The following is a 576,716-nucleotide window of genomic DNA, read 5'->3' as shown; positions in this document are numbered from 1 at the left end:
GGGACGGAAGGCGGATGCGGAAGGCGAGGCGGAGTGCATGGTGTTCGAGGATTTGGAGGGCTTTATAGAACCTGGTAGGGGGGGGGGGGGAATCCAAGCAGCGCTGGCATAACAAAGGATGGGTTGGATCGAGGATTTGTAGGTGTGAAGGATGGTGGAAGGATGCAAGACACCATGTCAGTCAGACATGAGTTTCAGGAGGTGGACTCTGTAGTGAGCTTTGTGTTGGATGGTAAGGAGATGGGGAGTCCAGGTGAGGTGGTGTTCGAGGGTGAGGCAAAGGTATTAGAATGTAGGAGTGAGTTGGATAGGATGGCCATAAATGGTGAGGTAGAAATCACGAAGACGGAAAGAGCAGGTGGTGCGGCCTGTGATGATCGCCTGGGTCTTGGAGAGGTTGACACGGGGGAACTAATGGTTGCACCATACTGGAGATTCTTGTGAGGTCCAAAAGACCTCGTATATAGTCACTCATGTGGTAGTGTGAATACCAGTTATAATTTTCTCCAATAACATGAACAGAGACTGGACAATGGAAGGTATGAAAAGGTAGCAAGGGAAAGGTAGTGAGTGGGTCATAACCATTTCTACCTGTCAGCATCGAGAAATCTATCTGACCACAAAAAGTTCCGATTCCTAATGAAATTAGAGACTGGATGACGCAACAATGGTTTACATCAGAGTGAATCGGCAAAATTAAAGGTGAACTATGAATAAGACAAAATCAATGAGTGTGGCATCAGGCTGTCAATCAGACATTGAATAACCTAACACGACAGAGAACATGACTGGTTCACTATATTATACTTTGGCTCTCAGTGGCCTTCTATATGTAATATTGTGACATAATTAAGAAAACCTAAAGAGTAAAATCAAGAATTGAAAGTGGAATACATGCAAATCTTAATATATAAAACAACTGAATAGAAAATATCAACCAGAGGCTCAAAGTGGCCTTCCTGCATTCATAAATGCTGATCTTAATAGCTATGAAGTGACTGAGGCTCCAAGTGGCCTAGTAAATGAAATAAATGCTGAACTTAATAGCTAAAAATGTGACAGAAATCATCTTTGTTGCTCGAAGTGGCCTAGTACATGAAATAAATACTGACTTTAATAGAATAGCTAAAATGTGACAGAAATCAGTTTTGTGATTCAAAGTGGTCTAAACCTCAAACTTTAAAAAGTATCACAAAATATCATTTACAATAGCTTTTTATGGCGCTCAGAGGCCTATGCATAATAATTCATAATAAGAATATGTGGCTTGACATGGCTTTTACAATAACAAAGTGCATAAATAGCAGTGTTATATAGAAGTATGGCTTTGTGTGACCTGTATGAGTTCATATTACACAAATCTCATATTAAAATGTAAGTATGGCACTGTATGAGTGAAGACACAATATTTGTACGTCGTATAACATCCTCTAGGCTTCATAAATTTCAATCTAGTAAATTACCTGTATCGTTAACACTACACATATTGGGACCGATGACGTCAGATGTTAAGTCCCATAGTACTCAGAGCCATTTGAACCATTTTGAACTACACATATCTACGGGGAAGGATATGGGAATGATTGATAAGGGCAGTGCACTTTATCATTAAAGAAAATGATTAATAGTCAATCGTTATTCGTCTTGAGTCTATGGCCAAAGCATAAGAAAAAAATGTGATTATAGTAAATGCAAGCATAATGACAGGAGTGCTGAGTGCAATACAGCTTACTGACTAGGCAATTGTAATATATCACAGTAAATCATGCGATAAATATGTGCAGATGAGGGTGAAATGCAGAAATATTGAAACCTGGAAATGTGATTATTTACCTGTAAAAAAGCAGTCATGCATGCTAACATAAGAAGGAGTATCATATGCAATCTCTTAAGGAATGGTGAAAAAAATTTTTTTTTTTTTTTGCATAGCTTCTGTGACAGTCTCCTACAAACACCTCCAATCATGTGGCACAAGGTAAGACAGATTTTCCCAAAAAAGGACACAACATACACAAAGTACATATTAACAACGTACAATATCATTACAGAAGAATCGTCAATTTATCCATATCAATATCCTTCTACCTAACACAAAATGCAGATAATAATATCCTTAATCCTAAATCTTTATTGGCAATCTGCCTAATTTACCTAGCACATTAACAGGAAAACAGTTATAAAGACCTGGAAGGAAAGAGTGCGAGAAGTGTCAATGGTATTTAGTATTCCATATAAGCTGCTCATGTAATGCTTTGTGCGTAACGCATTTCCTGCACACTTTTACAGGTGTCACATTTCACACTTTCATGTGCTGCCTTTTATGAGCATAATGGCTCGTTGGGATACAATGAGACTTCGGTACATTGGTTCTGCAAAATATACGAAATAGATGAATATATGAAAGGGACATGAGTTACAGGGTTCTTTGATTTCTTAAATCTACATATGTGAAAGCAAGTAAACTAGTGATATTTAGCAAAATAGCGCACAATACTGAGCATAAATGAAACATGGCAACATTATAAAATGCAAAGAGTGACTAACCTAATTCATCAGACAATAGCATAAATGTCAGTAGTAATAGTATCTTGCATATGGAGTGCAATAATGGCAAAGTGGTGTAGCATAGCATCATAAAAAGTAGCACTTTACATGGTATCAGTAAAGACAAAATAGCATCAGAAATAAATGAACATAACACATACAGAGGATATATGCAAAAGGACACAAATTCTTATTATGAAAAAAAAAAAAAAATGGTTGAGCTACAGTTTGCGTTCGGACCACCCAAGGGATGTGACACATGTCAAAATAAATGGTGTCTCTTTCAGTTGTTCTTTTCAGGTACCTGTGTATGAAAACAGAAAAACGTGCAAGGCCTAAACTTACGGTAAGAGCACTGACCTACAAGTTTCTCCCTACAGGGCACGCCGCTACGTAATAAAATACTGAATAATCAAGGACGTGTGAAAACAAGGTACCAATAGAATTTGTATAAGCATGGGAAATGGTCAAGTAAAAGGTCTGGTGTGTTTTATAGATATGTGGACTCGCATGTAGAACCAAAATAAGGTTACGTTGAGATTTACAGGTAATGCAAATAACGCCGTCCGCCGGAGGTTCGAGTCCTCCCTCGGGCATGGGTCTGTGTGATGTCTAACGTAAGTTAGTTTAAGTAGTGTGTAAGTCTAGGGACCGATGACCTCAGCAGTTTGGTCCCTTAGAAATTCACACACATTTTAACATTTGATTTTGCAAATAACAATTTCTTGGAAAGTACCAAAACATTTATATATCATGCTGAAAGGAGCAAAAATAAATAGTTATGGTATCTGATCATCAAAATTCTACCTAGCGACGTGAAATGAACCAAAGTTAATCTATAAAGTGCTTGACGTTGCTCGATGATTGCCTCGCGATGTTCTCGTCCGTAATGATTCAATATTAACCACATTAGGATGCGAAAAATTACGTATCTTAAAAGGTCCAGAATATCCAATTTACTGCAACGACGGTTTCCTCTGTTGGGTAGGTAGTGAGACTTTTTGTCCTATGCGAAATTACTGGAGGTTACTCACCTGTTTTTGTTGACGTTGGCGGGGCTGTGGTGCACGCTTTATATTGTTAAGTGCAATGTCTTTAATTTCATTGTGACGTAATCTTCTTTTAGTAGGAAAAGAAACAATTTCAGGAATTTTGTTTTGTGGATCCGTATTTTTCAACACAAGACACGGCGAAAGCATGTTGGAGTCGTTTGATATGGAACTGATGACGTCCTGAAAATCTGAAATGTGCTTGTCCAAATCCATACTTTTTTGTGAAAGTAGATACGACAAAGCTTTCCAATCTCTTTCATGATGCGCTCTGATGGGTTGGAAGAAACATGGTATCTAGAGACAATATTTCTAGCTTGTAGTGAGCGTTTCCATATTACTGATCGAAATTGCGGTCCATTGTCGGATATTACCTTCTGAACATATCCAACATGAGGCAAAAAACGTTTAGTAAAATCATTAGAAACAGGTGGCTTTTCGTAACGGAGTGAAAGATACGAATTTTTAAATTAGTTCTGCAGCAACGAATATGTAACAGAAACCTTTGGAATGGATCCAAATAGATCAACAGCTACCGTACGTCTTAATTTCATGGGTACAATGTGATACAGAGGGGCAATGTGAGATACTGTAGGAGATTTAGCTTTTGGCAAATTTTGCAAGTCGCCACGACTCGTCGAATACGCTTTTCGATACTTGTGAAATAGTAGTTCCGTCGTAGTATCAAAAAGCATTTGCGAGCACCATAATAGACGAAACTTAAATGTGTATACCAGATTAATTTATTGAAAAGTTCTTCAGGTATGCAGAGAGTCCAGTTGTAGCTGTCTGGGCGAGTGCGGTGAAACAGAATATTATTGTGCACGGTGTTGTAAGTTCTGATTGTTGTCTGGCACGTGTCAAGCCACAGAAGTTTAATCTCTTTCCAGACGTCGCCTTTGCTCTGCTCTCTGGCAATGTCTTTTACTGAGGCTGCAATAAAATTTTCAAATGCTACCAGTTTAATGTAAAGAAGGCTGAAATTGATTTGACAGAAATTAGCGACGATTTCTTGCTGGTTACCGCACAGAGAGCGGAAAGCGCATATGCTACAGTCTGGGTTCCTGGGACGTGGACAATCGTAAAATCAATTCCTGCTAATAAAGTTTCCAGCGACTAAGTCTCTCATGTGTGAATTTAGCTGATTAAAGAAACTAAACAGCTCTGCGATCTGTGTAAACTGTTGTGTGTCTGCCGTAGAGAAAGTGACACAACTTATTCAAAGGCCAAAAAACACATAATGCTTCGAGTTCGATGATAGAATAATTTCTTTCAGCCGATGTGAGGATGCGACAAGCAAAGGCGATGTTTTTCTTAGCAGTTGTACCATTTTCCTCTATTTCCTGAAATTGGACACCAAGCGCAGACTTACAGCTGTCTGTAGCAATCGAAAAATTCTTTGTCGGGCTAGGATGTGATAGAACTGGAGCATTAAGTAAAGCATGTTTTAGACTGAGAAATTCGGACAGTGCTTGGTCATCCCATGACCAGATAGTATTTTTACCAGCAAGATGGCACAACCCAGGGGTATCTAGTGCTGAGTGGTTTATGAAACGGCGAAAAAAAGTTGATCAAACCGAGGAAGCTACGTAGTTGCACTTTTGGTGGAAGGAATTGCAATTTCACGGATGGCTTGTAGTTTGTCGGGATCGGGCGCAATGCCGTCTGCCGGAATTACCGGAACTAGAAATTTAATGGAAGCCTTGCCAAAATGAGATGAACTGGGGTTCACGGTGACATCTACCTTCAGTAAGAAAAGTTTGCAATAGCATGCGAAGAACAGGATTATGTTCTGACCAAGAAGGTTCTGTAATTAGAAAGTCGTCGATGTATTCAATGATCCTGTCTTTTAATTCATTTGGAAGAAAAGTATTCATCGCACGGACGAATGCCGCGGAGCTAATTGTTAAACCAAAAGGCAATTTACAAAATTGGTAGCAGATACCGAAACACAGGAAAGCAGCGTATTTGCTGCAATTAGGATGCAGTTGGATTTGGCAGAAGCTCTTTTTAGGTCCAAACTAGAACAGATTGACGTTCCGTGAAATTTTTGCAAGGGCTCCTCCAGCGTTTGGGGACGATCGGTTTCAGTAATGAGGATTTCGTTGATCTGACGTGGATACAACACAAGACGAAGTGAGCCATCTTTCTTGTTAACAACGTGAAGACGATCAATATATTGACTAACGACTGCTTCAGTGGTCTAACATATCCTGAAGTTCTTTCTTGTCTAGATCTCTGTAGAAAAACGGAATGGAATTATGTTTTGCCTTAAATGTATCATGCGGTTTTACTCCGTAAAACAAAACTGGACATGGTTCCTTGTACATTGTCAAACACTCCAGAGCGTCTGCACAATGTTATAGCCAAATTCAATAGGAATATTGTTGACATGGAAATACGTGCCTGTAAAAAAAGGTGTCTGCCACTTGGTGTTCTTAGATGCTGAAATGACCTCTATTCTGTTAATGTCTTGCTCCTCAGCTGGCAAAGTATTCTGAAAAGTAACAGATAGTTGTTGCGTATCAGGTTTCAATATAAGCAATGACCTCTTAACTTTGATAGCAGCGTCATGTTCGACAAGGAAATCCATGCCGAGTAAGACGTCGGTTGTTAAGAGGGGAACGATCCAGAAATAAGTATGAAATGTGTGATAAATAAGTATAAAAGATAGGTGGGTTTGCAGTTTCCATCTACTCCCTTGCTGGAGACTGCACCTCCAACTTTCGTTTTACCAAGTGGAGAAGTAGGACAGGTTTTGTCGTCATCACATTTTTGAAATGCTGTTTCATTTATCATTGTTACAGGTGAACCAGAGTCGACCACTGCAGAAAATAAATAAAAACCAATTTTAATTTCAACTGTGGGATGAGAAATATTCTTTTTAAGTTAGTTGTCTCTCTCGTAATAGTGTGTCCCTAATATCATCGAAAGTTATGACGTTTTCTGATTGGCTTCTAGTGTGCTGATTAGTGGCAGAAGCTTGCTGTGGTAGTTCAGTTTTTTTTTTTTTTTTTTTTTACTTACAGTTGTTTTCGTCTGCAGAATGCCGCGGTGGATGGAAACGAACATCGGGTTCATTAGCAATGAAATGAGATTTCCGAGGCTGATTCTGATGAAAGTTGCTGTTGCTGAAATTACGCTTAAATTGTTGGTTATTCTCTTATGTTTGCGGAGAAAAATAATTTGCTGTTGATCGTTTCGATGGGACTGCAACCATTGACTTTTGTGGGACAAATTATTCCCTAGCGATTGTGTAAAATTATTAGACTGGGCTGTACACACTGAAGTTCATTTGAGTTGTGGACGGCATTGCTGGTGAATATTTCCAGGCTGCTACGGCCGAATCAAGAATTGCGGCTGGGAACTGTCACTGTTGGCGTCGAAATTCTGATATTGTTGCTGCTGCTGAATATCAAAATGTTACTAAAATGTCCGTGAAAATCGTCATCGGAACCAAATCTTTTCTTTCTCTTGTTATGGAATAGGCGGGACTGCTCGTTGTAACCGAACGAGTTGGTACTTTGATTGCTATTATTAAAGTTCTTATTGACAAACCAGTAGTTAGATTGCTGAATTTCTAATAATTGCAATAAGTCCATGAATGACGAAATACTTTTCTTTTGCTGTCCTGTGAGAAGTTAAACTCATCATGAGCGCGGAAGTTTTGAGACGCTTAACTGTATGAGTGCAGATTGGCTATACGGTTCGGTTAGGTACTGGTTTAGTTGGTCCGTATACTCAAAAAACTGGGTGATAGAGGGAAAACTGGAGTATTCAAAATTGGGTAAATCGATTACCTTATCTTTAATGTCTCGCTGTGTCGTTTCCGATAATACGCAGATAGAAAAGTATTTTGGAACTCTTCGACGGAGTAACACTGCCTTGCTATGGGTCTCTTATGCATCGAAGGTCTTCCTTCTAAAAAGCTACAGATAAAGTCGCGCTTATGCGTCACTGGCCAGTTTAGCGGCAGAGAACATGAAAACTGCTGCACCCGAGCAAGGGGATGCAGGTCTGTGCGGCTATTTCTAAACACCCCGAATTTCTTTACATGCAGAAAATGTTTGTAGTCGAATCCTTCGTGTTGGAGATTTTGAGAAGGTTCGGCGACATGGAAACACTGATTGTGTGATGACTGGTTTGCGTCAATGTAACTCTCTCTTTGTAGTCGGCTCACATGATTGGGAGGTTGGAAGTTGCTCTTGCTTGTTAGTTTGAAACTAATTACAAGGAGAAAAATTTCAGGTGTTGGCGACTTCCTGATGTAAACTATTAACCTTCCTATGTAGCGAACTGCTATGTGGACCAAGCTGGTTTAATGTTTGCTGCATGCACTGATATTCCTGAGATTCAGTAAATGGAATGGGAGCTGTGTCGTTTGATTTATTTTCAGTTCGGTTTTCAAGTGTTTCTAATCTTGCTGATAGCTCATCACACATTTCCGTGAGCGTAAGAATTAGTGTGGAATTGGTTGAATCTAAGGTGTCGACTTGCTTCTGTTGTTTGCGTGTAGTTTTGTTCATCTTTTCCAAATCTGCTTTAATTGTGCCAGGGTCCTGCTCTACTTGTCCAAGATGGGAGCTTAAATACTCCATGTCATCTCTGCACTTCTCGTCAGTTGTCTGGATTCGTGTGTCAACAGTGGTTTTGAAATCAGTTACATCTGTCAGCAATTGTTTTATTGTGTTAACCTCGCCTTTAATGGAATTTATACTTGCAAGAACACGGGTTCTAAGACTATTGAGCAACTGCTGTTCGACTTCCTGTCTTTGTATTCCCGTTGTCTGTAAAAAACGTTTGTTTTCCTCTGTGTGTTTACGGACAAAGTCTTTGTATAGCTTTTCTGACGTCTCAGTGTGAACTTTAACACGTGCATCTAACCGAGTGTTTTTTTTTAATCTATTCGTTCATTAACTGACTTAATTTCATCTGTACACTTTTTAAACGTTTCACTACATTAATATCTTAAAGCATTAATGTCATCTCTCAAAGGTTTGGTGCTGTCTGCGTATTGCCTGGCTATGGGCTTCAATTTTATCGCAAAGACGTTTTTAACTGACCTTAATATCTGCATCTACCTGTTTAGAACTGTTATCAGTCGTTTCTGTGAACGATGTATCTCGTCACGTATGCTGGAAAATAGTGCATTGAACTGAGTGGTGATGTCATATTGTTTTTCTCGTATGCTGGCGAACTGTTCATCAGTTTTGCTATTCCGTTTAACCGTCATTTACATGAGATTTTGAAGCATCACTTCCATATTCCTTTGAATGAATGCGCCGGGTGTCGCCTGTGTTATGCTTTGTGATGTGAAGACATCATCTCTAATCATGGACGTCTCGTTTGTTGCATTATCTACATAATTACCGCTACTGGAATCTGACGGATTTTTTAAAGCAGATAGTATTTTGCACTACTGAGTCCTGTGACACACTATTGACATTCTGATTGACTGTACAAGAACTGAGAATTTATTCGCCTGATCCGGTAAAAAATCCTGCATGTTAACAATATCTACCTCAGCGTCGGCCGCTAAGCCGGAATCGACAGTCTGCGATGGTAAACAACGTGAAATCATGCTTTCAGTACACAGTACATTGTTTTGGGAAACGAAACTCACGTTTTCTGGGATGCTTTGCAACTGTTGCACCGCAGAGTGGTTAATATCATTCTCAATACTGTTGTCAATAATCGGAGAATCGTCCATTTTGGCATGTGTAATTGTTAGCCTACGCGCGGGAACTTCAACACTTCTGCGCGGGATCGTAAATCATATACAGAGTACAAGCCAAAGGCAAAAAAACATTCAACAATCAAATCAATAAAAAACAAGGCGGAGCATAAGAATGCCTATTAGACTTGGCCACTGTTTCTATGTTTCGATACAGTGTATCGATACGTGGTACTGTTTCAGTGCTTCGGAACGGCTACGGTTCACTGTTTCGAAACAGTGTTGTTTCATTCCACCCCTGTCTCGGATAACTCGACCAGATTCGGTCTCGAGCCAGACACAGAAACTGTATCGTTGTTTCAGAATAAGGCTGTTTCAGTCCACCAGTGCTTGGAACGGATTAATTGTATCGAGACAGTGATGTTTCATTCCCCTCTGTGTCGGACGAGATTCGGGCTCGGCACAGGTACTGAAACACATTTAACATACCACTTCATGAAACACTTTCAAGAGTGTCAAAATCTTTTTGACAAGCAATAGCATGAAGCTTAAGATATCCGAAAATAAAGCTTCGTTTCTAGCTGACCGTCATATTCCGAAATGGCGTAACATCTGCTTTATAAACACTAACCAGGCAATAAAACAACGCATACTATTCACATTCAAATAATAAATATGTGAAAATCATTCAGTTAAATTACACTTTTTGATAACATACGCTTCTCTGTTCATGTACAGCAATCATATTAAGAAACGTAAGTAAGCCTACAACATTTCGAATACAAAAAGGCGTAGAGTGACAGTTATTAGACATACACATAAATTTGATGTAGGTATAATTGAAAGCAATCTGTTTCACATCACTGATAGTGTAATGGTGAACGGGAAGGAAGCATGGTGAATTTATAGTAACGGTTCGAAACACCTTGAAAGACAATTTTTTCTGTTATATTTTGTTATTTATTCGAATTATTTGGCGTTATTTGTGAGTCTATAGTCACTGTGCCTATTATCCTCAATGATGCCCTTTGTGTGCATGGAAATCAGCAGGATGGGTGTATTACCCATACTAACGGAATGTGGGAATCCCAGTAGCATATCCGTTGTTTCTGCAGTTTGCTCCCGCCTCCAGTTCCTTTCGTGGTGGTTCTTCTGTTTTCAGCTATGGCTGTCCTCAGCCAATTGAAAAATATGAAAGTCACACGACACGAAAGCAGCGCATTTGCTACAGAAATACGAAACTGTCAAGACGCCTAAGTGATAATTTCATACTTTCTGCTATATGATTAGCGCTCTCGCACCTCATTTGTGTTTGTGTGGACATACTTATACAGTAGACAGTCAAGATGATAAAACGTGTAGGTTTATTAGATTACAAAACACAAACTGTTTCACTGTTTCGAAACAGCGTATCGAAACATTACATTGCATTGTTTCATTTGTTTCGAAACAGTTACGTGTTTCAGTTTGCCCATCTCTAATGCCTATAAACTGTGGAAAAATTTTGTACAAGTTAGTAAACTGCATTGCGCCAAAAAGGTTTAACTACTATTATTACTACAGACTGGCTGGGGGAAGAGAATAAATATATCTAATTATTTTAATATCAAAAATTTCACAAAGCGAACGACTGGCAGAGCTGTCGCCAAGTACACCATTCTTTAAAAATTTCTCTGTAATTCATTGAATGAATGCCTGAACTGGGAATGCATACAAACAAAACTGGAGCTATTGTGTTCCGAGTTGTAACTGCAAGTGGTGGCTTACTCTGTTGTTGTTAGCAAAAACTTTACACGAGCTGATTGAACAATGGAACTCCCAATACCAATAAAGAACTACAGTCACTGCAAAATACATTGAGTCCCTTAGGTACTCAATCCTCTCGCCCTGTTCAAAACTGATGAAATAAATAAAATTGTCTTACCTCTAAAGCAGCAACGGTGGATCGCAGTGCATTCTGGTCTCTCAGGAAGGAGAATAAAACACACGAGCCACAGGATCAGCTGTGTGCAATGTTGGCCGTAGTACTTTTAAGTATACCATGAAATTCTTTTGCTGATGAATGAAAATATTAAAGAAAAATTCAGTGTCTTTGAAAAACATACGACTTGGACAGGAAGGCGTTAGTGATTTAGGTGAATTACTAACACCGATTTTTTCAGTAGTGAAATTGTATTCAAAGTTATGTTTAGCTTTGCAAAACTAATCTGACAATTAAAATTACATTACTCAGAAAAATTGCGTCCTTTTTACTAATAGAGTCAGAATGAGATTTATACAGCAAGGATTATCTAACCTCATTAAAAAAGCATAAAGACAGATCGTCAAATTACAAACATTACATAAGGGAAATATTTAACTAGCCTACACATCAAATCTGTTTACCTACATTCTGAGGTTACTCAACATAGAACTCACTGTCACCAGTTATCAGCCAAATCATTTACACTAACGCGTGGCATGCCAAAACGAAACTTATAAAAATTTAGCTTCTTTACCTTATTTGCGAGAAGACTTGTGCTTCCATATTTATATTTCCTAGGATACTTGTAATTCCTACATTGTAATCTAACACTCGGTGGTCTTACAGAGCACATCACAAACACTGCCTACTGCATCCTCTTTCCCTCACAGACTCATACACACTCACTCAGTGTTGCCAACTCTAAAAAACCCAAGTCGCTAGATTCAATATCAAAAGTCGCTAAAAAGTCGCTAAAATTGATTTTACCGGGGGTGTACTGAAAATTTCGTGCTGTGAATGGTGCAATAAGCCAGGGGTGGGGGGTGGGGTAATAAAATATTAATAAAAATTGTCTTATACGTAATTGCTATATTGTCTTAGTTAAATGACGCATCGCTTGCATAACATACATATAAAATACGCTAACGTTTAATTAAAGATGTTATCATAATTGATGCAAACACATAAATTGTTGTTTCAATCACAGTAGTCAAATATACTAGAAATATACAACTATATTTGTAACAAAAGAAAGCAAGAACTCAAATTAGGTTACAAAAATATATACATACCGGTGCCGGTATGTGACCTATTCACCGTCGTCACACAGAAGATCGAATAACTCTTCTGTTTCATGCTCTGACAGAACTGTAGTTGATGTAGAGGGTTGAACGTCGCTCAAAAGGTTATGTTGCAGTTCGACTGGTTTTGTCGCAAAAGAGTAACTTTTTTTCGTTCCAAGAAGCTGCAATAAGTCTGACGTTATGTCAAAAGATGAACAATCTTTATTTTGTTTCTTCAGCTGGTCTCTCAATATGATCAAAGCATTAATTGTCTTTAACGATAATCTGTTACGTTGTTTAGTTTTTATAATGTTCATAGAACTGAATATTCTTTCCGCTTCTGCATTTGAATGCGGTAGGCATAGAACAGTCATTGCTAGCTGTGAAATCAAAGAAAAAGGATTCTCCCCCGCGGCATTTTTATACTGCAAAACCTCACTCCAAAATCGAACAGTATTAGTCGTGTTATTCCACCTAATGAAGTTCATCTTATGCCATTCTTGGAGCATACCGTCTATGAAATCGCTACTAAAACCCAATTCTTTGGCTACATCCGCTGCAGCATTTTTTTTATTCACTTTTAGTGTTTCTTCAACATTCAGCATTGACATTTTTTTCAGGATCGTAACGTTACTTGGCAGTCTTTGTTGAATTTCTTTTATGAGTTTCTGACTAAACTGAATGCATCTCTTCATCAAATAAACTTTATTTTCTTCAGACAAACTTGACTCATACAATTTCTTTTCAAACATAAAGCCAAGGTTCGGATTTGCGTAAATACATTCGCTTGGAACTGGTGTTGTCAACAAATGAACAGTTGGAAAAACTATGTTTTGTCCGAGTGACTGCATGAGAAATACAAGGGTATCTAGTAATTTAGTGGGGTTATTGTCTTCTCCTTCAAAAACTTTTATTGCTATTTGTACGTCTTTTAAAGCATGTTTAAGGTAAAACATGTGAAGATGATTTGAGCAAAGGGCCTATAACACTACCTTGTGGAACACCAGAAATCACTTCTGTTTTACTCGATGACTTTCCGTCAATTACTACAAACTGTGATCTCTCTGACAGGAAATCACAAATCCAGTCACATTAGTGAGATGATATTCCATAAGCACGCAATTTCACTACGAACCGCTTGTGCGGTACAGTGTCAAAAGCCTTCCGGAAATCCAGAAATACGAATCGATCTGAAATCCCTTGTCAATAGCACTCAACAGTTCATGTGAATAAAGAGATAGTTGTGTTTCACAGGAACGATGTTTCCTTAACCCATGTTCACTGTGTGTCAATAGACCGTTTCCTTCGAGGTAATTCATCACGTTCGAACACAATATATGTTCTAAAATCCTGCTGCATATCGACGTTAACGATATGGGCCTGTAATTTGGTGGATTGCTCCTACTACATTTCTTGAATATTGGTGTGACCTGTGCAACTTTCCAGTATTTGGGTACGGATCTTTTGTCGAACGAACGGTTGTATATGATTGTTAAGTATGGAGCTAATGCATCAGCATACTTAGAAAGGAACCTAATTGATATACAGTCTGGACCAGAAGACTTGCTTTTATTGAGTGATTTAAGTTGCGTCACTACTCCGAGGATATTTACTTGCACGTTACTCATGTTGGCAGCTGTTCTCGATTCGACTTCTGGAATATTTACTTCGTCTTATTTTGTGAAGGCATTTCGGAAGGCTGTGTTCAGTAACTCTGCTTTGGCAGCACTGTCTTCCATAGTATCTCTATTGCTATCGTGCAGAGAAGGCAATGCTTGCACTCCCCCAAAAAGAAAAAAAAAAGCTTAAATGTGATGGCTATCAAATTTCGCGCTCGCAAGGGCGTGGTCATGCCTAAAGAGTGAATTACATTAGTTCTGCCATTGAAAGCAAGAGTAAAGTATGGATTAATATGCCAAGTTCTGACAGTACTCCGCCGGCCGAAGTGGCCGAGCGGTTCTAGGCGCTTCAGTCTGGAACCGCGCGACCGCTACGGTCGCAGGTTAGAATCCTGCCTCGGGGATGGATGTGTGTGATGTCCTTAGGTTAGTTAGGTTTAAGTAGTTCTAAGTTCTAGGGGACTGATGACCTCAGATGTTAAGTCCCATAGTGCTCAGAGCCATTTTTTGACAGTACTCCACTCTAACTTCATCAGGATCAGTACTTGGAGACTAATCCTAGGAAGAGTAAAACAGCTGCTAACTGACAATATACTCTCAAAGAAAGATATGCAGAGTGAGCAGGTATCGGCACAGATCGTTAACTCATTTTCTTTACTCTAAATTTATAGATCGGCAAAACGTGTATGGCGTGACTCGAAATTGCGTTCCCATTTATACGACGCAAAACACTAAGTCGCTGACACTGATTACTACGAAAGCTACGAAATGCTGCACACTGACATAGAGAGCTCTGCGATCAAACTAATGGCATCCACTGCTGAGGATTCTCTATTTGCCGAGCTGTCGCGAGTTCAGTGCTGTGAGGAACAGTTTTACAGCGTCAATCTGCTCTGTGCTGCCGGCAGTCACGCAAACGAAGTGCGTTCCCCAGCTGAAAATTCTGACTACACAGAGGGCGCAAAATGGCGACCGCAGACTCTTAGGGTCTCAGCTACTTCCGTACAATTACGCACACGAATCGAGAATCCTGCTTACTCGTAAGCCAGGAGCAGAGATTTGACTCAAGTCTGTGGCCGTAAAGAGGTAGTTCGTGATGCCTCGGTGTCCACAAAGAAGCACAAGGTCTGTTCACAGAGAGAGGAATGACACTGAATCTACCGACACCTGCCGGGACCCCCCCCCCCCCCTCCCCTTGCCCCGAAGAGTCTAGCCAGTTGACAGCAACCTCGCCCCAGTCTACAGTGCAGCCAACCAGAAACATTTCTACTTTCTGACCCGAGAACTTCTGCAGCCGTTAGCCCGCATCTGCGTATTCCTCGTAAAACAACAATATCAGAAAATGAGCCCGCCTTGATGCAAAAACACCATGTTGTTCGTTTATTCCTTTATTCTCCCAAACTACTTTCGGCGACAATCACCATCATCAGGGTTTTTTGAAATCTAAAACATGCAGAAAATAGCATGGTTATACAAACACAGTAGCACATGATTACATTTTTACTATTCGTTTTTTGAAATATAGTTTTCTATGGATACTTCCATAACTACCTTATTTATTGTATGTTACAGCATGTTTTAAGAATTATTGTCGCTGTTTGCGACATATATTCTGTGCACTTTTTTCAGTTGCCGTTTTTTACTTAGCGATCATGTCATCTGCAACCGCGTGAGTGGCTGTTAGTAAACAAAACACAAAAAGGTGAACTTCGTATGTCAGCAATATACACTTGGGTTTGTGGTAGTGTTGTGAATCCAGTTAGTTGGTGTGTACTCATATGTGGATGACATAATCTGCCTTGTAGATGAAACACATAACAGGATAGAAGAACTACACAGTAACATTAACACAGTACACCCACAAATCCACTTCACAATGGAAACAGAAATCAACAAGAAACTAAATTTCTTGGATCTTACAATCACAAGAAACAACCACCAATATGAATTCTCTATCTACAGAAAACCCACATCCCCAAGCACTGTTATCCACAGCTCATCCAATCAATATGCCAGTTTCACACACATGCTCCACAGGATAAACAGAACACCTCTTAAACCAGAAAACTACTCACAGGAACTAAATATAATCAAACAAATTGCTGTTGAAAACGACTACAAAACAGACATCATAAACAAACTCAACAACAAGGTAAAACTGAAACATGCAGTACACACAGACAACACAGTAGACCACACCACTTCAGAAAAAAAGAGAGAGATGGTACACACTAACATACAATACCAAAATGTCACATAGAATAGGAAACATCTTGGAAAAGCAAGGGATCCCAATAACATTCAGAACAAACAATACAGTTCAGTAAAGACTAAGACCAGTCAGAAAAACGACAGACAGATTCAGCAACGCTGAAATTTGTCAACTCACTTGCAACTCCTGTCAGGCCCAATACATAGGACAAACAAGCAGAAACTTCCGAACGAGGTACACAGAGCACATGAGAGCTCTAAGAAGTGACGGCACACATTCAACTTTTGCAGAACATCTAATGAACAAAAACCATAACCCCACTAATATCGAAAACGATCTACAGATTCCGAGAAACAGCAACAGTCTATACCGACAACTAACAACAGAAGTAAATTACCACACACAAAAGGCTATAGCTGAAGGGAAAAATGTAATAAACGAAAACACGACACGTTGCAACAACACACTCTGAGGGAACTGACCAAGGCCACAGACCAGAAAGCACACACGCGCAAAAGAACCACTTCTCCATCACACACAGAGACATAAATAATGAACAGAAGTGGTCGTAATTCGCGTTACCGTTTCTCACAGCCTTTCTCGCCACATGCGATACACCTCTCGCGACACACACGAACAGCGAGATGGCATAATATTCTGGATCAGAAACCAAGTGCGAAAGTTTTGTTTTTGTGTGTATAAAAGCAGCTATACACCATCCAACGAACGTGAGTACAGGAATAGCTAAGTAACAGCTCATTACACACCAACTAACTGGATTCCACAACACTACAACAAACCCAAGTATATATTGCTGATATACGAAGTTCACTTTTTCGTATTTTGTTTACTAACAGCCGCTCACACGGTTGCGGATGACATGATGTTCACTGAGTAGAAAACGGCAACAGAAAAAAGCGCACAGAATATATGTCTCAAACAGCGACAATAATTCTTAAAACATGCTGTAACATACAATAAATAAGGTAGTTATGACAGTATCCATAGAAAAGTATATTTGAGAAAACGAATAGTAAAGATATAATAATGTGCTACTGTGTTTGTATAACCATGCTATTTTCTGCATGTTTTAGATTTAAAAAAAAAAGAACACTGATGATGGTGATGTTTGTCGCCGAAACTAGTTTTGGAGAATAAAGAAATAAACGAACAACAAGGTGTTTTTGCATCAAGGCGGGCTCATTTTCTGATATTGCTGTTTTTCTATGCAAACACGGACCAAATGGAAGAGTTCCAAGATAAAGTTAATGTATTCCTCGTGCTAAGAAAGGCTAGTCGCGGCGCTTGCGCGATGCTACCTCTGCGATGTTAACGCTTTCAGCACCGTCTCGCCCACGCCACAGGTCCATCACACGCAGCCCCTTCCCACGGGCCTCACGACGGGGTGGCGGCCTCGGGCAGTAAGCGCCCAGCGTTCTCCTTACAGAGCCGTAAAACTGCCCCCACTGCAGTCCTCGTTCCTTGTCGCTAACAAGGACAGCGAAGGCCCACGTTCGCCGTGCGGTCAGGGCTAGCGCGAAATTACACTCGCAGCATGAACCTCTACAGAAATGCTAGTGTACCAACTGTCAAAGTTATTCGTGTATGGTGGCAAAATCTCGGCGCCTTACAGCACGTTGCACACAGAACCTACTATTTCTCTAACTTGGTAGCCAATATAAACATAACAAATAAGCTTACCTTATTTTTCAGGGCTGCTTCTTGTCAGCAGATCTCGTAATCACGGGATAAAATTACGTTTTCCTCTCTTAATACCATCTTCTGTTGGCAAACTGTACTACTGTATCCTGCTAGTCGGCAGCGGTCGACAAAGAAACAACAACACATAAGAAACGCAGGTACCGCGAAATTACACAACAATAGTCCACCAACAAGAAAACAACCTTCTTTCTAGACACCTTGTATCAGAAGTACTGTAAGAAAAGTAAATACTCTGTAGAAGGAATGAACGACTGTAATAGCAAACTTACAAAAATAAATACGGTATCCATTAAATACTTTCTTATTGCTAATCAGTTGAACTTATATTCTAACAGATCAGGTTATTACGACCAGCACGGATAACCTTAGGAAATTGCCTTGTAAATTCTGTGGTGTTGCCAACTTACGACGCACGCAAAGGCGCCCATATCCGAGGGCAATGGGGGGCGCGGCCTGCCCCCTTACTCTCAGGGAAAGGAAAATATATAAGTAGTCACTTTTCTCAAACAACTTACGGGAATTCAGCCAGGTAAATTTTACAGCAACCGCCGATGTTTCAGCAGGAGTACATCCCGCCATTTTCAAGGTACAAACTGCAACGGACAGGCTATGTACAGGCAAATTTAAAACCTCAGTTCTCGGGGTAATTCAGGAAGGATAACACACACACACACACACACACACACACACTGAACACTAGTGCCACGGTAGATATCGATAGTGAGACTACGAACTAACAGGTGAGGTAACATTGACTCCGTCCCTCAGTTTTCTGACAAGGGAGAGAGCAGGATTCCAAGCAGAGTTTAAACAAAAACCTCCATCCCTGTTTACAAGGTTGCTCGCCAATTTAATCTCAACTACCTCCTTAACAACACTGTCCCAATAGCTGGACGTGCATGCCAATATTTCGGTATTGTTATGTAACATAGGGTGACCAGTATCCAAGCAATGTTCAGCAATAGCAGATCTACTTGGCTGCTGTAATCGCGTGTGCCGTTTATGCCCAGTACGTCGGTCATCCACGGGCCTGATAGTCTGACCATGTCATGCCACAGTTACAAGGAATGCGATACACACCCGCCTTACGCAAACCAAGATCATTCTTAACCGAACCCAAAAGCACACTAATTTTAGATGGAGTTAGGAAAACACATTTCACGTCGTATTTCCATAAAATATGACCGATCTTGTTGGAAGTGCTTCCTACGTAAGGCAAAAAGGCAGTAGTCTTAGGTGTCGGCGCAGTATTATCATCAATCACCCGATGCACAGTTGGTCGATAGCGCAACGCACGTTCAATCTGTCTTTCACTGCAACCACTTTGACGAAACGTAGCTTCTAGATGGGACAGCTCAGCTGGCAAAGTCTCACTGTCGGAAATGACATGTGCCCTGTGTACCAAGGTACGAAGTACCCCTTCACTCTGAGGCGGATGGTGACAACTATTAGCCTGTAAATACAAGTCGATGTGAGTACGTTTCCTGTAAACTGCATGTCCTAATGATCTATCATCCTTCCTCCTAACCATCACGTCAAGAAAGGCAAGACAACCATCCTCGTTCACCTCCATCGTGAAAAGAATGTTCGGGTGGATCGAGTTCAGACGTTCCAAAAAGGCATTCAGATTCTCCCTACCATGAGGGCAAACAACAATAGTGTTATCAACATATCTGAAGAAACAGGCGAGTTTCAAAGGCGCCGACTCCAAAGCACGTTCCTCGAAGTCTACCATAAACAAATTTGCCATCACAGGAGACAAAGGACTACCCATCGCAACTCCCATCTGTCTGCTCGTTTAATGCCTGTCATTGAATAAAAAGTAAGTGGATGTCAACACACGCCGAAAGAGATTAGTTAATTCAGCACCAAACCCAACCTCAAGTAACCGCAACGAATCAGAGGAACACGAGTGAAGAGAGAGGCCACATCAAAACTTACTAAAATATCATTCAACCGCAGTCCCTCCAAACGACGTAAGAAATCAGCTGTGTTCTTGATATGATGTTCACACCGACCAACAGAGAAGCAAGTTGCTTGGGTACACGATATGTCGGAGCGGATCCATTATGGATCGTGGGACGACGGCTGGCATCAACTTCTTCATGCAATAATTTATCAACAGCCGTATGATTGTTGAAGTTTATTTTATTTTACGAACTTCTATGTGCTACCAGTTTCGGCATTACATTGATGCCGTCTTCAGGCCCCACTCGTCATAGTCGTAAAATAGCTATACACGGAAGAAGCCATTTGACTGGATCCGTGAACCAATCGTCCTGCAACAGCTCTTGGTGGCCACGATTGATTCACGGATCCAGTTATATGGCTCCTTCCTTGTATATCGATTTTCCGACTATGACGAGTGGGGCCTGAAGATGGCATCAAGGTAATGCCGAAACTGGTAGCACTTCGACGTTCATAAAATAAAATAAACTTGAACAATCATACGGCTGTTGGTAAATTATTGCATCAAGAAGTTACTCACCATAGGACGGGCAGGAACCCCTTCCTTGTGTATCTTCGGAAGGCCAGATAACCTAGGGAGAACAGCACTGTAGGTGTTAAGAGTCTTGACAGTGTCCTGGGACAAACCACTTTTCTTCAGGAGACTTTTTGCGGGGTCAGTATCGAATCTGCGATACGCTGAGTCAGATAATAAACGTTGCATCTTTTGTAGATAACCCTGTTTATTTTACCTGCCACCGTCGTTTCAAACACTGTTAGAAATGTGCCAAAACTGTTACTACTGAGTGTAGATTTGGACACCAACGTCTTTCCGTTGGACCGTTCATATGAGCTTGACAAATGATTTTACACCCAGGCGCGGGAGGCCGAAGCATTTGCTAACTCTTGCTGCGCGCCTAGTACGGCACTGGGAAGCGAGTAGTGACCTTCCAAATTGTTATATTGCTGCATTGCGCATGCGCACATAGAAAGAGAGAGAGCATAACCTTCTAGTCGTATTTCATGACCGCTTCAAAAATATCCAAACAAAACTTTCGGCAAATGGAAAAACGGAGAGGAGCGTATAGTTTTGCTATACAGGCAGTGTTCTTAAGTCTTATATCAACCGAGATAGTCAAGCTAATTGTATTTAAATTGTAGTCATATATGCGTTTTAAAGGCATTCGAAACCTATCAAAAATATGAGTACTATGAGGCAATCGATGCTTCTTATCCTGCAGGGGTCGTGTGCATTACACTTGCGTAAATCCAAAACAATCTGAAAATCGTGTAACGACAATGCTCCGAGCCTCTGTGTCAAGCATATGATGAGCGAGTTGCGGTGACAGTAATTAAAACAAAGGTGTTTTTCGTTTCGGTGAGATATTTTCACGAAATTTCTATCAACAACTTTTTGCTCTGAATGTGAAAATATTATATTGTTGTCATCCTAGATGCGCGAAAATGGCCATCGTAATAAAATAAGAGAAATCAGAGCTCTTGCGGAATGACTTAGGTGTTCATTTTTGCCAGGAGCTGTTTGAGAGTGGAACGGTAGAGAAGAAGACGCGTTCCTTAGAGGGACTGATTTTGGATGCTGTCAGCTTCGTCTGAGCGCCGGTCGCCCATGGCTCGTGTTGCTGGAGTTCTGCCGAGTCGGCGATCTGCCACTGCAGTCAGCCCGACTGTTCTTCAGAAACAGTTTGTTTCTTAATGATTTCTCCTACTTTTAGCTAGAATATGTTTATTATATTCACCAATTATTGTTTTAGAATGTATAAAAATAAAAAATAGCTGTGTAATTTCATTGAATATTAGAAACAATAGGGAACCTCCACTACTGCCGTGGCTGGAGGAGACTGAGAAAGAGGAAGACATTCGTGACTAGAATTCTAGCGGGGAGGCTGGTATTCTGGAACAGTCGGACCACCATTCCGAGTTCAAGCAAGAGGAACAAGTCCCAGCCCAAACAACCGAGAAATCTTGAATTTGCATCCCGGATTAGCAGGCAGGCTGATATTTTTACATTGGTGCAGCTGACACTATCTGGCCAGATACTGCTCTTCTCAATACATGAACAACTGGCAGCCTCAGCACCATAATCTGAGGATAGAAAAGTCATGGCCTGCCTGCTGACATCGCGTCGGACCTCCTTTCGCCCGGTGTACTGCAGCTGCAAGAAGTGGCACGGATTCAGCAAGTCGCTGGGAATTCCTTGCAGAAATACTGAGGCACGTTGCCTCTATAGACGTCCGTAATTGCGGAAGTGTGCAGGATTTAGTGCACGAAGCGTCTTCTCGATTAGGTCACAGACATCTTCTACGGGATCGTGTCGGGCGAGCTGGATGGCCAAATCGTTCGCTCGAATTGTCCAGAATGTTCTTCAAACCAATCGTGAACAATTCTGGTCCCGTACATGGCGCATTGTCATCCACAAAAGTTGCATCGTTGTTCATCATCATCATCATCATCATTTAAGACTGATTATGCCTTTCAGCGCTCAGTCTGGAGCATGGTCCCCCTTATAAAATTACTTCATGATCCCCGATTCAGTGCTAACATTGGTGCTTCTTCTGATGTTAGGCCTATTACTTCAAAATCATTCTTAACCGAATCCAGGTACCTTCTCCTTGGTCTTCCCCGACTCCTCCTACCCTCTACTGCTGAACCCATGAGTCTCTTGGGTAACCTTGCTTCACCCATGCGTGTAACATGACCCCACCATCTAAGCCTGTTCGCCCTGACTGCTACATCTATAGAGTTCATTCCCAGTTTTTCTTTGATTTCCTCATTGTGGACACCGTCCTGCCATTGTTCCCATCTACTAGTACCTGCAATCATCCTAGCTACTTTCATATTCGTAACCTGAATCCACCCAGCTTTCGCTCCCATACAACAAAGTTGGTCGAAAGATTGAACGGTGCACAGATAACTTAGTCTTGGTACTGGCTTCCTTCTTGCAGAAGACAGTAGATCGTAGCTGAGCGCTCACTGCATTAGCCTTGCTACACCTCGCTTCCAGTTCTTTCACTATGTTGCCATCCTGTGAGAATATGCATCCTAAGTACTTGAAACCGTCCACCTGTTCTAACTTTGTTCCTCCTATTTGGCACTCAATCCGTTTATATTTCTTTCCCACTGACATTACTTTCGTTTTGGAGATGCTAATCTTCATACCATAGTCCTTACATTTCTGATCTAGCTCTGAAATATTACTTTGCAAACTTTCAATCGAATCTGCCATGACAACTAAGTCATCCGCATATGCAAGACTGCTTATTTTGTGTTCACATATCTTAATCTCACCCAGCCAGTCTATTGTTTTCAACATATGATCCATAAATAATATGAACAAGAGTGGAGACAGGTTGCAGCCTTGTCTTACCCCTGAAACTACTCTGAACCATGAACTCAATTTACCGTCAACTCTAACTGCTGCCTGACTATCCATGTAAAGACCTTTAATTGCTTGCAAAAGTTTGCCTCCTATTCCATAATCTTGTAGAACAGACAATAACTTCCTCCTAGGAACCCGGTCATATGCCTTTTCTAGATCTATAAAGCATAGATACAATTCCCTGTTCCACTCATAACACTTCTCCATTATTTGCCGTAAGCTAAAGATCTGGTCCTGACAACCTCTAAGAGGCCTAAACCCACACTGATTTTCATCCAATTGGTCTTCAACTAATACTCGCACTTTTCTTTCAACAATACCTGAGAAGATTTTACCCACAACACTGATTAAAGAGATACCTCTGTAGTTGTTACAATCTTTTCTGTTTCCATGTTTAAAGATTGGTGTAATTACTGCTTTTGTCCAGTCTGATGGAACCTGCCCCGACTCCCAGGCCATTTCAGTTATCCTGTGTAGCCATTTAAGACCTGACATTCCACTGTGTTTGATGAGTTCCGACTTAATTTAATCCACCCCAGCCGCTTTATTGCACTGCAATCTACTGACCATTTTTTCCACTTCCTCAAATGTGATCCTATTTCCATCATCATTCCTATCCCATTCTACCTCGAAATCTGAAACATTACTGATCGCATTTTCACCTACATTGAGCAACTCTTCAAAATATTCCCTCCATCTGCCCAAGGCATCCACAGGATTCACCAGCAGTTTTCCTGACCTGTCCAAAATACTTGTCATTTCCTTCTTACCTCCCTTTCGAAGACTGCTAATTACACTCCAGAATGGTTTTCCAGCAGCTTGACCCATAGTCTCCAACCTGTTTCCAAAGTCTTCCCACGATTTCTTCTTGGATGCTGCAATTATCTGTTTGGCTTTGTTTCTTTCTTCAACATAACTTTCTCTGTCTACCTGGGTTCTGGTATGTAGCCATTTTTGATACGCCTTCATTTTTCTTTTACAGGCTGCCTTGACTGTACCATTCCACCAAGCTGTTTGCTTCATCCTACTTTTACACACTACTGTTCCAAGACATTCTTTAGCCACTTCTAGTACTGTGTCCCTGTTGTTCGTGAACATGAAATCCATGAATGGCTGCATACGGTCTCCAGGCAGCTGTTGAACCAGAGGACCCAGTCCAGAGCCCACACCACGCTGGAGCCGCCACCAGATGCACACCGCCTCCTTGGCACCCTGGGCCCACGGCTTCGTGGAGTCTCAACCCCGCCGCCAGCTCGTACCAGCGCAGTGTTTCGTGTCTGATAGCACTGACAACTCTAGGCGAACGCTGCTGCTCTCGGTCGTTACATGAAGGCCACTGTGCTGTCCGTGTTGAGCGATAATGCCTGAAGTGTGGTATTCGAGACACACTATTGACAATCTCAATCTCGGAATACTGGATTCCCTAACCATTTCCGAAAAGGAGTGTCCCACGTGTTTAGCTCCAACTGCCATTCCGCGTTCAAAGTCTGGTAGTTCCCGTCGTGCGGCCATTATGACGACGCAAACATTTCCACACGAATCGTCTGCGTACAAATGAAAGCTCCGCCGATACGCTGGCCTTTTATGCAATGTGTACGCGATACCACGGCCACCTGTATTTATGTACATCGCTATCTCATTACTTTTCTCACCTCGGTGTACACCAGTGGTTCCCGACCTGAGGAATAGTTACCTCAGACAGGTAAGATGGAAACAAAAGATTTCATTATGTTTTGGTCATGAAACTACATTATTTTCAAAAGATCAATCTCACTATCATTATTTCGTAAGATTTTACTACTGATGACATAAGTTACGAATAATTACACATTTTAAGTACTAGCATAACCTGCCACACAATTAGATGGAGGTTTTCTGTCCGCTCCCGGTAGCTGCTGTGCTTGGGTAGCTCAGTTGGTAGAGCACTTGCCTGCGAAAGGCAAAGGTCCCAAGTTCGAGTCTCGGTCCGGCACACAGTTTTAATCTGCCAGGAAGTTAAATTTTGCCGGCACGATAACTCAGCGTGTTCGGTCAGTGGGTTAGCTGCCCTGTGTAATAAAAAAACTGAGTTAATGGATCAACGACGAACTGAAACGGCTGTATTGCGACGTCCGCCCCGAGCAGATACAACGATCAAAAACGAACAAAATGAGATTTAAAAAAAAAAAGTGGTCAACGCGACAGAATGTCCATCCTTACAGCCCGGGTTCGATTCCCGGCTGTGTCGAAAATTTTCTACGCTTAGGGACTGGGTGTTGTGTTGTCCTAATCTTCATCATTTGATCCCCATCGACGCGCAAGTCGCCGAAGTGGCGTCCAATCCAAAGACTTGCACCCGGCGAACGGTCTACCCGGCGGGAGTCGCTAGTCACACGACATTTACACTTATCATCTTTCTGACACAGTCCACTCTCTACACACAACGTAATGAAAGAAAAGTTGAGATATATACGTCACATACCACAATGACTGAATTTAGAGATATTCGTCACATATCCTTAAATGTCTCATTAAATTTTCCTTCTCCGAGTTGTAAGCAGTTCCCTCAATGGACCAGAAATTACTTCATTATTCAGTTCGCAACAGATAAATCAACTACTTGACAGCACAACATAAAAGTAACTATGTAATGGCTACTGCATTGATATCGGGCCCGTAGGGCATAGTAATGATAATAATAATAATAATAATCCTAAATGTGGAACGTCAGTTATCTTTTCTGACAAGGTGTTGTAGGTAGCACTTGTGATGTTGTGAGAATTGCTTTATCGTTCTACAAAAACACTGTCGTTAATGTAAGCACTACCAGTTGTCTCACTGACTAATTACTTCACGCTTTCACAAAACGGTAACAAAAACTCAGTAACATTCACCTTTGTCATTTTAAAAATAAAATCGTTCAAACAAAATTCTTTTCATTCCAAAGATTAGTTAGTCGCTAACGTTGATGACGGTAAGGGGAGTAGTAGGGGAATACTAGGTAACGTCTGACAGCCTCCGCAGGAATTGTACCCCTGGTCCTGGAGCACCCGCATCACAGAAGCCTGTCAGCTGGAGACTGCACGTTGAAAGGTGGCTACACTGAGCCACAGCGCCAGAGATTGCGCCACCTCCACAGTGGTAGTTCAGAGGATGTCGAGAGCAGTCGTTGTTCTGTTGGGCGAGAGAGTAGGCGATCTGAGTGTTGACTGAAATGCTGTACTGTTCTGTTGGTGTAACGTATAGATGGAAGAAGATGCAATTGTCAGAATATATTTGAGAAAGGAGAAGGGCTTTTGGTTTGTGATGCTGGTAAGATGGAATATTTTCGTCAATATATAATGAGGTAAGGAGGTATTACAGTTCTCTTTAATAACAATCCCTCTTGCTCACAGGTACAGTCAACAAAGCATCTGGCTCGTATTCATTTATTAGGCTAATAATTCTGGTTTCTATGTGCAATTATAGTATTTCTGGTTTTTCAATTAGTTCATTGTAAATGGTGTTTAAAATATTTTGTCGTATTGAGAAAGAACCGAGCCATATACATATACGTTGAGTCACCCTACCACACACAGAACAGTTACACTTGTGCTTTGTTGTTTCGTAGCTTTTATAGTTGCAGGGGACTTAATTAATCAACTGTGTTAATGGAAATTCCTTGTCATTCTTTATTTTTATCTTGTGCAGTCAGATTGTGTGCTAATATTAGTCAGGGCCAACCGGTTAGGAGACTTCGTAACCGGTCACACAGCTAGTAAAATTATTGCATTTATTCATTAATATTAGTCTTTTCTTTTTAATTAATCCCCCATGCAACGTCCAGTTTTGTGTGCGTCAGCACCATTCATCTCATAACGAGATGTACTGACATAAAAATAGACCGAATCAAGAGTAAATTCTGAGACAAAGATGCTAATCATGCAGCCTCTCAAAATATTGATTTTGATGTCGACAATGACGCAAAAACTGATACTGGCACAGGACTTCAACAGAAACTGGATATAACAGCATTCTACAACCGTTTGAAGAGCGAAGGCGATCTAATTGATAAGACGTGTCCGCTGCGTAACGTATCCAGAAATTCAGCAAGAACGCCTGCTACTGTATTTTACGATCTGACCCTTAGCCTTCTCAATGCAATTTCCATTTATAGAGCGAACCAAAACTACGAGAGTGGTTTGGAAAGTTCTTGGAACGGAATAGAAAAAACTACATCACTGAAGCTTTTGTTTATTTTTCTATGTACCCACCCTGTTGATTAATGAACTTGGTCCAACGATGTTCCAGTGCCTCGATCCCATTTCGAAAATGAGTTTCCTCCAGGGCTGCAATATAGTTGTCAACTCTGGCTACCAATTCTTCGTCTACCAAGAAAAATTTTCAGATTTGGGAAGAGATGGAAGTCTGACGGAGCCATATCAGGCGAATAAGGCGGATATGGCAACAATTCATATCTCGGTTCGTGTAATTTTGCCATGGCGACGGCACATGTGTGCGGGCGCACATTGTCTTGATGGAAGATGACTTTCTTCCTTCCTAAACTTGGCCTATTTTCGCGTATCTTTTGTTGCAGTTTGTCCAGGAGATTAGCATAGTATTCTCCAGTAATTGTTTTCCCAGAGGGGAGATAATCTACCAACAGAATCCCCTTCGCATCCCAGAACTCTGATGCCGTGGCCTTTCCCACTGAAGGAATTGTCTTTGCTTTCTTTGGTGGCGGAGAATCAGCATGTTTCCAGTGCGTTGACTCTTGTTTTGTCTCTGGGGCATATTAGTGCACCCAAGTTACATCTGTGGTCACAAACCGGCGCAAAGAATCTTGTTCGTATCTCCTAAAACGGCCAAACATTGTTCCGATATGTCCATTCTCATGCGTTTTTGATCCAGCGTCGAGAGTCGCGGCACCCGTCTTGCAGGTAATATTTTCATTTCTAATTCTTCAGTTAAAATGTGATATACCCTTTCAGATGACATCTGGCAAGCGTGAGCAATTTCACGGACTTTCAATCGGCGATCATCCATGACCATTTTGTGCACTTTTGCAATGATTTCTTGAGTAGCGACACATCTTGACCGACTACTGCGCGGATCATCATCTAAGCTCTGTTCTCAAATTTAAATTCAAGAGTTGAATATGAAGAAGCAGAGTCCCCAGTGTATTCTGGAAATCCCGATCTTTTTCCATCTTCGCCAATCACTAAGCGGGATCAACAGCAGACCCACGTTACCACCACAGCTCTCTTCGCTCTCTTCCAAGAGCACTGACGTGGCGCGTGTTTACAGGCAACAGTCCAATGAATATCACGAGAACAACTCGTTGCGCTATCGCTGACCTCTCGTGGTGATTCCGAGAACTTTTCAAACCAGCCTCGTATATTGCTGTTCGCCGTCGAGATTTTCTTACTGGACAGTCCCTGGTATGGATGAAATCTCTGACTCGCTGTAATTACTAAAAAATCTATCGTTCGAAACAAAACACTTTCCTGACATTCTTCTGATGGAGAGTCAGACTGCTTAATGTGGGAGAACAGAAAACATAAGCACTCGGTAAATCAGTAATGCGTGTAATGAAGTTATTTTCCCTGGTAATTCCAAGTTCATGATTAAAAAACCATGATTAGATTGTACATTTCAGAATACATAGATGACAAATGTATTTCACTAGGGGAAAGATAGACAATGCTTATAGGAAAATTAAGAAGATCTTTGGAGAAAAGAGATGCAGCTGTATATATATCATTACCTCAAATGGAAAACCAGCGTTAAGCAAAGAAGGGAAAACTGAAAGGTGGAAGGAGTATAAAGGGGCTACACAAGGAAGATGAACTTGAAGGCAGTGTTACAGAAATGGAAGAGGACGTAGACGAAGATGATATGGGAGATATGAGACTATGACAGGAATCTGACAGAGTACTGAAAGACCTAAGTCGAAACAAGGCCACTGGAGTAGACGTCTTTCCGTCAGAACCACTGATAGTGGTGGGAGAACCAGCCGTGACAAAACTGTTCCACCTAACGTGCAAGATGTATCAGACAGGTGAAATACCCTCATGTTTTGAGAAGGATAATAATTTCAATTCCAAAGATATTAGGTGTTGGCAGGTGTGAATATTAGGCAAATATCCATTTAATAAGTGAATGTTGCAAAATACAATCACAAATTCATTGTAGAAGAATGGAAAAACTGGTAGACGCCGACGTCGGGAAAAAGCTTTTTGGGCTCCGGAAAAATGCAGGAACACGCGAGTCAATACTGACCCTAATGCCTTAGGAAATAGGTTAAGGAAAGGCAAACCCACATTTATAGCATTTGTAGACTTAGAGAAAACTTTTGACAATGTTGACTGGAATACTCTCTTTGAAATTCTGAAGGTAGCAAGGGTAAAATACAGCGATCGAAAGAATATTCACAACTTGTATAGAAACAAGACAGCAGTTATGTGAGCCTAGGGGCACTAAAGGGAAGCAGTGGTTGAGAATGGAGTGAGACAATGCTATAGCCGACCCCAGATGTTGTTCAAGTCTCTATATTGAGAAGACAGTGAAGGAAACAAAATAAACATTTGGAGCAGGAATTAATGTTCAGAAAGAAGAAATAAAAACGTTGAGGTTTGCCGACAACATTCTAATTCTGCCAGAGATAGCAAAGGACTTTGAAGGGCAGATGAATGGAATGGCAGTACCTTGAAAGGAGGATATAAGATGAACATCAATAAAATAAAACATTGATAATGGAATTTAGTCGAAGTAAATCAGGTACTGAGGGAATTAGATTAGGAAACGGGACACTTAAAGTGGTAGATGAGCTTTGTCATTTGGATAGCAAAATGACTGATGATGACCAAAGTAGGGAGGATATAAAATGTAGACTGGAATTGGCGAGAAAAGCATTTCTGAAGAAGATAAATTTGATAACATCAAATACAGATTTAAGCATGAGGAACGTTTTTCTGAAAGTATTTGTCTGGAGTGTAGCCATGTATGGAAGTGAAACATGGACGATAAACAATTTAGACAAGGAGAGAACAGAAGCTTTTGAAATGTGGCGCTACAGAAGAATGCTGAAGATTAGGTGCGTACATCGCATAACTAATGAGAAGATACTGAACAGAACTGGGGAGGCAAGAAATTTGTGGGTCAACTTGACTAAAAAGAAGGATCGATTGATAGGACATATTCTGAGACATCAGGGGACTACCAATTTAATACTGAAGAGAAGTGCAGAGGTTAAAAATTATAGAGCGAGAACAAGAGATGAATACACTAAGCAGATTGAGAAGGATGTCGTATGCGGGAAGAGACTTGCACAGGAGCCACAAGCATGGGGAGCTCAATAAAACCATAAAACAACACGCATTTTTATATACTCATTCAAAGCTAATCATGTCGAATTTGTTAAAATTTTGATGTATTACTAAAATGCTGTTCTTTTCACAAATATTGAATATATGTTTCCTATCTGTAGATAATTGTTAATAAACTATTATGGTGTGGCTGTACTCGTATTGTTTGATACTACTGCGTCCCAACTGCAGCTAAATCGGCTTTTCTTAGGTTCCTTTTTCTCGAAAATATGGACTAACTATCGATTAAGAACTCACCGTAGAAATTTCAAATCATCATAAACGAAGAAATTTCACACCAATTTCTTTGATGACATTATTTACCGGATAATGATTATTACCGATTGCGCAGGTCTTTCTCTTTGTGCTTGCGTTTTAATGTTTATGTTGTTGTTGTTGCTATGGTCTTCAGTCTAGAGACTGGTTTGGTGCAGCTCCCCATGCTACCCTATCTGTGCAAGTATCTACTGCACCCTACATTCTTCTGAATCTGCTTGGTGTATTCACCTCTTGGTCTCCCTCTACGATTTTTACCCTCCACGCTGCCCTCCAATACTAAATTGGTGATCCCTTGATGCCTCAGAACATGCCCTACCAACCGATCCCTTCTTCTAGTCAAGTTGTGCCACAAATTTCTCTTCTCTCCAATTCTATTCAATACCTCCTCATTAGGTACGTGGTCTACCCATCTAATCTCCAGCATTCTTCTGTAGCACCATATTTCGAAAGCTTCTATTCTCTTCTTGTCTAAACTATTTATTGTCCATGTTTCACATCCATACATGGCTACACTACATACAAATGCATTTAGAAAAGACATCCTGACACTTAAACCTATACTGGATGTTAACAAATTTCTCTTCTTCAGAAACGCTTTCTTTGCCATTGCCAGTCTTCATTTTACATCCTCTCTACTTCGACCATCGTCAGTTATTTTGCTACTTTAAGGGTCTCATTTCCTCATCTAATTCCATCAGCATCACCTGATTTAATTCGACTACATTCCATTATCCATGTTTTGCTTTTGTTGATGTTCATCATATATCCTCCTTTCGTTACATTGCCCGTTCCGTTTAGCTGCTCTTCCAGGTCCTTTGTTATCCCTGACAGAATTACAGTGTCATCGACAAACCTCAAAATTTTTATTTCTTCTCCATCCATTTTAATTCCTGCTCCAAATTTTTCTTTTGTTACCTTCACTGCTTGCTCAATATACAGATTAAATAACATCGGGGATAGGCTACACCCCTGTCTCACTCCCTTCCCAACTACTGCTTCCCTTTCATGCCCCTCGACTCTTATAACTGCCATCTGGTTTCTATACAAATTGTAAATAGCCTTTCGCTCCCTGTATTTGACACCAGCCACCTTCAGAATTTGAAAGTCAGTATTCCAGTCAACATCGTCGAATGCTTTCTCTGAGTCTACAAACCCTAGTAACGTAGGTTTGCCTTTCCTTCATCTTTCTCCTAAGGTAAGTTGTAGGATCACTATTGCCTCACGTTTTCCAACATTTCTGCTAAATCCGAACTGATCTTCCCCAAGATCGGCCTCTACCAGGTTTTCCATTCGTCTGTAAAGAATAAGTGTCATTATTTTGCAGCCATGCCTTATTAAGCTAATAGTTCGTTAAGTTTCACACCTGTCAACACCTGCTTTCTTTGGGGTTGGAATTATTATTTAATGCTTATAGAAAAGCAAAATGTAAAAGCTTCTTTCAACTTTGTGTTTATCCCATATTTAATGTTTTCGTGAAGGTCAGAGCCCTGGTGAAGATACAGATTTGGACCAGTCAAATGGGCACCCACGTAGAAGACTTCATTACAATAGTTTTCTTGCTCCCTGGGGAGATGACCTTATCCTCAGCAGTAATGGAACCATTCTCAAATAGCACCACTTCTGTCATTACTGCAGCTGTTAGGGTCGTGCTTTATCCGACTACCCAACTATAGATATTTATGATCGCACATGTCCGTAACGAATTTCATTGTGATTCATCTCTTCCTTTCCGTCAGTTGTCTGCAAAAACAGCTTGCTGCATTTAGAGCTTTATTAGTTAATATGGTCAGGAATGAAAGAAATGTTAACGATGTTCTGGTGTGTGAGCATCGTTGAGGGTAATCGCGCAGAAAGAAACATGAGTTTGACGAACTGCCGTTTTCTTTGTATTATCAGTGAGATATGATGATTGTTTGATACAGATACCGGATTAAAACGTAATTCTGCGATTCTTTTCTGTCGCAGCTCTAGTATTAACGATTCGCATCGTCACTGTATACGTGTTTCAATTTTGCCGCCCAGCATGCGCGCTTGCAAATAATCTAACGCTGCCTGGTAGATGGCTCTGGCTGTACAAAGCACTACTTCGGCATTTGAATGTCTGTAACAAAGAAATACCGATTTGGAGCAATTAAGTAGTCCGCCATAAAATGACAGTCGGACATCAGCTGGTTAAATAAAAGTCTGACAGCTTTAGAGCTAAGTATGAAGAATGTCGTGTTAATAAGATTTTTGCCGTTTCAGAGATAACGCAGCTTTGCGTGTATTTTATTCGAAGGTATACATTAACACTGAGTTACTAACAGATGTCGTGTATAAAAAGATAATGTTGCCGTTTTCTTTTAATGGAAATACATTGTCAAAGAGATTGGCGCCGAGTCAGACGCTACTGCCACTGTGCTACTGCAATCTCGCCGCATTTAGGTGTAACTCGTCCGCCGCTCCTCAGATGGCGCAGCTGTAGCAGAGGAAGGAGTAGAGTATCTTTGAGCAACGAGTTTCGCGCATGTGTCAAGGTTTGGGTGGCGGTGTGGCGGAACGCGAAGTTGTGTGTAAATAAGTTTCGTTCGTACCGTGTGTTCGAGAACGAATCGAGTGTTGATATGACGACTAAAGTGTGTTAACAGCGCGATACCACTAATAAATGGTTACAGTTTTCGGCGTGGAGCTCGTGTATGGTGTAAAATCAGTTACTCGCCATATTGAGGAATGCATTCTTAGCGTGTCCTGGTTGTAAACATACGTGTATCGTCTGTTTTCCCAGATTTATTTACACGTGTGGTGTTAGTGGTGTGATGACAGCTGGTGTATACAATGACTTCGAGGCCGTATCTACAGCCATATCTTAACAACTCGCTTGCCATTAGGCAAGAAATTCAACGCTTCGAAAGTGTTCATCCATCTATTTACGCTATTTATGATCTCATCGAACTAATTCCTGATGCATTGGTGGCGCAGCAGATTCGGGATCACGTCGTCTGCATTGAAGGTAAGCTACTATGACAACCTCTAGAAACAGCAGTGGCAAAGTTGCATTCTGCCTTTTCTAGCGGAATAGCGCTACATAAATCAGCCTGAAGTAGCTGCCAAATCAGATTCTGGAGACATATTTTTCCGTTCCATTTACTAGAAAAGAACATTTCCTTAAAAAATTCTTGTCTTCTGCAGTTTTACAAACAGAGAAGTTGAATGTCGTCATTATGAAGTCGTGTACACACCATATCAAATACAATTTGCAGAGGAAAGAAAGAAAATTCAAAGTTCATGATGCAAGGCGGGTCGTTTCACCGTAACCACAATTTCTGTCATCATTGCTCGCAATTATTTACGTTATATAAATTTAAATTTTCATGTTTATCATATACATATTTTACGAGAGCGTGAAATTCTTCAATTTGCACTAGGTATCATTTACTGATTTCATTTCACGTTGTTTTCTAATTTCATGTTTACAGCATGTACGCTTCGCTAGAGCATAGAATTCGAGCTTTATGTATTGTCTCTATAGTGTGATTTAAAATCACCATTTGAATCTGCTGCGTTTCTTTCATGTTTTTCTTAGTGAAAGCAGGATTTCGCATGAAAACTCACTTTGAGATGTCATTTCTTGTGTAGCAACCAAATTATTTTGTCGGTTTTTACGTTAATTCTAACAGTTGGGAGTGAACACCATTGTGGTACTGCAGCAGACTTTGTGTGACGTGAAGCGAGGAAAGGCAGATCTCGGTGACTTTTTCATTCTGGGTAACGGAATGTTACCGGTTCGTCAGACGGTGCACGCCTTTCAGAGGTTGTGGCAACGCTGCTGGAATGTGTGTGGCATGCGAGAGCTATTCGCAGTCAGCAGGCAGCGGGTAACACCACTCGTGCAGTAGACGGTCTAAATAACAACACTACAACCCATATTGCCCCTGTGCGTCAAAGCCGCACTGCGCTACGGCGACAACTTTTCTCGCTTATTTCGTACTTGCTACATCACGCTGCCGTCCTCGTAGATGGGAACAAGTAATAAAGTAAAATGAGTATTCAGTGTGAGCGGTATACAATGCTGGTTTCTTGTCATAAACTCATGGCCCACTAGAAAACTGACTCGACACCGGATGTGTAAAAAAACCTAGATGTCAACTGAAAACACAAGTTACTGGAACCACTGAGCACCTTGTCTGTAACTGCGTTGATTTTCTGGCAAGTTTCATCCCTGGCAATTTGGTGGTAGAAGGCGACGTTTGGTTGAGTGGATCTTGATTGTCGCATTACGAACCTGTGCTGAGTAGTGCCTCTTATTCCGCACTGAATATTGTGTCGATATTTTTGAGGAATGTATGTTTTTTCGGCAGTTTGGAAACTGTCTGTTCTTTCAATAAATTATCGAATTATTTTCTCTGTGTAATTATCATTGTTTTCGAATCATCGTACTATTTTTTAGTTTGTCAGTGACGTATTTCTGTTCTAGTCGATGAACCAACATTCTCAACAGCAGCCCTGAGTTATAGAATGTGTGTGTTCCCTGTCTATCGCTTGCCTCTCTAGAGTGTTACCAAGTTCTATTTACAGCATTTAGAATTCGCCCTTACAAAGACTAAAACGAATGCGCGTTTGTTTTGTCATATACGTTTTCGCTGTGCTTATTTAAAACTTTGTCAGCGGTAGTATTATTAACCGGTTCCCACTTACGTCTGGAAGTTTCGTCTGCTTGATATTTACCAGGTGTTCTTGGCGTAATTTCACTTTGGCTTGCAACACTACACATTTTTTAACTTAAACGGCTTCGAAATATTGCACCAGTGATGTTTATGTAGATTCTCCTGGCTAAACTTATATCTGTATTGTTTATTTATTTGCTATTTTCTTTTAGTCTGTTATCTGTGTAAAAGAACGGCTTCAAAAAGGAAGAACTGCTTTAAGCTCATTATTCACAGACAGTGCCCGCGCGTTTGACTTGTTTTCCTTGTCGCTCTGTTCGTCTGGATGTCAATATTGATTTAATTATGAGTGACATTATTTTCCATGTAATTTTATTTAATGCATGCGACGGAGTGCCTTTTCTAGTTTTCATTAACAGTGGCTGTATTGTTGTATTCGAAAATATTGTTGTTTGCCTGCCTTGGATGATTAAACGTGGACATTATGGAAAGAGTAATCATTTGGCGTGGTTAGTAACTTGCCCATTCGGTTGCCATTCCTAACGGTCACGATCAAACCAAACCTAAAACATCCGCATTTAAAATCACAACATATTTGACATTTCGAAATTAATCCCTGTAGTACACTTCCGGACAAGATGAATGTTTAGATTTACGATTTATTCTGCCGTTGTAAGCTATGAATACGTATTTGTGTAGGGGTAGGACGCATCGCTGCGAGGTATATCCATCTTAACTGAAACGTGTCGAGATATAATAGTCTTTTCAAACTGTTATCGTAAGTAAGACTAATATTTTCTTCAGTGGGCCATCAACAGGAATAATATGTTTCGAAAAAAATGCATAACACAGAGGTGTGTTGTTGTATTCATTTATTATTACTACCGGCCTTTGTAGTAAACCATCATGTGAAAGAATGAACAATATTAGTAACATGTCACAAAAATTAAGACATGGAAATTTACTGGTTTATTCATTACAGTTGTGCGCATGTAGCAAACGGAAAATTCATAAGTAATAAGTAGAGACCAATTCAGTAGCAACGGAGTAACTATTGCTAATACGCACTGTGCCCGTAAATACGTAACGATTGAAGAAATATGGCACTTGAGTTATTTGGTACTGCATTATCAAATGGGAATGCAAACTTCAGCTTTAAATATCATTTTGTTTGTAACGGGAAACAAACCGACGCTTTCCGTTGACACAGGACGTCGCATGAAAGCCATAACGAACAGTATTTGTTTGGGGTGACTACAGCTAAGCTTTGCAGTAACTAAATTGCAAATGTCTGCCGAAACACCAAGAGAAATCGCTGTCGGAAGCCCTTTGGAAGGGCACTGTTCTGACCCTTCTTGGTAGAACAGTTTCATATGATTCTAAGGTTGGAAAACGAAGAGCGTTTCTGTTCTGGTAATATCTGTTTATTTCGATATTATTTTCAGCTCATTGTACCATCGCCTGACGAAGCCGACGACCAGTGCTTCGAATCTTAAAACCGCATTTTGGTCTGTGCACAAGTTGTAATTATCCTTTCGCTCCCTTTTCAAATATTGTATTGCGGTCAATAGTCAAAAGATTTCTGTAAATCTACAAATAGACCTACTATTAACGGAGGTTTGCTTTTGTTAAACCTGTTTTATGAGATAGGCTGTGGTCAGTATTACCTCGCGTGTTCTTACACTCCGAAGGGAAGCCAAACTGATCTTGTCCGTTGTCCCCAGTCGTGAAGGTTATATGAGGCAAAAATGTATTTTAGTCAGACTCGAACCCCTATGTCACAAATGTGCGGCCTAGCGTGAACAGTACACGTCTGCAGGAACTCCTACATGTATTCACTGCTTTGGCAGCAGAGATGTGGACCGCCTGTGTTTATTGCATTCAAAATCACGGCCACATCAATCGAAGCACTTGCACTCCGAGGGGGGTAATCGGTAGAGTGCAACCGAACACCCCTCCGTTCATTCACAGCAATTAGCGCACCTGTGTCGGGCCGAGTGCCCCATTCGACTGACGCGCACGTGCCTAAACTGTCGCTGCCGCTGTGATCGTTGGATAAGGAGCCTTGCAAGCACGTGGCCATTGCGCGTGGCCTGCACGAGCCAGCTGCGTGCGAGAGGGACGCGAAGACAGACAGCGAACGGTGGTGGAACTTGCCGAAGACGAATGGTGGCTTGCTTAATGACACAAGCGAGTCGGCTAGAGGTAGACCAAGCAGTTACTTCGGAGCACCAATTATCGCGGTTGTGTTTTATATCAGTTACTTTCGACAATTGTCAGTTTATACCGCCGAATACGCCGCGTTGTGGTTACAGTTAAATAACTAAGTAGGTGGGATCCACCAGCTTAGTTTGTTAGTATAATTAAAACTACGGATATTGCGAACTGGCAGGAATGTCAGCTGAATAGTGTTACAATCTCAGCTAATTAACTGTCCATTACACCTCAGTTGATGTTCGCAGAGTTATCAATGTTTCCTGTGACAGTATGTAGGTTATCGGTCGCTATTAGAAATATAAGTCTCGAAGCTGCTGCAGAAAGTGTACGAAATTTTGCCACAGCGCTATTAGAACTAAATTTCTAAAGACTTGCTTTCGCAAGTCCGAAGTAATATAAGGCTGAATACTGCAGGCAAAATTCTGAGCTTGATTTCTGGTGATATTCACTTACTGTGATAAGTGTAGGGTCATGAAAACCGACACAAAAGTAAACGTAACGTAATAGATTCGTTTACTCCAGTACAAGATATTCCATTTGAGAAAATTGAGCGTGTCGTAATAAAATTTTATATGAGACACGGAAAACTGCTCGATATCTGCAGCCACCGACAGAATATTACTTTATCTCTAAGCCTTTATAGTGTTGTGTATCTCTTACATTTGGCGTTATTTAATACTTTTTTTTAAAAAACGGACTACAAAGTATAAAATCATGTCTCCTAGACCCCCCCCAGAAAAACATATTCGTAACCCAATGTAATCCTGAAAATTAGTTCTCGTGAATTTTTAATGGCTGTGACAATACTTGTAAAAATAGAACGAAAAACGTGATGCCCATGTAACATATAACTGATGCATGAAAGATCTTCCAAGTCACTAACAACTATAATGCAGGGTAAATTATATAAGCTGTTGTCGATTTTTCTCAACGACGGCTACCCTCTTCGCTCCTGTTTGTTTATTCCAGGCGCCCTACGTTTTCGTTTTAAATTTTACAAGTATTGTCATTCCTATTAAAGGTCACGAGCACAAATTTACAGAATTATCTGTATGGGTTAAGAATCTATACAGAGCTAGGAGCAATTATTTTATACTCTTTGGTCCGTATCAAATTAGGAAGTTTTCATTTAAATAATAATTTTTCTGATTTTCAGTCTTGTGTGTCTGAATTTTTTCATTGGATTTCAGACATTTTGATGAGATTATGACAGAGACATTTTGCAAATTTCAGATTTATTTCAGTTTCTCTTCACCTGAGTCAGTCAATTGCCCTGCTACGTATATATCGCCAAAAGACCTTGAAGGTGCAAATGAGAGAGATTCTACCTCACACTGAAGCTTACCAGCAATCGTTCTTATCGCGAAACATTTGCGGCTGGAACAGGAAAAGGGGGAAACAGCAGTATTGCACGAACTATCCTCCGCCATACACCAGACGAAAAAGCGCGTTAATATTGCACTGTTTACCCGATTCAGAGCTGTGTTGAAAGTTTCAAGTCTGTAGCTCACCGAAAAGTTACTTAAAATCAATTTGTACTAAACATCAGAAAGAAAAACAAAGTACCATCCACCACACACCAGACAAGAAAGTGAGTTAATATTGCATTGCTATACGGTTTTTGGCTATGATGAAAGTTTCAGGTCTCTAAATCATCGGGAAGTTAATGTGAAATCAACTGTATGAGACCTCTTGACGGCCGTCGATTATTTCGGTCAAAGTACGAAAATACTTGTTTGACTCCAACATCTGTCCTCCCTGGAATTATTATCGTCTGCCATGACCTACTGAAGACCGAGAAACAGTTGTCAGCTTCCTGTCGTGGTAACCCGCTAACTCGCAGAGAGAAAGAACTGTGGGTTAACAGTAACTCCGACAGAAAAACAAGCGATGCTCATCTACTGACAGTTATTTCCATAGATGGCGCCCGGTCTTGACAGTTTTAACTGTCACACAAAACTAACTTATACTCATCTACCGACGATTATTTTCACAGTCTCACGAATTCATTATGGTCACTCTACGTAGTTACATATCGCGAAACCAAGGTACACACATCGATAAACAGATACCGCGCAGTCTGGCCGTTATTTCTGAGCTATAGAACACAATTTTAAGAGAGATCAGAACTTCAGCCGCCTACAGGCATTGAAATAAATCCGTGGAGGAGCTTGAAAATTTCTGCCGGCCCGAGAGTCGAACCCATTGTCTACTGGAACAATGCCTGTTGATACTAAAAAAAAATAAAAGTAGGGTTAATTAGACCGTACGTGGTGTTGCAGGACTGTAATGCGAGTCGTTTACGAGATACCGTATTTTGGAATGTTCCCGCACCCAGACTTGTGTGTGCTGCCACACTAAAGGACAACACAAGTGCCGTGCCGGTTCTGACCAGCAACAACACAACTGACAACTCAAGTTGCTTTCAAAATGACCACCGGCAGCGCCAGTACACGGTTCCAGTCTGGTGTGGAGCAAGCAGGCTGCGGTAATACGTCGTTGCACAGGATCGAGTGTATTTTGTATGCACTTGTAGACAGCGTCTTTCGGCTTTCCCCACAGAAAGTAATCTACAGGCGCCAAATGTGGGGAACAAGCCGGCCAACCCAACGGTTTGGAAACAATTCGTGAATGCGTACTGTAGTACTTGGTGCACTATGGACTGGACGGCAATCATGTTGGTACCACACATTCCTCCTACTCTGGACAGAAACATGTTCAGCCGTCTGTGGAATATGGTCGGTTAGGAGAGACTGCGATACTTGTGCACGTTCAGTATTCTGTCTATGAAAACTGGGCCACGAACTGACGGTTCACTGTCCCACACCACACTTTACTCTCCGTGGACGCTGACGTTCCACCTAAAGGAGCGAACGGGAATTTTCAACCGACGAACAGAGCATGTTTCGGCGGTTTACTTGCCCGTGATTAGTAAATGTGGCTTCTATTACTGAACAATGTAAATGATACATCTGGAGTGTTTTGTCTTAATGTCTATGCGTACAAGTTAACACGATTGTCATAGTCGTTTCCATGCAGCTCTTGATGGAAAGAGATGTGATAGGGATGGAACCTACGGCGGTGAAGAATGCGCAGCACACTTGCCTGACTCGTGCCACTTCCTCGGGAGCTGACGTGCTGGTCTACGGTAACAGCAGCGACAGCATTAATTACTCCCTCCTATGTCGTCACTTGTTTCCGTCTGTTACGTTGTCTAGGTATTACTAGGTATTACTTTCACGCAACTGATTGAAGAGGTTGATAAATAAGTAATAAGTTTCCTTTAATTTACGTCTACGGTCACAATCTTTTCTGTTTAACAGATTACCGGTTTCGGTCTTTAATGACCGTCATCAGATCTGTCTCATAAAAGCGAAGTCCTAATGCATTGCAGCCATAGTGGCATAGTCAACTATGGCTGCAGTGCATTAGGACTTCGCTTTTATGAGACAGATGTGATGACGGTCATTAAAGACCGAAACCGGTAATCTGTTAAACAGAAAAGATTGTGACCGTAGACGTAAATTAAAGGAAACTTATTACATATACGGCTCACTGTGTTTTTTCGCGACGATGTCGCAGCTTGTGATAAATAATTGCCGAGATGCTTGACGTCTATTGGGATACCTCGCCACATACACCGTACAAGAACGAACTGCATTATTTCTACATTCTCCATTGGTAAATACCTCGTCCATTTACGCCCTACTGCTTGGACTGTCGCACACTGATTGACTAACAGGTCTCAATGCATTCAAGAACACACAACAACATAACAACATTGTACCTAACAACTACGTACGTGTGAATGGCACAAACAAGTGTCGGTGTGAAAACTTTTCAAAATACCATATCTCGTAAACGACTCGCACTAAACTCCTCCAACAAACAACACTGGCATTCTGATTTTTCCTGTTTTTAGTTTGTTAACGTCAATAGGCATTGTTCATTAAAAAAGTGTATATTTGCACAAAAATACACTTCGTGCAGTCTTGGGGCTAAAAATACGAGTCCTAGACTACCCATCCACATTGCGAAAACCGCATATCAATAGCACTTTCGATTGCCGCAATATGGTATTTGCGGTGCAAATCTTAGGTGATTTACACTGTATGATGTTTGAATTGTAAAAATGAGGTTCCGGTACCGTCACCTTCTTGGGGGATGATTTTGAAATTTAGACTCGTTAAAACGTTATTTCAAGGCTTTTCTGTACGGTTTAAAAGTGCGACTACAACACATTTACGGGTAAAAAAATAAGTCTATGGTACCACAAATTTGACTTTCTGGTTTTTTCGTTAGATGTACTGGTGTGGAGAACCGGTGGATATATATATTGATGAGCCACAACAGTAGACCACCTGCTTAGCGTGTTTGCTCTTCTTAGGAACTGGTTCTGCGTAACAGGAATCCGAAAGTTTGTTGGTAGGTTTGTGGAGGTATGTGGCACAGCTCACGTAATTCGCATAAGTAACGGACCGGTGATGGCGCCCGATAGCAACGCAGATGGGTTCCATAGGATTTACTTCAGGCGAATTTGCTCACCGAGACATAAGCGTGAGCTCACTATAATGCTCCTCAAGTCACTATAGTAGGGTTCTCACTCAGATATACTGCTAAAAAATGACATCGCCGTCGGGGAAGACATCAAGCGTGAAGGTATGCAGGTGGTTCGTTGCCGACTGCGTGTCTCCGATTTCTACCACAGGTCCCAAGCAAGCGTAGGATCTCCCGTAGCATAATACGGCTCCCACCAGCTTGCGCCCGTGGCGCACTGCACGTTTCGAGTCGCCGTTCACCACGAAGAGGGCGTTTTTGGAGACGACCAGCGACCTAGTGTAGCAAAAATGTGTTTCACCCCTGCCACTGATCGACGGTTGAATCCCGATCGCCCCGTGCCCACTGCAGTCGTAATTGTCGTTGGGTCAACGTGTGAACACGCAGGAGTGGTCTGCTGCAGAGCTCCATATTCATCGATGAACGATGTGCTCCGAAACACTTGTGCGTGCACCAGCATTGTGCTCTTTCGGCATAGATATGCGGCACAGATCAGCATCCATCCAACCTCCGAACGCCACATTCTGTGAAGAGTCGTGGACGTCCAACCATTTGGCGCCTTGTGGTGGTCTCACTATCCTTGTACCTCTTTTCGTAGATGCTCACGACAGTAGCACGTCAGAATTCGACCAGCTTCGCAGTTTTCGAGATACTAGTTCACAGGTTGTGCTTAATTGTATACACGAACCCAATGTCTCTTCTGCAATGTTTCAAAGCTCTATCTAACTGCACGCATCGAAAAACTATTCCACTTTCTAAAGGAAAGCATCAACATCGCTACTCTGTGACGGTGGGTACTTATGGTCCCAATGGTTGATCCCCCCCCGCCCCCTTCCCTGCCCTTTTCACGAATGGCGTGTGGGAAGAATGATTTCTCGAATTTTCTCGGCGTGGTCGTTTCGCGATGTGTATGTGGGACGAAATAATATGTTGTCCGACTTTACCCGGAAAGTGCTCTCTCGAAATACAGGTAGTAAACCTCTCCGTGATGCACAACGCCTCTTTTGTAGCGCCTGCCACTGGAGTTTTGTTTACGATCTCTGTGAAGCTCTCGCCCCGACCAAACGACGCCGTGGCGAAACGCTCCGCTCTTCGTTGGACCTTCTCTATCCCTTCCATCAGTCTACCTGGTAAGGTTTCACTTAAGGTCGCTGTGCATTTTATCTGAGTTGATTTCACTAATACAGGGAGACAAAAACAACGTGGTCTTAGCCCTCTGTTGCCCACACCTGTGCAGTATCGGTTGCATAGATTGTAGAAAAATCAGCCTCGCTCGCGGTAGTTACTCCTACATATTTTACGGTAGCTACAGTGTCGCCAATAGTGTATCTGAAGTTGTAGTGGATTGCTTTTCGTACGTTTCCGTAATATGTTACATATATTTACCCTCAGGGTTAACTGCCAGAGTCTGCACATTCATCAATCTCGTGTGGGTCACTCTGCATATCGCCGTCCGCAGCTCGTGGTCTTGCGGTAGCGTTCTCGCTTCCCGCGCACTGGGTCCCGGGTTCGATTCCCGGCGGGGGTAGGGATTTTCTCTGCCTCGAGATGTCTGGGTGTTGAGTGTCTTCCATCATCATCATTGACTTGCAAGTCGCCGAAGTGGCGTCAGCTAAAAAGGACTTGCATTTTCGGCGGCCGAACACACCGCATGGGGTCTCCCGGCCAACAATGCCGTACGATCATTTCATTTCATTGCGTATCGCCACTGTCTTCTGACGTTGCTACTACGAGGGTAAGTCAGTTATTATCCGCAATTTAGTTATATTTTTATTTTGGTAGTACTGTCGTTTTACGTTGATGACGCATGCTTTGTTTGTTTGTTGTTACATCTTTAGAATTTTCAAGCTGCTGGGTTAGTTTCGTTATCGCTGCCGTGCTGTTAGTCATGGCTGCTCCGCTGTCCATTTGCGCCAAAGAAGAGCAACGTTGAGTGATTCGTTTTTTGTGGTCGGAAGGCGTATCAGCGGCCGAATTCATCGAAGACTTTCGGTACAGTACGGGAACAGTGTTTTGCCACAACAGTGTCTACGAATGGATTGAAAAATTCCGAAATGGTCGCACAAGTGTTACGCACGATGAAGAAGCCGGACGACCGTTAACAGCCACAAATGAAGAAACCATTGAGCGTTCACGGGAGACAGACGATTAACTATTGACGAAGTAGCACATCGTCTGCAAATTAGTCACGGTTCTGCCTACGAAATCATCCACAACAGACTTGGGTTTCATAGAATTTGTGCAAGATGGGCCGCAAAACAACTCACACAGTTCCATAAACATCCGCGCTTGGAATTCTGCAAAAAACATTTGGATCGCTACGGTAACGAAGGAACGAAGGACACAACTTCTTAGACAGAAGTATTACTGCTGACGAGACATGAATCCATCATTCCGAGCCGGAGAGTAAACGGCAGAGTATGAAATGGAAACATCCAAATTCGCCGTGCAAGAAAAAGTTCAAGATTCAACCGTCCGCAGGATAACTGATCCTTACGGTTTTTTGGGACGCACAAGGTCCAGTACTGGAACATTGGAAAGGGGCACAACAATGAACAGTGTACGTTACAGTGAGATGCTTACTGCCAGGCTAAAGCATGCAATTCGAAGCAAACGCCGAGTATTGCTGTCGAAAGTTTGTGTGTTGTTTGGACGACAACGCCGTCCGCATACTGCTGCCCACACATGTGAAACGCTCCAGAAACTCAAATTTGAAGTACTGTGGATCATCCTCCATGTAGTCTCGATCTTGCCCCTCCTGACTATCACTTGTCTGGCCCACTCAAACAGGCATTAAGGGACCGTCGATTTGCCTCGGACGAAGCAGTGAAAGAAGCGGTGCATTCCTGGCTCGTAGCTGACCCGAGAACCTTCTTTTATGAGGGCACGAGGAAGCTTGTACAACGATGGACCAAGTGCGTTGAAACGCAAGGAGACTATGTCTGGTAAGTTTCCTATTTGATTACAATAAAACTACTTTGCGGATCCAGAATGAGATTTTCACTCTGCAGCGGTAGATTAAAACTGTGTGCCAGACCGAGACTCGAACTCGGGACCTTTGCCTTTCGCGGGCAAGTGCTCTACCAACTGAGCTACCCAAGCACGACTCACGCCCCGTCCTCACAGCTTTACTTCTGCCAGTACCTAGTCTCCTACATTCCAAACTTTACAGAAACTCTCCTCAGCTGGTAGAGCACTTGCCCGCGAAAGGCTAAGGTCCCGAGTTCGAGTCTCGGTCGGGCACACAGTTTTAATCTGCCACGAAGTTACTTTGCGGATAATAATTGTATCTTGTGCACTGGGGTGATAGAGGTAATCGGATATGGATGTGCTGCACGTACACAGACGGCGGCAGTATCGCGTACACGAGGGATAAAAGGGCAGTGCGTTGGCGGGGCTGTCGCTTGTGCACGGGTGTCCGCCGTGATCATAGCCGCGCGACGGTGAACGCAGAACAGTAGTTGCAACTTGACACATGAGACGTCCCATTTCAGGAATCGATTACGAATTCGATATTCCGAGATCCACAGTGACAAGAGTGTGCCGAGAATACCACATTTGTCGCCACGGACAACACAAACACCGAAGTCCTTCACTTAACGACCGAGAGCATCGGCGTTTGTGTAGCGTGGTCAGTGCGAATAGACAAACGAGCTGACGGTAGGTTTCGACTGTAGGGCAGAGCCCCCGAAGTTCTCAGCAAGGCACTGTGAAAGCTGTTGTGGGCTGTGTTTACATGTAATGGGCTGGGTGCTCTGGTCTAGCTGAACCCATCATTGACTGTAACTGTTATGGTTCGCTACCTAGAGAACATTTGCAGCCATCCGTGAAGTTGATGTTTCCAAACAAAGATGGAATTTTTATGGACGACAATTCGCTATGTCACTGGGCCATAACGGTTCGCGACTGGTTAGAAGAACATGTCGGACAATTCGAGCGAATGATTTGGCCACCCAGATCGCCCGACGTGAATCCCATCGAACATTTGTGGGAGATCATCGAGAGGTCAGTTGGTGCGCAAAATCCCGCTTCGGCAACACTTTCGCAATTGTGGGCGGCTGCAGAGGCAGCGTGGCTCGATATTTCTACAGGGGACTTCCAGCGACTTGTTGAGTTGATGCCACGTCGCGCTGCTGCAGTACGACGGGTAGAAGAGCTCCAACAGCATGTTAGCAGGTATCCAGTGTACATAAGAAAGCGGAGAATGTAAGTGACGCGGTTTGGAAAAACAGGCCACATTACACGAATGAGCCCAGGGAGGGTACGTAAAAGAATAGCAGTCATCGCCACGGCTAAGAGGAATGTACCCAGAGGCTACCGGAAAGAGTACATCCCTGGCTGGAATGAGAGATGCGAAGACCTGTACCAGGAATTTACCGAAACCAACAACCAAGAAATCGCGGACGAACTGTTGCACAGCTTAGACGCAGCTCGACGGGAAAAATGGATGGACACCGTGGAGAATCTAGATTTCACTAAATCCAGTAGGCAAGCATGGACCCTACTCCGTAACCTGGGAGTAAAATAAAAGACACCCACCCGATAACCCCTAACAATGTGGCCGCACACATAGTTAGAACCTCAAGAGCACCAAGGGACAGAACACACACCACGACCGTCAAACGTGAATTAAGATCCTTAAAACAAAGGGCATCGCCTACCTCCGAATTTTCCCAGCCTATCACAGCGGAAGAAGTTGCAGCAGCCTTGTCAAAAATCAAAAGTGGCAAGGCTCCCGGCTTTGATGGCATCCACCCGGAATTCCTACTTCACTGTGGAAAATATACTAGAACATGGCTCGCAAACTTCTTAACAGATATTTTAGAATTGGGTAATATCCCACACCAGCTTAAACGAGCAAAGATTATAGCGATACTAAAGCCAGGCAAACCTAATGACATGCCCCAAAACTACCGCCCTATCGCTCTGCTGAACTGTGTCTATAAGCTGTTGGAACGTATCATCTACAATAGAATAAGCGGAAAAATTCTTGAAGTGGTACCGATTGAACAGGCAGGTTTTCGACCCAACCGCAGTTGCACCGACCACATCCTCTCCCTAGCAACTCATATAGAGGCGAGCTTTCAGAAAAAAACTCAAAACATCAGTAGCCTTTATTGACCTATCAGCCGCTTATGATACCGTTTGGCGACAAGGCCTGATATTTAAGTTGCTGCGGGTCATACCATGTAATAAGCTGGCCAACCTCATTGATAACATGCTCACAGATAGAAGTTTCAGAGTCATAATGGGCGACTTAAAAAGCGACCAAATGAAGCTCAACAATGGTTTACCACAAGGCTCCGTTCTGGCGCCATTGATTTTAACCTCTACATATCTGACTTACCTGAAACCACTTATCAAAAATTCGGATATGTCGACGACTGGGCAATAGCTGCAAGAGGCAGATCAATGGAGGCAACGGAAAACACATTAACTGCGGATCTAACAAAGCTGGGAGATTACTTCCGAAGGTGGAGATTACGGCCAAACGCGACAAAAACGGAGGTGACATGCTTTCACCTCGACAATGCCCAAGCAAAAAGAAAGCTCAACGTTCATTTCGAAAACAGGCAGCTAAACCATAATAATTACCCCAGGTATCTAGGCGTCACCTTTGACAGAACCCTAACATTCAAGGAACACCTACGTAATACAGCCGCAAAACTTAAAACTCGAAATAATATCATACAGAAGCTATGTGGGACCACGTGGGGCTCTTCCGCGGCTGTACTGAGATCTTCGGCTCTGGGACTTGTCTACACAACAGCAGAATATGACGCACCGGTATGGATAAACAGTAAACACACAGGCTTGATCGATACTCAACTAAACTACACAATGAGGATGATATCAGGAACAATAAAGCCAACGCCTTTACACTGGCTGCCTAAACTGAGCAACATTCCCCCACCGGACCTGCGCAGAGAGAACGCTCTCTTACGCGAGTATGGAAAAGTGCTGAAGAACGAGAAACTGCCAATCCATAAGGATGTTCCTGCCCTGGAGATGAACAGATTGCGCTCAAGACACCCCTATTTAAAAAAGGCAAAAAATACGCATCCTCTCAACCCGGATTATGGCAACCTCTGGAAAATGCGGTGGAGAGAATCTGTGCCCCAAAACCTGCAGAATATGCCATGCATCAATGTCCAACCACCAGGATTCAATTTGCCAAGGAAAACTTGGACGACCCTGAATCGAATTCGGACAAATAACGGCAGATGTGCAGACAGCCTCCACAGGTGGGGTAAAATCACCACCCCGAGATGTGACTGCGGTGCGGACCGGTAGACGATTCGTCACATCGTGGAAGATTGCCTTCTGAGACGTTTTGCAGGAGACCCCAATGAGTTTCTGACCGCGACTGAAAGTGCAATAGACTATGTCACAAATCTGGATGTTTGTTTGTGAACTTTTGTTTGTTATATACACTATTTTTAAACACTTTTATATCTACAACTATATGTTACACACTGTGACTACTCTTTATTTCTGTGTCTTACGATTTTTATGTCTTTTCTATATGATGTGTTATATGGCATAAGCTAAATAAATAAACTAACGTACTTTTAAGAGTGGTTCGCAGGTTTAAAAATATCTACACTTAAAGGAAATTTCTCCTAAAGATATCCAGCGCGTCATCCACTTAAGGAAAAATACTGCCAACACACAAAAGATTCTAGCAAAAGCCGAAGCTAAGAACAGGGAAGGCAATGGAGACTCGGAAAAAGAGGCAGTTGAACTGGTGTGGTCCCTAGTTGGCCGAGGCGAAGAAAGGAGGTAGAACACAATGGGCGAAAACATTGTAGGAAGCACCCGAAGACGTTGAAAACACTCGGAGTTCTATGAATTGTGAAATCTGTACTTGTGATTGCAGAAGTTCGTCAGACTTTACAAAAAGAATCTCCGATAATAGTTTCAGTTTGTACTTATCACCTGGTTGGTTCTTTGATTTGGTTTGTTCACAGAAAAGCTTAACTTCGAATGTCACGAAGTTTAGAGTCTTTATATTCGTTAGAACGAAGTGATCGCTATTAATTCTGAAAATTTCAGACTGTTGGTATGCTATATACAGGATGTCGGCATTGAACGACCACTCGTAACAAAAAAAAGTCTAGTAAATATGGACCCTGAAATGCATACCTTTAGAGCTGTGAGCGTTTCTTCAGTAAAAGAAATGTTTCACAGTAGCGAAGATGATCCATTCTCATCGATAGAAACGTACCCAGTTCATAATGGGAGGGGCCATCAATGGTGTACATTTATTGTAAATAAACTTCTGAAGAAATACAGACTACTGGATAATAGGTGTAAAACAAGGCATAGGGCTATAGAGTGAGATATGATGAATGAAACGCGTTTGGCAGTCAAGACAGCAATACGTGAAACCATTAATGGCTACCACAGGAGAATGTTGTCCATTGATCTTGTCACGAAGCCCAAAGAAAATCGGGTTGTATGTTAAGGCTGTTAGTGGCACCAAACGTTGTGTTTAGTCACTAGCAAATGAGACAGAAACTGAAATTGGGGGTAGCAAAGCAAAAGCTGAAATGCTTAACTCTGTTTTCAAATGTTACTTTACGAAGGAAAATTCAAGAGAATTGACCCAATTTGATCTTTGTACCTCTGAAAAGATGAATGAAATAAGTATTAGTGTCAGTGGTGTTGAGAAACAGCTGATATCGTTAAAATAAAATAAAAAAAGCTACTGATAGAATTCTTGTTAGATTGTGTACTGAATTTGCAGCTGAGTTATCCCCCCCCAATGACTATAATTTGTCGTAGAACAATCGAACAGAAAAAAACCGTGCCCAGTAAATGGAAGGAAGCAAAGGTCACACCTGTCTAAAAGAAGGGTAGTAGAAGTGATCCACATTAACTACCGTCCAAGATCCTTGATATCCATTTGTTGTAGAATCTGAGAACATTCTCTGAGCTCGAACATAACAGAGTGACCTCCTTCATGCCGGCCAGCAGGATTTCTGAAACATCGATCATGTGAAACCTGACGCACACTTTTCTCACATGAAATCCTGAAAGCCATAGATCAAGGCAGTCAGGTAGATGCAGTATTTCTCAAATTCCGAAAAGCATTTGATTGGCTTACTGTCAAAAGCACGATCATATAGGGTATGAAATGAAATAGTGACTAAACTAAGGATTTCCTGGTAGAGAGAGCATGTAATCATGGGCGGAGAGTCCTCGACAAATGTAGAAGTAACTTCGGCTGTGGCCCAGGAAAGTGTGTTGGGATCCTTGCTGTTAGGGACTGATGACCTTAGCAATTAAGTCCCATAAGATTCCACACACATTTGAACATTTTTTTCCTTGCTGTTGATGATGTGCGAGTATACTAATGACTTTGCAGACCATATTAATAGTAACCTCAGACTTTTACAAATGATGCAGTTAATGATAATGAAGTAGTATCTGAGGGAAGCAGCATAAATATTCAGTTAGACCTTAATAAGTATCCTATGAATATAATATTGGTGAGTCAAAGTTGGGATCTGTAAACTCATACAAATACTTGGATTAACACTTATTAGAGACATGAAATGGAATGGTCACATGCGCTCAGTCGTGAGGGTATAGCTGGCAGCAGACTACGTTTATTGCTAGAATACTAGAGAAATCCAATCGGTCTACAAAGGATATTACTTACAAATCATCCACGTGACCCTTCCTAGAATATTGCTTAAGTTTGTCGGACGCCTACCATACAGGACAGACAAGTGATATTTAATGTACAAAGAGGAGAGCAGAACGAATGGCCACAGGTTTGTTTGATTCGCGAGAGTGTGTCACCGAGATGTTGAAATAACTGAATTGGCAAACTCTTGAAGACAGACAGAAACTATCTCGAGAAAATCTGTTTCCAAAGTTTCAAAAACTGGCTTTAAATGATGATTCAAGAGATATACTACAACCACCTACATATCCCTCCCACAGAGATCGTTAGGACAAGTTTAGATTAGTTACAGCACGCGCAGAGGCATTTAAACAAACAGTTATTTTTCGCGTGCTCTATACGTGAATGGAACGGAAAAAAGTCTTACACTTCACAGTGGACTTTTGTCCTTCGAATGATCTTTGTTGTCATATCCCGGGATAACGACCACTACCTCCTGGTACACCGTGTATAGATACAATCTGATCTTGATTCATCTTTCTGAATTTTGTGCTTGGCTGCACGCACCATTGTCTGAAACCATTGGAGATAAGATAGTTACCGTAAATAAAATTGACAAAAGTTGTCGCGTAGAGGGATTGGGAAAGAGGGTGTAGGGAATGTAGCGTTAGACTGTGCGATGTAAAAGTAGACTGTGTTAACTCATGTTTGTGAGGCTCTCGCATTCAGAGGCAATCAATGTTGACTTTAGCGAGTGGTCTATTATATTTCGCTGTCTGTGAATGTCACTAGCTTGGAAACTGGTTATTAGTGGTGAAAATATTCGTAACGTGTGCCATAAAAATGTTTTCAGTTCCACAGTGTTCCCAAAAGAAAAAAGACTGCTTATAATGGAGTCTAATAAGTTCGTACATGTACCTCGCGTATACTTTTGCCTGGAATAATGTCAGCGACAAGACAGGTTTGCATGTGCAAGTGTTACGAAATTGAGCTACAGGTTAACAACAACTAGCTCCGCTGGTACGCGCAGATAATACAAGAAGATATTATCTCCTGTTATACGTATGTGAGGTAAATTTACTTTGATGGAAAGGATAGATACCCAACGTACTTTCGCAAATCGTTTGAGGATGCAGCGGGTTCTTTATCATTTGAGCGTTAAAGTATTTCTCCAATATAGGATAAAAGCTGTTTTTATTCCGATAACATTGTCCGTTTCTCCATGGACGCGTGTGAGATAATTTATTTTGAAGTACAGTTCATGTAGCACCAGTCTACGCTCTAAGACAAAAATAAATAAATAAAGTAAAACAAACGACATCTGCCAAGAAGTTACGCAAATTGGTCTCAAACTGATATTCATACAAGTTTCAACGGAAAATGCAGACTTTGTCGTCGGATGAATAAATGTGTGACGCTGCAGTGCAGGTTTGCCGTGCAACTGACGAGGGTGGTAATCAGGGGGCGTGTCGGTACCAGGGCGTAAAGTCTTTGGGGATTTCATTCCGCGTACCCAGTTGGACAGTAACCGTGCCTCGCAGACACGCTCGTGAACAATATACCCAGACGTCAGTATTTCAGAGACCACATCGACTCGCAGAAGCCATTTGGAGCAATCGGCAAATCGCTCGACGTGCGAATACAAGCGAAGTCACTGTTCGACGATGTTGCCAGGAATGGTTGCCGAACACAGCGTCAGGAAGGAAGCGGGCGACTTACAGTGCAGAACCCAGAATTCATCATCATCATCGAACCGACGTGCAGCTGCTGATGGGTGGCTCACAGAAAGGGGTCTGAGCTCACGGCGACCCCAGCACTGGTGACGAGCTCATTCGACTTGGGATCTCACTGACTGGAGTGGAATCGTCTCCGCTTGGAACTGGGTCCCCATGAGCAGCAGGGACGAGTCTGGAGACGTCCTGGACAGCGGTGGGGTACCAGCCTGAGTGTCGCCTGCCTTGCGGCCCGACGTCCAGGAGTGACGGCCTGGTCTGCTGTTTCATTTCGTTGGAGGACGCCTTTGGTTTTCAATCGCGGCACCCTTACAGCACTGCGCTACGTCACGATATTCTACGTCTTCTTTTGCTGCCACTCGTGGCAAGATAATGCCCGCCCACTACGGCAAGACAGGAAGAATGAATCGATTGTTGGTGTTAATAACGACCATCCTCCTCTACCTCCTCTGCCTTACTGCAAATGACGTGTCACTGAGCACATTTGTTCTGTGCATGCAGTACACGTGAGGCGCCTAGTTGTTTCCACTGCACTGTGTGGAATACGAAGGTTCTGTTATAGTTCACTAACCTGCTGTCTTCAAGTCGATGTCCCCAGCGCAGAAAACAGAACGCAGGTCGTAGGTTCTGTACCTTGTGGCTGAAACTGAGCTTTAGCGAGGTTCTGTTCTGAAATAACGTATCACTTCTTTGAGATGCCACTCGCGTATTTTAATATAGCCACACGAGAAAACTACATTATCTTAATACAACACCTTCTGATACAGCAAAGTACATGATCAAACACAATGTTTACGAAAATGTATCTTTACGCTGTTTGTGGCACGTGTCTGTGCCTCGTGACTACCGGAGTGAATCTTTTAATACTGAATACTGGCAAACACATCCTGCCACAGACGACATGACTCTACATCTCGACTGCCTAATCCAGACTGACGAACAGGAGCTTAAATAAAAATTGGAAACACATCCTACTACAGACACCATGTCTGTTCTTCTCGACTGCCACTTCCAGAGTGACTTACAGCCCGAAACACTTCGCGCGCCATCCCAGAAAAGGCGTGACCCGAACGCTTCCGAAGTGCTTCGTCTGCAGTTTCGTCAATTTTTTGTTTTTGATTCAAATTATTTTTAATAATTCTAAAATGACTGATTGATAGTCAGCTGTTGAGAGAGATTCATGTTAAAAAGTGAAGTCATTCCTGTGAGTAGTTTAACTAATAATAATAACCATTCTTTAACGTTTTGGCGCCCTTGCTCCGAACACAGCAGCCAATCACAGAGCAGTAGCATTCTGCAGGCGGTCTTTCTCACGGGAATGGTACCGAGTCTAACATCTGTCACAGGTACCTCACACCACATTTCGTCATCTGTATACTTCTTGCATCTCCACTGCTCTGTGAACAGCTTCTTGGAGCCTAATATGATGGCTGACTAAGCCAGAAATATTACACCACACACGGCGAGAGTTTCTGCTCCCCTTCGCATAAGCCAAACCCTACCTGGACCTGCAAGGTCACCGGATCTCTTCTCAGTTGAGAATTGTTGTAGCATTATCAGCAGGACCCTCCAACCACTTGGGGATTTTGACGATCCAATGTACAAGTTGGACAAAATTTGGCCATATATCCCTCAGGAGGACAACGAACAACTCTATAAATCAGTGCAAAGCCGAGTAACTGTTTGCATAAGGGCCAAAGCGGTACCAATGCATTATTGACTTGCTCAGTTTGCGAATCTCTTTCTCTTTAGTGAATCATCCATTTTTTTCTGAATTTCTAATCATTTATTTGTCTGTACATGTACGTCATATACATCGAATTCCGTCCCTTTTTTTTGTCTTAGAGTGTAGCTCAAAAATAGAGTGCCGGTAAGTACTGACCATGAAAATAAAACATGTAATACAGCTGTATGGGAACTCTGTTTTGTTATTGAAATAAACGACACACAACTGCTGAAAAAACCCTATATGGATGTCCTACCTGCACATTTAATTTTGTCTCTTGTGGATTAGAATTGGACTAAAAGGCGAGAGTTATGGTGAATGAGGTCCAACTAAAAATAGTCATCTTTCGTCCATATACAGTCGTATGTTGGGAGGCGTGTTGGTAAGAATCGGATGATAGTGGTGCCCAGCTTAGCCGACGTATTTACATAGTTTACTGTGCTTTTCGATATTTCGGAAAGATCGATACGAAAAGTTGTATTTTCCGAATGGTGCTATACTGATTTATAGGACATACGTTTGAGAGAACGCTGGAGAGTCGGTGGGTGTATCGGGTAGCCAATGAAGTGGCAGTGAATGGAATCGAAAAGAAATGAAATGGCTGGCACAGCTTGACTCAGAGAAGGGGTACGTTGGCAGTCTCTTCTTGAAGCATCACGACGAATCATTTAGTAATGGAAGGAAGTGTGATGGAAGCCCAGTGGTCGGCTACACTAAGCGGGTTCTAGTGGATGTCGGGTGCTGGAGTTATGGAGAGATGAAGAGGCTAACACAGGATAGAATAGTGTGGAGAAGTGCTGAGTAGTTAACTAATGTTCCACAGATAATTCGTACAACTCTTTTATCGAAATGATGTGGAACGAGTCAGTTTACAGGATATGTATACGTGATTGGTGTTAACACGAATGAACACATTTTTTTAGTGTTGTTCATGCAACACACCTAAAACAGGGCTGTGCTGGATTTTTTTTTTTTTTTCGTATAGGCTAGAAGTTTTAAAATGAAATTCTTCCTTGGAACGGAAGGAATTGGCTAGGACAAATTAGTGTAGGTTAGATTCAAGACTTGCTTTGCTACCTGTCAGGCAATTTAAGTTACTGGGCACTTGATCCAAGGCGGGCTGCGGTGGCCGAGCGGTTCTAGGCCCTTCAGTCCGGAACCGTACGGCTGCTACGGTCGCAGGTTCGAAGCCTGCCACGGGCATGAATGTGTGTGATGTCTTTAGGTTAGTTAGGTTTACGTAGTTCTAAGTCTAGGGGACTGATAACCTCCGATGTTAAGTCCCATAGTGCTTAGAGCCATTTTTGAACGTGATCAAAAAATTTTGTTGTTGCATATTGAACTCTTTTTTTCTGAGCCACTGAGAGCTTTGATAGTGGGTAATAAAGATCGTTTTTTCTCTGGCCTTGTGGGTATGGGCATTACTGGTCTTGTCAAATTGTGATGGATTATTTATGATGAGTTTCAGAAGTTAATGTATTTATTGTGATGGTGCAGTCAAAATGACTAACTCCTTGACACATATTACGTACATGACGACCGCATGCGAACACCAAGTATTATCCTTAGTGCTCCCTTTTGTGCAGTCAATCCTTTTTTTTTTTTCTAAGTAATCAGATAATAGCCCGCATCAGTTATAAATGATTTACTTGTTCAATCATGTGAAACAAGACTGCAGTAGGAACATTGGGAAACTATAACAGAATGTTGTAAACTAGTTAAAACTTGTTTAGTTACAATAACGGGAATTCACTGCCCAAGTGTAAACATGAAGCTGGTACGATCGGGTTAGTCAGAATGGAACACGGGTTACGTGTTATATAATGAGCAAAATTACTTAAAGAAATAGTCGGTCAGAGGGAGAACAAAGGGGAAAAATACAAAAAATGTAAAACACGGTGAGGCGCGTGATGGCCGGGCAGGTGGTTACAGGGCGTGAGGGCGAGGCACGTGGTGACACGGCGGTGGGAGGCAACTGGCGACTGCCGTACTGCAACGGAAGCAGTAGCGTGTGGTGTTCTGCCTTGTCAGGGGCTAGGCCTCTTCCTCTTTTGTCTCTCCATAGCCAGTCCTTTCATTTCTGAATATTTGCCTCCTTTGATACTGTCCAGCATTTGATATCTTCTTTTTCCTCTTCCCCTTTTTCCCTCCACCATTCCTTCTATTCCTTCCTTCAATAAACAGTCCCTCCTCAAACAATCCAGTTCCGTTTTCTCTTTCTGACGACTTTCAGCACGTTTCTTTCTTCTCCAGCTCTTCTTAATATTTCTCCATTCCTTACTCGGTCTTCCCATTTCACTTTTTCCATTCTTCTCCATATCCACATCTCTGGTGCGTCCAATCTTCTTTCATCTTCCCTCCTCAATGCCCAGGTCCCCGCACCATGTAGTGCTACGCTCCAGATGTAACATTTGGCAAGTCCTTTCCTCAGACCTTTGTTTAGTGGTCCACAAAGTGATTTCTGTTTCCTCTTCAATCCTTCTTTTGCCATTGCAATTCTTTTCCTAATTTCTGTTAAGCAATGCACATCATCCATTATTACACTTCCGAAGCAACTGAAGTTATTCACTTGCTCTATTTCCTCTCCTCCTATTTTCATACGACATTTTCTCCCCTTTCCTCAAATTACCATACTTTTCGTTTTCTTCTTGTTAATCTTCATTCCATGTTCTTCTAAGTATGTGTTTAGATCATGTAACATTTGTTCCATGTCTGTTGCACTCTCTGCCATCACAAGCATGTCGTCTGCAAATCTTATACACTCCATTCTCCGACCCCGTATACAAACTCCTCTCCTTCCATCAAAACTTTCACTAATAATTTCCTCCAGATATACAGGGTGAAAAGTATTTAAACCGACAAACTCTGGGAGGTTGTAGAGGACATCAAAACAAATATTTTTCCCTAATGTCATTTTTTCCTATGAGGATTATTTAAACCGTTGGAGGCCGTATTACGCTCTTCCGTTGTTAGAGGCGGTATTATGATCTTCAGTTGTAGGCAACTGCTGTCCACCAGTGAAGTAGTGCATTGTCTCTGTTTACTAATGGAGCGATACACCTGAAGTGAGTACACTGATATGGTTGGTGCGTACTACGTAGCGCACCACAACGGACGAGCTTCACAGCCGGTTTATCAACAACAACATCCTAATCGCCGTATCGCGCATCATACGACCTTTGCTGCTGTGTACCAACGTCTGCGTGAGACCGGCTCATTTAGCAGATTACCCGGACAGGGACGCCGACGTACGGTAAGAACGCTGCAAGTTGAGGAAGCTGTCTTGCAGCATGTGGAGCAGGATCCTTCAATCAGCACTCGTGCAGTTGCACGTAACATGGGGACGAATCAGACGAATGTAAGAGCAGTCCTTCGAGAGCAATTGTTACGTCTATTTCACTTACAGCGTGTCCACAACCTGGAACCAGTTGATTATCCACCCAGAGCACAAATTTTCGCAGTGGTACCTAGAACAGTGCGAAATGCATCCAACATTTCCATCCTCTGTGTTGTTTAACGATGAAGCACAGTTCGCATGCACAGTTCGCATGTTTGGAATGAGGATAACCCACATGCCACAGTTACTAGAACTCATCAAGTGCGGTTCTTCTTTAATGTGTGGGTCGCTGTTGTTGGAGACTGTTTAATTGGGCCGTATCTGGTACCTAGTTGTTGTCCCTTGGTAATAAAAAAATAAAAAAGTGTTTGTTGGTTTAATTAATTTGCCGCCAGAGAAATCTTCCTCTACCGGTTAAAAAACTCCTCACAGGAAAAAATGACATTAGGGAAAAATATTTGTTTTTATGTCCCCTACAACCTCCCAGAGTTTGTCGGTTCTTTATTGAACAGTGTTGGTGATAAACAACAACCTTGTCTTACACCTCTTCCAAATTCAATTTCTTCACTCATCACACCTCTTATTCTTACTCTTGCTCTCTGGTTCAAGGAAAAGAAAAGGGATAAAAAAACTGCAATTCTTGTGAGAGGGAAGTCTAAGAAACATTGAGAACGTTTGAGCGCTATTTAAAGAAAAGAATAACTGTTCAGAAGATATTTGCGCTTCAGCGTGGTTTGCTCGTTTAGGGATTCTTGTTTAAGCTGCGCATAATTTCCCCATCCTCTAACAAATTGGTATTTATGTCACCAGCAGAGTGCCCACTGACTTTCAAACGACTGAACGAAGTTCACTTAGAATTACTGAGGGTCTGATGTTCCTTGAATGGCATGTCAACAGCGCATCCCGTCTGCCCGGTGTGGAGGCATTGGCAGTTATTGAACTTTATTTGATAAATGCCTGAGCTCATGTGGCGGCTGTGGATTCTATCTTTATGGTGCCTATACTGAAGGCCAGTTCTGGTTGAAAAAAAAAAAAAAAAAGAAGATACCGCTGTGACCTCCAGCTTTTTTTAGCTATCGACCAGCCTTATCTGAAACAGTACCTAAATAGGGTATTCTACTGTATGAATTACACGGAATGCCCTCATCGGTGGGTGTCTGGGTAATCCCACGGTGAATACTATGAAGTTCTTTACGCTGCATTTGCTGGATGAGGGCGCCCACAGCTTGAGTTGGGTAGCCGTTAGAAGTAGCAATATACTTGATAATTTGAAGTACGTTTTTATGTTCCTTTTCGCTATGGGGGTACTTTGGTAGCCTTTCTGCGGCTGATTCGATGAGCTGTGAATGAGTGATGAGCTACCCCAGAAAATCACTCAATAAGACATTATTGAGTGGATGTGTGCAAAATATTTCAGTAGGTGGACTCGTTTGTTCCCGAGACTAGTAGGCCTAATTATAAGAGCAAAAGTAGCTGAAGTTAATTTTTTGAGAAGTTCAGTAGCATGCTTCTTCCGGTTGAAACTATGTTCGCACTGAAGACTACAACACGACTTTTGTAAGAGGCAGACTGCCCACAAATTATTCTGACCAGCTTTCATGTGTCGCCATTTGGTTACCTTCCAAGATTATATGAGTGGCGACAGGCACACGATCGAAATCTTGGCATCTCTTTGCCGTGTAGGTTCTTTCTTTCTTTACTTTATGAACTTGTAAGTTCGCCCATTACTCCACAGCAGTTCGTGTCATTCCTTTGCGCTGGAAACCCGCCATAGTTTAGTGAATGCTATTGTTCGCCCGCCAAACGCCCTAGGACTACACGCATTTCACCAGCAGCCGCTACAGGCCGGATCTTTGGGACAGAAGCAGGCGCTGCGGCGGCAATTCGTCCTTTTGAGGCGTGACGAGTCCCCTTCGGGTTTGTCGGTGCCAGTGTGCTGTGCTGCGCCTGATTGGTATTCCAAACGCGACTCGGCAGATATTCCTGGCTGGGAATGTGCCACTTGGTAGTCAGCGCCGTAGCTGGTAGCGTCCGACTGCATCCCTTGTAACTTGCCAGCTCGTTAAGTTTACAATGCGAGGAAATCACCCGGTCTGCGTCTGCATACGTACTGCGCAGTGTGTGGCGGAGGTTACTTCGTACCTACATTAGCGATTTTCTGTGCTCTCTCATTTGCCTATTGAGCAAGGCAAAATAGACTTTCTACATGCCTCTCTCTGTACACGCCGTAATCTGTTAGCTTATTCTCGCGTTTCATACGATGATGGCACCGAAGCGGTCGCGCAAATTCTCTAAACTTGCCCAGCAGGGTTTCGCGAGAAGTACGTCGCCATTTTTCCAAAAATTCCCATTTCATTTCCCCTAGCATCTGTCTCACACTTTCGTATGGGCTGCACTGACTTGTTACCATCGCAGCACCGCGTCTGTGAATTCATTCAGTGTCTGCTACGCCTACTTGATAAAGATTCCAAACAATAAGACAACTCTCTACAGTTCGTTGCCGTGGAGTCTTGTATGCCATTTCCTTTACAGATGCACGGCACTTTTGAGACCATTCTACAGATGCACCAGGGGCACTTAGTGACCGAGTTGCCCTCTCCGAAAGAAAGTCTCCGTAGAAGATCAGAATATTTTCGAAACCTTAAGTATGGAAAAATTTGGAAATGTGTGGTAAGTTCCTATGGGACAAAATGCTGAAGTAATCGATCCCTAGGCCTACTCTCTGCTTAATCCAACTTAAACTAACTTACACTAAGGACAACACCCATGCCCCAGTGAGTACTCGAACCTCCGACTGAAGGGAGGGGGGAGGGGGAGTCGCACGAACCGTGGCAAGGCGCCCAGACGGCGCGGCTACCCCGCGCGGCTACACAATTGTTTGTTAACAAGTTCGCCGGTGGCTCAGTGCATGGCGTAATCATGAAGTCGCTGGTTCGAATCTCGCAAGTAACGTAGACTTTTGTTTTATTTTTTTTTTTTGTTAAGAAATGAAAATGTTAATTAACAAATAAATATTGTATCTTAATTTTTAATAAATTAACACATTTTTATTTGTAACTAGCTTAGCTCCCGCTACTTCGCTTGCGTAGACTATATGGCCAGCACAATTTTTTTGTTTGTTTTTCTTTAATCGATTTTTTTATGTTACGCCCATTGCTCATGTGTAAAAAAAAAAAATCTTTCATGCCCTATTTCACCCCCATAGGGGTGAAATTTCAAAAAATCTCTTCTTGAACGAGGTATACAGTATAAAACCAAGGCACTCTCTAAATTTCAATTTCCTGTCCTGAGCGGTTTGGGCTGGGCGAAAATGAGTCATTGAATCAGATAGGGCTTATTTCACCGCCTTAGAGGTTGAATTTCCAAAAATCCTGAAACACTTTTTTTTTTTTTCTTCTGACCGAGGAGTTAAATACGAATTTTCGTAGATAAAACTTTAAAATTGTTCAGTAGTTCATCAATAATTTTTTTTAGTAACACATTCACTCGCTATTTCGCTCCGTTAGGCGTTGAATTTCCAAAAATTTTCAACATGTATTTTTCGTATTGATGACTGATAAACCAAGTATTAAGTTTCGTAGTTCTGGCTTCAAAATTGGTTTGATATTTTCAGAAAAAACTTTCGCTCCCTATTTCGCACTTTTAGGGGCAGAGTTTCCAAAAATTCCTTTATAAACCACTCCTTCAGTATATGATCAACACCGTACCATGTCACAGTTTCAAGTTTCTGGCCTTACTGGTTTCGGTTGGGCGAAGATGAGTCAATCACGACATTTCGTTTTATACATAGAGATTACTTTTTGTACGGAAATGCGAGTATTCACAATAAATTAAGATTAGGTGCAAAAATGCGAAACGTGAAATGGAACATCAAATACTTTTTTCGTCTCCAGAGATTGAATAGCATTATTGATGAATGGTATATATAATTTTTTCGTTTAACAAAAAGGGATTTCGCCCGACTGAATGAAATTTTAATTTGGATACACACGATTTGTGGTTAAAAATAAGGGGGTATTATTTTTATTAAAATTATGGTCGAATATATGTCAATTAACATTTTCGTTCCAAAATTAATATGGAATTTTCTAAAGTTAATTGAAACTAAGGTACTAACTAGATTCGAACCAACCACGTTATGATTACAAAGCGATTATGTGACGCGCTGAGCTACAGACGAACTTATTAATAAACGACAACTTCTTTATACTTTAACAGCGGTCGGTAATCTTGTAAGGCTATTTCTTAGACTCTTTCCTTTGAGAATCGCGTCGCAAAGTTTTAGGATGTAGGTGTACGAGCAATGACCTTGAGATGCAATAAGCAAGAAGCAGCGCGCTCCGTAAGTAACAACTCACCTTCCGTAACACTGATTTTACGTGACCTTCCAGTTGGTATCGCTTCTTAGTATTGGCCCTAACTAAACTACTCACACAGGACGTGATGTGCTTTACGTGCTCACTACTGCTCTTGTAATCAGAGACCATGCCGTTCCTTGCCGCTTCCTTCGAGCCTTCCTGCCTTTTTCTCGCCGCCGTCCGAGTTTGCTGCAGACAACAGAATCATCAGTGAACGTTCTTACTGTGCCGCTAACACTGCCTGTCACATCTTTCATGTATACTGACAACATTATAGATGATGTCAGCCTTCCTTGGGGCACATCTCACCCTTCTTTCGCTACTGTGAAATATCCGCCACCCAGTATAACGTACTGCGATTCTAATAGGCGCATTACTCCTCGAACCAATCACATTATTATTGGATACTTGAATTAATTCTCACTGTTTGTTGAATAGGAAACGCAGCTTTATTTCATTAGCGTGGTAAACAGAAAGTAGTGTTCTCCGGCACCTACAACCTGTTCAAACTTTTCGGGTAATAAATAGATTCCGCGCTAAAGGAAATTAGGTTCCTTTGAGGTGACCTACTACCATGGAGCCAGTTTTGGAGATCGTTAAATGTGTGAAGTGTTGTCCAGAATGGCCACGATGCGTGTACCGAAAGAGATGGCAGTTAGAAGGGGCGATGTCTGGTCAATATGCCGGGTGGGGTAAGGCATCTCATCCAGGTTTCCCTCATCCGGTTTGCAACATACGCTTTGGCGCTGACTTGAACCACGTCTCGCACCATATTGCGGGCGCTTGTCTTAGGTGCGTGATTCAGATTGAGTAAAAATGGTTCAAATGGCTCTAAGCACTATGGGAAACATCTGAGGTCATCAGTCCCCTAGAACTTTAACTACTTAAACCTGACTATCCTAAGGACATGACACACATCCGTGCCCGAGGCAGGATTCGAACCTGCGGCCGTAGCGGTCGCGCGGTTCCAGACTGAAACGTCTAGAACAGCTCGGTCACCGCGGCCGGCTCAGATTGAGCAATCCTGGTTCGTAACGTTCAGCATTCACCGTGTGACACAGACGGTGCAGCACACCTCTCAGGACGCATTCTGTCACTCACCTCAAAATCGTACTCTTTGAGAGGGTGTTCTCCACACGCTTCCACTAACAATCGGCGACTTTTCGCAGCAGATTTCTTGAGATAAAAGCAGAAGAGTATCACTTCCTTCTGATGGTGCTTGATAGGCACAAAACCCATCATACTTCAGGCACTAAATAGACCTATTATTTTCACTCCACTCGAAAGTCGCATACAGGTCAGAGTCTTGTGTTCCTACTGTCAAACAGGTCTCGAGGCTGCTGTAGTACACTGAGGTGACAAAACTCAAGGGATAGCGATACTCACATATATAGATGGCGGTACAAGGTACAGCAGGGCAGTGCATTGGCGGAGCCATCATTTGTACGCAGTTGATTCATGTGAAAAGATTTCCGACGTGATTATGCCCGCACGACGGGAAATAACATACTTTGAAAGCGGAATGGTAGTTGGAGCTAGACGCATGGGACATTTGATATTGGAAGCCATTAGGGAATTGAAAATTCAGAGGGCCAGAGTGTCGGGAGTGTGCCGAGAACACCACATTTCAGGCATTACCTCTCACCACGGACAGCGTAGCGGTCGGCAGCCTTCACTTAACGAATGAGAGCAGTGGCGTTTACGCAAAGTTGTCAGTGCTGACAGACAAGCAACAGTGCGTGAAATAACCGCAGAAATCAATGTGGGACGTACGACGAACGTATCCGTTAAGACAGCGCCGTGAAATCTGGCGTTAATGGGATATGGCAGCAGACGACCGACTCGAGTGCCTCTGCTAACAGCACAGACATCGCCTGCAGCGCCTCCTGGGGTCGTGGCCATATCGGTTGGACCCCAGACGACTGGAAAACCGTGGCCTGGTCAGAAGAGCCTCGATTTCAGTTGGTGGGATCTGTTTGTAGGGTGCGACTGTGGCACGGACCCAAGAAGTCATGGATCCGACTTGTCATCAAGTCACTGTACAAGCTAGTCGTGGGCCCACAATGGCGTGGTCTCTGTTTACATGGAACGGACTGATCATTGACGAAGTGGTTATCTGCAGGTACCTGGAGACCATTTGCATCCATTGATCGATTTCGGGTTCCCAAACAACGATGGAATTTTTATGGATGACAATCCGCCATATCGCAGGGGCACAGTTGTTCGCAATTAGTCTGAAGAACATTCTGGACAGCTCGAGCGAATGCTTTGCCCACCCAGATCGGCCGACATGAAGGTCATCAAACACTCAAGAGACATAATCGAGAAGTCAGTTCGTGCACGAAATCCTGCACCGGCAACAGTTCCGCAACTATGGACAGGTATGGAGGCGGCATGGCTCAGTACTTCTGCAGGGCCCTTCCAAGGACTTTTTGAGCCCGTGCCACGTAGAGTTCCTGCATTATGCTAAGCAAAAGCGTGTGCGAGACGATATTAGATGGTATCCCATGACTTGACACATCAGCGTGTGTCGCTGTCCTCTATCTAGTACAACTACCGTCCTCTGTCATCAGTGAGAATCCGTGTGATCGCAGGCGACGATGTGAACAGTATCTAACGCCTTTCAGAAATCTAGCAAGGCGGAATATACCTGTTGAGTTGCATCTGTTTGCCAGATGTCGTGTGTGCACGAAGCAAGTTGCTTTTTACACGAGAGGTCCCGTGGCCTTGTCGCTGAGCCCTGGAATTCGATTTTTGGCGGTTTCTGTGAGGTGCCTGAGAGTGGGATTTATTGTCATCACCACCACCATCATCAAATCGGCGATCGAGGACCCTGTAGATCGTGCGCCGACCCTTAGGCGGCGATGCTGTGCACTTTGGATCCAGTTGTCACGGACTCCTAGCTGGCTGAGGTCTTCCTGTAGCTCGGTCCTCCCATCGCTTCCTGGGTCTTCCTATTGGACGGGTACCATCAGGTGTTCCCATAAGTACGGCTTTTGCCCGAGAGGTGTCTCTGGTCTCCTAGCAGTGTGGCCTGCCAAGCTTATTCTCCGCGCTTTCAGTTTTTGAACGGTGTTCCGTTGCATCGGCGCATAAAATTCTTCGTTGTTTTTTTTCTACGACTCCAAGTGCTCCCTTCCTGGACAGGCCCAAAGATTCTTCTCATAATTTTTCTTTCGAAAGCCAACAAATTTTCATCACCCTTCTTTGTTGTCGAATGTGATGTAACACGTTTTCTGCAATCACTGACGGATTGGCGAGCGAATTGAATAAACAGGGAAGTTGACCATTTCAATAGCGGCATCGTAGACGCGGATGTGGAACCGCTAAGGAAGTTAGTTAGTGGCTTCGCCTGGACGGTTTCGTCACGGCACGTGTGAACGAACATCCGCGCATGTGCCTTCACGGACTCGGCCACCTGCGCGTTACATTGCGTGTTAACAAGGAAGGCGGTAGAAAAGCAAATACTTGGCGAACAGGCAGCAGATTTTCGCACTCAGTAGTGACGGCGTGTTTTGCTGCCGTTGCTCCGCTGTAAGGGGAGTTTCTAGTTTGAAGAGCGTAGCTGTCGCGAAAGCGGCCGTGTCCGCAGTTCCGTTTTCTTCGCATTTTCATTGCACGAAAGCCTTACACTACGTATGTACCACGTCACCTACTGCTGCAAACCGTGAGAACTGTGCTTGCATCTGTGACATTTGGGGTGTACCGATTGTCTCTGTTAAAAGTTGCAAACGCAGAATTTGGTAGTTGTGACCGTACAGTAAATACTCGACTGCCATGGCTGCCTTTTTTAACTTTTTACAAAAGTGACGAAAGAAAAATGTTTGGCACAAGTCAGTCTGTTGTACCTCAAAATAATCGTTCAGAAAAATATTTCGCTCTTTCACACGTTCTAACCAGTTGTTGAAACATGTTTTCGACTGTGATGTTCGTATCTGAGATACAATGGTATGGAAGGATTCAGCAAATTATTGAGGTCACTAAAATCACTTTTTTTTTTCTTTGGTGTAACGGAACAAAAATAAGTCAGTGTGCAGTAAATACGGTCGCTGCGAATGAGGAGACGTTAATTCGGTGTTTTCCTCCGTCAAGTAGTGGGTTTCTGGACGTGCTGTGGGACATCTGGCATTGTCGTGATGAAGAATGGCGCGACGTATCTCGTCGTTTTTCCTGAGTTCACCGGTGACTCGTGCAAAACAAATTATTGTCTACCGTTCAGCATTAACTGTTGTACGATTATGTAAGGAATGGCCAGGACATGTCCATTGTAACCGAAGAGATATGTCGTCATTTGGTTGGAAATGCTTTTCGAACGAACTTAATGTTTCTCTTTTTTTCCTGTTTCTCTTCGAACACAGAAACAGTTGACTGCACCTTAGTTACAGGCTCGTACGGAAGTGTCCAAATTTAGTCGCCTGCTGTAATGTTGTGCGTAAATTTCACGTTTCCTGTCATTTCATTTTATCCGTTAGAAATGGTTGGTGAAAGCGAGCAATTCTAGAAACGAGCGGTTTCTCTGCTAACAGTGACGTCTTTATTTATTTTATTTCCCACGACGCGTTTGGAGAAATGATTCTCTTTTCCAAGTACCTTTCTTGTATGTCGTGTCATTTATCCGTTATGTTTTAGGTGTTTAAGGAGCGGCATTGTTCTGGTGCCATTAGGTTTTCATGTGGTCCACTTGTGCGGAAACACAGACGTGTTAAACATCACACACAAATTTCCGTGCACAGTACACAACAGTAAACTTTTTGTTGTACGTTTGCTCGCGCGCACACACACACACACACACACACACACACACACACACACACACATCACTGTCAGTCTCAACCTGGAGGATGCTACGAATAGCTAGGGGCCTAGTGTATGACTTATTACATGAAATTCTCAGTACACAGACAATACACTGCGAACTCAAAGAGCAATACGCTAGACATGGACTCTTCAGAATAAAGCACGCCAAATGCACGAAATCTCTCGTCCGGCACGAACCTAGAACTTTCATCGATCCGCATTTCAATTACATGTATACCCTTCTCCCCTACCCCCCAAGTCATTCTAGAAGTTACGTCAGACATATTCCGCCAGTCACTCGTAAACACGAAAGAAAAGGAGACCCTTCTTAGATCAGCTGCAGAAACTAGAACTTGGTATAATCTATCACAAAAACTAATTCCGTGACAAAAGGCATTGTTAATAATACGTTAGACTGTGTGAAGGAATAGGACACAAAGTGCCGTGACACAAGGCAAACAATACCAGGTGAGGTTTTCCTACATGGAGGTTTTTCCTCAGCAGTAAGGCGCATGCCAGGATTAAACAGTAACTACGTGAACATCTTCCTCCTTTTAACTTCGCATTACAAACTTCATCCTGATCACATATATACTCAAATTCTTAAAATGAGGAGTGCAAAATTCCTATTTTGCACTCCTCATTTTAAGAATTTACAACTCACTAAAAAAGGCTCCACTCTTATCGCAGCCCACCATTCCCTTGATAGACGGCGTGAAGGATAATAAAATAAAAATCATTTGCTTTGCAGTTTACGACGTTTGATGGGAGTTTAAAATCTGCCATTACTTGGGGCGGTCTGTAGCAAAGAAAAGCAAAATTTCGTTTTCCATGATGATTGTGTCTTAAAAGGAGAAAGAGAGGGCACTGTTTCTGGGGACAGGTTGATCATGTCCTCGCTAGAGGTGTCCTGGCAGAGAAGCTAAGCAGTATTTTCCTCTCCAGCTTGTGTATTCGGCAGTATAGAACTGATTGTGAGGCGTACCCTTGTCAGTGTTAAAACTACTATCAAGTGACTACTGTTGCAGGTAAGTAACCTAGGCGTATATGACACGCTGTTTAGACGACTACATCGACAAGTGGTAAACTGCCCGCTGGCGGCCACAAGAGGGGACGCCACACCAGGGCAGCATGAAACAACTGTCAGGGCAAGCTGCTGTACGAAAACCGCCAGCGGCCACCAAAGGGGAACCGCGACAAAGGAAAAAAGCTAAAGGCAGGGGCAACAGACATCATAACAGACCAGAAAACAGTTCGCACAAGACTTTGTTACTGAAATCGGTGTGTTCTTTTAAGGACTGACGTGGTCACACAACAGCAGGTTAGACGGACACCGTGATACATTGTGCACAGTTTGTGTAAACTATCGGCACTCTGGGACCTTATTTCCGATAATGATTGGTCTCGCCAGCAACCATCCGCCTAAACGCTGCCAGTTCTATCAAAATCACGTCTATGGGAATCGGTGTTGATTCTGCTGACAATAGAATGGGCCGACGGAAGAATGTGCTAATGCACAAGAGGTTATTTTTAAATATTGCTCGTTACCTGTTTGGTTAAACCGAAAGATAAGAACATACATACAATAAGGCGAAGCTGTTTGTATGGAAGACCTGTCCAGCAGTACTTGTTATGCAACAGACAAGGTGATGAGACTAATCACTTCTAAATTTATGCTTATTACTTTCATCCGCTGACTCCTTCAGTCAACTTGTTAAGCGCAGCTCGCTGTGTTCGAGCACGAGACCCAGAGAACAGTAGATGCAGGCGCCCAGGTGGACGTCGCGTTCCTTGACTTCCAGAAAGCATTAGACGCAGCTGCGCACTGACATGTAATCAACGAAATACGAGCGTTGGAGTGTCAGATAAACTGAAAGACTGGACTGAAGAGTTCCTGACAAACAGGATACATCATGTCATTCTCAGTGGAGAGAAATCTTCGGACGGATTTAATTTCGGACGTGGCCCAGTAGAGTGTTATGGCACCATTACTTTTCACAATATATGCAGGGTGTTTCGCAATTCATGTCACACACATCTAGAGGTTGTAGAGGGGACATAGTAGATGAAGTTTTACACAGTAACTCACATCCGCAAACGGTCCGTTTCCATGTTAGAAGAAAAACAAAATGCACAGATGTCACTCCTATTTACTGTGCTATTACAACAACTGTTGGATGTGACGACCTGCAGGTTCGGTGCACACATTGTAAAAATTCTGTTCAACGTGCGTGGTGTATGGTTAACCAGCTCTGCCGCAGCCAGATCTTCCCCCGACTGGACAGGGGTCTCGTAAACAAGACTCCTCAGGTGGTGCTACAAGAACAAGGGCATTAAATCTTGGTGGCCAAGCATGTGGTCCACCTCGACCGTTTCACCTGTCTCCGTAGACTATGTCAAGATGTTTTCGGACGCGAATTGCAAAATGTGCTGCCGCGCCATCATTCTGCAGACACAATTCGTGCCGAATGACCAGTGGCACATATTCAAATAACTTCGCCAGCATTTGTTGCAGGAATATCAAGTACCTGACACCCGTTAGGTGGGGAGGAAGGATGTACGGCAAATGACACGACCATCGCAGATACCTGCTCAGACATTGACGCCGGAAGTGTGCTGAAAGCTACGTGTACACGTGGCTTTGAGGTTTTCTCGATCCCTAATGTGGCTATTTTGAACGTTCAGTACACCTTCGCCGTTGAAATACAGGTCGTCGGTGAACTGAATTCGCCGTGGAAATTGAGGAAAATCTATACAACAGTTTAAAAACCGAGAACAGAAATTGACACGTGGCACGATATCCGCCGCGAGCGGAGGTTCTGAGGGTGATGTGGGTGGAGCTGCTGTTCAGGCAGACGAGTGCAGTGGCTCGAGTAGTGGTCGATGGGTTCTCTTCAACTTGGTGAACAACTTCCTCTTCTAAAACGACATTGCGCCCGCTTCTTGGGGCACCGTAGTTTCGTCTATCGATTGTGAATTTCCCACTTCCGCGCAGCTGTTGTTCTAGTCTGGGAGACATGGATCCTTACGATTTGGAAAGTACTCGTGGTTCAGACGTTGAGGTTTTCTTTCATTACGGTGAGCTTGACCGTGAATTGACAACAGATGGGTGTACTCTGCGAGGGTGTACTCAGGTATCCTGTTACTGCAGTAGTGGTCACCGCAGTGCCAACTGACGCATCAGCAGGAAGCGTGAAAACAAGGCAGGCGGAAACGGAGGACATCACGTGACATCGCATCATCGCACCTTTCATCAGTGTGGGTAGCCTACCGCCACAGGCGAACTGCGCAGGAAACGTCTAGCGCGCCACTGGATGGCTCATTGTTTCCCTTTTTAACATGGAAACCAACCGTTTCCGGACATGAGTTCCTGTGTAAAACTTGATCTTCTAAGTCCCCTCTACAATCTCTACAAGTGTGCAACATGAATTCCGAAACAACCTGTGTAACGCACCGGGTAGGTAACGCCGGAAGTTCCATGAGGCTTTCCGCGGATGAATCTGTTGTATACAGAGAAGTGGCGACGCTAGAAAAATGTAGCGAAGTGGGGGAAGACCCGCAGACGACCGCTGCAGGGACTGGGCATTGTTGCTGAACATAAGAAGCTGTAACGTATTCCGGATTAATAGGCAGAAAGACCGGTTATTGCTCGACTACGCAGTTGCAGAACAATTGCTGGAAGTAGTCAAATCCATAAAAATCTAGTATTGTACGTATGGAGCTACTTAAAGTGTAACGACCACATAAAATTAATCGCGAGTAGGGCAGATAACGGTCTGAGATTCATTGGAAGAATCCTCAGTAAACGTAGTCCATTACCAAAAGAAGTAGCTTACAAAACACTCGTTCGACGAATACCACTTGGTCATAAATAAACTATCCCTGTTTAACACGTTATATCAGGGCAACTAATTACTATACCAGTACCAAACTGGCAGCATTAATGTCCAGAGTATGTGGTGTATGATTCCCATGCGTCCAGTTCCAACTACGGCCACCAGGTGCCGTGATCAGTCATCTTGATTCCTAGTCTCACACGTCCGACCAGTCGCAGTGCACTTGTTGGCGTGTCAACATGAGTTTGGACAAAAGGTGGAGCTCTGTTATCAGAACAACAGTAATGCTGCAACTGCATGCCGAGAATACCGCCGGCAGAAAGGATTACGGAAGCGTCTTCTTTCTCCACCTGCTATGCGGAGCATGATGAAGAAGAAAGGGACAACTGGGCGCCGCTCTGGGAAGACGCCGACGACCGGCTGCACCGCATGTGGTCGATGAAATCGCTGTTGCTATGGCAGACAACCCTGCGCGCAATTCCCTATCGTCAGGCAGTCCGCGTGCTGTGTCACGGCAATTTGAACACCCCTTGATCCACCGTACGGAAGGTGCTTCGAGCCGTTGAGAATTGTATTTGTATAAGACCCATATCGTACACCAGCTTGCTCCACAGAACGCACAACCACGTGCTGACTTCGCTCTCCACTTCCTCGCAAGGATTGAAGTTGACGAGGCCTGGCCTTGAACCATCCTATGGACAGACGAAGCTCATTTTCCTCTGACGGGTGAGGTGAACACACAGAATTGCCGAGTGTGGGGCTCTTCACCTCCAGTCACTGGGCATGAAGTTCCTCTGTGGTGTGGCTTCAAGGCTACCTTCATCACTGGCCCATTCTTTTTCGAATATCTTGGCGCTCAAGGACCAAAGACGTGCAGTGTGGCTGACCAGCGTCACTGCGATATTCTTCGCCAGTACGTCATACCCGACATACACGAGAGAGGCGCATTGAACTCAACAGTTTTCATCCAAGATGGCGCCCCACCGCACATTGCTCGTGAAGTTCACATGCTTCTCCGAATCACATTTGGAAACGATCGAATTATCAGTGGATCGTTTCCAAAAGGTTGGCCGCGACGATCACCTGATAACACTCCCTGTGATTTTTTGTTGTGGGATTACGTGAAGGACAGGGTTTACAAGAGGAACCTTCACACATGTGCTGATTTGAAGCGCAGCATATAAACAGACGTAGCCTGCATATCTATGAACGTTCTTTGTTCCGGTGTGCAGAATGCAATCCTGCGCTTTCACACTCTTCTGGGCACTGATAGGCGCCATATTGAGTCCCTTTTGTAGCAGTAATGGTACCGGTATGTAATGGTGTGATGTACCGTGGTAGCACATTGAAAGGTTTCAGCTGAACTGATTCTGCATTATTTCTTTTCCCCATGTCCTTTACATTAATGCTACCAAGTTTCGTCCTCGTACGATAATTAGTTTCGGTGTTACAAGGTGTTCAATAGGGAAAGCTTAATTATAACCACCCGGTACTTGGATATTGCTCGTCAGTATGTGGATTATACTAGATAGGACTGACAAACAGAGAAGTTCCAAAGAAGAGCAGCGCCTTTCGTCACAGGTTCATTTAGTAAGTGAGATAGCATCGTGGAGATGCCCAGTCAGCTCCAGTGGCAGACCGAGAAAGAGATGCCTTTGGTGTCACGGTGTTCAAAAATGGCTCTGAGCACTATGGGACTTAACATCTGAGGTCATCAGTCCCCTAGAACTTAGAACTACTTAAACCTAACTAACCTAAGGACATGACACACATCCATGCCCGAGGCAGGATTCGAACCTGCGACCGTAGCAGTAGGGCGGTTCCGGACTGAAGCGTCTAGAACCGCTCGGCCACAGTGGCCGGCGCGTCACGGTGTGGCTTGCTGTTAAAGTTCCGGAAGCTTAAGTTTCTAGAAGACTCATCCAGTATTTTCCTTCCTCTTACGTATACCTCAGGGAAAAACCTGTGAAGGTAAAATTAGATTTGCGCTCATACGAAGGCCTTGCCGACAGTTGTTTTTCCCGAGAACCGTTCGCGACTGGAACACGTGCAGAAGATACCTCCGCAACATATTGTCTTGCGGAGTATATATGGAGAAAACGCAAGTGTACTGTTTCCGCGGAATCCAACAGATCGTACTTTGGTTCAAATTTCGCTCTGCGAAGATATTCCTCCATTCATTCGGAATTATTCATCATACGAAGCTCATTTCAAAAGTTCTGCATGTGTAAGATAGAACTGAAGGGAATAATTTATTTTACAAAATTATGTTCAAATGGCTCTGAGCACTATGGGACTTCACTGCTGAGGTCATCAGTCCCCTAGAACTTAGAACTACTTAAACCTAACTAACCTAAGGACATCACACACATCCATGCCCGAGGCAGGATTCGAACCTGCGACCGTAGCGGTCGCGCGGTTCCAGACTGTAGCGCCTAGAATCGCTCGGCCACTCCGGCCGGCAAAATTCTGTCACAGGCCTTCTATTATATATAATCTCCATTCTTGCTTATGACAGCTTCCCAGCGTTTTGGCAAATTATTCAGCTTTATTGTTGATCTGTCTGGTTACTTGAGTCACCTCATTGGAAGTTTCATCGATTGTATAAAATATTTTCCGCAGAGCAGATTATTTAATTTTTGGAAACATATCAAAGTTCGGTGCGCTCATACTAGGACTGTGTAGTGGGTGGAGAAGTATTTCTCACTGACATTTATCAAGCGTTCGTCTCACTGGTAGGGCAGTAAGCGGTCTTGCATTATTGTATAAACTGGCACCATCTGGCAGCAACTTTTCTCATCTTTAACTTCTGTAAACTGGTGCGACAGATGACGTGGCCTCGTGCGGAATTTCCTCATATGTTCTTCGTCGTTTTTCAAAAAGAGTCAAACAGTAAACAGTTTTTGATGTTGCTGAACAACAGTCGTACAATAATTTCTAAATGAACACACTGCAACTTGACTGTATTGTTGTTTATTGAATTACGACCTAGGTTTCGGCCTTTTATGTCATTTCAATTGATTGAGTTTATGCCATTAACGTATGTTGCAGAACATCCAGCTCAACATCGGCCATAAATTAAGAAAATATTAACAATAACCTGATAGCTGTAGTCTATTGCACTTGACAGCTTTCCACTTCCTGGGTTCTCCTCAGTGGTCACCCGACCTTCACAGAAACGAGCAGCCCACCGTGATACTGAGCACCAGCAATCCACTACACTGTTCCCACACACTTCAGTTATACGAGTAAATATCTGTTGGGTTAATTTCGATGAGGGATCGCTGGTCACTTCCTGTAATCCGACCTGACTGTGCTTCAGTTTCCATTTCAGAACTGAATTGCTCACATCACAGCCAGAGCCTGAAGTCTCGCTCACAGCTGATATGAATTTCAGTGCGCGGATGCGCAGTGTGCAGTACTTTTGATATGACACTCCATATTTCGATTTTCCAAATCAGGAAAACCGTTCTTAATAAAATTTATTGCTTGTGAAAAGTACAGGCGTATCTGCGAAATAAGTAACAAGGAGTCGGGTACTTATAAGCAAAACCAGACAACACAAACAGGAACGCATACCCTCAGCACTAAAGCATTTGGAGGGGATAACAGTTTGTCTCACTATTAACCGGTACTGGACGACGCTTCTTCCCCAGTCGCAGCATCTTGGAAGAGCTAGAACTACTCCACGGATTTCAGTGGTCGTTACACTGATCAGCGTGCTTAGTTGATCGTGAATCGCGGTGGGTTTCGGCCGCAGCCAGTGTAAGCCTGCCCGGCCGCCCTGGGACGCGGCGCTGTGCCGTGTTTTCGTTCCTGCGGAGCTGATAAGGCCAGCCCGCCAGCAGGGAAGGTCTCCTTGACCAACCGACGAGCGCGCGTCCGTGACGCAATCGGCGGACGGCGAGTTTCTCCGCCAAAGTGGATTCTCTCTCCTCCAGAGAGCTGGCCGCCAGTCTTTTCTTGTGCTCTTCAGTCCGGACTCTAACTTACTCTGTACTGTGCAAGCCTCTTCATCTGCATAACTACTGCACCCTACGTCCTCTTGAACCTGACTACTGTAGTCAATTCCGTTCTTCTGCAATGTTTACAACCTCTCTCTCCCCCCCCCCCCCCCCCCCCACACACACACACACTCTTCCCTCCATTGTCAAATTCATGCTCCAATATGATTCCTTCTTTTGGTCAACTTTCGGCGTAAATTTCCTTTCTCCCCTCCTCAATCATTGAGCTCTTCAGTACTTGTTAAGTCTACCCTGCTAACATTCAGCGTCCTTCTAGAGCACCGCATTTCAAAAACTACTCCCTTCTTATCTGAACTGCTTATCGTTCACGTTTCACTCTCGTAAAAAACTACGCTCCAAACAAATACCCTCAGAAAAATTTCCCAATTCTTAAATATGTATTAGATTTTAATAAACTTTCCTTCTTTGGAAATGCTTTTCTTCCTGTTACCAATTTGCATTTTGTATCACCTCAACTCCAGCCCACTTACTTTGCTGTCAAATACCAAAACTCTTCTACTGCTTAGTGTCACATTTCCTAATCCGGTACCCTCAGTACCACTTCGTCTAATTTGATTACCTTCCATTACCGTTGTTTCGCTTTTGTAGATGCTGTGTTGGTGGTGGTCTTCACTGTAGAAACTGGTTTGATGTAGTCCTCCATGCTGCTCTATCTTGTGCAAGCCTCTTCATCTCCGAATAACTGCTGCAACCTACATCCTTCTGAATCTCCTTAGTGTATTCATCTCTTGGACTCCTTCAAGCTCCCCTCCAATACTAAATTGGTGATCTGTTGATGCCTCAGGACGTGTCCTACCAACCGATGCCTTCTTCTAATCAAGTTGTGCCACAAATTCATTTTCTCCCCAGTTTTATCCAGTACCTCCCCTTTAGTAACGTCATCTACCCATCTAATCGTCAGCATTCTTCTGTTCCGCCACACATTTCAAAAGCTGGTATTCTCTTCTTATCTAAACTGTTTATCGTCCATGTTCCACTTCCATGCATGGCTACGCTCCATAAAAATGCTTCAAGAATATCTTGAATCTATACTCGATGTTAACAAATTTCCATTCTTCAGAAACGCTTTCCTTGCCATTGTCAGTCTACATTTTATATCCTCTCTTCTTCGACCATCATCAGTTATTTTGCTCCCCAAACAGCAAAACTCATTTTCTACTTTAATTCTCTCCTTTCCTAATCTAATTCCATCACCTGATTTAATTCGACTGCATTCCATTATCCTCGTTTTGCTTTTGTTGATCTTCATCTTATATCCTCCTTTCAAGACACTGTCCATTCCGTTCAACTGCTTTTCCAAGTCCTCTGCTGTCTCTGATAGAATTACAATGTCATTGGCAAACCTCAAAGTTTTTACTTCTTCTCCATGAATACCTACTCCGAATTTTTCTTTTGTTTCCTTTACTGCTTGCTCAGTATACAAGATTGAATAACATCGGGGAGAGGCTACAACCCTGTCTCACTCCTTTCCCAACCACTGCTTCCCTTTAATGTCCCTCGACTCTTATAAATGCCCTCTGGTTTCTGTACAAATTGTAAATAGCCTTTCGCTCCCTGTATTTTACCCCTGCCGCCTTCAGAATTTCGAACAGAGTATTCTAGTCAAAATTGTTAAAAGCTTTTTCAAAGTCTCTAAATGCTGTAAACATAAGTTTGCCTTTCCATAACATATCCTCTGAAATGTCGCGAGGGTTAGCCGAGCGATCTGAGGCGCATTGTCACGGCTTCCCCCGTCGGAGGTTCGAGTCCTCCCTCGGGCATGTGTGTGCGTGTCGTCCTTAGCGTAAGTTAGTTTAAGTTAGATTGAATAGTGTGTAAGCTTAGGGGCCGATGACCATCGCAGTTTGGTCCCATAAGACCTTACCACAAATTTCCATTTATCCTCTGAAGTAAGTCGTAGGGTCAGTACTGCCTTGCGTATTCCTACATTTTTCCAGAACTCCAAAGTGATCTTCCCCGAGGTCGGCTTCCACCTGTTTTTCCTTTCCTCTGTAAATACGACGTGTCAGTACTTTGCTAGGATGATTCGCTAAACTGATAGTTTAGTAACATTCCTACCTGTCGGTACCGGGGTTCTTTGGAGCTCGAATCTGAGGGTATTTCACTTGTCTCGTATATCCTGTGCGGTTGGCATAATAATTCTATCATGGCTGATTATCGCGAAGGTACCAGCAGTTCTGAGGGATTTTCTGTACTCCGAATGCTTTGTTTCGACTTAATTCTTTGTGTTCTGTCAGATGCTACTCACAGTATCACATCTCCCTTCTGCTACTCATCTACTTCCAATTCCCTTTCTACGTTAGTGTCTCCAACGTAATTGCCGTTATAAAGCCGTTGTATATATTGTTTCAACCTGCCCAGCTTCCCTTTCTTCCTTAGTACTGTTTCTCCATCTGAGCTCTTAATACTCGTACAAACACGTTCCTTGTCCCGTAAGGTCTCTCTGATTATGCGACATCTATCTTTCCCACAGTCGTCCACGCGTCGACAGCTATTCGTTTATCCTTTAGCAACTTCTGTTGAGACGGTTTTCGCCTACTGTCGATGTAATATTTATCTCCTTTCGTCAATCAAATTCAATATCTCTTGATGTAATTTTAGCATTTATGTTACGCGTTGACTTTTTGTCTGCTGCCTTCACTTCAATCTTTCATCCCTTAACGGTACCGTCTTGAATTGTATTTCTTTCTTCTGTATCAGCCAATCATTGCGTGAAGCTCCTTTTTTGAAAGCCTCAACAATACCTGTGATTTCGTATTTATCGAGGCAACATCTCCTTAATTTTCTACCCTTTTTAGTATTTGCTCAGCTGTACTCTGCAGTTCATAACCACTAAGTTACAGCCAGAGTCCACATCTGCGTCTGGTCAAGTGTTTCGCAGTTTAAAAGGCGGTTGCTTCCGAAGTCTATCTGACGATCATAAGGCGTATCCCTCCTAACAAGGGAACCTCCCCATCGCACCCCCCTCAGATTTAGTTATAAGTTGGCACAGTGGATAGGCCTTCAAAAACTGAACACAGATCAATTGAGAAAACAGGAAGAAGTTGTGTGGAACTATGAAAAAAACAAGCAAAATATACAAACTGAGTAGTCCATGCGCAAGATAGGCATCATCAAGGAGAGTGTGAGCTCAGGAGCGCCGTGGTCCCGTGGTTAGCGTGAGCAGCTGCCGAACGAGAGGTCCCTGGTTCAAGTCTCCCCTCGAGTGAAAAGTTTACTTTCTTTATTTTCGCAAAGTTATGATCTGTCCGTTCGTTCATTGACGTCTCTGTTAGCTGTAATAAGTTTAGTGTATGTGTTTTGCGACCGCACCGCAAAACCGTGCGATTAGTAGACAAAAGGACGTGCCTCTCCAATGGGAACCGAAAACATTTGATCGCGAGGTCATAGGTCAACCGATTCCTCCACAGGAAAACACGTCTGATATATTCTATACGACACTGGTGACGGCATGTGCGTCACATGACAGGAATATGTTGTCGACTCACCTAACTTGTACACTTGGCGAATGGGTAAAAAGATTCTTCTACCTTGCCCGATTTAGGTTTTCTTGTGGATGTGATAATCACTCCCAACAAAGTGATGAAAACATAAGAGTTTGTCACATAAACTGCAACAAATGAATGCAACAGTTACACAGTCGCACAGTTTTCCCTGTGCTCTGTCAAAACATATGTTTTTAACGTTTTCAAATTTTTCCTTGAGTAGACTGTCAAATCCTGCATATGTCCAAGTAAATCTGAACATGTCCTGGAATTTTGGAGAGCGAAGTTGATTATGTGCGAGTGCCTGAACTTTGATAATTGTCTGAAAATAAAAAAGTAAACTTTTCACTCGAGGGAAGACTTGAACCCTGGCCCTCTCGTTCCGCAGCTGCTCACGCTAACCACGGGACCACGCCACTCCAGAGCTCACACTATCCTTGTAATTGCCTGTCTTGCACATTGACTACTCAGTTTGTATATTTTGCTTATTTTTTTCATAGTTCCACACAACTTCACCCTGTTTTCTCGATTGATCTGTGTTCAGTTTTTCTAGGCCTATCCACTGTGCCAGGTTATAACTAAATCTGAGAGGGGTGCGATGGGGAGGTTCCCTTGTAAGAGTAGTAACGTGCGTTTTTTTTTCTGGTGTTTCGGCAGATATTTCAATTTCCTTTTTAAAACTAGTGAAAAACAGTCTAGATCGCAATAGTTATTTTATTGAAAATGACTCATTATATTGGAAGTGAGAATACGTTCGATGATTCTGCAGCAAACTGATGTTAAGGATATTAGCCTGCAATTTTGCGGGACCGTTCTTCTGCCCTGCTTACACACAGTAGTCAGCTTCGCTATTTTCCAGTCGCTTGGGATCTTGCGCTGAGCGATAGATTCACGATAAAGTGAAGCTACGAGGTGTGGTCAAAAAGTAATACCAATTTCTTAATTTCGCGGGCTTTATAATCCGAGGTTCAAAATTTTTTATCTTGTCGGTACTCATGTTGGTGATGTATGTTTGCGCTTGAATATTTAATCCGTTGTTCACAGAGGACAAGTCTTAGGACCAAGGTCATCTTCGGAATAGCACCATCAGCTGAAGTTGACTATGTCCAGAAGAGTCAGGAGACCTCAGTCGGTGAAACTGCTGCAGTTTGAGCGACTGAGATCTGTCAGTAAGAATGATATCGGTGAGGGGAAGTTTATTCGGTCCCACTGTGAGACCAAGATGTTGGCAGACGAGAGAACTTCTTGGCGACTCGCATGTGACGTGTCAGAAGAATGACGACTTTAAAAGTGTGTTGTGCGGCACAAAGAGACGGGCAGTTGCGCTGCGTCGGCCGGACTGCGGTACGGTGGAGCTCGGCAGAAGACGGGGCTAGGCGAGCGCGTGCCGGCCCCCCGTGTGGGAGCGGCCGCCGCCCACGCGCCGCGGTCGTGGGCGGCGCGGCCCGGCCGCGGACCCGACTACCTGCCGCGGCCGGTCTGGCCTGGTCTGGTCTTCCCACGCCACGCCGCAGCACGTCCTCGCCTCTGCCTCTGCCTCCACCTCCACCTGGCCGCCCGGCGATCGGTCACCCCGCAGCGCAGCGCAGCACGCCGACAACATGCTGAGTCACCGCACGCCTGTTATATTTGGCGAGGCACCCGTACACACTGTGCAGTACGTGCAGGGAGGGACTCCGTATCAGTAAAGGGAGAAATGAGCAGGCTACATTGCTTCTGTGTGCGCTCCCTACTTACGAGATGTGATCAAACAGTACCCCCAGAACCGGCTATTTTCCACGAGCATTTTCTTTACTTCATTCACACTGTAGTCAGTAACTGATGTGCTAGGGCGTCCAGGGCGATCGCCGTCTTCAGCATCTTCTCGACGCTCTTTGAAACGTCTATACCACTCGAAAACTCTTAACTAACATTCCATTCGCCAGAACCTCAGCCAACATTCCGAGTGCTGTGCTCCACTTTATTTCCTTTTTTAAGCAAAATATAATTCAGATTCTTCGGATCATCTTTTTCGAAAGTAAAAATCCGCCGAACACTCGAAAACACGTAACCTTGTCCTCTGTGAACAACGGATTAAATATTCAGACGCAAACATACATCACCAACATTAGTACCGACAAGATAAAAAATTTTGAAAACCGGATTATAAAGACCCGCGAAATTAAAAAAAAATTGGTATTACTTTTTGACCACACCTCGTAGCTTCACTTTATCGGGAATCTATCGCTCAGCGCAAGATCCCAAGCGACTGGAAAATAACGAAGCTGACTACTGTGTGCGAGCAGGGCAGAAGAACGGTCCCGCAAAATTGCAGGCTAGTATCCTTAACATCAGTTTGCTGCAGAATCATCGAACGTATTCTCACTTCCAATATAATGTTTCCTTGAGACTGAAAAGTTTAGTATCAACAAATCAACACGAATTTAGAAAGCATCGCTCATGTGAAACTCCGCTTGCTCTTTTCTCACACGATATAGTACGAACTATGGCTGAAGGGCAACAGGCAGATTCCACATTCCTAGACTTCCGTGATACGGTGTCACGCTGCATGCTGTCAATGAATGTACGATCATACGGAATGGATTACCAGATACGTCATTGGCTCGAAGACTTCTTAACTAATAAAACCCAGTGTGTTGACCTCAACGGGGAGTGTTCATCAGAGACAAGGATACCGTCAAGACTGCCTCAAGGAAATGTGGTAGGACCGTCTCCATGTAGACAAATGACCTGGCGGAAAGGGTGGACAGCACTCTGCCGTCATTTGCTGATGACGCTGTGGTGAACGGGAAGGCGTCGCTTTTGGGTGACTGTAGTACGAGGACACAGGATGGCTTAGGCAAAATTCCCAGGTGGTATGATGAATGGTAGCTAGTTCGAAATGTGCAAAAGCGTAAGCTAATGCGGATGAGTAAGATACAGCATTACTAGTGTCGCATCGATTATATATCTGGACGTAACGCTGCAAAGCGATATGACAGGGAACGATCGACCGAGCGAGGTGGCGCAATGGTTAGACACTGGACTCGCTTTCGGGAGGACGACGGTTCAATCCCGCGTCCGGCCATCCTGATTTAGGTTTTCCGTGATTTCCCTAAATCACTCCAGGCAAATGCCGGGATGGTTCCTTTGAAAGGGCACGGCCGACTTCCTTCCCCGTCCTTCCCTAATCCGATGAGACCGATGACCTCGCTGTTTGGTCTCTTCCCCCAAACAACCCAACCCCAAAGGAACGGGCACTTGAGGATTCTAGTAGGGGACGCGAATCGTTGAGTTCTGCTTGTTGGCAGAATTTTGGGCAGCTAATACGACCCATTCTTGAGTACCGCTGGAGTGTTCGGAATCCGTACCAGGTAGAACTGAAAGAAGACATCGAGCTCCTAGATTTGGTCAGAACAACACGTAAGTGTTACGGAGATGCTTCGGGAAATCAGATGGGAATACTGAAGCGAAGGCGAGATTTTTTTTTTTCCGAGAAGCACTATTCAGAAAATTTAGAGAATCGGCATTTGAACTGACTGCAGAACGATTCTACTGCCGCCCACTTACATTTCGCGTAAGAACCGTGAAGATTAGATACGAGAAATTAGGCTTCATACGGAGGCGTATAGACGGTCGCTTCTCCCTCGCTGTATCTGCTAGTGGAACAGAACGGCCAGTAGTGGTACAGGGTACCGTCCGCCACGCACCTTACGATGGCTTGCGCAGTGTACATGTAGACGTAATGTCTCTGGTTCTGTTCCAGTCATCTCTACGCGAGATACAGCCAGCTGACAGCGTAATGGTCGCACAGTATCCCTATAATACAGGTTGTGTAAATTTAAGCAATTATCTTTTGTGGGAAGAACATCGGCTGTCTGAACATGAAACGACGTTCACGATTTCATACTCAGATAACAATAATTGTGTTCGGAAATTCTTGCTATAAAGTCATAGGAGATGCAGAGAGGAGTGAGTGCATAATATTTTCAACACGAACGCATGTCCGTACGGCGATTTCAATGTAGATGTCTAATCATCCACTTCTGTTGCAGCAATTGAATTAGGCATGACGCTACGATATTAGGTAACAATTGGAAGGGAAACGTAACAAAATATTCATTTATCACCTGAGCACATTTTTTTGTATTAACAGTTAAACATTGCGTATTTACATTATTGTAAAACAAAAAGAAACCCTCCATACTGTACTTACCGAACGTAATATGTAACTATTAATAGAAGCAGATGTGGCTAAGTGATAAATGGATGTTTCGCGAATTACTACCTAACAGTTGTACTCCGTCACGCGTAATTCAATTACTGACGCAGAAGTGGAAGAGTTAAACATCTGCATTAAAATAGTACGTTTCCGGACGTGGGTTCATGTTCGAAATATTATTTAGTTACTCCCCTGTACAAGTTTCCTAACACCCTGTACAGTCAGAGTGGAGCGAGAGCACGTTACGTATGCACCTCTGCTCTGCTCGTCAGAATTTTGGTTGCTGAGAAATCAGTGGCAACGTCTGAGTAGTGCATTGTCATTGCCTTGTACACTGTGAGCGCCCTCCCACACACACACACACACACACACACACACACACACACACACACACACACACACGTCTCCGAGATATGCGATACTCCCCGTTAGTTTCCCACGTCTTCGACCTACTGAGGAAGGCGCTGCGACTCCCTGAATGAATCTCCCGCTCCGTTATTCTGTCGAACTGTGCGCTGTTCGCAAACTCTGTGCCCGCATTAAAACTGCGGGCCGGACCGGGACTCGAACACGGGACCTTGTGCCTTTCGCAGAGAGTGCTGTCATCACGGTTTCACTCCTACCATCCAAACTTGAGCGAAGCCGTCCTGCGCACGATGCCGGAATAGTTCTCGAGGAAGTAAGCGTACCGCGGAAGGTCCTGTTCGCCGTCGTGTCTTCGGCACAGTGACGTTGGAGGCCACGTCAGCTCGCCGCTGGCTGACAAAACCACTGCGGGCTGTGCAGGTCCTCTGTTCTAGGCGGGAGGCGGGGGGAGGCGTTACCAGCGTTCTAATTCTGGCACCGAGCGGGGCCTCAAACACGGCGCCTCTCCCCGCCGGAGGACACCGGGGCTTATTGTGCATCTGCCACTTATTTTAGAGGAAAGGCAAAAGTACGCGTGTAGCGTTTGCACATTTAGAAAGGGCGTCTGACAATGTGGACTGCAGCAGGGATGAAACGAAGAGCGAAAGGACAAGCGTACAGAAACCAGACTGCCATCACGAGTCAAGGGCATGAAAGGGCAGAAGCAGTGGCACAAGGGAGGGCCGTAGCCTCTGACCGACCGGTGCTGTTCAGTTTGTGCACTCAGGAAGCTGTGGAGGCGTTGGAAAGCGAATTAAAGTTCAGTTCTGAGGTTTGCTGATGACATTGTAATTCTGTCAGAGAGAGACACAGCAGAGAACAGAATGGATTTTATCTTACAAGGCGATTACAGAGAAATAGTATCGGCAGCAATTGAGAGATTTATACCAAATAAGTTAACAAACGACGGAGCTGACCCTCCTTGGCACACAAAACGGGTTAGAACACCGTTGCAGAAACAACGAAACAAACATGTCGAATTTAAACAGACGCAAAATCCCCCCGATTGGCGATCTTTTACAGAAGCTCGAAATTTAGCACGGACTTCCTCCAATGCGAGATGCCTATAACAGTTTCCACAACGAAACTTTGTCTCGAAACCTCGCAGAAAATGCAAAGAGATTCTGCTTGTATGTGAAGTATGCTAGCGGCAACAAACAATCAATGCCTTCTCAGCGCCATAGCAATGGAGATACTATCGAAGACAGTGCTGCCAAAGCAGAGTTACTGAACACAGCCTTCAGAAATGCCTTCACAAAATAAGACGAAGTAAATATTCCAGAATTCGAATCGAGAACAGCTGCCTACATGAGAAACGTAGAAGTAAATATCCTCGGAGTAGTGAACCAACTTAATCATTTAATAAAAGCAAGGTTTCTGGTCCAGACTGTATACCAGTTAATTTCCTTTCGGAGTATGCTGATGCATTAGCTCCATACCTAACAATCATATACAACCGTTCTTTCGACAAAAGATCCGTACCCAAATACTGGAAAGTTGCACAGGTCACACCAATATTCAAGAAAGGTAGTAGGAGTAATCCACCAAATTACAGGCCCATATCGTTAACGTCGATATGCAGCAGGATTTTAGAACATATACTGTGTTCGAACGTAATGAATTATCTCGCAGGAAACGGTCTATTGGCACACAGTGAACATGGGCTAAGGAAACATCGTTCCTGTGAAACACAACTATCTCTTTATTCACATGAACTGTTGAGTGCTATTGACAAGGGATTTCAGATCGATTCGTATTTCTGGATTTCCGGAAGGCTTTTGACACTGTACCGCACAAGCGGTTCGTAGTGAAATTGCGTGCTTATGCAATATCATCTCAGTAATGTGACTGGATTTGTGATTTCCTGTCAGAGAGGTCACAGTTTGTAGTAATTGACGGAAAGTCATCGAGTAAAACAGAAGTGATTTCTGGCGTTCCCCATGGTGTTATAGGCCCTTTGCGTTCCTTATCTATGTAAAGGATTTGGGATACAATCTGAGCAGCCGTCTTAGGTTGTTTGCAGATGACGCTGTCGTTTATCGACTAATAAAGTCATCATAAGATCAGAACAAACTGCAAAGCGATTTAAAAGAAATATCGGAATGGTGCGAAAAGTAGCAGTTGACCCCAGATAACGAAAAGTATGAGGTCATCCACATGAGTGCTAAAAGGAATCCGTTAAACTTCGGTTGCACGATACATCAGTGAAATATGAAGGCCCTACATTCAACTAAATACATAGAAATTACAATTACGAACGACTTAAACTGGAAGCAACAGATGGATGGGAAATGACATGGGGAAGGCTAACCAAAGACTGCGTTTCATTGGCAGGACAAGTAGAAAATGTTAACAGATCTAATAAGGAGACTGGCTAGTCTACCCTCGTCCGTCCTCTTCTAGAATACTGCTGTGCGGTGTGGGATCCTCACCACGTAGGATTGACTGAGTGCATCGAAAAAGTTCAAAGAAGGGCAGCACGTTTTGTATTATCGCGAAATATGGCAGAGAGTGTCACAGAAATGATACAGGATTTGGGCTGAAAATCATTAAAAGAAAGGCATTTTTCGTTGCGACGGAATCTTCTCACGAAATTCCAGTCACCAAGTTTGTCCTCCGAATGCGAAAATATTTTGTTGACACCGACGTAGATAGGGAGGAACGACCACCACGATAAAATAAGGGAAATCAGAGCTCGTACGGAAAGATATGTGTGTTCGTTCTTTCCGCGAGCTATACCAGATTGGAATAATAGAGAATTGTGAAGGTGGTTCGATGAACCGTCTGCCAGGCACTTAAATGTGATTTGCAGAGTATCTATGTAGATGTAGATGTTCATGTACAAGATGAAGATCAGCAAAATTAAAGCAAGGGCAATGGATTGTAGTGATAAAAAAACTATTCAAAAGCCAAGATCGCACAAAATATTTTTTATTGAAGACAACCGGCTCCAACAGTCTTAGCTGTCATCTTCAGGTCTTACACTTTTTTATTAATAGTTGTCCATTTTACGCTGATCTCATGCACATTATAAACGCTTGTCACCACTACAATGTTTAAAAAAACACATAGAACCTGGTACAGAAGGCCGTGTTCCTACACATATTGCTCGCAGATGTTTGTTACATGATTCAAATGTGGTACATTCATTGTACATTGTACGCGATTTAAAGTGGATTTCCAGTGTTTCGTATGTGTCCAGCATATGTATACAGACGCGCTATTCTTTAACATATTTGAATCATGTTACTAGCATCTGTGAGCAATATGTACAACTCATTGTACAGCATTCAAAGTGGATTTGCACTGTTTAGTATGGGTGCAGCATATGTAAACAGATATGCTATGGTGTACTACATTTGAATCATGTAACAAGCATCTGTGAGCAATATTTATATGGACATGGCCTTTTGGACAAGGTGCTCCGCGTTTTTATACATTTAAGCGATGACAAGTGTTTGTAATCTGCTGAGTTTTATTCACTTGGCATCTTATGCATGAAGTCAGGTCAGCGTACAATGAACATGTTTTAATAGAAAAAAAATTTAATCGTGAAGATGATTCTTAAGACTGTTGAAGCCGGTTATCGTGAATAAAAAATATTTTGTGCTATCTTTGCTTTTAAGTGCTTTTTAACATATATAACAGGTCACCCTTCAATATTATCATAAAGAGAGAATTGAAGGATTTTAGTGAGATTTAATCAGGCGATGTTGAGGAAATTAGGTTAGGAAATGAGACAATGAAAATATTAGATGAGCTTTTCTGTTTGGGCAGAAAAGCAAGTGACGACGGGCGAAACAGAGACGATGGAAACAGAAATGTCGTGTCGGTAGAACCTTCCGTCGGGTAGACCGTTCGCCTGGTACAAGTCCTTAGAGTTCTATATCTACATTGATACTCCGCGAGCCACCCAACGGTGTGTGGCGGAGAGTCCTTTACGTGCCACTGTCAATACCTCCCTTTCCTGTTCCAGTCGCGTATGGTTCGCGGGAAGAACTACTGTCTGAAAGCCTCCGTGCGCGCTCTAATCTCTCTAATTTTACATTCGTGATCTCCTCGGGAGGTATAAGTAGGTGGAAGCAATATATTCGATACCTCATCCAGAAACGCACCCTCTCGAAACCTGGCGAGCAAGCTACACCGCGATGCAGAGCGCCTCTCTTGCAGAGTCTGCCACTTGAGTTTATTAAACATCTCCGTAACGCTATCACGGTTACCAAATAACCCGGTGACGAAACGCGCCGCTCTTCTTTGGATCTTCTCTATCTCCTCCGTCAGACCGATCTGGTACGGATCCCACACTGATGAGCAATACTCAAGTATAGGTCGAACGAGTGTTTTGTAAGCCACCTCCTTTGTTGATGGACTACATTTTCTAAGCACTCTCCCAATGAATCTCAACCTGGTACCCGCCTTACCAACAATTAATTTTATATGATCATTCCACTTCAAATCGTTCCGTACGCATACTCCCAGATATTTTACAGAAGTAACTGCTACCAGTGTTTGTTCCGCTATCATATAATCATACAATAAAGGGTCCTTCTTTCTATGTATTCGCAATACATTACATTTGTCTATGTTAAGGGTCAGTTGCCACTCCCTGCACCAAGTGCCTATCCGCTGCAGATCTTCCTGTATTTCGCTACAATTTTCTAATGCAGCAACTTCTCTGTATACTACAGCATCATCCGCGAAAAGCCGCATGGAACTTCCGACACTATCTACTAAGTCATTTATATATATTGTGAAAAGCAATGGTCCCATAACACTCCCCTGTGGCACGCCAGAGGTTACTTTAACGTCTGTAGACGTCTCTCCATTGATAACAACATGCTGTGTTCTGTTTGCTAAAAACTCTTCAATCCAGCCACACAGCTGGTCTGATATTCCGTAGGCTCTTACTTTGTTTATCAGGCGACAGTGCGGAACTGTATCGAACGCCTTCCGGAAGTCAAGAAAAATAGCATCTACCTGGGAGCCTGTATCTAATATTTTCTGGGTCTCATGAACAAATAAGGCGAGTTGGGTCTCACACGATCGCTGTTTCCGGAATCCATGTTGATTCCTACATAGTAGATTCTGGGTTTCCAGAAATGACATGATACGCGAGCAAAAAACATGTTCTAAAATTCTACAAGAGATCGACGTAAGAGATATAGGTCTATAGTTTTGCGCATCTGCTCGACGACCCTTCTTGAAGACTGGGACTATCTGTGCTCTTTTCCAATCATTTGGAACCCTCCGTTCCTCTAGAGACTTGCGGTACACGGCTGTTAGAAGGGGGGCAAGTTCTTTCGCGTACTCTGTGTAGAATCGAATTGGTATCCCGTCAGGTCCAGTGGACTTTCCTCTATTGAGTGATTCCAGTTGCTTTTCTATTCCTTGGACACTTATTTCGATGTCAGCCATTTTTTCGTTTGTTCGAGGATTTAGAGAAGGAACTGCAGTGCCACTTCGGCGACTTGCGTGTGGACGGGGATGAAATGGCGATGATAAGGACAACACATCTCCGACCCGGCCGAGAATCGAACCCGGGCCGTTAGGTATGACATTCCATCCCGTTGACCACTCAGGTACCAGGAGCGGACAGCAGAGAGGATGAAAAACGCGCATTGCCCATAGCAAAGAAAACAGTTTCTGTAAAACAGTAATTTGTTAACATATAATGTAAAGATATGTGTCCGGTAGTCTCTTCTGAAGGTATTTGTCTCGAGTGTATTCTTGTACGGGTGTGAAATCTGAACGGTAGGCAGTAAACAATGGATACACATGGAATGTGATATAACTGAAGAATGTTGGAAGTTTAGGTGATGAGATTAGATAGCTAATGAGGAGGTACTAAATGGGATTGTGGGGGGGGGGGGGGGGAATTAATGGGTGAATTGGACTGAAAGAAGGGATCGGTTGATAGGATTCATCTCTAGCCAAGAAGGAATCATGAGTTTGGTATTGGAAGGCAGTAGAGGTGGGGGGGGGGGGGGTAAAAATTGTCGAACGGGACCAAGAGACGAATACAGCTAGCAGGCTAAAGTGTGTAAAGGATGCAGTAGTTGAGGCAGGGATACAGAGGTTTGCATGGCGTGGATTTGAGCGTGGAGAGCAGCAGAGAGTGTTGAGTTTGCGGTGTACAGAGCAGCAGCAGTAGGAGTGGCGTGGCGTGGCGTGCCGTTGCGACAGACACAGACAGGAGACAGACGGCGCACATCCTGCCTGCCGTGCTTGGCTGGCTGAACGACGCAGTGGCTGCCCCCAGCGGGGAGCCGCCTCCTCTCGGCAGCCGAGCAAAGCTCTGCAGTATCTGTGTAGCACACATCATTACACTCGGGGCTTTTCTCACAATACCCTCTGTTGAAACGTCCTCTTAGAAAAATTAATGAGTGACTGAGCTGATAAACCCCTTACATTATTTGATTTTCAAACAGCTGAGCAAAACTGAACGTACTCACACGTTTCTCTCTTTACCTATTCTGATCAACACTAAACTGACACACAGTATTTTTAGCGCAACGCAGTCTGACTTTCAATAATCCCTACAAAAGAATCGCCATGACTAACAATAACCTATACCTTTCACGAATCACTACCTCACAAAAATCTTCGTTACTCGAACTACTGCAATACAGCGAGCGCCAATGCTGCCAGCTAAATAAAAGATTCAAACTACTGAAGGCACTAACTACTGATAGGCGTACTTAGCAAATGAAAGATTTTGATAGAGAACAAACAATATTCAAAAGTCATCATATAGTCTTACAAATTTCGTTTTTCTGACGAACACACGTCCAGATCGTCCGCTCTCGAAACTCCGCCATCTCTCTCCCCACATCCACCACTGCTGGCGGCTCACCTCCAACTGCGCAACGCTACGCGCTGTTCGCATCCTGCTGCCCAACACTACAATGGCAGACAACAATGCAAACTAGCCACAGACTGCACACAGCACAGCCAGTGATTTCCGTACAGAGCGCTGCGTGGCGTTACCAACACAAAAACCTTAACAGCCTACTGACACTGTCTCCACTGGCGGCCGACGCCGACAGCTTCCAGGAATCCGCAGCCCTGTTCTCGAGAGCCAAAGGGAACCACATATGCACGTCTTACTACGGGCGGACTATATTCGTCGACGTATCAAGGGGGGCAGGACGTCAAGCGGGCCGACTTGGAGCAGGAGAGGCACCACAGGACATTTTAGTTTCCACTGTCTATACTTTGACAAATAAATTCATAAAACTCTGTCAGCATGACCAGGAAGGATTCAGGATTCACACTCATAGCAGTGGAAGTTCAAAAACGTAGCAAAATACCTTTATTTTTACATGTGAAATTTCATCATTTTTTCACTATTACTGGCTGCATTTGTTGCTATAGGTACACATTTCGTCATAAGTAAGAGAGATTCTTCGATGAATTTTGCACAGCATACAAACCATACTTAAAGGTGTATGAAACTCTAGACGTTTCCTTTCTATTAAAAACTAAAGTAAAAATTGAGGTAATTAGCTATAAAATTTGTGTTTTTTTCTAAACATGAAGTTTAAAATATAACATTTCATTCGTTTTTTCATAAATTAAACAAATTCTAGAGTTTCATACACCTATGAATATGGTATGTATTCTGTGCAAAATTCATCGAAGAATCTCTCTAACTTATGAAGAAAAGTGTACCTAGAGCAACAAATGCAGCCATTATTAATTGAAAAAAATGATGAAATTTCACACGTAAAAAAAATTATTTTGTTATGTTTTCGAACTTCCACTGCGATAAGTGTGAATCCTGAATCCTTCCTGCTGATGCTGACAAAGTTTTATGAATTTATTTGTAAAAGTATAGACAGTGGAAATTAAAATGTCCTGAGATGCCTCTCCTGCTAAAAGTCGGCCCGTTTGACGGCGTACCCCCCTTAAAAATACTCGATATATAGGGCCGACGTGTCAAACTGGTGGTATTTGTGGCGTACTGGTCGCTGTGCGACACATTTTGTTAGACTGCGTCTTATTTTCAAACCACAGGGCAGCGACGCTTTTGCCGACAGATCTGCCCTCTATTTTAAGTGACGGTCAAAAGAATGTCGTGAGAGTTTTCAGGTTTGTGGTGTGTCCAGCTTGTTTCCGCGAGTTCTAGGGAGACGTTCTTAATGTGTTAACAGGGTAACTGGCTAATCCACGTTTTTTGTCAATGGTCAGACTGTCACAAAACCCTCTGTCGTTATTTTAGCTCCTCTGTCGTTTTGCTGCCCGGTATAGCACCTTTCACCCTTTCTCCTTTGCCTTAAGGCGTTTGAAGTAGTGTAATCGTGTGGAGGTATGACTGAGTCGGTGTCATTTTATAGCTTTGCTCCTTACTGTCTGATAAAATTTTAACCATTCCATCAACATTCGTTTCTGTAAATAATTGTGAGGGCGTTGATAACCTCCCCGTTCAGCGCCGGTAAACTCCAAACACACACACACACACACACACACACACACACACACACACACTCACTCACACCAAACACAAATTAAACAGGTGTACTGTTAATGGTTCGATAGCTTATATGGCTTGGTGTTTTGTTTATTCAATACATAGAACCTGCGAAAACAACCGTGTTACTCCTTTTCCTGTGTTAAATCATTTTCACCTACTGAGGAGTGGCCTTTCAGTTCATAAGAGAACTCCTACCGGGAATTTACGAAGATTATCAAATACAGTTTCTGAAATTGTCCAAAATCTCTTTTAAATACTTCACACTGGTCGAAAACCTTCTGCTCCACCTCCGAGACTACTTTCACAGTCGACGCAAGTTTCGAATCAAGATCGAAATCCATTGAAGGGCAAAAGTATCGGTACGATTTTGTTTCTGTAGACTATAGGAAGTTTTAAAAATATCTATGTTTTTCTAATAGCTGTCTACGTAATTTCTAATAAAAGGGTGTGGATTTTCTAAAAAAATGTGTTTCTTCCAATTTCAGGCCTCTATCAACCATCTACGTATTCGCTTCTAAAAAATCGATGATAATAATATTAATAATAATGTGGTATGGCTCAACGGCCTGCTACAAGTGTTTTAAGTGCAGGGAACTTAGGCGATTTGCCTGTCCCTGAGCCAATGAAACCCGCTGTTCCCAGGCGGTCACCCATCCAAGTACGAACCGGACCCGACATTGCTTAACTTCGTGATCGGGCGAGAACCTGCGTGCCCAATGTGACGAGGGCGTTGCAGAACACTCGATGCATTCCAAAGATCGATGTATTATGTGGTGTATTGTCCTACACCTCACACGATGTAATGCGTCGTAATTGTTACAAGTAGCTAGGGCACAATGGAAAATGGTGGAGCACTTTAACACTTTAAACGATTGTTGTAAAATGACGAAGTCACACCAGACTTGGCCATTGATAACACAGCAAGAGTACTCAATGGAGTTATCCAACAAAGCGAAACCTTCCAACGAAATTATTTCCTTAAGGAACCAACAATAAAAAAAAAAAAAAAATGTGTCACAGCCCTAGCAATACAAAATTTACAGCGTAACATCTTAAAAACTGAAAGTTCTATGCAAGTGTTGCTTTCCTTTTGGTAACGCCTGGTTCTGTGGCGACCACTGCTGCATCACCTACGTTGTCCGCAGATCTGCTCCATTCAGCTGGCTCAGTTCACGTAAATACAAGCAGCGTCACCTCCTACACCTGAAACAGAGGGACCTGAAATAAAGACAGTTTTTAGAAGACGAATAGCTTCGATTGCAGCCACTTGCAACCACATTCCCAGTAACCTGCATTTACTTGTGCCTTTCCCAGTAACCTGCCTTTACCTGCGCCTTAAATAATCTAGCAGACACATATGATCACCAGTTAAGTCTCCTGCTTCATGGATGTGTTTGGTACAACACACTGAACCAGCCATTTGCCCTCTACGTCAGCTGCTGCACACTCCACACAAGACAAGACTCTAATCGCAACAATGAGCAATCTGATACCGACGTACCATAAGTTAGTATTCGACCGAGATGATCCTGTAATATTGACGAATGACAGTAGCCTGCCTCCGCCAAATTTTCCACGAATCCAGCTGCTGCGTTAACGCTTCACGTTGCTGGCCACTTGAGACACGCACCTCTGTGTGCTTGCTGTCACCGTGCCTCGTACTTTCTTCGTGTACGAAGTCACCCGCTCTTGCCAGAGCTGTTTCCATCAAGCAAACACCGGCGCACTCGCTTGGTGGCCTGCTTTCCACACAACCGCCGATCCTCGTCCCTTTCAAAGCCTGTCCATTCCACAGACAAATCCCTTTCCTCCTCAGAACAATTCCACGCACACAGGCAGGGCAGCCCGGCCACCAGGGATTGGCTAGTGCCAACCTAACTGACCTTGCCGTACGGCACGCAGTAAACATCGGTGCTACTATATGTGCCCTTCCTGGCTGTGCACACAAGAAATAATCGAGCCCATAGGTGTGCTTACTTTAGTACTCTCACATAATTAGTTCTCTTTCGATAACAAAATTTACAAGCAGGACCTATGGCAAGCAATGGGAAGCCCTTGTTGTGGTCTGATGGCAGAACTATTTCTTAACCATACAGAGAACGAAATATTGACACTTTAACGCACAGTTGATGAAGTGACAGACCTTTTTCATAAATTCAGTAGCTTACATAAAAACATCCAATTCGCCCTTTAGCATGCAGAGAATTACACAATACCTTTTATTGACAAGAAAATATCAAAATAGAACCAAAAGGTGTCTTTCAATATTTAGAGAAAACCTAGTGGTACAGTCACCACCACCGGATTCGCATTCGGGAGGACGACGGTTCAAAACCGCGTTCGGCCATCCTGATTTATGTTTTCCTTGATTTCGCTAAGTCGCTTCAGGCAAATGCCGGGATGGTTCCTTTGAAAGGGCACGGCCGACTTCCTTCCCTATCCTTTCCTAACCTGATGGAACCGATGACCTCGTTCTTTTGTCTCCCCCCCCCTCCCTCCCCCCAAATCAACCAACCAATAATCCACGCATCCCACCTCCCATAAAAAGCTGCTTATAGATCAATATTGTACAGATCCCAAAAATTTCCACTTGAACATATAGAATTCTCACAAGAAAGAGAAACTATAAAATGTTCTGCAATAAACAATGGATGCGATCCTTCACTCATTAATACAATTTCACAACAGATAAAAAATAAACTCAACAAATAACGTCAAACTATACTAAAAAAAATGGTTCAAATGGCTCTGAGCACTATGGGACTTAACTTCTAAGGTCATCAGTCCCCTAGAACTTAGAACTACTTATACCTAACTAACCTAAGGACATCACACACATCCATGCCCGAGGCAGGATTCGAACCTGCGACCGTAGCGGTCGCGCGGTTCCAGACTATAGCGCCTTTAACCGCTTGGCCATCCCGGCCGGCCAAACTACACTCACACTGACGGCATCCCAGGAGCTAAATATGTAAAAATGCCGTATCTCGATATAGTGTCTGACAAATTAGCATTGCTAGTCGAAAACACAGATCTAAAAATAAGCTTCAGCACCAACCACCACCTAAGTAAGAAGCTTACTCACAGCATGAAACGGACAGATACAGGTCTTGATGCTTTTGGCAATTAGAAAATTATCTGCAATCAAAGCAACAAATGTTGTATAGGTCAGATAGACAGAAATGTGAGATTTCGACTTAAATGACATTTAGAGTGCTGCGGACAAGATAAATGTAACAAAGCAACAGCAGCAACGCACATTACAGACACAAACCATCCTTTGAACATCGAAGAGAATCTCGAAATTGGGAAAAAGCAAAAGAGTGGATATCATGGAAGAAATGGAAATATTCATTCATAATACAAAATATGAATATAATACTCCTACTGAAATAACGGCTCATAATTCTTCGGTAGTGTAGCCAGTTATAATGCAATAGATTTAAGATATGCCGACGTGAAAGAAACGACCACCAGACTCTCAGTATGACGAATACCACTGTAAAAGGTGGTAATCAGTACTCATTCACACGCTCAAATGTTGCTATATTCCGGTAAGTGTGTACTGTTTATAAGTAAGTAGAAAAATGTGTGCAGTGAATTACGTCGAAAAACAGTGCCGAAATAAATAGTGGAATGGTGTGATGTCTCATAGCAGCTCTGTCAGAGTACCAGAGTGATGCAAACGAAGCCTTGGAACTCCAAAATCGTAAGTGAACAACTGTGAAATAAAAAAGTGTTTGACACGATTCTCGCGCCGTAACAGCTGATGCGAAACTCCGTGCATGCCACACAGCCTGTGGTGTCAGTTATAATAATCAATGGGACACAGCTGCACACCAGCAGAAGACATCACTGGACATCAATTTCTAGCCATCCACTGGCCTCCCCCGTCTCTCCAAATACCCCAGCAACCACACCAGCAGCGAACAATAAACAAAAAGGCCTATGTTAATTTTGTTTAACCTTCTTGAAGTAACTTTCTGTATGTATAAATGTCTGAAGATGAGCAAAACATGCTCGAAACGCGTTGCAGTATGTTAAAATAAACAGAAAACAAATAAAAATGAATGACAGCTGAAGATACAAATAAGCAATAAACAGGAACATTTTTTTAATGTCCAACCGTACAATGGAGAACTGTTCCAACTAGACCCTGGCTACCTGTTGTGGGGGGAATATGCTTCAGACATGCTTCAGGATGTGTTGTACACGTAGTTGTTGGTTGTTCGTCTGGTGTGCCTTCGTCAGTAGCGTCCTATACGGCGTCACCACGTTAACAGGTTCGCTAGGACATAGACATCCCACTAATTATGAAGGACGTACAAACCAGGATAGTGTATAGGTCAACACAGTTACTCATTTGAGACATTGTTGGAATGCAGATCGTACGTGGTCGTGCCAGCTGCAAATATACTTCGCCCCATCTGGTCGCTCACAGCCTCCCGTACATCCAGTCCACTGTCCCCAGTGCCATCCCAGATCACATTATTAAGAGACGGGAGCTGTTATTCTCCGCCGGCTGGAGAGGCCGTGCGGTTCTAGGCGCTACAGTCTGGAGCCGAGCGACCACTACGGTCGCAGGTTCGAATCCTGCCTCGGGCATGGATGTGTGTGACGTCCCTAGGTTAGTTAGTTTTAATTAGTTCTAAGTTCTAGGCGACTGATGACCTCAGAAGTTAAGTCGCATAGTGCTCAGAGCCATTTGTTATTCTCCGAGTTCAGAGAACTTCTTGCTAACATAGTAGTCGTAGCACTAGACATATAAGTATGGAAGATAGACGTCTCAGTGTCCAAAATGGTGTATTAATATAGCGGGACATAAAGTGTGATGTGTTCCACCTGGGGATGCAAAAAATGTGTCTGTACTTACCATATTTTTCGTCTCGACAGGGATACTTTATTACTCCATAGCTTTATTCGTGCCAGGACTTTATAGCAGATGTCGTGTCAAATTATCCTTGTAATGATTTATCACATATTTATAATTTGCTCGAAACTTTGGCCACGTGACTCAGTTCCTCGGTGACCGTGCAGCTCTCTAGAATGAAATGATAATTAAATCAAGACCCTAAGCTGCTGACAGACATGATATACATCAATGGGGACAGTTGAAAACTGTGCCCCAACTGGGACTCGGACCCCGAGCGTGCAAGGGATAAGTCCCTGCAGTCACAATATCCTCTGTGGCCTCGGTGGCTCAGATGGATAGAGCGTCTGCCATGTAAGTAGGAGATCTCGAGTTCGAATCCCGGTCGGGGCACACATTTTCAACTGTCCCCATTGGGGTATATCAAAGCCTGTCGGCAGCTTACAGTCTTGATTTAATTATCATTTCTTTCAACAGTTGAACACGTGAGCACCGACAATGCAACAACTGAATGAGTGGTGATATGTTCAAGCAACAGGTTGAGTGTACGAAAGCAACGTTTCGTTTACATTTCGTTCACTTGGAGTCCCCTTGTTTTTACAATTCCACTTATATGATTGTTTTTTAACTGCTTTTTAAAAAGCAGTTTCGGCGCAAGATTGCTGAAAAAGGTGACAATGGCGCCTACGAAATGTGAAACTCAGCAGTATTCTAACAACCTGGGTAATAATAATGTGAGGTTGAGAGATTGCAGGGCACTCTCACTTATGATTCGGTGTCATGCAGCATAATGTTCTTAGGGAAGATGATCTTTATTACGACCTGATTTCATACATCATGATGAAATGGTGGGCAGTAGTTAACGCTCCGGCTTGTGTGCTCTAGTGAAGGAATAACGGTACCTGCATTCAAAGGAATGGGGTGCCGATTTAAACAACTGCAGTGAAAGCGTATGGCGACTGAGGGCCGAGGGGAGCGTTCTTTCTGCTGAACCTGGGTGAAAACATTTTAGGACAGCCGAGTTCCGCGGTCTGAATGCTCACACATTGGATGGCGCCGGTCTGTCAGGGTCCGCATCCAGGTAGGCTAACTGGCGCCGAGGAGGCACCGCTGCAGTGCTCAAAGCATTGAAGACCCACAATAAAGCAGAGGATGGGCCCTTGTTAGGCAGGAAGCCGACGAGACAACTGTGAGCTTCCTGCGAATTTTCCGTGGGACAGGTCACTGGCGCCCAGGTGTCCAGACTCTGTTACAAAACATACTTGTGAAGGCACGAGGCTTTTAGCGAGTTTGTAGCCGTTCTTTGGAATGTTAGAAATGGACTGAACAGGGGAGATAACAATCTTTTATGCAAGGTTGTGGTTCCATCTTGGTCATGTTGTTAGTAAAAGTTACTGTCTTCGAATGCGGCGCTCCAGCTCGTGATTGGCTTGTGCTAAAGTGGGAGTATTCTAAGATGTGAATGTGCTTTCTACCGAGCTGGAGAGGAAAGCGGAAGGAAAGAGAGGTGGTTTCTCCTGTACTGGTGCTTCGGTAGTGAAGAATGGCAGCAGGTCTTTATCTAAACCGTGAGAGTTGTGTTGTCCTTTAGTAGTGTGCCACTTAGAGCCTGCGCCAGTCACATTCTCAACTGTCAGAGGCACTGCTTCTAGAACCACGCACACAACGAGTGGTGCGTGGGCGTACTTATTTGAGTCCGCCGTCTAAGCGTTTGACATTTCCGCCAAGCATAGTCGTGGGATGGAGTCAAATTGGTTTGACAGACCAGCAAACGGGTCCACCTGCACACTGGAATCCACCGGAGTTTCAGAGGCTCATAGGAATTAGCTGAACGCGAGACCGCCTACTTGCATTTTTCGGGCGCGTGCCATTAATAACAGACTGCCGCCGTCCATGACTTCAGTCGCCGAACGCATCGTGGTGTGCCGGCCTGACCAGGAGAAGGTTAAGGTATTCGCTGCTACGGCGTACGGCACCAATATACGTTTCTCAGCACCCTGTTCTTTCCAACCATATTTTTCTTTTTGGAATGGTAGAATGTAGATGCTTGATGGTGGCGTAGTTTCTGTGCCATACCCCAGATTCACGTGTATGAAGTCAGATAAAGCGGTTTATGTTCTGGTTAGTGTCGTTTGTCGATCCCCAGCTGATCACTTTGTCCACCACAGACCCCATGTTAGTGAAAGCGTTTGTCAAATAGAAATGTTTTTGTGACGTTTCTTTAGCCATTTTTTAGTCTTGTGCAGTTAAGAATGAATAAATCTGTTGTTATTTAGATGACAACTCCTCCCTGTGTTCTGATTAACATTACCTTTGACATATTTATTAAAGTCTTGATTACAAAAGAAAGTAGTAAGGTTGCAAGGTGCAATATCCGTTTTAAAATTTGAAGTCTTGAGAAAGTATTTGAACCATGAAAAAGCTTTTAAGAAAATACTACACCTCAAAAGGTCGATAGAATATTACGTATTTGGTTGTACATTTATATGACGAGATGAATGAAAAAAAAGTTGTAAATCAGAGAACGCAGTTTTGAGGTAACCGACCTGTCAAAAATTGCGATATTGAAAAGCTATCACCATAACCGTCACCAATCGGAAGAATTCACTTTAAATCGACTGTTTCTTCCTCTGCTCTAGATATACATCACAGATTGGAGGCCGTAGACAATATCTACTGTAATCTTTTTATGAAACGTCAGTACCAAAGTATCGACATTTATTTTTCGATATTGCTGCGAGTACTATACTTCTTCACAAGCTGCGAGCTGGTTGCGAATAAAACAGTAATCCAGAAAGTGTAGAATAAATTTCTTGTATTTCCGTCTATGACCACAACATTGTTATTCCTTAGGCGATTCACACTGGACTCGCGTTCGGAAGGACGACGGTTCAATCCCGCGTCCGGCCGTCCTGATGTAGGTTTTCCGTGATTTCCCTAAATCGCTCCAGGCAAATGCCGAGATGGTTCCTTTGAAAGGGCACGGCCGACTTCCTTCCCCATCCGGACCTAATCGAATGAGACCGATGACCTCGCTGTTTGGTCTCTTCCCCCAAATAATCCTACCCAACCCTTAGGCGATTTTGTGAACACAAGCGAAAATAAAAGAAATTTATTGTAGTGTATTTTTCTTAAGGTACTAGTCATGAGTAAACTATCGATACTTTTCGTCCGATGCCGTGTGTCTAGCCTGTAGATGCTTCTGCATGGGGGACCGTGCAGCCAGAAGCAGGGAGCTGAGGCGATTCGCTACACGCTGAACCGTGCGCGTTGAGTTGCCGTCTACTAGTTTCGGTACAGTACATAAACGACGTAGTAAATGGTAGGATTACCGACAGTGGTGGTAAAATTCGTAGGGAAAGAAACAAAGGATTGTGTGAGACAGGAACTGGGAGCCAACGACATGTCTTTGTTTCTGTGTTTTGCACATATTTAAAACCGTACGTCGCTCACTGTTATTGCACGGTGTGTTTCATATCCTTACGAAATATAAATTGCGATTTATTAACATTAAAATTAGCTGGCTTTGAAATGACTCTGAGCACTATGGGACTTACCTTTTCAGGTTGTAATCTCCCCCTCACTTATCGACCTTAATGACAGTGAAAAATTAAACCGCGTGTACCTAATGGAAATTTGGGAAAAGCAATCGTCACCGAAGTTAATCTGTCGGTAAAGAGGGAGGAAAGGGTTACATCTAAATGAAAGGAAAAATGCAAATGAAACTGGTGGAAATTAATTTTGAAAAGGGGTAAAGTTAATAAAGAAAGTAAATGTGCGGCCGTTACGTTAACAATTAACTAGCGGTAATTAGATATTTGAGATTTGGGTGAAATTACGGTCGCCAGTCCTATGGACAATTACTATAGTAACTGAAAAAGAAAGGTTATTACACATATAATTAGCACTAGAAGCGTGGCAACTGAAGGTTGACACGTGTAGTGTAAAAACTGAAAGTCTGTCAGAAGTAATAAATTTCGCTTCGCTCTGACTTAATTTAGCAGAAGAATTAATAAAACCGGAAAATCGAAAGTTAATTTAGTGACTGAAGTTAATAGTGAGCTTTCTTTCTGAAGCACATCGAAATTCAGTAAAATACGGTTAGTCTTGGACTACCTCAACAATCATTTCAAAAGCTACTTGAATCTACGCAATTTAGAAATAAGAGATTTAACTTTGAACTTGAATTAAATGATTCTGAACAATTAACAATAGTAAAATTTAGTACGTACCAAGCTGAGCTGCAGTCACAGGTAAGCTAAAATACGGTAACAAAACTCACGCTCTTAATTTGTACTTGTGTCATCTAAATATTTTAGCCAGATATGAATACCTTAACTGAACTTCCCTCCCCCCCATGAACCATGGATCTTGCCGTTGGTGGGGAGGCTTGCGTGCCTCAGCGATACAGATAGCCGTACCGTAGGTGCAACCACAACGGAGGGGTATCTGTTGAGAGGCCAGACAAACGTGTGGTTCCTGAAGAGGGGCAGCAGCCTTTTCAGTAGTTGCAAGGGCAACAGTCTGGATGATTGACTGATCTGGCCTTGTAACAATAACCAAAACGGCCTTGCTGTGCTGGTACTGCGAACGGCTGAAAGCAAGGGGAAACTACAGCCGTAATTTTTCCCGAGGGCATGCAGCTTTACTGTATGATTACATGATGATGGCGTCCTCTTGGGTAAAATATTCCGGAGGTAAAATAGTCCCCCATTCGGATCTCCGGGCGGGGACTACTCAAGAGGATGTCGTTATCAGGAGAAAGAAAACTGGCGTTCTACGGATCGGAGCGTGGAACGTCAGATCCCTTAATCGGGCAGGTAGGTTAGAAAATTTAAAAAGGGAAATGGATAGGTTGAAGTTAGATATAGTGGGAATTAGTGAAGTTCGGTGGCAGGAGGAACAAGACTTCTGGTCAGGTGACTACAGGGTTATAAACACAAAATCAAATAGGGGTAATGCAGGAGTAGGTTTAATAATGAATAGGAAAATAGGAATGCGGGTAAGCTACTACAAACAGCATAGTGAACGCATTATTGTGGCCAAGATAGATACGAAGCCCACACCTACTACAGTAGTACAAGTTTATATGCCAACTAGCTCTGCAGATGACGAAGAAATTGAAGAAATGTATGATGAAATAAAAGAAATTATTCAGATTGTGAAGGGAGACGAAAATTTAATAGTCATGGGTGACTGGAATTCGAGTGTAGGAAAAGGGAGAGAAGGAAACATAGTAGGTGAATATGGATTGGGGGACAGAAATGAAAGAGGAAGCCGCCTGGTAGAATTTTGCACAGAGCACAACATAATCATAACTAACACTTGGTTTAAGAATCATGAAAGAAGGTTGTATACATGGAAGAACCCTGGAGATACTAAAAGGTATCAGATAGATTATATAATGGTAAGACAGAGATTTAGGAACCAGGTTTTAAATTGTAAGACATTTCCAGGGGCAGATGTGGACTCTGACCACAATTTATTGGTTATGACCTGTAGATTAAAACTGAAGAAACTGCAAAAAGGTGGGAATTTAAGGAGATGGGACCTGGATAAACTAAAAGAACCAGAGGTTGTACAGAGATTCAGGGAGAGCATAAGGGAGCAATTGACAGGAATGGGGGAAAGAAATACAGTAGAAGAAGAATGGGTAGCTTTGAGGGATGAAGTAGTGAAGGCAGCAGAGGATCAAGTAGGTAAAAAGACGAGGGCTAGTAGAAATCCTTGGGTAACAGAAGAAATATTGAATTTAATTGATGAAAGGAGAAAATATAAAAATGCAGTAAGTGAAACAGGCAAAAAGGAATACAAACGTCTCAAAAATGAGATCGACAGGAAGTGCAAAATGGCTAAGCAGGGATGGCTAGAGGACAAATGTAAGGATGTAGAGGCCTATCTCACTAGGGGTAAGATAGATACCGCCTACAGGAAAATTAAAGAGACCTTTGGAGATAAGAGAAGGTCTTGTATGAATATCAAGACCTCAGATGGAAACCCAGTTCTAAGCAAAGAAGGGAAAGCAGAAAGGTGGAAGGAGTATATAGAGGGTCTATACAAGGGCAATGTACTTGAGGACAATATTATGGAAATGGAAGAGGATGTAGATGAAGATGAAATGGGAGATATGATACTGCGTGAAGAGTTTGACAGAGCACTGAAAGACCTGAGTCGAAACAAGGCCCCCGGAGTAGACAATATTCCACTGGAACTACTGACGGCCGTGGGAGAGCCAGTCCTGACAAAACTCTACCATCTGGTGAGCAAGATGTATGAAACAGGCGAAATACCCTCAGACTTCAAGAAGAATATAATAATTCCAATCCCAAAGAAAGCAGGTGTTGACAGATGTGAAAATTACCGAACTATCAGCTTAATAAGTTACAGCTGCAAAATACTAACACGAATTCTTTACAGACGAATGGAGAAACTAGTAGAAGCCAACCTCGGGGAGGATCAGTTTGGATTCCGTAGAAACACTGGAACACGTGAGGCAATAATGACCTTACGACTTATCTTAGAAGAAAGATTAAGGAAAGGCAAACCTACGTTTCTAGCATTTGTAGACTTAGAGAAAGCTTTTGACAATGTTGACTGGAATACTCTCTTTCAAATTCTAAAGGTGGCAGGGGTAAAATACAGGGAGCGAAAGGCTATTTACAATTTGTACAGAAACCAGATGGCAGTTATAAGAGTCGAGGGACATGAAAGGGAAGCAGTGGTTGGGAAGGGAGTAAGACAGGGTTGTAGCCTCTCCCCGATGTTGTTCAATCTGTATATTGAGCAAGCAGTAAAGGAAACAAAAGAAAAATTCGGAGTAGGTATTAAAATTCATGGAGAAGAAATAAAAACTTTGAGGTTCGCCGATGACATTGTAATTCTGTCAGAGACAGCAAAGGACTTGGAAGAGCAGTTGAATGGAATGGACAGTGTCTTGAAAGGAGGATATAAGATGAACATCAACAAAAGCAAAACAAGGATAATGGAATGTAGTCTAATTAAGTCGTGTGATGCTGAGGGAATTAGATTAGGAAATGAGACGCTTGAAGTAGTAAAGGAGTTTTGCTATTTGGGGAGCAAAATAACTGATGATGGTCGAAGTAGAGAGGATATAAAATGTAGGCTGGCAATGGCAAGGAAAGCGTTTCTGAAGAAGAGAAATTTGTTAACATCCAGTATTGATTTAAGTGTCAGGAAGTAATTTCTGAAAGTATTCGTATGGAGTGTAGCCATGTATGGAAGTGAAACATGGACGATAAATAGTTTGGACAAGAAGAGAATAGAAGCTTTCGAAATGTGGTGCTACAGAAGAATGCTGAAGATTAGATGGGTAGATCACATAACTAATGAGGAAGTATTGAATAGGATTGGGGAGAAGAGAAGGTTGTGGCACAACTTGACCAGAAGAAGGGATCGGTTGGTAGGACATGTTCTGAGGCATCAAGGGATCACCAATTTAGTATTGGAGGGCAGCATGGAGGGTAAAAATCGTAGAGGGAGACCAAGAGATGAATACACTAAGCAGATTCAGAAGGATGTAGGTTGCAGTAGATACTGGGAGATGAAAAAGCTTGCACAGGATAGAGTAGCATGGAGAGCTGCATCAAACCAGTCTCAGGACTGAAGACCACAACAACAACAACAACAACAACTGAACTTCGAAATTAGTGCAGTGAAATGGAACGATATTACTTTAATGCTTGCGTCTGAATTTCAACGACACTCGGGTTCTTTTCGGAAAAGGAAGGGACCCTACTTGGGAATGCAATTGGGACAATGAGCAACAAAGGTTCATGCTCAGTTGCTGTAATTTTGTGATGCATAGAGTTCTAAAACTTTACGTGCTTCCAGTCTTCCTTGTTGGTTGATTCAAGGTTTGAAGCCGTCGATCGAGGAGGTGGCGACAGTCACTCATTGTCGGCCGTCGCTGTTGCAGAAGCTGGATGTTGGCGCGCCTTCTTCTCGACACGGTCACCAGACGAGACGGGCTCTTGATGTGCGCCAGCTAATGCTTCCCGTCCGCGACACCGTGTCAGAAACTATCATAGCAAGTCGAGCGCAATTACATGCTGCCCAACCCCGAAAGCGCGGCAACTCGCGGGAGCTTCACACAACACACCTGCTCCACTGCACCACCCCAGCCAGAATCTTTCTGCTCTGCCCGCGCTCCACGCGCCAGAGTTAACACTATTATCGATGTAATGGTTCGATAGCATAGTTTCCCTAGGCCAGACCCAGCGTAAAAATACAAATAATCTTTACACTCAAACCAATTATACATCGACATAAATGCATATATATACAAATAGTAAAACAATTACAATATACAAAGACACAGAAACGCCATATATTCAAGTAACAAAATAAGGAAAAAAAATTATAGTACAATAGATGGAAATAGGAGGATATGCATTTCCGGCGTTACAAGGTCATCAGTCCCTAGCACTTAGAACTACTTAAACCTAACTAACCTGTAATTTACCGCCTAGTAAGGTCATCCGAAGACCAGTATCAGTTGCAAAGCGATTTAGAAAAGATTGCTGTATGGTGTGGCAGGTGGCAGTTGACGCTAAATAACGAAAAGTGTGAGGTGATCCACATGAGTTCCAAAAGAAATCCGTTAGAATTCGATTACTCGATAAATAGCACAATTCTCAAGGCTGTCAATTCAACTAAGTACCTGCGTGTTAAAATTACGAACAACTTCAGTTGGAAAGACCACATAGATAATATTGTGGGGAAGGCGAGCCAAAGGTTTCGTTTCATTGGCAGGACACTTAGAAGATGCAACAAGTCCACTAAAGAGACAGCTTACACTACACTCGTTCGTCCTCTGGTAGAATATTGCTGCGCGGTGTGGGGTCCTTACCAGGTGCAAAAAAGGGCAGCTCGTGTTGTATTATCACGTAATAGGGGAGAGAGTGTGGCAGATATGATACGCGAGTTGGGATGGAAGTCACTAAAGCAAAGACGTTTTTCGTCGCGGCGAGATCTATTTACGAAATTTCAGTCGCCAACTTTCTCTTCCGAATGCGAAAATATTTTGTTGAACCCAACCTACATAGGTAGGAATGGTCATCAAAATAAAATAAGAGAAATCAGAGTTCGAACAGAAAGGTTTAGGTGTTCGTTTTTCCCGCGCGCTGTTCGGGAGTGGAATGGTAGAGAGATAGTATGATTGTGGTTCCATGAACCCTCTGCCAAGCACTTAAATGTGAATTGCAGAGTAGTCATGTAGATGTAGATGAACCTAAGGACATCACACACATCCATGGGCGAGGCAGGATTCGAACCTGCGACCATAGCGGTCGCGTGGCTCCAGACTGTAGCGCCTAGAGTCGCTCGGCCACCTCGGCCGGCTTAAAATTAGCTGCTCGCGTAACTCCCGCGCGTTAATGCAAACAAACCGATTACATTTGATACAAGCAGAGTTTACTTGCACAAACGTAAAAAATGTGTGTAATTATTATTGTATACTTTACTCAACAGAACGTTATTAATTATGATCACAGGCAAGAGTTTTCTGTTGTTATCGATAAATGTGAAAGTTGTTTATGAATAACAGAAACATGTTTTATATAAGTTGGACGAATTATTTGAGTGATTTTTGACAGGTTTTAATTTTGCGTTTTTTTTTTAACTTTACCTTTTTGTGAGGAAATTGCGTTTTCTAGTGCGACATGATAAATCTGTATTGTTTTACTTTTTTCTACTACATCTGTTTCACATTACAAATGAACAATTTTCGATGGAAAGCTAAGTTAAACATTGAAAATTTCGATTTTGCTGTAAATTGTTGTGGACTGACAAGACAGCCAGTCCACAGTGACGGGTAACCGAAAGGCACGCGCTTAAACTCACGCAGGCTGGCGTGAGGTCTGAAACAGGATACGTAATGAATGCTATAAAGAAAAGTACGTAGCGGCTGGAATACTTAACTTTAATCCACAATTGGTGAACATCGGTCTCGTTACTGTACATGCTTCATTAGATACATAGCAAAGGATAAATGGCGCCTTGCTAGGTCGTAGCAATTGACTTAGCTGAAGGCTATGCTAACTATCGTCTCGGCAAATGAGAGCGTAATTCTCAGTGAACCTTTCCTAGCAACGTCGGCTGTACAACTGGGGCGAGTGCTAGTAAGTCTCTCTAGACCTGCCGTGTGGCGGCGCTCGGTCTGCAATTGCTGACAGTGGCGACACGCGGGTCCGTCGTAAACTAGCGGACCGCGGCCGATTTAAAAGCTACCACCAAGCAAGTGTGGTGTCTGGCGGTGACACCACATAAATGCTGTTTATTTTTAAGTATCAGACAGGAGGATAACTGTGGAGCACAACAGTGTTCTGCAGGCTATACGGCCCTTTATATACCCTCAGTCGGTTTCTAGACAGGTCACCGATTCTGATTTCTACGGGAATTTAGTAATACACTGACAGCGTACGTAAGCGCTCCTAATGAGGTAATACCCGAAAGGTATGTAACACACATAATGTGCAGGTAACGCGGTTGCATCTTGACCGACGACGGCTACTAGGGAGACTACGGTAGTGTACAGTTACTTACGATACTGTACGGCAGTCTTACTACTCTACATCTACATCTACATCCATACTCCGCAAGCCACCTGACGGTATGTGGCGGAGGGTACTTAGAGTACCTCTATCAGTTCTCCCTTCTACTCCAGTCTCGTATTGTTCGTGCTCCACATTGGCGTCCTTTCAGACAAGGGGCGCAGAGCTCCGTCTGGGTCTGTGCCGTACCAGCTGGTGTACTAGAGGCAGGCGGCCGGCGAGTCCGCGCCGCTGCTCATAGTTGTATCGACCTCTCGCACGTTTTTACGGTAGCCTTTCAGGGCCGTCACCTTTACACCATACTCAGCTTCCTAAAGACGAAAATAGAGTATCGGAAACTGTGTGATCGAGGTTTGAGCCGGTTTACCTAGCAGGTGCAGTTATCAACTAGAACAGGTACCTCTTCCAACAAGCGCTGCTGTTTTATTGCATCAGCAAGATCGTCAAATACACAAAGCATTTTGTGCTTTATACGAGATTGTAGCATCGTCGGCATCATTTCCTTTGGGCTTTTGTCCCGCTTCAGCGCGGTGTCCGCCTTGTTACTATGGATTTGGTGATGATGGTGATGGTGATGATGATAATGACGATGGTGATATTTGGTTTGTGGGGCGCTCAACTGCGCGGTCACCAGCGCCCGTACAAAGTCACAGTTTTTACACAGTCCATTTTCTTTTCACAGTCGCATCTAGCCACTCTCACAATTGAAGATGATGATGAAATGATGAGGCCAACGCAAATACTCAGTGTCCGGGTAGAGAAAATCCCCAACCCGGCCGGGAATCGAATCCGGGACCCCGTGATCAAGAGGCAGCAACGCTAGCCACTAGACCACGAGCTGTGGACAAGGATTTGCCGGTGTTAGTGTCTGAGGGTGGCCAGATGCCCTTCCTGTCGCCACACCGAACCCCCCCCCCCCCCCCCCCATGACGGAATCAGTGTACCCCAGCTGTCTGCGTCTAGTGTAAGCCACGAAATAGTGCGAACGTTTTCAGATGTCTGCGAGTCGTGTAACTGAGACGATAACGTGAGGACCAGCCCAGTATTCATATAGCGGGATGTGGAAAACTGCCTAAAAACCACATCCAGGCTGGTCGGCATAGCGGCCCTCGTCGTTAATCCGGTGCGCCCGCCCGTCTCAATTAAGCAGCGCATTAGCGCTCTCGGCTACCCTGGCGGGTCAGTATACATGTTTCTATGAAATTGGGTGTTTTGTCTGTGACTGGATAATCGTTCTAAACTCCACGTCTGTGCTTGCCAGTCTTTGTTGATTCCTCTTTTTAGGGTTCCATACATCAATCAACAAAAACGGAAGCCTTATAGGACAGCTTCGTTGTCTGTCCGACTGTTAAAAATACATTTTCTCAGGAACGGTCGCAAATACCAATTTGAAATTTATGTAACGCACTACGGTCTATGGTCCTTTGCCGGTGAAACATCTAAGTCAGTGCCATCATAAGATATGGCCATTTATTTCACATATGATACTCGCAAACTCAGTCATTAAAACCTGTGGGGTACTTCTCGTTGCACTAGAATCATAAAATTTGCCAAGAAGGAAAATTTCACTGTACAACCAAAGCAGAAAATGCGAAAACTGTCAATTTGTAATTATATCACACGAAAAATACTTCTTTTGTCATTTGTTATGTGACTGTAGACGTGAAATTAAAGCATTCAGCAGTTCTACATCCAGACTGATTGAGCCGCAGTGGTAAAAGTCAAACATGAGACGAGGAATAACATCACTCCTCATATGACGCGTTTCAGAATTTATCCACCAAACGAAATCCAGGAGCGATTACTGCTCGTAGATACGGCGTGCAGACCAGCCTGTCTAGAATGTCACGTGCGACTTGAAACGCCAGTCCGCTTTCAGAGAACACGCTGGTGATGTGGGCCATACTTTGGATGGATGTGTGAGCGGCTGCTCCATCTCGTTGCAATACTGCGTACAGCTTGTCTGCATCTGTTAACAGTGCGTAGGAAGAGCCAGTGATCTGTTGATACCTGCCAGTGTTTAAGGTGTGACTGGAAAATATAGGGCCAGTAATGCGCATGCCGGACAGCGCACACCAGACACCTATCTTCTCTGAGTGGACAGGTCCTTCGTGTAGAATATGCGGGTTGTCCTGCGACTAGTATCTGCAGTTAATGAAATTGGGCCTCATTTGACACGAAGTAAAGCAAGGGGTCCAAGTTGCCGTTATCAGTCGATGTTAACAGCCATTTACAGTAATGAATACACTATACTGATACTCAACTCTTGCACCACACTCACACCGTATGATTTTAGTTTCACATCTTTCAGTACTCGATGACACGGTGTACGAGATACATCAACCTGCTGCGATTATCTCCGTTCCGACTTGTGGGCACTTTTCCTCTGGACATTGCCAACGCCGGTTGTCAGTGAATGTGTGTTAGGTAAAGTCTTGAAGTCGAAGAATTGTGTTATTGTCCGCGTGTACGCTTTCACAAAAACGTCCCGTAGCTGCACTAACAAATCATACGAGTATGAGTGTGTGTGTCGAGCTGTTATTTGTGATTCAAGGAAGATGCCATACCGTCGGGGAGGACATCAGGTATGAAGAGATGGAGATTGTTCAGTATAATGTTCACCTGGTTTCGAGCTTAACTTCCCAAAGGTGTTGGGGCTCACATGCGGTTCCTCTTCGTCGAAATGTCTTGGCTCAAACTCGTCTAGGGGTTGAACCGCAAGTGTCGCATTACACGCCCTAAATTCGACACTTGTGACCCTTTGGTTAGATTGTCTGGCTGATGGCAAGTTTCCGAAATACAAAGTTAACATAGCCTATAATAACAGTAATAATAATATCGGGAACTAAATTAACAACCCATAAATGATGTAGGCCACACAGTTGCGATTTGGTTAGAATAATGTTTATTGAGGAAACAAAGTAATGGTGAAAGTGGTCGTATTTAGAGCTACTGTTACACTCCAGCGAATATCCATTTGACACAGTTCGATCATTCACAATCTCATCGCGAAATACAAGTCTAATATTCCACCTCGTTATCTTCACGAAAAGTTAGAGTTCACACCAGGCGCACGGTACCACACAATGCGAAATTTTCTGACTTTTCACTTCCCAGCTACCTAAAGACCGACCGTCCGCTTTCGCATCTCCACCAGCACTGTCCCCCTTGGTGTCTCGACCTGAGCTGTCCCTCTCCGCCCGTCTCCGGCCGCGTTTTCTCCGCACGTCGAACATCGTCACTCAACTGACTAGCGCAGTTCCCTTCCCTGAAGCCGTCCATCTAATTGGCTACAGCTTATTCTACATTACTCTACATTTTAACATATTTAAATAATCAAAGCTTGACCACTTTCACATTCTAAATAAAGTAACAATAATATCCATTGCATAATAAACGTTAAATTCTTTTACATAAAACCAATACAATTTCCTTCTTAACATTGAATGTCACGGCCAGTACCCTTGCACCAATGTGCTTTCTGATAAATAAATAAAGAACAATAGTAAGTATTAGGCACTGAATTTTACAACAAATATTCTGTTACCTAATCATACAATAAGGTGTCATGCTGTCATCGTTCAATGTGTTTTGTGTGGAGGAAATGATCATCTGATGCTTACCTGAAAATACTATATCTATATATAAAATATGTACAAATAAAGTTACAGACTTGATATTTACAACATTTGTAATTTTAATCATTCGCTTCTATATGAATTGTCGATCGTTAAGATCGACTAAAGCGGTCAGATTTTAGCATTCTGGTATTTGTTACAAAACTTGTTAATTTCACTTTAACAGTAAATATTAAACTATTATAGATATCATCAGTATTCAAGTTTTATTGGGATCACCATGAAATTTAATGGAGGATGGCAGATTAAGATTACTGTGGCTTCATTCCCTGCACTACTACAGAATTAAATAATTTTCATACATGTTTCCGTTTATGGCCAGTGCTAGATCCGCCATATTTAACACTGCTACGTCTCCTTGGCCATAAGAGCCTTCTACTGGGTTTCCCTATGATGTAGGTTCTCGTCTGTCCCACTCGCACACTACAACGCTTAGGCCTCAATAGGCAATAGACGCCTGTGAGTTTCCCCATCTCGTGGTGGATCTGCGCCCTTTGTGGCACACGGTCTGGACGACAATTCCAGTCGGCTGACTCTTTCGGCCATATGCTTAAATGAGAGCGCAATGCTCGTTAACTCATGTAGTCCACAGGTGTCACGGTACCTTCGGTTACTACCACAGGTTCCATGGAATCCGTGCCGAATGTCCCCGTAAGATAAGTCTGCCCCCGTCGCGCTGTGTCCGTGGTGCAGTGGATGCTCCGAGAGCGGCCGTTCGCAGGATGACACCGTGTCCGGAAGCGACCATCGACTCGATACGACAAACGCGGTGCGTCCAACCAGACGACACCCACGGTCCGATGTAGATGATCCCGCGCGCACTGTACCCGTAATTGACAGTGCCGTTGTGTCGTCATGGGAACACGTACAGGCCGTCTGTTGCGGAGCCGCGTCTTCAACAATGCGTTCACAACGGCGTACTCGGAGACACTAGCGCCTGCGCCAGCACTGTGCTCTGCCGCCAGACCCACCACACCACACCACACCACAGGTCTCCGCCTGTCCTGCTTTACAGAGCAGAGCACATTCCGTGGTAGGTTATACATACGCGTCGTACAAGTTGTCTGCTGGTGGTTTCACCGTCATGACAGTAGCACGCCAACGGCGTACGAGTTTCACCTTTTTCGACATAACAGTCCGCCCTCATATCAGATGGATTTACTCACTTGTGGCCCGTACCGACAGTAGAATCATTACCCATTGCTCTGTGCTCCGCTTATATACAGTGTGTCCGGGCTATAGAGGTATACATACACAAATCCTCATAACGAGACAACTCGACATTTTGTGTCGCAGTCGATAGAGACGCTCTCCAAGATGTGATTTCTCCATTCCATCTTCTTGACCGTGAGAGAAATTCGTTCTAGTTCAGTCGCCTAGTGTTCCGTCGTCACGGACCGAAATAACATATTAAGAAAGCTGACTGGAACCTCCTGGGGAGCTCAAGCTAACACCCTACGCGCCGCAGCACAACCTCTTGTTTACTCGGTGGCAGAATACTGCGCCCCAGTTGGGTACAAGAGCACACACACGAAGAAAATAGACGTCCAGCTTAATACCACCATGAGGATTGTCTCAGGAACTCTGCAATCAACTCCACTTCCCTGGCTTCATGCCCTTTGCAATATTAGCTCCTCCCTCCCTCAGAAGGCAACAAGCAGCTATCCGAGAATGGAAGAAAATTAATGACCCCTCTGTCTCTGAAGATATACCTATCCGTAAAATATTGGACCATCTACCAACTGTTGTTGTTGTTGTGGTCTTCAGTCCTGAGACTCGTTTGATGCAGCTCTCCATGCTACTCTATCCTGTGCAAGCTTTTTCATCTCCCAGTACCTACTGCAACCTACATCCTTCTGAATCTGCTTAGTATATTCATCTCTTGGTCTCCCTCTACGATTTTTACCCTCCACGCTGCCCTCCAATACTAAATTGGTGATCCCTTGATGCCTCAGAACATGTCCTACCAACCGATCCCTTCTTCTGGTCAAGTTGTGCCACAAACTTCTCTTCTCCCCAGTCCTATTCAATACTTCCTCATTAGTTATGTGATCTACCCATCTAATCTTCAGCATTCTTCTGTAGCACCACATTTCGAAAGCTTCTATTCTCTTCTTGTCCAGACTATTTATCGTCCATGTTTCACTTCCATACATGGCTACACTCCATACAAATACTTTCAGAAATTACTTCCTGACACTTAAATCAATACTGGATGTTAACAAATTTCTCTTCTTCAGAAACGCTTTCCTTGCCATTGCCAGCCTACATTTTATATCCTCTCTACTTCGACCATCATCAGTTATTTTGCTCCCCAAATAGCAAAACTCCTTTACTACTTTAAGTGCCTCATTTCCTAATCTAATTCCCTCAGCATCACCCGACTTAATTAGACTACATTCCATTATCCTTGTTTTGCTTTTGTTGATATTCATCTTATATCCTCCTTTCAAGACACTGTCCATTCCATTCAACTGCTCTTCCAAGTCCTTTGCTGTCTCTGACAGAATTACAATGTCATCGGCGAACCTCAAAGTTTTTATTTCTTCTCCATGAATCTTAATACCTACTCCGAATTTTTCTTTTGTTTCCTTTACTGCTTGCTCAATATACAGATTGAACAACATCGGGGAGAGGCTACAACCCTGTCTTACTCCCTTCCCAACCACTGCTTCCCTTTCATGTCCCTCGACTCTTATAACTGCCATCTGGTTTCTGTACAAATTGTAAATAGCCTTTCGCTCCCTGTATTTTACCCCTGCCATCTTTAGAATTTGAAAGAGAGTATTCCAGTCAACATTGTCAAAAGCTTTCTCTAAGTCTACAAATGATAGAAACGTAGGTTTGCCTTTCCTTAATCTTTCTTCTAAGATAAGTCGTAAGGTCAGTATTGCCTCACGTGTTCCAGTGTTTCTACGGAATCCAAACTGATCTTCCCCGAGGTTGGCTTCTACTAGTTTTTCCATTCGTCTGTAAAGAATTCGCGTTAGTATTTTGCAGCTGTGACTTATTAAGCTGATAGTTCGGTAATTTTCACATCTGTCAACACCTGCTTTCTTTGGGATTGGAATTATTATATTCTTCTTGAAGTCTGAGGGTATTTCGCCTGTCTCATACATCTTCCTCACCAGATGGTAGAGTTTTGTCAGGACTGGCTCTCCCACGGCCGTCAGTAGTTCCAATGGAATATTGTCTACTCCGGGGGCTTTGTTTCGACTCAGGTCTTTCAGTGCTCTGTCAAACTCTTCACGCAGTATCATATCTCCCATTTCATCTTCATCTACATCCTCTTCCATTTCCATAATATTGTCCTCAAGTACATCGCCCTTGTATAGACCCTCTATATACTCCTTCCACCTTTCTGCTTTCCCTTCTTTGCTTAGAACTGGGTTTCCATCTGAGCTCTTGATATTCATACAAGTCGTTCTCTTATCTCCAAAGGTCTCTTTAATTTTCCTGTAGGCGGTATCTATCTTACCCCTAGTGAGATAGGCCTCTACATCCTTACATTTGTCCTCTAGCCATCCCTGCTTAGCCATTTTGCACTTCCTGTCGATCTCATTTTTGAGACGTTTGTATTCCTTTTTGCCTGTTTCACTTACTGCATTTTTATATTTTCTCCTTTCATCAATTAAATTCAATATTTCTTCTGTTACCCAAGGATTTCTACTAGCCCTCGTCTTTTTACCTACTTGATCCTCTGCTGCCTTCACTACTTCATCCCTCAAAGCTACCCATTCTTCTTCTACTGTATTTCTTTCCCCCATTCCTGTCAATTGCTCCCTTATGCTCTCCCTGAATCTCTGTACAACCTCTGGTTCTTTTAGTTTCTCCAGGTCCCATCTCCTTAAATTCCCACCTTTTTGCAGTTTCTTCAGTTTTAATCTACAGGTCATAACCAATAGATTGTGGTCAGAGTCCACATCCGCCCCTGGAAATGTCTTACAATTTGAAACCTGGTTCCTAAATCTCTGTCTTACCATTATGTAATCTATGTGATACCTTTTAGTATCTCCAGGGTTCTTCCATGTATACAACCTTCTTTCATGATTCTTAAACCAAGTGTTAGTTATGATTATGTTGTGCTCTGTGCAAAATTCTACCAGGCGGCTTCCTCTTTCATTTCTGTCCCCCAATCCATATTCACCTACTATGTTTCCTTCTCTCCCTTTTCCTACACTCGAATTCCAGTCACCCATGACTATTAAATTTTCGTCTCCCTTCACAATCTGAATAATTTCTTTTATTTCATCATACATTTCTTCAATTTCTTCGTCATCTGCAGAGCTAGTTGGCATATAAACTTGTACTACTGTAGTAGGTGTGGGCTTCGTATCTATCTTGGCCACAATAATGCGTTCACTATGCTGTTTGTAGTAGCTTACCCGCATTCCTATTTTCCTATTCATTATTAAACCTACTCCTGCATTACCCCTATTTGAATTTGTGTTTATAACCCTGTAGTCACCTGACCAAAAGTCTTGTTCCTCCTGCCACCGAACTTCACTAATTCCCACTATATCTAACTGCAACCTATCCATTTCCCTTTTTAAATTTTCTAACCTACCTGCCCGATTAAGGGATCTGACATTCCACGCTCCGATCCGTAGAACGCCAGTTTTCTTTCTCCTGATAACGACATCCTCTTGAGTAGTCCCCGCCCGGAGATCCGAATGGGGGACTATTTTACCTCCGGAATATTTTACCCAAGAGGACGCCTTCATCATGTAATCATACAGTAAAGCTGCATGCCCTCGGGAAAAATTACGGCTGTAGTTTCCCCTTGCTTTCAGCCGTTCGCAGTACCGGCACGGCAATGCCGTTTTGGTTATTGTTACAAGGCCAGCTCAGTCAATCATCCAGACTGTTGCCCTTGCAACTACTGAAAAGGCTGCTGCCCCTCTTCAGGAACCACACGTTTGTCTGGCCTCTCAACAGATACCCCTCCGTTGTGGTTGCACCTACGGTACGGCTATCTGTATCGCTGAGGCACGCAAGCCTCCCCACCAACGGCAAGGTTCATGGGGGGGAACTACCAACTACTCGCCTAAAATCCAGGAAACAGGTACGACATAGCAAGGGAATGGAGGCAATACTGGTCGCTGAATAATCACCATCCTCTCATCACTGATTTTGATCCTTCGATACCGGTGGAAGGAATGCAAATGCCCAGAACAACGTGGTGTGAGGACTAACCACGGCAGGTATAAGGCCATTCTCCACAAATGGAAACTCACTGATGACCCACGATGCGACTGAGGTGCAGAAGAACAAACAATCCCTCACCTGATCTTCGAATGTCCTGCAAGGAGGTTTGAAGGAGAATGGAGTGGGTGACCTGCTTAGATGTGGACTTGTAATAGCTGCAGCGGCTGTCTCCCTAATCTTTCGCATATTGTTGTTTGCGATCAGTCATTTAATAATATATTTGTAATTCGTTTATTATATGAATTAATAGTTTGTGTGCAGTTTTACTCTGTAGATACCATACGCTAAATAAATAAAATAACCATTCCATCAACAGGGTTGAGTCGCATGGCACATGCTCGCCAATGGCAGGGCACACCTGTCTCGGCATGGTCGCGAACTGTGCAATCCCACTTCATTTTCCAGCAGGATTCTTCCGCCTCCCCCTCTCCCCCCCGCCACTACTATCGTCGAGATATTACCACATTTCTCCTTGAGACGTTTTCTGAGCGTTGGATCGGAAGAGGCGGGGGTCCCGCTATCTGGCCCTCTCGGTCTCGCTGACTCCACTGGATTCCGGTGTACGGCAGTTCATCGAGGGCATTGTTTACAGAATAAGGGTTCAAGATCTGGTAGATCTGAGGCCGCAGTAGAGGCCCAAGTAATGGCCGTCATGTGTGGTGAGGCGAGACGGAGTACCGTTTAGATACCTGTCGGGCTGCAAACGGTGCCCCATTGACATGTAACAACATCCATAAATATGGAATGAGATTTCACTCTGCAGCGGAGTGTGCGCTGATATTAAACTTCCTGGCAGATTGAAACTGTGTGCCGGAACAAGTCTCGAACTCGGGACCTTTGCCTTTCGCGGGCAAGTGCTCTACCACTGAGCTACCCAAGCACGAGTCACACCCCGTCCTCACAGCATTACTTCTGCCAGTACCTCGTCTCCTACCTTCCAGACTTTACAGAAGTTCTCCTGCGAACCCTACAGATCTAGCACTCCTGAAAGAAAGGATATTGCGGAGACATGGCTTAGCCACAGCCTGTGGGATGTTTCCGGAATGAGATTTCACTATGCAGGGGAGCGTGCGCTGATATGAAACTTCCTGGCAGATTAAAACTGTGTGCCCGACCGAGACTCGAACTCGGCACCTTTGCCTTTCGCGGGCAAGTGCTCTACCATCTGAGCTACCGAAACACGACTCACGCCCGGTACTCACAACTTTACTTCTGCCAGTATCTCGTCTCCTACCTTCCAGACTTTACAGAAGCTCTCCTGCGAAACTTGCAGAACTAGCACTCCTGAAATAAAGGATATTGCGGAGACATGGCTTAGCCACAGCCTGTGGGATGTGTCCAGAATGAGATTTCACTATGCAGGGGAGTGTGCACTGATATTAAACTTCCTGGCAGATTTCTTTCAGGAGTGCTAGTGCTGTAAGGTTCACAGGAGAGCTTGCGTAAAGTTTGGATTGTAGGAGACGAGGTACTGGCAGAAGTAAAGCTGTGAGGACGGGGTGTGAGTCGTGCTTGAGTAGCTCAGTGGTAGAGCACTTGCCCGCGAAAGGTAAAGGTCCCGAGTTCGAGTCTCGGTCCGGCACACAGTTTTAATCTGCCAGGAAGTTTAATCCATAAATATGTTTCACCTCCTGTGTACAATGTTGCACACTTAAAGTTATAAGCGTATATCTCTGGCCTTGGACACCCTGTACTTTCCTTTCCATGCCCGCAGCGCCCATTCAGTCGCCGGCCTTGCGTCCACGGTTTTCGTGCAGATACTTGTTCGGTACAAAATCTTCTTAAAATCGTGCGTGGCAGCACTCACAAACGACATTTTGTTGTAAATGTTGTCATCTGACAATACCACAATCGCCCGTTATAACTGTGAGTTCTTTGACTGCTGTGGAAGACGGTGGACTGTAACTACAACGTATGAAATATTAGTTCACTTTGTTACAACGCTGATGAAAACAAATGTACTTAAACGTTATACAGTGCATTGCCACAGGAACGTGCCGAATATTTACAACTGCCATTGAACAATAAAGCCTCACTTGATGAACACATTTACTAAATTCTATTGATGTACAAAGTTCAGAATGACAGTTGATTGTAAGAATTGAGTAACCCATGTTTCCTAACTAAACGACGACGTTCTAAGCTTGATTGGAGGTACATAATAACATGTAAGACATTTTTTTACCTCTATAGGTAATATCGACAGTTGTGTTATAAGTTCCATTAAAAAAAGATCCTGCCATAATTCTGCAGCTGTAAACGTTGAAAATTTGGTTCGTACGTCAGAAAATTCTATTCGTACATATTTTCCGCAGTACATTTACTGATTACGGAGGAATTTCGATGGTCTGAGTTAGCTGCCGCTTGCTTGACTCGCCATCCAAACCATGAATGGCGGCAGCCTTTGTTTGGCATCTCTGGATAGACAGAGTTCACGAGGTTGTGGGCTTATCTCAGCAGACAGCAAGCGCCTATTTCTGGTCTGCTGGTGGACACTAGCGGCGGTTAGGGATCGCGCCAACTCGTACTGCTCATACGCGGCGAACGGGGAGTTTCTCTGGAGTGATAGCAACAGCAAAGGTCGTAAGGCCGAGGATAACATTCTGGGTTCCATTAGCTGAGAAGCCTTACAGACGCTCTCACATCTCGGGACCTATTCCGTGTCGTCATACATCGGTTAACAGTCGGCAGTGGGACCCCTGTATCCGGATATCTAGGAATATGGAATCTGCTTGTTGCCCTTCATCCATAGATCGCAGGACATCATGTGAGAAAAGGGCAATCTCATTTTGGCGCGAGCGATGCTTTCTAAATTCGTGTCGATTTGTGGATACAGACTTTTCTGTGCCAAGGAAAATTTATTATATTCGACCTGAGAATGTGGTCAACTATTCTGCAGAAAATCGATGTTAGGGATATTGGTGTGTACTGTTGCTGGTCCCCTCTCTTACCCTTCTTATATAGGCCTACAGTGCTTTTTACAGTCGCCTGGGACTGCGCTGGACGAGGGATTCGCGAATAAATGCAAGCTGAATAAGGGGTCAGTGCCGTAGAGTGCTGTTCGTAATATCGAATTGGCATTCCATGCGGATCTGGCGACTTGTTCGTTTTCAACTCTTTCAGCTGTTGTCTAGTGACAAGGATGCCTGATTCTGTGTCGTCTCCGTGCGATGGTCAGACGACGGTATGTTTGTACGGGGTCTCCTGCGTGAACGATTTCGTAAACGTGAAATTTAAAACTTCAGCTTTCCGTTTGCTGCCTTTTACTGTCCCCCGAGACTGGTCGGTAAGTGACCGGATGGAAGACTTCGCCCCCACTTGGTGATTTTACGTGTCAGCGGAATTTTCCCGGGTTCTCGGCCAGATCTTTTGCTGATGTTGACGCTGGTTGTAGTTCTACCTTTCGCGAATAGATGTTTTTACAGACGGAGCTTACATTGCAAAAAAATTCGGAATTGCTATCGAGTAATAGTACGGAAGACGAAGTTATGTTATTTAAAGTGGTAAAATTAAATTCTTACTTTGTAGCGTCTTTGCCTTCCTAGGTCATTGAATGATACTTATATGAAACTTTTTTACAGTGCATATACTGATAATTGAATCTTGAATTCATTAGCTTGTACTGTTTATCTGAGTTCGGTATCGAACTTCGTAAGCTAGCAATCAGCAAAGCACGTTCTCATTTGCAGATACTGAAATTACGATGAAAACTCCGACCGATCACCCGCACTGTGGGGCGGCGGATGTAAGTTTGTAAAAATAAATGAAATTGCTGTATAAATGCTTGCGTGTTGAATCAGTTTCTAGCTCTTAGAATGCTGTCTTTTGCCGTTCTCAACACTGGCTCTCTATTTACTCCGTGACCCCCAGAAAGTGATTTAATAAAACTTGGAGCCAGTAAATAGATATCCTAGTGCCCACTTTACCTGAGAATGTTCTTATAGCTGCAGCTTATAGCTCTGAGGAATTAGGAGATTGTCCGGGATTTCTAATCAAAAACGGTTTTCCAAAATAGTTGAGTATATTCTGAAATTCACTGATAAAAACCACAAGTATCCCTACAACCTAACTAACAGAGCAGTTCAGAGTCTAATGCGCTGATGCAACTATAAATGTCCGAATCAAATGTCAAAAAGAATGCTCGCCATAATTTGATGAGAGTATTTCATCAAACGCCACGCTAAATATTTGGTAGAATGTCTGTCCCGCGACGGCACGTGAAAATACGACAATACGCAAACTGAAGCTAGATAATGAAAATCATTCCAGAATTAACACTTCACATGAAATGTTTTCATGGTTCCGCATATCTCTAGTAACTTAATACGGCACCCGAGGCTGTTTGTAGCAGATACACTGATGCGACGCGACTACCGACACAGATGGCGTGTCATTCAGCGTCTGGAGAGAACTGGGGCCTTGCTTCCTCGCGCAGTGTTCTTATATATAAAGCCGCGGTGCGGACGGCTGAGGGATCGCCTGATCAACTCCGCTCTCCCGACTAGCCGCTGGGCTAGTAACGCACCACTTCAAGATACATAATAATTTATAGCTTCTTTGGCTGATGGCCGAAGAAGCTCTTAATTTAAACGTGCATTCAGCATGCAGGTAAGTATTGATAATAAAATTTTGACGTGACTAAGTTAAATACTTTGGGCGAGAGAATTAATCTAATTACCCTGCACGCAGCAGATGAGCTCTGAACTGTCCTTTTTGAGATCCGCTATCGCTATAATTTTATAGGTATTAAAAAGAAACTTTACACATCTTCATAATCATAGCGGACCTCCAACCTATTTAAATCTAAACATCCTAGCCTTATTTACTAGCCTACTTAATCTATCTTGCTTCCTTCAGTATTGAGACGAAAACCAGAAAATCATGAATTTCCACTAAAATCTTAATATGTGAAATCCAAAGTACTGTTTTTATTAAATCATTATGAAAGATGAATCTAAATATAAATTTTGAAATCTCTAGCTCTGTTCTGTTGCGCCAATGATTTTTCCAGAAAAACGTCCAAATCTCGGAAATGGCTGAAGTTATCGAACTGATATTTAACACACATTAATTTAGTATTATTTCTGACATGCTAGAAAAGTTTTAGTTCATTCGCTTGATTTTTAAGGTATTGCGCAACATTTATGACGTCAGAGCTAGTTACAGCAGACTGGCTGACACACAATGGAAACTGATGTGAATTTACTACAGCGTGAGTAGGCTGCTTCCCTACATCACCCTCTACTTAAATTTTTTGTTTATGAATGTTAATGAATGAAAAAAAAATTTAATTACAAAAAGGGAAGCAAGAGTACAGTTTAACTCCCTATGAAAAATCAAAATTGAAATATAAACCTGTAGAAACATTAAAGAAAACTGATTACCTACATTAATTATTTAAATTGTAGGCATGTTCACTGCCTTTTAAACAATGTCATTACTCAAATTTTTAAAGCAAAGTCATGAAATATTTTGGCATACATATTGCCTTAGACAAACAAACACATAGAAATTGAAAATTTATGAAAATCTTAGATCCATTAGATACATTAAATACACTTTTACATACACAAATTCAAAGAAAATAACATGATACATAAACAGATGATTATCTCTTAGCAGTCTTTTCTAAACCTGAAAGAAAAGTTCACAAATAATTTTTACACACGTGGTTGTAGCCGCTTTGGCTGGCGTCCTACACTTCCATTCACAAGGGTAGAGGAGGGGAAGTTGCTATGGTGTGCGTCCTTCACGTTCTCTCTAAATTACATGGGGGAAAGGGGAGGGGTCACTGTGAGTTGTGTCCAAGTCACTCCACGCTTTCACGCAGCTACCAGGCTGCCATTATCTGGTTTGTCCTGTAGAACAAACAAAAAGAGTGCCTCAGACTCTTTTCACTTAAAATCTAAGGGAGGGTCACAATGAAATGGGGATATATACATTTTATCCTTTAGTAGGTTGCTGGAACAAAGTTAACAGAACCTTTTTAATTTTTCTCTCACGGTTACTTAATTGTCATAAAGTCGGTAAACAAATGGCTCAAAACGCCGTTAGTCACGTACTGGAGAAAATTTATGCTCCTAAGGCATACAATCATAAATCATATTTAATCTGAATTTCTTATTTCTGGGCCGGAACGCTGAACCAATGCTCGGTACATTCCTGAATACATTTGTATTTTAAGCACTTAACTGACTCATCTTTGATTACTTTATTCTTAGAGACAGTATGAGTATGATTAGTGGTTGTTTTCTCAGCTTCTTTGTACATGTGAGTATCTTTTGGCAATAGTACAGTTTTGAGTGTTCAAAACACACTACGTTTAGTTGACTACAAATTCCACTTATTGGTCCTCTGCTGTTGCCAGTTCCACATCTGCAATTACGTACTTACTTACTTTGAAGTGTATTTATGCGGAGCTAAAATAATGTTTTACGTCTGCCATTATGTACTTACTTACTTTGCTAGTGTATGAACTTAAGTAATACTCACTCCATTAATATTTAAAGCATAGGAAAGCACATTTATTTCATATTCTTAGTGTATTGCAGCTGATCAGTTTGCTCACGTGGCAATCCATTTCCACTCAATCGGACGCTGAAACCTCAGGTAGTCTCTCTCGGACCTACCACCAAAGTGCATCAAGTAATTATGGACGAGCGTAATGCTAAATTCCTTAAACCTATAGGACACCATGAGCTGCTCTGTCTCATCTAACATAAGGGTACCTATGGTCGCATTCACGCCTCCAACTCATAACCTCAATACGTGTAGGTGTATCCTGTCACACACTACACTAAAATAATGGCCAGCTCCAACCTTATAAATACTTCAGGGACGTGTCCTTCACGTCTCAACCACAAACACTGCTCAATTCCATTACACTGCCTTTCCTTGCTATACCAGGTGAGTTTATCCTTACAACTTATCTGCATATTTTTCATAACACTAAGCAAGCTCTTTTATTATTAATTAGTTAGCTCTAACGCATACACTAGGTTTCACTACTGCTTCAGATCCTGCTTGTACATGAATTCATACATCTTTTTAAATTATTGTTGGTGGACCATTTCCAATAAAACAACACTTTGTACTTACTATATTACCAGGGTACTATACATAATTGTTACTCAAGTACATTTTATATCTTAATTACGTCATACTTCTCTATTGTTTGTCACTATTAGGTTTGTCACATTACGTATTTTTTTTTTCAATAATCGGTTCCAGAACTCATGGCTTGATAGCCATGACAGAAAATTTTCATGTCTGGAAAGAAGATATCAAAATTTTTGAGGATAGGGAAGATGATGAATGAGTGAGACCTGAAAGGGAAAGAAGATCTCACACAGCTGGGACTGCACAGCTGCCACACTGTGTAGAGGTTAAAGAACAACCTCCTCCCTACAACCTTCATTAGCTTAATGCTGTATATAAGAGTTAGAAATTTTAGGTGGATAGAAAAGATGAAGGGTGAGTGAGACCTGAAAGGGAAAGAAGATCTCACACAGCTGGGACTGCACAGCTGCCACACTGTGTAGAGGTTACAGAACAACCTCCTCCCTACAGCATTCATTGGTTTATTATTGGTTTGATAACCATAACGGAAAATTTTAGTATTTGGAAAGAAAAGGTCGAAATTTTTGAGGACAGGAAAGAGGAAGAATGAGTGAGACCTGAAAGGGAAAGAAGATCTCACACAGCTGGGACTGCACAGCTGCTACACTGTGTAGAGGTTACAGAACAACCTTCTCCCTACAGTATTCATTAGCTTAATGCTGTAAAGAAGAGTTAGAAATTTTAGGTGGATAGACAAGATGAAGAGTGAGTGAGACCTGAAAGGGAAAGAAGATCTCACACAGCTGGGACTGCACAGCTGCCACACTGTGTAGAGGTTACAGAACAACCTCCTCCCTACAGCATTCATTAGCTTATTATTGACGTGATAATCATACCGGAAAATTTTGTGTTGGAAAGTAGAGGTCGAAATTTTTGGGGATAGGAAAGATGAAGATTGAGTGAGACCTGAAAGGGAAAGAAGATCTCACACAGCTGGGACTGCACAGCTGCCACACTGTGTAGAGGTTACAGAACAACCTCCTCCCTACAGCATTCATTGGCTACCTATGAATCTGACAGGTCGATCTGAAAATACTTTATGATGCCTTTTTAGAACCTGTCTCAGTTCTTCCTTCTGATTGGCCGAAATCTTATCGATTTCCTGCAATTTAGCTTTTATCTTGTCCACAATAATTGCTTCTTCTTCTTCTTCTGTATTTAGCTTACTGTTACTAAGATTAACACCTTCGTCCCAATACCTCCTGTTTTTCAGAACTCGTATAGGCAGCTCCCAAGTTCCATCATCAGTTACTACATATTTATCACTAAAAGGTACTATAATTACTCCGGTTATTGGCAAGACCATTTTTAACTGGCTTCTTTCAAAGTCAACAACACTCTGATATTTTGACAAGAAATCTATGCCAATTAAAACCTCAATACTGAGATTGTTTACAATTAAACATGGATGATCAATTAAATTACCATTAATGTTAAAAGGTAGCAAAGCTTCTTGCTTTATTGTTTTTGACACCTTGCCAGTAGCACCAATTATTCTTAGTCCTGATACCCTCATTACTGTAAGTTTGTCTTTACCAGGTAACGCATCAAAGAAGGACTGAGATATTGCACTCACCTCACTTCCACTGTCTAAGAGACAACGTACATTGATACCCAACATATTCACTATTATTATAGGGTGGCTTATTCTAGGTTGTACAGGTGGTTCCTCAAATTCATCTAATAGTTCCTTTTGGATTTGTCTCCAACTAAAGTGATCAACATCTGTCTTCATTACATTTAGGTCACAGTGTGTAGGGGTTTCCTGAATTACATTTTCAGCTGCTTTTTCCAGTCGGTCTATTAATTTTAAATCGAAACACCGCACGACTTCATTACATTTAGTTTGCTGAACATAACCCAAATTACTGTAGTCTGAGCGATTCTGCGCCTCCAGACCGGGCATAACATTAGTTGCAGCTAAACCACTTTCACCATTATCGTCGGTTTCCTTCTCAAGTGACAACTGGTCACAGCTACTGGGTTCATCGACCCCAAACAGCCTACCCTCTACATTCCCACTTATCTCCTGTCCTAAATCTATCAGTACATTATCAACATCCTGCACAGGCACTTTAGATAAGAGCACATCATCCTCATCGTAAATATAAGCATGAATTTCTTCTGCTTCTTCACCTGTCAATTCAGTATTTTGTAGCTCATCCCTACTGTTACACTGCTGCGCCTTTTCTTTCTCTTCCCACTTAGAAAGCGTCTCTAACACGGTATCTATCAAATACTGTGAGTGATCTAATATTTCTGTTGTATCCTTAGGTGCTACCGATTCTTCATCCATCTGTTCAGTTTGAGTATTCTGATCTGTCTTACCAATTCTCTTAACTACTGGCATAGGAAAAGTAACCGCCTGGTGAGCGCCAGTGTCCTCATAGACGGGAACTAGTTTTCCTGCCTCGGCCTACTACTGTTTCCTTTAGTTTCATTATAGTTAGCTGGCATAGCATTACTTTCCGTACTGTTGTTTACATGCATATTTCTGTTTGGAACAAAATTATTATCCCTTGGATGCCATTGTTGGTTCTGATAATTATTTCCCCCATTCCTACCTCTCTTAGGATGGCGAACACCTACTGTTCTGATGTTTACATTGCCATTTTGCTCGTTCCTAAAATTACTATTATTGTTATTGGCATTTCGGTTATTACGTGCTTGCTCCTCATTGGCAGCAACACGTTCTACACGTTCCAAATACTCAATGAAACGATCCAGATTGTCTCTAGGGGCTGATATAATTCTAGTTTGCCAATACCATGGCAGTTTGGCTTCAAGACCTAGTATAATCATTTCTGGTTTTAGCTTTTCCGCCAAATGTGACAAACGTGAAATCCATGACCTAGCAAACTCTTTAATTGATTCCTTGCCTGCATTGAAGCGTTTCCCACTCCAAAATTCTCTCAACACTTCATTTTGCTTATTACTAGACCAATACTCATTAATGAAAGCTGTTTTAAACTCCGCTAATGTTTTACACTTCAACATAACATCAGCTGACCAACGCATGGCGTCACCTGCTAAATGGCTTCTAATAAATGAGATTTTCTCTCGCTCAGACCAAGTTGGTGGAATCACATCTTCAAAATCGTTCCAGAAATCTAGCGGGTGGATATTTTTATCTGGATCGAACCGCAAGAACTGCCGACACCCGATAAAAGCGGCGTTTGCAGCTACAACTTGTTGTACATTACCATTACCAGAAGTTACTGAAGCTACTTTACTCTCAATGTTAGCAATGTTAGTACTTATATTTTCTACCTTCATTTCAACATTATCTACTCTTTGCACAATATGAGTAGTGTCAGTTTTGATTGCTTCTACTTCTGCTTGACATATGTTTACTTTTATATTAACATCTTTAAATCTATCTGAGCACAGTTCAGACTCCGCCTCGATCTTTTCTGTTAACTTGTGCTCCAGCTTCGCATCTTCCATTTGGAAGTCTTTGCGAACCTCAGCGACTTCGGATTTTATTGTCTTATACATTTCAGAAAATTGTTGAGCAACCTTTTTCTTAATATCCTCATGATTGCAATCAATTTTATAATTCAAACTGTCTAGATCCTCTTTCAACTTATTGCAACCAGCCTTGAAGGTATCGTCCATTACCTCCAATCGTTTATTAAAATTTGTTTGGCTGGCCAAAATTTCAGACTTTAATTCAGCGTTCATCCTAGCATTACTGGCTGACATTTCAGCATTACTGCTTTTGACCTGTTCACTTATTTCAGCCTTTAATTCAGCATTATTGGATTCTAACTTATTGTCCATTGCCTCAAACCGCATATTAAAATTTGTTTGACTGGCAGCTATTGCTTGTAATATAACATTTAGATCAACAGCCCCAGCATCTTTGGGTTGCTCACGAGCTGGCTTTTTATCACACTCAGGTGACGAAAAACTAGCTTCAATACCAGAATCATCAAAACTAAATGAAACTTCTGATTGATTAGTCATATCTAACTTCTCCTTCTTAAACTCTACCATTTCTGATGACTGTTTCATTTTTAATTCATCAGAGAAACTATCATCCAATAAATTTACAATTTCTACTTTCCGCTTTACTACAGGGGTCTCTATTATTGAATCATTGCCCCTTCCCACACTACTGTCAGGAGACAACACTTCATATTTCACTTTAACATTACTACTTTCATGCATATTTACACTCGAACCGTTGTCTGTATTTACAGTTCCCTCAACAGACATAGGTTCTAATTTAAGTTTAACCTCAGTTTCTTTTGGCGGTTCCATCGCCGACAGTCTTTTAGTACAGGTTAGTAAAATTTTTAACAGCTTTTCACTTAACTTAGTTCCTTCTGCACGACGTATGGCGTTGCCGGCGCGGCGTACCAGGATTCCTGATGCGACGTGGCACGTTGAACTGCAGACGGCTCTCCGACGGCTGTTGTGTGTTTGCGTGGTCCGCAATTGCAGGCTCTGCGCCGGCTGCTCCAGGGGACGACTGCGGTACGGCGAGACTGGCTTCTCGCGATGCCGGCAGCACCGCTAGACTCAGTGCCAGCTCCGTCAATCCAGATGCGTTGTTAATCCAATTGCGTCGTCCATATGCTCACGTACCACATTCACTGTTCTATACTCAGTTGCGTGTCGCATTTCACTCGCGAATCCGAATAGTTAAAAATCACTTTCACTTAGTTGATTTCCCGGCCGATGCACCATATGTGGGGCGGCGGATACTAGTTTGGCGTAATAATTAATCTATTGCTGGATAAACACTTGCAAGTTGAATCAGTTCTCTCACTGTTCTGATATGTGGGGCGGCGGATGTAAGTTTGTAAAAATAAATGAAATTGCTGTATAAATGCTTGCGTGTTGAATCAGTTTCTAGCTCTTAGAATGTTGTTATTGCTGTCTTTTGCCGTTCTCAACACTGGCTCTCTATTTACTCCGTGACCCCCAGAAAGTGATTTAATAAAACTTGGAGCCAGTAAATAGATATCCTAGTGCCCACTTTACCTGAGAATGTTCTTATAGCTGCAGCTTATAGCTCTGAGGAATTAGGAGATTGTCCGGGATTTCTAATCAAAAACGGTTTTCCAAAATAGTTGAGTATATTCTGAAATTCACTGATAAAAACCACAAGTATCCCTACAACCTAACTAACAGAGCAGTTCAGAGTCTAATGCGCTGATGCAACTATAAATGTCCGAATCAAATGTCAAAAAGAATGCTCGCCATAATTTGATGAGAGTATTTCATCAAACGCCACGCTAAATATTTGGTAGAATGTCTGTCCCGCGACGGCACGTGAAAATACGACAATACGCAAACTGAAGCTAGATAATGAAAATCATTCCAGAATTAACACTTCACATGAAATGTTTTCATGGTTCCGCATATCTCTAGTAACTTAATACGGCACCCGAGGCTGTTTGTAGCAGATACACTGATGCGACGCGACTACCGACACAGATGGCGTGTCATTCAGCGTCTGGAGAGAACTGGGGCCTTGCTTCCTCGCGCAGTGTTCTTATATATAAAGCCGCGGTGCGGACGGCTGAGGGATCGCCTGATCAAATCCGCTCTCCCGACTAGCCGCTGGGCTAGTAACGCACCACTTCAAGATACATAATAATTTATAGCTTCTTTGGCTGATGGCCGAAGAAGCTCTTAATTTAAACGTGCATTCAGCATGCAGGTAAGTATTGATAATAAAATTTTGACGTGACTAAGTTAAATACTTTGGGCGAGAGAATTAATCTAATTACCCTGCACGCAGCAGATGAGCTCTGAACTGTCCCTTTTGAGATCCGCTATCGCTATAATTTTATAGGTATTAAAAAGAAACTTTACACATCTTCATAATCATAGCGGACCTCCAACCTATTTAAATCTAAACATCCTAGCCTTATTTACTAGCCTACTTAATCTATCTTGCTTCCTTCAGTATTGAGACGAAAACCAGAAAATCATGAATTTCCACTAAAATCTTAATATGTGAAATCCAAAGTACTGTTTTTATTAAATCATTATGAAAGATGAATCTAAATATAAATTTTGAAATCTCTAGCTCTGTTCTGTTGCGCCAATGATTTTTCCAGAAAAACGTCCAAATCTCGGAAATGGCTGAAGTTATCGAACTGATATTTAACACACATTAATTTAGTATTATTTCTGACATGCTAGAAAAGTTTTAGTTCATTCGCTTGATTTTTAAGGTATTGCGCAACATTTATGACGTCAGAGCTAGTTACAGCAGACTGGCTGACACACAATGGAAACTGATGTGAATTTACTACAGCGTGAGTAGGCTGCTTCCCTACAGCACTTCCACACAGGCGTCAGCTAATACAACTACTAAGGCCAAAACCATTTATTAAAATTACTTCGATTCAGAAACTGACTCAGGGTGCTCAAAATTACTTGAATGAAAATAGAAATTCTTTTATGCTGGAATAATTAAAAAACATCTCACACATACAAAACAAATTCCCTGTATTAAGTGGAAGCATCAAAGAGAAACAGAGAGTCTCTTATGAGTCATCACTTTTTGAACCATTAAAAGAAAAACAATCTCGAGCCTACGATGAAGATTACGTAATAGTTTCTTTAGATCAAGTTGCATTTTTTTGAATGATGACAATATTATGTCAGATAATTTACCAATATCTCACGCACCTTGCACATTTTTGTGACATACGTAATTGAAAAAACGGCTTATAACAGCAAACTGGCTTAAAATGGTAAAAGGAGCGTGACAGATACGCATGTTATATAGGTTTCCTAATTACCGTCCACCACAGGACCATTATTCTTGTCTCAAGTTTTTCGAATTTATTATCTCTCGTAGTGAGAAGGCAGCACAGGTAGCAATTCAAGCAAGCTACTCTATCTCATCGTGAAGGACCAGAACAGAGCAAAAAAAAAGGACATTTGTAACGGAACATTAGAACCAGGGGGACTGGTACGACACTACAGTGGCAGCAGTCCTTCCTTTGTCTCGGCGTGTTTCGTGTTTCCTGACGATGACGACGCTTGCAGCAGCCACAACTCTCTTTGCGGGAAACATGTTGTGGCTGACTGGTTCTCCATACAGCACACCGGCAAGCCGCAGACACACGGAATTCCGTCTGAAAGGGGACTAATCACAACACAATTCTACTGTGTTCTACCACGACTAATGACCAGTGCTGCTGAGCCTCCGTCATTTCCTCGAGAGGCATTTCCGAACGAAAGGGCTTTCGCCAGCTACGGCACAGCAACCAAAGTGCAGCTTTCAGTGTTTTCAGGGGTTTCGGTACATACAGCGCACGGCGTCAGAAGGAAATTTTAGATTGGCGATAACCATCTTCATTTTCCAACACCAGAAATGCAGCTGCGCTAAAGAAATGATCCACATTCCTTGTAGCGAGAGTGGTGTTGAGCAGTGTACGGGAACTGTCTGGCCATTCCTCAGACGACGTCGTTCTTACGACTTACTGACTGACTGGTGGTTCAAAAATGGCTCTGAGCACTATGGGACGTAACATCTGAGGTCATCAGTCCCCTAGAACTTAGAACTACTTAAACCTAACTAACTTAAGGACATCACACACATCCATGCCCGCGGCAGGATTCGAACCTGCGACCGTAGCAGCCGCGCGGTTCCAGACTGCAGCGCCTAGAACCGCTCGGCCACCGCGGCCGGCAACTGACTGCTGGCAGGGTGTGTTTTACGTAGATGTCATATGAGAATAAACAAGAAGACAACCGAAATCCGTGTACGTAGTAAAGCTCCAGTAGCAGCAAACGTACGTCTGGATGGGGCGAATCAGAAACAAGGGACGAGTATTTAGTACCTCGGTAGCAGAGAAATACAAGATAGATCATGTCGAGAGCCAAAATGCAGAATTACGTAAGGTAGTACAGTATTAATAGCAGCAGTAGATGCAGCAACAACAAGCTAGTAACATTGAAAAATCATAGTTTGAAGACCAGGACACTGTGCGTCAAAAAACTTTTCTTTTGCTGCGTTGCCCTGTATTGATCAGAGACACGGACAGCAGGGGAGCCAGGAGTGAAAAACAATACAGGCTTTTGAGGCATGGTGCGGAAAGGGGTTCTAAAGATTTTGTGGACAGCGGAAGCCTTTCACAGCGTAGGAGAGAATATCGTTGTGGAGGACCGTCAGCGAACTGTGGGACCGATGGGTTGCACACATGTACAGACACTGGTCCTTCGTTGTGCTGTTAATAGAAGACAGTGCAACCAGAAAGAATGCACGTGGAAGACCAAGACTTCAGTACGAGACCTGAAACATAACAACGTTCTCTGAAGTACCAAGAGACGCGGGGAATGCGAACAAAATAAGAAGACAAAGAAGAAGAAGAAGAAGAAGAAGACGTGCGCTATTCCTGAAACTGTGATGGCTCCACCGTAAGTTCCACCCTGCAGACAATCGCTTCGAATGTTGCATTGTCATTAACATAGAAAATTATCCTGTGTACCACATTATAGAAGCAGCTCGGGAGCTAAATACGACTACCAATATTCCTGGGCGAAGGCCAACAGCGAAATAGAGGGCAATGAAGAAGTGGACACTGGCCAAGGACGCTGCGTACACTGGTCTGGTGCCACCCTGCAGTCTCCTGCATACCACAAAAAGCAGGATCCAGAGCCCAATGGAGCGAAAAGCGGCGCTGCTGTTACGAAATTAAAAGCAGGCACTACTGTACGCTACAGGGTTTCGTAATCTGCCGTCACGCCCTTTGTACCAAAATTGCAAATACAGCTGCTACCACGGAGGGAATAAGCAGAATATGTAGAGAAACTCCGTAAGTAACTTGCAGAGCAACTTCACAGCCAAAACGCTGTTTTTAACCTAAAACGATCAAAAAGGTACAAAGATATGTGTCCAATTTGCAGAATAACCGCGGAAGATGCTTTATAAATAAAAGCGAAACGCGTCACGTATAATTCTCTTTAATTAAATTGCAGTAAGATCAAGACGGATAACCAGTAGCAAGTGATAAAATTAACGTAATTGTATTACATGTTGCATTTCAATGGTTTTAAGCTGTTACACAGTTAAATCGTGCTCGCTGTATGGGTGATTTCACAAGCTATCAAAAGAGACGCGTCGTCGGTGTGGGCAATATTTGAACGTACCCTCATAAGATTACGCGACCGCGCTCTTCGGGGCGCCGTATGCGTTATGCGGGAAGGTCCTGATGGGATTCCAATTCGGTTTTACAGAGAGTACTCTACTGCATTGGCTCCTTACTTAGCTTGCATTTATCGCGAATCTCTTGCCCAACTTAAAGTCCCGAGCGACTGGAAGAAAGCGCGGGTGACGCCTGTATACAGGGTGTCCCAGCTATCTTGTCCTCCCAAAATATCTCTGGAACAATAAAAGCTATTGCAAAACGACTTTCACCGGTATCAATGTAGGGCTGGGGCCCATGAATGTACATATTTGGAAACATTCTAAAACGAAAGCGTATGTGTTTTTTAACACAAAATTATGTTTTTCGTAAATGGACCACCTACATTTTTTCCTCAGCAATCCATAGCATGACAAAGCACATACCCAATGGCGTTGATTGCATCGCAATATTCCCATTACATCCCGAGATATTGAGACGCGAAGTTGACGCTTGAAACACCCGACATGCGCTGCTAGCGCACGTCCTGAGGCTCAGGCGTGAACCCCATGCTGCCCGTAATCGCGATGTGATTGACATGCGTAATCACACTTCCATACTTATCAAGAGGTCCGAAACGAATAATACGCTCTGCTGCCATCCTGCATTAACGTCGTACATTCCAGCAGGTATTTATCCCATAGGCTAGGGGTGATGCGGTTCTGTAACATATCTGTGTACCGCAACGTTAGTCACAAAGTTAACTTCGCTTATCGTTTACTAAAAAGGTATTGCCGTTCAACGTTAAAACTTTACTTTACTGTAGATCTAGCGCAAGTGACAGTTAATCATTCACTCGTAATAGTAAAATTCATGTTTATGGTTTTAGTGCAACGAGCAAGTGACTCTGAGCACTATGGGACTTAACATCTATGGTCATCAGTCCCCTAGAACTTAGAAGTACTTAAACCTAACTAACCTAAGGACAGCACACAACACCCAGTCATCACGAGGCAGAGAAAATCGCTGACCCCGCCGGGAATCGAACCCGGGCGCGGGAAACGAGCAAGTGGACTAAAAGTTTTACCGTTGTTTAGGTAAAAATGTTTTGACTTGGGAAGTTCAGGTAGGACATAGAAGATGAATGTAAACATGTGTAACCAATTAGTTTTATTATCACATAATTATCAATGTTATGTTTATCTAATGCGTTAAATGACAAATTGTTGCAAACAAATGTTTCTTAACATCGCTGGGTAAAATGGCCCTTTGTAGAAACTTCCACTGTGATAGCAGCACTGCATACTAAACATAGCGTTCACATCTCATGCTCAAAATGATGCCCATTGGCTTGCATACATAGGGTCACTCTGCGGATGAAGGATGCCCTACTTGGTGCTACTGTTTCCTCTTTCATGGCTGTACAAGTATCAATAATGCGTTGCTTCATGTCCTCTGGTGTTGTTGGTTCATGTTGGTAAACAGCATCCTTCACTGCTCCTCACAGAAAATAATCCAGCGGTGTAAGGTCCGGAAATCGGGCAGGCCACCTAACTGGGCCACCTCGTCCAATCCACCTTCCAGGGAACTTACGGTTCAGAAGTCGTCGTGCTCGTAAGGCGTTATGTGCAGGTCATCCGTCATGCTGATACGTTAACGTTGAACGGCATTACCTTTTTAGTAAACGATAAGCGAAGTTAACTTTGTGACTAACGTTGCGGTACACAGATATGTAACAGAACCCCTTCGCCCCTAGCCTATGGGATAAATACCTGCTGGAATGTACGACGTTAATGCAGGATGGCAGCAGAGCGTATTATTCGTTTCGGACCTCTTGATAAGTAAGGAAGTGTGATTACGCATGTCAATCACATCGCGATTACGGGCAGCATGGGGTTCACGCCTGAGCCTCAGGACGTGCGCTAGCAGCGCATGTCGGGTGTTTCAAGCGTCAACTTCGCGTCTCAATATCTCGGGATGTAATGGGAATATTGCGATGCAATCAACGCCATTGTGTATGTGCTTTGTCATGCTATGGATTGCTGAGGAAAAAATATAGGAGGTCCATTTATGAAAAACATAAGTTTGTGTTAAAAAACACATATGCTTTCGTTTTAGAATGTTTCCAAATATGTACATTCATGGGCCCGATACCGGTGAAAGTCGTTTTCCAATAGCTGTTATTGTTCCAGAGATATTTTGGGAGGACAAGATAGCTGGGACACCCTGTATAAGAAGGGTAGAAGGACGGATCCTCAAAATTACAGACCAATATCATTAACATCGGTTTGTTGCAGGATTCTCGAACATATTCTCAGTTCGAATATAATGAATTTCCTTTAGACGGAGAAGTTGCTGTCCATGCATCAGCACGGGTTTAGAAAGCATCGCTCCTGCGAAACGCAACTCGCCCTTTTTTCACATGATATCTTGAGAACCATGGATGAAGGGTAAAAGACGGATGCCATGTTCCTTGACTTCCGGAAAGCGTTTGACTCGGTGCCCCACTGCAGACTGCTAACTAAGGTACGAGCATATTGAATTGGTTCCCAAATATGTGAGTGGCTCGAAGACTTCTTAAGTAATAGAACCCAGTACGTTGTCCTCGATGGTAAGTATTCATCGGAGGTGAGGGTATCATCTGGAGTGCCCCAGAGAAGTGTGGTAGGTGCGCTGTTGTTTTCTATCTACATAAATGATCTTTTGGATAGGGTGGATAGCAATGTGCGGCTATTTGCTGATGATGCTGTGCTGTACGAGAAGATGTCATCCTCGAGTGATTGTAGGAGGATACAAGATGACTTGGACAGGATTTGTGACTGGTGTAAAGAATGGCAGCTAACTCTAAATATAGGTAAATGTAAATTAATGCAGATGTATAGGAAAAAAGAATCCTGTAATGTTCGAACACTCCATTAGTAGTGTAGCGCTGGACACAGTCACGTCGATTAAATATTTGGGCGTAACATGGCAGAGCGATATGAAGTGGGACAAGCATGTAATGGCAGTTGTGGGGAAGGCGGATAGTCGTCTTCGGTTCATTGGTAGAATTTTGGGAAGATGTGGTTCATCTGTAAAGGAGACAGCTTATAAAACACTAATACGACCTATTCTTGAGTACTGCTCGAGCGTTTGGGATCCCTATCAACTCGAATTGAGGGAGGACATTGAAGCAATTCAGAGGCGGGCTGCTAGATTTGTTACTGGTAGGTTTGATCATCACGCGAGTGATACGGAAATGCCTCAGGAACTCGGGTGGGAGTGTCTAGAGGAAAGGAGGCTTTCTTTTCGTGAATCGCTACTGAGGAAATTTAGAGAACCAGCATTTGAAGCTGACTGCACTACAAATTTACTGCCGCCAACTTACATTTCGTGGGAAGACCACAAAGATAAGAGAGATTAGGGCTCGTACAGAGGCATATAGGCAGTCATTTTTCCCTCGTTCTGTTTGGGAGTGGAACAGGCAGAGAAGAAGCTAGTTGTGGTACGAGGTACCGTCTACCACGCACCGTATAGTGGATTGCGGAGTATGTATGTAGATGTAGATGTAGGATAGTCTAGCGGCGTAACAAGATGTGCCGATAAATACGTAGCGCAGTGTTGACTTCCGTGTTAGACGCAGGGTGCATGAAGTACGGACTGTGGCCGACATGTATGGGGATACGTTAGCTGGTGCCGTCGTGGCAGTGTGCTCGAGTTGGCACAGTCGCGGAGGGCGCCACTGCACTCCAAACAGCTGCGAGACGTGGCGGCGTTTTCCACGTCGCTCGGACTGCAGTGCCAGCAGCAGTTGGCAGCAGCCAGAGAGAGAGAGAGGAGAGAGAGAGAGAGAGAGAGAGAGAGAGAGAGAGAGAACGTTACGTAATGCACAACAAGAGTGCAAGCAACGCGTGCAAACAGCGCTCGTTTCTAGATTGTTACTCATACGTAGAATTAGAACCTCAAACAAGATGTTTGCCAGTGGTGTACCCTGCGAAGCAGACCCGCGGCGGTACAGAGGGAATGCTGTACCACACAGAGTTACGTGGGTCGCGAGCTGTGGCAGCCAAAGCTCACACGTGGCAGGCCCGTCACCCGTCTTACCTCCAACGGGCCAGCAACCCACTGAGGGACCAATAAACATACTTGCAGCACTCATTCCAGCCTCGGGAACAGGACGGATTACCAGCACACGACGTAGGCAAGAAATAGGAACAAGAGAAAATGGTGTAGGGTAATTGCTCTTAAGGAAGTCGAATTAGCTAAACATTTGAAAGAAAAGGGAACGGATTCTGCAGCAGTTACAGAAACGAAGAGAAAAACGTGGGACTAAATATATGGACAACTATACTATGATCTACGTAAGAGTAAAGCAGGAACAAAGAGTGAGTAGAGGTGTTGCCATCAACTTTCGTAGGAAACTGGAAGATAAAATACTGGGCTATAAATATGTGCGTCAACCCATTGTGCTGGGAGGAATTAAAGGTCCAAGAGGAATCCTAACAATAAGAGCAACTTGTGCCCCAGAAGATGGAAAAATTGACAAATCCAAGGCGGTTTACAAACAACTACGAGTGCTGTTAAACAGATACAATAAAAGTCAATTTTTCTTATCGGAGTCTTAATGATAGAATTGGAAATATGCTAATTCCAAAAGTAGTAGGCACATTAACAAGACATATGTAAAGAAACGGGAAAAATAGTCAAATTTGCCGGCCGGTGTGGCCGACCGGTTCTAGGCGCTTCAGTCTGGAACCGCGCAACCGCTACGGTCGCAGGTTTGAATCCTGCCTCGGGCATGGATGTGTGTCATGTCCTTAGGTTAGTTAGGTTTAAGTAGTTCTAACTTCTAGGGGACTGAAGACCTCAGATGTTAAGTCCCGTAGTGCTCAGAGTCATTTAGAGCCAGTCAGAAATTTTGCTACCTCATCATTTAAGAGCTGTCAATCGTTTCTTTAGAAAGAAAGACATACACAAATTTACGTGGTTAGGAAGAGGATATAGAGCTAATGTAGGCTAGATTATATAATAATAAATGAGGGATTTCATGCACAGTTTAGAGATCCCAAAATTTATTGAAGAATGGATTTTTGATCAGATCACTTCTTATTAGTGTCAGTAATTGACATCTATGCAAAATGGACAGAACCGAAGGAACCAGTTAAGGATGAAGAGGAAGGTCAAGGTCTTAAAGTTTACGTTTTAGAAGACAGCAAAGTGAGTTATGTCTGCCAAAAGAGAATGACAAAAACATTAGCAAATTTAGAAACGGTAGAAGATTTGGAAGAAGAATGGAAACACTTGAAAACAGCCGACCCGAACATAGCTAATGAGGTTCTGGGAAAGAAAAGGAAATATATTAAACGTACAGGAGTAAGGACTTGGACGCCATAGATGGAAACGGCAATAAAAGATAAACAAGCATCTTTGAAGACCTACATAAATAATCCCAGTAACGAAAAGCATAATGAATGTAAAAAGAAGGGAAATAATGCGAAATTCTACATTCACAAAGTGCACGCAGAGCCATGCGAACGCTTTATTAGCAATATAGAGCATGATTAACATGGCAGAGAAGCTACCACTTATCACTTAACAGACAAGTAAATGACCGTATTCGAGTTAATAATATAGGAGAGGATCAATGACTGGCTCATTATAAATGCGTGTGGTGTGTGGTATTTTAATTAGACATTGCCTGAACTGAATCACACAAAAGGCCTGGACGATATTGATAGGAGAGAACCGACGAAAAGTAAAAAGGCCACAAAAATAGGAAATCCACTGGTTTAGTTGATGTTAGTATGGAACTGCGGAAACATGGATGGTTATTCCTACATCTAAGGCTTCCTAAGATATTTAATCAACGTTAGATAAATAATAAGTTAACAAAAGACTGCCTGAGAGCCAAAGTAATATCTGTCTTTTAAGACGGCGATATAAATAAATGTAGCAAGTATTGAGGTATAAGCCTCCTGGATTAATGTCTTGACTCAGGTATCACGCAAAGTTTTGACTATCGCACAGCGAAACCTTCTCGACTACGTGATGCAGTTTCAGTTGCCACGGAGCCGTGGGCTCGTAAGCACGTAGCATTTGTTGTGGAAACAATTCTCAAAATTGGTCATCGAAACGTTGCAATACGGCGTCAACTTCGCCAGCGTTTCAACGTGGGTATAACAGGAAGTAAGAAGATTTTGTTGTTGGTGGACGGGTAAAATGAAAACGTTTGGAGCTGAAGTTTGGATACCTGCAGTTCTGCACTCGAGCGATTCTCCCTTCGCTGGAGGGCTCTGCTTTACAAACAAGCTGTACCTCGCACGTCACTTGGTGATCAGCGTCTCCCCGCTTAGAGGGATGGTGTGTACGCACTGGCCGGCCAGAGTGGCTGAGCGGTTCTAGGCGCTACAGTCTGGAACCGCGCGACCGCTGCGGTCGCAGGTTCGAATCCTGCCTCGGCCATGGATGTGTGTGATGTCCCTAGGGTAGTTAGGCTTAAGTAGTTCTAAGTTCTAGGGGACTGATGACCTCAGAAGTTAAGTGCCATAGTGCTCAGAGCCATTTGAACCATTTTGTACGCACTGTGCGTCTGGTTGTGTATCGACATTATTACAAACTTGTATATAAGTGCACACTGCGGTTATTTTTATTAATTGCCTTTCGGGACGTGCCCTTACAGCTATTGCAGTAGTGGTATGCCAATTATTACTATACGAATGTGAGGAAAAAATGCTGTCCCCGAGTGCAGAAAATCTCCGAACCACCTGGGAATCGAACCCGGTCCCCTTCTGTTAGGAATCCACCACGCTGACCACTCAGCTAATGAGGCGGACCACACTGCGTTTACGTACACGAAAAAAATAAGAGACTCACCACGAAGAAATTATCTGAGTGGGGCGGAAATCTGTACAGTAGCTGTGATGTACGTGTACAGACGAACAAATGATTACAGTTTCTCAAAAAGCTTCACAAGTTGAGCAAGTCGGTAAAGCGTCGGTCCGCATATGGCCCTTATGCTGACCAAGGTAAGGTTTGGCAAGCACGGACACATGCAGTAGAAACGCTCGTCATGTGCGGGCGTGCATTATCTAGCTAAAATTGAAACCGAGGATGGCTTAGCAAGGAGGACAAAAAAACTAGGCGTAGAATATCGTCGACGTACCGTGCTGCTGTAAGGGCGTTGCGGAAGACAACCAAAGAGGTCCTGCTATGTAAAGAAATGACACTCCAGATCATAATTCCTGGTTTACAGGGCCGAATGGTGGCCGACAGTCAGGCTGGTATTCCAGAGCTGTCCAGGGCATCCTCGGACACGTCTTGGCTGCTCATCGGGTCTCAGCTCGAAGCGGGACTGAAGACAGTTTTACTCCAGGCGATGAGATTCCAGGCCGAAGGCGTGTCCGGAGACGCCCTGTTAGCGGTGGTAAACCAACCTGAGTGTCAGCCACCATACGGCCCTGTAAACCAGGAGTGATGGTCTGGAGTGTCATTTCTTTTCACAGCAGGACCTTTTTGGTTGTCTTCCGTGCGACCCTTACAGCATCGCGGTACGTCGACGATATTCTACGACCCGTATTGTTGCCCTTCGCGGCAAGTGCTCCTGGACTTACATTCCAGCAAGGTTATGCCCGCCCGCACCAGATGAGAGTTTCTTCCGCTTGTCTTCGTGGCCAGCAGTGTCACCGGTTTTCTCAGCAATTGAAAAAGTTTGGAACATTACGGGCAGGGTCTTGCAAGCACGTCGGGATTTAGACGATCTAATGTCGACAGTCGGACAGAATGTGGCACGATATCTCTGAGGACCACACGCAACAACTGTAGCAATCAGCGCCTGGCCGAATAACTGCTATAGTAAGGGTCAGGGGTTGACTTGCTCAGTTTATGGATCCCGTTCTCTGGAATGAATCATCCACATTTTCTCAAACTGCAATCATTTGTTTGTGTGCACGCTTACATCACATCTACCGATTTCTGTCCCATTTGGATAATTCCTTCGTGGTGCTTTTTTTAAAATAGAATATGTGTCGAGGTAAGTGACCCCTGTCTTCAGTTTGTTTTACAAAAATATCTCTAGTATTTTAAATATAATGTAAAGTATTTCATTTCGATTCAGAATTTTATTATCTGAAGTAGAGTGCTGTTTAATTTTTGTTCTTTTTGAAAAACGATGTATTTCTATGCTATTGCACGTTCGTATGTGAAGAGGATCCATAGTAAAAACTGAGTCAACTACGAGTGAGGTGATTTCAAGGGAAAGCCAAGACTAGTAGAGGTCATATCCAGCTGTTCGTATGACAGACGTCAGCAGGTGATCCCCCCATGCTTGTCATTCTGTGCTGAACCGCTCAGTTGTTTCACATATGGTAGCTCACCCTCAGTTTCTTCCTGTAGGTGCACGCTGCACCATTTCCATATTTTTCAGCCGACAACAAAATATTTGAGTGTGTGTTTACCCACGTAATGGCATAGGAGATGCAGAAAAAAAATCGGTGTACACCGTTTCATTTTAGACTTCTGTGCGTGTGTGTGTTTTGCGAGATGTAAATTTCGTTAAAGACGTAAGGTGCTTTCTACTGCACCAAATTTACACGCGAACACATCTTAAACTCTTCATGACCTTCTCCATTATTTTTGAAGGAGAATTTTATCGATGCGACCGTAGCTGATTAAGTATTCTTTTGGAAGCGGGTGTTCGATATCTATAATTTGTTTTCTTCTTTTTAAGTTTCGCTCTTTGCGACTAGTTTAGAGGGCACAGTTTCATTCTCACACAATAATGTAAAGAGTGGGTCACATGAGTGTCCTGCTCTTAATTTGTACAGTAGGCAGTCAAAGTTTAATTTGTATGAAGTATAGAATGTAATTTAGGGACAGGTAGGTGCGAAATCTGAGGTCAGGTAGCACTATATCGTCATAGGTAATAGAAAAATTGATATCCGATGGCGGATTTCGTAGCTGTTTGTTTCTAAAGGTCATTTTATAATTCCTACAGACTAATCTTTGATTCTGTGTTACATTAAATTAATGACACTCGTTGGCCGTTACGTTCGCGCAAGGTGCTCGGAAAGCTCTCCTCTGCATTACCTCGAATTTATCTGATTTTTTAATCGTCGTCGTCCCTTCTCGAGATGAACGTGGTGTCAAGCAGCAAGTTGCCTGAAGCCTCTCGGAATTCTAGCAGGAAGACCTGTCCGTGATGCACAGAGCCCCTCTTGCAGCGTCTGCTACTGTAGTTTTTTGAGCGCCTCTCGCGCCGACTAAACGATCCCATGACGAAACGCGCCGCTCACCGTTGGCTCTTGTCTGTCTCCGCTATTAATAAAACCTGCTAAGGGTTCGAAAGTCGTTAGCAATACACAATAACAGGTCGAATGAGAGTTTCGTAAACTAGTTATCAAATTTCCTTAAGCTGCTTGTAATAAAGACTTTCCTTAGCTCTTTTTCAGACGTCTCCCAGTCTTGTCTGTCACTAACACGTTGTTCCTTTTCTTGTTGCAGGTAAGAAGCTGTTTGTCTTCGCGATCTCCGGCGCCCGTCCATTTAGTAAGTAACAATGAAACTTTTTAAATTAGCCTTGCGGGGCATCCGCACGGTCTTGGGCGTCTTGACACGGTTCGTGCGGCTCCTCCCCGTCGGAGGTTGAAGTGCTCCCTCGGGCATAGCTGTGTGTACTTCTCCTTAGCGTAGGTTAGTTAAAGTTACATTAAGTAGTGTGTAAGCATAGGGACCGATGACGTCAGCAGTTTGGTCCCATAGGAACTTACCACAAATTAAAAAAAATTCGTCGAACCGTGGACGGGTAATCCATAAACTGGATAATCGACATCTGTATAAGTGAGAGCCTGACGTTTTCATCATCCAGACTGTGGCTAAGCCACGTCTCCGGAATATCCTTTCTTCCAGGAGCGCTAGTCTTGCAACGTTCGCAGGAGAAATTCTGTGAAGTTTGGAAGGTAGGAGACAAGTACTGGCGGAACTAAAGCTGTGAGGACGGGTCGTGAGTCGTGCTTGGATTGCTCAGTCGGCAGAACATTTGCCCGGGAAAGGCCAAAGGTCCGGCGCATACTTTTAACCTGCCAGGAAGTTTCTAGAACCAGATGTATTCGTAATTTGATGATGACTAGCTGACGAGTCGACTCCAGGCCTATTGGTACGTTTCCTAAAATGTCCTTCCATTCCCTCTGATGCGCTGGAAGACTCGATATTCAAGTCCTACGTTTATACCAGGGTAGGCGTTCTGCATCGCGGTATGGTTTAGTGTTAAAGTTCCCAGAGGGTCCGTTCCTAGTCAACCAATATATTGGCTCGCCCATCTTGTTCCTCGCGGAGATACCGTGACGTTAAAACTTCTGAGATTCGGGGCCTCACCAGCATTCGATCTTGCCGCGAACTATTCGCGACTGTAACAGGAATAGGGGGCAGTAACTGTGGTACACGTAGCCGCCTCCGCCACGCATCATCAGGTGGCTTGCGGTGTGTAGATGTAGCTGTAGATTCACACGTCAGTGCCCGAACTGGAATAGCGGCGGTTTGGAAATGATACGATACTGACATACACACAACACATTTAAGAAGCGGTAATCGCCTGCCACCTGTGACTATAGGACAGAAGACACCAGGTGCGGAGGTCGGTACGAAAGTGAAGTGGAACTGCGTGGCAGCACCTGTACGACGAAATGAGGCACCAGCGACACCTAGCGCTGGTTATGCCTGTTTGGCCTGCGTCCACTCTTGATCAGAGAAATCAACTCGTCATCCTCGCTGGGTACGGTACGCGCAGACACAAGAATGGCAGTTTGCAGACGATGGTGTATTGGCACGTGGGTTGCCTACTAGGGGGCCGCTGGTATCGGCACTGCTGCTGCTGGGACCTCTCCCTACAGTGACACGGCAGCGACAGGGCGGGCCGCGCCGCGCCGTGCCGTGTGGCACGCGACGCGGAACGGCAGCCAGCAGGGTGGGGACGCGACAGTCTGGTCTGCTCCGAGCTGCCGTGTCTTAACGACAGCTCGCGCTATTCGTCCACGAGACTCAGAGGGCCACAGACACGGGTGACCAGGTAGATGCCGTGTTTCTCGACTTCCGCAAGGCGTTCCATACAGTTCCCCACAGTCGTTTGATGAACAAAGTAAGAGCATATGGACTACCAGACCAATTGTGTGATTGGATTCAAGAGTTCCCAGATAATAGAACGCAGCACTTCATTCTCAGTGGAGAGAAGTCTTCCGAAGTAAGAGTGATTTCAGGTGTGCCGCAGGGGAGTGTCGTGGGACCGTTGCTATTCACAATATACATAAATGACCTTGTGGATGACATCGGAAGTTCACTGAGGCTTTTTGCGGATGATGCTGTGGTATATCGAGAGGTTGTAACAATGGAAAATTGTACTGAAATGCAGAAGGATCTGCAGCGAATTGACGCATGTTGCAGGGAATGGCAATTGAATCTCAATGTAGAAAAGTGTAATGTGCTGCGAATACATAGAAAGATAGATCCTTTATCATTTAGCTACAATATAGCAGGTCAGCAACTGGAAGCAGTTAATTCCATAAATTATCTGGGAGTAGGCATTAGGAGTGATTTAAAATGGAATGATCATATAAAGTTGATCGTCGGTAAAGCAGATGCCAGACTGAGATTCATTGGAAGAATCCTAAGGAAATGCAATCCGAAAACAAAGGAAGTAGGTTACAGTACGCTTGTTCGCCCACTGCTTGAATACTGCTCACCGGTGTGGGATCCGTACCAGATAGGGTTGTAGAAGAGATAGACAAGATCCGACGGAGAGCAGCGCGCTTCGTTACAGGATCATTTAGTAATCGCGAAAGCGTTACGGAGATGATAGATAAACTCCAGTGGAAGACTCTGCAGGAGAGACGCTCAGTAGCTCGGTACGGGCTTTTGTTGCAGTTTCGAGAACATACCTTCACCGAAGAGTCAAGCAGTATATTGTTCCCTCCTATGTATATTTGGCGAAGAGACCATGAGGATAGAATCAGAGTGATTAGAGCCCACACAGAAGCATACCGACAATCCTTCTTTCCACAAACAATACGAGACTGGCATAGAAGGGAGAACCGATAGAGGAACTCAGGGTACCCTCCGGCACACACCGTCAGGTGGCTTGCGGAGTATGGATGTGGATGTAGATGTACATGTAGACCACTAAACGGCTAGCCCGGTGCACTGTCTCGCTGACATATTGCCAGCAGGACGAGTGTTACAACTACCAGCTGTGTATGTCTACTGTGGCACCGTACTCCTCTAGTGCAGGGTGATTCAAAAAGAATACCACAACTTTAAAAATGTGTGTTTAATGAAAGAAACATAATATAACCTTCTGTTATACATCATTACAAAGAGTATTTAAAAAGGTTTTTTTTCACTCAAAAACAAGTTCAGAGATGTTCAATATGGCCCCCTCCAGACACACGAGCAATATCAACCCGATACTCCAACTCGTTCCACACTCTCTGTAGCATATCAGGCGTAACAGTTTGGATAGCTGCTGTTATTTCTCGTTTCAAATCATCAATGGTGGCTGGGAGAGGTGGCCGAAACACCATATCCTTAACATACCCCCATGAGAAAAAATCGCAGGGGGTAAGATCAGGGCTTCTTGGAGGCCAGTGATGAAGTGCTCTGTCACGGGCTGCCTGGCGGCCGATCCATTGCCTCGGGTAGTTGACGTTCAGGTAGTTACGGACAGATACGTGCCAATGTGGTGGCGCTCCATCCTGCTGAAATATGAATTGTTCTGCTTCTTGTTCGAGCTGAGGGAACAGCCAATTCTCTAACATCTCCAGATACTGTAGTCCAGTTACAGTAGCACCTTCGAAGAAAAAGGGACCAAAAACTTTATTGGCTGAAATGGCAAACAAATGTACAACTAAATGAAACTTTATAACTCCCTTAATTCGCCGACAGATAGTGCTTAGCTCTCCCTTTTGTCGTTGCAGAGTTTTAAATTCCTAAAGTTGTGGTATTCTTTTTGAATCACCCTGTATTTGAGAATCATACCACTTTGCGAACTGGAACGTACACCGACGTGAAAAAACTCACATGACAGCGACTGGACATACAGTATACAGATTGCGGTATTTTCGCGTACACGAGGCATAAAAGGGCAGTGCCCTGGCGGCTCTGTCATTCGTACTCGCGCGATTCGTGTGAAGAGGTATCCGACGTGATTATGGCCGCACGATGCGAATCAACAGATACTGAGCGCGAAATCCTAGTCGGAGGTAGGCGCGTAGGACATTCCATTTCCAAAATCGTTTAGGGATTCAGCATTCCGAGATCCACAGTGTCGACACTGAGCCTAAAATACGAGAGTCATTCAGTAATTAAAGAGACAAATTCATCTGGGGAAAAAACTTTTAGTAGGGCAAGTTTGGTACTTTTATGGCTTTAAGTTGGCATCACTGGGCTGAGCCCCGATCAGCTGCTGTATCAACATTGTTTCGCTTATAACCTCAAAAATACATTCCAAGATGGTGAGTCCGCTTGAAACGTCCACATTAGTTGAACAACGTTCTGTTATTCGTTTTTTACTCGCTGAAGGCGAGAAATCAGTGAGTATATACTGTAGAATGCCTAAAGTTTACGGTGAATGTTTGTGTTGCATTACTTACTGAACGCCCTTCATACCTGGGAGTAGCGCCGTCTGCATTCCGAATATTAAGAAGAAATCCGTCGCAGGTTTCCCAGTGAGAAATCGCATTTCAGTATTGCTTGTCTGTGGGAATATCTTGTTATGACTCGTGCAAGAAGTAGTAACGTTTACGTTCTCGCACAGGTTGGAATACCACGACTACGATGCTTATGTGGAATCTGTCGATTCACGAGGGACGATGTCCGTGCCTTGCGCGTCGGTGAGCAGCGACCTCTGGCGAGGTGACCGACTGCAAATGTTCTCTGTGTGCAGTTCCCGCTGCAATCAAAAATGGTTCCAATGGCTCAGAGCACCATGGGACTTAACATCTGAGGTCATCAGTTCCCTAGAACTTAGAACTACTTAAACCTAACTAACCTAAGGACATCACACACATCCATGCTCGAGGCAGGATTCGAACCAGCGACCGTAGCGGTCGCGCAATTCCAGACTGTAGCGCCTAGAACCCTTCGGCCACTCCGGCCGGCTTGCAGGATCTCAACAGCCTCAAGCGTCTAGCGCCCGAGAGGACCGACATATGGTTGGTTCTTGCGTGCTGGACTGTCCAGCCGTTTCACTTACCTGGAGCGTGGAAATAGATTAATTTGCAGCTGGAGAAGTACTCGCACGAACAACGTCTCTACTTCCGGAGCTCCCGATCTGTCAGCAGGGTAACCATTATCGCTGTTTCACTTGTTGCGGCAGCAGACAATGGCAGACGCTGGTCCCAGGTGGGGCACCGCGTCAGGTTGAAAATTGTTCAAATGGCTCTGAGCACTGTGGGACTTGGTCATCAGTCCCCTGGACTTAGAACTACCTAAACCTAAGGGCACCACACACACCCATGCCCGAGGCAGGATTCGAACCTGCGACTGTAGCAGGAGCGCGGTTCCGGACTGAAGCGCCTAGAACCGCTCGGCCACAGTGTCAGCGGAATTCAACCCTCAGACATTCGTTGTAATGTTCGTCTGTTGTGAAGTGGGCGTCTTCTTGTTAGTTCGCGTATCAGGAAATTGCCAGACATTGCACAACTGACTGTCCACCTTTCCTGTGACAGAGGTCCGATGCAGCGACACACTACTTCATAACGCCACTCTGTCACTGAAAAGCCGACGCCCGTGCATGTCTTGAAGATTGTAATCTGACCGACGGCTGAAGTTCTGGTTCTTTCCGTATCGAGATAAATGCAAATTAGCTTCGCCGCTCATCGTGACAAGCAAGTCATCAGTCGTGACTTGAAGCGTTTGTTCCGAAAATGTTTTGCGTTTTTTGTATACTTTTGAATCGGTATTCGCTAATCCTGGAACATTTTGTGAAAGTAAAAGTGTAAATTGTAATGCAGTGCCCGCCTCGCGCCGCGACGAGAGAGACGGGAATATGTGAGTCGGTGTGTTACCATCGTACTGTAGTCCTCCACGGCTCGCCTTACTGAGCTCAGTGTGTTCCCGAGTCCAGGCTGGCGACGGGCGACCTGTTGTATTTCCTTGTAGCGCTGGACCAGCTTCTTTGAAATATTTCACCAGTAACAAAATTGTGTTACTGGGTGGAATACGTCTATTCCTACTCACGTTGAAATGCTGACGGAATTGATGCTTAGCTACAACGCGAGGGATACCACTGTAAAACACAATTCGTACGACAAATGTACCGCCTACTCTGCCATGGCTCTGTGGTTGCTGAAATGCCATCGCTTAGGCAACAATGTCTCGCTATGCAACTGTGAAAATATTGTTATACGCGAGCTGTTATTAATTTGAAAAACGTCAAATCATTTTGCCGCACCCAGTACAGCGTCATTCAAAATTAATATATGCATTTCAAATGGCTGTAATTATTTAATCCATATTGATACATAGGTATAAATCACACAGAAGAGAGTTGCAAAAATTGTTGCATACTTCATCGGCGCACTGTATCATACCCGTTGGTCACACGTATAACATTCAAGCGTTAACCCATTTCACGCTACACATGCTGAAGCACACGTAGAGTCAATGCCACGAGAGTATTAGAAGTGCGCAGTTACAATTGTGAAAATATTTTGGGCAAAGGAGGCACGTTCGGAAGATTTTTCAAATAACTCATAAACAAGCCCATAGGTGTTGCGACCGGAGATGCAGGTGACAACAGAAGACAACAGAACCTCGTCATGTCGTGCACGACTGATGCAACGGCGTGGAAAACGTTGATTTAAAAATATGCTAAACTCCATACGCCAATGTGGAGGGTGCTCCATCTTGCTGAAAGGTGTAATCCGTGTCAAAGTATAGCATCGCCCATTACCCAGCAATATGAAGGTAAATATTTACTGAAAGCTTAGCACAATGAAGAAAAACGGACCCTACAGCGATGTTCAGTTACACATAAAGGCTTGCGTGCACTCCACATTCAAATGGTGTGCCACGTGTGTGGGAGATGGTGTTACCCTAAAAATGAGACGTGCAGCAACTGTTTCTTCCTCAGCATAATTCGCAAGATAGAGTGAGTTTTCCTGTTTCAGTCCTTGCCAAATCTGAATTACGTAGAGTTTCATTTACAGTTTCTTTCTGAGAACCTGGCAGATTACTGTATGTCGCACATGTGGCTCCCCACTGGATTTATATGTCGATTTCCGTGGACTACGTTTAAACAAAAGGCGAATTTGACGGAGTCCTTGCATAAAAAGTTGTCGGTTTACTTGCCACGTCGAATTTGGATAAAATCCCAAGCTTTCGATGCCTACCCCGTCATCTTCGTCAGGGGTAAAACTGACGGTCGTGGACCGGTGAGGCTTCCGCTTTTATAAGCAGTGGCCGGCTTCTCATTGGCTGGATGACGTCACGGTGAAACCGGCGCGTACCGAGGTGGCGGCCTCTATGTCCATAGGTTTTGTTTGCGCGCTTTATCCAGCGTTGCTTGCAGCGCCATCCATCGCAACAGGCGGAGAACTGCGAGGAATGTGAGAAGTCTGCCTCTGCGCTCTTTCTTCATCAACTGCGCGCTTCCATGCATTGCTAAGTGCATAACCGGAATCTCTGTTGAAATTATTTTCACAGAGTCTAATTTCAACTGCTTCCCTGATGACAGAGTCCCAATAGTTTGAAGTGTGAGCAAGTAGTCTTGTTTCATAGAATAAAATCTTATGTGTACTTAACAAACTGTGCTCAGCCACCGCTGATTTTTCTAGATACCTGTATTTTGATCATTTGAATGGTATACATCAGAACATAAGATTTACAGTGGAAGTGGAGAAGGATGGAAAGTTACCCTTCTTAGATGTGCTGGTGGAGCGAAAATCAGATGGACGTCTCGGACATTCTGTGTACAGGAAACCGACGCATACAGGTTTATATCTAAACGCGCGTAGTTTTCACCACCCAGCTCAGAAGAGAGCTATGCTGAACACCTTGGTACACAGAGCAAGGATTATTTCGGACAAGCATCATCTCGGCTCCGAGATTAACCATCTGACGACGGTATTCATAAAAAATGGATATTCCGATCGTGATGTCAGATCTACTTTGGCAAGAAACCAAGAAAGGACGCTGGTCGAACAGATCAAGGGGACCAACACATCGCGCGGCTACCATTCTGCGGTGCAACGACCAGCAAGATCGGCAGAGTACTGAGCCGGCAGGGAATCGGCCACCCAGGAAGATTAAGGAAATGTTGCGGCCCGTGACAGGTAGTCTCGACCTGAGAGTACCGGGAATTTACAGCATTCCTTGCGAGTGTGGCAAAAGTTATGTGGGCCAGTCTATAAGAACTGTCGCCGATCGCTGTGTGGAACATCAGCGTCACCTGAAATACAGGTATCTAGAAAAATCAGCGGTGGCTGAGCATAGTTTTTAAATAAACATAAGATTTTATTCGATGAAACAAGGCTACTTGCTCACGCTTCAAACTATTGGGACTCTGTCATCAGGGAAGCAGTTGAAATTAGACTCTGTGAAAATAATTTCAACAGAGACTCCGGATATGCACTCAGCAACGCATGGGAGCGCGCAGTTGATATAGAAAGAGCGCAGAGGCAGACTTCTCACATTCCTCGCAAGTTCTCCGCCTGTTGCGATGGATGGCGCTGCAAGCAACGCTGGATAAAGCGCGCAAACAGAATCTATGGACATAGAGGCCGCCACCTCGGTACGCGCCGGTTTCACCGTGACGTCATCCAGCCAATGAGAAGCCGTCCACTGCTTATAAAAGCGGAAACCTCACCGGTCCACGACCGTCAGTTTTACCCCTGACGAAGATGACGGGGGTAGGCATCGAAAGCTTGGGATTTTATCCAAATTCGACGTGGCAAGTAAACCGACAACTTTTTACGCAAAGACGAATTGTTTCTACGATTTGTACTGATCTACGAGGAGCGTTCAGCAAGTAATGTAACACATTTTTTCTTGGCCAATTTCGATTGACAAAAATGCGAACCTTGTCGCGGGACGTCGTGGAATGTTCCCGCTTCAGCCTCTATGGTCGCGACGCTATACGTAGCCTTCAAAATGGCGTCTGTAACGGCGGTGCATTTCAAGTAGGCAGCTGTCACTGAGTTTCTTTTGGTGGAAAACCACAGCATCGCATATACTCACAGGCGCTTGCAGAACGTCCTTGGACCCTCGGCAGTGAACAAAATCACGGTGAGTCGTCGGGCGAGGCGTCTGTCATCATTGCAACGCGGTCGCGCAAATCTGTCCGTTATACTGGTCGCCGACCGAACCCACACAGCTGTGTGACTCCTGCTATGTTGGAACGTGCGGACAGTCTCATCCGAGGTGATCGACGGATCGCAGTCAAATACCTTGCTAGAGAATTGAATGTCTCTGTTCATAGTCCTGACACACTCCACCGCCAGTTGGGGTGCTCAGAGGTGTATGACCGCTGGGTTCCTCGCCGCGCGACCGAAGACAACAAAGAACTAACTTGCGGAATTGTTTGAGCGTTACGAGGCTAATCATGGCACACTTTTTTGAACCGTTACAGGCCATGAAATATGGTTTCATTACCGCGAATCAGAAACAAAACGGCGGTCCATGGGGTGGCGGCACACCACCTTGGCGACGACCTTCCGGGACTCTTAAGGGATTATTCTCTTCGATTTGCTTCCTCATGGTGCAACGATCAACTCTGAAGCGTATTGTGCTACACTCAGAAAATCGAAGAAACGACTTCAGCGTGGTCGTCCACACAAACATGTAAACGAACTTCTTGTCTACGACAGCGTAAGACCTCGTATAAGTCTGCGGACCCGACAGGAGTTCACAAAACTTCATTGGACTGTTGTTCCTCATCCGCCCTACAGCCCGAATGTCGCACCTTCCAACTTCCATCTGTTTGGCCCAGTGAAGGATGTAGTCTGCGGGAATCTGTACGTGAATGATGGGGAGGTTGTTGATGTGGCAAGATGTTGGCTCCGACGTCGACTAGTAGGGTGGTACTGTGCGGGCATACAGTCCTTCACATAAGGTGGTGCAAGACAGTCGCACTGGACGGAATTATGTTTAAAAATAGGGTTTGTAGCCAAAAAAGTGGGGAATAATATGGTGTATTGGAATCCTGAATAAAAGTAATCTGCTTTCAGAAAATGAATGGACTTACTATGGAATGCACCTCGTACCTGGCCGGTTTCTGATTGACTGTAATTCTTATCGATCTATTGCTACGCTTTATATAGTTCAAATGTGTGTGAAATCTTATGGGACTTAACTGCTAAGGTCATCAGTCCCTAAGCGTACACACTAGTTAACCTACATTATCCTAAGGACAAACACACACGCCCATGCCCGAGGGAGGACTCGAACCTCCGCCGGGATCAGCCGCACAGTCCATGACTGTAGCGCCTTTTAGACCGCTCGGTTTAAATAGTTATATCCGTTCCTGTTCTTTCTGAATTTCCGTACATAGTGTCTGGTTTATCTGCAGTTGTTGACGCCGTTGCTGTTGCGGCACAGTGGATATCTGTTGCAGACAAATCCTTCTGGCCAGCAGGGAGGGGAGGAAGGGAGGGTAGAGGCACTGTGCCCTAGATTGCCGGCTAGGATAGATCACCCTGGCTGGCCCAGCGGACGCACTGTGCATTACAAGGCGGGGGGGGGGGGGGGGCGGCAGAAGTTGTTCAGTAATCTCAGCGCGGGCCGCGGGCCAGATTGGTGGCAGAAGCGGAGAGAAAGAAGCGGTAACAAGTGGAATAAAAAGAAACGCCGGAGAGCGACTCCAGTCTGCTGGCCTACTTGGAAAGAGAGGCGGGCGGGCGATCCGCCCACTCAGTGCTTTGCTCGCTTTTTATTGTTTCCCGCCCGCCCTGGAAGAGGCGCTCCTCTTTGCGGGGCGGGGGAATCCCCGCAGCTGCAGCTGTGCCCCGCTGTGCGGCGCGGTCGATATATTAGCGGATCGACTCCGGCGGTCTGCTCGCCGAGGCGCAACTTGCCTGCCGGGGGTGGGAGGGAGGCCTGCCACTTTACTGCTGCTTCCAAACACTGTGCTGTTCGTCGTAGGGGTGGGAAAAACGGACCGGTTAAACCGGTACCGGTATCTTACTTCTCAATGACGGCTATTTTTTGTTACTGGTTTAGCCTCGGTTGTAACAGGTTTGTTTTTCACCAATAACCGGGTAAAAAATAGCGAAACATCAATTACACATCTCAGCGGTGCTATAATTTTTGTATTTAAATAAAGCCTTCTTAAAGAGCGATTAAGTTTATCAGTAAAATTTGCATCGCTTTGAAACATCGCGTTGTTATAGGAAACGGGAAAAGCGGTGATATTTTAATAACAATACCGACAGAAACGAGTATCGTAGATCAGTGGTTACCAACAGGTGATCCGCGGACCCCCAGGAGTCCGCCAGCTATGCCAGAGGGGTCCAGCAAGATGCTATTAGAATGAAAAATGTATTAAATATATTTCGTATGAGAACAGATTTTTTTGTTTTGGCCGCTCAATATTTTTTCAATAATGAATATGTCAATCTTTTTGCTAAGTACTAAAAATATAAAACGTATAAAAAGACTCTTAATTTGGCTTTTTTAGGTGCTTGATACTGTGATATGACAAGGTGCCAATCATGCTCGATGAGGGGGGTCCTCGAGAAAATTTTGCCGGGAACGCCTGTCGTAGATAATGAAGAGACTTAAATGTCTCAGGGAAACACTTAATCATCAGAGCAACAAACACTTTGTGTAACAATTTGATGCAGCATACCTGAGGCAGTACTGTACATATGAACATGTGGCGCAGCCTGGTGGATGGTACCGGTGTACATGCAGTGTTAGTTCTATTACAGAATGACACCATCCCTAGACAGGAGGTACGATGGACCATCTGCTTTAAAAGATTGAGAACGTGAGGAACCACAACAAACCTGCGACATCATACAAGGAGAAAACTTAAAACTTAATAGTTCATTCATAGTTTAGAGTAAAAATATAACGTACCGAAGCGGTTGCCTGTATCTATATAATATGTCTTTATCTGCTTGTAGCTTTTAAAACGGACGAATTAACGTGGAAAATAGTTCTTCAGCGCCAGTTTTCACTCTTTTGCACGAATACTCGTAATGCACAAATAATGGTATCATACTCGATTACAACATGATATTTGAACAGATTTTCAAAAACTTAGAATCAGTAGCGAAGAGTGGAACCATTAGGAGATGACTGAAGATTTTTTTTAGTATTCACTTATCACTTTTTCGAGAAAAGCAGCGGACGGTGTATGGACTAAGATTTATTTGCCTACATCATATTTTGTTTCTAGGTATACTGAAAGTGAAGGAGACAGAAATTGTCTGTCTTTGTGTGATGCTCTACATTCATTACAGGAAATAATGGGAATCAAAAATCGAAAACCAGTTATCTCAGAAACTAGTTATTTTGAGCGATTTTAACACTTGGTTTAAACCGGGATTTAAAAAACCCGGCTGTTTCGGCTATAACTACCATCTCTAGTCCATGGCATAGGACTTCCTTCTGCATCTCCACTCCGCCGGCTACCTTACGGTATGTGACGGGCAGTACTTTGGGTTCCACTTTAATTTTGACCTATCCTGATCAGTTCGCGAATGACGACTCGGAGGAACGCTTCCGTATGAGCTCTAAATTATCAGATTTTTGTCGTTCTCGTCACTTCGCGAGAGAATTAGTAGGTCGTGAAAGCAGTTGATTTGTAGCCTGTCACCCGTGTTTGTGTGTGTATTTAGCAAGAGGTGGCGGCAACCGAGGTGGAATTTGGTCAGGCAGTTAGAGTTAACGGAGAAGAAATAAAATCTTTGAGGTTTGGCGGTGACACAGTGCAATCACAGGCTATTACTGAACAGCCATCCCACAACCCTGGACCAGTGGCGGAGGTGGCCTTTCCAGTGGCTCCAAGAGACAACAAAAATTTCATTTTCAGTATTTCACGAAGTTACTGACCAGGTTTACATTGCTGTCCTAATCTAGTCACTAGTCTTTAACACAATAACTCAAGCATTACAGTTAGGAACAGTGTGTTCCCCTTCAGGCAATGCAACTGTCGGCCCCCAAATACCCGGGCTAAAATTAATTCATTATTTGAGATTAACACCACTTATCGACTTCCAGCAATCTTGAAACATAATTTCAAACTTTCACAAAATATTTTCTCGCTTACGTGCATAAGATCGAGTATTTAACACATTAACTCAGTTCTAAAGTAATGAGACGGTTCATGCTGTTGTATGCGACGTGTGGCTACAAAATAACGGTACTATTGCCGTAAAATATCTTATTCAAAAACGTACGTATTAAGTTGCCGTCATCCTCAATATAGTGACCCTCCTCTATCCCTGCAACGCTCCGTTCGAATTTTCCACTGGCGGAAACAGCACTGGAAGACTACCTCTGTGAGCTCCTTGATGACTCGAAAAAAATGGTTCAAATGGCTCTGAGCACTATGGGACTTAACATCTGAGGTCATCAGTCCCCTAGAACTAAGAACTAATTAAACCTAACTAACCTAAGGACATCACACACATCCATTCCCGAGGCAGGATTCGAACCTGCGACCGTAGCGGTCGCGCGGTTCCAGACGATAGTGCCTGGATCCGCTCGGCCACTCCGGCCGACCCTACAGTTACAGAAATGCATCGAATACTCAGCCGCCGGTGAGATCCAATGAAACGACGTACTGTTTCGATATTTTCATCCATCGTCCGTTTTTGTTGAAGGGCGTCCTGGGCGTGAGTCATCTGCAACGTCTTGTCGGTCGGCTTTGAAATGCTTGAACCTCTCAAAAGCTCGCGTACGTGATAAACAGTCTTCTCCATACACTTCTTTAAGTAAAAGATAGCAGTTTTTCCAAATTCCATGTAAAACTTCACGAAAACTCTTTGTTCTATTTTTACACTTACAATTTTTTCCAAAAAAGAAAATAACAGCTCTTATGCAACCGAACGCCACGGGTACACTGATTTGTGTACGGACCCCAGAGATGCCGCATTCGATTCAGAAGGCTTCACGCTTCACGGCTATTGGTCATTCATCTTTGGCGTATTCTTACTGAGTCTGTCTCAGCATCTTTTTCGTTATTTTATCGCCGCACAACGGACATGGCAGCTCGAGTCGTTTACATGCTGGGCGTTTACTGGTTGTGTAGTAGGCGACAAAAGAGTTAAAATGCCAGTTGAACGGAATGGATAGTGCCTTGAAAAGATATTTTAACATGTGCATTAACAAAAATTAAAAATAGGGTAATGGAATATAGTCGAATTAAATCAGGCGATGCTGAGTGAAATAGGGTAGGAAGTGAGACACTGGGAATAGTAGACAGAGTGTGTGAGAAACGAACAGAAAGAAGGTAATGGTGTGTGGTCAGCGGTTAGTAGTGAACATCGTGGACACGTGACGTAGAAATTTGTGGCGGTAATACAAAGAAGCAATATCAAATGGAACAATTAGGGAAGGCGAGTGGATCGCTTGGATTTACTTGAGAGATTTTGGGAAAGAACAGTGCAGGTGCGTACAGGGCGTTAGTGCGAGCAGTTCTAGAGTGCTGGTTACGTAAAACATGGAAAGGATTCAGAAATGCGGTGATAGCGTTGCAACAGGTCGGAACAACCATAAGTTCTGGTGTAACTGAAATGGCAATCCCTAGAAGAAAGAGGACGTAGTTCTGTTGAGTAAATTAAGAGAACTTGTTTTGGAAGCGCACTGTGCGGCACCGCTGGTGCCATTATCGTACTTGTGGCGTAGGGATGGCAGGAGTAAGACTAGAGAAATTAGTGTGCTTACGGAGGTATATAGGCAGTCATTTTCCCTTGCTCAAAAGGCGAATGGAGTAAGAGAGAAAGCCGGTAATATTGGTACGAAGTACGCTCCGTCACGCACTGTCCACTGGCTTCCGAAGTATACGGGAGACCCAGGTTTAAGCATCGATGTAAGACTTAGTGAGGTTCTAAAAGCAGGCTGACAATAGCAAGAAAATCGGTCGAAAGGTATCTGCCTGCAGCGTAGCGTTGCGCGGAAGTGAAACGTGGACGATAAACCGTTGGAACGAAAAGACAAGAGCTTTCGGAAGTTGGCGGTTTAGAAATGCTGGAGATTGGAGGGGTGGATCGGATAACTACTGAAGACGAACGAAGCTGACGTGTGGGTGAAATAAAGGTGTGTCACAACCTGAACAAGGGAAGGGATCGGTCGACAGCACAGGTAGGCGCGTAGGAATCGTTAGTTTGTGTATGAGTGTAACTGCAGAGGGAGAGGAAGACACGAGTTGCAAGTGATAGTGACGGAGGTCTGACAGAACTCGGTCAAGGTAGACTGGCTTCTACGGCAGTGACAAACCTGTATTTAGACTGACAACTCCGTAAACAATATTCATCCTCTAATTTATGGAGTCTTTTTCTTGTTTCATGGTAGAAGAATTCCGCGTTTAAAGTTGAATAACAATTGAACTTTTTACGGCAAAAAAATAGATGGAGAGAGTGAGTGAGAGAGAGAGAGAGAGAGAGAGAGAGAGAGAGAGAGGGCATGATGAACTCCTTCTCTCGAAAATTTGTCTCCTTCGCACCTCCTCCGTATTACCACAGATGACGTGTCACTGATCTCATTTGTATTAAGATTACCGTACACGCGAGGTGCCTATTTTCTACAAGGTTCTGAAGGGAATGCATAATTTCTAATTAATGTTCACCAAACTTCTGTAGTTGTTATCCCCTGCACAATAAACAGCACGCCGAGCGGGATTAGCCGAGCGGTCTGAGGCGCTGCAGTCATGGACTGTGCGGCTGGTCCCGGCGGAGGTTCGAGTCCTCCCTCGGGCATGGGTGTGTGTGTTTGTCCTTAGGATAATTTAGGTTAAGTGGTGTGTAAGCTTAGGGACTGATGACCTTAGCAGTTAAATCCCATAAGATTTCACACACACAGTAAACAGCACGTAGGCCGTGAAACCGCAATCTTGAGGCTTTAGTTATCCCTTAGTGGGGAACTGATATTTTATAAATAATTAAATTTCGAATTAGTTTGTTTGTACGCGATGCTAGTCCCTGTTTTTATTAGTAGAATAGGAGAAACTCCAAAATTTTATTCCACTTTATGAATCACAAATTATCTCAAATCACACTTTCATAAAAGCAAAACAATGAACTGCGTATTTGCGTAATTACTATCAGACTGTTCTCAACTACATGTCCAAATAACCAGAGATTGCTAGTAAAGTCTTAACTGACACCGACCGCGGCAGACATGTTTGTCCTCCGAAGCCGCCCAACCAGCTCTGATCTTAACAGCCGAACCACTTCGCCTGCCGTCCAAGTTAGACGCGATCCGAAGATCTCCGTCTGCCCTTTCTTTTATCAACAGTTTACTATTCTCCTGGTAATTAACACTATTGAAATGCTTTTACACGAAATGAAAGTAAACACGCTGTTTAGTTTGTGTAATACTAACAAGAGAAGATTATTATTTTGGCGTGCAGCTTCCGAACACAGGAGCCAGTCGCGGAGAAGGAGCGCAATTTAGGTGGTCTTTCTCACGATACACGTCATCGGTACCTCACACCACATTACGTCATCCTGCCACTGCTGCCTTCTCAGCTGTTCTAAGAGGAGTTTCTTGTAGCCGAATATCACGGTTGTAGAGACAGAAATGTTACACGTTGAGTAGACCAAAAACAGTGCTCTTGTTGAAACTTCCTACCAGATTAAAATTGTGTGCCGGACCGAAACTCGAACTCGGGACCTTTGCCTTTCGCGGGCAAGTGCTCTACCATCTGAGCTACCCAAGCACGACTCACGCCCCGTCCTCACAGCACCTCGTCTCCTACCTTCCAAACTTCACAGAAGCTTTTCTGCAGACCGTGCAGAACTAGCACTCTCGGAAGAAAGGATATTGTGGAAACATGGCTTAGCCAAAGCCTAGGGGATGTTTCCAGAATGAGATTTTCAATCTGCAGCGGAGTGTGCGCTGAAATGAAACTTCCTGCCAGATTAAAACTACGTGCCGGACCGAGACTCGAACGCCGCTGCAGTGTACTTGTTATTAAGACATACAGTTCATACTCTTGTGTTTGATTCGACTGTCTGCTAATCTGTGGGTTTGTTGTTGTAGCCTACACCTGCTGACTATAGCTTAGTTGCTTTTGTGTATGATTGCCGCAGTGGTACCTGTGGGGGAGGTGTACCACCCGGACGGCCGTGTAGCAGGCTGTTCGCCGCCTCACAGCGTCAGCTTTCAGAAGCTCCGTACGTGTCTGCAGCACTGTGGGGTTGGCTAACGCTGGCGGGCGCTACAGGCCTTCGGTTCTGTTCTGTTCGTGCCGCGAGGACACCTGGCGAGTTCTGGAGGTCCGGGTAACTAATCAGCAGCGGGTGTCTGTCGCTCGTTAGGGGGCAGCCATCCAGCTAGCTAGGTCCTGTGCTCGATTTCGGACTCGTTAAGGCGGGCAGATAGCGGCTGGCAGCGACCCGCCATTAGCGCTATCTCTGCGCCCAAGGTGACACCGCCGGCGACGTGGCGCTGTCACCGCGCTGAGGTGACGTGCTCCACATTTCCTTGTAGGGGCGCACGCGCTTGTCTGCCTTACTGGGGCCTCACAACGGCACGACAAGGACTCCTCTGTCCTCGTAGGTGTTCTTCATACGCAAAGCATTTTAAACTCAGCGTCAGGACGTCGGTTACCTACACACTTCTTAGAAAAAACCTCCACTCTACACTTTTGACTGCTGTTAAGTGTAAAACGTTCATAGGATTTGCCCACCTGGATAAAGCGTTCGACAATATCAAATAGTGCAAGATGTTCGAAATTCTCAGAAAAATAGGGGTAAGCTACACACATCAAAACAAGTTTTGCATCACCTCGGTTCCGAGAGTTCCGGAACCTGTACAGAAAATTGGAATAGAGATCAACGTATACATCATTTCCGACCTATTCATTGCTCATGAAAACCACACGTTGCATGTTGTACCACCATACAGCGAGACCTGCAGAGCTGGTGGTCCAGACTGCTGTACACACCAGTACCTCTAATACCCAGTACGACGTCCTCTTCCACTGATACATGCCTGTATTCGTCGTGGTATACCATCCACAAGTTCATCCAAGGCACTGCTGGTCCAAATTGTCCCACTCCTCAACGGCCATTCGGCGTAGATCCCTCAGAGTTGTTGGTGGGCCACGTCGTCCATAAACAGCTCTTCTCAATCCATCCCAGGCATGTTCGATAGGGCTCGTGTCTGGAGAACATGCTGGCCACTCTAGTCGAGCGATGTCGTTATCCTGAAGGAAGTCATTTACAAGATGTGCACCATGGGGCCGCGAATAGTCGTCCATGAGGACGAATACCTCGCCAATATGTTGCCGATATGGTTGCACCACGGCGGAGGATGGCATTCACGTATCGTACAGCTGTTACGGCGCCTTCCATGACCAACAGCGGTGTTACGTCGGCCCCACATAATGCCACCCCAAAACAGCAGGGAAGCCATACCTTACTGCACTCGTTGGACAGTGTGTCTAAGGCGTTCAGCCTGACCGGGTTGCCTCCAAACACGTCTCCGGCGATTGTCTAGTTGAAGGCATATGCGACACTCATCGGTTAAGAGAACATGATGCCAATCCTGAGCGGTCCATTCGGCATGTTGTTGGGCTCTTCTGTATCGCGCTGCATGGTGTCGTGGTTGCAAAGATGGACCTCGCCATGAATGTCGCGAGTGAAGTTGCGCATCATGCAGCCTACTATGCACACTTTGAGTCGTAACACGACGTCCTGTGGCTGCACGAAAAACATTATTCAACATGGTGACGTTGCTGTCAGGGTTCCTTCGAGCCATAATCCGTAGGTAGCGGTCATGCACTGCAGTAGTAGCCCTTGGGCGACTTGAACGAGCCATGTCGTCGACGTTCCTGTCTCTCTGTATCTCCTCCAAATCTGAAAAACATCGCTTTGGTTCTCTCCGAAACGCCTGGACACTTACCTTGTTGAGAGCCCTTCCTGGCACAAAGTAACAGTGCGGACGCGATCGAACCGCGGTATTGACTGTCTAGGCATGGTTGAACTACACACAACACGAGCCGTGTACCTCCTTCCTGGTGGAATGACTGGAACTGATCGGCTGTCTGACCCCCTCCGTCTAATAGGCGCTGCTCATGAATGGTTGTTTACATCTTTGGACGGGTTTAGTGACATCTCTGAACAGTCAAAGGGACTGTGTGATACAATATCCACAGTCAACGTCTGTCTTCAGGCCTTTTTTTTAATGTGTGTATATGGAAAGACAGGTAATATACAAGAGCAAACAACAAAACTGGAAGACCAGGAGCGAAGGGGCTGATTAAAAAATGTGTAAGACAGGCGTGTAGATTTCGTCCCTACTGTAGAATCTATGAATACAAGAAGCAATGAATAAGACAGGTTAAAGAGTGGAATTAAAATTCCAGGGGAAAAGATATCAATGATATGATCCGCTGATGACATTACTATCCGCAGTGAAAGTGAGAAAGAATTACACGATCTGCTGAATGGAATGAACAGTCTAATGAGTATAGAGTACGGGTTCACAGTAAATCGAAGAAAGAAGAAAGTAATTAGAAGTAGCAGAAATGAGAACAGCGAGAAGCTTAACATCAGAATTGGGGATCATGAAGCTGAGGAAATCTGTTTCCTAGGCTGAAAAATAATCCACGACAGACGGAGCAAGGAGGGTATAAAAAGAAGAGCAGCACTGGGAAAAAGAGCATTCCTTGCCAAGAGAAGTCTGTTTGTATCAAGAAATTTCTGAGAATGTATGTTGCGAGCACAGCATAGTAGGCAGAGAGAGACTGTGGGAAAACCGGAAGAGAAGGGAACTGAATCATTAGAGCTGTGGTACTACAGAATAATGTTGAAAATTAGGTGAACTAATGAGGTAAGGAGAGGGGAAGTTGTATGGAGAATCGGCGAGGAGAGGAACATACGGAAAACACGGACAAGAAGGAGGTACAGGATGGTAAGACGTCTGTTAAGACATCGGGGAATAACTCTCATGGTACTAGAGGGAGCTGCAAAGCGTAAAAATTGTAGAGGGACGCAGAGATTGAAAGATCCAGTGAATAATTGAGGACTGGTGGAGGAATGTTAGCGTTAATTTACAGTCTGAAAGACGTCACATTTGTGCGTGTGTGTCGGAGCCGCAGTTACTGCACATCAGGAGCGGCACACGCACTGTACACTGCCACATGTCTTTCTCACTTCAGATTTTGAGCCATGCAGCGTTGCACGAGAATTACAATGAAGAAACGTAAGCTGTGACAAAGATTCCTGACATGGGCGAGGGGTATTTCGAAGACAGAGAGATGCATTAATGTTAGGGAATTCTTAGTTGTACGTAATAGTATAGAATATTGAAATTAATTGTTTTAACTTTAAAAAGAAAGTGAAAGCACGTTGAAAAACAGTAACACAAATGTGCAGATTTTGATACGTAAATGTAATTCTTAATTGAAGAAGCTTATCAACTATTGGGAGATGTAAAGGTGTTTGCAATTTTTCGTTAAATGTTTCCTAGATATAGGATACATAAAGAGCGCATGTCACTTTGTTTAGTATTATTTTTCTTTTAATTTTTGTTTATAAATGAAGGCTGGTACTCATTACGTGCAACCGTTTGCCTGGCCGTTTCGATATCCAACCAGTGGATTTCGTCACTGAACGGCAGCTTGTGTTCTCCGTCCATCGTAGATATGGTGCCAACGTATGTGAACTGGAGCGGCATGACAACTTGTGTACTATAATATGTAAGGTTGTTGGTTTCCTCGTCAGTTTTCAAGACCAGACTATCATTTTTCCTAAAGTCACTGACTTTATTGTCCTCGTCACACTGAGATGTGAATTGATCGGTCACTGAAAGACGAGCTGGACATCGTGTTTGTTGCTCCTGTTAATGATAGGAGATGAGTGAACCACATTACGTTTTGTGATACTGAATCTTTTGTATGATAGAGGTTTTTTTTCTGAAGAATCTTTGCTGTAGGTGGTTGAGAAATATTTCCGATTTCGTTCGAGATATGTACCATGCTTCCCGAAAAGAGAGCCTATACAAAACCATGCGGTTCATATCAGTAATCAAGTTGTTTTTTTAGTCATCAGTCTTCTGACTGGTTTGATGTGTCCCGCCACAGATTCCTCTCCTGTGCCAACCTGTCCATCAGAGTAACGCTTAAAACCTACGTCCTCAATTATTTGCTGGATGCATTCCAATCTGGGTCTTCCTCTACAGTTTTTGCCCCCTACAGCTCCCTGTAGTACCATGCAAGTTATTCCCTGATCTCATAACAGATGTCCTATCATTCTGTCCCTTCTCCTTATCATTGTTTTCCACGTATTCCTTTCCTCCCGATTCTACGCAAAACTCCCTCGTTCCTTACCTTATCAGTCCACCAAATTTTCAACATTCTTCTGTAGTACTACGTCTCAAACGCTTCGATCCACTTCTGTTCCGGTTTACTCACAGTCCGTGTCTCACTGCCGTACAATCCTTTGCTCCGAATGTAATCCTAAGAGATTTGGTCCTCAAGTAAAGGCCTATGTTTGATACTAGCAGATTTCCCTCGGCCAGGAATGCTCTTTTTGCGAGCGGTAGTTTGCTTTTAATGTCCACCTTGCTTCGCCCGTTATTGGATATTTTACTGCTTAGATAGCACAATTCTTTAACTTAGTCTACTAAAGGGTCACCAGTTTGCGATATCTGTTTTCATTTCTGGCAGTTTCTAGTTAATTTTATGTTTTTCTTATTTATTCTCAGTCAGTGTTCTGTACTGATTAGACTTTTCATTCCATCGAACAGGTCCTGTAATTGTCTCTTAGTTTCTGTGAGGACAGCAGTGTCATCAGAGAATCTTACCACCGACAGCCCTTTATCTTGAATATCGCCGCACGGAGTGGCCGTGCGGTTAGAAGCGGCATGTCACGGATTGCGCGGCCGCTCCCGTCGGAGGTTCGAGTCCTCCCTCGGACTTGGGTGTCTGTGTGTTGTTCTTAGCGTAATTTAGTTTAGGTAGTGTGTAAGCCTAGGGACCGTTGACCTCAGCAGTTTGGTGTCATAGGAACTTACTGCAAATTTCCAAATTTCTTGAATATTAATCCCACTCTTTAAACGTTACTTTTATTTTCCCTCATTGCCTCTTCAATGTATAGATTGAGCAATGCGGGCGAGAGACTACATCCCTGTGTTACACCCTTTTTAATCCAAACACTTCATTCCTGATCTCCCATTCTTATTGCTCTCTCTCTCTCTCTCTCTCTCTCTCTCTCTCTCTCTCTCTCTCGGTTCTAGCACGTATTGTAATTACCCATGTTTCCCTGTAGCTTACCACTATTTTTCTGATAATTTCGTACATCTCGGACCATCTTACGTTATCGAACACTTTTTCCAGGTCAACGAATCCTACGAGCGTGTCGATTTTTCTTAAGTCTTGCTTCAGTCTGCAACAGAACAGCCTTTCCTAAAACCAAACTTATCGTTATCTAACAGATCCTCAGTTTTCTTGCCAGTTCGACTTTTGTGTTATTGCTGTGTCATTGATTCACGGGCGTCGCGTCGGATAGTGTTGTGGAAACTGCACAATGTTTCGGCAAGGCAGCTGCTCGTCATCTTTGTGTGCCTACTGACGTGTTGATGGAGTGGTTCGTCAGTATGTACGCTGAGTCGCTAGAAAAGCGCAGGCGCCAAGGGCTTGGGCTGTAACTTCATCGTAAACGAATCATAGAGCAAGGCGACTTCCAGCCGCAGCCGCAAATTACGGTCCAGCGCACGCGCGTAGGTGGTGTGCTGAGGTCCAGTTTACAAGTGTGCGGACTCGTCATTCCCCGTCTGTGTTGACTGCACGGGTCAGCGTAAAACATTATTCTTTTAATTAAAACTTTGAAGTTTATTAGTTTAGTTAACTTGAGTCCTTAGTTATATTGGCGAGCCACTGCAGCAACACGTCAGCAGGCACCTGAAGATGACGAGCAGTTGTCCTGTCGAAGTATTGTGCAGCTTCCACAACGTTCTCCGACGTGACGACGGTGTACCAGTGAAGCAGTTATTACGTCGGGAAAGTCTCAGACGGCATATACGAGGGTCACTCCAAAAGAAATGCAGTTTTCATTCTGCATGTGTGAAAGATTTACAGTGTGTAGATACGTCCTTCCCGCTTGTTTTCAAACTTAGTTCAACCTGTTCCCGTGAGTGGCGCCGTCACAGCATGTCTTCAATATGGCTGCTACACTTGACGTTCGTCAGAAGCAACGTGCTGTCATAGAATTCCTGAAAACGAGGCAATGGGAATCATCCACAAGAGGTTGAAAAAGGTGTTTGGAGATGCTGCTGTCGATCGCAGTACAGTTAGTCGGTGGGCAAGCAGGTTACGTGATGAAAGCGGGCACGGCAATATTGAGGAATGTCTTCGGAGCGGCACGCCTCGTACTGCACACACTCCAGACAATATGCAGAGAGTTAACGAATTGGTGACTGCTGACAGACGCACCACAGTGAACGAATTGTCACGCTACGTTAGGATAGGGGAAGCAAGTGTTTGCAGAATACTGAAAGTGTTGGCGTTAAAAAAGGTTTGTGCGAGCTCGGTTAACTGGATGTTGACAGTGGCTCACAAAGAAACAAGAAAAACGATATGCAGAGAACTTTTGGAACAGTACGAGAATGGTGGAGATGAATTTCTTGGACGAAGTGTGACAGGTGATGAGACATGGCTCCAGCATTTTTCACCAGAGACGAAGAGGTAATCAGTGGAATGGCAACATGCAGATTCACCCAAGAAAAAAAATTCAAAACTACATCTTCTGCTGGAAAAGTTATGGCTACGTTGTTTTTCGATTCCGAAGGACTCTTGCTTGTGGACATCGTGCCAGGTGAAACCACCATAAATTCTGATGCATATGTGACGACACTGAAGAAACTTCAAGCTCGACTGAGTCGTGTTCGACCACATCGACAAAGGCAGGATGTTTTGCTGTTACACGACAATGCACGACCACATGTCAGTCAAAAGACCATGGAAGCGATCACAAAACTCGGATGGACAACACTGAAACATCCGCCTTACAGTCCTGACCTGGCTTCATGTGACTATCATCTCTTTGGGAAGCTGAAAGACTCTCTTCGTGGAACAAGGGTTGAAGATGATGACTTCCTTGTGCACGTTGCCAAACAGTGGCTCCGACAGTTTGGTGCAGAATTTTGCTGAGCGGGTATACAGGCGCTGGTTCCAAGATGGCGTATGGCAGTTGAGAGAGGTAGAAATTATGTGGAGAAATGAAAATGTTGTTCCTAAAGGACGTATCCGCACACTGTAAAACTTTCAGACATGTAGAATAAAAGATGGATTTTTTTAAAAAAATAGTGTGCATTTCTTTTGGAGTGACCCTCGTATTATTCCTGGCAGTAACTTGTATCCATGAGCTGCTAAAGTGGTTGTCCTATAATTCTGACACTTATTGGCTCTTGCTATCTTCCGAATCGTGTGGATGATGTTTTTTTCCGAAAGTCAGATGGTGTATCGCTAGTCTCTTACGTCCAACACACTCGGTTTGTTACCACTTCCCCAATGATTTTAGGAATTCCAAGGGAATGTTAGCCTTCCTTCCTTATTTGATCCTAAGTCTTCGAAAGCTCTTTTAAATTCTAGTTCTAACACTGAATCTCCTATCACTTCCCTGTCGACTCCTGTTTCTATATAAATGAAGAAACGTACATTTAAGAAAAAAGTGGATCACACGGGACGATCCGTCATATTCGCGGCACACGTGTGTGTGTGTGTGTGTGTGTGTGTGTGTGTGTGTGTGTATGTGTGTGTGTGTGTGTGTGTGTGTGGGGGCTCCATGAATTGATTTTCCGCGCTTTACGCAGCCGGTTATTACGGGCAAGCGAAAACACAGCGTTCCTGCCAACCGATAATACTGACTTCATCAGCAGCGGTTCCGTGGCGGCAAAATAACAGTTTAATGTATCGCCTGTGTAGCCGTAGGAAATGTAGTTAGTATTTGCGATGGGCGGTTCACAGCAGCAAAAACCCAAAAACCTTCTGGCTTCTCCCAACATGTTGTTTCGTTTGACAAGCGATGTATTATTGATGTCACTCGAAAGTGTTAAAGGTGAAGCTAGGTAATCGTTGTCTAGGATGTAGCCAGTACATGAAGAGCATACTATGGTAGCAACGAGTAACGAACCGAAAATATTTGTCAGGCTGGTAAAAAGGTCACCGCTAATGTGTTTGCTGCGACACGTAGTAGACACACGGCGATGTACCGAGAGATGAAACTGCCGTTTGTGCCTCACATTCGTGACTGGATTTAGGATTTCTGGATGCGCAGTGTGTTGTCTTGTCATCTTGGAAGGAGAATCATCGACAGATGTAACAGGCGTGTCGCAGATTGGAATCGTTGCTGTTCGCCCATAGTGCTATACAGGGTGTTAAAAGTGTCGAATGCTTGATAGGTGGTAGTACTCATCGAAACAAGAAAAATAAGTAAAATAAGCATGGGTCCGGATATGCATACTTTCTGCGATAAACACGTGCTTACGGGAGGTGTTCAACATGGCGTCCATTAATGCACACCTCTTCCCTCCGGCGTAAGGAGTGACGCACTCCTTGAAGTGTATCTGGTTGTTGTTGTTGTGCCTGCTGCCACGTAATGAAGACTCGACCCTGTAGCGTCCGGACATGGTTGATTGGAGTGGTGTAGACCAGTTCCTTCAAGTGTCTGGGGAGCGAGCAGTCCAAGGAGCGAGGCCCCCTCGACCAGTCCTGAAATGCCAGCGTCAGAAGTTCGCGCACGTTGTGACAAAAGAGTGCTGAGCGCCATCATGCACGAACCACATTTGTATTCGTTGCCGCAATGGCACATCCTCCAAGGTCGGCAATACGTTAATGAGAAAGTCCGGGTAATGCCCCGCAGTTAACCTTTGTGGTAGCACGTGTGGGCGTATTAATCTATCTCCAAGTTCGCCTGCCCATACGTTGATTGAGAGTCGAAAATCTCTTGTGAACGCTTCCCCATCGGTAACTAAGATCTTGGATGTGAACAGTGGACCTGCGGTACACTTCTGCAACAGCCGTCTGCCATGATGATCCTGTGGCCTTAGGCCCTGAACGCGCTGTGCCTGATACAGGTATGGCAATTCTTGATGATGTACCCCCCCCCTCCCTAGATAAGAGAGTGAGACATACCTTCTGCTGTTGCTAATAGTCGCACACTGGCCCAGAGGTTTCTTCCATCGAACGAAGCACACGCTCCCTCGTGTGCGGGACCTTCCACTGTCAGTCTTCCGAGGTGCAAGGGTTCCTGTGACCCTCAGACGCTGGAAAAATCTGCCCAACAGCTTATGAGAGGGCACTCTGCGCTGTGGATATTTTTCAGCGTAGAGGATACGGGCTCGCAGGGTACGTGCGTTTGCCGTTTCAATCGTCGAGTGAAACGGCGGATATTACTAACAATTCGTGGAAGAGGGAAAATGTACATGTACGAGTACTACATCATTTGTACGTTCGAACAACCCAATGACAATAAACACATACGTGAATCTTCGTTTGGAAGAAGGTAAAACACCATGATACGTACCCAAGGTAGACAGTACTCCACAATAAGGCACACAAACAGAGAATATCGTCAGTTTCAAAGCAGTTCTTGAAATTTTCTTCTAGGTTGAAAATTGTGACGCTCAGTGCTTCCACCAACCACCCTCGCACCCTGCGAAGGTTTTTCGTCGATTTCGTGTAGTGTTTTTATTTGAAAAATATACGTAATACAATCTTAAGGGTGTGCAGTAAGGTCAGTTTTGTAATTTGTTTATTATGATAGTGAAAAAATCAGGAATATCGGTTCCAGAATGGTGCACCACCCTTGTCTGCCCCCTTAAGGGAGGCTTCGTTATCGTGTTGTTGCTGGCGCTGCTCTGAGTTCAATGACACACCACCTGCACGGTGATGGCAACCGAAAAAGCAAAAATCCATCTGGGAGACACTAGGCAGGAAGAGAGATTAGGGATTTGGCGTCCTCTTGACGGCGAAGTCAGTTGACATCGGAACTGAGTAAGTTTGGAAAGGAGTCGGGCATCGGCCTGCTGACGGGAGCCGCGGTAACAGGTCGAGGAGAATCCCACGTGAAGCGGCGGGACCCGCGCTCTGTAACGGGCCGACCCCGAGTGCAGTGAGGCAGCCGGCCGACCGCTGACAGCTTCCCCTCGCTGCCGGCAGACGACACCGAGTTCAGCGCGCCGCCTTCTTCTGTACAACAGGGAGCAGGCGTCACACGGTGTGGAGCAAAAGACAGCGCAGGCACGGCGACACGACCAGGGTGTGCACAGCGTTCCCACTCTGAGCTGAGACTGGTAGCCGTCCCATCCAAGAGACTCGGCACCATCTTCTCCAGCCTTGTGCTCTACCGAGCGAGGTGGCGCTGTAGTTAGCAAACTGGCCTCGCATTCGGGAGGATGACGGTTCAAACCCGCGTCCAGCCATGCTGATTTAGGTTTTCCGTTATTTCCCTAAATTGCTTCAGGCGAATGCCGGGATAGTTCATATGAAAGGGCACGGCCTACTTCCTTCCCGGTCCTTCCATAATCCGCCGATGGAACCGATGACCTCACTGTTTGGTCCTCTCCCCCTCCCCCGCCCCCCCCCCGCCCCAATCAACCAACAAGAACCACCTTCTTTTGCGCTCTCTCTCTCTCTCTCTCTCTCTCTCTCTCTCTCTCTCTCTCTCTCGCACACACACACACACACACACACACACACTCGTTTTAGCCATTTGTCCCCCGGTCTCTGGCCGTCCATCTTTACCTCGTCTATCTTCCTAGCCATCCTCTTCTTGTCCATTCGCATGCCCACATCATTTTAATCTTTCTTCCTCTTGGACGAGTTCCTCATGTCTTGTCTCTCTAAATTTCTCGTCTTATCCATTTTTGTTCCACCCATCAGACTTCTCAAAAACTTCACTTCATCTACACCTTACTTTCCTACTCTGCCCTTTCGTTCGTGATCCATGTTTCTGCAGCGTACATCATAACTGGTATCCGAAGTGTGAGAGAAAAGTAATGAGACTGATTTATATCTACCCAGTATTTATTTATTTTTTTGAGACAACGGTATTGTTTCCTTCAGAGTGGTTCACTTCGGCAGCTGTGCACCGGCGTAGTCGTCATTCCCAATCTTGGTGGCAGCGCTGAAAGGCTTCGACTGGTAGGGCCTTCAACATGCCGGTCACATTCTTTCGAATGTTCTCCAGAGCCCCAAATTGACGTCCTTTTAAGGCATTTTTAATTTTTGGGAAAAGAAAAATGTCACCAGGACTCAGATCAGCTGAAAAAAATGGTTCAAATGGCTCTGAGCACTATGAGACTTAACATCTGAGGTCATCAGTCCCCTAGAACTTAGAACTAGTTAAACCTAACTAACCTAAGGACATCACACACATCCATGCCCGAGGCAGGATTCGAACCGGAGCGGTCACGCGGTTCCAAACTGAAGCGCCTAGAACCGGTCGGCCACACCGGCCGGCTCAGATCAGCTGGACAGGGTGGCGGTGGGAGACCGACAGGAATGTCTTTTGAGGTCAGAAGTTCCGTGATGGATGCGGCCGTGTGACGTGGGCCGTTGTGATGCAGCATCCATTTGTGTGCAAGTCCCGTCTCACTCGATTCACCCTTCTCCGATGCCTTTCGAGGACGTCTTTGTAAAACACTTGGTTGCCAGTTTGTCCTGAAGGAACAAACTCGGTCTGATGTTGCATGTTACAAGAGCGCACGCGCACACACACACACACACACACACACACACACACACACACACACACACACACACACGTTCGACGCTTTCGTTGGTGTTTGAAGCTGAAGGTGCTCCTGAGCGAGGTTGACATTCAGCGTGTTTTGAGCCTTCCAGAAATCTTTTGTGCTGGCGAAAAACCTGTGCTCTTCGTAAGACATGTTCTCCATAGTCCTGTTTCAACTTTTCAAAGCTCACACTTGTGCATTCGCCGAGTTCAACACAAAACTTGATTGCATCTAAGTTCCGCGGTTCCATTTCCGTACACAGACAAGGAAATCACAGCCTATGACGTGAAGGCTCTACGGATCTGCAACTTGGACTGACCATCTGGAAGGGGTGATCGCAACTGGACGTTCTACACAAGCAGAACAACACAACATTGCCAGATCACTCGCATTGTAGTCAGTCTTATTTTTCTCACGCACCACGTAATGATAATACGTTTTGTGAATAAAGTCGCCTAATACTCCCTCACAAGGGAACCTCCCCATTGCACCCCCCTCAGATTTAGTTATAAGTTGGCACAGTGGATAGGTCTTGAAAAACTGAACACAGATCAATTGAGAAAACAGGAAGAAGTTGTGTGGAACTGTGAAAAAATGAACAAAATATACAAACTGAGTAGTTCAAGGGAAGATAAGCAACAATAAGGACGGTAGTAACGCTGGAGCGCCGTGGTCTCGTGGTAAGGTGAGCAGCTGCGGAACGAAAGGTCCTAGGTTCAAATCTTCCATTAAGTGTAAATTTTAATTTTTTATTTTCGGTTTATGTGACAAACTCTTATGTTTTCATCACTTTTTTGGGAGTGATTATCACATCCACAAGAAAACCTAAATCGGGCAAGGTAGAAGAATCTTTTTACCCATTCGCCAAGTGTACAAGTTGGGTGGGTGACAACATATTCCTGTCATGTGACGCACATGCCGTCACCAGTGTCGTATAGAATATATCAGATGTGTTTTCCTGTGGAGGAATCGGTTCACCTATGACCTTACGATCAAATGTTTTCTGTTCCCATTGGAGAGGCACGTCCTTTCGTCTACTAATCGCACGGTTTTGCAGTGCGGTCGCAAAACACAGACACTGAACTTATTACAGTGAACAGAGATGTCAATGAACGAACGGACAGATAATAACTATGCAAAAATAAAGAAAGTAAAATTTTCAGTCGAGGGAAGACTTGAACCAAGGATCTCTCGTTCAGCAGCCGCTCACGCTACCACGGGACCACGGCGCTTCTAAGCACATTTCGTCCATGATGTTGCTTATGTGGCCCATGGACTACTCAGTTTGTATATTTTGCTTGTTTTTTCACAGTTCCACACAACTTCTTCCTGTTTTCTCAATTGATCTGTGTTCAGTTTATCGAGGCCTATCCACTGTGCCAACTTATAACTAAATCTGAGGGGGGTGCGATGGGAAGGTTCCCTTGTCAGTAAATTTCTTCATTTATTACGCCATTTCGGTTGCTGCCCTCATCAGATATCTGCAGTTAAGGTTAAAGGAACGTAGAGTTTAGCTACGTTTTAGGTAACAGGGCATGGTTTTTAAATTATCAGACACGTTTAATCGCAACACTATGTTAATATTTTCATAACGCGACATCATGTTAATACAAAATGTGTTTAACAGTGAATGTCATGCGATTGTTGTGTAGATAATATTGTGTGGCAGACTCAGTGCAGCCTGTATTTGTTGGCATGTTATGGTGAACGCCACGTGGATTAATTGCAGCCATCTGTAAAGGCTAATTTTGTAAGTGCATTACTATTCTAGCTCAAATAACCTTCTATTATTTGCCTTCGACTGTATGTAATTTAAAGATTCTGAGGGAAGAAAGAAACATATTAAGTTAATAAAATGCTTGACAACGTCCGCGACACTAACGGCACCAGTCGGCCACATCTTAGAGCTTGTTACTTGACACATCACAACCTGTCACTTGACCCCTACCTCCGGTTGGGCATAGGTCTTTAATACTGACACTGAACCTTGCTTGTAACTTCTAAGTTTTTATCGGGTTAACTTTTATAAATGCGTTTTTTAATTCTAAATTTTTTATCTTTTGTAAGTTGATATTGCATAGCAAACGCCTGCGCTCTTTATCTTCCTTTAACCTTAGTTTCCGATGTCTTACGGTGGCAACAGTCGAAACGGCGTAATAAATAAAATAATCATTTAGCGATCTAGACGGTATAACTCAGAAAGTGCTCTCAGTGGTCATAGAGTCGTACAGGATATTTCCTTTACTGAGACAATACGTTTGTTCTGTTGCGTTCTTACTTTACCTCTCACAGATGTCGTACAGCTATAGCACTGCCTTGCTTGTTCATTAACTTCTTTATGATTTCTTCCATACCGTTTCTCTGACGCTTCTTACAAAGCTGTGAGATGGCCTTGCACGTTGTAAGTAGGCTGTTTATGTTTTCTCTATGTAAGTAGGCTGTTTATGTTTTCTCTATGTAAGTAGGCTGTTTAGGTTTTTTATTGGTAACGCCACCTCTGTATGACAATCACTGGCTGTGCTGTGGGCAGTCTGTGTCTGCTTTGCATTGTTGTAATACTCGCCATTGTAGTGTTAGGCAGCTGGCTGTGAACAGCGCGTAGCGTTGCGCAGTTGGAGGTGAGCTGCCAGCAGTGGTGGATGTGGGGAGAGAGATGGCGGAGGTTTGCAATTTGTCATGAACTGATATATATATTATGACTTGTGATGATATTAAGGTAAATACATTGTTCGTTCTCTATTAATATCTTTCATTTGCTAACTATCCCTATCAGTAGTTAGTGCCTTCAGTAGTTTGAAACTTTTATTTAGCTGGCAGTAGTGGCGCTCGCTGTATTGCAGTAGCTTGAGCGGCGAAGATTTTTGTGAGGTAAGTGATTTGTGAAAGGTATAGTTTAATGTTTGTCAGGGCCATTCTTTAGTATGGAATTTTGAAAGTCAGATTGCGTTGCGCTAAAAATATTGTGTGTCAGGTTAAGCACAGTCCTGTATAAATGTTCAAAGGGGACGTTTCATATGGCGACCCTGCCAGGATACGAACCTGGAATCTTCTGCTGTACACGTATTTGAGTGATCAATTTTATACTGAAAACATTTGTTTTTAAAGATTTTTGAATTACAAAGAAAGTTTTCCGTGATACATTTCATTCCATTGCTGTAATCTGTAACACCTGAGGGTATAATTACATTAATCCTCAGGGGGGTACACGCTTACTTTGTGTACCATGTGTTTGGCAAGCACAAGGAGCCCTAGCTAATATGGTATTTGCTTATTCAACTTTACACATCGGTACTATATTTCTCTAACACACAAATTACACAGCTATCTGATCATTTAACTGAGAGATAAACATGTTTTTTACTACGTCAGTGACACATGTTTACGTAATTACACCGTTGGATAACTTCACACTTATGAAACTGTATTTTGTCTGTACTTTGTAAACTGTTCATATTTTTTCAGAATCATTGTGATACTATGAGAGCTTTGAATGATGTATTTGGTATGAGATCATGATTTTTAAAGTACGTTTGAGGCAGCTGACACTTTTGACATGAGCAGAGAATTTTTTTAGGCTTAGAAATTATTGGAGGAAGTTACGACGATTTTGAGATTTGACTGAGGTGTTATGATGTTATTTTTACGACGACGATGTGTATTATGCTGCTGAGGTATGTTTATGATTAATAGGCTGAGGCTATATGAGTTATTTGATTATGCTTCATATTTATAATGACGAAATATTGACGAGTGTCGATGGATACGTATATGTGTAATAAGGTAAGGAGTAATGAATAGTGGGTAGGGACTCTTGACTTGTGAAAAAGGATGTTGGAAACCAAGAATCGTACTTTAAGAGTTATTAAATGTGTGTAAATGTGTGACTGTATCACAATGCTGACGAATTTTTTTGGACACTGTTATATTCATAGGATTTTGTTTCTACACATTTGCAAAGTAAATTCTCGACCTGTGAAATTTTGTATATATGACTGTCACTGTAGCGGTAAATATTTCCGTACGAAAGTTAAGTGACCACCTGCACGTAATGCGTCGCGGGCACCCAGCTGTGTCAGACGCCTGGAGAAAAAGCCATTATTGCGAGCCCTTTTCAGCGGCACAGGTAGAAAAAAAAAAGGGGACGTGGGACGTGTCAAACACCTGGAGAACAAGCCATTAGGGTGTGCCTTTCATCGCTAATGCGACACCCTCGTTACTTGAAAACATATGATTACTCGCACTTTGTGCTAATTACTGAAATGCTTATGAATTGATGGGAAATATTCGTACATCTGCACACCTGATTATGACAAGTGTCTTTCTCCGAGAGTTGAGTGCTACTGACTTACGAAATGCCACATGACTATTGAATGATATTTTTATGCTTTGCTTTTCATAGTTGCTTATTTCATTTGACATCTGTTTTCCATCTGTGTTGCAGCATTGCTTTTATAAAATCAAATGCATTTGCTAATGTGAACACTTTCTGTCAACAGATCTATTAAATAATTATTTTATGATCCACATTCTTTAAAAAAGGAGCACTTGGAAAGGAAAGAACAATAAGAAGGGACTAATACCAGTAACTGCATCTATAATTTTCTTTTCAAGTACATGGTAATATTTCTTTTTACAATCAGTTGTTGTGGTGCACCACTTTAATTACATAGACATTAAGATGTGAATATACATTTCCCTTATCTGCATTGTTGTTTTTACTGTAATATCTTTTCTGCTTGAGCTTTGTCATGTATAGATATAAGTTTTATATTTTTTATATTTTTTATATTTGCTGCTGCTGTTTGCCAGGCATAGTGCTACTGAACTTTAATTTGTGTTACTCTGCTAAGGCAATTTTACTACTCATTGATTTTTCATGTTGCTGCACATTGGCTCATATTAGTTGTAATTTTGCATTTTATCTGTTAATTTAGATTTGCTGCTGCTTGCTTTGCAAATTGGCATTTTTTTTGTCATTGCTGTTTGTGATAATTTGTTATGTGCTGCTGCATTGCCTCGTCCCTTAGTTTAATATCTGAGCTCAGTAGATTTAAGTTAGCTTAAGATGGGGTAGGCTATATGAGAGAACGAGTTGTGATGAATTGGAAGAAATGCATTGAGAAGCTGTAAGAAAATGGTTTGGCCAAAAAAAAAAAAAAAGAAAAAAAAAGTGTTTTGAAAGAGAATATGAACCAAAAAAGTAGGGTTTAGGGACAACAGGTTTAGGTAGGATTTTCTTGGAAATAAATAATGAGGTAAGAAATATGTGAACATATAAATACAGAAAGCATGCTGAGATAGAATTTTTTTTGGTGGAAACAGAGGATGAAATAGGAGGAAAGATATATGAAGTTTTGGGTTGGACTGCAGTACCAAATGTTACACTGAAAACGAACCCTGTCCTTTCCTATTGGTGTTATCCCACTATGTGTTTGTGTACCCTTGAGTATTTGTTTTCTTCCTGTCTCTGTGTAGTTTCATAGAATTTTTTCTTCTTTTAATATTAAGCTACATTCACTATGATGAGGAATACTGTTATCCTCAAATATAAGTTGCATTAATAATATGTTATTTTCTTTGTAAAGTTGTTTACAATTCTGTTCTGTTTCAATGTTCATGTGTGAAATTAATGTTTCGAAAACTATTCTCATTATTTTATGTATGTACTTATGTCACTATTTTTGTAACACTGATGTATATGTTTATTTCTATTCTTTTGTAAAGCCTGTACTACAAATGTTATCTGTATTATTATGTTTTTAATGATGTATTTTGTACCTTTGTAATTGTATTCTTATGTTATAAAATTGTAATTGTCACCAGTTCATGACATTATTAACTTGTTAGTTACATTTCACTGCACACGTTTCTGTTGGTCATAGTATGTGGACAATATGTGAGAAGTAGGGACTGTTAGTGTTTGCACGTGTGTTAATAACTCAGCAAGGGACTGGATAACAGCATTGCTGGTTCTAAGGACAATTTCAAAAACTTTCTGAGTGCACAAGTGGTGGTTTATGGACTTGCTATATTATCCGCAAGACTCTTCAATGGTGATTGTGCACCTGCACAGTCACAACAGATGGCTGCTGGCCATCTCTACAAGGACTACAGTGGGTCTGCATCTTTGATGGCCCACCAATACCGTAATCTCTACAAGGACTACAGTGGGTCTGCACCTCTGGTGGCCCACCAATACCACAATCTCTACCAGGACTCCAGTGGGTCTGCTCTGTGATGACCTACCTACCAATATTCTTCCAAACTTCGAATGACTCTGCTGTGGGTTTGCTCTGTTGTGGCCCATTACCTGTCAGCATGTCGAGAGTCAGCACTGTCTTTCCATTGGAAAGACAACACTACTTCTTCAAGACTGCATGGAAATCCACTACTTCCGTGTGCATTTTCTTTTACTGCTCAGACTTTGAGACAAACACTGCTATTCTCCTGTTATGTACGATTAGGACTGTCTTTAGGGACTGTGAGAAAATTTGAGCTTTTGACCAACGTTGTATCAATAAGTGTGTGCATTTTATATCTTTGTTACTGTAATTGTGAAAATTTTTGTCAAATCTGTATTGGCCAGTGCCCAACACCATTTGTAAAAAATTTTTGTGGGGAGCATGGGGGCTATGTAAGTAGGCTGTTTATGTTTTCTTATTGGCAACGTTACGTAGCGCTCAATATGAAAATCACTGGCTGTGCTGTGTGCAGTCTGTGGCTAGTTTGCATTGTTGTCTGCCATTGTAGTGTTGGGCAGCGGCAGCTGGCTGTGAACAGCGCGTAGCGTTGCGCAGTTGGAGGTGAGCCGCCAGCAGTGGTGGATGTGGGGAGAGAGATGGCGGAGGTTTGTAATTTGTCATGAACTGATATATATATTATGACTTGTGATGATATCAAGGTAAATACATTGTTCGTTCTCTATTAATATCTTTCATTTGCTAACTATCCCTATCAGTAGTTAGTGCCTTCCATAGTTTGAATCTTTTATTTAGCTGGCAGTAGTGGCGCTCGCTGTATTGCAGTAGCTTGAGCAGCGAAGATTTTTGTGAGGTAAGTAATTTGTGAAACGTATAGTTTAATGTTAGTCAGGGCCATTCTTTTGACTGCAGTGGGTCTGCACCTCTGGTGGCCCACCAATACCATACTCTCTACCAGGACTACAGTGGGTCTGCTTTGTGATGACCTACCTACCAATATTCTTCCAAACTTCGAATGACTCTGCTGTGGGTTTGCTCTGTTGTGGCCCATTACCTGTCAGCATGTCGAGAGTCAGCACTGTCTTTCCGTTGGAAGGACAACACTACTTCTTCAAGACTGCATGGAAATCCACTACTTCTGTGTGCATTTTCTTTTACTGCTCAGACTTTGAGAAAAACACTGCTATTCTACTGTTATGTACGATTAGGACTGTCTTTATGGACTGTGAGAAAATTTTAGCTTTTGACCAACATTGTATCAATAAGTGTGTGCATTTTATATCTTTGTTACTGTAATTATGAAAAAATTTTTTCAAATCTGTATTGGCCAGTGCCCAACACCATTTGTAAAAATTTTTGTGGGGAGCATGGGGGCTATGTAAGTAGGCTGTTTATGTTTTCTCTATGTAAGTAGGCTGTTTATGTTTTCTCTATGTAAGTAGGCTGTTTAGGTTTTTTATTGGTAACGCCACCTCTGTATGACAATCACTGGCTGTGCTGTGGGCAGTCTGTGTCTGCTTTGCATTGTTGTAATACTCGCCATTGTAGTGTTAGGCAGCTGGCTGTGAACAGCGCGTAGCGTTGCGCAGTTGGAGGTGAGCCGCCAGCAGTGGTGGATGTGGGGAGAGAGATGGCGGAGGTTTGCAATTTGTCATGAACTGATATATATATTATGACTTGTGATGATATTAAGGTAAATACATTGTTCGTTCTCTATTAATATCTTTCATTTGCTAACTATCCCTATCAGTAGTTAGTGCCTTCAGTAGTTTGAAACTTTTATTTAGCTGGCAGTAGTGGCGCTCGCTGTATTGCAGTAGCTTGAGCGGCGAAGATTTTTGTGAGGTAAGTGATTTGTGAAAGGTATAGTTTAATGTTTGTCAGGGCCATTCTTTAGTATGGAATTTTGAAAGTCAGATTGCGTTGCGCTAAAAATATTGTGTGTCAGGTTAAGCACAGTCCTGTATAAATGTTCAAAGGGGACGTTTCAACGTTCACTAATCTCTTTATCATTTCTTTCATTTTCCGTTATTATTCTCACCAGATACTCGAAACTTTACAACCTGTCCAACTGCTCCCCGCTCAGTGTCATGTTCGCTACAGGTCTGTCCTTCACTTCCTGTTGTAGTAACCATCAGCTTTCCCTTAAAAGTGAGCGCATACACGCATGTATAGTACAAGCAGTACTATGGAGCAAGTGAGCGTGCATCGAGTGTCGTACCCTACAGCCTGTCCCTACTTGTGTCGCTTACGCTGCCTCTGCTAGCTTCCGTCTGACGCTGCAAGACGAGTCAACCTCGCCACGTGACGTGCGCCCGCGCGACAGCGCCGGATAACAAACACAGGGACTCCAGTTGATTTAAACCATATTCTCCTTCCTACTGAATATGAGTCACTTCTTTTTACAGCTGATACGCTAGTGTACTTCAGATTTTAACATGGATTACATTTCCATACCTGCACAGCACTGTGTGCAGAAGAACTGGACAGTAAGGGAACAATCGTTACCTCATTGCTTATATAGTGGAGAGCGCTATCCCCGATTCCTCCACAGGAAAACACATCTGATATATTCTATACGACACTGGTGACGTATCTCTGATACGAACGTTATGAGACTTACTAATACACTCCTGTTCACAAAGAAAAGAACACCTTGAACGACTAGAGATACCACTTTCATATTCACAGGACATGTACATTAGTACACTATGTGATGAAAAGTATCCGGACATCCGGCTGAAAATAGCTTACAAGTTCGTGGCGTCCACCATCGGTAATGCTAGACTTCAGTGTCGTGTTGGCCCACCCTTAGCCTTGATGACAGCTTCCACTCTCGCAGGCATACGCTCAATCAGGTGCTGGTTTCTTAGCGAGTGGCAGCCCATTCTTCACGGAGTGCTGCACTGAGGAGAGGTATCGATGTCGGTCGGTGACGTCTGGCACGACGTCGGCGATCCAGAACATCCCAAAGATGTCCTATAGGATTGAGGTCAGGACTCTGTGCAGACCAGTCCATTACAGGGCTGTTATTGTCGTGTAACCACTCCGCCATAGGCCGTGCATTATGAACAGGTGCTCGATCGTGTCGAAAGATGCAATCGCCATCCCCGAGTTGCTCTTCAACAGTGGGAAGCAAGAACCTGCTTAAAACATCAATGTAGACCTGTGCTGTGATAGTGCCATGCAAAACAACAAGGGGTGCAAGCCCCCTGCATGAAAAACGTGACCACACCATAACACCACCGCCTCCGAATTTTACTGTCGGCACTACACACGCTGGCGGATGACGTTCACTGGGCATTCATCATACCCACACTCTGCCATCGGATCGCCACGTTGTGTACCGTGATTCGTCACTCCACACGGCGTTTCTCCAATGTTCAGTCGTCCAATGTTTACGCTCCTTACACCGAACGATGCGTCGTTTGGCATTTACCGGCGTGATGTGTAGCTTATGAGCAGCCGCTCGACCATGAAATCCAAGTTATCTCACCTCCCGCCCAATTGTCACAGTACTTGCAGTGGATCCTGATGCAGTTTGGAATTCCTGTGTGATGGTCCGGATAGATGTCTGCCTATTACACATTACGACCCTCTTCAAATGTCGGCGGTCTCTGTCAGTCAAGAGACGAGGTCGGCCTTTACTCTTTTGTGCTGTACGTGACCCTTCATGTCGGAAAGAGTGGACCTGGGGATGTTTAGGAGTGTGGAAATCTCGCGTACAGACGTATCATAGAAGTGATACCCAGTTACCCGACCACGTTCGAAGTCCGTGAGTTCCGCGGAGCGCCCCATTCTGCTCTCTCACGATGTCTAACGACTACTGTGGTCGCTGATGTAGAGTACCTGGCAAGTAGGTAACAGCACACTGCGCCTAATATGTAAAACGTATGTTTTTGGGGGTGTGGGGATACTTTTGATCGCGTGTGCTCTCCAGAAGTGAGTAGCATTTCAGTCACGTCGGTTCAGCATGTGTCCTGTTGCCTGGTAGGCACAGAGTCCGCCATGGGCCCTGGTAACTTGTTCCACGCGTGATGGCAGTGACGCATGTAAGGCGCGAATGGCATCCTGCGGTATAGCCATTCATGCTGCATTCACCTGGTTGATAAGTTCATCTGCGGTGGTCGGAATTGGGTCACACTGCTGCACCCGTCGTTTCACCCTATTCCATACATTTTCGATTAGCGACGGATCTGGTGATCTGGCGGGCCAGGGCAAGAGGCTGGCATCCTGTGACACCAACAAGGCACGTGTTCGCGCAGCAACAAGAGGTCGTGCTGGAAAATGGCGTCTGGGGTGTTGTGCAGAAAGGGTATGGCTGCGTGTCGCAGGGTGTCATGCACGTGGGTCACACTGGTCGCAGTGTGCTGAACACACACACCGGCTGTGGTTTGTGGTTGTCCCAGCAGCACCCCACATCACGAGGCCTCGAGTTGGCGCTCCAAGTCTTGTGCGAACGCAGCCACTGCGATGCCGCTCCCCCTGTCTGCGGTGGACTAAAATCCGGCCATCATTTTTAAACAAGCAGAGCCTGGATTCGTCCGAAAACACTATCTCTTGCCAATCCTGTCCCCAGTGACGTCGTTCCATACGCCATTGTCGCCTAGCATGTTTCGGCACATTCGTCAAAGGTAGGCGGAGAAGTGGACGACGCGCGAGTGTCCCATGCCGTACTAAAGGTGGACGATGTGTCACAGTGGTCCATTGTTGCGCCAGAGCCGAGGAGGACGCAGATCCGTCCTGGAATGCCATTCGGACGAGGTGTTCATCCTCTCAGGAGGTGTTCTGGGTGGTGCGACTGACCCGTATCGTCGTGTTCCACGGGTTGCACGGCCTTCTGTGAACTATTCTGAACAACTGTTGTGTTCAAACAATTCAATTTCCCGGATGGATGCAACACATTTTCTCACACCAATAACGCGCCCTCTTTGGAACTCACTGATTTTACAGCACAATTCGCGCATACTTCTGCGAGACATACTGCACGTTTGCTCAAGTCGCACTGATCCGTTACCTGAGGTTTGTAGCGGCAGTGAGAGGTGCAGTCACATTAGGTGGTCGCGATAGCGTGGTTGGCTTTGAGCCAGCGGGCCGACACGGTTCAGATGCTAACCACTTCCGCAGAACAACCTAACGTACATATCATGTGCGTATGAACGTCCTGTCTGTAGTCGTTCAGCGTCTTCTTTTTTTTCTCAATATGAGTGTATTTTTATCAAGGGGATTTAAAATGTGAACGGTGCCCTTCTTCTTCAGAGTGACGTCTGGTTACGGGAAACTGGCGACCTGGCATCGGTTGGCGCCGATGCAGTATGGGAAACCTCTGAGGAACGAAGTCACGATCCGCTTCCTGTATGTCCCAGCAGCCAGAACTTGGCCGCTGCCCTCACCGGGAGTCGGCAGCAGAGCCATTTCTCGATGTCGGAAGCTCACAGAGGACCGGTCACTCCAGACTCGTGTAACCCTGGCGGCCGGCCACTTTCTCTTCGGACACGAGCGGTCGCAGTCGGACGGCGCACGCGGAAGACGCCGGCGCCTGGCGCCGGGCCGCGCACAGTTTCGTTACGGTTTTCTCGTCCACTGCATTGGACGCCCCCGACACTACGCCGCCGTTTTAAAAGGCGAGAGCAGCTGCCTCGCACAGGAGCGCTGGCTGCTACAAATGGCCCATCCCCATCCCAAAACACGCATCCACTCCCTTCCCTTTGTCGTCTCGACCGCTCTCTCGTGTCTTCAGTTCTCTGTCTAATTTATCTCCAAATCATTGCGGCGCATTATCACCAGTGGAGACTACAGTAATGACACGTTCTCCGTCACTCCTTCACTCTTTCCTATTTACTAGCTTATAATTAATGCCTGTCCGCTTTTAACTGTTAACTATGCATGTCATTTAATGCAGTGATTTCTGCGGTTTTTGTACCCATTATCTTGTGAACACTGTTGTAAGCAAGGTGTAAGGTCCTCAATTTCAATATAAGACAATTTAAATGATAACGGTTTTTTTTGTGGTGTCATGGCTTCTGCCCACCCTCTCTGTCTCTTAATTATTAGCTTGGTGCGTAACTTCGTAGCATTTTTGTTTCGCATGTTGTTATTCCTCTTGACATGGCATTATTCATCGATTCTCATATATTTTATTTGTGGTTCGTTGTTGCTATTTGAGTTTACATATTGTCATTTTGTCATTCGTAGAGAGTAAGTGGAGCTGTGGATGCTAGAAAATGGAATGCCAAGTGTAGAAATTGGAAGTTTTGCGACATATTCTTCTGTTTGAGTTCAGTGGAAGGGCGACACGGCGGCGGAGGCAGCCAGAAACATTTCCGGCCTGTAGTGAGATAACGCCAGTGGACAGAGCACGGCAGCCGGCCGGAGTAGCCGAGCGGTTCTAGGCGCTACTGTCTGGAACCGCGCGACCGCTGCGGTCGCAGGTTCGAATCCCGCCTCGGGCGTGATGTCCTTAGGTTAGTTAGCTTTAAGTAGTTCTAAGTTCTAGGGGACTGATGGGCTGAGAAGTCAAGTCCCATAGTGCTCAGAGCCATTTGAACCAAGAGCACGGCAAGCAATTGGTTTTCTCTTTGTAAGGACGATGGTTTTGACATTCTACTCGAGAAGCGGTAAATGTGGAGTACTGTAATCATTCACGTGCGACATTTCTGTGCAGTGGGGAAGTATGAAAAACAGGTGTATGGGTACCGGATCCTCTAAGCCAAAATCACAAAAATCAGCAGGTGGCCATATGTGGATCTCTGCTTGCTCATCATCAACTGGTTTGTGAAAAAAAGAAAAAAAAAAGAAAAACGAAAAAACCGACCGTTCACATCTTATATCGTTACCCGTGATGAGAAATGCTCTCTCTATGCTAACGTAATATCTGGTGAATAAGGTGGCTGTGGAAGTACTGAAATTTGTTTTGAGGTTAAAAATTTCTGTACTGACAGAGCAATATGGGACGGCGCATTATCGTGGTGCAGAATCCAATTATAAGCCATGTTGGCACGGACACGAAGGACTCTTTTACGAAGTCTCTCTAAAATTTCTTTGTAGAAATATTGGTTAACTGTTTGTCCAGGAGGCACCCACTCTTTATGAAGAATTCCCTTGGAATCAAAGAAGAACCCAAGCATGCATTTCACTTTTGACTTTGACATGCCAGCTTTTTTTGGTCTGGGTGATCCCTTTGAGCACCATTGCGAACTTTGGCGTTTTGTTTTGTCTATGGATCGTACAGAAAAAAAAACAAATTTCATCACCAGTGATAAGACGGCTCAACAATTCTGGGTTGGTTTCCGTTTGGTCTAACAGATCGGCTGCCACATTTTTCCGTGTTTGTCGTTGTTGTGGTGTGAAATTTTTGGGGCCCATTTTTGCACAAATGTTTCTCATACCAAGATCTTCAGTTATGATTAGACGAACCGTTTCTCGATTGATGTTCAGTTCTTCTGCAATCATTTTCACGGATAATCTTCGATCAAATCGTACGAGTTCACGCATCCTGGTCAAGTTGACATCTGTCCGTGAGGTTGATGGTTGTCGACTGCGGTCTTCATCTTCACATTCGTTGTGCCTTCACTAAACATTTTATGCCAAGGAAAAACTTGAGCTCTTGACATCACCTCCTCTCCAAAAGCCTTCTGAAGCTTACCGTAGGTTGTCGTCACGTTTTCACCCAATTTAACGCAAAAAGAAATGGCATACCGTTTCGCAATATTATGCGGTTCCGTTTCCGTGACGAGAGACACAAACACGTGTTAACTTTTTGCAGCACAACTCACGACTTAGCAGTTGCATCGATGTGCCGCTTGGACTAGAAGCAGTTTACAGACCAAGGTCAAAGATATTGTGCCTACGCACGCCTGCAGGGTTGCCACATCTGGCAAAGGAAAATCAGCCTCATTACTTTATTGTCGCACCTCGTATATTTTTTTTAACAAAAAATTTTACCACTCCCGCTATGGCTAAGTGGTACTTCGGTTTCCTTTTTCCTCGGTTACTGGTAAATAATAAAAATCACCTGTTATTACCGAGACCAAACAATTACCGAGAAATACCGGTTGTTCAGAACTGAAATACAGGTATCGGTTTTAAGCGCTCGGTTTTTCCCGTCCCCATTGTGAACGGCCGCGGTTGCTGCCCGCGCCCACTAACTGCTGATGGCGAGAGTCATTGTTCCCCAGAGCGGACACGTGGCGCAGCCTTCTCCTTAATGACCGGCCGCCGCTGGCCATACACGGATGGCGGCGACCACTGTGCGGCACGCCTCCTTATCCAGCGCGTGCGACGTGCGTGTCGCCACACAGGCTGACGCACTCCCTCGTACTGCGTACTGGCACGCACAGCCACCGCAAGGTCAGGTCGTTCCTCCACAGCCTGAGCACACCCCAGCCCTAGGTGCCACCAATGTTCCATATTTTCTAGCAAAATGAATGTGAAAACAGGTGTCTCAGTTGAACGTGCAGAGTCCCCCAGTACGGCTGTACCACGGTCTCCTTTTAAATTTTTTGAAACATCTACTAGATGGTGCTGTTAACGTGTGCCATTACTTAACTTTTTTGAGTTTTTATTCTTAATCCTTTTGACGTTGACGGAGCTCATGTGGGCCACTGAAGTAGTTGTCGTTTTGAGCGCTGGGACGTCGACATTCCATCTGTCTCGTCCTACCAACTAGCGATGAGCTATCGACACTTGGAGAGAAGTACTGGGCGCCATGGTGTCGGTATATAGGAGGCTGTGAGTGTTCCAGTGGGGCGGTGTGAATCTGTAGCTGGCACAGCGCAGCATCTGCTCATTGAGGTCCGATCACCTTCTGGTGTAACTAAGCCTGTTTCTTACAGACCACAGGCATTGTTTTGAAACGTTACTATCCTACCGACTAGTTCAGCTGGTTTAAACGTAATTTGTATTTAGTCAGACATTTATGGCCTAGCAGCGGCGTGCATACAACGTAAGAAACGTCGGTATGCGATACGGCAGTGTCACCTTGAAATGTTGTGGATTCGGCATTTCATATTTTAAATCGTCCTTAGAATGAATATGTTTTGGCACTGATTTCCTATACTTATTCCATATTTGCCATTCTAATGCAGTGAGCCTACAAAGAAAAATTGAGGATTGAAAGTCCTAAATTCGCATGAAAACATGGACGTAGTCCGTTTCGTGGCATACACGTCTCCTACTTCACCTGTGTTCGGTATGAGTTAATTTAGGATGTTTGTTAGTAGTCAGAGAATTTTATTTCATACACTGCATTTTTACATTTTTAATTTTTTATCTTATATTTTGTTTCTTTTTGACCTTATCTTTTTCAAAAATATTTGAAATATATTGTAAAGAAGAAAGGATTGAAACAACGAGACCTCAGCGAATGGCCAAGTGGTTTGTTTATAGCCAGAGTTTAAAAAAATGGCTCAAATGTCTCTGAATACTATGGGACTTAACATCTATGGTCATCAGTCACCTAGAACTTAGATCTACTTAAACCTAACTAACCTAAGTACAGCACACAACACCCAGTCATCACGAGGCAGAGAAAATCCCTGACCCCGCCGAGAATCGAACCCGGGAACCCGGGCGCCAGAGTTTAAAAACAATGTGTATTGAAAAATGGAAATTTCACGCGAAAGCTTTCGTTGGATGATTTTTTTTAGCGCTTTCATAAAAGGCCTCGAGTGGTTTCGTCCAACTTTTCATGATCTGTGTTTTTCACAAAACAGTGTTTACAATCAGTCAAGAGAATTTCGTTGCGGTCATGCTTCCGTCACCGAAGAATGTCGTTAAGGTTTATCAAAATCCGCTGTTGTTCGGAAAAATGCCGTTGCTTGGCGCAGCTTGACTGAAGACGTTAACCATGTGAGCTACGGCGAGGCAGACGCCCTCCTAGCCACGACGACGGCTGAAGTGCATCCACTTAGGATGGATATTATGCCCGCCCGGCTAGCCGCGCGCTGTAGCGCGCTGCTTCCCGAGTGGGAAGGCGTGCCGGTCGCCGGGCAGCTTGTGGGTGGTTTTTAGGCGGTTCTCCATCTGCCTCGGTGAATGCGGGCTGGCTCCCTTTATTCCGCCTCAGTTACACTATGTCGGCAATTGCTGCGCAAACACTGTCTCCACATATGCGTACACCATAATTACTCTACCACCTAAACACTGGGGTTACACTCGTATGCTATGAGACGGAGGGGGGTTGTCCACCGGGGGCCGAACCGCACAATAACCCTGGGTTCGGAGTGCGGCGGCGGTGGGGTGGGTGGACTGCTGTGGCCTGTTGTGGGGTTGTGAACCACTGACGGCTACGGCGGGACGAAGTCCCTCCGTCGTTTTTAGGTCCCCGGTTCAACACACACAGTAGGGCGAATACTTAACTGCGAAAAATATCTGTTGACGATGTACTGCGCAAAAACAGAAAAATCCAGTGTCATGTCGTGTAAGAAAATAGTAAGTAAACATAGTGAGAAGAAGTGCAAAATCCGAATACTACATGATAGAAGCAGACAAAAGCTTTTTGTGAGTTCCAAGATGAACCGAAACAAAAGAAAGAGGTGTTTTGTTTGCGAAACACTCCCAAGGACTCGATGATTTGTTTCGTTCCTTACACAGGGCACGACAAGAACACTGCTTTACAATATGTTGAAGTGTTAACGCTGAGTTTTATGGTGCAGTTTGTTTGCCGCAGGTTACCGATTACATCAGGTGGAAGAACGGAGTTATTGCGGCATTGTACGCTGTCACACAGGAGGCCAAACAGTCGACTATTAAACGGAGAAAAACAGACAAATATTGTTTCGTGGACCGCGTAACGTATTCTATTTATTCCGTTATGGCCGACGGAGAAAGACTGGACACCGATTTTCATCGAGTGTGGAAAAAGCAAGAGTCCTTCCAAAACAATGTTTTTGAGGAAAATTGTCCGCAGATTCGTTGCGGAATACATGAAGTAGTGTATAAACTCGACATGGGAACATTTTGGGCAACAATTAAACTACTTGCGGCAGAAATTGTTTTTGCGAAACCTGTTTTGGGGAAGAAAGACGCATACCTGTGGACGGAATACAGCGCTTTCTGGCGACTGCCTCTGATGTTGGGAAGAGGCGCGCAGAGCTGGCTAAGCGGCAGATTTCTCCCTCTGACGGAGGTGCATCTCAGCTGGAACGCCTATGTGTGCTCCGGCGTGGAGTAGCAGCCGCTGGATCAGCTTCAAGACAAGACCTGTCGACGACTTCACATAAGCCCACTGGACAAAAAAAAATTGTCACCCCCGGAGAAACCACTGCGAGCATCACTTTAATGCTGTGTTAATACCGGCCGCTGCACTTGATAGCCGCGTGGATTCGGTTACTAAGTGAGTGCACAAAGTTGTGAAGGTACGTTGCCACGCAGATTAAGGCTCTCGCTGAGGATTTGACTGCGCAGTTCCACCAAACTGCGGGGATGCTGAAGCCGGTGGTTTGCTCGATGTTCCAACGTCTCCCACGGATTTTCAACGGGATCCAGTCGAGATGTAATAGGGTCGGGGGAGTGTTGAGTAAATCAGCCGCGTGTTCTTCCGGCCCGATGAACTGCGCGTCTCTGAGCAGCGACCTGTCGCGAGGTGACCCACTGCAAATGTTCACTGCGTGCAGTTCCCGTCGCAATGATTCCTCGCTAACACGATAGGCCCTCGTGCACTGCCAGCAGCAATTCTTGTCGGGTTTGGAAGCGATTTCGCTTCACGGGCCGTGAAGCCCGTTTCCTGTCCCTCTGTCAGTAACTGTTTCCGGACACAATTCTGACGTCGTGTTCCACGGCCACGCGTGTTAACACTTTTTTTTTCACTAGCTGCTTATATTTTATGGCCCACCGTCTAATTTCTTATGGTGGGTCGTATGTTGCCACTTAGCCGCTGTGACTGGGTCCGGGGTCCGCAGTGACTGAAAGTAACACCACCCCGGCTCCCGTCCCCACTCAACACCGTTGCCCGTGTCCCGCCACGTGGAGGCGGGCTCTGTTTAGATCCATTTGATATGTTAACAGGACTACTTCTAGGCATGTTGAATAGTCTGCAGCGGAAACGCCAACAAATCCAGCAATTTCACAGATCGTATGACCATGGGTTCGGCCAAACATCATTGCCCTTTTTTGCCACTCTGTCACGTCCATAGATTTACCCATTTTCGTGTACAAAGTCGGATTGAAACACAGATACCTCACAGATTCCCTGTCTTGTGCTCACATAGGGGCAAGTGCACCAACGTTTGACCAAGTGACACAACCGCTGCGCCAGCTGTAAAGGCTTAACGACGCACCTGTGCGTGCGTACAGGGGCGACTAATTTTTTGCCCGGACACCTTACGTTGTCAAATTGCGTTCTATTTGTATCTGCCGTTTTAAACGATTTTTTTTTTCATTCGGCGGGATATCCAAGATGTAACGATCTTTTGGATATATATATATATATATATATATATATATATATGTGTGTGTGTGTGTGTGTGTGTGTGTGTGTGTGTGTGTGTGTCCGCAGCTCGTGGTCTCGCGGTAGCGTTCTCGCTTCCCGAGCACGGGGTTCCGGGTTCGATTCCCGGCGGGGTCAGGGATTTTTCCTGCCTCGAGATGACTGGGTGTTGTTATGTCGTCTTCGTCATCATCATTCATCCCCATTCCGATCGGAGGAAGGCAATGGCAAGCCACCTCCACTAGGACCTTGCCTAGTAAGGCGGCGCGGATCTCCCGCGTCGCTCCCCTACGCTCTGTAAAGGAGTATGGGACTCATCATCATCATGTGTGTGTGTGTGTGTGTGTGTGTGTGTCTGTGTGTGTGTGTGTGTGTGTGTGTGTGTGTGTGTGTGAGTGATTAACAGAAAGACATCACGAGGTTGAAAGTTAACTTTATCTACGTAATCACGTAGGTCGTTTTCGCTCTGCAGCAGAGTGTGCGCTCATATGAAACTTCCTGGCAGATTAAAACTGTGTGCCGGACCGAGACTCGAACTCGGGACCTTTGCCTTTCGCGGGCAAGTGCTCTACCAACTGAGCTACCCAGGCACGACTCACGCCCCGTCCTCTCAGCTTTACTTCCGCCAGTACCTCGCCTCCTACCTTCTGCAAGTTTCGCAGGAGAGCTTCTGTAAAGTTTGGAAGGTAGGAGACGAGGTACCGGCAGAACAAAAGCTGAGAGGACGGGGCGTGAGTCGTGCCTGGGTAGCTCAGTTGGTAGAGCACTTGCCCGCGAAAGGCAAAGGTCCCGAGTTCGAGTCTCGGTCCTGCACACAGTTTTAATCTGTGTCGTCTCGTATTTGGCTCCCTGCAGTCCACTGAGGCTGTTGTCCACTGCGTTCTTGACTTTGGCGTCCCATACGAAACGCTTCCGCGACTTCGTTCACCGCTGTTCCTTTGAATACGCGTTCGGCGCGTGACTAACGTCGGCGTCGCGTTTGGTGCGTTCGTCCGTTGCTGAGCGTTTCACACCACCTTCTCACGTTTCTGTCCTCCAGTTACTGTCCGCACCGTACACTTAATTTAATTGGCAGCTGGCCTCAACATATGAGCTTCCAAGTACCGAACCGCCTGGCACTAGGTGGGGCTTCGAGCCACGGAGCTCATCCGATACGTTTACAGGAGGCTCAACGGCAACTCGTTCAGATTGGCAGCTGGTGGAGGCCGGTACGAGGTGCCGCGGAAACCTCTCCACGGCGAACAGAAGCGTCGTGTATTGATCTGCACAGTGGCGTCATTAATTCCGGAACTACCCTCGTTCACGCAGTCATTTACCGCCTTCCAGCGTTTGTATGATTAAAGTAAGGTACACATGTAGGTGTGGTTTATAGATTGATGGAGACAACTCACCTGCAAATTGACGTGAAAAAGGAAACAAAGACTTCACATTTCAAGAATTTTTTTTCGTAGTTATAGGAGGACAACTTAATACTAGATATAGTTGGTTAGTGTAATACTTAGTATATGTATATTCTAAGTGCTACACTAACCAGCTATCTACATCTACATCTACATCTATACTCCGCGAGCCACCTTACGGTGTGTGGCGGAGGGTACTTATTGTACCACTATCTGATCCCCCCTTCCCTGTTCCATTCACGAATTGTGCGTGGGAAGAACGACTGCTTGTAAGTCTCCGTATTTGCTCTAATTTCTCGGATCTTTTCGTTGTGATCATTACGCGAGATATATGTGGGCGGTAGTAATATGTTGCCCATCTCTTCCCGGAATGTGCTCTCTCGTAATTTCGATAATAAACCTCTCCGTATTGCGTAACGCCTTTCTTGAAGTGTCCGCCACTGGAGCTTGTTCAGCATCTCCGTAACGCTCTCGCGCTGACTAAATGTCCCCATGACGAATCGCGCTGCTTTTCGCTGGATCATGTCTATCTCTTCTATTAATCCAACCTGGTAAGGGTCCCATACTGATGAGCAATACTCAAGAATCGGACGAACAAGCGTTTTGTAAGCTACTTCTTTCGTCGATGAGTCACATTTTCTTAGAATTCTTCCTATGAATCTCAACCTGGCGCCTGCTTTTCCCACTATTTGTTTTATGTGATCATTCCACTTCAGATCGCTCCGGATAGTAACTCCCAAGTATTTTACGGTCGTTACCGCTTCCAATGATTTACCACCTATGGCATAATCGTACTGGAATGGATTTCTGCCCCTATGTATGCGCATTATATTACATTTATCTACGTTTAGGGAAAGCTGCCAGCTGTCGCACCATGCATTAATCCTCTGCAGGTCCTCCTGGAGTACGTACGAGTCTTCTGATGTTGCTACTTTCTTGTAGACAACCGTGTCATCTGCAAATAGCCTCACGGAGCTACCGATGTTGTCAACTAAGTCATTTATGTATATTGTAAACAATAAAGGTCCTATCACGCTTCCCTGCGGTACTCCCGAAATTACCTCTACATCTGCAGATTTTGAACCGTTAAGAATGACATGTTGTGTTCTTTCTTCTAGGAAATCCTGAATCCAATCACAAACCTGGTCCGATATTCCGTAAGCTCGTATTTTTTTCACTAAACGTAAGTGCGGAACCGTATCAAATGCCTTCCTGAAGTCCAGGAATACGGCATCAATCTGCTCGCCAGTGTCTACGGCACTGTGAATTTCTTGGGCAAATAGGGCGAGCTGAGTTTCACATGATCTCTGTTTGCGGAATCCATGTTGGTTATGATGAAGGAGATTTGTATTATCTAAGAATGTCATAATACGAGAACACAAAACATGTTCCATTATTCTACAACAGATTGACGTAAGCGAAATAGGCCTATAATTATTCGCATCTGATTTATGACCCTTCTTGAAAATGGGAACGACCTGCGCTTTCTTCCAGTCGCTAGGTACTTTACGTTCTTCCAGCGATCTACGATAAATTGCTGATAGAAAGGGGGCAAGTTCTTTAGCATAATCACTGTAGAATCTTAAGGGTATCTCGTCTGGTCCGGATATCTAGTATTAAGTTGTCCTCCTGCAACTATGAAAAAAAACTTATACATAGACACATATATAGTCTCACAAGCTGAGGGAATTCACATTTGTAAAACTGTTAAATTGTTTCGCGTATTTCTTGGCACCATTTCCTTACAGGCAGCACCGTTTCCTGTTTTTATAATACAAGGACTCTTAAAAAAAACTTACGGCGAGACGGATCGCGGGAGTCATACAGTGAAAGAGCTGGAGTGATTCCTTATTATTACGAATATAAGTAAGCACAGCGTTTACTGCATCTACGTATCTAAAATTAACTTAGGGGACCGTCAATTAATTACGTGGGCTCAGAGTTGAGGGGGGGGGGGGGGGGGAGCGGCAAAATCTCACCAAATCTCATTTAAAGGCAGAGGGGTTGACAGTTTCACGTCAGTTTTTTAAATCATTGAATATACATTATGATAATGGATAATATTTTGTTTTATGAAATTAACCACGAGCGTAGACAGTACTGAAGTCTCCATGGCCCCTCTGAAGTAAACGCGGTGCTTTTGCACGTTTGCGTACCGGGGATTCTCCGACTGGAAGCGAGTGCCGCACAAGTGTCAGATTTCATTCGCCGACTTCCCTGCCTCGCCAGTCGATATCACCGAGTGCCAGGGAATGAGTCGGTCGTACTATTCTGCAGTGCATATGAAGCGGTCATCAGTTTGTGTAAAAGCTTTTACAATGCTTATGTTAAGCGGCCTGCTGACAAGTTGAAACAGACGTCCGAGCGGGAAGTGAATCATTTGAAGTAGGAAGCTAAACTGAAGTTCACGGACAAGAATTCTCTTAGCGACCATATAAACCAAGAGACTGAAAAGCTACGTAATCATACGGTTCAAAGGAAGGTACACACGATGTTTTCTTTCACCTGCAAACTGAGGAAAGGTAAAATGACATTTAGTGTACATAACGTATGGAAAGGTCAATTTTTTAGGGATCCGTCAAAACCGTTAACACTATTTTCGTGGAGCTTTTTCGTCCGTTTGTGTTTGTCTCTACATCCGTGCGCTTACCATCACATGTTAAAGTACTGCTTAATACACGTTCTAAATAAAACTTGTTTTTAAAGAGTTTTATGCAATAACTGAAATTCAGTTTTTACGTATTTATACCGGACTACGGGATAAATCAACGTGATGGGGACAGGTGTATCACAATACATGTCACCAAGGGAGGAGGGGGAGCCGAGATTTTTAAGAAAGAAAAACAAAATAAAAAACCTCACGCAATTTATGGACGACCCTTTACCGATAGCTGCGTCAAATGGGCCGAGACACTATTGTCTTCGGATTAACGACATACTGCCATTAAGTGATTCATTAACCTCTTTCATTTTATATGTTTTTACGACGTGTTTTGTTGACAACGCAAAGGGAATGGCTTGCAGCAAGCGCCTTTGATGTGAGGATGACCACTGAGCGGTCGAAACCGCGTATCGTCACTTCATTATTAAACGCTCATCTGCTTCTGTCGTAACAAATATAAGAAAAAAGAAGACAAAACAGGTGTGAGTTCTCTCTAAAGCTGGCTATGACAGGAAGGAAAGACAATATAGAGCGGTTTCATTTGAACTGTTTCGATGTTGTAATTGCCATCATCCGCCTTCGTAGGGTGTGCAGCCAGTATGGCGAATGCGTGTTTAAATTACTCTAACAACCTAACCGCGCCCATCTCTCTCTCTCTCTCTGTGCGTGTGTGTGTGTGTGTGTGTGTGTGTGTGTGTGTGTGTGTGTGTGCGTGTCGTGCGCGCACGCACGCATGCATGCACACACGCACACACGCACGCGCACACGCACACACACACACACACACACACACACACACACACACACACAAACACACAAAAAGCTGTATACAGCTGCAGCCGCGGTGTCTCTTAACGAACGGCCTGTCACGCGCCGCATTCAGCAGTTAGCCAGTGGGTGTAGAGTAAATCGTGTGATGCACGCAAGAATCAGCCGGTGACGGGCAGAATACAGGCTAAACGCTCGCTCGCCGGTTGGGATGGCCGGAGGGGGCATCGCCCGCTGTCACGCACAGCTGGTAAGCGATGTCCGGTTGTCCGGGTGGCGTGTAATACGGCAGGCGTTCAATAAGTAATGCAACACTTTCTTTTCGCGACCAATTTCGGTTGGAAAACAGAGGAATTTGTAGAGCAATACGAGGGAGCATTGCCGCTTCAGCCCCTATAGCTTCGTTAGCACACTGGACTCGCATTCGGGAGGACGACGGTTCAATCCCGCGTCCGGCCATCCTGATTTAGGTTTTCCGTGATTTCCCTAAATCGCTCTAGGCGAATGCCGGGGTGGTTCCTATGAAAGGGCACGGTCCACTTCCTTCCCCGTCCTTCCCTAATCCGATGAGACCGATGACCTCGCAGTTTGGTCTCTTTCCCCCAAACAACCCAACCCAACACCCTATAGCTTCATCAAGTTCCCTTAGGTGGCGGCGACATACGTAGTGTCTGTAACGGAGGTACATTCCAGGCAGACAGCCGTCATTGAGTTTCTTTTGGTGGAAAACCAGATCACCGCAGATATTCGCATACGCTTGCAGAATGTCTATGAACAAAAGCACGGTGAGTCATTGGCCGAGGCGTCTGTCATTATCGCAAAAAGATCACGTAAACGCGTCCTGTCTCCTGCGCGCCGGCCGGCCGCACACAGCTGTGACTCCTCTAAGGTTGAACGTGCGGACACTCTCACTCGAGGTGATGGACGGATCACAAACAGACACCTCACTGCTCAGCTGGACGTCTGTCTTGGTAGTGGTGCAAGACCCGTCCACCAGTGTGTACCCGCTAGGTTCCTAGCCGCCTGACAGACCACCTTAGAGCCGGCCGCGGTGACCGTGCGGTTCTAGGCGCTGCAGTCCGGAACCGTGCGACCGCTACGGTCGCAGGTTCGAATCATGCCTCGGACATGGATGTGTGTGATGTCCTTAGGTTAGTTAGGTTCAAGTAGTTCTAAGTTCTAGGGGACTGATGACCTCAGCAGTTGAGTCCCATAGTGCACAGAGCTAGCCAGAAGACCTTAGAGAGCAACGAAAGACCATCTGTGATGAAATGTTTGCGCGTTATGAGGATGATGGTGACCATGTTTTGCGAGGAAACATTAGCGAGGAAAGATTGATTGGTCACTTTGAAGCGGAAACAAAACAGCTATCCTTAGAGTGGCACCAGACCACCTCTCCTCCGGAGAGAAAGTTCAGTGGCGCACCCCCAGTCGTGGATTGGTTCAAATGGCTCTGAGCACTATGGGACTTAACTTCTGGGGTCATCAGTCCCCTAGAACTTAGAACTGCTTAAACCTAACTAACCTAAGGACATCACACACATCCATGCCCGAGGCAGGATTCGAACCTGTGACCGTAGCGGTCGCGCGGTTCCAGACTGAAGCGCCTAGAACCGCTCGGCCACTCCGGCCGGCCCAGTCGTGGATCTGAGGTGTTATTCTCATTGATGTCCTCCCTCGTGGTGCAATGATCATCTCTGAACCGTATTCTGCTGCTACCATCAGGAAATTAAAGAAACTTCAGTGTGTATGTCGCCACAAAAGTGCAAACGAACTTCTCCTTCTCTATGGCAACGCAAGGCATTACGGAAGGCTGCGCACCCGAGAGGAGCTCACAGAACTTCACTGGACCGTTCTTCCTGAGCCCCCGACTACAGACCGGATCTCACACGCACGGACTTCCATCTGTATGGCCCAGTGAAGGATGCACTCCGCCGAAAGCAGTGCGTGGATCGGAGGAAGGGTACTGACGCAGCAGGCCCTAGCCGTAAGGTGGCGCAAGGCCGTCTCGGAGATTGTGTTGAAAAATCGGACTTTGTAGCGCAAAGAGTGGGGAATAATATAGTCTGCTGGAAACCTGAATAAAACCAACCTGAATTCATAGAATAATGTGTTGCATTATGGAACGCCTCGTATAATTCGCAGCTTCCGACTTGCAGAGAGCGCTGTCTACCTGTTACGCGCAGTTGTTTGTCACGGGAGGTGGTGAAGAGAAAACGAGGTGGTCATCTGACCAGAGCGAACGGAGCCACACTGATACAGCGTGTTGTGGCGAACGGAACAGCAGCTGTGCACAGTGGAAGCGGTAACCATTTACTTACGAGGTACAACCGTGGTGTAGAGGAAGTCGCGACGAACAATTTCATACAGGACTCGCGGGGAAACAGCCTCAAACTGACCTGCAAGAACCATCTGAGGTGCAACGCATGTGCGTTGCGCGATATTTTCTACATCCGCCCCCTTTCCTTCCCTCCGTCCCACTCTCTCTCTCTCCCTCTCCCTCTCCCCCCTCTCTCTCCCGTCAGCTTCGTCGGCTATTTGACTAACATTATTTATTTAAACTTTCCCCGCTTGGGTAATGAAAAAAAAAAAGAATTTTTTGAATGTTATGCATAAGGTAATTACGTTTACAATTACATCTCAACTTAACCCTTACAAGGGCAGTAGTTTCGTAGTAAGTAGACGAGAAAAACGATACTAATTAAGTTTCAATTTTATGCTGTTAAATTTCACAAAATTGTGAGGTTGAACTTATACAGAGACCAATTTTACTAGTTGGAGGTGCACGACTAAGGCGGTGCCGTACTAACAGGCCAGAAAATGAAGGCCAGTGAGAGGTCTACTGCACTCGCAAATCTCTGTACAGTAGCGGCGAGAAGTGCTGTGAACAACACTCTCAGAATACTTGCCGGTGGGGTGTGCGAGTGGAAGTGGGGGTCCGTGTGAAGGTAACGTTTGTAAATTACTCGTGAATAACTCGAAAACTACGGCTTCGAGACGGAAACGTGTCACAGTACAGAACTGATGTACATTAAATTTCCTACAAACAGAACCTGTTCCTCTTTTCCTCTAGGACTAGCGGTTTGCGCGCAGAGAGCGAGACACTACTGGAAACTTCTCGCGTCGCGAATGCGCCGTACCTCAGCTGGTTTCTGTAGGCCAGTTTCCCGACTTGACAGGCGACGGAAGCCTCGTACCGAATTGTTCGTCTCGGCTTCCTGTGCACCACTGTTGTAGGTTCTAAACAATTGCCGTTTATACACTGTGTATTCATTTGCGGATTCTTCGACGATTTCATTGCACTTGCTGTAAGAAGAAAAAGATATTTTTCAGAGTGGCGCTCCCTTATAGGATCACTTTGTTGTCCGTTCGTTTGTCTGTCTGACTGTTAAAAACCCTTTTTGTCAGAAACGGGTAGAAGTATCAGTTGAAATGTATGTCACACACTGAGGTCTGCAGTCCCTCTGTGGTGGTAAAAATTGTAGCTTCTAAATGAATTCAATCAAAAGGTATGACTATGTGTGTCATATTTTTTATGCTCGCAAATTTACTCGTCAAAACGTCTAGGGCGACATCTGGCGAAGAAGGAAGGCTTCCTAGTACAAGCAAAGGCGAAAAAAAACAGTAAAACTGTTTTTTTAATTATGTGAGACGAAAAAACCTTCTTCCCTCGTTTGTTATCCGACTTTAAGGTTAAAATGAAAATATTGCCAGAAGCGGTATCTTGCCGGTATCAGTGTCGATAACAGGCAAAACTCGTCGACATTGTCGATTCCCGGAGATGTGTGAACTGCCTCTATACTGTACATGTAATTAAGGTTTTACGGAACCCTTAGAGCGCCAGCCCCACTCGCACCTGTCCAGTTTCTTAGACGTGTTAAAACGGAGGTACAGTGCGTTGCCGTAAGAGCGGAGACATTAGAAACGAGCTACTTGTGCCTGTATACGCTCTCCAGCACAGCACGCCTGGGAAGGACTGTTGTCCACAGTGATGTAGAACGATGTCACAAACAGTGCTGTAGTGGCGAGGGGCTAGAAGGTAAGCAGGTACGAGAAGGAAAGCATACAGGTGGAAATATTTGAAGATAATTGTATGCCATTGTGTTGAGAACTTCTCCTGCTGTTCTCATTCCGTAGACTTGTCGGCAGTATTCCTCTTTTTGCATTTTTCTCTTTCTTCCGCGAGTATCTTCAGTGCAGACTGTCTTGTGGTATTTCAGATCTCATTTTACGTGGCTGGTATCTTGGTGTTCCCCGTGCATTATTCCCAACCACTTTTCATTGCGTTAATGTCACAATGTGAAGGGCAGTATCAGAGTAGGTGTCCAACCCATCGGTCCCTCTGTTCCTTGTTAGTGCTGCACAACCGTATTTTATCTCCGATGTCGTTGAAACTACTTCACTGGTCATGCTCTCTGTCCATCAGATCTTTAGGACTCTTTCTCAGTAGCATGGACGAGATAGTGACGGACAATCCGTATTGTCGACGTGTTTCCGAGTTGTGAGACTTGTTTGTGGGCGTGCGTTGTCGTGTTGGAGCGCAATTTCTTCTGGAATCTTGTCAGACCGAATACGTCGGAAATGCTTCTAGAGTTTGTCCACAGCCTTAACGTGGGCCTCTGACTTACTGGATCGCCCTTTGTGGCAACACAACCACGAGAATGTCACCGTCATTATCTCAAAAGACTGTCATCATGACTTTGCCAGCAGAGGCAGCTGTTTTGACTTCCTTCTTTGTCGGTTGCGGGTGGTGCCACTCCAGTGACTGCCTTCTTGTTTTCGTCTCCCAGTCATCCACCCAGGTTTCGCCTCCTGTAACGATCCGTGAGAGAAACGCATCTCCATTAACTTCAAGCTGCTGCAACAGTTCAGGTGGAATGGCGTTTATTTGAATCTTGTAGCGTGTTGTGAGCAATTGTGGATCCCGTCTTGAATATCGAAGAGTCTTAACATTTTCAAACGCACTCACAATGCTCACCGATAGGTGCAGAGCCAATTGTCGAGTTGTTACATGTCGGTCTGAACGAATAACGGCATCCGCGCTGTTTGCCATTTCTCTGCCAGTGGCTTTGATAGGACGTCTCCAACGTGGCCGATCACAGTGCCGAGCTTCTGCACTTACTGACGCTTTAAGTCCGTCTACCAATCGCCCAACAGTACTCCTGTGAACTGCATCATTACCACACAATGCACTCAAATGTTTATAGTCGTTCCTCACTGTTTCATTTTTCCGAATTGACAGTTTCCGAGATAAAAAATGTTCAAATGTGTGTGAAATCTTATGGGACTTAACTGCTAAGGTCATCAGTCCCTAAGGTTACACACTACTTAACCTAAATTATCCTAGGACTCGAACCTCGGGCGGGACCAGGCGCACAGTCCATAACTGCAGCGCCTGAGACCGCTCGGCTAAACCCGCACGGCTTTCCAAGATCACTTGCAAGTAGTGTAATGTATATTGAACGCACGACTCTCACGTCGCCACATGTCGATTTTGTTTACGCCATTGATAATTGCAACAACGAAATAGGAACGATATAGATTTTTGTTTACAGCGCTGGCGACAACATGAAAAGCCTCCACTGGGAACATTACGCGTAATTTAACTTGCCTAACACTTCATCCTGGACAATTTCGCGTGTAGTGTTTACAGCCGGGAGCAATCCTTTCATGTCACAGCCGAGATGCACTATATATGCCAATAAAACTGCAGAGTGTGGCGAGGAAGTTTTTTACCACGCAAGCGTAAATTGTGGAAGTACGTGCACTGACAAATGTACACGAGGTAGTCATTCTCGGCCTTCTCTTTTTACAGACGACGTCAGGATTTCCGCGAGCGCTCGATGTCTAGCGTGTGTACCGACAGATCTTCAGAAAAGCCTAATTTCACTGTTTGGTTTGCGAATTCATGGGGAAATGGTTCTTTCTTCAAACTATTGTACGGCTTCCATTCGTCGGTTCTTACTTTGCTAAAGTGCTTAATAAGAGGCACTGCTGTTACTTTATCCCTCGAATACACTTTAATTACGAAACACTTCCTCGAGTCCCTTTCAGTACTCCGAAACACCCATATTTGTTCAGTTTCGTTTTTCAAAAGTCGTCTTTGCCGGCATTTTCGAGTTGCAATACGAGATTCATCTATTTATACAGCATTGTTTTCACCACCTTTAACAGCATTATCATTAGTCACAATTACGTAACCTACCCCACGGCAAAAACTGTAGTGATCGCAAAGAGCGTTACTGGATAATCCAGTTTCTGAAGCCGGTTTTCCCAGTGTGTATACTTTAATGCAGCAAAACGTGTCTCTTCTTATCGCAGTTCTTTTCCGCTGTTTGGTTCAGTATAACTGGAACGGCAAGTCAGTGTCGCTTGTTTGTGTACCCAGTCTGATACAAGTTGCCCCGTCGCAATCCACACAGATGGAAGTCACCACTCGGCAGGAGATTGTATTCCCAACAGAACTGCAAAAAATTTTGCAGAGTACTCATTCTTGGAATTAACTCACGCCATGTGGGAGTAATACAAGTCGAAACGCTATCGGCTGCAGTCTTATGTATGAGATTAGTGAAATTAGATGTTCCGTTGTCGATGAAAGTGTGTCAGAAATAATCGCAATTATTTTGCAACTGCTACTGCAACGCTGCCAGGCGGCTGGCGTACATAAACAAAATCATACCTGGCGCCGTCATATAAATATCGCTTGAAAGTGACTCGGAAGTTACTTCCGCAACCAAGTTACTTCCACAACCAAGCTATCGGTCAGTATGTGTAGCCACTGCTTTGATTTTCTTTTTTTTATTTTCAGTTGCAAGTAAACAGACGTAAATAACAAGATGGTTGGAAACTTGTCCTTCGTGCACATACAGTCGAATTTAAAGTGTTATCGGAAATGTGAAAACATGAAGGTAGTGGAGAGGCGATGGCGGAAAGAGTTTGGTACTGCGCCACCGTCACGTGTGACAACGTAATTACGAGACAAATCTGAGATGGAAGGAAGTGTGCCTGATATGAAGAAGGGACACCGTGGCAGGAAGAAGTCAGTAGCGGACGAAACGGGATGGACGCTGCGGTAGAAGCTTTCACAAGATAAAATCAAACTATATGGTTCCTGAGACTTGGTCAAATCTATCTTGCTGTTCGGGTTACTCTTAAAAGTCTGAATAGTGTAGAGGATACGACTCCACACACGTAGCATTATTTGTTCCTCTGAGAAGAGAAACAGATTTGTGCTAACTTGTGGTGTTCATATGCAATCTGAAGTTGTGTACCTTTGCTGCACGCACTTGAGTCGACCAACTACTCTTGGCATATGTGCAAGTAGCTTGAGTATTGACTAGTGACAGACTCCGCAATTGAACACTTGCGTACAGGAGTTTACGAACGCAAACCACGTCCACGTCCACGTTGGAGATTAAAGCCAAGCTCTCTCACGGGAAAGACGGCATCACGACGTTGGCTGGGCCGACCGTCGTAATCATCACGGAGAATTACGGTGATATTAGCAATCATCAATCAAAGTAGAGCACTGTAATTCTAAATGAGTTCTTATTCCGCTAGCTCTTCGACTGGCGCTTTCTGAGTCTGTGTCCGTTCAGGCAGAACTTCAATAGAGTCACTTGCGGGTTCAGTGTTGACTTAAGTAGTTAGGAAAGAGGATGCATTGTGCCAATGATGGGCTAGTTAGGTTAGCGAGTGTATTGGATTGTCATGTTACGCTAGAAATATTGCTCATCCTGTTTTCTGAATAAATCTTAATTTGGTATCATATGCTAATAACCGCGTTATTGATTTCGTAGATTTTTGTTTAATAATTAGAATGTAATGGTAATTTCGCTGCAAATGTTACTGGGGGCATAACCGCGCTTTTAAAAAGAGCCAATTTAAGTCAGATAGCAACTCATGGTCAACTAAGATTACCAATAGATATTTTTCAATATATCGATAATTTTACAATAAACTCCCCGTACGTTCCAAGGGGAAATACCAAGTGGGCAGAAACGTGAGTGGGAATTTGGTTTGAGGGGGGAGGCATGCTAGGGTAATCCTTGCAGTTGAGCGAAGTCACTGTGGCAGGGTGGCGCAGTGGTTAGCGAGGTGCCCAGTGGACAGGGGACACGGGTTCGAATCCTGTCCACGGTACAAATTTTCATTCTTCTCATCAGTCTGCATATGTATATTTCACAACAGCCCTGACGAAGCCGATACGGCAAACTGCGCGTGAATCGTGTGTAAGCAAATAAAGTGTTTACGGCATTGTAAAACAAGCAAAATCGAAACTCTTACATCACCTCACCAGGTTGCGTCGTGCGATGAATGAGGGACAGGCGCCTCGAATTTTGTGGATGGATTTGCGGTACTGAGCTGTTGACTGATGTCCCTGTTTGATCTTATACGGCGACGTTTAAACTGAATGGAACGATCAGTCGCCACAAGTGTGTGTACTGCGCGAGAGGTAATCCCCCTGTTAGGGAAGAAAGAGCTGTTAATTTTTGTGGGCTATTGTTAGTGTTGCGTGGTACGTCTGTCACAGGACTTGTAGAATCATTCGTTTTTTAGAACGAACACTCACAGGTGTAAAGTACGTTACCGTGTTGCGGGAAAGAATATTACCATGTGTTCACCAACTGTATTCGAGACTATATTTCCCTCAACAAGGTCGTGCAGCTCACGTCACCATCGCTACGGGGCAGTTCCCGGTGAAGCATTTGTTGAGAGGTGCGTAGGCTGCTCTAGAGTGTAGAGCTTCCACGCAGAACTCGCGATCTAACATAGACTTCTTTCTGCGAGGAACTGTAAAGGACACCGTCTACGGCAAAAGAAGCCACATACGCCGGATGACATGACAGAGGTTAAGGCGACAATAACATGATGTGTGTCCATCTGTTCCGCAACGTCACGTCACAGACGCTGTATTGCAGCCGTCTGAGGACGTTTTGAACATCTACGACAGTGAAACATCATCAGTGAAGTCGTCACCATGTATGTGACAGTGTAAACCCCTTTGTGACACACCCAGTGTTCAGAGCAGTAAAACGAATGGGGCCTTATTTATTGAACGACCGTAGTAGATTACAGCAGCTGCTTTGGAGTGACGTGTCAAATCGATGTCTCGTTCTCATCGGCAGGTGGCTCTGTATTTCTCTGCGAGGCGACCTGGTTGCTAATCAGGTGCGCAGCGTGGCAAAAACATGGCGACTGCGCCCCTGCTAGGGTGTGCCTGGTCCCCACCCAGAGAGCCGGCAGAGGTCGGAAGTGCGGCCCGTGAACGCGCTCAAAACTCGCCAGCGGCTCCTCTGACGTCATCTCCGAATCCGCCGTCGCCTGTTCTCAGTGAGCCGACTCGAGATCTTTCGCCGCTGCCCCTGCTGTAACCGGCGACACGCACCCTACAGTCTGCTGTGGGGTACAAGAGAACTCGACCCGCTCGGGGGGTAGAGCTAGAGCACGAGTTAGCGAATTCAACCTAGGACTCGGAGCACCGCCGGTACACGCACATGGTCGGGGGCGACGACTGTCTACATACAGTATGACTCTAGCTCTCCCGCCGCCTGTATGTGTATCTCAGAAACTTCTGTAGGGGTTTTGATACCGTCTTACTAACAGATAGATTGAGCCACTAGAACGATTTGTCCATATGATGTATTACGCTGCGCCAGAAAAGTCGTCGGGCGACGGGTAATAAGTGCCCCCGTGCGAACCCGAGGCAGAGTCGCTGACACCGATCTGTTAGCACTAACTGTGGTCGAGCGGTTCTAGGCGCTTCAGTCCGGAACCACGAGGCTGCTACGGTCGCAGGTTCGAATCCTGCCTTGGGCATGGATGTGTGTGATGTCCTTAGGTTAGTTAGGTTTAAGTAGTTCTAAGTTCTAGGCGACTGATGACCTCAGATGTTAAGTCCCATAGTGCTTAGCGCCATTTGAACCATTTTTTGTTAACACTAAATGTTGTTCTGTTGTGTGTGTGTGTGTGTGTCTCACTGTTTTTCAATACAAAGTTTTGGAAGTCTGCTTTTAAAGAGAAAGTGCCAACGGTCTAGCAGCGGTGGTAATACCGGTTACCGTCAGAACACTGAAGTTAAGCTCAGTCGGGCTTGGCTAGCTCTCGGAAGGGTGACCGTCCGGTCTGCCGAACGCTGTTTCCAAGCGGCGGACTCTCAGCCCTTGAGAGGCAGATTGAGGAGCTACTTGATTGAGAAGTAGCGGATCCGGTAACGAAAACTGACAACGGCTGGGAGAATGATGTGCTGATCTCACGCCCCTCCATATCCGCATCCAGTGACGCCTGTAGCCTGAGGATGACACGGCGGTCGGTCAATACCGTTAGGGTCGTCCGAGAGCCTTCCGGACGGAGTTTTAGTTTAGTTTTATTCAGAGAAAGTGCAACAATTGCGTTGAGAGACACACACACAAAGACACACACTTTCGACAGGTGGTTTCTCACGACAGTGGTTAAATATTACAATAAATTTAGGGCAGTCGTCAAGAAATTACAGAAATAAACAGGGTGTTTCTAGGAAACTGATGAAAAGGATCATTAAATTTAAATAACATAATGTCATAATGCAGGGTGTATCAAAAAGAATCCTCTGATTTAAATAAAATCATAACTATTATGTTGTTTGAGGCCCGCATCTCGTGGTCGTGCGGTAGCGTTCTCGCTTCCCACGCCCGGGTTCCCGGGTTCGATTCCCGGCGGGGTCAGGGATTTTCTCTGCCTCGTGATGGCTGGGTGTTGTGTGCTGTCCTTAGGTTAGTTGGGTTTAAGTAGTTCTAAGTTCTAGGGGACTGATGACCATAGCTGTTAAGTCCCATAGTGCTCAGAGCCATTTGAACCATTTTTGTTGTTTGAGATATGTGCGTGACCAACGTAATGTCGGAAAGAGTAAACTAGTTTTCCATGGTTCCCGCTAGGTAGCAGCAGTGTGCGCCCACTTCAGCTCCAGTAAAAACATTGTCGGGACAACAGAAAGCGTTTCGTGTTCTATTATTTGCGCAGTGCGGGTCAGTAATAACTGTTCACCGTGACTTTCGTACTGGGAATGGTGTGGATCCTCCTACAGCACAGAGCATTAAATTATGGTGTGAACAATTTGGAGGAACGGGTTGTATGTGTAAAGGCAAATCACAGGCGCGTCCCCGAGTGCCAGACACAGACGCGAACGCATCCGCCACAGTTTCACAAGGAGTCCGCGGAAATCCGTTCGCCGTGCAGCTCGACAGCTCGACACGCCCCCGATGTCAGACGTCAAACCGTACAAAATTCAGCTACTGCAGGCTCTTCGTGAAGGTGACAAACAACAACGTGTGGAGTTCCGTAATTTCGTTCTTGGCAAGGTGGAGGATGACAGTTTTCTTCCACACGTAATGTTTAGTGACGAGGCAACATTCCATTTAAATGGAAAGGTGAACCGTCGTAATGTGAGAATATGGCGTACGGGACAACACTGTGAAGTAGTGCAACATGAGAGGGACTCTCCAAAATTTAATGTGTTTTGTGCAGTTTCAGGGAAGAGGTGTACGGTCCACTTTTCTTTGCCGAGAACACTGTTACGGGAAGCACGTATCTCGATATGCCTGAGAACTTCCTTTTCCCACAGCTGGAGACTGATTAGAACGACTTCATTTACCAACAGGACGGGGCACCAACACACTGGCATCTCGAAGTGTGAGAATTCATAAATCAAAGGATTACCGAACGATGGATCGGTCGCACTGGACCAAATGATTCAGCCTTACATTACTGGCCCCCAAGGTCACCAGACGTGGCTGTATGTGATTATTTCTTGTGGGTGTTTGTAGAAGACTCTGTTTGCGTGCCTCCGTTACCAACAACAATGAATGAACTGAGACAACGCGTAACAGCAGCTTTGGAAGCTGTAACTCAAGACTTGGTCGCTGCAGTGCGGGAACAATTTGAATACCGCATTGACATATGCCGTGCATCTCAAGGGGGACATGTTGAACACCTATTGAAAAGGTATGGCAAAAAGTTTTTGAGTTTCCCCTTCATCACAAAACAAAATTCACTGTATATGTTTATTAGTTTCAGAAATATAGACGTGCCAAATCGGATGATTCTTTTTGACACACCCTGTGTCACTTTAATATCTGAATAGTATGGACATTAGTTAATCTGCGTCAGATCATTGTCACTGTGAAGCATTAAAATGTCGTCCACAACATTAAGGCCAGGCGCCAGCGACGTTTGGTAACAACCAAACCTGCATCACTGAAGTTCCTCTCACCAGATCCACCTGAGGCTGGAACACGTAGTATGCTGTTAGCTACACGTGTCACAGACTGTGCTGTCGTTTCTTCTTCTTTCCACAGTGCAAGTCTCCTCATCTTTTTCGGTAGCGGCGATTGGAAGGTGCAACGGTGCTTCGCGGTATTTGTCTGGGTGGTATCGACTTTTCACATATCTCTGGACCTTCAGTGGCTGCGGCAGGTTCGATGGGCCTGGTGTACTTTCATCTGAACTACGAGTAACTAGAAGGAATCGACGTCGCAATTGGTAGCAACATTCACTCGTAATCATTTTCCACGAGCAAAGAATATTAGGTGTGTACATTTGTAAACTCACGTGTAATGTTTTTACACAGAGCACCAACCTCTTATGTCTGCCTTCAGTGCTCAGGATCAAAAGATCACGATATGGGGGACACAAAAATGTTGCGATCTTGTGGTACAAGTACAATTTAATCTTATCATTACTCCCATCCGTGTAACTTGTATATCGTAATTTAAGTGTCGCCGTAGCATCTCTATTTAATTTACTATGGCTCAGGCGTTCATACAGAAGTTTACATCGCCAGAGAAGCACTAAATGCAGAGTTGCGTAGGTGTCACCTTCTAGATCATGACTTCAGGAACGTGACAAGCTCATTTAGAGTATGCTCGTCTATATTCTGAAGTGCGCGTAACTCTGTATGTGGGAACAATTCCCTGACCTCGATCAAAGTATCACGTACTGTAACTAGTATGTCTGACAAACGGTTCCATCGGAGTTGGATCACCTGATTCAGTGATTTTGTGAGTACCTTTGAAAAACCAACTCTCTTACAATATGCCACTATGGTGAGTTTATTGTCCCTTCTACACGAGTTAGTTCCGGTTGCGATGTTAAAAATACCGTCTTAAAAGTATGTTTGAGCAAAGTGCCAAGACCACGACATGCGGAGGGAAGTCTTGTGACGTCCTTCACAGCTGCCACTTTATTAGAACCGTGGTCTGTTACAAAAGGTGCTGACTTCATTAAGTCCTCACAAGGTGTCAGGGGCTCGAAACGGCGAACAAGCTCCGATAAAACGTTAACTGTTGTTTCTTCTTCATCAGCAAATGGGGTAGTATACTGTGTTCTGTTCTCCTTATGCCACGTTTCACGGGATTCAGTCACTGTAGTGTACATTATTTTGCTATATCCTCCATCCACATATAATTTTGGAAAGACGCTCTTTTATCGGTAATAACAGCAATAACCCTTGGAAGTAGGATCTTATTGTGTGCAATTGCAGTTACTCTGTTGCTGAGTGTGGTCACATGAGGCAGTACAGCCTCCACGTCAGCGTCACAAGTCACTGTAGCTCCTACAGATGTGAGTGCTGAGGCTATCTTTTTAGAACTGGAGACACGAACCATGCTGACAGGTCTAATTTCTTCGCAGCACATGAGTGTCACTGAATCACAGATAGCGCGCTGTTTGGTTGCATGGACATAGGAGTGGCGCTGATCTGTCCTGTCCTGTTTTGTTTTCATGAAACACGTATGTTTCCACATAGCCCAAGTGGAATAAACAAGAATGCAACCATTTCGTTTGCATTATACAAACTTCGTATGTTTTCCAATCTGCAACGTACAAAACAGCTTGGAACTTTTTCCAGACTTCAGTCTTTCTCTTCTGGAACACATTTGAAGTTATGTACACTGCAGCAGCTACTTTTCGTTTTACATCCTCTGCAATCTGAAGTCATGGACTGTGCGGCTCGTCCCGGAGGGGGTTTCGAGTCCTCCATCAGGCATGAGTCTGTGTTTGCCCTTAGGAGAATTTAGGTTAAATAGTGTGTAAGCTTAGGGACTGATGACCTTGGCAGTTAAGTCCCGTAAGATTTCACACACATTTGAATATTTTTTTTCCTGTGGGATCTCAGAAACCACAGCTTCGTTAGAGTCGGTCGTTTTCGTCCTGTCAGTACTACACAAAACAGCAAAATCGCGCACTAAACTTCGGTATTACCTGACGACTATACTTCACTTCTGCACGCTGTAGCAAGAGGGAACGAGCCGACGAATATGAGGCGACCGCAGGGCCTCCTCCTCAGATTCGTCATACCCGCGGAATTGCAGCGGGAACGCAGATAGGCAGCGGGTGTAACTCTGAAGTAACAGCGGCGCCTTGATTTCTCGTGTATGCAACCCGCAGCGTCGAACTCGGACGCACTCCGCCTTCTGTTCTGTAATAGCCGTGGCGAGGTGTCTCTTCGTGATGATGGCGCAGCTGGTCCATTGGCTGCACACGGTCTAACATTCTGCGTGGTGTCTGTTTGTTCTAAGTCGTGTCTCCCTACCGCATTCGCGCAACCACGCTCTGAGCGTGTTTTTTAGGGAATTGACTAGTTTGAATCTGGGACCTGTTGCTGGTAAGGAGACGTCAGACCACACATGACATGTAGAGTTCAGAAGAGTTCAGTGAGACTAGCGATGATATAATCAAGTATTTAATGATTTCAGCGTCAACTCCACTGCACTCCCTGTAAAAGAATCTTAATACTAACTAAATTTAGTGGAAGGGGTTCAAGGCTTTCCTATTGTTAGTTAGCTGGTAAAATAACGTCGAAAAAGCAGTTAAGTTGACTATTGGAAATTTTATTCTACTCACAAAACATTGTTTATAAATTGCACTATTGATAAAAGGAAATGTTTTAATACAGGATGATAAAAACCTACTGCGTTCAACAAAAATGTGAACGAATATTCCCTGAATGGGTTTCCAAGTTCTACAATGGATTGAAGGATGAGCTATGCCATATCACATCTATAATCTAGGTTTAAGTTAAGTTTCATAAAAGAGAAAACTATCAAAATGGTCTACAGTGACCCTCAATTATCTTTAATTACTTATCTAACTTGGCGTAAATTACAGTGGCTGATGTGGCTTCCCAATAACTATATAACAGAGAAATCATCGCGTTTCAGATTTTTACTTCAAGTAGCAAATGTGAACACCATGAGATTTAATTGACGATCAACACTAGTATTACGCAAAAAGGGGATGTAACAGATGAGACTTCTGCAGTTCTGAGTGAAGCTTTATGCGCTGTTATGCGGCATCGCGTGCGTTCATTACCTTGTCGGTGTTCGTCAGGGGGCGGCGGCCGGCGCAGCTCCGTCCAGCTCGCCCTCTCGGAAGCAACTCTCTCCTAACTTCTCCATACTACAGTTTACCGAAGTTGGTTTTTAAAAAAACTATCTGGCTGTGTTCTCATCTGACCAATCAGGGTCTCAGTGTTAACCTTAAGCTCTGCCTACAAAAATTCTGTCTATCCAATGAGAAACGTTATACTTTTCGTGGTGTGGCAATGTTTTTAAAGTTTACAACGTAACAGAGACGCGAAAAAGTCTCACGCTAAAACTTGCAGCTGGTGTGGCCCTTTTAGTGTTATTGTAAGATCTATACTGTTCTTCTGGAGGGCTCTAGCTTTTAACATGGGCTGGGGGGTGGTCCTAGCGGTTAGCTGGCGACGTGGGTGTCCGTCCCTTATCGTAGGGCCTTCTAACTTAACAGGGTTCTGCTCTCGGCTTCTGTTCTCGTTTCTCCCCTCGGAACTGCGTCTGTCTCACGGTGGAAAGGTATGACATACATTTAGGCATTCTTGTGTTAGTCTGTGGTATTCCATTTGCTCACTCGTTGATCGTGTTACTTTGGTTAATTTAATGTCGGTATTTATTCGGAGCTATGTGACATACTGCCGGATTTGCTATCGTGTCAGGGTTTACGTGGAAGGTGTTGGATTTGTCTCTCACCTTACAACGGAGCTGGCTCGTAGTGTGCAAGGGAAGGTTCCGGTGCTGCTGTCACTACAGCGGCTGTTGGAGCGGCTTCACTGCACCGCTTCGGTTGGGGGGAAATTCCCGCTGTGGCGGGCAGAGGGCGGGCAGCTGCGGCAGAATGAACGCTGTTTAAAGCAGGCGTGTGCCCGCGGGGTCTGCTGCCGATGGAATTAGCGGGCGGGCCCGGTGTTTGCTCTGCCGATAACATCGCCGGCCCCTGCTGCTGGCGTGCGTTTCGTTTGGCAAGCGCTGCGTCTGCAAATGAGCCGGCTACAGAATTTCACAAGTCAAGCAAACACGCAGTAGCGCGAGGCGAAATAATCAGGATCTATAGAGAGACCGCGGGCATCGCGTTCTGTGTTTTTGTGTACTTTAGGCCGTTCACTCTGAAGCGTTTCGAAATTTGGCAGTGAACCTGTTTGTTTTCAGCTCTCACGATACGTTCGTAAAAAAAAGTTTTGTCGTCATTGATGATAACAACAGAATTTCCTTTGCTTAAAAGGCATATTAGTATCACTTTTTCACTAATTCTATTTCTGATGATTCTACACAAACACACAACGAAACGTTTCATCTGAACTGCTGTATGACCTCACTGGTTTTACAAGTTTACCTGTCAGGATAGCTGCAGTGCGGTCAATTACGTAAGTGAAATTAAATGTTTGGCAATTGTTGTGTCTTTATACGATGGACGCTGATTAAGTAATGCAACAAAGTTTTTTACTGGCCAATTTCGGTTGGAAAAAATGTGTCATTTGTTTGTGGGGCATCGTAGGATATTCTCGCTTCAGCCTCTGTAGTTTCATGGAGTTCCGGTAGGCGGCGATGCTGTACGTAGCCTTCAAAATGGCGTCTGTAACTGACGTGCGGCGTTCCAAGCAGAGAGATATCGCTGAGTGTATTTTGGCAGAAATCAGAGTATAGCAGATATTCGTTGGCGCTTGCGGAATGTCTACGAAGACCTGGCAGAGAACAAAAGCACGGCGAGTCGTTGGCCGAGGCGTCTGTAGTCATCGCAAAAAGGTCGCGCATACATGTCCGATATCCGTGTGCCGCCCAGCCGCACACAGCTGTGACCCCCTGTAGTGTTAAAGTGCACACAGTGTCATTCGAGTTGAACGACGGATTACAAACAGACACCTCGCTGTTCAGCTGGACATCTCTTTTGGTACCACTGGCAAAGTAGCCGACCAGTTGGGGTACTCAAAGGTGTGCGCCCGGATCTCATAGCTTCCGACTTCCATCTGTTTGGTCCAGTGGAGGATGGACTCTACGGGGAGCAGTAACTGGATGGCGGGGAGGTTATTGATGCAGCAAGGCGTCGGCCGATAAGAGTCGTACCAGGCGGGCTTACAGGCCGTTCCAGTAAAGTGGCGTAAGGCTGTCGCACTGAACGGACATGATGTCAAATGATGAGGTTTTGTAGCCAAAAGACTGGGGAATAATATGGTGTACCGGAATGATGAATGAAATCAGCATGCTTTCAGAAAAAAAGTTGCATTAACGCCGCTGCTACAGAAGCCGTGGTCTCCGTGTACATGAGACGATTTACAGCCAGTGGCGAGCACGTTGTGGGCGGCAGTTACGTTTGGGCGGGCAGGGAAAAGAGAAGTGAAAGCCCGGTTCAGTCAGCGAGGCAGCGCGTCGTGTTTACGTCCGAGAAACAGGTGGGTGGGTGGAGGCAGTGCCGCTAGCGCTGAGTGGCAGGTGAACACCGGCCGGCACAACATTTACCCGCTGTGCAGCATGTATCAGTTCACGTCTGATAAATCACTCGTCGCTCTCATTCTGATGCTCGACGTTTTCGTAAAGGAAAGTCAAGCAGGGGATCTCGGTGCCGAACAGGATACGTAATGTTTAACAGTTCTTATAAAATACAGGAACACAAGCAAACACTTCTTAAAGGTCCAAAAAATCATCTTATAGTATATACTTGAAAATCATTTAAAATTGTATGTGTAATTTTTACACATTCTCAAAGAAAAAGGACGGACAGAATAGGTAATTTTTTGGTGAAATTATCGCGTAAACGTTAAAAACATGAGGAATATAAACTTAGATATAAAGTTGTTTAATGATCAAATTTATTAAGGGGTATGGAATCTTCGTTAACAATAAGATGATACTGGAATATTATCTTGAAAGACATACAATTGGGTTTAATGCTTAAAACAAGTTAACTGTTACTATTATTGTTACTTTATTGAATCCTTTCGCTCGTGCACGACGTGTATTTTCTGGCTTGCGAACACACAATGTAGCATGCTTAGTAATAAATCTTATTACACAGTCGTGCCCAGCTAGACTAATTTCTTTGTCAGGTCTATTTCTGTCTGCTACTTTATAGGCTAATGAATCTGAGCATGAGATGTTTCATCTTTGTACTGAGAGTCTGTACCCCACCTTCTTACTCTGCAGTTGTGATTATCATTGCTGCCTTGCTAGCGTCAAAGATGTGTTGTGAGCGACAGCAAGTGTGGAGTGTTTCTTGGCTTTCTTCGTATCATCACACAAATCGCTGCCTAATAATGCGCTTATCCGTATCCTCAACGGGACGCAGGCTTGTTTAAAACTAATGGCTCTAAATTTTTGATCTGAAAACTCTTAAAGCTATTTAAACAAAACTAACGTTATTAATCTTCTATTGCATGACTTTTTATGAAACCAATTTTAGTGAAAAAATATCTGGGCTAGGATCTGACACACGCAAAGTACTATGCAACAGGTTGAACACAGAAATTTTGATTAGCTATTAGTCTTCGGTTACAGATACGTAAAAACAATCTATCATGAAACATCATTTAAATGGCGATGGGCTACAATCCGACCTTTATCAAAATCAGAAACGTGATGGTAGGCATTTCTCCTCCTTACACGAGGCATCACAACAACGTTTCACCAGGCAACGCCGGTCAACTGCTGTTTGTGTATGAGAAATCGGTTGGAAACTTCCCTCGTGTCAGCACGTTGTAGGTGTCGCCACCGGCGCCAACCTTGTGTGAATACTCTGAAAAGCTAATCATTTGCATACCGCAGGATCTTGTTCCTGTGGGCTAAATTTCGCGTCTGTAGCACGTCATCTTCGTGGTGTAGCAATTTTAATGGCCGGTAGTATAATATGGGGTGTCCTTTAAAAAAATAAGATAAGTTTGTGTTGAAAGGAGTATTTGCTTATGTTTTAGAGAGTCACATAGTATTTTCTTTCCTGAATCCCTGCCATACATTCATACTACTGGAAGTCATTATTTATTATCGTTGTCCCAGAGGTATTTGCGCTGAAACATTTAAGTGGACCACCCAGTATAATAAATTCATTACGTAGTATTTACTAAAGAAACAAGGATTATATATTGCTTAGAGAAGAAGAAACATAGGCGAGTCACATTTACAGCTAACAATACCCAAAACCAGATAAATACCAAGAAGCAGGTGCCTACTACTTCGAATGTCAAGAATAAGAATCATTGTATCTGGAAATGACAGGTAGGAATTTCAAAACTAGGGATGAAGAACATATAAAAGCTGCAAGTATGAAAATAGCCATTCCAACGTTGCTGAAGACCTGATAAATCATGGACATGAACCATCCAACATGGAACTGGACATGGATATTATTATAGTGAAGAATCGCAACAAAAAGCTCCCGATATTACATATTCATTTACATTTAATATACAAAGAGCCCTTACAATAAAAAAAAGGAAGTAACTGAAGATAAAATCAACATAAGCAATAAGTCACTGAGCGTCTTCATCACTGAAACTATAACAAAGAGAAATGTAGAACGTGACCAGAGTAAATTATTAACGCTGCCTTTCACTTAGTTGCAAAGACGAACACAACTGCATCAAGTTTGTAGGACTTGAGGAGCGACAGAAAACGGAGAAAATGATGATAATTTAATTTCATTTTAAATTTTATGCTTTGAACACTAATGCCTTTGATATCATTATTTTTGAACGATAAAGTGGAAACTGCGGGCACTTTGTTTTAGAACGGACGCACGAATATATAAAAATGCGAGCTGCAGAGAAACGGGACTTGTTCTCTTAATATTAATATCCAATAGAATTGTAAAGAAGTTGTAAATCGCGGCGAACGGTGTAGGCAAATACCTAGAAGTCGTAAATTGGAAAACGGTTTCAATATTAAACTAGAAAGGTCGAACGCAATGAGCAGAAGTTACTACTTATGAAAGAAGAACGGTGGAGCTGGAACGGAGAACGAATGAACGATCGGAAAAAAGCATAGCGACCGACGCGGGAACGAGACAGATCGGAAGAAAAGAGAAGGGCTGGCGAGGAGACATGTGAAACTAGCATTCCTCTGGAAGTCTGTCCTCGGCCCTGCCCGTTCTCTGTCTCTGTGTGGTGACGGCCCACGGCCCACCTGTAACCAGCCAGCAGCGTCGTCGCTGCGGCCGGTGGACGGTGCAGAGGCAGAGCGGATGACTCACCTGTGGACGCTGGTCTGCGGCAACCGGTCCGGTCTGGGGGGCAGTCTCTCTCTCTCTCTCTCTCTCTCTCTCTCTCTCTCTCTGTCCAGGCGGCAGAGGGCAGGGCGCGTGGGAGGCTGCAGCTCAGTAGAAGCGGCCCCCGCCGCAGCTGCTGCCTCGGCGAGCGCCGAGCCAGTGTCGAGGGTACAGCAGCTCTCACATCAGCTCTGACGAACGGTACCGGCGAAATGCGGTTTTCTGTACTGACGTGACACTAATGTGAACACGTGCCAACTAGGGACGGTTGTGTAGAGCGTTGTTTGGATTAGTGTTAACTGAACTGGTCGTATATACAGCCGGCCGGAGTGGTCGAGCGGTTCTAGGCGCTACAGTCTGGAACCGCGCCACCGCTACGGTCGCAGGTTCGAATCCTGCCTCGGCATGGATGTGTGTGAAGTTCTTAGGTTACTTAGGTTTAAGTAGTTCTAAGTTCTAGGCGACTGATGACCTCAGAAGTTAAGTCCCTCAGAGCCATTTGAACCATTTTCGTATATACACCACTGGCCATTAAAATTCCTAAACCACGAAGATGACGTGCTACAGACGCGAAATTTAACCGACAGGAAGAAGATGCTGTGATATGCAAAGGATTAGCTTTTCAGTGCATTCACACAAGGTTGGCGCCAGTGGCGACACCTACAACGTGCTGACATGAGGAAAGTTTCCAACCGATTTCTCATACACAAACCAGTTGTCCGGCGTTGCCTGGTGAAACGTTGTTGTGATGCCTCGTGCAAGGAGGAGAAATGCGTACCATCACGGTTCAGACTTTGATAAAGGTCGGATTGTAGCCTATCGCGATTGCGGTTTATCGTGTCGCGACATTGCTGCTCGCGTTGGTCGAGATCCAAGTACTGTTAGCAGAGTATGGAATCGTTGGGTTCAGTAAGGTAATACGGAACGCCGTGCTGGATCCCAACGGCCTCGTATCACTAGCAGTCGAGATGACAGGCATCTTATCCGCATGGCTGTAACGGATCGTGCAGCCACGTCTCGATCCCTGAGTCAACAGATGGGGACGTTTGCAAGACGACAACCATCTGAACGAACAGTTCGACGACGTTTGCAGCAGCATGGACTATCAGCTCGGACACCCTAGCTATGGTTACACTTGACGCTGCACCACAGACAGGAGCGCCTGCGATGATATAGTCGACGACGAAGCTGGGTGCACGAATGGCAAAACGTCATTTTTTCCGGATGAATCCAGGTTCTGTTTACAGCATCACGATGGTCGCATCCGTGTTTGACGACATCGCGGTGAACGCACATTGGAAGCGTCTATTCGTCATCACCATACTGGTGTATCACCCGGCGCGATGGTATGGGGTGCCATTGGTTACACGTCTCGGTCACCTCTTGTTCGCACTGACGGCACTTTGAACAGTGGACGTTACATTTCAGATGTGTTACGACCCGTGGCTCTACCCTTCATTCGATCCCTGCGAAATCCTACATTTCAGCAGCATAATGCACGACCGCATGTTGCAGGTCCTGTACGGGCCTTTCTGGATACAGAAAATGTTCGACTGCTGCCCTGGCCAGCACATTCTCCAGATCTCTCACCAATTGAAAACGTCTGGTCGATGGTGGCCGAGCAAATGGCTCGTCACAATACGCCAGTCACTACTCTTGATGAACTGTGGTATCGTGTTGAAGCTGCATGCGCAGCCGTACCTATACACGCCATCGAAGCTCTATTTGCCTCAATGCCCAGGCGGACCAAGGCCATTATTACGGCCAGAGGGGGTTGTTCTGGGTACTGATTTCTCAGGATCTATGCACCCAAATTGCGTGAAAATGTAATCACATGTCAGTTCTAGTATAATATATTTGTCCAATGAATACCCGTTTATCATCTGCATTTCTTCTTGGTGTAGCAATTTTAATGGGCAGTAGTGTAGATGACGCTCTTTGTTTTCAAATAAAATAGGACGCTGTCCCTTCCACGGCTAATTCCGTTTCGTTGCTAAGCGCTGCCATGAGTAAACAACTTGCCTCGTCGAGAAACACCAGTAAGTTCCCGACTGTGTAAAGAACAGACCTCCCGTCTGTTCAACATGCTCAGGCGTTTGATTAGTTTACAAAAGAGCTAACGCGTTAAACGTTCCACGTTATTAATGGAACCAACATAAAACTGTAGAAAAGGTCTAAAATTATGTGTCAGTCATGTTGCAGTCAGTAAGTGGTCTCATTGTCACACACTGGATGAATCTGGTCTCGCTGACTGCCACGCATGTTCTCGGGAGACCTCTTGCTCCCAGACAGTTTTATTTACTGTGACACGTTTGGATGCATCGTCTTCAGAAAAATCTGGCAATACAAGACGAAACAAAACTCGTAAGTAGAACATAGTACAATATAGACGGAGATGTCAGAACTCGTAGAATACCATGCCGGACCTCCTTTTGCTCAGCGTAGTGCAGCGACTCAACGTCGCGTGCACTCAAGTCGCTGGAAGTCCCCTGCAGCAACACTGAGCAGTTTTGCCTCTGCAGCCGTCCATAATTCCGAAGGTGTTGCCTGTGGAGGATTGCCTTTGCAGGATTTAATGCACGGACTGACTTCTCGATTAAATTCCATAAATATTCTATGGCATTCGTGTCGGGCGATCTGGAAGGCCAAATCATTTGCTTTAATTGGCCAGAATGTTTTTCAAACAAATCCCGAACATATATGGCCCGGCGAGATGGTGCAGTGTCATCCATAAAAATGTCATCGTTGTTTGGGAATATGCCCATTAATGAAACTTCCTGGCAGATTAAAACTGTGTGCCCGACCGAGACTCGAACTCGGGACCTTTCCCTTTCGCGGGCAAGTGCTCTACCATCTGAGCTACCGAAGCACGACTCACGCCCGGTCCTCACAGCTTTACTTCTGCCAGTATCTCGTCTCCTACCTTCCAAACTTTATGGAAGCTCTCCTGAGGACCGGGCGTGAGTCGTGCTTTGGTAGCTCAGATGGAAGAGCACTTGCCCGCGAAATGGAAAGGTCCCGAGTTCGAGTCTCGGTCGGGCACACAGTTTTAATCTACCAGGAAGTTTCATATCAGCGCACACTCCGCTGCAGAGTGAAAATCTCATTCTGGAATCATGCCCATTAATGTTCCACCACCTTTCGGGCGTGCACTCGGGACAGCGACAATTCTTCTTGCGATATTTCGGCTAGAAACCTCCCAGCCATCTTCAAGGCGAGTCGGAGACTGAGTTCGTAGCGTTTGCGCGTGCATATTTATACGGAGAGTCACGTGATACAAAGCTGCTGAGGATTGAAAGCGCATGCGTCAAAGATATCAAAGTCGCCACAACTGTGCTAGTCATAGATAAGATGTATATAGCAAAGATAAACATATAAGCGCAGAGTGCAAACAGAATAGTGCTGCTGCGAATCCACCGTGCTTGTAAATAAATAATTAATCTTTAAAAGTGGTGACATCTGTCGGAAGTGTAGATGCAGAAATTCTTTCCGTACGATGGTGTGAAATAAGCGGTTTCCAAGCATTGTCGAGATGAAATCCTTCGTCACGGTTTAGCAGGTTGTCGGCTAGTTGTATTTCTGCAGCTTCCTTAACAACTGAGTCCCAGAAAGATGAAGCAGTAGTTAAAATCTTAACATCTTTATAATCCACGGCATGGCCAGTAGAAATGCAATGTTCGGCAACAGCTGATTTGTTGGACTGAAGAAGACGTGTGTACCGCTGGTGTTCGACGCATCGTTCCTGTACAGTGCGCGTGGTTTGCCCTATGTAACGTTTGCCACACTCACAAGGGATTTCATAAACTCCCGCCTTTCGCAAGAGCAGATCATCCTTAACGGATCCCAACAAGGCTGCAGTCTTAGCTGGTGGGCGGAATATCACATCCACTTTATGTTTCTTCAAGATTCTAGCGATTTTAGAAGAAGCATTACCCACGTATGGGAGAAAGGCTGTAGATTTCACTTCCCTTTCCACTTCCTCATCCTTTTCCTGTGATTTTTCTGCAGTTTTTATTTGCAGGGCTTTCTTAATCTGCTGTTGCGAATAGCCATTTCTCCTAAAAACTGCCTCCAGGTATACAAGCTCATCCTGCAGGCTGTCAACATCGGACAGTACATGAGCCCTGTGGACCAAAGTTTTCAGAACACTCATAATTTGCGACGGATGGTGGCAGCTAGACGCCTGCAAATACAGGTCTGTGTGTGTGGGCTTACGGTATACCCCATGACCTACGGATCCATATTCTTTCCGGCGAACCAGCACATCCAGAAACGGGAAAGAGCCATTCTTCTTTCGCTCCATAGTGAACTTGATGTTTCCGTGAATGGAATTGAGATGTTCCAAAAACTCTATCAGTTTATCCTCTCCGTGGGGCCACACTACCAAAGTGTTATCCACGTATCTCCAGAAGACCGTCGGTTTTAATACTGCTGAGTTGAGGGCTTTCTCTTCAAAATCCTCCATAAACAAATTAGCCACCAGGGGAGAGAGAGGGCTCCCCATAGCGACACTGTCAATTTGTTCGTAATATTGTTCATCAAATAAAAAATAAGTGGAGGTTAATGCATACTTAAACAAAGCTGTTATATCATCCTCAAACTTACAAAATTGTTAAGGCTTTCGTGGCCACTTGTTGACAAACTGCCAATTGGCTTCTGTCTCGGGTTCTTCGGCCGACGTTCATCTAATGATTTTTCTGACGTTTCGCCAGCACGAGTGGCTGGCATTGTCAAAGCTTCACCCTCCATTGCCGGTGGTGAACTGGAGCCGAGCTCGCGGCCGCAGACTATATGTACCTGGCGCGCCAACGTCCGAGGGCTCCGCGGTCGTTTCCGGTGCGGTTCTCCTCTTGCTACCTGCGACGGTCGTTCGCTGCAGCACGGGAAGCCAGGATCCGTTTACCTTAAGGCTTTCTTCTTTCTTGTTGAAACTGTTCGCGTGTTTTTGTATTTCTACAGCTTCCCTGAACAAGCGCGTGTGATAGTGCTTCTCTACAGCCAGAACTTCCGTGTCGGCGAATTTTATCACGTGGTCGGTCTCATTCAGTGCGTGCTCGGCCACGGCCGATTTCTCCACCTGCCCCAATCTGCAATGTCGCTTATGCTCTTTGATCCTGGTGTTAATTGATCGTCCAGTCATTCCGACATACACTTTCCCGCATGTGCATGGTATACGGTATATTCCCGACATTGCAAGTGGGTCTCTTTTCTCCTTCGCCGATCTAAGACACTCTTTGATCTTCCTTGTCGGTTTGAAAATCATCTTTACGCCATGTTTGCGCAATATACGGCCGATTCTGTCCGTCACTCTGGGAATGTATGGCAGAAAGGCCGTACCCGACATTTCTTTTTCTGGTTCCTTACTTCGCCGAGTGTTTGGCTCTGTTACACTTCTAATGTAATTTGTGGAGTACCCATTGCTCTTCAGAACAGTTTCCAGGTGTTGCATTTCTCGTTTGAGGTGTTGCGGCTCACATATTCGTCCTGCTCTCGTTACGAGCGTACTAATCATGCCTCTTTTCTGGCTTCGGGTGGTGGTTTGATAGTTTGTGCAGGTATCGGTCCGTGTGTGTCGGTTTTCGATACACGCTGTGTCCCAGGTTTTCGCCGTCCCTTGTGACCAGCACATCTAGAAATGGCAGTTTCTTGTCCTTTTCTACTTCCATGGTAAATGTTATGTTGGCATGGAGGCTGTTCAAGTGTCTTAGGAAGTCACCGAGCTGTTCTTCACCGTGGCTCCACACCACGAAAGTATCATCGACGTACCTGTACCAGACCTTAGGTTTGCAAGTCGCCGAGTCCAGTGCCTGTGCTTCGAATTGTTCCATGAAGAAGTTGGCCACCACTGGACTGAGAGGACTACCCATGGCGACGCCTTCCAGCTGTTCGTAGAAATCGCCGTTCCAGCTCAGAGCCATTTGAACCATTTTTGGTTACCGAGAACACGGCGTTCGCTTCCTTGAAGTTTTGCCCGGTAAACTGGGTAGACTGCTCCGTGAAGCCGAGGCCGACACATGTGTGGCGTCACATCCGGTGCGTCAGGTTGGGGCAAAGTGTCAAATTCTGCTCGCTGTAAAGATACATCGAATTATTATTTTCTAATACCACGCGATGCTGTCTCACGATTTAGTTAGCAATAGACTGTTTATGCTGTTTCGTATCTGCTAAGCCTTCCTTGCAAGATCAATTTCGTAACCCTTCTGCTCTGTTTGTATCCTTAGTTCTCGTATCGCCGCTAAGGATCTATCCTAATGAAATTTTCCAAAAAGTTAATTCAGTGCAATAAGCGCTTTGTTTTCGCTTTAAGTGGCTCATTAACTACATGCCGAGCTAGCATACGGACACAATATGAGCAAAGCACTGACGTCTTCGTTTTATACGATTATCCCACCAGATGGGTAGTGAATATTCTGCAGAAATAAATGATTTTAATGCAACAGCTTTTGAGTGCTGCTAATTACTTTCCAAGGAAACGCATACCTGTGCCTAAAAAGAAAAACACACATATCTGTAGACCTTACTGCGCAAGAATAGTGCTCAACCGATGTTTACTGTGTACCTTGTAGAAACGGCACTATGCCATACTGACAGCAAAAGTAAATTAACAAACGCTTTTAACATTACTGTATAGAATCACCTAAAGATAAAATGTTGTTAACACTTTGCATACGAGAATTTTCAGAAAAGAAGGAGGCTGTGAAATTATTAACGTGACCTGTAGCGCATTTTTTCTCTGTGTTTATCCACTACACAAATACTTACAAATTTTTGCACATTAGGAAATGTAATTAACTTTGCCTGATTAAATTTCTGCTATGAACGGTCGGGTAGCCTGAATGACGTCGGTGGATCGACGCTTGTGAGCAGCTCGTTACCAACTGGTGGTCGTAGCGTGCAGTCGGTGGGACTTTAAAAAATAGTCGCTACAAAGGTCGCTGTGTTTGGATTGTGTTTGGTATTCCCTGCGTATAGCAGGCACTCGTTTCTTTATCAATTCTGAGCGCAACTGAAGGGATACGAAAAGAATTCACAGTTCTCAGTAGCATTACATGTGTTTGTACAACACCATTTCCCCTCAGTTACAAAGTGTAACTGAACAATGCGACGTGTCATCCTCTGACTGCTGCAGCAGCTTTCAACATTTAAGTTCGAAACATGAAAGGGAGAATCACTGGATTAAATAATGGTACAAATGGCTCTGAGCACTATGGGACTTAACATCTGAGGTCATCAGTCCCCTGGAACTTAGAACTACTTAAACCTAACCAACCTGAGAACATCACGCACATCCATGCCCGAGGCGGGATTTGAACCTGCGACCGTAGTAGCAGCGCGATTCCAGACCGAAGCGCCTAGAACCGCTCGGCCACACCGGCCGGCACTACCAACTGCCTTTACATCGTCGACCTTGTGCTGCTGACCAGACACTTCCTTCACAACTGACCATATGGTTTCAATTTTATCCTCTGAATTAGCTGTTCTGTTTGCGTACTACATACTCTTCGCCTTCCTAGTAACATTTTTAAGCTCCTTACAGTGCTGTTTGTAATAGGCTACTGTAGTTTGATAGTGACTACTTCTAACATTTTGATGTAATTCCCGCTTCGTTCTACATAATATACTTATCCCACTAATCAGCCACGCGGGCTGTCTATTACTGTTAGTACCCCGTTTAGAACGTTCTAATGGGAAGCAGCTCTCAAAGAGCATGAGAAATGTGTTAAGGAAAACGTTATATTTATCGTCTAAGTTTTCGGCACTATAAAGATGCTACCACTCTTGTTCGTTAACGAGGTTTATGAACACACTATTGCCGTTGGATTAGCTTTTCTACATAATTTGTAATTATATATGTAACGTTTGTTTGAGCACGAAAAGCTTTTAGTTTTAAAATTTGTGCATGATGGTCTGAAAAGACATTGATCCTGTTACTAACAGAATGCCCGTCTACTAATGAAGAATGAGTAAAAATATTGTCTGTGACCGTGCTCCTGTTCCCCTGCACCTTAGTTGGGAAAAACACCGTCTGCATCAGATTATATGAATTTAGGAGATCTTCAACATCTTTTTTCTTGCACAGTCACGTATATATTTAATACTAAAGTCACCACATATAACTAAATTTTGGTACCTCCTACAAAGTGAATCAAGAGCATGAGCTAGCATGAGCAGAAATCCTCTGAAGTCAGAGTTAGGATACCTATAGACAACAACAATTAGAAGATTAGTTTCAGTAAATTCAACTGCCCCTTCACAACGTTCAAATACCCGTCAGTGTAGTGCCGTGATACGTCGATGGATTCAAATGGAATATTGTTTTTTACTTACATGACCATTCCCCCAAACCGGTCACTGCGGCCGAGCGGTTCTAGGCGCTTCAGTCCGGAACCGCGCTGCTACTATGGCCGCAGGTTCGAATCCCGCCTCGCACATGGTTGTGTATGATGTCCTTAGGTTAGTTAGGTTTAAGTAGTTCTAAGTTCTAGGGGACTGATGACCTTAGATGTTAAGTCCCATAGTGCTCAGAGCAATATGAACCACTCCGTGACCCTGCGAAGAAATCCTCGAAAAACACCGACGTAATCTGTATCTTGGCAGTGGTTAGAGACTTGGAGTTTTGCAGATGGAGATAGTGGATCTGCTCTGTACAATAACTTTGTTACACATCTATACATTTCTAAGAGATTCCACGACTTTCTTATTAATGTAATAGAAGTATGTTGCGCAATATTGAATGTTATTAAGGTATAAGAGTACTCCCTTCAGGAATGACTTCCTGCGATTTCGTGATTTGCTTTGATTTCGTGATATGCTTTGATTTCGTGATATGCTTTGATTTCGTGATATGCTTTGATTTCGTGATATGCTTTGATTTCGTGATATGCTTTGATTTCGTGATATGCTTTGATTTCGTGATATGCTTTGATTTCGTGATATGCTTTGATTTCGTGATATGCTCCGATTTCGTGATTTGCTCCGATTTCGTGATTTGCTCCGATTTCGTGATTTGCTCCGATTTCGTGATTTGCTCCGATTTTGTGACTTTCTTCGATTTCGTGATTTGCTCCGATTTTGTGACTTTCTTCGATTATGTGACTTTCTTCGATTATGTGACTTCCCCGATTTTGTGAATTCAGTCTGATTAACAAACGAAAGACTAAATTGCTACTCGTTTCAGTCGCAGCAGTGATGTTTGTATTCTTGCTTGCCACAACTATTTGGCTGTTATTTTGCTAATATGTCCCGTTTTCCGAAGATCCACTCACACAACTTCTGTAAAACTCGACGTGACCACGAAACTCTGTAGTGGCCAGCAAACGTGCTGGGCAACTCGTCGCCATTTTGACAGCACTTTGAAGTTAAGATTCGAGTGAAAGTAACTTCTGCCGTCCAGTTGACGGTACTGGAGCTCGCTGCACTGTGCGACGCGGCGTCGCCCCGCCGCGGTGCATGCCTGGAGTTTTCTGGCAGGCGCCCAGCGTCTGTTTCCGCATTCAGAACGGGAGCGGCCCGAGACGCGACGGCATCCGTGTGTATCAAGTGTTGGCCCTCCCTCCCCATATCTCTCTCTCTCCCTCCCCTCTCTCCCTCCCTCCCGCCCTCTCTCTCTCTCTCTCTCCCTCTCTCTCTCTCTCTCTCTCTCTCTCTCTCTCTCTCCCCTCTCCCCTCCCTCTCTCCATGCCTCTCTCCCCATGTTCCGGCGGCGCCACCACGTTTGAGTTCCACGCGCGGCGGCCGAGTGTTGATCCTCGCGTAAATCATCGAGCCTCTACCATCTTCATTGAGAAAATTTCTAGCTCAAGCTCTGTAATAAACACATCGCGATAATACTGCAATTCGAATTAAAACACAGTAATCTTCCCATAAAAACAACGGATATGAACTGCACCTAATTAGATAGTAGACCTTCTTCGGAAAACGAAGGCACAAGCGTCATCAGTCAACGGGACAAGACAGTCCAACGGCATTCTTTCTGTTTTTAGGCCAATCTCGAGCAAAATAAGGTGGATACACGAGGTTCGATCGGTATTCCTTGCGCTGCGCTCCGTGTAAGACTGTTCTGAGATTCCTCACTAAGGGAAAAATGAAAACTTAAATCTTTTAGAACCTGCTCTGATTTATCTTATTCTGTTACCATTACCGTTAACATTTATCTCTCTGTAGGTCGACGCCAGCAAATTATCCTCCCATTTGGAGAATAAAGGTGGCGATTGAAATTTCGCAAAGAGATCTTCCCGCAATAAAAAACGCCTTTGGTGTAATGATTGCTACCCCAGTGTCCACCTTTGGACTTTTTTGACGTCCTCAGTCAATCCGCCACTGTCGTTCTTTGGACTTTTTTGACGTCCTCTGTCAATCCGCCACTGTCGTTCTTTGGACTTTTTTGACGTCCTCTGTCAATCCGATCCGATAAGGAACCCAGATCGCAGAGGACGGACAGGCTCTTTAGTGGACCAGTCGCATTTTCTAAGTGTTCCGCCAATAAGACCGAGTCTTTGGTTTGTCTTCAGGACAACATTATCCGTGGGATCGTTCCAGTTTAAGTTATTCATTATTGGAATCACTATAAATACTTAGCTGAATTTGGCAACCTTTAGATTTGTGAGATTTATCGTTAGTACTCACGTGGAGGACTTCACACTTTTGAGCATTTAGAGTCAGTTGTCTGTTTCCGCACCATACGGTTGTCTCGTCTAAACAATTTTGACATTGGTTTGATCTTCTGATGACTTTACTAGACGGAAAATGACAGCATCAACTTCAAACAGAGTGGGCTGCTCACAGTCTCCTAAATCGTTTATACAGATTACGAACAGCCTATAACACTTCCTTCGGCAACGTCAGGTATTACTCCTATTTTATTGGATGACTTTCCGTCACTTACTACGAACAGAAAATCGGGAATCTAGTCGCGCAAGTATGTCGATACTTATAAGCATGCAATTTCATTAGATGCCGCTTGTGAGGTACTGTGTTGAAAGCCTTCTGGAAATCTAGAAATACGAAAACTGTTCGAGATCCACTGTCGATAGCAGTCATTACTTCGTGTGAATAAACCACTGTTTGTGGCTTGTATTTAAACTTAGGAAACTATATTTCCTATATCCTACTGTACTTCAATACAATAATTATTGATTGATGCCACAGCATTAAACGTTTCGCTTTATCGTAAGGATCGCGTAATACAGAAGGGACGAACACACGTAACTGCCAAGACTTTCTTTACCACCACGTATGCCAGATTCACTCTGGTTGCCAGTTACGTTGTTGCCACGCAGAACTTCGTTGTACCGTTGTTTGTAACGATGCCTCCATAAAAGAATATTATGGTGACTCGGCAGTTAAGAGAATTCAGTAGTTGTATTGAACATAAACACAGCATCAACTTCAGAGACATAAGCACGTCAGCAATAGCGCAACATAGCCGTACAAAAGTTCACAAGATCTCGTTTGAAGTTACGAAGACCTCTGCTCATGTCCTGTTTTCCTTCGACTAAGTAACAAAAGGAGTGATGGAAATTCAGATGTGTGCTAATAAATTCAACAAAGACAAGAGCTATTGTCTTGGTGGAGTGTGAGGCCGCGCTCTGGAGATTCTCTCTCTCTCTCTCTCTCTCTCTCTCTCTCTCTCTCTTTCTGTGTGTGTGTGTGTGTGTGTGTGTGTGTGTGTGTGTGTGTGTGTGTGTGTGTGTGCACTGCCTCATACCAACCTCGTCGCACCATTCAGTCAAGCAGCTCCTGACGAAAAACGTGGTGAACGTCGATAGCTCAAGTTTTAACTCAGACGTAACGTGTCTTGTGCGCCGTGAGAATTCCATACGTGTGTATGTATTAAACGTTTAGTCACTCCTTTTAACGTCTGAACCATTTCCCCATGCCTTCTAAAACAAATGTGATTCAAATTGTGAGATCTGTGACTCGGTGTGACTTAGTAGCCGGAAAGCTAGACGCAAAGCAACCTCAGGCGCCCTTTGTAGAAAATAATACCCCAATCTGGGGTAGTTACCACGTGAGAGGTAAAATGAAATTTTCTGAGGGGTAAAAACTAAACGATTCGATTCTGCTTCAGTCACGAAAATAAATTATTTTCAAAAAATCGCTTATATTATCACAATATTGTAAGAGCCTCATACTGATTACAGAAGTTGTCAACAATTACCTTTTCTCAGTTTGTAGCATTAATGCGGTGGATGTTACAAGTTCCTCACATAGTCCACCCGCTACACGCACATGGTGTGCTTTGTCCGGTACATCGCTGATGACAGGAGTGAGACATATGGCTAGCAGATATCTCAAGAGAGTGTCCTCTCCATCTTGTAGGTAGTACCAGAAATTGCTTCATTACTTGCTTCAAAACAGGTAAATGAATTAACTGACAGGACGACATGGCAATAACTACATAAGCGCTACTATAGTGATGTAGACAGAATTATTATCATTATTATTGTTGTTATTTTTAGTGTTACTGTTGTGGTTGTGATCAGACACGAAGCATTAACAGCCTCAAACCTGCCAATTTTTGCCAGTACACAAGTCTGGAGTGCAGCAATCAAGTGATTCACGAACAGTAAGTACAGCGCACACACACAGTAACTTGGCTGGTTTTAAGTGGGCTTGCAGTGTGCAGGTGAAGCTGGTGCCGTAATGGTGAGGAGTAATGCAGGGGAAGTGTGATTTGTGACAAGTGTCTATAAAAGCGTTCCAAGAAAAGTCTTTCATTCTAGAGTTTAGTTAGGTGCTAAAGTTGGTACAAGACAGGTTGCGAACCACTGCTCTATGGCATGCCTTCAAAACTCTCACTAGTACATCACGAGTCGAAAGTGAACTAAGATCGCTTAACAGGCGGAGAAAACTTGCTAATTCACCGGAATACGCAGCTACTTCAAATATACTTCTATTGACAGTGGTAGCTCCGGGTTAGCCATAGATCATGATGATGCGCCGCTCGCTCAGGGTCTTAACCTGGACAGCGCCTGACAAACCAGCAGCACTGTGCCGAGGTAAAAATGAGAGGCAGTGTCAGAAACAATACACTTCGGATCATTGGAGGCTCAAATTTGTGTGATAAATCTCAAGTGGCAAGAGCGATAGGTCTGGCACTTTTCTATTCCACCCTTGCCACCTGGCAGAAACCGACCCACGCTAAGCGAGTTGCTGCAGCACTCACCGAAACCTGTAGACTCACCCTCACTCAGCAACAGGCAACTGCCTGCGAGTCCTCCGCACCTGCACAACACCCAGCATACGGCACCCGACTGCGTGCCCAAAGATTAAGATCGAGAAGTAGCTTCCTCACAGCAAACGACGAATGTGAACGCCAAACTGAGCCAAACGTGTAGACGTACTCAGCTTTAAAACATCACCACTGGATAGAACCATTAGAACAATTAGCTCTGGCCGTCTCGAAAAGCGACAAGTCTGCAAATCCCTCGACAGGCGCCGACAGGAACAAAGAAGCAGGTAAATGCTGTGTGCTGGCCTGGGACTCGAACCCAGGACCCTTTGCCTGTCTTACTTATCTTCTGTACGTGTTTATTTGCCTTTTTTCTGCTGTTTGTTATGTTATCACTGCTACCAGCGTACTTGTCTGCTCTACTAACATAAGTTGTACTTTTTTGTCTCCTTTTACTTCGTAACTTGATGCTTCTCAGACGTATAAGGCTGTTTTCTCACTGGCACCGACGAACGTCGGCAGACGCCGCCCGATAAGATCGGCCGATCACGTGCTCGCAGTGCGTGTGATCGAGGTGGTTACGATCTACTCCACCCTTTATCTGTCTCGGAAAGGTGGCGATTATTGTACACCCTTTCTTCAGTTGTTGGAATAACGAAACATGCTTTACAAATACAGCGTATAAGAAAAACGTACCGCACAAATTGCAGAATTCCACACACGGAGAAAGAAATTATGTCATATGATCATGTGTCTGGAAACGCTTTGTTTCGTCAATCCTGAAGCAACTGTTCAAGCAAGTCGTCAGCAAAGGTTTCCTGTACATGTTTGGTTCAGCATTCTTGGTGGCTGTTTAGTAGGGCTTCACCTCCTTCCAGCCAGGGTCAATAGTTATCGTAATTTCGTGTAGAATGTTGTACCTGATCTGTTATCAGCCTCTAGCTGCGGGACTAAACATGTACTTCATGCACGATGGAGCACCTCCTAATTTTAATGTTAATGTCCGCCGGCTAATAAATAACAGATTCCATGACGGATGGATAGGTAGAGATGAACCAGTTGCCTGGCCTCCGTATGCTCCGGACTTTAAACCCACTGGACGTTTATTTGTGGGGGCATTTTGAAAGCTCTTGTTTATGGAACTCTAGTACAAAATATTCGGAGTATCCGTGCCCGTATTATGCAAGGCTGCGAAACCATGCGCTATACGCCAGGGGCATATCAGCGCGTCGGAGATTCACTACGGCGGCGGGTTGGTGCACGTATCAGTCAGTGCCCGTGGAGGGCGTACTGTACGTCTCCTTTGGGAAAGAGTTACGCACGGTGTGCTGGTGCTTTCCGTCTATATGTGTTTCCCATAATCAATGAGTTGAAAAAAAAAAGAGATGTAACATGGAAAGAAAGCATTTCCAGACCCATCTTCGTATAATTTCTTCGTCTTCGTGTGAGAAATGAGTCCTTTAATTTGTGCCGCACGATTTTGTTACAACCTGTATGCGAGACGAAGAGAGAAACGTTTTTGTTAGGTACTCGAAATGAATAGAGGTGACACTGAAAACCAAAATTGCAAATACCCTGGACAGCTTCAAAAAGATTCAGCCAAACATATATCATTAACCTTCCGTTAATGTCATTCAGCGTATGTACGAAAGACAAACATACAGCTTAGAGCGAGATACTGTGAAGCCAGAAAAAATCCACTACAGTAAGCTTAAGCGTCAGAATGGACATACGCGACATATCACACTTGAAGACAAAATTTTTTGACGTCGTAATCTAAGCCACAAATTTCAGATACAGATTATGCTTGCATGCCTTGTTGGATTTTAAGTGTAGACGTGAGGGTGAAATGGTTACACGGTCAGAGGACATGCATAATGTAACGTAAAATGGCTTTCAGTTAATTATTATTAAAATTTTTACGGCGTCCGAAACTTAGGGTTTCCAATAAAGTAGTGTTTCCAAGATATATCTCAGTTATGATCTGTCTCATCCCCAGGACGCGACCATTTCCTTTCTTATACTAAACTTAAAAATTCTCGCAATCCCTATTTTGCACTTCGGAATGTCATTCAATTAGAGCAAAGAAACAAACTGACTGAAATTCCACCGATCGTCGTCCGTCGTGGCGTCTAGATCTGTTGCACCGAGACCGCACACCTACGGACGTACCGATTTGAAAAGATCGGCCGTCTTTGGCCGATGTCGGTCGTCGGCGGAATCCTCCGATGTCGGTGCCCGTGTGGCCGTAGCGTAGGAGACACTGTGTATCGACGATCTTCTTCTGAATTACGTACTCTCAATTACGATTAGCTTCAGTAACTAACATTGCGTGCCTGTTTCTTTGTTGCAGGTGAGTGACGCGGTCGTGAAGGGATGCCCGCCTTCATCTTGAGAGCCACCAGAACTCTGAGTATTATCAGCGGCCACCCTGTTTGACGCCACCGCGTGGATACACCCGCTACGTCCACATCTTCGTGTATGCCGTCCACCAGGCAGAGTACTGGGCGTTACCAGACCGTACGTCGTACCACCACAGTTATCCACTTGCTGTCTTACTGCATTTGCGCATGGTCTATGTCTTATATCCCTGTGCCACACGCTTCACTCTCATCGTACACACACGCGGCAGATGTTATGTTTCCACAGTTTCCTCCGCGTACTGGTTGTCAAATTTTACGTAAGGGGGTTTCGCGAGGACAAAATCCATCGTCTTTATTCCAAGGATCCCCACTTAAGGAAATGCGCGACAGTCTGCATTGGGTGGCGGTATACGTCGCGCAGAGTCTAAAACTCCGAAAATCGCATAACGCTACGTTCCGAAATGAGTCGCGAACTCCGGTCCATAGGGACCGAGGGCTACAGGCGGTCTTTCTTCTGGCATCACATTCGCGAATTCATTTTCCCTGGCATCTTCTCACAATCGAACATACCCACTCCTGAGAGCAAAGCGCTATTATGCAGGATGTAACGACTGTAAGTGCAGATATTTTTATATGTGATACCTTAATATGTACGTACATCAGAGTGCTGATTGGTTTCTTCTTTGCGTCGAACAGTCTTCCCACAAACATGTCGCATAATTTACTATCCGGTGATTTCTGCACGGTGGTAATTGCGCGACTGTGTGGACTGTGCCTGTCAGTATAGAAAAACCGTTTTGCGTGCACGTGTCCACACTTCAGCACCTGACCTGCTGCCCAGGGAAAAATAAGCATAACGGCTTGCTCTTGCCGCATGCACTTGGAGCTACTGATCAATCTAAATGATACAATTTGTAGTTTTTGTGTTTGTAGGGATCCACTACCTCCAGAGTTTAATAAACATCAACATGGGGCGTAGGAAGCTGTAATGCGACTTTTACTTAATCGTGCGATTAGCTAATTTCGACCACTTGTCATTATCAAATACCTGTAAAACCAGCAATTAGCTAATTGCAGGATTAAATAGAAGTCGCATTACAGCCTACTACGGACCATGTTTACGTGTGTCACAGAACTTGTAATAGCCACAATTATTAGTCTGCAAATAACGTAAACACTGGTGCTTTTTCACTACGCCACTTTCAGCCATCAGTAGAAACACCTGCACCTATACGCGTTATACCATCTGCACCGAGTCGCCAAAGAAACTCGTATAGGCAGGCGTATTCAAGTACGGAGATACGTGAACAGGCAGAACACTGCGCAGCGGTCGGCAACGCCTATATAAGACAGCAAGTGTCTTGCGCATTGTGAGATCGGTTACTGCTGTTACAATAGCAGGTTATCAAGGTCTAAGTGAATCTGAACGTCGTGTTATACCCGGCGCATGAGCGATGCGGTACAGTATCCCCGAGGTTGCGATGAAGTCGAGATTTATCCGTACGGCCATTTCACGAGTGTACTGTGAATATCAGGAATGTGGTAAAAAATCAAATCTCCGACATTGCTGCGGCTGAAAAAAGATCCTGCAGAAACGGCACCGACGACGAATGAAGAGAATCGTTCAACGTGACAGAAGTGCAACCCTTCCGCAAATTGCTGCAGATCTATGCCGGGTCATCAGCATTATCGATAAGGGCTTTCGGAGCCGAAGGCCCACTCGTGTACTCTTGATGACTGCACGACACAAATCTTTACGCCCCGTCTGGGCCCGTCGACACCGACAATGGACTGTTGATGACTGCAAACATGTTGCCTGCTCGGACGAGCCTCATTCCAAATTGTATTGAGCGCATAAGGGTATGGAGACAACCTCATGAATCCGTGCACGCTGCATGCCAGCAGGAGACTGTTCAAGCTGGTGGAGGCTCTGTAATGATGTGGGGCGTGTGCGGTTGGCGTGACATGGGATCTCTGATACGTCTAGATACGGCTCTGATAGGTGACACGTACGTAAGCATCCTGTCTGGTCACCTGCATCCGTTCATATCCATTTTGCATTTCGACAGACTTGGGCAATTCCAGGAGTACAATCCGACACCCTATACGTCCAGAATTGCTACAGAGTGGCTCCAGGAACACTCTTCTGAGTTTAAACACTGTCGCTGGCCACCAAACTCCCCAGACATGAACATTATCGAGCATATCTGGGACGCCTTCGAACGTGCTGTTCAGAAGAGATCTCCACCCCGTCGTACGGATTTATGGACAGCCCTGCAGGATTCAAATCCCTCCAGTACTACTTCAGATATTAGTGGAGTCCATGCCACGTCGTGTTGCGGCACTTCTGCGTGATTGCGGAGGCTCTACACGATATTAGGTAGGTATACCAGTTTCTTTCGCTCCTCAGTGAATATATATGTCATCCAATGTTACGGAACGCCCTCCTATTAAATTAATACGAAATTCTCAAAATCTTCTAAAAATAGCAATTTTAATAAATAATATGTTCAGAAAACAGGTCACATGTCGGCAACACTTGACTTTACAATCCGCGCCTCTGTTCACTGCGCTACAGCTGATACTTTGTATAAATGTTCAAAATGGCTCTGAGCACTATGGGACTCAACTGCTGAGGTCATTAGTCCCTAGAACTTAGAACTAGTTAAACCTAACTAACCTAAGGACACCACAAACATCCATGCCCGAGGCAGGATTCGAACCTGCGACCGTAGCGGTCTTGCGGTTCCAGACTGCAGCGCCTTTAACCGCACGGCCACTTCGGCCGGCTTTGTATAAATGTGATCTTACGATGTCCTGAAGGCCTTAACCACTGACATGGCCCTCCACTATATTCGTGGGGCAGCTTATTATCCCACCAGTCTCTCTTTTGTGTACCACTCCGCTTCGATCTAATGTAACCGGCTGCGCTTTAATATTCAGCAGGCACCTGCTAACCACCGAGCATTATTTCCTTAGGTACGAACCAGTGGCGATCGAAATCTACCCAACGACGTTATAAACCTTACTTTTTTTATTTGTGATCACAGACTGCTTTAGAGAGAATGAAGCAACCTTTGAACGACGATCAAATAGTGGTGTTCTTGTTCGCTAGTGAAGGCTGCTGTGTCATTGGATGCACCAGACTCTTTTCAAGGTACGCCCATGTTCAGTGACACTCAAACAGAAACGCCTGATCACGAAATTGATATCGAAATAGAGGACGAGAAAGAGGCATGAGACGCAGATTTTTGCGACTGGAAACCAAGAAATAGTGAGAAAAACCTGGCTGGAAAAAACCGTTAGAAGTAAGGAAAGCAAGATGGTGCATCGAGATTTTATAAAACAACTCGACGTGGCAGTGATGAAAGCAAACACCAAAGAGAGAAACATGAACTCTAGAAATTTTTCGGGGGACTTGAAAACTGCAATGGACAAATTTCTTTGGAAAAATTTTGAAAACGAATCTGCATTGCAGGTCCAAGGCGGTCCGAGTCACCCAAAAAGTCAAAGGTGCCACGAAGCCGCATATATCCACGCCTTAAAGGCACAGATACTACCAAAACATGTCCTAAATACCAACAATTCGTGTGAAAATACGTTCCAATGAAAAAAACCTACTCTTGAATGTGATGTACGAAAATAAGTCCTGTACTTCATTCGCCCAAGTACCTACTGTCATTCCACTTATTAGAAGTCATTGTTTTGTTTATAGTTTACTGTGTTGATTATTAGTTGATCCCAAAACACGTACCTGAACACTATTGAAGTAGATTTTCTTTCTTTTTTGAGTTAATTAAAAAACTGTGTTTCAGAGGCCGATATTAATGTAAGAACCTTAATTGTTGGCAAGGTCATGTCTTCTTTTATAAGAAAGATACAGTTTTCATGAACAGAAGCCTATCTATTATTGGTTGTTTAACAAGAGTTTAGAGATAGCAGAAGTTGAAAATACCGCTTCGGTTGTAAATTACTTTATTTTCACACGGCCGGTTTAGGACTGTTGTAAGCGCATCCTCAGGTGTCGTAGCTGTGCTGTGTTCCCCGAGCGCTGCGTTTACCAGGCACGGAGCTCTGCCTATGAGTGCAGAACGGGGGCCAAGGCGGCGGTCGGGGACCACAGCACAGCTACGACGCCTGAGGATGGGCTTATAACAGTCCGAAACCGGCCGCGTGAAAATAAAGTAATTTACAACCGAAGCGGTATTTACAACCTCTGCTATAATGCTCAGTTGCGGATGTTCTTCCAGCAGGATTGTTTGTAGTTTAGAGATTTATTGGAGTGAATAAGTTTCAGAAGATTTTTGGTTTTGGAGTCGAAAACTACCTCATGAACTCGCTAACGTCGGCGTAAATACCGAGTGTAGCGAAGGGTTAATCGCAACAAATCATGCATAAAAAACGTGTTTTTTTTTATAAATATGCATTTCGCCGGTGCCTTGAAACGTCATACTTTCTTAACACGCAAATTATACTACCGACAGTCTTTAATCACAAATATCTGGTTTCCCATAATTTTATTGTAATAAACCTCACCAGAAACGACGGCCCGCATCTCGTGGTCGTGCGGTAGCGTTCTCGCTTCCCACGCCCGGGTTCCCGGGTTCGATTCCCGGCGGGGTCAGGGATTTTCTCTGCCTCGTGATGGCTGGGTGTTGTGTGCTGTCCTTAGGTTAGTTAGGTTTAAGTAGTTCTAAGTTCTAGGGGACTGATGACCATAGATGTTAAGTCCCATAGTGTTCAGAGCCATTTGAACCAGAAACGACGCTTTTTCGATAGATCCTCAATGTGCCGCTACTTTGACGCAGCATATATTTATAGCGCGAAAGTTGTATCGTGAAGACCACGAAATACGGGCTTCACGTGCTAGCGACGTAAACTGACAGAGGTAGTTCTGCTCGTGACGGAAGAGCGATCTTGTCTCTCATTGACGAAGTCCCTTCCCACGAAGCTGATTGTGTCTTTCGCCCGTAGGCATTGTCTGCAACATGTAATTCCACTTTGTGACGTCACAAAACCGGATCGTGTCCACGTCCGCCATCGCTTTCACGCCCCGTGTGAGGACGGCGTGGAGCAGCGGTTGGTGACCGGCCACCGCCGCGGCCTGTGCAGCGCCGGCCACGCGGCCGCTCTGCGAGTATCGACTCGCGCCCATCGACTGTGGCCGGCAGGCGTTGTCGCCGCTGGGACGCGCCGCCACCACTGGCTTCGAGCTGCCAGCCTGCCTGGTCCCTACCCTGCTGGAACTCCAGCCACCGTGATCTGTCCTAGGCTACACACACTCCTGTGTCGTCGAAAGAATGCGGACACCCGTTAGTTGGCGTTAATATAGCGTGTGTCCACAATTCCCCTTTTGTCGACTTCTTCTCTGCTGGGGACACTTTTATTGGGGTGTCTGAATGTCTGTGGAGGAATGGTGATCCATGGTTTCTCAAGAAGAGCATACTGCCAGAGAAGATAATGTTGAATGCTAGGGCCTGAAGCGAAGTTGAGGTTCTGACTCATCGCAAAGGTTGTGCTTTGGGTTCAGGTTGGGACTCTGATCAGCCCAGTCTATTTGAGGAACTTGATCGCTCACAAACCACTGCCTCACAGATGCTGCTTTATGACAGGGTGCGTTGTCATGCTGGTACAAGCAGTCATCCTCCTCTAACTGTTCCCTCTACTTTACACAGCACACGGTTCTGTGAAACGCGTTCACGTCCTTCCGCATGTAGCCATTTCTTAAGTGGAATCAGGGGACCACACCTTAAGCACGAAAACCACCTTTGTACCCTAACAGCACCTCCTGCGTACTTCCCTGCGGACACGAGACATGGTGGCAGGCAACTTTGTTCAGGCAATCGCCACACTAAAACCCTACCATCGGCATTGTACAGGTTGTAGCGCGATTCATCGCTCCAAATCACGCGTTTCCAGTCTCCTAGTGTTGAGTGGCGCCGTCGTTTACACCATGTGAAGCGTCACGTAGCACTGGCTGCAGAAAAGTGTGGCCTATGAGCAGCCGATCAACCATTGCAGCCCTTTTTTTTTCACCCCCCTATGCCGACTGCACTGCTGGTAGCACATTGGAACTCACGAGCCATTTGATGCGGTTTTTAGAACCACCCTCCGCAATGCTCGACGGTCACCTCCTTCAGTACATGAGAGCTACCTGTTCCCGGTTGAGGTGTGGTCGTTCCTTGCGTTTCCACTCCACAGTCACATCACCAACAGTCGTCTTGGGCAGCTTTAATAGATTCGAATCTGTTTGATGGATTTGTTGCTCAGATGACATCTGGTGACTGGTCCACTTTCGAAGTCTCTGAAGTCTGCTGCGCGATCCAGAAACTGGTTTGCGTCTCTACTGCCAACATAGTTCTTTTCTCCTTCTTTTCCTTCGTCTTATGCAGGAAAATGGGCTGCTCTTTTGAAGCATTTGGTTAGGGACATGAGAAGAATTCGCGATTGCGAATAACGGCCACCATCAGCTGTAGAATGGAACGACGACAGTGGAAACTTGTGCCGGGCCGGGACTCGAACCCGGATTCCCCGCTTATCGCGAGCGGCCGCCTCACCATTAGGCTATCCGTGCACGACTCACGGCCAGACACAAACCGATACCGGGCATGCATACCGCTTTGCATAAGGCGGTGTACGTTGCATCCAGTACGTACACTGAGGTGACAACATACGTGGGATAGCGATATGCACATACACAGACTGCCGTAGCATCGCGTACACGACCTGTAAGAAGGCACTGCATTCGCGGAAGCGTCATCTGTACTCAGGCGATTCATGTGAGAAGGTGTCCAACGTGATTATGGCCGTGCAACGGCAATGTACGGACTTTGAACCCGGAATGGTAGTGGGAGCTAGACGCATGATATTCCATGTCGAAAATCGTTACGGAATTCAATATTCCGAGGTTCAGAGTGTGAAAGAGTGTGCCGAGAACACCAAACTTTCGGCAAACCTCTCACCACGGACGTATCAATGGCCGACGGCCTTCACTTAACGACCGAGAGCAGCGGCGTTTGCGTAGAGTTGTCATTGCTAACACTGAATAACCGCAGAACTCAACGTGGGACGTTCGACGAACGTATCCGTTAAGACAGTACCGCGAAATTTGGTGCTAATCGGCTATGCCAGCAGACGCCCGACACGATTGACCGTGTCGGTTGGACCTTAGACGGCTCGGAAACGCTGTCCTGGTCAGATGAGTCCCGATTTCAGTTGGTAGGAGATGATGATGATAGGGTTCGAGTGTGCCGCACAGCCCACGAAGCCATGAACGCAGGGTGTCAACAAGGCACTGTCCAACGTCGCGGTGGCTTCATAATGTTACGGGCTGTGCCTACCTGGAATGCAATGGTCTGGATAGTCCGGTGCAACTGAATCGATCATTGATAGGAAACGGTTATGTTCGGCTAGTTGGACACCGTTTGCAGCCATTCATGGTGTTATTGTTCGCAAACAGCGATGGAATTTTTATGGATGACAGTCGGTGATGTCACATGGCCACAGTTGTTTGAGATTAGTGTGAAGAACATTCGGGACAGTTCAAAAATGGTTCAAATGGCTCTGAGCACTATGGGACTTAACATCTGTGGTCATCAGTCCCCTAGAAGTTAGAACTACTTAAACCTAACTAACCTAAGGACATCACACACATCCATGCCCGAGACAGGATTCGAACCTGCGACCGTGACAGTCGCGCGGTTCCGGAATGAAGCACCTAGAACCGCTCTGCCACAGCGGCCGGCCGGGACAGTTGGAAGTGAATGATTTTCCCACCTGCACTCCTGAAAATTGAAATAAGAACACCGTGAATTCATTGTCCCAGGAAGGGGAAACTTTATTGACACATTCCTGGGGTCAGATACATCACATGATGACACTGACAGAACCACAGGCACATAGACACAGGCAACAGAGCATGCACAATGTCGGCACTAGTACAGTGTACATCCACCTGTCGCAGCAATGCAGGCTGCTATTCTCCCATGGAGACGATTGTAGAGATGCTGGATGTAGTCCTGTGGAACGGCTTGCCATGCCATTTCCACCTGGCGCCTCAGTTGGACCAGCGTTCGTGCTGGACGTGCAGACCGCGTGAGAAGACGCTTCATCCAGTCCCAAACATGCTCAATGGGGGACAGATCCGGAGATCTTGCTGGCCAGGGTAGTTGACTTACACCTTCTAGAGCACGTTGGGTGGCACGGGATACATGCGGACGTGCATTGTCCTGTTGGAACAGCAAGTTCCCTTGCCGGTCTAGGAATGGTAGAACGATGGGTTCGATGACGGTTTGGATGTACCGTGCACTATTCAGTGTCCCCTCGACGATCACCAGTGGTGTACGGCCAGTGTAGGAGATCGCTCCCCACACCATGATGCCGGGTGTTGGCCCTGTGTGCCTCGGTCGTATGCAGTCCTGATTGTGGCGCTCACCAGCAGGGCGCCAAGCACGCATACGACCATCATTGGCACCAAGGCAGAAGCGACTCTCATCGCTGAAGACGACACGTCTCCATTCGTCCCTCCATTCACGCCTGTCGCGACACCACTGGAGGCGGGCTGCACGATGTTGGGGCGTGAGCGGAAGACGGCCTAACGGTGTGCGGGACCGTAGCCCAGCTTCATGGAGACGGTTGCGAATGGTCCTCGCCGATACCCCAGGAGCAACAGTGTCCCTAATTTGCTGGGAAGTGGCGGCGCGGTCCCCTACGGCACTGCGTAGGATCCTGCGGTCTTGGCGTGCATCTGTGGGTCGCTGCGGTCCGGTCCCAGGTCGACGGGCACGTGCACCTTCCGCCGACCACTGGCGACAACATCGATGTACTGTGGAGACCTCACGCCCCACGTGTTGAGCAATTCGGCGGTACGTCCACCCTGCCTCCCGCATGCCCACTATACGCCCTCGCTCAAAGTCCGTCAACTGCACATACGGTTCACGTCCACGCTGTCGCGGCATGCTACCAGTGTTAAAGACTGCGATGGAGGTCCGTATGCCACGGCAAACTGGCTGACACTGACGGCGGCGGTGCACAAATGCTGCGCAGCTAGCGCCATTCGACGGCCAACACCGCGGTTCCTGGTGTGTCCGCTGTGCCGTGCGTGTGATCATTGCTTGTACAGCCCTCTCGCAGTGTCCGGAGCAAGTATGGTGGGTCTGACACACCGGTGTCAATGTGTTCTTTTTTCCATTTCCAGGAGTGTATATCGTCCGACTCGAATCCCTTCGTACATTTATTGCACTTAATCCAGAGGTCGATTCGTGCTCACAACTCTTCACCGGCAGCTGTTTCGCAGTTAGGGACGGCTTCGGAGGCAGGCTGGCTCGTAATGGTGCGGGGGACTTGCAGCAGTGACTTGTGCTACGTCTAGTTGCTGCTCTACGCCGAGCAAAAGGAGGTCCGACTGAACGTTAGGAGGCATCCCGTGACTTTGTCACCGCAGTTTGTGTGCAGGCTGTGTGCCGTGAACAGCGTGTGGCGACGCGGCAGGTGGAGGTGGGCGCCGACAGAGGGCGCACAGGGCGTGCGACGGGCGAGGTGCCGCGTGCTGGCCGGCTGGCGGCCGCGCTCCGCGGAATCTTCCGCTGCGGTGCCGCTGCTGAAGGAGTCACGCGGAAGTGAGTGGGCGGGCGTCGGCGGCGGCGGCGGCGACCTCGAGAGGGCGGGAAACCCGCGGCCGCTCCTGTCCGTGACGCTTCCTCTGTGTACACTGCGGACGCGCCACCTGCCAGCTGCCAGCTCCCAGCTGTCGCTCAACCAGGGGCCTCTTGTAGGCGCTCCCTCTGGTCCCTCCAGCTTTCCATCCTCCACAGACACTATTTTTGTCCCACTTCTCCTTTGACAGCTATTACCGTAGCACTTTGCGAAACGCTATGGTGTGTCCAGTACTGCGTGTTCCCTCGCTATGAAGTGCGCGGCACAGGGTACTTTCTGTTTGGAGTACAGCGTGTTTCACATATACGACGCTAGATGTGTCCCCCTCGTTGCCCGCTAACCGGTACCCTGGAGACAGGACGTACTTAGATCGCTGCACGACGCTGCGGCCCGTTCCAGGGACTCTGACAGATGGCGCATAGATTCCGGCGGAGCCAGACGAGTAGGTAACAACCTTGGAAAGAAGTCGCAGACATACGCGGCGCCTTTTAGCACTTTAGACCAATGTGGAAGGAACGGCTACTCGTGGAGCTGTAGACAGACGCAAAGTGGACGAGACGCTTTTGAATACCGATCCCCTCCAGCCCCCATTCACTCCCCCCGCGCACGCCCTTCAAATATAACTCACCGGCAAACACAGTTGTGACGTGCTACAGGTACCCAGGACAGGAGTGGGCAATAGTTTGGCTCGTTGGCCGCTTTGTGGAAGCGGAGGGCAGCACCGTTTAAAATGAATGCATTCGTTTGGCAACTTTGCGTTTCAGAAAGATATAAATTGTACCATAAAAATCAGTAAATATAACGAAGGCTGTCTTAGTATTTTTGAATATATTTATTTTGCTAATTTTGTATCATCTACAACTGGAAGAAGAATTAATTTTAGAACTAGTTCAATGATTCAGATGTGCCCTATCAAACTTTTTACAGTTTTTTTGACATCAGGAGTGTCATTCATTGTCGAGGTTCTCATCACAGTCTGCAAGTTAATTTCCGTCAAAGACCATCTGTATTTACCCATGTTGATCTTGAGACAAGAGAAACTTCGCTCACAAATATATGTGCAGGCCAAAATATGGAGATCATTTTCCCAACGAATTTCTGCATTAATAGGAAATTTTCGGCTGACGAGGCTCTGCAAAAGTCAGCTTATGTTAGAGCATTAAACATTTCTTTCGCAATGTGACCTCACGGCGTGTCAGTCAGTAAGTGCCAGCAGCAGCTCCTCAGGTGCTGTGTCGGTACCAGCAGTGGCGGGGTGACGTAGCAAACTGAAGTGAGCCTCAATTATCTCAAAAGTCTCGAAATCTTCTTACGAATTTTATGAAGATGGTATCTGTTCTTTCGGACATGTCCGAAAGAACAGATACCTCGAACGAGGAGTTAGCATCTGCTAACTCTTGCTAGATGGCTAACCCGACACTGTAGGTGTGGCCAGAGTAGGTAAAAAAAAAGTGAACTGATCGAGTTGCATCGATGGTCGGGAGTCCCCCTCTGGGGAAGTTCGGCTGCCGGGTTGTAAGTCTTATTTCAGGCGACACCACATTGAGCGACTTGGCGGTCGGTGATGAGAACAACACAACTCCCAGTCCATAGGCGGAGAAAATCTCCAACCTGGCCAGGAATCGAAATCGGGCTCGCGGTTTGGCAGGCAAGCACGGATGAATCCCCTTAATATTCGATCTACTTACTTCTCCGAAAGGTGTATGAAAACTGTGTGGTTTGTTGTAACTGTGTGTTTGGGGGTTAGTGCGCCATTGGCACTTCCAGCAGGGCAGCGCCCCCCTCTACACACACACACACACACACACACACACACACACTGGACCCCTGTCCCGCCTGCCAGCCTGCAGGTATATAGCGGGTGTCGTGGCCTGTGACGTCACGCCGCGCTCCCGACCTGGCCGCCCGGCGCCCAGCCGCGACTCTCGCTATCGATTAGCCGCGCGTTCGCGGTCGCACTCGCCGCCAGGTCGACCGCCGCCGGCACGCGATGACGTGGCGGCCAGTCGTGGTGACGTCACAGCGGTGCTCTCCGCACCGCATAACCCGGCCGGAATGTCGCGCTCTGCGTTCCCGTGCGGGTTGGGTAGGGGTAGGGGTAGGGGTAGGCGTAGGCGGCTGGGTTGTGCGGGGAAGGGAGGGGGAGGGGGAGGGGGCTAGCGATGTGGCCGCTGGCCCATCCACCCCGCCTCGCCGCTGTCGAAGTGACAGTCGCCCAACCCATCAAGCAGAGGTACGTACACCACTGTAGGGCGCCCTTATCATCAAAACGACGAAAGACTCCCTTATAATGGACCATAATTCCGCGACTTTTTAAATTTTTCATGTGGTAGAAGTCCGAGCCACAAAGATGCTAACGATGTCTTGTTGTAGCTGCAGCTGTTGTTGTTGTTGTTATTGTTGTTGTTGCGATGTTCAGGCTAGTCTCTCCTGTGTGGAATACTGTGCCCCAGTATGGCAACACAGTGATAGTACAGGGAAACTAGACATCCACCGGATTGAATCAATGAGAAGTACTACGAGTGACGAAAACCCGCAACGATCCCTTGGTTGCATCCCATCAGTAGCGTTGCACCACCTGAATTGTGACGGCAATCACCCCGACTACCCCAAAGATTTTCCAGTTCATACAGTCTTAAGTGACACTCCTCCAGACTGCTTGATAGCACGTACTCCACTGCGGCATAACGGAAGAAACGACAAGGAGTTTGATATTAAAGAAGAGTGGTGCAAGAGGAGGAACGCTGCAACGATAAAACATCAAGGTGTTGGAGACCCATCTGTCCGTTTACCAGGATTTGATCTGAAGAGAGGTGGGTTGGACACGACTGAACAACATAAGAACGGGTCACGCCAGGTGCGATGCTATGATGGACAAGTGGAGATTCCGAAACTCTCCAGCCTGCGTTTGTGGGGCACAAGAGCAAACCGTTCGCCGTATTGTCAGAGGCAGCCCTCTGAGAAAGTCCTCAGGACCGTTCAATGACTTCTTAAAGCTGTTCCCTCTGCTGTCGATTGGCTTCATTCAGTACATGTTGAACTCCGATTAAATGTATATGTTTAATTATAGTCTTAATTTTATGGTTTAAATTTCCTACTTTTAGTATTATTGAATTAATAATTGTCAGAATTTAAACATATCAGCTTTGTACAAAAATCCTTAAATTATAACTATGTAAACTAAAAGTGTTTCTCAGTATTTGCTGTTGCCGCCATACGGTAGATAAATAAATATCCTGAACCCGCTTGCTCTACTCAAACGTCGCTCTCCCCATGCAGCCTTTATCTCCTCCCAGACTTCTCTTCATTACCAGACTCTCGACTCCGTGATGCGTTAGGGTGTATCCTACCAACCAATCCCCCCATTTAGTCACGTAGTCTCTTACATCTGTTAACTCCCTTAATTTGATTATATCATCAATAATCATCTGATCCTAACCATATAATCCTCGACATCCTTCTGCACCACCACATTTGAAAAGATTATATTATCTTGTTGGTTGAAGTGTTTGTTGTCCAGATTTCACTTGTGTACAAGTACATTCAGGAAACACTTCCTAACACTTGAGCTTATATTCAGTTTGAAAATATTTCTCTTTTTCAGGAAAGTTTTACTTTTCATTCCCTGTGTGTATTTTCTATACTCTTTACTTCTGCCATCGACATTTTTCGCCATAAGTACCAAAAATCGTCTATCTCATGTGATGTAATTCGACTACATTCCGTTACAAATGGTTCAAAAAATGGTTCAAATCGCTCTGAGCACTATGGGAGTTAACTTCTGAGGTCATCAGTCCCGTAGACTTAGAACTGCTTAAACCTAACTAACAAAAGGACATCACACACATCCATGCCCGAGGCAGGATTCGAACCTGCGACCGTAGCGGTCGCGCGGTTCCAGACTGTAGCGCCTGGAACCGCTCGGCCATCCCGGCCGGCATTCCGTTACACTTTTATTGGTTTTCTTGATGACAATCTTGCAACTTATTCTGAAGACACTGCCTATGCCGTTTGGCTGATCATACTAGTACTTTACTACTTTGACGCAATCACTGTGTCATCAATAAACCATAATTTGTGTTTCTTCTCCCTCAATTGAATAGCTTCTCCGTATCTCCACGTGGTTTCCTCTACATTTTAGTCAGTGTAGACGGTCAGAATCGTCGACCATACTCTAGAACCCTGTCTGAGCTCCTTTCACTTACTACTTCTCTTTGACGTCCTTTGACTCTTTTAACTGCAGTCTGGTTTCGGGACAAGCTGTAGGTAGCATTTGACTTGGTGATAAGTGCAGACGTTCGGAGACCTGTTACTTAAAATGAGTGACGCATTACGAGGTAAATTTGTTACGCTCCAGTGTAATGTGCTTTGAAACGTGGTTTAAATAAAGGAACGAGGGTGTGGCGCTGTTGTAATGGCGGTATGGACTACAAACGCGTGGAGATGAGACATGCAGAATTCGTCTTTGACATTCGCAGCTTCTCGCTACTTCGGTGTCCAGTATTGCTTTTAGTGTGTCGCAAAACTGTGAGAGGAGCCAAGGAGCGCTACCTGTTGCTAGAGGCACAGCGCGGAGACGGGAACCAGCAGCCAGAGCGTTTCCTGTAGTTCTGAGGAAAGTCTAAATCGTACTTCTAACATGAGCACCAGACGCAGAGGACTGTAAAAACTTTGTAATGTCAGATTGTGATTATTTTGCGAAAGACGTGGCAAAAGTAATGAGAAATGGATGAAGGACTTCTGCAACGACTGCTTCTGTCGATCATGACGACTCAGTATATGGGAGACCCGGAACAGAGTTAAAGAATTGAGAGAAAATAATTTAAAAATGTGCCATTTTATGGGAAAATTGTTATTGGATTGTGCTGGAGTAAGCTGTCGCCAACACAACGGTCGGCGAATGTGAAGCGTGAAGGTCGATCAGTAGGCGCTGGGTGAAGCGCGCCTATCACGAGAAGGGCCAGAGGCGCACCGAGAAGCAACAGACCGCCAACGCCCTCTCGACAGCAAGTGTTTAGGCTGTCGCCGCAGACCGGAGGGTCTCACTGACTCACTCTTCCAGTTGCCGTCTGTCACTTCATATCGCAGGTTACGACAGCACACGGCACATTAGTGCCTGTAGCGCGACTAGCAGTGAGAGTAAAGTTTGTAATAGCAAGACTACCGATATTTGCTGCAAGAGGACCATTACAGCTGAGCTTGTATCACAACACGTGGACTCTATTCAAGATAAAGTATCCAGTACAAGTAAGTAAAGAACTGCATTAATTCACGTGTGCATTTGCCTTGTAGAAAGAGGATACCGTCCACCCATAACAACATCCTCTCCCTTGCTTTCTCGCGGTACAAGACTCTACGTGGATAGTAACAGAAAAGGTGAAAAACTTGGTGATACATTACTGTCCATTAAAATTGCTACATCACGAAGATGACATGCTGCAGACGCGAAATTTAACCGACAGGAAGAAGATGCTGTGATATACAAATGATTAGCTTTTCAGAGCATTCACAAAAGGTTGGCGCCGATGGCGACACCTACAACGTGCTGACACGAGGAAAGTTTCCAACCGATTTCTCATGCACAAACAGCAGTTGACCGTCGTTGCCTGGTGAAACGTTGTTGTGATGCCTCGTGTAAGGAGGAGGAATGCGCACCATCACCATCACCGTTATTACGGCCAGAGGTGGTTGTTCTGGGTAGTGATTTCTCAGGATCTATGCACCCAAACTGCGTGAAAATGTAATCACATGTCCAATGAATACCCGTTTATCATGTGCATTTCTTCTTGGTGTAGCAATTTTAATTGACAGTAGTGTAGATATCAAGTATCCCCTGAAAATATAGTTACAGAGTCTCAAGAACGCGCTTTAACTGAGGAATTTTGATCTAACAGTTCCGTCCCCTACGTACTGCTAAGACGAGACCGGACCAATTACAGCTGCAGCAGAGTGGAGGTGTTGCGGGACCATCGCAGTAGCAGATGTGAAGACCGGGTCCAAAACTGAGGGAGGAACTGTGCGACCGATGACCGCAGACCTGCCTGGGTCTGCTGGTACCCAGGGACCCGTCAGACAGCCTGAGAGACGCGATCTGCCGAGGACTTGTGGAGTGACGAGAGCAGAAGGGAGTTGTTGCGACCTGTCGTAATCAGCTGTGCTGGTTTGCATCCATCTACATCCATACTGTACAAAGCACTGTGAAAGGCATGGCAGTGGGCACCTCTCAGTGTGCCAGTACTGGGGGTCTTCTTCTCGTTGCATTTACGTGTGGAGCAGGGCAACAGCGACTGTTTAAATGCCTCTGTGATCACTGTAGTTACAGTACTCTGATCTGGAGTGATACTCAAACGGGCTGCAGTATATTTTCAGATTCATCAATTGTGAGTACTCTTTCTCTGAATGACATGAAATATGGTGTGGCTAGGGCCTCCCGTCGGGTAGACCGGTCGCGTGCTGCAAGTCTTTAGATTTGACGCCACTTTGGCGACTTGCGCGTCATTGGTAAAGAGATTTTGTTGGTGAAGACAACGCAGCGCCCAGTTCATGAGCGGAGGAAACCTCCGACCCAGCCGGGAATCGAACGCGGGCCCTTCGGCATGGCACTCCGTCGCGCTGACCACTCGGCTATCGCGGCGGACTTCTCTGGATACGAGAGCTGAGTTTTGGTCATCTGGTATCCAGAGAGTTTGTAGGCTGAGTTAGTCCATCTCCAGGTCACCTCTCACCAGCATGACTGTGGTGAGACACCGATGAGACGTGCGCTGCGCCGTAAACCACCTGTGCACTGGTGGGGTGACGGTACTACGGGGTTGGCAACAAAGTCTAAGACCGTTCGGCCTTACGCAGGGAGCATTTCCAACAGGATTCGTCGTATTTTACGGAAATACGAGGTGAGGTGTGTTTTTCGACCAGCATCTCGGATCAGGGTCGGTTTCGATTCCGTAAATGATTATCTTGGTTTACGTAAGGCGGGTGTCTATCGTATTCCTTGCAGTTGTGGCGTGTCATATATTGGCCAGACTGTCAGCACTGTGGAGGACTGGGCGTAAGCGGCACACCACAACAGACCAGCAAGTCGGCTACTCCAGAACACTGTCTTGTCTCGGCGGTAATCACACTATGGAATATAACAATACGGAGATTCTGGCATGTACTTCCTGTTATTGAGATAGTGAGTGCTACCAAGGGCACTGCTGAAATTCAACTACCCAACTGCATTATAAATAGAGTGTGGTTTTTGTTTCAATTCTGGATGGAATCCTGCTCGCTCACTTGTCAAGAACCATAGGGACGCAGTTCATACTGCCTCATCCATTGATTATTAATTTCGCTATCGGTAACTTGTGACGCCGGTCATCTTAGCTTCGCACATTTTTTAGTATCCACGGAACTGTGAATTGTATGGCCTATGTCAGTTTCCCAGATAAAAGGCTGTAATTGTGAAGAATCACTAAATGAATACCTCTTTCATCTGTCTCTTTCCGTCCAGGATATGTGTAATTTGTCCAAACGATCTCAATTTACGTTTCTCAGTACTCACTCTACGACGCCCCCTAGAATTAGCTTAACGAAATTGTATAAACTTTGGAGTCTTAGTTAAACTATAGGTACATTAAATATTATTTGATCTACTTAATAACGGCATTATTTATGGACAAAATTAAATTTAAGGAACCCACAACATTAAATCGTCGTAGTGACTAAGTAACACTAATGTGAACAGTGACTTTGTATCGCCATGGGAAATACGGGTTAGCTAAGTTTTATGTTGATTTTAAATTGTACGCATGATTCGAGATTTCCCCGGTAATAAGACTTCTCAGTTTACTCTTGATAAGGTTAATGCTTGAAAATGACCGTTCGCGTGAATATGGAGATTGACCCGAGTAAGGAAAGAACAGCAGCTGCTAGTGTTTTAGGCTGATTTTGATTCAAGAATACTGCCCAAGGTGTTGAAAAATCAGTGAGTATGTTCTTTCGCCAAGTCTTTCAAACCACACCACTCGTTCTGTGAACAAGTTCTCATCGATATATCTCCCCTATTTTTGTATTTCCACAAGGACGTTCAAATTTCAAGGTAGAGATTTTTTTCGTTTAATCCAGCAATTGCCTTTCAAAGTTGTCAGTGTCAGTATACGAGGGAGAAAAACTTAATTCTGTTACAGTTGCATTAAGAAGTTTTTCTTTGACGAAGAATAAAGCGACCTTGCTGTTTCTGAATTCCCGAAACCTGGTAAGAAAATCTTGCCTTATATTTCGAAGTGTGGTTTTGAAATAGCTAATGTTTATATCAGAATCATTTTCTTGGCTGTTTCAACGGCTTTGGAACAAAGGTGAAAATTTCTGTTTCAGAACCTTGACCAAAAATAGATAATTTGTTTTCGAATGAAATACCTTCTTCTAATATCGATAAAAGTGTTTCTTTTCCTCTGTAGATTACGATTAAGCTGATTTAGACGAGTCATTAACACGAAATATAGTTTTTGGATCCACTGAACGTTCGTTAGTTCTGCATAGTGAAAACCCTTCTCAAGGTGAAATGCTTCAGTTTCTATTGATGTGGAAGCGAAACGTTCTAAAACGTTTTGTCGTGATAACCGACGTAACTTATTATACAGCAAAAGATCTCCGTACTCACTCTCCATTTGAGCTAAACCTTCCTTAAACTGCCAGCAGATAAGAGCTTTAGCCATGACGGAGCTGTAACGAGTTGCGTAACTTTACACAGTGCCTCTGGCAATGTCTGCACACAAAACGCTTGTTGATGCATAATGGAGTGGCAAGTGAGTCTCTCGTGATTAATATTTTCGTTCAAAATAGCAGCACACTGGGTTCCTACACCGGTCATACTTTCCGCTCCAGCTACTGAAACTGAAACTGAAATTTAATCGAGTGGAGTACGACGTTTCTGAATGCTCACAGTTACAGCAATTTCAGCTGCATCGTCCCCACGCCATTGTGGGACGACACGTGTAACTTACACTCTGGTGTTCCTTCACGTGTACTCGTCGTCTGTATATAGTTTTCCTCTCTTAGCAATCTGTTGCCTAACCACAAAACTCGCGATAGTAACATTATTGGAAGCAATTGACTTTGTATCTTCGACTTCCTTTTTAAAGTTACAAGTTGGGTCCGACTCCCAGAGTGTTCTTCAAAGTATTCAACTCCAACCGCTGTATTTTGGATGTGATACTGAAAATATTCGCTGTAAACGGAGAGGACACACAATCATTCCGCTCTGCACGTAGTCTCACGCTTTAATGAGGGAGTTGACGTCTTAGCGAAGCAATATGCATCTACAGGAACTGTTCTCGATGTGAAGTCACCGTGTACATACTAGTTACGTGGCGGTAACAGTCAGGGCAAACAGCGATGGTAAGAAATGTTGAATGTGTCCCAACAAACGAAAGTTGGGTGTTACGCGGCATTACAACTTCAAATTACGTACTACAAGACCGTGGTCTATGAGGACGCATTTGGACCAGTCTACGATATCCACCGTCATTTGATTCCGCTTTAACCACGCCTTATTTCCTCTACGTCTGTATAGAATTCCCCTGCATGTGAGTGTAATTCCGAAACAGAAGCTGATGTAAACCATATTTTGTTTTCGTGTTCCATATGTGACTATGAACGATCGAAATTTTTGAGGAATTTGCTGGGTATGGGTCACCTTCTCTCTCCACCAGTGTCTTCTCTTCTTGTTTCTAAAGACATTCGCCTGTATAACGTGACTGTCACTTTTCTTAAGAGCATAGGCAAAAATCTGTGGGACTCACGTTTTCGTTATCTGTATCGCTTATTATTAAGTTTAAGAAGTTGTGTGAATTGGTAACATAAATGTGTCTAGTTTACTTACCATTTATTTGTTAAACATTTGTTGTCGAAAAATTTGACTGCTTGAGCCTTCAATTCTGAAACAATGCGTTTTTGTATTTTCTCTACAATTATGTATTCTGTGTAAACATGTTTTCTCGATGGCTAGATGTTGTTGTTGTTGTTGTGGTCTTCAGTCCTGAGACTGGTTTGATGCAGCTCTCCATGCTACTCTATCCTGTGCAAGCTTCTTCATCTCCCAGTACCTACTGCAACCTACATCCTTCTGAATGTGCTTAGTGTATTCATCTCTTGGTCTCCCACTATGATTTTTACCCTCCACGCTGCCCCCCAAAACTAAATTAGTGATCCCTTGATGCCTCAACACATGTCCTAAAAAACCGATCCCTTCTTCTAGCCAAGTTGTGCCACAAACTTCTCTTCTCCCCAATCCTATTCAATACTTCCTCATTAGTTATGTGATCTTCCCATCTAATCTTCAGCATTCTTCTGTAGCAGCACATTTCAAAAGCTTCTATTCTCTTCTTGTCCAAACTATTTATCGTCCATGGCTAGATATAATAGAATATTTGGTTCAAAAATGGTTCAAATGGCTCTGAGCACTATGGGACTTAACGTCAGAGGTCATCAGTCCCCGAGAACTCAGAACTACTTAAACCTAACTAACCTAAGGACATCACACACATCCATGCCCGAGGCAGGATTCGAACCTGCGACCGTAGCGGTCGCGCGGTTCCAGATTGAAGCGCCTAGAACCGCTCGGCCACAACGGCCGGCTAGAATATTCGGAGGCAAAATCAAACAGAAGAGCAACAACGTTGTTGCAAGGTTGTATACAGTAATAAAATATAGAACTTGATGTTTCTTGACTGTTCCGAAGTTCCTCAACTGGTTTCTACCTAGCGTCGCCGACAGAGTATGAATAATGAGTGATCTGTGTTCAGTTGTCAAGTCTCTCTGCAAAGTTTGTTTCTCGTTATGAGCGTGTTTTTTCTGTCAAATAGCTTCCGATACCCCTTTAAGTTCTGAATAAAGGCGGAAGTCTCGATCTATTCAGTTTTAAATTCACTGCTTTGGTCTTCCGTTTTTCTTTGCCTATTCTTAGTCGTCTTGTCAGACAGCGAACCTACGAAATTATTTTATTTTATAACAAAACCACCAACACAAAATCATTACTAGGCACCTTGGTCGCCGGCGCGCTCTGTGTGGACTAGCGACCAGAGGCACAGGCCACGCTGCCGCGGAGCGAGGCGAGTTTGGTAGCTCACTTCACTCAAGTCGCGCGCGGCGCTTGAAACTTCGTGGCCATTAAATGCGCAGAATGGCCGAGGGCGGTGGGAAAAGTGTAGTTAGTGGATACAGTGTAGAACACGTTGCGTGGGCCGCGGTGTTTTTCAACCGGACCTGAACGTGCTAGCTTTTTGGTAGAGGCACACTCAACGCTCGAAAAGTGGGAATGGGAGAAACCGACGGGCCGGTCCCGGCATTTCAGTTCTGAATAACCAGTATTTTTCGGTATTTGTTTGGTCTCAGTTATAATAGGTGTTTTTTTTTATTTTTTACCAATAACCGACTGAAAAAATGGAATATCAAGGAGCCATAGGAAGAGCGCTAAAATGTTTCGTTTTTAAATAAACCTTTCTTAAAAAAGAAATAATTTTCGTACGTAAAATTTGCGTTACTGTGAAATATTGTATTGTTACGGAAAATGAGAAAGGGATCAGTGCTATCTGAATAGCAATTCCGACAGAAACGAGCAACAAAGAGATCACATAAGAATCGGCACAGCATTCCTGAGACAATAATGTCCGCGTTGCCACATGTCGTGACTTCCGGTACGTTGTCTACGTGCAGTGTGCAAATCGTTGCCTCACCTGGTCTATACGGCAGTTTCTCGCTGTAGTGACCGGACATGGGTTGCGTGGCTGAATGGCACCAACCCTAGTCTTGGAGATATTTTTACAAAATGACATAGCAATGAAGTTCAATGCTTCTGCTTTAAAAGATTACACATTTTTCTGCCACTTCTACGAAATAATAAAAGAGGAAGCAGATTGTTGTAACAGTAATAAATTAAAAAATTAACAACACTGCATTTATGATGCGCAGTGAAAATAGGAAGTAGCTGATGTGGCGCCCGTGTCTACATAATATGCCTTCATTTGCCTGTAGCCCTTGAAATGGAACAAATTATTACGAAAAACAGAGTTCTTCAATCTGAGATTTCACCCTTTGCCGCGTGGGTTTAGCCGAGCGGTCCAGGGCGCTGCAGTCATGGACTGTGCGGCTGATCCCGGCGGAGTTTCGAGTCCTCCCTCGGGCATGGGTGTGTGTGTTTGTCCTTAGGATAATTTAGGTTAAGCAGTGTGTAAGGTTAGCGACTGATGACCTTTGCAGTTAAATCCCATGAGATTTTACACACATTTGAACATTTTGAACATTGCACCCTTTAGGACTGAATCTGCGAAGCGCGCAAGTAATGGTATGATGCCCTATTAAAAGATGATTTATGGGTAGGAGTTTCAAAAAACTGGAATCAACCGGAGAATAGTGCTGATTTTCTTCCTAGTATTCAGCCACTTTGCACTTCTGTTTGTTCGGTTTCTCCGTTTGTTACAGGAAACAATAGCAACAAAAAATCTAAAATCGATAATTCCAGAAACCGGTTATTTTGTGCAGTTTTAGCAGTCAGGTTCAACTGGCGTGGGAAAGAAACCGATATTACCGAAAAGCAGTTGTTTCAGCGATAACCGCCATACCTACCAAAGTGGCGCTTGTCACTCGCGACTCGTCCTTTGCGTGCACCGGTCCACGTGATCGCATCTTTGACGACAAGCGTACTTGCGGCGGTGAGCGAGGCGCCCTTGGAAAACAAGAACCTCGTCATATACGCAAGTGGCCCTAGGCGCGGCTTTCAGTGGTTCGCGTGAGAAAAGCGCCACGTCGTGGGTGCTGGCGATGTGCGGCAGGTGGGCGGCGTATCGACTGGTGCGGTGCGCGGCTGACATTTGGCGAGGCGGCGGCGCGCTGGACCGCGAGGCCGGCCCACGGCGACACGCTCCACGGAGCCGACCTCCGGCACAGCGGAGAGCGGGCGGCGGCCGGACACTGTGCGTCCGAGGTAGCAGCACAGCTCGTGGTGTCAGTCTCCACAAACATCTAAAGCCACGTCCTGCGGTCCAGAAAGCTGCTCATCATTCAGGAACACAGCATTTTGAACAGCATCTCGGTACGCAGAACAAGTTTAGTTATTAACAAAGTTCAGTTTAAGAGCAGTCTAAGAAGGGGTTCATTGGTGGCCAACTCCTCCTACTCTCAAAAGAACCCACTGAGTTGTTGCTCCCTCCAGGGTGTACGGGAATGCCATCTACAAACTTCCACCGCCTGTAGGGGGAACTGACTACGTAATACCTTGAATTGGAACCCATGTCCGGAAACGTGCCGTTTTCGTGTTACAGCCATTTGAAAACATGTTGCTATCGTAAACACTGTTACAGATTACGCGTGATCCAGTACATTACTTGTTCTTCAGTTCCACTCATTAATAAGCAAAGAAAGAAAAAGGAAACGTGATGAAATACGATCTCTTGGAATTCCAGTGTGCAGGGTCTCCTTGGAGCACGCTGGATGACGGTGAAGGTAGCCTTCTCTGGAAGCCGTTGCGTAGCTGTGGCGAAAAGTGTATGCGATGGAGTCGGACGTCGTGGGTAACGATCTTGATAAAGGCGACGAGCAGATCTTCCGTCACCGTGAGCTTCGCCATGCGGAACGATCACGTCGGTGTGTTCTGCAAACGCCTACTCAGCCACGTTGCACCGACGCTCACAGACACGTGAACGGGGCTCGAACCAGGTCAGAGAGTCAGAACAGGCGTCAAACGACATCAGCAGATTAGACGTAACCATCGCCCCACTATGGGTACCCTGTTCCATACGTACCTAGCAAACATGTCTTCGAGCGAACGTAGCACGGAAACGGTACGTTTCCGGACGTGGATTCCTATTAAAACATTACGTGCTCAGTACTCCCTCCTACAACTCTTAGTAGTTTCTAACGGGAATTTCCCAACAACCTGCATATGAGGGGCATTCAGTAAGTAAAGCGACACATTGGATTTTTCTTTTTTTTTTAATTTGGTTTGTTTTATTCAGGACTCCAATACACCATATTGTTCCCTACTCCTTTGGTTTACAAAATCCTATTTTCCAACACAATCCCCGTTTAATGCGACGGTCTGTTTGCTTGCATGGTACCATTCCAATAGTCGACGTCGGAGGCAACGTCTTGCTGCGTCACTAACCTCCCCATAATCCACATACAGCTTCCTCCAGAGTGCATCCTCCATTCCGCCAAGCACACGAAATTCGGAAAGTGACGTCTGGGGTATACGGTGAACGCCCAGTTCAGTAGCGAGGTGTCTGACTTTCACCCGTCGGTCTCCGCGAATGAGAGTGTCCGCACGTTCCCACACTGCAGGAGTCACAGCTGTTCGCTGCTGGTCGGCACGCGGGAGATCGGACACGTTTGCACGACCCTGTCGGCATGATGACAGACGCCTTGCCTTACGACTCACAGTGCTTTTGTTCACTTCCGCCGGCCGCGGTGGTCTAGTGGTTCTAGGCGCTACAGTCTGGAACCGCGGGACTGCTACGGTCGCAGGTTCGAATCCTGCCTCGGGCATGGATGTGTGTGATGTCCTTAGGTTAGTTAGGTTTAAGTAGTTCTAAGTTCTAGGGGACTGATGACCACAGAAGTTAAGTCCCATAGTGCTCAGAGCCATTTGAACCATTTTTTGTTCACTTCCAGCTCTTGCTCCGGTTTTTCGTCCAATGTTCCACAACAAATTCTGTATTTTTCAACCCGAAACTGGCAGAGGAAAATAAACGTTGCATTACTTGTTGAACGCCCGTTGTAGTGCTGTATTAATAATAACGAACAAGGTGACTGTTACGTGAAATCTGATGTTAGTGCAGTAATGTGATCGATACAAAGAAGTGTTGTAAACTGATTTTCTGCCTGGTGATTTGTCGCTACATGTGCCTAACAAATGGTTGAAACGGCTCTAAGCACTGTGGGACTTAACATCTGAGGTCATAAGTCCCCTAGACTTACAACTACTTAAACCTAACTAACCTAAGGACATCACACAGATCCATGCCCGAGACAGGGTCCGAACCTGCGACCGCAGCAGCAGCGCGGTTCCGGACTGAACCGCTCGGTCACAGCGGCCGGCAAGTGCCTAACAGTTAACTTGTGCAGCGAGATGTGTATTCATTTAATACATTTTTTGAAAGTTTGTTATTATCTATTACATCTAACGTTTTTGTGACTCTTTCTTTTTTTAAAAGTTTGTTATTACCTATTACACCTAACGTTTTTGTGACTCTTTGTATTACTCGCCCAGGTCAGAAACAAATACAACATACAGTAACTACCATTAAAAACAAATGAAACAGAATATTGTCATCTTAACGCTCCTGTTGAGCAGAATGTTGGAACTCTGATTGCTCTCAGAATACTTGTCGGAAGATTATCCACATCTGCGTGTATAGCCGGCAGAGCACATTACAGTGTGTGGCGGAGGGTACTTTGTCTACCCCTTTCACTTCCCCAGTTCCTGTTCCACTAGCCAGTTTGTCGCGGGGAGAACGATTTCCGCTGAGGCTCCTTGTGGCCTCGAATCTCTGTAATTTCATCTTCATCATCTTTTCGCGAGATATGCGTAGGAGGGAGCAACACTAAATTATTGCCTTTTCTCCGAACTTACGCTCTCGGAACTCTGAACAGTACATCGCATCGCGATGGAATTGGCTGAGCATCTCCGTGACGTTTTCGCGCTTCCTGAATGAACCTGTAAAGAAACATGCTGCTCTTCTTTGGATCTTGTCCATTTGCTCTGTCAGACCCATCCGACGAGCGATATTCAGATATTAGGCGAACGATGGTTTCATAAGCTACTCCATTTGCCGATGGATTACATTTCCTGAGAATTCTTCCAAAAGCCTCAGTCCGTCGCGTGGCTTACGTGCGACTAGTCTTTTGTGGTCGTTTCACTTTAAATCGCTGTTTGTCCAAGATGCACGGCTCGGTTGACAGTCCAGCAGCTGCTCCACGGCGTTGTGACGACGTGGCCTACACCAGCTGACGCAGGCGCTACTGATAGTCCTGTCTCTTAGCGTTCACTCTGAAGATGGTATATTTTCGTCGAAACCTGTTAAAACAACTCGACTCTTTCGTTGTTTCTTCGTAGCAATGAGAGGAGCGGTACGTCTTATCTTCTATTCTATTTTATTTCTTTTTTCATAATTTTCCACGCGGCCGTGCGAGCTAAAGCTACTCGAGCATTGAATGAAGCAGTGCTTACTTCTTCAGAACGCTGATTAAACAATTGATAAAGAATTAAGGAAATAGTGGAACAGGAAAAGGATTGTAAAAGGGAGTATTTGAATAAACCACGCTCTACGGAGAAATGTTGCAACTACTGTGACGCAGGGATGGCGGCTATCGCTGAAACAACCGGTTTTTTCCGTCTCCAGTGTAACCTGAGTGTTAAAACCGCGCAAGATAACCGGTTTCTGAGATAACCGATTTTCAGTTTTCTATTATTATGTCCAGTAACCAGCCTTGAGGTTGCACGAGACTGAAAAATTCAGAGACTTCCTTAGACTTTCGCGTTACACGTTTCAAGAAACGTAGAACCCAAATATCAAATAAAATGGGTAAAAAATAGAAAACTTCGTCCGTCCACTGTTTGCTGCTTTTCCCGAAAAGTAATGAGGGGTTGAGTACTGCCAGAAATGATAAATTCTAATTTTTTCAGACTCTGCTCAAAAATCATATTCTTATGGAGGATCATACCACTGTTCGGGCACTACGAACGGTCAATGCTAAAGGGTGAAAACTGACGTTGGAGAATAGTTCTTGTGTCAGGTTGTCAAATACTAACGTATACAAGCGGATAAAGGCATGTTACGTAGGCGCTGGAAGCATATCAGCTACTTTTTTAATAAACTATGAATGAATTGTTAAGTTTTTAATTTACTTCCTTTGCCTTACTTCCCTTTCTCTTTTATTATTTCATGCAAATAATACGATTTTGTGTAGAATTTGTAGCCTTGATTTTCTTTATTTATGTCGAATTCTGGGAATTTTTCATTGTTTTAGTTTTCAGTAAGAACTGATACTCCAACAAGGAATTTTACGTTAGCCCGCTACTGCCGAATAATGTTGCAGCGATAAGACAAACGAGAGAATAACGCCAAAATAGAATTTTAGTTGGAAGGAAAATGCGCCATTTACAACAACAGAACAGAATGCACACACAAGTGTCTGCCGACAGCAAAATGTGTCAAAGGCTTTAGACCGAAGACTGTGCAATACTTATTAACAACGAACTGCTTCCATGGGGTGTGGAGTACTACTGCTTACATTTGTAATAGATCGCGGGAAACTATTGCGAATGGAGGTTTGAGAAGCATTACTTTCATAGTTGATTTCCTTAAGATGAGTTGTGCTACGTCTGAGAATGTACAATGAATTTCGTAAATCGAAGGGCGTTTAAGTCCCATTCACAACTTAACATTTTGACGACCAGCCACTTGGAAAAATTTTATGGCTTCGGAGCCCATCCATTTATATTGTTATTTAAAATTTTACTGGCGTATTTGTGTTTGATATATCTTGAAGATTGGCACAAGACCAAGACTAAGCTGGAAGGTTGTTATTTCGTATTCATTTTATTTCTCTCATAGGTTACAAATTACGCAATAACCGTAACAAAAAGTGTAATTATCCTTCAAAAAAAAAAAAATAAAATAAAATAAAACGATCGAGGCGCGAGGCGAGTTCTTGAGCAATTTCACACATAACTGGCTTTTGTATGGAAAAGTCGAAGTGCTCGATGGAAGATGTAGTCAGCCCGGTGACCCAAAAAAGTGTTCGGGTCACAGCAATGAAATTTATGATCATGCTTGTCAGAAATATTGAGCTGCTGCAGTTTAATCTGTGCTCATAGGATCCTGTGTAACCACATTTCCAGAAAAAAAAACAGCAAAAAATTTTTATCGAGCGATATTACACGTGGAAGCTTAGCTTTTCTTTTATGCTGTATATATATATTAATTTAAACCACTGAGTTTTCCTGTGTGTGTGTTCGGGGTACTTGAAGGTTATGTTACTATTGGCCTGATACATCACGTGTCGTACGCTCGGAACATCTACTGTCACTGAGTGGCGATATCGTGGGGCATTGTTTGCTTCGTTAGCTACCGTGTAGTGTTTGCCGAAATCGTAATTGTACCTCAGGAATTCGAAAATATGCGGTGTACAACGTCGCTGCGCACCGAAGATCTTTCCAAAACGTATTGTTTTTTTGCTGGGTTTCCTAAAGGGGGGTAGGACGTCAAACGGGCCGACTTGGAGCAGGAGAGGTACCACAGGACATTTAATTTCCACTGTCTATACTTTTACAAATAAATTCATAAAACTTTAACAGCATGACCAGGAAGGATTCAGGATTCATACTCATAGCAGTGGAAGCTCAAAAACGTAACAAAACACATTTTTTTTACATGTGAAATTTCATCATTTTTTCACTTACTACTGGCTGCATTTGTTGCTGTAGGTACACTTTTCTTCCTAAGTAAGAGACATTCTTCGATGACTTTTGCACAGCATACAAACCATAGTTACAGGTATATGAAACTCTAGAAGTTATTTAATTTATGAAAAAATGAATGAACTGTTACATTTTAAACTTCATGTTTAGAAAAAATTCAAGTTTTGTAGATAATTATCTCACTTTTTTCCACAGTTTTGTAATAGATTTGGAAAATTCTAGAGTTTCATACACCTGTAACTACTGTTTGTATGCTATGAAAAATTCATCGGAGAATCTCTCTTACGTAGGAAGAAAAGTGTACCTATAGCAACAAATGCAGCCAGTAATAAGTGGAAAAAATGATGAAATATCACATGTAAAAAAAAAAAAATATTTTGCTACGTTTTTGAACTCCCACTGCGATGAGTGTGAGTCCTCAATCCTTCCTGGTCATGGTGACAAAGTTTTATGAATTTATTTGTAAAAGTATAGACAGTAGAAATTAAAATGTACTGTGGTGACTCTCCTGCTCCAAGACGGCCCGTTTGACGTCCTACCCCGCCTTAAGTGGCGGAAGGTTCTTCCCCGGTGCATAAAACCATTTCCATTGAAATGATTGATAAATTTTGGTGCTTCGAGGGAGAATATATGGTATACGCCGGTGTACAAAACCTTTGCCATTCTAAGGGTTGATAACTTTTACAGCTTCGAGTAAAAGTGACTTGTTACTTAACACGGAAAATATATGCTTTCACCCGGGCTGTATTGTATTTTCACCCAGGAAAAATGTATTTGTAACCGGGGAAAATCCTGGAATTTTTTCCCTGTCCGCACTTACACCCTGCTTTCGTTTTGCAGTCGCCCGCTTTTATCGTGTGTCATGTCGCCACGGCGGCTGCTCTCGGGCGTGGCGTAATAAGCACGGCCAACAGCTCCGGAACCGCAGAGCCAGTGTTGTTACTGCCGGCTGACGGCACACCGGTGTTGTGCCGTTTCCGCGGCCCTCCGTTGCTGCTGCTGCTGCTGTTCCCACGGGAGCAGCGCAGAGTTGGAGCGCCACAAGACGCACGCAGCCGCCGCGTATCGCTGGCCCCCATCTCGAACCACTGGCTCTTGCCACTTGGCACAACGCTATGCCGCCTGCCGAGACGCCGCTCTTCACATTACCGCCTTTCTTGCCCTATAGTCAGTGGCGCCGCGCGGTCTCAGGCGCCTTGCCACGGTTCGCGCGTCGCCCCCTGTCGGACGGAGGTTCGAGTTCTGCCTCGGGCATGTATCTGTGTGATGTCCTTAGGTTAGTTAGGTTTAAGTAGTTCTAAGTTCAAGGGGACTGATAATAAATAATAATGGCGTGTGACGAGGCCCTCCCGTCGGGTAGACCGCTCGCCTGGTGCAAGTCTTTCGATTTGACGCCACTTTTTTTTCTTTTTTTTTTTAAATCTCATTTTGTTCGTTGTATCTGCTCGGGGCGGACGTCGAAAGACACCCATTTCAGTTCTTTGGTGATCCATTAACTCAGTTGTAGGTATGGACATCACTGTTATTCCCAAATTGTGAAGCCCTCTAACCAAACACGCTGAGTTACCGTATCGGCGCACTTCGGCGACTTGCGCGTCGATGGGGATGGGATGAAATGATGATTATTAGGACAACGCAACACCCAGTCACTGAGCGGAGAAAATCTCCGACCCAGTCGGGAATCGAACCCGGGCCCTTAGGATTGACAGTCCGTCGCGCTGACCATTCAGCTACCGGGGACGGACTACAGGACTGATGTAAAGTCCCTTAGTGCTCAGAGCCATTTGAACCATTATGTTACTCCCTTAGACAAATTCACGTTTTATAGAATTGATGACTTTACACACAGCTTGTTTGAATTGTTCTTGACAAACAGAATGCGAAAGGTTGTGATGAATAATTCAAACAATGTCGGAAATGTAGGAAATTTTAGTGACTGGAGAGAAATCGCAAAGCGTACCCCACAGGGTTCAATTTTGGGTCCACTGCTATTCCTTATATATGTAAAAGACCTTCCACCTAACAGTCCAGAAGGAGAATTGGTACATATTGCAGACCATACTAATGTTATAATAAATCCAATTACAGAGAAAGCAACAGAAGGAGCGGGAAATGTTATTTTTCAAAGAATTGTTAAGTAGTAGTCTGAAAATGGACTGCCCCTAAATTTTGAAAGAAATTGCACTACATTTAGTTCTGTATAACAAATAGTCATTCCAACAATTGATGTAACACACGAGCAGCAGTCAGTAAGGAAGGTAGATGGCGCCAAATCTTTGGGTGTACATATCGACGGAAATTTGAACTGAGAGGAGGATATTACTGAGTTTCTCAAACAGTTAAGTTTTCCTGCGCTTATAACTGCTAATCTTGGAAACAAAAGTATCAGTCTCCTGACATATTTTGCATATTTCAGTTCAATACTGTAGTACGGAATAATTTTCTGGGGCAACTCATCATTTAGAAAGAAAATATTGATTACACAAAAGCGAGCATTAAGAATAACACGTGGTGTGCATCCACGGACATCATGTAGGTTCTTCTTCAAGGGGGCTGCGCATTTTAGCTGCCCCGTCACAATACATGTATTAGCCAATGAAATTCGTCATAAATAATCCTTCACAATTTGGGAATAACAGTGATGTCCATACCTACAACACTAGAGCTAGAAATGACCTTTATTATCCATTTTTAAAACCATCAGTGGCTCTGAGAGAAGTTCAATAGGCTGCAGTAAAATTTGTTGATCATTTCCTCAGTAACATAAAATGTGTGGCAGGTAGTGAAGCAAGTTTTAAATTTGATTTACAATAATTTCTCCTGGACAGTTCCTTCTATTCCATTGAGGAATGTCTAATTAAAAACTGGTAGCCACTAAAAAAGAAACTTCTTTTAAAGTGAAGCTCCATGCGTAGGAATAAAATGACAATGTGTTCACTAATGTTAACGGTAGTTATGTATACATATCCTGAAAACGGACTCGTTCCTCATATCGATAAAAGAATTGTTCAAACGATCTGTGGAACATGTAACTAATTAAGTAAGATAAGTAAATAAGCAGGGAACGCCGGACCATCAGCTGTGTATCTGCGTAGGACAAGAAGCGTGTCCGCCAGTGTGCTGTGGCGTGTGAACTTCTGGGCACTGCCAACTCTGCCTCCTCAGTGACAAGACCTCTCTCTGTTTTCCGTTTTTTGCCACTGACAGTGTTAACTGGAATAAACTTTGTGAAATTTAGGAGGCAGGGGGGATATTAAAGTACAGAGGACGAAAGAAACCATTCTGCAGTTCATAATCCGGCCGTTGTGCCCAGCGGTTCTAGGCGCTTCAGTCTGGAACCGCGCGACCGCTACGGTCGAAGGTTCGAATTCTTACTCGGGCATGGACATGCGTGATGTCCTTAGGGTAGTTAGGTTTAAGTAGCTCTAAGTTTTAGGGGACTGATGACCTCAAATGTTAAGTCCCATAGTGCTCAGAGCCATTTGAATTTTGCAGTTGGTGAAAACTCGAAGAACGTGAAAAACGAACCAGTGGTTGATAAGGGTGTGAGACAGGATTCTAGCCTGTCCCCCATGTTACTCAGTCTATACAGTCTGCAATGTGTAAGCAATATTGAGGAGACATGTGAAAAAGGGGATGGAAGACCAGGGGGAAGAAACAAAAGCTTTGAAATATGATGACGACATTATAATGCATTCGCAATTGGCAAAAGACTTGGAAGAACACCTGAACTCAGTACAAATTATCTTGAAAAGACACTGTAAGACGAGCACCGGTGAAAGTTGTGAAACGTAGCAGCTCATTTTTTTATACGATTCCAAAGCTCATATGCATTGCTCCGTTCGAGCTCTGTCACGTAATTTTCAACATTTTCGTGCCAATAATTTACGAACATGTATTGTCAGTTCGTTTAGTTGCAATTACGGCCTTTCGTTTACGAACAGCTGAATAAAAAAAGAGATATCAGGTGTACTCCCATTTTAATGTTTGAAACCGGTAACAACTCTTTTTTATCATACTGTCGGTTTGCTACACTTTTGGCTAAGGTAACAACTTCTGATTATCTCGTAATTTCTGTAATTCATAAAACGAATCCAGATCAGCAATGCAATCAAAGTGTTTATTTGGCCTGCTGTTTTACATGTTGAAATTTTGTGCATACTAAAAAATAATGCGCTCGTATTTGAAACTCCAAACATGGTAGGAATGCTTCGAATAATGTAATTTCAGTATAATTAACATAAATGTAATTAACATTGTTTGTTCGTATAATTCCCTTATTTTTCCATGAAAACAAAAGGTATGTAATCGTCTTTGTATCACATTCCATGCATTTCAATTGTAACGACCGGATAATTCTCAATGACGTCATAATTGTCAATAGCGAATTTACTATACGCAACAGTGCAGCAGTTGTTAACATAGGTGTAACACACCCGCGAGGAATCATGTGCGAGGTCCTCTAAGATGTAAGACCTTGAGCATCAATCTGTGACGTAATAAGCTGTACATCTGAAACAGTAACTGACTTTTCACATTGATGTTCTCTGGCCCATTTTCACTTAAGAAACTTACAGAAAACATTCACCGCAGCGAAGCAACTAAGTGAAGATAACTTAAGATGAACGTTTGTTATTTTGAGCAAACTGAGCGACACCTACCAGATTTCAAGAACATTTATTTCACGTATAGTCTACAGATTTAGAACTTCGTAACGACGTTTACTTCGAGTTATTTCACGTTGACAACATTTATCCCCCTCCCCACAAAAAAAATATCGTATGACGGGGAGGCCCCATTCGGGGGAGTTCGGCCGCCGTTTTGCAAGTCCTTAAAAGTTGACGCCACTTCGGCGACTTGCGAGTCAATGACGGTGAAATGATGATGGACACTCAACACCCAGGCAGAGGTAGAGAAAATCCTTGACCCTGCCGTGAATCGAGCCTGGGACCCCGTGAGCGGGAAGCGAGAACGCTGCCGTAAGACCACGAGCTACGAGCGAGGCGGTTACACAGCAAAGTAAAGGAACAGAGTGCGATCTACTCGAACTAAATCAGGTGAGGGAATTAGATTAGGAAGTGAGACAAAGTAGTAGATGAGTTTTGCTCTTTGCGCAGCAAAATAACTGATGATGGCGGAAGTAGTCAGGATATGAAATGGAGGCTGGCAATAGCAACAGAAGCGTTTTTGTAAAAGAGGACTTTGTCTACATCTGACAAGAACTTAAGCGTTAGGGAGACTTTCCTGGAGTGTAGCCTTGCAGGAAAGTGAAACCTGGCCCATGAACAGTCCAGACGAGAAGAGAATAGAAGCTTTAGAAATGTGGTACTGTAGAAGAAAGTAGAAGATTAGGTAGGTAGATCGTGTACTGATTGAGGTGGTACTGAACAGAAGTAGGGAAGAAAGAAATTTGTGGCAGAATTTGAGTGAAAGAAGGGATCGGTTGGCAGGAGGCATTCTGTCTGACACATCAAGGGATCTCCAATTTACAATTGGAGACAAGTATCGAGGGTAAAAATCGTAGAGGGGGAAAACAAGAGATGAGTACAGTAAGCAGGTTCAGAAGGTTGTAGGTGGCAGTAGCTACTAGAACCTGAAGAGGCTTGCACGGGAGAGAGAGGTATGGAGAGCTGCATCAGACCAGTCTTCGCTCTGAAACCACATCATCATCTTAAACTCTCCAGTGACATAAAACTGTTTTATCCGTATAAATGCTGTTACATTACGTAACAATGCTACTGTGTGCCGTATATACGGAAATCGCTATATGCCGTACATATGGAAATCGGCCAAGTGTCTGCGTCAGACTGCGGATAAGTACGAGATCCCACTGAAAATGTTTAAAAGTCTGACAGACACTACGGAAAAGAGAGTAGGGACGAAAATTATCTGCTGAACTGTGCAGACGGAAGGCGATTATCTTACTCAAAAAAGTACCTGCAGACAAAGGATTTACTAAAATTAAAAAAAGTATGTAACTTTCACAAATTGAAGTATAGTTGTTGTAAATACGATGGAGAAAATTGAGATGAAGATTAACCCCTAGTGCATCGTTGTAGAAACTTTTCATTGAAAAATGCTGAATTTTGGACATTACTAACAGAAGTTACATAACTGAAATATCCGTGGCCGCGAGGCTTCGTAACTCTTTTAAGGGGTGAAACATAAAAAGAAGAAAGGATCGTAATAGCAGCAGTGGTGGTGATAAATAATAATATCACTAGTCTTTATACTACTCCGATTAGCAATAGGTTCTACTGTACTCCTGCATTCCTCGCTGAATATTCGTTCTTGAAAACTTGTAAAGAGGCTTTTGTTCTGATCTGTGTAAAGACGTCCACGCACTGCCCCTCATCAATTATGTTCCGTACGGGATCGATGTTTGTTGGAAGGACAGGCACCGAGCGAGATGGCGCAGTGCTCAGCACAGCACACTGGACTCGCATTCGGGAGGCCGGCTGTTCAAAGCCTGGATTGTATTGTATTTTATTGTATGTCAACCGGGGGCCTAGAAACGACGGAGAGGCTCCGTCCCTGCCGCAGCCGCAGGGGTCCACAACCCCATAACGACTACCGCAGTCCATTTCACCCCTCCGCTGCCCCACACCGAACCCAGGGTTACTGTGCGGTTCGGCCCCCCGGTGGACCCCCCCCCCCTCCCCCAGGGGACGTCTCACACCAGACGTCGGTAACCCCTATGTTTGCATGGTACAGTAATGGTGGCGTACGCGTACGTGGAGAACTTGCTTGCGCAGCAATCGCCGACATAGTGTAGCTGAGGCGGAATAGGGGGAACCAGCTCGCATTCGCCGAGGCAGATGGAAAACCGCCTAAAAACCGTCCACAGAGTGGCCGGCTTACCGGACCTCGACACAAATGTGCGGGGCGAATTCGTGCCGGGGACCAGGCGCTCCTTCCCAATCCGGAAGCCCGTGCGTAAGACCGCACGGCTAACCGGCCGGGCTCTGCCTGGATGGTTCCTTTGAAGCGGCACGGCCGACCTCCTTTCCCATCCTTGACACAATCCGAGCTTGTGCTCCGTCTCTAATGACATCGTTGTCGACGAGACGTTAAACACTAATCTCCTCCTCCTCGTCGAACGACAGTTGATTTTGGTCGATATCATCGAAATTCAATGTTTACATAATTACTGTGCAGTTCACACTTGACAACGTGGCGGACGGCTCTTCTCTACTGTTCTGTCCTCAGTGTGGGAAAACAATTAAATAGTCCTGTACGGGCTGTCATTCGTCTTATTTTATTAATGTGACCATTTCTCACTATGTAGGCTCACGACAACAAAATACACTCCTGGAAATTGAAATAAGAACACCGTGAATTCATTGTCCCAGGAAGGGGAAACTTTATTGACACATTCCTGGGGTCAGATACATCACATGATCACACTGACAGAACCACAGGCACATAGACACAGGCAACAGAGCATGCACAATATCGGCACTAGTACAGTGTATATCCACCTTTCGCAGCAATGCAGGCTGCTATTCTCCCATGGAGACGATCGTAGAGATGCTGGATGTAGTCCTGTGGAACGGCTTGCCATGCCATTTCCACCTGGCGCCACAGTTGGACCAGCGTTCGTGCTGGACGTGCAGACCGCGTGAGACGACGCTTCATCCAGTCCCAAACATGCTCAATGGGGGACAGATCCGGAGATCTTGCTGGCCAGGGTAGTTGACTTACACCCTCTAGAGCACGTTGGGTGGCACGGGATACATGCGGACGTGCATTGTCCTGTTGGAACAGCAAGTTCCCTTGCCGATCTAGGAATGGTAGAACGATGGGTTCCATGACGCTTTGGATGTACCGTGCACTATTCAGTGTCCCCTCGACGATCACCAGTGGTGTACGGCCAGTGTAGGACATCGCTCCCACACCATGATGCCGGGTGTTGGCCCTGTGTGCGTCGGTCGTATGCAGTCCTGATTGTGGCGCTCACCTGCACGGCGCCAAACACGCATACGACCATCATTGGCACCAAGGCAGAAGCGACTCTCATCGCTGAAGACGACACGTCTCCATTCGTCCCTCCATTCACGCCTGTCGCGACACCACTGGAGGCGGGCTGCACGATGTTGGGGCGTGAGCGGAAGACGGCCTAACGGTGTGCGGGACCGTAGCCCAGCTTCATGGAGACGGTTGCGAATGGTCCTCGCCGATACCCCAGGAGCAACAGTGTCCCTAATTTGCTGGGGAGTGGCGGTGCGGTCCCCTACGGCACTGCGTAGGATCCTACGGTCTTGGCGTGCATCCGTGCGTCGCTGCGGTCCGGTCCCGGGTCGACGGGCACGTGCACCTTCCGCCGACCACTGGCGACAACATCGATGTACTGTGGAGACCTCACGCCCCACGTGTTGAGCAATTCGGCGGTACGTCCACCCGGCCTCCCGCATGCCCACTATACGCCCTCGCTCAAAGTCCGTCAACTGCACATACGGTTCACGTCCACGCTGTCGCGGCATGCTACCAGTGTTAAAGACTGCGATGGAGCTCCGTATGCCACGGCAAACTGGCTGACACTGACGGCGGCGGTGCACAAATGCTGCGCAGCTAGCGCCATTCGACGGCCAACACCGCGGTTCCTGGTGTGTCCGCTGTGCCGTGCGTGTGATCATTGCTTGTACAGCCCTCTCGCAGTGTCCGGAGCAAGTATGGTGGGTCTGACACACCGGTGTCAATGTGTTCTTTTTTCCATTTCCAGGAGTGTATTTTCACGTTCATAGGATAAAGTTGGTGATTCAAATTTGGTGAAGAGATACCGCCGCAACGAAAAACGCCTATGTTTTAATGATGGTCAGCTCAAATCTCTTACCTTATTCGCGATACTCTGTCCCCTGTTTCGCGCTTATACAGAACGAGCTGGCCTTCTTTGAACTTCTTCGATGTCCTTCGTCAGATCTGTCTGGTAAATACTCCACAGTGCACAGCAATACCCTAGCACAGGGCGGACAGGCGTACTGTAGGCAGTCTCTTTTAGTTCGTGGATACTGAGGCGCCCTTCCACCACAACAGCCACTACCTGGTGCGTGTGTTATGTAGCCGTGATATTCTGAACACGTTTACCTGATTACACAATTAGCATTTGAACTGCTGTGCAAAACTTAAGGTGGAAAGTGATTTTCGGATGACGTCTCGTTGTGAACTAAAGTAGCTCGATGAAACTAGTCTCATACATATGAAGAACTACTAAAATACAATAGAGAAGGTACCTGAAAGAAATATGCAGTGAGAGAAACAGAAATGGCACTTTTATTCAAAGACGATAATTACAGTGAAGTCACCGAGATTTATGATGGTTTCCTCGACATCAGAAAACGCGGGATACGATTCTTAACAGTGTGTGTGTGTGTGTGTGTGTGTGTGTGTGTGTGTGTGTGTGTGTGTGTGTGGTGTGTGGTGTGTGGTCCCAGGCTGCTCAGGAGCTCACGTGGTAGGGCGGCTGACAGCTGCTGTATGGTCGTCCGTGATGTGTGTACGTCCTGCAACACGTGTTCCCAACGCATCTCACACGTGCTCTGTGGGAGGAAACGGGCACGCCATTACATTCGCTGACTGTGCTGCTCCACCTGCGGTGTTCGATGCGATCGCGCTTTGTCGTCCATAAAAAGTAAGACCAGGGCCGACTGTACCCCCTGAAGAGACCGGCACGGGAAAGGAGTGTAGTTCACAATGCGGTTGACCGGTGAGTGTACCGTGCTGGAGGATTCAGAGGTCAGCATTATGCATGCCCACGGCGTAACACACGGACCACCACAACGTTCATGTTCCATAGTGTAAGGCTAGGCGCAAATTGAGAAGCGTATAGCACGTGTGACGTGACACTAGACTACAGCGCGACACGCACGTGCCGCACGGGTCGCGCGGGTGCACCGCATATTGCGACGCGTACACCGTACTTCGCACGAGCCGACTGGCGACGTTCTGCGCTGACTGAATCGAAGCGCGCGCAACCTCTTATCTTTCTGAAACGATTTTACAGAAACTATTCTCTGAAAATATATGATTTTTGCCTTACTTGTAGCGTTATATGTGAGCTTCGTGACGAAGTGCCTATCACCTCGCTAATGACCATTCTTATTGTGATGTACACATTTTAGTGAGACACTACGCAAAACTCAAAAAGTTTGCAACGAAAATTAGGGGTCGCTATGATTTTACGTTTGGTGCGTGTTACACCATATGTTGCTGCGTATGAAATTCAGCTAACATGCTGAATTTTTGTTCAGACTTGGGAGGAGATCTCTATCTGCCTCCGATCTCGAGAAAATGGATCCCATGTAGCGCGCTCACTTCCGATCTCACGCCCGCGAGAATGAAATACTCGCAACATCTCTCGTATCTCCTAAACCGCTCGAGACATCGAAACGAAAGTTTGGCGAATGATAGTACACAAACAGGAGAGTGTTTTGCCAATTATTAAACACACGAAACTTTTTTATCTAAGGCGATATATCACTACTTATACTTTTTTTTATTTATTTCACTCCAGTGACTGTAATTTATTAAGAGTTATCGACAGCTAGCGAAACAAGAGCTTCCTAGTATGAAAATAACCATGAAATTTCTTCTTATACACTCCTGGAAATGGAAAAAAGAACACATTGACACCGGTGTGTCAGACCCACCATACTTGCTCCGGACACTGCGAGAGGGCTGTACAAGCAATGATCACATGCACGGCACAGCGGACACACCAGGAACCGCGGTGTTGGCCGTCGAATGGCGCTAGCTGCGCAGCATTTGTGCACCGCCGCCGTCAGTTTCAGCCAGTTTGCCGTGGCATACGGAGCTCCATCGCAGTCTTAAACACTGGTAGCATGCCGCGACAGCGTGGACGTGAACCATATGTGCAGTTGACGGACTTTGAGCGAGGGCGTATAGTGGGCATGCGGGAGGCCGGGTGGACGTACCGCCGAATTGCTCAATACGTGGGGCGTGAGGTGTCCACAGTATATCGATGGTGTCGCCAGTGGTCGGCGGAAGGTGCACGTGCCCGTCGACCTGGGACCGGACCGCAGCGACGCACGGATGCACGCCAAGACCGTAGGATCCTACGCAGTGCCGTAGGGGACCGCACCGCCACTTCCCAGCAAATTAGGGAAACTGTTGCTCCTGGGGTATCGGCGAGGACCATTCGCAACCGTCTCCATGAAGCTGGGCTACGGTCCCGCACACCGTTAGGCCGTCTTCCGCTCACGCCCCAACATCGTGCAGCCCGCCTCCAGTGGTGTCGCGACAGGCGTGAATGGAGGGACGAATGGAGACGTGTCGTCTTCAGCGATGAGAGTCGCTTCTGCCTTGGTGCCAATGATGGTCGTATGCGTGTTTGGCGCCGTGCAGGTGAGCGCCACAATCAGGACTGCATACGACCGAGGCACACAAGGCCAACACCCGGCATCATGGTGTGGGGAGCGATCTCCTACACTGGCCGTACACCACTGGTGATCGTCGAGGGGACACTGAATAGTGCACGGTACATCCAAACCGTCATCGAACCCATCGTTCTACCATTCCTAGACCGGCAAGGGAACTTGCTGTTCCAACAGGACAATGCACGTCCGCATGTATCCCGTGCCACCCAACGTGCTCTAGAAGGTGTAAGTCAACTACCCTGGCCAGCAAGATCTCCGGATCTGTCCCCCATTGAGCATGTTTGGGACTGGATGAAGCGTCGTCTCACGCGGTCTGCACGTCCAGCACGAACGCTGGTCCAACTGAGGCGCCAGGTGGAAATGGCATGGCAAGCCGTTCCACAGGACTACATCCAGCATCTCTACGATCGTCTCCATGGGAGAATAGCAGCCTGCATTGCTGCGAAAGGTGGCTATACACTGTACTAGTGCCGACATTGTGCATGCTCTGTTGCCTATGTCTATGTGCCTGTGGTTCTGTCAGTGTGATCATGTGATGTATCTGACCCCAGGAATGTGTCAATAAAGTTTCCCCTTCCTGGGACAATGAATTCACGGTGTTCTTATTTCAATTTCCAGGAGTGTATGTTACTGCAAACCGATACTACAAGGTTTATCGTAAGCTATTGAGCTCTGTGATTGCCAATTACTTGTTTAATGAGGCCCTCCGTTTCGGAATTCTGTCTCACTAGCTGATGTGAGATGAGTTTGGCAAATTACATTGTGACAAAGGAAGTACAATTAAATCAGTCACCAAGAGAAATGTGGCCTTTACTCATAAATGGTGATGCTTCTTCGAATGAGAAAAGGTTAACAACTCACACAAAAACATATTGACAAATCTGTTGGAATTTTGGTGAAATCCCCGTAACCCATCGTATTTTTAACACTGAGCGACTGGAATGGAAACTTACCAAAGGATTTTATTCCTTCTCTTGATCTGAGCAGTATTAAAATAATGACGAGCGTTCCTTCAGGCGGAATGATGGGCACATGCCAGATTCTGTTTACTCACCTAGGGCTTACCAAACTGACAATGCGTGATTGCGAATAAAATAGTTGTTATTGAGAAAAATAAACAATTGATATGTCGCACAACACGATGGTGAGTGTATTGTCAGCAGCGAAGGATAATGCGCACGACAGGAATGCACAAGCTAGCCATGTGTGCATTGTGAGATGGAGTTCGAAAAACATTGTCATGAAAGTAGATCTGCCTTTGTCAGCAGCACATTTCAACAAATTAAATATATCTAATCATAACACTTTTTAGGATATTCCTACTTTCGTAATAATAACGACCATTTTCTTCATTTGTGTAGCCTGTTGTTGTATAATTAGTTTATTAATGCTGATAATGCCCATACAACTATTGAAATGCTTTTTCTCATCGCGGCGAACCAATTAAAACATTGTTATTTGTGACTGCTTTTCTACTGTTTCTAGCTTGCAGTGGAAATATGTTGCTCACATGCATGTAGTACAGTGTGTCGTATTACATTATTACATCCATATCAGAGTAATCACAGTGAAACTTCTATACTTCAGATTTTGGACGCTTTTTACCAGATGCACAAAGGGATCACACCTGTGGAGATTATCCATTTCTAAATTTTTGTAACAGATCGTACAGATACGCTAGCTTACTAGGCAGCGAGAAGATAACCTTGCTTTTCTGTCCTGCCTTGATTCTTAATCACATGATTTTATAATATTCCTTGCTTCCTTATTCACTACCCTCTGTCCCTTCTTGCGATCTGAAAACATCGGGGGGGGGGGGGGGGGGTGAGCGTATGGTGCAATTCCAGTGGCCAATGGCTCATCAGTTACTGAAGTATACATTTTTCTTGACAGAAGAAAAACAAAACAAAACTATGCACATATAAGTAACAGAAAAGTATAACGTGCTAACGAAGAAAGCTGGAGCGTTTAAATGGCGAAAAACGAAATACTACCCAAAGGCAATAAAATTCAGTACACAGTAAGGAAAAATTTATCGTATGGGCAATATTACCACTGCTCGTATGCGCCGTTCCGATGTGAGCATATGGCCGTGCTACTTTTCCGCTCCCCGCCTCAAATTTCCCACGGTGCTAGCGAGGCAAGCCCGACGCGCGGCGCGAGAGCAAGATGCTATTAGAATAAAAAATATATTTCTTATGATAACAGATTTCTTGTTTTGGCCGCTTCCTGCATGAGCAGAGGTGTAGCGAACGCTAACTTGTGCGTGTAGCGCCTTCCTAGAGCCAACTGACACTAGCACACTCTAGTGCAAAACTAGAATTAGATAGAGGCAAATAGTCCTGCTGTATGCCGTTAGACTACGCGCGCTGCCTCTTTGCAGCTGACAACCTACAGTCACTTTACACAGAAACTCGCATTTCAGACGATAATCGGCTATTGTTAACTTATTTCCAGTTCTTTCAAAGACCGTATTGTTTACGTATTCAATATTCTGTATTAAAACAGTAGTGTTTTTAAATCGTTGTTTTTTGGGGAAGCTACAGTTCGCGCAGTTAAAAATGGACCGTTGGTTAAAAAGTGGTTCGTTAAAAAGAGAAAGGCCTACAGGTGAAGAGGAAGATAAAGCATTTGTTATAGTAAACACCCAGATTTGAAGACAAAGATTTTGAGCAATAATCAAAAATTTATTAATAACAATGATGGCTAAATTGAAAAAGTTTTAAGCTCAATGTCTTTCAGTAATGAATACGTCAATGTTTTTTCTAAGTACCAAAAATAGAAAACTCTTAATTTGGCTTTTTTAGGTACTTGATACTGTGATATGACAAGGTACCAATCATGCTCGATGAGAGGGTCCTCGAGAAAATTTTGTTGGGAACCCCTGCTGTATGCATTACGCGCTCGCACCGCTCGCCGTATGATGATACGTCCCGAATCATTACTCGGACTCAATGTTGTGCGACCCCGCTCTTTGTTGACTCAGTGGCTGTGCTCTTGCCAGCATCAGAAGCTGTTTGTCCTAAGAACGTGTGTCAGCGGAACACGACGAACTGTGCTCTCGGTCCCAACAGGCCACTCCCATGCAGTCCGCCACGACCAGTGGAGCGCCAGTTGCGCGCCTCTCACTCCTGTTAAATGTGGTTGCAACGTGGGCCCCTGATCGACGTTGGTCCCTCCTCGCCTACTGCAGACTGCAGTGGCCACCAGCTGCAGTGCCCGTGGGTTCGGAAGGGCTCCCCACGCACGAGAGACAGTGCTCTTAGGAATACCGATTTTCTGGCCTACACTCGTCACACTTCGTTCTTCCAGTTTCCCGACGATTCTTCAACAAAGCGTTGTCTCCGGGCTGTGTTGCGACGAAGAGCGCGACAGCAGTGTGCGACAACTGTTCGCCAGCTGTCTTCCTCACTCCTTCATATGCCTCGTGTTGTGGGGCCAACACCGTTTCGACAACTATCAGATTGACTTCACGCCGTATGGCGTCCGGATTTCTGTGCGCAGCTGGCATACCTCTGGCAAAATACTCCCGCACTTGCCTCGCTTTTCACCGAGTTGTTAATATGTCGTGTTACTTTGTCCAGCTCGTCCTTCACTTTTACGGAGCAGTTTAGTATCTTTGTCAGTGACAAACGATACTAAAGAGATAACCCGTGAGCTGCCGGCAGTTGTTCCCACTACGTCGTGTGCCGTGCTGTGGTGTGGTGTGGTGTGGTGTTACGTCAGTGGGTGCTGAGATAAACCGCTGTGCTGCGGCAGCTGACAGACAGGTGTCGTGTTGTATGCGGCGCAGCCAGCCCGGAGAAACCCTAGCCCTGCTCTGCCACTGCCACTGCGCTGTACGGCTTCCACCAGATTGCTGACGCAGCGGAACGAGCCTCGCAAGGCTTTGCTCCAGTTACTCAACGCGTGCAGCACGCTGCGTACAACCGTACGCGTAAGCAGCTGCGCTACCCTGCCCTCTGTTGACCGGTTTCACTTTGTGCTGCATCACCATTCTTGGCTATTGTTGTGGTCTTCAGTCCGAAGACTGGTTTGATGCAGCTCTCCACGCTGCTCTATCCTGTGCATGCCTATTCATCTCTGAGTAACTACAAGAGCCTACAGCCTTCTGAACCTACTTAGTCTATTCATCTCTTTGTATCCCTCTACGATTTTTACACTCTAAGCTTCCCTCCAATCCTAAATTCGTGATAACTTGATGCCTTAGGCAGTGTCCTACCATCCGATCCCTCCTTCTAATCAAGTTGTGCCACAAGTTTCTCTTCTCCCAAGTTCTATTCACTACGTCCTCATTAGTTACGCGATCTTTCCATCTGATCGCCAGCATTATTCTGTAGCACAGCATTTCAGAACCTTCCATCCTCTTTTTGTCTAAACTGTTTATCGTCCTCGTTTCACTTGAATACATGGCTACACTCCAGACAAATACCTTCACAAAAGTGTTCCTAACACTTAAATTTATATTTTACATTAACAAATTTCTCGTTCTCAGAAACGATTTTCTTGTAATAGCTAGTCTACACTTTATATCCTCTCTACTACAGTTATTTCGCTGCCGAAGCAGTAAAACACGTCTACTACTTTAAGTGCATCGTTTCCTAACCTGATTCCCTCAGCACCACCTGATTTCATTCGACTACATTCCACTGTCCTTATTTTGCTTTTGTACATGTTAACCTTAAATCTTCCTTTCAAGATACTGTCCATGTCGTTAAATTCCTGTTCGTAGTTCTTTGTTGTCTCTGACAGAATTACAGTCTCAACGGGAACTTTAAATTTATTATTTTTTTCCGTGGACTGTAATCCCTACTTCAAATTTTTCGTTGTTTTCGTTTATTGCTCACCCAACATACAGATTGTATACTGTGGGGATAGAATTCTGTGTCATTTCCGGCCGCTGTGGCCGAGCGGTTCTAGGCGCTTCAGTCAGGTTCGAATCCTGCCTCGGGCATGGATGTGTGTGATGTCCTTAGGTTGAAGTAGTTCCAAGTTCTAGGGGACTGATGATCTCATAAGTTAAGTCCCATAGTGGTTCGAGCCATTTGAACCATCAACTGTCTGGTCAAAGGTATCCGGACCGTTATCAGTGGACATCAGTATGGAATCTCTCCGCCCTTTGCCACTACGACGGCGTGATCGCTGCTGGATGGTTTCAGTGAGGTGCCCTAATGTCTGCAGCGGAATGACAGCCCATTCTTCCTCAGGAGGTGCTCATGCTGCATACTTGGGGCTCCAGGGAAGTCGACGTTCTGATTCATCCCAGAGGTGTTGCATACACGTTGCCACTGTGGAGAGGTCATTCCGTTTAAGGAATGTTACTCTCCTCAGACCATAGCGTCAGTGGTGCGTTTCATGACAGTGTGCGTTGTCATCGTGATACATATAATCATTGTCTCCAAACCATTTCTCCACTGTATACATTTTAGAATACTGTAAAATGTATTCACATCCTTTCTCATTTTGCTACATCTTAAGCGCAATAAGGGGGCTACATCCTAACCACAAAAACACCCCCATAATGGAACCGCACCTCCTGCACAGTTCACTGTTGGCTCTACACATGATGGCAGAAGACATCCAGTCATTCGCGAAACCCAAAACACTGCATTGGATCGCTACAGGGTAGAGCGTGATCCATCGCTCCAGAGCACTCGCTTCCAGTCATCCACAGTCTTTACGCCACCTCCGGCCTACGTCGGCACTGAGTACAGAACTGTGTCGCTCTTGAATGTCTGCTCGACCCACGCACCCCACTCTGTATACCTGAACGTCCCGTATCAGGCTGCACGTAGCAGTACGGAGCTCCCGAGGCATTCGTTCCACTTATTCAGCGCCATTTTCAGCGTTCCGTGGCTCGGTCTGTGAAAATGGCAACCGTCACAGGATCGCTTCGTTGTCCGCCTGCTAAGTTCTCAGGAACGGGTAGACGTATGAAATTCAGATTTATGTCACATACTAATGTGTGTGGTCCCTTGGACATGTAAAACTTTTAAGGTTTTACGTCACGAATTTTGATACTCCAAAACTCGCGCATAAAATGTTATAGGGTGCTTCCTGAAATTTGGCAAAAAGGAAGGTTTCACAGTGCAAGTAGCGTAAAAAATACGGAAGTTTTTAAAATGAAATTGTATGATATAAAAGTTGTTTCGCCATTCGAACAAGCACTGCATTCATCATCTGTGAAAAGCATAGGAGACGAACATTACTGCATGCAAACATGAAATGTAAGTTCTGGGCCGGCCAGACTGGCCGTGCGGTTCTAGGCGCTACAGTCTGGAGCCGAGCGACCGCTACGGTCGCAGGTTCGGATCCTGCCTCGGGCATGGATGTGTGTGATGTCCTTAGGTTAGTTAGGTTTAATTAGTTCTAAGTTCTAGGCGACTCATGACCTCAGAAGTTAAGGCGCATAGCGCTCAGAGCCATTTGAACCATTTTTTTTTTTTGTAAGTTCTGTTCATGTTTTAGTAACTAAATGAAAAATGTTTTTTCAATATTCTGTCTGTACCTATACAAACTGAAGTTTCCTGCTCACTTCTTTTTGTATCTCCGCACTACTCTGAGGAACCACTGCAGAGATTTTTACACAGTCTTGGAATTGCTGGAGGAATATTGTGCCAGTATCGATGTCGATAACTGGAAAAACTGCTCGAGATTTTCGCTTCCCAGAATGGATGAACTGTCCGTATACGTAATTAAGTTAGTACGAAACCCTGAGTGTGGGAGTTCTGCTCTACTCGCACTTGGCCTTCTTTTTTTATTATTATTATTGTTATTATTATTATTATTATTATTATTATAAAAAAACCACAGACAGCAAACTCGACGGTTTCTGTCCATCTGCACATTTTCGAGTTTCGAGAACATACGTTCACCGAGGAGTCAAGCAGTATATTCCTCCCTCCTACGTATATCTCGCGAAGGGACCATGAGGATAAAATCAGAGAGATTAGAGCCCACACAGAAGTATACCGACAATCTTTCTTTCCACGAACAATACGAGACTGGAATAGAAGGGAGAACCGATAGAGGTGCTCAAGGTACCATCCGCCACACACCGGCAGGTGGCTTGCGGAGTATGGCTGTAGATGTAGATGTCTGTCTGCCTGGTCACGGTTTCGCTGTGGTCGTTCCTTCCTGCTTCCACTTCAGTCACATCACCAGCAGTCGAGTTGGTCGATTTTAGAAATGTTGAAATGTCCCCAGCGTCTGTGCCACTGTAGCGACATCCAGTGACTGGTACACGTCGGAAGTCACAGAGCTCTCCTGCTGTCACTGCGCCTCTGCTGACAACACCCGTACTGACCGCCTCCTTTTATATTGGCGGGTCCGCCTGCCGCGACATCTAGTGGTCAGTTTCGTCTCTCGTAGAGATGTCGGGACGCTTGTGATCACACAGTCTATAGTATAAATAAAACAGTAGTATATTCTTTGTGTGTTCCCCAGAGAGAGAGCGGGAGACACTGGTGGCTCATCAGTGTAGCGCCGGGCTGCTGCCGCTGCTGCTTCTGCGACGTTAAAAATAGAGCGAGTGGCGGCAGAGGTGCTGAGGCGGCGGCGCCCGCCACCAACACACAGTGCTGCTGGAGGTGGAGGAGCCTCCTTCATTAGTGGCGGCCTTACTAGCAGATCCTGCTGCTGCTGCTGCTGCCGCCGTGGTCAGCACGTGGTCAGCGGAACGTGACGGGGTCCTGCAGTGTCCGACCCAAGAGGCACTGCGCGGCCAAGCTCAGTATGCCAGCGTGCCTCCACAAGCTCTCCCACATAGGTAGTCCCAGGGCTACGCGACGGCGTTATAACAGGTCGTGGCGCCGTTTCCTCCTGGAAACTTCTACATCTACATGGATACTCTACAAATCACATTCAAGTGCCTGGCAGAGGGTTCATCGAACCACCTTCACACTTCTCTATTATTCCAATCTCGTATAGCGCGCGGAAAGAATGAACTCCTGTATCTTTCCGTACTAGCTCTGAATTTCCTTATTTTATCGTGGTGATCGTTCCTCCCTATGTAGGTCGGTGTCATCAAAATATTTTCCCATTCGTAGGAGAAAGTTGGTGATTGGAATTTCGCGAGAAGATTCCGTCGCAACGAAAAATGCCTTTCTTTTAACGATTTCCAGCCCACATCCTGTATCATTTCTGTGACACTCTCTCCCACATTTCGCGATAATACAAAACGTGCTGCCCTTCTTTGAACTTTTTCGATGTACTCCGTCGGTGCTCTCTGGTAAGGATCCCACATCGCGCAGCAGTATTCTAAAAGAGGACGGACAAGCGTAGCGTAGGAAGTCTCCTTAGTAGGTCTGTTACATTTTCTAAGTATCATGCCAATAAAACGCAGCCTTTGGTTAGCCTTCCCCACAACATGTTCTATGTCTTCTTTCCAATTTAAGTTGTTTGTAATTCCTAAGTATTTAGTTGAATTTACGGCTTTTAGATTCGACTGATTTATAGTTTAACGACCGAGCGGGGTGGCGCAGTGGTTAGCACACTGGACTCGCATTCGGGAGAACGACGGTTCAGTCCCGTCTCCAGCCGTCCTGATTTAGGTTTTCCGTGATTTCCCCAAATCGTTTCAGGCAAATGCCGGGATGGTTCGTTTGAAAGGGCACGGCCGATTTCCTTCCCCATCCTTCCCTAACCCGAGCAAGCGCTCCGTCTCTAATGACCTCGTTGTCGACGGGACGTTAAACAACATTAACCTAGCCTAACCTATAGTTTAACCGAAGTTTAACGAGTTCCTTTTAACACTCATGTGGATGACCTCACACTTTTAGTTATTTAGGGTCAACTGCCAATTTTCGCACCATTCAGATTTCCTTTCTAAAGCGTTTTGCAATTTGTTCTGTCGAGACGACCAGCGATACGCTACAAATTTCAGGCAGTTTACGTAACAGCTGTAAGGAAGGACCTGAGAAACGGAAAATCAAATTATAACCACTTTTATCTGTTTCAGTGCAACGCACCTCAAAGCGATTACTAAAAGGTTTGCTTCAGTTTCGAGCTGTTGTGAAACATGCAATCCTGGAACTTGATCTAATGTCAAAAATATTGTTTTAATATGACGTAGCAAAGGAAAACAGAATTCAAAGCGAAAAAGAAAACACACGCGGATACACAGAAATCTTCATTTATTACGGAAATTTAAGTAACTTCCGTCTACTGTTGGATACGACGTTGTGATCCCTTATTTTAGAATAACTATTTCTGAAAAATATTTCCCAAAATGTGTCATGATTTTCAAAATCATTTCTGTGAAATCTTTGCCACAAATACATGCGTCTGAAAAGCAGTAACAGTCAGTTCTCATTTCCACAATTTGTTTGAACACTTCCCTATCATCTGCGTTGCGTAGAAGCACACATTCAAATTCTTCAGATATAAGTGTAACTTACAGCTATTGACACATATTTCTATACTGAAATCTCTTGAACGTCTTATAGAACCAGGGCGTCGGCACCGTGGAGCCGCGTTCCACAGCTTGCGCTGGCGTCAGACACACCATTAACAAACGTATGCCGCTGTTGTTATGTCCAGGGGACTACCATGAATCGCGGTCAGTTCACTGTAATTATTGTCTTCGAATAAAAGGTTCTTTTGTGTTCGTGTCAAAACGCACTTCTTTCATCTATCTACTGTGATATACTGTAGCGGTTCTTTCCTCCGAGCGAGGTGGCGCAGTGGTTAGCACGCTGCACTCGCATTCGGGAGGACGACGGTTCAGTCCCGTCTCCGGCCATCCTGATTTAGGTTTTCCGTGATTTCCCTCCATCGCTTCAGGCAAATGCTGGGATGGTTCCTTTGAAAGGGCACGGCCGATTTCCTTTCCCATTCTGATCTCGCTGTTTAACTCCTCCCCCAAACCAACTGAAGAAACAACCATCCAACCAACCAAACAACCAACTAGTTTTTTCTACGTATATATGGTCCAAGTTTTATGCAGCTGCCGTACCAGGCAGTCCTACGTCTTGAGAAAGTTATTCTCTTCCCTAGCTTTTGCACACAAGTTTTAGCGGAAGGTGCTCATGAAAATCGAAGTTATAACATGAGCAGGAATTTTTCACATTTTTATATTTTAGCATCCCTCAGTAGCAACGGCGATTTATACATTTCGACGTACGCTAACACGAAAAATCTTCCTTTCTGTGTTGAACTCATTGTAGTAGATAAACACATTAGCGCCGGCCGGCGTGGCCGAGCGGTTCTAGGCGATTCAGACTGGAACCGCGTGACCGCTACGGTCGCAGGTTCGAGTCCTGCCTCGGGCATGGATGTGTGTGATGTCCTTAGGTTAGTTAGGTTTAAGTAGTTCTAAGTTCTAGTGGACTGATGACTTCAGATGTCAAGTCCCATAGTGCTCAGAGCCATTTGAACCATTTGAAACACATTAGCGAACACGAAGCAGCCCAGAGACGTGAGCGACTGGCGAGCGCAACGTATCTCAAAACTTACTCATTTTCTGATCATTAATTCGACAAAATCTCAACCTAAGCCACAAACATCCAGCATTACTGCACATGGGGGAATACTGAGCATTAATGTAGGCGCTATAGCGGGCGCTTTAGCGTCCAGTACGAGGTAGGTAGAGTGCGGCACGTCCTCCGTGATCTCGCGCGGTCGCATATCTCAGCGCAGTCCGCCCTTACATCGCGGGCGCAGTAGCGCTCAATACGTCATAATCAGGCGGAGCGCCGTCTAGCAGGCGGCTGCGTATCGACACGACGAGAACAAACAACGTGACAGGTAGCCTACACAATGTGCCCGCTTCCCGGCGTATTAGCGCCCAGGCCATTGTCGCGCAACGAGGCGTTTGTTTGCTGCTCGCTGATCGCAGCAGTAGGTGGCTACTGGTGCTGCGTGCGGCGGGGGACGAGTTCATCACACACACACACACACACACACACACACACACACACACACACACGGCGTCGGCTGGGGTGGAGTGGGTCGGAGCTCGTAACAAGAGGCGCAGCATTTCATTTATCGTGTTGCCGGGGTCTCCCTCTCTCTCCGGAGTTTCCGGGGACGGCAGAGCGCGGCGAGATAAATTTTGTACGTACGCCCGCCGCGGCGGATAACACGATTCCTCAATTGGGCCCTCGTTCTCGCGAGCAAAGGGGAGCGGAAGGGGCGTAGCGTAGCCGGCGTGGGGGGAGGGGATAAGGAGACACGCTCCGCGCGTTTTCCTACCAGGCGGAAAGCCGCCGCTGCTCAATTTTCCAAAGGAATTTCCACGGCGAGCGCGAGAGTCGCTGCACGTGCCCTGCGTGTCGCGCTGCCAGAAGCCGGCCGTGCTGCGTGCACCACCTCTCGCTCCTTAGGTTGCCCGTGGGTGTGCAGATCGGACTGACGCTCAAAACTATCACGTCAGATCATATAAAACGACACATTACCCCCTTGAAGCTAACAGGCTACTTGAAAAATCACCTTCAGCGCACATCGGAAAACGTTACTTGAAAAGTTCGTGAAATCGTCAGGTAGCTCAATGATAAGAGTTTCATCTGGTAAAATAACAGACTTATTTATTCGAGCATTGCGTAAAAATTACTCAGGACATAAAAACGTCGAGGTAATAAAGCAACCTTTACAACGTATTTTCATAATTAAAATAGAGCAATGATAAGAGAAAATGAATGTGTCTTAGGGTCGCCACCGGCGCGATGCTGCGCAGTTACAGTTCAGCTGGTGCCCACACACATATAGGTCACAAATCATGACAAAAAAAAAAGGTATGCACTCGAATAGAGCATACAACAGAGAATAAAGGAAGAATCAGAAAGGAAATCACCACCTGGGTGAGCTCCAATGAGTTAACTCGCAAAAATTTGCATCAGTCCCCTAGAACTTATAACTACTTAAACGTAACTAACCTAACGACATCACACACATCCATGCCCGAGGCAGGACTCGAACCTGCGACCGTAGCGGTCGCCCGGCTCCACACTGTAGCGCCTAAAGCCTCTCGGCCACTCCTGCCGGCGCGGCCCTTCTAGAATTTCTGTCCTGTGCCAACCTCTTCGCCTCAGAGCACCACTTGTAACTGGATGTATTCCACCCTCTCTCTTCCTCTACAGTTTTTGCCCTCTACCACTCCCTCTAGTACCATGGAAGTCATTCGCTGTTGTCTGAACACATGTCCTACCGTTACGTCCCTTCTTCTTGTCAGTGTTTCTCATATATATTCCTCTCCTCTCCGACTCTGGGCAGAACCACCTCATTCCTTACTTGATTAGTCCAGACATTCGTCTGTAGCACCACATCTCAAATGCTTCGATTCTCTTCAGTTCCGGTTTTACCACAGTCCATGTCTCACTGCCGTACAGTTCTGTGCTGCAAACGTACATTCTGAGAAATTTCTTCATCAAATTATGGGCTATGTTTGATACTAGTAACTTATTTTGGCGAGGGATGCCCTTTTTGCCATTGCTAGTCAGCTTTTGACGTCCTCCTTGATCCGTCCGTCATTGGTTATTTCGCTGCTTAGGTAACAGAATTCCTTAATTTGACCTATTTCGTGACTGTTAATCCTAATGTTAAGTTTCTTGCTGCTCTTATTTCTGCTACTTCTCATTACATTTGTCTTTCTTCGATTTGCTCTCAATCCATATTCTGTATTCATTAGACTATTGATTCAATTCAACAAATGCTGTTGTAGTGTCCCAATTTCAATAAAGATAGAAATGTCATCAGTGAATCTTATCATTGACATTCTTCCACTTTGATTTTTAATTCCATTCATGAACCTTTCTCTTATTTCCGGTATTACTTCTTCGATGTATAGATTGAACACTAGGGGCGAGAGACCACTTTCCTGTCTTATACACTTTTTAAACCGAGCACTTCATTCTTCCACTCTTATCGTTCCCTCTCGGCTGTTGTACATATCGTATGTTACACGCCTTCTGCTGTAGATTACCCCCAAGTTCCTCAGAATTTCGACCACCTTGCACCATTTGATATTGTCGAACCCTTTTTCCATGTCGAGAAATCCTACGAACGTATCTCTCTTTTTCTTCATTCGTGCTTCCAGTATCAACCGCAACGTAGGAACTGCTTCTCTGGTACCTTTACTTTTACTGAAGCCAAACTGATCTTCATCTAACACATTCTCAGTTTTCTTTTCCATTCTTCTCTATATATTATTCTTGTCAGCAACTTGGATGCATGAGCCATTAAGGTGATTGCGCTATAATGCTTGCACTTGTCAGCCCTTGCTATCTAATATTCTGAATAAAAATAAACGTCTAACCCGGGGCGAGGTCCCAGTTTCAGGGTGCCTGTCGAACGGCTCCCAGAGACAACAAAATATGTCCTATCTCCTCTATAAGAAGTATGATCTTATGTTAAAGGTGTCACACAGTAAGACGTGTATTAGTTTTGACCTTTTTTTTTTTGCCTGCACTTAATCCCCTTACCAAATTTCTCCTTAGCTTACTGCGTGTTCAATAAACACATCAAATACGAGTGACATTTCATAAATAATGCACAGGTGGGTACTACGCAACATCAATGAAAATTACGTCAGATATAGGTGGTAGCTTCAGGAAGAAGCACGTGTTTTCGTTTTTTCGGTGTGTTTTCTAACACAAAATTGGCGAGAGGTAGAAATGGACGCTGCAGAGGGTCTCGGGTACTGTGACTGTTGAAGACCAGAGGTCGTGCGCCAAGATCGAAACTTTACTCGGCAAAAATCTGACAGAAATCCACTGTGTGTTAAGTTTACGGTGAGTCTGCTGTGGACCGTAGTACACTTTCATGTTATGTGAATCGTTTTCGTGATGGTATAGTCGATAATCCAAAACTCGGGAGGCCAAAAACGTCACCAGATGAACGAAGTGTGAAACTTCCGGCAGGTGCTCTCGAAGAACATCGCAGTACGACTTGTGAGGAAGTCCCTCAAGCCACGGGAGTTCCCCCAACATAAGTACTCCGTATTCTAACAGATGATTTGAACAAGAGAAAAATTTGTGCTACATGAGTCCCACGCTGTTTGAGTGCTGAAGAGAAGCAGAAACGCGTGGACATTGCAACCTCGCTGAGAGAATTGTTCGACCGTGAAGGTCAAGGATTCTTGTGTCGAATTGTCGCTGTTGACGATGAAACGCGTATTATAGACTTTGAAATCACAGTTCAAAGAGTAGAACGTTTCAGATTCTCCACGCTCAAAAATGTTTCAACGCGCTCAATCAAAGCTCAAGGCAATGATGATTTTTGCTTATGATTACCAAGGAACCATGATCACAGATAAAGAGTGACATGCGGGACAAGCGTGACAGCAGTGTGTTATCGTAACGTCATACAAAACCTGCGCAGAAAACTCGACCCCAGTTCCTCGAGGCTGGGCCGCTCATTGTCCACGACAGTGCTCGCCCGCATATCGGCGATAGTGCAGCGCACAAACTGCGCGAATGCGGATGGGAAGTGTTGCCGCAGCCTGGACTTGACTCCACCAGACTTTGAATTATTCCCGAAGTTGGAAAAAAAAAGAAAAACCTATCCGTGGACGTGGTTATCTTTTTCTGGAAGAGCCTTCTACCACCGTGACGCGAGCCATTCGAAAGATGAACACAAGTGGTGTCCTGGATGGAATAATAAAGCTACGGAGACGTTGGGATTCACTTAGGGGGACTGTACTGTCGGTCTGTAAGAGATATTGAAAAAAATAAAAGTGCAACAAAAAATTGGTGTGCTTTGTTTACGAATAAACCCTCGTATTATCGAGAATAGGCTACAGCCCTGTCTCACCTCCTCCTTAACTACTGCTTCGCTTTCGTGTTCTTCAACTCTTACATCTGAGTCTGGTTTCTGTATAAACTGTGCATAACTTCTCACTCGCTGTATTGTACCTCTGATATAGCGTGTTGCGAGGGTTCGTTTATATTTTAAGTTACCTCGTTGTGATCTTCAGCTCGGAGTAGTCTGCGAACCCCCGACTTGTTAAATATACTTCTTATCTGTAGCTAAACTTAATTTTTACTAAAAAGGAGGACTTGGCAACTCCGATTTTTTAAGGCCTCTATTGGGGCTGTAAATGCAACACATATTTGACGATAAGTACCTTGGTACAGGAGACCTTATGGGTAATGAATAAAAAACGTTTTTTCAGTAGATACATAAACTAGTGTCCAAAATTAAAGCAACAAACAGGTGAAACCTCTTCGAGGAGTGCTACTTCTGCAAGGTTCGCAGGAGAGCTTCTGTGAAGTTTGGAAAGTAGGAGACGAGGTACTGGCTGTGAGGGCGGGTCGTGAGTCGTGCTTGGGTAGCTCAGTTGGTAGAGCACTTGCCCGCGAAAGGCAAAGGTCCCGAGTTCGAGTCTCGGTCCGGCACACAGTTTTAATATGCCAAGAAGTTTCGTATCAGCGCACACTCCGCTGCAGAGTGAAAATCTCATTCTGGCAACAAACAGTTATTTCTTCGTCCTGTGTCTAATTCACAATATTATCATACAAACTGCAACAGATGTCCGTACGATCGTGTCCTGCACGAAAAATGGCATTCTGGTCAACGGAAAACCACGCCAACGATGACGTCAGGGCACCTGTCAAACGGGATAGTGTTTGCCGCTTGGCCCCACATCCACAGTCGCTGTGGACACAGTCACAGGCGGTGGAGTACGGCACAGACAAGACGCCTACCAGACTCTCCGAGGTGGAGGGCCATGGGAGGAGTGGAAGCAGGATAGTCGGAAAGTGATGTGGCCGGATGGTTTAGTATGAGTCGTTCTGTTGTTTATCGAAAGTGGCGACAGTTTATAGAGACCGAGACTCTGCCCGGAAGACCGGGGCGGGGCAGACCACGTGTGACATCAGAAAGAGAGGCCCGTTATTTGGCTGTGAGGGCACTGCCGTTCCGCCTTACTGCTGCACGGCAACTGGCATCTGACGTCGCAGCATCCACTGGACGTCTTGTGTCAGGGCAAACGGTGTACAGAAGGCTTTGGCAGAGTTGCCTTTTACTGTCGGAAACCGGCTGCATGTCTGACGTGTCTGCACAGAGGGGAACGTCTAGAGTCGTGTAGTCAGCGTGCCACCTGGACGGTCGAACAGTGGACCAATGTTCTTCTCGACGGATTCGCGTCTGGACGGAAACACGATTACGGAACCCAAAGAGAGAGATCGATATGCAGAGGCTCAGTAGTGGTGTGGATGGGGAGTATGTTGACCATTCGAATACCTATTCATGAAATTGTACGGGTCAATCAGCAAGGTTTAACTGCCATGAGGTATCGTGACGAGATCTTGGAACGTCACGTGCAGTTGCTGCGAGGTGCTGTGAGCGCAGGCTTCTTATTGATGGACTGCAGTGCTTGACGTCATAGAGCAGGGGTGCTTGATCTTTACTTGGAAATGGAAAGTAATGCACGCATGGCGTGGCCTGCTTGCGCTCCCGATTAGAATCCCATAGAGTATGTCTGTGATGCAGTTAGGAGACGGGATGCTTCACGTCAACATCCACGACTACTCTCCAAGACTTGCGAGCTGCTCTGCAAGAAAAATGGACGTTATTGCCTCAACTTGAGACTGGTGACATCATTCGGGACATGCTCCTTCGTCGCCAGACCTGTACTCCTGCTAGTGGCGACCAGACCCCACACTGAGCACATTAACCAGTTGTACGAATGTGTGTGCATATCCGTTAACTTGGAGAAAACGAAGAAAATTTTTGTTTACCGTTGTGGACGCTGCAGTTGTTTACGTTCTCTATTGTTTACATTGTATCTACATTACTATCAGCTGTTTAGATTGTTTTGTGGCAAAATAAGCGCAACCTTGCAAAATTTCGGTTTTTCAGTTTTGGGAAGAGGTGGAAGTCTGACGGAGCCATATCAGGTGAATAACGCGGGTGTGACAACAATTCATACCTTAGTTCGTGTAATTTTGCCATGGCGTCGGCACATGTGTGCGGGCGCGCATTTTCAAGAGTCGCGGCACCCATTTTACAGATAATTTTTTCATTTCTAAATTCTTCAGTTAAAATGTGATACATCATTTTAGATGAGATCTGGCAAGCGTGAGCAATTTCATGCACTTTCAATCGGCGATCCTCCGTGACCATTTTGTGCACTTTTGCAATGATTTCTGGAGTAGGGACACATCTTGGCCGACCACTACGTGGATCATCATCTAAGCTCTTTCGACCAAATTTAAATGCATTTGTCCACTTTGAAACAGTTGAATATGAAAGAGCACAGTCCTCCAGTGTATTCTGGAAATCGGCACGAATGTGCATTGCTTTGATACCTTTCTTTAGGAAGTACTTAATCACTGCTCGAATCTCGATTTTTTCCATCTTCGCAAATCACTACCCGGGAAGAACAACAGAACCACGTCACCGCCACAGCTCTTTTCCAGAAGCACTGATGTGGTACAAGTTTACAAGCAACAGTCCAATGAATATGACGTGAACAACTCGTTACGCTAGCGCTGACCTCTCGTGGTGATTCCGAGAACTTTTCAAACCAGCCTCGTATTGTACGCTATTGATATAAACTTCTGCTCATTGGTATTCCTTGACAGCGTGGTTGACACATAAGTTTCTTTGCCAGCTTTGATTACTTTGCCCATCAAGACTCCAAGTACTTCTTCAACTCTCCTGGAACAGCAAGGAGATTAGGAAAATAATAAAATATGCAAAAGAGGACTTGTGCCCTAATAAATCTTATTATATAATAATTGAAACTTTATATCCTGGATAGCAAAAAAAAAAATGCATACAATTCTACTAATAAATCTTGTTCATTCATATTCAAAATTAGTACAGGATTTCACACGCACTCAAGGAAATTATTTATTTCCAAACTTTGGCCACCAAATATCTGGAAAATCTCGTACCCGCACAGTGTGCAGTCGTCCCGTTTACTCGAGGCAGTAACGTTTTTTCGAAAATGGCCAGCCGTTCCGAAAGTTTTTTTTAGCGGAGCTCAAAAGTCCCGCTTCCTTGTGATTCCGCTTGGCTAAAGTATTTACCGCTACGAGATGTTTGATTTGCTACCTACTGCGCGTTGTGGGAGGAAATGCGCTAGGGACCTCCACTTGTACCAGTTGCTCTAGAAACTTTGTTAATTTATTGTTAATGTTTTGCACTTTTGCCGGCCGTGTGGCCAAGCGGTTCTAAGCGCTACAGTATGGAACTGTGCGACTGCTACGGTCGCAGGTTCGAATCCTGCCTGGGGCATGGACGTGTGTGATGTCGTTAGGTTAGTTAGGTTTAAGTAGTTCTAAGTTGTAGGGGACTGATGACCTCACATGTGGAGTCCCGTAGTGCTCAGAGACATTTGAACCAATTTTTGACAGGACAGTGCCGCTACTCATTACGCTAAAGCAACGTCACATCTCCTGTATCTAATCATATTGTGTTACCCCTCGCTGGAAACCTTAATCGTAGATATGTTACTGATTGAAATTTAATTATAAGAAATTGTACCAAGAACAATGCGTTTTGGGTGGATCTTCAGCGTGTCGCTGCCTTCAAATAGCATACTCTCACACTACGCAAGTTACAATAATTCTTTTGCCACGAATATGATATTTCTCATTATTTTATTGGAACGAATCACACACGTAACAACGTATTTTCCAGTGATTTTGAATTTGCTGGTGCTCAGAAACGGCATATATACACATAGGCTTGAAATGAAGGCCAATATGGCGCCATACAACTCTGTACTGAAGGGAGACGGCGTGCGTGTGACGTAGGTGGCGTTGTGCCATCTCATTGGTCAACGCTCAGACGCACGCTCAGAATATCTGACGTGCCAGATATTGCTCTGCACGTTCGGAAAGACTCCCGATCGTGCTATTCCACGCTGTGACATCAGAAACTCGGCACGCTCAACGCCTGGATGCACGGTCCGTGTGCCGACGGCTTTAGTGTCAGTGTAGTGCTGCGAGTTGCAAAGTATTTGGTGGTGTTTATTTAGCTGTAGTTGGTGTGAGGAGTGCACCGGCAGAGACACCCGCCGTGGGCAGCAGGTGGTGGCAGGTGGTGGCAGCGCCCAGACGTGGTGGGATTCCTGCGCGGTCGTCGCCTCCGCCTCCGCCTCCCCCGCCCCCCGCCAGTCGCGCTCCAGTGGCCCCCTGGTTTTTGCCCGCGGTAAACACTGTGCCGGCCACGGGCTGCGTGGCTGCGTGGCTGCGGCCGTGGCCGTGGCGTGCTGATCAATAGGCGCGCCGGTGACTGGCAGCTGGCCTCCACAGTACACAGACACCTGCTGGCCGCTGCCGCCTCACCGCCACCCCTGCCCCTCCCACGCTCACCAGGCACAGGCCGCTCCAGTCCTCCCGCGTGTTATCTCACCTCCTGTGACGGCCGCACAGCCCACTTGGGCGTACTCACGGACGTGTCAGTAGCCGCGCACTGCTGCATCTCTAGTGGGTGGACAACAACGTGACAAAGTAGGAAAACAGCTGGCATTCAAAGTATTGCCCTGGTCCATAAGTCCGTAGCTTCTTTCAAAAAAGTTGAACAACCACAACAAATACACTCATACACTTCAGTCATCAATAATATATTCTCTTGACTATTTACAATAGGCTACCAACGCTGCGATAACTGTAGAAATCACGTGATTTTCAGACGCGAGCACATTTTCACCTGGAAAGGTGCTTCGTTGAAGGTCGTTCGAGAGAGAGCGGGAAAGGTGAATATCTCAGAGCACAAGATCAGGTGAATAAGGTCGTTGCGGAATGACTTTCCAATCTAACTCGTGTCAGTCCCAACCTTTGTTAGTCTAGCTGACTCGAGAGGGGGGGGAGTGGCATCACTTCACGTGGAGTAGCATTACTTCGCGCAGTCTTCCCGCTCGTTGTTGTTAGAGTACTTCTGCAAGACGTCTCAGTTGTTGACAACAAACACCAGCAGTGACGGTTACACCTCAGGCAAGCAATTCGTGCTACACCACGCCGTCGCTGTCGCACCAGATACGTAACATTATCTTTTGTGGATGGGGGACAGTTCTTTGTACCGGCAGTAGCTGCTTTGTTTGCGCTCAACCGTTTCTTTCATTTCGTTCTGTTAGCATAAAGACGCCATTTCCCGTAACCAGTAACGATGCAGGATAAGAATCGCCGGTGTTGTTCACAAGCCAATTGATGATGAGCCAACACAGATGCACATATGGCCACCCGCTGTTTTTTGTGATTTTGGCTTCATCCGGTACCCATACACTGCCCGCCTGGCTTGCCGCGCGGTCCGTCCGACGGGTTAGTGTCGAGGTCCGGTGTGCCGGACAGCCTGAGGATGGTTTTCAAGGCGGTTTTCCATCTGCCTCGGCGAATGCGAGATGCTTCCCCTTATTCCGCCTCACTTGCACTATGTCGGCGATTGATGCGCAAACACTGTGTCCACGTGCGCGTACACCACCATTACTCTACCACGCAAACATGGGGGTTACACTCGTCTGGTGTGAGACGTTCCCGGGGAATAGGATTCCACTGGGGGCCGAACCGGACAATAACCCTGGGTTCGGTATGTGTCTGGTGTCTGAGGTGAGGGGTGGGGGGTGGTCGGTGGGGGGGGGGGGTGGGGGTGGACCACTGAGGGCTACGCCGGGAACGAAGCCTCTCAGATGCTGGAAATGGCTCTGTGCACTATGGGACTTAACACCTGACGTCATCAGTCCCCTAGAACTTAGAACTACTTAACCCTATATAACCTAAGGACATCACACACATCCATGCCCGAGGCAGGATTCGAACCTGCGACCGCAGCGGTCGCTCGGTTCCAAACTGCAGCGCCTACAACCGCTCGGCCACACCGGCCGGCGGCTGAGTTTGTAGATCCCCAGTTTAAAATCACAATACACACCCATAGACGCCTTCGCCTTTGTTTGAAAATGTCGCGCGATGGTTGTATGATCACAGTTCATCACATTTCCCGGATCTCAAGTACGGTGACGTGGATCATTGCGGATTAATGCGTTCAAACGATCTTCAGCCAACCCCAAAGTTCTTCCTGAACGTGGTGAGTCGCTAATGTGGAAAAGATTTTCCTGTAAACGAGAAAACCATTTTCTTTCCCTGCTCTGTCCAATGTCATTATCCCCATACATGGCGCAAATGTTTCTGGCTGCCTCCGGTGCTGTCACATCTCTGTTGAACTCCAACAGAAGAATGTGTCGGAAATGATGTGATTTCTCCATTTGGCTCTCTAATTTCAGCCGTCCATGGCTCCACTCACTGAGTCCAAATGACAAAATGACAGTATGCAAACTCAAGTAATAATAGTGAACTACAAATAAAAAAGGACAGTCGATAAACAAAGGAATGGCAACTGGAACGGAGTCTGCGCAGGGTACGCTGGCCGACGCTCACGGACCAGTTTTCGTCCAAGCCGCTCGGCGAGTTCATTCGTTTGTTCGCAAGGGCAGGCCGACAACGTTTGCCACCTTTCGGCCGGTCACTGACGACAGAACCGACGCTCACGCCCTGCAGTCCTTCTCAACTGTTCGGAAAAAAAAATCGTTTTTACTTGAGTTATTGCTTGATATGTCAGGTTCATAATGATGTGCTCATCATTTCGGTAATGGCCATACTTATTGTCATATTTACATCGCTCCGACACACTGCGCAAAGCTCGAAAAAGTTTGCAATGAAAAATGAGGGCCGTTATGATCTTGCATTTGGTGCAATTTACATAATATGTTGCTGCATATGAAATTTAGCCAACATATTGGATTAGGTAACATATGGTTCAAATGGCTCTGAGCACTATGGGGTGTAACCTCTGATGTCATCAGTTCCCTAGAACTTAGAACTACTTAAACATAACCAACCTAAGGACATCACACAGATCCGTGCCCGAGGCAGGATTCGAGCCGGCGACCGTAGCGGTCGCGGCGTTCCAGACTGTAGCGCCTAGAACCGCTCGGCCACACCGGCCGGCGATTGGGTAACATATTGACTTGGGTGGAGGTCTGTATCTGCCACCAATCTTGAGAAAAATGATCTGATGTAGCACACGCATTTACGATCGCACCATGCCAGTGATAAATCCAGGGTGAAATATCCACAACAGTCCTCATATTTCATAGACGGTTTGAGATATTGAAGTGAGATTGTGGCAAATGATAGCACAGAAAGAGAAGAGTATTTTACCATACGGTTATTATGCAAAACTTCATTACCTACCGTGTTATTCCGTTAACTGCAGACCTTTTCGACGAAAGAATGTACTTTTTAGGAGCTATCGATAGTTGGTGAAACGAGAGAAATGCTATGGGTTTTGCAACAATATAAGTCAACGCACTACATGTTTATTTTTTACCGAGGATGTGCTTTTCTAGTAAGCTACTGACCTTCCTTTTCCTCAGTGCCTTATAAAAAATACTTAATAAACCACTATTACGGGGTCGTCACGCAGTTCTATCCGCACAACATGTTAACGAAGTAAAATTGTGTAAACTCCGCTTTTCTTTTGGCAAAGGAATCAAACTTAAACACGGCAACAAGAGAAATGTGTAGACTTACTTAAAATTCGTCACTCGTGGCGCTTCTCTAAAAGTTCCAAATGGGTAACAAGCCTGGCGAAAATAAATCGCTGCATTTGCAGCGGAATTCTTTTTAGATACTAATGAAAGCAGAGGTGACAGATCTATTTAAATGGAAGTGTGGGCGTGGAGGGGCCCCACTTAATATTTACAAAAAATGTGAGCGTAGGCTTCATTTCAGAGCGGCACTTCCCCTGCAACGTCTGCTCGTAACCCCCACCACTTACGCTCTCCCCAAACTTGTGCGCCAACTGTGCCTTACAGTCGTCTCGGACTCTATAAATATGGATCCTGTGTGGTTTTAAAGGGCTTCTCAGATCACTCTTCCTGCACAGTAGTGGCAGGTCCGGGTAACAGTGATCGACGTCGATAGCGATCACGCCACCCTTCTCTCCAAAAGTAAACTGTAAGGGCTCAATAATATGGTGATCTGGTGACTGTGGTGGCATCTGTGTGCTCACAAAAGCAGTCCTCAACAACGTGAGCTGTGTGAACATGTAAGTGACCCACGATCCGTTTCTCGGAGATACACATTTTGGGTTACACATGTCGATGATAGGCAGAAGCGCCGCAAGCACTGAGTGAGTGAGTGAGTGTGATAGTAATCCGGCCAGAGCCATCGCCCAGTGAGCAACCGTGGTGTACGAGAACCGTTCGACTAGTAATGTGCCACATTTTTTCCTTTTCTGAAAGTAAGTTCGTTGTATTGAGGATTCTAGTGCACCATATTATTCCCCACTCTTTTCGCTACAAAACGGTATTTTTCAACACAATCCCTGTTCAGTGTGACGGCCTCATGACACCTTACAGAGAGAGCCTCCGTGTTCCCATGGCATCACTCTACTTTTCGAGGTCGGTCCCAGCATCAATAACTTTCCCGTCATCCACGTACTGCTTCCCATGGAGTGCATCATTCATTGGTCCAGACAGTTGGTCATTCGTTGCTCTTTATGATCTTCTGCTAGGCAGCGAGGAACCCAAGGGTGCATTCGTTTGAGTACTTCAATTGGTGCGTGAGTGTGCCAGCAACACACAGAGAAATATCTAATTGAGCAGCGAGGTGTTTCATTGTGACCTGTCGATCATAGCTGTGTGCGGCAGTCATACTCCTAGGCTCGACATGTTTCCGCGATGACAGACGCCTTGCCCGCCGACTCACCGTGCTTTTGTTCACTGCCAGGTCTCTGTAGCCCCCTCGAATATCTGCGATGATCTGGTTTTCCGGCAAAAGAGACTCAGTGACAGCTCTCTGCTTGGAACGGACATCCAATACAGACGCCATTTTGAAGGGTACATAAAGCGCCGCCACCTATAGGACCTTTATGAAACTACAGTGGCTGAAGCAAGAATATTTCACGAAATTCTGCATTGTTTGAGCTGAAATTGACCGAGAAAAAAAGTGTTGCATTACGTATGGAACTCTCCTTGAAGTACTGGCGGAGTGAGTTCCCACCGCAGTAGGTTGAGCCTCAGTAAAACATTGTAATGAGTCGTGATGAGAAGTATTACTGACAAGTGTTTATAGTATGACGAATGTTCGCGTTCGCACGATCGCGGCGACCAGAGGTTGGATTGTGGTAGCACCGTGTGTGTGCGCTTTAACCATTGTTACAACGAGTGAGGATTTACCAAAGAATTGACCTGTGATGGGATTAACTGTAATTAGAAATGCAAGACGTAAATAGTGTCTGACTCATATTGTGTCTAACCAGAATATATCGCTCATATAGTGTGAAATATCTTGATACTGTTTATTTACGATAATTTACATGTTTTTGTAAATATAAGCAATAATGAACTTAATGGGCAGAGGAGTAAGTATGCCGGGCGTGGTTGAGGTCCTGGAGAGAACACGATATTTTTTTAATTATGTGCTTATTAATGTGTTCACCGTAGTTCGACCATGTAACTGGTCACATGTGGCTGCGGGCACGCAGTAGGATGAACGCAAACAAGTCATTAGTTAATCTGACCACCTTGTACGATCATTGGAGTGTGTTTCCGTGTACGTGTTATATTCTGGGTGTGCAGTGGAAGGCTGCACTGACTGGCCGTGCTGTCTCCATGGTAGCGGCAGAAGCCACGCGTCTCGGCTGCGGCGCAGTAGTGAGCAGGGCAGCGACGCGACGGCTTGTACTACAACAGCGGGTCACAGCACACCAGCGACACAGCGGTGCAAAAGTCGGGACTGACAAGCAGCGGCAGCTGGGCAGGCAGATGGAGGTCCACTGATCGCGGCCCGGCGGCGGCAGAGTCCTAGCAAAGACTCCCAGGTTGCGTCAGCAGGCTTGTAGCGACTGCTTCTGACGGTCCTGCTGTGCTGCTCACACTGTGCTCGGCTGGGCCAGGGTGTAAATGCGGCTGTTCGGGGCTGACCACGTGCAAGGACGGCGTTTGTGAGTCACTTCAGAAAGATCTCGAACAGGGTTGCTGAGCAGTGACTTCGCTGTCATGTCAGTTTCCGTCAAAATGCAGGAAACTCCTAAAGGCTGGTCAGCACTCTCAGTTGGAAAGACACGCAGGAGCCTTGCTGGCCATGGTAGTTGGTTGGTTTGTGGGACTGAAGGGACCAGCAGAGTACTAGGCCCACCGGTCCCTTTTTCCACGAACTTGAAACACTCTCAAGGAATAAAAACAAACGATGGAGATGACAAGAGACGACATAGGACGAGACAGAGACCAGACAAAAGGAATTAAAATCACATAGAGTGTGACAGTGGTTGGCCCACCATAGAAACAGAAAAGGAAAAGCGAACCACCGAGAAACGCTCGTAAATCCCCAGTCTAAAATCGTAGGCCAAAGGCCAGACGAAAAAGGACAAACACTTAGATCAAGCACGAATAAATCTCAAAACTAAATCTGCCATCGCAACGTCATCTGATAAAAGTGCAGGAAGCATACCACTCAGCGCAAACGTCTGCCTGAGCGGAGTTAAAAGCGGGCAGTACAACAAGATGTGGACCACAGTCAAAGCTGACCCGCAGCGACATAAAGCTGGGTCCTAGCGGCGCATTAAGTGGCTGCGAGTTATCCAGGTGTGGCCAATGCGCAGCCGGCAGAGGACAACAGAGTCCTTGCGAGAGACCCGTAAAGAACAGCGCCACGCACCGGTAGCCTCCTTGATGACCCGAAGTTTGTTGGGTGAAGGCAGGGCGCGCCATTCTTCACCTCAGGTGCGAATTACCTTCTGCCGCAAAACTGACCCGAGGTCACTCTCCGAAAGGCCAATCTCCAAGGCTGGTGCATCGGCAGCCTGTTTGGCCAGCGTGTCAACAGGTAGGGTTTAGCAAGCACGAAGAGGAGCGATATACTCTTTCCCCATGTATGGGCGGGTATTGTCTTGCTGAAATGTAAGCCCAGAATGGCCTGCCATGAAGGGCAACAAAACAGGGCGTAGAACATCGTCGACGTACCACTGTGCTCCAAGTGGGCCATGGATGAGAGCCAAAAGGGGTCCTGCTGCGAGAAGAAATGGCACACCAGACCAGCACTGTCAGGCTGTATGGTGGGTTAGCTTGATGTCTCACCTCTGTCTGGGCCACCTCCAGACACGTCTCTGGCCTGGAATCTCGTTGGCAGGGCTTTCAGTGATGAGTCCCGCTTCGAACTGAGTCCCCACGATCAGCGAAGACTCGTCCGCAGACATCCCAGAGAGCAGTGGGAGACCAGACTCACTGTCTACCCGGCAACCAGGAGTGATGGTCTGGAATGCCTTTTCTTTCTACGTCGACGATATCCTATGCCCTGTTTCGTTGTCCTTAATTATATTTGATCAAGATAACGTGAACAAAAAAAATAATAATAATGGCTCTGAGCACTATGGGACTCAACTGCTGAGGTCATTAGTCCCCTAGAACTTAGAACTACTTAAACCTAACTAACCTAAGGACAGCACACAACATCCAGCCATCACGAGGCAGAGAAAATCCCTGACCCCGCCGGGAATCGAACCCGGAAACCCGGGCGTGGGAAGCGAGAACGCTACATCTCGGCAAATGAGAGCGTATTTGTCAGTGTGGCTTCGCTAGCAAAGTCTGCTGTACAACTGGGGCGAGTGCCAGTACGTCTCTCTAGACCTGCCGTGTGGTGGCGCTCGGTCTGCTATCACTGACAGTGGCGACACGCGGGTCCGGCGTATATTAATGGACCGCGGCCGATTTAAAGGCTACCACCTAGCAAGTGTGGTGTCTGGTGGTGACACCACACTTACCAAATACTAAACTGGGCAGCGACGTTGCCGGATCTCTGCCAAGTGAGTGCATTTGGAGGAGGGACGTCCAGACAGCTCGGGACTTTGATGATCTAAGGCACCAGTTGGACAGAACTTGGCACTATATCCTTCAGTAGGACATCCAGCAAGCCGAACAGCTCTTTGCATGAGGGCCAGAGGTAGACCTACGTGTTATTGACTTTCCCAGTTTAACTCTTTCCGCCGGCCGCTGTGGACGAGCGGTTCTAGGCGCTTTAGTCTGGAACCGCACGACCGCTAACGTTAGTTAAGGGGAATGTTCTGGGGGATGTTAAGTCTGATGGTGCTCACAGCCATTTGAATCATTTGTAACTCTTTCTCTTGAATAAATCATCCAAATTTTCTGAAATTGTGATGATTTGTTCGTCTGTAGATGTACATCACATCTACTGATTTTCGTCCAGTTCAGATAATTTCTTCGTGGTGTATCTTCTCTCTCTCTCTGTCTGTGTGTGTGTGTGTGTGTGTGTGTTTTTGTCTTGTTGCCGGCCGAAGTGGCCGTGCGGTTCTGGGCGCTGCAGTCCGGAACCGCGAGGCTGCTACGGTCGCAGGTTCGAATCCTGCCTCGGGCATGGATGTGTGTGATGTCCTTAGGTTAGTTAGGTTTAACTAGTTCTAAGTTCTAGGGGACTAATGACCTCAGAAGTTGAGTCCCATAGTACTCAGAGCCATTTGAACCATTTTTTTTGTCTTGTTTTTGACATGGGTATGGTGTGCTGTGTGTACACATGCACGAACAAAATTCAGCCAGCAGTAAAATCTGCTGGAACAAACAAAATTATGGACGGAAGTGATCACACATAAAATTTTCCAAAACAGACCGCACATTTGTTCGTTATGATGGCGACTTGAATATTTTGTGGAAGCGACGTAATACAGCAATTTGTCGACTTATGTTTCATAGTTCAGAGACATGAGATATTTTCAAAATGGACAGCATGTGTTGTTTCATACATTTACTCGCACTGAGCTAACGACAAGAGTTCAGTACGTTCTTGAAGATACGACATTCAATATTTCCAAATATAGTGCGACTGCCGACATACACAGTTTAATGCACTGAAATGTTTGGACTGCAGCCAGTATTCTGCGGGGTATGGTGAGACGAGCTGCTGCGGTGGCGGCCTAGTCCGGCACTTGGAGGCGGCGCCTGCACAGCGGACAAGAGCCCCGCCAGCGGCACCACGGCACCACGCACTCGTAGTGGAAGGTGTGGCCGCAGCGCAGCACCACGGCGTCCCCGCCGCCCCCAGGGCCGCCCCCGGCCGCCCCCACCGCCTCCAGGCAGATGGCGCACCGCTCCCCAGTCACCGGCGCCGCCCGCTCAGGCCGCGTGCACGCGCCCGTCTTGTGTATCGCGCCGCACCGCCTGCCACACGTGACGTCGCACAGTGCTACCTGCAGAATTTCGACGACGACTGCGACCACGGGCTTAGTGAAAGTCTGTAATGAAGTCATTGCGCTTTACTAACTAGGTTGGCCACACAAGCTGTAGTCTGAAATCCTTACAGAGTAGTGTTGGGGCTCTCCTTCGAAAACAAGACCGATTGGTGCGCTCGCGTACCGAACCGATCGGCAAAATGTCAGAAAGATGTAGAATAGGGCCCCTGGCCTCGCCTACCGGCCTCCTCCATCTTCCTCGGTCCGTGTAGTCCTATCTTACACGTATTCTCTCTCATCCTGTCACTCCATCTGCCTGGCTGGTCATCTGGCCTTCTCGCCGCTCAGGCGCCCGCACCAACTCAGTCTACTCTCCATAATCACATCCACCATCTCCGGCGGCTTGTAGAGCTCTTGCAGTTCGCGGTTTTTCCTTTTTCTCCAGTCGTGCCCATCCTACTCTGGCCCAAAAATCTGTCTCAGAACAGCGTTCTCAAACGTCAGAAGTTTTCTTTCTGTCTTCTTCATCATAGTCCAGGTCTCTGCTCCGTACAGGACGACAGGTTGTGTTACTGTCCTGTAGCTCCTAATCATCTTAGTGGATCGCGATAGAAGCCGGGACTTCAGCAGCTTTCTGACTGCAAACCTTGACCTGTTTCCTGCCTGGATTCTTGCCATCATTTCATGGTCTATCTCGTTCCTTTCACTGAGCACTGCCCCAAGATACCTGAATTCTCTTACCCTTTCAAATATTTTACCATACACATCTAAAGGTTTCTCGTCGTTCTCTCTGCTCACAACAGTGTTTTTGGTCTTACCTGTGTTCACGTTCAAGCTTCCTGTCATTCCCTCTTCCATTAACATTCGTGCCATCTGAACCAGATCTTGCTCATTCTGTGCTATTACAATTACATCATCGGGATAAGCCAGGGTATTGATTGTTCTACCCGGGTGTATTCCTGTCTGGAGGCTCGTTACCTCCGTCACTGCTCTCTCCAGAACCATGTTACACAGAGGGGTGCAGCAGAGGCAGTATGTCTCTCGCACACTCCAGTCTTCACCTTGAATTTCTCTGACTTCTTTCCGTTCACTTTCACCATGCTTGTTGTCTGTTCCATATATGCTTGTAATATTTTTATTACTTTGAGCTTTACACTGTTCAGATATTATTCATTTCGATGGCTATGTCGACATATGCTGACTGTCAAAACGTTCTGAAAGCAGCCAACCACTAAGTAACATACTCTGTGGCTAAAAAAAAGAAAAGTTCAATACTGGAAATTCGATGGTACTGGCGTTGGATATTGGGACCCAATATAACGTTGTGACGTGCTGGAACAAAATTCTCAGCAGTGTGAAACTAATTACATATGGCGATACAAATCTACTGTAGCATGACGACAAAAAAAGTTAATTAGACCTTTACTTACATCCTAAGGTGTAACATATCGCTTTGGAGAAAGTGCCGTATTATTCCATCTGTTTCTCTAACTGACGAGGGATAGTCGATACCCTCATCAAGCATTCTCGTTTCTTTGGTAAATAAGTGTTTATTCCGGAACCGCATATTGTGCGGGAAATTTTCTGTTTCTTTTGTCCATGTCTAGAGAGTAAAAGTGGACGCAACGTATTTGCAGGGAAGGAGGGATGTGCACCAGGATTTCCTGCGCACGGAGACACCTGCTGGTCGGTACAATTATTCCACGAAATCGGCGTCCCACCTCGGAGATTCACCGTTTAAGGCATCGGTCATGTCGTCACTTGCAAAGGGAAACTCGTAGAAGACGCACGGAGGGAAATGACAAAGGCTAGTATGTACTGTGAGCTGTGTTCCATCCAACGTGAAATGTACGAGGGTCATTGCAAGGCTCATGGCAACTATTTTTTGTCTCCAAATAGTAACGAATTAAACAATTCTGAAATATGTAAGCGGAAGTTTATCTCATATGACAACATTGTTTTTGCGGCCTAAAGCAAAACTAAACAAAACCAAACCAATCACAAGTAGGGAGATAGATGAACACGCACAAAGCCATAAAGATAAAGAAGATGAAAAGATGAAGAATAAAAAAAGTTTGTCATGGCAGACGTGTTTTACTGTCAGTTGCAACAGTACACAGTGCATTATAAACCAGGCGCATTCCATGGCATCAGGAGTCTCCCCACAAATCCACAGTAACGTGACGTGACGCTAGATCGCAGCCCTGTCCAGGAGAACGGAGCGTGAAGGGAGACCGCGGTGTGAGCTGAGCAGCCATTCAGCATGGGTTTTACCCGACTTGAACACCTCTCTCTTAGATGAAGATTGCAGTTCGCTGTGTAAGGAATGCCTGACAGTGCCACGAGGAGCTTGTGGAAGCGGTAGGAAACGCTGCTGCGCCGTACCAAACAGTTGGTCGGTGGGTAGGCGCGTTCTCAGGCGTGGCAGGGCTGCAGCGGCCGACGTGCACAGATCCGGCGGCCTGTCGGCGGATCATACGGACTGTGCTCCTGCCCAAATCAGCCAGTGCTCCGAGAATGACAGAAGATGGACGGTGCAGGAATTGTAGCGCCCTACTGGTATTGAGAAGACAGCCATGTACAGGATTCGACACGACGAGTTACACATGTGTGCAGAATGACTTTTCACTGCAGTGTGTGCGCTGGTATGAAACTTCCTGGGATATTAAAACTGTGTGCCAGACCGAGACTCGAACTCAGGACCTATCTATGCCTTTCGCTGGTACGTGCTCTACTACTGAGCTACCCCAGCAGGACTCACGCCGCCACCTCAGAGCATTACTTTTGACAGTAGATTGTCGTCTACCTTAAAAACTTCACAGGAGCTCTCCTTGCAAGGCTAGCACTCCTGGAAGACGGGATATTGCGGAGGTATGGCTTACCCACACCCTGGGCGAGCACTTGCTCGTGAAAGGCAAAGGTCCCGACTTTGAGTCGCGGTCCGGTACACAGTTTTGGTTGATTGGTTGGTTTGTGGGATTGAAGGGACCAGACTACTAGGGCCGTCGGTCCCTTTTTCCACGAACTTGAAACACCCACAAAGACTAAGAACAAAGAGTGATGACAATAGACGAGACACGACAAGAAAGACACAGACAGAGGCCAGACAAAAGGAATTAAAATCACACCGAGTGTGGCAGTGGTTGGCCTACCGTAGAAACAAGAAAAAGGAAGCCAACCACCAAGAAACGCACCTACAACCCCAGTCTAAAATCGTAGACCAAAGGCCAGACTCAACTCAAAAAAAGAACAAACACTTAGATCGAGCGATAAAAACCCCCTGGACGAATAAAACTCAAAACTAAATATGCCATCGCACCGTCCTGTGATAAAAGTGCAGGAAGCGTATCAGGTAGCTCAAACGTCTGCCTGAGCGGAGTTAAAAGCGGGCAGTTAAACAAGATGTGGACCACCGTCAAAGCTGACCCGCAGCGACATAAAGCTGGGTCCTAGCGGCGCAGTAAGTGGCTGTGCGTTATCCAGGTGTGGCCAATGCGCAGCCGGCAGAGGACAACAGAGTCCTTGCGAGAGACCCGCAAAGAACAGCGCCACGCACCGGTAGCCTCCTTGATGGCCCGAAGTTTGTTGGCTGAAGGCAGGGCGCGCCATTCTTCACCCCACGTGCGAATTACCTTCTGCCGCAAAACTGACCCGAGGTCACTCTCCGAAAGGCCAATCTCCAAGGCCGGTGCACCGACAGCCTGTTTGGCCAGCGTGTCAACGCGTTCATTTCCCAGGATACCGACATGACCCGGGGTCCACACAAAGACCACAGAGCGGCCGCAACGGGCAAGAATATGGAGGGACTCATGGATAGCCATCACCAGACGAGAGCGAGGGAAGCACTGGTCGACAGCTCGTGAACTCCTCAGGGAGTCACTAAGATAACGAAGGACTCACCTGAGCGGGAGCGGATATACTCTAGGGCGCGAGAGATGGCGACCAGCTCGGCAGTGAAAACAGTGCAGCCAGCGGGCAGTGAGTGTTGCTCACAATGATCCCTAGAGTAAGAGCATAATCGACACGACTAGCAACCATCGAACCATCAGTTTAAACTGCCAGGAAGTTTCATGTGTAAAGATGGTGCAAAGCGGGTGCCTCATGCACTAAGTGAAGTGGAAATGTGGACGCGTCGTGTGCATGTAGCGCGCTAGATGAACTTGGGGACAGCGCCTATGAGCCACAATTGAAGCACCAGTCCGCGGAGTGGCGTCACCCACGTTCACCACGCAGGCAGAAATTTCGTCGCAGCCCCTCTCCTGTCGAGTTAATGGTCATCACAGTCTGTGACATGAGGGGAGTAACTTCGCGCCATTTCGTCCAACACGGGCAAACTGTTATTGCACGCTACTACCGTCACACCTTCCTGCAGCGACACTTACGACAGCAGAACGTCCCGCATGCCTACACGGTGCATTAATTCTCCAGGACAACGCGAGAGCCCATACGGCAGCGTGTGTGCGGGATCTGCTCGTACGATGGGGGTGGCAAGTACTGCAGCATCCACCATGTTCGCCGCCTTGCGATTATGACGTCACACAGAAACTGAAGGAGGCATTGCGTCAAAGTCGCTTCAGAACGCGCGAAGACATTGCCACGGCAGTGACGTGTGAGATCCGACGATTCGCTAATGGTGAGGCCACGGGTATTCGGCGTTTTCCACGGCGTTGGCAGTGCGTAATGGATTCAAAAAATGGCTCTGAGCACTATGGGACTTAACATCTGTTGTCATCAGTCCCCTAGTACTTAGAAACTACTTAAACCTAACTAACCTAAGGACATCCCACACATCCATGTCCGAGGCAGGATTCGAACCTGCGACCGTAGTGGTCCCGCGGTTCCAGACTGAAGCGCCTAGAACCGCACGGCCACACCGGCCGGCCCGTAATGGATTCATTGGGAGACTATTTCGAGGGACTCTTCAGATGTCACAGGTCCGCGTTCCTGCCTTTTACTATTGCGTACTGTTGCAATTGATAGTAAAGCACGTTTGAGAGGACAAAAGTTGTTTCGTATTTCTTGTCGTGCTGTTCGTTTATGGCGGTGAGGGTAATGATTCCTCTTCCTACGCGTAAGGCTTACATATGAACACCTTTCCATTTGTTTATTTCAGAATCTTTTAATTCGTTACCATTTTCGACACAAAGAACAGTTGCCATGACTTTTTCAGTGAGCGTCGTGTATTTCGGAGGTGGAATACATGTGCATTAAAGAATCACAATGTGAATTTATTTTCGAGTGACTGGTATCTGGCATGGAGTTGGCGTCTTTGGGAAAGGAGTCTGTTGCTTCAAGATATAGCTACACGGTCCAGTCAAACAGTTAATAGAGATAAGTAACGGCGACCACGAAAAATTTCATTTAGTCCACCTCCACGCCCGAAAAGCGGTAGGGGCGTTATATTCCAGTCCAGAGGCGCATTTTCAGAGTCTGGTAACAGTTTTATGCAGTCACTGGTGGAATTACGTTCTGTGCTTCTTTAATCGATGTTCAGCTTTCTCTGTTTGCTTCCTCCTCCTACTGGTGCAGGCATCAGAGTGAACTGCGCTATGTTCGCCATTGCTGTGTGCGGCTGTTTTATCGTACACGCAGTTTGTATTAAGGTTGTACAGTTGAGTGTGGAGCACAGGCATTGGTGTAAACACATTAAGAGCGCACCGTACATAAAGCACTCCGTCTTCAGGCCACAAGTGGCCCATCGGGACCATCCGACAGCCGTGTCATCCTCAGTGGAGGACGCGGATAGGAAGGGCGTGTGGTCAGCACACCGCTCTCGCGGTCGTTATGATGGTTTTCTGTGACCGGAGCCGCCACTATTCGGTCGAGTAGCTCCTCAATTGGCATCATGAGGCTGAGTGCACCCCGAAAAATGGCAACAGCGCATGGCGGCTGGATGGTCACTCATCCAAGTGCCGGGCACGCCCGACAGCGCTTAACTTCGGTGATCTCACGGGAACCCGCACCGTACGTGGTTGGTTTGTGGGATTAAAGGGACCAGACTGCAACGGTCATCGGTCCCTTGTTGCAAAACTGAAAAACTACTATACAGAGTAAAAAACGGATAATAGAGACAACGGACAACACAGGACAAGAAAAACTCAGACAAAGAACAGACATAACAAATTAAAATCACACGGAGTGTGGCTGTGGTTGGCCGACCATAGAATAAAAAAAGGAAAAGCCAACCACCGAGAATACACTAAAAACTCAGTTTAAAACAGTAGGCCAAAGGCCAGTATCAACACAAAACAATAAAATAAAACATAAACATTCATATTAAATGATAAAAAACCCCTGCCCGAATAAAACGTAGAACTAAGCCAGCCATAGCAGTGTCATCAGTGAAAAGGGCAGGGAGCGTATCAGGCAGCGCAAATGTCCGCCTGACCACAGCTAAAAGGGGGCAGGCCAACAGAATGTGGGCCACTGTCAAAGCCGCCCGGCAGCGACACAGAGGAGGGTCCTCCCGACGCAGTAAGTAACTGTGTGTCAGCCGGGAGTGGCCAATGCGGAGCCGACAAAGGACGACTGAGTCCCTGCGGTTGGCTCGCATGGATGACCGCCACACAGTCGTCGTCTCCTTAATGGCACGGAGTTTATTGGGCGTGATCCGATCGCGCCATTCAGCGTCCCAAAGCGCAAAAACTTTGCGGCGGAGGACCGCTCGCAAATCAGTCTCTGGGAGGCCAACATCCATAGATGGTTTACTGATGGCCTCTTTCGCCAGGCGGTCAACATATTCATTGCCCGGGATACCGACATGACTGGGGGCCCACACAAAGACCACAGAGCGGCCGCAACGCGCAAGAGTATGCAGGGACTCCTGGATAGCCATTACCAGACGAGAGCGAGGGAAGCACTGGTCGTCAGCTCGTAAACCGCTCAAGGAGTCACTACAGATCACGAAGGACTCACCTGAGCCGGAGCTGGCGACCAGCTCAGCAGTGTAAACGCTGCAACCAGCCGGCAAGGAACGTTGTTCGGAATGGTCCCCTAGAGTTAGCGCATAACCGACACGACCAGCAACCATCGAGCCGTCAGTGTACGCACCGCCAGATACATTGCAAGGAGGGAAAGAAAGCGGCGGCGGAAGGCCTCCGGAGGGACTGAGTCCTTCGGGCCCTGTGCCAAGTCGAGCCGAAGGCAAGGGCGAGGAACACACCATGGGGGTGTACGCAGAGGTGCCCGGAAAGGAGGCGGAACAGGGAAAACCCCAAGCCCGGAGAGAAGCTCTCGGACGCGGACCGCGATCGTACTGCCAGCCCTGGGTCGACGTTCTGGAAGATGGACGTGTGACTCTGGGAATAGTAGTCGATAGTTAGGATTCCCGGGCAAGCTGAAAACATGGGAAGCATAAGCGGCCAGCAAACGTTGGCGCCGTAACCGCAGTGGAGGAACACCTGCCTCCACTAGTATGCTGTCCACAGGGCTGGTGCGGAAAGCACCAGTGGCAAGGCGTATCCCGCTGTGGAGGATTGGGTCCAGTACCCGCAGCGCAGATGGGGATGCTGAGCCATAAGCCAGCCTCCCATAATCCAGACGAGACTGGATTAACGCCTGGTAGAGCCGTAGGAGAGTAGATCGGTCGGCGCCCCAGCTGGTGTGGCTCAAGCATCGAAGAGCATTTAGATGCCGCCAACATGCCTGTTTCAGCTGCCGAATACGAGGCAGCCAAGTCAACCGGGCATCAAACAGTACACCCAAAAACATGTGGGTCTCCACCACAGCAAGAAGTTCGCCGTCAAAATAAAGGCGCAGCTCAGGATGGACCGTTCGGCGCCGGCAGAAATGCATAACGCGGGTCTTGGCAGCCGAAAACTGAAAACCATGCGCTACAGCCCAAGACTGCGCCTTGCGGATTGCGCCCTGTAGCTGTATTTTTTGTGTAATCAATTTATCCATATCTGAACACACTCAGAGTTCCTGTCTTTTAAATGTTTAAAAGCAAATCCTACATGTTTACATTATGTGGCTGTGTGTGTATAAATATTGATTTTGGAAACAGAGATCTAAACATGTAAGATTGTCAATTATTCATCTCTTGTCGAGGGTGCTACGTGACTTTTCAATTTTTACTTATTTGCGGTCTTCGGACGTAATGCACTCGGCCAGTCCCATAAATCATGATATGCTGCAAATGGAAACACACACACAAATCTCTCAAACATGATTTACGCAGCGACTAAATCGTGATGTATCCTGCTAAGAAGCTGTTGTCCACGGCGCACCGAGCGCGGTATGAGTCTGGAGTTCGTGTAGCATCCCAGTGGCGACCGGAATTGATATGGCCGACACCGACCTCGGCGCATCGACGCGGCTGAAGCAGTGCCGCATTGCCGCCTGCTACAGACTTGTGAATGCCTCTCTCTGGCGGCGAGTGACGTGTCGGACCTAATCAGTTACGCCGCGCACGATGCCACTGCCTTTTCGGAACAACAACCGATTTTGTTGGATCTGAGGAGAGTTGATCTCCGTGCATAGCTTGGAACTGTAGCAAGATCACATCTCACAAGGGGAGGCCACGACATTGCAAACACAGATTTACTTGAAACTTTGTCCACCTTTAGCAGGCCATTAAAACAACATAAGGTGCACTACTGTGGCAGATCCGAGAAAATAGCGAGAGAAGTTTTACGCGTCTGTCATGTAACTGATGTAAATGTGCGCAGGTGCCGAACGTTACACTTCATGACGATCGTGTGGTAAGCGTCCGAGCATCGTAAGACGAACGTGTGTCAAACGACGGTTCGAGTCATGCTCAAACCTTCATTTTTGTAGTACGAGTGTAAATTCTCTGATATTCAAAAAAATCGCACCTACACCGTTCGTTCTCGCTACATTACCTACGTCTCACTGCTACGCATATTAACTGCCAAATGGGGCCCGCCTCTGTGTCTGCAGCTCGAAGCGTCGACGTGCAAAGTAGTTCTGGGCACCTTACCAGATTGCCTGTATAAGGGATTTCGCAAATCACGACAGGCATACATTTTCAGGGAAACGCTATGCGTTTCTTCATTTACTTCTACATAGTTATAAATATCTTTGTTCTAGTAATTAAATTTAATTGAAAGTAGTAAGTAAACAAATAACGTGAAATTCACTAAACGTTCGTGCAAATACACGGTTTTTAATTGTAATACCTGTCAAATGTCATACGAATTAAATAATATGACATGTGATGAAAAAAAAAATAGATTAAAAATTAAGTTTGAGCGGGAGTCGAACCGTCGCCTCATATACGTTCGTATTTATGTAGCTCGAACGCTAACCACTCGACAAGCATGTTTTCTAACGTCGCACCTGCGCACAGACACATCATTTACATAAGACACCCGTTTTCTCGGAATTGCCAGAGTGGTGGACCTTACTGCTGGCACGCTACGTTGTTTTAATGGTGTACTGAAGGTGTACGTACAGAGTGTGACCCCCCGCCAGTAGCAGAGCTGCCAGTGGGCGCCTAGGGCTACTACCTACCTACCTACCTGCAGAGCTTGACGCGGCGCCGCCGCCGCCGCCTGAGCCGCATCCTCCTGCGGACGCCGGCCAGCCGGGAGCCCAGCTCCTCCACCACCAGCTCCACCACCGCGCCGGCCACCACCGCGTCCACCAGCTCGGACAGCGCCGCCTGCCGGAGCGTCCAGCTGCCCACACTGACCCCAAGTACACAGTCCCAGAACTGCTGGTACAGGATATGGCTGCCAATACCAGATGTCTAGGACGTCGCCCCTCAAACCGAAGCACTGACTCGCTGCTGTAGGATGCCCCCACCCCCTCCCCACTCAAGGCTTCACTGGCCGGTCATTGTGGTGGACACTTTCATGACTGCAACACCAACTCTGACAGGATGGCTGTCAACATAGAAGAGGAGGAAGTGCAGCTGCAGCTCCGGGACCCCATTCTGTATAGTTCATACCGATCGGTGCAGTAGGTTAGCCTCGGTAGTGTCGTCATTTTCGGTTCCTTATGCGAGGTTCCTGTTCAATAAGCTTCTGAGAGCTGTTACAGATCGGTCCTCCTGCCGATTTTTCGACAACTGCATCGAGAGGTTTTGGATTTCGGTATGGCCCTCATGTTCGGATCGGTGTGGTTTATTTACACCTACAATTCGTTATTTTAACCGTATTGAGCGGGTTTAGGTTTGGACATAGTGATTGTTTTACTAAAGAATCACTGCAGGACACGCCCAGTTGGAAAGTGAGTTCATAATACTCTATTTTCTTGTGTTAGAAACACGGTTACGTTAGTTTGTTAAATCACCTCAGGTTATGACCATGTGGTGCATTTCACCTGCGGTCGTCACACTGTGGCGCTGGCAGCAGTCCACGTACGCAGAGGTGTGTTGGTGCATGTTAGAGTGCGGTGCAGCCTTTATCAGACGTGCTAATGGTGACTCTGTGTTCAAAATGTCTCAAAGAACACATATTGATGACGTTATGAGGGGCAGAATATTAGGAAGACTGGAGGCTGGTCAAACACAGGAAGGTCGTAGCATGGGCCCTCCATGTGCCACAAATTGCCATCTCAAGATTATGGCAACGATTCCAGTAGATAGGAAATGTGTGCAGGCACTACAGTACGGGACGCCCACAGTACACAACACCACAAGAAGACCAATATCTCACCACCTGCAGATGGCCACGGAGTACTGCAGGTAGCCTCGCTCGATACCTTACCGCAGCCACTGGAACAGTTGTCTCCAGACACACAGTCTACATACGACTGAACAGACACGATTTATTCGCCCGGAGAGCTGCAAGGTGCATTCTACTGCGCTCTGGTCACAGGAGAGCCCGTAAAGCCTGGTGTCAAGTACATGGTCATTGGAACAGTGGTCCCAGGTTAAGTTCACGGAATAGTCCAAGTATAGTCTGAACGGTGATTCTCGCCGGGTTTTCATCTGGTGTGAACCAGGAACCAGATACCAACCGCTTAATGTCCTTGAAAGGGACCTGTATGGAGGTTGTGGTTTGATGGTGTGGGGTGGGGTTATGTTTGGTGCACGTGCACGCCTGCATGTGTTTGACAGAAGAACTGTAACAGGTCAGTTGCATCGGGACGTCATTTTGCAGCAGGCTGTCCGCCTTTTCAGGGATGATAATGCACAGCCCTACCGAGCTGCCATCGTGGAGGAGTACCTTGAAACTGAAGATATCAGGCGAATGGAGTGGCCTGCGTGTTCTCCAGACGTAAACCCCATCGAGCACGTCTGGGATGCTCTCAGTCGACGTATCTCTGCACGTCTTCAATCCCCTACGAAACTTCAGGAGCTCCGACAGGCACTGGTGCAAGAATGGGAGGATATACCCCAGCAGCTGCTCGACCACCCGATCCAGAGTATGCCAACCCCTTGTGCGGCCTGTGTGCGTGTGCACGGTGATCATATCCCATACTGATGTCGGGGTACATGCGCAGCAAACAGACTTATCACCAGTACCGTGGAATTACAGATCTGTGTTTCGTGTGTGTTCCCTATGTAACTATGCTGTTAGCGCCAGTTCTGTGTAGTGCCACGTTGTGTGCCACCACATTATGCAGTTAACCTTAATTTATAAGCATGAGTGTGGTTGAGATAATTCGGGGTGGTAAGAGCTGTATTTGTGAAACAGTCGCGGGTCGTTTGCCGACCGCGGTTCTAGACTAATGCCTGTCGCGGTATTATGATGGTGGTGGTGACACTGGGAGGGGTGTGTGTAGCGGAGCGGCAGCCTACATGCGGTACGTACCGTGTTGTGTGGGGCGGCCAGCCAGCTCAGGATGTCCTGCGGCTCGAAGCTCCAGTTGGCGCCCATCCCAGCTGCCGGGTGCGTCGGTCGCCCCTGGGACCTCGGCCTCGGCCTCAGCCTGAGCCGCGCTCGCCCACGCCCTCACTCGCTGACCGACCGGCAGATGGCTCGTCTTGCACACGCGCGCCGCCAGCCGCCGTAACCGCGGAAACCGCCACAATGGCCGCCGCACTCGTAGCAGCGACGTGTGTAAACAACAAGGAGCGAACTGAAAACTTTGCAACGTCAGGTTTTTGTTGCCAGTACTATTTTACTACATAACTAGTTTACTGTACAGCATAATCGCTGTTGACATTTTTATACACTACTGGCCATTCAAATTGGTGCTCCTAGAAGAAATGCAGATGATAAACGGGTATTCATTCGACAAATATATTATACTAGAACTGACATGTGATTACATTTTCACGCAGTTTGGGTGCATAGATCCTGAGAAATCAGTACCCAGAACAACCACCTCTGGCCGTAATAACGGCCTTGATACGCCTGGGCATTGAGTGAAACAGAGCTTGGATGGCGTGTACAGGTACAGCTGCCCATGCAGCTTCAACATGATGCCACAGTTCATCAAGAGTAGTGTCGCGTATTGTGACAAGTCAGTTGCTCAGACACCATTCACCAGAAGTTTTCAATTGGTTAGAGATCTGGAGAATGTGCTGGCCAGGGCAGCAGTCGACCATTTTCTGTATCCAGAAAGGCCCGTACAGGACCTGCAACATGCGGTCGTGCATTATCCTGCTGAAATGTAGGGTTTCGCAGGGAACGAATGAAGGGTAGTCCCACGGCTCGTAACACATCTGAAATGTAACGTCCACTGTTCAAAGTACCGTCACTACGAACAAGAGGTGACCGGGACGTGTAACCAATGACACCCCATACCATCACGCCGGGTGATACGCCAGTATGGCGATGACGAGTACACGCTTCCAATGTGCGTTGACCGCGATGTCGCCAAACACGGATGCGACCATCACGATCCTGTAAACAGAACCTGGATTCATCCGAAAAAAGGGGTGTGAGCTGAGCTGCTAGAAGAGCCAGCAGCAGTGTGTGGTGCAGCCAGACTATAAAAACCTGTCCGCAATCCAGTATCGACGTGCGGTTCTCACAGTCTTCGCGTAATTCTTACGGTACGTGTCGTCTCTTTAGACAATATGAACGTGACAATTTTTCTCCAATTGCTCAAATTTTGTGGGTAGAACCATCACAGACAATGTTGCTTTATGGGGCCACAAACAGTTGTGTTGAACGTGATACTTCATGCCATCTTCACGAAGTTGGTGGTTTACCAGTTTTTGGGTTCAATCTGTCGCTTGAGAGAGAACGTACGTCTCTGAGTACACGTCGCGTGCCGCGCGGATGTACGTTGGTGACGCCGGACTCGAGCAGTCAGCTGGATCACTTATCGCGCAACACCGACTCACCTGTAATAACCACGGACTGAAATACGGAGGTAGCGGTGTCCTATTGCTGGCGGCGCAGTGACAAAGGAGGTGGTCGAGGTTACAGCGGCGCTTCATCTAGACAAAGTATTCTCTCTCTCTCTCCCTCCTCCCTCTCATAGGTAAGTGCCTATTAACAATTTTTGTTGAATGGTATTTCCTTACGACATTTCCGTTTCTTTTTTGCTTACGTATCGGCCTTTCGTTTGTGTTGGTTTTCAATTCCTGTGACACAGTTTCGTTGTTCAACGGCACGGGCAGACTATCTCTGCTCCGGGAGTACCGCTCACAGTCCAGTCGCAGCTCGGGGTTAAAGGCGGCCACCTGAGCGAGGCGACTGGTGGAAGATTTCGGAAGGCAGTGTACAAGTCGTCCGCACACGCAAACGTCTCTTAACTAATTGTGCCAAAACCTTGCTGCTTTAGCACAAAAGCTTAGTGCTTTTTTTGTCAGATATCGGCAAAATGGAAGTTAGTTTGCAGTGTTGGCGACTACTAGTGCGGTACCAGTACTCCTGTCAGCGTTCACACGAGCCACTATTGTGCGCAAGTAGCGCGTCGTTACACACGTGAAAGAGTTTTACTGTGCAGAGCTAGTCCACGCCATTCTTGCGCTTATCTTGCCTCTTCTCCTAGCTAGTGCAACATGTCACCTGTCGGTACTCTGGCTTGTAGTTCTATCTGTTGTAAACTACAGAAATATGAAATGCACTGTACGCCCGAGTAACCTTGAATCACAATTACATTTTTTGTTTCGTTTTTTGCAGGTAAGCCAGGCGGTCAAATGCGAGGGGCGCAAGCCAGAGTGAGTACAAAGAACACCTACACTATGTGACCTAAAAATATCCAGACACCCACAGAAACATACGTTTTTAATATTAGGTGCATTGTGCTGCCACCTACTGCCAGGTAGTCCAGATCAGCGACCTCAGTAGTCATTAGACGTCGTGAGAGAGCAGAATGGGGCGCTCCGCGGAACTCACGGACTTGGAACGTGGTCGAGTGATTGGGTGCCACACTCCCAAACATCCCTAGGTCCACTGGTTCCGATGTGATAGTGAAGTGGAAACGTGAAGGGACATGTACACCACAAAAGCGTACAAGCCGACCTCGTCTGTTGACTGACAGAGACCGCCGTCAGTTGAAGAGGATCATAATGTGTAGTAGGTAGACATTTATCCAGACCATCACACAGGAATTCCACACTGCGTCAGGATCCACTGCAAGTACTATGACAGTTAGGCGGAAGGTGAGGAAACTTCGATTTTGTGGTCGAGCGGCTGTTCGTAAGCCACGCATCACACCGGTAAATGGTAAACCACGCCTCGCTTGGTGTAAGGAGGGGAAACATTGGGCGACTGAACAGTGGAAAAAACGTTGTGTGGACTGACGAATCACAGTACACAAATTGGTGATCCGATGGCAGGGTGTCTGTATGGCGAATGCCCGGTGAACGTCGTCTGCCAGCGTGTGTCCTGCCAACAGTAAAACTCGGAAGCGGTGGTGTTATGGTGTGGTCGTGTCTTTCATGGAGGGGCTTGCACTCCTCGTTGTTTTGCGTGGCATTATCACAGCACAGGCCTACATTGATGTTTTAAGCATATTTTTGTTTCCCACTGTTTAAGAGCAATTCGAGGATGGGGACTGCATCTTTCAACACGATCGGGCACCTGTTCATAATGCACGGCCTGTGGCGGAGTGGCTACACAACAATATCATCTTTGTAATGGATTGCCCTGCACAGAGTCCTGACGTGATCCTATAGAACACCTTTGGTATGTTTTGGAACGACGACGTCGTGCTAGGCTCCAACGGCCGACATCAGTGCAGCACTCCGTGAAGAATGAGCTGCCATTCACCAAGAAACCTTCCAGCACCTGACTGAACGTATGCCTGCGAGAGTGGAAGCTGTCATCAAGACTAAGGGCGGGCCAACACCATATTGAATTCCAGCAATACCGATGGAGGGCGCCACGAACTTGTAAGTCATTTTCAGTCAGGTGTCCGGATACTTTTGATCACGTGGCGGCCACTCACACGCTGTCGTGCGCCACGCGCCTTTATTAATGACAGCTCCGCCGTCCCCCGCCACCCTCACGATTTTCGTTCTCGTTCGTTTTCACTCTGGGACACTACCTGACCGTAGATTATCATATTTTTCCCTTGTTTTGCTTGTGACAAACAGCAAAGCGCACTCGAACTTCGGCGGCGAGTATTGTATTTGTTTCGTTCCAACATGTCGTCATCTATTCTCGGTCTTTCTTCTTCCATTTGTCTCCTCATCCTGCAGCTTATTGTCTGGACTTTTTAGCAAACATCCGGTTGATAATTACTCTTCATAATATTGTTCTGTGTTTAAAGATCTGTTGAAGTATATGCAGATTTCCTTTGGAACATCGTGACCCTTAGTCTATTGTTTCTCACCTTCGTTGCTAAAGGCAACTCGAGAGTTATCTCTATTAATTGTTTGCAGATGACTGTGAAAGTGTAAAAGCCTTATCCTGACCGTAGCTGTGGTTTTAACCTCCACCTTAATATCTTAGGGTTTCCGTCATAATTGTTCTGTCTTCATTTTGGATGTTTCTGATTTGATATCTGCTACTAACTTAACAGTTTCAGCACTTGTCTTCTGAGAACACTGTTATGATGCTCTACACTTCTGACTTCCGGGATGAAGATGTTTTTGTAATATCCGTTTCAACTGAGTTTCCTTGTTGTTTATTTTGCTCAGTTCCTTCTTTGGTTTATTCCCTATTTAGATTTGCTGGTTCACTAATGTCACCTCAATATTCCTTCCATATACTGCGTCTTGCGGTATGCAGTCTGCTTTTAGGAGATTTCGTAATGGCGGGAGCAAGAAGCACTGCGCGTTCTCTGCTGTCTCGATTAAGAGCGATGCCGACGCTGCCGAGACAGACCAGTATACGACGTTGAATGCCTCGTGAGTGGCGTTCTAGACGCATGACGTGACAAGAAAAGTACACAGGGGTATGGTGATTTCGGGGTTACGTTACAAAGTTTCAGGGACGATACAGAAGGGCAAATCTATCAATATGAGGTTATGGGACCCCGTCCGGAAACGACCGAGTCGGAAGTTAAAAGCGAAAATCTTTCTGATACCGCTGACAGAGGAATACATTTACCGGTCCTGTTGTCGCTAAGATTGTACTGTAGGCAACTTTCAGAGGTGGCAATATGGACCAAAACAAGGAGAAATGTTCAGTGAAGATGGGCTCTAAAATGCATACCTTAACAGCTGTGAGCACTCGTTCGTAAATGATCATATAAAATTGATTGTTGGTAAGGCGGGTACCTGGTTGAGATTCATTGGGAAAGTCCTTAGAAAATGTAGTCCATCAACAAAGGAGGTGGCTTACAAAACACTCGTTCGACCTATACTTGAGTATTGCTCATCAGTGTGGGATCCGTTCCAGGTCGGGGTGACAGAGGAGATAGAGAAGATCCAAAGAAGAGCGACGCGTTTCGTCGCAGGGTTATTTGGTAAGCGTGATAGCGTTACGGAGATGTTTAGCAAACTCGAGTGGCAGACTCTGCAAGAGAGGCGCTCTGCATCGCGGTGTAGCTTACTGTCCAGGTTTCGAGAGGGTGCGTTTCTGGATGAGGTATCGAATATATTGCTTCCCCCAACTTATACCTCCCGAGGAGATCACGAATGTAAAATTAGAGAGATTCGAGCGCGCACGGAGGCTTTCCGGCAGTCGTTCTTCCCGCGAACCACACGCTACTGGAACAGGAAAGGGAGGCAATGACAGTGGCATGTAAAGTGCCCTCCGCCACACACCGTTGGGTGGCTTGCGGATTATAAAGGTAGATGTAGATGTAGAAAATCGCTAAGCGGGTTTAGCGCTTCTGTCCAGTTACTCGTTGACCAGTCTGCTATGGCAGTACAAACGGAAGGAAGTAAGTTGCCAGGTCCTGATGGAATCCTAGTTCAGTTTTACAAAGAGTACTCTACAGCACTGGGACTTTATTTAACTTGCATTTATCGCGAATCGCTCGGCCATCACAAAGTCCCAAGCGATTGTAAAAAGGCGCAGGTGAGAACGCATCCCCATGTTTACAGGCCAATGTCTCTAAGTTAGGCTTGATGCAGAATCCTTAAACACGTTGTGAGCTCGAATACAATTAATTTCCGTGACACCGAGAGGCCTGTGTCCACGAATAAGCATGGCATTAGAAACCATCGCTCGTGCGAAACTCATCTTGCCTTTCTGTCACATGATACGCTGTGAACCATGGATGAAGGCCAACAGGCGGATTCCATACTCCTAGATTTCCGGGAAGCATTTCACTCGGTGCCGCAGCGCAGACTCTTAACAAAGGTACGAGCATACGGAATAGCTTCCCAGACATGTGAGTGGCTCGAAGACTTCATAAGTAACAGAATCCACTACGCTGTCCTCGACTGCGAGTGTTCATCAGAGGCTTCGCTGATGATGCTGTGGCATACAGTAAGGTGTCCAATTTTAGTGACTGTAGGAGGGCACGAGATGACTTGCAAAAAACTTTTGGTTGGTGTGACGAATGGCAGCCAGCTTTAAATGTAGAAAAGTGTAAGTTAACGCAGATAAGTATGAAAAACTAACTGGGAATCTTCCAGCATACTATTAGTAGTGTCCTGTTGCACACAGTCACGTCATTTAAATTTCTGGGCGTAACGTTGCGAAGCGACATGAAATGGAATACAGCCGAGAGGATTGTAGCAGGAAAGGCGCATATTCGACTTGAGTTTATTAGTACAATTTCAGGGAACTGTGACTCATTTGTAAAGGAGACTGCATACAGGACGCTTGAGCGCTGTTTGAGTGTATGGGCTTCGCACCAGGGTCAGATTAAAGGAAGACGTGTTATGGGGACGCTTCGGCAACTCAAATGGGAATCGCTGGAGGAAAGGCGACGTTCTTGTCGAGGAGCACTATCTAGAAAAGCGGCATTTGAGGCTCACTGCAAAACGCTTCTACGGCCGCCAGCCATGACGATAATATTAGACCTATTAGGACTCATACGGAGTCATATAGATAGTCGTTTTACCGTCGACGTATTTGCATATGGAACAGGAAAGGAAATGACAGTTGTATTCCAGGTTACCCTACGCTACGCACCTTACGGTGGCTTGCGGAGTGTATACGGGGGTGCCAAAAAAAATCCGGAATTATTTTTTAAAATCTATATATTTTCAAATTGTTTGCAAAACAACCTAATCCCCTTCAAAATACTCTCCATTACAACTAATTTGTCCCGCTGATGCTTCCACTGTTCGAAGCACTTTTTGTATAGACATCCTTAGAAATCACTGACAGCTCTTCCCTTGTTTCTTTTTTGACTTCTTCAGTGTTCTCAAATCGGTGTCCTTTCGTGCACCTTCTAATGCGTGTAAATAACGGAAAGTCTCACGGAGCCAGGTCAGGCGAGTAAGGTGCATGGGGCAGCGGAACCACGCCGTATTTAGCCAAAAACTGTCTAACAGAGATGGCTGTGTGTGCGGGTGGGTTGTCGTCGTGGAAGAACCAGTCTCCTGCCTGCCACAAATCGGGTCTTTTTTGACGAACACTGTCGCGCAGTCTTCTTAAAACTTGACAGTGTAACGCGGAGGAACAAACTCTGAATGAATTTTCAATGTTGTCGTCGATTCGGCAGTTGATGGACGTCCAGAACGAGATTTGTCATCAGTCTACATGTCACCATTTATAAGTCGAACTTTTCCTATACCTTCATGTTGGGTAAGCTGTTTCCAACATTAAAAAAATTTGAGCAACATTTTTACAGAGTAGAAAACAAAATTTCGTAGCCGCACGTTGTTCACTTAAACTTGCCATCATAAAAAACGAAGCAAGGAAAAAAAACAGCGCTAGCAAAAACAGTCGCTGGACATGAACAGAAGAAGCCAAGTAGATAGCACGGGAGGCATTGAACTGGTACACGCCTAGCGGCTCAAGCTCCGTCCACGAGAATGTTATTGCGGCTTTTTAAAAAATTTTTTCGTTACCTCCTCGTATGTAGATGTACTGTGAAACAAATCTGTCCTGCTGAACGAGTGCCGATAGCTCGTAAGGTACGTAGTTTAGAGGGCATATTTACTGTACCTCTTTTTCCTAGTTTTGGTGCGTAGTATCACCTCGGAGAGTTGCGTAGCGTGCAATCCTAGCGACACCGTTACCAGTACACGTATTCCACTGTCGGAGGTACCAGAAAGCTTTTAATTTGCAAGTTTTGTTTCAGTCGTTTCCGCATCAGAGCCCCATAACTCCAAGTTGATACACCCCTCAGCCACCCTCTTTCTCCATTCTCTCAAAATTCCGTAACATGCTTACGGAATCAGGCTGTACAGGCGGAGCAGTCGGGAATTGTTGTATTGGCGATGTGAGCCGCAGATGGGGGAAAGCCGCCGATGTACTCGAGTTCCATAAAGGGGAGGTTTTTATGACCGAGCGTCTAGGAAGCGGCGATGCCGGTCGGCTGTTCGCGTGCCGGTGTCGCGAGTGTCTGTGGAAAGTGGCTGAAGGACGGAGAAAGCACGGCTAGGCGACGAGTAGTGGCACGTGGACGCCTGATCACAGAACGTGGAGGTCGGGGTACTCTGAGCAAGGTAGGTGGCGGTGGCGATGTGCAGCCCATGTGTGCAGTGTTCAGGGGTACGTTGTCCAGCCAACATTATCGAACACGGGCAGACGACTCCTACTTGTAACTCAAGATTTCGTTGGGTCATCATGGGGCCGGTTGCAGTGGGCACAGGACCGTTCCGACCAGACCGTGGATCAGTGGAATCGTGTCGCCTGGTCGTGTGACTGACGATTCGTGCTTCAGGATGTAGATGGTCCTATCTGGATACGCCGTCATCCAGGCTGCCGGAAGCGTGCATCGCACCGCGGAAGCAGGCTGGTCAGCAACCTGGTGTTGTAAGGGGCCTGCGCCGGTGATCAAACGCACGGTGACAGCAGGGGACTGCGTGACCAGTTCAGTGGACCACCTGCATCCCTTCTTACTGGGTTCGTTCCCGACGGCGACGACAGCTTCCAACAGAACTGTCCGGAATCGTGCTACCGTTCTTGCGTGTGCATCAGAGTTACGTGACGTTGATGTCTTGGCCATCAAATTCGCCTGATCTCACACCCGAAGCGAGACACTGCGGACTGCGCGTACTGCGTACCTGCGGGACCCTCCGCACTGGCTGTCGAATCTGTCCCGTGCAGTAATCCCGTTGTGTTGTGCTCTCGAGGTTGGACCGAGATGCTGTTAAGCATTCATAATGTTTCGACCGATCAGTCTAGCCTCTCTCTCCCATTCACGCAGAGTGAGCGCAGGGAGAACAGTGCCGAAAGGACTGGTATAACTTGGGAACGTTCCCAGTCAGTACACAGTGGGCCCTCGCTCCCGTCACGACGGCTTTTACATGGCGTGGGGACGCTGTTGGCAGTACCAGCCAGTGCACCGTACCAAAACAGCAGGCACCATTCTCCTCGACGAGTATGAGCCAGTCGGCTTCTGTGTGGAGCAGCAGAGTACACAGCGGAGAGAGTCGCGTCTCGGTCTGCTGGGCACTCCAGTCTGCTGTCGCGCCTAACACATCGCTACGCCGAGATGTCGTCCACCTGGCACCAGATTCCTTGAACGGACTCCCTAGACTGGTATGACGGGAACGCTACGCCATTAAAGGCGTAGATCAAGTCTCATTCCTTTTCATTGTGCTCCGCAGTCATAATTATATCCAGAGCACACTTTTTTCATCTCTGAATGACTACTGCAGCCCACATGCATTTGATCCTACCTAGTGTAGTCAACACTTGTTGTCCCCTCTACAATTCTTCCTCCCTCCCCGGCCCCCGCCCACCCCAGATAGACTTTCGTCTGTTGGCAGACTCACGACAGCTTCATGCCTCCCGTTGTGTCGCATAACCGAAGTCTCATTTTACTCAAGCTGTGCCACAACTTCCTTTTCTCCCCAGTTCCAATCATCACTTGCTCGCTAGTTCGCTGGACTCGCGCTCGGAAGGACAACGATTCAGATCTGCCTTCGGCCATCCGTATTTAGATTTTCCGTGATTTCCCTATACCGCCCCGAGAAAACGCTGGGATGGTTGCTTTTTAAAGTGAACGGCCGATTTCCTTCCCCATGAAAAGACAAGCCACAACTCTGCCTTACTTCCTTCTCAATTACTGCCTCAGTTTTCTGTCGTTCAACTGTGATAATTCCTGTCTGGTTCCTGTACACTTTGTGGATAACTGCTCTTGTGTACGTGATGAGCTTACATTTGAAAAGATTGTATTTGAGATTAGAACATCAATATGCCGCTTCGAAAGTTCGTAATATGTTGCATATGTGGGAAGTAAGACGGTAGTGCAGCAGAGGACAAGTATTGTGATCGTGTTGTAAGAATACGATATGCCACCAGTTAACTTGCTGCAGGAACCCTGTGTGGCTCGCGGACATGACGTCACACGGTGGGTGTCGGAAGGACACTGTGGAGCAAGTAGCTTGCTGTTATGCTCTTGGCGACAAAGAGGGCAACACGTTTGAATTACATAGTAAGCAATATGCGAAACTAACTTCAGTTCACGTATCGCCATAGATTCACTTTTCGATCAGGTGCATCTGAGCATCCCTGTAGAATTTGGAATTCGCCACCAGATGCCACGAGAGGCAGACGCAACTGTATAAAAGGAGGCGCTGAGAGTTGTTTTGTCCGTGGCGAAGCAATAACAGCAAAGTAGGTCGGTCAAGAGAGCCCAGTTGAGACGCGACATGGACTAGACATTGGATGTAACAAATCAATCAACGAGATGTCCGCCCTTCTAAAGGTGCCCAAGTCGACTATTAGTGACGTGGTTGTCAAGTCCACAAGCGAAGCAAGAACCACAGGTAAACTAAGACAAGTCAGACCTCGTGTACTGGTGGACACTGCAGAGGGACATTGTAAAAAAAATCGCGTGAAATGAGCAGAACGAATCAGTCTTAGGTTCGAAAGTGCTTGTAGCAGTCTATGTAGCATAATGTCTGTGCACAGGCAGTTAAGAGCAATGGAGTACACTGATCGAGCAGGTCCTCGAGGCCACGCATTTCTGTAGTCGGCGCAAGGGACTCCTGAGGTTTGGACAGTGGATGCCTGGAAACGATGATTTGTGATGTGCCAGTCCACTGGAAGGGTTTGAGAACGTTAGGCGCCATCATGTGTGGTGAGTGCCGAGACTGAAGTTCGGAGGAGGTGGTGTTACGGTATGTGGGTGTTTTTCGTGCTTAGGGTGTGATCCCCTCGTTGCATGTAAGAAAATGCTAAATGCGGAAGGGTCTCATCAGATCTGATGGCGTTGTGCAGTGCGTTTAGTAAAGCAACAACGACTGTTGTTTGTACCAGCGTGACAATACACTCTGTCACAAAGCAGCGTCTGTGAGGCAGTGGTTTGTGGACAACGACATTCCTGAAATAATGGATTGGCCTGCCTGGAGTTCCCACCTGAACCTAATGGAACACCTTTGGGACGAGTTAGAACGTCAGATTCGGTCCAGACCACAGTGTCTAACATCAGTAGACTTCCTCCTCCGGTTACGGACTTTGAGGAAGAGTAGGCTCCCATTGGTCCGCAGTCATTGACACGTCACTGAAAGTTCGTTCAGCGAAGTTCAGTCCGTCATAAAGGTGAACGGTGGGCAGGCGCGTATTAACGGCCGCTAATAAGTGTGGCGACACTTTCGAACAGATGGCGCCTTGACCACTCGGAAAGCTTTTACCCGCCATCTTTTTTCTTTCTTTATATATATAACAGTGGTCGCGGGAGGCAGGAGTTTGACGGTCACTGGACGCCGGAACGCAGTTTCAGCTCTTGCAGGAGGCAGCTGTGAGTGCAAAAGCCGTCGGACGGCCACGGCTGCGGGCTCCGGGCTCCGGCTCTTAATTAGTGCGGCTGGCGTTAATTACGGTATCTGGCTGGCCGGTCTCGTGCCCTCTGCCGCGTTACGTCACCTCACGTGCCGTACCGGATAGCGGCTTAGCCGCGTGTAGACACCGGGGGCTCGTGCCGACAACGCACGGTGGTGTGTAAACGCGGGCTGCGCCCGGGCAGGCATTCACACGGGACTGCTGGCGAGGGGAACCGGGCAACTGCCGTTTCCCGGAAACTGCGCTCAGTGGAAGAGCAACCAAAATAAGTGAACACCCGTCTCGGTATATCGGTACATATCCGACAGTTTCTGGGAAATCGGTTGTCAAAGTTTTCGAGATACTTTCTGTGCCTTTTAGCGAGTAAACACTTAAACAGCGGCTGGCGTCCGGCTTCACGCTTTTGTGCCCCGTGTCCGAAACCCAGTGATTGGTTCAAATGGCTCTGAGCACTATGGGACTAAACTTCTAAGGTCATCAGTCCCCTACAACTTAGAACTACTTAAACCTAACTAACCTAAGGACATCACACACATCCATGCCCGACGAAGGATTCGAACCTGCGACCGTAGCGGTCGCGCGGCCCCAGACTAGCGCCTAGAACCGCTCGGCCACCACGGCCGGCGAAACCCAGTGATTATTTATGTTTCTGCTTTTCATTTGTCTGCCGGCCGGGGTGGCCAAGCGGTTAAAGGCGCTACAGTCTGGAACCGTGCGTCCGCTACGGTCGCAGGTTCGAATCCTGCCTCGGACATGGATGTGTGTGATGTCCTTAGGTTAGTTAGGTTTAAGTAGTTCTAAGTTCTGGGGGACTGATGACCTTAGAAGTTTAGTCCCATAGTGCTCAGAGCCATTTGAACCATTTGCTTTTCATTTGTCTACCAGTTTCCGTAGAAGATTACCGCACGAATGTTTTCCAGTGTACGCTGAATAACATTGTCCTTACGGCATACTGATTGTATTTCTGGTGACTGAATAAAAACTGGAATAATTATTTCAAATTTTTTTGAATACCTCTATTGTATCTTGATTCAGAATCGACTGCAAGCGCCAGTTTTTGGTAAAGTGATTAGTTATGCATGGTTTTCCATGAAATTATTGCCAACGCGGGAAATCTTGTGGAATGTGAGCCACGTTTCTTTCCCGAATGACATTCATACGAAGAAAGATCACTGCGGCAAACGTGGCCCCACGCAGTGCTCGTGCTGTTCTGAATTTCTCTGTTTCAAATGTTTCTACAGTCGGCATCGTCCACGGAAATTTACCAAATCTTTCTGAACAACAAACACAACAATAAAATAGAAGAATTAAGAAATGATGTAACAATTAAATATTAGAGTATGAAAATTTAAAAAGATCATAAACGCTTAAAATATTACAGACACATATACTGTAAATGTATAACAGCTATTGTCACAGCCACTTGTAACTTTGCAGTTAATATAACGCCCTTGTATCCCCTAACTTCCCCCCCCCCTCTCCCCCATGAACCATGGACCTTGCCGTTGGTGGGAAGGCTTGCGTGCCTCAGCGATACAGATGGCCGTACCATATGTGCAACCACAAAGGAGGGGTATCTGTCGAGAGGCCAGACAAACGTGTGGTTCCTGAAGAGGGGCAGCAGCCTTTTCAGTAGTTGCAGGGGCAACAGTCTGGATGATTGACTGATCTGGCCTTGTAACAATAACCAAAACGGCCTTGCTGTGCTGGTACTGCGAACGGCTGAAAGCAAGGGGAAACTACAGCCGTAATTTTTCCCGAGGGCATGCAGCTTTACTGTATGATTAAATGATGATGGCGTCCTCTTGGGTAAAATATTCCGGAGGTAAAATAGTCCCCCATTCGGACCTGCGGGTGGGGACTACTCAGGAGTACGTCGTTATCAGGAGAAAGAAAACTGGCGTTCTAGGGATCGGAGCGTGGAATGTCAGATCCGTTAATCGGGCAGGTAGATTTTAAAAGGGAAATGGATAGGTTAAAGTTAGATATAGTGGGAATTTTACGGTACATTGATAATTTTTACTTGTGGACCGTCTGACAGGCATTAAAACAAGCGTTCAGTTCACAGTGCTGTCGAATGTGAAAAAAACCGCAAATTGGCGTTCATAAGAAGAAGAACAACACATAAAATGCAACAGGAGCGTAATATGTAAGAAATTGGCCACGCAACCTGCCACTGATGATGCCTTGCAGAAAATAAAGGCGAAACGCGTATGTCACTAAAATTGTGTTTTATTCAGTTGCTGTCAGACGGTCCACAAGTAAAAATTATCAATATACCGTAATATTACATGCAACTGAGGAAGACAGGACTACAAAAAGTTGAAAATAGTGGGAATTAGTGAAGGTCAGTGGCAGGAGGAACAAGACTTTTGGTCAGCTGAATGCAGGGTTATAAATACAAAATCAAATAGGGGTAATGCAGGAGTAGGTTTAATAATGAATAAAAAAATAGGAGCCCGCAGCTCGTGGTCGTGCGGTAGCGTTCTGGCTTCCCGCGCCCGGATTCCCGGGTTCGATTCCCGGCGGGGTCAGGGATTTTCTCTGCCTCGTGATGACTGGGTGTTGTGTGATGTCCTTAGGTTAGTTAGGTTTAAGTAGTTTTAAGTTCTAGGGGACTGATGACCATAGATGTTGAGTCCCATAGTGCTCAGAGCCAAAAAAATAGGAGTACGGGTAAGCTACTGCAAACAGCATAGTGAACGCATTATTGTGGCCAAGATAGATACGAAGCCCACGCCTACTACAGTGTTACAAGTTTATATGCCAACTAGCTCTGCAGACGATGAAGAAATTGATGAAATGTATGATGAGATAAAAGAAATTATTCAGGCAGTGAAGGGAGACGAAAATTTAATAGTCACGGGTGACTGGAATTCGAGAGTAGGAGAAGGGAGAGAAGGAAACATAGTAGGTGAATACCGATGGGGGGTAAGAAATGAAAGAGGAAACCGTCTGTTAGAATTTTGCACAGAGCATAACTTAATCATAGCTAACACTTGGTTCAAGAATCATAAAAGAATGTTGTATACACTGATGAATCCTGGAGACACTAAAAGGTATCAGATACATTATATAATGGTAAGACAGAGATTTAGGAACCAGGTTTTAAATTGTAAGACATTTCCAGGGGCAGATGTGGACTCTGACCACAATCTATTAGTTATGAACTGTAGATTAAAACTGAAGAAACTGCAAAAAGGTGGGAATTTAAGGAGATGGGACCTGGATAAACTGAAAGAACCAGAAGTTGTACAGAGTTTCAGGGAGAGCATAAGGGAACAATTGACAGGGATAGGGGAAAGAAATACAGTACAAGAACACTGGGTAGTTTTGAGGGATGAAGTAGTGAAGGCAAAAGACAATCAAGTAGGCAAAAAGACGAGGGCTGATAAAAATCCTTGGGTAATATAAGAAATAATGAATTTAATTGATGAAAGGAGAACATATATAAATGCAGTAAATGAAGTAGGCAAAAAGGAATAACGTCTCAAAAATGAGATCGACAGGAAGTGCAAAATGGCTAAGCAGGGATGGCTAGAGGACAAATGTAAGGATGTAGAGGCTTATCTCACTAGGAGTAAGATAGATACTGCCTACATGAAAATTAAAGAGAACTTTGGAGAAAAGAGAACCACTTGTATGAATATCAAGAACTCAGATGGAAACCCAGTTCTAAGCAAAGAAGGGAAAGCAGAAAGGTGGAAGGAGTATATAGAGGGTCTATACAAGGGAGATGTACTTGAGGACAATATTTTGGTAATGGAAGAGGATGTAGATGAAGATGAAATGGGAGGTATGATATTGCGTCAAGAGTTTGACAGAGCACTGAAAGACCTGAGTCGAAACAAGGCCCCCGGAGTAGACAATATTCCATTGGAACTACTGACGGCCTTGGGAGAGCCAGTCCTGACAAAACTCTACCATCTGGTGAGCAAGATGTATGAGACAGGTGAAATACCCTCAGACTTCAAGAAGAATATAATAATTCCAATCCCAAAGAAATCAGGTGTTGACAGATGTGAAAATTACCGAACAATCAGTTTAATAAGCCACAGCTGCAAAATACTAACGCGAATTCTTTACAGACGAATGGAAAAACTAGTAGAAGCCGACCTTGGGGAAGATCAGTTTGGATTCCGTAGAAATATTGGAACACGCGAGGCAATACTGACCTTACGACTTATCTTAGAAGAAAGATTAAGGAAAGGCAAACCTACGTTTCTAGCATTTGTAGACTTAGAGAAAGCTTTTGACAATGTTGACTGGAATACTCTCTTTCAAATTCTAAAGGTGGCAGGGGTAAAATACAGGGAGCGAAAGGCTATTTACAATTTGTACAGAGACCAGATGGCAATTATAAGAGTCGAGGGACATGAAAGGGAAGGAGCGGTTGGGAAGGGAGTGAGACAGGGTTGTAGCCTCTCCCCGATGTTATTCAATCTGTATATTGAGCAAGCAGTAAAGGAAACAAAAGAAAAATTCGGAGTAGGTATTAAAGTCCATGGAGAAGAAATAAAAAGTTTGAGGTTCGCCGATGACATTGTAATTCTGTCAGAGACAGCAAAGGACTTGGAAGAGCAGTTGAACGAAATGGGCAGTGTCTTGAAAGGAGGATATAAGATGAACATCAACAAAAGCAAAACGAGGATCATGGAATGTAGTCGAGTTAAATTTGGTGGTGCCGAGGGAATTAGATTAGGAAATGAGACACTTAAAGTAGTAAAGGAGTTTTGTATGGAAGTGAAACATGGACGATAAATAGTTAAGACAAGAAGAGAATAGAAGCTTTCGAAATTGGATGGGTAGATCACGTAACTAATGAGGAGGTATTGAATAGAATAGGGGAGAAGATGAGTTTGTGGCACAACTTGACTAGAAGAAGGGACCGGTTGGTAGGACATGTTGTGAGGCATCAAGGGATCACCAACTTAGTTCTGGAGGACAGCGTGGAGGGTAAAAATCGTATATGGAGCCTAGAGATGAATACACTAAGCAGATTCAGAAGGATGTAGGTTGCAGTAAGTACTGGGAGATGAAGAAGCTTGCACAGGATAGAGTACCATGGAGAGCTGCATCAAACCAGTCTGTGGACTGAAGACGACAACAACTACATCCCCTAACCCTAACTTGATAAGAAACATTAATATAGGAACAGTACTGACAGTAATGACAGTAATATACACGCGTAGTAAAAAGTAATATAGCATCAGTAATATAGTAACCTTATATTGAAGTATGTACAAAAGCCAAGGGGGATAAAAGGATATTGTATTTCGCCCCTGTTATTCAGTCAAGACAGAAATAAAAGGAAGGTTGAAGAGTGGAATTGAAATTGAAGGTGAACGTTATCAGTAATATGATTCGTTGATGTCCTCGCTATCGTCATCCCATCCATCCTTTCCCTCTCCTACCCCACTCTCCATTTCATACAGACGATTCACCATGGAAAATGGCTATCGGTCGTTTTGTGCATGCAGACAATGGTTACGTGATGCGTATTAATGACGTCATAAGCTGTAAATCGTGGCCTACGGTAAGTACAGGACTGAGCGCAAGTCTGTGCGGCGTCAGCTGTGTAGTGTTCGTGGCCAACTTTAAATGTTTGCGAAAGGTCACAGAATTGTATGTCTGTGTCAAACATGGGGGTATTACTATACCTCCATGGTGTCAAAGCCCTTTATCAAATCTTTGACAGTGTAGTAGCGAAGTATTTAGCAAAAATTTTTGATAAACGTTAGAGGGAGGGCTGTTATTTACATGTGAGTTCGCTTAATTTGGTGCATTTAAGTTGTAAATTGACGAAGTATATTTCGTGCGTGGCTAGTACCACAGTGATCGCTGTTAAGAATGAAGAATACGAAATCCTTCATAACACAGAGCACGCTGACTACAAAAACAGTAATAAGCGGCTGCAGTGTTACAAAGGAATAGGTGTAGCAACCAATTACATTCGAAGTTACTGAGCTGTGGATGATGTTAAGCTTACATATTGAAAGGGAGGATGTGGAAGGAGGTCTGTTCAAAGTGTACATGAGTGAAATAAATGTGTTTTTTTAACCCTCATAAATTCGTCCTTAGATAATTTATATATGTTTCACATATTTCTTGAATATACGTAAAATGCTACACTGTGGTGTTCGAGTACTGTATTAAAAGCTGGAATAGCTTTCACCGGTTGCTAAAAATCTCAAGTTAGCCACGAGTCGATTTTTATCAGAAATAGCATACATGATTTAAACAATGAAACACGCACCAGTTACGTATGTTTTCACTATTTGTACAATGCTTTGTGGCAATTTATTCTCAAGCTCAAGTGTAAATATTTTCATAGGTATTTTCTGTGATGTTTCGGAAAATTGGACAAAGAAAATCAGTCCGATTGCAGTTGACCATAATAACGTAACTGCAGGGCAAGAGAGGCAGAACAGCACACATACAAACACCACGTAATATACCTATGTGAATATTTCCTTCTGATAATGAGAATAAATTCTCGAAAAGCGCCTTGTTAAGCATAAAAAATACGAAACTTGTGCAGTGTTTCATTATTTAAATGGTGAATGATGCAACTGCATGCTTTCCACAAACACCGGTTACGATGAGTGAAATTAAGAAATACCATTTCTTAAATGAGTATCGTTTACGCAAATACGAGGGGCCAGTTTCATGAGGACAAACAGAGTTCTTTGTTCGCCCATAATAAATAATTTTCGTTGTTATTTATGTCCTCGCACTGTAGCACACCTATCAAATTCTAGCGAACACTTCGAGCTGTTGTTCTCGCTATCCACGTGCAGTGCGTTCGGCGCCAACTGCTGTTGTACTGGCGATTAACTGTTTGGGTTTCATTACCGAACAACTATGACGAAAAATTTTACGATCGTGTAATAGCTCCAGTGAAGTAGTTTGGCCAAAGAAGTTTGTCGAAATCTCTGACAAAGCACGCGTTTCTGTTCAAATGGTTCAAATGGCTCTGAGCACTATGGGACTCAACTGCTGAGGTCATTAGTCCCCTAGAACTTAGAACTAGTTAAACCTAACAAACCTAAGGACATCACAAACATCCATGCCCGAGGCAGGATTCGAACCTGCGACCGTAGCGGTCTTGCGGTTCCAGACTGCAGCGCCTTTAACCGCGTTTCTGTCAGCCGGCTGTTAACACTACACTGCTGACCCCACACAGACGTGCGCTCGGGACTGTATGTATCTTCAGCCACGGTGTGAACACACGAGACAGTGCGAGTGCGTCGCGCTGCGTCGCTGTAGTTTGGACCGTAACGAAGAGCCGCTCGCGACAGGAAGCGTGTTCGGCGAGACGGCGCCGCCGCGGCCTCGAGTGATAGTGACGTCACACGGTTCCCACGCGGGGGCGACATAAATTCTGGAGCCATTCGGCGGGCGGAAATTAGGCCAGGCGCCAGGTGGGTCGGTCGGTAAGGGGGGGGGGGGGGGAGGCGGGGGCGGAAATGGGCCGCGTGATTGGCTGCCGCCGCCGCGTGGCGACGTGGAGGCGCGCGCGCGCCCTCTCCAGTGTTTACTGTGTACTGTGTGCCGCGAGGGCGGGCGGCCCTTACACGTCGAGTCGCTGTACGTATCGGCGTCGCACAGGTCCTGTGCCGTTGATACGTCACGCTACAATTGTGAGGCGAAAACGTCTGTTGGCTCGTCAGTCGAACTTTCCTTAGTGACAAACTACTGTCACATTTGAATCGCTGGTAACTACCAGACTAAGCATACGTAAATGATCGTTCAGCTAACAACGGATAGATCATCTCTGAAGGTGTTTGTCGCGCAGTATTTGTTTCGCCTGTGACGTCATCGCACCTGTATAAGCTCATGCGCGTGACTGTTACGAATTGTATATATATGGTGTTTGTTCTTTGCGACTTATCCGAAAGGACAGACACCACATGTCGTATAGGGTGGAACATTTAATCCGTAATGGGGAATAGCTCGAGATAGAGAAGGGATACGGCCAAATGTTTTAGACAAAAATTTGTAGGTGGCAAAGAGGATTCGCATTGGTAGTAATGGTCGTGATCTTGAATGCTATTTTCAAGGTTATCTAGAGGTTAAATGATTCTTTTTTGTTTGTTTGTTTACATAGGAACCCTCATATTTGATTTACGGTCTTAAAAGAGCGACAGATGTTACGGATGAAATGATACATTATTCGAGGTCGTGGCAATTTTCTGCGAAGGTCAGATAAGCAAATATGTTTTAGTTCTAGTAGGGATTAGAACAGATGGAGGATACACCAACATATAGTGTTAGATACAAATAGGGCATAAGAGTCACGTATCATTTTCAGTAACCATGTTCTTAAAACTAATTATCGAGGGTCATTCGAAGATTGAGTTTTGTCTCATGGAAACCCCTATTTCCGAAAAATTTGCAAAGAGCGCAGAGAGATTTGCCCTTTGAAGTTTTAATTAACGTGTTTATTGGTAAGAATAAATACATCACAACGTGTAAATGTTATTTCGACATTTGCGAGACCGAACAAACATAGATAAAATGCAGATCATTGATTTACAAGTCGTTGAGTGAGTCCCCTCGCCTCCCATTCATCGGGATGTTCCAATTTTTATCTAACACTGTATTTTGCTATATCCTTCAAAATGGCTCTGACCACTATGGGACTTAACTGCTGAGGTCATCAGTACCCTAGAACTTAGAACTACTTAAGGGCTAACTAACCTAAGGACATCACACACATCCATGCCCAAGGCAGGATTCGAAACTGCGACCATAGCGGTCGCGCGGTTACAGACTGTAGCTCCTAGAACCGCTCGGCCAATCCGGCCTGCGCTATATCCTTCCTCTTTTCCGAGTTGATCGCTCTTAGAACTAAGAACATACTTACTTGAAATGATAATTAAATCGACGCCCTAGCTGTAAACAGGCGTTGATATACGTCATGGGGGACATGTTGAAAATGTGTGCTCCGACCGGGACTCTAACCCGAGATCTCCTGCTTACATGGTACACGCTCTATCCATCTGAGCCACCGAGGGCACAGAGGATAGTGCGCCTGCACGGACTTATCCCTTGCACGCTCCCCGTGAGACCCACATTCCCAATATGTCCACACAAGTACATTCGTAGTTTGCCCATCACGCTCATTATTCTTGGCAGATTAATCTACCAAGTCCCATACGAGTTTGCTCATAGCGTGCGCATTCGCACAAGAAGGTCAATGGCCAGGTTGCCATATTTTAACTATACATGAAGGTTCCGAAAGAGCAGACACCATTGATGACCGTACAGATTCTCTAGAATTTCCCCAATGATGTATATCAACGCCTGTTTGTAGCTAGGGTGTCGATTTAATTATCATTTCATTCTAGAGAAGCTGCACGGTCATCAATGGCATCTGTTCTTTCGGGAACAGATACCACCTTCATACATACTTACTTATTTGACGTTCACTGAACCGTGCCCCGACCTTGAATAATGCATCATTTTGTAGGTTAAACTTGCCACTGCTCTCAAATCTTAAATGAAGTACTAGGGCTACCATAAAAAAAAAGAAAACCTTCTAATTCATTTTGAAATTTACGTTTAAGATAACGGCCATTTTGCTGTATCTCGGCTCTAGTCCGAGTTATTCCCCATTAACGGTTGAAATGGAGCACCCTGTATATAATTAAGGCGACAGTGGCCAATAATCTCTTCAGTGCGCATGCATACCAGGCTGTAAATCTCACGGGAATCGGCGAAATGCAAACAACGTCCAACAGGAGACAAAACTTGGATGTACTCGTACGAGCCATAAACTAAGCAGCTTCAAGTAGAGTGCAAAGAACATTAAGGTTGGAGCACAAAAAGATGACATGAAGTTGAACTGTGTAGGATTTGCTGATGACCTCGATTTTCTCGCCAACAGCATTGAAGAAACCAGACAACAAATACAATCATTGCAGAAAACAGCCCGGAGTATTGGCCTTAAAATATCTTTTGAAAAAAAAAAAAAAAAACAGAAATAATGCTAAAGGGACTGCCACTGCCAAACAAAATTAAAACTAGAGAACACGACTTTAAAATCGTGGTAACGTTTATATACTTGGGAGAAGTAAAAACACACAACCTGAATGGGAAACCATCATGGCAGAGTAGAATAAACAAATTGATTAAAACACATCGTGTTACCAAGAAGACATATAACAAAAGTGCCTCTCAACAGCCACAGAACTGAAACACTACAAAATAGTCACATAACTGCAAATAACTTATATAAGTGAACTATATTTAAAACAACCAACACCGTAGCAATAGAAGATTACTCAAAGGAGAAAGAAGGATAGTCAGATCTTGTATAAATAAAAAATAGCAAAAAGACGAGTTTGGAGAACAGCTTCAAAGGAAACAGTTTATAAAGAAATAGAATCAGTGACTAGTACAATGAAAACGAAACGGATCTCTTTCCTAGGACATTTTTGAGGTCAACAGAGAATAGAATTAGCAGGACAATAATTAAAAAGTTATGGAATAGTAAGAGCGGAATTGGATAGATCGCATCGCAGTGATCAAGGAGGATCTGATGAAATCATAGATTACGACGGAGGATTTGAAAGGCAACACAGACGCGCTCAAGATACTACAGGACAAACATATCCCACTTCCAACAAAAATTAACCAACAGAAAACGGCAAGGGTGATTTCGGGTGATGAGAGAAGGGCACGATCTCAAAGAATGAAAAAGTATTGGGCCAACAAAAAACAGAACAAACCTAATTCATAATACTGACTGATGTGGTCCAATGTAGGCCATCAAATAAAACCAAACAGCAATTAAATTTTTGTGAGTTTAAGGATCAGTGGAAACGAAACAATGCGATTCGTTCGCGAGACACTTACCGCTTGTTTGTCGGTTACACTGGAGATGTGGCCCTTGCTACAGTGTATGGCAGAACAGGCAGCGCTGAATGGTAAACAACAATACATTTCTCGAAAGTCACCGATGAAATAAAGGAAATCAACGGAAAACGTCGTAGCATCATGACAGTACCAGATATCACACAGCATATTTATTCGTTGAAAACATGGAATTAAAAAGCCTCATTGCCTCTATGCGCCTTCGTTTTCGCCGAAGGACTTCAATTTTTTTCTCTTATTTTCAACAGCTCAAAGAGCTGTCGAACGCTTCCTAAACCGCGTGTTTGATTGCCCAACAACAGAGCGGATGGATGTGTATCCCACCAGCAGCGTACACATGCTAGAGGCGATTTGTTCAAAAAACGCCTGTCCTTGTTTGTTTTGTTGAAAAGCCGCAAAAGCAGTGCCTGTAGGGAAACGGCTGCCGTCTGCCCCAACCTCGTCTCTGACTCACCACACTGCAGTCGGACATCCACAGCTCAAGGTGTGGGCGGCGGAACGAGTTGTAAGCTGAGACGTAGAGAGAGAGAGAGAGAGTGTGTCTAGCGGTACGTCACCTCGCCATCAGAGGACGCCGTGGCCCACGTCCGCACCGTGACCTCAGCCGATGTCCGGACTGTGCGCTTCGAAAACACTCACCGCCACCCTGTTGTTTCGCCGACTCACTGGCCTCGACTTCCCCAGCTGCACTCCCGTTCCGTGGCGGTCGCAGCACTTTCGTTTGCACTCATACTGCAAAGTACGGAAGGTAACTGAGTTCCAGGCGTGTGCACATCGCCCGTCGAAATACGACTGCTGTGAGTTACACTTGGGATTGAGGGGTCCTTCTGTCGACTTACCGTGAGTCAGCGCGTAATCGGGGTTGATAGTGTATGCACAAGTGACCTTCGAAGCATTGTCAGTGCGTTTCGTATTCCTTAGTCATTATTGAGCAGTACTGCTTTACTGTAACGTCACCACGTGTTTTCAGTACCAGCGAAGTTTAGTTTTTTGTTTGTTTGCTATCGTTTCGACCTCCCCTGGTTGTGTTTTCCTCTTTTGCCAGTAGATTTTCATTTTGGCTGACTGTGCTGCTTCTCTCTGTTTTGACCATTTGCGGGCAGGACCTGGAACTGGCGAAGTAAGGTTTTTAGTAATTTTGACTTTTCTCTGAAAACTTCTCGATCCTGAATGTCATCAAATGAAATTTCAGCTTCCTGTAAGTCCTTTTTAACTTGGCTTGCCCATTCTCAATACGATTTTGTTTTTGAAATTGATGAATGTATGCGATGAGTAAGTCTTTGTGGGTTCATTGTTTCCAGATGACCAAAAAACATCATTCTCCGCTTCCGCATGCTGGTAACAATGTCTTCTGTTATGTTCGTATAATTCGCAGTTGTGTCTCCGTCGGAAATCTCCGTTTTCTTTGATAGGGCCAAGTATTTTCCTCAAAATTTTCCGGTCTTTTACTTCAAGTTTTCGTAGTGGTCCTTTCTTCGTTTAAACATTCTGATACATACAAAGCTGACGGTCGAACTACGGTGATATAACGGCAAAGTTTTAGGTTTAATGACAGGCTTTTGCTTTTGTATAAATCTTTGCACAGATGAAAAGCACCTTCTAGTTTAGAACACCTACTTTCTACAGCTGCATTTTTTGAACCGTCAGGTGTAATTATTTCTCAAAGACATTTAAATTTCTTCGACTGCTTGATTTTCTCTTGTTGTATTTCAATATGGGGAGGAGCGTGTTTGATGTTTGTGATGAATTCAGTTTTGTTAAATGATATTTTTAGCCCAGTCTTAGCAGCAATTGATTGTTGGCTGGACACTTGACCCTTAGCTTCGTCAATATCATTTGCAATGAGTGTCAGATCATCAACAAAAGCCAAACAGTTTCCACTGAGGCCATTTCTTTTGTGTCCAGTTTGAATCCCATAACCTGGCGGTACGGTTGTTTTCCACTCACCTGACTATCCTTACAGGGCACTGTTGAAAAGCAATGGAGAGAGCAGGTCACCTCGTCTCACCCCTGTACAGATTTCAAATGGTTTTGATAGTTCGCCTCTGAACTTGACCATTGACACTGTGTTATTTAAAGTGGCGTTTATCAGATTGATTGTTTTCCTATCTAGATCAAATTCGGCAAGGGATTTCTTTATTATTTCTCTATCAATTGAGTCATTCGCTTTTTGAAAGTCGACAAAGGTCACAACAAACGTTTTTGATCTTGATTTGCCGGTGAGGTAATAGATTTTAGATTATGGATCTGCTCTGCACAGGATCTCGATGTCCTGAAACCAGCTTGATGTTCGTCCAATTGTTGATCTAAGATTGATTGAGCTCTGTTTAACAACAGTCTTGTGCGTCATTGGTGGCAAAGAGATTCCTCGGTAATTATTCAGATCACTCTTATCGCCTTTTTTATGAAGTGGGTGAATAATTGCTACGGTCCAATCTGGAGGTAGAGTTTCATTTTCCCAAATCTTCACTATGATATCATGGAGATGTTTTATTCTATCATGATCTGCGCATTTCCACATTTCAGCCAAGATGCGATCCTCACCTCCAGATTTGTTATTTTTCAAGCCTTGTATAGTTTTCATGATTTCATGTGATGTGGGAGGGGGACTATCTGTAGGAGGAACCGTAGGATAGAAATCAAGCTTTTCATTTGAATTTTAAGCATTCAGCAGGTATGAAAAGTAATTTCCAAAAGCTGCAGCACATGATTTGTCTTTCAAACTTAGTTTTTCATCGAGTCCTCTTATATGTAACGTATGAGGTTTAAACTTCGAGAGTTGTGATTTAAAGGCTTTATAAAATTAACGAGTGTGATGTCTTCTAAAATTTGCTTCTATTTCATCGATTTGGTTTTTGCTGAAGAGTCTCTTAGTTGTTCTCGATACTTTTGACGTATCTTTCCTAACCTTAAAGAAGTTTTCGTGATTTTCGGAGTTTTTCTTTCTATTCCATTTTATCCAAGCCTGTCTTCGCTTTTCAATTGCTTCATTACAATATTCGTTCCACCACGGCTGTTTATATTTTTTATTGGTCAGTATAGTTTCAGTGGCTGATTGTCAAGTGTAATGATGTCGTGAATGGGTAGTATATGTTCCGGACACGGCAGATACAAAGAGTTTAAATGAAACTTCATGCTAGCAAGGTATTGTAAGCAACTGTACTAGCGAGCCGAAAGATCGGCGCTTCTTAACGTTCCATTAGTATTCAAGAATAAACTAAATGGAAAAAAAAAGGGAAAAGAAGCGGAACTCCATCCTGAAGAGTACGCGATCTCGACCGGATGGGGTATGGTGGGGGAGGGGGGGGGGGTGTTATGTCGTCAGCACACCGCCGTTGTCAACTTTTTTTTTTTTCTATACAGCCCTTGGAGTCGCTCCCTCCCATCCAGGTGGCTCACAAAGCTGAGCAGTTCTCCTAGCGAGGAAAAATTCCTGGCAGTACCAGAATTCGAACCCGGGTCCTCCACGTGGCAGAGAAATACCCTAACCTCTGAATTACGGAGGCGGACCCTATTCAAGCAGCCATTTTACTGTGCCTGTGTTTCTTCTTTGTTAACCTTTTAATGTGTTGTTTTTTGTGTTACGGAGTTTTTGGTAGAGTAATGAGAAATCCAACTTATTTTGTAAAATACTGCAATATTTACTTATATTGCCATGCGCGTATGTTCTGTTCACCGAGAGCTGGTACGAAACATAAACAGCTTCACGTGACCGGTCACCACCCGTTCCAGTGAAAGCAGGTGTGTCGAAAATCCTTCGTGAACGCTGTTCAGTTGGCCGCCGTAGCTCGTGGAAAACCCTTCACTGTGAACTCTCGCTGTATTGTAATGAAAGAAAGCGTCAAAACAGACAGGCGGCATAGCAGATACGAAACACAAGCGATCTTAACAGTACCAGTTACAATAATGTTAAAGGGACAATAAAACTAAGTTCATTCAGTCGAACTACTATTTTCATTGAAGTGTATAACAAAACGCTCTTCTCTCTCCTCTATAATGCAGTCTAATTTCCACACCTGAGTTGCAAGTTTTTCCACCACGTGGAAAACACTTTTGTTCCACTCCTCTGCAGTCACTTTTCTTACTGTTTGTTCTAACAGTTCCTTAACTTCTGACATTTTATATGTACTGTTTTCTTCTGCAACATAGCGATAATGTTAAAGGCACGAATTGATTCTAACCCAAACTAAGTCGATGGCGTTTAACTCCCAATGCTTCAGAGGAATTCGAAGAAGAGTTTTCCCTGCATTTTCAGCCATTTCATCTACCGCGTATTCGTTGTGTGCCACCCTGTTTTAACGATTTCAAGTTCTTCTTTCAACATACTGCCTTCAAAAGCGAGATTTTTAGATATTAGCCCTTCTGATCCGACTTTCTTATTGGAATTCGCATTAGAAACTGTTTCTTTGCGATGAGAATGGCACGACGCGTTATCGAGAACAATAACTGCGTTTTCCTGAGACCAACGAAGAACACCTTCAAACCACTTCTCGAAAGTATCACCCCACACATCATCATGATACGTCTCCACTCGTCTCGGATTGGAAATTCCAGAAACGGCCTTCGACAAAACCTGCTTTGCTCCAAATGTGTGTGATAATCAGACGTTTACTTTATCCGGTGGGACATGTTCCAGGTGTATAATCCGGACAGAAACGCTTGTTTAGAGGATTTTATGCCGTTATCTAACCAGACGTTACTTTTGGTATGTCCTGCATTCAGCCATATCGCGTCTTAATAGTAAATGGGTCTTCCTTCATCCCTCAACAATATAATGGCTCATAGATAACTCCGCCTCCATAAAATGTCATCATCCCTGTCTGTTAGCATACCACCGCCTTCACGACGAACATATTTAAAATTAATTTCTTTAAATAATTTATAAAATGTAGTTCTCTGAAAATTCCACGCATGTGTGTCTTCGTTTACGGCAGCAATCAGTTAGTTAATTGTTTGCAGTTCGTTACGGAAAATAAAATTATTGTACTTTGCTCTGTATCACTTTTCTATCGAAGTTATCAACGTTTTCTGAAAGCTTCTGTATTTTTGTTTGGTTTTGTTTTGGAGGGCGGGGGGTGGGGGGGGGGGGGGGGCGCTTGTTCTCACTTGTCGCACGATACAATGAAGAACGACTAGCAACACCTCTAGATGCAGCAGTTTTCAGAACAGTACCAGTCGCTGATAATGGAAGCAAGACTGAAGAAACTTGAAAACACGTTCATAGGATTTGTCGACCTGGAAAAAGGGTACAAGATGTTCGAAATTCTGAGAAAAGTATGCCTCAGCCATAGCTAGAGACGGATAATATACAAGACGTACATGAGCCAAGAGAGAATAATAACAGTGGACGACCAACAACGAAATGCTCTGATTAAAAAGGGTGTACGGAATGCAGTCTTTCGCCCGTACTGTTCGGTTTGTAAATCGAAGAAGCAATGACGGAAATAAAAGAAAGGTTCAGGAGTCGAATTAAAAGTCAAGGTGAAATGATATCGAGGAAGAGGCGTGCACCCAAGACGCACGCCACTCGTTGCTTCTTGCGCCTCGCGGGATTAATGGACTGTGCGGCTGGTCCCGGCGGAGGTTCGAGTCCTCCCTCGGACATAGGTGTGGGTGTTTGTCCTTAGGGTAATTTAGGTTAAGTAGTGTGTAAGCTTAGGGCCTGTTGACCTTAGCAGTTAAGTCCCATAAGATTTCACACACATTTGAACATTTGAGCTTCCTGCTTTTGAGGCAAACACAGACGCACGGCGACCGAGCGCAGTGGGCACAGCTGTAAACACACCTCTGGCCCTCGCTACAGTGTCAAGAGTTCTTTCAGAAATGTTGTTTTATGTATTCTAGAGACACGCTCCAACTTTTATGAAGGATATGATAATATTAGTTCAGAGCACCGTCACACTTTTTATAAAACGTCCCTTACGAACATATTTGACACATTTTTTTACAGTGATGTCCAACATTGTTTCCGAAAAGGCACATCACGATCTACAGCGTGACAGAAGTAATAGGAAAACACTGTGAATTCAATTTACCGACTTTTCTTGTCTTCATTCACTATGAAAACGCGTTAAAGTAAATCGAAAGAAACTGTGGGAAATCTTAAGAAACAAGGGGGTGTCATCTCATCTTGCAAGAGCTGTACAGGGTTTATGTATGAATAACAAAATACAAATAAAAATAACAGACAGCAGACACAATATGGCTGAAGTAAACCGTAGAGTTAGACAAGGCTGTCTCCTCTCGCCCACTCATGTTAGTCGACGATGTAACCAAAGCTTCGGTACGGGCAATAAAACATTTTAAAATTAATGTTGTGGGTGTTAGTGCACAGTACTATTTGCTGACGACCAATTAATTACTAGCCAGAATGTAAAGACTCTCAAGAAGCGGCCCTTAACATAAGTGAAGTAGCCACGGAATGAAAATCTAAACGTCTGCACCACAAAGCCAAAGGCGATAGCATTTTTACGACTCCAGCTCGTGCGAATTAAGATTTAACTTGACAAGCAGTTCATAGAGCAAGTTAATACAATTTAAATAGGTAAGGTGCAGTATTACATACCGGGCAAACAATCAAATGCAAAATAAATTAGACCTATCTAACTATTTCTGTGGAACTTCATGCAGAACATTGGGAAACAAACTCCACAAAGATATTACATTAAAGTTCTATGCGGTTATGGCTATACCAGCTCTGCACTATGGATGGGCTCTGAAGAAGAGAGATGAAAAGCGAATAGAAGCATGTGCCATGAATTTCCTTAGGTACCTGGCTGGATATACTTTGATGGAGAGAAAAAGAAATGATGACGTCACAACTGAACTGGATATGCAAAACGTAATTGACATAATGAAATAATATCAGTTAACAGGGAAGGAAAATATACACTGAAGCGCCAACGAAACTGGTAGAGGCATGCGTGTTCAAATATAGAGATATGTAAACAGGCAAAATACGCCGCTGCCATCGGCAACGCCTATATAAGACAGCAAGTGTCTGCCGCAGTTGCTAGATCGGTTATTGCTGCTTACAATAGCAACTTATCAATTTTTAAGTGCTTTTGTACTTGCTGTTATAGTCGGCGCACAAGCGATGCGACACAGCATCTCCGAAATAGCGGGCGAGATTTTCCCATACGACCATTTCACGAGTGTACCGTGAATATCAGGAATCCGGTAAAACATCATATCTCCGATATCGCTGCGGCCGGAAAAAGACCCTGCAAGAACGGGACCAACGACGACTGAAGAGAATCGTTCAACGTGACAGAAGTGCAGCCACTCGTCAAGTTGCTCCAGATTTGAATGCTGGGCCATCAAAAATTGTCAGCGTGCGAACCATTGAACGAAACATTATCGATATGAGCTTTCGGAGCCGAAGGGCCACTTTTGTACCCTTGATGACTGCACGACACAAAGCTGTACGCCTCGCGTGGGCCCCTCAACACTGAGATTGAACATACTGCATGATCGGACGAGTTTCGTTTCAAATTGGATCGAGCGGACGGGTGTGGTGACAACCTCAGGAATGCATGGACCCTGCATGTCAGCAGTGGACTGTTGAAGCTGGTGGAGGCTCTGTAATGGGGTGGGGCGTGTGCAGGTGGAGTGATATGGGGCTCCTGATAGGTCTAGGTACGACTATGACAGGTGGCACGTACGTAAGCATCGTGTGTGGTCAACTGCATCCACTCACGTCCATTGTGCATTCCGACGGACTTGGGCAATTCCAGCAGGACAGTGCGACACCCCACACGTCCCAAATTGCTACAGAGTGGCTCCAGGAACACTCTTCTGAGTTTAAACACTTCCGCTGCCACCAAACTCCCCAGACATGAACGTTATTCAGCCTATCTCGGATGCCTGCCAACGTGCTGTTCAGAAAACATCCCCACCGCTTCGTAATCTTAGGAATTTATGGACAGCCCTGCAGGATTGATGGGATCAGCTCCCTCCAGCACTACCTCAGACATTAGTCGAGTGCATGCCACGTCCTGTCGCGGCACTTCTGCGTGCTCGCGGGGGCCCTACACGATATTAGGCAGGTGTACCAGTTTCTTTGGCTCTCCAGTGTAGATTAGACCGTATGCTAAGTGGAAGAATCACTAAGGCCATAACATGATATAAAGCAAGACGCAACATATCTTTGGAAGACCAGTGAAGAGGTGAATTTTGAAGAGGACGGATTGCACCAAAAGGCTAATTCCTTGACTTAGATGATGATGGTGACGACATGAGCGCCGTGACTATGTGAGGGCGTGGCGCGTCCATCCAGTCTGAAACCAGTGCGTGTCGAGCGGACGCGCCGCTCAGATCCGCGTGAAGGGATTCACCGAAGTATGTGGAGGCGAGGCAGAGGCAGACCACACGCATAGCCCCGGTCGCCTTGGAGGACGGCCGCTGAGGTGAGGTGCGTGGCCGTGGGTAGGTGCGTGCACGACACCTGCCGAGCGAGCCGACGCCACCTGTTCTCAAGGCGCAGAGTGAATCCGGAGCTAATGGTTTCTTTACAACGCCATCTGCCGCTGCCCACGCCTGCTACGGGGCTAATAGCCTCGCTCCCACAAAGGGTTAAGTCGCTTCCTGCAGAGCTGACGACGGTTCCAGAACGGAGTCCCAGACTGCAGCGGAATGCACGCAGGCAGACTAAAGCTGTCTGGCGGGCAGGTGTTGGGGCGTGCGACGTCCGACCCTGACGGGTAGTGAGTGCTCTTACCTGTTGGGACAGCGAGGCGCGGCTCACGACCCACCGTCCTTCCTTCCTGTAGTGCCGGTCCCGCGATGTATGCGGGAGAGCTCGTGGGAAGTCTACACGGTAGGAGAAGTATACTGGCGGTGTACAGTGCGTCGTGCTTCGGTAGTCGGTAGAGCAGTTAGCCTCATAAAGCAAATCGTATGTGGTTGATATTCCTGAGACATATTGAGTCTCACCTTTATCTACGCTAATGATCTATGCTGAAGCAATGAATTCAAATTTGTTCCAGCGCTGTGACTCGAACCCGGGTCTCCTGGTTACGAGTCAGATGCGCTGGCCGGAGCGCCACACTGGACTAGCAATGGGCTGACGCGTGAATTGGAACATGTATCGGCGAAGGAGACGTGCTGGGGTAATCCGTGCAGCTGTGATAGCCAGAGTGCCAGTGTTAGTGCATCTGCCTAGTAAGCACGAGGTCCGGGTTCGAATCCCGCCGCTGCTACAAATTTTAATTCATTGCTTCAGCCTACGTCATTGTCATAAATCAGTGGTTCGAAGTTGGATTCCCAGTACAGTACATGATTTTAATATGTCTAGAAGTTTCAGATTACGATTCATTACAGTAAACTCGACTGAGAGTGTACATGGAGCATCTGCATTCTGCCATCAATTAAAGCTATTTACGATATTTTCTTTTACGACACTGATTAATTGTTTGCTGAATGCTAACACTCTCATATGCACTGAAGATGGCCATTTATAGCTGAAATCTAGATATGCAAGAATAATATAAAAACAGCGGAATTGGCGATCAGCACTTATCCTTCCTTAATTAATCTTTGGCCGCTGTGTACAACATATCCGTATGGAATCAAAGTCCGGTAACAATTCTACCTACCGACGTCATATCTCCACATCCTTTTTATACAACAACTCGTGGCAAAATCAGCACGTTTTGGAGAGATATTTAATGCAGTGGTTCAATTAAACTGCATGTATTAGTGTAGAGATGTATAAATACGAAAAGCACAAAATAGGGCACTTTTAATTGACAAACTCGTAGATCAAGAATGCGAGTACTAGCCTTTGGTTCTATCAGTAGATTCGATTCCCGGCCGGGTTGGGGCTTTTCTCCGCCCGGGGACTGGGTGTTTGTGTTGTTGTCATCATTGCATCATCATCATCATCATCATCATCATTACCATCATTTATGAAAGTGGCGAGACTGGCCTGAGTAAAGATCGAGAATTTGCACGGGCGCTTATAACCGCGCAGTTGAGCGCCCAACAAACCAATCATCATCGTCTGTCAGCTGATCATGCTATCACGATGGACTTCATTTTACAAAATAGTGTTGATATAGACGTGCTCAGTCTTTGGCTGTACCATCAGAAAGACGTCAGCGCCAACTCAACGTGTTGTGTGCTGCGACTGGCCGATCGAAGCAAATCGAGCTGGCCCGATGTTCATTCAAGTGTTTGCGAAGCTGAAGTGCCGCGTTTGCTGGTTTTCGTATCTGTAATTACGTACAACGAAAAAAGCAGTTTAATTGCAATGAAGGAAGCAGCGATGTGGGCATCGAGGTTATAGCGAATGATACACGACGTCCCACATAAATCTCGTTCGATTGATTGGTTGATTTTTTTTTTTGGGGGGGGGGGGGGGACCAAATAGCGAGGTCGTGAGTCCCATCGGATTAGGTTAGGATGGGGAGGGAAGTCGGCCGTGTCGTTTCAAAGGAAACATCCCGGCATTTGCCTGAACCGGTCTTGGGAAATTACGGAAATCAGGATGACCGGACGAGCGTTCCAGCTGTCATCCTCCAGCGTGCTGACCAATGCGCCACCTCGCTCGGTAAAACTGGTGCGCCTGCTGCCCAAGATTCAAGTAACGATGAACCGACTGGAAAGAAGAGACAACAGTAACGTTGAGGGACATGCAGCTAGCTGCCTATAAGCGAGATGCTGGAAGTGGTGGCCATGGACATCCAGGTATCGCTGAATGCGTGCGATGACGTTACCAGTAAAAAGCTCTAATTCTGCAGGGCTGACGTTGATAATTTCTCTGGCGGAATCGTCCATTTTGCGAAGACTGTCCGCATACACTCTGCTTTTTAGTGTGCCACATAAATAAAAATCACACGATATTGCCCGTTGGTGAAGTGGGTCATACTTTGGTTGAATGTGTGGGCGGCCGCTCCATCTTGTTGGAATACTCCGTGCATACGGCTGCCTGCTCTGTATCTGTTAACTGTGCATAGAAAGACTCGATGATCTCCAAATATCTGGCAGTGAGTAAGTTGTAACTGAAAAATATAGGGCCATTAATGCGCATGCCGGACAAAGCACACCATACACCTACCTACCACTGAATGGAGAGGTTCTCCGTGCAGAATATGTGGGTTGTCGTGGGACCAGTGACTGCAATCCTGGGTGTTTACTTAGCCTCACAAATAAAAACAGGCCTCATGTAATATGAAATGAAGCAAGGGGTGCAAGTATCCATTATGAAACGATATTAACAGCCAGTTACAAAAATTAACTCTTTTGTTATGTCTTTTGGCTGACGATGACACGACGTATGAGGTACACCAATCCGCTGCGATAACCTCCTTCCCGACTTGCGGTTTACTTCTTGTCATGTCCACACTTTCAGGGGTCCCTCACTGTCGCTCGCACATTCTGAATGGATCCTAACAGCCCTCCGTTTGTTGTATGGATCTCGAATAGTGCTTGGTCGTGGGGAGTTTCCTACCACAGTACTTCGCTTAAAAATTTCTCCACGTTCCTTGATGGAGGCTATTTCCATGTAACACCCCACAATATCAGTTCGCTTTCCTAATACAAACTGCCCCCTTTCTGTTACAACTCAACAATACGAGTAATGCACGAACACACAGCTGCACTCAACTTTCCGATAAAACGCAGTGTAGCCAACTTCCGAGACAGTGTTGCCACTTCACAAGCAATTCGACTATCTGGGGTTGTGTAGTGTTAGTATGTTACGGTAGTTGTAAAGCGTAAGCCAACTCTCTCTTTGCCCCCCCCCCCCCCCACCCTCCTCCACTCTTTTGCCTGACGAGGAACGTGATTGAGTCGCCATTGGTCAGCGGCGTTGTTACTTTTACGATTTTCCGCGTGCAAACTAGCACAATGTTTCAAAAACGAAGTACGCTACCAGCTGCACAGCGCTAAGAACAGCAGAGCTCTTTACCGAAGCTTTCACGTGCTGCTGCGACGACGCAGGACGAAGCCGTATCGGCAGGCGTGAAACTGGCTTACGGCTGTGCACGTGGCCGGGCCCACACAGTCGCATTCCGGTCGCTCGTCTTGTACCGGCCTTGTTGTAAAGGTTTTTCTGGCACAGACACTCTAGTTCACGCCTCAGCTGCACGGGAACGCGAAGGCTTTTAGATTTCAGAATGATTTAACATTTTTCAAGAAGACGTGACAACTTACAAGATAAAAGACGAGAAGGAGCTGTTTAAGTCGAGAGTGAAGCACCCATGTATAGGTGACATTTCCTCTAACTGTATAGCAGCATTTCCTCTAATTGTGCGGAATCCTGAAGAGGCATTACGTTAGACTAGTCCTCTGGCCACCTACAAAGGCCAATGCTCTTCTCCGCTTGCTAAAGAACGGTTTGGGTTTGTAGAAGACTACGGAACACCGTGCCAATGTGTGAAAGCTTGCTTTGGCCGGACAACACGTACACTATTCATGAAACGTTGCGTGGAACACGAGTGCCAAACTCGCCTTTCGCAGGCTAATAAAAGTCAGCAAAAGGTGAGTATTATATGTCCACGGGACATTCTACGGATTATTCTGCTACGTAAAATGCTGGCCACGACGAGATCCTTCCGGGATTGCAATTATTAACAGGGCTGCCGAAATACATTTGTCGCAAGCTCTTATTAACCGTGATGGTGGCCTTGAGCTAGTCAAGGCATGGGACTCAGTAACGTCCGTAAAATGTTCAGGAAGACAAAATTTTACGCCGACTATCACGTCTAGTGGCAGTTAATTTCATTATTTTGATCACTGAATTCAAGCTCTGCGGACGTGCAACTCCACTAAGGCAGTGAGTGGCATTCAGTGTGTGGCTGTTACTCGCGCGCCTGCAGCCCTCAGATGGAGCAACATGTGACAGGGGGGCGCTAGCCTCGACAGCGGTGTCACCTGCGCGCATCCGCCACAGCTGCTATTCGTGGCGCGCGAGTTAACACGGCGACGTGCACCAACAGTCTCCAGGCAGTGTCAAACTCACCTCAAGGCGGCTGCCTGGTTGTCAGCCGAAGCACCGCGGCGAGACGTGGCTGCAGTCAAGAAGTATCGTGTGGGGGGGGTTACCTTCACACCGAAAACCAACGCCGACAAACTAGGATGACAACTTGTACAAGTTTTTTATTTATTTATAGACGCAATCACATTCTCATGACACAGTCATAACCGGTTTTGGCCATACAATTACCATCTTCAGATTCTAAAACAATAAAAAGGATTATTTATATTAAAACCTAAAAATAACTGCAATGTTTAACCAGGCTTATTAGTAATCTAAATGAATTTATGCGAAATACATATAGTTCCTACGTAAAGGCGGCATACACTGAACACAGGTTCATGCGTTGTCAAACTAGCTATAAAATGTAAAACACCGGTCTTGTTGTTGTGGTCTTCAGTCCAGAGAGTGGTTTGATGTAGCTCTCCATGCTACCATATCCTGTGCAAGCTTCTTCATCTCCGAGTAACTACTGCAGCCTACATCCTTCTGAATCTGTTTAGTGTATTCATTTCTTGGCCTCCCTCTATGATTTTCATCCTCCATGCTGCCCTCTAATTCTATGTTGGTGATCCCTTGATGCCTCAGAACATGTCCTACTGACCGATCCCTTCTTCTAGTCAAGTTGTGCCACAAACTTTCTCTTCTCCCCAATTCTATTCAATACCTCCGCATTAGTTATGTGATCTACCCATCTAATCTTCAGCATTCTTCTGTAGCATCGCGTTTCGAAAGCTTCTATTCTCTTCTTGTCTAAACTATTTATCGTCTCTGTTTCACTTCCATACATGGCTACCCTCCATGCAAATACTTTCAGAAACGACTTCCTGGCACTTAAATCTATACTCGATATTAACAAATTTCTGTTCTTCAGAAACGATTTCCTTGCCATTGCCAGTCTACATTTTATATCCTCTCTACTTCGACCATCATCAGTTAATTTGCTCCGCAAATAGCAAAACCGGTCTTATATAGATATAACAATTTGTTAGATTTTGTTCACCCTCTTTGTGCTAGATGCGCGCGGCGCGTCCTGTATAAGAATCGTTTTCACTACATACGTGCTGCAGCTGAGGATGGATCCTTCCGGCGGTCGAGTGTTGCACTGTCCATTGCAGCAGACGTCAACAACCTCTAAGGTGGAGGAGCGTCCCACCCACCTGCAGCAGAGCTCTGCACTCGTCGTCCCTGTCCTACTATTGGACAACCGTGTAAACAGGCGATAGCCGGAAATACAGCGCCACCGGGCGTCACAAATACACTCTACGAGTGCTACTACTATTTTCATCTAGAGCAATGTTTTCTCCTTGTTATGAAATGTTTATTTTACTGATTGGACGATCTGTTCTGTAATCTTAAATTTTTTATACGTTTGACCTAAATATTAATAGAAAATTTGTCATATTTTAGGCTTTTGAAAAATAAACACCATCTTAGAGAGGACGCGAGCATCTAGCGCGAAGAGGGTAAACAAAATCTAACAAATTTTTATATCCATATAAGACCGGTGTTTTACATTTTATAGCTAGTTTGACAACGCATGAACCTGTGTTCAGTGTCTGCCACCTTTAGGTATGAACTATATGTGTTTCGCAATAAATTCCGTTAGATTACTAATAAGGCTGGTTAAATATTGCACTTATTTTTAGGTTCTAATATAAATTTTCTTTTATATTGTTTTGGAATCTGAGGATGGTCATTGTATGGCCAAAACCGGTTATGACTGTGATTGCGTCTACAAATAAACAATTTTTTTTTTTTACAGAATAATCAATCACTTCACCGAGGAGTCAAGCAGTATATTGGTCCCTCCTACGTATATCTCGCGAAGAGACCGTGAGGATAAAATCAGAGAGATTAGAGCCCACACAGAGGCATACCGACAGTCCTTCTTTCCACGAACAATACGAGACTGGAATAGAAGGGACAACCGATAGAGGTACTCAAAGTACCCTCCGCCACACACCGTCAGGTGGCTTGCGGAGTATGGGTGTAGATGTAGATGTAGAAGCACTCACTCCATTGACAAAATGTCGTTTTTTCCAGGATGACAACTGTTTGCAGCACCAAGTTTGACTTAGTTTTCAGCCGTTATCAACAGTTGCCTCGAATCACGAATTTGACAAACTAGCTGAGGGAAGTTTTGTCCCGGATCGGTAGTTTATGGTCAGTGAGTAAAAACACGGCGGACTGGGTGACTGGCGTTGCCGGGTCGTTTTTGCTGTGTTTCTTTCTTGTGTTTATGCAATGGCGACCCCCGAATCGTTCAGAGAAGTAACTTCTCAGTTTTTATTACAAACTGAAGTTAGGATACACCTGTGGGGTCGTTCTGGTTCAATAATTTTCTGAAATAATTATTTCAGTTTATGTTCATTGTGGGTCTTAAAATACATTTTGGTTACCTCCTTCCAGAGGGAAACGCCGGCAAGATGTACTGCGTCAGAGTGTAGGTGCACGTATTTAAAGTGTTACCGGTAACTAATATTGTTACTTGAAGGTTAAAGTACTTGCCAGCTAGTATGGTAATACGACCTTAACAGTAGCTCTCAGTTCCTTTCCTTCAGATAGTGGGTTAATGAGAAGGAACTGGGTAATTACCATGTGCCGATAACTGCACACGTTGATGCGTTGAGGAAGAATAGAAATTAAAATAACAGTACTTACTTTTACAAAATCCTTGAGCATATTCAGGAAAACTCAGCACACTCTAGGTACAGTTTCACTAATCTTGGCCAGTAACATTGGATGAAAGTACGTCTATAAATATTACCTCTTGCCAAAAGTCGAAGGATTACAAAATGTTGCTCTCCTTGTGGTACTGCAGCTCTAAAATCTGTGTGGAATATGTGGTGCTGCTAGCCTCAAGAACTCTACGCATTCTCCACATGTCATTCTCAGAAAGTTCTTGAAATCCTCTCTTCATCAGAGAGCTTGTCCAAGTAGAGGATTGTATGATCCATGGGTAAAAAAACAAAATTGTAGTCCACATGCGTCTTTTTTTAGGCTGATTTTTCCGACGAACAATTATTCATAGAATTATAACATGAAGTGCTAATACATCTTCACAGTCATACTCCATTTTTTTCTGTAAAGAAAAGAATAAAAAAGGAAGTCGACTTTATGTGGTTTCAACATTCAAAACCGCTGCCGACATTTTGCAACAGTTGTAAGTTTGCTGGACTCATAACAGTTGCAAGTTCGTCAAACTTACAAGACGTGTGTTTTTGTTTGTTGGAGTTGGTTAGTAGTGTGAAGGTACTTTAATACACACTACGCCGAGAAAACTTGTAATATGATAATCGGCACTACAGGTGAGGTGTGGTTGAGCCGACATATTCCATTACCTCCTTAAGAAATAACATTGGACTGAGGTCCACAGATGTATACGCACGACATCAGGGGAGGGAACACTCTTTGGTGCGGGGGGAGAAAGGAGGGCGGAAGGAGCTGAGCGCCTCTTTTACCTTCCTCTCCCTGCTTCCCCCCCTCCCCCTGTTACCTCCACGTGTGACTCACGCTGCGCGAGCAATTAGGCGGGCGAGACTGTACTGCTAGCTACGCTTCAGACTGGAGACTCGAGCTCTCCAGGCTCCGGTACCAGTTCCAAAGCCACGGTCGAGGGCGTCTCGTTACACCGGCAGCCAGGGGGAGCCAGGGCCTTTGTAGGCCTTCCCTTCCTTTCTTCCCTCACAGGGAATCCCAAATCACCCCGCACTCCGCTGCCGCTCACGTGTTTACCCCGTCTTCTCTGAATGGTGGCAGTGCTAATGTCGCTCCAGTGCACGGGAGATGCTAAGCACGGGTTTCCGGAATTCCTCCACCAAAGGAGATGCAGTAAGTATTCCGGAATTGGAGTGAAAAACAACTGGCGGCACGAGTAGCTGGCAAGTAGATACACTCGCTGTAACGAAGTACCTTAGGTCACCTAATAAAGGCAAGTCTTCGGGTCCAGACTGTACACCAGTTAGGTTCCTTTCGCGGTGTGGTAGTGAGGTCGCTCCGGTTTTCGCAGTGACATATAACAGCTCGCTCGACGGAAGACGAGTGCCTGAGAACTGGAAAAGTGAGCACCTCGCAACAGATTTTATCGTCCGTCGTTCACACGCTTGCCTGTTGCCTTCTGTCTCGGATTCTTCGGCCGACGTTTATTTAACGATTTTCCGGTCCGTCACCGGCAGTGGACGGTAAGCCTTTGACAATGCCGGCCATTCGTGATGGCGAAACGTCAGAAAAATCGAGATAACAAACGTCTGTCCAAGAACTCAAGACAGACGGGCAATGCGTCAAGAAATGGACACGAAAGACGCAATAGTTTCAAGAAAATATTTCCTTAAACTTAAATTTCTGTCCGATGTGAATATATTTGCCTTACTCAGAAAAGTTTTTCTTGATTTAAATATTCTGCGTTTTGTATCTGCTGTTAGTGTGCGTTTGTCCGTTGTTTTACTGCCGAAACAGCGAAGACTGATAAGCTAATTGTCGCGTCTCATTTTCCAAACAGGTCCCATCAGCATCGCCTGATTTAATTTGGCTACATTCCATTAACTTTGTTTTACTTTTTTATGTTCATCTTGTAACCTTACTAGAGAACCCGGTAATGCTTCGCCATTACTAAATATGTGTGGGTATTATACATACATCCAAATCGCTTTCTCCTCCTCCTATCCCCTCCGACCCTCTCTGTCTGTCCATCTCCTCCTCTTCCCCCTCCGTATGTCCATCCCCTCTTACCACTTCTCGTTGGCCTTGAGCCTCGTTCATTGTTATTGTTAACGAAATCTTGATTCTGACATTTCACATTCCGTAGTAGTGCTCCAACCATAAGCCGATAAGCTGATAACACAGGTTTACTGCTTTCTGTTAAAACTGCATGAAAAAAGGAAAGAAAACAGCACGTTGTGGTGTACACAATTTATATAAAATTACATGTAAGGAAAAAGAATATGTATGGGAGAAACACTCTGTCCAATGGTTTAAATGCCGCACTATGATAGTATTATCATAGCGCGACATTTAAACGAGTCTTTGAGACAAAACGAAACGGCACGCCTTTACAGCACAGCAGAGCGCAACAGAAAACCTGTACATTGTTGTATAAAACAATTTATATAGCCATGTCCGTCGTCATGTTTGTTAGAATATCGTGAAAAAATTGGAAGTAAACTGGTCAAGAACTTTTAAAGATTTTTGATAACAAATGTTTTTAGAAAAATTTCAAACGTTGCTATGTATATAAAAAAAATTATAGCGTACGTCTGTTCAAATATTTATTAGAGAATTAGAGAATCATGTCAAAATTTGAATAGGTCGATCAATAACTTTTGAAGACATTTACTGAAGATATCACACACACACACACACACACACACACACACACACACACACACACATATATATATATATATATATATATATATATATATATATAATGTCTGCCCGAAAGTTTATCAGAGTGTAGTTTAAAATTTGAAGTGATTCGGTCAAGAACTTTCCGAGGTTTCTGCTAAAAACGTTCCCCTTTTCTGCCAATGTTTGCAATTTATATGTTATCATATACAAATTTATATACTACGTTTGTTGAACAAACGTCGGCCCAAACCGTGTACAAAATTGAGAAAAAAACGCACAAGAACTTTTCGAGAGTTTTGTTAAACCGTTTCCCAAAGATATGCGATCAATGTTTCCCTAAACGTTTTGTTACCCAGAGTATTGTGGAAAATTTCAAGTAAATCAGTCAAGAACATTTCTGAATTTTTAGAAACAACTTTAAACAACGACTTGTCTTTATACAGCAGTATAGATTTTAAAGTACCATCAGATCCGAATTAACTGATCTTCCAAGTGTTGTACCGTCGCTAACACGATTACAGTGTGGTTGTAAAAAAAATCAAAGTTTTTGTATCTTCTTCTCGAATTGTAATTACGTTTCAATGTTTATCCTGGTTGCGTTACTGCTTGCTCACTGTACAGATCGCATAACTTCTCTTGTTCGCTTCCCAATCACTGATTCCCTTTCGTGCCCTTAGACTCATAAAGCTGCAAGCTGGCTTTTGTACAAGTTGTAGACAAGCCTTCGCTCCTTGTATTTTATCCCATATTGTGTGTATTCGAGTGAACATTATCGAAATGCCTTCTGTGTCCACAAATGCTGGAATTGGTCTTCCAAGCCCTTTGTCGTCTCTGACAGTATTATAACATCATCGGCAAGTCTCCGGCGTTTCTGTAACATCTGTAAAAGCAGCAGGAGCGAGAATTAAAGCCGACCGGAGTGGCCGAGCGGTTCTAGGCGCTTCATGTGGAACCGCGCGACCGCTCCGGTCGCAGGTTAGAATCCTACCTTGCGCATGGATGTGTTTGATGTCCTTAGGTTAGTTAGGTTTAAGTAGTTCCAAGTTCTAGGGGACTGATGACCTCAGAAGTTAAGTCCCATAGTGCTCAGAGCCAGTTGAACCATTTTTTAAATGCGGTGCTACGGAAGAATGCTGAAGATTGTATGGGTAGACCACGTAACTGATGAGGAGATCCTGAATAGAATTTGGGAGAAGAGGAGTTCGTGGCACAAGTTGACTAGAAGAAGGGGTCGGTTGAGTCGTCGAGGGCTCAGCAGTTCAGTATCGGAGGGGAAGTGTGGGGCATGAAAGTTGTAGAGAGAGACCGAGAGATGAATACAGTAAGCAGATTCGGAAGGATATAGATTTCAGTGGTTATTGGGACACGAAGCGTCTTCCACAGGGTAGAGGAGCATGGAGAGCTGCATGAAATCATTCTTTGGACTGAAGACCACAACAACAACAAGATATGGTGACGTCTCCGTTATGCAGGAAACCACGAACTCGCAAGTCATGGCTCATACCGTTTGTGAATTTTCACGGTACGTGTGTATTTCTTTCTGTATAATGTAGTAGGCGCACTACGGTACCTTAAAGTCTCTAAAAGGTGACGCAGTGCAGTGCAAGAGACGCACAACGTACATACAAATAACACACAAAATAGCTTGTGTAAATATTTGCACTTGACAATGAGAACAAATCCTCGAGACGCGCAGTGCTAAGCGAGACAAAAATACGTACACGGTGCAGTGTTTCGTCATTCAAATCAGAAACACGAGCAACGCGAAGAGAGCAAACTTGTCAACTAGCGCTACTGGTGGTCCAAAAAACGAAACGTGAGAAATATAAGCTGGAGTAAACCCGAAGGGCTCTGACGGTTGGAAACAACCGCGAAGCTGCGCATGCGCAGTACAGTTGGAAAACGATTTCACTCGGTTGTGACAGCTGCTAGTGGAACGAATCTGCCCGCTGTGTCACGCTGGCTGGCTGTGGGCCCGCGCCGCGTCATCCTGCCCTTCCTGGAAGTCGCCGTAAACAAGTTTACTCCTCACCGTCTCTGCAGCGACAACCAACACCTCTCTGCAGCTGTCTTTTTTTTTCTCAAAACGTTTAAAATGATTTTATTCATAAATGTCTGCCTTGCTCGCTACTGTCGGATAAAGTAAAGGAAGATTTTTCTTCTAATACTTTCCGGGTATGCAGCCAGATCCCGTCGACATTCTGCCACGATATTTCGACCCAGAGACGTCCGGCCATCATCAGGTGAGTACACAACTACTGAAGAGACCAGGCACTGAATCTCGCGCATGCGAAATGTACTGGCATCCTACAGCGCATGCGTCAGGTGTTGACATGCGCGGCGTAGCCGAGTTGTACGTGCTGCCCTCAGTGGTGAAAGTAAAAGACCATCTAGTCATTGAGTATCGAATGACGCTGTCGATTCCGTTGTGATTGTATAATTTTAATAACAGGATTCCAATTTTTTATCCAGGTGAAAGCCGTTGTCACGCTTTATAAGATTATCGGCAAGACGTATTTCCACTGATTCTTTGATTACGGAATCCCAAAATCCGGAAACCGGAGCTAAAATTTTTGTTCCATTGTATTCCAATGAATGTCCCAAAGAAATACAGTGCTCTGCTACTGCCGATTTTGACGGTTGCCGCAGACGGGTGTATCTTTCATGTTCTGTACATCGTTCATGGACAGTTCTTGTCGTCTGGCCAATATATGCAGAGCCACATTCACAGGGAACTTTGTAGACGTCTGCTTTCTTCAGTTGTAAATCGTCTTTAACGGATCCAACCAGGTTTCAAATGGCTCTGAGCACTATGGGACTTGACATCTGAGGTCATCAGTCGCCTAGAACTTAGGACTACTTAAACGTAACTAACATAAGGACATTATACACATCCATGCCCGAGGCAGGATTCGAACCTGCAACCGTAGCGGTCGCGCGGTTCCAGACTGAAGCGCCTAGAACCGCACGGCCACACCGGCCGGCGGATCCAACCAGGGCCCGGTTCTTTTCTGGTGGACGGAAGATAACCTCGATTTTATTTTTCTTCAATAATCGGCCTTTTTTCGACGACACACACCCGGCGTATGGAAGGAACGAAGTTGATTTATAGACGTCATCAGCTTCCCTCAGTGCGTTGCTTCTTGTTATAAGAGTAGCGCATGGCCTTCCTTATTTGGCGTGAAGTGTAGCCATTCTCTTTAAAAACCTTCTCCAAGTGTTCTAATTCTGCATGGAGGTTTTCATCATCTGATGTTACATGCGCTCGATGTATTAAGGTATTCAGAACACCGGCTGTTTGTGCTGGGTGATGGCAGCTTGACGCCTGGAGATACAGATCTGTGTGAGTCGGTTTCCTGTCCTAATGACCCATCATTTTTACGGCGTACTGGCACGTCTAGAAATGGTGAAGTGCCATCTTTTTCAATTTCCATCGTAAATTTGATATTCTCATGTATTCGGCATAAATACCGCGACTGCACCTGGGCTCTTCAGTAGTTGTGTACGATGGCCGGACGTCTCTGGGTCGAAATATCGTGGCAGAGTGTCGACGGAAATTATTAGAAGAAGAAATAAACCGGGAAAATTTCAGAAGTCACATAAAGGAAGATTGTTTTGGACAGCACAGTGCTTTACTACGTCTGTTGGTGGTGTATTCCTTCCTGCGACCTGTGAATAGACTTACCGATGATAGGAGGACCTGCACTTTAACGTGTATTCCGAACGACGGTGGAACTCGGTATTTTTCACAACAATAAATACCGTCAGAGGTGAAGGAAGTGATTAGTGACAAAAACCCTAGGACTGACGGGGGCTCCAAACCGAGACCTGTGGATTTGTTCAAAAAATGGCTCTGAGCACTATGGGACTTAACTGCTGAGGTCATCAGTCTCCTAGAACTTAGAACTATTTAAACCTAACTAACCTAAGGACATCACAAACATCCATGCCCGAGGCAGGATTCGAACCTGCGACCGTAGCGCTCGCGCGGTTCCAGACTGTAGCGCCTAGAATCGCTTGGCCACTCCGGCCGGCAGTCTACCGTACTTCCATGACGACCAAATTCCCCTAATTTGAATTCGGTCGACAAACCGTGGGGCCACCTCGATCGGGCTGTTGGCGCCACGGATCCTGAGCCGAGAAACCTGGCGCTGGAGTCGGCGTGGCTCCACATACCTTGCACAGCGCCACTGGGTCTCTCCCTGCACGGTTCGCGGCGGTCTGCACTACAAAAGGTGGCTGTTCAGGCTTTGTGACAGGTGTTCACATTAAGGTGTCTGGACACTGTATGAACTCTGGCTTAGAGTCCGAGCGCACTGAACGATGTATCCCCGTCTGTCATCCAGACTCACTTAGACTTCATACCCAGGTGCATTAGAACCGTTGTTGTTACCGGAGGCGTCAGATTTATGTAGATACAGTTCAGGGGTGAAGTCGGCATGGCGACGAAAGCGGCCACCGCGTATTTTAATCGCGCAACAGTGCTGCTGCCCGTCCAGAAGTGGCCTCACTAGTTCTAATAGACACCATCGCTGTCGTCAGAGAGTTTGACAAGAGGAAGACTGTTCCGCTGTTTTCTAGTTAAAATTTTCTGATTTTGAGTCGTCTGATGTAAGTCTTTTTACCACACTTTAACGTACAGTTAAAACATCTTCTAGCTTATAAATGTAGTTCCTTGTTGTTTCTTTAGGTTTCATAGAGTCACTGAGGTTGAGGTAAGTAGCGGGGCAGTAGAGGCATCTCCCGATATTGCGGGTTGCCTACATCAGCGCCAAGTATACATTCAGGGGCAAACCTATTGTTACCATTTGATTGACCGGTCCTTAACCTATTCTTCTGGTAAGAGGATTAAGACGCCCTGGGGATAATTCATCCTTTTGACTTGTTCTTTGGTTACGAGGTTTTCCATGTCACCCCTACCCCTCCCACCCTCTCGGAAATCCAGCACCACTTGTGATATCAAATTAATTCACTAATTAATTGAATTGATTAAAAAATTGGCGAGAAATAGCTCAGTTGTCCTCCCTCTGGCATGGATGTGTGTGTTTGTTTAAGTAGCGTGTAAGTCAAGGGACCGATGACCTCAGCAGTTTGGTCCCTTACGAATTCAGACACATTTGAACAAATAGTTCAAATTCTGCTTCATTTTATTCGAATAGCCCCCATTTCTCCCCTACCAATATTTCAATTACATTGATACATATACTCTGCGTTCGCTAGCTCGGCTCCAGTTACCACCAGCAGTGGAGGGTGAACCTTTGACGATGTCAGCCACTCATGCTGGCGAAACGTCAGAAAAATTGTCAGACGAACATCGGCCGAAGAACCCGAGACAGAAGGCAATAGGCAGTTTCTAAATTGATACACTTCATGTTCAACGAAAAATAAGAATAAGAAATGGTTTTTATGTTTCCGAAATGGGAAAGAGATTGTCTGCATTTGCTGTCAGTCTTCAGTACAGATTATCATTGCAGTCGGCAGCTCTGCGTACTGATTTGACGATAGTCACGGCAAAAGCATAGCCGTCGGAGATCGCCGTCCTGTAACAGTGCTCTGTGTACTGAATGTAGCACTCTGTGACGTCGCTGCAGATGTTACGATGTATTCTTGTCACTGTGCTGCGTACGCGGAGCAAGTGAAACTTCACTACTTGTAATATGATCTGGCGCTATTTTCGTTGCCAGCAGTGAACTCTGATTTGATGAGAGTCACCGCAAAAGGGTACCCGCTGGAGAACGACCTCGTGTAGCAATGGGCTGTATCTCACGGGGGAACGGCGCCGACGTGGCGTGACGTGGGCACTGACTGTGTGTGTGTGTGTGTGTGTGTGTGTGTGTGTGTGTGTGACAGGCACAGCAGCCGCCCCCCACACACGGCGGCAGATCGACCCGCGCTAACTGGGTCACCACGGAACACCTCTCTGTCCGCGCTCACCCCCCCCCCCCCCCCCCCCTCGCCACCACCAGTGTGTGGCACAGTCCGCGGTGCGGTGACGATGCTGCGTCGGTTTGGGCGCACACCAGCACGGCTCGTAGCGCCCATACCGCAATTTTACGAGACAAGTGTGGCAGAAAAATGTTCTGAAAATGCTCGAAGGTGCGCGCGCACGCAGAGACAGACGGAAATACACACACTCTCCGTCCTAAAGTTTACGATGAGAAGAAATTCCGTGGCGAGAAGGATAATAGTACAGACCATAACCTAGGGAGGTGGCGCAGTGGTTAGCATACTGCACTCTCATTCGGGAGGACGACGGTACAAACCTCCGTCCGGCTATCCTGATTTAGATTTTCGTGATTTACTTTAATCGTTTCAGGCGAATACCGGGATGGTTCCTTTGAAAGGACACGGCAGACTTCCTTCCCCATCGTCCCCCAATCCTATGTGACCCGATGACCTCGCTGTCTGGACCCCTCTCCCAAATCAACCAACCAACCAACAGATTATAGCTATGGTTGGCGGGTCGTTGGAATAAAAAGCATGAGCCATCCAGTGGACAACGACTAAAATCTCCAGCCTAAATGCACAAAAAAATGGTTCAAATGGCTCTGAGCACTATGGGACTTAACTTATGAGGTCATCAGTCCCCTAGAATTTAGAACTACTTAAACGTAACTAAGGACATCACACACATCCATGCCTGAGGCAGGATTCAAACCTGCGACAGTAGCGGTCGCGCGGCTCCAGACTGTAGCGCCTAGAACCGCCTAAAGGTACAGACCGGAGTCCAGACGCTACAGAAAATTGTACAAAAGCTTTACCAGACTATTCTCCTCAAACTACTATTAGCACTATACTCATTCGTCCATGTCATGTGGAAGGGAGAACCGATAGAGGTCCTCAAAGTACCCTCCGCCACACACCGTCGGGTGGCTTGTGGAGTATGGATGTAGATGTAGATGTAGATGTCTTTGGTGGACAACAGCACGCCATTACCGACCAAGCATAAGACAAAGTTACGCGCTTGTCTATTAAACAACACAGCGAGTTGCTCAGATTTGTCTAATCTACTGCAACAAACGTTTCACCGCACTCTCGTGACTTCCATAGCTTTTACTTCCACACAGTATCTTTCAGTACTGTTTTGACAACAGTTACTCCGAAAGTCACTATTACAGTGTGCTGCAGGATTCTCCCTGCATAAAGACCTGAAATTTTGTGATTTTACTGCTGCGAGTGTTATGACGGGACGAAGCAATACGTTTATCGGCTCGTTTCGCAATGCGTTTTGTGTCTGCTGTTTCCGACGATCCACATCGTCTCGTGTCGGTTGCGGCCTCTTGGCGGTCAGTGAGTCTCGTTCGGAGCCAAGAGCCGCAGTGGTGGAGCGCGTCTGTCTGTCGGGCGTGGCCGCCGTGCTGACGTCACCACAGTCCGGCCGCCGCGTCTGTTTACAGACGAGAGAGAGCAGCGTGTGTTTGCCGGCCACGTCTCTCCAAGGCGAGGACTTAAGTTCTCTACAGGGGTGGAGGACACTGAGTTACTGGGGAGTGAACAGGGCGCGCGACATGTGGGACGAACCATCTCGCCACTCGCGTTAGTTCATTTGTTCCGGGTTGTGTTGTGCCTACACCTACCTGCTGCCGTCACCAAAACATACCTACACACACACACACACACACACACACACACACACACACACACACACACACACAAACACAAACTCCTCTTTCTCCTCCCATCCTTTCGCCCTCTCTCTCTCTCTCTCTCTCTCTCTCTCCCTCCCTCCCCCCTCCCCCCTCCCCCGCCCTCCCTCGCAACTGCTGCCTCACGACTGCCACCACCGAAAAGCACTATTTTCGTGTCAGTGATTCCCCTAATTCACCTTTTAAGTGTCTGAAACACAGACAAGTAAACTGCGCAACAAAATTAAAGGATCGCGTTTTCGAAATCCTATAATCGTCTCCCATTCCGTGTCATAAGTTTGAAATTTGGCTCAAAAGGCCCCTATAGCTTTCCTCTGCACTGGTGTAAAACCGTGGCGCCCTGCGATGTCAACCTCTGGCTGGCCGGCCCTTCAGACAGCAAGGACGAATCAATCCTTCCGTAAGTACATTGTGGGACTGCATCGGCATCGAATCTGATTTGACTCCTTTGGAGCGCAGCGCGATAGCAATTTGTGCTCTGTTGTACAAGGGGGAACCAGTAGGAACCGTTCAAAACCATTCGACGAAGTCTGAAAGTGATCCGCAGCAGCAAAGGGTTTTCACTCTTCTCCAGACCTTCAGTTTCATCCCCTCCTGTGGCGTGATCACGTGAGAGTGAAACATTAACATGTGCGTGAATAAAACAACGAAAGGCCTCTCTAAGAACGCTTACTTTGGCAACACTCACCGACTGAACTTTGTTGACCGCGGTACAACTGTAGCTGTGAGAAATTTACGCACGAATTCAGCCTGCAAGCTGCTGTAGTGCCTGAAGTTAGGCAAACTGCGCCCAAAGTTGTCGAAGGAGTTATCTAACCATCAGGCGGTAGAGCAGCCGCCAGGTTGGTTTGGTTTCAGAGTTTGTGCCAGGTACAGTCAGTACATGAAAATACATGTTAATTGCACAGTTAGCTAATAGTTAATCCAACCGCCGCCATTATCTTTTATAGCCTGGCACCTTAGCTCTCTCTCTCCAGTACATCATCCGCGTTTGCAACATCTAAATATCGTTTGACCCACTTCGCAACGAATGCCTTCGGCTTTCTAAGAATTTTAGCAGCAGTTTGTAAAGACATTGCTTTCCCCGAAAGTTGATAATATTTTTTTTTCTTTTATGCATTACCTTGTCATAATACGTATGTATCATTTATTTCAACTGTTCTCTATTTGTTAATACGTCACATTGTTTGTTCATTCATTTTGCTACTGTTTTATATTTTATATTGTACGAATATGAATGTTCTGGTTTTATATGCTTTGTAAATCTTTGGTTAGGCGAGGAGAAGTACTGTGTCAGAGAGAGAGAGAGAGAGAGAGAGAGAGAGAGAGAGAGAGAGAGAGAGAGCGTGGGAGTTGTGGTATCGTGGCCGGTTCGCGGGTAGAGAAACGTTGCAAAGTTCGGCGTGAAAGACGGTGATACGCGGAGGAACAATTAATTACAGTGCGTCTGCTGTGTTAGTAGGAGATCGTGCATTATTAAGTGAACAGTAAAACCTGAAAAGTATATCGAGTGTTTGCTGTGGCGATTTTACATACTGTGTGAAATTGTGACAATTAGCCGTGAACCGGACACCAATGTCGTGTGGAGACAGTAACTGTTAGAATTGCGTGAAAGTAGAACAAACCAAAATGTTAAGTAAAAGAACAGTGCTGTGATTTGATCAAGGAACATTTATCATCCAAACTGTCTTAAAGACGACGACGTAAATTGAACTGATGTTTAACGGACTGATGGTAATAAACACATGGGACTGTTTTCCTGTGGCAACACGGTGAAAGAACTGTGCGAAGTATTGCCATTAACCGGCTATACATCGTAAATACTAAAGACATTGCATAATTCCGACCTACCCGCACCGTGTGATTAAAAAACTTTCAGAAGTAGAGAACCAGTTTCTTTACAACCTCCATACGAAAGCTTTGGTACCTTTGGATGATTTACAGGGAACACTGCCCCGTGAAGCTTCAGATATTTTACAGTTATTTTAAACTGCAACCGACAAAACAAAAGATTCAACTCTCACACTGTTTACCTACACACTGTGCAAAAGCGCGTTGACTACAGATGCGGGAACACTACCAGAGATGCCGCTGCGGACATTTCATTTAACATAATGGCGTACACTTTCTTGTGGAACTGACTGTGCGTTTCTAACGTGCTCAGCAAAGGTGAGTGCGTGGCATCCAGGGAGTTGCCATACTGGTGGGGCGCGAGGAGGGGCGGGCGACGTGGTCGTAGAGCGATACTGTGCTATTCTGTTTACGCACTCCCGCCTGATCACATCATAGGCGGGCGGAAAAGAGGAGGGTTCATAAAGCGTAAAACCCATTCGCCGCTTGGGATCATGTTAAAATTTGGTCGAACTGTTTTGAACGGTCTCTAATGGTCCCACCGTGTACACCAGAGCAAACATTGATGCTGCACAGCGCTCCAAAGGGGCGAGATCACATTCGATGGCGTTCCAGGCCCACCATGTCCTCACAGGAGGTCTGGATCGTCCGCTGGATGCGAGCAGTCTCGAGGCTTGTCAGGAACTTCGCCCTGTTGCTCGTCGCATTGAGAACTGTCGTGTCAGACGTCAGCAAAACGTTCGGGAATCGACGACCCGAGGGAAGGAGTGGCTTCATTGACTACCTTTGTGCCACCACCTGAGGCCTTTCTGTGTCTATTCTGAGCGGCAACGTGTCTGAAATGTTTTCCTCGGCCACCCGTAAGAAGACGGCACGACTTCAACGTTGTGTGTGTCGCGCTTCTGACCCCCATCGCAGAGGCGGTGAGACGCCAGTAAGAGGGGCTGTGACGACCTTCCCCTCATGTCATACGTCCACCCTGGCGCTGGGCAGAATTGTAGTGAACTTTGGTGCCAGTGTGACGTCAGTAACCCACCTCACACGTGCCGTGGCCTTCTGAACTCTGATCTTTTCTTCGCGAGCGTCGCGTCCAGGGTGACGTTCCAGGGCACCACTACAGACGAAGGTTCTGGGCACATTTGAGCCACATTTCAAATTTATAGGTCACGTAGGAAGTAAGGAAGTTGTGAGGTTTCGAGAATGTGATCCTTTAATGTTGTTGCAAGGTTTAGATTACTCTTCTTTTACTTACTCCAAGAAAGGCGTTAAATTCGAAAATACACAGTGCTTAAAATTTTATCGCCAGTACGATTTTCATTACTAAATTTCTGTTCCCAATGAAACAAGCCTGAAAAACAAGTACTACAGTTTTGCGAGTCACTTATAAAATTAAAAAGATACTTCCACTGATCATTACATAATTCATATTTCATGTAGGAAAATCCTCTTTTTTTTCTAACGTACTATGCGGATCCCGATGAGAAGGTAATTGTGATAAAAGGTTTTATCGAGGGTAATAACGTCATCACATTACGAATCTAATTATTCTGAAGAGACTGGCTTCCATGTCAAGCAGTTTTCCACCACATTTATTAAACTGAGTAATTCACAGAAAATATACTCATTATTTCCATATTTTTGATTAAGTGCGAATATTTTAATCTATTTTGCTTCATTAGATTACCGATTTTAATATTTCGTAAAAAATATAAGCTCAAAATGGTTCTAAGCACTATGGGACTCAACATCTGGGGTCATCAGTCCCCTAGACTTAGAACTACTTAAACCTAACTAACCGAAGCACATCACACACATCCATGCCCGAGGCAGGATTTGAACCTGGAACCGTAGCAGCAGTGCAGTTCCGGACTGAAGCGCCTAGAACCGCTCGTCCACAGCGGCCGGCAATATAAACTCAAGCTCATATCTTTTTAGTACAAACATAATGACGTAGTCAATCAACTCGAGCTTAGTAAAAATAGGAATTCATAAATTTTGAAACAAATGGAAAACATAATGAAACACAAAAAATACTTGTTCTCACTTGAAAATAATACTATATGAAAGGCATGTAGAAAAATTCGGTCACAGTTGTATAGAAGTAAGTTTCTCTCCAAGACTGCTCTTCCCAGCTCCCCCCCCCCTCCCCCTCCCCCTCCCCCTCCCATTCCTCTTCTTTCACATAAATTATGCCATAATATTCTTTGTCCTACAATTCTTTTCACTACATATTCATTTCTTCTCCGATTTACCCATATAATCGTTCTTTTTACGAAAAGCTGTGGTGCTTTTCTTGTCTGAATGTTCTACTTCTATCTGGGACACATCTCAGACAAATACGTCCTTCAGACTTACATTTATATTTCCTGTTAACAGCCGGCCGGAGTGGCCGAGCGGTTCTAGGCGCTACAGTCTGGAACGGCGCGACCGCTAGGGTCGCAGGTTCGAATCCCGCCTCGGGCATGGATGTGTGTGATGTCCTTAGGTTAGTTAGGCTTAAGTAGTTCTAGGGGACTGATGACCTCAGAGGTTAAGCCATAGTGCTCAGAGCCATTTTTTTTCCTGTTAACAGACTTATTTTATCTTCACTTGCATCGCCAGGAGAATGCACAGACATGCCACTGGTGCTGTACTGCGTCGTATTTTCTGTCACAAAATGTGTAGTGTCGCAAACCACAGTGGGATTGTGCAAAAAAAGAACATGAGTCGATAAAGTTAGAATACCTCAACAGTACCATCCAGACGACGTGCCGCCAACGGAAATCCGACATAAAATGCGGCCGCTGACGCTCTCTCTTCGTTGCTTGTACTTTGAACGCGGAATAGTAGTTGGAGGTAGACGCAACGGACATTCCGTTTCGGAAATTGTTCCAGAATTCAGTATTCCGAGTTCCACAGTATCAAGAACGTGGTGAGAATACCAAATTTGATGCCTTACCTCCCACCACGGACAACTCAGTGACCGACGGCCGCAGCTTAACGACCGACAACAGCGGCGTTTGTGTAGAGTTGTCAGTGCTAACAACGAGCAGCGCCGCGTGAAACAACCGCAGAAATCAATGTGGGACGTATGGCGAACGTATCCGTTAGGACAGTGCGGCGAAATTCTACATCTACATGATTACTCTGCAATTCACATTTAAGTGCTTGGCAGAGGGTTCATCGAACCACAATCATACTATCTCCCTACCATTCCACTCCCGAACAGCGCGCGGGAAGGACGAACACCTAAAGCTTTCTGTTCGAGCTCTGATTTCTCTTATTTTATTTTGATGATCATTCCTACCTATGTAGGTTGGGCTCAACAAAATATTTTCGCATTCGGAGGAGAAAGTTGCTGACTGAAATTTCGTAAATAGATCTCGCCGCGACGAAAAACGTCTTTGCTTTAATGACTTCCATCCCAACTCGCGTATCATATCTGCCACACTCTCTCCCCTATTACGTGATAATACAACACGAGCTGCCCTTTTTTGCACCCTTTCGATGTCCTCCCTGGTAAGGATCCCACACCGTGCAGCAGTATTCTAACAGAGGACGAACGAGTGTAGTGTGTCTCTTTAGTGGGCTTGTTGCATCTTCTAAGTGTCCTGCCAATGAAACGCAACCTTTGGCTCGCCTGCCCCACAATATTATCTATGTGGTCTTTCCAACTGAAGTTGTTCGTAATTTTAACACCCAGGTACTTAGTTGAATTGACAGCCTTGAGAATTGTACTATTTATCGAGTAATCGAATTCCAACGGATTTCTTTTGGAACTCGTGTGGATCACCTCACACTTTTCGTTATTTAGCGTCAACTGCCACCTGCCACACCATACAGCAATCTTTTCTAAATCGCTTTGCAACTGATACTGGTCTTCGGGTGACCTTACTAGATGGTAAATTACAGCATCATCTGCGAACAACCTAAGAGAACTGCTCCGATTGTCACCCAGGTCATTTATATAGATCAGGAAGAGCAGAGGTCCCAGGACGCTTCCCTGGGGAACACCTGATATCACTTCAGTTTTACTCGATGATTTGCCGTCTATTACTACGAACTGCGACCTTCCTGGCAGGAAATTACGAATCCAGTCGCACAACAATTTGGTGCTAACGGGCTGTGGCAGCAGACGACCTAACCGAGTTCCTTCGCTAACAGCACAGACATCGCCTGCAGCGCCTCTCCTGGGCTCGAGACCGTATCGGTTGGACCCTAGACGACTGGAAAACCTTGCCCTGGTCAGATGAGTCCCGACTTCAGTTCGTAAGAAGTGACGGCAGGGATCGAGTAAGATGCAGACTCTACGAAGCCATGGGCCCAAATTGTCAACAAAGCCCTCGCCCTCTGCCAGCTCGCGGTGTCTCCGTCATAGTCTGGGCTTGGCTTAGATGGAATGGACTGGGTCATTCACTGGAAATCGGTATCTTTGGCTACTCGGAGTCAATTTGCAACCGTTTATGCATTTCATGTTCCCAAACAACGATTGAATTTCTATGGATGACAATGCACCATGTCACGGGGCCACAGTTGTTCGTGATTGGTTCAAAGAACATTCTGGACAGTTCGAGCGAATGATTTGGTCACGCGGGTCGTCCGACACGAGTCCCATCGAACGTTTATCGGACATAATCAAGAGGTCAGTTCGTGCACAAAATCCTTCACGGGCAACAGTTTCGCAGTTACGGACGACTATAGAGGCAGCATGCCTCAGTATGTCTGTAGGGAACTTCCGGCTGGTAAGTCCATGACACGACGAGTTGCTGCTCTGCCTCGGGAAAAAAGGCGCCCGACACAGTATTAGGAGGTATACCGTGACTTTTGTCACGTGAGTATATAATACCCTGTACTTGGAATCAGAGAGAATGTAATGAATTCTGTAACATAGCCCACAGTCCCGAAGAAAAGAAGCTCCAGCCCAGTTTCTGTTATTTATTTCTGCTCGGGTATTAGTCGAAATATCTAGACCACCTGTCACTGCTGGTCAAACAGTTAAGTGTCCACATGGGTCATTACCCGATGATGTGCCCGCTAAACCCGCTGGCCACAACAGGTAATAGGATTGTGGAAAGGGCCAAAGCTTGAGGCCAGTTTCTCCTTCTAACTGTCATTTATTAAATTTAATAACCTTTACAACCAAATTCACACATAGCCGGACCTTTACCGAGTGCAGCTCTTTCACGGCTGAAGGCCTCCAAGCAAGAAATCTTAACATATCAACAAAATAAAAATCCAATTAAGATACCAATAAAATAATTTAAAAAAAAAAAAAAAACAGCGAACGTATGCAAAGTGCAATACAAATGGTTTAAGGTCACAATTAAGATTCAAAATTTTAAGATATATTACCATAGACTTTTAAAGGCGGAAGGCCAGAATGTTTAACAACAAGAAATCTTAAAAATCAACAAGATTAAAATGCAATTAAAGAGGTAAATTAAATAGATAAAAAAACGTATCACGGCTACGTGAAAAGCATTAACGCTAAGGAGACAGAACATACATATGCAAGGTGCAATATCAATGGCTGAAGGCCACACTTAAGTTTCAAAATTTTCAAATATATCACCATAATCTTGTAAAGCGAGAAGGCCGCAATGTTTAAGCTTGAAAGATAAATTTAAAAATTAATTTTGCAAAATTTTTAAGAAAATAAATAACCATAAGCCTTGAATTTAAAGTAGGTGACAACAGATAATTGGTTCAAATGGCTCTGAGCACTATGGGACTTAACTTCCGAGGTCATCAGTCCCCTAGAACTTAGAACTACTTAAACCTAACTAACCTAGGGACATCACACACATCCATGCCCGAGGCAGGATTCGAACCTGCGACCGTAGCAGTCGCGCGGTTCCAGACTGTAGCGCCTAGAACCGCTCGGCCACTCCGGCCGGCAACAGATAATTAAACACGGTGGCACCCAGAAGCCTCCAGCAAGGTCGGCCTGTCCTCGGGTCACTTAAGCGAGACAACTATAGTTGGTCCGTCGGAACCCAACCAGGGGACAGCCACGGACCGACCGACACAACGACTTGCTTGCCACCAACCGGTACATGAGAACTCAAACACCAAAATGTTACGGACGTAATTATCCACAGTCAAATATTTTTAATTGACGTCTTGGGTCGGTGCACCACGAAGCTCGTAGCGATCGGACAGCTCCACACACGCTCTGAGACTGCGAAGGGGGCGCCAGCTGACCCAGCCGACTGCACCGCGCGGAGATGTCCTCCCTGGTCCGTACCAAGTGACCGACTAGCCGCAGAATGCCGACAACATCTCAAATAGTCGTCAGTGGACATAACGCCAACTACACACACAACCTGACGAACACTGCACGAAGACGTGAACGATACCAAACAGTAACTAAGAACGGACGAAGACAAATCGGGAGTCGATGCACAGACACACACAGCCGACTCATGAACGATCGGCGAGCCAAAACGCGTCTTCGGTAGGACGCCCGACCGACGATTCACCGTGGTGCGGCTCAAGTGATGCGTGGCGGCAGAGGTCGGGCGAGCCGTGGGGACGCAGACCTTACTGCAACTCCAACCCGTCTGCACTAGTGCCGCATTGCAACCCCGACTAGCAGGTCCGGACTGCGCTCCGGACGCGTTCCAACTGACTGGCAGCCCGAACTCGCAACCCGAACTGGCTTACGACAGAAGTAATAGCAGTCCAGTGAAGATACTACGAGAGGGGATACATCGATACGCGCTGCTAACGCCGCTCACGGTCAGGCAAAGCAGCGACTCAGTGACAAGTAACAATTTAAATTAACGTAGTGAGCTGGAAGTACGTTAAAAACAGCGCGTAAATACATGATGGCGGGAACACGAGCCACGCACGGCTCACCCCATAGTAGTGTTTGCAGTTGCTCCATAAATCGCTCGTGTGCGGTGTGTTCTAAGTGAGGGCGATGTGACGCTGGCGATATCGCCGGCGATTTGTCGCTCTTGTGGCTGGATCACCTATAAGACTGTGCATCTGGCGCCTGGTGTATTGTGCTACTACGCAGACAGCCGGCACAGAGAGGGGTGAGAGGGCGCGGCCTAACGACCTGACTTGTCTCGGCGGGGATCGAAGTGGCGGCCCTCCACGGCGAGTCCCGCCCCCCACTCTGGTCGCCTGTTTGTCGGGCCGCTTGTCCTGTCCTCGAGAGGGATCAGACGAGCGGGCCCCTGCCCGCAGCATCCCAGCGGGCTGTGGGCTCCCGCGACAAAAGTATTGAAGGCGCGCTTAGCGACACCCTCCGTTCTGCACCCGAGCTGGTCGTTTTCCGCTTTGTCTCCACTGCTCCTACCGTGCCAAGTAGGTAAGCCAGTGCTCGCACACTGAGTCGTACACGAAAATTAGAAGACCGTGTTTCAGATCCACGTCCGGCACGCCAAATTTAAATTCAGCATGATTATCATACATTTACTTATTTATACATTTTATCTGCTGAAGATGCACGTAATGAGTCATCCTATGTCAGTCCCCATTACAGTAAGCACACTTCATCAACAGCACGTAAGTAGTACAGTAATAGCAACAACAGTAACAGATGTAGTGGATCAAAACACTTTCATATTATTTGTGAATCTGTCTACCGTATCTTCCTTCGTCGTCGGCGTTGTCGTTGTTGCCGTGAGGCACCGTTATACCAAGTGGAAAGGCGCGTCGATCTTAGAGCATGAGATACGGTAACCTTGAGTCATTGACAACACACAACGGTCACTGTAGCACCTGATTCCAGAATAGCTGCAGTAGTTAGGATCTACCAACTACCCCCTCTTCACCAGGCCCCCAAAACTGAACTCGTAACGAGATCCCTTCGAAGCAAATTGTCATAACGATCGTCTATAAAGGCTTCGTACAACGAGAAGAAACGTTACGGTTTATGGAATAATAACAGATACGACCAAACTGTCTTGTCTCTTCTGTTTTATTTAACGTAACTTTGTTCACAGTTTTATTTCGCATTCACCACTCATTCACACTCTGATGTGGAGTATAAGCGAGTGCCTGAACCCTAACTCCCAAGTTCCATCGAAACCCTTTGATGAACAGTTTTGGTTGCTCGACACCAACAGTCCATGATAATGATACAGTTTTTCTCCTTTTCATAAATTGGAGCCCGCTCTCCGCGATATAATTAAAAAAAAAAAAAAGCCTCAATACCGCGTCCCTCGTGAGATGCGTATACATTTATTCCGGAATTGACCGCCCTGTAGATGTACTCAATTTTATGACCACACTTCGCTATCCGCGATTTCGTGTAACTAAATGTCCTTTTCTTACTCTTGATTGTATACTGTAGTTATTTAAAACTCGCCCCCTATATTTTTTCACAACGCACAATTAGCACTGCTTTACTTCTTTATTTCTAAGAGTAAACGAAAAAAATGACGCCGTATCATCGGCTTCGTCGATATAAAGCAAAACACCTCAATATGCCCAATTTTACCTCTTCTTATAGGATCGGCTACCTTACTCATTAATTTACTACATATTATTTCCAATAACACTAAACAGGTAACGCCGTTATACAGGGTGATTCAAAAAGAATACCACAACTTTAAAAATGTGTATTTAATGAAAGAAACATTATATAACCTTCTGTTATACATCATTACAAAGAGTATTTAAAAAGTTTTTTTTTCACTCAAAAACAAGTTCAGAGATGTTCAATATGGCCCCCTCCAGACACACGAGCAATATCAACCCGATACTCCAACTCGTTCCACACTCTCTGTAGCATATCAGGCGTAACAGTTTGGATAGCTGCTGTTATTCCTCGTTTCAAATCATCAATGGTGGCTGGGAGAGGTGGACGAAACACCATATCCTTAACATACCCCCGTAAGAAAAAACCGCAGGGGGTAAGATCAGGGCTTCTTGGAGGCCAGTGATGAAGTGCTCTGTCACGGCCTGCCTGGCGGCCGATCCATCGCCTCAGGTAGTTGACGTTCAGGTAGTTACCGACAGATAAGTGCCAATGTGGTGGCGCTCCATCCTGCTGAAATATGAATTGTTGTGCTTCTTGTTCGAGCTGAGGGAACAGCCAATTCTCTAACATCTCCAGATACTCGTTCTCGGCCGTCCAGAACTTTTCCCTTTGTACAAACACCCATGCTCTGTAAACTGTTTATACCAACGTTTATACCAACGTTTAATACACCACCTATCAGGAGATTTAACACCATACTTCGTTCGAAATGCACGCTCAACAACTGTCGTCGATTCACTTCTGCCGTACTCAATAACACAAAAAGCTTTCTGTTGAGCGGTCGCCATCTTAGCATCAACTGACGCTGACGCCTAGTCAACAGCGCCTCAAGCGAACAAATGTACAACTAAATGAAACTTTATAGCTCCCTTAATTCGCCGACAGATAGTGCTTAGCTCTGCCTTTTGTCGTTGCAGAGTTTTAAATTCCTAAAGTTGTGGTATTCTTTTTGAATCACCATGTATTTTAATTGTATTCAAAAGCATGTTATTATTATTATGACCGACCAAATCGTAACAAATCGCGCGGCGTGCGTTTTTAACGATAGCTTTACAATCGCCCAGCCTTTATTCATGCAATATTATACACTCCTGGAAATGGAAAAAAGAACACATTGACACCGGTGTGTCAGACCCACCATACTTGCTCCGGACACTGCGAGAGGGCTGTACAAGCAATGATCACACGCACGGCACAGCGGACACACCAGGAACCGCGGTGTTGGCCGTCGAATGGCGCTAGCTGCGCAGCATTTGTGCACCGCCGCCGTCAGTGTCAGCCAGTTTGCCGTGGCATACGGAGCTCCATCGCAGTCTTTAACACTGGTAGCATGCCGCGACAGCGTGGACGTGAACCGAATGTGCAGTTGACGGACTTTGAGCGAGGGCGTATAGTGGGCATGCGGGAGGCCGGGTGGACGTACCGCCGAATTGGTCAACACGTGGGGCGTGAGGTCTCCACAGTACATCGATGTTGTCGCCAGTGGTCGGCGGAAGGTGCACGTGCCCGTCGACTTGGGACCGGACCGCAGCGACGCACGGATGCACGCCAAGACCGTAGGATCCTACGCAGTGCCGTAGGGGACCGCACCGCCACTTCCCAGCAAATTAGGGACACTGTTGCTCCTGGGGTATCGGCGAGGACCATTCGCAACCGTCTCCATGAAGCTGGGCTACGGTCCCGCACACCGTTAGGCCGTCTTCCGCTCACGCCCCAACATCGTGCAGCCCGCCTCCAGTGGTGTCGCGACAGGCGTGAATGGAGGGACGAATGGAGACGTGTCGTCTTCAGCGATGAGAGTCGCTTCTGCCTTGGTGCCAATGATGGTCGTATGCGTGTTTGGCACCGTGCAGGTGAGCGCCACAATCAGGACTGCATATGACCGAGGCACACAGGGCCAACACCCGGCATCATGGTGTGGGGAGCGATCTCCTACACTGGCCGTACACCACTGGTGATCGTCGAGGGGACACTGAATAGTGCACGGTACATCCAAACCGTCATCGAACCCATCGTTCTACCATTCCTAGACCGGCAAGGGAACTTGCTGTTCCAACAGGACAATGCACGTCCGCATGTATCCCGTGCCACCCAACGTGCTCTAGAAGGTGTAAGTCAACTACCCTGGCCAGCAAGATCTCCGGATCTGTCCCCCATTGAGCATGTTTGGGACTGGATGAAGCGTCGTCTCACGCGGTCTGCACGTCCAGCACGAACGCTGGTCCAACTGAGGCGCCAGGTGGAAATGGCATGGCAAGCCGTTCCACAGGACTACATCCAGCATCTCTACGATCGTCTCCATGGGAGAATAGCAGCCTGCATTGCTGCGAAAGGTGGATATACACTGTACTAGTGCCGACATTGTGCATGCTCTGTTGCCTGTGTCTATGTGCCTGTGGTTCTGTCAGTGTGATCATGTGATGTATCTGACCCCAGGAATGTGTCAATAAAGTTTCCCCTTCCTGGGACAATGAGTTCACGGTGTTCTTATTTCAATTTCCAGGAGTGTATATAAATATACAGACAGGACCGAAATATCGATCTCTCTCCCGTAACCAATTGAGACAAATACGCTATTCAAGTTCCGTTACATCTATCTTGACTGGTACTGTTACACCTGGAAATGTCGGCCAGAGTGGCCGTGCGGTTCTAGGCGCTACAGTCTGGAACCGAGCGACCGCTACGGTCGCAGGTTCGAATCCTGCCTCGGGTATGGATGTGTGTGATGTCCTTAGGTTAGTTTGGATTAAGTAGTTCTAAGTTCTAGGCGACTGATGACCTCAGAAGTTAAGTCGCATAGTGCTCAGAGCCACACCTGGAAATAGCGTTCGAAAATGTAAACTGGTGCAAGGTGTCCGAAATTCTAAGAAATATAGGAGTAAAACGTCACTCCAGAAGAAATGCACACTATTTTTGCAAAAGTACAATTTTCATTCTGCACGTGTGAAAGTTTTACAGTGAGTAGATACATCCTTCCCGCTTGTTTCCAAACTTAGTTCAACCTGTTCCCGTGAGTGACGCCGTCACAGTATGTCTTCAAGATGGCTGCTACACTTGACGTTCGTCAGAAGCAACGTGCTGTCATAGAATTCCTGTGCTGTGAAAACGAGACAGTGGGAAACATCCACAAGAGGTTGAAAAAGGTATATGGAGATGCTGCTGTCGATCGCAGTACAGTTAGTCGGTGGGCAAGCAGGTTACGTGATGAAAGTGGACCCCAGCAGGTTGGTCCAGAATTTTACTGTGCGAGTATACAGGCGCTGGTTCCAAGATGGCGTAAGGCAGTTGAGAGGGATGGCAGTTATGTGGAGAAATGAAAATATTGTTCCTAAAAGATGTATCTACACATTGTAAAACTTTCCAACATGTAGAATAAAAGATGGATTTTAAAAAAAATAGTGTGCATTTCTTTTGGAGTGACCCTCGTACAACAATCAATAGCGGGCAATAAGAGTGGAACACCAAGAAGTGCTCCGATTAAAAACGGTGTAATATAGGATGTTGTCTTTAGTCTCTACTGTTCAGGAGAGTCTTTGGGCTGAAAGTCTTAACAACAACAACAGTAGTTATATGGTGTGAATACATCAGAGGAATGACTACAGGAGAAATTGAGTGATGTAGAGAACAGCGGGAATTAATAGTGTTACGTTATCAGAAGAGCTGGCTGAAAAGAAAAAAGAAAAAGAAAAATAGATACGGATCAGAAAAGCGTAGTCGGTGTCGACTGTGCGGCAGAAATACTGCTTCCCTGATGATGTGATGGAGAACATTTGGGATGAGCCGAGAGGGAAGCTATGCGGATGATAACAGCTGAAGCATTCTATAATAGAAGTCCAGATCGCAGGTCTATTTTGTACCTAATGTTGGCTATCGGTTCAGAGCCGTTTCGCGGAGTCACTGTGTGTTGCCGACTGCAATCTATCGTTTAAGACGGAGCTTTAATATGCTGCTGAATGCAAAGTGGTTTTGGATGAGGCGCAGGCTACAAAGTAGTTCTTTACAGATACGAGGCGTGTTTTTTAAGTAAGTACCGTTGTGAATGAAAAAAAGACGTGCTAAGACATCTCAATAATTTTGTTTTTACATGAAAGCCTGTACCTTAATCTACACAATGACGCCATTACAGTCTGATTCTTCCTTGTTTACGTTGTGTACTGAGTGTTTAAGATGCCTTCGATAATCGTGAGTCCCACCGACTATGAAGTACAGGCTGTTACAAGATTTCTTAGTGCTAAAGGCCTAAAAGCGATCGATACTCATCGTGAGATCTGTGCAGTTTACAGAGAAAACATTACGGTGATGGAATGGTAAGGGAGTGGCTGAGAGCATTTAAAGATGGCCGCACAAATGTGCATGATGAACTACGGAATGCGCATCCTTCGGTCGTTAATGAAAGTTTGGTGCACGAAGTGGACAATAAGGTGAGAGAAAACAGACGCTTTACGATTTCCTCCTTGCAGGATGACTTTCCTAATGTTTCTCGTAGTGTTTTGTATGGCATTGTGACCGAACTCTTGAATTACCGAACATTGTCCACACGTTGGGTACCGAAAATGTTGACGGATGTGCGCAAAGCCAAACGTTTAGACAGTGCATTGACTTTCTTTGAGCGGTACCACAACGAAGATGATGATTTCTTAAGCCAAACTGTTACGGGCGATGAAACATGGGTGGCCTACGTCACACCAGAATCAAAGCAACAGTCCGTGGAAGTTGAGCAAGGGCATCGTTTTGCTGCAAGACAATGCCCGTCCGCATGTGGCGAATCAGGCCAAAGATCTCAACACATCTTTTCGATGCGAACGTCTATATCATCCTGCGTACAGACCCGATCTTGCGCCCAGTGACTACCATCTGTTCCTGCACCTGAAGAAACACCTGGGCGGTCAGCGTCTTCGAGACGATGACGAAGTCAAAACAGTGCTGATGCAGTGGTGAGCAAGTCAGGCGGCAGACTTCCACGAGGAGTGTATTCAAAAACTGGTACAACGTTATGACAAGTGCCTCAATATTGGCGGAAATTATGTAGAAAAGTAGATTAAGGCCCAGGCTTTCATGTAAAAATAAAATTATTAAGATATCTTAGCACGTTTTTCTTTTAATTTCAAAACGGTACTTAAAAAAACACGCCTCGTAGTTGTGACTGAAATTGAGAAAGATGTGGAGGAACAGTGTTATGCTTAGCTACAGGCAAGACGCGAGGCGTGTCGGGTCTGGCATTGGAGGTGAAGCTCGCGCTTCGCCTTCCATCCCCAGTGCGGGCCTGTGCCCCGTGTCTGACGCCGGACCCTATCCTTACATCCTTCCAGTGCTGCCAACACTAGCCGTTCCGCGACGTGGAGCCGATTGTCTTGTGGTACTGTAACGCACCGTGGCACTTCCCGGATAGCTCTGCATTGCGACGTGTTTGTTCTGCTTCACTTTCCCTGGTCGTTTCTCCTCGAGGTACGGCAGTTCGCTGGGGAGGGGCTTTTGAGGTGAACGGAGGAGGGTGCTTGGTGCAGTGTGCCGTGGCTGTAACCGTAGCCGGCACAGGATGTGCGGCGACTGCACACAGAAAGCCGACACTCGTCTCTCTCTCTCTCTCTCTCTCTCTCTCAGCGTAGAGCCGAGTGTAAACACGAGGGTCCCAATCTTGGCGCTGCAAGTGCTGCAGGATATGACGGCAAGCGCGTGTGGGTAAACGCCGGTGACCGTAACTCTAGCGTCCAGCTGAATCCCGCTAAACCTCTGACAGCGATTCACCGAGACAGCGCGGGGTCAATCTGCGAGCCTAGCTTGTAATACTATAATAGCCGATCCCTGCCAAGTGTCTCTGTGCTTCAGTCTGCTTAAACGGAGAAAATAGAAAAGAGAAAGCACACGTTCCCAGTATCTATGGGAACTGAGCGACAAATCGCTCAAATATTTGACAAAGACTGCGGAAAGAAAGACACCAATATTATTTTAATGTTTTGGAATGTAAGTAGAAGGTAGTATGCGCGCACTGTAACTTGCCACCTCGTGGAAGGGATGATGGGAGCGGAGCAGTTTCTAGAGGGACTTAGATGCGCTCCCAGAATCCCCCACGCAAAGTATGAAGGCGCGGTGCGCGTGTAGTATAGGGGTGCAGTTTGAGTTCGGTGTCTTCAGAGTGCTGAGTAGGTTTGTGTGTTGTGTTCCAGGTGAGGGAGCTCCGGCGTTGCTTCTGGCACTGCTGCCAACCCGCTGCGCGCGAGCAGCTGCTGGCGGTAATGTACTGATCTGCATGTAGCGGCATTACCTTACCTTGCGCTCAAAGTCTAGTGCTGGGCCGTATATTGGCAGCTGAGAAGTGCAACAGCAGAGGCCGGCACGCGCGTGTGACCTCTGTGTTAATGGCCTGTGGTCTATACAGCAAGTGCATCAGCCTCCGTAAGTACTCACGAATGTACACTCCCGCATCTCCTGTGGATAAATTTGTTTTTGACTTCTCAAGTGTTTCGTTTATGTATAGTTACAGATTCACAACTTCTCTAGGTGTTTGGAGGATATTTCGGTTTCACGGCACCGACGAATAAGAGAAAAATTTTGCGTAATGGATTGTCCGGGGGGAGGGGGGGGGGGGGCAAAAAAATGTACATTTTTCGTCCCACAATGTACTTAAAAAAAAAGTAATCATTCGTCGCGTACGTATCCTTTCAATCTACAAGTTCTTCTTGCTTGTGCACTTCGTCCCGCTGTCGACAAACTTGCATATACCTGAAACTTGCTGGCAGATTAAAACTGTGTGCCGGACCGAGACTCGAACTCCGGACCTTTGCCTTTCGCGGGCAAGTGCTGGCAGGAGAGCTTCTGCGAAGTTTGGAAGGTAGGAGACGAGGTACTGGCGGAAGTAAAGCTGTGAGGACGGGGCGTGAGTTGTACTTGGGTGGATCAGATGGCAGAGCAGTTTCCCGCGAAAGGCAAAGATGCCGAGTTCGAGTCTCGGTCCGGCACACAGTTTTAATCTGCCAGCAATTTTCATATCAGCGAACACTCCGCTGCAGAGTGAAAATGCATATAAGTGACAAAAACAACGTTTTGCTTTCGGTCCCTACATCTGCAAAAATCGACAACTTCGCAAGGCATCCTTGAACGGTCTAAACAAATGAAAGCGGCCGGTGGCGACATCTGAGCCGAAGGAATGGTTTCCCAGCAGCTGAGAACCGAATTTCTTGATGGTTTCGATGGTGTGTTGATGGGGGAGCGGTCGTTGTCATGCGAAAGCCAGACCTTGTCTGACAACAGACTGTCTCGTCTGCTGTGATTTGCTGACCGTATTTTGTTTTCCAGCGATTCACTTTAGGACTCTTTGTTGACGCTTGATCTCTCTTGTGATGTACGGTTCCACTTAACAGGCCGATTTGCGTTCAAAAAAAGAATTGGTAGCATAACATTTCCCACAGATGGCAGAGTCTTCAAATAGTCTGTCTTTGGTGATGCGTGGTATTTCCAGTCCACACTGTAGCGTTATGATTCTGGTTCATAGCGGCGAGCTGATCTGATAAAATATCAGTCAGCTTGCCTGCTGAAAGAGTGGAGTGAGTGGTGGCAGATGCTGTCGTGTGTGGCCTCGAGTTCTCCAGTGAACTGCCTCGGAACCCATCGCTCAGAAACTTTTATGCGAGCCGAGTTCTTGGTGGGTGATTTGGTAGCGAGCACCGTCACTTATGTCTCAAGAAGACGCTACCAAATTTTCTTTTTAAGAAAAAAACCTCCGCGTTATGCGAACCACAATTTATTTTATTTTTGTTTCGATACGTGTGTGTCATTTTCTGTGGGTCAAGTTTATTAGTATAAAATATGACACAAATTTTATAGTCGTTTATCTATCTTAGGCCTAAAAACTGTAACATGTGCTTTTTCTTTGGGTTGTATCGATTACTCACCTGAAAATTACACTGCTAGTGAGAATGAATTTTTCCAGGTCGGCTTTTTTTGTGCCGTTTTTATTGTTTCGACAGCATGTCATCTGCAAAGTACTCACGAAGAAATTTACTCATTGGATTCAGTATCTTAATCGCCTGTCTGCCTGTCCGACTGCTCAAAAACCTTTTCCTCCGGAGCTGGTAGACGTATCGAGCTGACATTTATCACATCCAGTATTAAGGTTTGTGTCCCTTTGGCGATGAAAAATGACCAGCTTCGTCAGTCCAGTCAAAAGATGCGGCCATATACGTCACATATTTCGATACTCGCAAACTCACTCATCAAAAGCTACAAGGAACTTCTCGTTCACCTACAATCATTACATTTCACAAGGAGCAAGCTTTCGCATTGCATCCAAAGGTAAAAACAGGTAAACTGTTAATTTGTAACTCTGTTACATTTTTGTCAGTCCTGTCAGTCTGTCCGTCAGTTCGTCTGTTACGAACCCTTTTTCTCAGGAACGGGTAGACTTATCAAGTTGAAATTTATATCATATGCTAAGGTCTACGGTCCCAGGGTGGCATAATAAACCTTAGCTTCTAAGTAGGTGCAATTAAAAGTCACGGCCATTTATGTCCCATACATTGAGAGATGAAAACTCACTCATCCGAACCAAAAGAGTACTTCCCGTTGACCTAGAGTAGAGCAATTTGGCAAGTATCAACTACACGTAAGGGATAATATGTGGAAATTGTTGATGTCTAATTCCCTAAAAAAAATTTTTTCCATTTGTCATCCGACTTCCTGTTTGAAATTAAAATACTGTCGGAAGTCTCTTTGTCAGTGTTTTCCACATACTCCTTTCGGATTCTGCGCGGAACCTTGTCATTCCTTACCTCATCAGTGCACCTGTCCATGTAAGTAATTAAGTTTGTACGGAACCCTGTATGCAAGAGTCCTACTCTCAGGTGGCCAACATTTTTTACATACTCTTTCGTGGGTGGTGGTTGTTTGTGACATTGTTCTCACATTTTGCTCTCTGTTCCGCAACTCTCGTGGATATCTGTTTCTGTTGCTGCTGTGTAGACTGCTTCCGACACGTTTCTATATTTCACTTTCAACGTTTTCGCTTCGCATTTATTTTACACAAAACGAAGTTTTGATTGTCGCCGCTCACTTGTTCATCCTTTTGCTTCTGTCCGCTGTGACGCTGATTTTGAACGTTTTGTAGGAATTATTGCGGTGTGTGTGTGTGTGTGTGTGTGTGTGTGTGTGTGTGTGTGTGTGTGTGTGTGTAATCAGGGAGGGAAAAAGCGCTAGAGAAAAGGGGGGCCAGCCTCTGTGGCCGAGCGGTTCTAGGCGCTTCAGTCTGGAACCGCGCTGCTACTACGGTCCCAGGTTCGAATCCTGCCTCGGGCATGGACGTGTGTCATGTCCTTAGGTTAGTTAGGTTTAAGTAGTTCTAAGTTCTAAGGGACTGATGACCTCAGATGTTAAGTCCCATAGTGGTTCAAATGGTTCAAATGGCTCTGAGCACTATGGGACTTAACATCTGAGGTCATCAGTCCCCTAGAAGTTAGAACTACTTAAACCTAACTAACCTAAGGACATCACACACATCCACGCCCGAGGCAGCATTCGAACCTGCGACCGTAGCGGTCGCGCGGTTCCAGACTGAAGCGTCTAGAACCGCTCGGCCGTAAGTCCCATAGTTCTCAGAGGATTAAGAAAAGGAGCGGACTGAGAAGCAGACCTTTTTGGACATTTGAAGGTGTTTTCAGTACCACGTTTTATGTGGGGAAGTGGCTTTGTATCAGTCATAGTGTGTTTTAAACAGAGTTTTGTTGGACAGACTTGTAGATTTCGTTTCCTTGTATCACTGCCTTTTGTACGTGGTAGTTCTACCGTACCGATAGAGCCCTCGTATCCTCTGCGATCGTTCACTGAACTTGCTGAACCCTGTTCGCTCTCCATCTGCCACACCCGCCCGACCACTTACAGACATCTCGATCACAAATGAGGACTTTTACGTCACACGGCACTTACCCGTTCCGTACTGAAAGTCCGGTGAGAATAGTTTCAGGTAACCAATGAAACCGAGAAATTACAGTTAGCTTTTAGCGCTGGAACTGCATTCCCCCCGTCTTGAGTTTGCTCTTAGGAAACGTTGAGAATGAGGGTTTGTAAGCGGAGATAGGTATTTTTGAAGCGAAACATTTGCTGGGCCTGCCCCCTTTCACGCAGAGCAGCTGAATCGACTATACGCAACAGACATAGCACATGAACTGAAGGATATCTTACGGGCACAACGTAATTTTTCGCCTTTTTTTTGTCAGTTTTGAAGATCAGTTTAATGTTATTCACAGGAGAGTATATTTAGTTCAGAGATTGTGTATAGCAAAAAAAAAAAAAATAAATAAATAAATAAAAATAAAAATAAATGGTTCAAATGGGGGACTTAACTTCTGAGGACATCCGTCCCCTAGAACTTAGAACTACTTAAACCTAACTAACCTAAGGACATCACACACATCCATGCCCGAGGCAGGATGCGAACCTGGGACCGTAGCGGTCGCGCGGTTCCAGACCTTAGCGCCTAGAACCGCTCGGCTACTCCGGCTGGCCTGTTTAGCAAAAGCCAGCAAAGACTATATTTACATGTTATTGATTCTTTAAAACAAAAGTGAAGAAGGGTGGTCTTCCTGTTCTGATCTTCACTATAAATAAGGTTTAAAAAAAATGTTCAAATGTGTGTGCAATCTTATGGGACTTAACTGCTAAGGTCATCAGTCCCTAAGCTTACACACTACTTAACCTAAATTATCCTAAGGACAAACACACAAACACCCATGCCCGAGGGAGGACTCGAACCTGCGCCGGGACCAGCCTCTTGTGTTTCCTTAGCTAATAGAGGTACGTGTAATTGCTGTATGAAATTTGTAATTATTATTGAATAATAACTGTTTACTTCATACTTAAAAAGTGTTTGCAAATCATTTGTAAAATCCTTAAGTTTGTCACATTAATTTGTTATGTCAGTTTGTTTAAGGAATGCGTAGCGGGATTGAGCACTCATTGTTTGAGAGCAGAACGACTGAATGATATGTCGCGTCGTGTCGTTGTATCATATCCAGATATTTTTTTCCAAATTTTATTCAGCGAGTGAGGAAAATTTAGACGAACGATCAACAGACGCTTATAGTGTCGCAGTGTTGGGAGGCGTCAGCGAACGTTTTGTCTCTAAAAAAAAAGTTGTTCCGAGTGACGCGTTCAACCACCCCTAAATGTGCGTTTCAGTCTTTGAAACTCTCTGCGTAGGCATACACATAACATTAGCTCATATTTGGAGTTTAATGGTTAGGTGAGGTTGTTCGAGTATGAAAAAGGAGGAGGCGAGTAGGCGGTCCCAACACGTTTGCTCCCTGTGAGAGTTTAGGTTTCTTCCAGTATAAATTTGTGCAAGTTACAGTCACATCATGCTATTGGGAAAGGGCCGGCCGAGGTGGCCGTGCGGTTAAAGGCGCTGCAGTCTGGAACCGCAAGACCGCTACGGTCGCAGGTTCGAATCCTAACTCGGGCATGGATGTGTGTGATGTCCTTAGGTTAGTTAGGTTTAACTAGTTCTAAGTTCTAGGGGACTAATGACCTCAGCAGTTGAGTCCCATAGTGCTCAGAGCCATTTGAACCATTTTTTTTACTGGGAAAGTTAGAAATATTTGCTGTTAAGCTACTCCAGCTGTCTGTGATTTCCGTAAATCGCTTCAGGCAAATGCCGGGATGGTTCCTTTGAAAGGACACGGCCGATTTCCTTCCCCATCCTTCACTCACCCGAGCTTGCGCTCCGTCTCTAATGACCTCGTTGTCGACGGGACGTTAAACACTAATATCCTCCTCCTACTCCAGCTGTCTATGTAGTTTAAATTATTGTCCCAACATTTATAACTTCAGGTAGTTTGTCAGTATACCAATTCTGAAAGAAATAGCTCTAGCTCGTGTAGTACATTTAGTAGAAAACGTGTTATGTCAGTGCGAATAGAAGGTGGTTGTGGTTTTCGGTGAACGTGAGCAGCGGCGGCTGGCTACACCAGTGTGGGGCTAACCGCGGGCCTCGAACTCCCCCCCCCCCCCCCCCCACACACACACACAACACACACACAGCCTGCAGTGTACAGCCGCGTCTGCCCGCCGGCTCGTCCCTCACACACACAGAGCGACCTCCGCTTCCGCACAGATAAGCGGCGGGCCCGGGCTGGTCGACGTGCTGGCTGTGGGCATAACGGTGCCTCGCCTCTGCCCGCCGTGACAAGTGCCGCCGTTACGTCACGCTCTGTTTACCCACAGCCGGGCCAACAACGTTCTCTCTCTCTCCCTCTCCACCAGCACACAGTACTGTAGGCGCAGCCTTCACGCTGCAGCTATTAGCTGAACAAAAAAAAGAAGAAAGAGCCACTTCTCTCGCTCTTTCTCTTTTCATTTGTTCCCTGAATCGCAAGAAAATGTGCAAGTAATCAGCTATTTTGTATGGCTTCTATCTCCATCGAGGTATGTAGTTATAACCTACATTTGGTCTTTGGCTTTCGTGTTGAAAGTCGGATAAAATGTTTCCCTTGACTGTACTATAACATCTACAGTGGTAGTTGTTGCAGTTCAAGAGGTTACGATCCTGCTGGTATTTCTTTCCAGTATTTACTTGAGTTTACAGGTATGAAGGCCAACCCGTCTCTTATTTGCGTTATTCAGTGCGTCAACCAGGTCGCGAGAATGAACCCTGCAGCGAGCCAATAATTTAGTCGTCGCGTTGCAGCAGCGGCCGGCCTTTGTGGCCGAGCGGTTCTAGGCGCTACAGTCTGGAACCGCGCGACCGCTACGGTCGTAGGTTCGAATCCTGCCTCGGGCATGGATGTGTGTGATGTCTTAGGTTAGTTAGGTTTAAGTAGTTCTAAGTTCTAGGGGACTGATGACCGCAGGAGTTAAGTCCCATAATGCTCAGAGCCATTTGAACCATTTGTTGCAGCAGCGACCATAGAATGAAGGATCCTTTATTGTATGATTATATGATAGCAGCACAAACACTGTAGCAGTTACTTCTGTAAAATATCGGGGATTATGCGAACGGAACGATCTGAAATGGAATGATCATATAAAATTAATTGTTGGTAAGGCGGGTACCAGGTTGAGATTCATTGGGAGAGTCCTTAGAAAATGTAGTCCATCAACAAAGGAGGTGGCTTACAAAACACTCGTTCGACCTATACTTGAGTAGTGCTCATCAGTGTGGGATCCGTACCAGATCGGGTTGACGGAGGAGATAGAGAAGATCCAAAGAAGAGCGACGCGTTTCGTCACAGGGTTATTTGGTAACCGTGATAGCGTTACGGAGATGTTTAGCAAACTCAAGTGGCAGACTCTGCAAAAGAGGCGCTCTGCATCGCGGTGTAGCTTGTTGTCCAGGTTTCTAGAGGGTGCGTTTCTGGATGAGGTATCGAATATATTGCTTCCCCCTACTTATACCTCCCGAGGAGATCACGAATGTAAAATTGGAGAGATTCTAGCGCGCACGGAGGCTTTCCGGCAGTCGTTCTTCCCGCGAACCATACGCTACTGGAACAGGAAAGGGAGGCAATGACAGTGGCACGTAAAGGACTCTCCGCCACACACCGTTGGGTGGCTTGCGGAGTATAAATGTACATGTAGATGTAGACCAAAGCTCTCACTACGCAGCTAAACATCACAGATACATTTAACACCCTCTGTAGAGTCGCGTGCTGTAAAACGGCGGAGCATCATAGAGTTGGCACACGAAAGAGTGCAGTAACTAATGGAACATATTTTTGTTCGGAAAGCAGTTTGATTTTATTCATGGTTCCAATACACCATATTACTCTACACCATTCTCGCAACAAAACGCTATTTATTAACATGATGTCCATTCAGTGTGACGGCCTGACGACTGCTGGCTGTCTGCACGCCCGCATGGCACCAGTCATCGCCTTGCTGCGTCAATAACCTTACATTTATCCACGTAGCGCTTCCAGCGGAGTGCCTCCTTCATTGCGCCAAACAGACGGAAGGCGGAAGGTGCGAGGTCTGGGCTGTAGGGTGGATGAGGAAGAACAGTCCAGTGGAGTTTTGTGAGCTCATCTCTGGTGCGCAGAGTTCGTGAAGCGGTGCGTTGCTACGGATAAGGAGAAGTTCGTTAGCAGTGTTGTGGCGACGGACAAGCCGAAATAGTTTCTTGAATTTTCTGAGGGTAGCAGCATACAGTTGAGAGTTGATCCTTGCTCCACGAGGGAGGACACCAAAGAGTACAGCCCCTTCACTCTCCCACAAGACCGTCAGCCTGACTTTACCGTCTTAGGTTGCGACTTGTAACCTTCGTTTTTTCGGAGGAGGGGTGATGTGGCGCCACTCGATGCGTTGCCGTTTTGTTTCCGGTCAGAAGTGATGAACCATGTTTCATCGCCTGTGACAGAGTTCGAAAATAATTTGTTTCAAGCAGCCTCGTAAAACGCAAGCAATTCCGCACAAATGGTCCTTCGTTGCTCTGTTAGTCTCCGAGGAACCCAGGGCGCACAAACCTTTGTGCACCCCAACTGGTGAACGAGACGCCCAGTTGAGCAGCGAGGTGTTTGATTTTCGTCTGTCGATCAAAACGAATGAGAGTGTCCGCAGGTTACAACGCTGGCCGGCGCGCGGGTGATCAGACTGGTTTGCGCGACGTTGTTGCGGTGATGTCAGGCGCCTCGCTCGCCCAACGACTCACTGTGCCTTTGTTCACTGTCTCCATATACATTCTGAAAGCGCCTATGAATGTCTGCGGTGCTCTGGTTTTCCGCCAGAAGAAACTCGATGACAGTTCTCTCCTTGGAACGCTCAACGCTCATCTATGGCGGACGCCATTTTGAAGGCTTCGTGTAGCGCCGCTATCTCTTGGAACTATAGGAAACTATAGGGCCTCAAGGGGGGGATATGCGACGATGTCCCAAAAGAAATTCTGCAGTTTTTCAACCGAAATTCGTCAAGGAAAAGAAATATGGCTTTACTTGTTGAACACCTCTCGTACCTCAAAGGAAACGGAAGTCTTATCAGATTGAACTGAAAAAAAAAAAAAAAACGGAACGGTTGCGAAGAAATGAAACATGCTATCAGAGCGGTACCCTAGACTTAAAGGCTTTGCGGGAACGTGTTAAATAAATCTGACATGCGTGCGCGGGTCGAAGCTGCAGGGAAAAAGCTATTTGATGTGTAAACACCGAATACTACGAGATGTAGACCTTTTTCTTATTTGTCTTGTTTCTTACCATTCGTCTCGCATGATTGGAGGAGGGGGGGGGGGAGATTTTTGCTCTGTCGCCATTTTATCCGATCTTTGCCTTGATGGGGGTTCAGGCCTGAGAACTTGAGATTTTCACTCAAGATGTCAAGTGACGGCTGCCTGGGTCATTCTACTGGCCGTTTATCGTTTCCGCTCAAACTAAGACTAGTTTTTGCCACTGTATTTGCGTCTGCTGTAAGAATTTCCTCGTAGCATCATAGACGGCTAAATCTCGTCTACTATTGGTGCTACTCCATACATTTTACGAACTCCATCATTTGTCACATGACCGTACCTACAGATACCCGGCTGAGCATCCGTGTCTCCACGGCAGCAGGTCGTTACTCTACTTGTTTTTCAGAAGACCAGCGTTCATCACCATACAGTGCAGTTGAACAGCGGTATACTTAGGACTGGAGCTTCTTTGGAATCTTCGGATCACGGAGTAACCAGTCACGGAACGCCATTCGAGTCACGTGCTGCTTAAGCGGTTAAAGATCTCTGCTCTAAGATTTCTGGCACTTTATGAGCATAGATACTTGAAAGTCCTTTTGTTGGGAAGGCAACACCATGGTTCTGAATCGAATAGATACAGGGTGACAATTATTGAACTATATGAAAGAAATCGTAAATTAGTTACAAACTGCAGCGTGCACACACTTTATTCAGTATGTAAACGTTATTGCAGTATTCCGATTTAGGTTATGACATGTTCGATGTGCCTCCCATCATTGACGATGTTGTGGCGCAGACGAATAGCGAAATTCTGCATGACCCGCTGAAGTGTCGGAACATCGATGCTGTCGATGACCTCCTGAATGTTTTGAGCTCAGCAATGGTCGTGGGGTTATTGCTGTACGCCTTGTCTTTAATATAGCCTCACAAAAAGGAGGCGTATTTTTTCAGATCCGGAGAATATGGCGGCCAACCGAGGCCCATGCCAGTGGCCTCTGGGTACCCCAGAGCCAGAATGCGGTCCCCAAAGCGCTCCTCCAGGACATCAAGCACTCTCTTCCTTCGGTGGGGGTCGAGCTCTGTCTTGTATGAACCATATCTTGTCGAAATAATCGTCACTTTGGATAATATGGATGAAATCGTCTTTCAAAATCTTCTCATACCATTCGATAGTCACCGTGACATCGAGGAATATCGCACCGTTTATTCCGTGACTGGACACTGCACACCACACAGTCACCCGTTGAGGGTGAAGAGACTTCTCGATCGCGAAATGCGGACTCTCAGTCTCCGAAATGCGCCTATTTTGCGTATTGACGAACCTATCCAAATGAAAGTGGGCTTCCTCACTAAACCAAACCATACATGCCCAGACTAGTTCCCATCACTCCCCGCAGCTAGCCGTGCAGTTTGAACGCCATAACGCAAACCGTTCAGAAGTTATGACGATTTTATTTCATACAGTTCAATAATCGTCACCCTGTCGGTATCATGTTCGCAAAGAGAGGTAGCGAGCACACGACTGACCACGGAGAAGGAACCGACGGAGAACACGAAACAGGTCAGAATCACGTCTGCTGATAGTCTGACTGAGGGGTGGAGGCTGTGGAGATGTTGCTAATTATTAGAAATTTTTTTCTCTGCTTTTATTCTGCTTCATTTGGTCTGTACGTATATCTTTCATGATCTAATGTGTTTTTTCTTTTGTCCTGTTATACGAACTATAACTATGTTTGGCTCCATTTGCATTACGCAGTACTGTTGTACGAGAGTTGGAACTTGAATAGTGGCCGCTGTTTATTCACAACCGATACAAAAGAGTTACGTGTTTGCACCTATTACTGTCCTTCAAAGTAGTCAAAAATGGCTCTGAGCACTATGGGACTCAACTGCTGTGGTCATAAGTCCCCTAGAACTTAGAACTACTTAAACCTAACTAACCTAAGGACAGCACACAACACCCAGCCATCACGAGGCAGAGAAAATCCCTGACCCCGCCGGGAATCGAACCCGGGAACCCGGGCGTGGGAAGCGAGAACGCTACCGCACGACCACGAGATGCGGGCCTTCAAAGTAGTCACCAGCGTTGTGTAGAACCCATTGCCATTGATGTGGAAGGCGTAGTATACCGTTAGCAAAGCCTGTTCTGTTGATGGTGCGAATGGAGCGGTCTACTGCCTGTCGAATCTCTGGAACAGTTCTGAAGCGAATGCCACGAAGTGGTTCCTTCGTCTTCGGAATCAAATCAGTCACAAGGACTTACGTCCGGGGAGTATGGTGGATGCTAGTGTACTTCCCAGCCCCATCGACCGAATGGAGCAGCCACAACATGCTCTGTATGCTCCCGCGCGTTCTCTCGCAAAATGGTGGGTGGGTCGCCGCTTCTTTCGCAAAGCTGGTCGCAGGTGATGCTCCAAAAACGAACAGTAATACTGTGAATTGATGGTCTGCCGTTGAGGAACGTAATGCGTTAGGATAACACCATCACAGTCGTACAGGAGAATCACCATAACTTTAGACCGCTCCATTCGCACCATCAACAGAACAGGCTCTGCTAACGGTATACTACGCCTTCCACATCGCTGGCAACGGGTTCTAGACTACTTTAAAGTGGCCGGCCGGGGTGGCCGAGTGGTTCTAGGCGCTACATTCTGGAACCGTCACGGTCACAGGTTCGAATCCTGCCTCGGGCATGGATGTGTGTGATTTCCTTAGGTTAGTTAGGTTTAAGTAGTTCTAAGTCTAGGGGACTGATGACCTCAGAAGTTAAGTCCCATAGTGCTCAGAGCCATTTGAACTTCTTTGAAGGACAGTAGCAGGTGCAAACATGTAACTCTTTTGTATCGGTTCTGAATAAACAGTTTCCACTATTAAAGTTCCAACTCTCGTATGTACTGTGATGTGAGAGCCACATCGATACTGATAGTCGGACAATGGTCAGACAGAGGTGTTCAGTGCCGTGACGTACACGCGCTTTGTGTTGTGTAATCGTGGTAGACATAATCGCACGAAAATTCATGACTTCTGTTTTTTTTATTTTCTTAAAATAAAGTTCATCGTGGACGTTATGGAACGAAATGTTAGAGTGTGTCAGTTTCGGAAGTGCTATAAACAGCAGTGACAATGCTGGCGTGGTGGACTGTTAGTGCCGTTGTAAGAACTCAGCTGTTTGCAGCTGACCGAACTGCACAAACTAACATGTAGTTAGTATTTGGTGTGCAACTTAACGACCTACAGAGCGCGCGCGCGCTAAGACATTAACTAACGCCGTGGAGACTTGCGGAGAGTCTGTTGTGACCTATGGTATTGTTTTCGACAGAACTGTAAATAGGCGATCGAGGTTGATCAAAGTGTCCGAACTGTAATATCGCGATCAGCGGGTGGAATTGAATGCTATACTGTTTTAAAACGGTGCTTGGAACGTTAGAAACAGAAACGTGTGTGTAATGGAACTATGTAATCGCGGTTGTACGAAATTGGATCTACACAAGAGCAATTATACTCGACCAGGCTGTTATCACAGAAACGCGAAAGACAATAACAATGTATGATGGAGCGTATGCCAATCAAGAGGATGCTTCCATAGCGATTTCATGACTTATGAAGTCGTAGTAATTATGCCGCCAGCAGTAACAAACTGCCGCTGACGTTACGACGCATCGTCTGCAAAGAAATAACCTGCAGCGCCAATCGCTCTACCCCTGTAAGACTCAAAGCATTTAAGACGGTTTCAGTGGTAATTTCTTTTTCTTTTGTAACTAACTTTTCTCAACGTTTGCTTTCCTTAGGAATGAAGGTAGTTTCTGTGAAGTGTGTTCGCAAATCAGTGTCGACATTATTGAGACCACCCATAATAATTGCTACTTATTTTCTCTGTCTCATTCATCTTTATCGTCGTAGTGGTTACTGCATGTTTTCTTCTTATTGTTTTTGAGGTTGTACTTTCATGTGTGTGGGCAGTGTGTGCCAGTGCGCGTAAACTGCGGCGTCCGCCATTAAATTCTGGGCGCCGACCAATCGTAGCAAAGCTGCTTGTTCGCTATTGGTGCAAGGCACGCGATTGGCGGGTAGTTTGATGTTCACAGCTGTCAGCTACATCTACATGGATACTCTGCAAATCACATTCAAGTGCCGGGCATCGAACCACCTTCACAATTCTCTATTATTCTCGTATAGCGCGCGGAAAGAATGAACACCTATATCTTTCCGTACGAGCTCTGATTTCCCTTATTTTATTTGGTGGTCGTTCCTCCATATGTAAGTCGGTGTCAACAAAATATTTGCGCATTCGGAGGAGAAAGTTGATGATTGGGATTTCGTGAGAAGATGATTGCGTCGCAACGGAAACGCCTTTCTTTTAATGATATCCAGCCCAAATCGTGTATCATTTCTGTGACACACTCTCCCATATTTCGCGATAATACAAAACGTGCTGCCCTTCTTTGAACTTTTTCGATGTACTCCGTCAGTCCTATCCGGTAAGGATCCCACACCGCGCAGCAGTATTCTAAAAGAGAACGGACAAGCGTAGTGTAGGCAGTCTGCTTAGTAGGTATGTTACATTTTCTGAGTGTCCTATCAATAAAACGCAGTCTTTGGTTAGCCTTCCCCACAACATTTTCTATGTGTTTCAATTTAAGTTGTCCGTTATTGTAATACCTAGGTATTTAGTTGAATTTACGGCTTTTAGATTAGACTGGTGGATCGTGTAACCGAAGTTTAACGAGTTCCTTTTAGCACTCATGTGGATGACCTCACACTTTTCGTTATTTAAGACCAACTGTCACTTTTCGCACCATTCCAATATTTCCTCTAAATCGTTTTGCAGTTTGTTTTGATCTTCTGATGACTTTATAAGTCGACAAACGACAGCGTCATCTGCAAACAATCGAAGACGGCTGCTCAGATTGTCCCCCAAATCGTTTATATAGATAAGGAACAGAAAAGGGCCTATAACAGTACCTTGGGGAACGCCAGAAATCACTTCTGTTTTACTCGATGACTTTCCGTCAATTACTACGAACTGTGACCTCTCTGACAGGAAATCGCAAATCCAGTCACATGACTGAGACGATATTCCATAAGCACGCAATTTCACTACGAGCCGCTTGTGTGGTACAGTGTCAAAAGCCTTCCGGAAATCCAGGAATACGGAATCGATCTGAAATCCCTTGTCAATAGCACTCCACACTTCATGTGAATAAAGAGATAGTTGTGTTTCACAGGCACGATGTTTTCTAAACGCGTGTTGACTGCGTGTACGTAAACTGTGTTTATATTTTCAATAACGCTTCCTATTGTGGCATTCTCATTACGAAATGCGGGTTTATTTATTTAGCTCTTTCATTTATAAGTGAACAAAATTATAGTCGTTTCCTTCGTTACTCACGAATTCATTTGCAGGAGTTTTCGTGTTAGATGTTCTTTTGATGCTTATTGCCAAACTCTGGCGTGATTACTTACGTTGAGTTTTGGTAGTAGAACGTGTTCCTTTTGAGAGTAAATAATCGAAATCCACAGCAAAGTAAATCTGCGAGAACCTGATGGGTAAGGCGGCTGCTCGCGATACGGAAGGCGATTCGGGGTGTGGCACAGATTTTCCGTTGTGGTCTCCCGTTCGTTTCATCGCGGAGTCACGAGGCCCGGAGAGAGGCAGGCCGCGGCGCGCACGTCACGAACGTAGGCCTGGAGTTGTTAACTCGCAGCTGGGCGCCTACATACTAACGAGAATTGCATCTTCTACTGGAATCTGCTGCTATGAAGTACTGCAACAAGATTTAAGTTAAGATCAGTACTCGATACAACTGGTACAACGGCTTCTTTACAGCGTTTGGTGTCTTCTGCGTAACAGTCCTCACCTCATAGAAGAACTGGTGCCTTATGCAACTGATGATAATTCTGTCAAGATTTCAATTTCGTTGTACCCCAGCACAGCCGTAAGAAATTATGGGTAGGCCTTTGGACTTCAGAGCATTGTAGGACTAATAATAGTAAGGCTCCACAGTAGCGGATTGCAGTAGAAGATGCAATTCTTGTTTGTACATACACGCCTAGTTACGAGAACAGGTGCATAAACGCCGTCTCTCTGCTGAGGTGAGCGGGCTGAGGCCTACGTTCGTGACGCACGCGCCGCCGCCTGTCTTCTCTCGTAGGTCTCGCTGCTCGCAGCTCGTGGTATCGCGGTCGCGTACTCGCTTCCCGAGCACGGGGTCCCCGGTTCGCTTCCCGGCGGGTTAAGAGATTTTCACCTGCCTCGAGATGACTGGGTGTTTGTGTTGTCCTCATCATTTCATCATCATTCATGAAAGTGGCGAGATTGGACTCAGCAAAGGTTGGAAATTTGTGCGGGCACTGATAACCGCGCAGTTCAGCGCCCCCATAAACCAACATTCATCATCATCACAGGCCTCGGCGGAGTCAGCACTGACTGGCATCCTCACTGACTTCGTCCCTCTTCCTTCCACTTAGGCCTCGGCAGGATGAGGCCCCAGCTGACTGCCGAGTACCGCCTAACAGTATGAACAGCGGTAAGCGCTGAAACAATGTTTTCGCGTAAATCGGTTTTTTTAAGCCAGTTTAACGTGTTAAAACTGCTCAGAATAAACGGTTTCTGAAATGACCGATTTTCCTATAATAAAAGTAGAAATCGAACAAAGATTGACAAATATTGACTCAGTTTCGACACTTATACAATAAAAATATTAATTAGGCGAATAAAAGAAAACTCATGTCTTCCACCATTCACTGATTTTTCCCGAAAAGGGAAAAGTGGCTGAATACTACGAAAAATCAGCAGTATTCTCCTACTGATTCTAATTTTTTGTTTTTTAACTCTACTCAAAATTGATGTTAGCGGAGATCGTACCACTGCCGTGATATTAGGCATATTTTGTGGTAAAGGGCGGTGGTGGTTAGTGTTTAACGTCCCGTCGACAACGAGGTCATTAGAGACGGAGCGCAAGCTCGGGTTAGGGAAGGATTGGGAAGGAAATCGGCCGTGCCCTTTCAAAGGAACCATCCCGGCATTTGCCTGAAACAATTTAGGGAAATCACGGAAAACCTAAATCAGGATGGCCGGAGACGGGTAAGGGGTGATGAGGTTGAAGAAGTCTGTGTTTCGTGTAAATTTGTTCCTTTCCTAAGGCCACCAGCAGATGAAGGCATATTATGTAGACACAGGAAGCAAATTAGTTACTTTCTATTTCAGGTGTATGCTGTGAATGAACTGTTGTTAATTTTTTAATTTATTACTGTTACCGCCAATTTTCTTCCTCTTTTATTATTTCACAGAAATGGCAGACAAATCTGTAATCTATTAAAGCAAAAGGAGCATTGTAGTTCATTGCTACATCACTTCGTAAAAGTATTTCCGGACTAGGGTTGGCGTCATTTTGTGATGCAACGGATGTCCGGCGATTGCAGCGACAAACTGCCGTATAGGTGGGGCCAAATCTTGCGTACTGCACGTGCACACTTTACCTTAAGCCGCAACACACAGCGACAGGGCCGTTACCGTCTCTGCAGTGTTGTACCAATTGTTATGCCTCGTGTTCTTTGCTCGTTTCTGTTGCCATTGTTATTAAAATGCCACTGATCGCTTTTTTCATTTTCAGTAATAACTCAATGTTCTAAACCAATGGAAACTTTACGAATGAAATTTACTCCTGGTTTAAAAAAGCTTAATTTAAAAATAAAAATCCTAGCACTGTTGCTATGGCTGGCATTAGGTACTGTCATCAGGCCTCGAGTGACCTACCGGGGCCATCCGACCGCCTTGTCATCCTCGGTGGAGGATGCGGATAGGAGGGGCTTGTGGTCAGCACACCGCTCTGCCGGTCGTTATGATGGTATTCTTGACCGGAGCCGCTACTATTCGGTCGAGTAGCTCCTCAATTGGCACCACGAGTGCACCCCGAAAAATGGCAACAGCGCATGGCGGCCTGGATGGTCACCCATCCAAGTGCCGACCACGTCCGACAGCGCTTAACTTCGGTGGTCTCACGGGAACCAGTGTATCCACTGCGGCAAGGCCGTTACCACTGTTGTTATTAGTCAAAAATAAAAACACCTGTTATAACCGAGACCAAACAAATACCGAAAAATGCCTGTTATTCAGAACCAAAATTCCGGTATCAGTTTTAAGCGGTCGGTTTTTCCCATTACTGCCTTACAGCCGGGTTGCGTTCCGGGCCCGCACTCGCTCGCAGGAAGTGCATAACGGGAGACACGCGCACGCACCGGCAGCGTGGGCGGGATGCGCCGCTACACTGCGTAGCGTGACGTAGCTACACGTGCCCCGGACTGCTGGAGATCGTACAATTCTCGCGTCAGTCATGAAGTTCAGACTTCAGTCACTCGGGTTTCGACACTTACACCATCATCACCGAATGGAAGGATTCTTTCACACAACTGTTTTTCAGTGGCAAGCCTCTACGATTTCTTGCAGCAGAATGTAAACAGATGATGAGGATAGGGTGGGACTTCCTCTCGTAAAAGTACCAGTATTAGGCGGAATCCGCACTTTCTGTACAGATGTCCCGCCAATGCTTCGCAATTGCTAAATATCTATGGGAATTTGGAAATACGCCCAAAATTCCTTAGCACCCTCTCCCTGTCTACCTCTTCCTCCTGCCCGTCTCTCTGCGCACTACCTCCCCCTCTCTATGTGAATTCCCTCCGTCCCCCTCTGCCTCCTCGTATAGCTGCCTCTCACCTTGACCCTGTTGTTGCAAACGAAACCTTGACGGGGAGTTCAAGTCGTTTAAAATGAATCAGTAAATCGGTTGGGAAGACTGCTATATCGGGACTGAGGGAGAGTTGTTCGCTGACGGTTCTGTGAGGATGACGGTATTGCGCATACCGTAAATCTCTGGGTGGGGAGCACTACAAACTAGCGAACAGTTCACAACCCGTACGTGTATTCGAAACATCCCCACTCTTTTCGCTACAAAACCCTATTGTTCAACACAGTCTCTGTTCAATGAGACGGATTACGGCATCTTGCTGGGAGGGCCACGTCGGAGCCAACGTCTTGCTGCGTCAACAGCCTCCCCATCATCCGCGTACTCCTTCCCGCACACTTCATCCGTCACTGGGCCAAACAGATGGAAGTCGGAAGGTGCGAGACCCGGGCTGTAGGGTGGACGAGGAAGAACAGTCCAATGAACTTTTGTGAGCTCCTGCCGGGTGCGCAGTCTTGTGCGAGGTCTTTCGTTGTCATCGAGAAGGAGAAGTTTAGTAGCGACGTTTGTCTGATTGTGATCCGTCGATCACCTCGAATGAGGGCGTCCTCACGTACCAACTGTGCCGGCCGCCCGGTGGGATGTCGCACAGGTGCTGCGCGGCCTTGTTGCCATGATGACAGACCCCTCGCCCAACGGCTCACCGTGCTTTTGTGCACTCCAGGTCTCCGTAGGCATTCTGCAAACGCCTGTGAATATCTGAGACGGTTCTAAGCACTATGGGACTTAACATCTGAGGTCATCAGTCCCCTAAGACCTACTTAAACCTAACTAACCGAAGGACATCACACACATCCATGTCCGAGGCAGGATTAGAACCTGCGACCGTAGCATTCGATCGGTTCCGGACTGAAGCGCCTAGAACTGCTCGGCCACCGTGGCCGGTGAATAGCTGAGATGCTCTGGTTTTCCGCCAAAAGAAACTCTGCGACAGCTCTCCCCTTGGAACGCACTTCCGTTACAAACGCCGTTTTGAAGTAAAGCTCTGTATAGGGAAAGTACGGCTAACTTGCCAATGGCCACCATTTTGGGCCCACTACTACATGTATCACCAGCGGCGTAGTGGGCCCAAAATGGCGGCCATTGGCAAGTTGGCCGCACTTTCCCCATACAGAGCTTCATTTTGAAGGCTATATCACCGCCACCTATCGGAAATTCATGAAACTATAGGAGCTGAAGCGGGAATACTCCACAACGTCCCACAATAAAATCCGTATTTTTTCAACCGCAGTTGGCCAAGGAAAAAATATTGCATTACTTATTGATGGCCCCTAAGAATTACGAAAGTAACGTGCAGCATCTATCTGAGTGTTTTTACATTGACTGTAAACTTTCCTTTCAGGATACGTCGAGCGCTCAGTTTTTACACGCTATCGATTTTACCGAAAGATCTCGAAGCAATGTTTACTGTCCTCTTTTATTCCTTTTCGAGTCTCCAGTTGCTCTGAATACGAAAATTGCTCATCTGATTCTGTGAGGTAATTCTTGACTCATACTGTTTGCTTTTCACTTTGTTGGTTATACACTGTTTCATTCTTGTTGTAATTGGCTTTGATGCCTAGCTTCAAACTACCTCAATTAATTTGTTCCATTCAATGTTAAGATTTATGTGCAGCGGAAGCAAACAGTACAGTTTAGTCATCAACAGTAAGATATTCCAGGTGTTTTCCAGTTGCACGTATTCGTTCTGCAATTGCCCAGTTAAGGGGCTCCGGAAAGGCTCAAAATCATGAAAAGTTCAATTTTTACTTTTTTGCGTTTTCTGAATCTGCAGACTATTACCTTTTAATAGATATATAATTTATTCAATTCCGAAGACTACAACTATTTTTAAATTTTTTTTGAAATGTGTTCTACATGGGCGTGACCCACTGTGGCGCTGTTAAACTGCTGTCAAATGGTGTTATTATTAACGTCCGTGTTCATCAGGTACATTTTACTGATGTGAGATAAAGTATGTGTTGTGGCTAACCTGTGATGGTTCAATATATATCGCTGGTGTGATTGTCGATTGTTTCATGTTTATTTACCCTGTCGTTACCTCGAAAATATTCGTAATTAATTCTGTTTCTTGAGTCTCTGTTTTGTTGAAGTATAATAATGAGTAAAAGTAAAGTTATTAGAAATCCTCTGAAGGCTTTTAAGAAAAGGAGAAATGTTGGAAAGCCAAAGGTATGTGTTATTACTGTAAACAATAAAGACGATAACCAAGTGAGTGAACCTAACCTCTCAAGTACACCTGCCCATAGCAGTCAAAGTGGGAAAGAAAATACTTCACAGAAGAAGCTTGGTTCAATGAGTGAAAACTATGAATGTTTTATGGGCGAATCGGATGTGAATGAAATATTTGATATGTCGGTTCTCAAAGGAATTTTTTCAAACTGTGTAAGATGTATTCATTGTAGTGAAGTTGGTCTGGAACTCTCCATAATAAAGCACGTAGGACTTGCTAGTGAAATACAACTGAAATGTGATAAGTGTTCATATATGACCACCTTTTGGAACAGTGTTGCAGTAACTGCAACTGAAGAAAATGGTAGCAAAATCTACGAACACAACAACGAGCGATGCTTGCTTTAGACAAGGAACGCCTTCGGGCTGCAGACAGGGCTGTAAAGAGTCTAGAAATACAAGCAAGAGTAAACAGGAGTAGGAACAAGAGGAAGCTGGAGGAGGAGTTTGCAGAGGATGAAGATAATCCATCCTATGGACCTGGAATGCACTAAAAAGTTAATCCAATCTTTGTCGCTCGATTCCCAAAACTTTTATTTTCTCATACTAATTACATGTTTTAGAAAGGATCTTCGAAACACATTTGTTTCAAACTTTCAGTAAATGTTACACAGTACCTTCTGCATAATTTAACACAGCCTTTTTCCAAAAAACTGTATATTTTTGAATATATAAATAAAAAATTGCAAAAAAATGTTGTGAATTTTCATTACAATTGAAAAAAAAATCATCTTTAATAACTGAACTAAAATTTTGTAAAATCCCTTTGTTAAGTTGTAGCCCATATTCCAATAAATAATCTGTAAAAAGTTCGACTTCCTACCTCAAATACTTTGTGAGGAAAGATGTAATTTATAAGCGTTATTTTAACATTGCAAGTATAGGGCGTTCCGGAGCCCCTTAAAGGATTTGAAAACATCCTCTGTAAGTACTGACGAGAATCCTTTAGACGGTGTAGAATATCGTAGCTTGACTCTTCATCCAAAATTCTTGACTTTCTTGACTATGTGAGCAGTGATGTAGAGTAGTAGTAACGTAAGTTCAGAGAATGTTTTGTGAGAAATGCCGGAAGTAATAATACCTCGACACCGTACATCCATTACGAAAAGCGTATCGTAAGTGGAGTCTGGAGTACAAGTCAAGTTTTCCGCGGAGTAGCTTGCCGGAAACAGGCAAGTACAGTAATTAGCTCTTTTTGTTGAAGGACCTAACGTTTTCACCAGCGAGATGAAGCGAATACTACTCTTTTTAAAGGAGCCGTATACTTTTTAACGGCTTTCGAGGCGCTATGAAAGGGGGAATGTTGTCCTGTGTCGTGTGCTGTGGTATGCATGGAACAACACTCTGGAGGTTCTCCGGCGAAACGTATGTGCTTCTGCTGCACCCCTCCCCTCCCCTCCACACACACACACACGTAATGATAAAAATTGACTCACATATTCACACGTAAAAGCGCGCAGTATGTTGTTGCATAGCCGGCCGCGGTGGCCGTGCGGTTCTAGGCGCTCCAGTCCGGAGCTGCGCTGCTGCTACGGTCGCAGGTTCGAATCCTGCCTCGGGCATGGGTGTGTGTGATGTCCTTAGGTTAGTTCTAGGGGACTGATGACCACAGCAGTTGAGTCCCATAGTGCTCAGAGACATTATTTGTTGTTGCATATACAGATAATATCAGCTTATATTTTTTTTGTTTTATGGTTAAAACGTACTGTAACTATAAAATGATAATATCAGTGTTCACAGAGAGACGATTTTGAGAGGCGTTGATGGTACTGGGTAAGCAACCCTTCATCAGATTGTGTTGTTATTTATTACCAGATACTCATATAGTAGTAGTAATCGTTTACCGGTTGTTTTTTAAAACACATATGCAGACTTTCTATGGTATATAAGCTGCAAGAATAATTTCAGTTTGTACTGTTTGTAAATTTTGCGTAAATGAAGTGTAACCACTCTTGTAATTGTGTACCGGTATTATTATTATTATTATTAATATTATTATAGCTCTTAGGCGACGAAATGGATCGAATAGATCATATTTTCTGAAAAAATAACGGACACGACATGTAGCGACATGCAGGCGGTACTAATACGACGGGCATTCAATAAAGAATGCAAGACATTTATTTTTCTCTACCAGTTTTGGATTTAAAAAAAAAAAGAAACCGTAGAATTTGTTGATTGACATCGTCGAATATTCGCCCTTCATTCCCTATAATTTCACCGATAGGTATATATATATATATATATATATATATATATATATATATATATATATATATATATACAGTGACAGATGACTGCTCTGCTTGGAACGGACCTCCATTACGGACGCCATTTTGCAGGCTATAGCGCCGTCACCTATCGGTACTTGGTGAAATTATAGGGAATGAAGGGCGAACATTCGAGGATGTCCGAAAATCAGAGCTCCGCAGATATTCATAGGCACTTGCAGAGTGTCTGCGGCGACCTAGCAGTGAACAAAAGCACGTCGAGTCGTTGGGCGACTCGTCTATCATCACCGCAACAAGATCTGACGCGCGCTGGCCGGCCGCACCCACACAGCTGTGACTGCTGCAGTGTTGTAACGTGCGGACACTCTCATCCGAGGTGATCGGCGGATCGCAGTCAGACGCATCCTAACGGCGGTTTACTCTTTTAAAAAGTATTGCATATCTGTGGCGGAACGCAGCCGAAGGCCTCGCTACCCACCTGGACGCCTCAGTTGGTAGTGCTCCACCAGTTGGGGTGCTCAAAGGCGAGGGCACGCTGGGTTCCTCACCGTGTTAACAGAAGACCATGAACAGCAGCGAAGGACCGTCTGCACGGAACAGCTTCTGCTTTACTACGCTCATCGAGCGAGTGTTTCGCCGAACATGGTCACACGCGATGAAACTTGGGTCCGCCAGTTCGAAACGGAAACAGAAAGGCAGTCCTTAGAGCGGGCCTGTCGAAGGCGCGCCCTCAGTCGCTGAAGTCATGGCGACCAAGTCTTCTGGGACTCTCAGGCAGTTGTTCTGTCTGATCTCCTCCCTCGTGATGCAACGATCAACCCTGAAGGAACCGAAGAAACCATTTGTGTGCTCGTCGCCACAAGATTCCAAACGAACTTCTCCTTTCCGATGACAACGCATGGTCTCACACCAGTATGCAGATCCGAGGGCAGCGCACAAAACTTCGTTGTGCTGTTCTTCGTCATCCTCTCTACAGCCCGGATGTCGCACCTTCCGACTTCCATCTGTTTGGTCCAGTGAAGGATGCCCTCTACGGGAAGCAATACGTGCATGATGGGGAGGTTATTGACGCGGCAAGACGTTGACTCCGATGTCGACCAGTAAAGTGATACTATGCGGGCATACAGGCCCTGCCAGTAAGGTGGCGTAAGCCCATTGCACTAAACGGAGATTATGTTCAAAAGTAGGGTTGCTTAGCGCCACAAGAGTGGAGGATAATATGGTGTATTGGAATCCTGAATAAAACCAACCTGCTTTCAGAAAATAAAGTGTCTTGCATTGCTTATTGAACGCACCTCATATTTTGACTTAAACCGCAAATGCCGACTTCCTAATTACGTCGATTTGCAACGCCTGATATAGAAATGCCGGACCGCTATACTTTATTAAGCATAACAACGAACGACATAGGTAGGTATTGTATGCCATACAAAAGTTTGCTTAGGACCTAAACAATCCTCGCTGCTTTTGAGCGAAAATATGACGCTAAGAAGCAACTTTGTTCACCTTTTGTGTAGCTCGAACACAGCGCCTTTGTGCACAGAATTCGTTATCTAAATCTCAACAAACTTCCACCAGCTGACGTCACACGTCCCGTAGTCCTCCTTTACGAACCTCTTTAACTAACTGTCGGACCCTGGGTCGTTCAGATCCTTGTCTTCCATATACTCGGTGTTCACTCCAACGAACATGTAACACAGTCTTGCGCCAAAGATTTCACATTCAACTGTCCCATTCCCACGATCTCCCTCTCTCGTCGATTTTGGATGTTTTTGGCGGTAGACGGTAGTGAAAAATCCTACCCAAGGGAAACAGACTATTAATGCTGTGATGAAGGAGTTTCGCGTGCATCGCATCAGGCGCTACTGCGTAATCTGCCCTCTGCTGTCGTCGTTGGCCTGCAAGATAACTGCTTTGTCTGTGGAAACACTAATTACAAAGAGCACTTCAAATCTACCGCCGAATAGTATAGTCGCTGTAGCAACTCAGTAAATAACAAGGTCGTTACCAAAACCGCCCATAAAAATAAAGTGAAGAAAAAAAATCGCAACACCAACAAAGACTTTTGCGACATAAACGAAAGCTGGTGGGCGTGTGCGTCGTGCATTCTAAGGATGATTTCGCACCACTGGCATAAGAGTGGTGAGGATGCAAATTAGGTTCGTTTTAAGAACACGCTGTAACGGTTGTGAGCGTTAGTTACCTTTGTGTTTTCCAACAGGATAACGCTCACCCCCATACCGCTGTTGTAACCCGACATGCTGTACAGACTGTGGACACGTTGCCTTGGCCTGCTCGACCCCGTGTAGGGCATCATCGGACGACAACTCCAGCGTCATGCACAGCCAGCGTTAACCGTCCTCGTATTGACCCACCAAGTGTGCGAGATGCATGGAATTCCATCCCACAGACTGGCATATCGCACCTGCACGGCACAATCAATGCAGGGTTGCATACCTGCATTCACACATTCTGGCGGATCCACCGCTTATTAATGTGCCACTATTTCACATTAGCAACGACTTACCTCGCGCTTACATCAACCCGTACACATGCAGTGTTAATCACTTAAATATGTTACCTCGACTAATGTATTCCCGAAGTCTCATTATTCTACATCAATTAGTTTTTAGCGCTGCGATATTTTTCCCGTCAGTGTGCTCGACTTTTGCACGATTGCGACCTTGTTTTTCGTAGCCTGATCAGGAAGAAAGCAGACTAGAGATAAATAAGCTAAACACTCCGCCGACATTTACCCCTACACCTTTACTTTACAGGCCAATTTAGGGTATGTGGTGGAGAGTATTTGTGCTGCCGTCACAGTTTCACCCCTTACCTGTTGCATTCGCATGTCAGAAGGACAAGTGCTGCTAGGCCGCCGTGTGGGGTCCAGCTTCACTTTATTGAGCTATACGCGGCAAGAAGTGACGTTTGGTGCGGCTGCGCATTTCGATCCACAAAAGAGAGAGATCCTTTTGTAGACTCAGAGCACGATTTCTCTGAACTTCTGTCGTGTCTGCAACCGCACTCTGAAATCCGACAAAGTACTTTAGGTGCGATCCAAATAACAATACTTCGCACTTTCGCTGAATTGCTACTATCGGTGAAGGCATCTTTGAGGAACTTGCGGAGAACTCAAATATTATCTAATTTCTCTTGGTTTGTGACAGACCTTTCTTTCCTTTTAATTGCAACCGTGAACTGACACACGTGAACCACAGGGACAGAGTACAAGGCTGACATTTGCTCTGTGCTGCTCTTTACACGGTACTGCCGCCATACCGTGTGTGTCATTTGATACGGCATTTTTTTTTTTTTTTTTTTTTTTTTTTTTTTGGTACATCTGAATATGAACTAATAAACGTCCGCATTAGAGGACTTCGTTTTCATGTTGAGAAATCTTCCGAACTTCTTATCTTATTTCGGACAGTGCAACATTTTTCTCTTTGACACTTACCATACTGGCGTTTCATTTAAGAAGCTCAAATGATACGGACATATCTGCAATTAATGTAGCTGTGATAAGAGACTATACGCCAATATGTTTTCAGACTATACAGCGTTTAGTGAAAACTTTCTAACAATTCGCCTGAGTGAAAACATAGTTACGGTAGTTTGAACGGTTCTGGGGTATTTTAAGCGAACAGCTTAGCTGAATCACCCTATATATTCAATTTCAAAAAAATGGTTCAAATGGCTCTGAGCGCTATGGGACTTAACATCTGTGGTCATCAGTCCCCTAGAACATAGAACAACTTAAACCTAACTAACCTATGGACCTCACACACATCCATGCCCGAGGCAGGATTCGAACCTGCGACCGTGGCGGTCGCGCGGTTCCAGACTGAAGCGCCTAGAACCGCTCGGCCACCCCGGGCCGGCTTTCGTGCATTTGTAGCGTTGTGATTTCTCTACACGCAACAGCATCATCCGCGAAAAGCCTGACTGAACTTCTAATGTTGTCTGCCATGTGATCTGTACGTATCGAAGAAATCAGTGAATGTATAACAGTCTCTTTTAGGGCTGAAAACTTCTCTTCATTGAGAATAACATGTTTTGTTCTGTTAGCTAGAAACTCTTCAAGCCCGTCACACAGCTGGTGTAACGTTGCATACGCTCGTATTTCGTTCGCTAGGCGGCACCAACTTGGCCGTCGGTATCTGCTGCTCTGTGTGTCTGTCAGCTGAGTTCCTCACGATCGATGTTTTCAGAACCCATGCTGATTCGTACAGAGCAGACTTTCGAGCTACAGAAATGCAGCGTGAACGTTTTTTTCTTGTCTGTGGCGTAAAAGGACGACTGCCGCAATGTCCGCCCAGGGAGCCGCCTCCGATTACGCAGGTGTTAGCGCTGGCGGCGGAAGCGTTTCGCCTGCAGGTGCAGCTTTCTGTCGGAGCCTCGGAGTTCCTCTGGTTGGCCAGCTGGACAGGAGCTCTGTTCCTCCACGAGATCCACAGCGCAGTGGACAAGGGCGGTCAGGTTGATGTCGTGTTCCTCGATTTCAGTCAGGCACTGGACACCGTCCCGCACTGCCGTTTAGTGAACGAAATAGGAGCTTAGGGAGAATGAGAGCAGACGTGCAATTGGATTCAAGAGTTCCTTGCAGATAGAACTCAACACGTCGCTCTTAACGGAGCTAAATCGACAGATCTAAAGGTAATACCCGGAATACCACAGGGAAGCGTGATAGGACCGTTGCTGTTCACAGTATATATAAATGATCTAGCAGAACGCGTCGGATGCTCTTAAAGACTATTCACAGATGATGCAGTCGTCTGTACCAAAGTAGCGACGCCAGAAGATAGTAAGACTCTGCAGAACGACCTGCAGAGAATTGGTGATTGGTGCAGACTCTGGCAGCTGACCCTAAACGTAAATAAATGTAACATAGCATGTAGCATACATAGGAAAAGAAATCCACTATTGTACAGCTACACTATCGATGACAAAACAGCTGGAAACAGCGTCTGCCGTAAAATGTCTTGGCGGAACTATCCAAGGCGACCTTTAAGTGGAATGACCACATAAAAAAGATATTGGGAAAAGCAGACACAAGGGTCAGATTCATCGGAAGAATCTTAAGGAAATGTAACTCATCCACGAAAGAAGTGGCTGTAGCCGCTTGTTCGCCCGATACTTGAGTATTGTTCATGTATCTGGGATCCCTATCAGGTAGGACTGATATACGAGATACAGAAGATGCAACGAAGAGCGGAGCGTTTCGTCACGGGATCATTTAGCAGGCGAGAGAGTGGTAGGGAGATGCTATACGAACTCCACTGTCAGGCATTACAAGAGAGGCGTTGTGCATCACGGAGAGATTTACTATTGAAATTTCAGGAGGAGGGGGGGGGGGGATGCCAAACAGCCGGCCTCGGTGGTCTGAGGGTAGTGTCGTTTTCTCCATTAGCATAGATACAGTAGGTGAGTCACTTCTCCCATTGCAAATGGTTTTTGAGGCAGCCTCTGCTTCTGACTCTAGTAGCCTCTCATCTGGTATGGAGACGCCGAAACAGCATGGCATTTACCTTCTCTATAATGTGCACTCAGTATCGATACGCCAGTCTTGTGAAACCAACGACGTTACGTTGCTGTCCAGCTATGTGGTACTTAACAGCTTATTGTATTATCGTTGTCCGATAATTGTATTCATTAATACAAACTGTAAGTGTCGATTCTCTTCGTGGGGAAAGAGTATCTTTCTGAGCTATAGGGAGCGGTCTTCAGGCCCCGTAGCGGGGGAGGTGCTACGCTAATTCCGTTGCCGCCTGTCCCGTGGCGAAGCTGGTCAGCTGCCCCCAGGCAGTGTTGGAGAAAAGTTCGCGTAAAACGTGGCCTACGTCAAGTCGATGTTTGTGCAGAACTATGGTGAGTATTCTGGTAGAAGGCAGCTTTAGGGTAGTAAGTCCTCTCAGATAAATTGCATTCTCTGATGCAAGACATTTCCGGACGAAATTCTATGTCGCACCACAGACCCATCAACCATTGTTCCGAGAAATAGACAATATGGCCTGGTTTGTATACGTAATACGACACGTGGAGATACAGTGAAAACTTAACTGCACAATACTGAGACTGCACTGCGGCGTAAAGTCAAGAATTTTCGTCATTCAGTGTTCCCGTTTTTAGGCGTGTGAAATTGAGAATGCTGTTATCTTAAGCCACCAATAAAATATACTTCCGCGTTGACCGTCTTGGCGCTAGTCTTTCGACTTCGTCAATATAGCAGTTCGGTCTTGTTCTGAAAATCTGTAAATCTTCAGAAATTTCCAACTTTTTTTACGAAGTAATAGAAAGTGCTTTTACATAGAATAGTTATATTGCGTCTTCTGCTACAATTAGGAATACTGCATATACAATTAGCGTTCCTACATTCAGCATGGCGAGGCACGAACCATATCTTGACATTTGACCAACGAACGGGTTGAGAGTTCAGGTGACTTCAGTTGTTCTCCGTGACGTCATCTTGACTGTCATGGCGCGGGCGCGCTCCGCGTTCGGTGGGCTCTCCGAGCCGGAACGCCGGACCGGACCGCGTAAAGAGTGCAGCGCCCCCGGAGGTACCGCGACTCGTGCTCAAGTGTAATCGCGCCTTGCCGCAAAGGGCCAGTGATGCTCGAGAAAGTACGGCAGTGCTTTTTGAAATAGAACAGCGATTATCCTGCAGTAACTTGTGTAGTATCCTCGTCGCCAGTGTAGAGTCTTGTACTGCAATGAAGCAACGGAGAGGGTGTTGTTATGAGTGGCCGTTATGCTGTTACTACAACAGAAATGCGCACATGTATTAATACGGTTCTGTATTTACATGGACTGTAAGTTTTTAATTGACTTGAATAGGCCACGCGGGATTAGCCGAGCGGCCTGGGGCGCTGCAGTCATGGACTGTGCGGCTGGTCCCGGCGGAGGTTCGAGTCCTCCCTCGGGCATGGGTGTGTGTGTTTGTCCTTAGCATAATTTAGGTTAATTAGTGTGTAAGCTTAGGGACTGATGACCTTGGAAGTTAAGTCCCATAACATTTCACACACATTTGAACATTTTTTTGTAATATTGTTAGATAAAGTACGTTTACGAGTAGAAAATGGGAATGTCTGTAAACTGCGGTGTACCTAGCGTTTTCTTTATCAGATAGAGTAAAACAGAACACACAGTGCTCATGTTCGTCCGTTCGGTCTCGTGAGGTGACCGCCCCATGCGTTACCTCACCGCCTCCTGTGACAGACGACGGGTAGTAACGCGAGGTGAGCGTTCTATTCCTAATGGAAAATTCCGATGTAGGGCACGTGACTGGTGATGCAATGTATCGTTGAGGCCGCTGACCTGGTGTGCCCGCCCCTCGGCCTCTGGTACCAGAGCGAGCTCTTCCTGTGTAGCGGCTGTCTGCCGGTGAATCATTCCGCAACTCGCTCAGCACTGTGCACAACCGAAACGGAAAGCCGGCGTGCGGAATAAAAACATGTGAGGCTCACATGCTGAGGGGAGCCCCTCCCCGTTAATTGTGAACAGTCCCCTGAGGGCCCGGACGAGCCCTCGGCGCCCTCCAGCCTCCGCCCTGTGCCCTGTGTTTGCCTACGCGCCGCTGAATGATTAACAAGCTCCGGCGTCGCCGCCCCCGAGTTCACAGGGCGGCCCTCCGCCGCGAGGGACCTAACCACGTCTCCAGACACGACACCACCACCACCACTGGCAGAACATACTGCCTACTGTGCCAGCGAGTGATGTTTCTCCAGACAGGACAACCCAAGCACCCATCACCTGACTCGATTAATAATTCAATCATTTCCCAATGTGAAACTTCCTGGCAGATTAAAACTGTGTGCCGGACCGGGGCTCGAACTCGGAACCTTTGCCTTTCGCGGCCAAGTGCTCTACCGAATGAGCTACCCAAGCACGACTCACGCCCCGTCCTCGTAGCTTTACTTCCGCCAGTACCTCGTCTCCTACCTTCCTGCCCGCGAAAGACATAGCTCCCCAGTTGGAGTCTCGGTCCGGCACACAGTTTTAATGTGCCAGGAAGTTTCATATCAGCGCACACTCCGCTGTAGAGTGAAAATTTCATTCTATTTCCCAATGTGTTTCGGGGAAGCAGGTGAACTTCACGAGCGATGTGTGGTACGGCCCCATGTTGCATGAAAACTTGAGTTAAAGGCGTCCCTCTCCTGTAGGGCGGGTATGACATGCTGGCGAAGCATATCGCAGAAACACTGCCCACTCAGACCGCACGTGTTTGGTCCTTCAGCGCCAACTGTTCAAAAAGGAATGGGCCAATGATGAAAGTAGCCGTGAAGCTACAACATAAGGTGACACGTTCACAAAACAGAGGAACTTCATGCACAGCGACTGGAGGTGAAGAGTCCTACACTCGGCAGTTCTGTGTCTTCACCTTACCCGACAGAGAAAAGCGAGTTATGCCTGTCCGTAGGGCGGTCCACGGCCAGCCCTCGTCAGCTTCAGTCCTTGCGACAAAGTGGAGAGTTAAGTCAACACGCCGTTGTGCGTCGTCTGGTGCGAGCTGCTGTAAGATATGGATCCTGGACGGGTACCATTTGAGAATGTTTCGGAGCACCTTCCGTACAGTGGACCACGGGATATTCAACTGTCGTGACAGACAACACGCACTGCCTGACGATCGGGAATTGCGCGCAGCGTCGTCTGCCATAGGAGCAGCGATTTAATCAACCGCACGTGCTGCAACCGGTCGTCGTCCCTTTTCCGGAGCGACACTCACTTCTCCAGTTGATTGGAAATTCTTGACCGTGCTCCCCACAGCAGGTGGAGAAAGAGGACCCTTCCGTAATCCTTTCAGCAGGCGATATTCTCGGACTGCAGCAGCAGCATTACTGTTGTTTTGACAACAGAGCTTCACCAATAATGCCCTGCTCCTTTTGTCCAAGCTCATGTTGACAGGTCAGCGACTGCACTGCGACTGGTCAGGTGTGTGATGCTATGAATCACGATGACTGATCACGACTCTTCGTTGCCATAGTTGGAACTGGACGGTGGCGTTGTGACGCATGCAAATCATGCACCACATAGTCTCGACATAAATGCTACCACGTTTTGTATTCGTTCGGTAGTTAGTTTCCTTGTTGTAACATGTTAAATAGGGAAAGTTCTGATATAAGCACCCGGTAGATGTGGAAACCGTTGTCAGTACCAAACAGAGCGGCTCGTGTGGCCGATGGGTGTGCCTAAACTCCGTTGCTAGCGGGCAGACTGCTGCCAGAGGTTAGTCTGATTTTTTTCTTAGTCTCATTTTATTTATTGCCAAATGATAGACCTGTTACCTGATGTTTAAAACAGGTCGTACATATTACAATTTTCGTTTTTCATATTTTTACAGTTTTCTTTCCTTTTGTTTTATCTACAACATTTACAAAGAATGATACTTTTCAAAATAACAATAATTTAAGGTTGAAATATAAATAAAATTGTTGTTTTTTAAGAAGGATATAAAAAGAAGATAGGATAGAGGAGAGATTTGTTAGTACCATCACTGAGTGTGACTCACGGTGAATACCTCGGAATGGTTTCTTCGAGCCGTTGACCGCCAGTCTCTCTCTCTCTCTCTCTCTCTCTCTCTCACACACACACACACACACACACACACACACACACACACACACACACACACATGCACACACAAATGGTTATTAGTAAAGAAATAATGTTACTTATCCTATTTATTACTAATCCTATGTATTAACTACTTTAGGTGCCCATCCATGTACAGCATTTGGTGCTTTCTTGGCTAGATTGCCGGCACTTTTGCTTATTTACTGTCACATCTCAGCTTCCTCCTCCTCTTCCCCCTCATTGTCACTATTTTCGCTGTCACTGTGGGTATCGCTGTCCATTCTCTGGAGATTTCTGTTACGCTGCACATAGGCATGTCTGTGACGTCGTGTCCGCATATACTCTTCATGTGTTGTTTTTGAAATACTGTTTGTCAGTGCGTTTAATTGTGCCCATTTTTCTTTGTCTCTTATTGCTGTGTATACATCTATGTCTGTATCTGTGTAGTCTAAGTGTAGTGTATGTCTATTGTTCGCGTATTGCCCGCAGAAAAAGACAGTGTGTTGGGAAAACTACTTCGCCGCATGTGCATGTAGGTGTCTGCCTCAGACTCATCATGCCGCGGCTGGGATCGATATGTCTCATTCTCAACCGCTGCCTTATGTCGGGGAGGAAGTCGTGCAGTCTACGCCCCTTATCACTTTTTCCCACTCACCTTGCCATGTATCCAAACGCCAACTCTTAAGGTGACGTACCGTCTCTATGGGCACACCGGTTATTGTGTGTACCTTAGCTAGTCTCCCCACCTCTAACCAGTGCCTTGCAGCTCTGTATTTGATGGTGATATGTATGGGGCATATTCCGAGCAGCACACACAGCGCCAGAGGTTAGCGTGCGGTGGTGCTGGGCGGCGGTAAACGGGTGAGCGGCGACAGCATTCGCCGTCCCTCTGCGCTGTCGCGCCCCGTATGAGCGGCCGCCGTGCGCTCCTGTCGATTGGGCAGCGTGGCTGTACGTTTGTGTTCGCCCGTCTGTCTGTGTGTGGCGCGTGGCTCTCATAAATATTTAGAGCGCCATTAGGGCGCAGCCGCCTCGAGGGAGAAGAGCGCCGGCGTGAGGTGACGTGACGTGACGTGACAGCGACTCAGAGCCGTGAGCAGAGCACCAGCCTGCTCTGCTGATGGCCGCCCGGTGGCGCCTCGTCACTGCAGGAGGGGGCGCGGCACGTCACGAGGCAGGGCAGGGCAGGGGTCCCACCCCGTACCCAGGGTGAACACGACGCGGGACAACCGGCAGATCCGCGAAAAACCCGGCAAGTTTTTACAATTCCGGGAATTTTTCATTGTTTTAGTTTTCAGTTAAATTTTTGTGATTTTGACTGATAAGAACCAATACTCCAACAAAGGATATTACTGTATCCCGCTTCTGCAGGTTTATACTGCAGCAACAAAACATGAACGAGAGGGGAAAAAAAACAGAAAATAAAACAGCAAAATTTGTCAAAGGCCTTAGGAAGGCTACGTAATGCTGAGGCCCGCCCGGTTGGCCCGCACGGCTTTCTGGAGTGGGAAGGAGCGCATGGTCCCCGGCACGAATCCGTCCGGGAGGTTTGTGTCGAGATCCGGTGAACCGGCCAGTCTGTGGATGATTTTTAGGTGGTTTTCCATCTGCCTCGGCGAATGCGGCCTGGTTCCCCTTATTCCGCCTCACTTACACTATGTCGGCGATTGCTGCGCAAACAAGTTCTCCACGTACGCGTACACCACCGTCACTCTGCCACACAAACCTAGGGGTTACACTCGTCTGCTGTGAGACATTCCCTGGGGGGTCCACCGGCGGCCGAACCCCACAATAATCCTGGGTTCGGTGTGGGGCGGCGGAGGATTGAAGTGGACTGCGGTAGTCGTCGTGGGGTTGTGGACCACTTCGACTGCGGCGGGGACGGAGCCTCTGCGTCGTTTCTAGGTCCCCGGTTAACATACAATACAAATACATACAATGTAATGCTTCCTAACAACAAACTGCCTCCGATGAGCGTGACGTGACAGCTGTTTACATGCGGGCTCTTGTGCATTCGCAGTTGAGTGGCGTATGAGTAGTACCTTCTCCCGCTTGTGGCTACGGATGTCTGGCTGGGCGCCACTATCTAGTATTGCCCCGGTTTGGAAATATCTGAGATCCGGAACTGATCCACAGAGCAGTATGAGTTGTAGTGGGGAGTCTCCACGTACCCCGTGTTTATGTTTAGTGATTTTGCTGTTTCCTCTTCATTTATTTCTATCACATCAAATGAAAACCAAACGGATTGCTGAGGCCGGGAGCTATCACATGGATTAAAATACGTTCGCATAATTACGGATGGCTAAAATATGTCATTACTTTCAGCTTTTATTTCCACCTTTCTGACAGTCAAGCATTAATCGTCTTGCAGAACAATGAAGTTATTTTTGCCGCTATGCTAAAGATATTTGGCTTTTATTAATCTTTTGCGCTGAGGCAGTCAATTTATTTGAAACGAAGTGTTTAATTTCACACTGTTGGCTAGTTTCAACCGCTGCATTTCAAGCGCACGTTTTCCATCTTCCAGCTAGCATGGCATTATGCCATAATAAAGAACCAAACATGAGATAATACAGTACTGGTACTCAAGAAAATTTACATCCGAATCTGGACATAGGAATGTGCACTTCAAGCCCAATTATGCATTTCAGTATGGCTCACGAAATTCTGATGAACTTGAAGTGTCCTCTCATGTCTTGTTTCTTTCGTGACACAGTGCAAGATCTTTTAATGTTATACACGTACGAACATCCGGGCTTCCTGCGTCATCGTAGCTGCGCAAGAGCAGTGGCGCATGTTATCTGGCGCTCTCTGGAAACTAATGAAACGAATCAGTTTCTAACAGTTCACGGGAAAACATTACGAATGGTGGTTTGAAAAGCCTTACTTTCAAAGTAAATTTCCTTTTACACAAGTTGAACCATATGCGAGAATGTACGATGAATTCCTTCAATCACAGAGCGTTTGACTCTTAATTAAAAAATCAACTCTTTGAGGACGACCATCTAGAAGAATTTCGAGGCCAGGCACTTACATCGTTATTAAAAATTTTACTGGCACAATTGTCTGATATATCTTAAAGTGTAACACGCGCAAAAAAGATTAGCATTATATGTGGAAGCTTAGCTTCTCTTGCAGCTTATTAATCTTCTAGACCACGATTATATGTGAAAGCTTTGTTTTTCTTGTAGCAACACTGTGTATATTAATTTAAACCATTAACTTTTCTTATTTGTGTTCGCGCTACTTAACAGTGATATTGCTATTGGCTGACTACATCACGTGTCCTATGCTGTCATCAGCTGGCGAGATCACATGACATGAGCTGTGACTGGCTTACACAAGCGCGACGCAATTTTGATTTCAATGCTTTGGAAAGTAACATGCGGCGTTTGCTGGAATTCGAATTTATACACGAAAATATACAGCGTACATGTTGCTGCACATCAAAGATCTTTCCAAAACGCGTTTTTTACCCCTGAATTTCACTTTCTAAAGCGTCGGGAAATTCTACGTCGGCGTATAAAACTATAAACATTCAAGACACCGAGAAGTTTTACAGTGTCGAGAAAAAGTGTACTGCCACATAGCACGGGGAAAGTGTCCTTTCACCCGGGAGAAAGTGTATCTCCAATCAGAAAATCCGGGATTTTTTTTCCGCTTGTCCATGTTTACACCGTGGTACTGTACCGCGACACAGAGGTACCCGCATAGATGTTCACCTCTAACCAGCTACGGATGGTTATCCCACGAGCAGTTATCATCATGGTCCAGGGAAACAAACGACTGAAACACCATCAACACCGGAGACTGCTCAAACATTCCCCAGACCGAGACTTTTTTGAATGCTAAATGGAGACTATCTCATTTCGCTTACAATTAGCCAATTTTGACAACTCTGGCGTTATCAGTCGGGTTGCGCTCATAACTACAGCAACCTGCATCTGTTTGTACCAGCTGACCGTACTCATCCCTTGCACCTGTGCAATTCTTAGTCCCCTACATTACGAATCTCACGATTTCGTGGCGACTCAGGATGTGTCCCGTGGATCGATCCCTTCTTGTAGTAAAGTACTGCTGTAAATTTCGTACTTCCCCAACTCGATTCGGCACCTCCTCATTATTAACGCCATCTACACCTTTAATCTTTTGCATTCATCTGTATCAGTGCATTTCGAACATTCTGTTCCTTTCTTGTCTGAAATGCTTTCGTACAATGCTTCACTCCAGACAAATACATTTAGAAAAGACTGCCTAACACTTTGATTAGTTATATGAATCGGTGGCGTCTGTTCTTTCGCATATGTTATGTAAATTGAATGTAGAGGGGAAAAGGAACGAAATATTGATGTCATCTGCAACGGGACTTTATGCGGAATCAGCAGTGACAAGTGAAAATGCGTCCCATGCCGGAATTCGAACACGGGATCTCCCCCTTACCAGGTAGTGGCGTTAACCACCAGCGTCATGCGGACAGTGTTCATCGCATTTGCGCAGAATGTCTCAGCACTGCTCTCCGCCGACAGCTACTGCTTTCGACCTCCGGCGCGAATCTACAGTTGGCGAGCACTCTGGGTGGCGAACTGTGGATGGGACACGCTGGGTGGGAATGTGGGTCGGCCAGAGATGTGCCAAGATAGTCTGTGGAGCTGCGATGAACACTGTGTTCGGACGGCGCAGTGCCTTGTGGCCAGCAGATCCCCAGCTCGAGTCCCAGTCCGGCACACATTCAAACTCGTCGCCACTCGCTCCGTGTGTAGTTCCGATGCCGTTGACATCAGTAGTTCATTCCTTTTGCTTTCCTTTGTGCCCTCTCCACCTTCATTTTACATACAAATTTTAATTCGATGTTAAGAAATATTACTTTCTCGCAAATTCTTTTCTTGCTATAGCCATTCTACATTTTATATCCTACGTGCTCATGAGCAGCTATTTTGCTGTCCAAAAAGCTGAACTCACTTCCTACTTTTACATTCTCATTTGCTAATCTAATTCTCTCAACTTTGCTGTATTTAATTGAACTATATTCCATCACTCTAGTTTTTCTTTTGTAGATGTTCATCTTATAACCTCTGTTCAAGGCAATATCTATTCTGTTCAGCTGCTCCTCCAAGGCATTTGCCGTCCCTAGGAGAATTACAATGTCATGTATAAACCTCAGGCCTTTATTTCGCCTCCAGGAACCGTAGTTGCCTTTCAAATTTTCTACTTGCTTTCCTGTACCGCTTCCTCAATGCACTGACTGAATAGCGTTAGTGAAATGCTGCAAAACTGTGTATGAGAGAGGAGGCATCCTGGACTCGCTTTCGGAAGGACGACGGTGCAAATCCGCGTCCGACCATCTTGATTTAGCTATTCCGTGATGTCTTCCTAAATCGCTCCAGGCAAACGCCGGGATGGTTCCTTTGAAAGGGCACGGTCGATTTCCTTCCCCATCCATGACAAAAACAACCCCTACCTCATGTCCCGTCTCTAATGACATCCTTATCGCAGGAACGTTAAACCCTAAGTTCCCTTCCGTCCTTCCTTCCTTCAAACCTTTCTCATCCTCTTCTTAATTACTGCTTTCTTTCCGTGTCCTTTAACTCTTATATCTGCGATCTGATTTTTGAGCAGGTTGTGAATAACTTTTCACTTTCTGCTTTTTTTGTCCCTGGTATCTTTACAATTTCTAAGCGTCTCTTCCTGACAACATGTGAAATTCTTCTCCAAATCTACTATTCCTATAAACATTTGTTTGCCTTTGACTAGCCTATCTTCTAAGATAAGTTATAGTGTCAAGTATTACTTGTCGTGTTCCTACATTTCTCCAGACCCCAAAAACTGATCGTCCCCGAGGTCGGCTTCTACCAGTGATTGTCAGCACAGCAAAAAGATGGACGCGTGTGCGACGTTGAACAGGAAACTCTAGTTGCGCAACCACGACTTCTCTCTTCAGTCATTATAATATTACAAGAGCGTGAATACATTTTGAGGGAAAGGGAGGGGGCGGAGGTGCAGGGCGCAGTCCGCTCGGACGAATGCAAACAGTCCGATGAAAGAAATCCTCTAGAAACCAACGAAGAATAGAATACGCTCTCCACAAATCTCTCCCCATCGTTCCGTGTCGGACCCGCCTTTCGTGACTGAGTACCACCCTGGCGATATTTTCCCATTTGGGTTACTAAAGAATGTTTAGCAATTTTTTTTAAATGCAACCTTCGCCGTTTCCACGATATTTTTGTTGATCGACGCGATTCCTCGGCGATGCAGGCAAATCCAAGTGTATTTTTATCCACTGATTTTAATTTGATTATGTTCCTAATGATGTTGACCCCTCCGCTGCCTTGTGAAATACTTCGTAGACGTGACTGAAAGTGACGGTAGAGGCGTGCGACCGTTGTAATCGCAAAAATAATGGCTTTAAAAAAGCTGGGTGGTCACGAAATAGTAGTCAACTGAATAAAAAGGGTCCAGAAGTATCATGTGGGTATTATTTCGTGGCCAATCAGCTACTTTAAAGCCACTATTGTTCCGAAATACAGCAACCCCAAAGTTCTTCTCGTCTCCAAATAACGACTCCAGCGCCGACATTAAACTGCTTCACCTAGGTAATTACGCTATTATAGTAGCCCGTATGTATTATTAACATACTATAACAGTAGTGGATCAATCAAAGTCGATTTTCCTGTTCTGTCTTGTTACAAACTTATGCATAATTAGAAACTTTCACAACTCCACATAGCACAAAAGCAATGAAAGGTAGGACTTACACGAAATTCACCTGCAAGTAAGAGGTTAACTGATTAACAGAACAACAGAGCTCTAGTAAGGGCAACACTGTACTGTATTTGGCCTTGGCTGAAATAGGGTCCAGAGTTAGCCGATACTGCTGTTGATAAATCGATAGCTTCAATCTGTCGATGTCCTTGTTGATAGTGCGTAACCCGTTTTCGTCGTATCATTGAAAACCATAGTATCTCCCAGTTTCAGTACGCGGCAACTAGGCCGTGTGTTTTAGACGATGGGGGGGGGGGAGCCTCACCCCCTCCGGACCACCCCTTTGGCTACTTGCATGTCCGTAAAAGATACCTGCGTAGGTGTGACGTGAGGACCGAGAAGGCGAAACTGGCCGGAAGTGGGCATCCGCTGCTATCTCGTGAACCCGGCAACATGGCCTGACGCCGTGCACATTCACATCTCAGCACATCGAAATTTCAGTCTGCTCTGTCTGCCACAGCTTTCTGGTCGAATGAAATTTTCGCTCTTCTGCGGTGTGTGCGACGATATGAAACTTTCTAGGAGATTGATACTGTGTTCTGGACCGAGACTCGAACTCGCGATCTTCACATTCCGCCGGCAAGTGCTCTATCGACTGAGCTACCCAAGCCCGAGTCGTGGCCACCACTCGCAGCTTTATTTCAGCACGTGCCTCACACCGCCAGTCTAGATGGTAGCAGACGAGGTACTGCCGGAAATAAAAAGCTGTGACGGCGGGTCGTGGGTCGTGCTTGTGTAGCTCAGTCGGTGGAGCACTTGCCAGCGGAAGCCAAAGCTCCGGAGTTTGAGTCTGGATCCTTGCTTACCGGCAACACATATTGAATGATTTCGCCACTAGTCCCTTCATAACGGCCAAGGGCTCTAAATTAGCTGAACGCAAGCGAAATGAAACAAACTCTGTCTCGATTAACAAAACAGCTTTACTTAGAAAAATAATTTATTTGGAATCATTTAACGGCGCTACGCGCAAACTGACTGGTCCACCCAGTTCTTTCTATTCACTTATATGTATAAATGTCTCACGCTGAGCTATTATTGGTAGTGTTAAGTAGGTCCAAAAATACGCGTCTTCTTTCGATGAGCCCCATGTAAGCCAAAAAGGTTCGACACCCCCGATTTAAGAATTAACAAATATGTTACATGTATTTCCAGATTGCTTTTTACACTTAGCTGTAAATTTGCCTTTTGACATCGGTATTTTTGGTTAGATTATTATCGACCATCTATGTTTAGAAGTCGATAGTGTGCTACACTGCACATCCCCAGTTCGAGCGAATCTTCCGTTGTGTCATCTTGACCTTTTTTTCAACTGCGGACCTATTTTGGACTCGTACTGAAAATATTATGAATTTAACGTCGGTCCACTACTGCTCCAACGGCACATATACGGGGGTAAGGATCCTCATTGACATAGCCTCGTATGATATAATTCACCCAGTATTAAAACAAAAAATTATTTGTTAAAATATGTATGTGCCCACGTGTTGGCGCGTTCCCTCGTGGACTGCACGCAGGCTGGAGCCAGGGGTCCGCGGGTCGATACCCGCCGGACGCCTTGGCTCGGTCCGCCGTGCGTGGCGACGGCTGTCCCGCCAGGGGATCGATCCCAGTACTGCGGTCAGATCCTGCAGAGATTCGTAAAGCAGAACGCACCGCACCGTACGCAATTCGCCGTCTCTCTGATCCATCGGTCAAAAAAAAAAAAAAAATTATCATATTTTTTTTTTTTTTTTTTTTTTTTTTTTTTTTTTTTTTTTTTTTAGAGAGACAGACAAGCAATTTCACTTAGTCCCTCTAGACGCTAACCTTTCAAACAAATCCATTTCTCGCACAACGTTTCTGTGACTAATCACTGAGCATCTAATAATTTTTTTATTGTATTGGTGGGACAATGAGATGTTTTCCAATACTTTCATTCGTAATCAGTGAAACATAAATACCGTGACGCATTTGTGTGTCATACGGACATACCGGCGAAAGCGAGCAGAAAGAGCAGGAATGCGTAACGGTAACGAAGGTAAGAATTTATTTGATTCTGCCTTTGGCATCGTCTAGAAAGTTGGAAAGGAAATTTATTTCGTAAGACATTATTTCGAGGCGTAGGACTTGTCATCGATGAGAAGCAGTGCGCCAATGAGTGAGTACTGAATGATGTTTACGATCTGTGCGTCGCGAGCATTACAGTCTGTCCACTTGTTGGCTATAAATGAGTCGAACTCTATAGTTGCCTGTTAGCAACATGAAAATGTCACACTGCAACTCTAACAAGTTCCCGAACAATACCTACTGACAAATGTTGGCTGGACATCGCTAATGTCATCTCAAAACACTGTCTGTATTCAGAGAGAAATTATTTCTAGGTTTCAACAAGACGGCTTCACGATTTCCGTTTTTCCGGGTAACTACCATCGGCCGCTTCTTCTGCGTTTATTTTTTGCGGGCACTAGCATAATGACATGCGCATGTACTTCTGGAGTCAACAATAAAAACATATCGAATGTGTGTCAATTTTCGTTCGTAATTGTTGTTGTTATTACTCTAGCCATTAGTCCTAAGACTGTTTTTTTACACCCTCTCCAGCAAAACTTCTATTACTAAATTGACATTTCCTTGAGGCCTGACAATGTCTTCTATCAACCGATCCGTTGTTTTGGTCAAATTGTACCAGAAATTTCTTTTTTCATGTCATTACCCTCTCGTTAGTTATTCGATTTGCCCATATAATCTTCAACATTCTCCTGCAGCAATACATATCGAAAACTTCTACTCTCTTCTTGTTTGTACTTCTTATCATCCATCCATCACTCTCGTACGAGGCTACACTCTAGACAAATATCTTCAGAACAAACGCCTTAACGCTGCCGTTGGCAGTCTACACTTTATATCCTCTTTATGTGCTTGGACCATCATCGGTTATTTTGTTGCCAGAATAGCCAAACTCATCTACTGGTTTCAGTGTCTCATTTCCTCAGTATCAATTGATGTAAGTCAACAACATTCCATTATACTTGTTTCAATTTTGTTGTTGTTCAGCTTATATGCTTCTTTCAAGACGCTGTCCGGTCCTATCAACTGATTTTTCAAGGCCTTTGCTGTTTCTGATAGAACCACAGTGTCATGAGCAAGTTTTCATTTCTTTTCCCCGAAGCGTAATTCCCTTTCCAAATTCTCCGCTCTTGGTCATACACATCTCAGGACCTGACACTGACAGATTTCTGTTTATCGACTTGTGTGAAAGACCTTTTGCGTGTGCCTCCTTTGCCGAACACAATTCCGTAAGTGAAAATGCGCACTTCTAATGCGCTCGCGTCGATGTCTTCTCATATGCTTCAGAATGCCAGAAGTGGATTGTCGCGTGGATGTTGTCTCTGTGAACAAAGGAAGACACGCAGAAAACTTATAAAGTACCGTATGTAATAAAAAGTTTTAACCTTCTTGCACAGTCTTGCTAATTCTAATCGTTGCATCGTTGTCCAGTAAAATATTATAGCCTTTTGTAATCACTATGCTACTTTTGTATTACCCTGTACGTTGTGGACCGCGTCAGTTTTCGTCCTTGTTTATCACTTTTGCCCAAGCTTCGCATTATTTCAACAAGTTGTGTCCTGTGTGCTGCTAACGTTTCGTTGTCTTTTTGTGTTCCGCAGGTAAGGCGTTTCGCCATCCGTGCCTCGCTGTGCGCATCCGGTGCCCGTGACCCGGTGAGTAGCACGCATCACAACAAAACTGTTCGCTTATTGTGGAGCGCACGAGGAGAACGAAACGCCCTGATTTTCCAGGTGCCTACCAAGAGGCGAAACTGTCTTTTTCATGATCGCGGCTCTTCACCTGGCTCCTTTGGAAGCTGACTTCCTCATTTCTCCATTACACAGATTTCTGCATTATGTACGGCTTGTTTTGAAAATGGCAGTCGTGGTCTCCCTGGGGCCATATCCTCTCCAAATGTTCCTTCTAGCACTTTTATAAGGAACAGGTTGTGTCGTACTATGTGGCGTCTTCTTCGCCCTGTTGTTCTTCTAAATGAACTTTGTTCTCCAATTCCTCGCTAGACTTTCTTGTTGGTGGCTTTATATGTCTTATTCATCTCTAACTGGCATCTCCAGCAGAATGGCTAAAATGCATCATTTTTTGGTCTGTTGTCCATGTTTTAGAGCCATAAAGTGTTACGCTCCAAATGCAGCTGTTAACCACCTTTCCTCTTACTTCAGTAGTCATGTTGTTTGTACAAAGCATTATTCTTTCATCCTTGAACATTGCTTTTGCTTCTCTAATTCTTCCTGTCTTCGTTGCTTATTCCGCCTTCAGCTATCGTACTTCCCTAAGTAATTTTATTAAATCGTTTGTTTTATTGTATTTCTTCTAATTTTAATGTTTATTTCTTCTGAGTTGTTGGAGCATTCGAATAGTTATGTCTTTTTGAGTTAATTTGTATTTTGTGCTCATCCATTAGTGAACTGACTTAGCAAATGTCATGGTATAGTGGCGCACAGGTGGCGGAGGTGTGTTGTATGCGCACCACACGTCCCCTGTGCCAGCTGTAGTTTCGTAGGAGATCCTCTGAGGAATGGATGATGTGTCGGTGATTTGTGCAGCAGCGTCGTCGTAGGCTGACGCTGTTCCACCGGGGTATGGTGGTCGCTGCCCGACGGATGGGAATTTAGATTTCGGGAGTTGCGCAGCGATTCGGCTTCACACGTTCAACTGTGCACAGGATGTACCGTGAGTGGCTGAATGAGGCTGTCACGGTCCACAACAGACGAGCTACCGGCCGTCCAGCCACGGATCGTCAGTAGTGACAGAAGGGCAACAGTGCAACATATCGCAGCTAAATCCAGCACAGGACGAGCTAGACACGTCTCCCAGTGGACAGTCCGTAGGACTTGAATATGGGAGCCAGCTCCGTACACGGATGCCACTGCTAATCCAACATCATTGGGCGCAACGGCTTGCATTCGTCACCAATCACCAGGTATCGACACTGGAACTGTGGCGTAACGTGGTATGGTCGGGCGAATCGCGATTTCAGCTGCACCGCGCCGATGGCAGTTACAGTGCGTGGCGCAGACCACACGAGTCGATGGCTCCCCCGGCCAGTAAGGTGTGGCTCGAGGTCATGGTGTGTGGTGCATTTTCCTGGTATGGAATGCGACTCCTCCCGTCCCCCGCCTCCTAGTTATTCTCGAAGGGACTTGGAATGGTCCGCGGTATGTTGAGCTTCTCGTGGACTATCTCCAGCCGTTTTTGGCCTCCCAGCACCCTGAGGTTTGTGCGGTCTTTCAAGATGATAACGCGCCATCACCTCGCTCCCACGTCGTCCGGGAATGGTTCCACAAACATGCTGGGGAGGTCCAAAGACTGAGATGGCCATCATGGGTCCCAGATTTGAATCTATCGAGCATATCTGGGATGTCATGGAACGGATGCTCCGTGCCATGGATCTTGCACCCACGAGTAGACCAGAATTGGCTGCCGCTCTGCAAATTATTTGTTGTCGACTGCTTCCACAGGAGTACTAGGGACATGTAGATTCACTTCCAAGGCGTCTTGCTGTAGTCAGCAGGGCCAGAGGAGGCTCCGTGCGACATTAGATGCCTATCCCATGACATTTCCTAAGTCGTGTACTGTAACCGCAAGATCCTTTTGAGATTTTTTTCTTCTGGAGCTGTCACATCTATGTCGTCCGAAAACGTAAGCATCTGTATTTTTTTTTCATTTATTCTGATACTGTTACAGCATGATTTACACACGCTTGTTGCATCTTCTACGAAAAGGTTAAAGAGGTATAGGGACCTACTGCATCCTTCTGTAACGCCTTTAATAATTCCAACTCTTGATTTTGCTGGCTCTGTATTGTAGATTAATCATTTTTATATTTACACTAGTTTGTTGAAACTGATAGTGCGTAATGCTTTCCTGAGGTCTACAACAGCTATGCACATTTTTCTGTTGACCTTAAAGTTTTCTCCAATTATACAGCGAACGCACAGGACAGCGTTTCTTGTGCCTTGCCTTCTCGGAAGACGAAATGATTTCAGATTGGGTTCGTGTATTGCTGTTGTTAACATTTTCGAAGTGTGACTTACGATGCTCAAAGTCCTGCGATCTTCACATGTACGCTACCTGAAAAAAGTAGTAGATCTGGAAAGACGACGTCGCTTGTGTTCCAATGACGGCGTATACCACCTGGACGACTGCAGATGTACCGATAATGGTTCCACCGCCATCCGCCAGCAGATAGCGTTGTGTTACAGCTGGCAGAGCGCGGTATGTGGCTGCCTTTTATTAGGGAAAGCTCAAAGCCAGAAGACTTACTTGTTAGTGTAGTGCGAACGTGTGAAGCAAGCAAGCAGCCACGCCACGGAGACGCCCTCCTGCTTCTTACAGCCATCTGAGCGAATTTGAAGTGAGTCAAACTGTGAACTGCCGAGCCCAACCGTGTCAGCACGAACCGTTCCGAACGAGTTATTAGCAGTGGGACTGCGCGCACGCACCCCTCTAGCGCGTCTTCAACTCGCGCCGCAGCATCGACGTGCGCGGCTGCACTGGCGCTCTCAGGGGACCACTCCGAGGGTGGAGAGTGGCGCGCCGTGGTCTTCAGCGACGATGGCACTTTCTGCCCGCGCACAGGTCATGGTCGTTTCTGCGTATGACGTAGACCTCGTAGAGTACATTCGTCTGAGACGTAGTGGACCCAACCCAGGCCTTATGCTCTGGAGAGTAGTAAGCTACAATCCTCGTTCACCTTTGGTGTTTCTCGAGGAGACGCTAACCAGCGCCCGGTACATGCCGAATGTTGTTGGACTTGTTTTGCTGTTCTTGCAACATGAAGGTGATATGTTTTTCCAGCAGGATAACGCTCACCCACACACTGTCCGTGAAACTCAACATGCTCCGTAATACGATCGACTGGATGCCAGAGTCTTTACCTGCTTTGCCGCCCGTGCAGGCTCCACCACGTACTGATTTGAGAGTTTAAGCATGGGCCAATACTTGGTATCTGAGAACCGCTTGTGCTATTGATCTCTAACTGTAATCATTTCATGTACTCCATATTTACTGTTGCAGCAATAAATCATGAGTGAATTGGAAACCTCTAAAAGCGTGTACTAATTTTTTTAACGGCAGTGTAGCTACTTTATCCTTCTTTGGATTCATTATTGTCTTCTTGAAGCGTTGTGGCATTATGAAACCGTAAACACCACTCACGGATTGGGCACTAGGCCTGTTCCGTCTGGCCAACTGTTGCCCAGAAGGGAGTACGAGAATACGAGCAAGCCTATGACCGTGAGCTATGCTATCAACGTGTCGCCAAAACCTCCAGCCGTTCCTCCTGGTGAGCCTGCTGCTTCTTTATTCAAGCAGTTTCTCATTTGGCCTCACGAGACTCTGTGGGACTCTGTCGCAGACCTCAACACCCCAGCAAAACGTCTGAGGATGTACCAGGAATCGAACCCAGATTCTGTGGACCGAGCGAGGTGGCACAGTGGTTAGCACACTGGACTCGGGAGGACGACGCTTCAATCGCGCGTCCGGCCATCCTGAGTTAGGTTTTCCGTGATTTCCCTAAATCGCTCCTTTGAAAGGGCACGGCCGACTTCCTTCCCCATCCTTCCCTAATCCGCTGAGACCGACGACCTCGCTGTCTGGTCTCCTTCCCCCAAACAACCCAACCCAGATTCTGTAATACCAGGTGCATACATGTACAAGTGACCTCGGTAGTGCTTTGGGGAACTGGATACACGCCCCTGTCGCTTCTCTCTATCCATCTTCTCCTCAGCCCTCTCCTTATCCTTCCACTCCTCCTCCGCGCCACCTATGTCCAAAACCTCCTACTTTATTCCATTTCCTTCCTGCCTTTCTCTCTGTCCATCTCCTCCTTTTCCTCTCTCTGTCCATTTCCTCCCTCCCCCTCTTCTTTCTGTCTCTTCCTCCATCCTCTCAGCCTTGTTACTGCAAACGAAACCTTCATTGGGTGTGCGTTCTCGCTTCCCACGCCCGAGTTCCCGGGTTAGATTCCCGGCGGGGTCAGGGATTTTTGTGCCTCGTGATGACTGGGTGTTGTGTGCTGTCGTTAGGTTAGTTAGGTTTAAGTAGTTCTAAGTTCTAGGGGACATTGGATGTTGGGTTCGCTTAAAATGAATGGGTAAATCAATGCGGGGTACGAAAGACACCTCTCCCGCTGCTGGATCTGTGAGGGTGGTGGGTTCATTGTCAGTAGTCTGCATGGTTTTAATGTCCGAACGTGTAGGGCTACAACGTTTCAGATAATTCACATTCCGTACTAGTATTCTAACCATAAACCAGTAAGCCATAGAAACTACTTTCCTATTTTCTGTTACAACCAACTGCGAGGAAGAAACCAAACAGTACGTCGTTGCCTATACAGTTTTTGTTTAAAATTACATACGTGGAGGAAGAATATATTTTTCTAATGGTTTAAATGCCATGCTATCGTAGTTAACACTGACTGCGAAAATGTTAACGAAACTGCACAGCAGAGCATTTTCTTTCTCGTAGTAAGTTTTAACAGAGAACATGGAAATTGTTGTTTACAAAAATATATAGCGTATGTTAGTAGGAATATTCATTAGAGCACCATGTAAAAACTGGAAGTAAATTGGTCAAGCACTTTTCGAGACTTTTCACTAAGAACGTTCCCATTTGATGTATGTTGTATTAAGAGATTAAAGAATGTATAGCGAATGTCTGCCCAACTGTTACTTACAGTGTCACGAAAATACGAGTATCTTAACTAAATTGGTCAAGAACACTTACAGATTTGTGCTGCTTTTACCCCTTTATAGATTATATTTATATTTATTCATATACTGCATATATGTTCAAATAATATGTTGCGTGTGTCCATCCGTTTATTAGAGTATCGTATAAATATTTGAAGTTCGTGGGTCACGAATCTTTCGAGAATTTTAATAACGAAGTTTGGCGGAAATATGTAGCCTATGTTTGTCCAAATGTTCATTAACGAATCATATAAAAGTATGAAGAAATCGGTGAGGGAGTTTTCGCATCTTTGCTAACGAAGTTTACCCTTTATATATGTGACAGTATATTACGATTTCTAAGATCATGTGCACGATTTCTCCGTTTCTGGTTTACTTTGACCACTGGTCATTGCTACCTCGGTATTACACGTGCACAATTTATTAAACAGTGTTGACGCCAATGAAAGTGTGAAACTAAGGAATGTGTACATTACCGATTGGTATATATGCTTTATGTAATAAACGGTATATATGTATGTAATAAAATGTTAAAAATAGTTAACCTGTGCAGCTCCGAACGTTTATTAGCGTATCTTGTAAAAATTTGAAGTAAATCACTCGAGAACTTTTCCATATTTTTGGAAACAAAATTTAAATAACGACTTGTCTTTCTGTACTAGTATAGATCATAGATTGAGACGTGTATCAGACTCTACGTATCTAGGCATGATGCTTTAAGTGTTTCACCTGTGATGTTACGAATAACAGTAGTCTTCTTCTGTTCCATTATCGTTTAATGCTTTTGGAATTGTTCCCTTGTAAGCGCCGTGGTGGTGCGATGTAGACTGCGTTACAGGGAAACAGATTCAGCCATTGTCAGACGGCTGGGCTTCACCCCCGGCTTCCTGGAGCGGCGCTTCCCCCCTGCTGGGGTGCGCACCCCCTGCTCGCTGCACATCCCGCCGCTACCCCGTTGGCCACAGCGGTGTTAAATTGCAGTCTGCGTCAACCTGACCTGGGGCCGAGTACAAAGCACCCAGCGCCACGCACCGCCCCGTGTCGGCTTTGATGTCGGCCGGCGGGCCGTGAACAGCCGGGCGCTGCCTCTGCGGCAAACTCTGGCCGGTCGTCATTAGCGGAATACTGGGGAGGGGAGTGCGTCTTAAAAAGACCGCCGGCTTGCCGCCTCCCGGCTGTTAGCAAGACGCGGTGCAGTGCTGTGTGCACTGTGGACAGGGAGGGGCGTCGGCAGAGGCAGCCGCGCGCCTCTGTTCTGCGTGTCAGGCGGCTGGAGTGGGGTGGACAGCGGTCTTGACACCGGCTGCCGATGGCGGGGGCGTGCTGCGCTGTAGCCGGGTTCAGCGTCACGTGGGCGGAATTTAGATTTCCGTATATCCATAACTGAAACGGACGACTTGGGACGTCAGCTAGTGTATGTTAAAAAATGACGAAATTCCTCCAGCTGTATTAAGGTGTTTGTTTCATTGGCAACTAGTCTCGATGCTGTTATATCGTCATCTTCAGGCCCATACTTGTTGACAGCAACCGTATGTGTGTAACACGAGTAGTCAGTGGTGAGATCCGGAAGGACGATCCGTGCCTGTGCCAATGATAACACGGCGGCATCGGCAACTACAACTGAAATGGACACGTGACTACCGGCACTGGGCGTCGACGCAGTGGCAGAGCGCTACGCGGTCCGATGAATCCCGCTGCTCTCTCCATCATGCCCGTGGGAGGCGCGAATCCGTCGTCTGCCAAGGGAACGGCTTCTTCACACCTGCACTGCAGGGCAGAGACGAGGTCGTGGCTCCGTTATACTCTGGGGAACATTCACGTGGCCATCCATGGGTATAGCGACGGCCAAGGAGCGTCTTACACTGGTTGCGGGCCACGTACGCCCCTTCATGACGGCAGTGGCATTTTTCAACAAGATAATACGCCATGTCACAAGGCCATGAGTGTGCTGGAGCGGTTGGAGAAGCACAGTGGCTGGTTCCAGTCGATGTGCTGGTCCACCAACTGTCCAGATGTGAACCCGACCGACACGTCTGGAATGTGATTAAACGTGGCGAGAGAGCTCATCGGCCCCCTCCCCGAATTTACGGGAATTAGGTGACTCGTGTGTGCAGATGTGGTGGCAAGTCCCTCCAGTGACCTGCCAAGTCGCCGCTCGTATCCGTGCCGAAGGAGAACATACCGGCTATTAGACAAGTCGTCACAATGTTTTGGACGATTCGTGTATTCGTAGCAAGGAATATGAAATTAAATTATACCTGTTGTAATACAGCAGTAGAAGAAAAATGACAGTCAAAGAACGTAGTAAACATTATTGGTCGTGTCCAACATTGCATTCTGCATTTAAATATAAGTACAGTTTCTGTTTTTAATCAATTAATTAACCGCTGACACAGATAAACCAACAAAATTTCGTCAAGTAATTACAGCATCACACTTTTGCGGTCTCCTAGGGTGGCAGCATTCTGAAACATAAGTCGACACGAAGTCTTTCGAATGGTGCCGACTATTAACGATGGGTTCTTCCAAATCTGCGGCCAACTTTTCGCGCCCTTACTGTGTGTAGTTCATAGGGGCTCATAAGATAGTAATTTATGTAGGTTACCTATTAATAATAAGATTGGTACATTTGCCTCGCACAGCGTCAGTACTGAGTGAGCAAAACGTTTGGCGACCACCATTGTACAGGGAGGCACGTAGCGCCATCGCAGTGTAGTAACTGCAACCGTTCACCCGGACATTCGAATTTGGGGACCTTTCGGCCAGTGGCTTTTAATTAGACGGCGACTAGGAGATGCGAAATCTACAACTTAAACACGACACTTTAGGAGAGTCCGTGGAGCAACGCTTGCCATTTATGAGTGGAAAGCAATTTCCAGGTGTTGCTATTTGGCCGACAAAATAATCGATGAGACGATATAAAACGCAGAGTGACTGTAGCAAAATACCAGTATTTCTCAAAAAGATCAGTTTCGACTGTACCTTTATACTAAACTGAATGAAAAGTAGTTCAGAGGCGAACAGAATAGAACATAAGAATGTTAAAGATGAGGTGAGTAACCGAGTAACTAATGAGGTGGTAATGAATCGAACTGGCGAAAAAACAAATCTATGACATCCTGACTAAAAGAATGGGTCGGTTGATCGGAGACATCCTGTGGCATTAAGGACTCGTCAGTCACACTGTGGAGGCAAGTGTGGTGTGTGAAAACTGTAGAGGGGAAACCTGGACTTCTCAAAGGGCGTAGGTTGCAGTGACAGGATGGACGACCGTGGAGAGCTGCATCAAAGCTGTCTTCGGACTGAAGACCGCCTCGATCACCACCACCACCATCATTACAATAACAACAACAAATACGACAACACATGGGCCGAAAATCATTCCAAATACGCGAAGTGGTGCGTTGAACGGTCAATGTAGCTTTATGAATGTTAGCAGTTTTTTTACAGACTTTAAGATCGATGTGCCGCCGACTTTGTTTGAACTACCAATCCACACACACACACACACACACATACAAGGACGCGCGCGCGCTATATATATTGTCTGTCATGGCAAGTGAGAGCGTAGTTAGCGGAATTCGTACCTATTTGAAAATTGTGGGAGGTAATACATTGGAAAAGCGACAACAATTGTACGAGGGGCGTTCAGCAAGTAATAGAACACACTTTTTTTCTCGACCAATTTCTGTTGAGAAAGTGCGGAATCTGCTGTGGGACATCTTCATCTACGCCTACATCGTGGAATATTCCCGCTGCAGTCCATATAGTCTTATGAAAGTCCGGTAGGTGGAGGCGCTATACGTAGCCTTCAAAATGGCGTCTGTAACGCAGATGCGTTCCAAGCAGACATTGATTTTACTTTGCCGGGAAACCAGAGAATCGCAGATATTCGTAGGCGCTTGCAGAATATCGTCGCAGACCTGGCAGTGAACAAAAACACGGCGAACCGTTGGGCAAGGTGTCTGTCGTCATCGCAACAGGGTCGCGCAAACCTGTCCCATCTCCCGCGTAGAGCTGTCACTGCCGCAGTGTTGGAACATGCGGACACTCTTATTCGAGGTGACCGTCGGGTAACAATGAAACAGTCTCACTGCTCAAGTGGACGACGTCTGAGCTGCTAGTGGTGACACACTCGTCCAGCAGTTGGGGTACTCACAGGTGTGTGTCAGCAGGGTTACTGGCCGTCTAAAAAAAAGACCTTAAAGAGCAACGAAGGACCACCTGTTTGGTCCAGTGAAAGATGGGCACCACGGGAACCAGTACGTAGGTGAAGGGGACATCAATTGATGCAGCAAGACGTTGGCTCCGACGTCGACCAGCAGAGTGGTGGTGCTGTGCGGCCGTATGGGCGCACAGGGTAAGGTGGCGTAAGGCCTTCGCATTGAACGGAGACTGTGTTGGAAAATTGCGTTTTGTAGCCTGAACAGTGGGGAATAACATGGTCCACTGGATTCCTGAATAAAACCAACTTGCTTTCAGAAGCAAAATATTTGGCATTACTTATTGAACACCCCTTATAAGATACATTACGTTCATCGTTCTCATTTCTAGGAGAGCAACGAAATTCAGTGTTGTGCGCATCTACGCACTTGCCCGTGTCAAAAAAGATTGCAATATTTTGCAAAACAATAAAATTGTATTTTTTATTACATCATCTGCAAAATATCCGTAGTACAACAAAACCGCGCACAAAATGGTTAAACACTATTATGAAGAAACGCAGGCGAAATAAACAACTGTATGGTTTGCGTTTTTTAAGAATGTCAATGGAACTTTAAAATTTAGGAGCCGATGTTTTCGACTGATTAGTATGACCAGAATGTAGTTTGAAAACATGGTTCAAATGACTCTAAGCACTATTGAACACCTGAGGTCATCAGTCCCCTAGACTTAGCACTACTTAAACCTCACTAACCTAAGGACATCACATACATCCATGCCCGAGACACGATTCGAACCTGCGACCGCAGTAGCAGCGCGGTTCCGGACTGAAGCGCCTAGAACCTCTCGGTCACAACGGCCGGCTGTAGTTTCATAGCCGGCCGGAGTGGCCGTGCGGTTCTAGGCGCTAAAGTCTGCAACCGAGCGACCGCTGCGGGCGCAGGTGCGAATCCTGCCTCGGGCATGGATGTGTGTGATGTCCGTAGGTTAGGTTTAAGTAGTTCTAAGTTCTAGGCGACTGATGACCTCAGAAGTTAAGTCGCATAGTGCTCAGACCCATTTGAACCATATTTTGTAGTTGCATAACGATTGTTTTTATTATGTTAGTGCATAAGTTCGTAGTTTTTGTTTTTAATGTTGGTATTCCGGCTGCTATGAGTTTATTTATCGATTGTCATTTTTTTATTTGTTGTTCAGTGTTATCTGACTACATATTGTGATTTTGTGATTTGAAGACAATGAGTGGACGCCAGAAAACGAAGTGCCAAATGGATAAACCGAAACATTTCCGTCATATTCTTTTGTTTTAGTTCACTAGAGGGGTGACAGCAGTAGAGACAGCAAGAAACATCTGCGCCGTGTGTGGGGAGCACGGCAAGAGAATGGTTTTCTCGTTTTATGTCCGCAGCTCGTGATCTTGTGGTAGCGTTCTCATTTCCCGCGCACGGGGTCCCGGGTTCGATTCGCGGCGGGGTCAGGGATTTTCTCTGCCTCGTGATGACTGGGTGTTGTGTGTCTTTCATCATCATTTCATCATTGACTCGCAAGTCGCCGAAGTGGCGTCATCTAAAAAGGACTTGCGATACGGCGGCCGAACTTCGCCGCATGAGGCCTCCCGGCCAACAATGCCATATGATCATTTCATTTTATTTCTCGTTTTATGGAGGATCGTTTCGACATTAGTGACCACCACGTTCAGGAAGACCTTCGGGCTCGATGAACATTGTGTAAATGTATTCGTCCACAATTATTCCTTTCACTGTACTCGGGAACTGACAAATCTGATGAACTGTGATCATTTCACCATCCTCCGACATTCGCGTGCGACGGACAAGGTCCAAAGATCAGGCTTATGGGTACCGCATACTCTAAGCCAAAATCATAAAAATTAGCGGGTGTCGATGTTTGCACCTGATAGAACAGCGACGGCTTGGTGTAATAAGGCCTCCCCGAGCTGCAACCATCACTGCTGACATTTATTGTCAACAACTGATGCAGACGCAGTACAGGAATAACAACCACGAATTAATGCTACTCCAGGATAACGGCCGCCCGCATTGTGCTAGACTGAAAAAAAAAGAACACCATACAGGCGTTGGGGTTGGGAAGTCATTGCTGGTAGGCCTATTTCACCTGATCTTGCGTCCTCACATTTTCACCTCTTCCGCTTTCTATCTAATAACTGTCAAGAAAATTCCTCTCAGGGTGAAAATGTTCTCTGAAAATGGCGCCTCACAACCACACGATTTCCACAGCCGCGGAATCGGGAAGTTACCCCAGCGTTGGCGGATTGTTGCAAATACGGGGAGAGAATATGTCATTGATGACAAGTCTCTGCTGTGTGTATTTATTATGCTAATTAAACTCTAGAAAAAACACTACGAACTTAGGCATCAGCCCAACACATAACGTGTTCTGAAATAGAGCATGTTGTAGAAATTACGTAACACTCGTGTTTAGAGTGGCTGAATCAATTGAGAAAGTGGACGGGCGCTGTGCGTAATATTTAAATGTCGCCTTCCTCCCCCGCTTTGTTTCTCGTTACGAACAAGTGGGCGGTCTTGAAGTTCGGCCTCCGTTCTGTAGTTGAAAGTGCAGCAGTGACTGGCGCGGTGGGAGACGCGGGCGGAAGTCGCAACACGAACACTGAGCAGGGAGGAAGCAGCGCGCAGGCGGTGACACTACACTGCGAATCTCATTCATCACGCGTATATAACCAGGACTCACGTGGAATATTCACATTGGTGTTTACAGACCAGTTAAAACATGACGCATTCAGCTGCCACTAATATACGCTGACGTGCTCAAAGTCATGCAATTTCAATACGCACATACACAAATGGCGATAGTGTCGCGTGCGCAAGGTATGAAAGGGCAGTGCATTGACGGAGCTCTCATTTCTACTCAGGTGGTTCCTGTGAAAAAGTTTCCAACGCACCACAGTCACTGACAAACTTCGAAGGGGCCGTGCTGTTATAGGCGCTCCAGTCTGGAACCGCGCGACCGCTACGGTCGCAGGTTCGAATCCTGCCTCGGGCATGGATGTGTGTGATGTCCTTAGGTTAGTTAGGTTTAAGTAGTTCTAAGTTCTAGGGGACTGATGACCCTAGTAGTTAAGTCCCATAGTACTCAGAGCCAAACTTTGAAGGCGGAATAGACGCATGGGACACTCCGTTTCGGAAATCCTTACGGAATTCAACGTTCCGAGTTCCGCAGTGGCAACAATGGGCCGAGAATACCACGTTTCAGGCAATACATCTAACCACGGAAAACGCACTGACCGGCGGCCTTCTCTTAACGACTGAGAGCAACGGCTTTGCGCACAGTTGGCGATGCTAACAAATAAGCAAGACTGCTTGAAAGAACCGCAGAAATCAATGCAGGACATAAGACGAACGTACCCGCTTGGACAGTGCGGCGAAATCTGGCGCCAATGGGCTATGCCAGTAGATGGCCGACGCGAGTGCCTTTGCTACCGCCAGTCACGATTACTTACTTGTTTCACTTCGATTTCTGTTCTCTTTTCCTTTCCTTTTTTAGTGCGTTTCTTCTCCCCTTGTTTTGCCTCTGTATGTGAGGATTTGGAGCTGCGTCAGGTCTGTGTCTTTTAGCCGTTCTCCTCGTTCGCTGTCCGTCTTCGTCCCTTCACCGCATGTGTTGCTGTTTCTATGCGTTTGGGCGCTGATGACCATGCTGTTTAGCGCCCGAAAACCTCAAACCATACATACATACACACACGCACACACACACACACACACACACACACACACACACACACACACACACACACACACACACCTACCTCTGCTAACAGCACGACATCGCTTGCAGCGACTCTTCTGGGCTCGAGACCGTATCGCTTGGACCCGAGATGAGTACAATTGGGGAGACCTGACGGTAGGCTTCGACCCCACGAAGCCGTGGATCCAAGTTGCCAACAAGGCACTTTGGAAGCTGGTGTGGGCTCCAAAATGGTGTGGGCTGTGTTTACATAGAGTGGGCTGGGTCCTCTGGTCCAACTGAACCGATCACTCACTGGAAATGGCTATGTTCTGCTACTTGGAGTCAATTTGCAGCCACTAATGCACTTGATGTTCCCAAACAACGTTGCAAATTCTAGGGGTGCAATGCGCCATCTCACCAGGCCGCAATTGTTCGATATTGGCTTCAGGAATGTTGTGCACAGTTAGCGGGAATGATTTGGTCACCCAGATCGCCCCCACATGAATTCCATCGGACATTGAGGGGAAGATAATAGAGGTCGTGCACAAAAGCCTGCACCGGCAACACTTTGGCAATTACGGACGGCTGTAGAGGCTGCATGGTTCAGTATTTCTGCAGGGGACTTCGAAGGACTTGTTGAGTCCATAGCACGTCGAGTTACTGTGCTACACCGGGCGAAAAGGGACCTGACACGATATTAGAGGGTATCCCACGACTCTTGTAACCGTAGTCGATATATTGATACAGTGACTGCTCGCTGGTAGGAAGCTGTTTTCCAGTAACCATTGCGTCCGCAGCTCGTGGTCTAATGGCAAGCGTTGCTGCCTCTGGATCACGGGGTCCTGGGTTCGACTCCCGGCCAGGTTGGGGATTTTCTCTGCCCAGGGACTGGGTGTTTGTCTTGTCTTCATCATTTCATCTTCATCATTCGTGACAGTGGCTAGATTGGTCAGTGTAAAAATTGGACTGTGTAAAAATTGGGACTTCGTACGGGCGCTGGTGACCGCACAGTCGAGCGCCCCACAAAACCAAACACCAGACGCCAGCAAGCGCTGCGGCGATTCGGCTATCGCGTGTCGTCGGAATGAGGAGCCGAAAAAGATGCAGTCCATGTCCTCGTCTGCGCCTCAACCACATAGGGACGATACAGAGACGCAGTCGGAATCGTCCTTAGTTAAGGCAGAGGTGGAACACAGTAACTAGAAACTTTCTGTGGTACATACCAAGGGAATATCGCAGACGTGTAGGGGTGTGTGGTGGTGTAGCTACATAACGTCTTCCTTTTCGCTGCTACGATAGGCGCCACTTTTGTTTCACAAGCTTTCGACCTGCTGTCACACGTCTTCCAGTACGTCTGTCTAAGGAACATGTTGGCTCGACTTTGTCGTGTGGTGGTGGAGGCACTCTAGCGATAGCGTTACACAGTTCCATCGCCCCTGATACCGTGGTGCCCGTTTACCCACACACAGCTCGGTGATTTTCTTGTTACGATGCAGTAGTGTTGCAATGCAGCGTGTCACGTGGTACGGCAAGTAATTGTGTGTGCGATGGAGGAAATGAGCCAGTATGGGCATTAATGCTGACCGCCGAGTCCGAGAGAATAATAGTTGTGTCTTTACCTAAGTCATCAGCATATTTAAGACGCTCTAGAATTGCAGTGAGCTCCGCTGTAAGTACGGAGGGAAACACTTGAATGAGCTGTCTGTAACTAAGAATAGGAGAGTTACTCTGAACTTCTTGTCGACTAGAATTGCCTGCCTCCTAGCCTATTTTGTTTTTTCTGTCGTTTCTCGTATTAACACTTTGCCGTCCGCACGTCTCGTACAAATTTATTAGCTTGGCGCCGGCAGTGCTATTTCGTATTGCTTGGTCTGTCGCCGGCCACTTGTCACCTTTCCGTTGACGGCAAGCTTCAAACACATTGACTTTTGCGCGCTTTAATTTTCCTGAAATCCTCTATTTCGCCGTATCGTTCCACAAACGCGAATTTTCTTTTCAAGTAACTTCTCTGAAAATTCTACACTGTTGTAATAATCATCCATGCAGAAGTGATGCCAACTTCCATCACAAGCTGCCAGTAGTTCCATCAGTGTTTTTCTAACGGCTGTCCAACGCCGGAATACATCTTGAATGAGGAAATGTATCCCGTACGCGAATCACACACTATCCGAATGAGTATGCCGTATTTCGTAATTTTCGACGGATTGTAAACTTTAAAATTTAACCGTCCACGCCACGGTATCATTCCTTCAATTTGAGATGTTTTGACTTAGATGAAACGTTTCTTTAAACTTTTTGGAAAACTAATCAGTCACAAATTGCACTTTTACAAGTCGATCGGTATTATCCGGTTTATTGTTGCTGTCGGATAAATGCAAAAATGATAATTATTGTCTGAATCGGTTGCGGGACATCATTTTGCAAGATTTCGGTGTGTCTATCAATGGATTCGTTGACCAATAATCATCGATCCTTGCTTTTTTTACATTTCCCATAAGGATAGCAAGCCCAAATCATTTTCTAATTTCGGGTCCTGTAACGTCGAGAAATTTGGAATTTTTTTTGATCCAGTTTCCGTCTATTGCAATTTTGATTGTTTCGTTGCTAATATATTCAAATAGATCGTTCCCAGTATATAATTCTACGATATCCTCGACGCTCTGTGTATCTTTGGGAAATATGTTTGGACCCTCGGAGCCTTCAGATTTAGTATTGGTCCTCGGTAAATCGAAGTCTGACCACTGTCCACTATCTTCTTCGTCTGATTCAGCCGAATCAGTTGGCAACCGTAGCTTCGCCGAATTCTTCTTGGACGTATTTCACTATCTTCCTACGATTCTGCTTCACTTTCATTTTCTTGATATCCAGTGTCTTATTCCCAATCGGCCAAGTTGTCCGGAACGTCAGACAATACGTCCGCTCATTCATCGTAAATAATCCTGTTGTCTCTTTCGTCCGCCATGATGAAAGGGCACAAGTACTTATAAAAACAAAAAAACTTGTTGTCGTGTGTAACTTATTGTTACTTAAACCAAACATTAACAGAATGCAAAAATACTGAAGTGCTGGGCACTGAGCGATACTTCGCTCACGACACCACTGTGGTGCCGCTGGACGGCATGGTGTTAACATTATCAAATAATTCTTGTTGGTTGTGGTATGTATCAGAAAACTGCAGCAGGTAAAAATGAAGGAAGTTCATAATAATTCATCTAGGACCACTTGCTTTCATAGGTGCTTATTTTTTCCATGATGGTATTTCAAGATGTCTGGGATCCCATCTCCAGATATTCAGACTTATTGACGCGTCGTGAACGCTGTTTCTCAACTAACGGCATTCCAGAATTTGCAACAGAACTTTCTTCAAGACAGTTATTGTAAAACGTCGTAAGTGAAGAAACAATGTACGCGACACGTACATGGATGTAAACATGTGAAGACGGGATGAACATAAAATCAGTGCACTTTCAAAACAGCGTGGTTTGAGGCATATCTTAGCATGGCGAGTCGGGAAAAATGTGTCATTCACATCAGTGCCTTTTACTCCGTAAACATTAACGTCACTGACTCTGCACTTCTGGCTTTATGCGCTAGAAGCGCTGCTGTCACGTCACCTGACGAGGCGGCCCGCGAGGTTAAGGGAGTGTGCGAATCTGGCCCGGGGGTCGCCAACTGATGGCGACCTTCTGGCGCACCGTATTGTTTCAGGGTTGCCCCCGTCGCCGCGTTTCGAGACTCATTTCGGGACTTTCGTGAACTGGACCATTTGGGCAGTGAGTGCGCATTATGGTTTGCATCGTTAGCAGAGCCCTGCAGTCGTGACATTTGGAGTGTCGCGTACGGGTTATGCGGAAAGCGTCGTGACAGCTCTGAAGATAGGGAGGTGCAGGGGAAAATCTGGCCACGTGGGGACACCACACACACACACACACACACACACACACACACAACGCGGAAGTGAGCCACTCAGTGCCTGGCAGTTACGGCCTCGCCGTGTCGCGTCGTTAGCTGCCAGCGCTGATGAGATCCCACCTTAATGCGGCCATCGCCCAGCCTCCGACGTCTCCATCATCCGGCCCCCAAACTGCCGAGCAGTTCGAGGCGTGATAAACTGGACCATCTCGGAAGAAGAGTGTCCCGTAACCACACGCTGTATCCTCGGCGGTGCAACTTTTTGCAGGTAACGGCGGCTGCCGTCAGAATGCCTTGACTGCACGGACAGGTGTGACGGCCATCCTGCTCTTTTCTTCCTCGTTCGACTGCCTCACAGAGCACAGGAGGAGTAACGCCGAAGTGCTTTCCGTGTGACTGTCTCTGCAACGAACCCCAAATCTCGCGGAACCACAGAGAACTTGGATGCCTTGTCGTGTGCCGTCCACTCAGATCCGACGACTGGGTTATAAAGCGACACCGCACTCACTAGACCTTTTACAACCGCCTTATAGCACCTCCTTCATACATCAAACGAGACAAGACTTTAAAGTTAAATGACAGAAGAGCACACCCACAACGGTACAAATCGATTTTATCTTACACCGAAAACCCAAAGAATGTGGTGTAGGCATGCGTATTCAAGTATAGAGATATGTAAAAAGGCAGAATACGGCGCTGCGGTCGGCAACGCCTGTATAAGACAACAAGTGCCTGACTCAGTTATTAGGTCGGTTACTGCTGCTACAATGGCAAATTATCAAGATTTAAGTCAACGTGGCGTTATAGTCGGCGCTCAAGCAATGGGACACAGCACCTCCGAGGTAGCGATGAAATGGGAATTTTCCCGTAAGATCTTTTCAACAGTGTACCGTGAATATCAGGAATCCGGTAAAACGTCAAATCTCCGACATCGCTGTGGTCGGAAAAAGATCCTACAAGAACGGAACTAACGACGACTAAAGAGAATCGTTCAACGTGACAGAAGTGCAACCCTTCCGCAAATTGCTGCAGATTTCAGTGCTGGGCCATCAGGAAGTGTCAGCGTGCGATCCGCTCAACGAAACATCATCGATATTTGCTTTCGGAGCCGAAGGTCCACTCGTGTTCCTTTGATGAGTTCACGACACAAAGCTTTACGCCTCGCCTGGCTCTTGACTTCTGTCTCGGGTTCTTCGGCCGACGTCCATCTAACGATTTTTCTGACGTTTCGCCAGCACGGGTGGCTGGCATTGTCAGAGCTTCGCCCTCCATAGCTTGTCGTGGACTGGAGCTGAGCTCGCGGCCGCAGACTATATGTACCTGGCGCGCCAACGTCCGAGGGCTTCTCCGCGGTCATTTCCGGTACGGTTATCCTCTTGCTACCTGCGACGGTCGTTCGCTGCAGCACGGGAAGCCAGGATCCGTTTACCTTAAGGCTTTCCTCTTTCCTGTTCAAACTGTTCGCGTGTTTTTGTATTTCTACAGCTTCTCTAAACAAGCGCGTGTGATAGTGCTTCTCTACATCCAGAACTTCCGTGTTGGCGAATTTTATTACGTGGTCGGTCTCATTCAGTGTGTGCTCTGCCACGGCCGATTTCTCCACCTGCCCCAACCTGCAATGTCGCTTATGTTCTTTGATGCTGGTGTTGATTGACCGTCCAGTCATTCCGACATAAACGGTATATTCCAGACATTGCAAGTGGGTCCCTTTTCTCCTTAGCCGATCTAAGACACTCTTTGAATTTCCTTGTCGGTTTGAAAATCGTCTTTACGCCATGTTTGCGCAATATACGGCCGATTCTGACTGTCACTCTGGGAATGTATGGCAGAAATGCCGTGTTGGACATTTCTTTTTCTGATGGTGCGCCAGGTACAAATAGTTTGCGGCCGCGAGCTCCGCTCCAGTTCACCACCGGCAATGGAGGGTGAACTATTGACAATGCCAGACACTGATGCAGGCGAAACGTCAGAAAAGTCATCAGACGAGAGTCGGCCGAAGAACCGGAGACAGAAGCCAAGAGGCCGTATGTCAACAAGTGGCTACGAAAGCCTTAACAACTTTTAACTTTGATGATCACTGAGAATCGCTCACTCCATTAAGGCGGTGCTTGCTGCCGGGACTTTCAGCATATTTTTTCCGCAGCGGGTGCCCCAACACGTTCGTCATGGGAAATCATAAACGGTTTAGCCAGCCATGCGGGATCCAGCGACAACTCATTTAGGAGGATTAGGGAAAGACGTGGCCATCACCTCCAGCTTGGAGAATACCGCCTTGTCCCTGGAGACTGGCCCTGTCTGACGACACTGTTCACCAGTACGTTACAACGAGCCAGTGTACACTACCTGTTCTCTTTATGGTTTTCATTTTGTAACCATGGCGTGTGGAGTTGTTGTTTCCCAACTGTCGTTGCTCACTCAGTTGGGCGTCGGGTAATTCGCCTTGATGCTCCTCGGAGGTAGTGTGTGGCCTGCCATAACAGGCTGCTCCTGTAACACATTTTCCACAAGCATTAGTACACACACACACACACACACACACACACCAATTTGCTGTTCGCTTCGCGGTCCAACAGTACTGCGCGTTAAGGAATTTACATCTCGACGGTTAAAACGAGCGCCGGCCGTCGCACCAGACTGCCAGGACTCGCGTTTACTCGTACAGAATTTCAGTTGCTTCCGGCTGAAAAGCGCCGCAGCTCACTGATCTGTTCCCTTTTTCGGTCTGTTGGCTTTGGGCTCCCGTATTGTTTTTACCTCGGTGCTGCTTCATGCGTGCCCTCTGCGACTCGGTTTTCTGTACAGACCTACAGTACTTTTCACTCGCGTTGACCGACATCCGTAGCCGACTTTATGTAGTGCCGAAATCTTATTTATGGCTCCATCTAATACTGAAATTTTCCGCCTCTCTAACAACGAAACGTCATCAAACCGACCTCACATTTGAAGGAGAAAGAAGCACACTTGCAAGATACATGCCCAAGCAGTCGAGCTCACGAGGCAGTTTCGCACATAATTCTCACAGTACGCAATTATGACCATCCGGAAGTACTGCCTTTAAAATTTGGCGCAGCGTTTCTCAGTCGCTGTAGCCCACTGCAGTCGTCTAAAGCCCGAGCGCGAAGTCCTGTGTTCAGTAACCATCCGTACCAGAGAGGACCAGGCGGCGGAGCTTCTGCAGTTCCTGCTCCGTGGATCCGTCTCCACACATCAGCTTTGCATATACGTTTGTTTCATTTTTTATTATACTGTTTATATTTTATGTTTACGTCCCACTACATTTGTAGTATAGTAGAGTACGGTCTGAAGATGGTCCGCCTTTGGACTAAAACCGGTGACCAGTAAAGGTGATTTGTGCTGTCAGGACTGTTTTTCTAAGTACAATTAATCTGAACTACACGCTGTAAATGTAAATAACTTGGTGAAGCGATCGTAGTAAAATAATTGGTTTGTGTGCTCACGGTACCGGTGTGTGTGTGTGTGTGTGTGTGTGTGTGTGTGTGTGTGTGTGTGTGTAGAGAAGCGAAATGCCGGAGCGGATGCCTTTGATGCCCCCTACCGGCTGTGATGTGATGTGTTTGTGGTTGGGAGCATTTAGCCCCACCGTCCGCCGGTTTCCTTTTTTTTTCCCCTCTGGGTGGGGTGGTTATTGCGAGGGAGGGCTTTTCGAGGGCAGCCAAACGAACCCCTTCCTTCCGGACGCAGCCGCGGTGCCCGAAATTGCCAGGGGCGGAGGAAGGGGAGAGGTTAGGGGCGTTTCGTGTGTGAAACGGGTGTGCCCGCCGGTTTATCGAGCCGCGGCTGTTTACCCTGAGAGAGCGGCAGAGGGGGGGATTGCGTGGGGGGTGGGTTCCAGCGAGTAGCGAGCAGCTCTGAACGGCGCCTCTCGTTGTGCGCCAGACGCTAGCAGAGTCGCGTGTAAAAAAAAAAAAAAAAAAAAAAAAAAAAAAAAAAAAAAAAAAAAGTTAAGCATGCATTATTCGTCGGGATGGCCTACATGGCATTCTTGAATTAAGGCGGAAGAATATCGGAAAGCATGTTATCGTGATACAGCTGTCGTATTCGGTCATATCTGCGGGTGCTTTCACGAAGTTCAGAAAAAAAGAAAAATCTCAACGGCACGGGGTGTTTCTCCTAAAATTTCTACCGTAAATATTGCGGAAATGAAAAGCTCTATTGACGTCCGATTTCCATAGACTGCATTGGTAGTCAGGGTTCGTAATGTCAGCTATTAAACATAATGTAATAATACTTGGAAGTGTACTTTTGTGCAAATACACACTTTTTTAAATGGAACTATGTCTGTTGACACTAACAAACTAAAAGTAGGGTAAATTATAAAATCAGTAGTGTTTGTTGCAAGAGTCTAGTTCAAAATGGCTCTGAGCACTATGGGACTTAACATCTGAGGTCATCAGTCGCCTAGAACTTAGAACTAATGAAACGTAACCAACCTAAGGACATCACACACATCCATGCCCGAGGCAGGTTTCGAACCTGCGACCGTAGCGGTCGCTCGGCTCCAGACTGTAGCGCCTAGAACCGCACGGCCACTCCGGCCGGCCAATAGTCTAGTGCTAGTCGTTTACGAGATACTTTATTTTGAAAAGTTCCCTCGCCAAAACTTGTACAGAGCCTGTGGTAGCACAGACTAAAGAACAACAAAACTACATACACTGGTTATGTGCATTCTGACCAGTAACAAGACAATTTACCATCGCAAAATGACCACCGACATTGATAACACGCCGGCTGGAGTGGCCGTGCGGTTCTAGGCGCTACAGCTGGAGCCGAGCGACCGCTGCGGTCGCAGGCTCGAATCCTGCCTCGGGCATGTGGATGTGTGTGATGTCCTTAGGATAGTTAGGTTTAATTAGTTCTAAGTTCTAGGCGACTGATGACCTCAGAAGTTAAGTCGCGTAGTGCTCATAGCCATTTTTGAGTGTTAACACACCCTTCCAGTCTGGTGTGGAAGGACAGCTGCACATATGCTAGCATTTCAGTGGAGATGTCCGAGCAGGCTGCACTAATACGTCGTTGCGTATCATCCGCTGTACTTGGTATGTCCTTGTAGATCGCGTCTTTCGGCTTTATGCACAGGCTTCAAACCCAGGGTACGGGCCGACCAAGGTACAGGTCCTCTACGTCCGGTCCAACGATTTGGAAACAATTCGTGAAGACATAGCATACTATGTCGTGCACTATACGTTGTACGGCCAACATGTTTGTACTCGTACCACAGGTTCTTCCTATACTGCAGAACATCGTCTTCTACCATCCGTGGAAGATGATCCGTTAGGAGGTTGCGATACTAGTGCGCTTTCAGTGTTCCGTCTACGAAACTGGCCAACGAGCTGACTGATAGTTCACTGTCCCACACCACACGTGTGCACTCCGTGGACGTTGACTTCCCTCCTGACGGAACCAACGGGGATTGTCAACAGACGAACAGCGCATCTTTCGGCGGTTTGCCTGGCCTTGATTGGTAAATGTGGCTTCATCACTACATAAATGATACATGTGGAATATCCTGTCTTAAAGTCCATGTACAGAAGTTAATAGGGGTGGAACAGTGTTGGTGGAGAATGAGTAGGACACCTGCCTGACCCACGCCACTTCATCGTGCAACTGCGCGGGAGCTGACTTGTGGATCAACTGTAACAGCAGCAGCAACAACATTAGCTTACCCCTCTTCTGTCGTCACTTTTTTCCTTCTGTTACGTTGTGTAGATGTTGAACTACCACTTTCACCTAAGTGGTTGAAGAGGTTGTCGATAAACAGTTGCCGAGACGATTGACATCTATTGGGATGTCTTGCCGCATATACTGTTCAAGAATGAACGGCATTCTTGCTACAGTCTCCTTACGGCATGAGCATAGCATGTCAACTTTCTCTGCACTGCTAAATACTACCGTCCACAAACGACCTACTGCCCGGACTCTCACACACTACCTGTCTAGCAAATAGCAATGCCTTCAAGTAACACACGGGAACGCTGTGAGCAAACATGACAAAATCGTACACTGGCTGAAAATGACTTAAAAGTTCGTGGCGGCCTCCATCGGTAATTCTGGAATTCAGTATGGTGTTGGCCCACCCTTAGCCTTGATAACAGCTTCCACTCTCGCAGATACACGTTCAATCAGGTGTTGGAAGGTTTCTTCGGGAATGGCAGCCCATTCTTCATGGAGTGTTGCACTGAGGAGAGATATCGAGGTCGGTCGGCGACACGAAGTCGGCGTTCCAAAACATCCCAAAGGTGTTCTATAGGAGTCACATCAGGACTCTGTGCAGGCGAGCCCATTAAAGCGATGTTATTGTCGTGCAACCACTCCGCCACCACAAGCCGTGCATTATGAACAGGTGCTCGATAGTGTTGAAAGATGCAAGCGACATCCCTGAATTGCTCTTCAATAGTGGGAAGCAAGAAGGTGCTTAAAACATCAAATGGTTCAAATGGCTCTGAGCACTATGGGACTTAACTGCTATGGTCATCAGTCCCCTAGAACTTAGAACTACTTAAACCCAACTAACCTAAGGACATCACCGACATCCATGCTCGAGGCAGGATTCGAACCTGCGACCGTAGCGGTCGCGCGGTTCGAGACTGTAGCGCCTAGAACCGCTTGGCCACTCCGACCGGCACTTAAAACGTCAATGTAGGCCTGTGTTGTGCCTCGCAAAACAACAATGGGTGCAAGCTCCCTCCATGAAAAACACGACCACACCGTAACACAACCGCCTCCGAATTTTACTGTTGGCACTACACAAGCCGGCAGATGAGCTTCACCGGGAATTCGCCATACCCACAGCGTCAGTCAACGTCAGTCAACAGACGAGGTCAGCCTGTACACTTTTGTGGTGTACGTGTCCCTTCACGTTTCCACATTACTGTCACATCGGAAACAGTGGACCTAGGGATGTTTAGCATTGTGGAAATCTCGCGTACAGACTAATGACACAAGTGTCAGCCAATCATCTGACCACATTCGAAGTCAGATCCGTGGAGTGCCCCATTCTGCTCTCACACGATGTCTAATGACTACTGACGTCGCTGATATGGAGTACCTTGCAGTAGGTGCCACCACAATGATCCTGATATGAAAAACGTTTTTTTTGGGTATGTTCAAATGGTTCAAATGGCTCTGAGCACTATGGGACTTAACATCTGCCGGCCGCGGTGGTTTCGCGGTTCTAGGCGCGCAGTCCGGAACCGCGCGACTGCTACGGTCGTAGGTTCGAATCCTGCCTTGGGCATGGATGTGTGTGATGTCCTTAGGTTAGTTAGGTTTAAGTAGTTCTAAGTTCTAGGGGACTGATGACCTCAGAAGTTAAGTCCCATAGTGCTCAGAGCCATTTGAACCATTTGAACTTAACATCTGAGGTCATCAGTCCCCTAGAACTACTTAAACCTAACTAACCTAAGGACATCACACACATCCATGCCCGAGGCAGGATTCGAACCTGCGACCGTAGCGGTCGCGCGGTTCCAGACTGTAGCCCCTAGAACCGCTCGGCCACCCCGGCTGGCCATTTGGAGATGTCCGGGTACTTTTGATCACATAGTGTACCTAGCAACTATACAGGTATGACTGGCACAAAGAAGTGTCGGTGCAGAAAGTTTTCAAAATACCAGACTTCGTAAAGGATTGGCGTCAGACTTCTGCAACAGAAACCACTGACATTTTAATTTACTCTGCTTTTAGCTTGTTAGTCTCAATAGGCGTTGTTCCATTTAAAAAGTGTGTTTGCACAAGAAATAAACTTTCTAAGTATTTTTACAATATGTTCATTGACTAACAATACGAGCCCTTGACTACCAGTACATTCTCTGAAAACAGCACGTCAATAGCACTGTCCATTTGCGCAATATTTGCGGTGCAAGTATTAGGTGATTCACCCCCTATAACATGTATTACTTTCCACTACATTAGCTTCCTGGAAGTTTACCAACTTTTCCTAGCGATGTTGTCATACCCTGCGACTGTAAAAGTATTCCGTTTGCCCCATCACGACGTTTGCACGTCGCAGTAACCACGAGTTCAGCACCACGTGATCGTTTAGTTGGCACTGGAGCGTTACGTTAATGGTCAACAAACTTCAGTTGTGGGCGCTACAACGCAGGCGGTGCACCTCACGGACAGATTTTCGATTGAAGTTTCAAGAGGAAACGTTCCAAGAACACTCGGGCAACGCATCACGTCACGCGAAATAAACTCGACGAGGAGATATGTGCTACACGGACTTTTGCGAATCACGCGCTATTGGTAAATGGAACATGGAAAGGGGAAGTGAGTTGGTTAGCACATAGTGGTACCAGCAGTACGGTAAGGTGGCTTCCAGAGTTATCAGTGGCACCTAGTTGTCGTTATCTGTTCGGAACAGGAATTCATTGCTGGGTGACAGACGCGGAGAATCGGGCGCTGCCATCATATTTCTTACCGTGGCTTGCGTCAGTGTCGTCATGAAATATCTGCGTCCATTGTAATCAACATCAAATGAAGCTTAAGAATTGGGACGGTAACCTGTACGGCGACTACAAATTTACATTACCAGTGTCGGCTCATTTGCTCCATGCCTCGCCACAGCTGGTCAACAATTTTGCTGGCACCCCTGCAGAGTACTGGTCCGCCCTTCGTTGCGTAGTCGGTGAGTGTAACTCGTTGTCGTCAATCACAAGACAGTCTTCCCGTAAGAGCACTAGCTGTTAGTCATCTTTGATGCAACGGATCCGTGTCTTCTGTTGCTTGCTCCTCTCCTGCGTTTCTGGGTCCTGACGGGGAACCCAGCATCTGGCTGTTGTGATGACGTCGCTGAGAAACTTGTAATCCTCGCCCTCGACATTTCCGTCGCAGATGTCGTGCTCTGCTCCCTCTGTATGGGAGTTGACAGATGAGGGTTCCATCCAGTCTCCACTATTGCGAAAATGACTACTTTTGAATAATTTTGCATGACATATATTTTGAAACGATACTCTGCAAGATAAAAATGGAAAAAAAAGTTCAGCGACAGGATGTGAAACTAGACCACTAGCATGATAGGTCCAAACGTTAGTCGCAGCGCTACGCTTGCTGGTAGAACTGTCGGTGACAAACAGGTGCAGTAGGTACGCATTAAACTTCAACATCGATTTTCTCGGAAACTAGGGGCCGTTGCATGAAAAGCCGCTACCCAGGTACTCTGGACATACCTAAGACTCATCAAAATGCGTAATTAACAGGTCTAATGGTCCCCTTGTAACCCCACGTACGTTTGCAGATAGCTGGTGGCGCAGAACTTTTCCTGTGGAGTTCGTTACGTACTGAATCAAGTTCTTAAACACAGTATGCGTATGTGTGTGTACCTTCTGAGATGTAGGTGGATGGATTTTACCGTTCACTGAGGCAAAAGAAAATGAGGAACAGAACGGTCGTATCAGATGAGTAACGGTCGTGTCAGAAGAATTGTGTCGCTCGAGTAAGGCCACCCCACGCCAGGTGAGTCTTGTCGCAGCGAGTAGCCTTGCGAAAGGGAGATGATGGTGAGGGGTGTGGGGGGAGTGGCAGTTGAGTGAGATTGAGGGCCTACCTGTGAGGTGGGGTGGTGGGACGCTAAGTGTGGGCTCTCCGCAGTAATCTTGGAGTGTCGGCTCTCCACCTCTATACAGACAGGACGGCAGGCACTCACGTCGGCTAACATGAGCTGCGGCGTCGAGTGCAGGTTTCAGGTCTACGCCCTGTATGTGCAGGGCCCTGCGCCTTCTCCGCCACTCAACAAGCAAGCGTCTCTGCTGCGAAACCTGAGGTGTTGGTTACCGAACCACGTGGGAGGACGTGCTCTCTCTTGAGCATATGGCGATTCTCCGATTTCATTCGCGCAGTATTCCCAATCTTTTGACTCCCACTGCATTTGTTAACATAGGTCTACAGGCAGCATAAAAATTGCCTGCAAAAGTAAAGCCGGAATCACTTCCAAGACTGTTTTGAGCACCACAGTTCTCTACTGGGCATCATGTGCCGTTGCCTTCCTCCAATCTTTGAAGTGATTTTGTTGTTGTGGTCTTCAGTCCAGAGACTGGTTTGATGCAGCTCTCCATGTTACTGTATCTTGTGGAAGCCTTTTCATCTCCGAGTAGCTACTGCAACCTACATCCCTCTGAATCTGATTAGTGTGTTCATCTCTTGCTGTCCCTCTATGATTTTTACCCTCCACGCTCCCCTATATTACCAAACTAGCGATCACTTGTTGCCTCAGAATGTCTCCTACCAACCGATCACTTCTCCCACCCCAATTTTCTACTCTCTCCTATTCAGTACCTCATCATTAATCCTCATCTAATCCTAAAGACTCTTCTGTAGCACCACATTTAGAAAGCTTGTATTCTATTCTTATCTGAATTGTTTGTCGTCCATGTTTCACTTCCTTACATTCCTCGGCTCCATACAACTTTCACAAAGTTCCTCACACTTATATCTATACTCTATATTAACAAATTCCCCTTCTTCAGAAATGCTTTTCTTCCCATGCCCACTCAGCATTTTATATCCTCCCCACTTCGACCATCATCAGTTATTTTGCTGCCCGAATAGCAAAACTCATTTGCTCCTTTTAAGTTTTTCGTTTTCTAATCCTATTCACTCGGCATCGCCGGATTTAATTCGACTACATTCCATTATTCTCGTTTTGCTTTTGTTGATGTTCATCTCATGGCCTCCTTTCAAGACACTGTCCATTCCGTTGAACTGTTCTTCCAAGTCTTTTGCTGTCTCTCACAGAGTTACAATGTCCTCGGCAAACCTCAAAGTTTATGTACAGGTTGCATAACATCAGGGATAGGCTATAAGTCTGTCTTACTCCCTTCTCAATCACTGCTTCCCTTATATGCCCCTCGACTCTTATAACTGGTCTGGTTTTGTGTACATATTGTAAATAGCCTTTCACTCTCTCTATTTGACCTCTGCCAAGTTTAAAATTTGAAAGCGGGTATTCTAGTCAACATTGTTAAAAGCTTTCTCTAAGTCTACAAATGCTGTAAACCTAGGTTTAGCCACGCGGGATTAGCCGAGCGGTCTAAGGCGGTGCAGTCATGGACTGTGCGGCTTGTCCCGGCGGAGGTTCGAGTCCTCCCTCGGGCATGGGTGTGTGTGTTTGTTCTTAGGATAATTTAGGTTAAGTAGTGTGCAAGCTTAGGGACTGATGATCTTAGCAGTTAAGTCCCATAAGATTTCACACACATTTGAACATTTGAAACCTAGGTTTGCCTTTCCTTAACCAATCTTCTATGATAAGTCGTAGGGTCAGTATTATCTCGCGTGTTCCAATATTTCTCCGGAATCCAAACTGATCTTCCCCAAGGTCGGCTTCTACAAGTTTTTCCATTCGTCTGTAAAGAATTCATGTTAGTATTTTGCAACCGTTACTTACTGAGCTGACAGTTCGGTAATTTTCACACCTGTCGACACCTGCTTTCTTTGGGATTGGAATTATTATATTCTTCTTGAAGTCTGAGGGTATTTCGCCTGTCTCATACATCTTGCTCAGCAGATGGAAGAGTTTTGTCATGGGTGGGTCACCCAAGGCTATCATTTCTAATGTTGTCTACTCCTGGGGTCTTGTTTCGACTTCGGTCTTTCAGTGCTCTGTCAAATTCTTCAGGCATTGTCATATCTCTTATTTCAGCTCCATCTACGTCCATGATGTTGCCCTGAAGTGCATCGCCCTTCTGTAGACCCTCTACATACTCCTTCCAGCTCTCCCTTCTTTGCTTAGGACTGGTCTTAGATCAGAGCTCTTTATGAATATCAAGGTGGTTCTCTTTTCTCCAAAGGTCTCTTTAATTTTCCTGCAGGCAGTATCCATCTTACCCCCTAACCATACATGTATGTATGGAGCTGGGGACCTAGATAAGATGGAGAGGTTTCGTCCCTTTCATAGCCCTCAGTGGTTCACAACAGGCTACAGCAGTCTACTCACCCCCATCGCCACCCACACCGAACCCAGGGTTATTGTGCGGTTCGGCCGCCAGTGAACCCCCCCCCCCTCCCCCTTTCCGGCGACAGTGTCTACGCAGCAATTGCCGAAATAGTGTAACTGGGGCGGAATAGGGGAAACCATCCCGCATTCGCCGAGGCAGATGGAAAACCGCCTAAAAACTATCCACAAGCTGGCCGGCACACCGGACCCCGACACTAACGCGCCAGATGGATTCGTGCCAGGGACCGGCACGCCTTCCCGCTCGGGAAGCAGCGCGTTAGACCGCGCGGCTAGCCGGGCGGGCTATTAGTGATACATACTTCTACATCCTTATATTTGCCTTCTAGGTCGGATTGACTATGAAGCTTAAAATGTTTACACGTTCAATTTCAAGTTGATGCGTCTACTTGTTCCCGAGAAAAAGGTTTTATTAACAGTGGAACATACATCCAGAAAGACACACGGATAACAAAGTGATCCTATCAGGTTTCCGTTTTTAGCGGTAGAGGTAAGGAACCCTAGAAAATAACATTTTTGTGCGGATTGAGCGAGACGTGAGGCTTTTGCCTTAGCGTCGTTTCCAGAAAGCTCAACGGCAGGAGTACAGAACAGTAATGCAAGAGTAGTGGCGTCGAATCAATTTTTACTTACTTTTTATTTTCAGTTTTTACGTTACCTACACTGCATATGAACGGAGGTAATGCTCAATACGTTGCATTTACTGACGTATTTATAAAAAGTCTGGAAAGGAAACGCGAAGGAAAATTTGTAATTTGCAAATAAATTTCCGGCAAAGGATTGCACGATGATTCTGGAAATAAGTTATAAGAAGGCATTGTAATGAAAGCGCACAGGACTTCGTATTCCGTTAGTTTAATTTTGACCTTGGGGCAGGCCTCGGCATTTGCGGGCGAACAATGGGTTCCCGGTGCGCGTACAATCGGCCCATCGCCCGTTAGGGACAATTACAGCTGTGGTTACGGAGCTTTTCCGCTCGCTAGCTCTTAGATCTAGTAACGATAATTTTTTTAGAAAATCGTGAGAAAGCGGTGAGGTTATTGTTTTTCTAAAGAATCGTTAAGGCAACCATGTAATTGTGAAACTTCGACAAGGTGCCGAGAAAATGAGTGCTTCCTATGTTTTTCCGATGAATATCACCCTAGAACATAGAAATGATTAACTGTAAGACAATAAAAGCATGTAATTTCATATACTAAATTCTTGTGTACGCAATACAAACCCTTCCTAGAAATTTATTTGCAATACCAAATTTTCCTTTGAGTTTCCTTTCATGAAAATAAAAATGAATACAGTATATCCAGTATTATTTCGGTTTATTTGCAGTGTAAGTAATGTAAAAATTGAAAATAAAAAAAAACGCCTTCGCATAGGGACTCGACCCCAGGACCCTTGCAGTACTGCTTCCGCTGCCTGGCGCGGCCAGCGGCAAAAATTCTTTTTATTCCCCTGACCGCTTGACAGTCTGAGACTCCCGTTTCTGTCAGTTCTGTTTCTGGGCACGCAATGCGTAGGCGATAAATCTGGACCAAGTGCGTGATGACGAGTAGGCGCGATGCCCTTGTCAGTTCCCGTGTTGCGTATCTAATAATGGAAGAAATCGTTCAGTGGGGCGCGAGGCGAGTTGTTGTTTCCTTAGCTTAAATTGTTAAAAAGTAGGCGGCACCCACATGTTAACAAACTGTTGCCCAGTAGTCGTGTGATTCCTTCGGCTTCAACTCTGCCGATAGGAATGTTACGCCCTTCGTTACTGTCATGTTTCAAGATTTGTAATTTCTCGTAGACGTTCAGTATGTGGTCATTGTTTGCCCATGCTTGCCTGTTCGCCTGTTGATTCTGTACGTTTTCGCTGTAGTGTTACACGCAGGGTCCGGAAATTGATGGCACGTCTCTTTTTACCGGAGTATCACAAAACGAGGCTCAGTCACTGATGACAGTGCCACTAAAGCAGAGGTATTAAACACGGTTGTCCGAAACTTCTTCAGAAAAGAAGACGAAGTAAATATTCCTGAATTCTAATCAAGAACAACTGCCAAGATGAGAAACATAAAAGTAGATATCCTCGGTGTCGCAAAGCAGCTTAGATCACTTAATAAAAGCAAGGCTTCCGGTACAGATATCATGCCAGTCAGGTTCCTCTCAGAGTATGCTGGTACAATAGCTCCACAATTAGCAATTATATACAACCGCTCGCTCACAGAAAGATCCGTACCTAAAGACTGGAAAATTGCCCAAGACACACCAATACCCAAAAAGGGAAGTAGGAGTAATTCGTTTAATTACAGGCCCATATCACTAACATCAATTTGCAGTAGGGTTTTGGAACATATACTGTATTCGAACATTATGATGTACCTCGAAGAAAACTATTTATTGTCACGTAGTCAGCACGGATTCAGAAAATATCGTTCTTGCGAAACACAAGTAGCTCTTTATACGGATGAAGTAATAAGTGCTGTAGACAGGGGATGTCAGATTGATTCCATATTTTTAGATTTCCAGAAGGGCTTCGCCACCGTTCCTCACAAGTGTCTTCTAACCAAACTGCGTGCCTGCGGAGTATCGCTTCAGTTGTGCGACTGGATTCGTGATTTCCCGTCAGAAAGGTCACAGTTCATAGTAATAGACGGAAAGTCATCGAGTAAAACAGAAGTAGTATCCGGCGTTCCCCAAGGAAGTGTTATAGGCCCTCTATTGTTCCTGATCTATACTAACGACATAGGAGACAATCTGAGTATCCGTCTCAGATTGTTTGCAGATGATGCTGTCATTTACCGTCTTGTAAAGTAATCAGGTGACCAAAACGACTTGCAAAATGATTTAGATAAGATATCTGTATGGTGCGAAAAGAGGCAATTGACCCCGAATAAAGAAAAATGTGAAGTTGTGCACATGAGTACTAAAAGAAATCAGCTAAATTTCGATTACGCGATAAGTCACACAGATCTGAGGGCTATAAATTCAACTAAATACTTCGGGATTACAATTACAAATAACCTAAATTGGAACGATCACATAGGTAATATTGTGGGTACAGCAAACCAAAGACTGCGATTCATTGGCAGAACACTTAGAAGGTGCAACAGGTCTACCAAAGAGACTGCTTACACCACGCTTGTCCGCCCTATTCTGGAGTATTGCTGTGCGGTGTGGGATCCGCATCAGGTGGGACTGACGGATGACATTGAAAAAGTACAAAGAAGGGCGGCTCGTTTTGTATTATCGCCAAGTATGGGAGATAGTGCCACAGACATGATACGTGAATAGGAGTGGCAATCATTAAAACAAATGCGTTTTTTAATGCGACGAGATCTTCTCTTGAAATTCAATCGCCAGTTCTCTCCTCCAATTGCGAGAAAAATTCTTTTGGCACCCACCTACACAGGGAGAAATGAACATCACGATAAAATGAGAGAAATCAGCGCGCGCACAGGAAAATTTAAGTGCTCGTTTTTCCCGCGTGCCGTTCGAGAGTGGAACGGTAGAGAGGCAGCATGAAGGTGGTCCATTGAACCCTCTGCCAGGCACTTTATTGTGAATAGCAGAGTAATCACGTAGACGTAGATGTCAGTAAAATATATATTTATTTTGGACCATTGTAGGTCGGAAAATGGTGTATATTATTTGTCGTTTCCGTTTTCCTTTCAGCGTATTTCTGGCGTGCTTAATTATTTCGATAAGAACGGTTGTGTCTACAACCTCACCCTCTTTGGAGTAATACTAGCTATTCTCATTTATAACCATGATCAGCTTAGCTGTGATATGTGTTTTCTGTAGTAAGCAGAACCATCTCTGAAAGTCGAGATCCTTTGCACGTAAGAACCTGAAGATGTCTATTATACTGCAACTCCAAATAAAGCATGGTTTTGGAAGTCTAATTTCTGTAACTCAGAGTGTTCGAGCGAAATATGGTAGCAGTTACAAAAATGGTTCAAACGGCTCTAAGCACTATGGGACTTAATAACTGAGGTCATTAGTCCCCTAATTAAACCTAACTAACTTAAGGACATCACACACATCAATGTCCCAGGCAGGATTCGAACCTGCGACCGCAGCAGCAGCGCGGTTCCGAACTGAAGCGCCTAGAACCGCTCGGCAACATGGGCCAGCGTAGCAGTTACATCAATTTCATTTTTTTTTCCAAGATGTGTATTGCGGGTTCACTGAATTCGTTGTAAGTGGCCAAAATACTTCATTCGTTTTTCATATTACGTCAAGGTAAACAGTGCACGTATGGAAGGAGCAGCTCTTCTTTCATACTGGGTTTTCTTCGCACTACGTTGCATATCACCAGAATTTGGTGTGATTTTTAATATCCACTGAACCACTTTTTCATCGTGCTTCCGTGAGTGTGTGCCGTAAATTGAGAAAGCCTATACGCCGCTAAATTGCCTCAAGTCGTTAACACACGTTTGCGTATACTTGTCAGCAACGAAGTTTTCCTCCTCTTCCAAAATATTTGCTTAGTGTGGAAATGCCTGATCAAATATACAATCTTGTTGTAAAATACTTGCGGCTCCCGAATGAGTAACCTTTTACAGAATTTGCAATGCGAGGCACCTGCCGATTCTACTACGTCATAAACACGTCGACTTTTCCTCTGCTGAACTTGGGCACTGTTTCGTGGCTGGTATATATTCCCCAGTTGTTAATGTCTTCTCAGTCTCCTTTGCTTTGTTCATTTTGCTGCCCACACCGTTAAGATACACAATGTGATCAAAAGCATACTTTTTCATATTAGATGCATTGTGCTGCCACCTACTGCCGGGTACTCCATATCGGCGACCTCAGTAGTCATTAGACATAGTGAGAGAGCAGAATTGGGCGCTTTGCTGAACTCACGGACTTCGAACGTGGTCTTGTGACTGAGTGTCACTTGTGTCATACGGCTGTACGCGAGATTTTCACTTTCCTAAACATCCCTAGGTCCACTGTTTCCGATATGATAGTGAAGTGGAAACGTGAAGGGACACGTACAGCACAAAATCGTAAAGGCCGACTTTGTCTGTTGACTAACAGAGACCGCGGCCACTTGAAGAGGGTCGTAGTGTGTAATAGGCAGATATCTATCCAGACCATCACACAGGAATTCCAAACTGCATCAGGATCCACTGCAAGTACTAAAAGAGTTAGGCGGGAGATGAGAAAACTCGGATTTCATGGTCGAGCATCTGCTCATAAGCCACACATCACGCCGGTAAATGCCAAACGACGCCTCGCTTGGTGTAAGGAGCGTAAACGTTGGACGACTCAACAGTGGAAAAAACCTTGTGTGGAGTGACGTATCTCGGTAAACAATCAGGCGATCCGAGGGCAGGGTGTGGGTATGATGAATGCCCTGTGAACGTCATCTGCCAGCATGTGTAGTGCCAACAGTATAATTCGGAGGCGGTGGTGTTACGGTGTGGTCGCGTTTTTCATGGAGGAGCTTGCACCCCTTATTGTTTTGCACGTCACTATCACAGCACAGGCCTAAATTGACGTTTTAAGCGCCTTCATGCTTCCCAACGTTGAAGAGCAATTCGAGGATAGCGATTGTATCTTTCAAAGCGATCGAGCACCTGTCCATAATGCACGGGCTGTGGCGGAGTGGTTGCATGACAATAACATCTCTGTAATGGACTGGCCTGCACAGATTCCTGACGTGCATCCTATAGAAAACCTTTGGGATGTTTTGGAACGCTGATTTCGTGCCAGGCCTCATCGACCGATATGGACACCTCTCCTCCGTGCAGCACGCGGTGAAGAATGGGCTGCCATTCCCCAAGAAACCTTCCAGCACCTGATTGAACGTATGTCTGCGAGAGTGGAAGCTGTCATCAAGGCTAAGGATGGGCGAACGCCACACTGAATTCCAGAATTACCGCCGGCCGGGGTGCGAGCGGTTCTAGGCGCTACGGTCTTGAACCGCGCGGCTGCTACGGTCGCAGGTTCGAATCCTGACACGAGCATGAATGTGTGTAATGTCCTTAGGCTAGTTAGGTTTAAGTAGTTCTAAGTTCTAGAGGACTGATGACCTCCGAAGTTGAGTCCCATAGTGCTCAGAGCCATTTTAATTTATCCAGTATTACCAGTGGAGGGCACCACGAACTTTTAAGTCATTTTCAGCCAGGTTTCCCGATACTTTTGATCACATAGTGTAACTGAGCTAAAGTGAAACTCCGTACACAGACATATACCTGTCTATTGTGTAGTCACGTTGGATTGATAGCCCAAACTGTTGTCAGGTGCAGCAGGGTGAGTTTGTCGCAAGAAGGTCACGGAAAACCCAAGCTTGCCTGCTTTGGCCACTGTGTCCGTTGCGGCAATTTGAGCTGCTTTAATGATTGCGGCAGAGATAGAAGCGGGGAGGCGGGATGGAGAATTTGTACAGCTATGGTGGGGCTACTGCAGACCCGTGTTGTTTGGTTAAGATGTGCCCCAGAAGTATCAGTTTATATTTGAACTGGGCACCGATTCCAGTCAGTCGTGCCGATGACGGAACCGCTAAATTTATCGCCGTTTAGCTATCCGGCTGCACAGTTTATTGCTGATGGTGAAAGCTGTTCTTTTATTGTCGGACGTATATACGTTGGCGAGTTTTTCTGGGATGATCGCTGTCGGCAGGCCGTAGACGCTACAAAATACAGCGCGTAGGCGTGGCCGGTTTTAAAACAGTGACACGCGTTTACAGAGTCTCGTTAGTGCTTACACAGTTTGAAAATTACTGGCCGAATTCCACAAGTGCGTCGTTCCGAACTGTGCGCATCGCTTTCGATAAATGCAGATTGCCGGTGCTGTTTCCGCCGCTGATCCGTAAATATCGGCTCGCGTATCGTGCTGGAAATATTGGAGCAGTATTTTATTTAATTAGCGTGTCGTACGCGGAATTTATCGGGGCTGACCGGCGCGGCGGTGCGCCGTGTGAATTATATGTGGCCAGTTGCAGCTGGCGCGCACAAACTGGCCACTGTGTGTGCGTGTGCGTGTATGTGCGTGCGCTCGCCACTACATAACGGGGAACGACGCGCGTAATCAGCTTACGCGGCGGGGGCGCAGTTAATCGTGGCCGCGTCTCATCTGCATCGCTGTGCCGTGCTGCCCTGTTCCACGCTAAACTCACCGCCCACACCATTTAGAGTTAACACGACAGCAGCGTCAGCTCACTACGTGCTTACTGGCTAACTATGTTGTGGTCACAGCCCCGCAGCGCGAAACGGAATTATTCCTCCTGTGTGTAGATTTGCCCGTCGCACAGCGTCGGTGCTGCCGGATGGGGGTGTTAAAATTACGGCGACGTTTCGGAGACTCTCAAACCCATACTCGTGGTGTGGGAGCGTGGGAGACAAGCGGTGGGCGAGTTGCTGGATCACGTTAAGAGCATACACCGAAACATTCCGTTCACTGTGGAGACTGAAGAGAATGTTTGTCTCCCTTTGCACTACGTACTAATAACGAAGGCAGATTTAACTCTCGGCCACGCAGTGCATAGGAAGTAGGTGCACACGGACTAGGGACGGCGGTTATCGCTTCATCTACCGCTTTTCGGCCATATCGTGTTTTTTTTTTTTTGCCAGCACCAGTTTAGGTGGTGGTCGGAAAACAGTTACTTGTGTTCTATTTTTGAAGCACGCCGCGTAAAGAAGGAAGGTGGGTCTCTTGTCCCTCCTCTTCTCCGTTTTCTGCATGCTCTCTCTTCTTGAACGCCGTACAGATCTGTGCTTTACTGGACCCAGTTTTACGGAACACTTGTTTCAGGTGGCAGTTGTCCCTCAATAACGAAAAGTGTGAGGTCATCCACATGAGGGCTAAAAGGCACTCGTTAAACTTCGGTTACACGATAAATCAGTCTAATCTAAAAGCCGTAAATTCAACTAAATACCTAGGCCCCGGGAGCAGACAACATTCCATTAGAACTACTGATGCCCTTGGGAGAGCCAGTCCTGACAAAACTCTACCATCTGGTGAGCAAGATGTATGAGACAGGCGAAATACCCACAGACTTCAAGAAGAATATAATAATTCCAATCCCAAAGAAAGTAGGTGTTGACAGATGTGAAAATTACCAAACTATCAGTTTAATCAGTCACAGCTGCAAAATACTAACGCGAATTCTTTACAGAAGAATGGAAAAACTGGTAGAAGCGGACCTCGGGGAAGATCAGTTTGGATTTCGTAGGAATGTTGGAACACGTGAGGCAATACTAACCTTACGACTTATCTTAGAAGAAAGATTAAGAAAAGGCAAACCTACCTTTCTACCATTTGTAGACTTAGAGAAAGCTTTTGACAACGTTAACTGGAATACTCTTTCGAATTCTGAAGGTGGCAGGGGTAAAATACAGGGAGCGAAAGGCTATTTACAATTTGTACAGAAACCGTATGGCAGTTATAAGAGTCGAGGGGCATGAAAGGGAAGCAGTGGTTGGGAAGGGAGTAAGACAGGGTTGTAGCCTCTCCCCGATGTCATTCAATCTGTATATTGAGCAAGCAGTAAAGGAAACAAAAGAAAAATTCGCAGTAAGTATTAAAATCCATGGAGAAGAAATAAAAACTTTGAGGTTCGCCGATGACATTGTAATTCTGTCAGAGACAGCAAAGGACTTGGAAGAGCAGTTGAACGGAATGGACAGTGTCTTGAAAGGAGGATATAAGATGAACATCAACAAAAGCAAAACGAGGATAATGGAATGTAGTCAAATTAAATCGGGTGATGCTGAGGGGATTAGATTAGGAAATGAGACACTTAAAGTAGTAAAGGAGTTTTGCTATTTAGGGAGTAAAATAACTGATGATGGTCGAAGTAGAGAGGATATAAAATGTAGACTGGCAATGGCAAGGAAATCGTTTCTGAATAAGAGAAATTTGTTAACATCGAGTATAGATTTAAGTGTCAGGAAGTCGTTTCTGAAAGTATTTGTATGGAGTGTAGCCATGTATGGAAGTGAAACATGGACGATAACCAGTTTGGACAAGAAGAGAATAGAAGCTTTCGAAATGTGGTGCTACAGAAGAATGCTGAAGATGAGGTGGGTAGATCACGTAACTAATGAGGTATTGAATAGGATTGGGGAGACGTTTGTGGCACAAATTGACTAGAAGAAGGGATCGGTTGGTAGGACATGTTTTGAGGCATCAAGGGATCATAAATTTAGCATTGGAGGGCAGCGTGGAGGGTAAAAATCGTAGAGGGAGACCAAGACATCAATACACTAAGCAGATTCAGAAGGATGTAGGTTGCAGTAGGTACTGGGAGATGAAGAAGCTTGCACAGGATAGAGTAGCATGGAGAGCTGCATCAAACCAGTCTCAGGACTGAAGCCGGCCGGTGTGGCCGTGCAGTTTAGACGCTCCAATCTGGAACCGCGTGACCGCTACGGTCGCAGGTTCGAATCCTGCCTCGGGCATGGATTTGTGTGATGTCCTTAGGTTAGTTAGGTTTAATTAGTTCTAAGTTCTAGGCGACTGATGACCTCAGAAGTTAAGTCGCATAGTGCTCAGAACCATTTGAACCATTTTCAGGACTGAAGAGCACAACAACAACAACCTAGGTATTACAATTACGAACAAGTTAAAATGGAAGGAACACACAAAAAACGTTGTGGGGAAGGCTAACCAAAGACTGCGTTTTATTGGCAAGACACTTGGAAAACGTAACAGAGCTACTAAGGAGACTGCCTACACTACGCTTGTCCGTCCTCTTTTAGAATACTGCTGCGCGGTGTGGGATCCTTACCAGATAGGACTGACGGAGTACATCGAGAAAGTTCAAAGAAAGGCAGCACGTTTTGTATTATCGTGAAATGATACAGGATTTGGGCTGGACATCATTAAAAGAAAGGCGACGAAATTCCAATCATCAACTTTCTCCTCCGAATGCGAAAATATTTTGTTGACACCGACCTACCTAGGGAGAAACGATAACCACGATAAAATATGGGAAATCAGAGCTCGTACGGAAAGATATAGGTGTTCATTCTTTCCGTGCGCTATACGAGATTGGAATAATAGAGAATTGTGATAGTGGTTCGATGAACCCTCTGCGAGGCACTTAAATGTGATTTGCAGAGTTTCCTTCCTTGTAGATGTAGATGAACGTATTGGGTAGTTCCGCTGGGAGACTTTCCTTGTCGCAAATGTACCAGCGCGCTTAGTTAGCACTCTCTGCCGTTGCGCTGGATGTGTTGCAGTCGCTGACTTAGGCATGGGAAAAGCCTACCGCTTAGAAGTGATGTTGGTGTTTCAGTCCTGAAAAACCGGTATATTTTCCGTATTTGTATGCTCTCGGTTATAACAGCGTTTTTATATTTCTCACTTATAACCTGGTAAAAAATTAAATTTTTACTTTTTAAATAAATCGTTTTTAAAAACGAATAATTTTATTCGTAATATTTCCATTGCTTCGACGTATTCCCTTACTACAGAAAATGTGAAAAGCGATCAGTGTTATTTTACTGACAATGTCGGTAGAAGCGAACAACAAACACGTGGCATAAGAACGGGTACATAATTGCTGAGACTTTTTAGTCGTGCTCGAAGTTGTTGACTCGTTCACCTGAAGTCACGAACTAGGCAGAGTGCTTCTGTGTTCGGCTGTACATGGACGTCTGTTCGAGGATGCTGCTAAGCTGAGAGAGGGACGTGTCTTCTTCAGCCACTCCCGTTCGTCACTGCACAATACAGCGAGACAGCGCTCGTGTCTCTGGTATCGATGTGCATTGCCAACTTCGATGAGCTGCTGCAATCTGTAAGGGGTGATACTACACATAGAAATGACAATCTGCCACTCACAGCCCTGGTAAGTTCCTACTCACGAGAATGCTAGGCTGCTGCCTGTGAGACTGCTGTGATTGGCTGTATACAGAGACTAGCTAAAAGCTAAGGTCCAGATCTACGGCTGTAATATTGCTGTTACTTTAATAGAGATGAGCTTACTGAATCACGAAATGTATGGGGAAGCTGTGTTAGCAAAGTAAGTTGAGTGTGGTACATTTCAAGTTCAATGCACTACTACCGGCCGTTGTGGCCGAGCGGTTCTAGGCGCTTCAGTCCTGAACCGCGCGACTGCTACGGTCGCAGGTTCGAATCCTGCCTCGGGCATGGGTGTGTGTGATGTCCTTAGGTTAGTTAGGATTAAGTAGTTCTTAGGGGACTGATGACCTCAGATGTTAAGTCCCATAGTGCTAAGAGCCATTTGAACCATTTGAAAAAGGCTGACATCCTGTGACTCGAACGAGGCACACGTGCATGCAGCAACATGTGGTCGTGCAGTGTCTTGCTGAAAAATGGCGCCTGTGGTGTTGTGCAGTAAGGGTACGGCCACGGTCCTCAGGATGTCATTCACGCAGGTGACACTCGCCACAGCGCCCTGGACACGCACCAGCTGTGCTTTGTGGCTGTACCCGGCAGCACCCCACATCACGAGGCCTCGGGTTGCCACTGTGTGTCTTGTGCGAATGCAGTCGCTGTGATGCCGCTCCCCCTGTCTGCGGCGAACCAAACTGCGGCCATGGTTTCCAAACAAACAGAAGCTGGATTCGTCCGAAAACACTATCTGGTGCCATTCCTGTCCCCAGTGACGTCATTCCATACACCATTGCAGTCTAGTATGTTTGTGCACATTCGTCAAAGGTAGGCGGAGAAGTGGACGACGCGCGCGTAAGTTGTGCCGTAATAAACTGCGACAGTGTACGATGTGATCCACTGGACCACTGTTGGCCCAGAGCCGAGGGGACGCAGATGTGGCCTGCAGTGCCATACGGATGAGATGTCCACGTTCTCTTGGAGGGGGGGGGGGGGGGGGGTGCAATCTGAACCTGCCATCAACCATCCGTTGCACCTTCGAAACTTTTCATCCCACACGAGCAGCAGTTTCCCGGATGGATGCATCGCATTCTCTCACGCCAGTATTACGCCATCTTTCGAAGTCACTGGTTTGACACTTCAGTTTATAGCAGTCGCATTTCACCGATAGCTGGTCTTGCGCCGCGATATCGCGGTTGACCTTGAACCCGCGGACCGATACGGTTCAGATTCTAATCGTTTGTGCAGACCATACTAATGCACAAGCCCTGTTAATATGAGCGTGGTATTTATAGTCGTTCAAGACCTTTTTTTTATGAATATGAGTGTATTAAAATACATTTAGAACAGTCTTTGGAAAAGTTTTATCTACACTCATGCTCATAAATTAAGGCTAATGCTGACGCCTGGTGAAACAACGCTCTGGTAGGCGGTTTGCGAGTTTAAATCACCTCGGGGTATGACCATGCGGTGCATTTGACCTGCGGTCGTCGCACGGTGGCGCTGGCAGCTGTCCACATACGCAGAGGTGTGTTGGTGCATGTCAGAGTATGGTGCAGCGAGTAAGTGTGCAGACGTTTTCGGACGTGTTAATGGTGACAGCATGTTGAAAATGGCTCAAAGAACACATGTTGATGACGTTATGAGGGGTAAAATACTAGGGCGACTGGGGGCTGGTCAAACACAGCTGGTCGTAGCACGAGCCCTCTGTGTGCCACAAAGTATGATCTCACAATTATGGCAACGATTCTAGCAGACGGGAAACGTGTCCAACCGCTACAGTACGGGACGTCCACAGTGTACAACACCACAAGAAGCCCGCAGACGGCCACGGAGCACTGCAGGTAGCCTTCTTCGGGACCTTACCGCAGCCACTGGAACAGTTGTCTCCTGACACACAGTCTACAGACGACTGAACAGACATGGTTTATTCGCCCGGAGACCTGCAAGGTGCATTCCTCTGAACCCTGGTCACACGAGAGCCTGTAAAGCCTGGTTTCAAGAACAGAGTACATGGTCATTGGAGCAGGGGTCCCAGATTATGTTCACGGACGAATCCAGGTATAGTCTGAACAGTTATTCTCGCCGGGGTTTCGTCTAGCGTGAACCAGGATCCAGATACCAACGCCTTAATGTCCTTGAAAGGGATCTGTATGGAGGTCGTGGTTTGATGGTTTGGGGTGGAATTATGATTGGTGCACGTACACCCCTGCATGTCTTTGACAGAGGAACTGTAACAGGTCAGGTGTATCGAGACGTCATTTTGCAGCAGTATGTCCGCCTTACGAGGGGTGCAGTGGACTCCACCTTCCTCCTGATGGATGATAACGCACGGCCTCACCGAGCTGCCGTCGTGGAGTACCTTGAAACAGAAGATATCAGGCGAATTGAGTGGCCTGCCTGCTCTCCAGACATAAACGCCATCGAGCACGTCTGGGAAGCTCTCGGTCGACGTATCGCTGCACGTCTGCAAACCCCTACGACACTTCAGGAGCTCCGACAGGCACTGGTGCAAGAATCGGAGGATATACCCCAGCAGCTGGTCGACCACCCGATCCAGAGTATGCCAACCCGATCTGCGGCCTGTGTAGGTGTGCACGGTGATCATATCCCATATTGATGTCGGGGTACTCCCATATTGATGTCGGGGTACATGCGCAGCAAACTGTGGGGTTTTGTAGCACGTGTGTTTTGGGACGGTTTTCTCAACTTATCACCAGTACCGTGGAGTTACAGATGTTTGTCTCGTGTGTTCCCTATGTGCCTATCTTATTAGCGCTAGTTTTGTGTAGTGCCACGTTGTTGGCACCACATTCTGCAATTATCCTTAATGTATGAGGATGAGTGTTTGTAAACGTATATATAAACTATATAAACAGAATAATATACACCTGCTAACTTTGGGTCGTTACACTGGTGTGCAACTTGGTCGTGTCGTTTAGGCAGATCGCACGCACGTTTTGTGACATTTCATCTTGTACTTGAGAATGGCTGTAAAGACGAAATCGAGATTGTGTGAAATAAATGAGTAGTAATTTACAGTCCAATGGAAATTTGTTTCAAATCTGCTGCGTATGCAGCCGGATTGCGGCGAGTCCGCCTGTTATCGTTTACTCGTGCTCCTTTCTGAGCGAGCCGGATCCACTTGTGTCCGACAACAGAGCACAGCCAGGTGCGAGAGGGCTCGGGCGGAGACTAGCGAATCGATTGTACGGGCACACGGGGACGTGCGGGTTCGGCAGTGACGTCACAGCGAGCATACGGACCTCATTTTTGTTCTCTGCTACGTACGTTTGTGTCTGGAGAGTATTTACTTGTGACGTCAGCTTGCAGTCCGTAGCTGCGTGACGTGTGGCACAGAGCGGTGCAAGCAGCCACTAAACACACACACACACACACACACACACACACACGAGGCCGGGTCGCGTTGCGTAGAGGTGGCCAGCAGCAGCTACTGTAGGGCTTCCTATCCTGTGTGTGTGTGTGTGTGTGTGTGTGTGTGTGTGTGTGTGTGGGAGGGACAGACGAGCTCCCACGGGGATGCCACTACCTGTGCGACCGTCATACACAACCAACGTCACGGCCCGACTCTTCCGCCACGGTCGCTCTGCCCCAGCCGGTGTCGCCGTCCGCAACAGCGACACACCGCGGCCCTGCATTTCTTTCGATTCGTAGAACAACGCAGACTGAACATGACAACGCCATAGGCTGGCCCTGACTCGACCCAAGTACCAGCAGATGACAGCTAAGACCGGAGACACCAGCACGACGATGCGGCTTTCCAGTACGTATTCACCTTTCGACGTATGGGACAACCTTCACTTGAGACGATGACTTGTCCCCAGCCGAAGCAGCAGGATTTTGGAAAAGGCGACATTCCGTCGACGGAGATTAGTGACTGATGTGCTGTGAACTTCCATTTAGTTCAGACTCAGTTACGAGGGAACGCCGAAAAGTAGGGCCTCCCAATATGAAATCTCTTAAAGCTTTTTGAATAAAACAAAAGTTATTAACATTCTGCATCTTTATTCTCGACGTCATCATACTCGCGGCCCCTCAGGCGCTACAGGGCTCCGGACTGTGTAGCGTGTTCGACTCTAATGACTTTTCTGGAGACTAGAAGTCTAATCTGTAGGAATCAGCATGGGTTTTGAAAAAGACGGTCATGTGAAACCCAGCTCGCGCTATTCGTCCACGAGACTCAGACGGCCATAGACACGGGTTCCCAGGTAGATGCCGTATTTACTGACTTCCGCAAGGCGTTCGATACAGTTCCCCAGAGTCGTTTAATGAACAAAGTAAGAACGTATGGACTATCAGACCAATTGTGTGATTGGATTGAAGAGTTCCTAGATAACAGGACGCAGCATGTCATTCTCAATGGAGAGAAGTCTTCCGAAGCAAGAGTGATTTCAGGTGTGCCGCAGGGGAGTGTCGTAGGACCGTTGCTATTCACAATATACCGTATATAAATGACCTTGTGGATAACATCGGAAGTTCACTGAGGCTTTTTGCGGATGATGATGTAGTACATCGAGAGGTTGTAACAATGGAAAATTCTACTGAAATGCAGGAGGATCTGCAACGAATTGACGCATGGTGCAGGGAATGGCAATTGAATCTCAATGTAGACAAGTGTAATGTGCTGCGAATACATAGAAAGATAGATCCCTTATCATTTAGCTACAATATAGCGGGTCAGCAACTGGAAGCAGTTAATTCCATAAATTGTCTGGGAGTACGCATTAAGAGTGATTTAAAATGGAATGATCATATAAAGTTGATCGTCGGTAAAGCAGATACCACACTGAGATTCGTTGGAAGAATCCTAAGGAAATGCAGTCCGAAAACAAAGGAAGTAGGTTACAGTACGCTTGTTCGCCCGCTGCTTGAATACTGCTCAGCAGTGTGGGATCCGTACCAGATAGGGTTGATAGAAGAGATAGAGAAGACCCAACGGAGAGCAGCGCACTTCGTTACAGGATCATTTAGTAATCGCGAAAGCGTTACGGAGATGATAGATAAACTCCAGTGGAAGACTCTGCAGGAGAGACGCTCAGTAGCTCGGTACGGGCTTTTGTTAAAGTTTCGAGGACATACCTTCACCGAGGACTCAAGCAGTAGGCCTATATTGCTCCCTCCTACGTATATCTCGCGAAGAGACCGTGAGGATAAAATCAGAGAGATTAGAGCCCACACAGAGGCATACCGAAAATCCTTCCACGAACAATACGAGACTGGAATAGAAGGGAGAACCGATAGAGGTAGTCAAGGTGCCCTCCGCCACACACCGTCAAATGGCTTGCGGAGTATAGATGTAGATGTAATGTGGCGGTGTGTAACGCAACTATGTCGGTGCGTGAGAAACAGCGTGTAGTTATCGACTTTCGAATTCGATCAGTTTGTCCAGACGTGGGACACCCTCTCCTTCAGCGTGACTCTGACAGACCACACACGGGCGCTGCGACATCTCCAACAATCCGACGCCTTGGGTTCACTGTCATCGATCATCGTGCACACAATCCTGACTTGGCCCCATCCGATTTTCGTCTTTTCCCAAAACTTAACAGAACACCTTCGAGGACTTCACTTTGGTAGTGATGAAACGGTGCAAGCAGTGGCGAGGTTGTGGCTCCGTCAACAACGTCAAACATTCTGCAGCTACAGCATCAACAAGCTGGTCTCTTGTTAGGAGATCTGTTCGTCGCCAGGGTGACTGTGTTGAGAAATAATACATACACATGAAGAACAAAGATGTAGAATCCAGAAGGAGATTTTCACTCTGCAGCGGAGTGTGCGCTGATACGAAACTTCCTGGCAAATTAAAACTGACTGCCGGACCGAGACTCGAACTCGGGACGTTTGCCTTTCGCGGGCAAGTGCCAGACGAGGTACTGGCAGAAGTAAAGCTGTGAGGACGGGGCGAGAGTCGTGCTTGGGTAGCTCAGTTGGTAGAGCACTTGCCCGCGAAAGGCAAAGGTCCCGATTTCGAGTCTCTGTCCGGCACACAGTTTTAATCTGCCAGCAAGTTTCAAAGATGTAGAATGTTAGTAAAGTTTGTTTCATTTAAAAGACTTTAGCAGTTTTCATACAAAAATTCGGACTCATTACTTTTTAGCACGCCTTCGTACATTCTATAACACAATGCAGTATGCATCATTATTCCGACGTAAATTTGTGCAACTTTTGCTGGAATACATCGTCTTCGTTGTAATGACTGTAATCGTCTTGGACAAAGATATTAAATCGCTGTCGCGAATTTGCCTCACAGCGCTTTTTTTTTTTTTTTTTTTTTTGCCACCAGATCTTGTGAAGACTGTCTCTTGTCTGGTCACATATACACTCCTGGAAATTGAAATAAGAACACCGTGAATTCATTGTCCCAGGAAGGGGAAACTTTATTGACACATTCCTGGGGTCAGATACATCACATGATCACACTGACAGAACCACAGGCACATAGACACAGGCAACAGAGCATGCACAATGTCGGCACTAGTACAGTGTATATCCACCTTCGCAGCAATGCAGGCTGCTATTCTCCCATGGAGACGATCGTAGAGATGCTGGATGTAGTCCTGTGGAACGGCTTGCCATGCCATTTCCACCTGGCGCCTCAGTTGGACCAGCGTTCGTGCTGGACGTGCAGACCGCGTGAGACGACGCTTCATCCAATCCCAAACATGCTCAATGGGGGACAGATCCGGAGATCTTGCTGGCCAGTGTAGTTGACTTACACCTTCTAGAGCACGTTGGGTGGCACGGGATACATGCGGACGTACATTGTCCTGTTGGAACAGCAAGTTCCCTTGCCGGTCTAGGAATGGTAGAACGATGGGTTCGATGACGGTTTGGATGTGACGATCACCAGTGGTGTACGGCCTGTGTAGGAGATCGCTCCCCACACCATGATGCCGGGTGTTGGGCCTGTGTGCCTCGGTCGTATGCAGTCCTGATTGTGGCGCTCACCTGCACGGCGCCAAACACGCATACGACCATCATTGGCACCAAGGCAGAAGCGACTCTCATCGCTGAAGACGACACGTCTCCATTCGTCCCTCCATTCACGCCTGTCGCGACACCACTGGAGGCGGGCTGCACGATGTTGGGGCGTGAGCGGAAGACGGCCTAACGGTGTGCGGGACCGTAGCCCAGCTTCATGGAGACGGTTGCGAATGGTCGTCGCCGATACCCCAGGAGCAACAGTGTCCCTAATTTGCTGGGAAGTGGCGGTGCGGTCCCCTACGGCACTGCGTAGGATCCTACGGTCTTGGCGTGCATCCGTGCGTCGCTGCGGTCCGGTCCCAGGTCGACGGGCACGTGCACCTTCCGCCGACCACTGGCGACAACATCGATGTACTGTGGAGACCTCACGCCCCACGTGTTGAGCAATTCGGCGGTACGCCCACCCGGCCTCCCGCATGCCCACTATACGCCCTCGCTCAAAGTCCGTCAACTGCACATACGGTTCACGTCATGCTACCAGTGTTAAAGACTGCGATGGAGCTCCGTATGCCACGGCAAACTGGCTGACACTGACGGCGGCGGTGCACAAATGCTGCGCAGCTAGCGCCATTCGACGGCCAACACCGCGGTTCCTGGTGTGTCCGCTGTGCCGTGCGTGTGATCATTGCTTGTACAGCCCTCTCGCAGTGTCCGGAGCAAGTATGGTGGGTCTGACACACCGGTGTCAATGTGTTCTTTTTTCCATTTCCAGGAGTGTATTATATTCTTTATATCTGGTTGGAATGGCGACTTTGGGCCTATCCTAACTACTGCACCACGAAGAATGGATTGCTAATAAGTAAGGTAAATACTCAAATCGAACATACTTCCAGTGCACCATGTACTGTACAAGTCACTGTTGCTCACACATTCTCTGTTTAACTCTTCTATAGCAGAAACTAGTTGAGTACCCGGCGTTGCCCAGGTATGTATTTATTACAGTCTCCTCCTTCACCTTTTTTCTTCCTCTCCGCCCCTTCACCGCTCTTTTTTCATTTCCTCCATCGACTCTCTGCACACCGGCTCCATCCCTCTTCTGCTGCTCCTTTCGCCGTCCATCGCCTCCCCCCCCCTCTCTCTCTCTCTCCACCTCCTCCTCCCCCACCCCTTACTCTCTTCACATCCCCCCCCCCTTCTCTGTCTCGGTCCATCTGCTCCTTTACCTTTTAGCTGTTCTCACTCTGTCCCATGTCTTCCTTCCCCCTCACTCTCTTTCCATATCTGCTTCCCCTCTTCTCTCTCGACGTTATGACGCACACCCCAGTAGGAGGTTGGAGGCTGGTCGTTATTACCGCCCTCCTCCCCCCCCCCCCCAATATTTCCTCCGACATCGTAACTAATATCTCTACCAAATTTTATTGAAGCCGTTTCTGAGGTTTAAGACGATCTTTTTAACTGTGGCTTTGCCCGCTTACGCATCTGTCAGATATATTTAACATATTTCGCACATATTCGTGCGCATATTTTACTTGTACCTCTAGTGAAAGTCGCTCTGCACTTTCGTCTCCACGCAGCTCAATGTTCGTGGCGTCTTATCTGCTGAACTATGAGTCATACAGTTTTTAAGTACATTCAGCGGCATGCAAAATGTGTCACGAATACAGATAGTACTAAAGAAATAATAAATTGAAACGTCATGCTTCATACGGCCCTTTTACTGCGGGAACAGCGAAAATATAGTACGTGATTAACTTTTCTGATTTCATCATTTTGTGGGGGTTGTCAGCGAGAAAAAATTTCGTAACGGTATGAAACGATGTGTAAAGTTCGTTGCAAGTGACCAAGTGCTCTTCTTCTCAAATACTGGATGACTCAAGTAAGGGTATGCGCGCGTCGTGGACGACACCGCTTTTTCACCCCTTTGGTACGTAGGTGGTTCTTATCCCCGCAGTGATGATTTTCAGACAGTAAATGATATGTATACCGAATTTTTTTGTATGCACATACTGACGTTTACAACACATATGGGTTTAAAGATGTAGCGTCCAGTATCAGTGACGACTTGCGCTGCTACGAGAGAGGTATTGTATGGTTAAGGAGTCCCAGCGTACGTAAGAAAGAGCGGACCTTCAGTCTGTTTAATAAAACTGAAGCTAACTAATGAAAAACACTGGAAACCACTTGGAGTCAGAGGAGTCATTACCGGTTTTGGCCTGCATTGGCCAAATTATGGTTTTAGTTGATAATAGTGAAATTGTTTCAACTCAACTCTGATGTAAATGGTCATAATACAAGGCACGGGCCGCGGTGGTCTCGCGGTTCTAGGCGCGCAGTCCGGAACCGCGCGGCTGCTACGGTCGCAGGTTCGAATCCTGCCTCGGGCATGGATGTGTGTGATGTCCTTAGGTTAGTTAGGTTAAAGTAGTTCTAAGTTCTAGGGGACTGATGACCACAGCTGTTAAGTCCCATAGCGCTCAGAGCCATTTGAACGAGGCACAGAAATAGTTTTCATTTCGACTTTGCCCATTTGTCCAGGGTTCGAAGAGGAGTTACCTACTACAGTGCAAAAAATATTCAACGAGATTTCGTTTAAGGTAAACTAAGCTACTGGAAGTCCCACCCTATCCAGAAGAAAACTGAAAACTCAGTTCATTCTCAGAGAGACAGCAACGCGTGACTACAGTAAGCAGGTGCAGTGGATGTAGGTATCAGTAATTTATTCAGGGATGCAGAATCAGACTGGCGTCTAGACAGCTGCGTGAAAGTAGACTGGAAACCACACGAGTAGTGCATCATGGTAACTCCTCCTACACATTATCTAACCACTATTGAAAGGTCAGCCGGCCGCGGAGTTGAATAAAAAGTAAATCTGACAAAACGTGAGAACAGCGGAGTCCGGAACTAGACGGGTTAAGTGGTTACGAAAAGAAGGAAAAGGAAGCCTCGAGGTGGGTTGGACCCCAACAAATTCTCTCTCGGAAACAATGTCTTGATCAATCTACGTAAGCGCTGTGTGGTGGTGCACCGACTCGAAATCATACTCCTACTACCGTAAAATAAACTTATTTCACACAATAGCACTTTCAGAACTGCTGCAACACAAAACTCCGTTTGGCTCATAAATCAATATCAAATGCTACACACATTTTTAAACTTCAGAAGTGAAATTCTTGAAAATAACAGACCGAAATCTTGAGAATGAATATAGTTTGTTGCATACATTGTAGTGCTGTTACAGAAGAAATTACAATGGGTGACTCACGTTAAATCAACTAAAATTACGCAATCGTACTTTGATTGCGGAAAACGTAAATTACCTCTACAAATTGTAACAAAAACTGAGTTTTTATCCCTGATCGAAATTCCTACATACAGCTGAACAAAGATGAAATTTCTGGTACGGATGAAATTGAGGGGAGACAATTAAACTGTCTCCTCTGAATCTCAACTTTTTCATCTCTCAATTCAATGCATGATCGCACTCATGTCCTCTCTCTCTCTCTCTCTCTCTCTCTCTCTCTCTCTCTCTCTCTCCAAATGGCTCTGAGCACTATGGGACTTAACTGCTGAGGTCATCAGTCCCCCTAGAACTTAGAACTACTTAAACCTAACTAACCTAAGGACATCACACACATCCATGCCCGAGGCAGGATTCGAACCTGTGACCGTAGCAGCAGCGCGGTTCCAGACTGTAGCGCCTAGAACCGCTCGGCCACAGCGGCCAGCTCTCTCGCTCTCTCTCTCTCTCTCTCTCTCTCTCTCTCTCTCTCTCTCTCTCTGTGTGTGTGTGTGTGTGTGTGTGTGTGTGTGTGTGTGTGTGTGTTTTCTATCAGTAAGGTACAGCAGTAATTTCTTTAGTGCCATGAAAAGAAAGAAAAAGGAATAATTAACTTCGACTCCCCAAATTCCTACTGGGTTATAAAATAAAGACATTTAAACGGTGATTCTTTTGTGTGCTGAGAAGATACGTGCGTCTCTTAAGGGAAAAAAAAACATTGACGTGACAAAAGTGAGGGAACACCTTCTGATGTGTCGGACCTCCTCTTGCCCGGTCTAGCGCAGCAAGTCCACGTGGCAATGACTCAAAAAATCGTTGCAAGTCCTCTGCAGAAATCTTAAGCCATTTTGCGTCTATAGCCGTCCACAATTCCGGAAGTGTTGGCGGTGCAGGATTTCGTGCACGAGCTTGACCTCTCGAGTATGTCCCGTAAATGTTTGATGGGATTCGTGTCGGGCGATCCGGGTAGCAAAACCATTCGCTCGAATTGCCCAGAATGTTCTTCAAACGAGCCACTAACAGTTGTGTCGTCCGTAAAACTCCACCGTTTTTTCGCAACGTGAAGTCCACGAATGGCTGCAGATGGTCTCCAGGTAGCCGGACATAACCATTTCTAGCCAACGATCGGTTGAGTTGTGGCAGAGTTGTGGCACTGCGTATAACATTATGAAGTCAGAATCAGGTTGCAAAAAAAATGGTTCAAATGGCTCTGAGCACTGTGCGACTTAACATCTGAGGTCATCAGTCCCCTAGAACTTAGAACTACTTAAACCTAACTAACCTAAGGACATCACACACATCCATGCCCGAGGCAGGATTCGAACCTGCGAGCGTAGCGGGCGCGCGGTTCTAAACTGTAGCGCCTAGAACTGCTCGGCCTCCCCGGCCGGCACCAGGTTGCACAGTGCGTTGGAGTCTATGACTTTGTAGGGTCTGAGCCACACTCGAAGCCTACTATCAGCTCTTACCAACTGAAATCGAGACTCATGTGACCAGGACAAGGTTATCTATTCGTCTAGGTCCGACCGATGCGATCACGAGGCCAGGAGAGGCGCTGCAGGCGATGTGCTGCTGGCGTCGGTCGCACTGTCCTAACGTCATACGCTGATTTCTGCGTTTATTTCACGCAGTGTTGCTTGTCTGTCAGCACTGACAACTCTACGCGAACGCCGCTGCTGTCGGTCGTTAAGTGAAGACCGTCAGCCACTGCGTTGCCCGTGTTCAGAGGTTATGCTGGGAATGTGGTGTTCTCGGCCAATTCTCGGCCACACTCTTGGCACTGTGGATCTCGAAATATGGAGGCTGCAATCTGAACTGGCAAGTATTCGCTGCAAATAAAAAGCCACACGTAAAAGTGTTATCTTACAACAGCAGGAAGTAATGTAGTGTACAGGTTACGTTTCTGTGTGTTAAGTTTTATTACTATATACATTGAGTCGTTCCATATCGCTGAGCTTTCCCTTACTTGATAGGATTTACGGTTCACGATGAATGAATGAATGTTGGCGAAGCACTACGAACATTTCGTCTCAGATTATTCGGATTTACTGTATAGTCTTACTGAATGGTCCTGCAGGGTTTACTTGCCGGTTATCGGTGTTCACATTAATGTGTCAGTGCTGTTGTTCTTGGAGAGACGCCGTAAGACGGAGCGGACGGCCTCATTCTTTGACGTAATTTGGTGCGGAGGAGAGCGGCAAAGGCGCCGAAAGCACGGAAGATAATGGCCGCCGGCTAAAAGCTCGGCAGGTGTTTGTGTCTGCGTGGCTTTTACGTCGCATCCACTCTGCCGCCGCCAAGGAGTCGCCAGCGGCGTCTTGCCTTCCGTGCCTCAGCACAGCACACCACGTAGGCAGCTAGCCGATACTCTCACCCGGCTAGCTAGCAACCGCGTCCCACGTCCCACCACTATACGGCGCTCTTCAAACGTCAGATTCCTAGAGCTTGACAATTTGTCATCTGTTACAGCTTGAACAGTGGCAGCTTAAAAATCAGCCCAGCAGTCTGTTTACGTCGGGCGTTTAAAGAAACAGCTCCTTTTTCGTCTTTCTGCAAGTAGCTGGTTCCATATGGGCCGCCTCGAGTTCCTCTGCTGTGAAAACCTCTTCATGTTAGACTGGCATCTTCACCTTACGTCATCAGTTATTTGTTGGACGTATTCCAATCGCTGTCGCCCTCTACAGTTTTTTTTCTTCTACAATCTCACTAATATCATTGAAGGTATTCCGTGATGCATTGCCGTCCGCTGTAGCCGAGCGGTTCTAGGCGCTTCAGTCCGGAACCGCGCTGCTGCTACGGTCGCAGGTTCGAATCCTGCCTCGGGCATGGATGTGTGTGATGTCCTTAGGTTAGTTAGGTTTAGCTAGTTCTAAGTTCTAGGGGACTAATGACCTCAGATGTTAAGTCCCATAGTGCTCAGAGCCATTTGCTTAAAGCCATTTGAAGCATTTGAGCCGTGATGTCTTAACAGATGTCTTACCAATCTGTCTCGTCTTCTTATCAATATTTTCTACGTATTTCTCTCCTCGGGGATTCTGCGGAGTATCTCCTCATTCCGTCCGCAACGTATTTCAAATGCTTGGATTCTCTTCTGTTCCTGATTTCCCACAGTCGATGTTTCACTACCATACAATCCTCTCCAGAAACAGTACATTCTTAGAAATTTCTTCCTCAAATTAAGGACTGTTTGATACTTGGCCAGGAATTCCCTTTTTGCAGTGCTGGTCTGCTTCCGATGTCCTCCGTCTGTCATTGGCTATTTCGTGTCCAAGGTAACAGAATTGATTCAGTTGGTGTACTAAGCCGTACCGTAATTCGATGTGATGTTTGCCGGAAGTCTCGTTCATGCTGGCTGTCACTCTGGTGCTACTTCGCTTTACTCTCACAAGGGGACCTCACGCACCCCATACTACGTGGGTTCTCAAGGTCACTGCCCAGACGTCAGCTTTCAAAACTAGTGTGACGGTTTTGTCGAAAGCACCCGAAAAGACTCACCTTACAAGGTTTTTGGGAGTTCTTAACTGAAAAACATAGGCAATTTATTGACGCATTCGCTGGCAGCTTAGATCATAGTGTATGACTTCGATGCTTGCTAATAACAAAATTTTTTACTTCTGTTTAAATTGTGTATTTGCTACGAAGTGTAAATGTTAATTAACAAATATTTAATGATAATTTATTACTAAAAATAACTTAATTTTATTTTTCGTTACAAATACTATGAAGATAGTTCGAAATTTAATATACATGCTAATTCCTTCGTTGTTAAGAGAAAAAAATTTTGCATTCATAGTACTTTTCAGCCTCCAGAGATAAAAAGCACGCGATTTTCTATTTCGTTTTTAGTTTTTCTGTATTAAATTTTAATTTGTTGCGAATACTTGGATTTACAATGTTACTTACAATCCGTCTTGATTGCATAAAATGTTTATTTACATGACCGGTTTCGGCTCCTCTAGAACCATCTTCAGATATGCAATTTCGGTTACTAGAGTAACCCGTCCACACACAGCAACCTTCAGCACCATGTGAAGGTTGCTGTGTGTGGACGGGTTACTCCAGTAACCGAAATTGCATATCTGAAGATGGTTCTAGAGGAGCCGAAACCGGTCACGTGAATAAACATTTTATGCAATCAAGGCGGATTATAAGTAACGTCGTAAAACCACTGATTGCGATGATCCCATCAGACATTATGTCTGTTTTTGCAAAGTACTTGGATTGTCATAACCGTCATGATTAAAAATAAGACGCTGTTCTTACAAAAAATCATCGTTCAGTATTTATTACGTTAAAGTAAAAAATGATTTGTACACTTGCATGCGAAATAAAAGGACGAAAGTAACTTCCGCAAGATGTCTCACTGCCGAGGATCATAGCTCGATGAAACTTGGAACGTACATAGAAACAACTGCTACATTACAGTACAGAAGGTAACAAAGAAATACGCGATGAGACGAAGAAAAATGACAATAAGTTCAGCGAAGTCACCGCGATTCGTGATGGTCCCCTGCAACGTGCTCCCATGCTGGGTACGAATCTGGTGTGGAGTCCTCGTGGTAGGGCCGATGACGGCTGCTGGAAGGTCGTCGGTGTATGTGTGGACGTCTTCCCAACACACCTCACACCTGCTGCACGGGATTTAAGTCGGTCCATAAGCCTGATGTCCTGTCGTTGCCAGATCTCCAGCAGTGGGGAAGGAGTACAGTGTGACAATAACCTGTGTGCTCGCCGTGTTCAAAGATCTGGAGGCCAGTACGCCCACGCAACATTACGTCTCCGTACAACACAGCATATGGACCACCAAAACGGTCGTGTTCGGCGCTGTTGCCGAGCGCATGGTCCGAATTCTGGCCGTACGAGCGTCGTTGAGAATCAGTACTGCGACTGGATCTGCTCTCGTCCAAGAAGAGTACTCGGCGCCACTGCAGTCGCTGTGCTGTTGGCGCCATCGCGAAAGGTGCCGCTGCAGTGCAGCTGCCACCGGGTTCAATCAACACCACCCAGACTACAGGCCTGCGGCGCACACTTGTGACGTCACGTACTGATGGCCGGGTCCGCATCGGAACTCTGCAGGTATACCAACTTTACGAGTTTTAGAGCTGAGACTGCATAGAGATTCTCGTGCTTTCCTCTTCCACATGTCCTTGTAATGAAAGTACGGAAATTGATATCAGTGCGTAAAGTAACTGAGCAAAACTGCCCTATGTTATTTCAAGATGTAAAATTATTTTGACGATTTGCCTTAAATACGCGTTTCTAGGGTTGAATACAAACTGTAATTTTAAATTCTGTCTTCTACCTCAGGAGGTACGCTTTCTTGTAGTAAAAAAATCGGCAATATGCAACAACAATGAGACGTTTTCGGTTTTAAATAAAGCAGCTGCAGCTCCTACAGAATTTAAGAATTTGTTTCCCCGGTTATTTTCGTAAATTTTCCTCTCTACTTCAAAATTTGCTGATCTCACACGAAACTCAGATCATTCGACGAAATGGAGCACCTCCTTTCATAAGTTTAATAAATCAAAAAACCCTGTTTCTACAGAACTTTAGAACCTTAAACATGAAAAGATTGTTTCTCCTATATCACTGATTGAAATTCGTGTCACAGAGTGCTGTTAATTTAATCATAGTGCAACTACCTCGAAATTCTGCTTTCTATACTGCTTAATCTGTCGAACACTGAATTCATTAAAGCAATTTTATAAGGTAGTTTACTCAAATTGAAATTATTTGGAGATAGCTGTATATGTAAAACTGAACAAAATCATTCTGTAGCTCCTCCAAATAAAATTACTGGAAAGTCAATAATCAGGTAGGAATGATGAGGAATACTAAACATTTTCGAGTCACTCTAATTAATATAACTATTATGTGTGACAATAGTTGCAAATATGAGAGACATTTCACAGGCAGCTTCGTATTAACCTCGCAGCAATGGTTCAGAATTAAGAAAGAAATGATACTGGTACATGATACAAAACTGCTTTTAAAATCAATTGGCGAATGTGGTGCAATGGAAACAAATAACACACTACAAATTTTTTGTTATTTACTTACCCTTGAATGGCGCGTAGACACAAATTCTTGTCTGGGAATAGCTGCAATCCAGCGATTTCTCAACTTGACACATTTGGGAAATCGAAACATGTGCACTTTCATGCCTTTTTGCGACATATAATTTCCCTGGCAAAAGGGAACGCAGCACTTGTATCCCATACTTCGAAGAACTGTAGGCGAATACTGTATGAAATGTATATCACTTTCACGTGGCACACACTTTCAACACGACATACACACCAACAGGACTGCCGACTGAAGATCAGGTGGCCAACAGTTTGTGATGCCACGTGCCAATATGGCCTTGTATCTAGAAGGCTTTGGTTCAATGCACTGGCCGCTAGGCAAAGACGCCACACCCGTGCGGTCGCCTTACCACGGTGCAGGGCGACTATTTGCGTGGCTGCCGTTGCACCCGCTGTGTGTCCAGGTTTCCTTGTTGTGACAAGTCATGTGCTGCTGTAATTAACCACGGTCGACCACCACCTCTGCTTCCGGCAGCAGTGGCTGCAGTTCAGACCCTCCCACTGCTGTGAGCAGCACCGTTGGGCTGCGCTCACCACACCGCGCCCTTCTCCCCCTTCCCCGATGATTCCTTCCCGTGTCGAGTCACCCACATGTTTAATTGCGTAGGCTTCCGCGGCCAGAGTCAGTCGACATAAAAGTTTTCTGGCTATGGTACCGCGTCATTATGTAAAAAACTACTGCTGCTGGAGAAAAACAGGAGAACAGAGGGCACACTGGGGCACAGAGTATGTCGCAAACCTACACATACAGACAGGTATCTGCACGCCCAATCCTACCACCACCCAGCGCAGAACAACTCCGTCATCCGTTCTTTGGTAATCCGTGCGCAGCGCCTAAGTGATGCTCGAAACATCACACCTGAGCTGAAAAGGCTACGCACAACGTTTGTAGCCAATGGCTACAGCCATAAGTCGATAGACACAGCATTGCCGACGAACACAAACAAGGAAGATAAGCAATAAATAGACAAACTGCAGCCAACAGTGCTCTTACCGTATGTGAAAAACGTCACTGACCGAATAGGCAAACACCTTCGTCGCGTTGGGGTGCAGCCTGTCTTCTGTAGTGGTCGCAGGATCCAGGACGTGCTAGGCTCCACTAAGGACAAGGTGGATGCATTAGACACTGCAGGCGTTTACAAGGTGGAATGCGAATGTGGAGAGGCATACATCGGCGGGACTGATAGGCCAATAGCAACGCGCATTCGGGAACACGAGCGTTATATTCGTCTAGGGCAACACAACAAATCCGCAGTGGCAGAACATCCGGCAACACTGCGGAAAAGAAATCAAATTCAGCGAAGCCTGTGTGTTGGCCAAGCAGCCAATTATCACGAAACGCAAAATCATAGAGGCCATCGAAACACTTAAACACCCTAACAACACGAACAGGGAGGATGGACTCAGGCTTGCCCCAGCTTGGCTGCCAGCAATCAGAGCCCAACAGGCCGCACTGCCAACACGAGGCACGAGCACTAGCGGCGAGTAACTGCCGACGTCCAGCAGTTGGTAAACAGCAGCCGACTTCTCATTCGACGGAGACCACCAATCACGGTACACAACACGAGAGCCAATGGACAACAGAGGTAACGTTGTCCCTCCACCGCAACAGCCTATTAAAATAAAGTTCCCTCTGCTTCTTCCTTAAGTGTCCAATGAAACTAACGTAATGGCATGCGCCGTGAACAGTAACAACAAAATATAAAGGACACTGCGCAGCTAGAACGCACCATTAGACCCAGAAGAAGGCCGCTGCAACCGTGACCGAAACGTTGGTTTTTCTCCAGCAGCAGTTTTTACATTGTGACGCGGTACCATACCCAGAAAACTTTTATGTCGACTGTCCACCCAGATGTTGTCTCCGGGCCATGAGCACCATAGCTTACCTTAACTGCTCGCTGATTGACACACACAGTGCCTTTTTCCAGTTCCTTTATTTGTCTCGTAGCACCAGCACCATTTGGCGCCACGGTCACGCTTACCTCACACATATGACGTCCAGTCTTCTGCGCACAACTTGGAGACTTCTTACAACACGCTCCCACCATTTTGATTCATTTCCACCGAGTAGTTAATGCATTTCAACTAGGTATCCCTAAAGTTTTGGGGAGTAGGGTACCGGCGTGAATCGGACCAGAAACTTGACGATACTCTGCATACTGAGATACTGTCGAGTCTCTTAGTGAGGTGACACAGAAATTTTTATACTTGGTAACGCTCGAAAATCTCCAGATCTTCGAAGCAGACTTTTCCGAGGTTTTTTTTTTTTTTAAGGAGTGTCTCCTTCAGATTTAGGGAACTGATACGCGGGCTCTGGCCTTCAAGTCTTATAACTGTCTACAAAATGGGGCAGAACAGAGCAGTCCACGAAGTAGCGCTCCATCGTCAGTCCGCGTTGCAGACCGCACTCTGTGTTGGCCTGAGCTGCTGCCTCTACAAAATTCTCAGAACGGGCTGCCCACCTTCTGTCCTCCCATTAATGCTCGACCCGAGAAGAGGTTGGCACCACATCTCCAGTCTTCACGTCTTTCTGACTCCTTATGCATTTCTGTGTACTAACTACAGCTCACTTCTTTCGTGTGTGTGATGATTTACTACGTCACGACCGCGAAAGGCTACCTACCGTACGTACAGGAAGCACACTGCAGTTACTCGTATAAGAGTCGAAGGGCATGAAAGGGAAGCAGAGGTTCAGAAGGCGCTGACACAAGATTGTACCCTATCTGCTGCGTTATTCAGTCTGTACATTGAGGAAGGAGTAAACGAGAGGCATATTTGGACGGAATAAAAATTCAGGGGAAAGAAATAAAAACTTTGAGGTTAGCTTTTGACGTTTTAATTGTGTCCGAAACGGTACGGGACTTGGAACAACAGTTGAGGGGAGTGGATAGTGTGTTGAAAAGATGTTGCGAGGTTGAGCGCCAACGAAAGCTAAGGGAGGGCAGTGGAGTGTAGTTGAATTATGACGGCCGATGTTGAGGCAACTGGATTAGGAGACGAGTCAGTGTAAGCAATAGACGAATTTCGCCATTTGGACAGCAAAACACCTAACGACGACAGAAGTAAGGAAGTTATGAAATCCAGACCGGTAATATCGAGATCAGATTTTCTGGAAAAGAAACGCTATTTAACATCTAATATAAATTTGAGTGTCAGGAGGGCTTTTCTGAAGGTAATTGTATGGAGGGTAGCCTTGTACAGAAATGAAACGCGGGCGGTAAGGACTAGAGGCAAGAGGAGAGTAAAAGATTTAGAAATGCGGTGCGCAGAACAATGGCCCTTGGTGGAGTCCTTCTAGACAAAGACCGGAGGAAGCCGTTGTATGACTGCTGCCTTCTGATATCCCCTTGTCGCAGCTTAGCAACATTTTTCTGTTCGGGTTCTCACACGAGCGCAGAGACAATGGCTGTGGGGAAACCGCGTCCCCGGGGCTGAACGGCGAGCGGCACTGTGCTGACGTCACGGAGGACAGGTCGCCTATCTGGACCGGTACCGCCGGCTCAGCGACCGGTTAGGTGTGGGGGTGTCTCCTGCCAGGGGTGGGAATCGCACGTCGTCCCTTTGGCGCAGCGGATAGCGCGTTGGACTTCTAATCCAAAGGTCGCGGGTTCGATCCCCGCAAGGGATGAAAATTTTTAATACGTGCGCCTACAAGTCATGGGCTACTCGTAGCCTCACACTTCCGTTCTGCGGCGTAATACAGACATTGGGCTAAGTGGCTTGCTTAGCCGTGCCGGTTGTCTCCAAAAGCGTAACACACATCTGATTATGTATTTCGGTCTCAGACTTCAATGACTTTTAGACAGAAAAAGTTCCGTTTTACTCTCTTATTGCTCTGTAGGTGTTGGTGCTTCCCCATTCGTTTGCATTTGAAACCAGACTTTTCTCTAATGTCTACAGGTACATCTACTGTACAGCGCATGGCAGAGGGTGCCTGTGCGGTCCATAGGAGAGATGAGCGTTGCGGGCTGTAGAATCGTTCTGCAGTCTGTCGCAAATTCCCTGACAAGCTTTTCTCGAAAGATAGCGGTCTTCTCTCTATGGGACCAAGCGAGGTGGCGCAGTGGTTAGCACGCTGGACTTGCATTCGAGGGGACGACGGTTCAAACCCGCCCCAGACCATCCTGATTTAGGTTTTCCGTGATTTACCAAAATCGCTTCAGGCAAATGCTGGAATGGTTCCTTCGAAAGGAGACGACCGATTTTCTTCCCCACTCCGAGCTTGTGCTCCGTCTCTAATGACCCTGTTGTTGATGGTACGTTAAACACTAATTTCCTCCTCCTTCTCTCTTCAGCTATGGATCCGTATCTAAGTTGACGGAACATTTCGCTGACACCCTCGCACTGATCAAACCGACCGCTAACAAATCTAGCAGCACACCTCTGAACTGTCTCCCTGCCTTCCTGTGTTCTGACTTGGTGGGGACCGCAGTCGATGTGAGAAACAACGAGTCCCACCGTGACTGGGAGTCCACCTCAAACTGTAGTTCCCCCAGTACCTGGGTGGCTAAGTTAGTTGGGAGGTCGGACGAAGGCAACACCACACCCACTGCAGTAGTGGCGTGTCTACTAGGCATGGTGGCGTCTGTATCTTTCACAACAAAAACCGTTGAAAGCACAGCCACGTGTACTGCCGTTATTATTAGGACTAACAGAAAATGACTTGAGGTTTTTTTTTCCTTTTAAATGCACCTTATGTATCATGAATTGTATGCTGTGCTTGTATTGTCTGGCTTTCACTTTGTTTTGTTTCTGTTGCAGGTAAGACCTTGGCATATGTACACCAGAACTATAGCCGACGTCGGCTACTGGGAAGTTTCAAGTTAAAAACGAAGTGTAAAGGTACGTATTGTGCTAACTGTGTGGGAAAACTGTTGTGTCTTCTTGTCTTAATGTGTATCATGTGGTCAGCTGATGATGCGGCTACAGCTGTACTCCTCAAATTATCGTGCAGTGTGTGGCGAAGGCCACGTAGAATGCTGGTATCATACACTAATCCCCCCCACATTCTTCCTCCCCTTACATTCACTCATGCTATGCCGTTAGGAAGTACGTAATAAACAGCATCTCTTCAGAGCGACTTAAGGTGGAACTGTAGCTTAGGAATCTCGTTCCGTAATTTGTACCAGTTGATACATAAATTTTACCACCCTTATAAACAATGTCACTGAGCTTAAAGATACGCAACAGTCTAAGTTTAAGGGGAATTCCGATCCTATTTCTCACACCACTATTTTCAATCATTGCGGTACAACTTACCACCCCCCCCCCCCCCCCACACATTCCCCACATTTTTCCATTTCATACACATGATCCTTTTTTTTTTTTTTTTTTTTAAGGTACCATACCTCAGTAGGTAAAAACAGAACCTTAAAGGATCACTTTGTTGTCTGTCCATCTGTTTGTCCGACTGTCAAAAAACCCTTATTCTCAGTAACGGGACTGAGCTAGGTGGCGCAGTGGTTAGCACACTGGACTCGCATTCGGGAGGACGACGGTTCAATCCCGCGTCCGGCCTTACTGATTTAGGCTTTCCGTGATTTCCCTAAATCACTCCAGGCAAATGCTGGGATGGTTCCTTTGAAAGGGGACGGTTGACTTCCTTCCCCGTCCTTCCCTAATCCTCTGAGACCGATGACCTCGCTGTTTGGTCTCTTCCCCCAAACAATCCAATCCAATCAGTAACGGGTGGACCATAAAGTTGAAATTTGTCCACATACTGCAGTTTATGATCCCTTGGCGGTGTTAAACATTGAAGCTTCTAACTCAATAAACTAAAAATATAGGGCCATTTATGTCACATATTTTAACACTCATAAACGCAGTCACCAAAATCTATAGGGTACTTCCCATTGACCTACAATCCTGAAATTGTGCAAGAAGCAAGTTTCACAGTACAAGTAAAGCAAAAAATCCGAAAATTGTTAATTTGTGATTATATTTCATTTGTCATTTGCTCTCGGACGTAAAACTTGAAATTGAAACAGACAATAGTTCTGTATTCAGGCTGACTGGGTCGCAATGGGAAAAGTAACATGAGGCAAGGAATGGCTTTATTCCTCACATCACGCGTTTCGGAATTTATCCATCATTAGATATCCGCACATAGATATGGCGTTTCAACTTGTACGTGAAAGAAATATTCGCAGACGCGGAATAATCGTTCTTGCATATCTGATGAAAGATAAATTCCGAAACGCATCATGTGAGAACAAGGTCATTCTTTGCCTGTCGTTTGACTTTCACCATTGCGAGCCAGTCAGCCTCAATGGAGAACTAGTGATGATTATAATAATAATGGTCGCCTGCCTCCTGCCACATTCATGTTATTGAAACTAAAACCTGGAAATCCTTAGGACCGATACCTTACCTGCACCAGTGTCGACAACAGGCAAAAATGGTCGAGTTTCTCGATTCTCGGGGTGGATGAACTGTTTGTATGTACGTAATTAGGTTTGTACGGAATCGTCAGTGCGCGAGTCCTATTCGCACCTGACCTGTTTTTTCCACTCGATCTCCCGGCCACAACTCGCTGTAGTGTTTCAGGAATGAGTTGTTTCAGAGATGGCTTTCCCGTAGAGTCTCGCAGGTGGAACTATAGCTATGGAATTCTTCTCGTCCTTTGCTTCGGTTAGTTTCTTTATCTTAGGCTGCTTGATAGCTCACAAGGTCCTTCGTTAGGCTTTGAAGTTTTGCTTGTAGCTTTCGTCAGTGCCTTGCATTCGGCTGTATTTCTTCGGTGCACACCTTCAGCCCACCTTTAGCTTGCCGTCGCTTCTTCTGGATAGAAATCATGACGCAGTCTGAAGCTTCCGGGCTGAGACTCGAACTCGGGACCATTCTGGATGACGCAATCTGTTTCGTTCCGCAATGTTGAACACAAGTTTTTCTTACGTCCATGATGCGTAAACTGAACATCTTCTCTTCAATTGTAATTCAGCTTCGTTGGAAAACACTTTACTGCGGCCGAAGGTTTGTATATCCCTCTTTGCATTTTTGTTTTTGTTTTCAGCACATACCTGAGCTATTAGCTTAGACACCTTTTATATGCGTTCACATTCGTTTATTCCGTGATATCCATTTAGATATACTGTTAGAGCTAAATGCGCTCCGTCTTCCATAATACCTTGCTGTGCCGTATTGCAATATAAAATAATTATTGAATAAATAACTTGGCGTAAAGAAGGCATTAGGAAATTCGCCATATAATGTCTAAACATCATGTTGCACTAATAATGATAAAACCGATTGAGTTAGCTTGTGAGCGTCTATAATGCGCCGTGAGGCAGAAGTTGTGATCGTTCTCTGCAGACACTTGTATCAGTCTGGTATTGTCCGTGTGACTGGTTGCACTCCCAAGATACATTCACTGTTTCTTTCTTTTGAGTTATCGATCTGACTGAAAACTAATGAAATCCAGATAGATTTAAATTGCGATATTTTGTGTCGCCGTGGTTGTTGTTGTTGTTGTGGCTTTCAGTTCGAAGACAGGTTTGATGCCATCCTCCACGGTACTCTATCCTGTGCAACCCTCTTCATCTCTCCAGCCGACATAATTCTAAATCGCTTACTGTATTCATCTCTTGGCCTGCCTCTACAATTTTTACCCCCCACCCCCTACACACACACTCTCTCTCTCTCTCTCTCTCTCTCTCTCTCTCTCTCTCTCTCTTCCCTCCACTACGAAATTCACGTTTTCTTGGTTCCTCAGAATGTGTCTTGTCTACCTAAACCTTCTTTTAGTGAAATAGTACCATAAATCTTTTCTGCCTTCAATTAGAATCATCATTTATCAGGTCTACCCATCTTATCTTCAGCGTTATGACGTAGCACCTTATTTCAGAAGCTTCTATTCTGTTCCGTCAGAACTGTGTTTCGTCCACGTTTCATCCCCGTGTTACGGAGATGCTGAACAAGCTCCAGTGGCGGACACTTCAAGAAAGGCGTTACGCAATACGGAGAGGTTTATTATCGAAATTACGAGAGAGCACATTCCGGGAAGAGATGGGCAACATATTACTACCGCCCACATATATCTCGCGTAATGATCACAACGAAAAGATCCGAGAAATTAGAGCAAATACGGAGACTTACAAGCAGTCGTTCTTCCCACGCACAATTCGTGAATGGAACAGGGAAGGGGGGATCAGATAGTGGTACAATAAGTACCCTCCGCCACACACCGTAAGGTGGCTCGCGGAGTATAGATGTAGATGTAGATGTAGATGTACAAGGTCCCCGCGTCTGAGGTTCGAGTCCTCCCACGGGCATGGGCGTGTGTATTATCCTTAGCGTAAGTTAGTTTAAGTTTGATTCAGTAGTGTGTAAGCCTACGGACCAATGACCTCAGCAGTTTGGTCCCATAGGAACGTACCACAAATTTCCAAATTTTTCGGATACAGGGGTACGCTCCAGACAAATACCTGCAGATAAAAGTTCCTTCAACTTAAATTTCTGTTGGAAGTTAACACAATTCTGGAATTTTTTTCTTGCTGGTTGTAGTCTATTGGAAGTTGACAAATTTCTGAAATTGTTTTCTTGATGGTTATAGTCTGCAATTTGTATCCTCTGTACTTCGGCCATCATCAGATATTTTGCTATCGAAACAGCAGATATATTGTACTACTTTCATTGTCTCGTTTGCTAACCTAATTCCCTCATACCGCCTTATTTACTTCGAGTACATTGTCTTACCGTTGTTTTACGTTTGTTGATGCTAATCTTATAACCGCTTTTCGGGATGCTGAAAATTCCATTCACTTGCCCTTCCAAGTCCTTTGTCGCCTATGACGGAATTACAGTGTTACCGACAAACCGGAAAGTTGTAAGTTAAACTACCTTTCCAAATTTCTTCCTGAATTCATTTAGCGTTCGGTCTGTGTACATATCTAATAACAACGGGGATGGGCCTTAAGCTTCATTGCGCTCCTTTACCATCTAGGGCTTCTACTTCATGTTCTTTACGTCTTAATAACTACATGTAGAACTTGTGCATAATCTTTCGCTCGCTGGATCTTATCCCTGTCTACTGTTAGAGTGTCAAGGAGTGTATTCCAGAGGGAGACAGTGTGTGTGTGTGTGTGTGTGTGTGTGTGTGTGTGTGTGTGTGACGTAAGGTGGCGACGGCACGCACTGTGAGTTCTCCAGAAGACGCGTCCCCTGGTAAGAGCCGCTCTCCAGCAAACAAAAGCCTCAGCCAGGGGCGGAATTCCAGCCGCCACGGTCTGCTGCGCGCACAACACAACACCAGAACAGAACACGACAACACAGGGCAACACAATGGCGCGCGTCGCGTGTGGCGCTGCTCGTGACGTCATCCGGCCGACGCCGTCTCGCGCGTATAGGCGTTGCCAGGTACTGAGTGGGGGGACACCGGGCCACGTCGAAACGTCCATTACCTCACCTCTCCGACTGGGAACTTCGGCGGCGTCGCGGAGACCGTAACTCGCTGCCGGGGACTCAATCGACGCACTCTTGACAATAGGCCGACAGGTTCTGGTTTGTCAAGGACATTTCCTCCCTAAATCGCGTAACTCCCTAAATCGCGTAAGCAGAACCTGGCAATCCTCGATCCGCTATATTCTTTTTTTTCTCGTTTTTCTTCTCTCTTTCTTAGTCTTTTTGTCCTTTTCTGCTCTTTCCCTCTGCTTTTGCTCTTCCCTTTGCTCTTCTGTTTCGCCTTTTCATCTTTTCTTTTCCTCTTCTCTCTTCTTCTCTTTTTGCTCATTTGCAAAATCTGTCGCGATGAGTTCCTCTGGTTATCCTCCATCATTTTAGCTTTATTTTAAAATGCCCACCATCAAAATATCGAGAAGTACCGCTACGGCGAGGAACACCCTCAGCACCGTCGACACGTCGTACACGCAAGGCCAACGATCGATAACGCACAGCTTCGTCGGCCGTGATTTGCTTAGGGTGTACTGGAGGCTAATCGGGGCCAACGAAGCGGCTGGCCTGCGCTGCCGGCGGTAACATCAAAGCGTTGGCCGACGGCTGCCCCTGCGACCCCTCTCTAACAAGAGCATCGTCATAAACTGTGGAATATACGGTTTATAATACAGTAGTTGGCTGTTCAATTAAAGTGCGAAATCAATCAGTAAAACATGCTGAGTCCGTCTTGCGGCTGCCCTTAAAAACTTAATTCTTGCAGTCGCTGCTTCCCGTGCATCAAAAAGCTGCTATGGCCAAGGGTCTATGTTCATTGTGCTTAAAAATACTGGAGTATAGAGTGGGGTATGGAAAAACCATTACAGCTGACAAGAGTTTTATCGTGAAGAGGAATGTTTATGGGTCCCTACCAACTGAGATTACAGACGCAAATTGAAAAGTTTAGACGCTTATCGAGAAAGAAGTGGGTCATTAGAAAGTAATGTGCAACATATGGTAAAGAAAAACTTACGATGAGTGCCCAGATTGTCTCCTAAATCATTTATTCAGATATAGAACAACAGAGTGCCTATAACAGTACCTTCGGGAACGCCAAAAATCATTTCTGATTTTTACTAGATGACTTTTCATCAGTTACTACGAACTGTGACCTCTCTGACAGGAAATCACGAATGCAGTCGCATATGTGACACGATGTTCCATAAGCCCGCAATTTGATTACAAGCCGCTTGCAAGGTAGTGTCGAAAGCATTCTGGAAATCTAAAAATACGGAATAAATTTGAAATGGCTTGTCAGTACCATACAACACTTCGTGTGAGTAAAGAGCTACATAGTTGTGTTTCACTAGAGCGATGTTTTCTAAATTCTTGTTGACTGTGTGTCAATAGACCGTTTTCTTCGAGGTAATTCATAATGTTCGAACACAATTTATGTTACAAAACTCTGCTGCATATCGACTTTAATGATATGGGCCTGTAGTTTAGTGGATTACTCCTACTACCTTTCTTGAATATTGGAGTCATGTGTACACTTTCCAGTCTTAGGGTACGGATCTTTCCTCAAGGGAGCGATAGTATATGATTGTTAACTATTGAGCTATTCTATTATCATACTCTGAAAGAGCACTGAAAGACCTAAGTCGAAACAAGGCCCCGGGAGTAGACAACATTCCAGTATAACTACTGACAGCCTTGGGAGAGCCGGGCCTAACAAAACTCTACCATCTAGTGAGAAAGATGTATGACACAATCGAAATACCCTCAGACTTCAAGAAGAATATAATAATTCCAGTCCTAAAGAAAGGAGGTGTTGACAGATGTGAAAATTACCGAACTGTCAGTTTAATAAGCCACGGCTCCAAAATACTAACACGAATTCTGTACAGACGAATCGAAAAACTTGTAGAAGCCGACCTCGGCGAATGTGGGTTTGGATTCCATAGAAATGTTGGAACACGTGAGGTAATACTGACCCTACGACTTATCTTAGGAAACAGATTAAGGAAAGGCAAACCTACGTTTCTAGCATTTGTAGACTTAGAGAAAGCTTTTGACAATGTTGACTGGAGTACTCTCTTTCAAATTCCGAAGGTGGCTGAGGTAAAATACAGGGAGCGAAAGGCTATTTGCAATTTGTACAGAAAGCAGATGGCAGTTATAAGAGTCGAGGGACACGAAAGGGAAGCAGTGGTTGGGAAGGGAGTGAGACAGAGTTGTAGCCTATCCCCGATGTTATTCAATCTGTATGTTGAGCAACCAGTGAGGGAACCAAAAGAAAAATTCGGAGAAGGAATTATAATCCATGGAGAAGAAGTAAAAACTTTGAGGTTCGCCGTTGACATTGTAATAATGTCAGAGACAGCAAAGGACCTGGAAGAGCAGTTGAACGGAATGGACAGTGTCTTGAAAGGAAGATATAAGATGAACATCAACAAAAGCAAAACGAGGATAATGGAATGTAGTCGAATTAAATCGGGTGATGCTGAGGGAGTTAGATTAAGAAATGAGACAATTAAGCTAGTAGATGAGTTTTGTTATTTCGGCAGCAAAATAACTGATGATGGCCAAAGTAGAGAGGATATAAAATGTAGACTGGCAGTGGCAAGAAAAGCGTTTCTGAAGAAGAGACATTTGTTAACATCGGGTATAGATTTAAGTGTCAGGAAGTCGTTTCTGAAAGTATTTGTATGGAGTGTAGCCATGTATGGAAGTGAAACATGGACAATAAATAGTTTGGACAAGAAGAGAATAGAAGCTTTGGAAATGTGGTGCTACAGAAGAATGCTGAAGATAAGGTGGGTAGATCACATAACTAATGAGGAGGTACTGAATAGAATTGGGGAGAAGAGGAGTTTGTGGCACAAATGGACTAGAAGAAGGTATCGGTTGGTAGGACATGTTCTGAGGCATCAAGGGATCACCAATTTGATATTGGAGGGAAGCGTGGAGGGTAAAAATCGTATGGGGAGACCGAGAAATGAATAGACTAAACAGATTCAGAAGGATATAGTTTGCAGTAGGTACTGGGAGATGAAGAAGCTTGCACAGGATAGAGTAGCATGGAGAGCTGCATCAAACCAGTCTCTGGACTGAAAACCACAACAACAACACTCTGAAAGAAACCTAACTGGTATACAGTCTGGACCGGAGGAGTTGGTTTTGTTAAGTGATTTAAGTTACTTCACTACTCCGAGGTTATGTACTTCTGCGTTTCTCATGTTGGCAGCTGTTCTCGTTTCGAATTTTGGAGTATTTACTTCGTCTTCTTTGGTGAAACAATTTCGGAGGGCTGTATTTATTAACTCTGGTTTAGCAACACTATCGTTGTTACGACGTAAAGTCAGCGCCGGCGCACCAGGCTGGAACGACAGAGGAGAGAACGCTGCGAGAAGAGGTGAGGCGACCGCACGCTGACCGACCTCCCTCCAGGACGACAACGCGACAGCAGCGGGCCGTAGGTGAAGACGACATAAGCGCCGCGGTGCTGCTCTGGTTAGCAGGTTTGCGGCGAACAAGCGGCCCACTTACATAGCAGCTTCAACGTTAGCCACTTTGTTTGCCGACGCGTCGTAGGCTCCAACATTAGCAATCTCTGCGTATCGGAGACTTGTTTGTCTGTTCTGAAGAAGACTGATTATTTCGTATGCCGTCCTTTGCTTGCGGCACATCTATCAAAGTTAAATATTTGTACTTGTCTTGTCGTAATAAAACCCATTAATAGAAGTTGTTTGACTGTTTGTCTAGCGAACCGAATGTGCAGGATTCGTAGATACAACAGTCGTCTATAGTATTTCAATTGCCATCGCGCAGAGGAGGCATTGATTGTGTCCTGCCGCTGGGATGCTTTACATACGACTGGAATATCTTTAGATTTTCTGCCAGGTTTTGAGACAAAGTTTCGTTGTGGAAACTGTAATAAGCATCTCGCATTAAAGTCCGCGCTAAATTTCGAGCTCGTGTAAAAGATCACCAATCTGGGGATTTTGTTTTCGTAAAAATTTGCCGTGTTTTTTTCGTTCTGTCTGCAGCAGTGTTCTGATGTGTTTTGTGTACCAAGGGGGATCAGCTCCTTCGTTAATTTATTTAGTATAAATCTCACAATTTGTGTCGATACTTTTTTTTATTTTTTTTTTTAATTCAAGCCACATCTGGTCCACATTTATCGGTGCACAGGAGGAAGTCAAGCAAATTTTTATCTGTTTTTTTTTTTTTTAATAGATATATTTTTCACCAGGTTATCCTCCATGGGGTCGGTGCACGCAACTACTGTGGTTATATAGGGTTAGATAGAGCAGCAATCAGTCGTAGAATTAAGTTGCTTTAATATGACATTTACAGTCACAACGCAGATCAGATTTCGACCCGTGTCAGGTCATTATCAATGCAGTGCGGAATTGTAGCAGTTGTTCGTGCTCAAGTGAGCTCAAGTGAATGCTTACACTGTTCAGTAATGGTTGAACTGTGTAAGCATTCACTTGAGCACGAACAACTGCTACAATTCCGCACTGCATTGATAATGACCTGACACGGGTCGAAATCTGATCTGCGTTGTGACTGTAAATGTCATATTAAAGCAACTTAATTCTACGACTGATTGCTGCTCTATCTAACGCAAGACATATTTTTGATTTGTTTTTGGTGGATTTTGAAGTTATGATATTGGTTCTCATATTCTCGCTACGACAACCCTTCGTTTGGTGTGGATGAGAAGCGGAACGCCATTGCATTGGCGACCAACGTGGGGCCGAATCCAGCCACTGTGGTTCTCTGGTCTTCCTTGGCCCGCCGTGTCCGCTGCTCTCAGGACTTTTGGTCCAGACAGCTGCGCAGCTCCGTGCAGCTTACGTTATGGCGGCGCCTTGCGGTGTACTTGTTGCTGGATGTTGCAGCGTACAGCCTGCGCAGTGATCTGCGGTCCCGGCAGGGCGTGGCCACGTGGGTCCCGCAGTCTGGTCTGGTGTCGCGGCCAGGAAACGACGAACTGCTGGCGGTGCCGGAGAAGTCGGCCGGCGCGCCGCTTCTAAGGGGGAAACGGAGAAGTGCGCCCCTGCGTTGTCCAGCCAGTCTGCACCAGTAAACCGACGATTCTTTGAGGAATCCAACGGCCACGTATAAAACAGCTTCAAAAGTCTGCTTGTAGTTGACAGATCCGTTACTCTGCTAAATATTTTACGTTAAAGATTGAGCGAGGAAAGCTTAAATTGTGTTGGAAGTCGGTACGTGCTCTCAATTTGCGCGCCTGCCTCGAGACAGACACACAGTTACTAGCTCCGGTAATTGTGCTGTTGTGTTAAGCCTCTAGCATGAGACTGTACCTCTTGATGAGGAGATTGCGATGATATATGACGATGGTATCTGTTCCCGAAAGAACAGTTACCGTTGATGACCTCACGGGGAGCGTGCAAGGGATAAGTCCCTGCAGGTGCACTATCCTCTGTGCCCTCGGTGGCTCAGATGGATAGAGCGTCTGCCATGTAAGCAGGAGATCCCGGGTTCGAGTCCCGGTCGGGGCACACATTTTCAACATGTCCCCAGTGAAGTATATCAACGCCTGTTGCAGCTAGGGTGTCCATTTACTTATCATTTCAGATTGCGATGACATTTTATATTTTTAAATTCGGCCAATAATTACGCGAAATACTGAAAATCAAATGTCGTTTGCCCCTGACAGCTGGTAGATAAAGAACCTTTGACTGGTGCCTGTTTGCTAGCAGAGATAACGGTCGACAGCCTCTCTCTGATCCGCGGGACAGCATTAAACTTCTCGTAACTCCAGTGTCAATAATTACAGCGCTGCACAAATCCAGCCACTTCCAGAAAGATTCCGAGATTCTACCAGTGGTCTGCAATGTGTACACTGCCAACAGTTCCCCGATAATCTCTACGACAACAAAACAGGAATTTATAGTTCGACGTCTGTAGCTCAAAGGACACACAGAAACACTCAAATTTCCATGGAAACAAATTATATTTATTTGCTTGACTTTAACCTCGCCGAGTCCGACTCGGTGAGTAAAGCACAGCCGACTGTCCGGCCAGCTACTCGGCTCCTCGACGTCGTATCAGTTGAGCGCCTGCTCAGCGCCTGCGCAGTCGCGAAGTGCCAACAGCCACTCAGAAAACCGGAATGACTCCACCCGAAACACTTTCGCACTCTTTAACACTTTTCCGTTATGTAAGAAATAACGCGACTACCCACACCACGTCTACCCCACACCACTTTTACACTCAGACTGCTGGGCACCGGCTTGATTTCGAACCGTTCCATGAAATTATTTAACGTTTAGACCTTTCAGCCAATCAGAACCAGGAGGAGAATATAGACACTTCCATTGGCTCTCACCAATATTACTTCTGTAACGTTCTTCTTCGTGGCAGGATTCTTGAGCTTATTTTCTGCAACGGATGCCGGAAAACACCGGTCATCATGGGAAATCGCAGACCTTGTAAGTCATCCATAACGTATCCGGCCACGATCCATGTCGGAGGATTGGAGGAAGACCAGCTGGAGAGCAGCACACTTCCTTTCCCTCCAGACACTGGCTCTGTCGGCACAGCAGCGGCCCGGAAATGATATGTTAGCAGCTGGTGCAAGCAACTTTGGGAACAGTTTGAGGGTCTCGATCATTGGAAACCATTGCAGATATGTAGAGGGCTGGGGTTGGACTATATGAATTCGAAGGCCACATGAGCCTTACAGTAGCAGAGGTAGCAGGTAAACTCAGACTCACTAGGAAGGCCATAAGCATCTTGTCCAAATCCTCCCTCTGCCTAATCATCCGAAGCATCTGACACTCCAAACTTTCCGCTCTATAAATATGTTTCCAAAGAACTGTTCCTTAAGCAAAACACTGCCCCGGCATTTGCTTGACCCTTACATGTTCTGACGATATTTCGCCTTAATCAGTGCGTTTCGATTGATTTTATGTCGAACAATATGTAAATGATACGTGCGAATACAACCAGTGTTGGGAGTTGTAGTCGTTATATTCTCTCTGTAGCTTTCGTACAAGCAGCAGCTTCCTTATACCAAGATAACTTTTTAAGCTTTTGCAAGTGGCACTAGGTCACGCTGCAGAGATACCAGTTCATTACTTTAAAAAAAAAATTCTCGTTCATTATTATTAAAACGATGGAAATCTAAAATAAACTCTAAGATAAAAAAGACGTACCACGAAGAAATTAACCCAATGGGACGGAAATCGGTAGATGTAATGTATATGTACAGACAAAGAAATGTTTACAATTTCAGAAAAAACTGGATGGTTTATTCAAGAGAAACAGCTTCACAAATTGTGCAAGTCAATCATCGCTGTCCATCATGCAAGCACCCATTCGGCTTGGCGTTGATCGGTAGGGTTGTCGGATACCCTCCTGAGGGACACCGTCCCGAATTCGTCCAACTGGTGCGTTAGATCGTCAAAATCCCCTGCTGGTTGGGGGAGTCTGCCCGTAATGCTCCAGGGCGCTGAAGACCTTGCTGTCGTGTCGTGCGCCCAGAAACCCCTCTACTACTACTACTACTACTACTACTACTACTACGTAATGCTCCAAACGTCATCTACTGCGGAGAGATCCAGTGGCGTTGCTGGCCAACGTAGGGTTCGGCAAACACGGAAACTCTCGCCGTTTGCGAGCGGCCGTTATCTTGCTGAAATGTAAGCCTAGCACGGATTGCCATGAACGGCAAAGTTAAACGTCCCCTTAGAAAAATTAATGAATTACTGTGTTGATAAACCTCTTACATTATTTGATTTCCAAACAGCTGAGCAGAACTGAACGTATTCAGACATTTCGCTCTTTACCTATTCTGATCAACACTAAACTGACACACAATATTTTTAGCGCAACGCAATCTGACTTTGAAAAATCCCTACAAGAGAATGGCCCTGACTAACAATAACCTATACCTTTCACGAATCACTTACCTCACAAAAATCTGCGTTACTCGAACTACTGCAATACAGCGAGCGCCACTACTGCCAGCTAAATAAAAGATTCAAACTACTGAAGGCACTAACTACTGATAGGCATAATTAGCAAATGAAAGATTTTGATAGAGAACAAACAATGTATTTAACTTAATAGTGTTCAAAAGTCATAATATATATATCAGTTCATGACATCCTGTCTTACAAATTTACTGTCTCTAATGGACACACGTCCAGACCATCCGCTCTCAAAAATCCGCGATCTCACTTCCCCACATCCACCACTGCTGGCGGCTCACCTCCAACTGCGCAACGCTACGCGCTGTTGACATCCAACTGCCCAACACTACAATAGCAAATATTCCAACAATGCAAACCAGCCACAGACTGCACACAGCACAGCCAGTGATTTTCATACGAGGCGTTAACAATATAAAAACCTAAACAGCCTACTTACAAAAGAAACGGCGTAAAATAACGCCAAGAAATGGCGCTCTCGGTTGCCGGCCCGTTTGGTGTCCCACCGCTGTCTGGGGAGTCTGCAGACACGTCTTCGCTGATCATCGGGGCTTTGTTCGAAGCGCGACTCAACAGTGAGGACAACTGCACTCCACTCGCTGATGTTCCACGGCGATGTCGCGCCCGGAGACGATGTCCCCTAGGACGACATCAAACAACTCTATCAGTGCCCAGCCGAATTACTGCTTGCAGAAAGACCAGAGGTAGACCAACGTGCTACTGATTTGCACAGTTTGTGAAGCTCTTTCTCTTCAGTAAATCATCCATTTTTTCTCAAGGTTTAATCATTTTTATCTGTACATGTACAACACATCTACCGATTTCCGACCTACTCGGATAATTCCTTCGGGGTGCGCCGTTTTTTTTTTCCTTGTGTTTTTTTTCTCCCCTACAACGGATTTATACGAGATCGTAACATGACGCAAAACTTGGCTACATTTGTCAGAGCTGGAAACTAAGCAGTAATCAACTGTTTCGGTGTTGCAAGAGGAAACGGAAACAAGAAAAGTGGTTCGTTCACGAAGCACCTACTAAGAAGAGGACGTTTCCTATACTGCACAATATTTATGCGAAGCGTCCCCTAGACACCTTTAGGTACGCCTGTAGCTAGCTGTTGGGGCTCGCCAATTTATACGCTTGAAATACTGTGCAATTTAAACAAGACAGTGCGATTCAACGCCCGAGAATCTTTGAACGCCTCAAACAGCACCCTTGCGAGAAACTGACCGGTTGTTTGTTGTTTACGCTGGGCAAAGTTGCGACCGTTGCTTTAGGGTATCGTAGAAGATTTGATGCTGAAAGGTATAGAACAGTGTGTCTGCCTCTTGCCATTGACGAGATCGTGAGAGAGTACTGAAAACTTGGCATCATTCTTCATGTGGGGTCCTGCCCACTCGTCTCTTATAGTGTGCCTAAAGGAAGCTGATTTCTCGGGCAGCTATACAAAAATTCAAGCAAATCACATTAATGGCTTTTATTACAATAAAGTAGACTGACAATACTTTGGTTTACAATGTCGACTCGCAAACTGTTGGCGACTTGCATATAATGTCTTTCGCTATATAGTCTGTCCGTGCAAGTAATGGATATGGGTCACAATTAACAGCTCTTCCGGTGGTCTCTTCTATGCCCGGGTCTAGTAGTGTCCGTCTTCTACTGTCCGGCAGGAGCGGCGCTTATATTCCCTTCGGTCAGAGGCCGCTCCTGCCGTGGTGCGGTCCTAGTCAGCGAACTATTGGCTGACGGCGTCTCACAGCCTCGTCTGCTCTTGCGTTCTTCATCTTCTTGTTACGCTGGAACGCTTCATCGCGATGATACTGCAGCTGCCGTACATCGCCTCGAACTAGTAATCATATGAGGCTAAAAAAATTGCGATGACGTCTCGCTGTCCACATTCACCTGATTTATAGCCTAACTAATTCTTTTTCGTTCCCTTATATCAAATAAAAAAAAATACGTGGTCATCGATTTTCATTACCTCAAGAAGCTGTTTAACGCTTTTATCATCACCACCACCTTCTTCTTCTTCTCCTCCTCCCTTTTTCTAAGTACGACATCACAGTGACAAAAAAAAAAAAAGTTTTAAGTATTGGTCCGAACGCATACAGAAGTATATGTGCATTTTATAACACACGCACACACGTTCCAACTCAATAGTTTCTCGCTAGAGTGCAGAAAAAGAAACAATCGCATAAACAAAGGTCAACAAAAGCAAAAGGGCTCCGACCAAGACAACCCCACATCACTGCCACACACACAAAGTGAAATAAATGACATATATCAGGTGGCAATTGTGTGTCAGTCTCGTAAGGACGTGTTTGCCAATATTACGTAAAAATAACATTGTTTCTGCTTCTTAGGCATCTTTCGGAAGTAGTGGAACCTTGTGAAGTATCCTGCGCCTTCAGTATCCGCGTCCTTCCTTGCTGTGTTCATTGAGCGATTGGAACAGTTCGCTGTTCGTGCAACCCTTCTCAACCACACCGTTTAATGAAAATTTTGCTTCCCCATTTGCCTATTCCTCCGTATAAAACTGACGATATTGCGTTATATTCACACGTGCTGGATTACGAAGAATTCTCCGCCAACGTTTCGGAACTGAAAGGATGGGCTCGCTTCTGTGCCGGTGCCACGTTATTTTGCGCGAGCTGTGCCGAAAAAATATGTTTTCCTTTCATTGTTTGTGTAAAAACATAAGGCGGACCGCGAAATCATTATTTAACCATAATATTGTTTCCTTTCAAGTGCGGCAATTTATATGTTACTGCCTCTCTATAGATAAGTATCAGAAGCTTAAAGACTCTTCTGTCCGAGCGTGTCTTACGTAGCTCGTAGGTCATCCTTCTTCACACAGGCCGCGTCTAGCCACACCTCTGTATATCTCAAGACTAGTAAAAAGTAAAACTATTATTTAGACAGGTTCACTCCGCTCTGGCGGTGGTGTTTTGGGCACTGAATGTTATAAATGCTTCCGAAAAGATATCTTTTGCCGTAATTACCTGAGTTGAAACCAAAGTTCTTCTTCTATTCGTTTATCGTTGACTAAGCGAACCATGGATGGCTGTTAACACCAAAATCCATAACAATAATTATCTCTGGTAGGCGTATTAAAATTCTCAAATGCAGGAAATTATTGATGATGTGATTTGTGTTTACTTTAGACGTCTCTTGAATAATAAAACTGATGATGTTGCACTGATATACCCGAAAATCATTCGTAAATTCACAGTTTGTATCTCTTCTAGTAAACTCCTTAAGTCAGATGTTACACACTGCTTTCCGTTAGCATCGTAAGGTATATGAATTTTCATTCAGCAAAAATCACATCTCTTCCTGATCCGCGGCTGCTATGGTCGTAGGTTCGAATCCTGCCTCGGGCATGGATGTGTGTGATGTCCTTAGGTTAGTTAGGTTTAAGTAGTTCTAAGTTCTAGGGGATTGATGACCTCAGATGTTAAGTCCCATAGTGCTTAGAGACATTTTTGAACTTCCTGATCTTCACAGGCGTCTCAGTGTAAATACACTGGAGTCACCAATTTCCAAAATAGCTTCTTTTTAGAAGACCGAGAACGTTTTGTTTCGTAACACCACACACACAGATGACTGCTACGTAACTATTTCAGTGCCATTAAGCTTTGCTCTTTCACAACAGCTAACATCGATCTCTGACATAGGACTGAAGTTATAACATTAAATTTTGGTTTATGATACGTAAGTTGATTGGTAAAAACATCGGCCACGCATCTGAGGGAAGCTTCCGGTACGTTTTTCGTGGCCACGGCCGTCGGCTCCTTGACGTCTGCGTCCGGGGACTTCCAACGTTCCGGTCCAGCTGGAAGGTTCCTTCCGCTGCCGCTTTGCTACTGCACCGCTTATGAAACGTAACAAACAACACACACACAGAAATTTGTGGGTTTCAGAACAGAAATTAACATAATTTATATAGACATTGTGTGTGTTGTACTGTTGGTTGTTGTTGTGGTCTTCAGTCCTGAGACTGGTTTGATGCAGCTCTCCATGCTACTCTATCCTGTGCAAGCTTCTTCATCTCCCAGTACTTACTGCAACCTACATCCTTCTGAATCTGCTTAGTGTATTCATCTCTTCGTCTCCCTCTACGATTTTTGCCCTCCACGCTGCCCTCCAATGCTAAATCTGCGATCCCTTGATGCCTCAGAACATATCCTACCAACCGGTCTCTTCTTCTAGTCAAGTTGTGACACAATTTCCTCTTGTCCACAATTCTATTCAATACCTCCTCATTAGTTATGTGCTCTACCCATCTAATCTTCAGCATTCTTCTATAGCAGCACATTTCGAAAGCTTCTATTCTCTTCTTGTCCAAACTATTTATCGTCCATGTTTCACTTCCATACATGGCTACATACAAACACTTTCAGAAACGACTTCCTGACACTTAAATCTATACTCGATGTTAACAAATTTCTCTTCTTCAGAAACGCTTTCCTTGCCATTGCCAGTCTACATTTTATATTCTTTCTACTTCGACCATCATCAGTTATTTTGCTCCCCAAATAGCAAAAGTCCTTTACTACTTTAAGTGTCTCATTTCCTATCTAATTCCGTCAGCATCACCCGACTTAATTCGACTACATTCCATTATCCTCGTTTTGCTTTTGTTGATGTTCATCTTATATCCTCCTTTCAAGACACTGTCCATTCCGTTCAGCTGCTCTTCCAAGTCCTTTGCTGTCTCTGACAGAATTACAACGTCATCGGCGAACCTCAAAGTTTTTATTTCTTCTCCATGGATTTTAATACCTACTCCGAATTTTTCTTTTGTTTCCTTTACTGCTTGCTCAATATACAGATTGAATAACATCAGGGAGAGGCTACAACCCTGTCTCACTCCCTTCCCAACCACTGCTTCCCTTTCATGTCCCTCGACTCTTATAACTGCCATCTGCTTTCTGTACAAATTGTAAATAGCCTTTCGCTCCCTGTATTTTACCCCTGCCACCTTCAGAATGTGAAAGAGAGTATTCCAGTCAACATTGTCAAAAGCTTTCTCTAAGTCTACAAATGCTAGAAGCGTAGGTTTGCCTTTCCTTAATCTATTTTCTAAGGTAAGTCGTAGGGTCAGTATTGGCTCACGTGTTGTACTGTAGTTGACATGAATAAGTTCAGACTGCCAGTTGCCGTATGTCGTTGCTACGCTAAGGGATTCTTTAGAAAAAAAAAACCTGCATCATCCCACACCGTTGCCTGGTATGTTAGAGAAGTTCGTGCCTAGGCGCCTTGAGACACGTGCACGGTGCGTGGAACAGACACCCCAGGGTGGCGTGCTGGCGCAGCAGGTGAGGCAGCTGTCGCTTCCGTACAGAGCACGCGCGCTCTGCGTGAGTTTAAAGCTCGGTGCGCGTTGGTGGATGAAGTGTTGCATGTCCCGCCCTCGCCACGGCATGTCGCCGTATTCCATGTCGATACTCTCCCGCTCTGTCGTCCTTTGTAAAATGTCCCGCCTCCCAAGTTCAAAAATGGTTCAAATGGCTCTGAGCACTATGGGACTTAACATCTAAGGTCATCAGTCTCCTAGAACTTAGAACTCGTTAAACCTAACTAACCTAAGGACATCACACACATCCATGCCCGAGGCAGGATTCGAACCTGCGACCGTAGCGGTCGCGCGGCTCCGGACTGTAGCGACTAGAACCGCTCGGCCACTCCGGCCGGCGCCTCCCAAGTGCAGTCGCTGAATACAGCGGGCTCTTTCTAACGTACCGTATCTCCACATGTTATAGAATTTGTGCAATGAGCAAGCTGTAAATCAATCCATGCAGGACTTAGTAAATAAAATTAAAGTTCACACAGAGGAAATGAAAACGATGCCATGACGAAGCACACCGCTCTCTCTCTTTCTCTCTCTCTGTTAATCCAAACTTCTAAGGGTCCAAGATCGGTCATCAGTATTCAACAGTCGGTCAAGAATTACTATTTTAGAAGCCACTTCTCTCCCGAATGAATAATAGAAAATGAGATGCCTGCATGCTGCTGATGTGCTTTATGGGAAGTTCGTAAGAAGTTTATGTAATGTGTTCGCACTTGGCTTTTGTTGTTTCCACTTTGATGAGAAAGTGAAGGGGAGCCTAGAGACGATGATGAAACTTGAGAGACACATTTATAAAGATAAAAAAGTGTGTTCAACTCAAGCCAGAATATTTTCAAAATATGGAACTCCAAACAGAGAGAAAGATCAATTCTGGTTTTTAAAACGCTTTTGCCGTTAAGGCAAACACATACGAGGTGTGATCAAAAAGTAACGGCAATGTTTTGTTTTACTTAAATAACATTTATTTACTCGTCAACATCAACTTTGTCCCTTCAAAGTAATCTCCCTCGGATATGATACACTTTTGTCAGAGCTTCTTCCAATCTCGGAAGCACTTCTGCAGCTCTCTTCTCGTTACGGTGTTTAGCTCCTTAAGCGATTCTCTCTTGATCTCTTCAATGGTGGCAAAACGATACCATTTCATTGTTCTCCTGAGCCTCGGGAAGAAAGACAAGTCGCAAGGGGCCATTTCCGGAAAATACTGTGGCTGAGGTAACGTAAAGGTTTTGTTTTTTGCCAAAAAGTCACGAAAGAGCATTGAACTGTGAGCGGGGGCGTTATGGTGATGCAGTTTCCACGAGTGGTTTTGCCACACTTGTGGTCGTTTTCTTGGGATTGCTTCTTTGCAGATCGCGCACAATTTCCCGCTAGTTTTCGCTACTGACAATGCCGCTATAAGGCAGGAACTCATCATGCACTATCTCACTGCAGCCGAAGAAAACAGTGAGAAGAACCTTCTCATGCCATCCAATCTCGATTTTTTTTCCGTCTGTTCTCTCCAGCCAGTTTCCATTGGGACGAATGGTCCTCGGTTTCGACGTGATACCCGTATACACATGTTTCATCACTTGGTATGACCTTTAGAAGCTGTGGATCGTTGTCGACTTTATTCACCAATTTCTGAGCGATGTTTACGCGACGTCGTTTTTGGTCGAAATTTAACAATTTCGGAACAAACGTGGCTGCTACACGTTTCGTGTACAACCATCCGAGAAATTGCTCGGCATGAGGCAAATGATCTTCGGATATTATCAGCAACCTGTCTGGTGGTGATCCGGTGATTTTACAGAACCATTTTCTTTTCTCCTTCTTCCACGCTGTCGCCAGTGATTGATGTGCTACGGCGTCCAGGGCGATCGTAGTCTTCCACGTCTTCTCTAGCCTCATTGAAACTTTTATACCAATAGTAAACTCTTGTCTTGCTCATCGGAGATTCGCCAAAAGGCACAGTCGACCATACGATCCTCCAATTTATTCCATTTTTAAGCAAAATTTAATGCAAATTATTTGATGCATTATTTTTTAAAGTAAAAATTCGTCGATCACTCGAAAACGCTTATAACCTTTTCGACTGTCAACGTTAAACTAAATACTCAAAACAACAGGAAATGCAAACATACATCAGGAACATGTATACCAAAATGGTTCATATGGCTCTGAGCAGTATGGGACTTAACATCTGAGGTCATCAGTCCCCTAGAACTTGGAACGGCTTAAACCTAACTAACCTAAGGACATCACACTCATCCATGCCCGTGGCAGGATTCGAACCTGTGACCGTAGCGGTCGCGCGGTTCCAGACTGTAGCGCCTAGAACCGCTCGGCCACCCCGGCCGATACATGTATACCAACGAGATATAAAAATTTTATAATCTTGTGCATAAATCCCACTAAATTAAAAAATTCCCATTAGTTCTAGATCAGGCCTCGTTCTCGGAAAGTGAACTTCGATATAGAAAAGTCGCCCTGGGAGGGACGGAATGTGTGTGTGTGTCGCTCCAGAGAGCGCTGAGTACGTGCCGTGTTGTGTCGTGTTGTCGGCGGCTATCTGAGACACAGAGAGTCGCGTCCTTCCTTCCGGCGGAGGCATCCGCTTCCTGCGGCGACAGATAAGGGCCAGGATAAGGAGAACGAGGCCGGCTGTAGCTGCTGTAGACTGAACCACTGCCCTGCACCTGTCTCCTTGTAGCCCACCTCCAGATTCCGGCGCTGTTGACCTGTCTCCACACTTCGGGGAACGCGGAACCCTGACGTCACACCTAAGTAGCTCCACTCCGGTACCCGGCGTTCCTCTCGTGGCCTTCACTCCCAACACTGGTTTTGTGGAGCTCTCCTCGTTAATCGAACCTCTACAAATCTGTCCCTCCTTGCATAACTGCTACAACTTGCGTCGAATTTCTTCTTCTTCTGTAGTGGTCAATCCAAGGATTGGTTTGCAACAGCTACAATGGCAGCTTGTCTCCATTCTGTGCGTCTTTCAGCTTTTCTCTTCATTTCTTTATAGGTGTTACATCCCACATATTTCACGACTTGATCCATTACCTCAGTCGTGGTGTTCCTCTTGGTCTTTGTCCCTCGACATATCCCTGTATGATTGTGTTCAGGAGTTCTTTATGCCTTAATAGATGGCCTGTAAATTGGAGTCTTCTTTTAACAGTGAAACTCCAGAAACTTCTCTTCTCACCTGCTCTTTCCAGAACCACTTCGTTTGTGATCTTGTCGATACATTTTATTTTGAGCATGCGTCTATAGCACCACATTTCAAAAGAATTTAGCTTCTGATCTTCCTCTGTTCACACCCATAGCATGCCACACTCCACACACATGATTTCAAAAATCTTTTCCTGATTTCAAGGCTGATGCTCTTAGATGTTAATATGTTTTTCTTGTTGTTAAAAGCAGCCTTTGCTTGAGCTATTCTACTTCTCACTTCTGCCTTGCTCCTTCCATCCCTGGTAATATTACTGCCCAGATAAGTAAATTTATCAACTTGTTCAAGCAGTTCATTGCCTACATGAACTTGGACTTTCACTTGGTCTTTTTTGTCGCATGCCGTTACTTTTGTTTTTGCTTTATTAATTCTCATATTCTTTCCCCATAACTTTATCCATTCTATTCAGTAGGACTACAAGATCTTCTTCACTTTCAGCCAGGACAGCTATATCATCGGCAAATCTTATCATTTTAGGGATCGGAAAAACCGACCGGTCAGAACGGATACCGGTGTTTTAGTTCCGTAGAACCGGTATTTTTCGGTATTCGTTTGGTCTCGATAACAGCAAGTTTTTTTTTTTTTTTTAATTATGTCCTAACAACCGCGTAAAAAACCGAAATATCAATTAGCCTTAGCAGCAATGCTAAAAATTTTTGTTCTTAAATAAAGCCTTTTTGAACAAGGAGTAATTTTTATTCGTAATATTTGCGTTTATTTTGAAATATTGCGTTATTACAGAAAGTGGTGAAACCGATCAGTGATATCTTAATAACGACGCCGACAGAAACGACCAACAAGTGTGTAGGAATAATAAGTGGCACAGCGCTGCTGAGACAGTAACGCCCGTGTTGCCGTGTGTCGCGGCTTGAGGTACAGTGTGTACTTGCAGTGTTCAGAAGTGTGTGAAATCTTATGGGACTCGAGTGCTAAGGTCGTCAGTCCCTAAGTTTACACAATTATCTTAAGGAGAAACACACACACACCCATGCCCGAGGGAGGACTCGAACCTCCGCCGGGACCAGCCGCACAGTCCATGACTGCAGCGCCTCAGACCGCCCGGCTAATCCCGCGCGGCCGTACGTGCAGTGTGCTGCACTCGCCCCCACCTGGTCTGCACGCCAGTCTCTCGCTGTCGCCGGCGGACGTCCGTTCTATTGCACAATGGCACCAACCCTAGTCAGGAAGTAATTTTACGAAGTGACATAGCGATGTAGCTAGATTTCCTTCAAAAGATTACAGATTTCTCTACCATTTATATGAAATAGCCGACCGCGGTGGCCGTGCGGTTCTAGGCGTTTCAGTCCGGAACCCCACGACTGCTACAGTCGCAGGTTCGAATCCTGCCTCGGGCATGGATGTGTGTGATGTCCTTAGGTTAGTTAGGTTTAGGTAGTTCTAAGTTCTAGGGGGCTGATGACCACAGATGTGAAGTCCCATAGTGCTCAGAGCCATTTATATGAAATAATAAAAGAGGAAGGGAGTGATGGTAACACTAATAAATTAAAAAATAAACAACAGCCCATTGATAGCACACAACAGATATGGATAGTAGCTGATCTGCTTTCTGTGTGTACATAATATGCATTCATCTGCTGATAGCCCTTCAGAGCGAACAAATTAACTTAAACCTCAGTTTTCGCGGTTTATTACGGACTATTTCTAATATCCCAATAGTGGCGCACAATACCGCATTAGAGCATGATTTTTCAGTAGAGTTTCAAAAAATTAGAATTAGTAGGAGAATATTGGTGACTTCTTTTAGTCTTCAACCACTTATTTCTTTCGAGAAAAGCGGCGAACGGTGGACGGACAAAGTTTTCTCTTATTTGCCTGTTTAATTTAATATTTTGATACTCTGTATCGCGAAACTGGATGAGCCAGAATTTTTTAATCCTCCTTCGATTTCTCCCTTTTTAGAAAAGATGCACCATGTGATCAAAAGTATCCGGACACCTGGCTGAAAAAAGTTCGTGGCGCCCTCGATCGGTAATGCTGGAATTGAATATGGTGCTGGCCCAGCCTTAGCCTTGATAACAGCTTCCACTTTCGCAGGTACACGTTCAGTCAGGTACTGGAAGGTTTATTGCGGAATGGTAGCCCATTCTTCACGGAGCGCTGCACTCAGGAGAGGTATCCATATCGGTCGCTGAGGTCTGCCACGAAGCCGGCGTTCCAAGACATCCTAAAGCGGTTCTATAGGATTCAGGTCAGGACTCTGTGCAGGCCAGTCCATTACAGGGATGTTATTGTCGTGTAACCACTCCGCCACTGGCCGTGCATTATGAACAGGCGATCCATCTCGTTGAAATATGCAGTCCCCACCTGAAAATTGCTCTTCAACAGTGGGATGTAAGAATTGCTTAAAACATCAATGTAGGTTTGTGCTGTGATAGTGCCACGCAAAACAACAAGGGGTGCGAGCCCCCTCCATGAAAACCACGAACGCACCATAACACTACCGCCTCCGAATTTTACTGTTGGCACTACACACGCTGGCAGATGACGTTAACCGGGCCTCCACCATACCCACACCCTGCCATCGGATCCCCACATTGTATACCGTGGCTCCACCCGACATTTTCCACTGTTCAATCGTCCAATCTTTACGCCTCTCACAGCAAGCGAGGCATCGTTTGGCATTTAGCGGCGTGATGTGTTGCTTACCTGAGCAGCCGCTCGACCATGAAATCCAAGTTTCCTCACCTCCCGCCTAACTGTCATAGTACTTGCAGTAGATCCTGACGCAATTTGGAATTCCTGTGTGGCGGTCTGGATAGATGTCTGCCTATTACACATTATGACCTCTCCAACTGTCAACAGGCGAGGTCGGCCTGTCCGCTTTTGTGCTGTACGTGTCCCTTCACGCTTCCAGTATCACATCGGAAACAGTGGATCTAGGGATGTTTGGGAGTGTGGAAAGCTCGCGTACGGACGTATGACACAAGTGACCCCCTATCACGTTCGAACTGCGTGAGTTGGGCAGAGCGCCCCAATCTGCTCTCTCACGATGTCAAATGACTACTGAGGTCGCTGATATGGAGTACCCGGCAGTAGGTGCCAGCGCAATGCACCTAATAGGAAAGACGTATGTCTTTGGGGGTTTCCGGATACTTTTGATGTCATACTGTACCTATGGACTAAGAAAAGATGTAACAAGAAATAAATAAAGTGAAACAGATTGCAGTTCCTAATGGTTATAATGCTTCCGTGGTTGACACAGTTCCACACAAAGCGAAGAAAGAGCCAAACGTAAATTGCAACACAGTAGGAGAATAAAAAGAAACAAATGTATGTCTCGCGATGCATATATTAGAAATATATCGCAAAAGATAGCAAATATTCTAAAAAACACAAAGTAAAAGTTGTGCTTTCTACATCAAATAAACTACAACAAAAACTAAAACTTGACATAAAGTGTAATCATGACCCACACTCAGATTCTATTCCAGATTCTTTTCTGGAATAGACAAAATGACATGCCAGGAATGCTCCATATTCTACCTGGGACAAACAGGCCGAAATTTCAAAACCAGATACACAGAAGACATTACAGCCTACACATGCAACAGACATACAACATCAGCAATAGATACACACATACATGATACAGGACTGCCATTTGGAAGAGCAGAGCAAAATGTCGAAGTACTCTAAGCCAAAATGACAAAAATCAGTGGGTGTCCGTACGTGCACCTCTGCTTGCAGAGCACGGACCATTGCTGTATCGCTACTGATGAGGAGAAAAGATGTCTTTGTGCGAAAATAAGGAAAAGAGAGGAATGTGTTCTGTTAAAAGTTGTACGTTTCTAGAAGAGCGATGCAAATATATTCCTTTCTCCTACGTTGAGAGACTCGGGTCCACACGGAAGCTTACCGGCAGTCGTTCTTCCCACGAATCAAATGCAGCTAGAATAGGAAAATGGGAAAGTGACAGTACCCTCCGCCATACACCGCAGGGTGGCTCGCGGAGTGTCCACGCAGCCTGTGTGTGGCAGGGAGTTTTACGCGTGCCCCTGACAGAGGCGGCAACCGTTCCTACGCAGCCGCTTGCAGTGAAGTCGCGTCGCAGGCGCCTACTCTTCGCACCGCCGCGGTGGTTGGAGATTTACGTGGCTCTCAGCTTGGCGTAATCTCGTTGCGCCCCTGCTGGACCTGTTAGGGAGGGCTTTTAAGTCGTGGTTTCGGTGCCTCTGGGAAATAACGGCGCGCGCAGTCCGCAAATATACGGGCCGTCTCGCTGCGCCGGCTGACGCTAGTTTAGGAGCAGCCGAGTACATTCTGCATTACGCCATTTCTTCCTCGTTACTCACCCGTACAGTGCAGTCCATAGTTTTCCTTCTACGTTTTCCCTTTGCTGGGCGTTGGCTAAAATACCGTTTTTGCTGTTATAAAGTTACCATGGATGAAAAACAGGAAGATAAAGTTATGTGAAATCTCTTACAGAAAGCACTCTACAGTTACAGGAGTCGAAGTAGATCAAAGGGAAGCAGTGGTTGAGAAAGGAGTGAGACGGTGCTGTAGCCTATCCCTGATGTTATTCAACTTGTACGTCGGCCAAGCAGTTGAGGAAGCGAATGAGACATTTGCAATAGGAATTAATGTTGATGAAGGAAAAAGTGCACTTTTGTGGTTTGCGATGACATTGTGTCTTAGACGGCAAAGGACGTATAATAGTGATTCGTTGAAATAGGTAGTGTCTTGAAATGATGAGATGAAGATGAACAAAACCGAAAGTACAGTAGAGCACTAGAGTTGAATTACGTCAGATGTGGTGAAGGAATTAGACCAGGAGGTGAGAGTCAAAAAGTAGTTCACCAGTTTCATTGTATGTGTTGTGAAATATATGATGGTGGAGAAGTAAACCGGATATAAAATGTCAATTAACAAAATAGAGAAAAGTGTTAGTAAGTTGTTCGTGAAAGAGTTTGTTTGGAGTGCAGCGTTGTGTGATAGTAAAAGGTTGACGATAAACAGAATAGACAAAAAGAGGGTATAAGGTGTTGACCGCAGAGTGGTGCGGATTTGTGACTCTATAGGGTAAGCGACAAAGAGGTACTGATTCAAATTGGGAGAGCGATTTATGCCAGAACCTGAGGAAAAGAAGTGATCTGTTGACACAGTACACGCCCCGCTGTCAGGCCGTGATTACAAGGGTCATTCAAGAAATAACGCGACACCTTTTTTTCTGAAAGCGGGTTGGTTTATTCACGATTCCAATACACCATGTTATTGTCTCCTCTTTTGGCTGCAAAACCCTGTTTTTCAAACCGAGCGAGGTGGCGCAGTGTTTAGCGCACTGGACTCGCATTCGGGAGGACGAAGGTTCAATCCCGCGTCCGGCCGTCCTGATTTAGGTTTTCCGTGATTTTCCTATCCCTCCAGGCAAATGCCGGGATGGCTCCTTCGAAATGGTACGGCTGACTTCCTTCCCCGTCCTTCCCTAATCCGACGAGATCGCTGACCTCGCCGTTTGATCTCTTTCCCCCAAACAATCCAACATAACCGTATTTTTCAAAATAATCCCCGTTCAATACGACGGTCTTACGCCACCTTACTGGGAGAGGCCGTATGCACGTATGGTGCCACTCCACTGGTCGACACCGGAGCTAACGTTTTGGTGCATCAAGACCATCCCCGTCATTCACGTACTGCTTCCCGTGGAGTGCATCCCTCACTGGCCCAAACAGATGGATGTTGGAAGGTACGGGCTGTAGGGTGGATGCGGAAGAACGGCCCAGTGAAGTTTCGTGGGCTCGTCTCGGGTGCGCAGACTCGTGTGAGGAGTCACGTTGTCATGGAGAAGGAGAAGTTCGTTTGCAGTTTTGTGGCGACGAACAAGCTGAAGTCGTTTCTTCAGCTCTTGGGGGTAGCACAATGCACTTCAGAGCTGATGATTGCACCATGAGCGAGGACACCAAACAGAATAACGCCTTCAGAGTCCCAGAAGACCGGCGGCATGACTTACCGGCTGAGGCTGCGCCTCTGAACATTTTCTTCGGAGGAGAGGTGGTGTGACGCCACTCGTCACAACGTGGATTGCCGTTTTGTTTCCAGTTCGAATTGATCAACCGGTGTTTCACCGCCTGTGACGATGTTCGACAGAAAAATTGTCACCGTCAGCCTGGTAAAGCGCAAGCAATTCCGCACACGCGGTACTTCGTTTCCCTTTATGGTCTTCTGTTAGGTGGGCGAGTGTCTGACTGAGATCCGTCGATCATCTCGAATGAGAGCGTACACACGTTCCAACACTGCAGGAGTCACAGGCATGCATGTACGGGCGGCCGGCCGGCACTCGGGGGGTCGGACAGGTTTGCGCGACCTTGTTGGCATGGTCACAGATGCCTCCCCCAACAACTCACCGTGCTTTTGTTCACGCCCGGCTTCTGTACACATTCTGCAAGCGACTACGAATATCTGCGATGCTCTGGTTTTCCACCAAAAGAAAGACAGTGACAGCTCCATTACAGACGTTGTTTTGGAGACTACGTATAGCGCCACCACCAATCGGAACTTGGTGAAACTCTAGTGGGTGATGCGGGAATAATTCTCGATGTGTGACAACAAATTCAGCATTTTTTCAACCGAAATTGGACGAGGAAAAAGTGTTGTATTATTTATTCAACGCCTCTCGTAGTTTTGTAATCGAGGGAAGTTTTTGGAGGAGTAATGAAGAAATTATATACCACGACCGCTGCTTGACTACAGTAAGCAGTTTTAAATGGATGAAGGATGTGGTGGTTGTTCAGAGACGAAGAGGCTGCAGACTTAACAGAACAACAACAAGAGACGCCGTCCCTGCATTTGGAGATGGCACTGTGGTATGAGTGTTGACGGGAATACTGGCAGGACTGCGGTGTTCGATACCAGACGAGCCCGTAGGCGGCTGGAATGTGGGACTGGGTGCCCGTGTGTGGGGGCTGCTGGAGACACTGCAGTGCGTGTGCGTGCCGCGGCGCATAGCGCACGCACCACGCGTGCCGGCTGGCTGTGCGGTGGGCAGCCGCAGTTAGCGGCCACACAGCACCGCCAGGCAACGCCTAGGAGCTGTACATCTGCATCTACATCTACATGGATACTCTGCAAATCACACTTAAGTGCCTGGCAGAGGGATCAGCGAACCACCTTCACAATTCTCTATTATTCCAATCTCGTATAGCGCGCGGAAATAATGAACACCTATATCTTTCCGTACGAGCTCTGATTTCCCTTATTTTATCGTGGTGATCGTTCCGCCCTATGTAGGTTGGTGTTAACAAAATATTTTCGCTTTCGGAGGAGAAAGTTGGTGATTGGAATTTCGTGAGAAGATTCCGTCACAACGAAAAACGCCTTTCTTTTAATGATGTTCAGCCCAAATCCTGTATCATTTCCGTGACACTCTCTCCCATATTTCGCGATAATACAAAACGTGCTGCATTTCTTTGAACTTTTTCGATACACTCCGTCAGTCCTATCCGGTAAGGATCCCACAAAAAAAAAAAAGGTTCAAATGGCTCTGAGCACTATGGGACTCAACTGCTGAGGTCATTAGTCCCCTAGAACTTAGAACTAGTTAAACCTAACTAACCTAAGGACATCACAAACATCCATGCCCGAGGCGGGATTCGAACCTGCGACCGTAGCGGTCTTGCGGTTCCAGACTGCAGCGCCTTTAACCGCACGGCAAGGATCCCACACCTCGCAGCAGTATTCTAAAAGAGGACGGACAAGCGTAGTGTAGGCAGTCTCTTTAGTAGATCTGTCACATTTTCTAAGTGTCCTGCCAATAAAACGCAGTCTCTTGCTAGCCTTCCCCACAACATTTTCTGTGTGTTCCAATTTAAGTTGTTCGTTATTGTAATACCTAGGTATTTAGTTGAATTTACGGCTTCTAGATTACACTGATTTATCGTGTAACCGAAGTTTAACGAGTTCCTTTTAGCACTCATGTGGATGACCTCACACTTTTCGTTATTTAGGATCAACTGTCACTTTTAGCACCATTCAGACATCTTTTCTGAATCGTTTTGCAATTTGTTTTGATCTTCTGATGACTGTATTAGTCGATAAACGACAGCGTCATCTGCAAAAAACTGAAGACGGCTGTTCAGATTGTCTCCCAAATCGTTAATATAGATAAGGAACAGCAAATCGCCTATAACACTACCTTGGAGAACGCCAGAAATCACTTCTGTTTTACTCAATGACTTTTCGTCAGTTACTACGAACTGTGACCCCTCTGACAGGAAGTAACAAATCCAGCCACACAACTGAGACGATATTCCATAAGCACGCAATTTCACTACAAGCCGGTTGTGTGGTACAGTGTCAAAAGCCTTCCGTAAATCCACAAATACGGAATCAGTCTGAAATTCCTAGTCAATAGCTCTCAACACTCATGTGAATAAAGAGCTAGCTCTGTTTCACAGAAACGATGTTTTCTAAATCCATATTGTTTGTGTTTTCAATAGACAGTTTTCTTCGAGGCAGTTCATAATGTTGGAACACAGTATATGTTCCAAAATCCTGCTGCATATCGCCTTTAACGATATGGGCCTTTAATTTAGTGGATTACTCCTACTATCTTTCTTGAATATTGGTGCAACTTTCCAGACTTGGGGTACGGATCTTTCCTCGAACGAACTGTTGTATATGATTGTTAAGTATGGAGTTAATGCATCGGCATACTCTGAAAGGAACCTAATTGGTATACAGTCTGGACCAGAACACTTGCTTTTATTAAGTTATTTCAGTTGCTTCACTACTCTGAAGATGTTTTCATGTTGGCAGCTGTTCCCGATTCGAATTCTGGAATATTTACTTCGTCTTCTTTTGTGAAAGCATTTCGGAAGGCTGTGTTTAGCAACTCGTGCTTTGGCAGCACTATCTTCGATAGTACCTCCATTGCTGTTGCGCAGAGAAGGCATTGATTGTGTCTTGCCGCTAGCATACTTCGCATGCGACCAGAATCTCTGCGAGTTCAGCGTGGTATTGGCTGCGTTACTGAAGATCCTGTGCCACTCGTCCTTTTGTGGCTACATCTCCAACTGAATGTACGCCATTTTTCTGTGACAACTTGTCGAGAAGCGCCAGATACATTAACTATGTGTCAATGTATTGTCTATAAACCCTATGGCAAAGAAAATGTGGTAGTAATAGATTACAAGATTAAGAGGCGAACTTGTCGAGGATGTCACATCCTTTATATGTTGTTGTCGTCGTCGTCGTCGTCGTCGTCTTGCGTCCGAAGATTGGTTTGATGTAGATCTCTGCGGTACTCTATCCTGTCCAAATCTTTTATTCTTTGAATAACTACTGTAAAGTACATCCTTCCTATTGTATTCATCGCTTGGCTCTCTCTTCGATTTTTGTTTCCCTTCCTCGATACGCACACACACTTCCGTCCAGTATTAAACTGGGGATCCCTTGATGCCTCAGACTGTGTCCTATCAGCTGGTCCCAGCTTTTAGTCAAGTTATGCCACAAATTTCTTTTGTTTCCAGTTCTGTTCAGCACCACCTCATTAGTTACGGGATCTACCCATATGATTTTCAGCATTCTACTGTAGCATCACAATTCAAAAACGTCTACTCTCTTCCTGTCTAAACCAGTGATCGTGAAACTGATGCCCGCGGTTCTCAGCCGTAGTTCATGATATTCGTAATATGCATCTAGAACCGACAGAAGAATCCAAAAAGATCTGGTACGGTTAAGATCTTCGTAAGAGTGCAATTTTCGTGCTCACAAACAAACAAAAATACTTACAGAGACATTCATTTTCGAGTTTAATTTTAAATGATGGTGAATTCGGTCATCGGCCGAGTAAAGTTGACCGCTTACATCAGGGGCAGTGGGGTGGGTAGTGAAGCGCAGCCACTGTGGGTGTACAGGCTGTGAGGGGGGAATGTTTTATTCTATGCGAGGCGTGCGCTGTCAGCTGCTGTCATACATTTTGGAGGGGAGGTCCCATGGATCCGTAAATGCACATTACATAGGAGACTATCTTCAAATGTGGTATTTATTTGTGACAAGGAACGTTTAGTTAAATAAGGATGTTGTAATACAATGCAGTGAGTAGAAGAAAAATGACATTCAAAACTTCTAGCAAACATTCGTGATCGTGTCTCATATTGCATAATGCATTTAAATAGCATTACAGTTGCTGTTATTAATCAGTTAATCGTCCGCTTACACACACATCGTCAGGGAATTATAATAGAAGAGCTCCTGCCTCGGTGAGGATCACAGCAGTCACAAACAGTGAACAATCGACACCAAGTGCTGCGAATGGTGCCGACTTTTAACGACCTGTACTTGGGAGCCAGAGGCCAACTTAACGCGCCCTTACTACATCTAGTTATTGGCGGCTTATAACACATTAATTTATGCAGGTTACCAGGTAATGTTAAGATCGGCAAATGTGTTAGCAGTGGCTCTGGAGCAAAGCACTTTGACGACTTCTGGTATAAACTGTTTATCGTCCATGTTTAGTTTCCACACATGGCTACACTCCATACAAATACTTTCAAACCTAACACTTAAATGTATACTCGAGTTTAACACAGGTCTCCTCTTCAGAAACACTTTTCTTGCCAATGCTAGCTTCCATTTTATATTCTCTCTACTTCGGCCGTCATTAGTTATTTTGCTGCCCAAATAGCGAAGCTCATCTACTACTTTCAAGTTCTCGTTCCCTAATCTAAACACCCCAGCATCACCTGATTTAATTCAACTACACTCCATTACCCTTGGTTTGCTTTTGTTGATCTTCATCTTATATGCTCCTTTCCGGACGCTGTCCATTCCGTTCATCTGCTCTCCCAAGTGTTTTGCTCTCTCAAACAGAATTACAATTTCATCAGCAAACTCAAACTTTCCCAGAAACATTGTCCCTCTGCAAATTTTTCATTGACTTCCTTTACTGCTTGTCCTCTGTACACACTGAATAACATCGGGGATATGCGACAACCCTGTGTCATTCCCATTTCAACAGCTGCTTTGCTATCGATTTTTATTATTCATTTCTCATTTCTGTATGAGTTGTAAATAGTGTTTCTCTCCCAGTATTTTACTTCTGCTACCTTCACAATTTCAAAGAGTATTACAGCCAACATTATCAGAAGATTTCTCTAAGCCTACAAATGCTATAAAGCATAAACATAGGGTTACCTTTTCTTCGTTTATCGTCTGAGGTAACTCGTAGGAACAGTATTGCTTCGCGTGTTAATGTATTACATCTCATTACATACGTAGCGCTAGAAAAAAAAAAGCTATGTAAAATTGGAAGGACACGTCACATTAGTGTTAGAGAAGGCGAATGGCAGAGTTAAATGGGACCTTGCATGCTGGCCATATTCGATTTTTTTGGATACTTATTGCGTCTGTAGATCAGGACTTGGACATCAGTTTCGTAAAGCAGTAGGGAAAAAAAGGCAAAAAATTTGTGAACATCTTGAAGTGCAGAACGTTATTTAAGGTAGTTGCTGGAAGTATGTGGCCTAAGAAACTTCAATACGTGCTTCTTCACTTTTATTTAAATTCTGTACTTATTATGAAATGTAAATGCTAATTAACAAATAATGACTCCTAATGAAACTTCCTGGCAGATTAAAACTGTGTGCCCGACCGAGACTCGAACTCGAGACCTTTGCCTTTCGCGGGCAAGTGCTCTACCAACTGAGCTACCGAAGCACGACTCATTATCTTATAGTAAAAAATTATAAGAACGTACAGCGCAAAGTAGTACACGAGTTAGTGCTGTCACACAGTACCATGTTACGTGGACAAAATGGAGTTCCGAGGAGACAATCAACTTCTTAGGTATTATCATTGACGTAAGCAAGCAAACACATGGTAATGTACAACAACTTGAGTCCCCTTGCAACTACATTTTGTAGTGGTATACCAGTACGCACATGTGTACTGTTGTGGCCTGTTCAGCCTGTAATGCCTCTAATGTAATATAAAGTTGATTTGTTAATAGGTTCGTTGTGTATTTCATTATGGTTGTGTTTTGCTTCTAGGTGTATACTTTTAAAGGGTCAGAGAGCTTTGGAAGAGCAATCTTCGTACTGCTGTAAGCTGTCGCTGATGTCGTGTGGACAGTTTGTTTACTTTCAAGTTGTCTCAGGATTGTCTGGAAAACAGAAAGCCCATTCACTTCTTAATATATGCATGTTGCTCCGAAGGAATATTCCATAAGTGTGAGATTTTAATTTATTGGGAATACTCTCATTTTCGTGCGATCATTAACTAAAACTACTAATATGTTACTTTTATTTAACATTATGGTTCAGTATTTGTTAACTAATATTTCCATTTACAATAAACAAAGAAACAGTGTATGGATGATTTCTTTTACTAACGACAGCTGCTCTGAATCTTCAGTTGACAAACTGCAATGTGCGGTGTCGGACCTGAAGATGATCTACACTCCTGGAAATTGAAATAAGAACACCGTGAATTCATTGTCCCAGGAAGGGGAAACTTTATTGACACATTCCTGGGGTCAGATACATCACATGATCACACTGACAGAACCACAGGCACATACACACAGGCATGCACAATGTCGGCACTAGTACAGTGTATATCCACCTTTCGCAGCAATGCAGGCTGCTATTCTCCCATGGAGACGATCGTAGAGATGCTGGATGTAGTCCTGTGGAACGGCTTGCCATGCCATTTCCACCTGGCGCCTCAGTTGGACCACCGTTCGTGCTGGACCTGCAGACCGCGTGAGACGACGCTTCATCCAGTCCCAAACATGCTCAATGGGGGACAGATCCGGAGATCTTGCTGGCCTGGGTAGTTGACTTACACCTTCTAGAGCACGTTGGGTGGCACGGGATACATGCGGACGTGCATTGTCCTGTTGGAACAGCAAGTTCCCTTGCCGGTCTAGGAATGGTAGAACGATGGGTTCGATGACGGTTTGGATGTACCGTGCACTATTCAGTGTCCCCTCGACGATCACCAGTGGTGTACGGCCAGTGTAGGAGATCGCTCCCCACACCATGATGCCGGGTGTTGGCCCTGTGTGCGTCGGTCGTATGCAGTCCTGATTGTGGCGCTCACCTGCACGGCGCCAAACACGCATACGACCATCATTGGCACCAAGGCAGAAGCGACTCTCATCGCTGAAGACGACACGTCTCCATTCGTCCCTCCATTCACGCCTGTCGCGACACCACTGGAGGCGGGCTGCACGATGTTGGGGCGTGAGCGGAAGACGGCCTAACGGTGTGCGGGACCGTAGCCCAGCTTCATGGAGACGGTTGCGAATGGTCCTCGCCGATACCCCAGGAGCAACTGTGTCCCTAATTTGCTGGGAAGTGGCGGTGCGGTCCCCTACGGCACTGCGTAGGATCCTACGGTCTTGGCGTGCATCCGTGCGTCGCTGCGGTCCGGTCCCAGGTCGACGGGCACGTGCACCTTCCGCCGACCACTGGCGACAACATCGATGTACTGTGGAGACCTCACGCCCCACGTGTTGAGCAATTCGGCGGTACGTCCACCCGGCCTCCCGCATGCCCACTATACGCCCTCGCTCAAAGTCCGTCAACTGCACATACGGTTCACGTCCACGCTGTCGCCGCATGCTACCAGTGTTAAAGACTGCGATGGAGCTCCGTATGCCACGGCAAACTGGCTGACACTGACGGCGGCGGTGCACAAATGCTGCGCAGCTAGCGCCATTCGACGGCCAACACCGCGGTTCCTGGTGTGTCCGCTGTGCCTTGCGTGTGATCATTGCTTGTACAGCCCTCTCGCAGTGTCCGGAGCAAGTATGGTGGGTCTGACACACCGGTGTCAATGTGTTCTTTTTTCCATTTCCAGGAGTGTATCTGCAGCGGAGATTGAAACCAGTAGTGAATATTGAAAGAAGTGATCCGGACGATGTTTGTTTCGCACGACGTGCCGTCAGTTACGACACTTGTTAATAAATATCGGATCGCAAGGTTGCTGCTTTCTAATCTTCAAACTCGATTTTTGGAGTTTTTTTCCAGAATTTCGTCGTATCGCTCCAGTGAATTGATGTCTGGAACAGTGTCCGCCCAATGCGGAAGGGGAGGTGAGGCATCCTTATCAGATTTGTTGGAGAGGTTCTGGGAAAGTGGAAGCAGTGCGGCGGAGCTGCGAAAGAAACTGCACACGAGGCGCCAGAAGTCTTGCCAGAGGCGATCGATCAGATTAAGTGAGAAGTCACTTTTATTTCCTAGCCATGTCGCGATGTGGCGTGCTTATACGTACGTCGGAACCTACAGATAGAACTTAAGTCACTTGTTGTGCTGTTCTGTTGTTAATGACAATGTTCTCCGGAATTGCCTCAGTTCATCTGAATGCCGACTCTGCGGTCTTTCGCTGCAGAGCTGTTCAGATTACTCCTCCCCTCTTTGGGGATCGTCCTCCGAGTCCCCTAAACGGATGTGATCATCCCTAAAGGGAATTGTGTTTAGAGTAGTGTCGCTAATGTTAAAAAAATGTGTTAAGTACTTTATCATGCAGCCCCTTTATCTCGTCTCCAATTTAAACTTTTGTTTATAAATTTTATATCTATTGTGAAATGGAAATGCTTATTAACGATTATGAATCATAATTTTGTTTAAAAATACTGTTTTTTTTTTACTTTGTGGACGTGTGAAAATAAATAAAAATTTGATAATGTTTTCATGTTTTTGGGCCACTGTCTGTAATAGTGTAGGAACGAGATTTCCGCCGTTTGACTGTACATTCTTTTATATTACTATCATGATTCCGGCCATAAGCCATTATCAAAAATTTGTACAGATGCATTGGAAGTGAGAAGGACAAAAATTCAACATTATGCCATTCCAGTGTTAGATTAAATATTATCGAAATAATACTACTTACATGCTGGGTCATCGTCAAGATTTATCGAAATGGGTGTCCCAGGGTGTATGTCAGCGTAAAACAGTTGAGCCATTTAGTTACATGTGCAGTGAACATGGTCTGAAAATATGCACGCGTGTAACTATTGTACTGACGTTCATTCTGTGGCTCAATTGTTTTACGCATGGAAAACGTGTTTGCTGCCTGTCTGCTGTACATTTCATTGATTATGTACTCACTCACACCTGGGACACCCATTTCGACAAGTCTTGAGGATTACTTTACCTAACAAAGTTTAATAATACCCAGAATGTAAGTAATATCATTTCGATAATTTTTAATCTGACACTGGAATGGCATACTGACGTTAAATTTTTGTCCTTTTCACTTTGTATCCATTTGCACAAAATTTTGTTGTCAGTGTTATGCTTTTAATGCCTTAAGGCCGAAATTATGACAGCAATATAAAATAAAGAACTTTGTACAGTCAGATGGTGGAAATATCATTCAGTATAAAATTTGACAGAGACATGCGAAATGGCTTATTGTTAAATAAAAAAGAAATTATATGCATAAATAATACTATTCACTCTCTCAAAACGATGTTTTTGTACGAAATTTTTAACATATCTCGAATGATTGTGTTTTCATGGGATTAGTAATTTAAAAAATTATTTTTGTTAGAAATTATAAGGTAGTACTTTCATTTGATACTGAATGTAAAACTGCTGCTATTCAGAATCGAACCAGTCACCTCGCGAATCGAACAGTTACACGCAACGAATTCAGCTGCCGCCGTTACTATTAAAGCGCTGCGTTTGCTTTGTAAGTAAAGCTCTGAAATCTAATCTTCAAAGACGACGTGTTCGAAAGACGTATGTTCATTTATCTTTTTAGAATTACGTCGTACTGCTTAAGGAACTTCATCTCTGTGGCCTAACCTTCAGATTGTACAAGTCTGCAGAAAACCGAATAGAGGCAGTCTGTAGATTCCCCTCGTAGGAACAGTTTGCCCCACAGTGGTCCGCGGTTTGATAATCAACAAGAGCGTTTCTCTTAGCTGTCTCGCAGTCAGTATACGTCTAGCCTAATTATCTTTCAATTAGCTTCGCATAGATTTTAGACAGCGCAGCACTCGCGGCCTACCCACCTCGTCCGCGCAGTGTGGCCTCTTCAGCCCAAGTAATGTAGATTATGACGAGCTACTACGGTGCTACAGTTCTATACATGACATGGCCAAACTTTGGCATGCAGTAGTTTAGTGTCACTCGCTTCTGGAGAGGGCCAAATTATGTTGGCTGAAACCTGGGTAAAGCTTGGTTTCTATTTGCAACCGAGGCTGACGTGTTAACATGTTTATGATCAGATACGCTAACTAAAGGCCCAACGGTACCGACCGGCCGGCATGTCATCCTCAGCCCACAGGCGTCACTGGTGACGGACATGGGGTGGCAAGTGGTCAGCACCCCGTTGTCCCGGCCGTATGTCATCTCACGAGACCGTAGCCGCTACTTCACAAAGAAGTGACTCCTCAATTTGCACTCCGCTTGCCAACAGCGCTCGGCGGACAGGATGGTCACCCATCCAAGTGTTAGCCCAGCCCGACAGCGCTTTGCTTCTGTGATGTAACTCGAACCGGTGTTACCACTGCTGCAAGGCCTTTGGCATCAAATAGACTACTCAGATGAAGTAGGGGAACATGACTTCCGGTGTCTACCGTACTCCATTGAGCAATAATTGAGGGCTGGGTATGTTAGCAAATTATGCCTTTATCTTTCACAAACTAAATGCAGAAGAAAACATCATGACATCCTCCATCGTTTACATAAAAATATTTTAAATGTCCGACAGGTGTGGGAAACAAAGCGGGAACAATCATTCCCCTTCATTCTGGGTGCTTTACGTTGGACTCTTGAGAGCTTCAGTAATGTGTATGCACTCGGTGAGCGTTTGTCACTGCCTGACACCTACGCGCCATGTTCCGTGAAAATCTAGGTCGGTCACCCTGTGCTAGTCGTTCTAGTTCAGTGAGAGCCCATGACAGTTCTAGGAGAGTGTGTGGTGGAAGAGGGTGCCCACGAACACTTCTGGCAGGCGTGTACCACGTATTCACGGTGGGCGATTCAGGTCGGGACTCGTCGACGGCCATTCCATTACTTCAGTGTCCAGGCTCCGAAAGAGATCGCCCCTGGCGTCCGCTACACGGGCCCTGGCATTAGAAGGAATTCAGGACCACCACCACCACCACCGTATCCGCAGCGACGACGTGGTGCTGCAGGATCTGTCAGATGTACTGGCAGGCGGTGAGGCCACCGTGGACAGCGACGAGATCCACTCTGAAGCCCCACAACGTTACAGAACTTTGGCCGAATCTGCCGATTTCCTGGACAGCTTTTGGCAGGTGCCACTCACAGCTGGGTCTCCACACACGAACACGGCCGTCACACTGTGTCAGAGGGTATCTGGACTCATCTGTGAATAGGGCGTTTCGACTGTGACGATGTTGCCAGTTGACATGGGAACGGTAGAACTGAAGGCGAGCTGGCAGATGTTGTCGCGTCAAGCGGAATACTCGAACAAGACGTCCAGTTCTCGTAACCTGTGCTCATATGAATGACAACCATTCTTTTGTATCTGCCTGGTATGTGACACGAACACCGTTCCATTCAGCTTTATCAACGGCCGCCATTTTGGTAAAATAGTGACACCACGTTTCCCTCCTCTCTAACCTCATTTTACTCGTCTTTACATATCAGTTTATCGACCAGTTTTGCCTTAGAAGAGTAGGCCGACGCTGTGATCTGGATTGCTGTCGGTTCCCGAGGGCAGGGTAGTAGGATTGCCGGAAGCTGTGTGTTGTGGGGGGCAGCCACAGACGGCGCCGAACAGGTGGTGCCAACCGAGCCGTGCTAACCCCTCTGTCTATCTGCTGCTATTAATACGCGCCTTCGAGTGGCGGCCCGTCCCTCCCGTGTATATGAAGAGCTCCTCCTGCCTCGGCCGGCACTCTGCAACTGCTTGTCGCCGACATCACTCACACAAACCTGCCGCACATACTTTGTGTTTACGGGCAGTCCGCTGTATTTCCTAGTGATCGAGTGGTGGCAGATTCCGTGTTGCACAGACGCTGCAGAGGCGACCACAACGGCGGGCTGAGAAGGGCCGCACAGGTCGTTCCTTTCTGTAGGAAGCCTAGCGAGACCGACGCGCAGAACTATTGGGCTCTCTCTCGGACGTCGATTTCTGGCAGAAACACGCAACCTGTGGTGTTCACTCTCTGAAATTCTGAATCGGCAAGGAAGCAATGGGTAATCCACGACTTGTACGGAAGCGGACTGGAGTCATAACATTGGAAGGACGTGAAAGAGATACAGCACTTGAGTACGGTGTGAGGCACGGTTGTAGCCACACGACCTTACTCACTCTGCGCATTGACTGTCAGTAAGAGACACGACGACAAGTTCGGCAAAAGAATTAAAATTGAGGGGGGAGAACGCCAAAGGACTTGGAAGATTAGTCGAACACAATCGTTAGTGTTTTGAAACGGGATTGCAAGGTGAGTATCATCAAAAGTAAAACAACGTAGTAATGGAGTGGAGTCGAATTAAATCACACGACACTGAGCGAATAAGATTAGGGAATGAGACAGTAAAACTAACAGACGAGTTTTGGTAATTGGAGCGCAAAATATAACTGATGAAGGCGTAACTAGAGAGGGTAAGGAAATGCAGGCTGGCAACAGCAAGAAAAGGTTTCTCAAAAACGAGAAATAATTTGCACTGACGGAAAAAAAATCCCGACGTCAGGAAGTTGTTACATTTTTAGGGATGGGGGGGAAGGGAGTTTACGTACAACGCTTTGGCTCTTGTAAAACACACACACACACACACACACACACACACACACACACACACACACACATATATATATATATATATATATATATATATATATATATATATATATATATATTATGGATTCGAGGTGGCAGACGCTACTGCAGGACTGTACTGTGCCCATCATCACAATTTTTATACTTTTATTTCTAAACTGTACAACACCATACTACACATTCAAGTAGAATAAAAGCAAATCCTGTGAGAATAGTGTATCAGCACTCATGCAGGAAGTTGTGTGCGTAAAGGGAGAAGTGTGAATCTTGAAAATTTATTTTTGTTCAGGCAACTTGGAACACATGTGTGACTATTGCTGATGAGAAATCACCAGAAGACGCATTGCTCCGTTAACTACCGAACAAAACGGCTTCGTCCTCTAGCACATCGAGGGCTGCAGCATGTCGTGGTAAGCATAAATAATGTAATGATGCCGACAGTGGGCATTTCAGACACTGTGCAACATTTACACAACATATCAAGCGTGAACTCTTTCCGGATCTGAAAACTCGAAGCCTTGTGCATAATGGGCGGAAAGAAGCTCAGATCAGTCTGGCCGAGCAACTGGAGCCTGCTGACGTAACGACAAATTGCCCCTTCAGCGGAGAGCCGCTCCATCATTTATAATTAGCCCGGCACTGCCGCCTTCTTAATTGGCGTGTTAATTGGCCGATGTCGTGATTGGCACGGCCAGCCGATTTTCAAAGCGGTGCTGACTGAATTCGCCGCAACCAGACGACGGCTCTTCTATCGCTGCGTGTGCACTGGTGAGAGGCACACGCACTAAACACGTCATTTGCAGGTCACGCCCGTGTGCGCGGCAGGCGTCGGATTAGGGAGGGTTTTGGAAGTATCTGGATTACTGCACCATCATGAATACATTATGAATAGAACCGTCTAGATCGCTCACTAAAATGTCTGTACTTATTACGAAATTTCGGCATCTGGTTATTTGACGTCCTAAATGAGTATAGATTTTAATGCTGACACTGAACCTCGTTTCGAAAAATCAGTGTTCTTGGTATCTGATGATGGCGGATGCCGATACGTCGTATTAAAAAGAAACACTTTTGGGGCGCGATCTAGACGGCTTTATTCATCGTATAAAGAGATCATAATGGCGTCACCTCCGCCACCCAGGCCCCCTCCCCCGCCGAGACCACGCCCCCACACCGCAGCAGAACCGTCCCTCGCCCGCAGTACGGCAGAAATCATCCCCCCTCGGCCGCCGACCCCCACTGCGGCAGTTTCTTCTCTCCCCCCTCAGTTCCGCAGGGCGGCTCCCTCTGCTCCCCTCCTCGCTATTTGTCGCGTCTGCAATATTTCTCCGCCGCCGGCGCTGCAAATTGTTTGGCCCTTAAGGGCTGCGTGGCGCCGCAAGGGCTGACGCGCCGAAACGCCGCCCACGTGCCGTCTCTAGCGCGTCGTGTGACTGGAAGCGTACGAAAGGTTAAGTACACAGCTCCAACAGTAATACAAATGTAATGAGGAAAGAGATGTGCAGGCAATGAGAGTGATCGTAGAAACTATGCCACAAGCCAGAATTGTGTTGACCGAAAGTGACTGGAATTCTGGTACCTCTCTCTTTCGCACAGGAACCGTAAGGGTAGTACAAAACATGGTGTGCATATAAAATGTCGATTTTTATTTTTTTATGGAAAAAAGTTGTTTGAAGTTTTCGCTTTAAAAATCAAGCATGTTCCGCTGATTTTAGATAACTGTGTTTTAATTTATTTTGAAATAATGTAGTGCACACGTAGTTTCTGCAGGTTCCATGATCAGTTTTCAGTTATGACAAAATATGTCGGGAACTGTTTGCTCTGCAAGGCGCTAATTTTTTTGATTTTTTAGTAAACATCCTGCTGCGTATGTTGGCTTATCCCTGTCTGTGGTATAATGCATTGGGTCACCCACGTTTTGTAAGACGTATTACACTTTTCGTGGTGTATATTTGCACTTGTCACTCATTCAGTTGCATTTCTGTCTTTAGTATGACTCCACCAAATGGAATATTTAAGAGCAGAATAAATAAGCAAACGGCTTCTATACATACGCGTTGTCTTCCTTGTTTTCGGCCTCTTTTTTCGCACAGTTGCAGATATACAAATGGTATAGCTTAATTGCCGTGTTTTGCGACTGTAATCTTATTAAGTCCAGACGCGACGCGTTTCGCTTTATTCTAAAGCATCTTCAGTGGCCACTGTAACAAAATGGTTTTTTCTCTTACTGTTTTTTTTTTGTTGTGATTTTGCATAGTACGCATGCTTTGCTTACTACTATAAACAGTTATTATTCTTTTATTAGTTTCTCACGGTTTTTTGTTGTTGTTGTTTGCCGCACTCTTCCTCGTCTTCTAAGTGTATGTGTTGAGTTTCTGCACCTAGCGCTTTGACTGCAATTATCACGTTTACGTTTTCGTGTTGGGAAGCATCGCTGTCCTCTCGCTATTTCGTATGTTTTGTTTTCGCATTGCGTGATGCGTTCGTTTTTTGTTTATTTTGTTAGTGGTGGAAGCATCCGCTGTCGCTCTCTTGAGTGTTTATATCTTTCGAGAGAGAGAGAGAGAGAGAGAGAGAGAGAGAGAGAGAGAGAGAGAGCTTTTTTTATTTTAAAGTGAGGGTGACTATCTTTGTTCTGTGTTTCTGGTATTTTTTGTGTTTGTGTGTTCGTGAAGGGCGGTAACATGTCTTAACTACCGTGTTTGTAAGTTATTGCTTTACTATGGTACAGTGGTGGATGATCTAGGGCGGTGGCGATATTGCTTATTTCGTGATATTTCGCGGTGGATGTGGAGGTTGTTCTCTCTCAACAATATATCTTATTAGTTTAAATAGCACCTGATTCCTTGTGTGTGTGTCTGGTCATTTATTATGTGTTTCTCCTCCTTTAATGCTTTTTGAATTTGGTAGTTTTGTTGTAAGTTTAGCAAATGTTTATTGTTGCTGAATCTGACGATTTTCATGTCCTTTTCTATGGTGGTGTGGTGGTGTTTTTCTTGCCGGGGGTCTTATGCAGATTCTGTAGAACGTATCCTGCTCGAACTTTACACCCAGGGAATGAGGTTGGGGCAAGCAACACTCGACGAAGTTCTTCACCATCAAGTGCTTCCAAGAGGCAACTTGTGGACAGTAAAAAAGTGTACAGTGAAACTAGTGCCATTGACGTGTCTTCAATATTTGGTTTAAGTGTACTAACAACAGTGTCTAAGCAAACTGCATGCTGTTATTTGTGTGATGGTCGAGAGATGATAATTTCTGAAAATGTTGTATGGACTCGTTGGGCCCAAAAACGTATTTGTGGGCTTGCAAAACACCGAAGATTGGGGGTCAATTACGCCGTGATTACCTTCGATGATGGAAATACAGGCGTAATACAAGTTCTGAAGCAATTTGGAATTAAGTCTGGGCGTAATACGGAAGCAATACCACGAGAACTGGAAAGACAGCGAATCTCCAAGGCAGAAATAGTGATAAAAAATACAAAAGAAGCAGGAAGATCCCTCATACGGAGAAAGAAACTGCATCTACTTGATCCTTACAAAACTGGAGAGTTTTAGGCTGTCTCTCTACACAATAGTGACTTTTCCTGTACTTCAGCTTTCAAGTGAGACTTCTGTAAAATTACTTTCCTGCCAATGTTTCGCATTATCTCAGAAACTACTTAAGCTAAGGCTATGAAAGTTTTGCCTCTTATCGAATTCGGTATAATGTTTATGTGGATATACAATGGTAGAGATAGCACTCTTAGTTTGGCCAGAAAATATTTTTTAAAAATTACATAAATTTCTTAAGGTCTTATTGAAAGAAAATCATATCTTGATTCCGAACAAAGTTAGATACTTGAAAGTAGATTAGTGAATCTCTGTATTTCGGCAAAGTTTTACCTTACTATCTCGGATAGTTCCTGAGTGGAAGTTTATATTGTCCTTAAGGCAGCAGAAAGGAATGGGACCGTGACGTTCCAGTTGTTTTTGAGAGCTCGACGTGAGCGACATTCTGGGACAGGTGACACTGCATCTGTGCTCTCGGCCAGTGCGCCAGCCCTCTCCCGCACCCCTGCCTGACAGCGGTGCGACCCCAGCAATACCGCAGAACCGTACAGCGCAGTATCGACAGGCGGCGACCGCGCCGCTGTGGAATTCTGCCACCTCCTGACGGCTAGCGTTGCTCCTTGTTACACGAGGCGCAACACCGTCTCGTCACAACCAACAGGTGTTAGAACGCGACTGCTGTAGCACATACCTGCTGTGTGTCTTCGTGTTATTCTTATTCTTGTGGTCTTCAGTACGAAGGCTGTTTTGATCCACGCTGCTTTATCCTGTGCGGTCTCTTTCGTCTGCCAGTGACTTCTGCAATCTACATCTTTCTGAAGTTGCTTACTGTATTCGTCTCTTTGTCTCATTCTACGATTTTTACCCTCCCACGCTTCCCTCCAGTACTAAATTGTTGACCCCCTGATGCTTCAGAATGTATCCTACTAACCGATCCCTTCTTCTAGTCAAGTTGTGCCAGGAATGGAAAAGCAACTGGAATCACTCAACAGACGAAAGTCCACTGGACCTGACGGGATACCAATTCGATTCTACACAGAGTACGCGAAAGAACTTGCCCCCCTTCTAACAGCCGTGTACCGCAAGTCTCTAGAGGAACGGAAGGTTCCAAATGATTGGAAAAGAGTACAGGTAGTTCCAGTCTTCAAGAAGGGTCGTCGAGCAGATGCGCAAAACTATAGACCTATATCTCTGACGTCGATCTGTTGTAGAATTTTAGAACATGTTTTTTGCTCGAGTATCATCTCGTTTTTGGAAACCCAGAATCAAAAATGGTTCAAATTGCTCTGAGCACTATGGGACTCAACAACTTAGGTCATAAGTCCCCTAGAACTTAGAACTACTTAAACCTAACTAACCTAAGGACATCACACACACCCATGCCCGAGGCAGGATTCGAACCTGCGACCGTAGCAGTCCCGCGGTTCCGGACTGCAGCGCCAGAACCGCACGGCCACCGCGGCCGGCAAACCCAGACTCTACTATGTAGGAATCAACATGGATTCCGGAAACAGCGATCGTGTGAGACCCAACTCGCTTTATTTGTTCATGAGACCCAGAAAATATTAGATACAGGCTCCCAGGTAGATGCTATTTTTCTTGACTTCCGGAAGACGTTCGATACAGTTCCGCACTGTCGCCTGATAAACAAAGTAAGAGTCTACGGAATATCAGACCAGCTGTGTGGCTGGATTGAAGAGTTTTTAGCAAACAGAACACAGCATGTTGTTATCAATGGAGAGACGTCTACAGAGGTTAAAGTAACCTCTGGCGTGCCACAGGGGAGTCTTATAGGACCATTGCTTTTCACAATATATATAAATGACCTAGTAGATAGTGTCGGAAGTCCCATGCGGCTTTTCGCGGATGATGATGCTGTAGTATACAGAGAAGTTGCAGCATTAGAAAATTGTAGCGAAATGCAGGAAGATCTGCAGCGGATAGGCACTTGGTGCAGGGAGTGGCAACTGACCCTTAACATAGACAAATGTAATGTATTGCGAATACATAGAAAGAAGGATCCTTTATTGTATGATTATATGATAGCGGAACAAACACTGGTAGCAGTTACTTCTGTAAAATATCTGGGAGTATGCGTGCGGAACGATTTGAAGTGGAATGATCATATAAAATTAATTGTTGGTAAGGCGGGTACCAGGTTGAGATTCATTGGGAGAGTCCTTAGAAAATGTAGTCCATCAACAAATGAGGTGGCTTACAAAACACTCGTTCGACCTATACTTGAGTATTGCTCATCAGTGTGGGATCTGTACCAGATCGGGTTGACGGAGGAGATAGAGAAGATCCAAAGAAGAGCGGCGCGTTTCGCCACAGGGTTATTTGGTAACCGTGATAGCGTTACGGAGATGTTTAACAAACTCAAGTGGCAGACTCTGCAAGAGAGGCGCTCTGCATCGCGGTGTAGCTTGCTCGCCAGGTTTCGAGAGGGTGCGTTCCTGGATGAAGTATCGAATATATTGCTTCCCCCTACTTATACCTCCCGAGGAGATCACGAATGTAAAATTAGAGAGATTCGAGCGCGCACGGAGGCTTTCAGACAGTCGTTCTTCTCGCGAACCATACGCGACTGGAACAAATGGTTCAAATGGGTCTGAGCACTATGGGACTTAACATCTGTGGTCATCAGTCCCCTAGAACTTAGAACTACTTAAACCTAACTAACCTAAGGACATCACACACATCCATGCCCGAGGCAGGATTCGAACCTGCGACCGTAGCAGTCGCGACTGGAACAGGAAAGGGAGGTAATGACAGTGGCACGTAAAGTGCCCTCCGCCACACACCGTTGGGTGGCTTGCGGAGTATAAATGTAGATGTAGATTCCTCTTCTCCCCAATTGTGTTCACTACCTCCCCATAATTTATCCGATCTACCCATCTTATCTTCAGCATTCTTCTGTAGCAGCACATCTCAAAAGCTTTATTCTCTTGTCTAAACTGTTTATCTTTCATGTTTCACTTCAATACATGGCTACACTTCAGACAAATACATTCAGAATAGACTTCCTGACACTTAAATCTATACTCGATGTTAACAAATTTCTCTTCTTCAGAAACGCTTTTCTTGGCACTGTCAGTCTACATTTTATATCCTCTCTATTTGGCCCATGATCAGTTATTTTGCTGCCCAAATAACAAAACTGAACTACTACTTTAACTGTCTCATTTCCTAATCTAATTACCTCAGCATTACGTGATTTAATTCAACTACATTCCATTATCCTCGTTTTGCTTTTGTTGCTGTTCATCTTATATCCTCCTTTCAAGATACTGTCCATTTCGTTCAACTCCTCTTCCAAGTCCTTTGCTGTCTCTGACAGATTTATTGTGTCACTGGCAAAACTCAAAGGTTTTAATTTTTTTCCAGAAATTTAATTCGCACCGCAAATTTTTCTTTGGTTTCCTTTACTGCTTGTTCAGTGTACAGATTGAGTAACATTGGGGATAGGCTGCAACCCTGACCGATTTCCTTTTCAACGAGTGGTTCCCTCTCATGCCCCTCGACTCTTAAAACTGCCGTGGGGTTTCTGTACAAGTTTTAAATTGCCTTTCGCTCCCTGTATTTTACACGTGCTACCTTCAGAATTTCGAAGAGGGTATTCCAGTGACCATTGTCAAAAGGTTTCTCTAAGTCCACAAATGGTAGATTTGTCTTTCCTTCTTTCCGTGCGCAGCGTTATTTGTAAGTACCTCCGGGGTTTCAGAAGACGACTGTCTAAAAACTACAGCGCGCGCGCGCGCGCACACACACACGCACACACACACACACACACGCACATACATACGTAAAACAGACAGCTATCAGTGGACAGAGCACTTCTCCACGTTTCTGTTCGTAATATCCGCTGGATCATCGTTGCAATGGGATGGGTGGGGGGGGGGGGGGAGGCGTGTCAGAACGTGTAGGCAAAGCGTCGGCTCCGTATTCTCTCTTGGGATTGGTTTGCGCCTGCACACGGGCAACCCAGTGAAGACGTGTCCAAAGCGGCCTGTTGTTCCGCCTTCGCAGGCAGTTCCTACTTACATGGCTGCAATGAGTTGCACGTTACGTTATGACGTTTGCAGAGATCCTCTCTCCACTGGTGTATGCGTGCTTTTGGTAAATGTTGTAGTGTTCGCGCAGTCGTCTTCTGAAACCCAGCAGTTATTTATGGGTAACCCTGTATACAGGATGCACATGCATTACTTTCTTGTAATATCGCTCCACAGTCTCCGTAAATTTTTTTAATGATGGCTTTCAGCTCGTTGTGTTTTATCTCGTGATTGCAATTTCGTCATTATGCGATTTTCTACCATCTACAAAACGTAATGAGAACAATGTAAACTGCGACTAACAGTGTGTACAACTACTTTTCTGGTTAGTTGGCATTCGTACACACACGCTAGGAAGAAAAAACGACGGAACACGAAGGAATTGTACGAATGATACGAAATGTGTATGTACAGACAAACAGTTTCAGAAAATTTGGATGATTTATTGAAGAGAAAGAACTTCGCAGATTGGGCAAGTCAGTAACGCACTGGTCCACCTCTGCCTTTATGGAAGCGATTATTCAGCTTGGCATTGATTCATAGAGCTATTGGATGCCCTCCTGAGGAATACCGTACTGAATTCCGTCCAGTTGGCGCATTGGGTCGTCATATTCCCGGGCTTGTTTGAGGGCCATGCCCATAATGCAGCTCGATGTACAGAGGTCAGTGGCAGTCGGCGCAAGGAGCAGCCGTGACCTCAGCGCCTTTCCCGTGAACCGGCTGTTAACGGTCCTTGTGGTCACTGAAGCACCAGCCGCACGTCGGGTCGGTGATAATGGTGAACCCGGGGCCGTGAGTGCCTCTCTGACGATTGCTGAGACCTCACGTTCTGTCGCCTCTCTAAGTCGACCGCTTCGCTCCTGAAGCTGTGTTCGACCGTAGTTTACCCACTGCTGCCAACACTGTCAAGTAGTGACATCGCTCCTATTCAAATGTCGAGTGATTCGTCGATCACTCCAACCGGCGTCTAGGAGCTCAACTACACGTATTCTTTCTCTGATGTATATTTTTAATGCCCCCCTCTGCGATAGTACTGGGTACACGGAATGCAGTTTGCAGGGTCTCTATGCCCTGGCACCGCCATGTCCCCCGTTTACCATCATTGCCAGCTGCGCGGTGAAATTGAGCTGCAGCATCGTACATTCATGCATCGGTCGCCAAAGTTTACAATTTGGCACTTCCCGGTACCTGTACGAATGTCAGTGTGCGACCAATTTGCATAACTACTCTGTCTTAGAGTGTATTTGCAAGGTTTTTGACATATAGCTGTACGTTAGGCGGAGACAAGAAACTAATATGCGCTCAGAGAACGTCAGCGAAACATGTTGGGAAATAGCAGTGTGTATGCCCTGTTCCTTGAACGGACATCTGTAGGACGGTGTATTACATGTGCTCTATCTTGGAACCCATTCCGGATATGGCATATTGTCCAGTGAAGTTTTTTGCTTCAAATGATCCTTCCAGTGATACCCCGTAACACTGACCACTCCTCCTGAGTACCCCGGGTAAACACGAGGTCGGTCAAGTTATTTTGTGTGCTCGCCTAAGAGAACTGGCCAGGAAGTGCTGCCGAGGTGTGACGTGTTGCGAAATGGAAATCCAGCAGCGGGCGTGGTTGGGGGAGACTCGCTTTTTCCCGGAAGGGCGCCGCAGCAATCTCCCCACTAGCGGTGTATCAACAGTATGCACGGATTTCCTTAGATTCTGTCCATATACGTTTCTTGCGTTAGTGTTATTAGTATTAGTAACTCACATCCGAAGCCCATGAAGTGTTAACACACTTTATGCAAAGTACCGCCCTGCATGTCTGCAGACTGTAGTCGTGGCCTCGGTTTGCGTGTATGCGTCATAGAGGTCTCTGGAACTATATAGCTCTGTCTGGTCTCTTAAACCCACAAACCAACCAACCAACTATATAGCTTCATTTAATTAAAGCACCTTTTCCTGGATTTTGAGGCAGGATCCTCCAGTTCGTTAGATGCTGATGTCCTACTCCAGCACGGCTGGAGAGCCTCTGCAAAATACCAAGTGGGCCCATGCTAGGGTACTTGGTCTAATGAGCAGGAGACCTGGGTTCGAATCCCGCCCTTGGTACGAATTTTAAACCGTCTCTCTCTCCCTCCCACTCTCTCTCTCTCTCTCTCTCTCTCTCTCTCTCTCTCTCTCTCTCTCTCTCTCTCTGTGTGTGTGTGTGTGTGTGTGTGTGTGTGTGTGTGTGTGTGTGTGTGTGTGTGTGTGTGTGTGTGTCTATACCATGGTGAAAAATTGCGTCACTAGATTTTAACCCTGTATATCTGATGCCAGTAGGAACCAAAATTACTAATGTTGTGTAGGTCGGCAACGCACAGTTTTTAAACTAAGGAAACTTGGCGCCACGCGCTCCGATTGGTCGTGGGATTGCCCCGTTACCGGACGCTCCGGACAACGCATGACCGCGAATGCTTTGCCTGCCGGAGAGGGCGATGTGTCCAAGGCGGCCCGCACGCTCGGCGGTAGCGCGCCAGCCTTCCTCTCTGGGGACCTGGTAGCGAATCCGCCGGGGTCCCGACACATTCATTGTAGTTTAATGATAAGATGTACCGGGAGAAATCCCGTCAACAGCTGTTAGTTCGCGGACAGAAAGTCTTTTGCGAATTGTGTCGGCAGTGACAAAGACCATTCTTGTAGCTGGGCATTGTTTACTTAAAGCAGGTGCTCGAACTGACGACCCTCTGACGCGACACAAGCTTGGTAACGTCGAACGGTGTTTTGCCGAACTCTTTCAAATATTGCTGACATTGAAACTTCCTGGCAGATTAAAACTGTGTGCCCGACCGAGACTCGAACTCGGGACCTTTGCCTTTCGCGGGCAAGTGCTCTACCAACTGAGCTACCGAAGCAGAGCTTCTGTAAAGTTTGGAAGGTAGGAGACGAGATACTGGGAGATGTAAAGCTGTGAGTACCGGGCGTGAGTTGTGCTTCGGTAGCTCAGTTGGTAGAGCACTTGCCCGCGAAAGGCAAAGCTCGCGAGTTCGAGTCTCGGTCGGGCACACAGTTTTAATCTGCCAGGAAGTTTCATATCAGCGCACACTCCGCTGCAGAGTGAAAATCTCATTCTGGATTGCTGACATTGCCCTGATGCGATTGCCGGCATGTTGAATGCGATCCATTAATTCCTCTTCGTTTTTAGGTCGTTCGTGTCCGGATGGTCGAACTAGAACCTTGAAGAATCCCCACAGGAAAAAGTCTGGTGGTGTGAGGTCTGGTGATTGCGGAGGCAATGTCCTTCGAGCACTTCTGCCAATTACCCGGCCGTCTTTTGAATATCCGCGCACAGCACGACTGTTATGTGCGGGCGCCCCATCGTGCTGCAACCACATACGTAGCCGTACGTCCCGGGGAACATCTTCCAGCAGGCTGGGTGGAGTTTCTTGCAAAAAGCGAAACTGATTTCCCCCAGTAAGTCGAGGTGGTGATGGATCGTCCCAATCAGATGGTCACCCACAATTCCTGCCAAAATGTTGAGCGAAAATAGTTCTTGGTATCCGTGGACGTGCGTGACACGAGGATTTCCCCTTTGCCCAGTAATGAACGTTTCGAGTGTTGTAAAGGCCATCCCGATGGAAGGTGCTCTCGTCGGCAAACAACACAATGGCGGGGAAGTCGGGATCTCGTGCAACATGTCGCAGAAACCACCGGCAATAGCCTGCGTTCATAGTCCGCCACAGGATTTAGGTCTTGGACAGGGTGCAAACTAAATGGATGCTGGCCGTCATCCTTCAAAACCTCCCAGACTAAACGATGAGTGACCCCCATGTCGTGTTCGAGTACTTGTCCTAGCTGTTTCCTTGAAGCGCTCGAGAACAGTCTCTTGAAATGCAGCATCCCGTCGTGTTCGACGTCTTCCAGCATCACCACGATATCGCGCTAACGAGCCAAGTCGCCGGTGGACTGCTGTACCCGTTTGCGAGTGTGGGCGGCGTCTTGCTGGGTGGCGTTCCTCGTACAGCCGTCGAGCTTGATGCGCACTACCGTCGGCTAGTCCATAAACAAAAATCATATCTCATTTTTCTTCAGACGAATACTGTGCCGCCGTGCTTACTGTATGACTGAATCGCAGGTGACGTGTGTGTACTTCGAAGTGAAGCTTACGTGTGAAAGCCTCTGACGTGAGGCGGAGTTAAGCAGCAAGACCTACTCGACCCGTGTGCGTATCACGTTGGGGCAGTGACGGGGCGAGCGACGTTTGAACGTGTGAACCGATTACCATAGCGCTGCCCGTCAGCCGACGAGCGGCAACAGGGCAATCCTACGGCCAATCGGAGCGCATAGCGCCAAGTTTCCGTAGTTTAAAAACGGTGCGTTGTCGACCTACACAACATTAGTAGCTTAATGTAGAATCCTCGATTTTCGAGGTAGTCAAGAAAAACTTAAAACGATGACATTTAAACGCCCCACCACCCGGCTCTCAAACCCCAAAGGTGGAAAGTTTTAGTATGTTGCTCATGAGACTCCCTCGTACCACTGTACAAAAATTTTCCCTCCTGTTCAACGTGTTTTGGCTTTCGCAGACTGCGCTATTATTTGTGCTCCGTAACGTGCGGCTACCTGTCCAGCCACAGTCGCGGCTACATTCCCGCTTATACTGGTCGATCCTCCGCCCTGTGTTGTGACGCACGACTTCTTGTGTGTTCCAGGTACGTCGTCCGACTGTGAATAGCAGGGTGGCTGCCGTGGTCTCCCCACGGGACATCGCCGTGATGTACACCACTAGCCGACAAACGGGGCGCCAAGCAAGTACACCTTTGGCCCGCGGTCCACAGCTGTATTTTACAAAAATACGCGTCCAGCAAGACACTCCTGAAACCAAAAACATCATCTAGCGTTAAGAGCATCTTTAACAGTCTAGTTTTCCCGCCCAGTAGCAAACAGAAATACTTCGAGACAGTAATCCAGGTGTCTCGTGAGAAATATTCAGTATTCGGGGACGTAACAGGAACACCCGACCATTGACAGCAAAATAATAATGATAATGATGATAATAAAAGAAGTCTAATAAACATGGGCTCTAAGTGCATACCCTAAGGTCTATAAGCACTTTTTAATCTTCGGTACTGTGAAATAAGTCTACTCTACTGCAAGATGCTTGCTTTCCAAATTTTGAGAGGTGGTAATACCGAACAAAACAAGAAAAAATTGTCTGGTACTCATGGGCTCAAAATCCACACCTTATGGGCTACGAGCGCTCGTTCAGTAGGAGACACGTGTGTCACACTGGCGAAGGTGAACAAGAGCTCGTAGTTCTTAAGGTGTGCCTTTTAGAGCCCATCTTTATAAACATTTTTTTTTCTGGTTTCGGTCCATACTACCACGCCTCGAAATATGGAAAGCAAAGAGAATGCGGTAGGAGAGATGTGTTTCAGAATATGGAGGATGGAAGTAGCGCTCATAGCTCATTTCAGAGGCCATGTTTACTGGAATTTCTTGCTTCGACTGATCGCTCTTGCCATGTTTGTGAATAACGACCGTCCCTCCTGCGACGCTGTGACGCCTCTGACTATTGGCAAAAGTAATGACACCGATTTATCGTTAACAAAGAATATTTATCAAAAGTAGTATGTTAAAACTTTACATATCTCAGTGACACGTAAAGATTCCATAATTACTATACAAAGGAAAGATGCCATGTTACCTTCTTCTTATCGTTTGCCTTTTTGATCTTGTTGCTTTTCTCTTCTCTTGTCTTGCGCTTGTCGCCCTCCACGCAATTCGATGAACAGAGGCTTGCTGGCTATTCATGTAAGTTGAATTGCCGTTAAATAACTATCAGTGCTAAACTTTGAAAATTCGTTCTCGCTGTGAAACGGAAACCTTTTCCTGTCCTACCATTTACGTAAATGTGGCCAGTGATGTATACGGGTGGAAGTTCGTATGATATTTTAATTTAATTCCCAAAAGGAATTAGTTTTCTTTCATTTCTCGTACTTTACATTCTGAACAACCTGCATTTTAAAGTTATTTACCAAGTCCGATTTTCAGTTAACACGGTTATGTTTCATTGTTTAAAATGTATCTTCAAAGTAAAACCACACTAGCATAAGCTTGCATTAACTCTGGCGTGAGCCTGACGAAGTAATATTTCAGAATTAAAAAAATTCAGTTGATTTCGAGCAGAAAGAAAAACATTTAATCCATACCAGAGACGATTTTTCGTAGTTGCAAAATATATCCATCATCTCAGAATAATAATTCCTAACATCACGATAATTTCGCTTTACGTAAATGATATATGTGAAGTGCAATTTCCATTATTAAATCTAGGAACAGAAGTTCATTATAATAAAAGGTATTTATTCTTGCTTTCCCAGTAATTCTTTAAGGAGATACTTCCTCAGTTGCCCGTAATAAAATCAGTTAGGTTCTAGTTTAACATACTGTATCTTGAGCAGTGCTTAATTTTAATTAACCCCGACACCAACAGAGGGCTGTTATAATTTTAACATCTGCATCTGTGTATCTGTCCGTGGCATCGTAGCTTTCAAATCAAAGGTGCTATTTTAATGCAGTTTCTGTGTTTGAAAGCTGGTGTAATCGTGATGGGTTTTAGGTATGTTCCTTGAAAGTCTGTTGAGCCGTTTGGGTTTCATCAGCTAAATTAAATGGGTTTGTGTATAAATACCTTTCTGCCACCATTCACAATTTTCTTTTATTTGTATTTCACAGGACGTATTTCGGGAAATGATTCGATTTTCAAGTGTGTATTTTTCTGTATTATGCCATTTTTTCGTAATGTTTTCGATGTGAGAGGTTATACTTCGTTTTACTGACTTACTGCAATCCGATACAAAACTAGAGCATTTTTTACTTAGTTATCGATTTTTATATGTAGTTAGTGGTGAAATTTGGAACAACTTGTACTTACAGTTTTCTTATGGTCTATTTCTGCAGAGTCTCACACATGCTAAAGATCACTCACAACTTTCAGTACGCAGTACACATCGAAAATAATTTACATAAACAAACAGTTACAAAGATGTTTTTAGATGTAGTTGACAGAGGTAATGTTATAGGTTCTCAACACCTCTGCTTTTGTACAGAAGGAATTTATCTTAACAATATGGATTTGGTTACATCTATTTTACAATGGAGTTTATTTCTATGTGTTACTATTTTTATCGAAGTATATTAAAGCATCTGAAGATATTCACCGATTCAGTTTCAAGTTTTTCGTTTAGCATTTTGTCTTCGTATTTTCTGTAATGTGTATATAGTCCCCGTTCTTCTAACATGTCCATTTCATGCTCTTTATTTAGTCGGTGAAGTACTTTGACAATTTGCTTTGCTCTTCGAAATGGGAGTCCTGTATCGTGTACGTGTGTAGCTACGCTGATGTTGTTTGTCTGTTACGTGTTCTAACGTCCGTCGGCCTTCGTAATTTAATATATTATTATTATTATTTTGATTGTTGCCGACTTACGTGGTGGGCGTTGATAAAAATGATATTTCATTCAATTTTGATTTACGATTAGATGCTTTTGTGAAGTTCTCATCTTTAACAATATTAATCTTAAATAATTTGTTACGTTAATGAATGTTAGACTCGCTGAATCTTAAAACGTGAGCATATAAGCTGAACAATGTAATAAACTTTTCATATCAATTTCCTCGGCTAGTCAGCTCTCTTTAAAGCATAAGATCTTTAGTTATTAATTACAATTGCGGCCCACACACACGCGCGAGAGTATTTTTTCTTACCTCCGTTAACCATTGTATTGTAGTCGGAGTCCTGGCTCTGGCTCTCGGCTATGGTACTGAAAATAAGAATCTTAAAGCTACGTATTTTCTGCAACTTCATGCGGCTGTGGAGAAAAATGTATATTACGTTAAAAGCGGGCGAGTATTTCGCTTCCGCTAAATTTTATAAGTTAATATCGCCACGTAATGGCGCCGTTGGCTGCATCGGCCGCTGCGATTGTTGCACTGTAAATTACTCGAATGCAGGTTAATTTAAGGAAGGCGGACATGAAATCGGGATCACCTCTTACAAATTAAAACTGAACAATGATATTAAATCAATATATTATCTGCTTAATTCGTACAAATATGCTTACATTTGCTAGCACTCGCAAGATGTCTGCCTACACGCAACCAAGACAAGAGAAGTAGTGAAGATGACTAAAAAATTAACAAAAGAGCGTATCTTGGCTCTGTAGATCATTTTGTTATATTTCTTTGCACGCGAAACTTACACAGAGAAATTATTAATTTACGGGTACATTATAAAAAAAACTGTATCATTCAAGTTTTAAATGTCTCTTCTAAGTGTTTTCTTATTATCTCACTGGGGACGCTATAGTGTGTAGTCTGTAATGTCTTCTGTGTATCTGGTGTTGAAATTTTTGCCTGTTTGTTCCAGGTATAACACGGAGCATTCCTGGCATGTTATTTTGTCTATTCCAGAATGTGAATGTGGGCCATGATTACATTTACGTCAAGTTTTAGTTTTTGTTGTAGTTTATTTGATGTAGAAAACACAACTTGCATAACCGATACCAAGTGCCATGTCCCTGTTACCTGCACTCTATAGCACACATCAGATTCACATAACAACTGGAATCAGACAGGACGTTGTGGTTACAGGAGAATATGGGCTTGGGACAAGGAATGAAAGAGGAGAAAGACTAATTGAGTTCTGTACCAAGTTTCAGCTAGTAATGGCGAATACCCTGTTCAAGAATCACAAGAGGAGTAGGTATACTTGGAAAAGGCCGGGAGATACGGGAAGATTTCAATTAGATTACATCATGGTCAGACAGAGATTCCGAAAGCAGATACTGGATTGTAAGGCGTACCCAGGAGCAGATATAGACTCAGATCACAATATAGTAGTGATGAAGAGTAGGCTGAAGTTCAAGACATTAGTCAAGAAGAATCAATACGCAAAGAAGTGGGATACGGAAGTACTAAGGAATGACGAGATACGTTTGAAGTTCTCTAACGCTATAGATACAGCAATAAGGAATAGCGGAGTAGGCAGTACAGTTGAAGAGGAATGGATATCTTTAAAAAGGGCCATCACAGAAGTTGGGAAGGAAAACATAGTTACAAAGACGGTAGCTGCGAAGAAACCATGGGTAACAGAAGAAATACTTCAGTTGATTGACGAAAGCAGGAAGTACAAACATATTTCGGGAAAATCAGGAATACAGAAATACAAGTCGCTGAGGAATGAAATAAATAGGAAGTACAGGGAAGTTAAGACGAAATGGCTGCAGGAAAAATGTGAAGACATCGAAAAAGATATGATTGTCGGAAGGACAGACTCAGCATACAGGAAAGTCAAAACAACCATTGGTGAAATTAAAAGCAACGGTGGTAACATTAAGATTGCAACGGGAATTCCACTGTTAAATGCAGAGGAGAGAGCAGATAGGTGGAAAGAATACATTGAAAGCCTCTATGAGGGTGAAGTTTTGTCTGATGTGATAGAAGAAGAAACAGGAGTCGATTTAGAAGAGATAGGGGATCCAGTATTAGAATCGGAATTTAAAAGAGCTTTGGAGGACTTACGGTCAAATAAGGCAGAAGGGATAGATAACATTCCATCAGAATTTCTAAAATCATTGGGGGAAGTGGCAACAAAACGACTATTCACGTTGGTGTGTAGAATATGTGAGTCTGGCGTCATACCATCTGACTTTCGGAAAAGCATCATCCACACAATTCCGAAGACGGCAAGAGCTGACAAGTGCGAGAATTATCGCACAATCAGCTTAACAGCTCATGCATCGAAGCTGCTTACAAGAATAATATACAGAAGAATGGAAAAGAAAATTGAGAATGCGCTAGGGGACGATCAGTTTGGCTTTAGGAAAAGTAAAGGGACGAGAGAGGCAATTCTGACGTTACGGCTAATATTGGAAGCAAGGCTAAAGAAAAATCAAGACACTTTCATAGGACTTGTCGACCTGGAAAAAGCGTTCGACCATGTAAAATGGTGCAAGCTGTTCGAGATTTTGAAAAAAGTAGGGGTAAGCTATAGGGAGAGACGGGTCATATACAGTATGTACAACAACCAAGAGGGAATAATAAGAGTGGACAATCAAGAACGAAGTGCTCGTATTAAGAAGGGTGTAAGACAAGGCTGTAGCCTTTCGCCCCTACTCTTCAATCTGTACATCGAGGAAGAAATGATGGAAATAAAAGAAAGGTTCAGGAGTGGAATTAAAATACAAGGTGAAAGGATATCAGTGATAGGATTCGCTGATGACATTGCTATCCTGAGTGAAAGTGAAGAAGAATTAAATGATCTGCTGAACGGAATGACCAGCCTAATGAGTACACAGTATGGTTTGAGAGTAAATCGGAGAAAGACGAAGGTAATGAGAAGTAGTAGAAATGAGAACAGCGAGAAACTTAACATCAGGATTGATGGTCACGAAGTCAATGAAGTTAAGGCATTCTGCTACCTAGGCAGTAAAATAACCAATGACGGACGGAGCAAGGAGGACATCAAAAGCAGACTCGCTATGGCAAAAAAGGCATTTCTGGCCAAGAGAAGTCTACTAATATCAAATACCGGCCTTAATTTGAGGAAGAAATTTCTGACGATGTACGTCTGGAGTACAGCATTGTATGGTAGTGAAACATGGACTGTGGGAAAACCGGAACAGAAGAGAATCGAAGCATTTGAGATGTGGTGCTATAGACGAATGTTGAAAATTAGGTGGACTGATAAGGTAAGGAATGAGGAGGTTCTACGCAGACTCGGAGAGGAGTGGAATATGTGGAAAACACTGATAAGGAGAAGGGACAGGATGATAGGACATCTGCTAAGACATGAGGGAATGACTTCCATGGTACTAGAGGGAGCTGTAGAGGGCAAAAACTGTAGAGGAAGACAGAGATTGGAATACGTCAAGCAAATAATTGAGGACGTAAGTTGCAAGTGCTACTCTGAGATGAAGAGGTTAGCACAGGAAAGGAATTCCTGGCGGGCCGCATCAAACCAGTCAGTAGACTGATGTAAAAAAAAATAAAAATAACTAAATAAATACTTTTCTTGTCTAAGCTGTTTATCGTTCACGTTTCACTTCCATATATGGCTATACTCCATACAAATACTTTTATAAAAGACTCCCGACACTTGTCTATATTTTATGTTAGCAAATTTCTCTTCTTGAGAAATGCGTTTCCTGTCATCCTTAGTCTCCATTTTATATCCGCTCGACTTTCTCGAGTTCTGTCAAAAATTCTGATAGTTTACAATTATCCATGTTGTTTGGTCTTCTTTTATGATTTTCGTCTGCGACGCTAATACGTGGTGCCTTACTATTGGGTTTGTGCATAAGTTAGCAGCATCCCACAAGTTTAATAAACACATCAGCAAACTATTTACAGCAGTTTGCCAACATTTGGCTTCCGCGACTACGGAAATCGCCTAGTTTGGAGGCGAAGAACTCGTCGAGTGATGTTCGGAGCGCATTTTCAAAGCGAAAGGGAATTCCTTGGATGTTGTTCGATAGAGAGCGCAAAAGGTGAAAATCTGAGGACGCAAGATCAGGTGAATAAGGTGGGTGCGGGATGACTTCCCAGTTCAACCCCTGTACAGTGTTTTTTGTCAGTCTAGCAGTATGATGGCGAGCGCTACCGTGGAATAGCATCGCTCCACACAGCGTCCTTGGTCGTTGTTCTTCGACTGCGTCTGCGAAACGTCTCTGTTGTTAACAGTAAATGTCAGCAATGGTGGTTACACATCGGAGAAGCAATGCGTAGTAAACCACACTGTCACTGCTCGACCAGATGCATAACGTTACCTTTTATGGGTGCACGCAGATCTTTGTGCGTGGAGTCGCTGCTTTGTTTGGTCTCAACCATTCCTTTCTTCCTCTCTTTCCTTTACGTTAGCAATAAGGACACCACCTCTCGTCACCAGTGACGACACAGGACATGAGTGGTGGGTGTTGATTACCAAGCAGCATGACGACGAGCAAGCAGAGATGCACATACCGCCACCCACTGATTTGTATGAGTTTGGCATCCAGCATACCGATACATCTGATTTTTGAACCTTCCCCATTATACGGAAATGTCGCACGATGGTGGAATGACCACAGTTCATTACCTTTACCAGTTCTCTCTTAATGAAACGCCGAACGTCTTCCTGAACGTGGGGATTCTCTACTATCAAAACGGGCCTCCTTAAAAGAAGAAAACAAATTTCTTGCCGTGCTCTATCGAATGGCACGATTCCCATACACGACGCAAATTTTTCTCGCTGCCCCCGCTCCTTTCGCCCCTCTACCGAACAGAAGAGTATGTCGGAAATATTCCTGGTCCTTCAACTGACACTCCATTTTCCAGCGTCCACAGCTGTATTCAGCATCTCCTCATGACGAAATGAATGTATGTTAAATAGCAACAATGAACTACAAATGCAAATGACAATCGATGATTGGAATACCAACATGCAAAAGTAAAGCACTACGAACTTATGCACAAACGTAATACGTTCCAAGTATGTGTTTGAAAGTTTGGAAAATTGTTTCTGTTGGAATTTTTCGTGAAATTTCGTTTTATTTTTGTAAGGTGAGATTTTTCTAAAATTGTTTTGCGTTTCCATAGAGCGACTCGATCCTATTGGATCACGCAAGCATTTGTGATTCAATTTTGTGTGTTGCCCGTATGAGTTTCTATCCAAAGCTTCGTGGTGTCTCGTATTTGAAATTTTTTTTTTTACTTATAAGCTTCTAAGGTTTTCTTTGAACAATTCCAAGTATTATTCGGAAATTATCTCGTAAAACATTGCATTTGTTCTGAGCCTAGCACTTTCGTTTGCGACATAAATTGCAGGACATGTCTTAGTCACATTTACGTTAATAATCATGAATTGAGTCTTGCATCTATTTATGGTGACTGGGTGGCATAAATGGTGTTATAAGCAATGACCAAGGAAAAAAAATCTCGTGACGATAAGCGTCGGTAACTATGCCGACGTAAAGAACCTACTTACGGACCACAAAATCAACCATTTCCACCGTAAATGACTGTCATTGTAAATATTTCTCACTGTACTGGTTTAACAGTGCATAGTCCCACACCTTTGCTTTATCACGTGAGCTGAAATTACGTCTTTGTTGCTTCGTAGCGAGTGAAAAATCATTCATTTATTGTACACCTGTCTCGATGTAAAAAAATGTCCAGCGGGTCCGCAGGGTCCTGTGAAACTGAAATGCTATACTAGCTGCGCCAGGACTTGCGCGTTTAGAGAAAAGTATTGAAATTCAAATTTCCCGCGTAATGGCGGCTGTCTTGTGGCTTCTGCGGTGGTACGTTGTTGACTCGACTGGCCAGCGTGCTAGAATTGCTGTAAGTGCTTCGTTATTTGACACAGGGCGATTACAACCACGAAATGAAACACTAAATAACAGTTTAAGTTAAAAATCTAGTTGACAGTTAGTAACACATTATACAGTCGGAGAGGCCTGGAAGAGACAGAGGGATCTTATAACGGTGACAGTCAGAGAAAAAGCGTCGAAGAGAGAATGTCAAGGAGAGCGAGAGACGCTACCATAATGGTACTTTTGTGTAGAAATTGGAAGTCAGCCATATAAATACACTGTTTCGTGGCACATTATATCAATTCTCTATTGTCACTGACTTTCGTCAAAGTAACATTCCGTAGACTCTTATATTCCACGTCTATTCATTTTCTTTTTCACTAGTTCTCACATTATACAGAGTTTCTTTTACGAAAATCGCTTAATTCATTAATTCGAGACAAATACAGAAATGTTTGTGACGAAATACATGTGGGAAATTTATCGGGTCTCTTTCTAAGTGTTTCTAGCTCTTTGAATCCAGGGCTTAGTTCTCGCTCGTTCAGTGTGTGCCTAAATGTTGTTCTAAGTGGTGTTGTTGGGAGTGTGTGGGCGTATCCATCTTCTTTTCCCGATGTCTGCGCGATGCTGGGTCGTTTCCTCTGGTGTTCGCTGCAATTGTAGCCTATAGGCGCCTCCCGTTGTGATTGGGCCTGAGTATGTTTCTCATAATTCTGCTCTCCTCTTGCAAATTGTCAGCCATGACGACATCTTTTGCGTGAAGTGTGTGGAATTCTGAGGCAATAAGGACTTCTGGTTCTGCGACTGTACGATAGTGCCTCATTTTCTGTACGTGTGGAGAGACCTTTTTTTTTATTTTTTTAATCGTAAATGTGGTGAGTCACTGGTTTTATTAGCATTGAATTTGTACCTGTGGCATACAGCCGCGAATGGGTGGCGTTGGGTACAGCGAAGTTCAGTTGACGTCACCCGTACTTTCACATCCAACTTTTCCAATTTCACAGCTCTCTCTCTCTCTCTCTCTCTCTCTCTCTCTCTCTCTCTCTCTCTCTCTCTCTCTGTCTCTGTCTCTCTATCACGCTATATGGACAGCGGCCAGGGCATTGCAGAGCGGACGCCGACACTGAAACAAGTTAGAGAGAAGTGATTTAAACTGCTGCGGTCGCGGTGCGATCTGACAGACCAATCGTGTGGTTTCCGCCCCGCCTGCTGGCTGCTGGCTGCTGGCTGCTGGCTGCTCTCGCGTTTCCCCCGCCCACCTGATACTCGACAGCGGTCGCGACGACTGTGTGTGTAACAGTCAGGAGCCCCGTGTCTCAGATAATAGGCAGGCAGTAGGGGGCAAGTCAGTCACAGGCGCGACCCCCGTCTTGTATTGCCTCACAGCTCCGTTTCGTCTGAAGCCGAGTCACGGCAGAGCTGTGGGATGAAGCGCAACCATTAGACCAGACCACAGCCCCGTCGATAGAGTAGCGCGCTGTACCGAAACAACGGATCAGTAACTCTAGTCCACTACATGAATAAGATAGTAAATGGTAGTATCGGTTAGGGAAAGAAACATAAATGAATGTGTAAGGCATAAACTGGAAGCCGACGACCTTTTTTTCTTTTTTTTTTGTGGCCCATACATAAATTATCATTTATTCTCGAGAAAGCTGCACGGTCATCAATAGTATCTGTTCTTTCGAGAACAGTTACTGTCTTCATACATTCAGTCCTAGTCCATCGTGTATTTTATGTTATTACAGAATATAAATTGCATTTTATAAGAAGAAAAATAATTGATTGCATAACATCTGTACTTTTATGTAACCAAAGCAGTTACTTTTGGTGCAGATACAGTTTACATACGTAACGTATTTAATTATTGTTGTTATTTTGTACTCAATAGATCAATGATCAAAGGCAAGGTTTCCTGTTCTTATTGATCATGCAGAGGATGTTTATCAATAACAGAAACATGCTATATATAAGTTCGACAAACTACTATATTGAATTTACGACTGATATATTTTTGTTCCGTGTTTTTTTTTTACCTTATTTTAACCAACTTGCGTTTTCTAGCCCTATATGGTACATCTGTATGGTATCATTTATTTTTACTACAACAGCCCTGTCTCTCACGTTGCACATCAACAATTTTCGAATAAAATCTGAAACAGATATCGACAATTTGAATTTTCCTATAAATACTGTTTATTTTTAACTAAGATACAGGAGAATAAGTATTTAGACCAAAACTTTATATCATAACTCAGTTTCTAGGCGGTTCATCGCTTCCGCTTTCTAGGCGGATCTGGTAAGCCACTGACAGTATACGTAAAGAAAGCGATCGCTGAGGTAGCGCCCGATAGGTAGGCAACACACCTAACGTACACGTAATGCGGGTACGGCCTCAGCTGACCAAAGCCATTAGAACTACCGTAAAAAATGTTCAAACGTGTGTGAAATCTTATGGGACTTAACTGCTAAGGTCTTCAGTCCCTAAGCTTACACACTACTTAACCTGAATTATCCTAAGGAAAAACACACACACACACACACCCATGCCCGAGGAAAGACTCGAACCTCCGCCGGTACCAGCCGCACAGTCCATGACTGCAGCGCCCTAGACCGCTCGGGCAACCCCGCGCGGCGAACTACCGTATTCTACGCTTACTTAGTCTGTGATAGCCTACGGTAGTTTTACGACTCTACCCACCGAGGTTAACGCACCTTGCATTAATGCGCAAATTAGACTTTGGTGAGCCACACGCGGAGTTCCTCTCATTTCTTATTCCACATTCGCCCTGTAGCGTAACGTGCTGCACTCAGTAGGTTACATATTCCTGGCACCAATCGCGCGTCGCCGAAGATATGCCGTATAATGCTAACACGATCTAGTACAGTGTCGATCACCTTTTGCAAATCTGAGACCGCGGAATGTGTTTACCTGTATTTACTGTTCGTAACGTGTAGTGTATGAATAAAGCACGCTTCGCCTGAGACGACGCCTTTCCCTTAACCCGCGCTCATTCTCGGCAGAATGCCCTCCAGGCACCGCATGGCGTCCACGATGCAACAGATTATCGACAGGTACAAACTAGAAAAGGCTCGGTGTTGGTGGGGTGGGGGTTGTTTTTGGGGAAGAGACCCAACTGCGGGGTCATCGGTCTCGTCGGATCAGGGAAGGATGGGGAAGCAAGTCGGCCGGGCCGTTTCAGAGGAACCATCCCGGCATTTGCCTGGAGCGATTTAGGGAAATCACGGAAAACGCACATCAGGATGAGGCTCGGTGTGTAATGAAGTTCGCCGTGTGGCGTTTCTTTCAGTTTTTACACCATGGATCATGTGGTCCATTAACATAGCGATTATTAAGGTGAATATAGTTTTACGCGGGGCGTTCAATAAGTAATGCAACTTATTTTAAAAAGCAATAACAGCCCTCAGTCGCAAAAAAGAAGTCTTTTAACCTAGGTTTCGGCACTAAGATGAGTGCCCTCACCAGAAGTATAACACTCAAACTGGCCTATAACATAACTACAAAATTATAGGAATTTTTTTTAAGTGTAAGTACTGACTAACAGAACAAGAAAGAAACAGTACTTACATGCCACGTATACAATAAATATCAAGCGATAAAGCTTTAGTCACAAAGTGTTTGAAATAGAATACGTGGAAGGCAAGCCATTATGGGCTGCCCACACATGGCGAGCCGCAGGTAGTATCAGACTGAGGCGCTCGCCTTAGCAACTGGGGGCAGGTGAACATCACACCAGGAGTGCCATCTAGTAGCCGCACATACAAACAGGCTACTTAACATTCAAAATATAGACAGACGAATGTTATGATGAACATTATTTAGTACATGAAGTAGAAGGCAGTATTTTATCTGACAGCAGCAGACATGGTAGCATTTTGTCTACATACGATCTTAGAAGCACCGTTTAAAGGCTGAAAACGCCATTATAGAATTAAAAAGGGAGCTGAATAACTCAGCGAGGATAAAATAGGTATAACATGAAATGCAGCCAACATAAACCATATAACAAACAAAAAATTATGAGTTGACTTAGAAAAATTATTTCGATAACTGTACGAGCGAACACGAAATAAAATAGCAAGTAACGGCTTTATGCCTTTGAAGGAGCTTTTATTACATAATTGTAGCTGCTCATTAAGAATGAGGTCATCGTTTCGAGAAAGATGTTTAAGAATTTCTAATTTTTCGAGCACATCTAATCTACGACCTTTCTTCTCAGAGTACCGAATGTTGATATCGTGAACAGCTTTAGGCGCGTGACTGGTAATCAGAAGACGGTCGGCAAAAGACGAATTTTGGGTGGTAGTGCCATTTTTTCTTAAAAGATGTTCTTTGTATCTGACTGTAAAGGCACGTCCGGCCATTACAGTTGTATTTATTACGAAGAAGACATTGAATTTGATAGGATTTAAAGAAGAAACTTTTAAGTAGTAAGAAGAGCAGGTGTCGCAAAAAATCTACAGACGCTGGAGTTTTCCAAAGCGGAACAGTTCGATTTTAAATTATGAACAAAAATTTCTCAAACTATTATTGGTTGAAAGGCGACATTACGGTTGTTCAGAATGGTGCAAAAGACTCTAAGCACTATGGGGCTTAACATCTGGGGGTCATCAGTCCCCTAGACGTAGAACTACTTAAACCTAACTAATCTAAGGACATCACACACACCTATGCCCGAGGCAGGATTCGAACCTGCGTCCGCAGCAGCAGCGCAGTTTCGGACTCAAGCGCCTAGAACCGCTCGGCCACAGCGGCCGGCCATTACAGTTGTATTTATTACGAAGAAGGTGTTGGATTTGATAGGATTTAAAGAAGGAACTTCTAAGTACAGGTATGGGCATTCAGTTCAATAAGCAATGTGAAAAAAGAGAGCTAGGCTCTAATTATGTGAAATCGTGTACACTACTGGCCATTTAATTTGCTACACCACGAAGAAGACGTGCTACAGACGCGAAATTTAACCGACAGGAAGAGGATGCTATGATATGCAAATAATTAGCTTTTCAGAGCATTCACACAAGGTTGGCGCCGGTGGCGACGCCTACAACGTGCTGACATGAGGAAAGTTTCCAACCGATTTCTCATATACAAACAGCGGTTGACCGGCGTTGCCTGGTGAAACGTTGTTGCAATGCCTCGTGCAAGGAGGAGAAATGCTTACCATCACGTTTCCGACTTTGATAGAGGTCGGATTGTAGCCCATCACGATTGCAGTTTACCGTATCACGACATTGCTGCTCGCGTTGGTCGAGATCCAATGACTGTTAGCAGAATATGGAATCGGTGGCTTCAGGAGGGTAATACGGAACGCCGTACTGGATCACAAAGGCCTCGTATCACTAGCAGTCGAGATGACAGGCATCTTATCTGCATGGCTGCAAAGGATCGTGCAGCCACGTCTCGGAGCCTGAGTCAACAGATGGGGACGTCTGCAAGACAACAACCATCTGCACGAACAGTTCGACGACGTTTGCAGCAGCACGGACTATCAGCTCGGAGACGACGGCTGCGGTTACCCTTGACAATGCATCACAGACAGGAGCGCCTGCGATGGTGTACTCGACGACGAACCTGAGTGCACGAATGGCAAAACGTCAATTTTTTGGATGAATCGAGGTTGTGTTTACAGCATCATGACGGTCGCATCCGTGTTTGATGACATCGCGGTGAACGCACATTGGAAGCGTGTATTCGTCATCGCCATACTGGCGTATCACCCGGCGTGATGGTATGGGGTGCCATTGGTTACACGTCTCGGTCACCTCTTGTTCGCATTGACGGAACTTTGAACAGTGGACGTTACATCTCAGATGTGTTACGACCCGTGGCTCTACCCTTCATTCAATCCCTGCGAAACCCTACATTTCAGCAGGATAATGCACGACTGCATGTTGCAGGTCCTGTACGGGCCTTTCTGGATACAGAAAATGTTCGACTGCTGCCCTGGCCAGCACATTCTCCAGATCTCTTAGCAACTGAATACCTCTGGTCAGTGGTGGCCGAGCAACTGGCTCGTCACAATACGCCAGTCACTACTCTTGATGAACTGTGGTATCGTGTTGAAGCTGCATGGGCAGCTGTATCTGTACACGCCATCCAAGCTCTGTTTGACTCAATGCCCAGGCGTATCAAGGCCGTTATTACGCCCAGAGGTGGTTGTTCTGGGTACTGATTGCACCCAAATTGCGTGAAAATGTAATCACATGTCAGTTCTAGTATAATATATTTGTCCAATGAATACCAGTTTATCTGCATTTCTTCTTGGTGTAGCACTTTTAATGGCCAGTAGTGTATTATTTCAAGCGGCTGTGAATGTCTGTGATGCTCTGGTTTTCCGCCAGAAGACTCTCAATGACAGCTCTCAGATAGGATCGCACATCCGCTGCAGACGGCATTTTCAAGGCTACGTAAAGCGCCGCCACCTATCGGAACTTCACTAAACTACAGGGGCTGGAGCGGGAACATAACACGGTGTCCCACAACAGGTTCCGCATTTTTTTCAAGTGAAATTGGTCGATGAAAACAGATTGTTGCTTTATTTATTGAAAGCCCCTCGTATGAATGGGTACTGAAATGAAATGCCGTGTGACGAGGACCTCTTGGCGGGTAGACGAGATCGCCTGATGCAAGTCTTTTGAGGTGGCGCCACTTCGGCGACTTGCGCGTCGATGACGATGAAACGATGATGATGATGATGAAGATGATACAAACACCCAGTTCCTGAGCGGAGAAAGTCTCGAAGCCAGCCGGCTATCGAACCCGGGGCATGAGAAGGCGGCGAGCCGTCCACTCACAACTAGGTACTGATGCCCCACTGTTGGAGTACAATGTCGGCGACAAATCGCTGGAGACAGTAACAGCTGTCTAAGGAAGGCGGCTTGATCGATATAAAGTGGAGTGGGCACATAAAACAAATACTTAGAACCGCTCGGTTCTCGAGTATTACTCGTCTCGGATCCTTAAGAAGTTGGATCCATAGGAGATATGCAAAAGGTCCAACCGAGAGCAGCTCCTTTCGTCGTCGGGGTATTTATTAAGCGCGGGAGCGTAATGCAGATCCTCAACAGACTCTAGGTGCAGATGGCACATGAGAGGCGTTCTGCGTCGTGGCCAGGTTTACAGAGAAAATTCCGGTGCGTACGGTGGCACAACATGTTACTTCCTCCTACATATGTCTCGGAAATTGACGACTAGACAATCAGTGAAATTCGCGCACATACTGAGGCATTCCACAATTATTCTTCCCACATACTGTTCGTGTATGGAAGGTGCGGGTGTGCGAGTAGTGCTAGCAGAAGTATCCTCTACCACGTACCGTGATGTGTAGCCCTTTAGGTAGCTGTCGTGTTGTCCGCCTGCGCTTTTCTCCTCGAACTACGCTACCGGCCTCTCCGTGACAGCGACCGCCTGGTACGACCGCAAAAACCCCGTAACGGAGCCCTTATCTCGCATTCCCGGCTCGTCCTTGCAAAACTCCTTCCTAGCGACCGATAGCGGCAGCCTGTGGAACGACTTATGTTCTCCGCTCTCGTCGGAGCTGAAAACGCTCACGTCTGTATTGGGGACAGCGGCCTTTTGTCTGCGGCCTGACAGCCTCTGCGGTGAGTGGCGGAGAGTGGTGGCCACCTGCACTGCTCCAGTTCTGCTGGCGGTCAGAGCGCTCCGGCTCTGCAGCCCTAATAACGTCCCAACTCCGAAGTAGCAGCCCACCTTCGTTTTTCGTCTGGGCAGAGACAAATAATTTTTTGAAACCTCCTGGCAGACCAAAACTGTGTGCCGGACCGAGACTCGACCTCGGGACCTTTGCCTTTCACGAGCAAGTGCTCTACCGACTGAGCTACCCAAGCAAAAGGCAAAAGACCCGCGTTCGAGTCTCCGTCCGGCACACAGGTTTGGTCTGCCAGAAAGTTTCATATCAGCGCACACCCGGTTGCAGGGTGGAAATCTCATTCTGGAAGAAATTCTTTTTTTTCATTTTATTCGTCAGCTAAACGTTAGAAAATAAAAATCGACGATTTACGAAAGGCGTCACAGCACAGCAGCGATCGAGAGTAACGCAATGCGACAAAAAGCGATCGTTTTCTAACCACTACCAGCCCAGAGCGACTTCCCCATAAATGCACGGACCTCACCTGACGCTTTTTCTTTCACTCGGGAATGTAAAACGCACTGAGGCCGCGCCACGCCACTGTACGTGCTCGCACACTTCTACAGTCTCTGGTGCAGGGTAACCCGACCTGAAAAACAGGCCAGGTGCGAACAGGACTCGCGCACTGAGAGTTCAGTACTTACCTCGATACTGGAAAAGTAGTGGTCCCGCAAATTCCGAGATGGCATCAAAATCTTTTCACTAGTTCCTGACACTAGCAGAGACATAAAAGAAGAAGGTAGCATGGGACTTCAGTTTATATCTGTAGATTTAGAAGTTTTAATAAAATATTTTTTTGCTTACTAAAACATGACGATACTTACGTTTTATACTAGCGTGCAGAGTTATTTTTATATTGTGCTTTTGACGGTTGATGAATACAGTACAAGTTGTAATGACAAAGAGATATTTTTAATGGGACAAAACGCTAAATTAATACCCGATTTATTTCCTCTGCTTGTACTGTAAAACTTGCTTGTCTCCAACTTTTATTGGTCTAGGCCAACGGGAAGTAGACCACTGGTTTTGATGAGTGAGTTTGCGAGTAGCAATAGAAATGGGCGTGTCTTTTGATTACATTAAGTTAGAAGGAGAAACATTTTACAAAGCCAAGGGACCACAGGTCGTAAGATGTGTCATAAAATTTCAGCCTCATGCGACTACTCTTTCCTGAGAGTAAGAGACCTTAACTGTCGGACAGACAGACATAGCCACCTATCGAACTTCATGAAACTACAGGGGCTGGAGAGGGACGACTACAAATTCCCTACTTTCAGTCGAAGTTAGGCCGAGAAAAAAAGTGTTGCATTACTTATTGAACCACCCACATATAATAAATGACTTCATCATGTGGTGGTGCGAGGATACCGGCGAAACGCGTTTTGGCGATAAATATTGGATAATGAAAGTTACAAGCTGAGAAACTGTTGTCTTATGAACTCCGTAATAGAGTCGCAAACCTCAATGAATTCCACGGAATGTGGAGAAATTTGAGGAGACCGCAGTTGTTCTCGTTTTTGACGTAGTGTGGCAGACGATCCGTGCAGTGACGTAAAAACTGCAGTGGCGAGTGGCGCGTGACGCCTGCTATTAGGGAGTAGCCGCGCTTAAATCTTCCCTAATGAGCTGAAAGAGTGCCCAAGGCCGCTCCGGGCGCGGAATTACCCAAACGAGCGGAAAAGTCTGAGAGAGAGAGAGAGAGAGAGAGAGAGAGAGAGAGAGAGAGAGAGGGAGAGCGCTTACGGCGAGGATTCGTTAAGCAGCTTAAAGAGCCCGGGAATCCAGTTAGCCGGCGCGGGACCTGAGTGGGACTTCGGCACGCCTGCTCAGTGCGGGGGACGGTCGCCGCGAGTTTGCGACTGCCGGGGCAGTGTTGGGCGAGAGCCGCGACACCGTGTGTGTGTGTGTACGTGCCCCGTATCTCGGGTGGCTTAACAAGTGGCACAAGCCAGTTTAAAGACCAGTTTTACACGTCTCATCACCTGCAAACATTGTCACAGTCACACTGACGCGCCTCATAACAACAGCCCACTGTCTTCAGGCACTGCTTGTGTCGTGTGGAAGCCTCTTCATCCTTTATAACAACCGCAATCTACAGCCATTTCAACCCGATTACAGTATTCGGGCCTTGGTCTACAGTTTTTATCTCGACACCTTCCTTCATTCACAAACTGACAATTCCTTAATGCCTCACGACGAGCGCTGTCAACCGGTCCCTTCTTTTAATCACGCTCTGCAGCTCCCATTCAGTGTCGTCTCGTTAGTCACGCAGTCTGCCCACCTGCTCTCGAGCGTTCTTCTTCATGACCACATTTTGAAAGCTTCTATTCTCTTCCTATGAAATGTTTATCGACAAGGCTTCACTTCCGTCCATGGCTACTCTGTCCGAACAGGACTTCGAATGCCCAACGGTACCGACCGGCCGCCATGTCATTCTTTCAGCTCAGCGGCGTCACTGGATGCGCATACACAGGGGCGTGTGGTCAGCACACCACTCTCCCGGCCGTTGTAAGTTTCCATTCATGGCTACACTCCGGACAAATATCTTCACGCAAGACTGCCCACCACTTAGATTTATGTTAGATGTTTAGACGTAAAAAAAAAAAAAAAAAAAAAAAACACCTGTCTTTTTCAGAAACGCCGGCCGTGGTGGCCGAGCGGTTCTAACCGGTTCAGTCTGGAATCGCGAGACCGCTACGGTCGCAGGTTCGAATCCTGCCTCGGGTACGGATGTTTGTGATGTCCGTAGGTTTAAGTAGTTCTAAGTTTTAGGGGACTGATGACCTCAGATGTTAAGTCCCATAGTGCTCAGAGCCATTTCAACCATTTTCAGAAACGCTTTCTTTCTACAGGCAATCTGCATTTTATATCAGCTATAGAAATGGGAAAACTCATTTACTAGTTTGTGTCCGTTTCCTAATCGCCTCCGTTTACTGTCCCATTCTCTAATCTAATTCCCTCAGCGTCACCTGATTTAATTCAACTACATTCCACTATTATGTGAATGCATGGTGCCTGTTCCTTCGAAAGACCGGGCATCACGCAGATCCCGCAGCTGTGAAACACTTCATGTAAATTGAAGAGGCATAACTGCTATCAGCTGTAGCGGGACATTGAGCGGAATCAGCTGCGACGAGCGCAGATGTGTACCGTACTGGGATTCGAACCCGGTGTCTCTTACTTACTAGGCAGGTGCGCTGAGTGGGAGAGTGGATCGGCTGTGAGGCGTACCGAGATAGTGCGTGAAGTTGCTGTAAAGCTGTGTCCCGGATGGCGGAGTGGTTACCGCACGTGCCTAATAAGCAGGAGATCCCGGGTTCCGATCCCGGTCCGTTACACATTTTCGCTCTTCGCCAGTAACTCCTTAACGTGCAGCTGCAGCAGATAGCAGTTATCCCCCTTCAGTTCACATATACATTCCATTATCCTAGCTTTTCTTTTCTCGGTGTTTATCTTATATACTCATTTCGAAACACTGTCCATTCCGTTCACCTGATCTTCCAGGTTCTTTGCCGTCTCTGATACAATTGCAATTTATCGGCACAACCTAAAAATTTTTATTTCTTCTTCACGGATTTTAATTCCTACTGCAAATTTTTCTTTTGTTTACTTTACTGCTTGCTTAATTGCAGATTGAATAGCATGGGGGATAGGCTACAACCGTCTTTCACTCCTTTCTCAACCACTGATCGCCTTTCATACACCTCGGCTCATATAGCTCCCGTCCGGTTTCTGTAAAAGTTGAATAGGTAGGTTTTCCCACCCTTTATTTTACCCCCGTCATCTTGAGAATTTCAAAAAGAGCATTTCAGTCAACATAGTCAAAAGGTTTATCTAAGTCTACAAATGCTATACACATATGTTTGCCTTTCCTTAACCTATATTCTAAGAGAAGTTGTAGGGTCAGTACAGACTACCATGTTCCTGCATTTCCCCGGAATCCAAGCTGATCATCGCAGAGGTCGCCTTCTACCAGTTTTTCCATTCTTCTGTAAAGAATTCGTGTTAGTATTTTGCAACCATGACTTGTAAAACTGCTAGTTCGCACCTGACACCACTTGCCTTCTTCGGAATGGGAATTATTACTTTCCTCTTGAAGTGTCCCAGTAAGTAACAATCTAAATCTCGCGTATTTTGCAGAGAATTAATAAAGGACATGCATCGAGGAGGACTCTCAAACGCCGTCCAATTAGATCGATGTCAAACAGTAAAGCCGCACATGCCGAAGCGCCTGTGGTCACAGGTCCTGCAGTCTCCTGCAGGCCTGTACACAGTGACGGCGCGGTCACGCTGTGCACAACTCTCTAGGCACGCGGAGTGTCAAATGAAACCTCTACCGAGAGCCAAACGGAATAACGCAGTCACTAACTAACAGGTGTCGATACCCTCTCCAGAATGAATCTTTGATTTGGCACCCGAGTTGGAGCTGTTTTTAAGTTCGTGGCAGATTAAAACAGTGTACGGACCGGAACTCGAGTTACGAACGTTTGCCTTTTGAAGCGTTCGTGACGGCAGGGAAGAACATGCTACGATTTAAATGCCTAGGCAGCGACAACAATTGTACGTGTATTAAGTCTAAGGAACGGAATACACCACTCAGTTTCCTCAGGACGCCTGCCTATGCAGCTTGGTTCACAGTAAAAAAGTCAGTCACTTAATATTACACTGGAATGTTAATGCGTGAAAGAAGTCAGTGAGGCCGTGGTCGGCGGAGAGCGTTAAGCCGTCGGCACACGGACCGTGCATCTGAACGTCGAGCGTGCCGAGTTTCCGACGTCATAGCGTGGAATAGCACGTTCAGGAGTCTTTACGAACTTGCAGAGCAATATCTAGCATGTGAGATATTCTGAGCGTGCGTCTGAGCCTTGACCAATGAGATGGCACAACGCCACCTACGTCACATGCACGCTATCTCCCTTCAGCACAGGGTTGTGAGGCGCCATATTGGCGTTCATTCCAAGACCATACGTATATATGCCACTTCTGAGCACTAGCAAATTGACAGTCACTGGAAGACCCGTTGTTAACTGTCTGATTCGTTCCAATAAAATAATGAGAAACATCGTATTCTTGGCAAAAGAATTATTGTAACTTTACATGCGTATTCATGCTATTTCATGGCAGCGACACACTGAAGATCCATCCAAACCCCATTGTTCTTGGTACAATTTGTTATAATTACATTTCAATCAGTAACATATGTGCGATTAAAGTTAAGTGTATTGTAGGTTTAGCGTAGTGAGTAGGTCACTAATTCGTAATAACGTTGACACCTAGGGCATTGTTTCACGTCCCGGAACTCTCTAATTTTTTCCTAACATTTGCGTTTTTATTGGGTTCTGATACTTTATTATTAGTTTAATATAAGTATATACTATAATACTTTGTGTTATGTAAATATAAGTTAACCTTTTTTCGAGGAGTGAGTGTGTTCGATTGGCTTAATCTACAGGACAGCTTGCCCTACTTGTATAAAGATATTTTGCTCCTTTCTCTTTTACGCTTCGTAATTCACATGTTGCAAATATTCTGCCACCGGGTAGGAACACGGATCAAGTAATACTGACCTTGGGGTTTTACTAAAATGTGGGAATGATGAAATAATGTTTATCTTATGTGGAGAAGTATTCCAAATTTGTATCGCACTGTTTGTTATGGTTTCAGTGGTTTCAGTTATCTGAGACTGCAGACCAGTGTGCAAGTTGCGTTTGCGTATGTGTTGGTGTGTGTGTGTGTGTGTGTGTGTGTGTGTGTGTGTGTGTGTGTGTGTGTGTGTGTGTGTGTGTGTGTCGCTGACAAAGGCCTTAATGGCCGAAAGCTAAAATTGTGTGAATCTTTTTGTTGTGCCTATCGCGACTCAGCATCTCCGCTATATGGTGAGTAGCAACTTTCCTTCTCTAATATTGTTGTTTGTAATGAAATTTTTCTGTGTGCTTATTGATTGGACAAGGTACTTTCCTTTTCGTGGACGATGAAGGAAATGTGCGCTTTAATAGAGGTACGTGGGAATTTTACGCGCGCCCTTCGAGTAAACAGTGTGATTTACGAACTAGAAACATCCCTCAACTGCCGCTGGAATGCGTTGTGATCGCGTATACCACGCTGGGGCCCACGTACCGTATGCACGAGACGCATCGTTCCTGAGCGTTCATCAGCACATAGAACTTGGCATGCTCAACGTTAACGTTCGTCGGGACGGTCCGTGTGCCGACGGCTTTAGGGTGCTCGAGGATGGATTGAAAACAGAGTCCAACGAGGCGGTGAGCTCGAGGATCGTGGCAGGAGCTGGAGTGTGGTCGAGACGAGGTCCAACGAGGCGGTAGGCCGAGGGCGCCTGAAGTCCGTGGATGCTGCGGTGAAAAATTCCTGCCTCGCTCGGCATCACCTGCGACTGGTGAGTTGCAAAGCACAGCGATGTGAACTGGCTGCAGGCCAACTGGGTGGCGACCCAGACCCCTGGGTGGCTGATGATCAGGTGAGGTCGCGCCGCGGTGGCAGCGCTGTTTGCGGCGACGGTTGCGCCTCTGGTGGCGAGTCTGGTACCCAGCCACGACTCACAACCCACCCTCACAGCCTGGACAGGCATTGCCTGCAACAGCCCAAGCTTTCGGTTTGATACTGATCCTGCTGAAAGGGAAACGTGTGCTTATACACGAACATTCGGTGTTTAGTAGTGGTGGGGCACGAATCTTGAACTCCCAGCCGATAAGCGCTTCAAAAACGTCGGTCATCTCAAAACGAACTCTCACTATTCTTACGTGACTCTGTGAAAGCCGCAGCTGAAGGCTGTCAGGTCAGAACAGCGTTTCGTGACTCACCTGTTCCTATCGTCGACAGTACGAGCGGATGGTGTACCGAGCGAAACTTGTGAGTTCTACACAGAGTAGAAGGTGGACCTGTTCACTGCTGGGATACGGGGGAGGTTGGGACAGTCTGGAAAGGAGATGACTCGCGTGACCCGTGCTAGAACACTGCTCAGCACGAGCGGTCACAGGTTTGTTTCACTGGCAGGCCAGTGTCGCAGAGGTGCCGAAAGAACCGGAGTGACAGACTTTCGAAGAGGGACGGAAACTATGCTGTCAAAGTCGTCGTGCAGAATTTCGATAACCAGTTTTAAGTGCTGGAACTACCCCTATTCTGCAGCCCCCTTGCGTATCGCTCCCGTAGCCACTGGACACACAAGATTACAGCGCCCACAGAGGTATTTAAGCAGGCATATTTTACTAACAGTCAAACAGGTCCCGAGTTCGAGTCTCGGTCGGGCACACAGTTTTAATCTGCCAGGAAGTTTCATATCAGCGCACACTCCGCTGCAGAGTGAAAATCTCATTCTGAGTTCCGTCATTATTTGCGTTATTTGTAACAGAAATGCTAAGCGTATATTGGATGACGGAAACAAAAGTTTTATTTACAACATGCACGCCTGAGAAAGGAAAAACTAATTCATTTTGTCATGTCACAGTAGTGACTAGTTTTACTGAGACGGAATTGAGATCGAATAAGAAATAATCCTGGCAATTGTTCTGCATATTCTGCTGCGCGTAATAGGCGTACTTGATGAAATTCGTAAAATGTGGTGATGCAAACTCCGAGTGCAGGAAAGACTGAAGTTTTAAAATACTATTCCACTGATCATCTTCAAATGGCAAAGAGCTAACGGAAATTATATTTCCCGATAGTTATTTAAAAAATCCGTCACACTGTGTAAATTCTTTTTTATCGACAGGCTGAAACATGCTATTAGTTCCGGGTGGATCCGAATTATGTTAACAGTTCGTCGTCCTCCTGAAGATAGAGGTGTCGTTGTGTCTAGGCCAGTAGTCCAACAAAAGCAATGAATTCTTATCTGGACATGGTAAGAAGACGTTTCGGATGTAATATTAAAAATTATTCTCTCCCGTTCTTACAAATTTTCTGTGTCTATTACAAGACTTTTGGAAGTCATAATCTTTGGTCCTAATTTGCCAATATTCAAATTACAGGCCTGTATCGTTAACGTCGATACGCAGCAGGATTTTAGAACATATATTGTGTTCCAGCATAATGAATTACGTCGAAGAAAACGGTCTATTGACACACAGTCAGCACGGGTTTAGAAAACATCGTTCTTGTCCAACACAGCTAGTTCTTTATTCCCATGAAGTGCTGAGTGCTATTGACAAGGGATTTCAGATAAATTCGTTATTTCTGGATCTCCGGAAGGCTTTTGACACTGTATCACACAAGCAGCTAGTAGTGAAATTGCATGCTTATGGAATATCGTCTCAGTTATGTGACTGGATTTGTGATTTCCTGTGAGAGAGGTCACAGTTCGTAGTAACTGACGGAAAGTCATCAAGTAAAACAGAAGTCATTTCTGGCGTTCCCGAAGGTAGTGTTATAGGCCCTTTGCTGTTTCCTATCTATATAAAAGATTTTGGGGACAATGTCAGCAGCCGTCTTCGGTTGTTTGCAGATGACGGTGGCGTTTATCGACTAATAACGTCATCAGAAGATCAAAACAAACTGCAAAACGATTTAGAAGAAATATCGGAGTGGTGCGAAAAGTGACAGTTGACCTTGAATAACGAAAAGTGTGAGGTCATCCACATGAGTGCTTTACACGATAAATCAGTCTAATCTAAAAGCCGTAAATTCAACTAAATACCTAAGTATTACAATTACGAACAACTTAAATTGGAAGGAACACACAGAAAATGTTGTGCGGAAGGCTAACCAAAGGCTGCGTTTTATTGGCAGTACATTTAGAAAATGTAACAGACCTACTAAGGAGACTGCCTACACAACGCTTGTCTGTCCTCTTTTAGAATACTGCTGCGTGGTGAGGGATCCTTACGAGGTAGGACTGACGGAGTACATCGAAAAAGTTCAAAGAAAGGCAGGACATTTTGTATTATCGCGCAATATGGCAGAGAGTGTCACAGAAATGAAACAGGATTAGGGCTGGACAACATTAAAAGAAAGGCGTTTTTCGTTGCGGCGGAATCTTCTCACGAAATTTCAATCAGCAACTTTCTCCTCCGAATGCGAAAATACTTTGTTGACACCGACTTACATAGGGAGGAACGGTCAGCAAGATAAAATAAGGGAAATCAGTACGGAAAGATATAGGTGTTCGTTCTTCCCGCGCGCTATACGAGATTGGAATAACAGAGAATTGTGAAGCTGGTTCGATGAACCCTCTGCGAGGCACTTGAATGTGATTTGCAGAGTATCCATGTAGATGTAGATTAAGAAGAGATGAAACTGCCGTAACAGAAATCCACTGATACTTATCCCCAGCTTTGTTCTACGTGACTCATAGTGTTCGTCGACTACACAAGCGAGTCAGTTGTTTTATTCTGCTCGAAATGATAAAGTTCTGTCTGCACGAAACCTGACTGACTGGCTTCATATGCAGCATTAAATGGAACAACAGACGTCAGCTAGAAATTTGTCTGCAGTATTAATTATTAACGACATCTTCTCTACTCGCTTACGTGAGGTAAACTTCGTGGCTTTGCGACTTACTTTACCGTTATAATTTCCTGAGTCTGTTTAACCAGATCGAAGAAGCCTGGAAATCAGCAATATTCGCCTCATTTGCGGTAAGGATCGCCCTTCGGTAACGGAGCACTGACTCTTACGAGAAGCCCTAAGTGTTGGATGGTTTTTCTTCCACACTTTTGATAGTTTCATTTTGGCGCATATTTCATACGTGGCATAGGTCTGCCAGTGTCTACAATTCATGTTCAGATTTCACGACACGAAACCGGCCTTGTATACTTCTTATGTCTAAGCGCTCTCTCGCTTCTTCGTTTAACTGAAAATATTGTAGAGTTTTTTGTGTCACTGAAAGCTGTTACTGTACATGTCCTATTTCGACTTGGAAGGTACTCTATTTTCGTTCTGGACTTTGATTCGCACAACAATCATTGTTCGAAACACAATTCACAAAATCAACCGAGTTATTTCCTGTTTCTTCCACAATTTCTAAAGAAATGTCGACATCATTCGAATGAATATCCAAGAAATTAGCTAGTAAATAACACAGGTGTAGGTCTTCAGGAGAAGTAGATGATTTCGATTGTTTACCATGTTCTTTATATTTTATCTTTGCAAAGTTGAGAACAATGGATTTCACATTACTGTGAAACTCTGGAATCGACACAAAGACAGATGTTAGTAGCAAGCACATACAAATATGATTGTTTTATCTGCCTTGCTAACAGTTAGTGATACCGGAAATGCATATGGATATTAAATTAATTGAAAACTGGAGCGAACATTAACTGTGAACAGTTGTCTCAGAGAAACTATCAACGGAAGCTAAAACTCGCTTTACCGTGTTACCTGTTTACGGACGTGTTGGCGCATGCGCTGTCTGCTTCAGATACGGTAGGGGTGTGCAGTTCTCCAGGCACCTGGCGAGCTACGAATTTGCCAAATTCCAACATTTTTGAAGTACTTGCAATGTATCTTAGCTGCTAAAATTAAAAATTTCACGGCAGGCTTCGTCATGTCCCCTTGTTACTTGTGTACTCCCTTAGCGCAAGTTCTTTGTTTTCCTGAACACTGGACCACACTTGCTAATGGAGGACGGCCGCAAAAGCTCCAGCAAAGGCACAAGACGCCGCACATTGCACGTGTTTTACTCCGTAAATACTTTAAGGGATCTCAGATTGATTCAATAGTTCTGGATTTCCCAAAGGTTTGATCATTCCGTTCCTCACAAGTGGCTTCTAATCAGATTGCGAGCCTGTGAACTAACGTCTCAATTGTCCGATTGAGCTTCCTGTCAGAAAGGTCTTAGTGCGTAGTAACTGATGGAAAGTGATATATGCCGTTTCCCAGTGAAGCGTTAAAAGCCCTCTGCTGTTCCCAACCTGTGTAAACGATTTAGGAGACAACCTGAGCATCGTTCTTGTGTAGTTTGCAGACGATGCTGTCATTAACCGTCTCTTAAGGTCATCAGAGGGTCAAAACCAATTCAGATTTGATTTATATCGGATAAGTGAATGGTGCGAAAATAGCAATTGACCCTAAATAATGAAAAGCGTGATTTTAGCCACACGAGTTCAAAGAGGGATCAGTTACATTTGTTACACGATAAATCACCCAAATACGAAGGCTACCAATTTAACTAAATACCTACGGATAGCAATAACGAACAACTTAAATTGGAACGATTACATAGAAAATGTTATAGGGAAGGGAAGCCAAAGAATGCGTTTTACTAACAGAACACTCAGAAAATGTAACATGTGTGCTAAAGGGACTGTCTACACCACGCTTGTCTTTCCTTTACCAGAGTATTGCTGTGCAGTATGGAATGCTTACGAGATAGGATTCACGGAGGACATCCAAAAAGTTTAAAGAAGCGCAGCATTTTGTAAGAGCAATCAGAGCTCACTCGGAAAGATTTAAGAGTCCATCTCCACCGCTCGCTGTTCGAGAGTGGAACGGCGGAGAAATATTGAGTGTGTAAGTGATTCTATGCAGCCTCTGCCGGGGACTTGCAGAGCAGTCGCATAGATGTAGATGTAGCAGACACAACAGTTACCGCAGTTGAGATTTGGTATTCTAGCGTGAAATTGTACGCTAGTTTCGTAGAAGGACGTTCAGTCTTATATGTGCATGGTCAATGAAGTTATAAAATTGCGCAGGTCCTTGTTTCATCAGCCGTTGATCACTATTCTTGTACGTGAAAAGAGGTTATAAACATCTTTAACGAGTGATACGTTGTTTGAGATGCGAAATTTAGGAGCCACATGCCAGTACGTAACCTGCATACAAGCCAGTAGCTGGTAATGCCGATAGCGATGTTCCACAGCTCTTTCAGACCACACGACCAGTCACTCCACAAACACTTTTTCAGGCGCTACCGGGGCAAAGGCTGCACGACTGTCATCCCACTGCGTTATTCTTGCTTCCTATTTGTATGTCAGTCACCAGCACCTTCCTGTAACGGAGGAGACGTTGAGCTCAGGAAAATTAAACAAATATTATCGGGAGCATAAGATTTTTCAGTGACGTGCATTTTACTGTGAAATATATTGTAGAGTGACAGAGGTGGTTTTTTTCCATACATTTATGTCACATCAACGGACTATGCGATTACAAAAATGCAGCCAAATTCATCATCCAGCAACTCTCATACGGAAGAAAGCAGACAACTTGTTCTCAATTAGCACTGAAGCACACACAGTCGTTCCGCACAGGCAGGAACTTCCGTTTGGCAAATTTAATTGCTTCTGTGTCGCATCCTGTACTCGCGTTTCTTGAAAACGCAAAATTTGCACGGTTTTTAACCTCTTCTCCACCTCAACATAGCTTTAACAGATATCTTGATTAGAGTCGAGAAGGCACGCTACCCGCATACTGACAACCCCGACCTCCGGGCGTGTCCCAGACTTGTGGCAGGTTCTGGTTGACAGCCGCTCGTGTATACGGAGGTAGGGGGTCGGTAAGGCAGCATTCGCTCTTACCTTCGCACCAGGCTGCAGTCCCCAGGGAGTTCCTACATTCGCCGCTAGAGCGCAGCGTCGCCCGGCCGAGTGACGCAGTGCCGCGGCGCGGCGATTGCGGCGATACCGCTCACAGTTTTGTAATGTCTGGCGGCGTATTTCAGACGATGAGCCCCTAATAGGAATGTCGTGAATTTTTCTAATTTTTTTGTGTCTTCATGTTGAACAAACGAGATTGTATAACTTCAGCAATTCCTGTTGTTTCCTGTTGTAGCACCGCTCCTTTATTTTCTCTTCATGTTGTATTTTCCATTCTTCTGTCTACGTTTTTCCTTATTTCTTGTTTTTTCTGCGTTGAAAGAATTCAAAATTTATTATTTTGTTTTAAAATACTTTATTTATGTGATTTCCGGCTCCTTGATAATGTTTCTTCCTGGTTCATTACTTATTTCTGTAGTCGATGCTATTGTTGACTTCATCTTCCAGAAATAACGACACTATATATTTCTTTTGTCAGTTTGGCCTCATTTATTCGGTTGAGACGTCCACAGAAAACTAATGTTCGTTTTGCCAATATTTCTGGTGTTCTGAATATACACTAATTTGAAAGGTCTTTTCATGACTTCCAGTTTTGTAATCCACGATTTTTGTTCCTTAGCGGCGACGTAGTGTGTAGGTTTTACCATTACAAAATGTGACGTCGTTTAATTTCAACGTGACAATATTGGACTGTATACCGTCTGTAAATGCCTTCCCCTTTACATATTATATACACTACATTTTAAAAAAGTATTTAGGCTACTTCCGTTCGTGTGGTTATTAGAGTATTGTTTAAATATACGAAGAAACTCGGTCAAGAAGTTGCAGAGATTTTTGGAAGCAACTTTTTCCCTTTGTATATTAGTGTAGATGTGAAAATTAGCTTTTGTTTCGGTGTTAATGCCCTATGCGTTGCTGTACAATTCATCTGATCACAATGAGATTATATTAGCTGCTCTGCGCGAGTCCCTGAGGGTTTGTGTGGGGGTGAGAACCACCCATAGGGGTGGCGATGAGAAGATGTGTCATGTAAAAATGTTCGGTAACGACCGGTATTAATTTCAAATTTGTAGTTTTCAGGATCGCTATATTTCTTGGCGAGAGCCACGATTACAACACCCCTAGAGTTGGTGGTTCGGGGCGGCGGGGTTCCAAACACAGTGACGTATCAGCGTATCTCTGCAACGCCTGAAGGAAATTCTACCAAACTGCCTCACGTCTCACTTGCTATTTGGTAAAACTTTCTGTGAGAGTAAGACGGCGTACCCCTATCACTCCTATTGGGATGAGAAGGTATCACTTAAAACCAAACTATAGTATCGCCTGGAGTAATATTAGTCAAATCTGGTACATACGCGCCTCATTGTTTATGTAAAAGTACTGTGCGAGCGAGATACGCCTTCTGTCAGTGTTGAAAATAAGAGCACCGCGATATAACGTTTTTGTATTTTGGCATGGAGATCTGCTTAAATTGAAAAGGAAGGCAGTCGGATTCGGCCGTTGTGCTGTCGTGCAAACGGCGTGGAGCGAGGATGTCTTGTCGTACTCGTCTCCCTCGCTGCTTCGAGCCTTCCGACTCCTTACTTGTTTCCACAAAAGCTGCTCATGTAAACATGAGCACGTATGCCCATTTGATGCATTCTTCCTGAGCGTCTTCTGATAAGCCACACTATGTGATCAGAAGTATCCGGACACCTGGCTGAAAATTACTTAAAAGTTCGTAGCGCCCTCCATCGGTAATGATGGAATTCAATATGGTGTTGGCCAACCCTTAGCCTTTATGACAGCTTCCACTCTCACAGGCATACGTTCAATCGGGTGCTGGAAGGTTTATTGGGGAATGGCAGCCCATTCTTCACGGAGTGCTGCACTGAGGAGAGGTGTCGATGTCGATGGGTGAGGCCTGGCGCGAGGTCGGCGTTCCAGAACATCCCAGAGGTGTTCTGTAGGATTCAGGTCAGGACTCTGAGCAGGGATGTCATTGTCGTATAACCGCTCCGCCACAGGCCGTGCATTATGAACAGGTGCTTGATCGTGTCGAAAGATGCAATCGCCATCTCCAAATTGCTCTTCAACAGTGGGAAGCAAGAAGATGCTTACAACACCAATGTAAGCTTGTGCTGTGATAGTGCCACAAGGGGTGCAAGCCTCCTTGAAAAACGCGAACGCACCACAACACCACCCCCTCCGAATTTTACTGTTGGCACTACACACGCTGGCAGATGACGTTCACTGGGCATTCGCCATACCCACATCCTGCCATCGCCACATTGTGTACCGTGATTCGTCACTCCACACAACGTTTTTCCTCTGTTCAATCGTCCAGTGTTTATGCTCCTTACACCAAGCGAGGCGTCGTTTGGCATTATCCGGCGTGATGTGTGGCTTATGAGCAGCCGCTCGACAATGAAATCCAAGTTTTCTGATCTCCCGCCTAACTGTCACGGTACTCGTAGTGGATACTGGTGCAGTTTGGAATTCCTATGTGATGGTCTGGATAGATGTCTGCCTGTTTACACATTACGACCTTCTTCAACTGCCGGCGGTCTCTGTCAGTCAAGAGACGACATCGGCCTGTAAGCTTTTGTGCTGTACGCGTCCCTTCACGTTTCCACTTCACTGTCACATTGGAAACAGTGGACATAGGGATGTTAGGAGTGTGGAAATCTCGAGTACAGACGTATGACACAAGTAACGTTCAATCACCTGACCACGTTCGAAGGCCGTGAGTTCCGCGGAGCGGCCCATTCTGCTCTCTCACGATGTCTAATGACTACTAAGGTCGCTGATATGGAGTACTTGGCAGTAGGTGGCAGCACAATACACCTAATATGAAAGACGTATGTCTTTGGGGGTTTCCGGATACTTTTGATCACATAGTGTATAAACGTATAATTCTGTTTACAACAAACATAGCTATCCTAAATACATGTTGTTCTATCGTAGCATCGTAGCTTTTTGCTGGACAGAGCTTCGCCCGCATATAGATATGCTACATGTTTCACACACGTGAACTAGAACTCCACACACAAACTGTGAGAGGTAAACTGTCAGAGGTGGCTCTATGGACCAAACATGGGCTCTTAAATGCACACTTTAAGACATACGAGAACTTGTTGATGCATTTCACGGCAGCGAATATTAGCATGTGCTCATATGTTTTAACGTATGCGTTTAAAAAATGGTTCAAATGGCTCTGAGCACTATGGGACTTAACATCTGAGGTCATCAGTCCCCTAGAACTTTTTTTTGTTTTTTTTTGTTTTTGTCCTCAGTCTACTGACTGGTTTGGTGCGGCCCGCCACGAATTCCTTTCCTGTGCTAACCTCTTCATCTCAGACTAGCACTTGCAACTTACGTCCTCAATTATTTGCTTGACGTATTCCAATCTCTGTCTTCCTCTACAGTTTTTGCCCTCTACAGCTCCCTCTAGTACCATGGAAGTCATTCCCTCATGTCTTAGCAGATGTCCTATCATCCTGTCCCTTCTCCTTATCAGTGTTTTCCACATATTCCACTCCTCTCCGAGTCTGCGTAGAACCTCCTCATTCCTTACCTTATCAGTCCACCTAATTTTCAACATTCGTCTAGAGCACCACATCTCAAATGCTTCGATTCTCTTCTGTTCCGGTTTTCCCACAGTCCATGTTTCACTACCATACAATGCTGTACTCCAGACGTACATCGTCAGAAATTTCTTCCTCAAATTAAGGCCGGTATTTGATATTAGTAGACTTCTCTTGGCCAGAAATGCCTTTTTTGCCATAGCGAGTCTGCTTTTGATGTCCTCCTTGCTCCGTCCGTCATTGGTTATTTTACTGCCTAGGTAGCAGAATTTCTCGCTGTTCTCATTTCTACTACTTCTCATTACCTTCGTCTTTCTCCGATTTACTCTCAAACCATACTGTGTACTCATTAGACTGTTCATTCCGTTCAGCAGATCATTTAATTCTTCTTCACTTTCACTCAGGATAGCAATGTCATCAGCGAATCCTATCACTGATATCCTTTCACCTTGTATTTTAATTCCACTCCTGTACCTTTCTTTTATTTTCATCATTGCTTCCTCGATGTAAAGATTGAAGAGTAGAGGCGAAAGGCTACAGCCTTGTCTTACACCCTTCTTAATACGAGCACTTCGTTCTTGATCGTCCACTCTTATTATTCCCTCTTGGTTGTCGTACATATTGTATATCACCCGTCTCTCCCTATAGCTTACCCCTACTTTTTTCAGAATCTCGAACAGCTTGCACCATTTTATATTGTCGAACGCTTTTTCCAGGTCGACAAGTCCTATGAAAGTGTCTTGATTTTTCTTTAGCCTTGCTTCCATTATTAGCCGTAACGTCAGAATTGCCTCTCTCGTCCCTTTAATTTTCCTAAAGCCAAACTGATCGTCACCTAGCGCATTCTCAATTTTCTTTTCCATTCTTCTGTATATTATTCGTGTGAGCAGCTTCGATGCATGAGCTGTTAAGCTGATTGTGCGATAATTCTCGCACTTGTCAGCTCTTGCCGTCTTCGGAATTGTGTGGATGATGCTTTTCCGAAAGTCAGATGGTATGTCGCCAGACTCATATATTCTACACACCAACGTGAATAGTCGTTTTGTTGCCACTTCCCCCAATGATTTTAGAAATTCTGATGGAATGTTATCATCCCTTCTGCCTTATTTGACCGTAAGTCCTACAAAGCGCTTTTAAATTCTGATTCTAATACTGGATCCCTTATCTCTTCTAAGTCGACTCCTGTTTCTTCTTCTATCACATCAGACAAATCTTCACTCTCATAGAGGCTTTCAATGTATTCTTTCCACCTATCCGCTCTCTCCTCTACATTTAACAGTGGAATTCCCGTTGCACTCTTAATGTTACCACCGTTGCTTTTAATGTCACCAAAGGTTGTTTCTACTTTCCTGTATGCTGAGTCTGTCCTTCCGACAATCATATCTTTTTCGATGTCTTCACATTTTTCCTGCAGCCATTTCGTCTTAGCTTCCCTGCACTTCCTATTTATTTCATTCCTCAGCGACTTGTATTTCTGTATTCCAGATTTTCCCGTAACATGTTTGTACATCCTCCTTTCATCAATCAGCTGAAGTATTTCTTCTGTTACCAATGGTTTCTTCGCAGCTACCTTCTTTGTACCTATGTTTTCCTTCCCAACTTCTGTGATGGCCCTTCTTAGAGATGTCCATTCCTCTTCAACTGTACTGCCTACTGCGCTATTCCTTATTGCTGTATCTATAGCGTTAGAGAACTTCAAACGTATCTCGTCATTCCTTAGTACTTCCGTATCCCACTTCTTTGCGTATTGATTCTTCCTGACTAATGTCTTGAACTTCAGCCTACTCTTCATCACTACTATATCGTGATCTGAGTCTATATCTGCTCCTGGGTACGCCTTACAATCCAGTATCTGCTTTCGGAATCTCTGTCTGACCATGATGTAATCTAATTGAAATCTTCCCGTATCTCCCGGCCTTTTGCAAGTATACCACCTCCTCTTGTGATTCTTGAACAGGGTATCCGCTATTATTAGCTGAAACTTGTTAAAGAACTCAGTTAGTCTTTCTCCTCTTTCATTCCTTGACCCAAGCCCATATTCTCCTGTAACCTTTTCTTCTACTCCTTCCCCTACAACTGCATTCCAGTCGCCCATGACTATTAGATTTTCGTTCCCCTTTACATACTGCATTACCCTTTCAATATCCTCATACACTTTCTCTATCTGTTCATCTCCAGCTTGCGATGTCGGCATGTATACCTGAACTATCGTTGTCGGTGTTGATCTGCTGTCGATTCTGATTAGAACAACCCGGTCACTGAACTGTTCACAGTAACACACCCTCTGCCCTACCTTCCTATTCATAACGAATCCTACGCCTGTTATACCATTTTCTGCTGCTGTTGATATTACTCGATACTCATCTGACCAGAAATCCTTGTCTTCCTTCCACTTCACTTCACTGACCCCTACTATATCTAGATTGAGCCTTTGCATTTCCCTTTTCAGATTTTCTAGTTTCCCTACCACGTTCAAGCTTCTGACATTCCAGGCCCCGACTCGTAGAACGTTATCCTTTCGTTGATTATTCAATCTTTTTCTCATGGTAACCTCCCCCTTGGCAGTCCCCTCCCAGAGATCCGAATGGGGGACTATTCTGGAATCTTTTGCCAATGGAGAGATCATCATGACACTTCTTCAATTACAGGCCACATGTCCTGTGGATACACGTTAGGTGTCTTTAATGCAGTGGTTTCCATTGCCTTCTGCATCCTCATGTCGTAGATCATTGCTGATTCTTCCGCCTTTATGGGCAATTTCCCACCCCTAGGACAAGAGAGTGCCCTGAACCTCTATCCGCTCCTCCGCCCTCTTTGACAAGGCCGTTGGCAGAATGAGGCTGACTTCTTATGCCGGAAGTCTTCGGCCGCCAATGCCGATTATTTATCAAAATTTAGGCAGTGGCGGGGATCGAACCCGATGAATCAAAGATGCTACCCCCCCCTTTTTTTTTTTTTTTTTTCTTTCCGGTATAGTTCGTTGCGTTTGGGCTGGGCGGACGTCGCAAGACATCCGTTCAAGTTGATCGTTGATGCCTTGACTCAGTTTTTTTATTCCAGAGAGCACCCAGCCCTCCGACCGGACACGCTCAGATACCGTGCCGGCTTATCACACACATCCATGCCCGAGGCAGGATTCGAACCTGCGACCGTAGCAGTCGCGCGATTCCAGACTGAAGCGCCCAGAACGGCTCGGCCACACCGACCGGCGTGTGCATTTAAGTACCCAAGTGTACTGGTCACTTTTTCCTTGGTTATGTCCATAGGACCACCTCTCACAGTTTGTCTATGGAGTTCTAGTTCACGTGCGTGAAACATGTGGCATATGTGTATGCGGGCGAAGCTCTGTGCAGCAAAAAGGTACGATAGAACGACTGTTTCATACGTTCTACACACGAAAGTGGATATTCGTTCCGTTGCCGCTTCCCCCTAATGATTTTAGAAACATCGATGGAATGTTCTGTGTCCGTTCTGCGATACTCGATCTTAAATCGTCCAAAGCTCTTTTAAATTATGATCCTGTTACTGGATTTCCTATGTCTTCTTTATCTACTCCAGTTTCTTCTTTTATCACATCAATAGACAAGTCTTCCCCCTCATAGTCCTTCAATGTACTCTTTCCACCTATCTGCTCTCTCCTCTGCATTTAAAAGCGGAATTCGTACTGCACTCTTAGTGTTACCAACCTTGCTTTTAATTTCACCGAAGGTTGTTTTGATTTTTCTGTATGTCTAGTCAGTCCTCCCGACAGTCATTTCTTTTTCGATTTGTCCACATTTTTCATGCAGCCATTTCGCCTTAGTTTACCTGCACTTCCTATTTATTTCATTCCTAAGTCATTTGTATTTCTGTATTCCTGAATTTCCGGGGACATTTTTGTACTTCCTTCTTTCGTCGATCAACTGAAGTATTTCCTCTGTTAACCCATGTTTCTTCGCCGTTACCTTCGTTGCACTTACGTTTTTCTTTCCAACTTCTGTGATTGCACTCATTACAGATGTCTATTCCTTTTGAACTACAATGCCTGCTGAGCTCTTCGTCATCGCAGTGTCTGTAGCCTCAGAGAACTTCAAGCGTATCTCTTCATTTCTGAGTATTTCCGTATCGCACTTCTTTGCACATTTATTTTTCCTGGCTAGTCTCTTAAACTCCAGCCTACTCCTCCTCATTACCAAATTGTGATCTGACTCTATATCCGTTTCAGAGTACGTTCTGCAATCCAGTGTCTGATTTCGGAAACTCTACCTGACGATGATGTAATCTAACCAAACACTTCCTGTACCGCCCGGCCTTTTCCAAGTATACGTTCTTCTCTTGTGATTCTTGAACAGAGTATTCGCAGTTACTAGCGGAAATTTATTGCAGAATCCAAATACTCTTTCTCCTCTCTCATTCCTACTACCAAGCCCATATTTTCCCGTAACCCTTTCTTCTACTCCTTCGCTTACAACCCCATTCCAATCCCCCATGACTATTAGATTTTAATCTTTCTTTACATATTCAATTACCCGTTCTGTATCCTCATATACTTTCTCTCTCGATCTTCTGCTTCCGGCGTCGGCGTGTATACCTGGACTATTGTTGTTTGCTGTCGATTCTAATAAGAACGATACTATCACTAAACTATTCACAGTAACACACTCTCTGCCCTACCTCCCTATTCATAACCAATCCTTCTCCTGTTACATCGTTTTCCGCTGCTGTTGATATTGCCTTTTCTCATCTGGCTGGAAATCCACGTCTTCCTTGCATTGTATCTAGATTGAGCCCCTTCACTTCCTATCTCAGATTTTCTGCCCTTCCTAACATATTCAAACGTCTGACATTTCATGCCTCTTCCATCGGTTATTCATTATAATGGTTGCAAGTTGCAATGGTGTAGTAATTGAATTCTTTCTTTTTTGTTGGGAAAATAAAATAAATGTCAAATTTCAGTGTAAATTGAAACATCTGTATTTTCTCTACATCTAAATGCTCTGAATAATATCCATTGGTATTCTATTATTATTCAGAGCATTTAGATGTAGAGAAAATACAGATGTTTCAATTTACACTGAAATTTGACATTTATTTTATTTTCCCAACAAAAAAAGAAAGAATTCAATTACTACACCATTGCAACTTTTCTTGCGCAGAGTTGTTAGACCTTGAAGAGGTGAAATAATTGATACTTCATTTACTTAGCTAGCAGTAAAATGTTCCCCCAAATCACTAATTTTTCTTAAGCTCCCTGATTTCCTTCAAGCAATTAAATATTTGTTAGGAATAGGAGACCTCACGCTAGTCACTTTCATAACCTATTGCTGTATTTCCCACTCTTTGTTCCGCAATGAAAATTCTGGCAAAAATTCTGTGTGTAATTTCTAGGTATCTTGTTCACGCTCCACTGAAACATTTGACCAAAAAATGCGTACAGTGCAGTGTCAAAATTTTAACATTAACTCACTTCCCGCAGCTCAGGCAAATCGGGTGGTTCCTCTGCATTAGGTGTGGTCTATGGTGGACCTTAGGCGGCTTATGAAAGCTTGATTTTTTCATGGGTGGTTACCGAGAAAACCCCGCAAAATAATGATTTTCGGCTACGAAAAGTACAAATTTTGAGGATGCCACTTCTATATTTTATATTCATGGCAGATCGTCGAAATTTTTATCATATGTTCTTAACTTGATATTCTCGGGGAACTTATGAAGTTTTAACTGACGTAGTGGACACCTGGCGAGGCTTCTGAGGTCATCGAAACGGTTCTGAGGTTTTTAGTCGACATTTCTGACGAATAACACATTATGAGGCGCTGTCTACGTGTAGTGTGGGCTCTTCACGCCTACCAGTGGCTGCTTTGACTTGGAAACTATTCGAGAGTGCCTTCTGGCGGCGTAAGAATCTTAGAAAAAGTCATTTGCATATAATAAATTCTTCGAAGTTGCAAACCAAACACAACATTGTTTTGGTACACTGTAGATGCAGCCTGAAAACGTTGTACTTTTCTGGTTAAAGTAGTGTAGTGCGGGCTTGCGTTGGATGGAAGTCGTGCGCCCACTTTAAAATAGACGAATGATAGTTTTTGTGCTGTGGTTACTTTGCACCGTACATTGTTAGTATTGAAACTTCACTTTTTATTCCTCACACTGCGATTTTAGAATATTTTTGAGTTTAACGTAGGACTAATTTTTTTTTGTATTTGGACTAAATGAACGGGATTCTTATTTGATGGTAAAGAACGCCTATTCTTCATTCTGTGCTAACATTATATTATGCGTACGTATTTGTTGTTTATATCTGTCAAAGCGTATAAATACGTCGAAGTGTATAAATAAACCGTTGAAACTTTACTGACCTATAGAATTCGTTTTGTACAAGCAGCACCCCCTGCTGTAACAGGGAAAAAGGGGAACCAGCGGAAGAATGCTCCTGTCGAAACACAAAAAAATGGTGACTACGCTTCTCTTTAAAAGACTGGGACAGGAAAGTGGGGAATCACCTGCATGAATCCTGATTCCGTCTTCTTCACCAAAAATTTTGGCTTTCGAACACATTCGCGCTTTTTTGTGCTGAAAGAGAGTAGCAGAAACACAGTGACGGTGGAAGAGAGAGGAGAGAGCGAGGGAGTGGAAGTGAAAGAGAAAAAGACAATAACAGCAGGAGGAAATGAAAAGAAGAGATGAGTTGAGACTATAGACGGACTTCGACACTCTGGACCCTCCCAGGTCGCCGAACGTTAACACATAGTTACAGGGGAGGGCGCATCTTTGACAGAAATTTTAAACACCTGGATATGGGGGAAAAATAAGTTGGGGCCCACCCAGAATTTTTCAGCTGCCGAGGGATAGTAGAGACTACAGCAGTGGAGAAGAAATAAAAAAGGAGAGAGTGCAAGTGAGGAAGCAGACAGGGGCAGTGCGATGTACTGTGAATAAGTGGGAGGAAAAATGAGACTGTGGGAGACAGACATATGTAGACAGTGGCAATGAGAGAAAGGTGTTACGTGTGAAGGCTTAACTATAGGGAGAGACTGGGTAACAGGATTTAGATTGTTCTGCGTTTAAAGAGCGCGAGTATCCTCGAATAGCAAAATCTTTGTCGAGTAAAGCGGAATGAGAACTGATTCAGCTTGTTTCCCACTTACCTGTCAGTGTCTTTCCAAGAAGAACACATTCACCTTTTTTGTACTCCTACAGGAGTATTTCATTTTTTGTCTCTATGTGCTGAAAAATGTGCCAACGTGTTTCCTTCCAATGATATTTTGACGAAACATTCGTGTTTACAGCATCTCCCCACTTTGATGTTTCTTGTATTTATCATCATCTTTTCCAACTTTGATCTTGTCCATCATAATTTGATATTCTTCCTGTGATTCGGCTTTCTGTTGTCTTTATACTTTCCATTCATACTGTTATACCTCTATTAATTTCCTTACGAAGACTAGACGGAATGTAACGCGGTATTAGCACGTCGTCTCCTACAAAGACTGCAATCTGTCGCGAGTGCGTATTTGCTTTCAGAACGGTACCGGTAAAGAAGTTTGCATTTGGTAGCTGCACGTGCGCTCCTGCCGGCGCCGGTGCGGACTACGAGAAGCAGTGTGTTTCGCGGTTTCTCTGCCAGATGGCGCGCAGGCCGCTACGGAGCCTGCGCCGCAATAGCGCTCAATTTAACAGCCAGAGGCGGAGCGTTAAACGTCATTACGGGACAACCAAGCGTCCACCGCTACTGCGCCGGATGAGTCGCGAAGGCTCAATCCTGACTAATTGAGTGCATGTGGGTGTAATTTTGCGGGGGTACTTCAGAGTCGCCACTTTGCGCTCAGCTAGCTTCCCTGCTGCCGCCGGAGCGTAGTATGTACATCGTTAAGCAAACTAGTTACGAAACTATTGTCGAAAAGGCATTTACGACAGAAATACTTACCTTCTAGTACGTAATGGATAATGCGTTCGTTCATACTCTAAAGGTTGCAAATTTTTAACCCCCCCCCCCTTCTCTCTTTGTTTTAAGTATAGTCTTCCCTCCCTTGCACTATAAATAACTGTGCTGTGCACGGTTACGTGTTGTAATAAGACATCCGTTGCAATGGAAATTTAACTGGGAAAGACTGTAAAGAGCATGACTTTTTTTGAAGTCACTTGTATACATCGCTTATTGCCTAAAGTGAGTGAAAATCGACAGTATAAGAGTCCTATCCACTTCTTGTCGAACATCTGCTCCGGACCAGCTATAGCAGCTGCAGGGCCCTCGGCTGACTCTTCTGCACCCGGTAGACGCCGGGGGAAAATAGTAGGGGCGATTGCGCTTACTGATAAATAAAAAAGAAATGCACATCAAATGAGATGTAGATCAAGGAGGGGAGGTATGCTTCAGTGTGTGAAAATCGGTTGTTCAGTATCGAAAAATAAGATTCTCTAATAATAAGGGTATTACAAGGACCATTCTAAACACATCCCTGAGAAACTGTAGCGATTAGTGGACAATAAGTCTACGAAACAGTCTCGATCTCGTTTATTTACATTGGGTCATCACAGCACCATCAGTCAAATTTGAGGCGGCAGCAAAGCGGGCATCGAGGTAACAGCGATTAGCATGAGTCGAGAGATGAGTAGATATACTTACAGAACTTGGGAAACACGCGATCTGCTATCACCTTGATGTCCCCTTCGTTAGTGCCTCAAATTTGTCCGATGGTGCTCTACTGAGCGAACTGTAAAAAACGCGATGGAGACTTTTTTTTACAGGCAGTATTACAAAAGTGCTTTCGCATTTTAGGGATGTTTACCTAAAGGAGACGGTCACAGGCTGTCGAGTGACGGTGTACAGAGGTTAGCAAAATGAGATCTGACGCCACCTTGTTTCGAACAAAGAGAGTGCTGTCAGTAAAGTATTCACGTCTCTGCGTAGACGGCTGCGTCTCCCTTACCACACGAGGATGTACCACCTACACACTTCTGTACTGGTTCCGCGACACTTGCCTGCATTGCAGTCAGATTGAAAGATAACACAGCAGTCTCACTCCCTGCTGTTTGTATTTATTTATCAAGATGCTGCCCCACTTCTTTTCCTCAATACTTACTCTCGTTTGTATTTTTACGAGAGAAGACTACAAGTATTTTATCGGGGGATGGGATCTCCACTTCAATAAGTAATCATCAAGAAGTAGTCAAATGAAGTACGCTAGTCACTCATTTTGTTAAATATATTTCTTGTCCTTATGCCACATTTACACTTACATTTCTGAAGATGGAGATAATACGGAGCGCGTCACGCGTACTTCGTGATCAATAATGTCATCCTTCAGCTGCTGTATGACTTTTTCTGCGACTGGTCAGCTTAACTACAGATCTGGACACATCTACTGGAACGGTCGCTAGCATCGTACGTATGTCTCATCTTTATTTAATACGTCACTGGTTTAGTAGAAACATATTACGCCCTCTCGCCTATTGACAGACAGGAAGTCATCTTCTCTATGAGCAAGATGCCAGCTACTAGCTAAGAGAGACAGCCGTAACTGTTCCACAGTGTACACAGCAAACACAAAATTAATACACACTGGGGTGACAAAAGTCACGAGGTAGCGATATGCACATGTAGAGATGTCGGTAGTATAAAAGGGCAGTGTATCGTCATCGCTCAGGCGATGCGTGTGGAAAGGTTTCCGGCGTTATTATGGCCGCATAAGAACGCTGAACGCGGAACCGTAGTTGATGCTAGACACATAGGATATTCCAGTTCGCAAACCATTAGAGAACTGAATGATCCAAGATCCACAGTGTCATGTCTGTTGCCCAGAGTACCACATTTGAACGCGGAGGCCGACGGTCTTCACTTACCGACCGAAAGCAAAAATCGCTAACAGAGAAGCAACACTGCCCGAAATAACCGCGGAAGTCAACGTGCGACGTACGGCGAGTTGTCGTTAACGGACTATGGCGCCAGGCGATCCACACGAGTGGCTCTGCTGACAGCACGACGTCGCTGCAGCGCCTTTCCTCGGCTCGTGACCATGCCGGCTGGAACATAGACGACTGGAAACTGTGGCCTCCTCATACGAGTCCGGATTTCAGTTGGCAGGAGCTGATGATAGGGTTTGAGTGTGACGCAGACCCCGTGAAGCCATGGACTCGGGTTCTCAACAAGCCACTGAGCGAGCTGCTGGTGGCTCCATAATGGTGCGGGCTGTGTTTACGTGAAATGGACTGTGTTCTGTGGTCCGGCTTAAGCGATCATTTGGGGCTTCTCGTGGACTTCACGTCCCCAAACAAGGATGGAATTTCTATAGATGACATTACCCCATGTCATTGGGTGGCAGTACAGTTCGCGGCTGGTTTGAAGAACGTTTTGGATATTTGAACGAATGATTTGTCCACCCATATCAACCGACATGAATTCTATCTGACATTCATGTGACGTAATTGAGAGGCCAGTTCGTGCACACACTTCTACAGCGGCAACACTTTAGCAATTGTGGAAGGCTACAGAGGTAGAATGGCTTAATATTTTCGCAGGGCACTTCCAACGACGTGTTGAGTCCATGTAACGGCGATTCGCTCCACTACGCCTGAAAAAGGAGATCCGAGACGCTATTAGGAGTTAACCCAAGAGTTTTGTCATCTCTGTGTATAAAGCAAAAATTATTCCAATCCTGTAGTGAGGAAACATTTCCGTGTATGCAGTGGGCGGTGTAGAACTGGACTGCGTCATTTCATTTATTCACTTATTTTCTCGCGTCACCAGGTTCAGTCAGGCCCGAGATTACCTACTCGTGGGCTGAGTGCTTCACACACACACACACACACACACACACACACACACACACACACACACACACACACACACAGAGTTGTCGCCGTCTGACAGCTGGGCAACTCCAGCGCTCCAAGCCGGTCGTCTTTTTACGTCACATTGGTTGTAATTACAGTGTTTTTATCTTTTATATATATATTAACAACGATACATTAAAAATAGACATTTTATTCTATTAAACTATTATATTCCTAGTGTTGGTTAATATTACTCTCATTTTATATGTTTTCGTTTTTATATTTTCCTTTTTCGTTTTTCTCTTATTGTTGTTCCTTAGAACCCGGGACCTCGTGCTCAGGAAGCGAGAACGCTACCACGAGACCATGTGTTGCGGATTGGATAGATAGGGATGACTCTAAAATAACTCTAAGCAGAGCAAAAACACATGAATGAAACGACGTAAGCTACATCGTATTTATGAACAAGCACTTAAATTGAATATAGGTGCAGCTTAGACCCCTGGATACAAACTGTTTCCCAACAACAGTATGACTACATGTGAATGTAGGCCTTCGAGCCGTATACTGCTGTCGAAGTCTTTTTTTTTTTTTAACTACCATCCTGGTGGCTGCTTCGAAATTTTGCGACGTTTGCCGGCCGGAGTGGTTCTAGGTGCTACAGTTTGGAACCATGCGACCGCTACGGTGGCAGGTTCGAATCCTGCCTCGGGCATGGGTGTGTGTGATGTCCTTAGGTTAGTTAGGTTTAAGTAGTTCTTAGGGGACTGATGACCTCTGAAGTTAAGTCCCATAGGGCTCAGAGCCATTTGAACCGTTTTTTTGCGACGTTTCAGTGTGTGTCGCTCTCATCACATTCACCAGGACTCTATGTGTATGATAGCTGAGTTGCTCGATATACTCCACTGCCGACTGGTTTGGGCATCGGTAGTTGATAAGATATGTCTCCGAAATTCGTAAAGTTAATATTACAGATAGCGCAGTGAAATATTCGGAATATTATTAGATCCAGCAGAGTTTTATGTACAAGTCTGAAGCTTGAACAGAAGTCAGGTAAGTTCGCGGTATTTTCTCCACTGCGTTGGGACGTGCAGCACGCGGGCAGACGGCGAACAGCCCCTCGCCTGCAGGCAATCCTTCGGCCTCCCCTGCTTAGCGGGACCGTCGCGCTCAGAGGGGAAATGAAGTTGCAGAGGGGAGCGACACAGACGTGCCTGCCTGAAGACGGAGCAGTGGAGTATCAGAGCCGCTGTTATACCGTAAGCATGCGTCGTACTGCGGTCACCACAGTCAGCCCCTTGGTACGTGGTCTCGAAATCAAATCTGGAGCGAATTTAAGGACATATAGAACCTGAAAGGGCTGCTCCATCTGAAATCGGACGAAAAATGAGAAAACTGTGTTCCTATTTTTTTAAATCAGTAATACTTTTTACATGTTTCAATTAAAATAAAAAACAAGACCCTTTCGTAGTTATCTTAACATTTTTACTAGACTCAGTGTTAAGTTTGCGTTTTTTTCCGAATGCAGAAATCTATCTGCCGTGTAACTCACGAACCTTATATCGGATATCAGAAACTACGATTCATTTCGAAGCTGAATGTCTCTTGTTCATGGAGGTATAATATTGCATTATAACAATAACGTAGCAATAATTAATACAACTTTTGAAAACGTCTTATTCATGTTTTAAGCGTAAAAACCGTCGTCATAATACCTAAGCAAGCTTGAATCTCTTTTTATTACGTATTTATTCCTGTTTTAAATTTTTATGGAAATCCTTGTCTGAAAGGTGGAAAAAATAAGTAAATATTAAATATTTACGCTGACGCTGTACTGAGGTTGCAGTGGTCTGCCGCCAGCCACTCAGCATGGGGCGCGCCATCGCAGCTAGTCGGGGTCACCAGCAGGTCTCAAGGGCTGGCTGGCTGCGTCTGTTTGCGTGTCCTTAGCTCCGCAGCCTCTGTTGCAAGTCAATATGTCTGTCTCAACATTTTTGACTACGAAAGTGGAACACACGCCTGGGTTTTTAGGGTGCATGATCCACCGTAGGACCAGCACTTATTCAGTTTCGCACTCATTTGGAACGTAACAGTTGTCAAACCTGATGCTGTCGACTATTAAAATTCAGAAGGCGTGGTTATTTGATCTCGGCTTGGACGATGGAGGACTTCCTCCAGCTCTTGACACTTCCCCCTACGCCATCGGATGGCCTCTTTCCATGAGATGTTACAAAAAAACCGCCATTCTGCATTTATTCTAAAATGTTCTAGATGACTGCACAAATTTGTAAAGTTTTTCCGATTTTTAAAAGTCGTTACCTCAATCTGTAGAAACAGATTCCTTAAAGGATCACTTTATTGTCTGCTTGTCTCTCTGTCGGACTGTTAAAAAACTTTTTTCCCAGAAACGGATAGGCTTGTAAAGTTGAAATTTATTTCACTTACTAAGTTTTGTGGTCCCTTGTTGGTATAAAAAATTGAATCTTCCAAGTCAATTGACTCAAAAGATACGGTCGTTTATGTCACATATTTTGATACTGGTAAAGTCACTCATTAAAACCTATGGGATACTTTCCATTCAGCTAGAATCATAAAATTCGGCAAGAATCAAGGTTTCACAGTGCAAGTATAGAAAAAGATAAGGAAATTGTTAATTTTTAATTATATCCCGCGAAAGAATTTCTTTTGACATTTCTTGTCCTATTTCAAACTTAAAATTTAAACTATTTCTGAATTCTTCCGTCTCTTCTTGGTGGAACAGTTCCATATTTAAGGCTGAATAACAAGCAAACTGTTTTTGTTTACTGATTTCTGTTTATTCCTTACTAGTTTTCAGCTTGTTGAGCCATATTCAGGAAACAAATTGAAATTAAGACATTCCCGTTACCCAGTATGTATCGATAACAGGCAAAAATCGCCAAAATTTTCGATTCCAGGGGTGGACGAATTGCCTGTGTACATAACTAAACCGAGCGAGGTGGCGAGTGGTTAGACACTGGACTCGCATTCGGGAGGACGACGGTTCAATCCCGTGTCTGGCTATCCTGATTTAGGTTTTCCGTGGTTTCCCTAAATCGCTCCAGGCAAATGCCGGGATGGTTCCTTTCAAAGGGCGCGGCCGACTTCCTTCCCCGTCCTTTCCTAATCCGATGAGACTGATGACCTCGCTGTCTGGTCTCCTCCCCCAAACAACCCAACCCTACATAACTAAGGTTTTACGGAACCCTCACAGCGCATGACCAACTCGTACCTGGCCAGTTTTATCGGTAAATTACTTTAGCTAGGTTTTGAGATTTGTCTTTGGCAAACATTTTTACCTATCTGAAACAAGTGAACTACGACTGTATCGTACTTCAAACAATCGGAAACTGCAATTTAGGCGTAGTAGGAAAGGAAAGGGCGTAGGGTGGCCCGGTTTTGTTCCGGTGAAACCTGGGAACCTCATCTTGGATGACAAATGACTAATTTACAGAGAAATCCAGTTTTTGTTGCGTTCGGGCTGTTTTGTGTTTCCTGGTACACTATAAATAAACCTGTCTTGCTGGTAGGTTGTGAGTCCTTGAAATGAGGACAGAGTTTCTCTGATCGTACAGTATTACTTTCCTCTACCTTTGTTCTTTTTTTCCGTGCTTGCTAAATGTCACAATCTTTTTTTCTCCTTTTTTTCCTAGCATTTGTTGCCAAACTTCTCCCCGCAGATAATGCAGTTACTAAATTTATAGTTTCTTCCTGAAGGGGATGACCCGTCTTTCTTCCCGGTATACTCGTTTATAATCCCTTTCATGCCAAGTCTTTTGTCGCTGAAATCATGTGTTTCGTTGCATTAAAATGATTTGGAGATCTTGCAATAGACTAATGTTGCGGCAGTGGAGTGAGGATCTGAGTTTTAGAGTTTCTATGCTGATGAGAAGTGAGTGGTGTTTTTAAAATGTTCTAAAATGTCTTGGTTAGGTTCAGGAGTTTGTGATTCATCTGCGTCTGACTGCTGAGAAACTTCAGCTTTTAGTGAATCTATGATTTTTCTAGTTTTGACTTTTCCATATTTTTTCTGTGCAAGCTCTTACGTTTTAGATGGAGACTCACGAAGCAAGAGGAGTTTATTTAATCCTGCTACTATAGTTTCCTTTATCAGTTTAGTCCAACTATTCTTACCACTACTGATGTCACGACACTCATGACTTACATTTAGAACTAGGCTGTATATTTATTTGGGTATCTTGTGTCGCGCAACTCTTTCATTTCCCCTTATTTAATGGTAGGGGAAGAGCAAATTGGGACAATTCCTTTGTAACGATCTGGGATGTCATACCTTTCCGTCATTTGTGGTGTTAAGTTTCGGAGAGATTTAATATCTACTGTTTTGTGGCGGGATAATTCCAAGAGAGTGAAACACCGTATGCAACCTGTAAAGTGCATACTGAATTGTATAAAGCAGCATTGCATGGGAGATCGTTTATTATAGTACTTAAACGTTTCACCTAGCAACTTACTGTGTGGTGAGACAGTGAGCTTTTCTTATGTTCCTGTAGTAAACTATCGTACAATCAAAAATAACTTTATGCAATATACATCCGTATTACAGCCACAGTTGATGACGAATTAACCTTCTTACGCCAGGAGAACAAAAGAGGGCTGTTTCTTTATTCTCGGTCTTACCGTGCCACTTGTCAAGAGTCCTCTCACAGTGACGTATAAACAGCAGTCCATCGACAACGGCCGCCTCAGTAAAAATATAAAACATGGTGAAAATTGCATAAAATGTATGTTCTAAAAATACGTCATAAACATCTCAAACTATACATATCACCTTCATTTTGGATTTTATTTTATAATTTTACTATTGTACTATGAGTCCTCCATAAAAAATGCAAGGTTTCTTGCTGTCCGAATCGAAGTGGAGTAGCCCAAAAGCGAGGCATTGCTCGACAAGAAAGGTAGACACGGCTGAAGCATATCGCTGATGATGTTGAGTCTGTAAAATGAACACCCAGTAAATGGAACCAAGGAGAAATTTACAAAGGGGATCAAAGTTTAGAGAGACGAAATAAAAACTTTGATGTTTGCCAAGGGTATTGTAATTCTGTCAGAGTCGACAAAAAACTTAGAACATCTGGTGAACGGAATAGTAATTTCTTTAAAAGTGGGCACAAGTAGAACTTAAGCAATAGTGAACAGGGGTATCAGAATGTAAGAAAATAGAAGCTTTTGAAATGTGCTGCTATAGAAGAATGGTATCAGGTGGGCTGATTGAATAACTAATGAAACGTTAGTCAGGGGAGGTGGGTAGAAAAGAAATTTGTAGAAAAACTTGACTAAAAGAAGGGATCGGTTGATGGGACGCATCCTGAGGCATCAAGGAGTGGTCGGTTTGGCAATGGAGGAAAGTGTGGGG

The 576,716-nt window shown here is 45.2% G+C and overlaps 3 non-coding genes and 1 pseudogene across 3 annotated transcripts; 2 read left to right on the top strand and 2 right to left on the bottom strand.

Moving 5' to 3' along the window:
• Positions 1-188,741: 188,741 nt before the first annotated feature.
• Positions 188,742-188,816, bottom strand: Trnas-cga (transfer RNA serine (anticodon CGA)). The gene has a single exon. It is a non-coding gene; the product is annotated as a tRNA-Ser (tRNA).
• Positions 188,817-390,094: 201,278 nt separating this feature from the next.
• Positions 390,095-390,212, bottom strand: LOC126428537 (5S ribosomal RNA; annotated as a pseudogene).
• An 84,651-nt stretch (positions 390,213-474,863) lies between these two features.
• Trnar-ucu (transfer RNA arginine (anticodon UCU)) lies at positions 474,864-474,936 on the top strand. The gene has a single exon. It is a non-coding gene; the product is annotated as a tRNA-Arg (tRNA).
• Positions 474,937-486,133: 11,197 nt separating this feature from the next.
• Trnat-ugu (transfer RNA threonine (anticodon UGU)) lies at positions 486,134-486,208 on the top strand. The gene has a single exon. It is a non-coding gene; the product is annotated as a tRNA-Thr (tRNA).
• The last annotated feature ends 90,508 nt before the right edge of the window (positions 486,209-576,716 follow it).

Source organism: Schistocerca serialis, chromosome 12, assembly GCF_023864345.2.
Source record: "Schistocerca serialis cubense isolate TAMUIC-IGC-003099 chromosome 12, iqSchSeri2.2, whole genome shotgun sequence".
NCBI lineage: Eukaryota > Metazoa > Arthropoda > Insecta > Orthoptera > Acrididae > Schistocerca > Schistocerca serialis.
This window is presented reverse-complemented; position numbering and strand designations above follow the sequence as displayed.